Source organism: Pleurodeles waltl, chromosome 11 (genome assembly GCF_031143425.1).
Source record: "Pleurodeles waltl isolate 20211129_DDA chromosome 11, aPleWal1.hap1.20221129, whole genome shotgun sequence".
Classification (NCBI taxonomy): domain Eukaryota; kingdom Metazoa; phylum Chordata; class Amphibia; order Caudata; family Salamandridae; genus Pleurodeles; species Pleurodeles waltl.
Window position 1 is genome coordinate 637778854 of NC_090450.1, and position 576716 is coordinate 638355569.

The 576716-nt window shown below is 45.2% G+C and overlaps 1 protein-coding gene, 1 long non-coding RNA gene and 1 pseudogene across 2 annotated transcripts; 2 read left to right on the forward strand and 1 right to left on the reverse strand.

Annotated features, from left to right (window-relative positions):
- Positions 1 to 6911: 6911 nt before the first annotated feature.
- On the reverse strand, positions 6912 to 10719 carry LOC138265946 (uncharacterized). The gene is made up of 3 exons (XR_011199442.1): positions 10583 to 10719; positions 8269 to 8648; positions 6912 to 7870 (listed from the first exon to the last, which is right to left on the reverse strand). It is a non-coding gene; the product is annotated as an uncharacterized lncRNA (long non-coding RNA).
- A 189-nt stretch (positions 10720 to 10908) lies between these two features.
- Positions 10909 to 433551, forward strand: PPP2R2A (protein phosphatase 2 regulatory subunit Balpha). The gene is made up of 10 exons (XM_069214156.1): positions 10909 to 11257; positions 20459 to 20533; positions 122735 to 122832; positions 179827 to 179992; positions 194801 to 194913; positions 252247 to 252424; positions 332416 to 332580; positions 359217 to 359386; positions 415144 to 415235; positions 432559 to 433551. The coding sequence occupies exons 1-10, from the start codon at positions 11251 to 11253 to the stop codon at positions 432836 to 432838; spliced, it is 1344 nt and encodes a 447-aa protein (XP_069070257.1). The 5' UTR covers positions 10909 to 11250; the 3' UTR covers positions 432839 to 433551.
- LOC138266519 (small ribosomal subunit protein uS2-like) lies at positions 162341 to 170914 on the forward strand (annotated as a pseudogene).
- Positions 433552 to 576716: the final 143165 nt, after the last annotated feature.

Below are 576716 nucleotides of genomic sequence, written 5' to 3' on the forward strand. Positions count from 1 at the left end.
CGAAACCCATATATCATCTGCTCTTTGTACACACTGCATTTTCTGCCAGGAACGTTTTTCTTCTTTACTAGCGCGGCTTTGTAATGTCTTTAATTCATCTAGGGTATCAACCACTTGTAATGCTAGGCTTAAGGTCATGTCATTCTCAGGTTGTGGTAACAGTTCCCACTGCTCCTTAAATGATATACAGTTTAATGCACAAAATCTTACAACTTGGTCTGCATAACCATTCCCCATTGACACAAAGTCTTGTGATCTGGTGTGAGCACTGCATTTCACCACGGCAATTTCAAGAGGTAACTGAATCGCATGTAACAAATCTCTTATTTGTTCTCCATTTTTCACTGGTGAACCAGAGGATGTCATAAAACCCCTCTGTGACCAGAGTTGACCAAAAGCATGTACAATTCCAAATCCGTATCTGCTGTCAGTATAGATTGTGACTTTCAAATTTACAGCAGCGTGGCAGGCTTTTGTGAGAGCTATTAATTCTGCCACCTGTGCAGAAAACACTTTCTCGAGCCAGGAGGCCTCGACTATGCCAAATATGGTACATACTGCATAACCAGCTCTCAATGTCCCTGCTGAATCTCTTAGACAGGACCCATCAACGAACATAATGCAATCGTTTTCCTTTAACTGGGTATCCTGTATATTTGGGCGAGGTTTGGTAGAGAGCTCAGTCACCTCCAGACAATCATGCTCAAATTCTTCCCCATCTTTTATTTCTGTATTCTCATTGGGAAGTAGAGTTGCCGGGTTTAGCACAGTACATCTTTTTAATGTAACATTGGGTGACCCCAGGATAATTGTCTCATATTTGGTAAGTCGTGCATTTGTCATGTGTTGTGTCTTAGTTCGTGTCAACAGAATTTCAACAGAATGTGGAACCAATACTGTCAAAGGGTATCCCATGACTATGCCCTCACATTGTGAAAGGCTTTGACCAACTGCTGCGACTGCTCACAAACAACCCGGTAAGGCTGCTGCGACAGGGTCCAAAGTAGCTGAAAAATATGCTACAGGGCGATTTGCATCTCCGTGGACCTGTGTTAAAACAGACAAAGAACAAGCATCACGTTCATGACAGAACAACAGAAAAGGTTTCTCATAATCAGGCATTCCTAATGCTGGAGCCCTGCACATGCACTCTTTCAGCTCTAAAAATGACTCAAGCTCTTCTTTTGTCAAAGTGATTGTGTATGGTTCATCCTTGACTTCTTTTCCTGTCAGTTTTATTAAGGGCTTTGAAATGATCGAGAAGTTGGGTATCCACTGGCGACAGTAGCCCACCATTCCCAAGAACATCCTGACATCTCTCTTTGTTGTTGGGGGATTCATTTGTAAAACATCTGTTATTCTCTCTTTTGATATTCTTCGGGACCCTTTCTCAATCAGATGCCCCAAATATTTCACTTCTTTTTGACAGTACTGCAGCTTTTTAGGTGACACCTTATGTCCGTTCTTCCCCAAATGATTCAACAATGCAATGGTATCATATTTACAGCTGTCTCTGGTTTTGGGTGCAATCAACAAATCATCAATGTACTGCACAAGAGTCGAATTGAAAGGCAGCACAAGAGGTTCCAAATCTTTCTTCAATATCTGATTGAAGATGGATGGTGACTCAGAAAACCCCTGAGGAATTCTGCACCAACTGTACACCTTATCCAGGAATTTGAAACTGAACAAAAACTGGCTGTCCTCGTGAAGAGGTATCGAGAAAAATGCTTGTGATAGGTCTACTACAGTAAACCATTCAGCATCACAAGGAACCTGGAACATTATTACCACTGGGTTGGGAACCACAGGGCAGCATTTTGTCACAATTTCGTTTATTTTTCTCAAGTCCTGCACAATTCGAACCTTTCCACAGGGCTTCCTCAAACCCATAATAGGAGAGTTACACTGACTGCTCAGGACTTCTTTCAAGACTCCCTGTCTGAGAAAATCTGCAATTATCTGTGTTACTTCAATAAGGACATCCTGAGTCATGTGGTATTGTGGCACTTGTGGGAACACTGCATTTGGCTTTATCTGCACCTTGACTGGACCTACTCCCTTGATTAATCCGACCTCTTTTCCAGTCAAATCCCACACCTTCTCTGTTACGGATCCTTGTAGATCAGCAGGTAGATCGATCAAGGTAAACACTGGGAATAGAGTAATTAGAGGGTAATCTTCATTCATCTCTCCTCCTTCTTCTATGAGTTGACCCTCATCTCCCTCATCATCACTGTTTGTCTGTACCTCTATTCCACCATTGGAACAGGTAATCGAACATTTGGTTTTGCATAATAAGTCTCTTCCTAACAAGGATACTGGGCTTGAGTCGCACACAACAAATCTATGCAGGCCCTGAAAATTTCCGATTTCAACCTGCACTGGGTCAGTGATTGGATTAGTCAGGTACTGGGTAGCCACACCGACCACTCGTATGGTGCGCCCCGAGAGAGGTAATCTCGGTACTTCTGCACTGCGAACCGTAGAGCGTGTAGCTCATATGTCGACAAAAAATGAAACTTTGTAGCCCATTACTTTTCCCTCCACATATGGGCCTCTCTGGTCTACCTCTAGAGATGCTGCAAGCCTGCACTCTTCACTGTCTGAGCTGTCATCTGACCAATCTTCATTCATATCACTTTCACCTCTTAATGGGAATTGTTGTACAGTGTTGTTTTGGTTTGTTACCTGGCCTGTGACCTGCTGAGGAAGTGTCACCTGTTGCTGTCCCATCGGAGCTAGGGGTAACTGCATTTGCTGTCTAGGCACCATAGGGATCTGCTGTTGTATTGGTTGTACTGACACTGTTTGGAAACGCGGCATTTGTATTTGCTGCATGGGTTGCACCCCTGACATTTGCACCAAATTATTTTGATAATTCTGATTCTGGTGTCTCATTCTTGGACCTCGTGAATTTTGTAGTGTACCGGCATTAATACTCTGCTGAACCGTACCATCCTGCATCATATTCGGACAATCCCGTTTCCAATGCCCCACGCCCCCGCACGCATGACATGGTGACATCTTTTTCACTCCTTGACCATCATTTTGAATAACGACATTATTCATGTCCGAACCACGGTTCACAAACCCTCGACCTCTACCTCTCGGCTGTGCCTGAAACACACCATTCAATTGCGGTTGTTGCTGTATCATTTGCTGAACACCATTTCCCTGTATTCCAGCCTGTGCAGCCCTTATCTGCATCACCATCACTTTCTCCTTCAACTTTTTCTGCTTCAACTCAATTTCGTCACTACAGTATTTTGCATACTGTAATACTTCATCAATCGGTTTAGCTTGCCAACAAATCAGATGATTTTTTATCATTTGGCTGACCTCCGGTCTCAGACCTTCGACGAATCTGAACACAGGATGATTCATGTCCTTCGGTTCAATTGTTTCAGTACCACTGTAATGTTTGAATGCTTTCAACAACCTTTCATAATATGCATGTATTGACTCTTTTACCTCTTGAGAGGTCCGGTCGATTTTCTGCCAATCAGTCACCTTCGGCGACACCTTTTGTTTCAAAAACTCAATTACTTTATGATAATATTTCATCACCTCTTCAGAAGGTGCTCCAGTCACTTTATCCCTTGCCGGTTCCTTTGTGGGCCAATCTACCCCTCTCTTGCACTCGAGCCACAAGTCTGGCGGAACAATAATCTCAAACAAGGTATTTAAGTCTTCCCAGAGACATTTCGCAAGCTTCACGAATCTATCTGTCTGTTGATACCACTCAATCGGTTTTTCTCTTAACCTGGGATAATCATTTGTAAAGGACAAAATGTCTCCCCTGGACCAAGGCACATGCACCAAGACACCACCAGCTGTTTCTCTCATAGGTAGGATTTTCACTGTGTCTAAATTAGGTGTGACTGTTGTTTCATTAGATCCTGGGCTATCTCTTTTTCCCTTATCTCTTTTCTTTGCCCACCGGCCTTCCTATTTCTCTAGTGCTCCCCAAATTTGTGCGCTTTGCAGCAACTCTTTCAAGTGTGTCTTCATGCCTGCAGATCTCATGTGTTCAAAATCTTTCGTGTCAAAATCTAATCTGTAACTCCGTTTCAAATGTTTCGTGTTTCCAATGTCTATATTGTATTTGTCTGCCAAATTTGTTAATTTCTGGTGTACTTTGCCTACCTCTTTGGTAATCTTAGGGCATAAGTACCTTAATTCTGCCTCAGTGTAAGATTCCAACCTATTTACTCCCATTGTTCCATCCACCAATTCAGCAGCTTCTGCTCCTAGTCGTACTAGATTCAGGTATTCATATTGTTTTTCTTTTTCAGGTTCGACTGTAGTCACTGTAGTCTTTTGTGAAGTGCAAGTTTTCTCTAACCACTCATTCAACTGTTGTACTGTAAAACCCTGTAGTGAAATGTTCCCTGCATGTATCATTGGAGTGTATGAGGTATTTGTACTCATAGTTTGGGGAGTCAGGACTCCCAACCCTGCTTGTCGCATTGCCTCAAGAGGTGCCCCTATTGGACTGAGGTCCATTAAGGGTCTTGATTGTTCGCAAACCTGTCCTCCCTGGGTCATTATTTGTGGAGTTCTAATAGGCCCTCCTCTTATCGCTTCATGAGTCATAACCCCCTGTTCGCATGTCCCTGTTTTCTCCTGTGCATATAATGGTACTGGGGGACCAACAGTAATAGGTAGAGATATAGCGGCAGGTGTCTGGCCTGGTCCCAAGCTTCTTGGAGCGGCGACACCATAGGTCTGCTCTAATGTCCCTGGTGCAGGTTCTTTCAAAGGACCCGCTACAGGGTTATACCCAGGTATCAATTGTGGCGGTTGTGACACTAACTGTGGAGTTGACTCAATCTGTATTAACCTAGGCTTTGTATATATCGGGTCCGGCGGCACCACCAAGTTCGTAGTAGTCTCGAGTACTGGCACATCGGGGTAAATTCTTTTTATCTGCGGTGGAGGCTGCAACTGTATCGGCGAGTCTGGTGCAGTGGGTACACTGACACCATTCTGTATCAAAGCTGTATCGCTAGTCTGCACCGTATCAGTAACGCCATTCTCCTTCGTCTGGTTCCCAGGATCCAAGCTAGTACTTGGAGCACTGTTGTTCACCGCATACGGTGGCGGACGATCATGTAACAATCTATCCATAAACGCCTCATCATCTGAATCATCCTCTTCTTCCCAGGGCCTTTTGTTCTCTTTGAATTTGCCTGAATCTTTGTCAGTTTTGCAAGAAGCTTTCTTTCCCTGTGTCTCTTCTCCCTGTGTTATTGCCGGAAACAGCTTTAACCCATCCACTATTCCTCGTCTCCACATTTTGTTCTCATTATCCCATCTAGCCTCTGCATAGGACTTTTCTGCCCTTGTCAATCTTCTGTGAAATCTTTCTTGTCTATGTTTAAGAGCCATCAGGTCCCAAATCGCCAAAGCCTCATATTGTGCCGGTCTTGGAGGTGGTTTCTGCGTACTTAACATCCACCTCAAATTTTCTAACACCTTTAGATTAAATGTTCCATGTTCCGGAAACGCTAGACACCCCTCTTTCTCTGTTAATTTGCGCCATTGTTTTATCCAAAAACATGTTGCAACACCCTTTTCCTCCATAACCGTATAAGCTGGTGTACCCTCAGGTGGTGTAGGTTCCCCATCAGTTGCAACAATATACACATCTCCTTTCAAAGCGCTTTTGAATGCCTTAACAAAATTCATTTTATTTTGTATTTAATCAGAAAACGGCTTAGTTCCCAGGACACTCTTCACCTACCCTTTGCTCAACCTATTGCCTCTCACGGACGGCAGCCAATCCGTGCGCGACCCTTCTCGGCATCTGACCTATCTCAGCGCGGCACCACTGACGTCACACTCACACACACTGCAGCTGACAAAGTCTTGCGGCTTGTCCACACCTTACTAACTCCTTACAACTCATACAAACTAATGCGAATTATTGCCAGCACTTAAATGACAACACAAATCTGCCGGTTTACTACAGGAAGGGTAACACATTCGCTTCAGAACTTTACAGAGATTTCACTTGAAGCCTCGGCCGCTACTCTCTCCTTCTCAGTTCCCTCATACTCAAGCAGAATTTGACCTGCAAATCCTACTCTCGACTTGTCAATGACTCCTTCTAGTGCACTTTAGAACTTGTCAAATCTCCATCGAAGGTTTCACACATGCATCATAACTCGAAACTTGACTTGTCAACCACGCCTGATTGACCTACTAAACCGCACAGATTACAACATAAACCATATTTAACATCATACTCCGGAGTCTTAGACCTCAATAGGCCCGTATACAACAACCAACCATGTGGATAATTTTGAGCAATAAGCGCTGCATTCACATGAAGTACGCCGACTTTCCTACTCTCATACTGTGGAGTACGCCTACTCCTTCTAAATAACACTTAATTTGGCCTAATCGCACTCAAATATTCACAACCACCTGCAGAATGCATAAGATTTAATAAGCGCAAAGACCCTAACCACACATACTATGGCGCCGAGAACATTCCCAACTCATTTAGGCAGTCTCCGAGATCCCGGGAAAGCCATGGCGAATCTAGCAACTCATCATCTCTCCAAATTGCATTATCACAGAAAAACAAATTAAACAATGAAACTCCGTCCTAGGGCCCCTCCAAGGGCCAAACCGTACTCTGCTACCAGAACTGTTAACGCGTCCGTCTATGTTAATTTATACACATCAGGACTCGTTTTAGGCCGATGAATCTTTGGACCCAGTGGTGAGACACCGCAGGACGACACAACTGATCAATATATCGATTAATATGTCAATAACTTTATCAATAGTTAGTACCAAAATATATCCCACTTTAGACATTAATAAACCTTTGGCGCAACCATGACCTTTCAGTCATGAATAATCACACCTTAATGAAGTTTTATGAGTTTTATTCCCTATTGATTACAATCTAATAGCAAATGCGTCAATCTCAAAATCAAGAAGCAAATAAGCATAATCACAAGATGACAATCATGATAGACTTTCAATATTGAAAAGATCAGAAACATAAACAATCAGTTGGCTATAAGCAGATCGTAATACATAGAACCTTCTAGAGATACAAGTTCAGCATAGCACCAAGTCAGTCACGTCAGTTTGTCAGTCGAAATGGATGCCTCATATAACCTCTAATTAGCATTAGCATGTTGAATTTCATGCAAAACAATTTAGAACATCAATTTGGAAAAACATCTAATTAAGGTCTCTAATTAAAAACATACAGCAGTTGGTACCTAGAAAGAAAAGCAAGTAAGTAGATTTCATTAGCAACATTTATCATTACCCTCCTCAAGATAGGTCAGCATACAGGATCAGTCTTCGTCTTCAGGACATCAGTTAGATCACCGTCAGTCTATCTAAGTTAAAGGCAAGGGTCACTTTCCTCATAAGGAGAAAAGTGTAATGGGGCAGTCTATGGGCAAGGATGGTTTTATCTAGGTCTCAAATCACCAAATAGAGTGTCAGAGTTTCGGGATGCAATCGATATCATTCCCTACCTAATGTTGTTTGTCTCCTGTGTCATGGGTTTTTATCCCTTTTTCGTAATACATTCCCCCAAAATTCTATTGGTCAGTCTATACACCCCACCATTGGTAACCTATCAAATTATACATTAAGTAATGCATTTTGTCATTTCTTGATAATTCCCTAATTTCTAATTGGTCTTCATAATTGACGTATTTTCGTAGGTGGCTCATCCGGGGTTACTTCATCGACTTTGCACATATCAGGTCAAAAGTTCTCTTCTTCTCGCTTCATCGTCCTTGGAAGTGTCCATTAATGTTTCGAAGTATATATCTGTTATGCTAGAAGCTACTAACATGCGGATGGGAGAATTGGAGGATGTTGCAAACTAGGGAAGAAAAGAACAATCGCTGGGTCATGGTCTTTTGCAAGTCAGTACACTGAAGAGACAGAAAAATACGCTTTAATATGAGAGCTACACAGTTTTCCTTGACTCACGCTAACTTAAGATATATGGTTCTAACGAATGTAGTCTTATGTGTTTTAATGTGCACAGCTTTGCCAATCTATGAACGATTATTTCTTACAGTTGACATTAGTTTACACACATGAAAATCCTTTACGTTAATGAATATGTTTCAATGAATATTTTATTTAATGCAGCATTGTTAATCATAACATTTCACGTCTATAATATGTAATATTAAACTACGCCCTCTCACCATCATGCTACAGCCACACAGAATACACCAATAGTCAGATGAATGGTCAGTTGCACTGTCTCACCTGTGTGTCATTAAAGGTATTGACTGATAACTGATGTTCTGTTGTCCTCATCCTCCGCCTCTTCATCCTCACTGTCCTCAGGGTCTACCGCTGCCACAAGGGCATTTCCAGTCTCTTCCTCCTGCAGAAAGGGTACATGCTGTCTGAGGGCCTGGTAGTGCAACATGCATCATGCCACTACTATCTGGCAGACCTTCTCGGGTGAGTAGCACAGGGATCCACCTGTCAGATGGAGGCACCTGAACCTGGCCTTCAGGAGGCTGAAGGTCCTCTCGATGATCATTCTGGTTTGCCTATGTGCCTCATTATAACGTTCCTCTGCCCCTGTCCATTCCGCACAGGGGTCAGCAGCCACCATAGGTTTGGGTAGCCAGAGTCACCTGCAAGTATTGAGGGACAACATTTAGCGTCACACAATGCTATAGGGATGACATCTGAAGGCATACACTAACATACAGTGGGTGGGGACCATGGCTCACCTATTAGCCACACCCTGTGCCTCTGTAGTTGGGACATCACATTTGAGATGCTGCTATTCCTCAGAACAAAGGCATCAGGCACCGACCCAGGATACTTAGCATTGATGTAGGAGATGTACTGGTCTGCCAGGCACATCATTTGCACATTCAGTGACTGGAAACTCTTACGATTCCTGAACCCCTGTTCATTCTGGCGGGGGTGGGGGACAAACGCAATATGTGTTCTGCCAATTGCCCCAATGTGTCCCATTGCATAGAATCCGTCCTTCACTGTAGCAAAATCTTCCACCTGGGGGAACGAAATGTAGCTGCACATGTGTTTTTTTACCAGGGCAGACAAAACTCTTGCCAGCATGATTGAGAACATTGGCTGTGACATTCCTGCTGCCAAGCCCACTGTCACTTGGAAAGAACCAGTTGCCAGGAAATGGAGCACTGATAGCACTTGCACAAGAGGGGGGGATCCCAGTGGGATGACGGATAGCAGATATCAGGTCTGGCTCTAATTGGGCACACAGCTCAGTTATTGTGGCCCAGTCGAGTCTATAGATGAGTATAATATGCCTGTCCTCCAGTGGGTGTGCTGCTGTGACCTGTGTCTGGAACCTACCATGGCCCTTGTTTCCAGGAAAAGGACCCCTGCCTTCACTTCGGAGGAGTTGGAGCGATTGGTGGATGGGGTCCTACCCCAGTACGGACAGCTTTATGGGCCTCCAGACCAACAGGTGAGTACACTTTGGGCATGATGCATTTGGGAAGGATGCATGGAGATGTGTGTGCAAGCATAGTGTCATCGGGGGGGGGAAGTCTAGTGGTGGTGTACATGGTGTGTGCTGGCCGATGTGTGTGCCAATGATGATGGAAACGGGATTGGTGGGCCATATGTGTGACAGGCTGTATTGTATGTGTACTGGTGTTCTCCTGTCTGTATTACCTCTGCAGGTCAGCGCCCATCAAAAGAAGGCGTACTATCGCCAAGGACGTGCAGACCCTGGGGGTCTATGGCAAGAGGAGCACCCACTGTCAGAGACGATGAGAGGACCTGAGATGCTGGGCATGGAAGACTTCGGAGGCCCAGCTGGGTGTGACCTCCAAACAAGGAAGGGGTGCGCGTCGGAACCTGACCCCCCTGATGGCCCACATACTGGCGGTGGCCTACCCAGAGCTGGACGGGTGCTTGAGGGAATCACAGCAGCCACAAGCCTATGGTAAGGCAGCATGTAGGATCAAAGTCCTTTACTGAAAACAACAGGTCTTGCAGACATCGCATGCATGCTACCTAGACTCGACCTAAAAAGAGTAAAGAAAACTGTTGCCACAGGTTACCGAACTCCGAAGAGTGCAGGTTCCATATATGCCATTACTATACATGCCAATACACCCTCTCCTGCTTGAAATTACCTCGCCCTCAATAGAAGTCTAATGGGGAAAATACATTCACCCTATTTTTTTTTTTTAATATCCCACTTTCCACTCCTAAAATGTTGGTATGCATGCAATACACCCGACTCAGAAGAGAGATTCACACTTTTTTGTGCCGAAAAGGGTTTTATTTTGGTTGCCTGTGGCATGTTGGGTATTGTAGTTTCTACCTGACTGCTGCTAATTCCATAAAGTAAGTTAGGCATAACCTGAGTCGCCAGATTTAACATACAATAAACGTGAAAAAATAGTTACAAAACCCTAGGCTGTCCTCTTTCGACGTCACGAGCAGCTAAGTATAAACTGGAGGAATGCTTTCCGACGGACGTCGCAAATGGGTGGGACCAGCTGTAAGACGCCTTGTTAGAATCAGGCAAAAAGAAGAGCTAGTGCATTAAATTCTCCTACAATACCATATCACTCCTCATGTATTTGTGCTGCCTGATCCCCTCCCAGCAGTCTCAGGTGACGCGCGCACCACCTGTGCCACCAAAGGGGCATGCGCAATATTGAGAGTTCAATTATCATGGGCGAAACAGTACTCCAATCAGAGTTCGTAACTGAGACCGTCCATACCTACACGCCCCTTTCCGGTCTTCCAGTCCGGGTCCAGCTTTTCCCTAGTCCGTGGAGCGTGAGCGCGCGCGGAAGAGAGGCCGGGCGGATGCGAGACCACTTCTTGCGCGTGACCTCCACCCTGTGTCCCCCGCCCTGCGGTGACGTCGTCCGTGGAGCGAGCGGGCGCCATTTTGAAAGTAGTGGTGGAGGAGGTGCTGCTGCTGCTGGGTGGCAGAAGGTAGGACAGCTAGGAGGGGCGTCCTAAGAGAGACGGCGAGGAAAGAGCTTTGGAGGGCAAGAGGAGAGGCTACCTGCTTTTCATTTTGATGCACCTTGAAAGAGATACATTCTGAGAGAGGGACAGCCCGGCAGTAATCACCCCGGAGGAGACACTCCTTAGGAAACGGGGACGGGAGTTCCCGCTGCGCTCCCCGGCCCGAGGATCACCAGCAGAAAGAGGAGGAGGCCGGGTACCGAAACCCTCAGCCCCGCCCCTGGTGCGGGGTCACCGTGCAGCAGCAGCATGGCAGGTATGGTGGCTTTGCGGGCTGCAGTGTGCAGGCGGGCCTTACATATATGTGTAGACAGTCGGTGAGGTGCCATCGATGGGGTCTGTGTCAAGGGTATGAGGAGGACTTTTGCCCAGCAAGAGCATGGGGTGAATTTGTCATTCTTTCAATAGTTTGACGTGTGCACACACTCATGAAATGACCTGTGCCTACATACAGAGCCTCGGTAGTGCATAGAGAGGAAGGAGGCCCCCTCAGGGCTTGGGCATCCAAAGATGGATGTGCTGTGAACAGTCAGTTAAGAATGGACAAGAGATGGCCTGTGCACTTTTAAACTGACTTTCGTGACCAGAGATGAACCTGTGCTCAAAGGCTGATGTATCACGATAGGATGGGCACACGTTTTCTCTAGATACTTCCCTTGTGTCCACATTAGCGTTCTGCCAAAACATTTTATCGTAGTTATGTTATTCTGCGAGTGAAATTGTATGTTTATTGGTTTACAGCATTTACTTCTAGGGTATCATGTAAAATCTATATCTTCGGAAATCTGGTGCTGGTCCGAAAATTACGACTGTTGCTCAGACTAGCTATGCTGCTTCAGGAGCGATCTGCGAACTACTTACTGAAGATATCCGACAAATAGTTGCTCCTGTTCTTATTACTGATAAACTTGCCTTCATCAACCTTACAGATATTCCTTTCTCCCGGCCAAGCGTGAGATTGACGTTGATAACGCCGACCAAATGGATAACAATTTCCTTTTTTTTTTTTTTTTTTTTAGCTTTGCAAAGTATCCGCGAAGCATCTCGTACTGACTCGACTTTCGGGGGTAATTTGTAGTCTTGTGCATGAGACTTCTACAGAGTCAGGTTTTAGGCAGTGGAAGCATTGTTACACCTGGTTTTTGTAAAGATCTAGTAGCATTAGAGCACCCCGTAGTGTTTGCAGTCCACGTCTAAAGATAAAATGTAGTCTACTCTCTTCCATGCTGTTGAACAGCTCCTTTGAGCTTCTTACAATAAGAGTCGATACCCTTACTTGGCTTTCTTACCAATGATGTATCAGAAACGTGTGCCACAAAGTGGGCAATGTGCGTATAAAGCCTTGACATATACTTCAAGTTGACTAGACACTTAGGAGCTACATAATGAATGTATTTCTGAGAAGGGGGCCCACATAGACTTTTATGTATCTTGGCACTAAATATTGCTACCCATTGTATTCAAAATTTGACTACGACTGTTCGGGTAATTCGATCAAGATTGCAGTATCCTTGAGTGCACGTTGGTGTCTTGGTTGCAAGAGCAATTTGCAAACCAATAATTTTAAAAAGATATTTCAGGTTCACTGACCTTGATGGAAATACACTGGGCTGAATAAAGCGGTGTCAAAACAGTGAGTTCCCCGAATAAGTACCTAGTATAGTTAGGCAACAACCAGAAAAGATGAGAATTTAGTAGTCTTTTGATGGAAAGAATGGTAAAATTGTTTTTTTCTTTCAGAGCCTCTGGAGAGAGGTTTAAAAAATTAGTGGTAATTTATTTTCGTAGAGGATGGGAGTGTGCTGGTGGTCTGGAGAACTTCTTCCAGTGTGGCGCGTTGTTGGTCTGCTTTTAAGTTGTTGACAAGATCATACCGAAACATGAGAGGATGAGCTGCACATATCAGATCACTGATGGAGACTGAAGGGCCTTGAGTGGCTTATAATCACCCGTCCTGGATTTACAGTTTATTCTAACGGGGTGGGGGGGGGGGGGGGTGTTGTCCCGATAATTCCAGTGTTGAAGAAGTAACAGGAGTGATTACAGGAACTTTGTGGAATTAACCACATAAAACGTGTTGACTTCTTCATGCTTCTCTGTTCCACGTGGATAATTTGCCTGTTTGAAGCACATGACGCCTCTCGTTTGGAAGGCCATTTGGTATTTCCGCTGAACTCATAATTTTAGTTTGGCCTATGTGAGCGCATCTAACCTTATTTGTTATCTGCTAATTTACTTATAAGGGGGCGCAATAGTGGTTCGGTGGACCTTTTTGACTGCGCTTAGTGATTCCACCTTACACAGTCCTTAATCAAAATCTGATCAGCAACAACATAACATGAACAACAAATCAATTTTCAAAGACTTTGAATCAGTAATCTCTACGCCCCAGGACCTATGTGGCCAAGAATAACCACGCCTGTTAGTATAATTAGAAAGTTTATTTCCCTATATTTACAGTGCTAAATATCACGTAGATTGGTCTCAAAACCAAATGATAAGCATATACAAACAACACAGGCTGACCAAAGCGTGGAAAGAATCTCAATTTAACTAGAGCATTGATAATTAAACATTCAAGAGTTAGTGCAAATTAATAGCATCAATAACTGAACAACAGAGATAGCATACATCTAGATTCGACATGTTAAAAAAAATTGATTCTTAGTTGATGACATTTGTAAGCACGTGACATTTTAGCCCTCCAATTAGAATGGCATGTTTGGACTTCATGCAAAAAGTAATTCAGTCAAAAGTTAATTTAGAAAACACCTAACTAGGGCTTTACTAAATAGTGGTAGGTACCTAGGAGAAGAATAAAACATTTAGCAAAAGCAATAGCATTTCATTATACCTCTCCTCAGTAGATCAGCAAGCTGTGATTTCTCTTTGTCAGTTGGACATCCGTCTGGTCGGCTTCAGGAACGGGACAGGAAAAGGGAATGGGTCAGCCACGGTTGGGCTCTCAGTTTACTGAACCGTTTTAGAAACATTGTACTAAGTACCCAGCATTGACGACATTAACTCAATTTCTCTGAGGATATTTAAGGGGAAAAGACATCTGGAACTGCGGTGCTCCATGAACAGGACTCAGACAAGAATAGAAAAGAATGGTTAACTGCTCTGCAAGGTATAGTCTGAATATACTAAATTCCCTAAAGTATTTTCTCCCACCATCATTGGTCAGGAAATCGTGCGTTCGCAGTAGGACCAATAGTCTCTAAATCTGAAATATAACTAGACAGTCTTTCACATGTCGATGATTGGCTCCTCTTCTCCCATTCCCATCGTCGGCTTCGTGAGGTAACTTTTATTGCGCATTACGGCGGAAAACAGTCAGTACAACCATTGTCAGCTCCTGAGAACCTTAGCTTCTCACGCATCAGAATTACAGTGTGTCAACGTCTAGTACAGAGCATTACAGCAAGCATTTCTCATGAGAGAGTTTTTAAGGTATCTGTGTGAACAATGGGCAACATTAATTCTCTGCTTTCACAAAACATTTATGAGCATTTATTTATGCCATGAAACTTAACACGAGTCTTGGTCGACTAGGCCCAAAACCCCTATACTTGACTATTCTCTGCAAATACGTAGTATTAATACGTTATGACCCACTCATTTATTTTATTCTACGCACATTATTATTTAAACCGGAAGTACGAATTCTTGTCATATGTTATGGTGGGCACATTCTTTTCTACGGTTAGCCTAATTCATGTAAATTCTTAACCATTAATCAATGTGAATTTATTTGTAATTAGTTCAGCTTTCACACCTGTGAGATGGCTGATGAAACGCTTTTCATGTTTAGTTCATCTTTGTACGAGGGGTTAAAATTATGCCTGAGTGAGACAAAATTGAACCCTGGTTTTGTGAACTAGGCATTAACAAGTTATTTGCATTCAGGTACGAAGTTTTGCCAATGGGAACCACAGTGTGAATGTCTCTTGTTAACATGTTTTTTTTTTTTTATGTATTTATTTTTTAAATATCGTTTGCTGTCCACCTGTTATTGAGCAGAGACACTTCTCTAAAATAGAGAAAGTATGCCAATTGGAAGTGCAAATGCGCAAAGCCAGACCAGTCTGAACATATTTAGACCTCACAAGAGATGCAACTTGAGATTAGTGGGAAAGTGAGAAGGGGGCTCCTATCTGGCTGTACGTGTCACACTTTAGATTTCATTTAGGAAAAAAGTGATTATTGGAATGTTTACAATCTGTCTAAGCCACATGCCGTCACTTGGATCACATTCTAGTCAATCGTTTTTTTTTTTTTTTTTTTTTTTTTTTTTGCCCACTGCGCCTCATCAGACAAAGAGCAGCCTTCTGTTACCACTTTTGGCCCTTCTGTGATAGGCACTGTCCTACACAAGCACCTACAGCGTTTTTTTGGCATTTTATGGGTCATCTCACTGAAGTGCAACTATAGTACAATGAAACAGCAATTAAGGGACCCACATCTGGGTATACCCATTGTAGTTGGTGCATCTCACTTAAAAAGAAACTATGGACGGAATACTCTTTTTGGCAATGTACTGAATACGGCAACCTGCGAAGCGTTCTGGTGTGGTTGCTCAAAGGTGGAGCATCTGGTATCCTTCTTTAATTAGGTCTCAGTTACCGCATACCGTTGCAGAAAACCCTTGGAGTCTTTTCCAGTTATATATTTGAGCCATATTAAAACTTTTTGCTGCATACTTATGTGGCACATACATTTTTACTGCACTGCTTAATTGTTTTATTCAGGCTCTGATAAACCAACCAAGGGTTAGTTGTGTCTCTGAGAAGAAAAAAAAATACATTTGTCAAGATGCTTGTTATAATATCACAACTGTGGCACACATCTCTGGCATGACTGAGAGGCATGGAACGAAAATAATTATCAGAGGCAGCCATGGAGTGGCAAATCTTCTATAGACCCCAATTGCAAAAGCTTCCCATCTTGCGTTTTTTATTTCTTGGACGTGGCTTGCAAGTCTACCAAAATCGTAAACGCCCTAAGCTCAGCATTTCAGTAGAGTACACTCTTTATGCACCACTTAGATGTGGTTGGTTTCTCCAGTGGAAAAAAATGATAATTTGCAACATAGTTTTTTGGGTGTTGTGCTTCCTGACTTGGTGGTACTAAAGTGAAAACTGTCGGTATTTTACCACAGACGAATTTGCGTGATTTGCACTTTATTAGGTCACAAGATGCAGTTTTTGGCTTTTGCTACTAAACAGTGTGATTGTACAATTACGAAAATCTAATGATTGAAGAGTAAATGTCAGTGACTCCCACACCATGAGTTTTGCGCTAGATTAATCTATATATTTTACATGTTTCATGCTTGTTTCTTACACAGGCATATTGTATGTTTAGTGTGCAAGCAATAACAAATATTTTCTGTGCAACAGAGTGGTCCTAGTTTTAAGCTTGCAGCAAAACTTGCTTTCCCACTGGCTACTTATGGTGTTAGATACAGGCGTTTTTTTTCCGATGTAAGGGTTTACCATGAGTTTGTAAAATGAACCAGTGGGTTTGAGCGAGCAGATTTCTTTTATGTTATTGAAGGATTAACCCGTGGATCTATAAATGTTACTGCTACTCTAACATATGTTTTCTGGACCTGTTTTAAATGTTTGTCCCTTCTAAAATGCTGTCAGATTCACACCAGTCATTTAGACATTGTGCTGCCTAGACTGTGAGCACTTTGTATGATTGCAGTTTATTATCAATAAGTCAGTCAAAATACTTTGTTCGGCTACCATAGCCATCAAAGACACCAAATCTAAAAACATACGCTTAAATACAAGCAATACAAACAATATATCAATAAAACAAGAGACGCTGTAAAAACAGTTCAGAGCTGATAAATTACTGGACTTGGTTAAAAAAAACAAAAAACTTAAGACTGCAGAGCTGGATGAGCCCTTGTGCCTCTTCTGAGTCTAAGGGGATTACATATGTAGCTAATTACATCATGACAGATTAACTGTGCCCAGACCCTGCAGGAATGTTATGACTTAATCTAGCCGATCTGGAGTTTTTAATGCGTAAGATCGGATATAAGAATTGTGCTCGGGGGTAGTGTAAAAACTATAAAAAAAACTTAAAATGGATAAAAAATTGCTGGCAGATGTTATCACAAGGAGAGCAGGGCAGGGAGGAAAACCAGCTGCCCTGTTGTGGGAAAGCTACCAGGAATTGAACTGTGCACATCCTAAAACGAAGTGGGTGAAATCTGTGCTTCTGGTTGGGAACCCAAATTAAATATAGTTAAACGCGTTCAATAGCTGTAATCGCCATATGGTAACGAACAGTATCCATGGCCTGAGACTTATTTATCCTTATTGAGTTCTTGTTGGTTTGGAAAAGAGATCGTATAGGGGGCTTCGAATTACTATCAATTTCACATGGTGAAATTAATAAATGAGGAACGCCAAGATCTAGGATGGATTTGCTAATATAAGCTAGCCAAGCAATAGTGATCTAATTTAATGTAGTCTGTGAGGACTTGGTGGGGGAATTTAGTAAAGGGAATGCTCCAAATGTCCACCCACAGTAAAAGTGTTGCCATTTTGATCACATCCTCAATATAAGGGAGGCCAACCTCAGCGTGGGCAATAATGTTGGCAGTACTTCTATGGACTGCTAACAGTCTGCTGAGAAATTTGTTTTCAATAGTTTTTAAGCATCCGCAGGCCACATACCCCAAACTCCATCCCTGTAAGTGCCTACAGAAAAGCATTTAGCATTATAAAGGGAGACAAGTTCTTTGGTGGGCTTTTGATGGAGTCTCTTAGCAAATTTAAATATGGCGTCAGCTGCATTTTCCATTTTGAGCCCTCTCGGAGTCAAAAGCATATCCCATTTAAAATTGATATCCAACATGATCCCAGGATAGTTAAAATTTGTGAATTCATCAATGGTAAACCTGCATGTTCTAGTATTTCTAGAACCATAGGTCATAACTTATGATTTCTTATGATTGACCCTTAGCTTCAAGTCCCTCATGAACTCATTAAAGGAGTCCAGCAAAAGCTGATGCTCATTTGAAGTACACGACAATAGCACAGTATCGTCTGCGCAAAGGAATACAGACACTGACCAATCTCCTATCCTTGGCAAGTCTTTCCTTTTGGCCTGCTGTAGTTGGTCCAAATAATTAATATAGAAGAGGAATAGAAAAGGAGCTATAATGCAACTCTGTCTAACCCCATTATGAATCTTGAAAAGGGACGTGCATTCCCCGTCAGGACCATGATGAACTTGAGCTTGAGTGTCCCAATGCAAACCCTTAAGGAGTTTTGTCAATGAATTATCTCCCCCAGCTTTGCTATTAACGTTTTAGTAGTGTTAAGGTACTTCAGGTGTTAAGGTCAACCATTATGTATATGTTATAAATCTTTATTCGGCTATAAAGCCATAAAAACACTTAAAATCATTACAGTATGAAATATGTACTATCAGTTTGTTAAAATTCAGTCAATCGACATGCCAATAACTAAGATGTATTTGTAGTGGTTATTTTGGTGATATACCACCATACGGGGCAATATCCTCACAAGTGCCTAAAAAAAACCAACAAATATTTTATGCACTATAAACTTAATGGGGACATTAAAAATAGTTATCTAACAATCACCAAAAGATGACCCACTGTACTTGCACCGCTTTTTTTGCCTAGCCTGCCACATACGTATCAGAAAGTGGGAAACTGTAAAAACTATGGGATGCCTAGTGTCACTTTTCAGGATTCTTAGCACTGCTCTATAATCCCTAATAGTCAAGTTTTGACATAGTGGAAGAATCCATTTCCCACTGTATCCAGAATAAGCTGGGCAAAAGAATAAAACATGCTCCACCGTTTTGGTATAATAAATATACATCAAGGTTCACGTGATCAGATTTATATAACCTAAACATTTTGATGGTTTAAACCTTTTTAACTTGAACTAAATTAACATAATTTGCTGTCTCAGCTAACTTTGATTGTCTGGCTTTAGCCAAGACAGATACACCCATATGTACAGGGTCTTTCATTCATTTATCATCCATTGGTCTACTGTTGTCATTCACATTTTGCACCTGCCCACCATTGCATGGTACAGGGGGTCAGCCCACTTCAGCAGCTGGATTACCTGATTGACTCATTCTGTTCTTGCACAGTTGCACAGTAGTGTCCTTCAGTGTCAAGGAACACAGGTGCAATGTAGGCTTTTACATAAAAATATAGATTTTAGGCTTTTGGACAATGCATTAAATGCTGTTGGGGAACTCTGACCAATATCTAAACCATACACCCGTTGGGCAGCACAAAGCTTCTTGCATGTAACACACATTGAGGTGGGCCATTCAATCAGGCTAAATCTGTCTTCATGAAGTTTCTGTTGATAAATGGCTCGGATGCACAAGGAAAGAATACCTTTCACTAGTGGACAGCTTGGTAGGTGCGTTTTTAGCATAGATGGGGGTAGGATGACAGGTGGGTCTGGTGATCCATGCATTCTAGGATTTTTTAAAAATGTATTTTTAATTCTGCATGTGGGCCAAACATGGTTGTAGGGAGTGGGGAAATCTGTGCACTGAAGAACGAGTACTCCGCCAGTGTTCTTGGATGCATTGTGTGGCTGTAATCTGTTAAATAGGTTTATTCTTTGGCGTTTTCAATAGTGCTCAACGATCTCTTCTTAGATTTTCATTCTTTTTTACAATGAATGGCACACCTAATATTTTTAATGATAATCTCCCATTTTATGTAAATTGCCTTTCAATACGTACATTATTGCTCACTGCTTTTTAGTACAGTATTTTCTGCGCTATCGTGAACATTTCTCTCTGACAGCCTTTTAGTGGGCTTGTGAGAGCTAGTTGAATCCTCCTTGCAGATTCAGATGGGGGTGCCAATTACCTTGCCATTCAACTTGAAACGTGTCTGATTGTTCCGATGATTCATCATTTTGCTCCTGGTAGTGATGTTTTTTTAAGTTTTCTCTACCATTGGTCTTTTATTGAATGCCATCATTTATTTCAGAACAGTTTTATTTATTTTGTGCCTCTGTCTTCTATCCCACCGCTAACCCATTCATTATTTGTTTTAATGTAAATATGCACTTGGTTGCGAAATAGTTTTTTGTATTTTTTTTTCCTTTTTCCTTGCATAAACACAAAGTACAATCTTTGTTCTGTAGTACTAAATCGTTGGGGTATTTTGATTTTTGTATGAAATATGTTTCGTCCATTGGTATTCAGGTAAATTGGAAAATATTTTCCTGGTAGATAGATGTCAAGTTTGGCGAAAGAGAAGTTGTATTCAGCAGTAAACTTTTTTTTTTTGTCAGTGTTGCATAGCTGTTGGTGTGGTTCGGCAGGTGTTTGGATACTTGCGATTGAGGTGTCAATAACAAACCCACCTTTAACCTATTGATGAGACAAACCAGTTGCTAATTGGTGTCCTTTTTCTCTTTAGGTGCTGGAGGAGGGAACGATATCCAGTGGTGTTTTTCTCAGGTTAAAGGGGCAGTAGATGACGATGTTGCAGAAGGTACGTTCTAATCTGGCATATTTACCAGTCTGAGTTTGAAATTTATTTTTTGCAAGGTGTCTGATGGATCAAGACATAAGTGAACTGTATATTCCTTACTTGAAGTGGTCACTGCAGAACCTATCACCCTGGAGTAAACCATGTCAAGTAACACATTTATCATGTGTAGTGTTTTCAGGTTTCATTTTGTTGGCCGTTTACATGCTATGGATAGATACTCTTTTGTTTGTTAAAATATTGAAGGGGGCCAGGGGGCTGCAGTGTCTCCTCGGTTCTACTTTTGTGTGAGTTGGGAACCCTTGCAATTAACTAGCATTTTGCTTAAGATCCTAAGTTTGTCTTGTTCGTGGAGCATCTACACTACTTACTGTGGTAGTCTGTATATATACTTTGTTTATGTGCATGGTGTGGTGGGATGGAGCAAAGTGCAGCAGTTGGTAGAGGGATCTGAGAGAGGTACCACTTGTATTGCTCAGTCAACTTGTATATTTAAAAAATACTTTCGAATATGCTCTTCATTACAGTGGTGATGAGGGGGAACAGAGTTGACAGGATAAATGATCAGCTACATTCTATAGTTGAATTGAAGTTGGTGAGTTGGCTCTTCCAGCCATTGCAGTCAACCAGTATTAATTGATGCATACCTGGCCAGCAGTCGTCAGCACAAGTTCTCTTTAATTTAATGTTATATCCACGTGGCAAGCAAGCATGAGTGCAGGTTTCTCTAGTTGCTGAATCCTCTTTCAAAGGACGTCAATGATAATTTCTAGAGATATTGGATTGTTCATTCACAGTTAAATTGACCCTATCAGTCAGTAATATTGTTGCCAGTGGCATCTGCTTGATGGCCATATTGATTTGGGCAGGTTAATGATTCAAGAAACTTAAGGACTGGGTACTATTCAGGATAGGTATCTTCAGTGAAAGTAGGCAGTGACTAGTTCCACCATCTGACTGGTTGCACTGCTAAAAGTACATCGTCAAAATATGCAACTTGTTTCTTCCATTCGGGACACACCGCATATATTTTGACACCTCTGCGCTTGTACTGCCTCTTTAGCAACCACATCTGTTGTTAATATTGCCTAGGCCTTCCGTTTTCAAGATCTTTTCATCTCAAGTACTGTATTAATGGCTAAATATCTAATATGTTGGATTTTCAATCATCACCGCCATCTCACTTCTCTTTTATTACTTTTATGAAAAGCAACAATGTAGCAATGCTCAGCTCTGGTGCCTACAACCTGGAGGCTAGCAGTGAGTGCTTGTAACTTATCAAATCAAACCTCAAGGACTACCCCCCCCCACACATATAAGCCCCCCACCACTACAACATATTATGAAGTAAATGGATATGCCACCACCAATTTTTTTTTTTTTTAACAGACTAAAAGGAGAGCGTGGCCTCCGTGAATTATATGGCATACAATATATACAGCTCAGGTACTGGACAATATCCCTCTGTTAAATTGCATGCACAGAGACCATTAATGCCATTTGAGAAATGGATTGCCTCAAAAGAGAACAGATACCTGGTACAGGGGTGTGTAGTTTAATAAAATATCTACTTGTCCAGGGGACAGGTTGCTTCATAACTACTTATCTTGTAACAAAATCCACTTGTCCCTTTGATGCCATGTAGTACGGTGACAAACCATGGAAGCAACCTCATTATATAAGGGCTCTGATAATAGCCTCCCTAATTATGCCAGCATTTCACAGCAACTTAGCAAAATGTTTTTTTTTTTCCCTTATTGCATTTTGGTAATGAATGTTTTGATTTTCAAATCAAAGAATCCTCAATCTTGCTTTCAAGCTTCTGCAAATATTTGCATCTCATCAAAGAGCATTCTGGGAGCATTATACGTAGCCTTATTGTTCAACTTTGCAAACATTTTCAGACTGGAACTACTATCAGTAGTGCTGTCTTGCTTGCTGCAATTCCTTAGTGACGCTCGCCCTATTAAAGGCTTTGCATTAATGAACCATAAGTACAAGTTTGAACAGCATTAACATATGGACACAAATGTTACCTTTACTGTAGACCATGCCCTTCCCTGTTCCACAATGTGGTACAGTAAACTGGCAGACAAAGGGTTTGTGCTGCAGGGGGTTGGGCATGCTTTTACCAAGGACAAAATAAACATGCAAGCTTGTTGTCCTTGACCCCAAACAATATGTCGTGGACGTCGGGCTATAGGAATTCCACACACCTGTGATATCAGAGCAATATGCTGTTTTACCAAAACCTCCCTCACAAGAGAAAAGCACATGACTGCCACGGTGCAAAACAGAAGGAGGGTGAACACTCACACGAGAAGGAATGAGAAGACATCTACCGCCAGGCAAGATATACAGCACAAAACACCTCCAGTACAAAGACAGGCATCAGGACAGTTTCTTACTGGTACGTAATTCCCGCATGAATACAGCAATTGTGACCTGAACATAGTAAAGAATGCTGGAGGGATTGTGGGGGCACCAGCATCCTGAAACATCCACTTTAAAATTGTCCAAATCTGATCCGATAGTGGGAGTGTCTTCTGGATGACAGACACTCCTTCAGTGCTCAGGATCCCACATTTAACCATATATATTCTATTGGCCCTATCCAACTATTTAACATACCTGTCATAATCTATGGGAGGGTGGTCTATAGCTTTAGCTCTAGGAGCGGCACATCAAGCAATCTTCTCCACCTGGGGCTCAAACAGGGTTCCAGATGACACCACCTGGCTTCAGAAATTGTGGTATCTACTGGACATGGAAAAAGTGTCAATTTTCCCAGAACTTAAATTGGAGTAGTTCCGATAGGTCTGGGCTCCCCATGACTTCAATTCTAACCTCCAAATTTAATGATCCAACATGCTCTAAGTATCTTAAATTACTACACTCACTCCTTACTCTGTTCAGGAGTACAGCAGATTCTAATCACTAACTACGGTGTAGCAAGTGGCTCGGGCGTAAAGGCTTGACTGCTACTGATCTCACAGTGGAAGTGGTGGTGGCATCTCCATTCACTACATAATATGCTGTAGAGGTAGAATCCCCAATATTGCTTTGAAGCTTCTGCAGATATTTGCATCTCATCAAAGAACATTCAGGGAGCATTATACGTAGCCTCATTGTTCAACTTTACAAAACAATTCTGACTGGAACTACTATCAGTAGTGCTGTCTGGCTTGCTACGACTCCTTAGTGGCGCTCATCTCAATAAAGGCTTTGCATTAATGAACCATAAGTACAAGTTTGAACAGCATTAACATATGGACACAAATGTTACCTTTTACTGTAGACAATGCCCTTCCCTGATCCATAATGTGGTATGGTAAACTGCAGACAAAGGGTTTGTGCTGCAAGGGGTTAGGCATACTTGTCCCAAGGATAAAATAGTGTTGTCTTTGACCACAAACAAGATGTCCTGGATGTCGGGCTATAAGAATTCCACACTATTCCACACTGTTGACTGGGAGCCATCAGAAGATATTGCGGAGCATGCATGAGGTGTGGAAGCAGGAGGATGAGACTGCATTTACATGTTTCTTCATGGAAAGCTTGCTGCCAAGATGATGCTGAGGTTGTGGTCTTGGTCTTGTGATGGGGCTAGTTCAGCAGGCCACAATGCATCATGCCATGGAGAGGTGTTGTTTCCCAAGATGAGGGCCTTCATCTTGTTGGTGTTGAGCTTGAGACAGAGGCCCTTCATCCAGTCCACAATCTTCATCATACATCGGTAGAAGTTAGCTCTGGTGGTGGAGGGATCTCTTGACAGCAAGATGTGGAGCTGGGTGTCAGTGGTGTAGGAGATTAAGTCTGTGTGATCTGACGATGCTGGCCAGGGTGGTGATGTACGTGTTTAAGAGGTTGGGCTGAAGAATGATCTTGGGGGGGAGGGGGGGCAGCAGATGGTCATCTTGGGTTCTGAGGTCAAAGGTGGGGGGGACTGATTCTCTGGGTTCTTCTGGTGAGGCAGGAGACGGTCCATTTGATGGCGTCTTCCCGGATGGATTCTGATGTGGTAGAGACTGATCAAGATGTGATGGAAGACAATGTTGAAGGCGGCTGACAGGTCCAGGAGGATGAATGCTGCCATTTTGCCGCGGTGCAGGAGGGCCCTGATGTCAGTGGCTGCGATCAGGACTGTCTTGGTCCTGTGGTTTGCTCGGAACCTGAATTGTGAGTGATCTAGGAGGTTGTTAGGTTTCTGGTGTTCAGTGACTTGTTGGTTGGTTGCATTTATGTGAACCTTCGCTGGAAAGTAGAGCCAAGAGAGGGACTGAGAGCTCTTGAGTTCCGCTGGGTCAGTGGATGGTTTGTTCAAGAGTGGTCTTACTTCAGCATGTTTCCAGTCCTCATAGAAGGAGACGGAGGTGATGGAGGTCTTCAGGATTTGCTTGAGCTTGTCGCCAATAATTTTTCTCCCAAGGTGGAAGACGTGGTGGGGCAGGGGTGTTCCTGGGTGCACTTAAGTGCACAGAGTTCATGATGGAGATTGTGGCTTGAGTTGAGAGGTTCCCAGTGGGTGATCAGGTGTTCGAGGTTTGTGTTTGTGGGTGTGAGCAGGCTGATGTTGCAGATGGCGGTGGGTTGGGGTTTGAAGTTTTTGTAGACGATCGAGATCTTGTGTGTAAGATTCCACCAGGGTCTCACACAGTTCTTGGGAGGTGGTGCTATTCCTGGCGGCTGCTGGGTTGGAGAACTCCTTCACGATGGCTAAGAGATTCTTGCTGTGGTTTGTTCTGGCTTCAATGCGGTCTGCTGGGATACTCTTCTTTGTTTCTTTTAGGAGGCGGTGGTACTGGTCGAGTAATGTCTTGAAGATGGCATGGTCTTCGGTCTCTTTGCTGGTGCGCCACTTCCTTTTAAGTTGCCGGCATTTGCGTTTGGTGGATTTCAACTTTGTGGTGAACCAGCTGGCTCTTCTGGCAGGTCCATTGGATTTGGCTGGCTTGGCAGAGGCGATGGTGTTGGTGCATTGTGATTCCCCTGGGAGACATTCTTAGTGGCCTAATATTGGTTAGATACTGTGTCTGGGAGGTAAGAATTTAAAGACTTGTTCCACTGCCCCTCTGATATCTTCTTCCAGTTTTTGCACGTGGAGCTGGAGGAGGAAGAGGAGGAAGGGGGGGGGGCGTGTAAGGTGCCAGGTTTGGTAGATCCTGAGATGCTTAAGTGTAAGGTGAGCTGAGAGATGTGATTGTACTTGACTTTGTCACTGGACATAAAAATGTTGTTGAGCGTGTGTCCTGCAATGTGTGTAGAGTTGGTGAAAAGTTGCGTGAGGCCGATGTTGCTCATACTTTCCAGGAGGTCGGTTGTGTTGGTGTCATTGAGGTTGTTTAGGTGGAAGTTAAGATGTCCTAGGTATATGTAGTGCTCAGAATCGATGGCGATTGGGGCGATAAGGTCAGGGATGGCGCTGCAGAAATTGGGGCATGGGCCTGGTAGACTGTAGAATAGGGTGCCTCCGACGCTTTTGCAGTTTTTGTGGAGTTTGAAGTAGAGATCGGTTTGTCGGTGGAGGTCGTGCAGTGCATTCCACATGGAGGCAGGGGTTCAGCCAGGTCTCCGTGGGGAAGATGATGTCTGGGGTGAGGGATGAGATTGTGTCTCAGATATCTGTGGTGTGTTTGCAGAGCAATCATGCGTTGAGTAGGATGCACTCTGGTTGTACTGTGGTGGTGGTCTCGGTCTGCGAGGTGGATAGAGTCGAACTTGTGGTGTCTCCGGTGTTGTTGGTTGGTTTGGTGTTGCCAGAAAAGAGGCAGCAGTGACAGGTGAAAGGCCCTACTGTCGATTGTGTAGTTGCAATGCAGCTGCTGTTATTTCGGCATGTGGTGTCCAGAGATCGTTCTGCAGCGGATTGTCTGTGGGTGGTAGGAGGGCCGGCGTTCCTGGCGCTGGATGCGGTCCAGGTGCAGATGGGCTTGTCTGTGTGCGCACGCTGCATCCGTTTGCTGCACAGTCAGGCTGAGACCTCCATTAAGTAGGTTCTGCGAGTTGGAATGGTTGCTGGGAGGCAGTGGGCGGTCCCAGCAGGAGGGGGGGGGGAAACAGTGGGAATCGAGGGGGGTTGCTTTGGGGCACACAGCACCACAAACAACAATCAGGCAATGCAGCCACAACCTAGAACACAGCAAAATAAAGCACAGGGTGGGCAAGACAAACGGAAAACACCAGGGAACAAAGCAGCAAACGACAGGGCAGCAAGGGAGCAGGACACAGGGGCGTGTTCTGCTCCCCTTGCTTGTGTGCTTGAAGTGAATTGTGTAATTCCAGAGGAGGGAGTCAATTGGGAAGAATCTGAACAGGAGTATGATGTAGTATAGTGTGTACAGGATGCAAAATTTCATACTAGGGGATGTTGGGGCTTTTGCAGCTCGTGGAGTGGTCTCATCTCAAGCAGAATGGGGGAAAAAGTGATGGCAATAGATCATGAGATGGTGTCTGTAAAGAAATGGCTCCCTGTTGCAGTTACCCCCTACTTTTTGCCTGATACTGATGCTGACTTGACTGAGAAGTGTGCTGGGACCCTGCTAACCAGGCCCCAGCACCAGTGTTCTTTCACCTAAAATGTACCATTGTATCCACAATTGGCAGACCCTGGCATCCAGATAAGTCCCTTGTAACTGGTACTTCTAGTACCAAGGGCCCTGATGCCAAGGAAGGTCTCTAAGGGCTGCAGCATGTCTTATGCCACCCTGGAGACCTCTCACTCAGCACAGACACACTGCTCGCCAGCTTGTGTGTGCTAGTGAGGACAAAACGAGTAAGTCGACATGGCACTCCCCTCAGGGTGCCATGCCAGCCTCTCACTGCCTATGCAGTATAGGTAAGACACCCCTCTAGCAGTCCTTACAGCCCTAAGGCAGGGTGCACTATACCATAGGTGAGGGTACCAGTGCATGAGCATGGTACCCCTACAGTGTCTAAACAAAACCTTAGACATTGTAAGTGCAGGGTAGCCATAAGAGTATATGGTCTGGGAGTCTGTCAAACACGAACTCCACAGCACCATAATGGCTACACTGAAAACTGGGAAGTTTGGTATCAAACTTCTCAGCACAATAAATGCACACTGATGCCAGTGTACATTTTATTGTAAAATACACCACAGAGGGCACCTTAGAGGTGCCCCCTGAAACTTAACCGACTGTCTGTGTAGGCTGACTAGTTCCAGCAGCCTGCCACACCAGAGACATGTTGCTGGCCCCATGGGGAGAGTGCCTTTGTCACTCTGAGGCCAGTAACAAAGCCTGCACTGGGTGGAGATGCTAACACCTCCCCCAGGCAGGAGCTGTGACACCTGGCGGTGAGCCTCAAAGGCTCACCCCTTTGTCACAGCCCAGCAGGGCACTCCAGCTTAGTGGAGTTGCCCGCCCCCTCCGGCCACGGCCCCCACTTTTGGCGGCAAGGCTGGAGGGAACAAAGAAAGCAACAAGGAGGAGTCACTGGCCAGTCAGGACAGCCCCTAAGGTGTCCTGAGCTGAGGTGACTCTGACTTTTAGAAATCCTCCATCTTGCAGATGGAGGATTCCCCCAATAGGGTTAGGATTGTGACCCCCTCCCCTTGGGAGGAGGCACAAAGAGGGTGTACCCACCCTCAGGGCTAGTAGCCATTGGCTACTAACCCCCCAGACCTAAACACGCCCTTAAATTTAGTATTTAAGGGCTACCCTGAACCCTAGAAAATTAGATTCCTGCAACTACAAGAAGAAGGACTGCCCAGCTGAAAACCCCTGCAGCGGAAGACCAGAAGACGACAACTGCCTTGGCTCCAGAAACTCACCGGCCTGTCTCCTGCCTTCCAAAGATCCTGCTCCAGCGACGCCTTCCAAAGGGACCAGCGACCTCGACATCCTCTGAGGACTGCCCCTGCTTCGAAAAGACAAGAAACTCCCGAGGACAGCGGACCTGCTCCAAGAAAAGCTGCAACTTTGTTTCCAGCAACTTTAAAGAACCCTGCAAGCTCCCCGCAAGAAGCGTGAGACTTGCAACACTGCACCCGGCGACCCCGACTCGGCTGGTGGAGACCCGACACCTCAGGAGGGACCCCAGGACTACTCTGATACTGTGAGTACCAAAACCTGTCCCCCCTGAGCCCCCACAGCGCGCGCGCCTGCAGAGGGAATCCCGAGGCTTCCCCTGACCGCGACTCTTTGAATCTAAAGTCCCGACGCCTGGGAGAGACCCTGCACCCGCAGCCCCCAGGACCTGAAGGACCGGACTTTCACTGGAGAAGTGACCCCCAGGAGTCCCTCTCCCTTGCCCACGTGGAGGTTTCCCCGAGGAACCCCCCCCTTGCCTGCCTGCAGCGCTGAAGAGATCCCGAGATCTCTCATAGACTAACATTGCGAACCCGACGCTTGTTTCGACACTGCACCCGGCCGCCCCCGCGCTGCTGAGGGTGAAATTTCTGTGTGGACTTGTGTCCCCCCCGGTGCCCTACAAAACCCCCCTGGTCTGCCCTCCGAAGACGCGGGTACTTACCTGCAAGCAGACCGGAACCGGGGCACCCCCTTCTCTCCATTCTAGCCTATGTGTTTTGGGCACCACTTTGAACTCTGCACCTGACCGGCCCTGAGCTGCTGGTGTGGTGACTTTGGGGTCGCTCTGAACCCCCAACGGTGGGCTACCTTGGACCAAGAACTAAGCCCTGTAAGTGTCTTACTTACCTGGTTAACCTAACAAATACTTACCTCCCCTAGGAACTGTGAAAATTGCACTAAGTGTCCACTTTTAAAACAGCTATTTGTGAATAACTTGAAAAGTATACATGCAATTTTGATGATTTGAAGTTCCTAAAGTACTTACCTGCAATACCTTTCGAATGAGATATTACATGTAGAATTTGAACCTGTGGTTCTTAAAATAAACTAAGAAAAGATATTTTTCTATACAAAAACCTATTGGCTGGATTTGTCTCTGAGTGTGTGTACCTCATTTATTGTCTATGTGTATGTACAACAAATGCTTAACACTACTCCTTGGATAAGCCTACTGCTCGACCACACTACCACAAAATAGAGCATTAGTATTATCTCTTTTTGCCACTATCTTACCTCTAAGGGGAACCCTTGGACTCTGTGCATGCTATTCCTTACTTTGAAATAGCACATACAGAGCCAACTTCCTACAGTGTCTGTCAAACAATTCCGTGTGACAGTTTGGTCAAGTGGAAATTAATTGGTTGACAATTGTATTGATTTTGAAAAGGTGAAACATGAATTGGCATTTGCTGGTAATGTATTGAAAAGTGGAATTATGTAGAAGGGTAATAGATTTGGCTCATGAAGGAGTTAGTGGCATGTCTAGAACTAAGAGTAAAACTTGTGAACAATTCTGGTGGCTTGTAATGGACTCTTATGTGTTGTTGAAATTCCTGATTGGCTTTGGGGAGAAATTAAGTGGTACGAGTGGTGGGAAGTATCAACACCGCCATTATAATGACATTTTTGAAGATATTTGTGTCAGAGAAGGGTATTTCTCTTGAAGTAGTCACAGATGATAGGGTGCAGTTTGTATCTGGAAAAAAGGCTTTCTTGATGTCATTTGGCATTAAGCACACCACAGTTGCTTTCTAGCACCGTGTGGCCCTTGGTGAGGTGGAGAGGTGTAATGGATTAGTAAAGGCCTCAATCCAATTAGCTCTCAAGTCAGGGTGGTGTTGGAGGAGAACTTTGAAAGCTACACCTGTTTTATAGGGGGACTCCTAGTTCTTTGAGTGGCAGAAGACTATTTGACTGCTTGATAAGGTGGAAGCTGATGGCTAAATTGACTCCATAGTGGTTGATAAGACACCAGCAGGTAAAATCTGAGGTGTATGATGGTGTGTAGATAAAAGAATGTGTGAAACGATATCTGGAGATATGGAGAGATCACATGTTGAAGCGCTACAGGAAAGAGAATACTGATTCTGACCTTGTGGTAGGAAGTTGGACTGGGAATAGGAAACTGAAGATAGTTACCAAAGGATACTCATTAATGTGTGTGTCCGAACAGGTTTTTGAATTCATGAGGATTGTCGTGGGAGTTTGATGAATGAGTATGGAACGTGTAGAATATTTTTAGTACATGGGAAGCGCAGGAAGATGGTTGAGCATGTGAAGGCGAGGATAACATGTTCATGAAAGCTGGTGATAAGGCATTAGGCATGTTTTCGGAAAAGGTGACAGACAGGTATTGTGTGACGTGGTAGAGCAAGGGATATGGAAACCGAAATGGAGGGCAGAACTGCAAACAGGGGTATTTGTACAAGGTTAAAAAGTCTGCCGGTCCAATGTCGTGATTATGTGATGAGTTATATGCAATGACGCCCATAACAATGGATATGTTTCATTTTCTTGAGTTTTTAACTGAAACATTGGAGGAGTGTATATTTTGTTGTTGTAATATAGAGGATCTGTGTTTGTATGGATGCTTTATGTATATATGTGTGTGTGTGTGTGTGTGTGTGTGTGTGTGTGTGTATATATATATATATATTTATATATTTGTGTGTGCATGCATGGAATGGTGGTATGTGGAAGATTGGTGGACTGGAACGAAGTGCGACAGTCGGAAGAGAGGTCTGAGGGGGAACTCCACTTGTATCACTCTGTCGTCTTGGATATTTAATAATTGCTTACAAAGAGGACTGCAAACACCCTCTTTGTTATGCTTAAGTTCTTATCATTACTTGTTTAAAGGCATTTGAGTTTTATTTTTAAGCAAAACCATGTGCTGTTCAGAAGAATAACTAGTTAAAATGTTCAGGTTTCCTTTCTGGGTCGTGAAGGGTTGGGATGGTCTGTGTGCTCTCATTTCCATTGGTGCAAGTCCAAAGGTCTATAATGGGGGGCTGAGTTTTGATGATTTGCCAAGGTTTCCTTGCTTGCAATGTGTATTTTTATTTCTTTTTTACAAAATAGCTGTGGTCTGAATATCTTTGAACTAACTGATTGTTTCTAAAAAGCACCATTGCTGTCAATCCAAGGTTCTCTTACCATTCACCACTGTTAAAAATAAAAAATAAAAATGTTTTTTCTTTGTCCCTTTTTTTTTATTTTTTTTTTTTTTTTTTTTGCACAAAGCTTTACATTAAAAAAAAAAATGTGGCACTGAAGGCATGTTAGTGAAAATTGGCTGTCTGGATGGATTCGGGTGTGCCTTTTGGCCTGTTACACTAACGTGTGTAAGTCTTTTGCAATGTGGTAGAACTTTCATGTGACACAATGAATGATTTTATCATAGGTAGAGCAAGAATCTATACTAGGAGAATCCCATCAGCAAGTTGATACAATAGTTGGCTAGTGTACGGAAGAGGGACTTAGTTACTTGGAAGTGGAGACTCTAGCAATGTTTCAATATTCAACCATTAAAACCATGTAGCTTTGATATTTCAGGTAATGGAGCACTCCAGGCACATGCTAGAGTTAAAAGGAATCTTCACTGTTAGGTGTGGGGCGTATCACGGTGTCTGGGTCAAGATTGTGTGGTAAGCTGATATAGCAGGGAAGTGGATGATTTATGACATTGAGGGATTCCGCTTCTAAGAGTGGAGGGACTGCCCATGGGTCCAGTTGTAGTGAGGCATTCCTAATTGGTGCTTTTGAAAAGTGAGAGGTGGTTGAAGGAGATGATACATGTCCTTGCTTAAATGAGGTCAACAACCAAAGGCATACTTTTCACCAAACACACTGGCATAGGGAGAAAACTGGGGTGGCCAACTCTTTCAACCTTGTTGTCATCGAAGGCCAGGCTGCAAATCTGATTTTTCGTGGCTAGATGACAAGAAGTGAAGCTCTGATGGCTCCTTTTTGGTTTTATGGGCTGCATATTTCACTACCTGCCATAAGAGCACCTCAGCCCATTCTTAGTGCCGAGGACTACTGTAGCCAAGCCTTGGCTCGTTTACTTCTTCTTTTAACCCCTAAAGCACTTATGAATTGTAGAAACTGTATATGGGTATCTCAGGCATTTCTATGGTGAGTGAAGCATGGGCTGAGCACCAGCTCAGCTGAACTGTGACACAAATTATTACATGGTGACAAGGGAAGCAGTTCTTCTTTGGCTCACTGGAGATCCCCTCATGAGGTCTACTGTCTTAGCTTTGTGCTAGAGGAAGCATGACCTCCCCTGTTATGTGTAGCCGGAGCCTGCACCGATTAGAATGGCAGTTTCTGAGTAATTTAGTGACTGGACAAAGGGAGATCCAGGAAGGAGGGAGGCTTACAGCTTTCAGGTCACTTATGGAAAATACATCATTTTGAAGCAATTTTAAACACTGCTCCTAAGTATATAAATCACACAAGCCAGTTTACATGTTTTTGTCAGTATGGAAAGCCCTTTTCTACACTGTTTTTAACTGGTGTAACTGTGCCGCTTTAAATAATGATGGAAGCTGTGGAAGCTTGTTTGCATGGTTGCATTGTAACCATGTCCACCAGAAGCACTGTAAATTACTAGTGAATTTCACATATTGGGGCAAAATGTGGATCTTGATATAGCAATATCTATTTTATATACTGGGACAACTTGACCAGTGGTGTTATGACAGCATCCGTGACCTTATAAATATTGCTTCTATCTGATATCGGTTGAATTAGTAAACCAAGGATCATGCATGAACACCACGAGCAGCCCCCTATTGCATAATAAGTTCAGCATTAAAATTGCATGTTAAGCCCGAGATTTTTGCTGGTATAATGACAAATTTTCTACGTGCGTTGCTGTTTACGTTTTTGTCCAATTGTCTTGGTGGAGAAGAGCGTGGGATTGCCAAAACCTTCCTGGTGAGGATGTGGTTGTATTGCTTTCTTTCTAAAATATGGAGCAAGTAGTGTTTGTTTATACATATTTGGAGTGTTGGCTGCTTTTAGTTTTTAGTGAAATCCTGGAACAACGTACTTGAAAGTGAGGTTTCATCTTCTATAATGGATTGCATCAGGATATCGCAGTGGGAGTAGTCTGAGGAACTGGGTTGCGGTAGCAGTGGAGGATAAAGAAGATAAGCATCAAGGAAATGTCATTGTGATGAGCTGAGGTGAGACACTTGAAAAGCACGAGGGTTAATTCTGTAGAACAGAGTTGATTAAAATTAGATTGCTGCATTCTAAGTTTTTTTGTTTTAAAGAGTAGAGTAGTCACTAGCCAGTTGAACACCAATGGTATAAGTGATATTAAGTCTGTATTAGAGAGGCAGTGTTAGCTGTATTTTAGTTAGGCAAAAGTCGAACAAAATCAATTTTAAAGTATTTAGTCTAGGAGACACAGAAAAGTGAGTCATGGTAGAAGCAGGAATTTTAGTTTTAGACCTAATAAAAGTGAATGATTTTACTTGTGAGCAGGGTAGTGGTGAGTCATTAGTTGTCAAGTGGAGCTTGGAATGAATTAGGTAATTACACTTTTACATTATATATAAGTGAGGATGGGCTAGACCAGTTAATTGAAACCAATTAAATGTTGGAGAGAATAGCAGAGGTCCGAACAGGTGGGTTTTTGACGGTGGAATATGACACATTGCTTGGTATGCTTGTGCAGGAAGGTAAGAATGTGTGGTTTAGTTTCCGAGGATGGTGTTTGAGTAATAAAATAATGATAATGAACGTATGTCAATTTGACTGAGTCAAGGGCCGTGGTAAGACTTCTGTACTTGGGTGTAGTCGAAAAGAGGCAAAACATTGTTAGGGGCCAGGAGTGACCCAGTGGTTTGTTGTGATTGAAAAGTTGCCAATTTTCCAGTAGGAACTGATTGAATAGGAGTTTTGTTGGTGTTTCCTCGTGTCGTGGCTGGAGGATCTAGGAATAGGGAGTGGGCCAAAGTCCAGAATTGAGTCTTATGTGATCATAGAAGACATTTCTGGCACTAAGTGGTGATGTAGCCTATTGGAAAGTTGAAACTGGCCCCACAATGTAAAGATGATGATTTAAAAGTAGCCTTGGTCAGGAATTCGGTGTGGGTTATGAATATGAGTAATCTCCTGATGGGGATATCAACAACCTTTGCCACATGTGGAAATGTTTTTTGTCTGTTTGACATTGATGCACGATATTAAACAGGGTGGCATTAATGAGTGTAGGATTTGAACTTTCAGTCAGTTATGTGGACAAATATATTCAGCTGATATATTCTCATTGTTTCAAGGATATGTATTAAAGCTTTCTCATCTGTTAAACTTTCTTGACTCGCCTGTTAGCTTGCTTGCTGATTGTACCTATTCTGTCTCTTGAGCTGATGCTGTTCTGTTTCTCCTTCTCCCTCACTCGGTTATGGGCTGCTCATCTATATGGCACGCTGTCTGGGATCATAACATTTGTTAACCTCTTGCCATTGGTGTCATAGATTCAAATCTATTCATTAGTGCCATTTTTTACCTTATTTATTCACGATATATTTGTCTTTTGGATGTTAATGGATGTCTTCATGATATACACCACCTTAATCAGTAAAACGACCCCCCTCCCCCCGCTGCGCCCCTCATTTCTCCTTAATATTTTGCTTAATGTCCCCTCAGTTTTCTCTATTCCCTGGCTATTAATTTAATACAATTCTTTGTGTTCTTTTCATATCTACTGACTCTCGTTCTTGCAGTTACTAGCTCTGTCACCTGTGTAAGGATTTGCTGTTTCTGACCACCAAGATTATCGTACTCACTCTTTCCTGTTTTGATGATTAGTCTCCGTTAGTCCTTCCCACCTTTTTGCTGTCTCCTCTCAACTGTCTCTTTAACTTTGCTATTCAACTGGTCTTACACGCCTTCACAGGTGTGTTCTTTACCCACTATCTGTTTACTGGCTTCCGTTCCCTCCGCTTTTTTGTACAGTCTTTCAATGTGTCCTTTCTGTTGCCCTTATCTGCCTTTACTGTACGAATCAAATCCGTTTTGACCCTCGCGCCTCAATTAAACTGTATCTCCCCCCTCTCTCTTCCTTGTGCCCCCTGCAAAACAGATCTACCTTTGGCAGTACACATTCCTTTTGTATTTTCCATAGCAGCTTCCGGCTATTTGCAGCAGGCCTCTTTCTTGCGAAGGCTTTTCATTTAGATCAGAGGTTAATATATGTTGTAGGTGCATGGAAAGGTAGCCGCAGAGGTGATAAGAAATGTTGATTGTCTTGTGTGAAATATAAACGCTTGTGTTCTCATGTGCTATGGTGGCCTGGGCTTGGGAGTTTTATTTGGATTGTTACATTATTAATTAAACAGACTGTCTAATAGTTTTCATGAAAACGTAGCTGACCGAATAGTGGATGTTCAGTACATTAACATTTTTAATAATAGAATACACTTAATATAATAGTACCCGTTGTTGTATTTTTGAAAATTATTTAATGATTAACGTAGTAAACTTATGAATTTACAAAAGATTGAGGTAACTGTGGGTTCCTCCTTCCTCCACTCACCCAATAAAATAGACACTTCTAACCTGGGACTATGCACCTGGATGATGCAGCGCTTTGGTACTCACAAATTAAGGCAATTTAATGGAGAGCTAATGATAACCTTTATTGGAATGCTCTTCCACCTAGATGGAAAAGGGTCGATTACAGAGCATCAAAGCGTTCCTCGGTAAAGGAAGACCGTGTGTTATACTTATGTAATGAACATAGTGGTGGGGTAACAGGCTGTGTTCATTGTTGATGCATCAGTGTGCTAGCATTTTGTGAGAGAGATTATTCGAGACCACAGTAAGTGAAAGCTCTTAAACTTTTTTTTGGGGGGGAGACTATTCCTTACCTATCAATATTATTCCTTCTCCTTACTCGTTTATATTTAGTGGAGCAGGTTTTGGTCATGATGTGGTTCAATATTTTTAGTCCTCTGCAGATCTTAATAACCAAGACTGTTTGAAATAGTATACCCAAAATGATTATAGATCAAAATAATTAAAAACGGGAACACAGGAATTATGCAACAGATGAGGACCAATTAACTATGGAACAAGAGAAGGCAAATGATGGGACCTGGGCAGCACATTCTGTTGCAGTATCTCACTATCTTGCCATTTAAGCGCACATTAATTCTGTCTTGCAAATGTTTTACTTCTTTAGTCCCTGCTTAGCACCTGTATGTAGCAGTTGGCAGCTAAACACTGACCAGTTATTTACTGCAAAAGGTTTTCCGTTGCACGGCACATGTAGCACTTTTTAGTAATTCTTATTTGTAGACTTATAAAGCTCATGTTAACAGACGTCCGAGCACGAGCCGAGTGTGGGGAAATGTAAACTTAGGCATGTTCCCCAAATGTTCACAATAACCTTGCAACAAGTGGGGGGGGGGGGGGAATCTGCCTTTATCAGGAAAAGGCCAGGCATGTTTTTCAGTTTTCATGTTATCAGAATTAGTCTGACTACCCTTCGAAATCCCTTTAAATTTTTAATAATCTTGATGACCGTACCAGATGTTCGCATCAACACCATTTATGCAAACGTGTCGCGTAACAACGAGAATCGGATGCAGAATGGCTTTGCATCATGTTCCGTAACACAAAAGGAAACATGCACCCAAGTAGAATATTCTTGGTTGGAAGTTTGACTTTGCTTAATTTTTTGGCCAGTTAATTGCATACACTTAGGTAATTATATTGCTCTCAAGGTCACGTGAGTCACTTCTCTAATGCAAGGTGACTAAAGACATTACCTAACCTGATTCGGATATGCAAATATTGAGATTTAAAACATGGCTTTGCTATGCGTGCTTACGTGAATAAGCCGACCACAGCTGAATCAAAGGTTCAAATAGAAATGGTCTAAACAGACATTTTTTGTAGATATGGCTGCAACGTATGTATTTATTTTCCAATTAGATTCTGAGCCCGAATCATTTTTCAAAATGGGAGCTTTTGCTCTAAGGCTGGCTAATGTTTAGACGATGCGCCTTTACTTTCTTCCGTAGTCTTCTCCCATTTACAGTTTTTTTTCTAGATTATTACTATGAAACCACTAGTTTAAGAATATGGCAGGTGTGGTTGCGGTTGCTGCTTTTTTGACATAATTTGTGGACATGGGGGCTTGATACTCTTGGTATATTTGTACTACTATGTATTAGAGGGTTTTAACTGTTACAATGTTTGTTCTACTTTTACAACCCAGGCTCGGTTCATTTTAAGGGCTGCCAGGTCTGTCCAAATTCAGTACTTCAGAGTTTTGTGGCAACTTAATGGTTTTCTCTTACAGTGCTGGGCTTATCGCCCCTCCTGTTTTGTCGTGTATTTTATGGTAAACTAAATTCTGTGGTGTTCCTATTGAGCACAAGAGTTTCCTGGCTATATTGATTTTACTTTGTGCATATTTAGGCATGAGCTGCAACTTTGCTGTTCTTCAAATCCAGGTGTCTAAGGGCTGTTGCTATTCTATTTGTAAGCTGAGAGATTGTGCTACGTATGTGTGCGTTATTTTAGTAGATCTATGTGGGAGACTGCTTCAATATTGCTGAGAGTTCATGCTGTAGCAGTTTTTTTTTTTTTTTTCGTTTTCTGGTCTGGGTTTCAAGTAGTGCTAGATTATATAGCCTTTTTGATACAACTGTAACTATGCTTTTCTTACTTGAATATCTCATCTCCGAACTGCTTCTACATTCAGATTTCCTCTATCTGTTGCTTGTACCGCCTGTGCATTTCTCACATGGTTGATGAAGGTGAATATAAATATACCACGTGTAACTGCGAATATCGGTGTGTGGCATGATTCTGTTTATTCCCGGGACTCGAACCATGGAGATGCTCCTAAGGTTGCCCTATGATTTAAGTCTCACGCCTTGCGAATGCCGCTATAATAGATTTCCTTCTATGACTTTAGCATCGATGTGCTATAAATTTGATATTAATGTGGTAAGATTCACTGTGAATATTTCTGCCTCAGAGTTTACATTTTTAGACACAAGGTCTCTTTCCATTTATGCTATCTTAAATGATTTCCCCTTATGGGTTAATTTGGGGGAGGGGGTTAAAAAATAATGAACATTAATCTTCCAGGTATCGTACACTATAGATGCCTATTGCGATTTTTCTGACCAAATTATGGCAGCAAGTTTTACTGCATGTTGCTACGGTAAAGCTCGAGGTTGTGGTCCATTCGCTCTGAAACGGCTCGCAATTGTCATGTTACACCTTCTCATCGTTGAGTAAAGAAGCCGAATACAGGGAGTGCAGAATTATTAGGCAAATGAGTATTTTGACCACATCATCCTCTTTATGCAAGTTGTCTTACTCCAAGCTGTATAGGCTCGAAAGCCTACTACCAATTAAGCATATTAGGTGATGTGCATCTCTGTAATGAGAAGGGGTGTGGTCTAATGACATCAACACCCTATATCAGGTGTGCATAATTATTAGGCAACTTCCTTTCCTTTGGCAAAATGGGTCAAAAGAAGGACTTGACAGGCTCAGAAAAGTCAAAAATTGTGAGATATCTTGCAGAGGGATGCAGCACTCTTAAAATTGCAAAGCTTCTGAAGCGTGATCATCGAACAATCAAGCGTTTCATTCAAAATAGTCAACAGGGTCGCAAGAAGCGTGTGGAAAAACCAAGGCGCAAAATAACTGCCCATGAACTGAGAAAAGTCAAGCGTGCAGCTGCCACGATGCCACTTGCCACCAGTTTGGCCATATTTCAGAGCTGCAACATCACTGGAGTGCCCAAAAGCACAAGGTGTGCAATACTCAGAGACATGGCCATGGTAAGAAAGGCTGAAAGACGACCACCACTGAACAAGACACACAAGCTGAAAGGTCAAGACTGGGCCAAGAAATATCTCAAGACTGATTTTTCTAAGGTTTTATGGACTGATGAAATGAGAGTGAGTCTTGATGGGCCAGATGGATGGGCCCGTGGCTGGATTGGTAAAGGGCAGAGAGCTCCAGTCCGACTCAGACGCCAGCAAGGTGGAGGTGGAGTACTGGTTTGGGCTGGTATCATCAAAGATGAGCTTGTGGGGCCTTTTCGGGTTGAGGATGGAGTCAAGCTCAACTCCCAGTCCTACTGCCAGTTCCTGGAAGACACCTTCTTCAAGCAGTGGTACAGGAAGAAGTCTGCATCCTTCAAGAAAAACATGATTTTCATGCAGGGCAATGCTCCATCACACGCGTCCAAGTACTCCACAGCGTGGCTGGCAAGAAAGGGTATAAAAGAAGGAAATCTAATGACATGGCCTCCTTGTTCACCTGATCTGAACCCCATTGAGAACCTGTGGTCCATCATCAAATGTGAGATTTACAAGGAGGGAAAACAGTACACCTCTCTGAACAGTGTCTGGGAGGCTGTGGTTGCTGCTGCACGCAATGTTGATGGTGAACAGATCAAAACACTGACAGAATCCATTGATGGCAGGCTTTTGAGTGTCCTTGCAAAGAAAGGTGGCTATATTGGTCACTGATTTGTTTTTGTTTTGTTTTTGAATGTCAGAAATGTATATTTGTGAATGTTGAGATGTTATATTGGTTTCACTGGTAATAATAAATAATTGAAATGGGTATATATTTTTTTTTGTTAAGTTGCCTAATAATTATGCACAGTAATAGTCACCTGCACACACAGAGATCCCCCTAACATAGCTAAAACTAAAAACAAACTACAAACTACTTCCCAAAATATTCAGCTTTGATATTAATGAGTTTTTTGGGTTCATTGAGAACATGGTTGTAAGGAAATGCCTCCTTGGCATGGTTGCCCCCTGACTTTTTGCCTTTGCTGATGCTATGTTTACAATTGAAAGTGTGCTGAGGCCTGCTAACCAGGCCCCAGCACCAGTGTTCTTTCCCTAACCTGTACTTTTGTATCCACAATTGGCAGACCCTGGCATCCAGATGAGTCCCTTGTAACTGGTACTTCTAGTACCAAGGGCCCTGATGCCAAGGGAGGTCTCTAAGGGCTGCAGCATGTCTTATGCCACCCTGGAGACCTCTCACTCAGCACAGACACACTGCTTGCCAGCTTGTGTGTGCTAGTGAGGACAAAACGAGTAAGTCGACATGGCACTCCCCTCAGGGTGCCATGCCAGCCTCTCACTGCCTATGCAGTATAGGTAAGACACCCCTCTAGCAGGCCTTACAGCCCTAAGGCAGGGTGCACTATACCATAGGTGAGGGTACCAGTGCATGAGCATGGTACCCCTACAGTGTCTAAACAAAACCTTAGACATTGTAAGTGCAGGGTAGCCATAAGAGTATATGGTCTGGGAGTCTGTCAAACACGAACTCCACAGCACCATAATGGCTACACTGAAAACTGGGAAGTTTGGTATCAAACTTCTCAGCACAATAAATGCACACTGATGCCAGTGTACATTTTATTGTAAAATACACCACAGAGGGCACCTTAGAGGTGCCCCCTGAAACTTAACCGACTGTCTGTGTAGGCTGACTAGTTCCAGCAGCCTGCCACACCAAAGACATGTTGCTGGCCCCATGGGGAGAGTGCCTTTGTCACTCTGAGGCCAGTAACAAAGCCTGTACTGGGTGGAGATGCTAACACCTCCCCCGGGCAGGAGCTGTGACACCTGGCGGTGAGCCTCAAAGGCTCACCCCTTTGTCACAGCCCAGCAGGGCACTCCAGCTTAGTGGAGTTGCCCGCCCCCTCCGGCCACGGCCCCCACTTTTGGCGGCAACGCTGGAGGGAACAAAGAAAGCAACAAGGAGGAGTCACTGGCCAGTCAGGACAGCCCCTAAGGTGTCCTGAGCTGAAGTGACTCTAACTTTTAGAAATCCTCCATCTTGCAGATGGAGGATTCCCCCAATAGGGTTAGGATTGTGACCCCCTCCCCTTGGGAGGAGGCACAAAGAGGGTGTACCGACCCTCAGGGCTAGTAGCCATTGGCTACTAACCCCCCAGACCTAAACACGCCCTTAAATTTAGTATTTAAGGGCTACCCTGAACCCTAGAAAATTAGATTCCTGCAACTACAAGAAGAAGGACTGCCTAGCTGAAAACCCCCTGCAGAGGAAGACCAGAAGACGACAACTGCCTTGGCTCCAGAAACTCACCGGCCTGTCTCCTGCCTTCCAAAGATCCTGCTCCAGCGACGCCTTCCAAAGGGACCAGCGACCTCGACATCCTCTGAGGACTGCCCCTGCTTCGAAAAGACAAGAAACTCCAGAGGACAGTGGACCTGCTCCAAGAAAAGCGGCAACTTTGTTTCCAGCAGCTTTAAAGAACCCTGCAAGCTCCCCGCAAAAGGCGTGAGACTTGCAACACTGCACCCGGCGACCCCGACTCGGCTGGTGGCGATCCAACACCTCAGGAGGGACCCCAGGACTACTCTAAGACTGTGAGTACAAAAACCTGTCCCCCCTGAGCCCCCACAGCGCCGCCTGCAGAGGGAATCCCGAGGCTTCCCCTGACCGCGACTCTTTGAATCCTAAGTCCCGACACCTGGGAGAGACCCTGCACCCGCAGCCCCCAGGACCTGAAGGTCCGGACTTTCACTGGAGGAGTGACCCCCAGGAGTCCCTCTCCCTTGACCAAGTGGAGGTTTCCCCGAGGAACCCCCCCCTTGCCTGCCTGCAGCGCTGAAGAGATCCCTAGATCTCCCATGGACTTCCATTACAAACCCGACGCTTGTTTCTACACTGCACCCGGCCGCCCCCGCGCTGCTGAGGGTGAAATTTCTGTGTGGGCTTGTGTCCCCCCCGGTGCCCTACAAAACCCCCCTGGTCTGCCCTCCGAAGACGCGGGTACTTACCTGCAAGCAGACCGGAACCGGGGCACCCCCTCCTCTCCATTCTAGCCTATGTGTTTTGGGCACCACTTTGAACTCTGCACCTGACCGGCCCTGAGCTGCTGGTGTGGTGACTTTGGGGTTGCTCTGAACCCCCAACGGTGGGCTACCTTGGACCAAGAACTAAGCCCTGTAAGTGTCTTACTTACCTGGTTAACCTAACAAATACTTACCTCCCCTAGGAACTGTGAAAATTGCACTAAGTGTCCACTTTTAAAACAGCTATTTGTGAATAACTTGAAAAGTATACATGCAATTTTGATGATTTGAAGTTCCTAAAGTACTTACCTGCAATACCTTTCGAATGAGATATTACATGTAGAATTTGAACCTGTGGTTCTTAAAATAAACTAAGAAAAGATATTTTTCTATACAAAAACCTATTGGCTGGATTTTGTCTCTGAGTGTGTGTACCTCATTTATTGTCTATGTGTATGTACAACAAATGCTTAACACTACTCCTTGGATAAGCCTACTGCTCGACCACACTACCACAAAATAGAGCATTAGTATTATCTATTTTTACCACTATTTTACCTCTAAGGGGAACCCTTGGACTCTGTGCATGCTATTCCTTACTTTGAAATAGCACATACAGAGCCAACTTCCTACAATGGTTGTTGTTCAATAATAAAATTAATCCTCAAAAATACTACTTGCCTAATAATTCTGCACTCCCTGTACAGTGCAGTTGAGGCAGTGTCTGCTCTACTGTTGGCATCATTGCTGCCAAACAGCAGTGTGGTGAGAAATAAGTTTACCCATTGAGTGGCAGCCACGGTGATCAGCTTTCTCTGCATTCTCAGAGCATGGGGCACTACAAATGAAAGGAGCAACAGCATTTATGTGGATAACAGTGGCAACGGTTCACTACAGTTGTCAGACAATAACGCTAACTGAATTTAATGCAGTACAAGCAGAGCCAATAGATTTATGCAATTCTGCCTAATTTTCCATCCGCTTGTGGAAATGTTGCACTGAAACAATCCATATGCTCCATAATTTGCGGATTATTTTATTTTTTAACTCAGATGGGTCAAAAACAAAATAAGCGTTGCTCGTGGTTCCGTGTAATATTAGGCACTGTGCAAAGTTTGATTGGTCACAAATTACTGTTTTTGGGACCTGAATTGGTACTAATAAAGGGAAACATTTTCCCAAACAGTATTATAGTGTTAACACATTGCTAAAGGATGTGGCACATTATGCTGCATGATTATATTTCTAGCTGTATAATTTAATCAACGTTGTCACATGAATTGGTCTTGTAATGCAGCATAAGTTCAGTGGCCCTTCGAGCATGCAGAAATCTGTGTGTACAGACTCTTCTTTGCTGTCTACTCTTGAATTGTCCAGTAGGATCATCTTTAGTACTTGTGTAGACTCCGGGTCCATTTAGGCAGAAAGCTCCTTCATAACTATTTTTTGCTTGAGCTTAGCGCTGCTTTTCTGATGTGTTGTCTGTTTGGGCTCTTAACCATGCCCATCACTATTGCTCGTTCATGGGCTTGCCGTTCAAAAATCCTTTATCATCATTGGTAAATTCTTTACGTTTGTCCCTCCTTTGACATTGACCCTGTTCAGTGGCTAATTGCACTTTTGCCAATACATTTGACTGCAAGCAAACTTCTTTTTCCTTTTGTCTCTCCTCCATGCTCATGGTGGCCGTAGGCTCGCTTATGTGAAACTGTTTTACTTTTCATTTTCATTTTATGTGGCAAAAAAAGTCTAGTTAGGAGTTTACAACGCTAATAGCTCTAACTCGCGTAAATGCGAGACCCATTGCATTGCAAATGCTTGTTTTTTTTCTGCAACTATGAATTTTGGATTGATGCATTGAAAGTTTTTGAACATGCTGTTTTCCTGTACACTGCCCATAAATAGTTTAAAGATGTTTTATTTCAGCCTATCCCAGTTCTTGGACATTTGCAAAGTACAGTAGTTTTAACTTGAACAATGTACTTGGGAAGAAATAATTTGCTGTGGGAAATAGCAGATTGCAGGTGCGTTGCTACGTTGGTCACTTTGTGTGTAGATTAATTACCATATATGCAAAACATCAATGAATAAGTGTAAAAGGGAACACACATTTAGTATGCCTTCCAAAGTAAGTTTATCCTCTGGTCTATTAAGCAGATATATAAAATATGCTATTGCTAGAAATGGAATACACCTTAATACACCTTAAACTCAACCATTATATACAATTCCGTTACAGATAGGTGGACCAATATTGCTAGTTCACCTGGGGAAAAAACTGGGTCCATCATTGCAAATGGAAAAAAATAAACAGTGTTTTTAACTATACAGGATACTAAATCTTTTGCCTCAGCCCTTCATGACAAACATGCTAATAAGACATGAAAGGGTGTCCTCTAGTGGTCGTATCTGTGCTCGAGGTATGTCAGGAAGAGAAACTGCTTGTATTAAAACAAAGACAATATTCACTGGCAAAGCCAATAGTTCTTGAAACTTACAAGTGGCATGCAAACGCACAAGCCTTCTTCGCTCTTGGAATGGGTCTATTAGAAATTTATAGATATGATTGCAGGATAATCAAGAGGAAAATGGTAGAAGGGCAATGATATATGTGCACTCCCATAGAGTGCAGAATAGAAAAAAATTAGTCCTCTAAGTGGGCAGTGGAATCGCAACATGGCAAGACCAAAATACCCCAGGGCGAGACAAATGCAAGAATAGGGACACAAGCCATATAACTGAACTGGCATCTGGGATGGACTCTCTCATTTCAAAGATTCAGGGACAACCTATGGTCATATGAAAGTTTTTTTTCAGAAGTTATAAGTGCTTCCTGAGAATGATTTAATGACTTGTTATATTCTAAAGCTAGGTATTTACAAGCAGGAATCTAATGCAGGATTCAGGTCACTGGTATACTGAGAATGTACTTCTTTGCCACTGTTTAAATAGTGTGCTAGTAGACATGTATAGCGTGCAATTTAATTGGACGGAGTCTGAAGGTGATTTACACTGGTGCAGTAAAAGGTGGGATTAAAAAATGACCGGTTTAAGTTCATTTTAAATTAAAGATCATAAATTTCACATGGACGTAATGTCAGAGTGGGCTTTATGCAGTCCAGCCCCCTAGGCACCACCAGATCTTGCATGCCAAATAATACAGCTTACATGGAGGAGAGAAGGCGGGACGTAGACGTGCATCAGGGAGGTACAATCATTTTCATCCTAAAATGTGGGTTTTGATCCAGGAAAGCAGTTATCTAGAATGCATCAGCATTTTAAGTGCATTGTTGCTTTCACTGGAAGCTAAAGCAGCGAGCACACATTGCAACAGCAATACAGCATCCAGGATATTTAGTGGTCCCACCCAACCCCAGTCAGACTTAATGTACAGTTGGATCGAGGCACGTTGTGCAAAATCTTTAAACGGATGACAACGCGGGCTGCTCCTGGAAAACAGATCTTATCGGGACAGTCATGGTTTAAATGCAGACGTATGACAAGTGTCACCTTGCTAGTTTGCTTCTAGCTTTCTGAACAGTAGTTTGGGGACTGCAGAGCTATAGCTAGGCGCAAAGAAAAGCACTTGCTTGTTTTAAATTAGGTCTTGCTTTCTAGCGGACCAGCTTTCTTGCAGTTCGCAGACTTGCATGATGTTATGGTATAGTTCAGGAGACTTTATTCCGTCTTACCAATTTGTTACCCCCTACTTCCCCTTTTATGTATTATCCTGAGTAACAAGTCAGAGTGACTGCACCAGTTTGCAGTGTCAAAAGTGAGCTTGCCCGTGGTAAGAGGGAACATCAGTATAGAAGATGTACATGGAACAGGACTGCTTTTTATCAGAAACAAAATGACCAAATACATTCAACAAAGAAACCTCTGATCAAGATTGGCACCCCGCCTTAGAACACCACCACACAAGAAAGACTATAGGTGGTACATCCTTCTCCGTTCATGCAGCCAAACTATGGAATTCATTACCCCCCAACTATAAGATCCACAGATAACTATCTTGTCTTCAGAAGACTACTCAAGAGTTGTCTCGTTCCTTCATAACCACCATTCAAACAGCTATGAACTGCATATGCCTGTGTTGATAAATATTTTATCTGATTGTGTAAATTCTAGATATAGCTCTTTAGAAAATATTTATCGCTACTGTTGTAACAAACTACACCCATACTCTTTAAACCTGTTTAACTAATGTACATTTACTCAGTTTAAATATGTATGTTCATATGTGTGTTTGTGTATAGGTGTGTGGTGTGTGTGTGTGTGTGTATATATATATATATATATATATATATATATATATATATATATATATATATATGATTCTATGCTTAACATGTTCATAGGTCATTGCTTAGCTCCTAGATAAGTTGGTATATTAGATACTTATGAATCCCCGCGCTCATTTTATATCACACTGACCAAATGTTTATTATCATAGCTATTTGGCTATTCAAAAATTGAGTAAAGATAAATGTTAGAAAAGTACACTTTTATTATTTAATTTCAAATATTACAAATCTTCAAAGTCTGTGTATATACAAATCTACTTTTCTTCTCATATTATACCCATTATTATATTCCTTGGACATATATTCCCTTACTATGTACTTGCATATCTATTTATTACTCTAGTCCTACTGTACTAGAGAAAAAATTAAATGGGAAAAATCTACAAATACAATTCAAATTATAAATCTAAAAAAATTATATATTAATAATAAAGAATAAAAAAAACTAAATGTGTAAAATATATATATATAATTCTAAGTAAACAATATATTTTTACTCTTGTAAGCTTTACTTTGTCTACCCATCACCATATGTCATGTCTCTATCAATCTATCCTCCATTCCCACTCTGATTCATCTCAAATCCATTCTACTACTTTCATCTCCTAAATAACCCTGCCTAAGCTCTTCCCTCCTCTTCCCCATCTAACTCACCCAAACCTCAGTTTACTACCATGATCTCCCAAACAACCCTACTAAATTCTCCCTCATTTATCTCACCTTTAACTCGTCCAAAACCCCTCCTGCTACTATGATCTCCCTCACCCTCACCACGGACTCTTCCCTCCTCCATCCCACCCTTTACTCATCCCAAGCCTAAATCCTATACCTATAAACTCCCAATTAACACTTCTGGTTTCTTCCCTCCTCCACCCTCCATTACTCCAGTCAATCCATCTAACAAACTCACATATCTGCGGCTCAAATTAACTCCTAATAATACTAAAACTGTACTAATATTTCCCTATACTAATCCACCACTAATTCCTTTTGGGTTCCGGAGTAACGTGCTACTCGTCGAAAAGCACTTAGAAGCCTCGTCAGGGGTAGTAAGTGCTATATAAATACTATTACCTTACAATACAACATGGAGTTAAGGGGGGAAATGTTATAACTAATGAGTAAAGACTGGATTGCGAAGCACACAAATAAGTTGACATATTTGTATTGTAAGAGTTGTAATTTATATATTTCTTCTTATAACTTCCGGTGCAAGAAAAAAGTTAAATGGCTGTCTAAGTTGTGCAACATGGTTTTTGGATGCCCTAACAGTTCAGTTCGCATATAGTGTGTGTATCTGTGTATAACGTGGCGTTTTCTGGGTGTAATTTATCTTCGTGCCAAAAGGTAGTAAGCATAAAACCAGTAATACCTCAGCCCCTTTTACACAGCTTCATATTCAAAGTTATTGGCATTGTAGGTGAACAACGAGCCAAAACGAACATACCAAGCAGAGGGAAGACCAGGTTAAAAAAAAAAAGCAATCTATTCCTTCGGCTTTTTTGTAGTGCGTACCCCAAAAAAAAAAAAAATGATATATGTATGTTCAATGGCATGTGTAGCTGCAGATACACATGCTGTGCATACGTCTGCCATCTAGTGTTGGGCTTGGAATGTTACAAGTTGTTTTTCTTCGAAGAAGTGTTTTCGAGTCATGGGATCGAGTGACTCCTCCTCTTCAGCTCCATGGCACATGGGCATCGACTCCATGTTAGATTGTTTTCTTTCTGCCATCGGGTTCGGACGAGTTTCCTTTCGCTCCGATTTTCGATTCGGAAAATTATGAAAACGCTTCTTTTTTCGACGGTATTGTATCGATCGCGTTGCATCTTCTATCGACACTTCGGTACTGTCGGAACAGACCTCTCTACTCGCCCTTTGGGGCGCACGCACCCAACTCGGGCTTTGTCAGGCTGACCGCGTGGAAGCCTCATGCATCGGACTCATTCCGATTCTGTCCTCGGTGCCACGCTAAATTCCTTTATACGGACCAACACCTCGTCTGTAATCTCTGCCTTTCCCCCGACCATCGGGAAGAGGATTGCGAGGCCTGCAGATCCTTCAAGTCGAAAAAGACGCTCCAAGACAGAAGAGCACGGAGACTCGAGATGGCATTAAAAAGCACTGAGCATCTCGACATCGAAAAGGAAGAAATCATGCAGACCGCAGTCTCCGTTCGAGGATATCCGACTCTGACCAGGATTCTGAGGAGGACAGACCGGTCACAGCAGGACAGCACGTGAGTACGCCTGCCCCTGTGTCATCTAAGCCCAAACATAAGACCTTTGGGGACGCCACTGCCTGAAGGCCATGGCTCGACCCGAAAGAAAACGCTTGGTGACCAACCCACCAGCTCAGCACCAAAGAAGGCCACCAGTCCGACGCCATCGGACTCGCGCTAAAGCTCCGTCTCCGAACCGAGCAAACACCGCTCTTTCGATTCGATCTCAAATCATTTTCGGATCCAAGACCATCCTCAACCCCAACTTTTTCGATACTGAAAAAGCCAGCTTCGGAGACGAAAAAGCCTATTTATACTGAGGAGCATGGACTTTCACAGGCACTTAAAAAAAAAGCCACAAAGCTACTAAGGGGGACTCACAAATGGAGGCAATGGATGAAAGGCGAGCCAGGATTCACATCCATAAAGAGACTGGCAGAGTTTTAACCGCACCTCCTCCAAAACCAAAGAGGAAGTTAGCCTTTCAGGAGGAATTGGACACTGCACAGCATCCAGCTAAAGTGCCAAGAACAAAGGAGAGACCGCCGAGGACGATTTCGTATTTAATACGCTCTCCTCCACGCATGCAACATATCAGTCACTTCCTGTGCTCCCCGGCATGCTAAAACATGCTGACCAGATATTTAAAGAGCCAGTAAAAGCAAGGATAATTACTTCTGGAGTGGAGAAAAAATATAAGCCACCTCCTTCCGATCCGGTCTATATTACCCAACAGCTACCTCCAGACTCACTAGTTGTACGCGCTGCCAGGAAGAGGGCAAGTTTGCAGTCGTCGGGTGATGCGCCTCCACCAGACAAAGAGTAGGAAGTTTGATGCTGCGGGGAAAAGGGTGGCATCTCAGGCAGCCAACTAGTGGAGAATAGCCAACTCTCAGGCATTGTTGGCTAGGTATGACAGGGCCCACTGGGACGAGATGAGACATAATCCAACATCTCCCCAAGGAACAACAAAAAGGGGCACAACAGGTAGTATAGGAAGGGCAAACAATCACTAATAATCAGATCAGGTCAGCCCTAGACTCTGCAGACACAGCAGCCAGAACCATCAACACGGCTGTAACCATAAGGAGACATGCATGGCTTAGGTCTTCATGGTTCAAGCCTGAAATCCAACAGGCAGTGCTCAATATGCCATTCAACCAAAAACAACTTTTCGGCCCAGAGGTTGACACTGCAATTGAAAAGATGAAAAAGGCTTCCGACACTGCAAAAGCCATGGGTGCACTGTATAACACACAATACAGGGGACCCCAGTTTAGAGGTGGATTTAGAGCCCAAACTGCTGAGGCATCAACCTCACAGCCAAAGTCAGCCTACCAACCTCAATACCAACAAGGTGGTTTCAAAAGCACATAGAGGCCAGTACTCCAGAGGCAGGGGAAAATATCAAACATCAAAACAAGCCTCACAAAAAAACTAAGCTGTGACGTGTGCCATTCCTTCCCAATTCACACCTCACCTGGGGGGGAGGGGGGGTTTGGAGGGGGGGGGTGGTGAAGAGTGCAAAAGTTCCACAACAATTGGCTGAACATTACCACAGACAACTGGGTATTATCAATTATCCACAATGGCCATTGCATAGAATAAACACAAACTCCACCAAACATTCCACCAAAACCACACAAGCTGTCCACAGACCATATCACTCTGTTGCAGAAGTCAAATCTCTATGACTCAAACAAGCAGTAGAAGCTGTGCCACAAAATCAAATAGGGACAGGAGTTTACTCACTGAATTTCCTTATTCCCAAAAAGGACGGACCCTTAAGGCCAATATTAGATCTCAGAACCATCAATCTTTACATCCTGTCAGAACACTTTCACATGGTGAGACTACAGGATGTTATCCCACTACTTCAGCAACACGATTTCATGGCAACATTAGACCTCAAAGATGCATATTTTCACATACCCATCCATCCTGCGCACAGAAAATATCTCAGGTTTGCCATTCAAGGAAAGCATTATCAGTTCAAAGTGTTACCCTTCGGAATAACAACAGCTCCCAGGGTATTCACAAAATGCCTGGTGGTAGTCGCACCTACCTAAGAAGACAACACATTCATGTCTTTCCATATCTAGACGATTGGCTAATAAAATCAAACAGTCATACACAGTGTCAAAACCATGCACATTATGTAATACAAACCCTGCACACCCTAGGGTTCTCCATAAACTACCAAAAGTCACAACTACAACCTGTGCAAATTCAACAGTGCAATACTAAATACTCAAACGCTTGCAATCCCAAATCCGCAAAGAATACAAGCATTTCACAATATATTGGCACAAATACAGACAGGGCAACAGTACACTATCAAATTTGTGATGAAAGTATTGGGCATGATGGCATCCTGTATTGCGATTGTTCCACATGCAAGACTAAACATGCGGCCCTTGCAACAGTGCCTTGCACAACAATGGTCACAAGTATAGGGTCAACATCAAGATCTAGTGTTGATAGACCGCCAAACATGCATCTCGCTTCAGTGGTGGAATTCCACAAACTTAAACAAAGGGTGGCCATTTCAAGACCCTGTGCCTCAGACCATACTTACAACAGATGCATCAATGATTGGCTGGGGAGCTCACCTCAACAATCACAACATTCAAGGACAATGGGATGCCCAACTCAAACAGCTACATATAAATCACTTTGAGGTGTTGGCTGTCTTCCTAGCACTCAAAGCTTTTCAGCCTCTCCTTATTCACAAAAATGTCTTGATCAAAACAGACAGCATGACCACCATGTATTATCTAAAGAAACAAGGAGGGACACATTCGTCCCAGCTCTCCCTCCTAACTCAAAAAAATTGGAAATGGGCAATACACAACCAAGTTCACCTGGTAGCACAGTACATTCCAGGGATACACAACCAATTAGCAGATGTTCTCAGCAGAAATCATCAACAAACACACAAGTGGGAGATTCATTCTCAAGTACTTCAAAAATACTTTAATCAATGGGGAACACCAGACATAGATCTGTTCGCCACAAGCGAAAATACAAAATGTCAAAACTTTGCATCCAGATACCCACATCCCCTATCCAAGGGCAATGATCTATGGATCAATTGGTCAGGGATATTTGCTTAGGCTTTTCCCCCTCTCCCACTCATTCCATTTCTAGTCAACAGACTGCGTCAAAACACACTCAATCTGATACTCATAGCGCCAACGTGGTCTCGTCAGCCGTGGTACACAACACTGTTAGACCTGTCAGTAGTACTACACTCAACTCCCAAACAGACCAGATCTGTTGACACAAAACAAATGGCAGATCAGGCATTCAAATCCCATTACACTCAATCTAGCGATTTGGCTCCTGAGGTCATAGAATTTGGGTATCTACAACTACCAACTGAATGTATGGAAGTAATTAAGCAAGCAAGAAAACCCACTACCAGACAATGCTATGCCAACAAATGGAAAAGATTTGTATATTACTGTCAACCTAAAAAAAAATTGCTCCTCTTTCAGCATCAATACAAGATATTGTATGCTATTTGCTTTATTTGCAAAAATCAAATTTAGCTTTTTCTTCCATAAAAATACATCTTGCTGCAATTTCCGCATATTTGCTAAATATACAGCACAGAGTTCCTGTTATCAAATCCTTCATGGAAGGTTTAAAATGCGTCATCCCACCTAGGACACCTCCAGTGCCTCCGTGGAATCTAAACATAGTGCTTAGGCGACTTATGGGCCCACCATTTGAACCTATGCACTCATGTCAAATGCAATTCTTAACCTGGAAAGTTGCCTTTCTAGTCGCAATTACATCATTGCGAAGTTAGTGAAATTCAAGCTTTCACAATTGAAGAACCGTTCATACAAGTACATAGTCGTACTACAAACTAACCCTAAATTTCTTCCTAAAGTAGTATCACCCTTTCATTTCAATCAAACAGTGGAACTACCAGTCTTCTTCCCACAGACAGATTCTGTGGCAGAGAGAGCCCTGCATAAAGAGGTATTAAAAGAGCCCTAATGTACTACATAGCTAGAACAAAACCATTCAGGAAAACTAAACTGCTATTTGTAGCTTTTCAAAAACCTCATACTGGTAATCCCATTTCAAAACAAGGTTTAGCAAGATGGATAATAAAATGCATCCAAACATGTTACCTTAAAGCTAAAAGACAACTCTTAGTTGCACCTAAAGCACATTCCACAAGGAAAAAAGGGACTACAATGGCCTTCTTAGGAAATATACCAATGGCTGAAATATGTGAAGCAGCTACTTGGTCAACACCACATACATTTACTAAACATTATTGTGTAGATGTTTTAGCAGCGCAGCAAGCCACAGTAGGTCAAGCTGTACTAAGAACATTCTTTCAAACAACTTCAACTCCTACAGGCTGCCTTTATGGGAGGAACAACTGCTTTCTAGTCTATGCACAGCATGTGTATCTGCAGCTACACATGCCATCGAACAGAAAATGTCACTTACCTAGTGGACATCTGTTCGTGGCATGTTCCCCTGCAGATTCACATGCACCCTCCCACCTCCCCGGAAGCCTGTAGCCGTTTAAGTTAAACAAACACATGTATGTATGTATATATACGTGTGTGTGTGTGTGTGTGTGTGTGTGTATATATACATCATAGTGAAGGTTGAAGGTTAAAACCAAATTCATGTCCAGCTCCTCAAATTAACCTAAGTGCACATTCATTTCTTCACTTGAATTCAACCCCCCTGGGCTCTGAGTGTTAAGCCGAATGATCATTTTGGATTCTAAGATCCTCATCTTTTTCTCTCTATTTCCACCCCTCATATTGGGCTTGATCTGATCGATAACTGCAAAACTCAACAACTTCTCATCCCCATTATGTTTCTCATGGAAATGCCTTGCCACAGGGTATGTTCTATCATAGTTACTGATAGCTCGAATGTGCTCCAAAATCCTCTTCTTAGCTTTATGTATTGTACTACCCACATACAGTTTTTTACAGGGATACATCAGGCAGTAAATACAAAAATCTGTATTGCAATTATAATGACCTCGGATTTGATGGGTCCAATGACCATTGTCACCAAGCACTTCAAGGCAGTTATTGCTGTACTTGCACGCTTGCACTGTCTACAGCAGAAAAAAAAAAATATATATATATATATATATATTCCATTTGCATGGACATCTCTTTTCTTTATACTCTATCACTCCTACCTTACCCTGTGCGGGAAAACAATCTAACTTGGAGTCGATGCCCATGCACAATGGAGCCGCAGAGGAGGAGTCACTTGATCCCGTGACTCGAAAACACTTCTTCGAAGAAAGACAACTTGTAACACTCTGAGCCCAACACTAGATGGCAGCCGTATGCACAGCATGTGAATCTGCAGTGGAACATGGCACAAACAGATGTCTACTGGGTAAGTGACATTATATATATATATATATATATATATATATAAATATATATATATATATATATATCTAAATATATATATATATATATATATATATATATAAAAAAATATTTTATTTTTATTTTGCTGGCTTTCTTTACAATTCACGTTTGTCTAGAACACGGACCTCTGGGGGTCCGCAAAGCCTACTCTGGGGGGCGGGGAGGGGGGGGGGGTTGAATGCTTGTAATATTAAATAATATTAACAGATTAAAGTTTGTGTATATATGTATATAAAGAAGAAAATGTTTAGCATTTTAAAACATTCTGTAAATGTGAAGGAATTTGAAATTGAATGCTTAACATTGTTGGTATTCTCAGATTGATATGTGGGAGCAGTGCAAAATGCATCAAGAAGAATGTAGTGTGGATTTAGAAAAGCTACAACCTTCTCTTTAAAATAAACATTTACATTTTGTATTAATAATTATTAAGTGGTTGTTCCCATACTCCAGTAATGATTAAGTGTGAGTCCACAGAAGCCAAACGGTTAAGAACCACTGGTCTAGAACGTTGAACTGTTAGCATCTCATTTTGAATGCTAGCGCTCTTGTGAAGGCTTGTGTGTACCCTGTCTACCCAGAGCCCTAGTATTTCTCTTTGTGGGGCTATTTCGGTTGTTCTATGTCATCTGCTTGTCATATTCGGACTATGGCTTTCACAGAGTTGCTGACATATAATGACCTGGTTAGCCTTTGGTTGTTACTCTTTCTGATAACAGATTGCATATGCCGTTGTTGCGTGGGTTGAGATGTGTACTTGTATCAGAAAGGCAATAAATCATACAGCAGAAATCATGCTTTCTTTCCTCTTCATGTGACTGTTACTGCATTTTTTCACAGTTCCGTCAATTATTTTTTTTGTCCCTGTTCTTAGCTGTCAGTTGATGATTCACTGGGAGACGCATGAATTATGTCGTGTGCCAGCTTGTTATTTCCTTGCCAGCATTCCTTCTTGCCAGGTCTTAATGTGAATATGAGAAATGGTTTTTAAAAAAAAAAGTTTCTCTGTGGTAGTCGGTTTATAACCTCGCCCTTTAAGTGAGCTGGTGACACTTTTATATACTAAAACACGTTGGGACTCAGCAGTCTGTTTTTTTTTTAAATTTATTGCATAACCATGTGTCAGACTTGTCCTAAACCTACACCCAAATAAAATAAATATATGCAGATTTTGTGCTGAACAGAACATTAATATAGGTCAGTGGCATATGTGACTTTACATCGGTCATACTGCAGCTTATTGGTCAAATTGTATTTACTAACCGCATTTAGTTATGTCGAGTTTCTTGTTAATGTCTGACACTTTTAGTGTGAATTCAGGTAGAAATGCTGCTAATTAAGCACTTGTTGCTAACATCCATGACCTGCAAGGCTCAATTTGGAATCCTTTTAGGGTCTACTTGTCTCATCATCTTCAGTGTCTAAAATGGGAGTTCCATAAATATGATAATACCTGTAATTCACAGCACTAACACAGCAAACTTTCATATCGCAATCCATGTAAAAGTGATTATGGGTGTAGAGTACTGGTGTAAATGGGTAGGGACCGAGTACCTACACTTAAACTTGAAAGGAATAATACCTGTACTTGTCAGTGGGAGTTCAATATTTCTAATGGGGGGAAAAAACGACCTTTCTTGGAAGCATACAGGAACTCTGGTATTGTGAGTACCATCACAAATATATTTCCCTTTAACCACTTGTGCAGTCTTTTGCATTGTACTTCTGAGCTTAACATTTGGCAGAGGGTCCTCTTTCTTGATTGTAAGTGATTTTGTTTGCAGCGTTTTTTTTGGATGGAGTTTTTGTTTTTTTTTAATTTAATTTTTTTTTTTTTTTTTTTTTTTTTTTAGTGTGACTGGCTACATCTGTCTCTTGCCATTCCCATGTAATACAACACTCATAAATAATTTAAAAACATAGATACATCCTTAGAGGGACTTAGAGTCCGCCCACTTAATCCAGTGGTCTTCAACTGTCATACATGTTACTTCTTTCCAGCACAGCATGGAGCAATGGGTCACCCACTTGCATTGAAATTGATGGTATTTTTTCCTGATTGCATGTGCACACGAGCCAAGAAAAGTACAATTCAGTGCCTGTTTTGGTAGGCCAATACTTCATACTGCTGTGCATTTTCTCCTTTGTTTTCTTTCCTTTTTTATGCCTCTTCTACAAACAGGTTTTCACGGTTTGTCATCAAAGAGGTATTGTATACAGTGACAGTAAGCTCTTTGCTTACCATTAGTTGGCTTTTTGCCACTCATTTGCTTGCTTGCTAATTCTGTGTCTTTCTTTTCTCATCTTGAGTTTGCTCCTCCTGTGTAACATTGCTTATTAACCATCCTTTTTGGATTTTTGTAGCCTTCCATTCAGGGAGTCGTCTTTGGCCTTTAGGAGTGCATGTGTTTTTCTACTCTTTCTCTGTGTGCTGCTTTCTCCCTCATACCCACTCATACCATCCAAATCCCTCTCAGCACCTCACTCTGATGAAGCTTGTCTCTGGAAGCCTCGCGCCCATCATGTTCACTCCTTCGTGGGCTTGCCTTTCAAAAATCACTTGATGTAATTAGTAAATGCTTTACGTTTTTTCATGCTTTGCAGACTGCCCCTGTTACATGGATCATTGCACGATTGCCAATATACTTCAGCATGGGCAAACAGTTTTTTTCTTTTGTTTCTCCACTTGGTGCTGCATGGCAGCCATGGTGCTCACAGCACGAACAGGCCCAACAGCGCAAGCTCGATTGGCAATATTGGAGCGCTGGTCACATTGTTCCCAGTTACATAATCAGTCATTTCTTGTGGCTCTTCCCTTAAAACACTTGAAATTGCTTACATAAAACAGAAATCCTCAAAGTGAAAGTGGCTCTCCTGGCATAGCGGGAGAGCTGATACTACAATATTCACTGCACTCGGAAAAGTTGCACCATAATGCTTTGCAAACATTTTATTTTCAAAACATTTTTGCCCATAAGTCTGCCCCTGGTGGTACTAGGACAAAGGGGGCACTACCAAAATAAGCAGCATGACACGCTCTTTCTGTCTGTCATATCTGGGTCCCAACACTAGGTGAGTGGGGACCCCAAAATAATAACCCCTCCCACCTTTCAGCCCCTTTTTAAGCTCTTATGTTTGCAACTTTTATTTTACAGCTGGGAGTATTTTTCGTTCTACAGGCCTTAGTATTCCAATAGGCCTGCTAGGTCTGAAAATGTGTAAGGCACTACACCCTTTTGGGGCTCAATATATGGTTGTACTACATTACTTTGTACCATTCTATTTTCATGTGGTTATACCCTCTAGGGGCTAATTATATGGTTACATAACCATGTTTCTTACAAATTATATTTTTATTGTGGTGTCCTCTCGGGCTGTTCTGATCATTACAGTCAACATACTGTAATATTAGCTGCACTCAGTCATCCCATAATGCTTTGCCGGGCATTCTTTTGCCAAACATTTTTGCTCATACATGGCTCAAATTCTACTCGTCCACTCGCTATGGCGCGTGTTATTTTACGAGGTCAAGCTATTTTTAGATTCCACTCAACCCTTCTGGTGAGTGGATAAAAGAAGAGGTGTTCTGTTCAGTCAGAAACTGAATTAGCAATTAAGATGCCTTTAAATCTTATTCTTGCCACATTTGCTCTTGGTTCAGAGACAGAGGTCAAAAGTTAGTTTGTCTTCTTGCAGTGCAAATACTGTGGTGATCGGAATGTTGGATAGCTACAATGGGAATAGAATGTGGGGATGGAATGGTCAGGCAAGCATCGGTGGAGCCGGTTTGCTACGGTAGTGATCATAATTGTTCGAGGAATACGTTTTGGAAGTGCAGGTACGATAAGCTTGTGCGTGGAGCTGTGCGGGAGTATTTGACGCGTACAGTGAAGTGCACTTAGCACATGGAGCTGTGCACGAGGCCTTATTGACGTGTACAGTGAAGTGCATTCTGGGTAAAAACAAGCCCCAATGTCTACGGACAAAACTTAATATTACGTCTTGTGGCCATCTTTGTTGTGTGGAGTATTCCTTTTTACAGCTTTGGTTGTACAGCAATTGATAAGGATATTCACTCCGACTTTCCCTTCTATCTTGCATGTTCCGTGACACGCACGCCTTTTAATTACTGAAGGATCAGCAATCGTCAATTGGATTGTACGGCAATTGGTACAACCATTCACTTTGACTCTGCGCATTGTGTGACGCGCACACCCCAAACTCGGAAAATAATTATTTTAAGGGATGAGACGCACTGGCCACACACACATACTTGGGGCAGTGGAAATTGTTGCTACACATGGAGTTATATTGATTTACTTTTTACATTGGGATAGATATGTCTAGCATTCACCCACCGCCTTTCTTTTTAGCTGAGCATGGAGACCCACCTATTCCATGAGAATTGTGGTTGGATTTGTTTGAGGCATATGTGGAAGTATTAGAGAATGAGGAATGTAGACTTGAGAGACATTTGTCCTTACTAAAGCAGACTAGGTGCAAAAGGTCTTAGAGAATTTAAAAATCTGCTGAGGTTGGACAAAGTTGATTTGGAAGATGTGTATAAATGTGCTCTCAGTTACCAGAGAGGTATGGTATGCTTTGCAGCAATGATTGTTCTACCCCTGTCCATATATTTGGCCTGGGCATGAATCTCCTTACCCTTCCTCTACCTGCAGGATAAATGATATACGGTCTCTCTCAGAATATGACCTTGCCACATTCTCTCATTCCAAATCACTACCATTTGAGTTTTTGCTCACTAAATTGCTTGCTGTCCCTCTACCCTCCTACACTGTTCTAGCATTCACCCTTTTTGCTGCTCATCTGTCTTCTCCATTTCCCTCCACGGAACTGGTCCTGAAACCCATTCTACTTTAGCCCCAAGATAGTAAAAAATAAAACCTAGCTATCACCTTTAGCGTTTATCTTTAACTGCCACTGATATGCTCTCTACAACTACTGCCCCATCTATCGGCTCCTTTATTTATAGGCTTGGTTTAAAACCAGCTTTAGCCTTATAGCCTGCTTTATGCTTTCCAAAGAATTCTTTATGTATTAAAATGCAAATCTCATGACCTCACCCTTGATTTGATCTACCAGGTCGGATTTCATGTTGCAGTGCTGTTCTCACTATCAGTGTGACAGATATGAGTATAGAATTATTTATTGGGTTTAGTATGTGTTTTTATTTAATGAGATGCTTTTAGGTGTTACATATTGGTGTAAATATTGTGAGGTCCTAGGCATTGAATTTGATATTAGTTATACTTTGCATTGCGGTTGTTAGCTCTGAAACCCATAACTTGCATAACTGTCGAATTTCAGTTTTTTTAGGTTTTGTGTTGTAACCACAATTTCACTTCAACCGCGTTTTTTTAAATTTTCTTTCTTTTTTTTTCTTGTTTTTTTTTTTTTTTTTTTTTGGGACACCACAGCAAAAGTCTTTTGAATGATTCACTTCCCTGCTGGGCAAGGCCTTCAGAATATCCTCTGTCAATATTATTTTCCTCCTTTTGAGCTAGTAGCAACAGTTTTTTAAATCTGAAAATTGTGTGGCAAAGCAATGACTGTGCAGTAAATCCCCTGCCGCCTCAAATATTTGTTGTTTTGTCCATGTGACCGTAAACATTCTAATTCCGTTTAACCCCTTCGCTGCCAGGCCTTTTCCCCCTCCTGTGCCAGGCCTTTTTTTTGCCTATTTGGGGCAGTTCGCGCTTAGGCCCTCATAACTTTTTGTCCACATAAGCTAACCAAGCCAAATTTGCATCCTTTTTTTCCAACATCCTAGGTATTCTAGAGGTACCCAGACTTTGTGGGTTCCCCTGAAGGAGGCCAAGAAATTGGCCAAAATACAGTGAAAATTTCGTTTAAAAAAACCCCACGCACACCGCCAGCCAAGCGCCACCCCACACACACCGCCAGCCAAGCGCCACCCCACGCACACCGGAATCACTTTTTTTTATTTATAAACAACAAAGAAACTACTAATTATAAAATAAGCACAAAACGACAAACACAAAAGCTCTAACTAAATACACGACAGATGCCAAACGTGAAACATATGAAAATATAAAACAGACAGCTTACGCTCACGGTATTTCCCAAAAGTTTTTCCTTGTGTGGTAACTTCTATAACAGCTGGGCACACACAGCCCAGGCTTTGAAGGGCATTCGGTGCAGTACATCCGGCTCTCCCTCCGGATTGATCTCCGGGCACATACTCTACATTTCTTTGTGGGCATGTCTTTTTTGGGAGTGGGAGGAATGTGGTCTGGAACGTGCCGATCTTTCAATCTAGCCACATCCTCCACCACTTCTACTCTAGGAACTCTTGCTGGTTCCACCACAATAAGGCTTTCTATCACCGACTCCTGAAATTTAACAAATGTCATCCTTGACTCAGGTGAACAATCCTTGTATACAATAAAGGCATTAAAAGTTGCCAAATGAAATAAATGTAGGGCCAACTTTTTATACCACACATAAGACTTACGAAGAGCAGTGTAAGGTTCCAACCTCTGATCTACTCTATCAACACCACCCATGTGCCTATTGTAGTCCAAAATGCACGCAGGTTTGCGCACTTCTGCAACCTGACCCCAAACAGCCACAGGGGAAGTACTCTCATCATGTATGGTCGATAGCATGTACACATCCCTCCTGTCTGAAAATTTCAGAGCTAGCAGCTCATTATTCCGCAAGGCACTGCACTGTCCCCTCAAGTTTTTTACAGACAAGCTCCCTTGGATAGCCTTTCCGGTTAGAACGGATTGTGCCACAAGCAACAGTGTCCACCCTAAACAACTCCTTGAACAACTGCACTCCAGTGTAGAAATTATCTATGTACAAATGGTGACCTTTGTTAAACAGCCGTCTAGCAAGTTCCCACACAATTTGTTCGCTAACTCCAAAAGTGGCCGGACAACCAGGAGGGTCAATACTGGAATCCCTACCAGTGTAGACCCGGAAATTATACACATATCCTGTACTGCTTTCTGACAGCAGATACAATTTAATCCCATACCGTGCCCTCTTACTAGGAATGTACTGCTTAAAAACTAAACGCCCCTTGAAAAGGACCAAAGACTCGTCCACACTTATCTCTTTGCCTGGAACATAGACCTCTGAAAACCGATCCACAAAATGATCAAGGACAGGCCTAATCTTAAAAAGGCGGTCACAATCAGGGTGATCTCGTGGCAAGGCTAAAGCATTGTCTACAAAATGCAGCATACGAAGAAGAAGCAAATACCGATTACGTGTCATAGTCGCAGGAAATATAGCAGTTGCCATCAAGGGACTAGTAGACCAATAAGAAGCCAGTGACGGCTTCCTGATCTACCCCATTAAAAAAAAGACAAACCTAAAAACCTTTTCATCTCTTCCAGATATGTGGGAACCCAATGAGTAGCTCTAGACTGAGGCTTAAGTCTGTCAGCGTTGTCCCGCAAATATTGCTCTGCATACACATTTGTCTGCTCCACAATCTCTTCCAAAAATACATCGTCCATAAACAAGTGAAAGAAATGGACAGGCAGAAAGTTTTCCGTATTAACTCTACACCCTGGGAGACCAGTAAATGCAGGTAACTGTGGCTGCTCCATGTTTGGGGCAATCCAGGTGTCAGGTCTTCCAATGGGAAACACTTCAGCCCCAGGCTGCTGCACTCTTGGCACATCAATGGCCTCCTCTAACACAGGTCCTTCATCTGCACTGAGAGTAGCTTCCTCATCAGAAGAATACTCTCGGACAGAAAACTCACTTCCAGAATCTCCTGCTTCCTCCTCTGCCTCAGATGCAGAGTCAGTGTCGTAATCATGGTCTGAAGACGACTCAAAGAGCATGCGAACAACCTGCTGAGCGGTCACTTTGCGGCTAGCCATGATCCTAACAACAAATGGATTGCCAACAACAACTAGCACTAAAATAAGTAATAAACAAAGTATAGCTTTATCACAAAGAGTTATGTACTACAAAAAACTATACCACTCAGTTGCCTGAAATAGCTACTCACCAAGCAACTACTCTGCACAGACACAGCAATCACCAATGATATCCCACTAAAAAGAAAAAAGAAAATTAGACATATGACAACACAAACATCACTGTGCTCAAATCTAAGGACAATGTCAAACACACAATACTGCATTTAGTACACCACCTACAAACATGTCATTCATGCATGTCAACAATACTCCTTTGGAGTAAATTGCTTTCACTTACCTAAAACATGCAACCTATGCAAACCACAGGACAACTACTGCCAAAACCGCAAAGATCCACAGCAAAGGAAGCAAAAGCGTTGAACTAGAAGAAACAGAAGAAATAAATTGTTATAATCACAAATACAAATACTTTGCCAGTTGACAAACACCCCACCACCAAGAACTTAGAAGTTGTCCCTGGTACCTAAGTGGATCCTGCCCCCCTCGGGGTAGATGGGCGTAAAAAAATTGGCCAATCTGCCCCCAAGGGGGGGGTGGGGGGGGCAGAAATGGGCAACACCTCTGTGCCCCCTTTCAGGGGGCGACCCTTCCCAAAGGGGGCACCCCCAGCACAACACAAAACAAAACAAAAAAATCCCAGCCGTATTGGTGGTTTCTGCCCTCCTTGGGGGCAGATGGACCTACAAAATTAGGGGCAGAGATGGCCAATACGAATTTTCCCCACCTTAGGGGGGCGACCGTTGCCCAAGGGGTGCCCCCAAACACACACCACACACACACACACACACACACACACACAAAACAATCCCTGGCGCCCAGTGTGCTTCCACCCCCCCGGGGCCAGATCGTCCAAAAAATGGCTGGTCTGCCATCGGGGGGGCCGAAACAGAAAAAAAATAGCTCCCCAGGGGAGTGACCCTTGCCCAAGGGGTTGCCCCCAAAATAAACAATAAAAACAAAATCCCTGGTGTCTAGTGGTTTTCGCCCCCCCTGGGGGCAGATCCGCCCAAAAATCGCCAGATCTGCCCCAGGGGGGGGCGAAATACAAAAAAAAAAATTGCCCAAGGGGTCGCCCCCAAAATACACACAAATAAAATCCCTGGTGTCTAGTGGTTCCCCCCCCCCCGCCCCCGGGGCAGATCCGCAGAAAAATCGGCAGATCTGCCCCCGGGGGGGGGGGGGGGAGAGGGGGGGGATGGGGGAAATACAAAAAAAAAAATGCCCAAGGGGTCGCCCCCAAAATAAACAACAAAGAAAATCCCTGGTGGCTAGTGGAGATTCCTGCTCCACGAACGCGGGCCCTGCCCGCGATCATGGAGCAGGAATCTTGTGAAAACAGGCACAGGGGGAAAGGAAAAACCCTTTCCTTTCCCCCCGTGTCTGTTTTCACCACCCCCTGCCCCCCAAAAATGGAGAGGACTCACCTTAGACGTCCTTCCCCGAAGACGCGCTGGAAGCAAATGGCTTCCAGCGCGCCCGGCAACACTAGATGACGTCAGCGCGCTGTGCGCGTGCTGACGTCATCGGATTGCCGTGGGGGGGGGGGGGACAGAAGGGGAAGGGGGTGCACGGGGGGGGGCTAGCGCTCCCCCAAGTTCCCCTGTGCCTAGGATGAGATGATCTCGTCCAAGGCACAGGGGAACTGTAGCCTTGGATGAGATCATCTCGTCCAAGGCATAGAACAGGTTAATCCCATTGTAGCTGTGCAGTGATGACAACACCCTTTTCAGGCTAACAAACACAAAATACCATTTACTATAAAAAAAATAATAATAATAATAATAATAATGTGTAATATATGCTATTGTATTGACTCCATGGAGGGCTCGGGCCATTTAAAACAAGCATTTGTTTTGAGTCTCTTGCGTTTGATTTAGCTAGAGCTATTAGTGTTGTAAGTTTCTAACTGGGCTTTTCTTGCCACTTGAATTGAAAATGAAAAGTAAAACATTAGTTAACCTATGCGAGCTGATTCAAAGTGTCATGGCTGGCATGAGCGATAAGGAGAGACACAAAAGGAAAAGAAGTTCGCTAACAGTGGAATATATCGACAATCCTGCAGTTATCCACGTAATGGGGGTAGTCTGCAAGGAAGTAAGAAAACCGCCCCAAAGTGGGACAAACGTAAAGCATTTACCAATGATAAAGTATTTTTGAAAGCCAAGCCCCCGAACGAGTGAAAATGATGGGCGTGCAGTGGGCGTGGTTGAAGGTTCACAATATTTACAACAGGTCAAAGGGCTTGTGCATGTACGACCTAAAAATTGTGGCATCCTGGTTTGTTGTCGCTAAATCCCCTAGGTGCATTATTGGACTGTCTTTCACAGGTACCACTTTTCACATTCACATTTAACTTCCAAACATGGCCACGTGCAGCATTTTTTATAGGTCAGCTGTGTTAGCAGTGTGCTCCCTTTATTCTGGGTGATAACATTTTGCGTTTGTGCATCTGCCTTAAAAGTAGTCCACTTAAGTGCCAGCGCGTGTAGCCTGATCTTTGCTTTGGTTCTCACTTTCAGGTCATGTGTGTTTTTTTTTTTTTTTTAGTTTATTGAGAGGGGTTATTTTTAACTTTTTTGTAAATATATGCTTGTCCCTTTAGACCTCAGCAAATCTACTTTAATAACTTTAGAACTTTCATTGCCTATTTCGTATGTTAACACAAAAAAAAACATCTCAGCCTTGTCAAACATATTTATTGCCTTTGGCAATTCTTGGGTTTGTTTTGTTTGTTTTTGAAAAGACAAATGTTTGTGGCCAATGAATTCAAGCTCTTTGGATGCATATCCTAGAAGTCTCATATAATTTAGCTGTTAAGGACTCTATTGTGACAATAATGGCCATTCTCCTATACGTAACTTATTTCAGTTGTTTTTTTAATTTTCCTTTCCAGTTTGAACCTTTGCTTGCTTTAGCAGTCTGTGATCTTTTAGCACATCTTATCGCACACCTTGTTTGTATTACAGATGGAACTGTTTACTGTTTTTCCTCTGAACTGTGTCCACTCTTTCTGTCTTCTTATTCTCCTTATGTACTCGTACCATTTGTGCTTCACCAGGGGTCAGTACTAGTTCATGTAGCAGGGCTAGGCAGTGAATTCTCAGTTGGATTTTCTCATTGCCAATGACACAAGGCTACGTTTCTCTCTCCCATCTTTCTTCTTCCTCAGATCCAGTATATCAGACTCCCTAATAGCTGTATGGCACCAGACTGTTCTTGGTCAACTTACAATGCATTTGCCCAGTAGTAAAATTCCATAAATTAACAATCGTATTCTGCTTCTGGATGGTCCAATCTGTCATTAGAAAAGTTACTTTATGGAACTTAAGCTAAGCTAACCTTTTGCAATAAGTGGCAGTGGCTGTGTGTCAGATAATTTAAGGGTCATTCATATTTTTGATGGCTAAATTTAAGATGAGTGAAAATTAAGAGAAACTTGCAAGAAAATCACAATCATTTTGTCAAACAAATCAAAATGTGCCTTCTTGGTTTTGTTGTATTTGCAGCATTCTTTAACTACCTGATGAGTAAACTTGTAATTAACTCATAGGTAACCATTGTTATTAGCAGCTTATTATCATTTCCATCCTCTTGCTGCTAGTCCCCTCCTAATTCGATCTTGTTTTCTCATCCATTCTAGTACCTTCTCTCTCTCGCTCCACTGGCAATTAAAAAAAAAACAAACAAAAAAAAAAACTAACAAATAACAAAAGGTCCTGAGTGTGCTTCGCATCCTATGCCTCTTATTTTCACACAAAGAAAGAATGTCGCTTATGCTAGAAACATTAAGGGATGGACAATAAATTCCAATTCTTCTGAGTACAAACGGTTGGATTTTTCAACAAAGAAAAAAAATCCTAGGAGAGCCACTGCCTCCGCCCCTGGGCTACTGAAGACAAATAGGATTCCTCCTTTTGAGGTATCTGGAAAAGGTAAGAAAAAGCACACATAATCTGTGTAAAGGCACTTGAAATCAAGTTCTTACAAGTAAGAGCCAGGGTCATGCTTGGTACTGATAAAACACTGAGGTCCTTTTTCTAAGAACAGTGCCACCAAGATTGTCATTGGGCTTCTCTAAACACTGCAAAATAACCAGTAGAAAAGATCAACATTTTTTTTAAAAAAAATTAAAGGGAAAAGTTTTGACAGAGGAACACTACAAAGACTCTAAAGAGGAAGACCGCGTGTCCTCCTCCTGACATAATCAACCGAGCATACATGCATTTTGTCAGCCCAGTGAACCTTCAAAAGAAACACTGGTCCTTTTGTACCACATTACTCACAGTACAACCACAAATGCATCCCTAAAAGTGTCTTGGTATCTAGGGATAATTCAACCATTGTTCATCCAGGACTCCAAACAAAGCATGACTGTCTTTCAGGAAGTCCTACAGAGCACCATAACTCAATATTCCATTGGATCCAGATTTATATTTTCTTTGGTTCCATGGTTGTTGAATCCAACAGTGGAACTTTTTTATAGTATCTCTGTCTACTACAAGGTCTGCTTCTCCAAGGTTACAAACATTGTACAAATTCCCACACTAAACTGCTATAGTTGCCTCAAAGAAACATACTCCAGTGTGCTCTTTGTGATTATTCCAGACAGAGTGCGGCAAGTTTGGTGTTATAACCATTCCTTTTGGGAAGGTAAAGAGTATTACTCATATAATTCCTGAAGGTTATCACATTTTTTATTTGGAAGTCATCAGTAAAGAGCATCCATGCATCCATTATTAGTGCGCGGCTGGTTTAGGGGTGGCAACTCATACATAATGCTAGCATATCCATCATCGATTTATATCACCTTTCGTAAGTCACTATCTGATACTTCGCTTTGGTTGACTTTTAGCAAGTTTCTGCAAGAGTGCAAAGCTGTGACTTTAGTCTGCTCAGCACTCCAGATAATAGACAGGGACTATGACTTCCCTTTTGTAAGCCCGCAACGTTCTATTTTCTTCTCTGCCCTGGCTGATCTTCCTGGTTTCCTGTCTGGGAAATTGTAGCCTTACTTGCCAAGTGATCTGTAGGGAAGTCCCCACGATGGAGAAGGAATAGTTGTTTTCTTGTAATCTATTTTCCCTGTTTTAGATATCTACTGAATTTATGGTCAGTCACCCTCTTTCCTGAGAAAGCTAGAGGAGGTTATGTGAGAAGTATAATCCAGATATCTGATACCATCTCTGAAACAAAGTGGTAAGAGCTTCAAAAAAGCTTTCTTTGTGCGTAGGGAACCATGATGATTAGCCCATTCTCATCAACTATATTTGTAATAAAAATGATTCAGGAGTTAAATTGTAATCGGAATAGTCTATTTTGTCAAATAATAATTAAAACCTGTCTTTATAGAGAAGCAAAGACAGTGTTTTAATAGATCTGCATGTTTCTTAAGATGACAATTCTGCCAGTAAGTGTTCTGGCATCCTGGTTTATGGCGGCTCTGTTCACTGTTAATTGATTCAGTAAAGATCCACCTAATGGACAACTGAGATACTTAGTAAGCTAATGTACAAAAAGGTGCTGTTCTTCACTTTATTGAATACATTTGAAACAAATTAAAAAGTGAACAGTTGACTATTTTTTTTTTCCCCTCATCAGTAAGCAGAAAATATTCAGTCTGACATCCATCATGTTAAGTGGGATGCTACTCTGGATTGCGACAGAACTAGTGTCTTGTTGTTTAGCCCCCCCTACCTTTGTTCTTACCCTAGAAGGAAATGTTTTCATTACTTTCACAAGCTAGGATACAGGCACTTCCTTCAGTTGAGGAACTGGTGCCTGCCTGATTTTGGATGTATTTTGTATCTGCAGTGGACAGATTTTCTTTTTGCTTTTGTATTTGTTAGTGGATAGCTTTTTCTGTGGGAATGCTTATTTATTTGGTGAAGTTTTGTTTTTTAAAACTGAATGTTTTAGCCAGGAAGAAGGGTTAAGACAGGTTTGTTTGTTCTCCTACTTTGTTTTTCCCCTCAAAAAATGTATTTGATACAGATCCTGTGTCTTATCTACAGCAATTGCCTGTTTTCTTTCTTGTAATATTCGTAATAATGTTCAAATTGTTGAAACTTGGCTTCTCTGATATATTTCTCACTTGGGCTTTTTGGTGATGGATTTCTGATAATTTGGAAAGCACTTTTTTCATAGTGACTTGATTGGCCTTTGTATTAAAGGGCTTGTGGAAAACTAAAAGTTGAGAAAACTTAATGTTGAAACTTTACCTTTAATTTCCAGGGTCAAAGTTTACAACAGCTGTTTCTTCATAACATGTTTACAATCAGTGGGCTACAGCCTGCCCATAGACTTATCTTTGTTTGCTTCAACATGGCTCTCAAATCCTATGTTCCTGTTTGCCCATCGCATGCATGCGTCATGCCTCTTCTTGTCTTTGACCTTCCTCTAGAGCATGGACCAAGTAAGTGTACAGCCACTGCTCCCGTTTTTCAAGCTGCTTTTTTGATTTATTTAAGCACTCCTATATGTTGCTTCTTTTCCCCTCCCGCCCACCCCGTCCCTGCTGCTTCTTTCCCCCTCCCGCCCACCCCGTCCCTGCTGCTTCTTTTCCCCCTCCCGCCCACCCTGTCCCTGCTGCTTCTTTTCCCCCTCCCGCCCACCCTGTCCCTGCTGCTTCTTTTCCCCCTTTTCCCCCTCACGCCCACCCCGTCCCTGCTGCTTCTTTTCCCCCTCCCGCCCACCCCGTCCCTGCTGCTTCTTTTCCCCCTCCCGCCCACCCCGTCCCTGCTGCTTCTTTTCCCCCTCCCGCCCACCCCGTCCCTGCTGCTTCTTTTCCCCCTCCCGCCCACCCCGTCCCTGCTGCTTCTTTTCCCCCTCCCGCCCACCCCGTCCCTGCTGCTTCTTTTCCCCCTCCCGCCCACCCCGTCCCTGCTGCTTCTTTTCCCCCTCCCGCCCACCCCGTCCCTGCTGCTTCTTTTCCCCCTCCCGCCCACCCCGTCCCTGTTGCTTCTTTTCCCCCTCCCGCCCGCCCCGTCCCTGTTGCTTCTTTTCCCCCTCCCGCCCTCCCCGTCCCTGTTGCTTCTTTTCCCCCTCCCGCCCGCCCCGTCCCTGTTGCTTCTTTCCCCCCTCCCGCTCCGCCCATGTTGCTGTTTTCTGCTCCCAATCCCTGTTACTGCTTTTCCCCTCCTGCCTTAGCCCAAAAGTATTAATGTGGAGGGGATGCTTTGTAACGGCCAGAGCTACTGACTTTGGAGCTGGGGAACCAGGTTTGAGTCTCTTTGTCAGAGGATCATCCTGTGATCCTGGGCAAATAACTTAATCTCACAGTGCCTACCAAAAATGAATGTGTCCTTGTGTAATGCAACTGGTGCTTAGGTAAAGCACTCCAATATCTTTGAGTTGAGTTTGTGCTTTATAAAACGTACATTTTTTTTTTTATGTATGTATGTCTATCTCAATATATATTGGACACCAAAGGAACGCCGCGGCTCCTTCGCTCACTACAGTAGCCCAGGTGTGGGTCCGGTAGCCCAAATAACAGCGCACAGTATCCGGTAAAACAGATCGCTTGGACACTGCAAGGGTTGCTCTCAGGTGCTTTAATGGAGGCGTCTCTGACCTATTCAGTTTTAGGTTTTGGCTATACAGTGCATGCGCGGTCTCTTCGAGTCCAGCCCTCCAGCCCCCCAATCCCCTTCCCACCCCTCAACCTTAAGACTCCCAGTGTTGGGTTCACTGCTGCACCCATCCTGACAGAAAAGCGCTGTTACATGGTCCGAGCTAGCTGTGACATTACTTTTTTCAGTGCCTATCAGCAGTGCTGAACAGCAGATGTGCTGCTGGGCAGGATGTCTAAAAGACATATTGGCAACGCCAATAGCTGGGGCATTGCTGAGACCTATTAGCTTTGCCAGTGCTTTTTAGATGTTTCATAGTACTTCGAAGTGGAAAACTGCTTGGACAAGCCAAGTGTATGTGCAAAACTCCGTGATTCTCAGGCTACTGAATAGGGAATCCATGTTGAATGTATGATTAACCTATTCTAGATTTCCTGCAGTTGCTATCATTATACACCTTTCGATAGGTGAGAAACGTCTGCATGAAACTTGTTAACTTGGTGCAGAAACAGTTTGCTTAAAATGGCTGTGGATTTCTGTTGATAATCCCAGCTTTCATGCAAATCTTTCAAGAAACCCATTATTTTGAGTTTGAAAGCCCTGCTTCAAAAACAAGGCACTTGTGGTATTAGAATTTCTTGTTTGTGCTATTTGTTGTCAGGCCCCACTTTCAGACGAGTTCCGGATGCTTAGATTCGGTAATAAGGGTACCCTACTTAATGGCTGTGAAGTGGGTGGGTGTTTAATAGGAGTCTGTGACAACTGCCCTGTGTTAAATCTCATGACAATGTCTGCACGTTGTTTGATGTTTTATAACTGACTCAGCTTGCCACTGCCCTCATCTAGTTATTCATCAGTTGCTAATTGCAACATACAAACCCTACTCGTTATTCCTGTTTTCGTGCATTTAATAGATCTTTGAAAATGTCTCTGTGCTAGAGTTTAAGGTGACTATCTGATTTAGTATTCCTACTGCTGTGATGCACTGAACACGGACTACTGGCAGTCAAAGAATTTGTATTCCTTTTGTTATGTTTCTTTTAAAGTTCTAGAAATTACCAGTATTATTTAATATTAGTTATCTGACGTTTATTTGGTTGGAGTAGACTACCTCCCAACAATAAAATAATTGCACAAGATTTATCAGCAAGCCTGACTACACATGCGGGGAGCCAGGGTACTATGTCTCTATATGAAGAACATGACACAGCAGTGATTTTTATTTTATTTTATTTTTTTACTTCAAACCCCTGTGAAGATATTCCTTTAAAAAGGGTAGTTAGCATCATCCTCATCCAGTGGCATGTTTGATCTGGTTCCTCCTGTTAATTCCCAAAATATAGGTGTGTAACAGGCCTCCTTTTGAGGCTCCTAAAAGAGGTACAGGTTTTCATAATTTTCTTTTTTTTGTGCGCTAATGGTGCAGTGTTGCATCTGGTTGGTACTGAGATATGTATGTTTGTTTATATGTCTATACGTCTGTTGTATTTTATGGCTTGAGGAAAAAACTAAGATTTATAGTGATTTCTCTATGGTCAAACGAAATATTATCTAAAAATGCATAGAAATAGGTAATTCAATCAGTTTAATGATATTGTTGACCACCTTGTTGCTTTTTAAAAAACATTCAGTGATCCTCAGAAGTCTGTGTGCTGTAAGCTTGGTCAGCCTGCGTACGCGGGGGTGTTGGTCGTCATTACATTTGAGTCAAATCTATAAGACACTAGAGAAGGCATACCTTGAATTGGTTGTGCTCCTCCTGGGGTACTCAATAAGTCTTCCAATTCTCACCTGTGGTAGGGTGGTGAAAGTCATTATTACATTTGTATCTAATCCTAGAGTGTACTTGTGGTCAATTACATTGAGGGCTTTTTAAGCAAAGAGATTGTTTGGCCAAATTCAGCCAGTCTCCCTTTAGGGGTAGGAGACTTTGAGTTATTGAGAGCCCCTTGTACCTTTCACTGCCACATTGCCAACTATTCCCACACAGGGCTGCTTTACAATATGGTTTAAGAAACTTTGACAAAGGCAAATAGTAGAACATTTTTGGCATTTTTTTTTTTTTAACATGTTGTACAGCAGTGCGGCTACTGTGCATTATGTGTGAATGTGTTAAAATGCTATGAAGTGATCGGTATGTACAACATGGCTCAAAACCATTGACCACGCCAGTAGATCTCTCATAGATAATAAAAAAAATTCTAGCTTACGCGACAATAATTTTCAATTCTATTAAGGACACTGAGTCGAGTATTATGTTTCTCTTTCTCTTTACTGTTCCAACAGCAGCCAATGAAACAACAGTAAACAAAAAGCTTCAATACCCAAGAGGCATAGTAGTAGTCACATGGGCCAATCACATCCCGTAACCTATCCCCATAAAAGCCATGACCTCGATAGTCACTTCCTCTTTCTTTGTAACAGTCAGATAAGAATCGAACACTGAAGGAAACGAAACTCCTTACAGAAGAGAAGATCCAGGAAATCTCTGAACAGTCCAACATTGCGGTTTCACCATCAACGAACCAGAAGATTTGCGACTTCAGTCGACCCTCCAAGAACTGGAAAAACAAGGACTCAAATCCTGAAGAACAAGAAAAAGGGCTATCTGCACACATCACTGAGTTTTCTGATCCACTCCTAAAATAGATAAAAGATTGCCAGTAATATCTTTAATGGATATAATATCCAAAACAATTTACACACTTTCATAATACAACCGGGTGGGGAATAAAATAACTGTCAAAATCCTGTGATAACATCAATTAAAATAAATAACCTCTATATGCATTTTAATATAAATGGGTGGGATAATCCTCGCCTCCGTGTCCTTAATAGAATTGAAAATTCTTGACACGTAAGCTAGAATAAAAAAAAATTCTAGCTTATGTCGGGACCGGAGGCTCCGATTATGCTCGTTTAAAGCTGATCATCCACCACAGTCGCCACCTTAACCAATGGTTTATAATAAACTTTTCTAAATGTGGATTCTGAAGACCAATCAGCTGCTCTCATAATGTCTTCCAGACGAGAGCCAAGGGTAAAGGGTAGGGTCTTGGAGGCCATAGCTCCTCTAGCAGAATGAGCTCCATATTTCGAGGTGTCAATACCTGCCTCATTCATCAACCACCTCATCCATCTAGCCAAAGTAGCTGCAGAGACTGGTTTAAAAGGCTTTTGTAAGGATATTAAAAGCTGACCCTTATCATTTTGTCTTATGTCAATAGTAGCCGCTTCATAATCATTCGAACATTGAACTACACACAATTGTTGATTATCCGTAAATCTCAGGTAAGTTACCAACCTGCTATTGGTCTTAGTTCTTTTGGTGATGTTAAATGTAACTCCATCTGGAGAGTAAATTCTACCTGCCAAATCCAAGGCCTTAACATCTGAAACACGTTTACAAGAAATAAGGCAAAGTAACATAGTAAATTTTGCTGTTTCCTAGAGAGATATCGGTTAGAAGGCGAATTCACTAAAAATTTTAACATTACATCAACATCCCAAAGAGTAGAATACTTAGGCTGAGGGGGAACTGACAAACAAATCCCTTTCATTACCTTACAAACTAAAGGGTGTTCACCGATCAGTTTACCCTCTATCTGTGAATGACCCGCAGAAATAGCTAATCTGAAATTATTTACTGTCCGATAAGCCAGACCCGAACTGGCTAATTCGGCCAGAAAATTCAGTCATGTCCACTCTCGTCCCCATGGGATCGATACTCCGTCCATCACACCAACTTGACCATCTCCACCAAGCTGAGGAATATCTCTTATGCGTATTAGATGACCAGGAGTGTTTAATAAATTCCGCAGCCTGTTGCGAAATTCCTGGGGCACTCCATTTCGCCCTGAAACCGCCCAAGCTATCAACCATAGCTGGTTCGACAGGACCAAAGGATGTTGAAGGCCCTCCGGACTCATCAGAAGATTCCGACGAGGAGGAATGAGAAGAGGAGGAGAGCAAGCCAGTTGCAGTGCTACCGGAAACCATGGTTGAGCCCTCCACAGAGGGGATATCAGCACAATGTCTACTTTCTGCCTCCTCACTTGAGCTAAAACTCTGGGAATCATTACAAATGGCGGGAATGCATATCCCCGAAACAGACTCCAATCCTGAAGAAATGCATCCGTCGCCCAAGCCATCGGGTCTGGACGGCAACCGAAAAATTCCAGAATCTGACAATTGAGGCGAGACGCAAAAAGGTCTATGTCGCAAGACCCCAGAATCTGAAGGATCTGCTGAAAAAGATGATGATTCAATTCCCAGTCGCTGGCATCCCTCAAGTACCTGGAGTGCTAATCCGCTATGGTGTTCTGTTCTCCTGGTAGATAGACTGCTGTGACACTTAAACGGTGAAGAAGGCAATAATGCCAAAATTCCTTCGCTATCTCTGCCAACATTCTGGACTGAGTGCCACCCAGTTTGTTGATGTATCTCACTGCCGAGATATTGTCCATCCTCAATAAGATACAACAGTCCCCCTTCTGGGGAGAAAGACTCTTGATGGCAAACGAACCCGCTAGCAGTTCCAGACAGTTGATGTGAAGATTGATCTCTGTCTTAGCCCAACGACCTCCAGTCGTAATCGAGCCACAACGAGCTCCCCAGCCCCACTGGCTGGCGTCCGACTCTATCATCACGTCCGGGAGAGAACCAAAAATGGCTCTGCCATTCCAGGCTTCCATATGAGTTAACCACCAACGAATTTCTGACCTCACTTCCTCGATTAGAGGAATCAGTTCCGAGTAGGAAAGACCCTTGCGCAGATGTTGAATTTTCTACCTTTGGAGGGCTCGGTAATGGAGTGGAGCCGGAAATATTCCCTGAATGGAGGAGGATAGGAGACCTACTATCCTGGCAATGGCTCTCAATGACATGGACTGTTTGCTCAAAGCTAATCTCAGTTCTTTCTTGATATTGCTATCTTTGGGTGAAGGTAGAATGAGTAGGGCTCATACTGAATCTACCTGAAAACCCAGAAAATCTACGATCTGGGAAGGTTTCAACAGTGGCTTCTGCGCATTGATGATGAATCCCAAATCCTGTAAAAGCTGAATAGTCAACGCTAAATGACTCGGGAGAGTCTGAGTGTCCTGAGCCATCAGCAAAATATTGTCCAGGTAAATTATCAGACGGACACCCTTGGCTCGCAGGGACTCTACTACAGGTCTCAGCAATTTTGTGAAGCACCACGGGGCCGAGGACAGGCCGAATGGCAGTGCTTTGAACTCCAGACACTGACCTCTCCACAGAAATTGGAGGCAGCGTCTGTGTGGAGCAAATATCGGAACTGACAGGTAAGCATCCTTCAGATCCAGACGGACCATCCAGTTGCCTTCCAACAGGATGTCTCTTAGCATATGAATACCCTCCATTTTGAAGTGCCTGTACAAGATCCAGCCATTGAACTCTTTATGGTTCAAAACAAGACGGTGACCACCGCCCTTCTTTTCCGCAAGAAAAATAGGACTGATGAAACCTTCTGGATGAGGAGTGGAAAAGACTACAGCTCCTTTGTCTATAAGCGCTTGTACTTCTTGATCTATAATGGAGAGCTCTTGTTGGGAAAAATACATTGGATTGGTATGAAGAGTCTGTCTCGGGGTACTGTAAAACTCTAGTCTGAAACCTGTCACTGTTTGAAGAACCCAAGGGTCCCTTGAAATCAGTTTCCAATTGTGTAAAAAGGAACCGACCCTGCCCCCCAAAGTCACCTGTGAAAAGGGGATAATTCTTACCAGAATATCCTGCGTCTTGAATTGCGGTCTGCTGTCCTCGTCTGGAACCTCTGCGGAATCTTCCCCGACCGCCTCGAATGGGTGGCATAGAAGGTGGCCTCTGCAGGTTCTCCGTACCAGTGACCCCTACCCCTGGGATAATAGGCTTGAGAAGGTTTCTCGGCCGGGCATGCGCCCTCCATAACGACCGGCCCTGAGAAAAAGGCAGCGTTTGAAGACCTTTTTAATGGATAATTGGGCTTTGTCCAGAGAGGAGAAAGTAGAGCAAAATGTTGACAGTTCTTTCACGAATGGTGCGCCAAACAACAAGCCTTCAGTGGCAGGGCCAGCCTCGGAAGAAGACAAATCATTGAGGTTAGGATCAATGCACATCAAAAAGGTTTGTCTGCGCTCAGTAGAGAGCGCACAGTTAGTGTTGCCCAATTGGCAAATGGCCCTCTGTGCCCAGCCAATTAAAATGTCTGTCTACTGCTAAACCAGATTCTTTAGATTGGAACGCTAACTCCAAAATCTTTATAAGGGGCCCAGACATGTCTAGGAGTTTATCTTGCAAAGAGCACCAAGCTCTGTCAAGACCTTTCTTAGGGTCTTTTAAAAAAAATTCATAAAGACTACATAGTAGGATCAACTTCAGGCGTATCTGCTACTTTCCCTTCCAAGTCAGGTCTAGGGCATTTAGCTCGGAGCCGCGCACGTACCTCTTTGTCAAACTCTCTGCGTAAATGAGATTGAACATTATTAGCTACCTCAGGAGGAGGGATCCAGATGGACGCTCTAGGGTGAATCATATCTGTGGGATCAAAATCTAAGACTTTCGGAGGGTGCTTTTGTCCCTTGGGTTTTTTACTTGGACCTGGAACTGCAGAGTCATCTGAGTCAGATGTATTGTCGTCGTTGGAGGATGAATGTGTATCAGCTGGTTTGTTACTGCTATAATTGTGTTCACCCCCTGGTAAGGCGGGGTACTAGGATCGCCCTGCTTTCCTGTCTCCATGGTATCTGGAAGTTCACCAGTAGCCGGAAGACCTGGCATCCACCCCTGATTACGAGCGTAATCAATCAATTGACCCGAGAAGGGCCCCAAAGCTTTGACCAGAACCGTCATTAACTGATTGCTGCACCCTTGAGTCAGGGGGTTCCACCAAATTCATTTCCAGTTGGCCAAAATTCTCCTCTGGATAATATCCGGATTTATCGTCATGCCACTGAGCCATGCTCCTGCTTCTTAATGAAGTAAATGCACTTCAATAAAAAAAGGAGTAAAAGAAATGCAGGAGTGAAGAGGGGGAATGCAAAAACCCCTGTCAGGTCGATTGAAATTAGTGCATAAAAAGTGGAGGGAGCAGACCTGAAACAAAAGCACTCTAGGCAGTGCCTATTCCATTTATACAACCCCCAAGAGACTGACGGCATCAGAGCACAGAAATAGAGGGCACACGCGTTGGGCAAACGATCTGAGTGGTGTCGCAGCAACGTGCCGGCTTTTCTAAATAAAATGAAAAGAGAAAGCCGAAACGCGCGCGGCACGACGCGATTGAAGGAAATAGAACTAGGACTAAGCTAATCAAGCGTAGCCCGCTCCCGCTCCACGAAGCACAATAAACTCGGCCAAGCGGCGCGAGTAAAAAGCAAATAAACGCGCAATGCAAGTAAAACGTCAAATAATCGCTCGCAGCAAGCGTCGATAAAAGCAATTACAATCGCACTTAATAAGGCATAAAGTTTAAGGAAATTCAAATAGCACTTATCTGCTGCGGAGCAGCAAAGAAAGAGGAAGTGACTATCGTGGTCATGGCTTTTATGGGGATAGGTTACGGGATGTGATTGGCCCATGTGACTACTACTATGCCTCTTGAGTATTGAAGTTTTTTGTTTACTGTTTCATTGGCTGCTGTTGGAACAGTAAAGAGAAAGCATAATCGGAGCCTCCGGTCCTGACATAGAATACCTATTGGCATCAGCAGTGCTTGTTCCTAATTTTTGTGATTTTAAACCTACTTGCCATTTGTGATAGAAACAGGTGTGAAACCCATGGGTGATCCCAGAAAGCTGTACATTACTAAAATGTAGAAAAAATTCTGAAATCAGCAAGAGGACATTTCTGATGGATACAACTACCTGTGGATTCCTCACCTAATGAATACTCCCACGGCGCCAGCATTCGACGGAAATCTTCTTCCTAGCTTCTGCACGTCGACGAGGACGTCACATTTGCCCACGCGACGCCGACTGACGTCATACAGGCAATAAGAGGTCCTCGCCGACGTGCCGACATCAGTTCCCTTTTTTCCGTGCGTTCAAAACTGTTATCTTCGAGGGAGCTACTGTTGCTTTCGAAGTTAGTGTGTTTTTCTGCATCGTGTTTTTCTCTGAGGTTACTATGTCTCAGAGGAAATCTGGTTTCCTGCCCTGTCATCCATCGACGCCGTTGCCTTCTCCGGCTTCGCCGACTTCGCCTGGGCAGACATCTTCAGTGATTGAAGTGACGCAGCCTCAGGTGTTCTCTCCGGCGTCGCAGACGTCGAGGCTGGCGTCGGGGTCGCCTTCGATCCAGGCACCCCAGTATCCGGCTTTTCCCGCCCCTTAAGCCGATAATTCCGCATTTCTGAATGCGATGTTTACCATCTTCCAGCAGATGGCTCCAGGCGGTGCTCCGACCGGTCCTTCGGGGCCGTTGGCTTTCACCTTGGGTGCTCCGGCGCCGCTACGGCCAGCACCCTTCATGCCCTTTCTCCCCTTGGGGAATGTGGGCTCGGCGCCGGTGTCGGCTCCAGGGTCCGCTCCGGTGGCTCTAGAGGTTTTGGCCCCAGAGGTTTCCATCCCGTCGACTTCGGTGTTTCGGCCAGTGACCCCGACAGGACCATCTGAGACTCCGAGACGAACCTCTCTTCATCCGGCTCCGAGCTCGGCGTCGAAGCTTCTTGTGGCGTCGGATGGATCCGGCGATCAGCGTCGTTCCTCGAATTCGGCAGATGCCATGTTGACGCCGCGTATTGAAGAGAGGCTACATTCTAGGAGACGTGCTCTCCGTCTCTTGGAGGAACAAGAATACCAACGGGTCTTGGAGGAAGGAGAAATTGAGGATTCTGGCGAGGGTCTTCATGGACTGGATACAGCTAGTGGGCTGGATACTTCCCCTGAGTGGGACTTGTCATCTCCAGGGGAGTATACTGAGGAGGCAGCCACTTTTCACGCTGTAGTAAGAAAGGCAGCTAACTTCCTCTAACTGCCTTTGCCGGTAGCGGAGGCGAAACAGAATTTATTAACTGAGGTCCTACATCCGGCCTCTACTGCAGCAGAGCCTCTTTTACCATTCAACGAGGCTTTGCTTGATCCGGTATTGGAGGTTTGGAAGAAGCCGGTATCTTCCTAGGCGGTTCATAGGGCTGTGGCCAGGAGGTATCGGGCTGCACCATCTGACGGGAGTGTGGGGGCAAGATGTCAGTTACTGACCCACATTCGAACTGCTTATGGTGCTTAAGCTCTGACCACAACGTCGCAACATGTGATTCATGTCAACACATGAATCCGAAAGCCCTAAAAGAGCGAGAAGCCAAGCTCTTCATGGGGAAGTCAAAAAGGAAGGAGAAGAAACATCATAGGAAGTCCTCCTCGCCGAGGTCTCATCTGCGTCATCGAGACTCCCGGCGCCGTAGGGATTCACGGCGCCATTCCAGCAAGGAGAGGTCTCAATCGAGGTCGCCTTCGGCTCGGCGTCGAAAGACTGGAGAGGTCAGTCCCACAGTCACTCTAGGACAGAGACTCCAAGAAGTTGGACTCACAATCCAAGAAAATATTTTCGTCCTGTAGCATGGCGTTGAAGTCCACCAACGCTACATGTATCTTGGGGAGGTACATCTATGCTCTTATGGACGAAATAACATCATCGCATACGGAGCTTCCCCAAGGGCTCTTGAATATCGTGTTGGATGCCCAGGCTGCTGCAACCCAGGTTATCCAATCTGGGTTGGACACAACTGACTCAGTGGCTAGAGCGATGGGCACGGCTGTGGTTGCGAGGAGACAGGCTTGGCTTCGCAACTCAGGGTTCTCTTCGGACGTGCAGTCGACCCTGTTGGACCTCCCGTTTGATGGGGACAAACTTTTTGGGGCCAAAGCGGATTCGGCCTTGGAAAGGTTTAAAGAAAGCAGGGCCACAGCCAAGTCATTAGGACTGCAAGCCGCTTCTTCTGCCTCCTCCAGATTTTTTAGGTGGTTTTGTGGATTTGACGTGGCTCTTCCTCCTCTTCCTTTCGGGGGAGATTCCAACAACCTGCCTCTTCTCTCACCTTTAGATCAATTAGAGGGAGGGGTAGGGTCCGCACCAGGGGAGCCTCTCAGCAGCACTCTGCCTCTTCCTCGTCCTCTGGAGGGGTGCAGCAGGGGAAGCAGCCTTAGGCTTACACTAATTCTCACTCACTCCTCTCCTGTAGGGGGAAGGTTACTGCATTTTCTTCACAAATGGGAAGCTATTACATCAGACACTTGGGTTATCAGCATTGTGGGAAAAGGCTACACCCTTCCCTTTCGGGAGTTTCCGCCCCCCATCCCGCCCATCTTATTGTTCAAAAGACCACCTCCTGTTGTTAGAACAGGAGGTTCAAGTCCTCCTTTTAAAGGGCGCGGTGGAGTTGGTTCCAGAGCAGGAAAGGGGTCAAGGTTGTTACTCGAGGTACTTCCTGATTCTTAAGAAGGATGGTCGGTTGAGACCAATCCTGGACCTGAGGATCTTGAATTGGTTCCTCAAACAGGAAAAGTTCAAGATGCTGACCCTAGCTCAGGTGCTTTTGGCGTTGAACAATGGAGATTGGATGGTGTCTGTCGACCTGCAGGATGCTTATTTTCATATCCCGATACTCAAGTCGCACAGGAAGTATCTCCGGTTTGTGGTGGGGTCGCAGCACTATCAGTTTGCGGTCCTCCCGTTTGGTCTTACTTCAGCACCTCGAGTCTTCACGAAGGTGATGTCAGTGGTTGCAGCAGAGCTCAGGAGGAAGGGGATAGCAGTATTCCCTTGCCTGGACGACTGGTTGATCAAAGCCAAGTCCCCGGAGCTTGTGTTGCATCATCTGCAGTCGACAACCCAGTTGTTGTTCGACCTGGGCTTTTTGGTGAACGTGCCCAAATCTCACCTAGAGCCCTCTCAACGCCTCCTGTTCATAGGGGCAGTACTGGATACAACATTGGATCAAGCCTTTCCTCCGCCTCAGCGGATTCAAGATATTCAGGAGTTGGTTCCAATGTTTCGAAGTGGAGCGGTCATTCCAGTCCTCAAGGTCCTTCGTCTGCTCGGTCTGTTTGCCTCCTGCATACTGTTGGTCACGCATGCTCGCTGGCACATGAGGGCTCTTCAGTGGTGCCTCCGAAGGCAGTGGTCTCAACACAGAGGGGATCTCGAAGGTTCTGTCAGGATCTCCAGAGATGCTGCCACGGATTTGAAGTGGTGGATTGCGGACGACAATCTTTCCCAAGGAAGGCCGTTCACGCAGCCTCCACCAGTGACCACGATCATAACGGATGCTTCCACTCTAGGGTGGGGAGCTCATCTGGGGGACCTGGAGATCAAAGGGCTTTGGTCTCCAGGGGAACAGATGTTTCATATCAATCTGTTAGAGTTACGGGCTGTACGTCAGGCTCTCAAGGCCTTCCTCCCATCCCTTCGCGGTCAGTCGGTTCAGGTCCTGACGGACAATACTACCGCGATGTGGTATATAAACAAACAGGGAGGAGTAGGGTCGTACCTTCTCTGCAGAGAAGCTCTTCGGCTATGGTCCTGGGCAAAGGACCATCGGATTTGATCGGATTTGCTTGGTAGCAAATCATCTGGCCGGAGTTTTGAATGTACGTGCGGACGGTCTCAGTCGCCATTTCTCGGCCGACCACGAGTGGCGTCTCCATCCAGATCAAGTCTGTCTAATCTTCCAGTTGTGGGGGGTTCCTCGGATAGATCTGTTTGCCACCCGGGAGAACTCGCACTGTCCGTTATTCTGCAGCCTCCAGTATCCGGTTCTGGGGGACGCGTTTCAGAGAACCTGGTGCGACCAGTTGCTTTACCCGTTTCCCCCCCATACCCTTGATTCCTCGAGTATTGAGGAAAATTCGCCAAGACCGGGCCCGAGTAATCTTAATAGCTCCGGATTGGCCTAGGAGGGTGTGGTATTCCGACCTTCTCCAACTCTCAATGTGCCCTCCGCTCCGTCTCCCTCTCAGGGCAGACCTCCTCTCGCAGTCGCAGGGGCAGGTTTTACACCCCAACCTCGAGTCTGCACCTACATGCCTGGAGATTGAACGGGGCAACCTGAGTTCTTTCTCTCTCCCGCCTGATGTAGTGGATGTTATCTTAGTGGCCAGGCGACACTCCACTAAAACTATCTACGCTAATAGGTGGTCTAAATTTGTGTTATGGTGTGCAGAGAGACCGATTGATCCCTTACGCGCTCATTTGTCGGATGTTTTATCTTTTGCTTTGTCTTTAGCGCAGAAAGGTTGTGCAGTGGCTACTATTAAAGGTTACTTGTCTGCCCTGTCATCCTTCATTTGTCTACCAGACCAACCATTGTTATTTAAATCTCCTATAGTACTTAGATTCTTGAAGGGCCTTATGAATAAATACCCTCCAAAACCTTTTGTTATGCCTCAATGGGATTTGTCCTTAGTCCTGACTTTCCTTATGGGGTCCCCTTTTGAGCCTATGCATTCTTGTCCATTAAGGTTCTTAGTTATTAAAACAGTTTTCTTGGTGGCCATAACATCTGCAAGGAGAGTGAGTGAGTTGCAGGCTTTATCGGTAAAACCCCCTTATACAGCTTTTAATGGGGATAAGGTGGTGTTGAGGACCAAGGCTGCTTTCCTTCCGAAGGTTGTTTCACCCTTCCATTTGGCTCTAACAATTACTCTGTCCACGTTCTATCCTCCGCCTCATCCTTCAAAGGAAGAAGAGACTTCATCGCTTGGACCCAAAGAGGGCGTTAAGCTTCTTCATAGACAGAACGAAGGATTTCTGGCTGGATGATCAGCTTTTCATCGGATACGTGGGCAAGAGGAGAGGAAAGGCAGTCCACAAGAGAACACTCTCCAGGTGGGTTGTTCTTTGCATTAAAATTTGTTACTCTTTAGCAAAGAAGGATCCTCCTGATGGTATTAGAGCCCATTCCACCAGGGCTAAGTCGGCCACTTCGGCCTTGGCTAGGGGTGTTCCTGTGGTCGACATCTGCAAGGCCGCAACTTGGTCGTCCCTTCACACTTTTGCGAAGCATTACTGCTTGGACTCTGAGGTCAGAAGGGACGGTCATTTTGCACGGTCAGTGCTGCAGGATTTCTTGGTTTGACCATACAGGCACCCACCACCGGGCGTGGTACTGCTTTGGGACTCTATTCATTAGGTGAGGAATCCACAGGTAGTTGTATCCATCAGAAGAACGAGTTACTTACCTTCGGTAACGACTTTTCTGGTGGATACATTAGCTACCTGTGGATTTTTCACGGTCCCACCCGCCTCCCCGTTGCCTTTTTGGTCTTACCAAGTAATCCTTGAGTGCGCTCCTCTTGGTTTTGAGGAGGGGTGTAGATTATGTATATATGGATATTTTTATATGTATATTTATTTGTGTATATACATATTTAGTGTATATATCTATTGTTTAAAAAAAAGAAGAAATTTTTTTTTTATTAAATTTATAGCCATCTTCTTGCAATGATGTGTAGTTTGCGATATTATGAAATGTTGCCTTTATTTTTCATTACATAGAATTATTGTTCTCAGGCACGTAAAAAATGTTGGTACTGACGTCGGCACGTCGGCGAGGACCTCTTATTGCCTGTATGACGTCAGACGGCGTCGCGTGGGCAAATGTGACGTCGACGTGCAGAAGCTAGGAAGAAGATTTCCGTTGAATGCTAGCGCCGTGGGAGTATTCCTTAGGTGAGGAATCCACAGGTAGCTAATGTATCCACCAGAAAAGTCGTTACCGAAGGTAAGTAACTCATTCTTTGTGTCGATTCCCTCAGGTTTTTCAAAGAAACTAAAAGTTGAAATATAAAAATAATGAAAATAAGCAGGAAAAAATAGTCATTGGTGACAACTGTTTCATCTGTAAATTTGTATTACCATTGCGGATTTACAAAAGGAATAAGCTTCTGCGTCCACTAGACCCTTGTGGTTGTGGAGCTGTGTAGGGTCTGTAGGTTCTCCAAAAGCAGGGTAGCCAAGGACTGAGCTGCATGATTTTTGATTCAGTACACAATGCAGCAATTCATACAGTGAAATATTATAAATGAAAAATGGGTATGAAAGGAAGCCTATGTGTTTCTGAAGTATGGACAAGATACAGAGTTTAGGAACAATGGTTATTTGTAATGCTATGAATTTGGGGTTACCCACACAACTTTCAACACCACTGGATAACATTTGGAAGCCGCAAATGCCTAGAAATTCAATTTGTAATGACAAATGTTCTATTCTGTTTTCCCACAAGTCTCCCAATAAAAACGGTACCCCACTATGTGGCTGGGCCTAGTGATGGTGACACAAAACATGAATTGCAGACATCACCTTTCACTGGCCAAAACCAGTGCTTTGTTATAGATGTGAATAGCTGCTTGATTTTTGCCTTAGCTCAGTTGCCACCTGGAAACCTAGAAAAACCCAGACATTTCTGAAAACTAGACACCTGGGGGAGTCTAAGGTGGTGTGACTTGCATAGATTGGATGCCCTTGCAAAACTCAAGCTTGCTCTAAAAAACATGAATTTTCCTCACATTTCAATGACTGAAACTTCCATAATCTGTGAGGGATATACAAATTTCTTATCTTCCAGCGTTATTACCCCCACCCCCTGCGAATTGTCCTGAAGGAAAAAAAAAAACATGGACCATACTTTTAATGGTTGGGCCTAGTGCCTACAACAGTAATGGATCAAAATGAGGGACAGTGGGAGTTCTCATGAATAAAGATCGCTTTGACCCTTCTGCCGCCACCCTTTAAAAAAAAAAAATAATAATAATTTCCCTGGTGTCTAGTGAACTTTTGTGCCCCTCCCCCCCCCAACACCACCTAGGGGTAGGGAGGGGTAGATTGAGGACAAACCTCTGCCAGGCTGCCTACCAGAAGTCAGAAAGACTAGATGACTCCCTTTGGAGTGGAGACATGGCCATATACCAGTGTGGGCTTCAGCCATGCTTTTTGTTTCCCTTTTGTTCCCTTTTGTCTAGTGGGCTTTCTCCCTTCTGGAGGAAGGGGGTGGAGGCGGGTATGGGAGTGGGTTGAAGTAAGGATGGCAGAAATATTGTATTGTCCACTTTTGGGGTGGAATAAAGTCCTATGCCAGGATGGGATACCTTTCTTTTTTTGTAAATAAATTCCTGGAGTCTAGTGGGCTTTCTATTTCACCAGGGGGTGGGAGGGGGGGGGGGGGGAGAGGAAGGGACTGAAAACACTGGAAGGTGGTGGGGAGCACAGGACCTAACCCTAGGGGCTGTTCTCCTTATCTGAAAGTCCCTAGTGTTCAGTGGCGGTACCGAGCAATCTCATCTCACTGTTATCTACTGGAGGCCAGGAGAGGTATTGCTGGAAAGGTAAGTTTCTCAGCTTCCAGCAATACCTCCCTTGTCGCACGGTTGCCTACAAGTGAAGAGAACCCATCTCCTTTCTGCCCCCTCTGCACTAGCAAGGAAGGAGTTTCCTGTGTGCCTGTCCCGCAGCTTATATCGTTGTCAATTTGGTTGTCAGTTGCTGGACCGAAACACCCCCATGGGCCAGAATGTCATCGTCCACAATGTTTATAGATTGAGGAAGCCAAACATACAACAGTTTAACAGTCAGCAGAAAATCACTGCACACAATAGCCAGTGCTCAACGTTAAGAATTAGGTGCAGAAGCCATTTCAACCAGCGCATTTGGAAAAAAAACTGCTTCAACTTTAGTTCCAAGTCACTCGTGACAAGCAATCACTGTGCTATCATAATTTGAGTACCTATTTTGAATTTCTATTGTATTTGTTACATCTGCAAAGAACTATAAGCAATGTAAGGCTAATGAAGTCTCAGTCGTAGTAATGTAACTTCCCAGAGCACTGTAGCGCTCTGCCCAGCTTTCCTTAGAAATATAACTGTAAATATTTTCAGACATAACAACTTAGTCAATAAGGTACAGGAGTGAAGATGAATTCTGCTTATGTTAAACAGATGGCCATAAGCCTTGAACCCTGCAGCACACTAAAATGCACCTTATCCAAATAGTATTTAAAGCTAGAGCTCATAGACCTATTTTCGAAAAAGGATGCTACTATAGCAGGAGAGGATTGAGTGCCCATTGTTGTGACCGTCAACAAGGAAAAAGTAAGTGTAATCCTCAACAGTGTACAATGCTACCAAAAACTCAGGCTACAATTCAGAACCTTTCATTCTCTATAGTGCCACATCCAATATATCTGTTTCATGGCCTGGATGGAAGCTCACCTGATTGGCACAGAAGAACTTAGCTACATCCAGTTAAGTCTAGGGTTGGGTCAGGACATGCTGGACAGGTTCGCCATATAAATATTAAATATTGATTTATAAAATTCAGAGTAAAATTATTACCTTGCCAGGTCCTACAGATTGTGCACTTGAGTTAGAATGGCTACATGCCAGTTTCCAGGACATAACCTTTCTCAAGATACATAGACTATTTAATTTGATGGACATCATTCCATCTCATTTACCCAATACAGCAGTGGCAATAGACGTGGAGTATGCATTGATCTTGTGCCAGATGCTGACCCCTCTGATATGATCAGATTGGGACACTTAATTCGCATTTAATTGAGCGGTACAATTAAGGCCTGCCCCTGTCCCTAATTATATTTCCACTGGCTGTTGAATCCTCTTCTAATGTCTGTAGATTTGAATGTGCACCTAGTAGTATTTCTGTAAATGGAGAAACTCCTATTTCATTATAAGCTGATGATATGTTACTGTTCTTGAATATTGACACTGCAGGACACTTCACTGACCGTGTTAATCGAGTGAAGGCAACACGTGTGCAGGTTAGTTAGCCCAAGATCTATATTATGTGGGGTAATAGCAGAAAAAACTATCTTGCATAGATCTCACATGTAAGCTAAGTATGTTACATAACTTTGGAGACACAATAATACATTGATTCTGAGGTCATGGATGCAATTTTTCTGACAACGATGGCAGCACTCGGACGTTGTGTAGATTTCTGGAAGGGTGAAATCCCTATTGCTAAGTTGATGGTGTTTCACAGAGTGTTATGTTACTTTGCATGTGGTTTCTTCTGTCTTGGCGACTGTTGGGTCTTACACCAATGCGGTCCTTTAATGGGTACTTGGCCTGGTCATCCACTGCCATCCTTTGTTTACTCTGCCCTTTGGCACAAATTTTGAAGGATGCACCCCAGTTGAATACTCCTGAAGTGTGGCCTTGACTCAGTGGACACTGTTCCTTGGTCTATGGGTGCAACTCCCACACTGCATTGGCATGCTTAGGTGCGTTCCATTGGATTTTCATGAGCTAGCCAGCTGCTGTCATGGATATGCCCTTTCATGGCTAGCAGCTATTTGGTGAGAATATTTGGTGGCCTCCCCTGCACAGCAATTCTATCATTATAGTGGGATGTTCTGTGGCTGTTCTCCGCAACTATAACTTTTGTGGCGGAGATGGATTCATGGAGCATTGCCAGCAGCAGATCCAGACTCCACCATCCTGTGCTGACTCCACCACTTGTCTGATTCAGGAGCGTTGTTCTCACATTTTACCACCGACTGAGTAAATTGATGGTTCGCTGAGACATCCAGCTCAACTCCGAAGGCTGTGATCTTGCTTTATTCAACACTCTCCCCCACCCAGAAACTACCCAATGCTTCATGTTCCCTGGCTCAAGCCTGAATTCGTGATCCTGCCCCTGGAAGAGAAAAGCACAGACTTTTGCTCCCTCCTTTGTCCCCAAGAAGGGCAGAAAAGTGAGGCGTATATTCTGATTTCCAAACTTGTTCAACTTGCAAGACAAATTTAACATGGTGCCCCAGAACCACCTTAATTTTCTGTCCTTCCTTTCGCTGGTGCTACATGAGGTTCGTGATGGGATGTCAACACTATCAGTTTGCAGTGCTCCCCTTCGGACACCCCATCTGCCTTTATGAATTGGTTAGTGGTTGTGTCAGATTCACTGTTGTAGACGGGATCTCATGTATTCCAATTCTTGAACCGCTAGCTGGTGAAGGTAGAGTCCTTGGGACTGCTTCAGAACCATCTCTAGCCAAGGGTGATTATTTCTATGATTTGGGCTTTACCCTTCAACATCCAGAAACCTTTCCTCTTGCTGAGGCTGGACCTGTATCGGGGCAGTGCTTAAACATCCGCCCATGAAGGCTGTTCCTCCTCATCGGATTGTTGCTATTTGCTCGATGATCCTGATGTCTGACTAGCTCTGATCCCAGTCCTGCAGATCCTCTGCCTGAAAGAAATTAAGGTCTCATGCTTCCTGTTGGTGCCTCACATCTAAAGGCAGATGAGTCCTCCAGTGGTGTCTCAGGAGGCAGTGGCTGCAACACCAAAGAAGTCACTCCGCTTGGGTGCTTATCTTCCAGTGGGTTCACTTGTTGATGGACCCCCATCAGCCTTCTGAAAGGTCACCTGTTTGGGCCTCGTTACTCTCAAGCTACAATGACAGGGATGCCTTTTTTCTGGGCTGGGGTGCTGATCTGGGTGTTATGGCAGGACTGGGCTATTCTCCTTTCCATCTTAGTGGGAATATCCAGATTGTGTTGGACAACACTACTATTGTCCATTATCCCAAGCATTTTAGTGTGGGTTGCTGGACCCTATGCTGGGAATTGATTTGCCTGTGGACATGGCCACCAGTGATGGGGAGTCCACAGTAGCAGTCCTTTATGTTTGTTCTCTCAAGATGCCCTCAGTTATTTCTTGCTGGCAGATCTTGGGTGGGAGCTACACTACAAAGTGCCAGAGGCAATCTTCTTTACCACTGGCTGGAATTGGAAGTGTCTTCAGTTTGGTGCTGTATACTTCTTGCAGGACGTTTACCTGAGGGGGAGGTGTTCAGGTTCTGTTTGTCTTTGGGTCAAAAAGTTGTTCAGGATAATGCACCGCTGATTCAGCCTGCTCCAGGCCTGGCAAAGAGGATCTGGTAAGCTGATGAGTATTGGGCCTTGAGGACCTACAATCACAGCAGCATGGTCAGGTCGTTCATTTCAATTCCCAGACACTGCTGTTGTAGATGTGGATGTGACAGCTGGACTTTTGTCCTTCTTGATGATGTCTCAGATGTCATTTGGTGGTCAGGAAGCCTTCCACCATATCTTTCTATCCAGGCCACTAGAGCATATTCAAGCAGTGGAGCAAATCAAAAGGCACTGGTTAGGCCGAACTCCAGGCATGCTGTGAGGTGCTTCATCAGCTGCATGCAGCAGGTCAAAGTTGAACAACTTTTGTTGGGCTTTGCAGCAGCTAAAAAAAGATATGTTGACCACATGCACTATTTTGTATTGGCAGTCATTTGCATCAAGATCTGCTTTGTCCTGGCCAAGAAAGATTATCCAGCTGGTGTTTGTGCTCATTCCATGGAGGCTGTGGCCATTACCATAGCTCTTCCCAGGATTTCCCAGTTATTGACTTTGTCAGGCAGCTATGTGGAGATCCTTGCATACTTCTGTCCAGCATTACTGCATCACATCTAAAGCACACAGTGACGAGTACTTTACCTGATCTGTATTGCATAATATTCTTTGTTAGCTAGAACTTTTCAGTTGCACCTTTTGAGGGAGTTACTGGTTTGGACCCGTTTATCAGGTGAAGAATGTAGGGAAAGCTGTAACCACCAGACGAAATTACTTAACTTTGAAATCCCTAGTGGCTACATGGTGATCCTCTGGATACCGCTCTCTTCATCCCTCCTGCCAAGCTAGTATCCTAATTAGGATTTCAGGAATGCAAACGTTTTCTGTTATGTTTGTAGCTGCCATGGATCTCTTGGTACAGAAAAAGTGCCAGAAACTGACATCAGTGGTCAGATTGGCTTCTGATGCTCAAAAACGGACAAGCTGCTTAAGCTGCGTGCTTCTTCCTGAAGCTCTGGAGGGTCACGGTGGGGGGGAAGACTTTCTGGACTAGCTTTAAGCTTTATTCATAAAGTGAGTAATCAACTGTACGATTAGATTCCTCAGTTATATCTTCACTAAAGGGTTTATTCTAATTTATAAAATGAATTGATATGTGTGCTGTTTCTCCTTAACGTTGAGCCTGCCGTACAGCAAAAGCTGTCTGTTTGCAAATGACATTCTGGGTTTACCGAAGATGCTGCAGTCTGTCTCTTGCTTTTTACTGCCACTCATTTCCTTGCTTTCTTTTGGATAGCTTTCCTTGTTTCATCTTGTCCATCTAGTGTTGGTCCCTCCCTTGGAGCATAGTCTTCTTGCTATTACTTTGATTGGTTGGCTTCTATGCTGCTTCTGCTCACTTTCAGGGAAGTGTTTGTTTGCAAACAGCATCTTGCGGACATTTGGAAAGCTTCCCTGGGAATGCATTTTGTCACTTCCTTACCATTGGCTTTGTGGTTTGTAACTCAGATTATCTTACTTTCCATTTGCTGGTTTTGTTTCATGCTGTCCATCTTGAGTTTGGCCTCTTCTGTTTCCCAAGTCTTATTTACTGTATTCTTCCTCCAATACTTGACTTCTGTAAACAGGCCTTTGAATCGTGTTTAACATTTGCTGTGAATTCAAAGACAGGTGAGATGTCCGGCTTTGTCAACCAGGGAGCTTGGTGTTTATTTTTTTTTCTCTTGACTTCAGAGTCAGAGGATTTATGTGACAGTCTGGCTATTGAGGGTGTGCTTGAGGAAAGCTGTATGATGTTATTTTTTTACTAGCACACAAAATGTAAAAATGTCTACAAATGAGCTATGCAGATATTTCAGGATATATCAGAATCGGGACAACACAAATGAAGCACATTTTTGGTAATTCTGAAGTGTGGTGGAAGCAAATATTTTAATTTGATCAAAACAAATCAATACACTGAGTGGTGACATTTCCACACATCGTTTGTGTGCTTTATACTCTTAGCAGTAAAACTGTTTGTAAAAATGTAATGGTCATTTCAATTGAAGATGAGTTGTCTGTAATGGCAGTATGCTACCACATCATGCATACCCCACTTTACCCTATGCCACTCCATGTACTCTACTTTGCATTACTCCACACTACGACACTTTACTCTGCGTTGCTGCTTTGTACTCTGCACCACTCCATGCACTCTATGCCTCTCTACTCTACTACAGTCTATGCCAATGCACTCTTACCACATTCTACTCTACTATGCACCGCTGGACCCTAAATCACTCCACTTTGCACCACTCCACTCTGTCACTCTACTCTGTGAACCTTTATGCCACTGCACTCTCCCCAGTGTACTCTAGTCTGTTCCTCTCTACTCTCCACCAGTGCTTTCTATGCCAATCCACTGTATGACACTCTACTTTCTTCTGTGCCACTGTGCTCCATGCCACAGTACTCTACTGTGCATCACTCCACTCTGAACCAATCTGCTGTTATCCACTGCTCTCTTCTCCTACCACAGCACTCTGCGCCAGTGCACTCTAAACCACTTTACTCAAAACCAGTGCTTTTTACACCACTGAACTCTGCAATGCTCTATGCAACTGCAGTATAAGCGAACTACACTCTGCCATTTTACTCTGCTCTACCTTATGCCACTGCACCCTACGCCTCTACTCTGCACATCTGTACTTTGCCCCACACTTCCAGAGTGCTCTGTGCCACTACACTGTCACTCTAGTCTGCACTGCTCCACTCTGCCACTGCACTGTACCCTGTACCACTCCACTCTGTAATGCACCGCACTTTGCCACCGTATTCCGCAACACTGAGCTCTGCCACTGAACTCTACTCTGCCTCACTCTACTCTGTCACTCTACGCCAATGCACTGTATGCTACTGCACTGCCACTCTACTCTGCATGGCTCCACTCTACCCCAGTCCAGTCGGCCACTCTAAGCCCTTTGCACCACTGCACTCTTAACACTGCAATCTACAACACCCTACTCTATTCCTGTCACTCTACTCCACTCTGCGAGATTAAACTCTTTGCCACTCCAGGCTACCTTGTTCCACTCCACTCTGTCATTCTTTTTTATGCCACTGCACTCAACATCACTTTACTCAAAACCAATGCACTTTATGCCACTACACTCTTCGACAATCTATTATGCGCCACTGCACTCTAGGCCACTGCACTCTATGCTGCTCTTCTCTGCACTTCTTTACTCTGTGCCAGTGTAATCTACCCCACTCTACTATGCACCCATGCAATCTTCGCCACTACACTCTATAATACTCCAGTGGAGGCCTCTTCACTCTAATCTGCATGACTCCACTCTACACCACTCAACTCTGCCACTCTGCTCAGAAAAACTGCACTCTACGCCAGTGCACTCTCACTACCGAGCATAGCTCCACTCTACCCTGAAACAATCTATTTTATGCCACTGCACTCTTCTGCTGCGTCGCTCTGTGCCACATTGCTTTAGGCCACTGTGCTGTACTCCTCGACATGCCACTTTCCTCCACTCTATTTTATGACCCACTACTCCACTGTATTTTACGACAACCTACTCCAGTCTGCCCCACCCCACTATTTCACTCTACTGCACTCTTGACACCCTATTCCAGTGGTTCTTAACCTGGGGTCTGAGATGCATTCTCTGGGGGCTGGGAGGGGGGGGGGGGAATTGGGGGTCCATAACTGCTTAAAAATGTATATAATTAAAGAAGCAAAATGTTAAATTTACATTTTTAAAAAGCTCTATAAATGTGAAGGAAATTGAAATTGGATGCTACAGGTAGGGTGGTTGCCCTCTGGTTTGATTGCTTTGAGCAGTGCAATTGCATCAAGAAATACTATGGACAATTGGTGGCCTCAGTTGAGTTTAGAAAAGCCCCAACGTTCCAGTAAAAAATTTTTTTTTTATATATCTGCTTGATGAATGCTTGTTTTTATATCTGTGCTTTGAGGCTCAAATCAAAATTTTAAGCCGCGGTCCCCAGATCCCATTAATGTTTTTGATGGGGTCCTTGGATTCTAATAATAATTCAGTGGGGATCCCTGGATTTTAGTAATTAAGTGGGGGTCTGCAGAGGTTAAAAGGTTAAGAACCACTGCTCAATGCCAATCCTCTCCACTCTACTGTACAACACTCTTCTCCACTCTATTCCACTTTCCCACACTATTCCCCTGTATTCAACTCTGCTACTCCATGCAACACCCTCTATGCCACTCCTCTGTATTCTACACCACCCCACGACACTCCATGCAACTTCACTCTGACAGTCTACTCAACTCTATGCCTTTCCACTACTCGACATCCTACTCCCTCCACAACACTACACCATGTACTCCACTCAATACCACTCCTTGACTCTCCACACCACTTCGAGAATCCACTTTGACATACTACTGTCCATTACCCCACTTAACTTAGCCATGCACAACAGCTTTCACGCGGGTGTGTAACATGGCTAAAACATATTGGCACGATCTATTAGCTTTGCCAATGCTTGTTTTCTTTTTGTTTAAGCACTCCCTGAGAGTGCAATTTATTTTATGTATTTATTTTTTACAACTGCCTCTCTGGATTTCTTTTCTTTCTCGCTCATCTGCTTCTCCCCGGATCCACATTCATGTTTCGCCCATGTTCTCTCCCATGTGTTGCTTCACTCCTGCTTGCCTTATTGCTTCAAACCCACCTGCCATATTGATTAACTTACTGCCCCCATGTTGCTCCACCTCCACAATCTCCCCTATCTGCTCATCAGTTTACATTTTTATTAAAAAGGGCTTTTGCGCTACTTTTTATTTACGTTCCATCTCAGATCAGTTTATTTAAAAAAAAAAAAAAAGCCTGTCCCCTTTTGTAGTGGGATGGGTGTTGAACAAAATGACAGGACGGCTGCTTCATCGCGTCTTTTATTATTTTATTTTTTTGCCATGGTGTAAAAACGCTGACAGAGCCAGTATGCCTTGTGGGTGAGACATATTGACTTTGGCGATTCTTCTTTTTTCCAGTGGCTTTCTGTGCACGAAAGGAAATACTTGCTTGACGTTGGGCATGTGGTAGACCGTGTCTAGGTTGTCTAACAGTGAACTGGGATTATTAACCTACAGAGATGGTTTCGACTCACAAGAAAATACATCTTTTTTTTTTTTTAAAGCGAGAGGTCTTGGATTATGCCAGACCTAAAAGTCTGTCTTGTCATTCTCCTCCTTGATCTGAACAGCAGCATAGTTAGGTACATGATCACTTCCCATGCAACCTTCAGAAGCAGGGGTACTCGGAGCGTTGCTGCTGCCAACGTGTGCCAAAGCTATGTGCAGAGAATGCACCCTGTGCCAACTTCAGTTCATGGCATTTGTTTTTCTCTAGGCAGTAGTCCTGAACTAACCTCTACTCTGTTCACCCTACGTGGGAGGGTAGGATCGAACGTGATCAACCTCACGGGGCTCAGGTCTTGTCCAGCAAGTTGTCTGCAGCATGAAAAGGAATTATTTGTACAGGGAGTGCAGAATTATTAGGCAAGTTGTATTTTTGAGGATTAATTTTATTATTGAACAACAACCATGTTCTCAATGAACCCAAAAAACTCATTAATATCAAAGCTGAATATTTTTGGAAGTAGTTTTTAGTTTGTTTTTAGTTTTAGCTATGTTAGGGGGATATCTGTGTGTGCAGGTGACTATTACTGTGCATAATTATTAGGCAACTTAACAAAAAAAAATATATACCCATTTCAATTATTTATTATTACCAGTGAAACCAATATAACATCTCAACATTCACAAATATACATTTCTGACATTCAAAAACAAAACAAAAACAAATCAGTGACCAATATAGCCACCTTTCTTTGCAAGGACACTCAAAAGCCTGCCATCCATGGATTCTGTCAGTGTTTTGATCTGTTCACCATCAACATTGCGTGCAGCAGCAACCACAGCCTCCCAGACACTGTTCAGAGAGGTGTACTGTTTTCCCTCCTTGTAAATCTCACATTTGATGATGGACCACAGGTTCTCAATGGGGTTCAGATCAGGTGAACAAGGAGGCCATGTCATTAGATTTCCTTCTTTTATACCCTTTCTTGCCAGCCACGCTGTGGAGTACTTGGACGCGTGTGATGGAGCATTGTCCTGCATGAAAATCATGTTTTTCTTGAAGGATGCAGACTTCTTCCTGTACCACTGCTTGAAGAAGGTGTCTTCCAGGAACTGGCAGTAGGACTGGGAGTTGAGCTTGACTCCATCCTCAACCCGAAAAGGCCCCACAAGCTCATCTTTGATGATACCAGCCCAAACCAGTACTCCACCTCCACCTTGCTGGCGTCTGAGTCGGACTGGAGCTCTCTGCCCTTTACCAATCCAGCCACGGGCCCATCCATCTGGCCCATCAAGACTCACTCTCATTTCATCAGTCCATAAAACCTTATAAAAATCAGTCTTGAGATATTTCTTGGCCCAGTCTTGACGTTTCAGCTTGTGTGTCTTGTTCAGTGGTGGTCGTCTTTCAGCCTTTCTTACCTTGGCCATGTCTCTGAGTATTGCACACCTTGTGCTTTTGGGCACTCCAGTGATGTTGCAGCTCTGAAATATGGCCAAACTGGTGGCAAGTGGCATCGTGGCAGCTGCACGCTTGACTTTTCTCAGTTCAAGGGCAGTTATTTTGCGCCTTGGTTTTTCCACACGCTTCTTGCGACCCTGTTGACTATTTTGAATGAAACACTTGATTGTTCGATGATCACGCTTCAGAAGCTTTGCAATTTTAAGAGTGCTGCATCCCTCTGCAAGATATCTCACTATTTTTGACTTTTCTGAGCCTGTCAAGTCCTTCTTTTGACCCATTTTGCCAAAGGAAAGGAAGTTGCCTAATAATTATGCACACCTGATATAGGGTGTTGATGTCATTAGACCACACCCCTTCTCATTACAGAGATGCACATCACCTAATATGCTTAATTGGTAGTAGGCTTTCGAGCCTATACATCTTGGAGTAAGACAACATGCATAAAGAGGATGATGTGGTCAAAATACTCATTTGCCTAATAATTCTGCACTCCCTGTATTGGTAAAACCGTCTTGGCCCTAATCCTTTTGCACTAGCTCTAGACAAGCATTCTGTTCAGGCACAGTACAGCATGGCAGCAGACAGTTCTTGGTCCTTGCCACAAGCACCCATTTGTACTTAATGCCCTGTTGCTCATATTGGATGCAGCTCTTTTCTGCTGCAAGGATCTCTTCACTGAAGGCCAGTAAACTGCTGCTGACTTTTTGACAAGTGGTATATGCCTGGTAGAACCTGACAGAGAAAAGAGTATGCTCGGAGCACATCATGTAATCAGCGGTGGGCTAGTTTATTCTGTACCTGTTCTATATGTGCAAGAAAATTGTATGCAGATAGTTTTTGTATTGTGCGACTGAGTGACGCTTAAACTGGTGCGTGATGTACTTGTTATGTTTGGAATGGAAGGTTGCACAGATATAGAACGGGTGTACATTATCCTGTGTGTGAACTGAAGCTTACGCCGTTGCTGCCTAGGTTTCCTTGTGGAAGTAATAATGTACTGTTGCTGATATGTATGTCAGAAAATTTGCTAGCTGGCGACTCCTGCAATTATGTTTGTGCATGTGTGCAAGCATGCCCGCTTAGCCCTTACTATACCGCTTCCACGTGTGAGGTTGTGTGGCTTTTGCAACTGCCGCTTTGTTGGACTTCTACTCCATGTTACAAGGTGCACTGCTTCTCTCCCTGGTGATTATTGTGGTGTGAAGTTTTGAGAGCGCTTTGTTTACAATAAATAAGCCAACACTTTTGACGTTGTGAATGGTTATTGTGAGGGAAGTCCTCTTGTCAGCAAAATAGCGAGCTGCGGATTTTTTTAATCCATCTGTTTTTCGTTTACTTGCAGTGTAATCGTGTATCACCCGTATTATAATGGACAATCGTTATTTGCTTTAAACAGTATGCATATTTTATCCGCTTTATTAATATCAGATGCTAACCAACTAAATGCTTGTCTACATGTGGCAGTGGATCTTCAGTTTGAACAGAGTTGCTTCCGTAGTATACGTACGAGGTGTGAAAGGGTAGCGAAATCCACAACCGTGAATATTCCTTGTCAGTGGATTGCTCCTTCGCTCCATTTCGATGGGTAGGGGCTCCACGGCTTCGTTTGTTCCCTTTCTAAGTTGCTGTGCTATATTGAACAGATGTACCTTCTGATTTTAATGGTTCCAGTATATGCTGGATTCGTGAATTGTCTGGTTTCGCCGATAATTTGGTAAATAAATGCCCCACGCTGTGGTTTGCATGTGTCCTTAGTTTGCTCAGTTGCATGGACCACCGCCACTGTGCCTTGGGCTGCGTTCCACCTCCTTGCATCTATCGATCAAGCAGTAACCGTGCGTGCTTTCTACGTCATTTATAGGTGTCCACTGGCTACGAGAAAAGCGAGCTCTGTAAACCACCTTTAGTTTTTTGTTCTTGTTTTTTACCTCCAGTGTAGCCCTAGTAAACCTTGGCTTGAGATTTGCCTTCCCCCTTAATGAAGACGCGGTGACCGTTATCCTCCCGCTATTCTGTGCTGTTTTTATTACTAGATTTTTTTTTTTTAATATTCCAGACACTTTTATACCGTATCGCAGAATAGCGAGACCTAATGTAGAATGGTGTTGCTGCACAAGGGCAGCACCTGTCCTCGTATCTTTTGTGACTCTTTCCTGTAGTAGTAGTAGGAGGAGGAGGCTCAGCTGTACTGCGGGAGACGGCACTGTTATCAAAGGCGTGGGGGTTTCTTTGTGGGCGAGGGGGAAGCTCGGTGCCTCCCGCGTGTCGCCGTAGCACTCTAGTGGTCAGTATTGTGATCGTGAGCTTGGCTTTACGTGGAATGCGGGACAACAATCGCAGCCGGCTTTTGTTGTTTGCTTGCCCCCGCCTACAGCCCGTAGCAGAAATAGCACGCCCAGCACAGGCTAGCACACAGACACCGGACGAGCTAGGCGAGGCACTTATAGGGGATGCCGCAGACGCCTCGTAACACCGAAAAAGAAATAAAAGGTGTCTTCGTTTATTACTGGGATTGCCAGTACTCGATCAACGACGGAGTTATTTTCCTTGTGTCTAGCTGCCCTGGTCTTCACCCAGATGAAAATCCAAAAGCGAATCTGTGCACTGCGGAAGATGAAATGCTTCCCTTGTCAGTTCACACAGACTATTAAATCCGCCCATGCCAGCACCGGTGTATTGATGTCTGCTTCCTTCTTTGATCAAGGTATGGGAAATACTGTCTTAACGGTGAGTTCGAGAGTTTACGATGCTTTTTATGTAATATTTTTCCACATCGTATTTTAATTTTCCATTATGAGGATGTGAAAACCTTAAACGTGTTGATGATCTCGGTCGTTTCTACCTGGGGTTAAACTGAGAATAATCAAATTGATGACTGCAGAGGAGCTGTTCGAATTTTCATTTTGGATTTGCCAGTTATTTTGACAGTTTAGTTCCATTCCAGTGGAATGGTATAGCGTTGTGGACGCTTAGAGGATCTGCCTCGAGGTTTTTTATTTTTAAAATTTTTAAACACACGTTGACAACTGGCACAACATGCGGATTGTTCCAGCCTTTAGAGTGTGACTCTCATTGCCTCCTTTTGGAGATATTGGAGAGGCAGGGCGCTGAGGGAAGACGCGTGTGTTCGGAGGGAAGGTTGAAATGACTTTCACGGACGGCAGTGTATGCGGTAGATTAAAACAAAACGGGAACTGCGTCACCACCTTTTGTCAGTCAACCAGACGAATAGGGAAAAAACAGCTAATTGCAAGTTTTAAAAAGGCTAACGCACCCGTTTAGGTAGAATCAAAAATTTCGCAACAAGAATTTTTAGTTCTATTAAGGAGGCGAGGATTATGCTTTCCTTCTTTACTGTCAACATACAGCAGCCAATAAAAAACAATACTACATTTCCCTAGTCCCCCAGCCTCGCTATGACCCCCCCCATCAGTGCCCACCATCTATATAGATCTTAACCACCATAGTCCGTCCTTTTTCTTTGCTCATCCCAATCCAAGAAAAACATATGAAATAAACCAATCCCACTTACCAATGTAGTTGTTAGAACCAAGCCATTGTTTCTTCTTGACGAAGGAAACGAACCAGCACAACCGGTACAACTTAGAACCAACTCTTTGTCATTTCGTACTTCAGGAAGACTGCCCCATAGATTTCTTAAAGTAGTTTTCTCATCTGCAAAAGAAAATAAGGACGCAACATCCCAAACCGGAATAAAATGCAAATTGTTACATCGGATGGGGAAAAAACATTTATCATAACAAAATATGATATTCATGAACCTCGCCTCAGTGTCCTTAATAGAATTGAAGATTCTTGTCGCAAAAACTAGAAATGTTTTTATTCTATGTCTGGCCCAGAGGCGTCAGATAATGCTAGTTTAACGTTGAGCGATAACCCCAGACGCAACATCTACAGTCAGTTTGTGATAAAATAATTTAAAAGTAAAATCTGATGACCAGTCTGCTGCTGTCATAATATCTTCCAACTTTGACCCTAAATTAAATACCTTTGAAGCCATAGCTCCCCTTAAAGAATGAGCTCCAGAAATGGAAAAAATGTATACCCATGTTCTGCAACAACCATGTGACCCTTCTAGCTAGAGTCGCTGAGGAAACCGGACCAAACGGTTTTTGCAATGAAATCAACAGTTTACCAGAATGATCTCTGCGGAGTTTACAAGTAACATCCTCGTACACCTTTAAGCAATTCACCATGCATAATATGGAATTGTCTCTAAAACTTGGATAACTAATACATTTAGAATTTGATTTAGTGAGTTTAGAAATACGAAAAGAAACCCCCATAGGAGTAAAAGCTCTACCTGCAATGTCCAGTGCTTTGACATCTGACACTGTCTGACATGAAATTAGGCAAAGTTAAATAGTCAATTTTTCTGATGATTGTTTTCGTGATAAACCTTCATTGGCAGACCAAGCAACTACAGGGAGTGCAGAATTATTAGGTAAGTTGTATTTTTGAGGATGAATTTTATTATTGAACAACAACCATGTTCTCAATGAACCCAAAAAACTCATTAATATCAAAGCTGAATATTTTTGGAAGTAGTTTTTAGTTTGTTATTAGTTTTAGCTATGTTAGGGGGATATCTGTGTGTGCAGGTGACTATTACTGTGCATAATTATTAGGCAACTTAACAAAAAAAAATATATACCCATTTCAATTATTTATTATTACCAGTGAAACCAATATAACATCTCAACATTCACAAATATACATTTCTGACATTCAAAAACAAAACAAAAACAAATCAGTGACCAATATAGCCACCTTTCTTTGCAAGGACACTCAAAAGCCTGCCATCCATGGATTCTGTCAGTGTTTTGATCTGTTCACCATCAATATTGCATGCAGCAGCAACCACAGCCTCCCAGACACTGTTCAGAGAGGTGTACTGTTTTCCCTCCTTGTAAATCTCACATTTGATGATGGACCACAGGTTCTCAATGGGGTTCAGATCAGGTGAACAAGGAGGCCATGTCATTAGATTTCCTTCTTTTATACCCTTTTTTGCCAGCCACGCTGTGGAGTACTTGGACGCGTGTGATGGAGCATTGTCCTGCATGAAAATCATGTTTTTCTTGAAGGATGCAGACTTCTTCCTGTACCACTGCTTGAAGAAGGTGTCTTCCAGGAACTGGCAGTAGGACTGGGAGTTGAGCTAGACTCCATCCTCAACCCGAAAAGGCCCCACAAGCTCATCTTTGATGATACCAGCCCAAACCAGTACTCCACCTCCACCTTGCTGGCGTCTGAGTCGGACTGGAGCTCTCTGCCCTTTACCAATCCAGCCACGGGCCCATCCATCTGGCCCATCAAGACTCACTCTCATTTCATCAGTCCATAAAACCTTAGAAAAATCAGTCTTGAGATATTTCTTGGCCCAGTCTTGACGTTTCAGCTTGTGTGTCTTGTTCAGTGGTGGTCGTCTTTCAGCCTTTCTTACCTTGGCCATGTCTCTGAGTATTGCACACCTTGTGCTTTTGGGCACTCCAGTGATGTTGCAGCTCTGAAATATGGCCAAACTGGTGGCAAGTGGCATTGTGGCAGCTGCACGCTTGACTTTTCTCAGTTCATGGGCAGTTATTTTGCGCCTTGGTTTTTCCACACGCTTCTTGCGACCCTGTTGACTATTTTGAATGAAACGCTTGATTGTTCGATGATCACGCTTCAGAAGCTTTGCAATTTTAAGAGTGCTGCATCCCTCTGCAAGATATCTCACTATTCTTGACTTTTCTGAGCCTGTCAAGTCCTTCTTTTGACCCATTTTGCCAAAGGAAAGGAAGTTGCCTAATAATTATGCACACCTGATATAGGGTGTTGATGTCATTAGACCACACCCCTTCTCATTACAGAGATGCACATCACCTAATATGCTTAATTGGTAGTAGGCTTTCGAGCCTATACAGCTTGGAGTAAGACAACATGCATAAAGAGGATGATGTGGTCAAAATACTAATTTGCCTAATAATTCTGCACTCCCTGTATGAATTGTAAACTACATTAACATCCCACAGAGATGAATATTTTGGTTGAGGAGGACGTACCAAACCTACACCACGCAGGAGGTTGCATATTTAAAGGGTGTTCTCCAGCAGCCTTACCATCACCATGAGGATATTTGGCTGAAATGACTGACTTTAAGTTGTTGTTTGTTCTGTAGGCTAAATCTTGTGCTGTTAAATGGGACAAAAAAATAGCAATCATTTGCACTGAGGCCCCCAAGGGATCCACACTCCTCTGACTGCACCAATCCAACTATCGTTTCCAGGCAGAGGCATATCTCTTATGTGTACTAGGCGCCAGGGTTTGAGAGAGAGAATCTAGTGTTATCTGAAATTTCTGAGATTTGTTCTGATCCCCTGAAATTCTCCATGCCATGAGCGACAATTGTTCCTCTAGAATTAGAGGATGTGGATGTCCCATCAGATTCAACAATAGATCCTCAGTTTGCAGGATTTGCACTGGGGCAGCACAGCACAGAGGCAACGCCACCGGAAACCACGATTGAGCTTTCCAACATGGGGGTTACCAGAACCATCTCCGCCTTCTGACGAAGGACCTGGAAGAGGACTCTGTGAATCATGGAGAAAGGGGGTAAACTCATAACCCAATTCCCCTGTCCAGGACTGAAGGAATGATCCAGTCTCTAGCTGTAGACGCGTGGAAGTTGATGATCCTCTGCTGGGAGAGCTTTGAGCGGGTAACAGAGGCAAAATCTTCCAACCACCCACCAGGCTATCGGACCGAACTCCCAAGGACTAAATGACTCAATTACATTTCTTGTGCACATAATTATAAATATGTATGAAATGTAAATCAATGGTTAATGTGTTAGTTGTAATGTCATTATGTGGTTCAAATATGTAAATCCCCCAATAGATTTACACAAGCTTGTAATGTCTCCCAACAACCGCCAATAACGTACACTGCTTAACTGCTACCCTACTTGGTTCAGCAAATACTATTAACAGATATATTTAGTGGTCGGCCGGACATATTAACAAGACATTATGAACAGTCCTTCATCTGAAGACCGAGAATCACAAGGGCATTGCCAGGAGAGCATGAACGCCAGAGTGACTGCATGTTTCGACAGCTGTGCTTTTACTCTTACTGTTGAAGCACCAGTCCAATGTGGGCATGTTGCCTGTCCTTCAATTTTTTTTATTGTTTTTTTTGTAGTTTATAGGAAAGGCGCGATCTGTGCCAGTCGCCTGCCTGTTTGTATCTGTAGCTCACTCTGTCAGGTCAAAGGGTGCGCACACATATACCAGACCGTAACTGGAGGAAGCTGGAGACAACTGCCTGTCTGGATTTGCCGACCTGATGTTTGAGTGTGCAACATCAGAAGAGGCGGATTTTGATGCTGAGCCCCTTTCAGGGCCTCAACCCCTTGCAGCACCCGGAGGCACAAGACATGGGATAGATTGGGTTAGGAGCAGCATACAGGGGTGGAACTGTGTGACGTGCACATGCACAGAAACGCTCGCTCACACCTAGCTCCGTCTGCTGTCGAACCGTCAATTTAAACAATGTTAATAAAAAGCTGTTGCTTTGCACGCGCCTCGGGATGGAAATAAAAAAGTACCTGCACAATGAAGGAGCCAGTAGAAGGACACTGGTCATTAGCCAATAATGAGTGACCTGAAGCTGTATTTGGTCCACAGGGCATCAGCAGCACAAGTAGAGCAGGAACTGAAAAGCAGATGTTGTGAGACGATGTGCTGGCCAATGAGAAGCAAGTAAATGAGATCGACGTTGGAGTGAATGAATGGTAAGTTAAGGTAAGTAAGCAGCGGGGTTCCAAACCCCTTTTAAGATTTTTTTTTTTTTTCTTTCACAAAAGAAGAGCAGGCAAAACCTAGAAAGACACACCGTCAGCATTAACCCTTTTGCTGCAAGGCCACCCCTGCAGTGTGTTTTTTTGGCTATTGGAGTATTTTGTGCTTAGGTCCACACCAAATCTGTGTCACTTTTTTCCAACATTCTGGGTATTCTAAAGGTGTCCAGAGTTTGTGGATTCCCCTTTAGGAAGGCTGGGAAAATAGGCAAAATATAGCAAACTTTTAAGTTTTTGGGGAAAAACAGTGAAAAAGTGCTCCAGATAAGTGTTTTTTTTTTTATCCCCTAAAAATGGCATCCACAAACTGTTTGCTGTACTAATGTCACCACCTTCCCAGCTTTCAGGATCACGTAGAGATAAATCGAAGAAACACATTTTGTACCACAGTTTAATCATTTTTCTAAGAGGTAGCCTATTTGTTGTATTTTTTTATGCTCTCAACTTACTTCCAGTTTGTGGTGGAAACCAGTGGCAAACCCATAAGTGATCCAGAAAAGCTATACAATTTTGAAAAGTAGACAAAATTCTGAATTTAGCAAGGGATGTCATATATGTAGATCCCTCAAGGTTTTCCCAAGGAAAAGAACTGTTGAAATAAAGACATATTGGAAATGACTAAGAAACAAACATGCATTTGTGACACTTTCATCTGTGACTTTTTGTCACAATGGCCGATTGACGGAAACAATGTACCATTACGATTGCTAGACCCTTCTCGTTGGGATATATAGGGTTTATAGGTTCGCCAAGAACCAAAGTACCCAGAGCCAACACCTGAGCTTCCGTGGACAATGGGTTTTCATTGAGTACTAAGTATAGACGTATAGAAATATGTGCTGAGTGAAAAATTGGTATGGAAGAAACATGTATTTTTGAAATGGGCACAAGATGTAGAGTTAAGGAGCAGTGGTTATTTCTAGATCTCTGAATTTGTGGATACCCGTAAAAGAGTATGATTTGGAGGGAATTTTTCAAAATGTCATCTTTCTTACACGCTGGCTTACAATTGAAAACTTAAATGCAGAAAAATCTAATTGTAGAAACACATTTTTTTACAATTCTATGCGCCCACAAGTCTCCCTATAAAAACTGTATCTTTCTTGTGTTGGTAGACCTAGTGCCTGCAAGAGGAAATGGCCCAAAATGCAAAATGTATGCAGTGCGTTTTTCCACAGAATACTTACCTTCTTTTTCCAATGTGGGTAGCTGTAGGTTTTGGACCCTAGCTCAGCTGGCACCTAGGGGTATCTAGCGTGGGCTGACTTGCATGGCTCATAACGTGTTTTTTTTTTTTTTTTAACCCAAATCACTTGCAAACCTCAAACTGTGACAAAAAACACATTTCCTCACATTTCTGTGATGGAAAGTTCAGGAAACTGTGCGGAGCCACAAACTTCCTGGCATTCCCCCAAGTCTCCCGATAAAAATGGGACCTCACTTGTGTTGGGTAGACGTAGTGCCAGCTAAAGGAAACAGCCCATTTGTGGGTTGCCTGGACAGCCCCCACTCCAAAACTAAGTAAATAAATAAAAGATTCCCAGGTGTGCTAGTGAGCTTTCTGCCCCCAGCCCTGTTGTCCCCATCCGCCCCTGGAAGACTGAATGGTGCCATCAAAGTACTGTGGGAACAAAAGCCATTGTCCAAGGAGGATCCCCAAGCAAGGGACCAGCTTGGATAAGGTACCATTGGAAAGGTGAGATTCTCTGCTTTACAGCAATACCTTTCCAATCTGGATCAGTGCTCGATGGGCTGATAGCCCAACAAGCTCAGATGCAGAGAAAGTGAGATGAACTCATTTCACTTTGTTACAGTGAAATGACGTTAGTGTGCCACACGCGCTGATGTTCACTTCACTTAAACAAAAGAAAGGTTCAAACCATATTTGCAGATGTGTGCAGAACAATGTGCTTTATAAATGCTTTATAAATGCATCACAGGTATTTATTTACCTCTCATCATACTGCATGAGATGTGTGCCTGTTCTTTCAAGTCACTGCCCAGTATCGGCATGCTCCAGATCCCAAAGTAGCGTTACGTTTGTCCTGCCTTGAGGCTGTTTTTGTCATGTCTTGCAGACTGTCTCTGTTACACAGATTATTGCACGATTGACAATATACTGGCAGCATTTTAATTTTATGCTGCAGATAGAGGAAGAAGGTAAGTGGAAGTGCCTTTTTTTTTTTCTAAATTCTGTTTTTATTTCGTTTGAGAAACTGCAACCCAACATAACCATACAACACAGTGCAGGTTACAGTAGAGCAAGGTGTTTCCAATGTATAGTGATGCCCGATGGCGCACACACCAGTGTACCATCAGTGAAGGCATAACCACAACACTGATATCATCCTCAATCCCACAGACCCGCCCCACATCCTAATGATACCAGGCATTAAATAAAATAAGCATGTAGGAATATATAGACTCCATATTTGGTTGTCACGTGTTCAGTTGAGGGGGGCGGGTGGGTTTTGTCCCCGTCCCCCACTGCCCCATTGCTACTTACAGAACCTACTTCCGCCTCATCAGTGAACCCAGTGAACCGCTCCATCAGTGCACCCCAAGTTGCCACATCAGCAAGTGCCCTCTCATTGCTGCGTGTTATGCGCATCTGTTGCTCCTCCGCCACCCCCCACTCCAGCAAATCTCGCATCCAACCAGTCGCCACTCTACGCTTGGCCAATACCAACGCTAGCTGCACCATCTTGTACACAACCCCCTCTACCCTGCGGCCTACACACCACTCCCAAAAGACAATACATCAGTGTTGCCTCCAATTCGAGTTACGTTGCCTCCGCAATCGTCGCCATCACTTCTTGCCAGAATGCATGAACCGCACTACAGGGCCAGGTGCAGGAATGAAGCACCAAGCTCACCACATCGAGGACAGCAAGCTCCTCGACCTGGGGCCATCTTATTTAGTTTACTGGGAGTAATATATGTTCTGTGCACAAAGTTGAAATGCAAAAGTTTAAACCTGTGATTGCATGATACCGTTCGGACCGTCGATAATGCTGCATCCCAATCAGCGTCCTCTATGGGAAGCCCCAAGTCAGTTTACCACGCCTTACATCCCGTGCTTATCACCCCCGGTTGATCCTCCCGCAGTGCCTTATAGAACCGAGTGATGAAGTGCGTGTCCTCGTCCCAATTAAGCAGTCCACTCAATACCGAGGAGGCCTTAGGGGCAATCGGGAAACCGTCCCAGATTTCGCGGGTCACACTTTCAATTTTAGCATATTGCAGAAACTGGCCAGAACCCAACTCAAACAGATCCTGAGCATCAGTAAATGAAAGAAATTTCACCACCAGCCACCTCGCAGCCACCCGACCTCCAGGCCTCTAACGACATTGTCCTTGCCATATCCTAAGGTCCCTGTCAAAGGGAGCCCGTCGGCGCACCTGTTTCACTACCCGTTCCCAGATCCCAGCAGTTGTCCTTACCAGGTATGGCATGGAGGGATCAGATCTGGCCCCGACATCCGAATATGCGCCAGGGACCGCCCATCGCACACACCAGCATACAACCTATTTTCCCAACTATCAACTTCTGACATCCATTTGGCTGCACACTGCAGATATGCTGCATAATAATAATATCTGAAGTTGGGGATCACCGGTCCTGCAGGACTGACCGCGCCACCCTGCTTCGCCGGCCCGCCCATTCAAGGGAAATCAACAGGCTAGCCAAGCGACGAAAAAGCCGCGCAGGCTGCGGATACAAGGAGTTCTGTACCAGATAAAGGCACCGGGGCAAAAACACCATCTTTGTTACTGCAGCCTGACCCATAACTGAGAGAGGCAACTTATTCCAGAAAGAAACCGAGCGTTCCAGGCCCGTTACTACTTGCTCAAAATTGTGTTTATTGTACGCATCCACAGAGTTGGCGACCCAGATGCCTAAGTACTGAAAGCACTCAACTTCCCAGCGTAACCCAACCCCGGGAGCTCAACCTGAGGAACCCCAACAAGAGACCCCAAGGGAAACAGGAGAGATTTTTCTCATATTAATCTTGAGACCAGAGACAGCCCCAAATACCTTCAGCCCCTGCAGCAGCACCGACACCAACACGAGGGGATCCCGCACATAGACCAATGCATCATCAGCATACATGGAAATTATTTGTTGGGCCCGACCCACCAGATCTCCCCCACTGTACGATCTCCTCATGAAGCCAGATCGCATGAGGCTTCACCGCCAGAGCAAACCGAAGGGGCGAGAGCGGGCATCCCTGTTGTGTATCCCTACCGATATCCCAGATGTTTGAGGTCTCTCCGCCCACACGTACCCTAGCTGTTGGGGCAGTGTACAGTAGTTGAACCTAAGCGTAAAAGCCGGAGCCAAAACCCATGCCTCGCAATACCTCTTTTCAGTTGTGCCTGCAGATTGAACTCCTACATTACTCGGTTGTTGCATAACTGGTCCTTTCTGAGGGTTAGAAGTCACTCGGATATTTTAGGTGGGATTTGATAGCAAACATTTATTTAGTGTGTTGTCTTGTCCTAGATGTGATTGAGTTTTGTAATTCTTATGTAGTATCTTTAAATAATTGTCCTACAGATTGTATACAATTTTGTAAAAATAATTTGAATATGAATTGTGGTTTTGCTCAGTCTTTTCTGTGTGCAAGACTAGCAGAAGATTAGTTATCAAAGAGTGTTTACTTGACTGTTGTACTTACATGTTGAAACATGTCATAAAAGGTGTACCCATCCTGCACTTAAGGCACCCATGTTAAGGGAAGTGCCCCTGCAGTGTTCAAGGTGTGTGTAAACTGGAGTGCTCAGAAACGTGGCGCAGTCAAGGGATTACACTTGAGTCTCGCAGCTGGCTGAGACACTTTGCCATGTCTTTATAGATTTGGTACACACCTGATTTTTTTTTTTTTTTTTCCCCCCTTCCTTTTGTCTTTGCATCTCGGGACCATAATCTCTTGGGGGACAGTAGAGGAGAGGATCAATCTGTTAAAATGTCATTTAAATAAAAAAAAAAAAATCTCACGTTTCTGTACAACTTGTAATAATATTTTCAGGAGAAATGGATCTGAAGGAGTAACGCACAATAGCTGGTTGGTCAGTTAAGCCAGTTGCTTTCCTTATATAATACACAATTTGAGCAGTTTTATAATTATAACTAGGATATTTAGAGTTCTATTTTTTCAAGATTATTTAGGTCATATCTTTTGTTCAGATGTGATATTTTTTCATATATTTTTCCATGCAGTACAACTTGACCTGTGAGTTTTCAACACAAATTTCTGTAGTCAACACATTCTTGGGGTCGCAGGTGACTTTTTTTGCAACTACCCAAAGCTTATGATAAAAAAGATGAAAACCACTAGGTAACTGCAAGTGCCTTTCTCTGCTGATTACCTGGTTAAGAGAGTGTTAAAAATACATTCAGGCATTTTATAGCTTTCATTAGACATTAATGTTCGTATTGATGTAGAATGGCAAATCCTGCTCTTAACATGGGTGGAAGGAGCACTGTTTTAATAAATCCATACATTATGTTATGGGGATTTTTAAAGTGTCTATCACCCTGATGAGAGGTATTCCGGCTCTTAAGTAGGTGAGTAGGCCGACTGGACTCCTAGTCGAATAGCCATCTCTTAGGTTTCTTGCAGAATTCGAGGAGAGATAGGGTGGTCCTGATGTGGTGTTGAAGATCTTTCTAGGATCTGGCGGTGATGTATAAAAAGGAGTGGTCTTCAGACTTGATCTTTCGGACGTGGTGTATTTGTGTGCGGAGGAGTGAGGATGAGTGCAGTTGCCTGGTGGATTGGTAGAAGTTGAGGTGGTGGTTGAGGTAGGCCGGTCTGATGTTGTGGAGAGCCTTGTATGCATGGATGAGCAGTAAGAATTGGAATCTCTTCTGGACTGGTAGCCAGTGTAGCTCTCTGAGGTGAAGCGTGATGTGTGCATTGCGGGGGATGTTGCGGAGAAGTCTGACTGTGGTGTTCTGTGTGGTCTGGAGTCTTTTAGAGTTGTTTTGAGATACAGGCAAAAAGTGCATTGCCGTAGTCAAAGCCTGCTGCTGATCAGGGCCTGGATGACAGTTTGTCTGGGGTTGGGCCAACGTAATATTTTGCGGAGCATGCGTAAGATGAAGAAGCAGGAGGCAGTGACAAAGTTCACTTGTTTTGGTTTTGTGAGTTTGTCGTCCACAATGATACGGAGACGCAGTCGATTGAGGGGGGTTACGGGTTCCAGGATTGTTGGCCACAAGTTAGGGTCTCATAGAGAGCACTTGTTGCTGAAGATCAGGACTTCAGTTTAATCTGAGCTAAGCTTTGGGCAGTTCTGTTTCATCCAGCTATCTGTGTTGAAGATGCAGGTGTTTCAGATGGACCTGGTGGTGGTTTTCTCATCTCTGAGGGAGAGGATGAGCTGGGTGTCATCTGCGAGGGACAGAATGTTGATTCTGTGGGATCTTTTAATGTGAGCGAGTGGTACCATGTAGATATTAAAGAGGGTGGGGCTCTGTGGTGATTCTTAAGGGGCTCAGCAGATGATGATCTTGGGTTTGGAAATGTAGGGTGTGAGCTTGACTCACTTTGTTCGGTCGGAGGGGAAGGAGGCCAGCCAGCTCAGGACGGGACCATTTATTCCTGAAATGTTTGGAATCTGATTGGAAAACAATGACCGGTTTGACTGAGCGATGTGTAAACATTGTCCTGTTAAGTGATGGTGGCTGGAGTGCCCACCTCTGTTCTTCTTCCAGCAGTGGAATCTTCAATGGATACTCTCTACCTCACTCAGCCTCTACTCAGTGCCTTTATTGAACAATCAAAAGAAAAGTTGCTTACTTACAATCAGCTGCATTTCCCATCCATGGTTATATGAAGTAGTTACATGTTTTCCCGTGCTTCTTGTATTTATATAGTATTATGTTTTATCTCACTTGGTGCAAACTAGTTTGAGCTTACTTGCTGTCAACCATTGCTTTTTAGGCTTCAGATGGGGGATGACTCCAGGTCAACGACTCAGGCATTTCTAGTGGTGTGTAATCTGAGGGTTGACAAATATGTGCTCTCTGTAGCTAGGACATCATTGACAATGCATGGGGCCAGTATGCTTTTTCTGTACCAAATTCAGAACTTTTTGTATGGCTATGAAGTCTCAGAATGATTCTTGACTTAATTCAGCATGTTTGTGCAGAGCTGAGGATGTAAATGACAGTACTGCTGATGGGTAGTTCAAATAATTTGCTTTGAGCTTCATGTAGTTTGACCCTAACAGTTTCAAAAACTTAATTGGTGACAAAACTAATTGTGAAAATGGAGCTCTATTTGAAAAAGATAAGCCGATGGGATGGAGGTGAAAGGTATAATGTTAGAGTAAAGGTTAGGTTTAGAGTGAATTTTAGGGTGAAGGATAGGTATAATGTTTGGATTAAGGGTGGGTTTATGGATGAGAATGAAGGTCATGTTTAGGTTGTGGTGAAGGTATATGGTTCTGCTTAGTGTGCAAAAGGACTGTAGTAAAGGGTTGGCCAAAAATATCTAAAGTAAGTAATTTAGACTAATGCAAGTTTCGTTTGAAAAGGACATTTTTGCAGCATTTAGATGTAGATTACTTGCTGTACCTAGCCTCACATTTAGAGTAGAGTTCAGATTATTTAGAATTTATTTCAAGAATTTAACATTGGTTTTAAGAATGACTCATGACCTCCTAGCCAATATCTACGTTACATCAGCATGCAAACTCCACTTTTGATTATTTAGTTTTTTCCTCTATCTGGCTCTGACCTAAACTTTGGTGCTTGGGCCTTCTGAGTTGTGTAGCAACTGACAAAAGCGGATTTTATGTCCGGATGGTAGTGGGCGCAGCCACCATTGTAACATGTCAGACTCTGCTTCAGGTTCAGAAGAAATCGGATTGATTGTATCGTTGACTGTTAACTCCTGAAAAATGTTGCTCTCCCCCAGGTCTTGTGAGAAAGAGTTATTCAGTCAGAGTTGAGGTGTGGAAAATACACCATTTCAGTTTTGTCCTTGATGTTTGCACAATTCGGTTATCGATGGTAGTAGACAGTCCACTTCTTTACATCATAACAATGAAAGCTCTTCCAGTGTCATTATTCCAATCCGATTATTTGTAATTGTTATAAGAATAGGTAGGTTTAACACACCGCCACGGAGTAGAAAGATGCTTTGGGAACAGATGGATTAAGATACTAATGAGGTCTCTTAAAGTACAGAAAGCAGTAGTGTAGCTTTTCTGAAGATGTCTCTAAAGTAATTCTGTTAACCCTGAAACAGACCTTCAGTGCTACGGAGAGACCAACTCAGGTTCAAACACAAGCATACACACTCAGTCTCCACACTGGTCGCCGAAATGTTCCAGCAAGGGGAATTTCCCTAAAAAGCACTCTCTCTGTAGAATGTAGATTGGCCTTGAAAGACACTGTTTGAGGATACGCCATGTCTGTAGGTGCTACTTTTGAATCAAGTGACTAATCATCAAAATATGCTTGTGTCAGAACACCGTCCCCGGGCTCTTGATGACCCAGGTAGTAATGATTCAAGACTATTTTATATAAACCTCCAAAGGATGTGCATAGAACCGCGAAGGTGGTCAAATCAACCAGAGCTACATCCCTTTTTATTTTTTTAATAATTTCTTTTAATTTATTTTTAAATATCTTTTTATTGGCAATCCTCAAACAGATAGCTGTCACGGTAGGTGACTAATGTACAGGTAGGTTGCATAGTGTACATTAGTAAGCAAATTTTCTACAATTTTACATTACAATTTCCCTAAATTAACCCCACCTCTCTTAAATCAACTTTCCATCCCACCCCAACCTCCTCCTCCTAATTGCAAATGGTTGTTTGGTCAGTTTGTGTGGTAAATATTCAATTACCAACTTTTCTGGAAAATCCAATAACCATGTTTGACTCTAAGCTACTCTGCCCATAAACTAACTGTAGGCATTCTTGGTTCAGTCAATTTCCATTCTAGTAGCCAGAGCTACATCAGTTTATCACCTAATGACAAGAATCCGTACCAAGTGAAAAATTGCATTTGAAGAGGCTACTTCACCAGTGTGAGGTATTATCATATTCCCCAAAATTTAAAGGCCACTGACTGATACAGACGGCCCTTAGTCCAGCACCCACCTGCACCATGGGATCAAGTATTATTTTCATTAGCCTTGCCAAAAGCAGACACAAATGAAGTGTTTGACCAGAACCTTGTCGCACATACTGAGGATGCATGAAACAAATGCTTAGTCTCATCCTGTTTTCCGCTAGGGCAGTAACCTATTAAATTGTCCCCCAAGAGAAAACCTCAGCCTTCCATGCAGTAATTCAAAAGGCTGCGTTTTATCATGGGGCTCACCATGGCTGTATGTCCGAAAGAAAGTGATTATCTCATTACAACAATGTCAAACTGAGAAATCAGGCCATTATTTACTGATGTTAAAGACTGGCAGATATTTTAATTGCACAGTAAAAATCCACTCTAATACATTTAGAGCCGAATGCAAATATAAAGGGGCCTCTTTATATTTGAGGTCTTGTCCATCTGATCTCTGATGAATGGATCACTTTCTGGCTGCCTAAACAACCAAAAAGTGCTAGATTCTAACCATCTTCAGGTAAGAACAGCAAACCCCTTGGGGCAACGGGGAAAAGTTGGCAGTAGGTACAGTGACCTCGTGGTGCATTGCATACACTCATGCCCTTCTCACTCTTTTGACTGTTACCAATTGGAAGAAATGTAAGATCTTCTCCAGCACTTTTCAGGAAAATAGATCTTAAAAATGGTGTCAAAATTGTGCAGAAGGAAACATATTTTCCAGATTGAACTTAAGCTTCTGTCTGAAACGCTTTGCTGCGGCATACCACCTCAACAACAACAGCATCATCATCATTTTGCATTAATCCACTTGGTGTATACGTTGGAAGTCTGCCCTAAAGCCCTGCAAACTTCTTCAATTTGTCCTTCAATACTATTCCTTCATTCGGTCCTCATTTTGAGGCTTTGAAGTGATCAAAAAGGGCACTGATATTCCCATGTCTTTTGGCACTCTTTAACTGCAATGATCCTTTCAAAGCTAGCAACAGTGAAAGCTCTGGCAGAGGCTCTCGGACATGAGTAACAAATGCTGAATTTAAGCAGTAACTGTACTAATTCCGTCAATCAGCAAACACTGCCGGGAGAAGGGTGATAGACTACCTTATGATTAAAGGAAGATCAAACTAATCTAGAACCACAAAAACACAAAACTAGCAGAAACCTATACATAGTTGCTGGTTGAGATTCACATGATGCTAAGCAAAGCAGCATAGAGGAAATATTGTTGCATTCAAGAGGGCAGACCTGTACTGCACTTACTTACGAATATCAAACCTAATGACACTCCAGTCTTGGCTCTGTAGCAGCTGAATTCTTTACTGCAAGCAATTCATTTCAAAATGACAATGCAGCAGGAAGTGATTCTGCTGTGACAAGAACGTGATTTCCTACCAGCACTGTACCTCAAGACATCCCGCTTTCATATTGTGATGCTTCCCAGTAATGTCATGTATCTTCCTTTTATTGAAGGCCCAAATCATTATTAGTTCACCTTTTTACATTTAGGCATAAAATCTGAACCAAGATTGTTTACAAAATGTCTTGCTGGCTCGTCTCTGCTCGGAATTCATTTTTACCCTTATGTAGATGATGGACTAGTAATAGAGGAGCAGCTCAGAAATGTTTGTCTCACACAGAGAAAACATTGTCTTAAATTCAACAGTTAGGGTTTATCTTCAGTGCTAAAAACTTCAGATTTCTATCCTCTACAGATTCAGAGTTATCTGAATGTGACACTGAATATCCACTTAACTCTAGCTTTCAGCACACTGCACCGAGTACATGCACTTCAACATCTGATGTAAAATGTCTAACTCTCACAATGTCTGACAGTGGACTGGTGATAGTACCTTCAAATAGGATGACTGTGCATAGTTAAAAACAATTGCATGTCTGCAGATTAATCTTTTGCAAGAGTGTTTGACATCCTTTTTGATAGAGGCGTATGAGAATTGAGAAGTTTTCTTCTCCTATTCAGGACAGGTTGCAAAGGTGAAACACCAACAACCTCACAAAGGGGTGACACTCCCCAGCCACACTGGAGGTGCTTTTGATTAGTTTGCAGAAATCAAATTTTAAAATGCGCATCTTCCAGCTCTAGCGATTACAAGGTGGCAAGTTTAATGGATGAATTTATTAATGTGCTGTCGAAATTCCATTATCAAACACATTCGCTGATGAGGAGCAAACAGGATGAACTCAACTCGCCTCCCTGTCCTTAGCGAAAGCCACCTTCGTAGTGTTTGTGTTAAAATGCCTAATTCTCTAAACAACCAAAGGTGCAGGAATATATGTATACCTCCATGATAAAAGTAGAAAAAGGAAAGCTGAAAAAATCCTTGCTGCTCAAATTGGGTTGGCAGTCATTCTGAAGGCACTACTGTGGAAGGACAACTGCCACTGATGAATTTTAGTGGCTGCTGAGGCATTACAATTCTTAATCACTTTTAAAGAAATTTCTCAGTTGTCAGCAGAAGCGTCAAATAGCTATAATGCCTTTTAGTATTCAGACATCTAGATTGACTTTAACTTTCTAGGTCTGTTCATTCACACCTCTGGAAAAAGTAAGATCCCAATCATAGTTTACAATTTAGATTTCAAACTGGATCACTAAATCAAATCATTCTTGTTAGAACAGACTGATATGTGACCATCACAGCGATATATAGCAAGTGGCATACTCAGCCACTGACTACCATCAACTGGTTATTTAACTTGCTTCCTTTCTTAATTACAGATTTTTCCTCTGAAGTTTGTAATGCTCAGGCAAATACTTAATCAAGTGTTCTTGGATCAGGAAATGTTCATATCCTAGTATAGGCCTTCATGAACAGCTTTCCGATTCAGCGAACCTTTGCAACCAATCTATTTTCAAATATTTGCCTCTAGTTCTTCTTCTGGCCTGTTACTTCTGGTGACTCCCCTATTTTGAAGTTTTTCATTTAATGGCAGACTATAATATAGTATGCCTGTTTTTAGGATCTCCTCACAGAAATATGGTCCCATCTTGTTTAGTTTGGCAACTAAGTGTGGTTCTTGGAAGCCAATATTAATGGCTCTAAAAATCCCCTCCACCAGAAGGAAAAACTACTTTTTGAAATATGTGGGCATTGTATGGTCTGCCTAGGTTCTGGGAATTTGTCTTCTATAGAATGTGATTTGTTGAAGAGGGCCATTTCTACTGATTCATTCCTATGTTTCCACATTTATCAGTCCTAGACATGCTGGTCCTCTTGGGCTTTTCCATGGTTATCTTCAAGCTGAAGTTCACTGTGGGCCTGGAGTTGAGGCTTGGTGTCTGCCTAAACTGGGTAATAAAGATCTGATTTAGCATGGACATGGTGTCTGCATTGAGTGGTGATGGAATGGGGACTTTTTGTAAAGATGTATCTGTAACTACATGCACAAGGAGTAGGGACTGTTGGAAGCTTGAAGCAAGGACTACACTGCAATCGACTAGTCAGTTTAAAGCTTCCAAAGTTTTATCTGGATGAGAATTAGACTGTCGTTTTTGATCAAAGAAAGACTATTACTCCAGACTCTAGATTTTGGGAGGTGGGAGGAAGCTGATGGCCTGGCTGTTTTTATGGTCTCTTGTGAGGAGCACGTTGGTAATACCTGCACATTTTCTCCATTTGCTTTTGCTGAACTTAAGTGGAGTTCATGGAATACAAAACTCTAACAGAATCCTGGTGCAGGTCAGTACACCAGAATCCACATTCATAGATGTTAGTGTAAACAGTGGGAATTCTTTGTTGAATATCAAGCTTCTATAATGTCAGATTGAAGCTTTAAAATAATTTTATCTTTAGAAGAAATGGAGGACTAAAGGAAATTATGTCAAGTGTTATTGGCCTTTTGTGCAGGCAGTAATTGCTGTTAATTTTCCTTTCTACAGTTATGAACCTGAACAGTAGGTGGTGATGAATAATGGTGGTGGAGTAGATAAGCAGTCTTTTTTTGACACATGGGTAAGGGCAGTATGGCTACTAGCAACCCCCTAACCTAAAATGGGCAGCATAGTGAATCCGGGAGTGAGCTCTCCCCTAAAGAATGGGGAGAAAAAAAAGACTCCTATCTTCTGACATGCTACTTTGTTCTCCACTTAAGCAGCAGTTTCAGACACTGGGCACCTTCCCTTGCTTTGCTGTAATAATAGCTTTGATGTCCACCTCCAGTTGTTGCACCCAGAATGCTATTTAAAGTATAGATTATTTAATTCAACCTTTATAAAACTCATCCGAAGACTTTTTGCTTGTATGTGGGTAGTCTTCTGATTGTTTGGTACTAGAAAAAGTGATTATTCAATCGTTCTGGAAGAATGCGTGTGTACTGATTTTTCAAGAAAAAAGATCTGCACCATCACACCCAACTATCGTCTAATTACAGTTTTCTGTAATTGGTAGGGTCTTGCACAACCATGTGCTGTTGTAACTTGATACTGAAAGTGCTATTGCCCTAGTTTATGCAGTGTTTAGACACTGGATTATTAAACAGTGGTGTTGGTTAATTTTTTTAATTTTGTATTTCTAAGAAAATGTTTATTAAGCAATAGCGACTTGTTTTTCTTCTTGGTAATGTTGCTTTGCGTATTGAATTAGATTCTTTAGCGTGGCGCTAATCGAGGCAGTGTATGCAGCTAAGTGTGGGCTCTGTGGTGAGTAGGTTGACAGTGCAAGGACAAAGGGGGCTAGGGTGTTATGGACATAGAGGGGAGTTTTGTGGACTGTTCTAGAAGTGCACCAGACTGGTGCTTACTTCATTTCACTTACCATTCATTTTATGGCAGGCAAACACTGTTAACCTGATAGGTGCGGGCGTCGGCCACTGGCCGACGCCCACACACGCTCCCTGGTGCGGGTCACGACCAGTGGCCGACACCAGGAAGGGTATCAATAAATCCTCGGGTGCGTCGCACCCGAGGATTTTTCTTTTTTTTAAACCCCCCCCGGGAGACACGGAAGCTTCCGTGTCTCCCCCCGCCCCCCCACCCGCCCCTTTGTGACGTCAGCGCGCCTCGCGGCGCGCTGACGTTGCAAAGGTGTTTTCCCCATCAAAGCAGGAAGCAGCCTTGCGGCCGCTTCCTGCTTTGATGGGGAAAACGGCCTTTCTCACGTTCGGGAAGGCCTCGTAAGAAAGGGGAGACACTCCCCTTTCTTACGAGGCCTTCCTGAAAGTGTTTCCTGGCCCCCCGGTCGCAGCTGTGCTGCGATCGGGGGCCAGGAAACACTTTCAGGTTTCCTGGCCCCCCGATCGCAGCACAGCTGCGATCGGGGGGCCAGGAAACACTTTGAGAAGGCCTCGTAAGAAAGGGGAGAGTCTCCCCTTTCTTACGAGGCCTTCTCAAACTGTTCCTGGCCCCCGATCGCAGCACAGCTGCGATCGGGGGCCAGAAAACACCACTAGACGCCAGGGATTTCACTTTGGGGGGGCGGCCCCCTCGGAAAACGGGCCCCTCCCCCCCCCGGGGGCATAATTAATAAAAATAAAAAAAGGTAGGTGCCCCCTGGGGGGGGGGGGGGGGGCGTGATCGCGCCCCCCTCCCCCCAGGGGATTGTTTTTTTTTTTTTTTTTTAAATAATGAAAAAAAAATAAAAAATAAAAAATGACAGGGGGTCGCCCGTCGGCAGGGTGACCCCCTGTGGGGGCAATTTTTTTTTTAGATGTTGTAGGGTTTCCCTGGGGGCCATTTTGGCCCCCAAGGAAACTATACAACAACTAAAAAAAATAGATCTATATATAGATCTATATTTATATATCTATGTAGATAGATATATCTATGTACATGGATATATCTATAGATATATCTATGTACATAGATATATATATATATATATATAGAGGTAGATCTATATATACCAAAGAGATTTATAAAGTGTGCTACTCACCTGTGAGGGTCTCAAGGCGCTTGGGGGGGGGCGGGGGGAGGGAAAGGGGCTGGGAGGTTCACTGTTCGAAAAGCCAGGTTTTGAGGCCCTTCCTGAAAAGAAGTAGGTTTTGGGTCTTGCGAAGGTGGGTTGTGAGGGCGTTCCAGGTTTTGGGTGCAAGGTAGGAGAAGGATCTGCCCCCGGTGGTGGTGTGTTTGATGCGGGGGACAGAGGCGAGAGAGAGAGGTCAGCTGAGCGGACGTTTTGTGTGGGGGTGTGGAAGGTGACTCTCGTTGAGGTAGGCAGGGCCTGTGTTGTGGAGTGATTTGTGTGCGAGGATGAGGATCTTGAAGGTGATCCTTTTGTCAATGGGGAGCCAGTGGAGGGATTTGAGGTGTGGAGAGATGTGTTCGTGTCGGCGGAGGTCGAGGATGAGTCGTGCTGCTGAGTTCTAGATGCGTGTAGTTTGCGCTTGAGTTTTAGAGTGGTGCCGGCGTAGAGGGCGTTTCCGTAATCAAGCCTGCTGCTGTGTGCGTGAGTGACAGTTTTTCTGGTCTCTGTGGGGATCCATTTGAATGTTTTTCAGTATACGGAGTGTGTTGAAGCATGAGGAGGTGAGATCGTTGATTTGTTGGGTCATCGAGAGGGAGGAGTCTAGGATGATGCTGAGGTTGCGTGCGTGGTTGGCGGGGGTGGGTGCAGGGCCTAGCGTGGTGGGCCACCATGAGGGGTCCCAGGTGTTTTTGTGTGGGCCAAAGAGGATTATTTCGGTTTTGCTTGAGTTGAGTTTCAGGTGATTGGCTGTCATATATATATCACTTTTGTCAATATGTGTGTGGTTTCCCTGGGGGGAAAAGGGTCCGACTTGTCTAGTGGAAGTTTTAGTGCCATAAAGAAGCGCATAAGGTTTATATGCCTACTGCAAAGAGCAAATCTGTATTTTATGTAAATAGCTGAGTACATTAGCAAAGTCTATGGAGAGATGAAGGGCACTTTTGCTGGGTGGTAATGAGGGAATCCGAGGAGGAGGGAGTGGGAGCACCAATAATGATTGTTGGACTGGGCGCAGGAGGTGCTAAAGACTGTGACGAATGGTATGTGACAAGGTGTTTTTTGAGTGTCTTGAAAGTACGTGCTGATTGAGGGAAGAAGCGCAGGTAAGGTGGCCTCTACTGTTGCACGTATCTCACACACCATCGATTTTGTGACTGTCTACGTAGGCTAGTGTTTTAGAGCAACAGTTTAGCCAATAGCAGAGATGGCATCTTGATGGATGACTGCTGCCTACACTCGGGTTATAGAGGACCGCTCTGACATAGGATCAGAGACTGAGACATCAGATACTGAGACCGCATCTGAGGGATAGGACAATGGCGCAGACTCTGGGAGTGATTTTTCAGTCAGAGGAGTCCCATTCGATAACTCCTCTTCCAGTACATTATGAGGGAGGTGATGAGGACAGTCCTGCTGTCCCTTCGCAAGCTGTTTGTGCAACTGGGTAATAGTGGGTTAGGTCAACCCAGAGAGCAGGTGAATGTGGCGGCAAGCAGAGAGAGAGTGCTCTCTTGGGAGCTCCCCAATTTAGTTCAGCCCCAAATTCCACCACCCAAATCATATTGTGGAGACATCAAAATTATCCATGGCAAAACAAACTGGTTTTGTAAGGCAGGCACCTGTGTTTTTGGTCCTGGATTCGGCGGCCATATAGAGAAACACACTAAACCCAAACATTTCTGGAAACTAGACATTCGGGGGAGTCCACAGAGGTGTGACTTGTGTGGCTTCCCCAAAGTTTTCTTACCCAGAATACCCTGCAAAGCTGAAATGTTGAAAAAAAACTAAATGTTTCTCGCATTTCTGTCACACAAACTACAGGAATATGCTGGGATCCACAATATTCCTACCACCCAGTGACTCCTCACCTGTCCTGATAAAAACACTACCCCACTTGAGTGCCTACACCTAGTGTCTGTGTCAGGAATGGATCACCCCAGGGTCAACAGCTGCCTCACGTAAGGACCAACATTGACCGTTGTGTGATCTATTCCTGTCGCAGGCACCAGGCCTAACCACACAAGTGAGGTATCATTTTTATCGGGAGGCTTGGGGGAACGCTGGGTGGAAGGAAATTTGTGGCTCCTCTCAGATTCCAGAACTTTCTGTCACCGAAATGTGAGGAAAACTTGTTTTTTTAGCCACTTTTTGAGGTTTGCAAAGGATTCTGGGTAACAGAACCTGGTCCGAGCCCCGCGAGTCACCCCATCTTGGATTCCCCTAGGTCTCTAGTTTTCAAAAATGTACAGGTTTGGTAGGTTTCCCTAGGTGCCGGCTGAGCTAGAGGCCAAAATCTACAGGTAGGCACTTTGCAAAAAACAGCTCTGTTTTCTGTGATGTGTCCACGTTGTGTTTTGGGGCATTTCCTGTCGCGGGCGCTAGGCCTACCCACACAAGTGAGGTATCATTTTTATCGGGAGACTTGGGGGGACGCTGGGTGGAAGGAAATTTGAGGCTCCTCTCAGATTCCAGAACTTTCTGTCACCGAAATGTGAGGAAAACTTGTTTTTTTAGCCACTTTTTGAGGTTTGCAAAGGATTCTGGGTAACAGAACCTGGTCAGAGCCCCGCGAGTCACCCCATCTTGGATTCCCCTAGGTCTCTAGTTTTCAAAAATGTACAGGTTTGGTAGGTTTCCCTATGTGCCGGCTGAGCTAGAGGCCATAATCCACAGGTAGGCACTTTGCAAAAAAACAGCTCTGTATTTTGTGAAAAAATGGGATGTGTCCACGTTGTGTTTTGGGGCATTTCCTGTCGCGGGCGCTAGGCCTACCCACACAAGTGAGGTATCATTTTTTTCGGGAGACTTGGGGGAACATAGAATAGCAAAACAAGTGTTATTGCCCCTTATCTTTCTCTACATTTTTTCCTTCCAAATATAAGAGAGTGTGTAAAAAAGACGTCTATTTGAGAAATGCCCTGCAATTCACATGCTAGTATGGGCACCTCGGAATTCAAAGATGTGCAAATAACCACTGCTCCTCAAAACCTTATCTTGATCCCATTTTGGAAATGCAAAGGTTTTCTTGATACCTCTTTTTCACTCCTCATATTTCAGCAAATGAATTGCTGTATACCCAGTATAGAATGAAAACCAACTGCAGGGTGCACCTCATTTATTGGCTCTGGGTACCTAGGGTTCTTGATGAACCTATAAGCCCTTTATATCCCCGCAACCAGAAGAGTCCAGCAGACAAAACGGTATATTGCTTTCAGAAATCTGACATCGCAGGAAAAAGTTACAGAGTAAAACATAAAGAAAAATGGCTGTTGTTTTCAGCTCAATTTCAATATTTTTTTATTTCAGCTGTTATTTTCTGTAGGAAAACCTTGTAGGATCTACACAAATGACCCCTTGCTGAATTCAGAATTTTGTCTAGTTTTCAGAAATGTTTAGCTTTCCGGGATCCAGCATTGGTTTCACACCCATTCCTGTCACTAACTGGAAGGAGGTTGAAAGCACCAAAAATAGTAAAAATGGGGTATGTCCCAGTAAAATGCCAAATTTGTGTTGGAAAATGTGTTTTTCTGATTCAAGTCTGCCCGTTCCTGAAAGGTGGGGAGATAGTGATTTCAGCACCAGAAACCTTTTGTTGATGGCATTTTCAGGGAAAAAACCACAAGCCTTCTTCGGCGGCCCTTTTTTCCCATTTTTTGGGAAAAAACTAAATTTTCACTGTATTTTGGCTATTTTCTTGGTCTCCTCCAGGGTAAACCACAAACTCTGGGTACCATTAGAATCCCTAGGATGTTGGAAAAAAAGGACGCAAATTTGGCGTGGTTAGCTTACGTGGACAAAAAGTTATGAAGCCCTAAGCGCGAACTACCCCAAATAGCCAAAAAAGGGCTCAGCACTGGGGGGGAAAAGGCCCAGCAGCTAAGGGGTTAACCATCTAGCCTTAGCAATATAAGCATGATGGAGATCACCCTTGGATTCTTGGAAAGTTCATTGCAAACTCTTTTTCCAACATTTTCTTACTGCTTTCACAGGAAAAGCTTGATGGAGCAGAGCTCAGAAGAGCAAAGTGGTGGTATTAGGGCCAAGTGTTGTACAGAATGATGCTCCTGTGGAGTGAGAGTGGCCTTTTGACAGTGCAGATATCAGGTTTGCTTTGAGTGGTCACCAGCTGCCCGGGTTTAATAGAAATGCAACATCGCTAATTCGGTCAACAAAATGTATTGTCAGATTTTATAGGTAGCTCGACTCATTATAATATGGTCTAACGTTGCAATTTATGACCCCATAATCAGTGATGGCAATATAGGATTGAACGTCACATCTTACCCATATTGTGTTTTTTTTTCCTTGCTTTATTATATATTTTCTGTTCTATTAGGGGCAGTCAGCATGAAAACAATGTTTTTTTTTCTCAAATTGTGAAATGTTGAAAAACTATCTGAAATACTGGATTATACTGTTTAGCTCTGGTAAAAATAGTCAAATAATTTTGTACATAAGAATGTAGACTTAGAAAAAATATCATTTGATTTAACACAATCGGGCTTAAATGACAGAGGTTGTTGAAGCTCTTAAGTTCTAGCTAGTAGTGGGCTCTTTTGAAACTAAAATGTTTAGCTTTTGTTTACTTTTGAATACAGTATTGAGATTAAACAATGGACAGTGGTGAAGCTGTGATGAAACTCAGATTTCACAAAAATATTTTCTGAATTGCATAGGTCCCTGTGAAATGTGGACTTTTCTTTACCTTTATTTTACAGATTCTTGTTCTAATAATTTATAGTAGCACTGTTTTTCTCTTTGTCCTACAGCTGATATTATCTCAACAGTAGAATTTAATCATTCTGGAGAATTACTAGCAACAGGAGACAAGGGAGGTAGAGTTGTCATTTTCCAGCAGGAGCAAGAGGTGAGTAATATTTTTAGATTTAATTTAAATATGAAAGTGTCAATTGGAGGTTCACAATGTGAAATGTTTGTTCGTATTAAGAAACCCTATGTCTTTATTTGGCCAGATTTGCGCTTGGTTGTGTTGGACTTGCTCTTTTTTTCTTGACTAGTGCATGGCTCATTCTGTAACAATCTGCTGCTTGAACTACAAATAAGCTGAGTAGATGATTTTCCTCTACGTGATCAAGTCAACTTTTAAAAGTTTTTTTCAGTGCATTTTCAAGTAAGTGTTGGATAGCAGCAATTGGTGCATGGTAATGCATACACATAATTGTTGGACCTAATTGCAACAAAAAAAATGATTAGTAGAAGCTTAAATGTAATACAATTTTAATGGCCAAATTTCCCTAATGTAAAAATTATTTAATGTAATCAAAGGCAGAGGATTGTTTTTAGATTCGTGATCTAGATGTTTCAACCGAAATGTGCATCAGTCAAAACAGCTAAAAGTCCAGTGGTTGGCATGATCACATGTTTTTTACTCCATTTAAGTAATTGTGATATTGTGCCATAGCTTTACATAAAAAAGTGGGTAAGCATGAGCAAGGGAAAAATACGTTTTTTTTCATATACTAAAACTACATTACGCGGAGTTGATCAACTACATTGTGGATCCCTTCATCTTAAACTTCAGTAATGAAAATCGGTTAAGCTTTTGCAGGGTGAAGGTTTTTTTTTTTTTTTAACGCAACAATTATTTTGTTGTACTTGAATATCCCTGAAGCACCTTCTCTGGCTACCTGTTAATGAAACAGTTGTGTTTATTCTGTTGTTCCGTAGGGTCCATATTCATAATTCGTTAATCTTTGTTCTTGGAGCTGAATTTATGTATGCTCTTGCATTCCCATTCCAGTTGCCTGATAGTCTGATCACCTAACTGGTAGGGAATCATATTTTACACAATGCATATTGCTTATCTCAAAACTGTTATCGTTGCAGGTATTTGTTTTTTCTTAGACTTCTAATTTTCCCCGCCATGATGGCTGTGTTCTGTCCAGGAAGTTTGATAAAGCTGCGTATTCTGTATATGTTGACAAGGCTATAGCCCTCATCTGCTTAAGAGTTACATTAACTATGGCTGTAAGTGCTTGTTTAAAAACAAAATAGACACACATGTAACTGGTAGAAATATTTTTTTTCTGGATTAAGATCTTTTTTCTGATGTGACACATATACCATCTTGAGACAAAATAATGCAATAGAAATGGGATGACTGTAATGTGGCCCATTGCTGTTCAAGCTAAATGGCCACCTTGGTATATTACAGCAGGGAGTTATTTTTTAATAATGCACTATCATACCTCAGATAAGCAGGTAGGTGTGTCTCACACCATTGTTTGTAATCTGTTTAGTGACATCAAATTGGATCTGCAATGTTCTTATTATATTTTCTGAAATAATTAAATTTGCTGGATGTTTCGACCAGCCGGGTTTGGGTTCAGTTAATTTTGTCTCACAGATGCCTCTTATTAAAGTAAGGAAAGCAGGTGTATTATTTCTGTGGCTCCTTTCTCGACCGATGTTCAAAATCAGTTGTTGGACATGCTGTTTGAATGGGGCACTTTTTTGGGGGGGGGGAGGCGACGGTGATATATCTATCGAGATCTCTCTCTCTCTCTCTCTTTCTCTCTCTCTCTCTCTTTTATTTTCCAATCTTTGGGCTTAGCAACTCAGGATAGGCATTTCCTCTGCCACTGTGTGATATTCAGGAACTTGGCCACCGTTCTGGTCTGCCACAAACACAGGCTTAGGTTCAGTAGGAACAATAGTTCTTGTACATGGCCAGTGGTCCTGGTAGAATCAAATGGCTTTCAGCATCCTCTACTTCCAGCAAGTAAGCAGGCTTGACCCATGTGCCCTGAATTGAAAGACCAGTCAGTTGCTGACTTTATTTTCTGCCCATGGGGCAAAAACTGATCTTGAATCACTGAGTTTTGCAGGTGATTCATTAACGGTTCTGCCATTTGTAAAGAGTTCTTCCTCTACCTTTGTCACTCCCATTTTCTCTCCTTCATATACAAAGGGTTGATGAATAGTTCTACATGCAGATTCCTCACCTTTTTGCATAGGCCCAGTGCCAGATTGTATCTGAATTGAAGACAATTGGCTCCCTCCTCCTTATGATGCTCGACTACGCCTAGAATTTAAAAAAATGCTAATGTCCAGATAATTTCTCCTGAAGCATAATTTAAAATTCCTCCTAGACTGCCTACTGAAAAAAGTGTTCATATTTTAGGAGGCACCCTGATGACACCATGGGCAGAGTTCTGTTGGGCTCAACCAATTAATCATCTTGTTGCTAAGGCAAAGGGCAGCTTCTGAGACCGTTTTTTTGTAACTCCGCAACCAACCTCTGAAAATTGGTGGTCCACGCTTCTGTAAGCTGCCTGTTGACGCCTTCGGCAAAGGGTTTCTCTTTCGCCAGCTTGGCCCTGAGCGACCTTGCCCAAATAATTCGGGACTGTATGTCTTGAGGCCCAACCTTGACACAACAGACTGTGAGTCACGTCATTAGCACCAGTGCTGAGAAGGTGTCATGCCTGGATGGTTGCCACAGGGTTTTTTGGGGATGGACAGACATACCATATGGACATGCTATATGATGATGGTTCCAGACTAGTTGGTGAAAATGCCGACTCCACTGTCAAGCGTTTTAAAGGCACTACAGTAAAATACTGTTCCTTTAGCTTAATTTCACTGAACTGTAATGTCTCCCAACAGTGCAGAAAATTCAAGAGTTACTTGCAAGGACTAGCTTATTGCCAAGCACATCCTTCTCAGCCCATACAGCAGCCAGACAAGACTTTTTGTGGCCCCTGAGGACATTATGGTATCCGAGATCAGGGACAACGCAAAGGTCAGCAATCCTCATCTTACTCCACATGTGCAGCCATAGCTACCATGCCACCTTGATTTCCCCATCCCAAGGATGTGCTCGGTCAGTGGTGGCCGGATTTGATTTTTTTTCTTTTTTTTCTTTTACATGGCTGGAGAGCAATAACATCAGATCAGTGGGTCCTAGAAATTGTTCAGATAGCTTGCTCCCCCACCTGCACAACTTCCCTTCTCACATCTCACCCAGTTTTAGTCGCACCTCTGCAGATCACACCATCATCCTTCAGCACAAGGTCCAATCGCTTTTGGTGAAAGGAGCTATGAAGGGGCAATCCAGGAGATGGAATAAAGGCAAAGGGTGTTAATTTCACTCTGTTTAGGAGCCCAAAAGATGGTGAGCTAGGCCCATTTTAGATGTTTGCCCCTTGAGCTCCTTCCTATAGGAGGACAAACTAAAGATGCTCAATCTAATCCAGTTTCTTTCTGCTCGAGATCTGTAGTAGTAGAGTGGTGTCCTTGGATTAGCAGGCTACATACTTTAATGTCATTCTACCCTTCGGCCTCTACTCCGCTGTTTGGTGTTGCTTTCATTTTATTTTTCCCCTTTGCAGTTTTTCATCAAAGTGCCAGATTTCAATCCCACGCCTGTCCTGAGGGTTCCCTTCTTAGGCCATCCTGTACTAAGTGGCATTCATCACTCTCCTCCCCTGCTGCGAGTCCTGGACATTCAGGATATGATCCGGATGTTCCCTTGTATATGGTACTGAGGTACCCAGGGTATTGGGCTTCCAGGAGATCCCTATGTGCTGCAGCATTTATTTTGCCACCCATATGGAGTTCAGACAATTCTTACACCGGCCTGCCACTGCAGCCTGAGTGAAATAACGTTCACGTTATTCTATAGCCATTTTTCACTGCACATAAGTAACTTATAAGTCACCTATATGTCTAACCTTCACTTAGTGGGGTGCCAAGTTACTTAGTGTGTGGGCACCCTGGCACTAGCCAAGGTGCCCCCACACCGTTCAGGGAAAATTCCCCGAACTTTGTGAGTGCGGGGACACCATTGCACGCGTGCACTATACATAGGTTACTACCTATGTATAGCATCACAAAGGTAACTCCGAACCTGGCCATGTAACATGTCTAAGATCATGGAGTTGTCACCCCAATACCATTCTGGTATTGGGGGGAAGATTCCATGATCCCCCGGGTCTCTAGCACAGAACCCGGGTGCTGCCAAACTGCCTTTCCAGGGTTTCCACTGCAGCTGCTGCCAACCCCTCAGACATGATTCTGCCCTCCTGGGGTCCAGGCAGCCCTGGCCCAGGAAGGCAGAACAAAGGATTTCCTCTGAGAGAGGGTGTTACACCCTCTCCCTTTGGAAATAGGTGTGAAGGCAGGGGAGGAGTAGCCTCCCCCAGCCTCTGGAAATGCTTTGATGGGCACAGATGGTGCCCATCTCTGCATAAGCCAGTCTACACTGGTTCAGGGATCCCCCAGCCCTGCTCTGGCGCGAAACTGGACAAAGGAAAGGGGAGTGACCACTCCCCTGACCAGTACCTCCCAGGGGAGGTGCCCAGAGCTCCTCCAGTGTGTCCCAGACCTCTGCCATCTTGGAAACAGAGTTGTTGGGGGCACACTGGACTGCTGAGTGGCCAGTGCCAGCAGTTGACGTCAGAGACTCCCTCTGATAGGCTCTTACCTTTCTTGGTAGCCAATCCTCCTTTCTTGGTAGCCAAAAATCCTTTTCTGGCTATTTAGGGTCTCTCCTCTGGGGAATTCTTCAGATAATGAATGCAAGAGCTCACCAGAGTTCCTCTGCATCTCCCTCTTCGACTTCTGCCAAGGATCGACCGCTGACTGCTCCAGGACGCCTGCAAAACTGCAACAAAGTAGCAAGATGACTACCAGCAATATTGTAGCGCCTCGTCCTGCTGGCTTTCTCGACTGTTGCCTGGTGGTGCATGCTCTGGGGGCTGTCTGCCTTCACCCTGCACTAGAAGCCAAGAAGAAATCTCCAGTGGGTTGAAGGAATCTTCCCCCTGCTAACGCAGGCACCAAAAGACTGAATCACCGGTCCTCTGGGTCCCCTCTCATCCTGACGAGCGTGGTCCCTGGAACACAGGAACTATATCCAAGTGACTCCCACAGTCAAGTGATCCTTCAGTCCAAGTTTGGTGGAGGTAAGTCCTTGCCTCCCCACGCTAGACTGCAAACCTGTGTACTGTGTGATTTGCAGCTGCTCCGGCTCCTGTGCACTCTTCCAGGATTTCTTTCGTGCACAGCCTAGCTTGGGTCCCCAGCACTCTGTCCTGCAGTGCTCAACCCGCTGAGTTGGCCTCCGACATCATGGGACCCTCCTTTGTGACTTTGAGCCAGCTCCGGTTCACAAATCTTCTAAGTGCCTGCTCCGGTACTTCTGCGGGTGCTGCCTGCTTCTGTGGGGGGCTCTCAGAGTTGCTGAGTGTCCCCTCTGTCTCCTCCTCCAAGGGGCGACATCCTGGTCCCCAGCAGCACCCAAAAACCTCTATTGCGACCCTTGCAGCTAGCAAGGCTCGTTTGCGGTATTTCTGCGTGGGAACACTTCTGCAACCTTCAGCACGCCGTCGGACACCTTCCATCTAAAGGAGAAGTTCCTAGCTCTCGTCGGTGCAGAATCCTAAGCTGCTTCCATCCGGAGGCAGCCTTCTTGCACCTTCATCTGGGGTTTCCTGGGCTCCTGCCACCCCGGACACTATTGCGACTCTTGGACTTGGTCCCCTTGCCTTGCAGGTCCTCAGGTCCAGGAATCCGCCTTCAGTGCTTTGCTGGTGTTTGTGGTTCTTGCAGAATCCCCCTATCACGACTATTGTGTTCTATTGGGGTAGTAGGGTAACTTTACTCCTACATTTCAGGGTCTTGGGGTGGGGTATCTTGAACACCCTGACTGTTTTCTTACAGTCCCAGTGACCCGCTACATGCTCCCATAGGTCTGGGGTCCATTCGCATTCCACTTTTGGACTATATGGTTTGTGTTGCCCCTAGACCTATGTTCACCTATTTCATCCTATTGTAATTCTACATTGTTTGCATTACTTTTCTTACTATTACTTACCTGTTTTGGGTTTGTGTACATATGACTTGTGTATATTACTTACCTTCTAACTGAGGGTACTCACTGAGATACTTTTGGCATATTGTCATAAAAATAAAGTACCTTTATTTTTAGTAACTCTGTGTATTGTGTTTTCTTATGATATTGTGCTATGATATAAGTGGTATAGTAGGAGCTTTGCATGTCTCCTAGTTCAGCCTAAGCTTTGCCATAGCTACCTTCTATCAGCCTAAGCTGCTAGAAACACCTCTATTCTACTAATAAGGGATAACTGGACCTGGCACAGGGTGTAAGTACCACAAGTTACCCACTATAAGCCAGGCCAGCCTCCTACACAAAGGCTTTAAAAAAGGGCTCTGGGACGGTAAGGTGGCAAAAGGAATAGATCTATTCCCATTTTAGCTCCCATAGGTAATCTTGCTAGTGATGCGGTCAAAACCTCTCAAGATATTCACCAAACCTGGCATGAAAGTACAACTTTACTCTGAAACCTATTTTGATTGGTGTAAATCCTTTTAGTTTTGCAGTATAAGCTTAAAAATCTTGATTTGTATGCTTGAAAGGGTTAACACTTTTGTATCTATATGCAGGTGAAAATCACAATTCTAGTCGGTCACATTTGAATTTTTTGACAAATATGATTGACTAGAGAAGCTCTGGAGAACTTTTTATTTTTTATTTTTTTTATTTTAAACAGCATCTTGGAAATTGCTAATCACTTTAGAGTAACGACTTTAGCGCAGTCGAAAAAACAAATCCACATCAGTTTTGGGGTGGGAAGGATTCATGAAGGCTGTCTCACCACAATGTGTGCTAGTGTAGGACCCAGTCGCACGTAGAACTGTAGTACTATACCAGGAAAAACACAGAAAATAGTGTGTGATTTAAAAGTCAAAATGTGGTGATGTGAGATAGATACCGTATATAGTGGATTTTTGTAACGGTTCTATTGAATATGAAGCCCAGTAGGTCAGGGTGCATGATAATGTCCATGATTCCACACAATTGCATAGCAATGAAATAACAAGTGTCTTGGTTTTGGCGTTTAGGAGGGAGAAGGGTCTATATGAGGAACATTCTTTGTGGAGTTTCCCTAGTTTGTTTTGCCACAGTCATGACCTTGTGCAGCTTGTGTAGTAGAATGTCCTCTTTCTAATGCCAATGACTGTCTGTGGGGAGGGGGGTGAGGGGGCTCTGGCCAAGTGGAGCATTTATTATGCATCATACTTTAAACAGTGCTATGTTTTTAGTAAAAGAAAAGTGGCACTGAACCACTAGTCCATCAGTAATGTCTGTTTTAATGCATGCACTGTGCATGTGGTCCTCCTGTAAATATTAACAAAACTTTGAAAGGGCTTAGATCTTTGGTTGGCTTTGATGTCACTGATTTCCTTGCTTCTCATTGATCAGCAGCTCTTGCTTCCCCATTTTCTTCGTGTATATCTGGTTCTGTGGAGCCTGAACCATGTACAACTACAGCTTCCGGTCTGCAGCCAGAGTCCTTCCACTGGCCACATGCTTGCAGAAGTATTTTTATTTTTGCTGTTGCAGTTCATGAGAGTGCATGTTTAGAGGCTCCCTTTAACCCCTCCCTGCCTCTCCCACTTGCTTGTTTTATTCCTCCTGCCTCCTCTCACATCCTTGTTGCTTGCCCTGTCACTCTGATCCCTCCTGTATCCCTGTTGCTTTCCCCGTTCCTCCCACATCCTTGTTCCTTTCCCCGTTCCTCCTACATCCTTGCTGCTTGCCCTGTGCCTCCCACCAGTCCTGCTTTGTCGTTGTTTGCCCCCATCCTTCCTACCCCTCTCCCACTTAGTCGTTGCTTGCCTATGCCCCTCCCACGCTCTTGCAATCTTCTGGCTTGCCCCAGTCCCTCCTACCATCTCCCACATCATTGCTTGCCCCTACCTCTCCTGCGTTGTTGATGTTTACCTCCGGACTCTTATTCCCTTCTCGCTCCCAGTCTCCTCAGAAAAATAAAAGTGCTGGCCAGGTCATAGTGCTTTTTCCCCCCTAATATTCAGCCATGCTGCCATACTGAGCAACTTTTTTCTACTTTCACTGTGTTGTATTTCTGCCAAGCTGCTATGATAGGGATACTGGATGGACTGTCATGTTGAAAGTGTTGGCTATCCAATCCTCTATAAAAAAAAATGTCCACTCTTAGCCCCTCTACTTTCTGCTACCCCCGCTATTTGTGTGGTTCCCTCTGCACCTTCTGTTTGCATCTTGAAGTTTTGCATATATTGTTAAGGTCTTTCTGCTGTCTTTGCATAATATTGTGTAAAATCTTGATTTCTGTCTACATAGTAACATTTGTTTTCATTAAATTAGCTTTCAGCAGGTTGACTTTGTTACTGTCACTTTTAAATTCCAGAGTACTCTTCGTGCCCTTTACAGCCGTTAGTATGTTGTTCAGTATTGCTTACGGGTTGCTGCTTGTTCTGTTGGTTGCTTGTGCCCCTTTCCTGATAGGGTCAAATCTGCAATTTCTGTTGCATTTATTCCATCTTGCTTTGTCACTCCGTTTTATCTCGACCCTTCGTCAGAGCTGTGGGTGTTTTCCTTTTCATGATGTTTTCATTTCTATGGTGTTTCAGGCTCTGCTTAATATCTGTCTTTGAAGGCTATTCAGGGCAACCACTGGGTTATTGTTAGCTGTTGCATCTCAAACCAAAAAGATACTTTCCCAGTGGCCTTTCGGTTTTCTTCTCATCTCCTTCTCCCCGTTTTTAGATTTTTTTGTCTGTGGGGCTGCGGAAGGGGATGCATTATCTTTACCCTGCTTTACACGGTCTACACAGGTGGGCACCTTTCCCAGCAACCTGATCTACTGATTCAGGGGATGGAGGCCATGTAGTTCACTGGATTCACCATATCTGGTCCACCTGACGCCCTTTTCCCAGTGTAACTGGATAGTGAATGGCCTGGAAGGCCAACCCCTGTTAAGGACAGTCTAGTGTGGAAATCACACAGCAGTGTCTGAGCCCCAGCGTGGACGTTTTGGGGTAGAGATAAGGAACCAAGCCTAGGGTGTCTAGGCCCACTTGCACTCCTCACCAGTCACTGCGTCCCTGGGCCATCTGTTATACGGGCAGTCCTGCATCGGACGTGGACAGAAAGGGTGGCAATATAATCTCGCTGGGGTTGTTATCTTGGGGCACTTTGCCCTCCTCAGCTCATCCCTGGCTGCACCAGCTGCCTGCTAGCTCTTCCCCTAGTGGGCCTGGACGGGGCCTCCACCAGTCCCTTGTTTTAGGTGGCCTTAGGTTGGCCTGGACCTAGTGCTAGTCTTTTTTGCTTGCAGACTCCTCTAGCTACAATCCAGCACAATCAGGTTCTCAGACTTCCTCTCTGTGATGTGGCCTGTTCAATGGTGGTTAGAGCGGATGGCAGAGGCTGAGTAAACTTGAGGTATTATTCTTGCCAAGCACGGGTGCTTTCCTCGGATACAACCATTTTGTTCGTGAGAAGGCTACTCCCCTGTAGTTGTGGTTTAACTCTTGAGTTTGACGGTAGTGTGCATACAGTAGTATTTTCCTATAGGGCAGTCATGCAGTGTCTGAAGGCTGGGTTTCACAGGTCAGTGTGTGGGTCTTTTTTTGGCTTTTTGTGAGCCTGTTTTATGGTCTGGTTGGCCCGATATTATCACTAACATTACCTGCATCAAGCACAAATGCATGCAGTCCCAGACCTTGTAAAACACACAGCGTATCTTTCGAACTTTAAAAACTGCCCGATTTAGAGGCATGAGTCCATTTTTAGCTATCCAATTCACTAATGGTACCACTTTTTTTTTTTTTTTTAGGTATGCAGGCCTATTTTCTGGCCCAGCCTGATGCTGCAGTGCACGATTGAAGGTGTGAAGAGTATGACATTTATGTAAAAACGTAACAGGCTCTGCACTTGTAGTGTTAATCTGTTGATGTGTGATATTATTAAAGTAATGTTTGATGGATTTCAAAACTGCTTTGGATTGGTCAGAGTTGTCTTTTCCTGTGCCAGGGGTTTCTTGTGAGATAATCTTTAGGTTTGGTTTTGCACCATTTCTTGCCTTGTTTATAGGAAGCACGTTTGCTGTTGCATTTTCAAAGGGTGTGACTGTCGAAACTTGTCTTCAAGATGAGGTCAAGCTGTTCTACTGGTGGAATTTATGTTGGTTGTGGGGGTTCACTTGTGTTGCAACCGGGTGCATGATTTGCTTGTGTTGATGCTGCAAGCATTGAAGGAGCAGTGTAGTTCTGGTCAGTGTAGGATTGTGTGTAGGGTTGTTAGCATATGATGGACAGGGATAGAATTGGCAGTATTGGCTACCTCTTGTGTTGGGTTTGTGGTTTGCATTTGACTCTAAATGGTGTTTGCCTAAAGCTTATTCTTACTCTTTTTGTGACCTGGTAAGATGCTGTTCTTGATGTTCACCGTCAAAAATTAAATATACATTGTCCAGGACTGCTGAAGTCCAGTGAAGGAAGCATGGAATGTGACATGTCTGGAATGTGGTGATTTGACTTCTCAACAAATACAATATTTTCTGGGTTCAACCCTCAAATCAGTGATGTCAAAAGCTTTCCCAACAGTACAGCTTTGGTGTTTCAGAAATGAATTTATCTTTATCTGTCTGTCAAATTTTAACTGCAGAAATGATGACAAAATCGTTTTGAATGCCGCCCTCCTACATTGTACTGATGCTTAATGCAGAATTATATGTGTCTTCTCCAGTAGTGTTTAGCAACATAATACTGTAAAGCCCTTTGAAAGTGGTATTGTTGAATCCAGTCCCTTACAGCAGTGTTCCCCAACCCCCGGGCCGCGGACCGGTGCCGGTCCGTGGATCAATCAGCACCGGGCCGCCCCACTGTGGCGTGCGGTAAATGTTTGATAATTTTTCCGTGGCCCGCTTGTCACACAATGGGACAAGCGGGCCACGGAAAAATTATCAAACATTTACCGGTCCGCGGCGATAAAGGTTGGACAACACTGCCTTACAGAATACATTGAATATGACAAATTTATTATTGGGCATACCATTGGTGGAGAGACAGCCTTGACTGTCTGCAAGGGTGCCTCTGTGATCACATGAAAAGTACATGTGATACCTCTGACAACTCAGGCAAATAAGCCTTTGGATTTTTCTCCCCCAAACAGTGCGCAGTTGACTGCAAATACTCAAATCTAGATGAGATTTGGCACACAAGTCCAATTTTTTGCACTACAAAGATGCCCTTAAGGAAGGTAGACACCAAACTACAAGGGCTGTAATGCACCATAATACTTTGCTAACAGATATGATTCCATCAATGTCAGTCTACGGCAAGCTTTCATTCAAGAGATCAAGTAATTTTTCACATTGCAAAAATTAGGCTTTGCTTTCATACTGTAAGTTGATGAGACTACATCTGGCAGCTATTGGCATAAACCAGCAAAATATACTTCTGTTCTTAACATTACTTTAAGGCTTTTTCACTCACATTTTAGGATTCTTCCACCAAATGCCATTCCTGCTTTGATGGTAACATTTGTAAAATTACTTTAGAGTACTATCCAAGCATTAACATATGGAAGGTAGTCTTTCTGAGCACTGTTCCACTCTAGCATTCCCAATAAATGTGCAGTAATTAACAATTGAAAAACAACTTCATGGACTTCTGAAATCGTGGTCAAACAATTTTAAAGACTTTATTTGCTACACTTGGTGCTAGTTTCTGTGGTCCCAGCATATGATCTACAGCAGCACATGCTGCTAATGGAAAACATTACAGTTATTCAACTATAGGATTTCAGTTTGAAGCTTTCTAGTTTCAAATCAGACTTGCCCTTCCTCCCTCAGAGCAAAGAAATGTAAGGAAATTACATTTGTGATGAATAAATATACCTGCAAATTTCTCACTTTTAAATCTCCTACAGGTAACAGACTGGATACTGAAGAGTTGAAGTAGCTCTCCAGTGCTGCCAGGGATGTGATGTCACAGATCTGTACATGGGGCCACCCACCCCTGTCGACTGACGTCTGTTCTGTTTTTACTCCTATGCTCTTCAACACGGATTAGTTGCTTTCTCCTGAAAAATTATTCTGTATCATTTTGGGTGATGCATTGCTTTAGGGATAATTCCATCAGAAGAGGTCTGGTTGCCCCAGCTGCCATTCCTAGGACTCTTCTTCAGGTGCTAAGAATGTCGTTCCTTGTATTCTGTACTCTGCACGTTCCTCAGGGCTGCTCCTGACCATGCCTGCATGTCTACAGTGTCCATAGAGGACCCGGCATTGCTTTCTTATGTGTATGGAGACTGCAGACAGCATGTAAGCCATCACCTCAGTAGGTACTGATCATAGTCCTTACCATGACACTGAGGCAGGGATGTGATCACTTTACAGAAACACTACTCCAGCTCCAAGTGTAGAACTTTATAAGTGGCGGAGTCGTCTTCATCTGGATGATGATGCTGTTCTTTGACTCAAGCTCGGAGTATGCTCCGCCCTTCTTTGTCTTTCTTTGTAGTGCCTTCAGCCCCAAAGTGCCTGGGGTTACATTGACCGTGGGTCTGCTGGTTTCCTCTCACCCAAACATTGGTCGTCTCAGCTCGTAAACATTAGCCCATTTCAACATTAGCACTGTTAGTTTTCTGCCAAAAGCCTCCTCTCGTGTATCGATTTTGAGACCAGAACTTTCTGTGGTGCTATCTTTTTTTTTTTCTTTGTATTTTTCTTTTATTTATTTTTTTGAGACTCCTGTGGTTGTCTCAGTGGAGAGTTTTACTCCCCAAAGGTAAAGGTTGGTGTGGATTTGCTCACTACTGACTTGGACTCTGAGAAGGTTTCTAGGTTAGCCGCAAAACCTACGTGATCTCAACATTTCTGGTCCAATTACATCTGATTGCCTTCCAAAAATCTCTTTTGAAAACTTTATACCCTTCACAGAGGTGTCCAGCAAGGCAGCTAAAGCCCTGGTAATTGTCTTTTCCAGTGGAAGAGATTAAAGCAAACATTTTAGGTGGAATTGTACAAACTTGTGGTTCGGTGCCTCAATTTTTTTTTTTGGCTTTTTAATGAGACATTGGTGAACTGTCATGGCTATGTAAAAAATATCTGTTTCTGCGCAAGCCATCCATTTCGAGGTGAATTGTCATTACTGACTAGCACTGGGCAACTCAACATTTTTGTCCGCTCACTAGATAACGGGGTTCTTAGTTACAGGTTCCTGATTTGTGGGTGACTGAGCTGATCCTCACTTCCCATCTCCAGTTGACATGGAGATTTTGTAGACTGAATTAATGGGGAAGAAAATGTTTTACTTGGCAGTCTAGAACCTCGCTTTGTTAAAACCAGCTCTCTAACATCACATGCCTGCTGGTGTTACTCGCATGGTCTTCAGAAAAAAATAAGAATTGTGGTTTCTCTTTTGCTCAAACATGCTAGCTCATTTGGTTGAAACAGTTCCTGCTAACTTTGGGGGTCACTATACAACTCCTTGTACCTAGTCTTATCATAGACTTTGTCCCGCTCCTGTGGCTGTTCCTGCATGCATTCAGTTTCACACGTTGGGCTCTCTGGTAAGTCAGCATTCAAGTCCAAGCACAAACCTAAGTGAAGTGATACTTGACCCGATATGCCACTCTGAACTGAAAGAGAGAGTGCAATGACATCATGGCCGTAGTCGTTTGCCTTTAAGATCTGTGGTTATGGAGCCGACTTCTCAGCTTATACTGGTGCACCAGCATTTCCTAGATCATTGGTGATGCCGCAGCAGTTTGATGCCTTCAAGCAAGATATACTGTAGCTTTTTTGGTGTGCTTCTGGTTCTCTCTGGGAGTGCCTTTTTGGGCCCTATGGAATTGCAGTGGCCACCAGTCAGGTAACAGCCGCTGGACCTGGCCTCCTGACCCCATATTACACTAGTCCAGGTTTTCACTCCCGCTCCAAGACTTTAATTGGTCCCTCTCACGTTGACAATGATACCAACAGTACCAGTGTTGGAAGAGGGTCCAATTCTGATAATGAAGTCGAACAGAACCGCTTTGGTTTGGTTTAGCCTTATATCGTGCCCCGAGATTACAAAAGAGCAGCCAGTCATGCACCCTGACTTTAACCCAGTGCCTCTACCATGGCATATACACTAGCAGAGAGAGGCTTCTTTATCTTTCTGGTTCTGATTCGGAGGAAGGAACACCCAGGATGTGTATAATAATGAAGATGGTAGTGATGGCTGCCTCCCCTGTTATTACACAGATGATGCCTTTGATATAGATTAGCAATGGGCCTGTGGACTTCACATCTGTCCTGAGGCATGGTTTGAATCTCCACTTGGGCCACCAATGGAACAAAGTGCATCTTTTGCAGTGGTGATCTGGAGGGCAACTGAGGTTCTGGATTTACAGTGGCCATTCAAATTATGACCATCCTGACAGAAATTTGGCAGTTTGGGTCATCCACATCTGAGGCCTCGCTCCCTTTCAATGAGGCCTTCATGGATACTTTGATGGCTACTTGATCAAAGCCTTGTTCTTGCCCGTGGTGCATAGGCTGATGGCACAGACATGTTTCTGGCAAACTTGATTTTCTTACCAAACACTGTACTTCAGAGAGCTTAGTGACTCGCACCTCAACCAGTAAAGTGAATTCCAATTCATTCTTGACTAATCCTCTGAATAGGATTCCTAAGAGGACTGAGGCATTTAGCAAGTGTTTGTTTTCCTCTGTCAGTTTGGTATTCCAGTCAGTTAATGCAGTTTGCTTACTAGATCACTAGACACGCCCTGTGGGACATGTCTACTGAGATCTTGCAGGCTCTCCAGAACACCTTACGGCATTTTGGGCTCAAACAATTCATGATGGAGAAGACCCAGTAAAATGTGTAATCCATGCTGGTCTGGATACTACTGGGTGCTTGGGAAAAGCAGGAGGTACTCTGTTGTACTTAATTACCACATGTGGATGTGCTCCTCCGCAATTGTCCAGTGATGTGCAGGCCTCCTCATGGACTCCTTTTCGTTGAGAAGGCAGGCTCTGCGTTGGAGCGCTTTAAGGAACGTAGACCCATGGTGTGTTAGTCTTCTGGCACTTGCCAAGCAATTTCTACCAACTGGAAAAATTCAGAGGCTACTCCACATGGCTGGTATGTAGAGACAATTCAAGAAACCAGTACACACATTCGGCCCAGTCCTTTTGAGGTTATGGACAGTTTGCAAATGATCTCCCCAGCTTCAGAGTGAATTTCAGAAGACTTATCGGTACCTTCTGCTGCAAGAACTGAGGGGGTTAAACTCCATTGGTGCTATTGAGAGGTTCCAGGACTCCAAAAGAAGAGAACGTTGCTAGCTTGCTATATTCTCTTGTGCTGAAGAAAAATGCAGGTGGGTTCTTATGCTTCTTTTGGACCATTGACCTCCAAATGCCTTCCTCTGGAAAGACAAATTAAAAATGTTCACGCTGGGCCATATCCTGCCTGCCCTGGATCTGGTTGACTTTTCAGATACCCATCCGGCAGTGCCATGGACATTGCCTGCGATTAAGAGTAGGCCTGGAATATTTTCAGTTTGAGGTGCTCCTCTACAGCTTCTCCAGCGCTTTTGGGGTGTTCTCAAACGTGATGTCTGTTGTTGGTGACCATCTTTTGCGGTCAGGTATGCCTGTATTCCCATATGTTGACGATTGGTGGTTGATGGCAGACTCATTACGGTCAATTGTAGACATTCTTCAGACAATAGCAAACCTGCTTTTTGTGGGTTTTCTATTACAGCGGTCTCTTCTGCAGAAGCTCCCATTCATTGAAACTATCCTGGACTTACAAGTGAGTGAGTCCAGCACTTTCAGTGTGTGATTCTTATGTTTCAGCCTGGGTCCTGGATCTTGTCAAGAGCAGCTCTGAGTCTACTTGCCCTCTTAGCCGTCTGTATCCTCCTTGTCAACTACACCAGGTGGCACATACTGGCTCCACAATTGAATTTGAAGTTACATTGGGCCCACCATCAAAGAAGTCGGGTGTCATTTAAATCTCAAAGAAGGCATCTCATGGTCTGCAGTGGTGGGTGCTTAAGTGTAATTGGTCCAGCAGCATGCCTTTCTTCCTTCCCCACTTGGAGGTAATGGATGTGTCCCTTCTGGGTTGACAAGGTCGAACAGGAAATGTGAAGATCTCCAACGGAAGCCCAGCTCCACATCAGTTTGTTGCAGTTGCCCTTGCTGTAGCTGGGGTTAGAGTTCATCCCCCAGCAGCCTGCAGTAAGGAGTAGGGACACACACCTGATCGAGCGCTCAAAGGAGCTCTGCCACTACCACAGCGTGGGAACGTGCTTCTCAGCTGCACTGCCCTGTCCGTAGCTGGAATGGGACTTTATCTCCCACCAGCCTGCAGTATGGAGGGGGCGGGGGCACACACCTGGCATCCCGTTTAAAGGCGCTATTGGAGTCTACAGTGCGTGGAGGGAGAAGACAGGACAAAGACCGGGCCCATCATTGCCAGAAAGAGGGCAGGAAAGTGCCACCTTTCTTGGTATGGCTTGCAAGAAGGTAGGATCTTTATTGCAGAATTTTATCTCTTACTATTGCACATCTAAAAGCATCCCCACTGGTTATCAAAGGCATAAGGAAGGCTTTAATGCCAAGAGGAGCAAAGAACCCTGGAACTATGCTTTCCCCTCCATTGCCAATTATTTGCCCACTGTAATGAAAGCAATTGATTCGCAAACTGACTTTGTTGAGGACAGAATCAAAGCAACTCTGCGCATTTCCTTTCCTTCGCACTCCACTGCTGGTACCCCTGGTTATCGTTGTCTCCTTTTGAATTCTGGACGGGCTTAACTTGCCACCTTTAGAGGGCAGTGTTTGGTGCGCTTCACCTAGCATTCATTGACTTGTGTGCATTCGTTCAGAACTTTGGGGAAGTCTAGAAAATATTGGGGAGGAAGAGGCGTTAATTACTGTATTGTACAGTCTTCACTGGGACACCTAGGCTAAGATCTGTTATGGCTTGAGGGGGAATGCACACAATCCATCTTTAGTAACCGGTTATCCCGGTTCGTCCAACTTCTTCTCCCACTCTGAAGTGGGCCTAAATTAGCTGAAAGATTCCATCGGGCTTGCCCCACTTACATTATTGCGGAGAATATGTCAATACTTGTATTTAAGTCTCTTTAAATTCTTGTGGATTGCCTAGCCTGGGATAAGATGGATAATATTCCCTGGTTTCCTATGTTAAAATTACTGTTAGCAGATTGGCAGTCACTGAGTATTTTACCATTTTCGAAACAACTCCATTCTCAGCTAGAGCTCGGATAAAGACACTTTTCTTTTACGAGGAAGCATTTTTAATAATGGACTTCAGTTATTGGGTATTTACCTCCTCCTTTCACCTTGTGTAGAGTTGGAATTTTATTTTACCTATGTAGATGGTGCCCAGTATAGATTTTACTTGACTTGGCTACGACTGGGGTCTTTACATGTTCTCCTAGCCTTTGCACTGCAAGGCCAGTGGTTTGATAATCTTCCAATCTGACCCCGTGATAACCGCTCATGCCAAAGCACTTTACACTTTATGCTTTTTTGCTCGCTTATAAATCAGTGAGAATGCATTTTTTTTTTATTCTGCTTTTAAGACCACTGTGTTTAAGTTCACATAAAAAGGGTTTTGTGTATATACAGCAGTTAGGTTCACCCAAAGTCTGCGGAGCTGTGATCAGTTATATTAGAGGGTCACTTACTATTAGGAAGAGATATTCCTAACTAGCTTTTAGTTAGGGCTGTTCTTGTTTTGGACCATTTTAATATAAGAATTTGTCTAGTGTTTTTAAGAACATTAGCCTGTTTTAGTGAATTTGTTTCTGCATTTATTTTATGTTTGATTTATGAACTGGAACTGTGTATTGATTACCTGGATTTGTTATCTACTTGTTGAGCTTATGTGGCTGTATAAAGTATATTTGATTGACTGACTGTTGCAGTTTCATGTCATTCATCTATCTTTAAAGGCATTCCTGCTGCCCAATAAGGGGGAGGTTGGTGCAGGTTCTAAGGGACAACCTTACCACAATGTGGTAGTGGGTCCTGTGTCTGTGCCTCTTGAGTGGTTAGATAGCATGGGCATTTCCCAGATGGCAGGGTCCAACAAGAGCAGACTAACTGAGCAGGCAGCATCTACCAGATCACAAGTGGCAAGGGTGCACAGGTCAAATTCCAACAGTGTGCTAAACCCTGGCTAGATCTTTTCACAACCATCTAATGCAGTGTCAAAAGTTGTATATGTTGGAGTTTCCACAAGAACACTTGCTAGCTAGGAGATGCTTTACGGCTAGAATGGAACATGGGACTCCTGTATGCCTTCCCACCCCTGCCCTGAGTTTTATTAAAACATCAGGAACAACTGGGCTGAGGTCATCCTAGTGACTACGGATATTAAGATAGCCAGAACTTAAGGGTATGAACATCTCTCCACCGATTAGGCTGGCACTTTTGGAGTATCTTCTGTGAGTTATAGGGTAGGGTCCTCTGTACACTCTGCACCTACATGCGTGAAGATTGAGTGGCAGTCTGGAACTGCTTTGAATCTGCTGCCAGAGATGGTAGATGCCATATTCCTTTCCACTAAATCCATTTATGCCAGGTGCTAGGACCGATTTGTGATCTGTTCTGCTGCTTTTTAAACTGATTCTTTATGAACAAGGCATTGTAATGGGCACTATTAATTTATTCTTAGGCCATTTTGGCTTTTCTATGTTTATCAGACCAACTGTCCTTGTTTAAATCAATTGTTGGTTATGGTATTTATTGAAGGTTTGAAACATGTTCCTTCCAAGCTGTTAGTGACGCCACTGTCAGACCTTCACTCGAACTTGACTTTACTCATGTGTATGGCTTTTGAGCAGATGCTTAGTTGCTCACTGTGTCTCCTGATAATGATTGTCAGCTCATTGTGTGAATAAACGCCAGGTATTTTCTGTACAACTGCCATAATCCACCGTTTTTCCTTACAAGTTGATGCTGAGGCCTCTGGCAGCATTCTTGTCATAAATCATGACACCCTTTCACTTTAGGTAATCCAGCACTCCTGTGACGTTTTTTGTTCCCCCTCGCCCCTCAAGAGGAGAGGCTCCATCAACTGAACACCAAAAGGGCGTTAAGCTTTTACATTGATGACTTTCAAGGGCTATCGGATATGATATACATTTTTTGTGGCGAAGAAAGGGAAGATTGTGCAGAAGAAGACCCTGTAGTGGTGGATAGTCCTCCGCTTGAACATCTGCGGTGCAGTGGCCATGAAGCATCCTTCCAAAGGTCTCAGAGCCTATTCCACTCTGGCTAAGACTGCTACCATGGCATTGGCATGTTGAGTGCCTGTCCTTGACATCATCCAGGCGGTGAGATGCACGGTCATGAAGCACAACTAACTTGAAGGCGTCCATTGCATTTCGCCTAGTTGGTCCTTGAATTGTTTTTTTTAGTCTGAGCCCCTCTCCACAGACCCTTTATCTTGGGGAAGTAGTGCTTTGGTATTTATTCTACAGGCAAGGAAACTTAAGCTAGAAGTATCCTTCAGAAGATCAAGTTAATTTTGTTAACTCTTTCTGTTGGATACTCTTACCGCAGATTGCTCACCACCTTCCTACCTCCCCGTTCTATGGAGTAGCCTCTTGACATTTAAAAAGGTCACAAGTTAGTATTCAGTACACTGGAAACAAGAATTGTTCTGCATCCTCAGTCACAAGCAACTGACGTCAGAGCACAGGGATTGCGCACATATGCAGCTCCAATCCATCACTTCTGTGATAGTGCAGGCCTAGTGTGGCGCCACCTAGTGGCTCAGAGGAGCACTGCTGAAAGAACATTTTCAGATACAGTCTGGTGGATAAGGTGAGGAGTCTGTGGTTAGATAATCCTTACTCAGTGTAAGTAACTTGTTCTTATTTTTCCCGTAATCCCTGGTTTCCCATGTCAGACAATGTTGAATTACCCCTTGAAAGCAAACCAAATTCTTGAGAGGTGCTGTTCGTGCTAGGTTTGCCCAAGGGTTTATGCAGCTTCGACATCCAGTTGATGAATACTCTCCCTATTAAGGCCTTGGTGCACTGTATCCAAGGAAAGGGAATTAAAATGTTCTTTTTTTGCTGCAGAGTCAGTCTCCAGTAGCTCCCTGGTTGGATGTATTTGGCCCTGTAGTCCGTTGTCCTAAGGTTTACTTCCTTGGTGGCAAGGGTGTTCCGGTTACATGGTGCTTGCTAATTTCCCTCATAAGTCATTCTTACTTTGGAGTAAGAGGGCATCTTACCTACTCTTCTTGTTATTAGTTGATGAATGCTTGTGTCCTTGATTTTGATCTCGAGTGCACGGATGGATTTACGGTGCCCATCGTGCTTAAGTTACTTGAGCTGGCTGAAAAGTTCTTCTTGTCTCAAGCCTTCTACCCGTTGTGTTAGGAGATGACTGCATTCTGTTGGTGTTGATATGAGCCTTGTTTTTATGGTATTAGTGATGGATCACCTGCAGTCTTGGGGGACAAGTAGGTAAGGAAATTTATTTTCTGCGACCTACATTAAAGCGTCATCCTTCTGGCTGTTCCTTGAGATAGAGAGCAGACCTGATTGATGATTTACATACGCGTTGGAGTTCAGTTTAGTTGTCAAATGCTTTTCTATTATTCACTTCAGCTAATCTAGATCTGATTATTTATGATTGTTAATATCTTGAGTTTTGCACATTCTATCCTCTTTATACATAGCTTTGATCTTGTTCTCGTCTGAATTGAAAGGTAAGGGCATGACATACTGTGGCACCAAAAAACATCATCTGTGGTTTTTCTCCTGTTTCATTCTGCTTGTATTATTCTGCTGCGTATTTGTAACCTGGGGTGGGTGGGGATCTTTTTGTTACTGTCATCTGTTTCTGTTGCCTGGTTCTGTATCCTTGTAAGTGTGTTGGTGTCTTTGGATGTTTAGTCTCCTTAGGTTACCACATTCCGTGGTTCAGGAATAAACATTGTTCATCACAGGCAGCCCAAGATGGCAGATGTATGTATGTTTGGTTGGGTGAGTCACCTGTTGGTCTCCCATGAGGAGTGTCCACACTTGGAATAAATATGTTTTTGCCTTTAGACGTTCCTTCCATCTTGTTCATGGGACCTTCTCTTCTAATTTCTCTTCCTGCTACTGTGGACTTCCGTGAGGCTTATGTGATAGTGTTCTAGGCTTGATTCGTTTTGGATCTCCTAAATTGCATTACATTCTTGTTGTAGGTTCTTCTAGCAGCAGATTACTCACTTTGTGAATATTCCCCTGGTGTCTATCTGAATGCGGAAACTTGCACTGGTTGGTGGAGATGTGTGCCTCATCTCCAGCGTCATTCCACACCAAAATTGACAAGCTGAACCGCATACAAGTGCCACTCATGCGCACGGTCTATCCCTTTTATTCGTCCTCTTCACACGGGGATCTAGAGGTACTCATTTGTCTTTTGATGAGTGGTTTCAAAATCTCACCCTTGAGAAGAACTGTCTCAAACAGATCACTGTGACCGGTCCCAGTGAGTGCCTGGGATCAATATACAACTCCAAGACCTGCGACTACTCCCAGATGAACCTGAAGTCTATACAAGACCCCAAGCTCACCCCTAGATCAGCAAACACAGGAAAATCCACGTAGTCATCGGTCGAAAGGAAGATACAGCTCCAATTCATGGTTGAGGTTATGTGTAGTTCTAAGAAGCAAAGTCCATGTGGGACTCTGCCCCTACCCGCCACTCTTTAACTTGAGAGAAGTTGAGATGCCGTCAGTGTGCCTTCTGGTCTTGCTCACAACGTCACAGATTCTGAATTTGGTCCTGATGCACCATGTCCGTCTGCAACATCACAGCAACTTGAGGCCTTTTGTGAAGCCGTACTTTAGATCAACAGCACTTAACTGGGTCCCTCTGGTGGTCCTTTGGGCCCCAAAGACCTGAGAAGGCTTCCAGTCTTGGACTTGCACCAGCAGTTCCACCCTAGACACTGTCTTTGTCCTTAGGGCCCACGTTGGATTCTGCATCAGTGCCGACTTCTGTCTCGGCTTCATCCCTCACATCAGTTTCTTTCACATCAACATGGGTGCTGATGCCATGGGCGCCAGAGGAGGACGCTCAACTCATCCTCATCTCTATATTTGAACTGGATTTGTCCCGACCTTGACAGAGGCGGCCTCCCAATTCTTCTAGGGTGAAGCCTTCTGGTATCCCCCTCTGATTCAGATACTTTGCCCTTACTTCACTGCAACTAAGATATTGCAATGGGCACTAATGTAACATTTTTGCCATGGACTCAGACAGTGATCATTTTGATGAAGGGGGGAATTTAGATTATTCTCCAGTATGAGGACAGTAGGTATGAGGAGACAAAGGATGTCAATGGTCTAGCTCATACCCACCCCCACCCCTTCCCAAAAAGACACTGCCCTGCATTACCACCCACACCCACCTGCCAATGTTGCCGACCATGCCACAGAAGAAAGCGCCTCCTAATGTCTTCACATTCGTTCTGGCAAGGCACTTACAGGATCTCTTACCCTTCTGTGAAGCCCTTGGAGATTTTTTTGAGTGATTGGGCGGAGCTATGCTCTGGACAGCCATCAAACAGACAAATTGCTCACGGCCATCGACCAGCACCACGCTACTCCACCTTTCTTATATAGCATCTTACGCCTGAGAGCTTGGTGGTACGTGCATCCACAAATAAGGTGAATCCTTGCACTTTCCCTACCACTTCACCTGATTGAGTCTTAATGTTTGCAAAACCTGTGTTCTATCTGTCAGCCTGTCTCTCAGAACAGTGAATACCAGCTGTCTTTTAGGTCACTACTCCGATGCCTTGTGGGACATGGTGGCCCTAGTTTTACCTGCTGTCCTGGATGACCTAGGGGGTGGCCCTCACTCAGGCATGACAAAAGCTTGTCATTCACTGTGGCTTGGACACAACTGGCTGTTTAGGTTGGGCAGTGGGAACAAATGTGGCACTTCAGCAACGTGACTAGATGAGGACTACAGGCTTCTGCAGAGATGTCCAATGATCTGTAATGTACATTCCATTCTCTGGCTTTTTGTTGTTGTTGTTGAATAAGCAGATTCCCACCTGTAACATTTTAAGAAAAGCACAGATACTCTGATGAGTGAGTATGTATGTATAGTGTAGTTAGTAAGGTTCTAAGTGTTTGCACTGTATTCCTTAGTTTTTAGTTAATGTTTACCTGTTAGGATGTGAAGAAATGGAAAGGAAGGGGCGTCAGTGTTGAGGTGGCACCATTCAGGGCTCTGTGGTCTTGCACCTGAGAAGGCACTGAGTCATTTGAAACCACTGCACTATCTGATGGCGCAGGAGAACAATTTCAACGTTTCTGGATGCAGTGTAGCGCTTTTAGGAGAATCAAGACATGAGCACTGTACAGGCTGATGGGATATCCACCAGGAACATAGTTACAAAAGAAGAGTAACTTAATCTGTTTTTTGCATGTGTGGCTGTAGATATACACATGCACTGCATTCTCATGCAGCGTGTTGTGGCTCTTCCCGTAGCAGACAATGCACAAGGTCTCTGGCTTGACCTTAGATGGTTTTCTTCTCCCATCAAATTCTGACATTTTGGGTATGAGGTCTCAGACCATTGCGTTCTCTCTGACTTTTCAGTGCCAGTAGTTTGAGATTTCGGGACCAACGACTTGAAAACCATCTGCAGTATCGTCTCCCACCACATAACAGCTTCCTCTTCGACTCTTGGTCAATGACCCTCACAGCCCTTTGACCTGATTTCCTTTACTGGCCAGCAATCAAACTCCCTTTGGGTGACTACAGATAGTATTATTGGAGAGTGTGTAGGTGAGGGTGCAATGGAACATGCACCCTTCCAGTTGTGCCCTAGGTGTAACACCAAATATCTGTGTTTGAACTAGCACAATATATGCAGCCTTTATCCCTCGTCTGATCATTACAACAATTTCTGAGAGTTATGATTCACCTTTCTGCGCAGAAAAACACTTGTGTACAATAAAGTAAGAAATGCTGGGTGCTTCATAAGATGCAGAGGTTGCCCTCACCTGAAATTCCAACCTGTTCAGGGAACAAGACTCTCAATGTAGAAGAATTCAGTCTATTTGAACGCCTGTAATTCAGAGCTCCAAGAAGCTAAGGCTTGGACTCTTAAACCTTCCATTCCTAGACCAAGACCACATTTATGTCGGCACTTCTGTTGCCCAAAACAAAATGTAAAGGCAAGTGAGCTAATCCTCTCCTCCAACCCTATAAGTGCACAGAGGCAGAGCACTGCCCCAGAAGGAGTCTAGCGTCGAGTCCCCTGACAAGCAATAGAAATAAATTTGAGAGCTGCTCAGACTGCCAGTGTGGGCAACTCTTGATGCCCACCAAGTCTCTGCTGAAGAATGAAGAGCCATGCTTGCAGGCTACTCTGCTTCCACCCTGAGGCATTGAGCGTTCTCCCGCATAAATGTTGGAGATACACCGAAAGAGGCTGCCAGTGACTAAAGTTGTACACTACAGATGCCCACCCATTCTGATGCAGCCGTTGGACGACCCAGATTCTATTGCCAGTAAGATCTTTACTAATGTGACTCCTGGTGAGCCTACACATATGCTTTCTTGTTTCCACAAAAAGCAAAGGCTTATGTTTTAGAAGGAACAGGATTTGGAGGACCCCTGGCCGTCCACTTCTTAAACTGCGCACAAGCCCAACACCCCGGCCTCCTCCAGAAAAGCACTCTCCTACCCCACCTCCAAAAGTCCCACATCACATCATCCAGCATCTCTTGACACCCCTGAGATTTCAGTCAATGAGTTCTTAGACTTAAGCAAACCTTATGAGATTCTAGACTCTTATGATGAGCCCTTAGGTTGAGGAAGCACCCCTCTCAGGGTCACGTGGGCAACCCTGCAGATGAGCAAGACTTAGAGTTCTACCCTGCCAATTCATCTCTTCCTAATGGTACTACTGCCTGCTACGTGGTTATTCAGGGATCTGCTCACCACCAAAAAGTGGGCATGCACCTCCTACAAGACAAGGACAACTGCCTTGTAGAAACCCTTCCTAAAACCTAAAGGACGGAGGCATTTCTCCCCATGCTAAAGGCTATGTTGAAGACTATCCCATACAAAACTAAAGAGCCCGTAAGTTGTCAAAGGTGTTATGAAAAGGGTAGACAGAACATAAGGCCCCACCTTCTGACGTACTCTACATTTGGGGTTTGTTCCCCTATGACTTCATAGTGTGACACCGCCACACACAGCACATGTGGATTGGTGTATCTGGCAAGCATGCAGTAGTGGGGTCTTGCACTCATTGGCACATCCCCAACTCTGAGGCTTTTAACTTTAGATCTTCTAACTGAAGATATCAATGGGAGGAGATGGGGGGACATGATAAATGACCTCCCAGAGCCTGTCTCTGTCGAAGTGTTTGCGTTCTTGTTCTTTGTCACTAAATAAACAGAACGAGCCACATAACCTCTTTAAATGTCACAGTTGTTTTTTGTATGTGGAGGTCTGAGTAGTGAACACTATCACTTGAGCATGCAAGGAACCCTTACATTGGTGATATAGAATGTGTGTATATACATATCAATATATATCAATTACCCACTTGCAGAAGCCACAGGGTAGTTATAGTTAGGTCTGCGTTTCCATAAGGAGAGCATGTTTTGGTTTGCTAATAACCTTTGCACTGTTTGAGGAATGCATACAAAACATTCAAAAAAATAGTTCATCCACCACCACTCCTTCCTGGAAAATGAAGCGAGGGGAAAAAAGAAGGGTGGGGTCACAAAACAAAATGGTCCAAAGAGTGTATTTTCGTGATATGGTGTTAATCCGTTCAGTCGTTTTTGAGAATATAAGGTTAAAAAATATTTGTATATCTGGGCAGTTGGCTTTGCGAGAGTCTTGCGAGATTCCCACAGCCGCTCAAATTATAAAAAAAAAATTGAGCCATCTGATTGGTTGCGAGGGTTACTACCTTTTAATCTCATTGTGAACTGTTATCTGCCTCTATCCAGTTTCCTCTACCCTGTTCCTAATAACAATCACTGGACAAAGTAGTGTCCGTCCAACGATTGATCTCTAGGCAAATATTGCCACCTAAGCATCGCCGATTACCAGGATGAGGGCTTAAGTAACTTTCTTGTATTAGATGGAAGTAGTCTGGGTAAAGCAGTTTAGGGGATTAGGAGAGGGGGGTGATTAGAATGGAATGGAAGGGAAGCAAGGTCCTTGAGGCTCCCTTCAATTTCTTTCAATTTCCAGGAAGGCACAGGGGATCGAAGCATGTGACCAGAATATATGCTGCCCCCAGCTATCACTTGGTCTTTGTCAGCAACTGGTTAGGTGAATACTTTTTTTCTGACTCTTCACATGGACAACGAAGGAGAGGTCAGAGAGTTTTGCATAAGGGAAGGGTCTCCGTTTGAGGTAAGAGGAAGTAAGTGTTGATGCTTTCATTATGTTCCTCTGAGAAAGCTCCTCAAAATTTCCAATAACCACCTACCATGCCTATATTTTTATTTTATGTAATTTCTTTGGACATGCATAACAGTATAGTTTAGATCAAAAACACATAATGGCTTCTCGTAAAAAAATAAAATAAAAAAAAATTGTTTTTGTTTTGCTGTGTTTTGTTCTTTAAAATTCACTGTTTTCTTTGTGGTCTACATTACATTTTTAATAATATGGCTATAGCTCAGACTTGATCTCCTCTTTTACAGTTGTGCCAGTCTTTGGCTTACTGACAGAGGTTCTGAAGTACCAGTGCACACCAGTATTTTCCCTGCATTTAGATAAAAATTGTGCTGTCCTAGACACGAGAGAAGAATGAGGAGCAAACCACAGCATTGACCTGACTTCCAAAGTTCAGTTTTTGTCAATGAGGACTCATAAGTTCTATGCCTTAGTCACAGGGATGGGAAGATAACCTTTGGCCACCAGGATGGGGCCCGAATAGGAGTAAGGTTTCCGAATAGAACAACCTCAGTCTTTCCTGAGTTTACCTTTAGGCAATGTTGGTTCATCCAAAGACTAATTGCACGCATACAGTTGTGGTCCGCAGTCGTCCGCATAAGAGGCTAGGGAAAAGCCGAAGGTTTTCAGCAGAGTAGCGAGCCCTGTTACATTTACATTGAATAACGTCAGACTGAGCGAGGATCCTTTTGGAACCCCGCAAGGAAGGGAGAAGGGAGTGGAGACATACTGATTAAGTGCCATAATTTGTACTCTGCCAGGTAGAAAAGAAGACAGCAAGGCAAGAGCCTTATCTTTAATTCCTAGCTCTCCTAGGTAGTTGATCAGCAGCTTGTAGTGGACTGTATCCGAGTCAGTCGACAAGTCGAGGGTAGCATGCCCTTAAATGACTGACTTTTTTTATTTTCCGGAGTTCCAATCTGAAAGCAAGTGCTTCTGATGGATAAAAACTACATGTGGATTCCTCACCTTATGAATTCGTCCTTGTGCCAGCTTCTGATGGAAAGTCTTCTTCCCAGCTCTCCACGTCGACGAGGACGTCACAATTGCACGGCTCCACGCGACTCCGTCTGATGTCATCGTGCCAATAAGCGGTCCTCGCCGGCGTGCTGACATCAGTTTCCTTTTTCCCGTGCCTTCGACGCTAATGTTTTGTACCTGGCTCGTTGGATAGAGTTGCAGCTTTTGTAGTTACAATGTCTCCCCCCGAGGAAAATCGGGTTTCAAGCCTTGTAATGAATGTGGAGGTCGGATGTCTGTCACTGATCCGCATGGGGACTGCCTTTGGTGTCTTAGCTCTGAGCACGATGTCGAGGGGTGTGAATCGTGCCAGAGCATGAACCCCAAAGCACTAAAAGAAAGAGGCCAAGCTTTTCTCAGTGAAGGCTAAGAAGAAGGGCCATAAGAGGGTTTCATCGCTCGCTTCTTCCAAGAGGCACAAGAAGCGTTGTAGTCATGACTCACGGCGCCGTCATGACTCACGGCGCCGTTCGACACGTTCGAAGGCTCCATCTGCTAGACGTCAAAGCAATTGGGAGGTGAGCCCTACTTTGACTCCGCAGCCCCAGAGTCCAGAAATATCTCCGATGCCGTCAGTCTATGAGTTGGCTCCTCATAGCCCTCAGTTTTCACAGGCGCCGCAAGAGCCTGATGTGCAGCAGCAGAATCAAGATCAAAGATATCCTGCCTTCCCGGCTCCGGGAGCGGATCCAGCGGCATTTCTAAATGCTGTGTATGCTGTTTTCCAGTCTATGGCCCCTGCTGATGCACCAGCGGGTCCCACGGGGCCTTTAGCATTTTCACTGGGCTCCCCGGCTCCATATAAGATGAGGCCGTTTATGCCGTTTTGCCCGGTTGAGGGTGCCGGGTCGACGCCAATGATGTCTCCATGAGGTATGGCGTCACCATCTAGATCTGTGGCGCCGTTGCCATCACCGCGTCATCTGACGCCAATGCTATCCCCTGGCCAGCTGGCTCCATTACCTGCGTGCCAGCCGACTCCAAAGAAGGCGCTGTTGGAGTCCGTGTCAGCACCGAGTCCGAGTGATTCTCGGATCCATCCATCCTCTTCTGTGCCCAGGCGGGATTCGGAAGCGGCGTTTTTGGCATCGGTGGAATCGATGTCGATGCAAGGCTAGAATCCTGCTTGAGATCTTGACGGAAGGCCTTGCGTCTCCTTGAAGAGGAGGAATACCGGCAGTTGGAAGAGGGTGAGCTTGTAGAGCCATCGGATGAATACCAAGGATTGGGGTCAGCCAGTGGGCTTGGATACTTCCCCGGAATGGGACATTTCATCTCCAGGGGAGTTTACGGAGGAGGCAGCGACATTTCATTTGGTCGTTAGAAAGGCAGCGGACTATTTAGACCTGCCTTTATCTGCAGCGGAGGTGAAGATAAATCTGCTAACTGAGGTGCTGCATCCCTCTACGTCCTTGGCTGATCCTTTGCTGCACTTCAACGAGGCATTGTTGGAGCCTATTATGGACTTGTGGAGGAAACCAGTTTTGTCTCCGGCTGTGAATAGAGCTGTAGCAAGGAGGCATAGGGGAGCACCCGGGGATCCTGGGTTCCTTTCACGTCATCCAACCCCGGAGAGTTTAGTGGTTCAAGCGTCTTGCTCCACAAAGTCTGCTCCTGGTTCATTCCCTGTAGTCCCATCTGATAGAGAGTCCAAACGGATGGAACAGTCTTCGAAAAAGATCTTTTCGTCTTGTAGCATGGTGCTCAAAGCTGCTAACGCTACTTGTGTGCTGGGCAAGTATGTCCACGCCCTTATGTACTCAGCCAAGGCTATGGTCGGGGATCTGCCACAGGATGCACAGAGGCCTTTTGGAACACTCTTTTCGCACGCACAGGCTGCGGCGCAGCAGATTATACAATCTGGCCTTGATACAATGGACTCAGTTGCCAGGGCAATGGGGACATCAGTTGCTACAAGGAAGCATGCTTGGCTGAGGTCCTCTGGATTCTCCTCAGATGTACAGACCACCTTACTAGACTTGCCCTTTGATGGTGAAAGGCTGTTTGGGGAGAAAGCAGACTCTGCCCTTGAACGTTTTAAGGAGAGCCAGGCTACAGCAAAGTCCTTAGGCTTACAGGCTACCCCTGCTGCTCCTTATAGGCCTTTCCGCAGGTTCAGAGGGTTTGGTCGTGGGGCAGTTTTTCAGAGGCCCCAGTAGTCGGCCCAGCAACCTGCCAGTCCATCCTATCCATCCTTTTGAGGGCGAGGGAGGGATAGAGCTAGAGAGGCAGCCTAGCAGCACCCTTCATCTTCATCCTCTTCCCCTGGTGGACAACAGCAGGGGAAGCAGCCCTAGTTTTCCCCACTTTATCGAACATGCCTCTCCTGTAGGGGGAAGGCTTCGTCTTTTTCTCCGCGAGTGAGAGTTGATAACAGACTCCTGGGTGTTGAATATTGTGGAAAAAGGATATGCTCTCCAGAGCTGGTGCTGCATCACTTGCAGGTGACAACCCAATTGTTGTTCGATCTGGGGTTTTCGGTAAACGTGCCCAAGTCTCACCTGGAGCCCTCAACGCCTCCTGTTCATAGGGACAGTACTGGACACAACATTGTATTGGGTCTAACCCCTGCCTCAGCGGATTCGGCACATTCAGGCGCTGATTCCAATGTTTTGAAATGGAGCGGTTATTCCAGTCCTCAAGGTCTTACGCCTGCTTGGTCTGTTTGCTTCTTGCATTCTGTTGGTCACTCATGCGTGCTGGCATATGAGGGCTCTTCAATGGTGCCTCCGCAGGTAGTGGTTTCAGCACAAAGGAGATCTTGAGGATTCGATAAGGAGCTCCAGGGACACTGCAGCGGATCTCCAATGGTGGGCAGTGGACGGCAACCTTTCCCAAGGAAGGCCGTTCTCACTACCACCTCCAGTGGCCACAGTTGTAACGGATGCCTCTACTCTAGAGTGGGGTGCTCATCTGGGGGATCTGGAGATCAAGGGTCATTGGTCTCCGGTGGAACAGATGTTTCATATAAATCTGTTGGAAATGCGGGCGATACGTCTGGCTCTCAAGGCCTTCCTCCCTTCCCTTCGTGGTCAGTCGGTTCAAGTCCTCACAGACAACACTACCGCGATGTGGTACGTAAACTAGTAGGGTCGTACCTTCTCTGCAGAGAAGCTCTGCGGCTCTGGTCCTGGGCTCAGGACCATCAGATTTGCTTGATAGCAAATCATTTGGCCGGGGTTCTGAACGTACGTGCGGACAGTCTCAGTCGGCACTTCTCGGCCGATCACGAGTTGCGTCTCCATCCAGACCTGGTCCGGTACATCTTAGGGATTTGGGGATCTCCGCAGGTAGATCTATTCGCCACTCGGGAGAATGCGCACTGCCCGTCGTTCTGCAGTCTCCAGTATCCATTGCAAGGAGCGTTGGAGGACGCGTTTCAAATTCCCTGGGACGGCCAGTTGCTTTACGCGTGGCCCCCCCCCCCCCCCCCCCTCCCCCCCCCCCCCACAGGGCCCAAGTTATCTTGGTGGCACCAGATTGGCCGAGAAGGGTGTGGTACACAGACCTTCTGCAACTCTCAAAGTGCCCTCCGCTCCGTCTCCCGCTCAGGGCAGACCTCCTCTCAGTCACAGGGGCAGGTTCTACACCCCCACCTCCAGAGCCTGCACCTTCATGCCTGGAGATTGAACGGGGCAACCTGAGTTCCTTTTCTCTCCCACCAGATGTAGTGGATGTTATTCTATCATCCAGGTACACTCCACTAAATCCATTTATGCCGTTAGGTGGGATAAATTTGTGATTTGGTGTGGAGAGAAACAGAAAGATCCCTTGAAGGCCCACCTTTCAGATGTTTTATTATTTGCTCTTGATTTAGCAAAGAAAGGCTGTGCAGTGGCTAGAGTTAAAGGTTATTTGGCTGCTCTATCAGGTTTTGTTTGCCTCCCGGACCAGCCCTCTTTTATTTAAATTTCCGATTGTAAATAGATTTATTAAGGGCTTGCTTAATAAGTTTCCTCCCACACCCTTTCATATGCCTCAGTGGGATTTAAATCTTGTTTTAACATTTCTGATGGGTTCACCGTTCGAGCCCATGCATTCATGTCCTTTAAGGTATTTGGTTCTTACGAATGTTTTCTTAATCGCTATAACCTCTGCTAGGAGGATTGGGGAGCTTCAAGCCCTTTCCGAAAAGCCCCCCCTTTACCTTGTTTTTCCCTGATAAAGTGGTACTGAAAACCAGGGTGGCTTTCCTGCCAAAAGTTGTCACTCCTTTTCATATGGGGCAAACTATTACCCTCCCCACCCCTCTAAAGAGGAAGAGAGACTCCATCAATTGGACCCTAGAAGGGCTCCCAGTTTTTATATTGAGTGGACGAAAGACTTTCGCCTGGAGGATCAGCTGTTTGTGGGGTATGTTGGTCAGCGTAAGGGCAGAGCAGTCCATAAAAGAACAATCTCCAGGTGGGTCATTCTTTGTATAGAAGTTTGCTACTCACTGGCAAAGAAAGTTCCTCCTGAGGGTATCAGAGCCCGTTCCACCAGGGCTAAATCACCCACTTCGGCCCTGGCAAAGGGGGGGGGGGGGGGGTCCCGGTGGTGGACATTTGCAAGGCGGCAACTTGGGCGTCCCTACATACCTTTGCAAAGCATTCCTGCTTGGATTCTGAGGTTCGGAGGGATGGCCATTTTGCTCAATCTGTCTTACAGGATTTCTTGGTGTAATCAGACGGACACCCACCTCCGAGTGCGGTACTGCTTTGGGACTCTATTCATAAGGTGAGGAATCAACAGGTAGTTTGTATCCATCAGAAGAACAAGTTACTTACCTTCGGTAATGCTTTTTCTGGTGGATACAATAGCTACCTGTGGATTCCCCACAGTCTCACCCGCCTCCCCGTTGCCTGTCTGATTGCACTAGGATATGTGGTTGTATAGATATATGTATATATTTATATTTTTTCCTGTATATATAAATTACGTTTTTTGATTGTTGCATCATGAAGGTTTTATGTATATATGTATTTATTGGAGTTATTATGGAAGTCGGTTCTCACCTGTTCGCCTCAATGGCACGTAAAAAATGGGTGAAACTGAGTCAGCATGCCGGCGAGGACCTCTTATTGGCACGGTGACGTCAGACGGAGTCGCGTGGAGCCATGCAATTGTGACGTCCTCGTCTACGTGGAGAGCTGGGAAGAAGACTTTCCGTCGGAAGCTGGCGCAAGGACGAATTCATAAGGTGAGGAATCCACAGGTAGCTATTGTATCCACCAGAAAAAGTGTTACCGACGGTAAGTAACTTGTTCTTCACGATCAAGGGACAGGACTATACCAAATGTAGCCATAAAGCATTCATGATAAATTTCAGCTAGGCCGCAACCTCTTTTCAGAAGTGTATCCAAACTATGAATTGAAAATCTTGTGACTAAAACTGCCATGTCTCGGCTTGACGATGCACCCACCCATTTTTCGGCAATAAAAACCAAATCTGATTGTTGACTGTGTTTAGGTAAGGAACACATGTTTGAGCAAACACCGCAGCTTAGGGGTCATGTCATTAGAGCAGGGTGGGATGACAGATGGTTGATCAGTAAGCGTGAGTTAGTCGGGGTCTGTTATTTGAATGCCACAGCTGTAGTAAACTTTTTTTTTTTTTTTTTTTTTTTTAGTGGTGTGGTGTTTGGGGGGGTGGGGGGGATGAGTGCCACTAAGTTGTAACATACAATACCTGTTGTGTGAATTAAAGGATTGAGTGCTTGAATTTCCTTACCTCAATAGCATGTTCTAATGTCAGAATGGGAGGCAAATACTGCAGGGGGCATGGAGCTCGGCTCGGTCATTGACCAGCTCAGAAGGGCTTGTCTTTGGTGTACCAGTGGCACACCTGCCGCACAGACGTTCCCTTGCAGGATTTAAATATCCCTCCATGTGAGGGGGGTGAATCAAAACGCAGCTGCTGTGTAGCACGATCGTAAAACCATGGGGAAAACTAAAAACATGCAAAATCCGGGTCCAGCAAACCCCACAGACTCAGTCTCCCCCGTGGGTGAATGAATGGTAAACCAAAGTTAATTTTTTTTAAAAAGTGAGAAACCATAAAATGATTAGAAAAAGGGAATTACTCCCTTCCAAGATGGCACCCAGTCGGATGGGAGTCAGACTCCTCAGAACCGACACCGAGTGCCTACAAAGAAAATAATAACAATGAGTATCCTCAGAGCGAGCTACAGCGATATGCTGTTGCAGGATTTAAATATCCCTCCATGTGAGGGGGGGAGGGGTGTGTCAAATTGCCAGCGCAGTTGTAAAACTAAGGGAGGGGGCTGAGGGGGTCGAGGAGTAAGGGCTAAACGAAGGTCCCACAACCTTTGATTTAAGCACTTGATTAAAAAGACTGTCTGTGGAAATCACTCTCCATTTTAATCCAATTGGATGTATGTTCCATAATTTAAGTGTGTGTGTTAAAGTAGAAAGCAGTACTAATATATAAATACCCTTAATGATGCACACTCAAATTGCCCGACTTCTCCATTATCAAACAGAATGTCTCCAGACAGTTGTGTTGAGTATAAATACCCACACGTACATGACTGTCATCCGAATGCTGCCCCATCAGATTTTCGTTCTCCCATTCAGCTGAGTGCCTCAGTGTGCCTATTTCTTTATTTTTTGTGATGCAGCCAGTCATTCAGCCATCTTAGCAAACCTTTACTACACAGTGTTCATTGTGAGACCTTTACCAGTTTCCCATTGTTTTGTCTTTCATGTCAATGTGTGTTTCTAAATTTAAACTGATTTTTTTGACATACGTTTATGCTTTTGAAATATTTTGTTATCCCTTGGGGATATGTAGGGCCAATACTCGCTTTCTTCACAAATGCTGCCCTCTGAAGTACTCTATTGGTTGTGTATCATGTTTGAGAGGTTTCTTTTGTCACTAAGTGTGTTTGGGAAATGCCACATTTCGGCATTTTGCGAAATGCCTGTGAGATTAATGATTGTTGGCCCACAGTTATAAAAGGTGACAGTAGCCACTGAAAAGTCACTGTAGAAACTAAGCGATCCAGGACCTCAAGTTAGTGGTTCCCAGGTGTTCTAGTGGAATTTGAGCCCTGCACAGAGATGTAAATTGAAATTTACTACCAGATGGGTGCTAGTGTACTTATTTTCTGGTTGACATAAAATTGTTTTGTCCATCTGTCTTACTGTCGCATTTGTAATATATACCATGTAATCAATCAAGTATTTTGGCATTTGGCTTCCTTAAACATGCTTACCGTAGACTAGCCTAATATCCCTGGCAAATTGCATGCACTGGAATTGGAAAAGTGGTTATACAAAATTAACATCCAACACAGATCTAAACCCAAAAAATTCCGTTCATAAGCATTGAGTGGCTACAGGAAGTCGTTGATATTCTAATACCACTAAGACCAATAAAACAAGCACCTTGGAGTAATGCAGAACTAAACGAGATAAAACAAATGATAAAGCTGCAATGTAACTAGCTAAAACAAACTGCAATCAAGACAAACTTTGCTTACAGAAACTTAACATGATATACAAGTCAGCTATCAAAAAAGCTATTTAAAAAGTACTATTCAGACAGAATTCAAAATGCTAAATGTGCAAATAAAGAATTTTATAAAACTTCTCATCGAATTTTGTAAACCTAGAAGGCACTCATCACAATAACTTGAATTCACTGACAAACTGTCAGATCATTACTCAACCAAAGCAGACACGTTGGACTCTTATTTAAAACTGAGAAAAACAATCAGCACCAACCCATTTCCAGAACTTCCCTCCTAGAGTAGGCTAACCCAGCCCCAGCATTCTTTCGAACAAATATCACAAAGTGAATTTATGGTATCTGGTGAAGGCAGGCCAGCCGGCTGCCCTTCTGACTGTTGTCCACCATAGACCTTTAAGAACATTCTTTTAAGTACCTCTGCTGTCATACCAGTAAGAAGAATCATCAACAGAAGAAATGTCATCTACACTCTCCCTTTCTCTTCCAAACCTTACTTCACGAAAGCAAGGGGTCCTGTAAGGCTCTGTATCTCACCCATGCTCTTCAACATCTACATGAAGTCATAACCGACCCTGATCAATAAATTTCAGCTCACATGCTATAACTATGCGGTTGACACACAAATACTTATTAAACTGGAAAGCCCCAAAGACATTTTAAATTCAAAAATCTTTAATTGCCTCTTAGCTGTTGATCAGTTCATGACATGAAGCCATCTCAAATTTAATGCTTTCAAAACTGAAATACTAACGTGATGATTGGAAAAAATATGACCCACTGTGCGCCTGGTCTGATAATCTTGGACCACCTCCTACAGTAGCTAAAGAAGTAAGAAACCTTGGAATTAACATGGACTCCAAATTATCAAAGTCCCAAGTGGACAAATTAGCAAGATCAAACCTCATTACTATGAAAACTCTGACGCATCTTCCCCCACCTGGGATTAGCACACAAGGTCCTGGCTACTATCTCTTGTACTGTCTAAACTTGATTAGGTCAGTGACCTCAACAATTGATCTTTATCTTTATCAACTATGAAAAGACTACAACAGATTCAGAAATCTGCTGCCAGACTACTCCTCACTGTAAAGCCACAAGCCCACATCTTCCCCTGCCTTGAGGGCCCTACATTGGTTACCAATTGCCAGAAGATGCACCTTCAAGCTGCTTTGTGTCACCTACAAAACAATACCTGGAATAGGACCGCTTTTCATCAGTAATAAAATCACAAAATTCATTCAACAAAGGAACCTCCGCTCAAGATTGGCACCTCGCCTCAAAATCCCACTATAGAAGAAACCCGCATCAGCAAAGCCAACAGGTCTCTCCTATATGGGATTTATTGGCTTTGTCAGTGATATATTTAGCAGTGTTGTACTGGAGCACAGCTGATTTTCAGCATGGTTAAAAATACATAAAGTTTTCTTTGCCATGTTGGTCAGCTGTGTGGCTGCAGTGCAGCATGGTTGAAAATTAAAACATGTTTAAAAACGCTATAGAGGGGCCAGCATGGACCCCACGTCATAGCGCTTATTTTATACTTTTAGCCATGCTGTTCAACATGATGGAAACTTTTTTTTTTTTTTTTTGACAAAGCAATAGATCTCGTGTAGGGAAGACCTTTTGAATTTGCTTTTTCTTCTTTTTTTTTTTTTTTTTTTTTGCTGTGTTTATATAACGCAAACTCGGCGCCAGGGCATTTGAGCGTTTTACATCAGCACTTTACATGTCACTTACTGTACATGACCACCAGCTACATTACACATTCATGTTTACAGGCATGGGAAGATTAAATGAGCTTAAACTCACAGGATGTTAAGCGAGTGCTGAATTAGAATTACCGACAGCTAGAATTGATTATCATGGTGCCAACAAATGGTAATACTTAGTGGGCTAAAAGCCCATTTTTAGATATATTATGTCGCCAAGCTACAGTTCATGCGCACTGTTTGCAGGCTTAACCAAAAAAAAACACAGCCTATACCCATGCCATGAACCGAAGATTTTTTTTTTTTTATAAACGTCGTACCTAGGGACTTGAACATCAAATTTGCTGTCATAGTGCTAAAGCATTACTTCTTTCACATATCTCACCCATGCAAATATAAAACCTAATGGTACCAGAGAACAATGGTGGGGTGCAGGAAAAGAAGGGTTACAAACATTCAGAATTTAAACATTAAACAGAGTGCCAGACACTATCTAAGTCACTAACTAGGGGACAAGGATGCAGAAGCCAGTCCTAATCACCTGAAATGTTAAAATATGAATTCAATGATAGGGAGAGTAGGTTTAATTGGTCAGTGAGGAACAGTGTGCATTATCATTTGTATTTGAATAACGTCACAGTTCTACATATGGCTTCCTGTAGCACAGTGAGCGTTGAAACGTCCTATTGTTAGACACAGCCTTGCTCACTCACCCTGATATTAAACTCTTTATTTTCTGCAGCAGTTTTATATAGTTCCAACTCAGTCCCAGTTGTAGCGCTTTACACAACCACACGTTACATTACATGAGTACACCTTTATTTTCATATTGCTGTTTTTTTTTTTTTTTTAAGGCACAGGCATCCTAAGTGAAATGGTGCCAATCACAGGATGTTGATGACTTGTCGGGACTGGAACCTGGTTCCCCAGTCCCACAACTGGCAGCTCTAATTGTTAAGCCACATCCTCTCCCCTGGCTACAGAATGATAATTTCGCAGAGTGACTGCTGTTGCATGGATAACCCTGGCTGTCACAAGCACAGTCTGTTGTTAATTGTAAACAAGCTTTGATGAGAAGCATGGTTGGAGGAGTTTAACATTGGATTTGTGCATCCTTAATGCTGCTTTCCTAGAAACTGTTTTTGAGGGACAGCAGCGTGCTACGGTGAAGATGTGATCCTGCCAAAGGAGGGTGCACTAGTTTGTGCCCCTCCTTTCTGTTTAGAGGCTTTAAAGTCTGGGTGAAGAGCCATCGAAAGTTTGACATTAAACAAGAAAGACAGAAAATTCACTTTAAGGTCTTTGTCAGAGTAGTACATGAGATTTTACTAAATGAGCTTCTATTGTTTGGCCTAGGCAAAAGCACCGGGGAGCCTACCCATAATCGAATTCTTCGTCTTGTTCCTTTGTACTGCTACTTCCTCATTGACATTCTAACTGCCATTGGCTGGTGGGGTAGAAAGCAGCCTGTTCTTAAAACACTAACAATAGTGGGCAGTTGTTGAGTGGCGCACTCAAATTTTATTCCCTGTCATACACATGCGCTTGAAAGGATTTCCAGAGAACTACTGTTGAGTATCATGCAAGGGTGGGAGATTTCTAAATTAAAGGAAAGCGTGTATGGGGTGGAAGCACCAAGGAGCATTTCCTGGGAAGGCATAACTGGTTCCCCCACACCTGAGGCGCTGGTTGAAAATTGTTAATATAAAGGCTGTGCTCTCCTTGTCCCAGAGAAGCCCACTACAGGGTACATCAATGTCATGCCCCTTTCCAATGAGCGTTCCCTGAGAAGGATCTAACCTGCCTGATGTTTTATGAACCACCATCTACTAGTTTTCCAATGTGTGCCTCTGGCATAGCAGATTCTTATTCCTGATCTGTTGAGACTAAAAACTTTTCTCATAAGTATGTGCAGATTGCATGTATGAAGCATGTGCGCTGCCATGACACTGCTCTCTTTGTTATTAGAAAGAATTCCAGTTTGGAATCATTAAAGGTTTGTGCTTGAGTGAGACACACGCATAGGAACTCGGACAGGATACCTTCAAGCTGCCTACAGGGAAACTCTCAGCCCCCGTTACCCTCCACTGAAACGCTGGACCTGTACAGATGGCTGCAGTTCATGGACAAAAGAAGAATAGTACCTAAATAACTGTGCTGCCTTGTGGACTAACACTAATTAAGATACATTAATCTGTACTTGGTCAATGTGAGAGAGAGAGAGAGAAAGATATATATATATATATATATATATATATATACATATATATATATATATATATATATATGTGTTCGATGGCATGTGTAGCTGCAGATACACATGCTGTGCACATCCCGCCATCTGGTGTTGGGCTCGGAGTGTTACAAGTTGTTTTTCTTCGAAGAACTCTTTTCGAGTCACAAGACCGAGGAACTCCTCCCATTTCAGCTCCATTGCGCATGGGCGTAGACTCCATCTTAGATTGTTTTTTTTCTGCCATCGGGTTCGGACGTGTTCCTTTTTGCTCCGTGTTTCGGGTCGGAAAGTTACTGAGAATCTCGGAAAAATCGTCTGTATTGTTTGCGTTCGGTATCGGGTTAGTTACAACAGATCGACACAGACTTTTGAAGAGCTCCAGTGGCCCTTCGGGGTTTTTTCGATCCCCCATCGGGGCCTGGTCGGCCCGGCCACGTGTCTCTTCAAGGCTGATGGAACAGACCCCATTCCGCTTCTGCCCAAAATGCCATAACAAGTATCCATATACAGATCAGCATCTGGTCTGTAACTTGTGTTTGTCGCCGGAACACAAGGAAGATACTTGTGAAGCCTGTCGAGCGTTTCGGTCCAGGAAGACACTAAGAGACCGAAGAGCAAGAAGACTGCAAATGGCGTCGGCGCCGACAGGACAAGAGCGTTTCGAGGAGGAGGAAGAAACATTCTCCATCCAGGAATCTCACTCGGATGAGATCAAGCCCGAAGAAACGCCGAAAACCGTGAGTAAGACGTCGAAACACAAAACTCACGAAAAAACCACTAAAGCCCAGGGGACGCCACCGCCGACAGGCCATGGCTTAACCCGAAAAATAGGTGACTGATCATCGGCACCGAAAAAGGGCACGCTGGTGGCGAAGTCATCCGACTCCGGTCGAGATACCACCACACAGCAATCTCGGGCTCGAGATAGTGGCTCCGAGCAGGTTTGGCACCGAGATAGCAGCACCGAAATGGGTCGGCACCGAGAGACCACGACGCCGAAAGTAAAGAAGGTTTCGTCGGGACCGAAAAAAACAGCCAAAAAGGTTTCGATACCGAAACATCCGGCCTCGGAACCGAAAACAAGTTCCTACACTGAGGAACAAGGACTGTCCACACAAATGAAGACACATAGATTTGGACAGGAATTGGAAACAATGGAGCCAGACTATACACAAAGAAGGCTCCATATCCCAAAAGAAACAGGGAAGATCAGTACTCTCCCTCCGATTAAAATGAAACGCAAACTTGCCTTTCAAGAAAAAGACAAGCAGCCACAGGCAAAGGTGGCTAAACAAGTAACCCCGCCACCATCTCCACAATGCTCTCCGCAACCATCACCGGTAGCCACTCCACCAATGATGCATTCCCCAACTCATACAGGAATGAGTCAAGATGACCCGGACGCATGGGACCTTTATGACGCACCAGTGTCAGATAATAGTCCTGAATGTTATCCAGCTAGACCGTCGCCACCAGAGGATAGTACAGCCTACGCACAGGTGGTGTCGAGAGCAACGGCATTTCATAATGTCAGCCTGCATGCTGAGCCCATTGAAGACGACTTTCTTTTTAACACACTGTTGTCCACACACAGCCAGTATCAAAGTCTTCCTATGCTACCCGGAATGCTAAAACACTACAAACAAGTGTTTGAAGAGCCTGTAAAAGGAAGGGCCATTAGTCCAAGACTGGAGAAAAAATATAAACCGCCACCAACAGACCCCGTGTACATCACACAACAGCTAACACCGGACTCAGTTGTAGTAGGGGCAGCGCGCAAAAGAGCAAACTCACATACTTCAGGAGATGCACCACCTCCAGATAAAGAAAATAGAAAATTCGACGCAGCAGGCAAGAGGGTGGCGGCACAGGCAGCAAACCAGTGGCGTATTGCCAATTCACAGGCTTTGTTGGCCAGATACGATAGGGCCCATTGGGACGAAATGCAACACTTTATAGAAGATTTGCCCAAGGAGTTCCAAAAGAGAGCGCAGCAGGTAGTAGAAGAAGGACAGAGTATCTCCAACAATCAGATACGGTCAGCAATGGATGCTGCAGACACAGCTGCTAGAACTGTCAACACAGCAGTAACAATAAGGAGACCTGCATGGCTGCGTACATCAGGATTTAAACCAGAAATACAGCAAGCTGTGCTGAATATGCCATTCAACGGACAGCAGTTGTTTGGGCCGGAGGTGGACACTGCGATCGAAAAACTTAAAGACACTGACACGGCCAAAGCCATGGGCGCACTCTACTCCCCACAGAGCAGAGGCACATTTCGAAAAACACAGTTTAGAGGGGGGTTTCGAGGACAAAGCACAGAACCCACAACCTCACAAACAAGACCCACTTACCAGAGCCAGTATCAGCGGGGAAGTTTTCGGGGACAATATAAAGGGGGACAATTCCAAAAGAATAGAGGAAAGTTTCAAAGTCCCAAAACTCCTCAAAACAAGCAGTGACTTCCAAGTCACACATCCCCAACACATAACATCTGTGGGGGGGAGACTAACCAAGTTTTACAAACATTGGGAGGAAATAACAGACACTTGGGTCCTAGCAATTATCCAGCATGGTTATTGCATAGAATTTCTCAAATTCCCTCCAAACGTCCCACCGAAAACACACTATGTCAAAACAACATATACAGCTTCTAGGACTAGAAGTTCAGGCATTGCTACAAAAAGAAGCAATAGAATTAGTACCAAACCAACAGAAAGGGACAGGAGTTTACTCTCTGTACTTTCTCATACCCAAAAAAGACAAGAGTCTGAGACCTATACTAGATCTCAGAACATTAAATACATACATCAAATCAGATCACTTTCACATGGTGACATTACAGGACGTAATACCACTGCTCAAAAAACAAGACTACATGACAACACTCGACCTAAAGGATGCATATTTCCATATACCGATACATCCTTCACACAGAAAGTACCTAAGGTTTGTATTCCAAGGGGTACATTACCAGTTCAAGGTGTTGCCATTCGGAATAACAACTGCGCCAAGAGTTTTTACAAAATGCCTAGCAGTAGTAGCTGCACATATCAGAAGGCAGCAAATACATGTGTTCCCATACTGAGACGATTGGTTAATCAAAGTCATAGAAATCCTCCACAATCTAGGTTTCTCAATCAACTACACAAAGTCACACCTTCTGCCGTGTCAAACACAGCAATACTTAGGGGCGACAATCAACACAGCAAAAGGGATTGCCACTCCAAGCCCACAAAGGGTTCAAGCATTTCACAATGTAATAAAGACCATGTATCCAAAACAAAAGATACAAGTCAAAATGGTGATGAAACTACTAGGCATGATGTCCTCATGCATAGCCATTGTCCCGAACGCAAGGTTGCACATGCGGCCCTTACAACAGTGCCTAGCATCACAATGGTCACAAGCACAGGGTCAACAGCTAGATCTGGTGTTGATAGACCACCAAACATACACCTCGCTTCAATGGTGGAACAGTATAAATTTAAACCAAGGGCGGCCTTTCCAAGACCCAGTGCCACAATATGTAATAACAGATGCCTCCATGATAGGGTGGGGAGCACACCTCAATCAACACAGCATCCAAGGACAATGGGACACTCAGCAAAAACAGTTTCACATAAATCACTTAGAACTATTGCCAGTATTTCTAGCACTAAAAGCATTTCAACCCATAATAACCCACAAACACATTCTTGTCAAAACAGACAACATGACAACAATTTATTACCTAAACAAACAGGGAGGGACACACTCAACACAGTTGTGTCTCCTGGCACAAAAAATATGGCATTGGGCGATTCACATCCACATTCGCCTAATAGCACAATTTATTCCAGGAATTCAGAACCAGTTAGCAGACAATCTCTCTCGGGATCACCAACAGATCCACAAATGGGAGATTCACCCCCAAATACTAAACAAATACTTCCAGAATTGGGGAACACCACAAATAGATCTATTTGCAACAAAAAAAAACGCAAAATGCCAAAACTTCGCATCCAGGTACCCACAAGATCAGTCTCGGGGCAATGCGTTATGGATGAGCTGGTCAGGGATATTTGCTTACGCTTTTCCCCCTCTCCCACTCCTTCCATATCTGGTAAACAAATTGAGTCAAAACAAACTCAAACTCATACTGATAGCGCCAACATGGGCAAGACAACCTTGGTACACAACACTACTAGACCTCTCTGTAGTGCCTCATGTCAAACTACCAAACAGACCAGATCTGTTAACACAACACAATCAACAGATCAGACATCCAAATCCAGCATCACTGAATCTAGCAATTTGGCTCCTGAAGTCCTAGAATTCGGACACTTAGACCTTACACAGGAATGTATGGAGGTCATAAAACAAGCTAGAAAACCTACCACTAGACATTGCTATGCAAATAAGTGGAAAAGATTTGTTTATTACTGCCATAATAATCAAATTCAACCCTTACACGCATCTGCCAAAGACATCGTAAGTTACTTACTACATTTGCAAAAGTCAAAGATAGCTTTCTCTTCCATAAAGGTACATCTTACCGCAATTTCAGCTTACCTGCAAATTACGCACTCAACCTCCCTATTTAGGATACCAGTCATAAAAGCGTTTATGGAAGGACTAAAGAGAATTATACCACCAAGAACACCATCAGTTCCTTCATGGAACCTCAACATTGTCTTAACACGACTCATGGGTCCACCTTTTGAGCCCATGCACTCTTGTGAAATGCAATACTTAACATGGAAAGTGGCATTTTTAATTGCCATCACATCTCTAAGAAGTGAGTGAAATTCAAGCATTCACCATACAAGAACCATTTATTCAAATACACAAGCATAAAGTAGTTCTACGGACAAATCCCAAAAGTTATTTCACCATTCCACTTGAATCAAACAGTAGAATTACCAGTGTTCTTCCCACAGCCAGACTATGTAGCTCAAAGAGCACTACATACATTAGACATCAAAAGAGCGTTAATGTTCTACATTGACAGAACAAAACTAATTCGAAAAACAAAACAATTATTTGTTGCTTTCCAAAAACCTCATACAGGTATTCCAATTTCTAAACAAGGCATTGCTAGATGGATAGGTAAGTGTATTCAAACCTGCTATCTTAAAGCAAAGAGAGAACTGCCTATTACACCAAAGGCACACTCAACCAGAAAGAAAGGTGCAACCATGGCCTTTCTAGGAAACATTCCAATGACCGAAATATGTAAGGCAGCTACATGGTCTACGCCTCATACATTTACCAAACACTACTGTGTAGATGTGTTAACGGCACAACAAGCCACAGTAGGTCAAGCAGTACTACGAACATTGTTTCAAACAACTTCAACTCCTACAGGCTGAACCACCGCTTTTGGGGAGATAACTGCTTACTAGTCTATGCACAGCATGTGTATCTGCAGCTACACATGCCATCGAACGGAAAATGTCACTTACCCAGTGTACATCTGTTCGTGGCATTAGTTGCTGCAGTTTCACATGCATGCACCCACCCGCCTCCCCGGAAGCCTGTAGCCGTTAAGAAGTTGATCTTGAACATTTGTAAATTTGAAAATATATTACTTTAAACTACATTATGTACATTACTCCATTGCATGGGCACTATTACTAGCATACACAACTCCTACCTCACCCTCTGCGGAGGAAAACAATCTAAGATGGAGTCGACGCCCATGCGCAATGGAGCCGAAATGGGAGGAGTCCCTCGGTCTCGTGACTCGAAAAGACTTCTTCGAAGAAAAACAACTTGTAACACTCCGAGCCCAACACCAGATGGCGGGATGTGCACAGCATGTGAATCTGCAGCAACTAATGCCACGAACAGATGTACACTGGGTAAGTGACATTTTCCATATATATATCTATATCTATAATGTGTGTGTGATGTCTTGCATGTCCTTTTGAATTAGAACATGGCAAAGAAGAATGATTTATGCCAATGAGTGTTAAATACTGGGTGGGCTTAAAGCCCCTTTTTGGATACAATACGTCTTGAAGCAACAGCCCATGTGTGCTGCTTGCAGGCTTGACCTAAAAACCCATATGTGGCACATCCTTCTCCGTCCAAGCAGCCAAACTTTGGAACTCATTACCCCAAAACATAAGATCCATGGATAACTCCTCTTCAGAAGACTGTTCCAGAGTTGGCTCTTTGCTACATAACCACTGTACTCAAACACTAATGTACAGCATATCACTGTGTATAAACATTTAGAATTTGACAATATGTATTGTATCTAGATATGTGTATTTCCTTATACAAATATGTATGTTTTTTAAAATTTTTAGATACTTTTAAGGATTTCTTAAATGTATATATTAATACATATTCTATGGTTAACTTGTATGTAGATGGCTGCATAGTTTTCATATCGGTAATTTGAATAGATACTTATGGGTCTCTGTTTATCTATCACAATATGTAAATAGTGACATAACTATTTTTTTCTACAAGTGCTACACTATTTTAATATTGACGAACATATCAAATAAAAATGTATCAGTTATAGAAAATCACAAATTCATTAGCTTAAAGTACAGCAGCACATGAAAGTCTGAGTTTATAAAATACTACTTTAAATCTTGATGCCTTCTCTTGCATGTAGGATTTATACCCTTATATGTATCTATATATTTATTACTTTACCCCTATTATAGAAGAATACACTACTTCGTCTCACCCTATAGCCCTTCTCAATATATCCTCTGATTCCATTCGGACTCATACCGAACCTAATTTGCTACTGTGATTTCCAGAATAACCCTTTCAAGTCCCTTCCTTCCTCTAGTCCCTTTTGGATCACCCCAAAACTAATTTTACTACTACGATCTCCCAAACAACCCTTTCTAAATTCTTTCCTCATGTATCGCAAACTCATGCCAAACCTCATTTTACTAATGTCTTCCTAATCAATTTTGAGAGATCCTTCCTTCCTCCATCTCTCCTTTTACTCATCCCAAGCCTCATCTAATATGATTTCCCAATTAACACTTTCTAGACACTTCCGTCTTCTCTCCCTTCATTATCCTTCTCAATCCAACTAATAGGCAGCTCAGATTAACTCACAGTCCCCTATACTAATATACCACTAATTCTTTTTGGGTTCTGGAGTAGTGTTTCACTTGCTGAAAATCTCTTTGATCCCTTGTCAGGGGCAGTAAGTGCTATTTAAATACAATTACTTCACTCATTACGTGTTCTATAACATCATTGATAACATCACTGCTAATTATATAGCGGGGTGCTTTTTAGTTACTTTAGGGAATGGGTTCTGGCTACTAGAGATAACTTTACTGGTGAATTTTAGTGGCCACTTTAACCCTTATTGTTTTCAGAGAAATATTTATTCGGCGACGGTCTCCGTGCATTGCTTATGACCTCATTGATAGAATTCCTGCAGCATCTGAAATGACATATTAGCTGACAATGTTGTGGGCGCAAGTTATGGTTGCTTTAGGGAACAGCCTGGTTACTTGAAATAACTGGTGAATTTCAGTGGTTATGTTCATTTAGAATAATATGTTTTAATTTACATTTTCATCTAACTGTAATGTTAAACTTTTTTTTTTTTTTTTTTTGTGAGGACAGTGGTGGTCGTGACTGGAGTTAGTTAGGCCCACGTTACCATAGGAGATTGATTTTATTTTGCTAATAACTTTGGCTCAGTTTGGCGAATCTTCACAGAACAGTGCAAAAACGTTTTTCTCCTCAGCTCCTTCCTGGAAAGTTTCTGGTTGCTCATTCACGCAGGGATGTGAAAAAGGGGGTGTCCTATAACAGAGTTTTTTTTATTTTTATTTTGAACAGCAGTATAGCCAAAACGACTGACTGTAATGACACCAAATGTAGTAGAAAGCTATGGCTTTACCTCTTATTGTGATTTGATGTAGTTTTAAAGAAACTAAGCTTCAGAATACTTAAATATCTGAAATGTTGGTGTTGAGTTATGCTTTGTTTGACCAGTTTTAATGGGGTGAATCAATCCTGACCGGTTGGTCAAAACTGAACAGTATCTTGTGGAAGCCATTACAGGACTCTGTGACAAGGTCCCTTTGTCCTGAAAATTAATTAAATACATATGTATGTAAGAGTGCAGGCTTTCTGTGATTAGCTATTGGTAGCTTCACATGACCTTGATTTGAAGTTCCCTTGCTTTGCTACGTAAAGGGAATTCATGATGTCTGGGAGGCATCAATGTCGTGGAGGAGAACGTCATTAACTTCCTTGCTGCCTGGACCCACCTGGAAGACAACAACCTAGACTTCCAGAGGGAGCAGTACATTTACAGGAGGAAAAGTGATGGAATTTACATCATAAACTAAAAACTCACTTGGGAGAAGATGCTGTTTGGCTGCCCATGCCATTGTCTCAATTAAAAACCCAGCGGATCTGTGCATGATCTCGTCCAAACACAGGGCATCGTACTGTACTGATGTTTTCATCATCTTGCATTGCTACCCCATTGCTGGCCGCTTCAACCCTGGAACCTTCACCAACCAGATTCAGGCAGCTTTCAAAGAACCCCGCCTCCTGGTTGTGACAGGGTCCCGGGCTGACCACCTGCCACTCAATGAGACTTCCTATGTCAACATTCCCACCATTGCTCTTTACGGCACTAGTTCACAACTGTGCTATGTAGAGATTGCCATCCCCAGCAACAACATAGAAGCCCAAACTGGGTCTGATGTGCTTGATGCTCGTCCCTTGAAGTGCTGTGTGTGCTGGCACAAACTCCCGTGAGCACCCCTGGGAAGTGATGCCTGATCTGTATTTCTGCTGTGATCTGGAGGAGTTTGAAAAGGAAGAACAGGCAGCAGCAGAAACGGCAGTCACAAGGGAAGAGTTTCAGGGAGAATGGACCACGTCTGTACCTGATTTTCCCCAGCTTGAAGTGGTTGAATGGTACGAACGGGCGCATGTGCCCTCTGTACACATCTAGCCGTTCCCTGCTAAGCATGCAGACATCGCCATTACCCCACAAGCACCTTAGGATGGCTGGAGTGCTCAGTCTGCCAACACTGCATACTGGTCTGCTGCTCCTGCTGCTCAGGTCACAGAGTGGATTGGGGCGCCCGTTGAATGGTCCTAAATGTCTATTCCTGGCAATATTCTCACAGTTCTGACATATTTTGAACTTAAAAAAAAAAAAAAAAAAGAATGTAAGGGGGCAAGGTGAAGTTCATTGTAGGGGACGGTAGGTTTTGAGGATCAATCAAAAGATCTGTAGAGTGCTACTTGTCACCCGTGATTGTTTTCAGGCACTAACGGGGTCCAGTTGTTTAGACAAATAGCCAGGTCTTAAGGGACTTTCATAACTCTAGAACAAATGCGGAGGTCTCTGAAAGTGTAGCTCATACCATGTCTTTGCCGCTAGATAGGAGAAGGACGAACTCTGCATTTGCTATGTCTGATGCAGGGGGTGAGGTTTAGAGAAAGGGACATGGAGTGGAGGTGTCTGGTGGGCTGATGGAAGTTCAGACAGCAGTTAAACTAGGAAGTTCCGCAGTTGTGTAGAGGTTTGTATGCATGGGTCATGAGCTTGAGCTGGCATCTTTACTTACAGGGACCCATTGAAGTTCCCTGAAGTAGAAGATGATTTAAGTTTGTCTAGGGTGATCTAGGATGAGTAGCGTTCCATATGGTTTATAGTTGGAGGTGAGCTGCGATTCCTGCTTTGCCATAGCCCTGTCGGCTGGAGATAAGGACCTGGGTGATAGCGCACCTGGAGCTTTTGGGATAGCCATTTGAATATCTTAAGAAGCATTCAGTGGATGAATAAGCAGGAGGTGGAGACAGAGTTGACCAGTCATCATGATTAGCTTGTTGTCCAGAATGATACCTAGGTTTCCAGCATGGCCAGTGAGGGTAGGAGTAAGTCTGAGTTCTGACGGCCACCAGGATGTGTTCCATGGGCAGCTTTTGCTTCCAAAAATCAGTACTCTGTCTTGTCTATGTTGAACTTCAGGCAGTTGTCCTTCGTCCAGTTGACTACGTCTGTCGTGCAGTTGTGGAAGTTAGCCTTGTTGTTGATGGTGTCTTCAGAGAGGGAGAGGCTAAGTTGTGTGTCATCAGCATAGGATATGATGTTGATGTTAAGTCTTTGGGTTTTGGTGATGCTCACCAGAGGTGTCATATGTGTTGGGTAGGGTACTCCACAGATGATTTCCTTTGGTTCGGAGGTGAAGAGTGGACTTGCGTTCTTCCAGGGATGAAAGACGCGATCCATATGAGGGCAGCTCCTTGGATGCCTATGCTATGCAGCTTTGTGATGAGTTTGCGGTGGGAGACCATATCAAAGGTTGCCGAGAGGTCTTGCAGGGTCAGAGCTGCAGTCTCTCCTTGGTCAATTAGGGCTCCGATGTAGTCGGTAGCTGGGAAAAGGGCTGTCTCGATGCTGTTTGCTGAACAATCTGGATTGGGAGGAGGCAAGTAGGAGGTTCCATTCCAGATGCGAGGAGAGTTGTTGGTTGATGGCTTTTTCTAATTCTTTAGTTGGGAGCAGGGAGATTGGTTGGTAGGGACTGAGTTTGCTGGGGTCTGCAGATGGTTTCTTTTAATAGGATGTTGACTGGTGCATGTTTTAGTTCCTCGGAGAAGGTGGCCGTGGCAATTGAGATGTTAACAAGGTGATGAGTAAGTGGCTTATTCTGGCTCTATCTAGGTTGAAGCTGTGGTGAGGGTGAGGGCATGTCAGTTAGGGCTCCTGAGTGGACCTTGTTCATGATGGAAGCCGTGTCCTGTGGGGCTAGCTGGCTCCATTCAATTAGTTTGATGTCTGTGGTAGTAGCCGGGTCATTGTGTTGCTTGAAGAAGTTGATGGCCTTGGGCTGGGCTTTGAAGTTCCTGTAGATGTTGGCGATCTAGTTGTGGAAGAAGTTTGCAAAGGTTTCAGAGAGTTCCTGTGAGGAGGAAATGTTTATTGCAGCTGAGGGGTTGAAGAATTCTTTAAAATAGTTGAAGAGTTGTTTCCTGTTATTGGAGCTAGTTTTGATGTGTGAGACTATCCCCTTTTTCATCAAGCCTCTCAACTGTGGTGTAGAGGTTGAGGGCTGGCTTGAAGGTGGACGTGCTGGTTTTTCGTTGCTCGTGCGCCATCTACTTTCCAGTTGTTTATAGTGTCATTTGGCGGCTCTGAGGTCTTTAGAGTACCAGCTAGTGTGCTTGGTGGACCTTCTGTGGGTGTTGTTGCTGATTAGAGTGACATCATTGACACAGTTGGTGATCCAATTCTTGAAGTTTCTGAAGTTCTGCGGAAGGAACCAGTGGTCAGACTGGCAGGCAGAGGTCCGTGAGCTGGTGATCTTGAAGTGGACGTTGGCGTGGTCAGTCCAGGTGATTTCCGTGGAGTGGCTGTACCTGATGCGGTCGTTGGAGGTGAAGATGGGGTCTGACAAGTTTAGGTTAGCAAAAATGTTTTATTGTTGGAGTCTGGTGAAGGCGGGTGGAGGGGGGATGAAATCAGTGATTTACTTGCAGAAGGCTAAACGTGGTCCTGGAGGGTGGTAGGCAAGGGTGGATTTGCTTGCTGTTTGGAAATGGATGTTGAGGTGTTGCGTGGCTAGGTTGATATGTTATTTGTGGGTGGTGCATTGGATAAATTCCTTGTGTATGATGGTGGTTCCTCAGCCAAGCATGTTGATGCCGTCACTGTGGGTTATCTTGTATCGTTCAAGTATTGCAGTGGCTGTCGGGCACGGAAGTGGGGTTGAGCCAAGCCTCAGGAAGAGGACGTCTGGTGTGTGGGTGGAGATAAGGTCCTAAATGTCGGTGATGTTTCCAGCGTGAACGTGTGTTGTGAAGGGCTAATGCTGTTTGTTGTTTTTTGTTCAGGTGGTGTAGGTGGTGTTGTCAGGGTGGGCCTGGTCAGTGGACTTGTGTGTGTGTGCTGTAGCAGGTGAAGTGGCATTGGGTGCATGCCCTACCTTGGAGTGTGGGTGGGTGCAGTGGTTGTTTGTTGCGGCATCCGGGGCCGTAGAGCTCGGTGATGGTGTATCTTGCGGGAGGTCCAGGGTTCGTGGTGCTGGGCGTGGATGGGCACAAAGGGTCTTGGCACTGGCACACCTTCAGCACATGCACTGCTTCGTCATGTTGCCATGTTGCTCTGCGGCCTGCATTAAGTTGGTCCTGGGATGAGCGGGGCACCAACAGGAGCACATATAATGGATGACAAATTTTAGTCACATTTTAATTCATTTACTGGTGCTGTCATACTAATTATAATAATTGTGCTATATTCTAGGGTGAGTTCACCCTGCATAAAATGCAGATCCTCTGCTGGGATTTGATGAATCATGTTTGAGACAAAACTGTTTTGTCACATGATTTTCTCAGAGGTTATGAAAGGTGCTACAGAATCTAAAATAAGAGCATATTTTCTGATAATTCACACTATCTTCCTCAGCCATGTGAGATTAAATTCTGACATACTGACTTAAACGTGTTTCCAACAGAAGCAGCGACTTATTCCTGTGCTCTATTGCAGCCTCCCTCACTTTTCTAATGGAAGACTAGAACGTGAACATTCTTACTTTTGACAAGTGTAGCAAACCTGAAGCCGCCTTGTTTGAGTTGAAGCTGTAAAGCCTAAAACATTTCCTTTAGAAATAACCAAAATGAGCAGGTTTGTTTTGTCAGAGAAATTATGCTATAGGCTGTAGAAGGCAAAATTAGGACACATTTTCTGAGTTCTCAAATATTTTCACCATACATTTCAGTAAAATGATCTGACTTGCAGACTGAAAGATGTACTTTCAACACCAGGACCAGCTGGCAGTTAACTCCATGGTGATCAACTGCAGCTTTACCACGGAGTTCTAATTAGCTTGTGGCAGACCTGAATGCCATCTTGATGGAATCAAAGCTGTAAACCTGAAAGCATTTCCTACAGAGGATTCTGCAGTAAGTTAAGAAATGAGGAAGCTTAATGCAAAAAATAAAGTTCCCAAGATGTCGGTCATAGAAAAAATAGTGCAAATTTAGCCCATATTTTGGCTGAATGTACCTCAATAAGTGTGCAGAACTCTTAATTGCCATGTGCAGCAAATAAGCAAGTGATCAATTTGATAAAACACATAAGTATAGCAACTAGTTGAAAAGCCCTTTTTCACTATTTGAATATGCCCTCATTTTAGCTTATCTGATAGACTTCTAGTTGCAGATTCCTTACCTTAGAATTTCCCATGGCATCAGTCTGAATCCGGAGATTTTCTTCTTGAGCAGTACCCCTGCGTGCCGTCAGGTGGCATCGGTCCACTCCGTGTCCATCATTGGCATTGTGTTTGCCGGATATGACATCACAGGTCATACAAAGGTGCCACCCCGGCGTATTGACTTCAGCTTTTAATTATGTGGCAGCCTTCACGCAGATCTGAAGAAGAGCTCCCCCCATGGTAACTTTTTTTTTTTTTTTTTTTTATACTTTTATACTTTTGTCAAGGCATTTTTTACCTCCTGGTGCGTCGAGTATATTGTATGAAAGACCGGCATAAAGCTCTTCGACTACTGTCATCGAATGATGTCTGTGATGGATCCAAACTTCGTGTCTCTTAGTTGTTTTGAGTGTGACCCGAAGTCTTGCTCAGAGTGCTGGGCATGAATCCGAAGGCTTGGAGGGAGCGGTCACAAAAATTTCTTGCAGCCCGCTGCTTTGCACTGCGTCGCTACCGGTCTCGTCGAGAGGAAGGTCCAGAGACCACTCAGGGAGCCCACACTCTTCTTCTTGTGCTTATCCGAGTGTCCTCACGATTTCTAATGGGTTGAAGAAATCGAAGAAGAGCAAACTTTCTTAGACTTCATCCCGTTGGTCGGATGATGTGAAGTAGAAAAAGGAGCATAGTCACTCTAGACCTCCATCCTTGGAGCCTCCTATGTCTGCTTTGCGTCTTTGGAGTTTCTGGGAGCTGGAGCCACCCCTGCAAACTGAGAGGGTTCTGTAAGGCTATGTGCCTCATATTTTCGCAGTCCATCACTGTTGGAGCACCTTTGAGCCACGCTAGGTGAACAGGGGCCCCCTTGGGTCTGCACAGGCAGCTTCATCCTCAGCTCCAGAGGGCACCCAGGGCTCCGTTTCCGGATCTGCACTGGCATGGATCATGCCACTGTGACCTTCCCCGACGACGGTGCAGATGTTGACACTCCAGACACCCTGGCCCGCAGTCGATCCCATACTTATTGTTGGCTCCATTACAGAGCTAGAGCAGCGTCACTCAGCGCAGATTCGAACTTTGACAAGGACTTTGCTCCCCAGGTTGGAACCTGACCCTTTATGAGTGTGGTGAGAGTATGGAGGGATCACTCTCCCCCTTTAGAATATCAGCTTGATAACCCCATAGACTGGGCTCCGGACGTGGGTGAAGCCAGTTGTCTAGATACCTTCCCTGATGCTGGCATGCTTTCTCTCTCCACTGTGGCTACCGAGAAGGGAGCATTAAATTCAGTGGTAGTGAGGAGAGTGGCTGAGGTCCTGGGCCTCGAGCTTCCTTCTGTGGCCATCAAGACCAACCTCTTGATTAAGGTACTTTAGCCTGGGGCTTCTTCAGAAACCCTCTTGCTTTTCAAAGAGGCCCTCAGTGACGTCCTGCTGGGGACTTGGTCCAAACCAGCACAGGGGCTCCTGTAAACAGGACAATCGCCCGCCGCCATAGGCCTGCGCCTTATGACCCAAAGTGCCTGATCCAACACCTCTGAGAGGTTGGTTGTCCAGGCCTCTACATCCTCAGGCACATTCCCTTCCACACCCACGGATAGTGAGTCTAAAATACCGGATCAGCTTGGAAAGAAAATGTTTTCTTTTACCAGTCTGGCATTGCGGTTCGTGAACACCACGATGATGTTACTCCCATACTTTATGGGACACGGATGTGCAGGTGCTGCCACAGCTAGCAGGCTGTTGCTGACGTCAGAGATGCAGCTAAGTTAACAATCAGATGTGGGCTGGATACAAGTGATTCACTGGCCAGATCATTGGCATCAACAGTGGCCTTGAAGCACTGCAGTTGATGAGGAAGTCTGGCTTTTCAGGAGATGTCCAAGCAGTGCTTATGGGACATGCCCTTTGATGGCACTCGTCCCTTCAAGGACCAAGCAGACTCAGTGTTAAAGCACTTTAAGGACTCCTGGACTGCAGCTTCGCCTTGGGCCTCGCAGCTGCTTCGCCTTGGGCCTCGCAGCTGCTTCTCGCCCCCTCAGTCTGCTTTTTGCCCCAGTATTGACTATGGAAGGGGGGCCCATCGATGTCCTTTTCCATCCAACCACATGCCGCGCATGCTGTCCACCGTCTGGGTGGCTGGGGATGTGGGATCCAATGTCGACCCAGTCCACCACCACTCTCGCTGCAGCCTCCAAACATTCCTAGTCTGACGCTTCCCCATCAGGGACCATTTGGAGGCAGAATTCACCATCACCTGCCCTGCTCCCAGTCCATCACTTCAGACAGGTGGGTTTTGCAAATAGTCAGAAGGGGCACTCCCTCCCCTTTGAGACTACCCCTCCATCCATGCCACCGTCTTACAATTGGATGACTGAGGATTACCTGGCACTTCTCTGCGAGGATGTTACAGCTCTCTTGGCCAAGGGAGCCATAGAGGTTCCCTGTGCCAGAAGTACGTCGTTACCCCTGCTACTCTCAGGTGCCTAAAAAGGACAAGGGCCTCTGCCGTATCCTAGACCTCAGGTCCTTCAATCGCTTCCTCAAAAAAAAGTTCAAAATGCTCAGTCTGGCTCAGGTCCTACCAGCCCTGGACCCAGGAGAGTGGATGGTAGCGTTGGGTTTACAGGACGCATATTTCCATATTCCCGTTCTCTCTGCCCAGAGACGTTACTTGTGGGTCATAGTAGGTCACAAGCAATTTCAATTTACCATGCTCCATTTTGGCCTTACCAGCGCCCCTCGGGTCCACTGCCATCACTTTAGAGAACTAACCATTATTGCTTTGAGAAAAAGACCCCCTTTATTTTGTTAATTTCTGATAGAAGTGCTTCAGGTTTGACTGTTTTGATTCAATCAAGGTGACTTCAGGTGTGCCACATTTTTGTAATCAATGCAGAATGTTAGTGGTCTAGTTGTTCATTATACCACTGTAGGGAAGGAGTGGCAGAGAAACAGGCTCAGACAGTTAAAGGCAGGGCAGAGGGGAGAGACAGCAAGTTGACCATCGTGCCAGTCAGGATGGAGTGGCACTGGCAGACCAGACAATAGAGGGCCTGGGGCAGGGTGCCTGGGAAGCAAGACAACCTTGCAGGACAGGTGAGATATGCTGTGACAGCACAACAGACCATTGAGGACAGAAAGGAGGGGCAGTGGCTGCACAACGTACCATGGAAAGCAGGAGGAATGGGGTAGGGACACGGACTAAGACAATGGAGGACAAGATGGCAGCACTAGCTGACCATGCAGGGCAGGTGAGAGGTCAGTGGCAGCACAACAGACCATGGAGAGCAATAGGAGGGAGATAGAGGCATTCACACGGACAATAGAGGACAGGAGATAGGTAAAGACAGCAAGCTACCTCTACTACCTCCAGCACTACCCCCACCATCACTGATGACCATTCCACCTCCCACTCCTCCAAATATTGTGGGACCCTCTAACTCCTGCCACCACTGGTACGACTAGCCCCACACTAAACGTAACCACTTGCACTTTATAATTTTATTTTTCTTACCCACAACTCTTTTCATCCACCCACGTTTTACTGTGTTTATTGCTAGTCTGGCCACAAGCGTCTAGGTACAAAACAATTTTACTACACAAAAGCCAACACTTTTGGCATTGTTGCACCTTGTTTTGTTTAACTGTGAAACTGCCTCCATTGCACAGGAACCACTTTTTGGGGCATTTGTTACCCCTCTACATGGGCGGATTGCTCTCAAATCGTAACTTCCACATTTCAAATAGAATATAAAAGCAAGAAATCCTTGAAGTACTGAGGAATTGTTTACACTTAATTATTTGGAAAGTAGACAACACCTTCGATTGCTCCGTTATACCAAACGAACACGATTACAGTGCGAAAATAAACAATGTTTGTCGTAGACATTCTTATTTGAATTTAGATCATTTTTCAGGCAATCGTTTTATTTTCAGTCATTAAATGTGAATACTTATATTCTTGCCACGTAGTGAATCAGCATTTTCCTGTTCATCCTTTTCTTCCATCTGAATTTCTATCAGAGTAACTCAAAGATAGACTACTGTACGAGTTGCGAAACTAGTCAGCACGGATCTTGATCACAATTACATTGACATGGCTATTGTTTGAAGCAACCTAAGCTAAACTTTTGCAGCTGTATGAAAGACTACTAAAACATTTTCAAAATTCTTAAAAAAAATAAAAAATATATCTGTAGAAATAAAAATTAAAAAAATGTATTAATTACTAGACAGCTGCCTAAAATATTATGGTCGGCATATTGCATACATTGTGAGCGTTCTTGCATGATTAAAGAACGATGAAATTGAAAAATGTATGGCTGTCATCCGCCAGATCTGTTAAACTACATTTTGAGTACTCATGTAGAAGTCTTTGTCTCACATCCCCCTGCAGACATCGAGCATCTTTCACTAGGCTTTTGTTGGACTGATACCAGGACATCTTCACCCACACACCTTTCCTCGATTTTTAGATGTGATGCATCTAGTAGATGGGGAGGCGCTTTCTGCATTAACAGTGCAGGTGCTTACTCCTTTGACGGTGCAGGTGCTTACCGTTCAGCACAGCCTGCAGCTCAACTAGGCTGCTGTTAAACTGAGCACCTTCCTCCGTTGTCTGCATTGTTGCTAATCTGTATTAATACCCGTCATTGCTGTTCCACACCTCCTTTTCTGACGTCTCTACCTACTTCTTTAGGGCCTGATAATTGAAGCAGGTATAGAAAACTTTAAAAGAACAAACTGTGTACAGAACTCTCTTTTGTAGAAAAAACGTTGGCACATATTTGGACCCTCTTATTGGTCTATGGCATTTTTGTTTGCATGTTGTATACGTGGTGTTACAAGTACATGCTAGTTTAATGGCTATATTAAAAGTACGGCAAGATTTTCAAACGCTCTTTGCAGACATGGTTGATAAGAACGTAACAATTTGTATTTCTTGTTTTACAGAACAAAACTCAGTCTCACAGCAGAGGGGAATACAATGTTTACAGCACTTTTCAAAGTCACGAACCAGAATTCGACTATTTGAAAAGCTTAGAAATTGAAGAAAAAATAAACAAAATTAGGTGGTTGCCACAGAAAAACGCTGCTCAGTTTTTATTGTCAACAAACGGTAAGCTGTTTTGTCATTCTTTCACAAAACCTTTTGTCAGAAACAAAAATGAACACGGCGATTTACTGGTAAATAACACACTTTAGCTTGCTACCTTGGCTTTTAAATTTGCCAAGTTACCTTTCACCTACAACTCCTAGTTAGGCTGATCACACATGCAGCATGGAACTGGATAGAGTAATGAATGCATGGAAGAAGACAGTTTCATCTTGCGAAAGGACAGCAGCTTTAATGTGCTAGAGAATCTAAAGGTATCTTGAAAAGCTCCCAAAATAACATTATCTAAAATAAAAACACATAAAAACAAAGCATGATCTTTAGCCTGTAATAACAGTTAAATGGAACCAATGGAGTCTGCATCAGTCATAGGCATATATGTAACCCTTGTTCAAAAGGTCCACCAAAGTGCAGTTTGCAAAGGACCAGTGTTCCCTACAAAATTAATTTATATTTTAGTTGTGTATACAAGACAGCAAAATCACTGTGAGAAATATAATTTAGTACCACAGCATTATACAGGTTCCATTTAAGTGAAGATGGTTCATTAACCCCATAAACCACAACTCTATGTACCATGTAAAAAATGGGTGCGACGTGACCAAAGTGCAAAACCCGCAACCAACAATTTAGTGAAAATAGAGCTTAAAGGTACAACAGTATCTTGGTATACAAACTGCACAATTAGTAGCCCATAAACAGGCCCACAGTTGCCTGTGTAAGTGGTGAACCAGGGGATGACGATCAGTGTATTTGTACTACATGCTTACAAGCTTCGACCACTCCCCATTCTGCACCTCCTCCCAGCCCCCCCAAAACCTGCTACCAATACTGGATTTCAGAAGTCAAAATTTCATTAATAGACAGAATTAACTTAAAACATAAAAGTTCCAACATTGTTAAGAACGTGCAATTGTGCTTAAAGTGCCAAAGCTGTTGAGAATGGTGAAAGTGTGAACCTGCCTGTTCGGCTAAAAGATCAGTATGTTGCCAACTACTGAGGTGGAGGCAGAATTCATTTAGCTGCAATGTCTAGCAATTTAATCAACAGGAGTTGGGCCTGATATTTGTCCCGCTGTGTCAGTTTGCCTACTACCTCTGACATGCAGGAACTTGAAATGCGGGTGCAACTAGAGTTTGCCTTCTGATAACGTGAAGTATTGATTCTTCTTTTTGATGGCACCATCTGCATATTAATTCCTTGCCATCTGCTAGCTACCAGGGCCTATAATCTAGAGTTAGAAAATCACCCAGACGGTAGATCATAAATTGAGTTTTGATCATTTTTGAGTAACAACTCTCTTGTGGTGTTGCCTGCCGATCTGCCTGTAGCTATTTATCATGATCCAAGTATGATTCCTCTTGGTGAATGTGTGTTTTTCTTAGACAGATAAGTGGTGTGAGCAGTTAATTTGTGCAAAAGACAGGCGGTCCCTAGAGCGGTTGAGCTTGGAGTGCTTTCAAACTACTTGTTGAGGAAGTCTCTGAAAATTGATTTCCATTATGGATTAATTATTTCATGCCAGATCAGGTAGTCCAGCCAGGAAGGGCTGGCTTTTTTTTTAATTAACATTTTTTCTAGAAATGTGCTGAAACAACATAAATCAATCTATGGTGAAAGCACAGGCAAAAACTAATTCTGCATCGTATTGATGTAAGCACTTGCCAAGATACACAGGACTAAGGGCCATAGTATCGAAGCGTTTTCCCATTGACACTCAATGGGTAAAACCCTTTGATACATCTGGCCCTTAATCACCACAGACTAATTGCATTGACGTGTATATCTGAAAGACTAGTTAACGCCTGAAACAAGGCACAATTTCTTTCTAGTCTTCTTCATAGTCCATGTCAACCATTTTCTAACGTCCTAGCACTGGCGTTTTAGCCAACAACTAAAGAAAGAAAGGCACACCACTCTTCCATAGTATTGAGTCCTCCAACAGAATTGCATTTGTCTATCCATTTACACTCCAGTCTTTGCAAAGTATACAACAGATGTCTGCCTCTTGGAGAAGGCAGCGCCACTTAAGTCACCTGCCATTTGATATCGTCTGCAAAGTGGTTGTCTTTGAATATATGCACAACCAATGGAATATTGTGTACTTTATAGGTTTATGATACAAGGCTGTAATCTGCTTGTTATCATCATGCTTGATTAGGAGGCTTAAAAAAGATATACAGTCCTGCTTATTATTGTGGGTGAACTTGAGATTACCCTGGGTACAGTTCAAATAATGGACAAACAACCCAATTCTGCTATCCAAGACAATTCAGTTTATGAAAATATTGTCTCTTCCAGCATTTGATTGAACATGTACATGGATTATTCTCTCCAAGTATGAAGTTCTATTCAAATTAGTCTACATAAAGCTTGCTAGGTTTGGAGAAAAAAAGATTGCTCCCATAGTCGTCCCACAACAATGCTGATAATACTCATTGTTTTAAAACAAAAAAAGTAGTTGGAGAGTGCAATGGGTAACAATGAAATGATGAACTCAGTAAGTAATGGGGTTATGTGTTGAATCTGTTGGATGATCTCTATATTTCCCTTTTTGGGGTATGTTGATGTCGAGACTCTGGTCTAGTGTTACCAACAGTTCAGTGTTCAGGCTGAACTCTATGCCCCAATAAAAATTAATCAGAAATTTACTGTCCATCACATATGCCTTGATTTGAGGGACAAAACCCTTAATAAAAGTATACATCTGTTCACCCAGTCGTTTAATGATTGAGCCTCATCCTGAACGGTTTGGTCTCCCAGAGGATGTATTCTGTCCTTGTAAATTTTGGGCAAGATGTTGAGTATCGGGGTTATGGGATGTTTATTTTTCCAAAATTTGAATTTGTTCTTATTTAGGAACCCTTCTCCCTTGCCTCTGGTAGTGGCCCTCATGATTTTACTCTTTAATCTAATTTAAGGGATTTTGAGTACGTTTCATATAGTGATCAGTGTTGCCTTGTAGTCTTCAAGTTTCTCGGTCAAAAATTTCCCGATTTTGTCCAACAATACTATTCCCCCATGTCTGCTGGCTAGATGACAGCTTCATTATTCCTTAAGCCATTGAGTGCTTTACATTCAGGTAAAGTAATGTTACAGGGAGTGAAAGCTGTTCTGTTTTTTTAATTGGCCCATGTCTTTCAGTACTAGTTTCCGGAAGATCAATAGTTCTGATGACTTTATGGATAGGAAAAGATCATGGTAGCCTTAACTGAGAAGCAGAATTGAGTAATTTGGCTCATTGTGTGGGGAAAATCATTTGTCATGTATATATAATTAAACTGTAAATAAAGTTTGTGAGGACCACTGTTCCTCTGCATATGTTCATTCCCCAGGTCTACACAGGTAATTTGGTACAGAATTCTAGCTGCAGATATAAAAATATTCCCCAGGCTGGATCCAAAAGTGGTTGAGCAGTACCCCCTGCATGCCAGTAGGTGGCGTCCTTTCCTCTCCATGTCATTGACATAGTCTGCGCTGGAAATGATGTGTGCAGTGCCTATATAGGCACCACCCTGGCACACTAACACCAGTTCTTTCCTCTCTACTCTAGATAGGACTTATTCATGGAGTTACCCTCAGTCACTTTCAGACCCTCACTTGATTTGTCTGTGGTACTTGCAGAGGGACCACGACTCAAAGACCTGCAAAGATTGCTGGGCCATGTACCTGACAGTGCGGAGGGAGTGTTCCCTTAAACGCATTGCTGCCCAGTGTTGGACACCCATCTGACATTTCCGAACCAGTCACACAGAAGTTCCTGGAACTGCAACCAGGTGTTCATCGTCTCGTTTGAAGTAGTCAAGTAAGCAGTCCCGATGAGTCCTTTGGGTATCCAGGCAGGTCCAGGTCCAGAAGTGTCTGAGTTGGTGGGGTCAGAGACCCAGTTTATGTACCCCAAAATGCCTTTGAAGTGGGGGAGACTTCAAATAGTGGTTTTGAAGTGCACCCCAGTGGAGGGGTTGGGAGGGGGTGGGGGGTTGGGATGTTTTATCAGTCCTTTGTGTGTTAGCAGGCCACTGGCCTTTGAAATGGATCAGGCACTCCACCCTTCCAGCCCAACAAGAAGAGCCATTCAGTATGCAGATGTGACTGAGTGTCCTGTGTTTGCGCTTGTCTGGGTGAAATGCACAAGGGAGCTGCCAACCAGCACAGCCCATACGTTGATTGGAGACAGGCTGTAAGTCACAGATGGTTTTAAGTGCTGCTCACTTTCCGAAAGTGTCATTTCTAAAATAGTAATATAAAATCCCACCTCACCAATAAGCAGGATTTTCTATTACCATGCTGGCCATACTAAATATGACATGGTTACCCCTCTCAGATAAAAATCTACCACTCAAAAAGCATATGAGGGTAGTCCTAATGCTAGTCTATGAAATGACCAGGCCTCACACTAGTGGAAAACGAATTTAGGAGTTTTTCACCACCAGGACATATAAAACAAATATGTACATGCCCTCCTGTTTACCTACATAGCTCCCTGCCCTATTGGTTACTTAGAGCCTACCTTAGGGGTGGCTTATATGTAGGAAAAGGAAAGTCTAAGGCTTGGCAAGTACTTTTAAATGCCAAGTCGAAGTGGCAGTGAAACTGCACACACATGCCTTGCAATGGCAGGCCTGCAACATGGTTGAGGGGCTACTTATGTGGGTGGCACAATAAGCGCTGCAGGCCTGCTAGTAGAATTTAATTTACAGGCCCTGGGCACATGTAGTGCACTTTACTATGGACTTATAAGTAAAAAAAAAATGGCATTTGGGGATGAATCAACGTTACTATGTTTAAGGGAGAGAGCATATGCACTGTAGTGCTGGTTAGCAGTGATAAGGTGCACAGAGTCCTAAAACCAGCAAATACAGTGTCAGAAAAGTGGAGAGAGGTAGGCAGAAAGTTGGGGGATGACCACCCTAAGACTGTCCGGTCTAACACTGCCTATGGTCACTAGTGGTCAGTAACCAACTGTTGGATTTTACATATTGTTCAAAAAGGCTGCAGATCCCCCCCCCCCCCCCCCAAAAGAAAAGAACCCCGAGTACCTACTTAGGACCGCTTGACGGAGGGACACTGCTCCTTCAGTAAGGATTGGTTCTCTTGGGCAAAGGAGCCATCAAGGGGGTGCTTATGTAAGAAGTAGGTTATGGTTGATATTCCCACCACTTGCTGGTGCCCAAAAAGAACTAAGTTATTCATCCTATCTAGACCTGCACATTCTCATTCTTTTCCTGAAAAAAGGAGAAAGTCGGAATGCTCACACGCTCAAGTCTTATATGCCCTGGACCTGGGAGAGTTAATCGTGGCATGGACTTGCAAGACGCATATTTCGATATTTCCACTCTGTCTGCCATCCAACGTTACCTGCAGTTTACACTGGGCCAAGAGCACTTTGTTTGCTGTGCCTCCCTTCGGCCTTACTATGGCCCCTAGGGTTTTCACTAAGGTGATGGCAGTGGTTGCAGCACATCTGTGTGGGTCAGGGGTTCCAGTCTTCTCCAACTTTGACAATTGGCTGTGAAAGGCAGGCTAGCTCCAGGCAGTCGTTCAACGCCTTCAGACTACAGTAAACCTCCTGCACTCCCCGGGGTACACTACCAACATGCCAAAGTCACACCTGACTTCCCCTCATTTGTTCCCTTTCATCAGAGCTGTTCTTGGCTGAGTGCTGTTTTGGGCTTATCCTCCTGAGCGATGAGTCCAGGATATTCAGGCTATGATACTGTTTTAGCCCCTATCCTGTATTTTTTTGAGCCTTACTCTAAGACTGTTGGCCCTCATGGCCTCCTACGTCCTGCTTGTAACTCATACCTGTTGGCATATGCAGGCTCTGCAGTGGGACCTGAAGTTCCAGTGGGCATATCATAAGGAGATTCTCCACGACATTGTCTAGATCTCGGCAGGAACTGTGAAAGATTTGTGATGGTGGCTAACAAACCTCGATTGGATCAGTGTCAGACCCCTTTCCTTTCCCCCAACCAGAGCTTTATATAGTGACAGATGCCTCACTCCTGGGCTGGAGCAGCCATCTGGGATTGGAGGAGATAGAGGACACAGGCCACCAGCGCAGTTTGGCTCCACATTAACCTATTGGAGCTTCGGGTGATCCGCTTGGCATTGAAAGCCTTTCTTTCAATCAGAGTAAGGTTGGGGCAGGTGTTCAGACAACGCAACCATATGGTACTGCAACAAACAGGGTAGGGTGGGAGTCTTGGACACTTTTCCTAGAGGCTCTGCACCACTGGACATGGCTGGAATTCCAGAGCATTAAACCTGGTGGTTAAACACCTGGTGGGTTCTCAATACGGCAGGGCAGGCAAACTCGGCTGTTGATGCCTAGCGCATCATGAAGAGCATCGCCATCCAGCAGAGGCGCAAAGCCCCTTTCAAGATTGGGGAGAGCCTTGGTTCGACCTGTTTGCCACTGCCGAGAATGATCAATGTCCACAAATCTGCTCGCTGGAGTTTCCAAGGTGGCTTTCGCTCGGAGATGCTTTTTGTCCAAAGTGGAGCTCCGGCTCCCATACGCCATTTTGCCCACACCACTTCTTCCCAGAGTTCTCAAGAAGATCAGAAACAACCAGGCCCATAGCTTTTTTTTGTGGCCCGGGTTTGGTGCAGAGTGTCTGGTATCATGAGTTGTTTAGTACGAGCATCAGTCCCCCAATCAGGCTGCCTTTTTGAGAGAATCCTATGTTGCAACGACAGGGGAGGGTTTGAAGGTTGGCCAGCTTTTAATTTTCCTTCTGATGTCTGCAGTGTTATTCTGGCAGCTCCAACAAGTCGGTATACGCCTGCTGCTGGGATAAAATTGTTGCATGGTGTGCACCTAGGAACAGAAGTCCCCTCTGCAGACTTCTTACTTTTTTCTGTTTGTTCTATCCTTGGCCCAGCAGGGCTCTGCTCTGGGCACTGTTAAAGGCTGTTTATTGGCCATTTCAGCATTTATTTATTTTTTGGTTGCTGGACAGCCTTCCTTGTTCAAGTCATCCTCAAAGATTTACAGCACGTTTCCTCCCAGCCCATTCATTATGCCCCTGTGGAACTTAAATCTGGTCCTGACATTTTTGATGTGTCTGCCCTTTGAGCCACTGCTCAACTGCCCTTTCAGGTTATTAACTATGAAGGCTTTTCTAGTGGCCATTACATCGACCACGAGGGTCGAAGATTTGCAGGCCCTCTGTGCACCCTCCTTTTACCACCTTTTATCCAGACAACCTGGTACTTCGGACACGTGCATCCTTCCTCCCAAAGGTTGCAATTTCTTTCTATGTAGGCCAAAACATCCCCTTCCTCACTTTCTCTGCCTCATTCTTCTTAAGGGGAGGAGAAGACTCCATTCTCTGGACCCAAAAAGAGCGTTGTCGTTCTACCTTGACTTCACAAGAGAGTTCTGGGTAGATGATCAAGGGTCTTTCGGGGCCAAGAAAGGGAAAGCTGTGCAGTAACGGACCATTTCAAGATGGATAGTACTCTGCACACGTTTACCAAGCACTGCTGTTTGAACAGTCAGGTCTGCCTTGACGGGCACTTTGCCCATTTGGTCCTGCAGGACTTTCTGGTTTGATTCTGTTTTGCAGATCCACTGCCGGAGAAGCCTTGCTTGGGTATCTATTCTAAGGTAAGCGATCTGCGGCTAAAAGCCTCTGATCAGAGGAACAAATTACTTACCTTTGGTAACACTTGATCTGGAATGGACTCTATCCAGCTGCAGATTACGTATAGAAACTCCCATCCTCCCTGCCCTGAATACAGGTTGAGGGCCATCCTCTGATGGCCTTAGAAGTTCAGACCGGTTATCAGTCTTCATCATGGCTCTGCCCTTCTGGCGTGGAAAATTTCAAACTGACGTCAGCGTGCAGGCCTGGCACCTATGTAAGCATCACACATCATTTCCTAGGCAGATGACAGAGCGGAACGGCACCACCTACCGGAGCACAGAAGTACTGCTTGGAAACTTCTGGTTCCACTCAGACGCCTGGGGAATATTGTAAGGTAAGGAATCTGTAGCTAGATAAAGTCTTAAACTGATAAGGCATTACTGGTGGTAAGTATACTTTTTCTTTAGGATGCTCTTATCTGTAAAATGATCCCCAAGGTGAATGAGGCACAACAAATTAAAGCATCCAAGCCCACAAATAAGTATGTTGTATGACATGCCAGGCAAATTAGGCTCCCTCCTAAAACGAAAATGCTTGTCAGAAGTATCTTAAAGTTAAAATTGGTGACTTCATATTCGAGGCATGTGTGGCTGTAGATACACATGCTCTGCATACTCCTGCCATCTAGTGTTGGGTCGGATGTGTACAGATTGTTTTTCTTCCAAGAAAATTGTTCAAGTCTCAGGGTAGTGACTCCTTCTCAGTGATACTCTGCATGGGCATCGACTCCATTGTTAGATTGTGCTCGCTCTGCCGTCTGGTTTGAACATGTGCAAATTTGTCATGCTTCTGCCAACCGTTGAGTCAACGTGACTAGGTTGCGGCCCCCAAAGGGCCTTGGGCTTCAGTGCCTTCCAACTCAGTCTCCTAGTGATGGAACGAATGCTGTTTCGTTTATGCCTGTGTTGTTACTTAAAGTACCTACGGACTGACTCCCATCAGGTCTCTGTCCTGTGTCTCTCTTTCTGCATCACGGGGAGGTGGATTGTGAGGCCCGACGAGCCTCCCGCTCAAAGAAAATGGTACAGGACTGTTGAGCACATCTGCTCAAAATGCAGTGATGGGTCACCAACAACACTCCTGACCTCTTCAGATATCAGGAGATAGGCGAGGAGCAGCATCCAGAGGCTTTGGTGGCTGAAGAGGAGACTTTCTCAGTCACGGCCAGCCCGGAGTCCAAAATCAAAACGGAGCACTGGTGTCTCATGCAGTGAATACACTACCCCCTGCCCTTCAGCCTAGAATCTTCAAAAAGACTAACGGCTCCATATCAAGAGGCCTTCAGACTACCACTGCTGTAGGCCATGGTTGGCACTGAGACTTCAGTTCGGACACCCTACCCTCTGGCTCGGTGGCAAAGATCTCTCCAGTCTCCATAACTTGCGTACAGAGGCGACCACCCGCACTTACAGCATGGTTCGCCGAGTGGATCTTCGGTCCTAAAACCTAGTCAGCTCGGATACAAAAACATCAAAGTGCATGCTGAACAAGACTATTGAGCTGACGGTGTAGCCTATTCTCCACAAGTTAGAAGAAAAGCTGAACTCAGCAGTAACTCATCCAGATCCAACCAAAAACTTGATGGATTATAGCCATGCCACTGCCTCCTCACCAGCCACTTTCTTAAAGACAATTGTCTTTCAAAGTGGCTTTAGATGTCCCTATTCCACCCAAACACAAAAATATGGAAAAGGCCATCAGTTCTTTGCCTTGACCACCACCCTCACCATTTCACGTACCCCCACCACCAGACCTGCCATCTTCACAACAGTCTGACATAGATCCCTTAGATGCCACTCCTCATGGGGTCCCCTGGTGATGCTGCCTGTCCCCTTATACTGGAGATTATACTTTTCCTGTCCCACAGGACACTGATCCCTGGAACTCTTATGATGTTGACCCACCTGGGGACCTGGACTTGTACTTTGCATGCCCATCACCTCTTGATTGACTCCACCACATACCAGAAGGTTATAGCTAGGGTGGTGACATTTCGTGGGGCTCAACTTCATAAGGAACCTTTGGAATTCTTATTTTAAACGCTATCCTCCACAGACAGTGGCACACAGCATCTGCCTATGCTCAAAGGAATGCTTCACCATACTGAGGACATTCAAGGACCCAGTAAGGGCCTGTATTATTACTCCCAGATTGACAAAGTAAGTGTATGGTGAAAAGGTTTGCAGCTCAGTCCGCAAACCAATGAGGGCATTGCCAGTTCTATGGGTCTCTTGGCTAGTTACGACCATGCTGACTGGGATGGGATGGAGGAGCTTCTCTAACATCTTCCAGATGAGCACAGGAAGAGGGGACAGGAACTAGTTGCAGAGGGCAAACTGATATCAAGTACATCGATTCAATGTGCCCTTGACTCTGCTGACACTGCATTCAGGACTATTAACACTAGCGTACTCCTTAGACATATTTGTCTGCGTATTTAAGACTTCAAGCCTGATGTACAGTAGAATATTCTCAATGTCCCATTTAACAAAGAGCATCTGTTCGCCCCTCCAGGTTTATGAGGCTCTAGAATTATTATTTTTTAAAAGGACACAAACGGCGAAGTCCATGGGAGCCTTACCAACTCCTACATCTAGGGGCTCCTTTCGCCATTCCAGCTACCTCAGAGGCTCAAAAACGACTCCAGAAGCCTCCACCTCAAACCAGTGTGGGCAGAGACAGTATTCCCCCACCAAATCCTATTTTAGGTGCTCCTATAGAGGAAACAGCACCAAAGGTAGAGGCAAAAGTGTTACCCCACATGGTGCCACCACTACCAGTAAACAATGACTTGCTTAAAACAAAAAAAATCATACTACACCTTTCAAGGGGGCCCATACACGATTTCCTACCCACCTTGCAACAGATAACAGACTAGTGGTTATTGTCTGCAACTCATTACCAAACCGCCCAGCATTCCACCTTGCACTCATTGGTTCTCAGTAAAACATCAAACCTTAGTCAAACAGGAGGTCCAGGCTCTCCTTCTCAAAGAAACAATGGAACCCATGTCTTCAACATCAGGGACAAGGAATATACAGTATATACTTCATCCTTCCCAAAAACAACGATTCTATGCAGCCAATCCATAGATCCAAGGTCACTGAACAAATATATTATTTTAGAGTATTTTCCCATAGTCACTCTGCAAGGTACGATTCCACTACTTCGACAGGGCTACTGTATGACTACTTTAGATCTCAAAGACACATATTTTCACATCACAAATAGCTCAGAGGTTCATGGTGGACGGAAAGCACTACCAGTTGAAAATCCTTATATTTGGGGTCACAACTGCACTACAGGTTTTCACCAAATGTCTGGTTGTAGTAGTGGCCCATTTCTGCAGGCAGAAAATAAACCTGTTTCCCTACCTGGACGTTTGGCTTATCAAAGTCAAAACTCACCAACAGTGTCACAAGTATACTTCGGTATCAGTAGGCCAGCTTCACAGCCTGGGATTCACAATCCGTGGATCCCATTTTCAGTCTTTATATATACTGCCATATCTATGAGCAATTCTGAACATACATCAAGCTAGCCTATCCTATTTATGCAAGGGTTAACAGTTTTCAGGCCCGTTACCTCAGTTTCCACCAAATCACCAGATAACTGTGAAGACAGTCATGCGTCTTCTGGGGATGTGACCTTGTGTATCCCATGACCGGTTACATGTGCCTCTGTTGCAGGAATGTCTAGCTCGAGAGTGGTCTCAGTTGCAGGGTTACTTACAGGATCTAGCGTTGGTAGACTGCCAAACGTATCACACTCTGCAATGGTAGAATCCCAACATGCTGAAAGGGTGGCCCCTTCTGGACCTTGTTCCCCACAACTCGCACAAAGTCTCCTCACTCACAGGATGGGGGTGCATATCTGAAAGATCTGACGATATTGAGAATATGGTACACCAAGCACCACGGTCACCATATCAACATAGAAACATATTACCTACAAAAATAAGGGGAGGCAGTCTCTACAACTTTCACAGACCATCTGAAGTGCTCTCTGCATCACAGCATTCACCTAATAGCAGACAGATAGCGATTTTGCAGACGTGCTACGCAGGATGCAGGAACAAGTCCACGAATAAGAACCCCATCCACAAGTCCTTCTTTCATACTTCCACAGTTGATGGTTCCCTCAAATAGACCTTTTTGCAACTGCAAAAAATGCAATATGCCCAAACTTCTCCTCCAGGTTCCCACACCAGCAACTCCCTATGGATGAGTTGGACAGGGATATTTGTCTAAGATTTTCCACCTCACCCTCTCCTTCCATTTCTGTTTTTCGGAAGCTCAGACAGATGTCACTTGCAATGATCCTAGTAGCTCTCACCTGGGTTTGTCAACCTTGGTTCACAACACTACTAGACCTCTCTGTAGTTCCCCACGAGAAGCTCCCCAACAGGCAGGACCTTCTCACTCAGAACCATGCATAAATCAGGCACCCAGTTCCCAAGACTCAACCTAGCAATTTGGCTCCTGATGTCCTAGTTTGGTTACTTTAATTTGACATCAGAATGTATGGACATTCTTTCAAAAAGCCATACACCTGCCACATGAGCTTGCTATGCAGCAAAGTGGACACATTTTGTCTGCTACTGTCACTCAAACAACTCCACCTTTTCAAAGTCACTGTACAAGACAGTGACTGCTACCTGCTTCACATACAAAACACTGGGTTAGCATTCACAACCATAAGATGACATATTGCTGCAATTGTAGCCTATCCCCAAAGTAGGCAACACCTTTTTTTGTTCAAGGTACCAGTGATTCAAGCCTTCGTGTAGGGGCGTAAGAGTTATTTCGCCACATGTTCCACCTGCACCTTCATGGGACCTCAGTATCGTTCTCACAAGACTCATGGGCCCCCATTTGAACCACTACACTTATGCCTCCTTAAATCCTTTTTTTGGAAGGCGTTTTTAGTCACCATCACTGCACTTAGATGTGTTAGTGCACTCCAGGCTTTAACCTTGGAAGAACCTTTCTTACACCTACATAGAGAGAGTGGTTTTACGCAGCAACCCTAAATTTCTCGCTGAAGTGGGGTCTCATTTTTACTGCAATCATTTGATAGAGTTGCAAGTTTTTTCCCCACAGCCAGATTCTGTTGCCGAAAGAGATAGAACATTAGATATTAAGAGCCCTAATGATCTATATTGATAGAACTAAAACGTCTTGAAAAACCAAACAAGGTTTTATCTCTTTCACCTCTACATAAAGGCAACCTTAGATCCAAATCAGACATAGCCAGATGGATAGTAAAATGCGTTCAGACATGCTATGCTAAAGCCAAACGACCTTTACCTACTCCTCCCAGACCATACTCTACTTGAAAAAAGCGAGCCTCCAAGGCTTTTCTAGGAAACATCGCAAAAGTTGAGATATGTAAAGCAGCTACATGGTCTACATCATATACTGTCACTAAACCTTATTGTGTGGATGTTTTAGCACGCCAACAAGCCAGTGTAGGTCAGGCAGTGCTACGTACTCTTTTCCTAACAACTCCAACATCCACAGGTTAGCCACCGCTTCTGAAGGGGACTGCTTTGCAGTCTACAGCCACACATGCCATTGAACATCTGTTCGTGGCATATAGTGCTGTAAATTCACATGCACTCACCCTCCTCCCTGGACACCTGTGGCAGTTGCAGTTAATTCTGCTCTTTCTCACATGGACATCTCATAACGTACACTTACTCTACACTCCATTTTCACCCTCCTGCGGGAAAACAAACTAATAATGGAGTCAATGCCCATGCGGAGTATCACTGAGAGGGAAGTGTCACTCTACTTTATGACTCAAAAGACTTTCTTGGAAAAAAAAAAAACCTGCACACATCCGGACCCAACATTAGATGGCAGGAGTATGCAGAGCATGTGAATCTACAGCACTACATGCCACAAACCGATGCTTACAGGGAAGCATATTCCTTCCTTTTACCCCCTATCTATTGGGCAATCTAAAAATGTTTTGTCATGAAGTGAATGCTGAACTGCCCATTCAGATAAAAAGTGATTCCTCCTATCCCTGCAATATTTTTAATTTCTCTAGTTGAACTATTTCTAATGGTCTACAGTTTTACAGCATACACTTATAACACTAGCCATTACAAGTGATCAGTATTGTTCACAGGTATTGAAATGGCCATTACACGCACTTAGACAGAAAAATACATGTTTGCCAAAATTTCATACTGTTGTTTAAAGTCTTCAAACCTTCCTTCATGGAGATAGAATTGTATAATAAAACAGGTAGACATTTTGGACATGTGCTATCCAAAAAGGACAATTAAGAAGTAGATGAAAGTAAAGGACCAAGAAAGTATGTGAAGCTGTTGTAGGTGTGCGTTTTACTGCTTTATCTTATTTGGATTTGCTTGACTACGTGACATCATTCTTTGGTCGTGATAACTTCATTCATTTCTCATAATCCTCTACATCGGAGTGCCTGTGCTTGAATTTTATTGTGACTTTAAATCTTTCTGTATTTAGCAGTACAACTTCATAGGATGTCAGCACGCTTAACAGTTGAGTACAAATCGTGCTACTAGTTTCTAGATCTAGGATGCTATCAAGTGTAGTTGAGGGTTTTGTATTTTTTTTCAGGCAAGAAGGCAAGAGTATTTTTTTTTCTTTTTTTTTTTTCTTCTTTTTAATAGTTGAGGCAGGAGTGCAGAACGAGTGACAAACACGTGTTGGTAGTTTTCAAAACGGAGGATCTATTAGATGCGAGATAGGTTGCACATGTGCCGGGCCAGCCTTGGGAAGAAGAGCCTATGTCTGAGTTGTTAGTATTCCTTCTTGGCACTCTCCTTTTCCTAAGCATTGGAATGCTTGACACTTTGTGGTAGGAGAGCCTTCTGTTACAACTACCAGAGTCACATGATGGTAATGTTATTAGCGCAATCTGTAGATTGAGAGAGAAAAAGGTGTGTGAAAAAATGTGGCACTTATTATTTTTCTTGCTTTATAAACTTTTGGTACATTTCTTTTACTATCTTTATAATACTAAATTTCCTTTCTCCCTTTCCGCCCGCTTACTCCAGTGCAGACTGTTGCACTGTAAACCATAATTAAAATTCTTGCAATCTGTGTAAAGAAGGCAAAGTTGTATGATTCAGTGAGATACTGGAAACTGTCCTTTTTTCAGATAAAACAATAAAGTTATGGAAAATCAGTGAAAGGGACAAGAGACCAGAAGGATACAATTTGAAGGAGGAAGATGGAAGATACAGGGATCCTTCAACAGTTACAACACTTCGTGTAAGTGTATTTTATGTCAATCCAAATACAACCTGTTGAAATATGAGAGCTCCTTCTCTTCTTAGCGTTAGATACTGAAACCAAGCAGTACTGTGTTGGCTTTTACTTTTCAGTTGAATTTCAACATGGAATGTTAATTTACATTTGTATTGCACCAACTACTGTTAATGTATTGCAGTGCATTCTGTGACTAGATACCTTTTTGTGCGCAACATGGAAGGCCATGCGTCAAATTTGAGAAACCATTGTATGTAGCATTTTGTTTTGGGGGTGTGTGTTTAATAGTGACTTTGTTCTCTTTAACTCTCGATACGGTTTCAGTCAGTCAAGTTAGATTATCATGATCTTTTTGACTTTGTCTGTCACTTCCTTTTTCTTTCTCCTAATTTTGCGGGTATTAGTGGACTGGTATTAGTTAATTGGCTTGTGTGGTGTGTTATATGTACACTTTGAAATCCAGGTTAGTGTCTAATGCTGTGATGATTTTCACTTGACTGAGTTAAATGTATGCTAATTCTATCTGTTTTCTAGAATTTGTGTTTATTGAGAGGACTCTGTAGCGAGTGCAGTGCAAGTTTTAGTGATGAGATTGCAACAACGGTTTGCTTACAGATTGTGTGCTGCTGGATGTCTATTGAACCCTAAATATGGTAGGTGTGGCATGTGTGGAAAATCTACAGATTGAGACGGTGTGGCGATTCGTGGGTTGGGTGTGCATCTGGAAATAGTTGTACCCTAAAACGTGTGCTTGTATGATATTGAGCACAATGTCATGTAGTTGCTTCCCACTCAACTTCTCTAAAGCGCTGTTTTTCTGCCATTGTTTCTAACCACTTGATTATAAATGAGTTGCAATTACCACTGGGTTTACAGTGCTATCTAGAACCCCTATTGCTGTCAGACCAGGATCTTATGAGAATAATCACAGGTAGGCAAACCTTGTGAAAAGTATGCCTGCTGTCCTTGGAGATACAGGGACCAGGTACTTCTGTGATATCACTGAATTGACACGTATTTCCTTTTTAAACCTTCGCTTTCTTGGAATAGTGTAATTGAAATGGTAGGGTTTACTCTTGGAGACTGGTGTGGTAAAGGACTTGTTCGCACGGGTCACTTGCAGCGAAATACAATGTCCAAATTGATTGTTTTTTAACGTGACTTGCTATTATCATGTAAAAGTGTTCAGTGAGGTTTATGGCAAGAATGCTAAAGAAGCTAGTATGTGCACTTGCAGAAATGAATCAATAACTCTATTGCAGGTAAATAGCCTAGTAACCTCTCCAGGCCTCTGTTACTCAAAGAACTCCTATTTACAAAACAAATGCATTCTAACTATTTAGTCATGGAGGGTATATTGAAAGTTATAGGTTACCTTTATTGTATTGGCCATGCAGGGTTGCCACTGTCCTACATTTAGTGCACAGTGTTTATAGAATGGAGTAAAGTTACGTTCCTTACTTCACCATCTTGATGGCGAGGCTTAGACTGCTGCACACAGGAGTACAGGCATTTAGCAGCAGTGGAGGACCAAATTGCGCATGAGGTTCTGTAAGCTATACGTCTAAAGGTAAATGTTGTGGCTTAAAGCAGCACATTGTGTAGCAATATTTTGCTTTTTTGTCATTTCAACACAATGCGGTCTGAGCAAAATTTGCACCTCATTAGTTGCAGGGTAACATTTGATTACAACAAATCACAATTAAAAGTAACCAATTAACCTTTTCAAAAAGGTCCTATACTGCATGGCACCATGTGGCACTTTTTTTGAGTTTATTTTTTTAAATTTATTGGAATGTGCAAATTATGCAGCAGATGGTTTATTATGGGGCAAGTTCAGTAAGTCCATAATTAAAAGGGGGAAATGCTTTTGCTGCAGATTCCGATACTTGTAGTCCATGTATCCATGTGGGTTTGTACACAGTTGACAGCTTCTGTCACTAATTTCTGTGCTGTATCCACATCTGTAATTCTCAGCAAATCTATAGTAGAAACTCCTTCCTTCTGTTTTATGTTTCATGCGGTTTGTTGTTCATCCCAACCCTCTCCCCCTCCTCCACGGTCTGAGCAGCGTGTGCCTTATACTCTAGGTTCAGTCATGTACAAAGTGCTGCAAGATGGAAGCAGTTAACATTCCATCTGCATGTCTTGCCAGACAGCAACCAACCAGTGCTCTGTTTAACATCATGTGGACAAGAACTGAGTTTTCTACTTATTGAACAGTGGCATAACTTGTACCCTGGGAGACCTTTTTAACCTTCAAAGTCTGAAATGGTATCCAGCGCCTTTGGGTCTGCAAGGAAGGACTTGTTCCTGCAAAATCCCCTCTTCCCACCACTGTGGAAGTCATGAGCACTAACAACACCTAGCTAATGTTGTTAAACCCTGACGGTGTGCTGTCAGATGGCTATTTGTTCTGTTTCGAAAACAGTTCTTATTGAAGATTTTTTCAACAGAAAAATTAACATCCAGATGGTGGCGGACAAAGGAGAGCTTGTCAAAATTAGATATAACTTGAACCCAACAATGAAAGCCAATGTAGGGTCCAGCAGGGAGCACTGACCATGTGACCGGCTCTTGTAATACAAATATTGCAACTAAGAGGCACAATCAGGCCAGGAGTAGCAGCAGGTGTCATTGAGCAGGTCTTAGCACTCTCTTTAGATTATCTGGCATGGTACACAGCTCTCTCCAGTCATGCAATTTATCCATCAGTCAGTCGGCTGTCCTAACCCTGATGTTGCAGATCTCTTCCATGATCTACCATTTCATCAGGTCTCATTTCCAGAGATTGAAATACAGGCCAGAGGCCTGTATCACTGCATCACTAAGAACCTTTTTACGAGAAGCCACAGGGCTCAAATAGATAGGAGTTGTTCTCCATTCCTGGTTTCAAATGCAAAGCAAGATGGCACTGTGTCAGACAGGAAGATCTCAAATTGCTCGTGGTAATCTGTAGTTGCACTAATGTCTTTAGCAATCTTCATTTATTGGGCATGGCCAAGCAGTTGGGTAAGAAATTACAACTCCTCCCTGCCCATCTTTTCCTAAGTTAATATCTCAGATGTTAGTCAGTATGAGCCAGGTATATTGTACGCATAAAAAAGTAGAATTGTATGAATTTCAATCTGGCAATATTGGTTGGGTAGATGCACAGATCGTATTCCTCTTGGTGACCGGGATTTGCCTCCAAAATCTGTCCTATGTAGCATGAACTAGTAAGGGCTTTTGGCAGATGATCCCTACGAGAATGAATTATCAGTTGCCTCAAGCAAATTAATTTCAAGTGTAGTAGTAGTCCATGGCCTCTCTGGGAATCATTCATGCACAATGTGTATAATCCCTTCCTGTTTAGCATACACTGAGAACTGACCCACCAGAACTTCAGATTGATTTATGTTTTTGGAACTCATTTCCTTTACATAAGTCCCTGATTGTTTTACAGTCACCCGCAAGCCACAGTGAGGCACTTTTCTTGCTGCAGCCTGTAGAAATGCAGCAGGCCCCACAGTTCACTCCCTGAGAAATCTGACCATCTTTATTGTGGCCTTCACACTGCCCACTCACAAACCAGCAACATCAGAGATCCAGTAGGTAACTCCAGACTAGATTATTTCAGAGATATAAACCAAGGCTTTGGAGCTACTTTGCTGTAGCATCTAGCCAACAATAGATGCTCTCAGTTGAAAATGTCATGCTGGCATAAAACCAAATGTTGTAGTTGGGGCATCCCATAGTCCCACTCAAAATGTAAGAGGTCGAGTCCTTCCTGCTCATCGGGAAGCTTGAGAGTTCAGTTTTTTCCTCGAGTGAGAACCATCCCAGACCAGGGAGTTCAAAATCAGTGAATGTTGATCTGGCCATCTACCACATCACACTTTAGAAAACAAAAAAGATGCCTAGAAAGTTCCATGATTTTAATCAGTGCCACTTCTTGCATCAGTGACAAAAGGCAGTGTTGAGTGACGTGCACCTTTCAAAACCTGACAGACCTTGTCTACATTAACTCCATGTACACGAACAGACTTGAGCTAGAGGTATTTCAGTGCTTTAGCTGTCTACAGCAGACCCAGTTGTAGTTATGGGCTCCTCTACATGGTGACTGCTACAGAAGACAGTTGAAATTTAGACCAGTTGATAGGTATTGTCAATAGGTTTTGTAGTGGGTTAATATCTCAATCATGAGCAGGATTACCTTCTCCCTATCTTTCAAATATGCAAGCAGGTCATCTACCTAAAGTGATAGTCATATCCCCTATCCTAAGACCCAGGCGGCCCTCTCACTTCTCATTAGTTGGTCAACAGTTCCCTGGTGAGCACAACTAGGAGTGGTGGGAAAAAACAGCCATACTCGCAGCACATCTGGCACCTCTCAGGATTCTTCCATTCTCAAACCTGTGTTTGCGCTGTTGTAAAATAATCTACTCCAGCTCTTGAAATAAGGGCTGAAGTTAAAGGTCTCAATCATCTAAAATAAAAACTTCCAGAGTATCAAAAGGCTCTTCATCTCTAGGCAGACCACCATGCACTCACCCTCATTCATCTTAAGTGTGAAACATGAACCAGACTACATCGATTTTATATGATGCTTCTGTGAGTCAAAGCCAGGGTTGTCATGCAGAACTACTAGAATCACTCAATTCTCCCTGCCACATCTGTATTCATAGTAGGTGCATGTCTTTCAGTACATCAGCCTATACCATAAGTAGTATGTCCAAGAGAGAGTCTAGTGCACTCTTATAATTTAGGAGGCAACTAATCTGTGCATCTGCGTTTCCTTCTTTGCATACTCCTAAGTGCAACCCTCAACTCCTTCTAGTAGAGGCATCTCCAATTTCTACTTAAATTCTGACTACGGTTTGCTCAGATCAGCCATGCGTAAGTGATCCCTGTTTAATTGTAAGTTACTATTAAAGTTTGCAAGTTAATAGTCACCTGAGTGGTTAGCATCTTCCCACAGGCATCCACCACCTTGTAGGATATTATCCTATCTTATCGATATATTTAAAAGGCATGTCACCATTCTCGTCTTGTTGCTCTTTCTATGGAATCTCTGGCAATATAAAGTGTAAGTATTTGTCAGACTTAGTTTTTATTGCCCTTACTTGCATTACTAGTTAGTGGTCGATCTACTGCTATCTATATAACGTTCCTCTCCAGATGAGCAACCACCTCATCAATATCTCCATTATAATTTGCCAACTGTTTAGTTACTTCACACACCATTCCAATACATACCCCTCTCACCACAGCTTCCATTGCCTCCAGAGACCCAACCGCAGTTTGTGTCAAAATAATTTAACAATGTGTCCTTAATAATGGCCCAAACCTTCTTGTTTCCGAACAGTTAAGCTCTGAGCCCTCAAGACTGAGGTATGTTCCTAAACCTAATATAAATGAGGCTTAATTGGGTGTTCTGTGACAAGATTCCTCAGAAATAACTCCAATAAGTGACCTGTTGCACAATTCACAAACCTGAAAAACCACTCCAGCTTACTTTATGACCCATAAGGTGGTGAATAAATTTGTTGGTCACACCAAATGTCAACCATATCGAGTTGCAGGATAAGGTCTGAAAGCTGTGCTCATTTAAAATCTTCTCTCAAGATCATTGTGTCCAGTCGAGTCACTACTACCGCCAATTTTTAGGTCTGGTTTGCTAAAGACATCTTGAGGGCATTCAGAAAGTTGACATAGGAACGCATTCTGCCCATCGCTTGCCATTGGCTTTGTGGTTTGTAACTCACATTTTCTTGCTTTCCATTTGCTGGCTTTGTTTTAGACTGTTTAGCTTGAGTTAGGTCCTTCCTTTGCCAAAACCTTGTTCACAGGGTCCTTCTGAGTGTCCCCTTTTTGTAAACAGGCCTTTAAATCTTTTTCTTATCTTGTCACATTTGCTGTGCATTCAAACACCGAGATGAAATATCAGGCGCTGTCTTCCAGGGACGCTTGTTTACTTTCTTTCTCTGACTTCAAAGTGAGAGGATTTATGCAACACTCTTGCTGGATAGTGGGTATTAACGAGTTTGTGTTCTAGCACATAACATTTGAGTGAACTGTATAAGTATTTCAGAATAAATCAAAATTATGAACGCACAAATGGAGCACATTTTTTGTTATTTCTGAAGTGTGTAGAATACAAATACTTTAATATGATCAAAACAAATCATTAAACTAGATGCAATTTCAACACATTTTCATCTGTGCATTGTATAGTTTTATTAGTAAAACTGTATGTCTGTGAAAATATAATGGTCATTTCAGTTGAAAATGTGTGTTCGATGGCATCTGTCGCTGTAGATACGCATGTTCTGCAATAGCTCGCCATCTGGTGTTGGGCCGGAGTGTTACAAGTTGTTTTTCTTCGAAGAAGTCTTTCGAGTCACGGGACCTAGTGACTCCTCCTTTTGTCTCCATTGCGCATGGGCGTCGACTCCATCTTCGATTGTTTTTTTTCCGCCATCGGGTTCGGACGTGTTCCTGTCGCTCCGAGTTTCGGAACGGAAAATTAGCTAATTTCGGAAGATTTTCGTCGGTATTGTTGCGTTCGGGATCGGCGTACTTAGATTCCACACCGCATCGAAGATCGAAGAGCTCCGGTGCCCTTCGGGGTAGTTTTTCGATCCTCCGTCGGGGCCTGGTCGGCCCGACCGCGTGCTGAAGAACGCCGATGGAACGGACCCCGTTTCGTTTCTGCCCCAAATGCCACAATAAATACCCCTACACAGACCAACACTTGGTCTGCAACCTGTGCCTGTCACCTGAGCACAGCTAAGACACCTGCGAGGCCTGTCGTGCGTTCCGGTCCCGAAAAACACTCCGAGACCGTCGAGCCAGAAGACTTCAAATGGCGTCCGCACCGACAGCCCAACGGGAGTTCGAGGAACAGGAAGAAGAAGGTACCTTCTCGATCCAAGACTCAGACTCCGAAGGATTCGACGACACACAAACCGTGAGTAAGACGTCGAAAACCACACAAAGAAACATTTACAAGGCCCAGGGGACGCCACTGCCACCAGGCCATGGCTCCACCCATAAATTCGGTGACCGACCGTCGGCACCGAAAAAGGCCAAAACAGTGCCGAGATCGTCCGACTCCGGTCGAGACACCGGCACGCAGCCTTCTCGGGACCGAGAAAGTGCTGGAGACAAGCCTCGACACCGAGATGCCGGTGTGGACACGGCTCGACGCCGAGACAGCGGCACCGAAACAGATCGACGCCGAGAGGTTTCGGCCCCGAAAAGGAAAAAAGTCACCTCGGAGCCGAAAAAACACGCAGACAAAGTTTCAACGCCGAAACAAACTGCAAGCGACCCAGCTTCAGGCTCTTATACAGAAGAGCACTCGCTAACCTCCCAAATGCAAAAGCATAGGTTTGAGGAAGAGCTACAAGCAACTGATGTGGACCATACGCAAAAGCGTATCTTCATTCAGCAGGGGACAGGAAAAATAAGCACCCTTCCCCCCATTAGGAGAAAGAGAAGGTTGGAGTTCCAGACGGAACAAGCACCACAACCAAAAGTGGTTAAAAGAATTACACCACCACCCTCTCCTCCGCCCGTGATTAACGTTTCACCAGCACAAACTCCATCTCACTCCCCAGCTCACACCACCATGAGCCAGGGTGACCAAGATCAGGACGCATGGGACCTATACGACGCCCCAGTGTCAGATAACAGCCCGGAGGCCTACCCTACAAAGCCATCTCCACCAGAAGACAGCACCGCGTACTCTCAGGTGGTGGCTAGAGCAGCACAATTTCATAACGTAAGCCTCCACTCAGAACAGGTCGAGGATGATTTCTTGTTCAACACACTCTCCTCCACCCACAGCTCCTACCAAAGCCTGCCTATGCTCCCTGGTATGCTCCGGCACGCAAAAGACATATTTAAGGAGCCGGTCAAAAGTAGGGCAATCACACCAAGGGTGGAAAAGAAGTATAAGCCGCCTCCTACGGACCCGGTTTTCATCACTACACAGCTGCCACCAGACTCTGTTGTTGTAGGAGCAGCTAGGAAAAGGGCCAACTCTCACACATCTGGAGATGCACCACCCCCAGATAAAGAAAGCCGCAAGTTCGATGCAGCTGGTAAAAGAGTCGCAGCACAAGCTGCAAACCAGTGGCGCATCGCGAACTCCCAGGCACTACTTGCGCGCTATGACAGAGCCCACTGGGACGAGATGCAACATCTCATTGAACATCTGCCCAAGGACTTCCAAAATAGGGCGAAACAAGTGGTTGAGGAGGGACAGACCATCTCCAACAACCAGATACGTTCCTCCATGGACGCTGCAGATACAGCTGCACGGACAATTAATACATCTGTAACTATCAGACGGCATGCATGGCTCCGAACGTCTGGATTTAAACCAGAGATTCAACAAGCAGTTCTCAATATGCCTTTTAATGAAAAAGAACTGTTCGGTCCAGAAGTGGACACAGCGATTGAGAAACTCAAAAAAGATACGGACACTGCCAAAGCCATGGGCGCACTCTACTCCCCGCAGAGCAGAGGGAATTACAACACATTCCGTAAAACGCCCTTTCGAGGGGGGTTTCGGGGTCAAAGCACACAAGCCAGCACCTCACAAGCAACACCGTCCACTTACCAGGGACAGTATAGAGGAGGTTTTCGGGGACAATATAGAGGAGGGCAATTCCCTAGAAATAGAGGGAGATTTCAAAGCCCCAAAACCCCTACTACTGAACAATGACTCACATGTCACTCACCCCCTCCACACAACACCAGTGGGGGGAAGAATAGGTCATTATTACAAAGCATGGGAGGAAATCACTACAGACACTTGGGTTCTAGCAATTATCCAACATGGTTATTGCATAGAATTTCTACAATTCCCTCCAAACATACCACCAAAAGCACAAAATTTAACAACACACCATTCCAATCTCCTGGAGATAGAAGTGCAGGCACTATTGCAAAAGAATGCAATCGAATTAGTGCCAAACACACAAATAAACACAGGAGTTTACTCACTGTACTTTCTGATACCAAAGAAGGACAAAACGCTGAGACCAATCCTAGACCTCAGAGTAGTGAACACTTTCGTCAAATCAGACCACTTCCACATGGTCACACTACAAGAAGTATTGCCATTGCTAAAACTACACGACTACATGGCAACTTTAGACCTCAAGGATGCTTATTTCCATATACCAATACACCCATCTCACAGGAAATACCTAAGGTTTGTATTCAAAGGAATACATTACCAATTCAAGGTACTGCCTTTCGGATTAACAACCGCACCAAGAGTCTTTACCAAATGTCTAGCGGTAGTCGCTGCACACATAAGAAGGCAGCAAATACATGTGTTCCCATATTTGGACGACTGGCTAATCAAGGCCCATTCGTTCATACAGTGCTCAAATCACACAAATCAGATCATACAAACCCTCTTCAAACTCGGGTTCACCGTCAATTTCACAAAATCCAAAATTCTGCCACGCAAGGTACAACAATACCTGGGAGCCATAATAGACACATCAAAGGGAGTAGCCACTCCAAGTCCACAAAGAATTCAAAATTTCAACACCATCATACAACGCATGTATCCAACACAAAAGATACAGGCAAAGATGGTATTACAACTCCTAGGCATGATGTCATCATGCATAGCCATTGTCCCAAACGCAAGACTGCACATGAGGCCCTTACAACAGTGCCTAGCATCACAGTGGTCACAAGCACAGGGTCACCTTATAGATCTGGTGTTAATAGACCGCCAAACTTACCTCTCGCTTCTATGGTGGAACAATATAAATTTAAACAAAGGGCGGCCTTTCCAAGACCCAGTGCCACAATTCGTAATAACAACAGATGCTTCCATGACAGGGTGGGGAGCACACCTCGATCAACACAGCATACAAGGACAATGGAACGTACATCAAACAAAACTGCATATCAATCACCTAGAACTTCTAGCAGTTTTTCAAGCACTAAAAGCTTTCCAACCAATAATAGTTCACAAATACATTCTCGTCAGAACAGACAACATGACAACAATGTATTATCTAAACAAGCAGGGAGGGACGCACTCCATGCAGTTAAGCCTGCTAGCACAAAAAATTTGGCATTGGGCAATTCACAACCAAATTCGCCTAATTGCACAGTTTATACCAGGGATACAAAATCAACTCGCAGACAATCTCTCTCGAGATCACCAACAGGTCCACGAATGGGAAATTCACCCCCAAATTCTGAACACTTATTTCAAACTCTGGGGAACACCTCAGATAGACTTGTTTGCGACAAGGGAGAACGCAAAATGCCAAAACTTCGCATTCAGGTACCCACACAAACAATCCCAAGGCAATGCCCTATGGATGAACTGGTCAGGGATATTTGCTTACGCTTTTCCTCCTCTCCCTCTCCTTCCTTACCTGGTAAACAAACTCAGTCAAAGCAAACTCAAACTCATATTGATAGCACCAACTTGGGCAAGGCAACCCTGGTACACAACGCTGCTAGACCTATCAGTGGTACCCTGCATCAAATTGCCCAACAGGCCAGATCTGTTGACACAGCACAACCAAAAGATCAGACACCCAGATCCAGCATCGCTGAATCTAGCAATCTGGCTCCTGAAATCCTAGAATTCGGGCCCTTACAACTTACCCAAGAATGTATGGAAGTCATAAAACAAGCAAGAAGGCCATCCACCAGGCACTGCTATGCAAGTAAATGGAAGAGGTTTGTTTGCTACTGCCATATTAATCAAATACAACCATTACACACAACTCCAGAACATGTAGTGGGTTACTTGCTTCACTTACAAAAATCTAACCTAGCTTTCTCTTCCATTGAGATTCACCTTGCAGCAATATCTGCATACCTGCAGACTACCTATTCAACTTCCCTATATAAAATACCAGTCATTAAAGCATTCATGGAGGGCCTTAGGAGAATTATACCACCAAGAACACCACCTGTTCCTTCATGGAACCTAAATGTTGTCCTAACTAGACTTATGGGTCCACCTTTTGAACCCATGCACTCCTGCGACATACAGTTCCTAACCTGGAAGGTGGCATTTCTCATCGCCATTACTTCCCTGAGAAGAGTAAGCGAGATTCAGGCGTTTACTATACAAGAACCTTTTATACAACTACACAAAAATAAAGTCGTCCTAAGGACCAATCCTAAATTTTTGCCAAAGGTTATTTCACCGTTCCATCTAAATCAAACAGTGGAACTTCCAGTGTTCTTTCCACAGCCAGATACCGTAGCTGAAAGGGCACTACATACATTAGATGTCAAAAGAGCATTAATGTATTACATTGACAGAACAAAAAACATCAGAAAGACTAAACAACTCTTTATTGCATTTCAAAAACCTCACGCAGGAAACCCAATTTCAAAACAAGGTATAGCCAGATGGATAGTTAAATGCATCCAAATCTGCTACCTTAAAGCTAAACGACAGCTGCCCATTACACCAAGGGCACACTCAACCAGAAAGAAAGGTGCTACCATGGCCTTTCTAGGAAACATCCCAATGCAAGAAATATGTAAGGCAGCCACATGGTCTACGCCTCACACATTCACCAAGCACTACTGTGTAGACGTGTTATCCGCACAACAAGCCACAGTAGGTCAAGCCGTATTAAGGACATTATTTCAGACTACTTCCACTCCTACAGGCTGATCCACCGCTTTTGGGGAAATAACTGCTTACTAGTCTATGCAGAACATGCGTATCTACAGCGACAGATGCCATCGAACTGAAAATGTCACTTACCCAGTGTACATCTGTTCGTGGCATCAGTCGCAGTAGATTCGCATGTGCCCACCCGCCTCCCCGGGAGCCTGTAGCAGTTTGGAAGTTACCTTCAATTATTTCTATATGTATCATCTCAACCTTAAATAGGTGCATACTTAGTCACTCCATTGCATGGGCACTATTACTACAATTCAACTCCTACCTCACCCTCTGCGGGGAAAAACAATCGAAGATGGAGTCGACGCCCATGCGCAATGGAGACAAAAGGAGGAGTCACTCGGTCCCGTGACTCGAAAGACTTCTTCGAAGAAAAACAACTTGTAACACTCCGGCCCAACACCAGATGGCGAGCTATTGCAGAACATGCGAATCTACTGCGACTGATGCCACGAACAGATGTACACTGGGTAAGTGACATTTTCATTATAATGGCAGTGTGCTATCACACCATGAAAACTCCACTCTACTCTGCTCCACTCCACTGTGCTCTGCACCACTCCAAGCCTCTCTGCACTCTGCCACTTCACAGTACTTCTATTTCCACAACCCTGTGCCGCTCTTCTCCATGCCAATGCATTTCTTGCCACTCTACACCACTGCACTTTTTGCAATTGCACTCTACAGCACTCCAGTCCATGCCACACCAATCTACTCTGCATAACTCCTCTCTATGCCACTGTACTCTACAACACTCTGCAAGACTGTACTCTATGCCAATGCACTTCATTCTGTAACACATCTCCATGCCCCTACACTCTACGTCGATCCACCATACACCACTCTGCCACTGCACTCCACCCTGAACCACTCGACTCCACACCACTGCACACTTGGTCACTCTACTCCACACCACTCTGCGCCACTGCATCGATGTACTCTACGCCACTCTACTCCAGTCTTTTCTTCTGCACCCTGGCTCTCTACACTGCACTTTCCATCACTGAAGTCTGTGGCACTCTACTCTGCACTACCCCACTCTATGCCACTGCCCTCTATGGCACTATAGTCCACACTGCACCGCTACGTGCCACTCTACTCTGCACCACTGAACGCCACTCTACTCTGCCACTCTGTTCAACTCTGCACTCTGCCACTCGACTCTACGCCACTGCCCTCTGCATCACTCGACTCTATGCCACTCCAATCTGCACTTTTTGCCAGCACACTCCAAGCTACTCCACTCTGTGCCACTCCGCCACAGCACTTGGGCCACTGCACTCTGCAGCTCGCTGGGTCACTCCAGTGTATGTCACTCCAGGTAACTGCACAATATGCCCTGTAATACACAATACTGTGGCAACACACTCTTTGCCATTCCACTCTGACATTTCACATCACTATTTTCCACATCACTAACTTTTAGTCATGCTGAACAGCAGCCACACCGGTGTCCAACATGGCTAACACACATTGGCAAAGTCAGTAGCTCTTGCATAGGCAAGACCTATTGGCTTTGCCAGTGCTTGTTTAAAAAGCACATGTTCAAGATGTTATGGAGCACACACATTTAGCAGGTACCATTCCTACCCGCCAAGGCTATGCACACCATTTTAAGCTGCTACCCTAGTTCCTGTAGAGCAGATGTGGCCTTTACCTTTACCCTGCTACTGAACTATGCCACCTCTCTAGAAACAAGCATTTTCAATGCAACGGGTCTTGCATTTGCTCGAGTTAGAGCTATTAGCGGTGTAAAGAAAAAAAACCGCAGCGCGATCGCACTATGTAAAATGCAGCGTGATGGCGCTGCGTGGAAAATAAACAGATTAAGTAGTCCGGACCCCAGGCTCAAAACATCGAGCCTCGTATGTCTCTAGTAGTTTACCGGTGCTGTGTAGGAGGGCTAAACACCGGAAAAGGCATGAGGTATGCATGCCTTTCACAAATAAAAGCAAGCGGTTTTTAAAAGGCAAGCCCACGAACCAGTGTAAGTGACTGACGTGACATGGGTGTGGTTTGAAGCCCAAAGAGAGATTACTGAATGGACTGAGCGCTTTGTGCTCGCCCATAAAAAAAGGTACAGGAGAAAGAGAATAGAGTTCCCATTCATCTCTTTGCCAACCAGACACATTTCAGAGCATTGAGATGTTTATTATGAGATGGCAGTCCTCATAACCTTACACCTAAGTAATGATAGGACCCTATGTCTTTTAGTAGAAATAAGTTCCCAAACCTTTCAGGTTATCAATTTTGTAGTCCCAGATATGTATTTCCAAACTTTCTAGGTGATTGGGGCTTCCGGGGAACCCTAGTCCATGTCTTAGTAGATCCCAACACTCAGCACCCCACTTCTAAAATTCACTCTGTCACACACCCCTGTACGCCTGTCAAACATCAAAAGAAAACCCTCTAAAAGCAATTCCCTCCCTGGAACGTGGACAGTTAAAAAGAGTCATCTTATAAAACACAACCTCTTTATTCCACAATAACAATTGTTCAGGCTTAGTAAGGGTAGAACAATAACTTCCTGCCCCACATCTGCAAACTGGAACACTATCTAACTCCCCACATAAATAGAACCAAAACAGCATAACACCCAAAGCAATTGCATGCTTCAGCACTCATGCACTTTTGACAGTTCGCTCATCTTGAGGGAGCTCCCAGAGCACCAATTCTCCAGCAAGGACCTATGAGGACCACATGACATAGTGGTATACAGTAATGCAGGCATACCCTCCACACAAGTTTCACATCTTCACCATCTTAAAACCTTTAACAGTGCCCCCCACTGGAGTCTTAGATCACACTAGTGCTCTTCAGCACTTATTTGTTTCAGCAAAGAACCATTGCTGTTTATCCCTCCTGCCAATTGCACGGTGGTAGTGTTGCTGCCTGCCCATTGCAGAGTCCACCTTGTCTAGAAGTGGTCCTTCCCTTCTACTGCCAATGCCGTGAGTTCTCTCTAATAACATTTTTTAGACTTTGTCTCCGTGTCTCAAGGCTCTGCTTTTCAGTGAAAAGCTTATCCAGTAGACTACTGACCTTGAAAGCACCAGAATGCAAACATTATACTGCACTTTGCCTTTCCACAATCTCATTTGTCGAAAGCGACTCCTTTAGGCCTTCGCTTCACTCGACCCACAGCTTATACAGAGAGAACTGCTTCTTCCCACACACCCATGGTGCAGTAGTCCCATTCATACAGCCCACATATCTCCCAGGGCCCGTTCTTGGTCACTCACCAGTCAAGCTGGCTTGCCCCAGTGTTATTGTACAACTGTGGAGTCGATCTATTGTGAGTAATCCCTGGCAAACCTGATAGCCACAAGTTTTTGTAATTTTCCCACTTATGAAATCTCTGTGGTTGATATACTTTGTATCTGTATCGTACAGTTACTCACATATTGATGTTTTCACGTGTTGCTTGAGGCTGACTTCATTTGGTTCAGTATAAAGGTACAAGTCCCTTTGTTGTAATTTCCTTTGCACTAAATAGGGATTGAGTCTGTAGATTTTGGAGTTGCAGCCAATTTGATCAGACATCAGTGTGACTTCATGGTTTGTTCCAGGCAATCTAAGATTTTTCATGCCTCAATTGGATACCTTTCACATCCGATCCGTCTGTTTTCCATTAGATGCCCACTTTTGGCACAGCAGTTTTTTTCGGTTTCCCCACATAATTGGCAGCTAAATGTTCAGCCCCTTGTCTTTGTGAAATAGGTTCTCATAAGAATGTGTCCTTTTACAGCGTGAATCTGATCTGGAATCACATGCTGTGCATTATTCTGCTACCTAGTGGTTGAGACCGTAATTTTCCCGTAGTAGTAGTCCCTTTTCTTTTTCTACTTTTTCTTTTGTGGGTACACTACCTCAACCGTTGCCTACTGTTATGTCATATGCCTTACTTTAAGCCTTTATGTTGGTCGTAATCTTCATATTCTTTTTCCCCCCCACCGTTGGGACTGGAAGCATCACCGAAGGCTCTCCGAAATACTAATTAAAGGAGGTGAAAAATTCGATTTTCGCAAAAGAACAAGGATAATCGGCAATAAGAAGTACACAGGGAAGAGCATTGACTAGGTACGTTGAAGTCAAGTAGAGAATGCCCGGACAGAAGGCTTCCTGTTCTATAGGATATGGAGAAAACACCATTTTACCTGAAATGTCATCCGTCATAAGTTTGCACAAAAAGATAAATATTGAGGGTGCGACTTGTGGTTACTGCTCGACCACAACTGTTGATTGCATAGCCTGTACAGAAATCAATCCGAAGAGAGCAAGGGACAAGCCGAGACAGATGCACTACGCCATGCAGGAACAAAAGTCATCACCATGCCTTGAAGATTTTGGACTATGCAGAGACGCAGAAGAACCTTTTTGAAATGAGCCAAAGGTGAGGGATTGGACGTTGAACTATCCATCGTCAACATAGAAAAAAAAAAAAGCAAAACATAAGAAGTAACCCCGAAAAAACAGAGTTTGGGGGGGGGGGGAAGTCAAAAACATCTGACTCAAAATGTCATAAGGGGGCCTCAGCGTCGATCAAAATTGTCGACTAAGAGCAAGATCAAATCAAAAGAACCCTCTGGGTCCATCACAAGGGATACTACAGGTGGTTGAACTCCTGAGAATAAGTCGAAAGACTATCTGAGCCGAGGAGAAAAAAGGTTGAAGCAGAGAAGCTTCGATATCAAAGGAAGAAAAGAGGGAAGAAATGTCGAACAAATTATAAAGAACATCCGTTGAAGGACGTTTCGAGGTTGAAAAAAAAACATCAGTAGTAGACGTTGAAGAAAGGGCTGCCAAAATAGAAAGAAATCTGAAAAGGCTGGAAGCCAAAATGGCAGCAGTTTTGCAGAAAAAAAAGATTTTGAGGAATCTCTCAAGGAATTTAGAATTCCAAATAAGCCAACAAGACAGAAAGATAGTGGCATGGGGAGGAAATGAAAATCTAGAATCCCCAGAAACACCAGAGCCACAAGAAGTTAGAGCATGAGTTCTTCTGCGAAGAAAATCCAGAACAGGTAACAATGGAATTGCTACATGAAGGGTTAGACTACACTGATAAGGACGTGGAGACAGATTCACCAGAAGAGGGTATTGACACCCACCTATCAAGTGCTTTACTCACTGACATTGCCATATACAACCATCTCATAACAAATGCAGCTGAAAAGTATGGTGTTCAACTAGAGGAAGAGAAGACCCAATCCTGCTTCTTGCTGGAAACACTAATGCCTCTGCAAACCAAAAAACGATTTCTGCCAGTGCAACCAGGCATTCGACAAGAAGGCTTTTAAGGGGCCCACAAATTGCAAAACTGTGACTCCTGGAGCTGAAAAAAGTAGAAACACTCTTCAAAGGACCCTCTATATGTTAAAGGAGAAGTGTAACCTGATTCCATCATTGCCACAACTTCAAGAAAGAAGGCCAGTATTCCAACAACTTCTGACCTACCCCCAGATAAAGAAAGCACGAAAGTGGATCTGGTAGGATAAAAATTTGAGAGGTGCAGCAATTCAATGGAGGACTGCATAATCCAATGTCTTACTAAACCACTATGCACATCTACAGTGGGATGAAATGGTGGAGCTCATCAAACACAGTTCAGAGCAATACAGAAATGCAGCATTGGCTGAAGAAGATAAAACATTGCTAATACTGGTCTAAAGTCTGTCTCGAATGCGGCAGACACAACCAGCTGCCAGAGGATGCCGGGGACATCCCTATGGAGACATACATGGTTAAGGTGTTGGGATTTTAGCCTCAAGTGAAGGCAGATATCTTCAGTGCTCCATTTGATGTGGAACATCTCTTTGGTGCTCCAGTAGACCACACCCTTCAGCAGATAAAGCACAATGAGACAGCAAATAACATGAGTGCACTCCAGTTTAGAGCAAACTTAAGACGGACAACCCCTCTAAGGAAACGATCAGGAAGGGGGAGATGTCTAGCAGCCTCCTCGCTTCAGGGTTTTCAGGGAACAAGTTGGGCTCCGACAACCCATACAACCTGGCAATTTCATTCACAAAGGTGGCAGTACTTTCGGAGACATGCAGGGGGAAGAGTATAACCACTAAGATGAGGAACAACTTCTGGAGGAAAATAACTTCAGACAGTTGGATCATAAAATCTCGATATTGCATAGAATTAATAAAATCACCTCCATAAAGGACACCAAAGGAAATGTTTCTCTCACAAAAGGAAACATCATGTCTAACAAAGAAAATATTTGATTTACTGGAGACAAATGGTGGCCAAAGAAGAGGAAAATAAGGGCAGTTACTCAGCATACTTCCTAATGCCAAACCTAGATGGATCACTTGTGTTCAGTTCTGGATTTAAAGTTCAAAAACAAGTTCAGGAAAACCCCAAAATTCAAGATGACCACTTTACAAGAAGTCATTCCTCAGATACAAAAAGGAGATGATTATATGGCAACTACAGACCTCAAAGATGCATATCTGCACATCCCAATAAATCAAGAGCAGAAAATATATTTAACATTTGTGGTCAACCAGAAACATTACTAACTCAAAGTGCTGGCGTTCAGGGTAAAATCAGCTCCAGGTGTGTATACAAATGCTTAGCAGCTGTAGAAGCACATTTAAGGAGACCAGCAATTCACATATTTACCCCTACTTAGATGATTGGTTAAGAAGAGCAAGATCTTTAAACAAATGCAAAAAAGATATTCATACATTAATGTCAGCGCTATCCAATCTAGGATTCTCAATAAATATAGAAAATATAGACAAAGCCAGCAAGAGAAAAATATTTTCAGGTCATGACTCCAATTCTAATTACACCACAGTGGGAAAGACCAACTTTTTCGGAACTGATAGAAATAGCCAAAGGGAATTTTCTGAAACTTTTAAAACAAAACTATTTGCTGAGAATAAACAAGGGACAAGTATGCATCCTGAACAGAGAAGTTAATTCCAGCTGCCTGGCTTCCTAAGACTTTAAATATTCTCACCTGCATGTGCTGGAAAAGACGACAGAGGTGCTCAGAGAAGCCAGAAGGCCAACAACAAGAACAATTTACACAACAAAAATGGGAACAATACAATCTGTGTATATAACAGGATCTGCTTATCCAGAACACAAGAGACTACAATACTATCTTACTCACCTTTTAGATTGCAAGTTATCATACGATTGCTTAAACTTAAATCTGGCAGCTGTCGTAGCATACACAAGGGTACACTTAGAGAAGAGTCTCTTTACCTTACGTGTAATTAAAATATTATTAGAAGGAGCAAAAAGAATAGTACCACTCAGAAGTGTACCTGCTCCAGCTTTGAACTTAAATATAATTTTAACAAAACTGATGAAGAAATCATTTGAGCCTCTACACGAAGCATCTCTAAAATGACTCATGCTTAAAACAGTGTTTCTGGTAGCGATGACAAATTGCGAAGAGTAAGTGAATTTCAAGTTCACAATTCAAGAACCTTACTTGTAAGTTCATAAAGACAAGAGTTGTCATGAGAACAGGCCAGCAATTTCTGCCTAAAATTATAATCAATTTTTCATAATTTAAATTTCAAGTCTTTTTCAAGCACCAACGAACAATGCAGAGAGCATTACATACATTGGATGCTAGAAGGTCGACTGTGTAGTACATAGAAAGAACTAAGACAATCGGAAAAACAAAACAATTGTTTATTTCATTTGCAGAAAATAATAAAGGAAATCCTGTCACAAAAGGAACTATAGCCAAATGGATTTCTCAGTGAAGCAAATTCTGCCGTTCAAACACAAGCACCTTTAACTCATAACCCGAGAGCACACCCAACACGTAAAAAAGGAGCAACAGTTGTATGACAGCAACTTGGTCATCTGTTCATTCTTTCACAAAATGTTACTGCATAGACATGCAAATTAATAAATTTGCTGAAGTTGGACAAAAGGTTTTGAAACATATATTCACCAATTAAAGCTCCTCTTCATCCCATCCTCCTCAACAGTAGAATACGGCTACAGAATCAATGCACAGCATGTGAATTCAGAAAAGATTCATGCTGCAAATCGAATAGTTTCTTTCCTGTTGGTGTATCTTTGCAACTTGAAGAATTGTCTGGATTTACAAGCAACCCACCCAACTCCCCAGAAGATAAAGCCCCAATTTTTTTAAAAAAAATCTGAACATAATGACCAACAGAAACGCTCGGGGAAGGCATATGACGTCTCAGGAGGAGGATCTAGGCACCAAATGATAGAGGTCGTCGACATGTAATAAAAAATTAGAAGGAAAAGGACTACAACTACTTTAGGAAAATTCCTGTCCCAACCACTAGATGGTGGAAATGCACAGCATGTGAATCCAGAAAAGTATTCAAGCTGCACAACTACACCTGTAGGTAACAAACTGTTTTGTTCTTAGTCTGTTTGATACGTAGCTAGCTACCAGGTGCATGTATACATTTCTCATTGAAAGTGTTACATAGGCCAAAACACCCTTGCATGCCAACTCACTGTTTAAAAAAAACAAAACTGATGTATTAAGACGTATTGTCATGGTGGTGATGGCTTCTAGGTAAGTTATCCCAACTTCCATAGCTATAAATGTGGGCCTCCCTACAGAAAGTCTGCTGTGACACTGAGCATCGACTTCCCAAAGGTTCACTTCAAGGACTTTTGATACTTTGATTAGCTATATACCCATGGTTTTCGTCCACCTTTTTGTAAAATGAACTGATAAATGCACAATCTGTATTCATCTTAATTGTGTCTACGATGTAATGTTTGCTTAGTGAATGAATGATTTTAATTTGGGCGATTTATCCTGATGTGTTACCAATAGCAAGCAATTGACTGCCAGCAAACTGATCCTAGGTTGCTTGTATTCCGTTTCAAGGAGTACCTGCCTCGGCAGTTCAGGCTGAACTGTTCCCATTGCACCAGGGACAAGACAGATTTGCATACAGCTGAGTCCAAACTAAAGTGGTATGGTGGGTGATAATCGATTTAGGTGCTGCCTGATTGCCAATAGATCAGATGAATTCACACATTACATCCATCAGCCAATAGATCAGATGAATTCACATATTACATCCATTGGCTTGTTATTGCCTTTCTTAAAGTGCAGCCCCTATGTTTCCCTGGCTTCAGTTAATATGCAACTTGAGACCATAATTATCATGTGTGCACTTTCTCATGTGTGCACACTTTGAAACTATGCACTGTTGTGAGGCATTTGACGCTTGAGAGACTTTATTATTGCCATCACTTCTGTGCATCCTGTTAGCGAGTTGCATGTGTTGGATGTTCCGCCTCTCTATGCTAGCCTTTTTCCGACAAGTTGGTATTTCGAACTCTGGCTTCTTGTCTTCTGAAAGAGCACTTTCATGTAGGGCAGTCATGCTGTCTGCATTCTTCTCTCGGCAACTTCTCTAAGGAGGAGGAGAGGCTTCACCGGTTGAATTCTTAGCGTGCTACTTGTTTCTATATTGATAGGGCAAAGGATCACTGAGTAAACTGTGAACCTTTTGTTGGTTTTTGTGGTGTGTAGAAAGAAGGCGTCCAGAAACAGACCTTGTGGGTTGCCTTTTTTTTTTTTTTTTTTTTTTTTTTTTTTTAAAACCCCTTCGCAGCAGGCCTTTTCCCTCTCAAGTGCTAGGCCTATTTTTGGCTATTTGGGGCAGTTCACACTTAGGCCCTCATATCTTTTTGTCCACATAAGCTACCCACGCCAATTTGCGTCCTTTTTTCCCCAACATCCTAGGGATTCTAGAAGTACCTAGAGTTTGTGGGTTCCCCTGGAGGAGACCAAAACACAGCTAAAATTTCGTTTTTACTTAAAAAAAAAATAATAATAATAATAATGGGAAAAATGGGCTGCAGAAGAAAGCTTGTCCCCCCCCCCTCCCCTTGAAAATGGCATCAATAAAGGGTTTGCAGTGCTAAAATCACAATCTTCCCAGCTTCCAGGAACAGGAAGACTTGAATAGAGAAAACCAAATATTTCAACACAATTTTGGCATTTTATTGGGACATACCACATTTTTTATTATTTTTGTATGTTTTCAACCTCCTTCCAGTTAGTGACAGAAATGGGTGTGAAACCAATGCTGGATCCTGAACACCTAAATATTTCTGAAAAGTGGACAACCTTCTGAATTCGGCAAGGGGTTATTTGTGTAGATCCTTCAAGGTTTTACTACAAAAAGTAACAACTAAAATAAAAAATATGTATATTGAAATTGAGGTGAAAAAAGAGCCATTTCTGTCCGTTTTCTTCTATAACTTTTTCCAGCTATGGCAGATATACCGTTACGTCTGCTGTAGTCTTCTGGTTGCGGGGATATATAGGGCTTGTAGGTTCATCAAGAACCCTAGGCACCCAGAGCCAATAAAGGAGCTGCACCTTGCAGTGGGTTTTCATTGTATACCGGGTATTCAGCAATTCATTTGGTGAAATAGAGTGAAAAATAGGTATCAAGGAAACCTTTGTATTTCCAAAATGAGCAACAGATTAGGTGTTGAGAAGCAGTGGTTATTTGCACATCTCTGAATTCCAAGGTACCCATACTAGCATGTGAATTGCAGGGCATTTCTCATAGTCGTCTTTTTTTACACACCGTCTTAATTTTGGAGGCAAAAAATGTGGAGAAAGACAAGGGACAATAACACTTGTTCTTCTATTCTGTGTTCCCCCAAGTCTCCCTATAAAAATGGTACCTCACTTGCGTGGGTAGGCCTAATGCCCGTGACAGGAAACGCAACATGGACACATCACATTTTTACATTGAAATCTGAAGTGTTTTTTGGAAAGTGCCAAGCTGTGGATTTTGGCCTCTAGCTCAGTCGGCACGTAGGGAAACCTAGCAAACCTAATTTTTGAAAACTAAACACTTAGGGGAATTCAGAATGGGGTGACTTGTGGGGCTCTCACCAGGTTCTATTACCCAGAATCCTTTGCAGACTTCAAAATTTGGCACCAAAAAAAGAAAACACGTTTTCCTCACATTTCGGTGATAGAAAGTTCTGGAATCTTAGAGAAGCCACAAATTTCCTTCCTCACAGCATTCCCTCATGATAAAAATGGTACCTCACTTGTGTGGGTAGGCCTAGTGCCGGCAACAGGAAATGCCCCAAAACACAACATGGACACATCACATTTTCTCAAAGAAAACTGATGTGTTTTATGGAAAGTACCTTAGCTGTGGATTTTGGCGTCTAGCTCAGCTGGTACCTAGGGAACCTAGCAAACCTAATCATTTTTTAAAACGAGACACCTAGGGGAATCCATGATTGGGTGACTTGTGGGGCTCTCACCAGGTTCTGTTACCCAGAATCCTTTGCAAACCTCAAAATGTGGCTAAAAACACTTTTTCCTCCCATTTTGGTGATAGAAAGTTCTGGAATCTAAAAGGAGCCACAGATTTCCTTCTACCCAAGTCTCCCAATATAAATGGTACCTCACTTGTGTGGGTAGGCCTAGTGTTCGTGACAGGAAATGCCCCAAAACACTACATGGATACGTCACAATTATCAAGATTATCAAATACAAAACTACCTGTTTATGCAGGGTTGGGGACCTGCGTTTTGGTCCTGGGCTCAGTAGCCATTTAGGGAAACGTACCAAACCCAGACATTTCTGAAAACTAGACTCCCGAGGGAGTCTAGGGAGGTGTGACTTGTCTGGATCCTCCAGTGTTTTCTTACCAGAATCCTCTGCAAACCTCAAATTTAGCTAAAAAAAAAAATCACATTTCCCACATTTCTGTGTTGGAAGACCGCACCGGCACAAATTTCCTACCACCCAACGTTCCCATCAGTCTCCCGAAAAAATAAATACCTCCCTTGGGTAGTTGTAGTTGTGACAGGGACGAGCCAAAAACATGTCGAAATTGAGGGGGAACCAAAGCGGGTCCGAATGGGCAGTTTTTTCAAACTTTTTAGGCTGACAAGTTGGGCAGAATTTGGTAAAGATGCCACACTGCTGGGTGGTAGGAATTGTGTGGATTCCTGCAGATTCCTGCAGATTCCATTACAAAATTGTTGGAAAATGTGTGATTTCAAGCAAAGTCTGAGGTTTGCAGGGCATCGTGTGGAAGAAAATGGTGTGGGCTGCATGTGAAGCGCACCACCCTGGACTCACCCAGATGTTTAGCTTCCAGATGTGTCTAGGTCTTGTGGATTTTTCTACATGGCAGCGTCCCAAAGTCCAAAAAGTGCAGCCCTCATCATGCCAAGTGGGACGATTTTGAGAGTTAGACAAGCTCTCACGGGCCAAATGTAAAACCAAAACCCCAAATAATCAAATGTCCTCTTGGTTGCCATTGGGATAAGATCTTTTAGTGTGCAGGTGGAGAGTCGAAAGACTGTTAACCCCTTCAGTTGGGGTGGGAGCATAACCATGCCCATACTGGTTGGTAGCCACCACCCTGACATCTAGTAGGCTTTCTATGTCTCTCTTTCTCCCCCCCTCCCCCCCAACCCCAGCCCAGGGAGTGGATCAGGGATGATTGCCCCATCTGCCTACCGGTGGGCAGAACAACATTGTCCCCATTTATTGGGGTTGGGGTGTATGGCCTGGTGCCTAGTGGTTTCTGCCCCCCTTGGGGGCAGATTGGCCTAATTAAAATAGGCCGATCTGCCCCAAGGGGGAGAAATTGCCCTAAATAAATTTGCCCCCAGGGTCACTCCCCCTTTTTTGAAATTGCTAAAAAAAAAAAAAACCCTGGTGTCCGGTGGTTTCTGTTCCCCCTTGGGGGCAGATAGGCCTAATATCTCCCCCCCCCCCCCCCCCCCCCCCCCCCAAAAAGGAAAAAAATATTGCGACCTGGGGAGAGACCTTGCTAAGGGGGTCCCTCCCTTTATTGTAATAAACAAAAACAAAAAAAACTCCCTTGTGTCTAGTGGGCATTCCTGCACCTATGCGGTCGGCCTGCAGGAGTTCTCAGAGAGAAATGGAAAGGAAAAGCCTTTCCTTTTCATGTCTCCTTGACCTCCCCTGCCCCCGTCTCGAGGAGAAACTACTTTCTCCCTGGTTGCGCTGGAAGCTGTATTTCTAGCGCGATGGGAGGTGACATCTGATGAGGTCTGCACGTGATCGTGCGCTGACATCATCCAACTTCACTAGGGCGGTTGGGGGGCGAGGGTGGAAGGGGAAGCGATTCAGGTGTGGCCCTTGGGGGGAGGGGGAGCCCTAGTAGTTCTCTTGAGGGCAGGGTATAGGACGATGTGGTTACGTCCCTGGCGCCCGAGCGCCAAACCCAAGGACATACCCACCTCATCCCGGGCACCTGAGGGGTTAATGTCTGACTGTTATGCTTTGGCCAAAAAAGGAGCTTACAGAGGGCCTTTGGGACCATTCCACCAGTGCAAAGACTAGTGCAGCTTTTGCTAGTGGCTTTCCAATGCTGTACATGTGCCAAGCTGCTACATGACAGTCTGTTCATACTTTCACCAAGCATTACTGCATTGAATCTCAGGTCCACAGTGAGGGCCATTTTGCTTGCTCCTCCTTGTAGGACTTCCTGGTGTAAAGTCAATTTTTCAGATTCACCTCCTTAGGGATGGTGCTGCTTAGGTAGCTATTCAAAAGGTGAATAATCTGTGGTTAAAAGTTGCCATCAGCAGGACAGGTTATTTACTTTTAGTAATGCTCTTCCTGGTGAATATTTGAACTGCAAATTACTCACCGCCTCCCTCCTCCTAGTTCCAATAATAAGGTCCCAAGCTATATTTTACACAGTCAAGTCCTCATTTGTCTGTTCAATCTTCACAGCCCACATTTTTGGCCCACTTAAAGCAGTCTATCAACCAACTTTTGGAGCATACATTTGTCAGAGGAGTCAGCAGACATTAGGCCCATTCTTGAGGTCATGGACCATAAACAGAATAAAATACAAATCCAGAAGGATACAGGAAAGATTATTGACGTTCCGAAGGTTTGGAATCTGGGCCTTCACCGGCGAAAATATTTAGGCACAAAGAGAATCCAAAGACAGTGTATCAGCCTTCTCCACCGTATTCGCCTTTTCTTTCCTACTTCTCCACCACCTGGCAGTCCACCACTACCACCACCCTCACCCACTCAGTTTTCTGCACAATCTCCTGTCTCCTCACACGGGGATTATATGGGTGACTACCCTTATGAAATGGGCCCATGGGATATGTAAGATTCTGACCCAATTCCATCTAATGACCCTGATTTGTATCCCACAAGGACATCTCCACCTGAAGACACCATGGCCTATAATCAGGTCATTGCTAGAGCAGCCACATACCACAATGTGCAGCTGCACTCTGAGCCCGTAATCAATCAATCAATCACAACATTTGTAAAGCGCACTACGTACCCGTTAGGGTTTCAAGGCGCTGAAAAGGGGGTGGGAGGGGGGGGTGCTGCTACTGGTCGAAGAGCCAGGTCTTAAGAAGTCTCCTGAAGGTGAGGAGGTCCTGGGTCTGTCGCAGGGAGGTCAGGAGGGTGTTCCAGGTCTTGGCGGCAAGGTAGGAGAAGGATCTGCCACCGGAGGTCTTGCGCTGGATGCGGGGGACGATGGCGAGGGCGAGGTTGGCAGAGCGGAGTTGGCGGGTGGGGGCGTAGAAGTTGAGTCTGTAGTTCAGGTAGGCTGGTCCGGCGTTGTGGAGTGCCTTGTGAGCGTGGGTGAGGAGCTTGAAGGTGATCCTCTTGTCCACGGGGAGCCAGTGGAGGTCTCTCAGGTGGTGGGAGATGTGGCAGCGGCGGGGTACGTCGAGGACCAGTCAGGCGGAGGCGTTTTGGATGCGTTGGAGGCGTCTGTTTTTTTCTGGGATGCCTGTGTAGAGTGCGTTGCCGTAGTCTAGTCTGCTGCTGACGAGGGCTTGGGTCACCGTTCTTCTGGTTTCCGTCGGGATCCATTTGTAGGTTCTACGGAGCATAAGGAGGGTGTTGTAGCAGGAGGAGGAAACTGCGTTGACCTGTTTGGACATGGTGAGTGCGGAGTCGAGGACGAAACCCAGGTTGCGTGCGTGGTTGGCTGGCGTTGGCGGGGCTCCCAGCGAAGTGGGCCACCAGCAGTAGTCCCAGGCGGAGGGGGTGCGTCCGAGGATGAGGACCTCCGTCTTGTCGGAGTTCAATTTCAGGCGGCTGTGTCTCATCCACTCGGCGATGGACTTCATTCCCTCGTGGAGGTTGGCTTTGGCGGTGTGTGGGTCTTTGGTGAGGGAGAGGATGAGCTGGGTGTCATCGGCGTAAGAGAGAATGTTGAGGTTGTGCTGATGGGCCAGTTGTGCGAGGGGGGCCATGTAGATGTTGAACAGCGTCGGGCTCAGTGAGGAGCCTTGGGGTACGCCGCAGATGATGTTGGTGGCTTCGGAGTGGAAGGTTGGGAGGCGGACTCTCTGGGTTCTGCCGGAGAGGAATGAGGAGATCCAGTTGAGGGCTTTTTCTTGTATTCCGGCTTCGTGGAGGCGTGTTGATAGGGTGCGATGGCAGACCGTGTCGAAGGCTGCGGATAGGTCCAGGAGGATGAGGGCTGATGTTTCGCCATTGTCCATTTGCTGTATGATGTCATCTGTGGCGGCGAGGAGTGCTGTCTCGGTGCTGTGGTTGCGTCTGAAACCGGACTGGGAGGAGTCCAGGATGGAGTTGTCCTCGAGGTGGTGGGTAAGCTGAGCGTTGACTATCTTCTCGGTGACCTTCGCCGGGAAAGGGAGCAGGGAGATCGGTCGGAAGTTTTTGAGGTAGTTGGGGTCTGCCTTGGGCTTCTTGAGAAGGGCGTGGATTTCAGCGTGCTTCCAGCTTTCCGGGAAAGTTGCGGTTTCGAAGGATAAGTTGATGACCTTTCGAAGTTGGGGGGCGTTGGTAGAGTCGGCTTTGTTGTAAACGTGGTGGGGGCAAGGGTCCGAAAGGGATCCTGAGTGGATGGAGTTCATGATCCTGCGTGTTAGTGTCGTCTACATAGGTCCAGGTGGTCAGGTGGTTGGTGCAGGTGGAGTTTCCGGGGGTGGGGTCTGACGGAGGCGTGGTGTTGAAGCTGTCGTGGATGTCAGTGATCTTTTGATAGAAAAAGGTGGACAGGGCGTCGCAGAGTTCTTGGGATGGTGGGATGTCGTTGGAGCTGGGGTTGGAGAGCTCTTTCACGATGCAGAAGAGTTCTTTGCTGTCGTGTGCGTTGTTGGTCAGGCGTTCTGTGACGTGGGATCGTTTGGCGAGTCTGATTAGCTGGTGGTGCTTGCGGGTGGCCTCCTTGTGGGCTGACAGGCTGTCGGGTGTGTTTTCGAGGAGCCATTTCTTCTTTAGTTTCTGGCCGACGCATTTGGAGGTTAGGAGTTCGTCAGTGAACCAGGCGACTTTTTTTTCTTTCTTGGTTGTCTGTGGACCTCTTGAGTGTTGCGAGGGTGTTGGCGCAATCGTAGAGGATGATTTCCTATCCAACAACCTATCCTGTACACATAAGCAATACCAATATTTGCCGATGCTACCAGGCTTGTTAAAAACATGCTGATAACATTTTAAAAAGCCGGCTAAGGCTAGAGTACTAACACCTAGGGTGGCTAAGAAATATAAAGCTGCACCATCAGATCCAATTTTTATATCACAACAATTGACCCCAAATTACATTGTGGTCAGTGCAGCAAGGAAAAGGGCAAATAGTCCTCAAGGGACGCTCCTCCCCTTGATAAAGAAAGCCTCAAATTCAATTCAAGCTGCAAATCGGTGGAGGATTGCCAACTCCCAAGCTCTTCTGGCCTGGTAGGACAGGGCTCATTGGGATGGAATGCAGGAGTTCCGTCAATATCTCCCTACAGAACACCAAAAAAGGGCACAGCAGGTAGTGGCTGAAGGACAAGCTATTGCCAGCAATCAAATGAGATCTGCACTAAACCCAGCTGACCCCACAGCTAGGGGAATTAATATTAGTGTTATGACCAGAAGGCATGCTTGGTTGCGGTCCTCAGAGTTCAAACCTTAACATGCCATTCAATAAACAATAACTATTTGGACATGAGGTGGCTATAACCATTGAAAAATTAAAAAAGGACTCATATACAGTACAGGCCATGGGTTCCCTTTACACAACACCTTTTCAGGGCACTTTAAGTAAGCCTTAATTCAGAGAAGGTTTTAAACCCCAAACACCAGAGGCCTCTACGTCCCAACAAAAACAGGGACAACAATATTATGCCAGGGGATCTTTCAGGGGTTCCTATAGAGGACACAATTTCAGAGATAGGAGCAAATCCACTGCCATAAGAGGTGCCTCTACCTCATCAAAGCAGTGACTTTCTCTTCATCCCCACACAGCACACATCTCCTGTGGGAGGAAAACTGCAACATTTCCACCATCATTGGCAGCAAATTACATCAAATCAATGGGTACTCTCAATTATCCACAATGGTTATTACCTAGAACTTATCTCCACTCTACCAAACATTCCCCCTCGTTGACACAGGCTTTCTCCAGAACACATTGTTCTGTTAAAACAAGAGGTAATCTCTTCTACTCAAAGGTGCAATCGAGGTAATAACCATCAATCAACAAGGAACAGGAGTATATTTTCTATACTTCCTCATACCAAAAAAGGATGGCACTCTCATACCAATCCTCGATCTCAGACCTCTCAATCAGTTTAATCTCTGACCATTTCCACATGGTCACTCTTCAGGATATCATCCCTTTGTTACAAAAACAAGACTATATAACCGCATTAGATTTAAAAGATGCTTATTTCCATATTCCCATACATCCAGCACACTGCAAATACTTGGTTTGTGATAGCAGGCAAGTACTACCAATTCAAACTGTTACCCTTTGGAGTAACAACAGCACCAAGGGTATTTACCAAATGCCTATCAGTGGTTGCACCATACTTCAGAAGACAGTATATACAGGTCTTTCCCTATTGGGACGACTGGCTCATAAAAGCCATCACCATTCAAAACTGTCAACAACACACGCAATCAATACCCTACACAGTCTAGGGTTCACAATCAACTACCAGACGTCTCACTTTGTCAGCCCAAATACAACCATATTTTGGAGCAATTCTGAACACTCATTCAGCACTAGCCTACCCAAACCCACAAAGGATTCAAGTGTTACTCATTCTCATATCTCAACTACAACACAAGCAAACTTGCATAGTAAGGTTCATCATGAAACTGTTGGGAATGATGGCATCCTGCATATCAATAGTGACCAGTGCATGTCTAAACATGAGACCCCTGCAACAGTGTCTTTCACAGCAATGGTCTCAGGCACAGGGCCAACTTCACGATCTAGTGTCTTAGCTGCTACTCTCTGCAGTGGTGGAATCACACCAACTTATCAAAAGGGCAGCCATTTCAGGACCTTGTGCCACAGACCATAATCACCACAGATGCATCAATGACAGGTTGGGGAGCCCATCTCAACAATCTTACCATACATGGAGAATGGGACTCAATTCAGCAGATTTACCACATAAACCACTTGGAATTGCTAGCAGTGTTCTGAGCACTAAAAGCATTCCAGCCTCAGATCACACACAAAACAGTATTAATAAGGACAGACAACATGGCAACAATGTATTATCTGCAGAAACTGAGGTGGGGGGCACTCATCCCAATTGTCCCTTCTAGCACAGACAATTTAGAAGTGGGGAATTCACAATTGCATTCAATATTAGAGTATATAACAGGGATACACAACCAACTAGTGGACCTTTTAAGCAAGATTCAGCATCAAATACACAAATGGGAGATTCACCCACAAGTAATTCAACAGTACTTTCACATGTGGGGCACACCAAACATAGACTTCTTCGCAACAAGCGAAAACGCAAAATGCCCAAACTTCTAATCCAGGTACCCACACCCTCGATCCAAGGGCAATGCTCTATGGATCAATTGGTAAGGGATGTTTGCTTATGCTTTTCCCCCCCTCTCCCACTAATTCTGTTTTTGGTCAACAAGATCTGTCACACTTCCCTCACTATGATACTAATAGCTCCCACATGGGCACGTCAACACTGGTACACAACCCTGTTGGATCTATCTATAGTACCACTTCACAAGCTCCCAAACAGACCAGATCTATTTACTCAAAACAAAGGTCAAATCAGGCATCCCAATCCCAGTATGTTCACCCTGGTGATTTGGTTCCTGAGGTCATAGAGTGTGGATATCTACAACTTCCATCAGAATGTATTGACATTCTAAAGGAAGCACGTAAACCTACAACCAGGCACTGCTATGCAGCTAAATGGAAACGTTTTGCACATTAATGTCAACCCAAAAACATTGATCCACTTAAAGCATCCATACAGGACATTGTATATTTGCTTTACTTACAAAAAGTAAATCTTGCATACACATCTATTAAAAATTAATTTAACAGCAATATCAGTCTACCTCCAAAACAGACCGCATACCTCTCTCTTGTTTAGGATTCCTGTCATAAAAGCTTTTATGGAAGGCCTTAAATGAGTTATTCCACTTAGAGCTCCACTAGCTCCTACCTGGAATCTTAACATTGTGTTCACAAGGCTTATGGGTCCACCATTTGAACACATGCATTTTTGCGCTCTTCAGTTTCTTATGTGAATTTGCTTTCCTGGTAGCAATTACTTCCTTAAGAAGAGTAAGTGAAATTCAAGCATTCACTTAAGAAGAAACCTTCTTCCAAATTCACAAACACAAAAGAGTACTTGGGACAAATCCAAAATGTCTACCCAAAGTGTTTTCACCATTTCACATCAATAAGTCAGTAGAATTGCCAGTCTTCTTTCTGCAGCCAGATTCAGTTGCTGAAAGAGCTCTCCACTCATTGATCTCAAAAGAGCTCTCTTGTATTCTATAGACCGAACAAAAGATTTAGAAAATCTAAACAACTTTTTGTGACGTTTCAACAGCCTCATAAAGGTAATCGTATTTCGAAACAAGGATTGTCCAGATGGGTAGTAAAGGTTATTCAAAGTTGCTATCTTACAGCTTAAATGCAACTATTAATAACTCCTAAAGTACATTCTACTAGAAATAAAGGAGCCTCAATGGCATTCATAGGAAATATACCAATGGCAGACATATGCAAAGCAGCCACATGGTCCACACCACACACATTTACTAAACACTACTGTGTGAATGTGCTATCTCGCCAAAAAGCAAATGTTGGTCAAGCAGTGCTTAAACATTATTCCAAACTACTCCAAAGCCTACAGGCTAGCCACCGCTTATTTTACGAGGGGACTGCTTTTCAGTCTATGCCAAGCATGTGTATCTGCAGCTACACATGCCATTGAACGGAAAATGTCACTCGTACATCTGTTTGTGGCATGTAGTGCTGCAGATTCACATTCGCCCTCCCTCTTCCCCAGAAGCCTGTAGCCGTTGTGGTACTTTATGTAAATATGTATATACATTACATGGACGTCTTCTTTAGTTGATATATATATGTACATATACAATACTTCACTCCTTACCTTTCCTTCCTGCGGGAAAACAGTGTAACAAAGGACTCGATGCCCATGCGCACTATCACCGAGAGGAGTCACTTGATCTTGTGACTCGAAAAAAAGCTTGTTTGAAGAAAAACAACTTGTAACTCTCCAAGCCCATCACTAGATGGCGAACTTATGCAAAGCATGTGAATCTGCAGCACTACATGCCACGAACAGATGTACACTGGGTAAGTGACATTTTCCACACACAACCACACAAACCCACCCACACACACAATTAAAATATTGAAACCCTTTATTGCTCAGATGGAATGAGTGTTCAAGCCTGTTAAAATATTTTTTCGCATTGTTAAAGGATATCAACTTACCAGGGATTAAAGTGTATTGTGAACAAGTTCTTTTCTGCCCACATTATTTTGTAGAGCTTGGGCTATTGAACTTTATTCAAGAACTAAGAGTTAAAATGCGTTCTTAAGGAACAGTTACCTTGTGGAACTGTATGCTGATAGTATTCCTTGGAGGCAAACCAGATGACAAGACACTCATATCTTTAAGATTATCTGAAGGCAGTTTTGTGTATTTTTGGGTACATGTTAAGGAATCAGGAGCCAGATATACTAACACATTTGCATGTCACAAACCATGCGATTCAGTTAATTGCAGGGTTTGCAACAAGAAAATATATTTTGAATTTACCCATTTAGCGAGTTGGTAAAGTTACTGAATCACTAAATGGGTTTAGGAGATCATAAAAGAATCCCCATTTGGAAGGGGGCATGTTTAGGGGATCACTTTAAAATAGTGGTAAGTATAAATGTGTTGCGGTTTAAATAAAGTTGCAAAACCTTAATATTTTGCAGATACTTGTGGTAACCTGTTTGCAAACCGGAAGATGTCCCCTGGGCACCCCTTCCTCCTCTGTGAATGGTCAAAAAAATATATATTTAGTATGAGGCAGTGATTAGTGAGACTGCTGGCTACTATTAAAAAATAGTTTTACAAGCTTTTCTCTCGTTTTCCTTTAGGGAAAATGGGCTGCATTTTTTTTTTTCTTTTTTTTTTGTTTTTTAAAGTGGCTTCATTTAGAAGCAATCGGACATGATTGTCTGCTGACCACAACTGGCCACCATCCCTGTGATGGCAATGAATCGTAGTGGGCCCCAATTTGCGACCTACCTCGTTAATAATTGGATGTTAGGTCGGTTTTCAAATTACTGTTGGATTCACTAAAAAGCAGCACACAGATTGTGACCACTTTTAGAGAATTCACACTGTAAGTACATCTGACCCTAGGTTTGGTAACAATAATTGCCTTAGTTGAAACAGGTATACCAGTATAAACAACAAATATAGTTCTTAAATTCATTTATGTGAATAATTTCGCAATACCAATATAGGTGCAAACCATCATGTTTTGTCGAGTAGGAAGAGTATTATATTCAGTCCATCCATGAGACCCAAATATTGAGCCCAACTTTCCAGATTTTTGGGTGCCTGTGCGGGGACTACCTTGCTTCATAAATAGGCTTTTCGAACAGCCTATGTTCCTCAGGATCGTGTTTTCATCTCATGATGCTTTGTGCTACTGGAGTATGCCAGTTTTGGACTATATCTCTTTGGCCACTGTCAAACCAAAGCCACTAAATGGTTGTTGGTATCTCATAAGGCCAAAGTTATCCAGAGTACTTTATAGGGCTATTCTTTGGTTAAAAGAAACCAAAGTACCCATTATATTGTTGCATTCTATTTTATATGCCTCCCCTCCCCCAAAAGTCCCTATAGAACACTATACTGTGCAGAAAGCCTCATTTCTCTGGCATCTAAGAAATATATGTGAGGAATCATGGCGTGTGCCATCTCTCTGGTGGTGCTGCCAACCCTTCCTGCCATTCACTGTTCACCACCATCATCTTCTCGGGATGCCTTTGTTTTGTTAAAGGTTTTATTTCTCTCTTTATTACTAAAGGTTTGTAAAAGCAGGAGACTTGTTCCTGCGTGGTGAACTTTGCCTCCAGAGTATTGAAGTCAAGTATAGAGTCCATTTGCCCTGTGTATCTCTGTAATGCATACTATATTAAAAAAAAAAAAAAGAAAAAAAAAAATTGCATTTTCATTAATCCACACATTTCCCTGAGTTCTACAAAGGATTTAAATGTGTTGTGTAAGAACTTCTCAGGAGTGAAACACTAAATGGTCCCATTGAGTTAACTCTGGTAATGAGGCAGTCTAAGGAAGGTATCTACCGCTCATAATGGGATTTGCTTGGTTAGTCCTCTCTGCCATTGTATTTATTTCAGTGTACCTACCAATATTGGAAGGACCAGTCTGGCCGCTGGTGGATTGTCCTGTGGAAGACTCTACCATATATATAGGGAACTGAAATTTATCACCTAATGCCCACGCTCTGTTCTGTAGGCAGAGCCCCCCCCCCCACCTGTGTTCAAGAGCCATTCAATAATTACTAGGAGATCAGACATTGCTAAACCCTTGTCTTTAGTTCTCTTATAGCACTGCATCATGGGAACATGGGTGGCAATCTTATTTTGCCAGAGACAGGAGCTAAAAGTGTATTCAAGCCGTGAAAAGAATGCAAGCTAGGGAAAATGTAAGTCCTTAGCGCACATACTACCCAAGAGGGTGGTACTATTTTAATTAATGCAACCTTGCCAACTAGGGGGCGATGGAAGTGAATTCCATTGCTCAGTCTAATTGTATGTTTTGCAGCATGAATCCTTTTCTGGGTTCACATTCTGTGCATCATTCCGCCATCTAGTGGTTGGGTTCAGAATTGCCTTTTTTTCCTCTTTATTATAATTTTTTTTTCCTTCTTCTCTTTTTGGGCATCATCGACTATCATTTGGTGCTTGGTCTGTCCCCTGTATAACGTTAGACTGCTCCCTGGAAGTTCCTGTACGTGGTAGCTATCTTCAGATTTTGTTTTTGTTTTCTGCCATCGGGTCTGGAAGCAAAGAAGGAGCTCCAACGTTTTTTGAGACAATGCCAAAGAGCGCAGGAGAAATTCTAAAGTTTTTCAAGAAGATAACTGGGAAATCAACACAGCAACCAGGACAAGGAGAGAACTGGGCACATCCACTGGCAGGGGACGCCAAAGGTATTTGCAGGGGCCAGGAGAATAAAGCAAGGTAGGGGTCATGGATACCACCCCCCCCCCCCCCCCCCCCCCATTTAAATTCTGCCCGAACTGCCAACATAAATTTGACAAGCGCAACCTGCACCAAGTCTGCAACCTCTGCCTTCTAAAGGACCACAGACGAGGGCTGTGAAGCCTGCGCCGCCTTTGTACCAAAAAACCCTCAGGGCATGCTGAAAGCAGAGGGGAAAACACCACACAACAAAGCAGAGCCAAAGACACCAGGAGTTGCTGAAAGAACTAGGCCTATCCAGCGATGAAGTAGGTTAGACGGGAGGCGCAGAGTCGACCCACCGAGGATCAGACGTCTATATCCTTGAAAGGGGGATACCAGGGAAAAATGTCTGCCAAAGAAGATGCCAAAAGACGTTGAAAAAGGGCCCGAGAAGGTAAAGAAACAGCTGAAAATCTCAGAGGAAAAAGCCGAAACAGGTGAAACTCATCACGGGGAAAAAAAACCTGAAACCACCTGAGGAACAAACGCCGAAAAAAAAACGACCAGCGACAGCAGATGATGCCAAAAAGTCATCAGAGGTGGAGAAAGCGGCGTCATCTAGAGGCTGACTGGCAGCGCTCCGGCAAAGAAATAGTTTGATGATGCACTAAAGCATTTCCGAATCTCGCCAAAACCCTTGACAACCACGGACGTCGAAGAGGATGAGACCACGCTCGAGGCACCAGCAACTTCTGAGCCTCACGAAGAAGAGGTGGAGGAGGAATCCTATGACCCCACAGAGGAGGATGCAATGGGGAGTTACGAGTATGTTTGGAATGCCCTTGAAACGGAGAGTCCTGAAGAGGAGGTTGACAGCTACCGCTCAAAGCCTTTGCCCTAGACACCATCACATGCTATAACAGCTTAGTGAAGAGGGCAGCAGACACATATGGAGTGCCTCCGGAAGATGAGAAGGGGAGACTCATGTTTCCTACTGGAAACCCTCATGCCATCAAGCAAGGGAAACCTCTATCTCCCCATGCTATGCAGCATTCTGGACCAGGGTAAGGAGGCCTTCAGAGAACCTGCGGCAGCAGCAAAAGGGGTGAAACCGAAAGTGGAGAAGAAATACAAGCCCTCTCCAAAGGACCCCAAATATATTGAGGGGTCACAGTGGCGGACTCAGTCATTGTCACAACAGCAAGGAGGAGCAGCAGTTCACACACGTCCACAGGCTCACCCCGCCCCCTCACCAGAAAGGGAAAGCAATAGGCTGGAAATGGTGGGGAGAAAGATGGAGAAAAGCTGCACCAAAGTGCCGTTTAGCAAACTCAAATGCCCTTCTTAACTGATATGGGCAGACAGAAGGAGATACGAAAAGAGCGAAGGCAATCATACAGGAGGGAAAAACCATTGTCAATGCCTGCCTAAAATCGGCACTGGACGCCGAGAGACACAGACACCAGGAAAATGTGCACAGGCACAACACTAAGGCATTATGCGTGTCTCAGGATATCCAGCTTCAAACCAGAGGTACAGGCCTCCATAATAAACAAGCCCCTTAGTAGAGACGCCTTATTTGGCCAAGAGGTGGATGAGTCCTTGCAGCAGATCAAAAAGGACAACAAAACAGCTAAGGCAATGGTGGCACTCAAATATAGAGGCAATTTTAGAATTTAAAATTTATTTTAGGCCATTTCTGCCCCCCCCGGGAGACAGATCGGCCTATTATTAGGCCGAACTGCCCCCAGGGGGGGGCAGAACCCTCTAGGCACCAGGGCAATTTTTTTTTTTTTTTTTTTTTTTTTTTTGTGTTGTTTCTTTTTTTAGAGATGGAGAGCGACCCATCAGGCAAGGGTCGCTCCCCTGGGGGGGGGGCAAATTGTATTTAGACCATTTCTGCCCCCCTGGGGGCAGATTGGCCAATTTTAGGTCAATCTGCCCCCAAGGGGGCAGAAACCACTAGGCACTGGGGATTTGTTTTTTGGCGCCAATGTCACGCAGGGGGAGCGACCCCGTAGGCAAGGGTCGCTCCCGGGGGGGTGGAGGTTGGGGGGAGAGAAATTTATTTTAGGCCATTTCTGCCCCCCCTGGGGGCAGATCGGCCTATTATTAGGGCGATCTGCCCCCGGGGGGGGCAGAAACCTCTAGGCACCAGGGCAAATTATGTTTTGTGTTTTTTTTTTTTTTTTTGTTTGTTTGTTTTTTTAGAGATGGGAGTGAGCCATCAGGCAAGGGTCGCTCCCCAGGAGGGCAAATTGTATTTAGACCATTTCTGCCCCCCTGGGGACAGATTGGCAGAGTTTAGGTCAATCTGCCCCCAAGGGGGCAGAAACCACTAGGCACTGGGGATTTGTTTTTTGGTGCCAATGTCACGCAGGGGGAGCGACCCCGTAGGCAAGGGTCGCTCCCGGGGAGGGTGGGGGTTGGGGTGGCAAATTTATTTTAGGGCATTTCTGCCCCCCCCCCCCCCCCCCCCCGGGGCCGGCTGAGCTACAGGCCAAACACCACAGGTAGGCACCTTGCAAAAAACACCTCTGTTTTCTGTGAAAAAATATGTTGTGTCCACGTTGTGTTTTGGGCCATTTCCTTTTGTGGGCGCTAGGCCTACCCACAGAAGTGAGGTACCATTTTTATCGAGAAACTTAGGGGAACGCTGGGTGGAAGGAAATTTGTGGCTCCTCTCAGATTCCATAACTTTCTGTCACCGAAATGAGAGGAAAAAGTGTTTTTTGGGCCAAATTTTGATGTTTGCAAAGGATTCTGGGTAACATAACCTGGTCAGAGCCCCGCAAGTCACCCCATCTTGGATTCCCCTGGGTTTCTAGTTTTCAAAAATGCACTGGTTTGCTAAGTTTCTTCAGGTGTCGGCTGAGCTACAGGCTAAAATCCACAGGTAGGCACTGCTTTTTATAAAAAAATGTGATGTGTCCACGTTGTGTTTTGGGCCCTTTCCTTTCGTGGGCGCTAGTCCTACCCACACAAGTGAGGTATCATTTTTATCGGGAGACTTGGGGGAACGCTGGGTGGAAGGAAATTTGTAGCTCCTCTCAGATTCCAGAACTTTCTGCCACAGAAATGTGAGGGACATGTGTTTTTTTAGCCAAATTTTGAGGTGTGCAAAGGATTCTGGGTAACAGAACCTGGTCCGAGCCCCGCAAGTCACCCCTCCTTGGATTCCCCTAGGTCTCTAGTTTTCAGAAATGCACAGGTTTGGTAGGTTTCCCTAGGTGCCGGCTGAGCTAGAGGCCAAAATCTACAGGTAGGCACTTCGCAAAAAACACCTCTGTTTTCTCCCAAAATTTTGGATGTGTCCACGTTGCGCTTTGGGGCGTTTCCTGTCGCGGGCGCTAGGCCTACCCACGCAAGTGAGGTATCATTTTTATCGGGAGACTTGGGGGAACATAGATTAGCAAAACAAGTGCTATTGCCCCTTGTCTTTCTCTACATTTTTTCCTTCCAAATATAGGAGAGTGTGTAAAAAAGACATCTATTTGAGCAATTCCCTATAATTCACATGCTTGTATGGTCACCCCGGAATTCAGAGATGTGCAAATAACCACTGCTCCTCAGCACCTTATCTTGTGCCCTTTTTGGAAATGCAAAGGTTTTCTTGATAGCAATTTTTTACTCTTTATATTTCAGCAAATGAATTGCTGTATACCCGGTATAGAATGAAAACGCACTGCAGAGTGCAGCTCATTTATTGGCTCTGGGTTCCTCGGGTTCTTGATGAACCTACAAGCCCTATATATCCCCGCAACCAGAGGAGTCCAGCAGACGTAACGGTATATTGCTTTCCATAATCTGACATTGCAGGGAAAAGTTACAGAGTAAAACGTAGAGAAAAATTTATGTTTTTTTCACCTCAATTTCAATATTTTTCTTTTTCAGCTGTTATTTTCTGTAGGAAACCCTTGTAGGATCTACACAAATGACCCCTTGCTGAATTCAGATTTTTGTCTACTTTTCAGAAATGGTTAGGTGTCTGGGATCCAGCATTGGTTTCATGCCCATTTCTGTCACTGACTGGAAGGAGGCTGAAAGCACAAAAAATTTGCAAAAATGGGGTATGTCCCAGTAAAATGCCAAAATTGTGTTGAAAAATTGGGTTTTCTGATTCAAGTCTGCCTGTTCCTGAAAGCTAGGAAGCTGCTGAGTTTAGCACTACAAACCCTTTGTTGATGCCATTTTCAGGGGGAAATCCACAAGCCTTCTTCTGCAGCCACTTTTTCCATTTTTTAAAAAAAAAACGAAATTTTCACTGTATTTTGGCCAATTTCTTGGCCTCCTTCAAGGGAACCCACAAAGTCTGGGTACCTCTAGAATCCCTAGGATGTTGGAAAAAAAGGACGCAAATTTGGCTTGGTTACCTTATGTGGACAAAAAGTTATGAGGGCCTAAGCGCGAACTGCCCCAAATAGGCAAAAAAAGGCCTGGCACAGGAGGGGGAAAAGGCCTGGCAGCGAAGGGGTTAAGAATCGGGGGCCAAATGAACAAGAAGGATGATCTAAAAACACATCAACTTCCTAGAGCTGAAAGCAATGTTACTGGCCCTGAAAGAATTTCAAACACAACTATCAGGAAAGACACTACTGAACCAAACAGACAATACAACAACAATGTTCTATTTGGACAAACAAGGGTGGGTACACCTTAGCAAGAAAGCTAGCCCACGAAATATGGAATTGGGTGATACCACAGGGGATCAACCTATTGACAGTCCACCTACCAGGGAAGGACAACATAGAGGCAGACAGACTGAGCAGGCAGGAAAAGAGCACACAAGAATCAGAGATAAAACGAAGAAGTCTTTAAAAAAAAAAAAAAAAAAATTGGGGGGGCACAAACAATGGAGTTGTTCGCATCAGCAGAAACCAGAAAATGCCAATACTTCCCCTCCAGGTTTCCAAACCACCAGTCAGAAGGGAATGCCCTGTCACTAAACTGGTCTGGGAGATTTGGCTATGCCTTTCCGCCGATTTCCCTAGTAACAAAGGTACTGTAGAAGGCCATGAAACCAGGGACAAACCTCATAGCCTCTCAGTGGGCCAGACAAACATGGTACTCCAACGTACTCAAGCTGTCCAAGGGACAGATGATAAAGATAAAAGCAGAACTGGACGTACTCAGTGCTAAAGGGGCAAGTACTCCATCCGGGACCAGCAACACACAACCTAGCAACACGGCACCTAAATACTTAAAATTCAGGCATTTAAATCTACCACCTAGACCCAACAGAATCCTAGAGATACTAATGGAAGCTAGAAAACCAACAAGAAGATGCTATGCATCAAAATGGAAGAGATACCGCCTATGGTGTACAGGAAATAGTACCCGTGAAGCAGTGTCCAGGCAGGGAACTGTAATAACTGATCTCAAACAATTGCTAGACAGCGAAATCAACTACTCTTCTCTCAAGATTCACTTGGCAGCAGTCGTGGCCTACACCATAGGAGCGTTATATAAAAGTTTCTTCACAACACCTGTTATGAAAAGGTTTCTAAACAAACCACCCCTCCAAGGAGGACACTAGCCCCTATTTGGAGCTTAAACACAATGTTAACACTACCTATGACAAAACCATTTGAACCCATGAACAAAGCTGAACTCCGGTTTACCACAGTAAAGACCGCCTTCCTCATAGCTATCACATTGCTACGAAGGGTAAGCAAAATTCTAGCACTAAGAAAACAGGAACAATACATGCAAATCCGCAAGGGCAAGGTAGTTCTCAGGACGAACACCCAGTGCCTACCTAAAGTTGTGAGCAAATTCCATGTCAATCAAACAATACAGTTGCCAGTCTTATTTAAGAACCCACAAACACAACTGGAAAGAAGACTACTTACACTGGACGTAAGAAGGCCACTAATACTACTTGGAGGAGACCAAGCGGCTCCACAAAGGAAACCTTTGCTATCATACAGCCCAGGTTAACAGTTTATGATAACGCGAGTGGTCTGCTGGGTCCCATACGCCCATTCTTGCCAATCATGGTTTCAGATCCAAGGGCAGTCCTGTTGCTTCTTCTGATGATTTCCTCACCACTTCCCTGAATTTGTGTTTATGGGGCAGCTCCACAATGCATGCATAAAGGTGCCCTCCAGGCCACAGGCTCTTAGGCAGTTCACATCTCCCATCCCGTCAATTCTACATAGAAGGGGTGCATATAAAACACCCTATGTATGATTTTCGGCTGGATCAACCTAAAGCTTGGTTTTTTTTTGTTGCCACCTTCATGGGAGCTCCAGTGCTTCCCACCAGTCCTCCTCATCTTATTCCCCCAGATCCTGCTCTTATTTACCCTGTAGCTTTAGCAGGGGGGCTTATGTGTTTATCACTGAGCCTTAAGTCATTGAGGAGTCTAACTGGGAATCTTTATGTGTTTCTTCTTCTAAGGACACACTTTCTCTGAGTGTGTGGCTCGACTGACTATATTGGAGCAACTGTGTTTCTGACATCGGATAGTCTTGCCTTAAATAGGAGAAGGGGACTACCCCTCTGGTGTCCAACACATCTGCCAGTGTAGAAGGGCCAATGGCATCCCAGTCCTTAAACCCCTGTAATGCTGTTACAGGCTGTAATTTGGAGCCCTCCCTTAGTGGTGTTTTAGGAGTTAGTCTGTGGCCCCTTCCCATTTCCATGGTCAGTTTCTTCCAAGTGTCCACTACTGTCTTTGTCCCCAGGCATCTTTGGGTGACAATTTACCTCCGTATAATGCATTTAGGTAGCTTTTTGCTTCCATTCTTATCCTATCGCTTCTAAACGCTGGGTTGTCCCTATCCACGTATGCCCAGTCATTCACCACGCTTACTTGTGCCACCTCATAGTATTTCCGTACATTAGGTAGATCGATACCCTCTTCATATTTTGACCCTTTAAGGACTTTCATGGATATTTGAGATTGCCTTCCTGCCAGAACAGTGTCCATACTGGGTTATTCACCTTTGTGGAAAACACTCTGTGGTGTTTTGTAGGGGCTGTTCTGAACTATATAGTGGTATCTATGGAGTGCCACCATTTTAAACATTGGCGTTTCCTGAAAAGAGAGAGTGGCAATGATTGCCAGTGTTTCATATCCTGCTCCAAATGTTGAAGTAGGGGGTAGCAAATTTGCCTCGCAATACGTCCGGGTTTTTTGTTCTCTAGCTCCCCAGATACTTATACTTTGATTGTTCTATCCTAAGCGGCACAATTAGGTTTCCCCCTGGTGTATATCCTCAAATCAGGATCAGCAGCGATTTGCCCCACTTTATGGCAAAACCAGAATATTCAGCCAGTATAGAAAAATTATCGTGTAGTCTGTCTAGCAATTGGGTCACATTTTTCAAGTAATGCATATCATTTGCGTATAGTGAGATACATTCATCTTCACCATCCCTCCCAGGCCAGAACCAACTCTGTGCATCCACAAGCACCCATGTCGCCAATACTTCTATGGCGAGGGCAATCAACATTGGTGAGAGCGGACATCCTTGCAGTTTGCCCTTTGGACTCTGAAATCCTGTGATGGGTGGCCGTTAATCCACACTCTTGCCTTGGGTTGGTTGTATAGTAATCTGAGCCACTTAATATAGTTGGGACCAAATTCCATCGTAGTCACGACCTCAAATACGTAGGCCTGCTCCACTGAGCTGAAGGCCTTGTTTGCTTCCAGGAAAGCAATTGCCTTCCCAGCTGGCAAATCTCAGCCTGATGTTCAATTGTTATGTAACTGTTTTAAGTTCAACTTAGTCGAACAGCCCGGCATGAACCCTTTCTGGTCTTGATGTACTAGTTCTGTCACAACTGCCCTCATTCTGTTTGCTAAAGGTTTAGCCAGTTTGATGTCTGCGTTTAAAAGTGATATGGGCCTGCATGAATCGCATCTATCTTGGGGGTTGCCTGCCTTTGGCATCAGTACCACCATTGTAGCACGCCTGTCGTCTTGTAGTTCCCCCTGTTATACCCCGTGTGGAGTGGAGCCACAGTCTTCCTCCGGAACCTCCTGAACAGTTCAATCAAGGATCTGTTCGGTGCTGGGGCCTTCCTGGATTTCATGTGACCCATTGCTGAGGGTACCTCTTCCACTGTGTTATCTCCTTCTAGGTCTTTCATTTGGTCTCCTCAAAGCCTTCTTATGGGACAATCATTAACAAAAGCCAATACTTTCAGTTCAAGGGTATGCAAGTGGGATTCATTAGAGTTCCAAATTCTTGTGCTATCTCACCGTTCTCCCTCACTGTGCCCCCAGTGTCTGTCCTTAACTCCCTGTCATTTTATCTCTTTACCACCCAACTACGCAAGCAGTTTGCCTGTTCCCCCCCCCCCCCAACTCCCTCCCCGGTCATAGAGTAGTTTCTGCTTTGCCAGATAGGACATCATTGCCTCTTGTTTAGCTACTGCTTGATATTCTGCCCTCTTTAGGTCCAAGGCCATTTTACCTGGATGGGTCAATATTTCTACATATTCCCTCTAGTTGTGTCAAGTCTCCCTCCGGGGTGACTAATCTAGTGCGCTTTTCCTAGTGATCCCCTATCTCCTTGGAAATTACACCTCTCATCATAGCTTTATATGCTTCCTATAGTGCCACTGGGCTCTGTTTTCTTCCCAAAAAATTATTTGCCGGCTTTATCGAGGTGTTTAACTTTTTGCTTATTGGTCAGATGCCACGTTTTCCATTCTCCACGACCTTCTGGGTTTCGGTCTCCCCGATATGAGTACCAGGATGGAGGGCCCTCTGTGTCACATAATCCCTGCACCTGTGCGAAGCCTCCCAGTTTCCCTTTAGTGGCCTTTCCCTCGTTATGTCAGGTACCAGGTTGAAGTCTCCTGGCATTACCAATGCCGGCGGGGCCTGCAACAATATGTTACCTACTTTCCTTAGCAATTCTGCCTGGTGTCCCGGGGGGGAATATACGTTAACCAGCAGTACCTCCTCCCCCTCCTGTTCTCCCAAGATCGCAGTGTAAAAGGGAGTGTTTTCCTAATCAGAATCATCATCACTCTCGAGTCTGTAGTATATTGTGTTTATTCTGCCAATCTATAACTTCCTCGCCCCATACTACAGTGTTGCGTATCAATTAAATGTATGTCCCTAGTCTGTGGTCAAAGTTCTGGCATCTACCCGAGCCCCTGTTCCCTGAGGCCAGTCCCATTCTGGCCTGGCCACATCGTCAATCTGGGCCTTCCTTACCCCAGGTGTTCTGATGTCATGGGTGTTACCAGAGGTATTGGGTCATCCTCGGTTTCGTGCACTATTGTATACTCTGTACCACTACCTTCTTTCTCTGAGGCAAGGGATCTCCACCTGTTGCTGAGATTTTCAGTGCGTTAGTGTAACTCTTTGATGGTCTGCTCCTGCACTGCATTCACCTTTTCTAGGCGTGGAAAGAAGCACTGTTCTTCCCCCTCTTATTTCTTTGCCATGACTGCCCCGATTTCCACGCTTCATCTCCTCTGTCAGCAGATGGGCCTGACCATATACTCGATTTTCAAGCCACAACCAGGCATCTGTATGGTTAGAGAGAAGTGAGCTTTCCCATCCTGTTCCACTCTCTTCTTTGCCAGTATAGAAGGGAGTATCTAAGCTCCAATTGTCTTAGTAACTTTTTGACAGGTACAATTGCCCCTCTCAGACGCTGGACTTAGTTTGTGTAGTCTTGGTACAAATGCACTTCGTGTTCATCTGTAGACCACAGGCCATATTTCCTTGCTGCCTTTGGGAAGACAACACTGTCCCTGAATTTCATCCGTCTTGCTATGATTGGCTGTGGAGTCGTCCCCGGCTGTGGTGCATAGATTGGAATTCTGTGTCTCTGTTCCACGGAGAAGAATCTGATGACTTACCCTGTAGGATGGTCTTGTCCAGCCATTCCCCCACAAAATGTTTAATGTTCAGTCCCTTAGATTTTTCCGGTACCCAAACAGTTTTAACACTGTGGTGGCGGGACCATCCCTTTGCACCCTCCAATCTACCTGCTAGATGTTTAATTCCCTTCTCCAGGTCAGCACACTTCTTTGTTGGTTCTTTCACTTTTGGCAGGGTACCTCCCAATAAGTCTTCTGACTCTTACCCGGTCGGTCAATTTCATGTGGTCATCTCTTGGCAGTCCCACTTCGCTCAACACTGCTGCTATTTGAGTCTCTGAAGACATCTTGGTGTCCTTAATTGCTTGTAGAATGGCCGCTGTATGCGTTGCCAAGGATGTGTTGTCTGTACTTTTTTCAGTCCACTCTCCCTCTGAGCCTCCTACCTGTCCGTACAGGGGAGTCCCTCTTGAGCTGCGAGGGGGTACCATTGTTCAGGATGATTAGCGCAGCAATCCCTCCCTCATCTGATTTTAGAATGTATTTAAGTCTCTAATCAAGGTACTTAAAACCGATAGCAACTATCCTTGCAAGCCACGTTTAGACCCCTGTTCCACGCTCGTCCGATCTCGACCCTTGCATTAGCGATCTGATAGAGACTTCTAGCTGCATATTCCTTACCTTAGAATTTCCTTGCGTCCGCTTGGAATCCTGAACTTTTGGTGAGCAATGCCTTTGCCACCCGTTGGGTGGCATTGTTCGAATCTGCATGGTTTTGTCGGAACAGTCTGTGACGTCACGGTTGCCTAGAAAGGCACCACACAGGTGCGTGTATGTCAGTTATTTTCCTTCTGCACCGGTTAAAGCACAGTTCCTGAATTGAACAACCCTCTCTTTATTTTGACAGGCCTTTTTTTACTTTTTGCCTAAGATTTTGTTGTCTGTGCGAAGGATGATATCTTGGAAGACTGGGTTCAAGCTGTGCAGCACCTGCCACCGTGCCATGTCACTGACGGACCCCCATAAGAAATGTCTGTGGTGTTTAGACTGAGACTACCACTCGAAGTCGTGTTCGGACTCCTGGCCCATGGGTCCGATGAGGTTGCAGTACTGCTCCATGAGCCCGAAGTCCTCTCCGTCCCACTCTAGGTCCTCTGGGCACTCTGGGAAGAGGCACAAAAAGAAGTTGTCCAAGTGAACTTCGACTTCACCTCGCATGTCAGCCAACAAGGCAGTCTGGAACGTCGACGTTCCAGGCCGGGTTCCACAGAGCCTTTGCCAGGGCTAACTTCGAGTCCCCCCACCCCCTTCTTCCTTCCAGGGAGCTGGAGCGACCCCTGCTCAGCTCAGTTTTACGAGGCCATGTGTCTCGTATTTGAGCGGGCTGGCCCCGCCAGCGTGCCTTCGAGCCCTGCAGGTTTGACAGGGGCCCCATCAGGTTCCATTCCGGCGGCTTCAGCCTAGACACAGATGGGGTCTCTTGGATCCGATATTGGATCCGGAATGATGCAGAGTCCACACAGTCGGCCTCCTTCGGCGTCGCTCCCAAGGACGGACCTCCCAGTGCCCACTGGTGGTGAGAGCCCCATTTTTGTTCCCGATGAGCCTTAATGGCATCACACGATGCCAATTCTGGTGCCAACAGGGGCCAGATCACTGCCTGAGCCTTACTATGATCAGCCAGACACTGGTGAGGAAGGGGAGGGGTCTAGGAACTCTCTGGAGTCTCAATTGGAACAAATTGACTGGTATGAGGAGTTAGGAGAGGTCAGTTGACTGGATACCTCTCCAGATACTGGCATGCTCTCACCTCTCACGGTGGCTACAGAGGAGGGAGCATGCATCGGATGCTACGGTGGTACGTAGGGCAGCAGAGGTCTTGGACCTAGATCTGCCTGTGGTGCTGGTCAGGACTAACCTGACCGGTGCATCAGCCAGGGGTTTCCACATTGGAACCGAGGTTACCCTTTGATGAAGCCCTCACGGATGTCAGGTTCGGGACGTGGTCTAAGCCCAGTACAGGGGCACCTGTAAATGGGACAGTTGGCCGCCGCCATTGTCTAGCTTCAGGTGATCCTTCCTTTCTCACTCAACACCCTATCCCGGAGAGCTTGGTGGTCTAAGCCTCCATTTACCATCAGGTGTGGATTGGACACAACTGACTTGCTGGGTAGTGCGATTTCATCGACGGTGGCCCTTCAACGCCACGCCTGGCTCCGCACATCTGGCTTTTTGGGGGATGTCTAGGCAAACCTTGTGGACAATACCTTTCGATGGGTCCTGCCTATTTGGTGAAAAGGCAAGCACGGTGCTGGAGCACTTCAAGGGCTCCCGAACTATGGCCATGTCCTTGGGCTTCGGCGGCCTCTCGCCAACAGTCTTTTTCACCCCTTTTGGGGCTTTGGAAGGGGTGGGGTACCACAACATCCACAGAGCAGCCACCATCCTCCACCAAGCCAACATCTTGCGCTGTGACGGAGTTTTGTGGTGCCTTCAGACCCAGAGGATCTGGCCAGAAGTTATCCACCACCCAGTCCCCGTCCTCCACAACACCCAAGTCCTCATAGTATGATTCTGCAAGACCGTACGCATTTGGTTGAAGGGAGGATTGAATTTCATCTCCCTCACTGGTGGTCCATAACCTAGGACAAATGGGTCTTGCAGATCATACAGAAGAGCTGTTTCCACCACTTCGTCTTTCCCTCCGACTATACCTCAAAAGTACGGCTGATGGAGGATCACTTAGCTTTGCTCCGTGAAGAAGTTATGGTTCTCTTGGCCATAGAAAGGGTTTGGATATCAGAAGTAGGCAGTGGTGGTTGTTCCCACTATTTTCTGATACCCAAAAAGAACAAAGGCCTTCGCCCTATTCTGGATTTGCGGACATCAACCTCCTTCCCAAAATGCTCACTCTGGCTCAGGTCTTGTCTGCCCTAGGTCAAGGAGACTGGATGGTAGTGTTAGGCATTCAGGATGAGTATTTCCATATCCCCATCCTGCCTGCCTACAGGCGTAACTTGCGGTTCAAGGTGGGCCACAAGCACTTTGTGTACTGTGCTCTCATTCGGCCTTACCAGCGCCCCTCGGGTGTTCACCAAAGTGATGGCGGTGGTCGCAGCTCATCTGTGCAGGTTAGGGGTTTGTCTCCATTCACCCCCCCCCCCCCCCCCCCCCCCCCCCCCACACTTCGATGACTGGCTGTTGAAGATTTCTTTGGTCCAGGCTGTTGACACCGACCTTCAGACTACAGCGAACCTCCTGTTTTTGCTGGGGTTCACTATAAATGTGCCAAATTCACACCTCCCTCTCAGACGCTCTTTCATCGGAGCTGTTCTGGACAAAGTGCAGTTTCAGACCTAACCTCCAGAGTATCTAGTCCTGGATATTCAGGTTATGATTCCGATGTTTCGGCCTCTATCCTGGATTTCGGTGAGACAGACACTGTGGCTGTTGGGCCTCATGGCCTCCTGCTTCCTGTAAGTAAAACATGCCAGATGGCATATGAGGCCTCTGCAGTTGGATCAGACGTTCCAATGGGCACAGTATCAGGGAAATCTCACCAACACAGTTAAGATCTTGGAGGGAACTGCAAAAGATGTGCAGTGGTGGTTAATGAACTGCAGTTGGGTCAGAGACAGACTCCTTTCCCGTCCCCCAACCAGAGTTTGCAGTAGTGACAGATGTGTCACCTCTGGGTTGGGGCGGCCATCTTGGAGAGGTGAAGATCAGACGCGTCTCCGGTGGAATCCAGGCTCTGTTTCAATCTACTGGAGCTCCAGGCGATCTGACTGGCATTGAAGGTATTTCTTACAGTTGTAAAAGGGAAGGTGGTGCAGGTGTTCACGGGCAACACCACTGCAATGTGGTACTGCAACAAGCAGGGTGGTGTGTGGTCGTGGACCCTTTGTCAAGGGACCCTGCGTCTCTGGACATGGCTGGAACAGTAGGGCATAACCCTGCTGGTTCAACACTTGGCAGGTTCTCTGAATGCCAGGACAGACAAACTCAGCCGTCAACGCCTACTGATCACAAGTGGTGTCTCCAACCGTAGGTGGTACAAGGGCTCTTTCAACAGTGGGCTAGAGCCTTGTTTAGATCTGTTCTCCTCCACAGAGGCAGTATTGCGCGTTGGAGTTTCCAAGGAGGCACCCGTTTGGCAACACTTTTCGTCGCAAGTGGAGCTCAGGCCTCCTGTACACCTTTCCGCCCATACCATTTCTGCCCAGAGTTCTCTAGAAGATCAAGAGCAACCGGGCCCAAGTTATCCTAGTAGCTCCGTACTGCGGAAGGAGAGTCTGGTATCCCGAGCTTCTGAAAGTGAGCATTGATCCTCCGAGCAGGCTGCCCCTTCTGGAAGATCTTCTGTCGCAGCAGCAGGGGAAGGTTCTTCACTCACACTTGTCAACTCTGCACCTTCATGCGTGGAGCTTGAGCAGTGAGAGCTGATGGCTTTCGACCTTCCTCCTGAAGTCTGTAAAGTTATTCTGGCTGCCAGGCGTCCCTCCACCAAGACGGTATATGCCTGCCATTGGAATTGTTTTTTGTAAATTTTTGTACAGAAAGATCTATTGATCTTCTTTCTGCTTCTCTCTCTGACAATCTTCTCTTTATCTTGTCCCTTGCCCAGCAGGGTTCTGCCTTGGGCACTCTCAAAGGCTATCTTTCCGCCTTAAATGCGTTCCTTCGGCTGCTTGTTAAACCTTCATTATTTAAATCTCCTATTATAGATAGATTTCTCAAAGGGCTTGTATATATCTTTCCACATCTATATGGGGTCAGGGATTCTCCATTTCAGGGCTCTAGTTTTTTGCTCAGACAAGCTGTTCTTTCCATGATTCTGCGTGTCTGGTGTGGAAGTTAGTGGAAAAGGAACTTACGTACACGTGCCTGGGTGGTGCCTATATAGGCAACAGTGACATCACAGGCTGCCTCAACGACGCCAACGGCATGCACAAGGGTATTGCTCAGCAAAAGTTCTGGATTCCAAGCTCACACCAGGAAATTCTAAGGTAAAGAATCTGCAGCTAGATATTCTCTCCCATATAATCCATTACCGAAGTTAAGTAACTTGTTCTTTAATGTTAATTGATCCAAGTTTAGGTGAACTTCTCTTGCATCTCCTCTGGTTGCATTCACTCCCCTGTCCTCCCATACAGGCATTAGTTAGCCAACCTCTCACCCTTCACGAGCTGAAGAAATGCGCGAGAGAAGAGTAACAAAGGGGCATCCCTCTGCCCTCTGGGCAGACAGGCCTCATCGTCCCCGCTCCCTGGGGCTGTTGTTGTCTTTCTAATAGCCTGGCCCGTCTCAGGCCCTTCCCTCAATTTTCCTTTCGTCTGAGTATTGTCCTCTGCTTTATGGGCCTGCAAAGCAGGTGCTGTGAGCTTGCACCTAAGTTTTACCCGGGGCCGGCTCTCGACTTATATTTAACCTGTAGTGCTTCATCACTCTTGCTGTCTTATGCTCATTCGCATTAATTTGGTGCTTTAGAGTTGCATAGTGACTGCCTTCGTTACTGCCCATTCCATCTCAGGGTGTGCCAGTCTCGGTGCATTTCACGCTTCCCCGGCCCCCTCAGATTCGACAGCATGCCCCCTCACTCCTTACAACCTTCCCCAGTCGCTGGTAGTTTCACCTAGGTACCTGGCTTCACGGTGTCGCTTCTGTTTGTAGTGCGTTGTTCACCCCCGGTTTGCCCTATTGATCATATTCCTCCTCATGATTTAACAATCTTTATGGTGGTGAAAAACGTTCATTTGCTGCTCCGTAATTCTGCAGCTTCACATCTCCTTGACAGATGCTCAGTCAGGCAGGAGCTGCGCCTCTTGGGGATGGCCGGTTCCAGTCCCCCTCCTCTCACTACAGGCTTGTTCTCGGGGATTACGGCTCTGTCAGCTCCCCGGGTACTGGTGGATCGGGCCACCCGTAGATCTCTGCCAGCGCGGATAACGATCTTGTCCCAGGCACATAGGATGTCAGTATCTTCGCCTTTATAGGTTACTGATGCTTTTAGGCTGATATGCCCTCAGTGATTGTGGTCGCTGATCTGAGCGCCATTGTGCCTTTAACCGCAGTGCTGAAAGTGGTTCTCCCCACCACCTCCAGCCGCCCACGGGGCCTCGGTCATGACTCCGCCAGTTGCGATATTGTCCATACTCCTGTGGCCGGGTCTTTAGGTGTTGTAAAAACAAGATAACATGACCCCGTTGGACTCGGGAGCTCAGAGTTCTGTCCTACTGCATGGACGATCAGGCCACACCTCAGTTATTGAAGATTTCTGATTTTGTATCTCGTCTTCACGGCGAACTGCATTTATTATTCTGTTATTCCTACTTTGATTTGCAATAAAATCCTTATAACTTTTGTGAATCTAGAACTCCGTTTTTGAATGGCCACAGTAAATTTAGATTTACTCTAGTTTATTTGGGCCTGATGTTGAAATTGGTGGTGCCAGTGCTATATCAAGGGTTGGTGGAGCTGAATAGCCAAAGGTAAATTCTAGGGTGATTTAAATATTGGGATTAATTTATTTGTTGGGGTTAGAGCTTTAGAGGAGCATGGTCTGATAATCTGCATGGATGTATGTGACAGTCAGTGGCACAGCCCATATCTGTTGTCACCATAAAAAGAAGTTGACACATGAGAAAAATATATGTGCCATGCAAAATACGGTATATTGGCTTTGGAAGATTGCGCCAGGCATCACACAGGACATACTATGCTGCAAATGCCACGAAAGTGCTGCAAGTTAATTTCCATTGTAAGAGAGAGCCCTGACTCTCCAGCAACATATCCATCAGTCTCTTGAAATCCCTTCCCATGATGAACAAGGCTAGTACCTCTCAAAAAACACAAAACAGTAATTGCATAGTATGAACAGGCTCATCCTTAGCATGTCTTATTTAACTTGATGGTCTAGTAAGATCATCTATTTAACTTGGGTGAATGTACTGCATATGTTGCCAGTCCAAGTGTTACTACTCTGTTTCCTGCCTGGGTCCCAGCCTTTTCCTGTCAAAATGAAAAACACTCATCCGAAGGTTTGGAAATGGATGGATGACTTGGCTAATTCTGTGTCTATCTGGTGCATGATTTTCGTCACAGTCTTGTCCTATGCGAGGCTTGTCCTCTTGCAGATGCTCCTGGAGTTGGTATTTTCCTTTCTGGGTGAATCTCTCTGTATGGTTTGTGCATCACTTTTGAGATTTCTGTGCTATTCCACCTACCCTTATGCTGCCATAAGAGTAAAATGTCTAAGTTTGACAGGTTATAGGAACATGTATTTAATGATGATCACCCAGTGCTCGCCTTTAACTCATTCAGAATTTTAGGCTTCTTTTTATATCTACTTGTTGAGTGTAGTTGGGAAACAGCATCATGGTCTGGGATTCTTAGCAAGTATTTGTCTTGTGTTCGCACTGTTTTGAAAACTCTGCTTTGGTATTATAATTCAAACTCTTGTCTTTCATGGCTGTAGGTGAGACACCCAGTGGTGGTACCGGTGCCAAGGCCAAATGGGCTAGTTCAGAGATAAAACACTGGGACAGTTTGATGGGTGGTACAATCCCTTCTGAACAGGTTTCGAGAAATAACTCTGGCTGAGGGCCTTGAGGATCCCAGGAAACGAGCATTGTTTTGTCTCATGCCTTCAGCATCGTATATTCTTCCTCCCAGGGTTACAGCTAACGTGGTGAGGTTGGAGACTGTTATGTGCAGTGATTGTATTGAGTCTTCCAATTTTTCCCTCATCTTTGTTCACTTTGTCGACTGCGAGTTTAAAGTTTTTGCATAGTAAGGCCACGTCAAGCCCAACCTCACTAGTTTTATTTTCTAGTACGCGATTCCTGCATTACTGGGAGTATATCTGTGACATTGGCTGTAGCCATGTTTGGGAAGACAGGCACAAATGACCCTGTCAGGATCACCTGTTGAGTGACATGCGCAAATGTGCTGTTTTTTCCCGGATTGTGAATATGGTTCAGTTTCTTTTGCCTGGTGCCTCTAAGGCAAGGTGTCAGTTTTCTTGATTTGTTTAGAGTTGGCAGCACGTTTTTATCTATTTTCCTCTCTTGGCATCCTCTGAGGACACAGTTTGAGATTACGATGGGGGCTGAGGGTGTGGGGATCTTTCTGTGAGAATTCAGATAATGACCATATGTTCCCGTTGTCTATTCACTCCCCTGTATTGCAATCCAGTCCTGCGCACATTTACTGACCATTTGTGTGGTCGAAAATTGCCATATTTAAGTATGTGGTTCACTTCTGCTCACTTACTAAGATTTTTCCCCTATGACCCAAAGAGGCCATCAGGCAAATTAGGCTGTCTGGGCAGTGCTCTATCCCAAAGTGGGTTATGACCATGGGGTGAGCAGTTGTGTAGACCTGGTACTTCAGAGCACCATGTGGTGGTATTAATTTCGCCTATTTCAGAGTTGCCCCATCCATGAGGGATGGGAAATTCCCACCACCATTCCATTGCCAGCTGTGCTGTCTGAGGCACAATCCGGCGTCTTCACTTTGGCTCCAGTGGCTGACAGATTGCAGTGGTCCTCTGGAGACTGAGCAAGTGTTCTGCGATTCAGCTTATTAGTTTATTGAGCATGTGATTACTCAGCGGTGATCTGGCGATAAAAATGTAAGATAGGAGTCCAAGTTATGTGTGGGGAAGAGAAAATGGACCCACAGCCACCACCCTGACAGTAGGGATCTCCCTCATGCCTGTGTGTGCCCGACACCCTGCCTTGTTGGCCATGTGGCTTCACTGCCGCAAGCTGTATAGCATTGTCTTGCCTTTTGTCAGGCTTCGATGTACGAGTACTGGCCGGTTCTCCATGAAGCGCTGTCAGGCACCATAATGTTGGGTCAGGATTAAGGCAACATCATTTACAATGTATCTGTCATCTTTGATGGCCAACCTATGCCCCTTCGACTTGCTGTGTTCTTGAAATATTTGAGCTAATTAAACTGTGGTTGGGACCAGCCTCCTTTTGTGTCTGGAGCCTACATAGATTGACGTGACAGTAGATGACATCGCCAAGTGGACTTAGCTTATCTGTAGAAACAGTGAAGCATGTTTTCTTGATTGCAGAATCAACCTAGGTCATCTTCAGTTTTCTTTTGAATTGAATTAATTGCGTGCAATTTATAATGATATGTGTCATCTTATTTTGAAGTGTTCTCTGTGGCCTGTGAGAAATACAGAGAGGTGCCCTTTTTGCTTCCGATGGACTTAATGTTTTGATTACTTCTACGTGTTGTATGCCTTGCAGCAGAAAGTGGCAAAAATTCATTATATTGCCTTAATGGCTACCCCTGGCTGGGAAAGATTAGGTCATACTGTGAAAGCCTTTCTCCATCTTCACGTCTGTAGGATGGAGAGTCTTCAAAATAACTGCTTCTTTCTCAGTTTATTTGAATGTTATATATTTTGATGCTACACTTTTAATTTCCTTTCATCTAGACTTTAATTCCCTACAAAGTTCTCCCTTTTTCCTATGAAACTTTATTACATCATACTCTAGAACTGTTCTCTCAATTGATGGTATTCATGAAGTCTATTGCTGTCGCACATGTGCCTTTTAAAAAAAAAAAAAAGCCACCCTAAAGTCTGCTATCCAGGAACTTGATACCAAGCTTACTCGCCTGAAACTAAAATCGCCTCAACAGCTGAGCAGTAATTTTTTTTTTTTTTTTTTTTGGTAACAAAAGTATCGTATTATTACAAAATACATCTGCAACTGGACCACACAATATTATTCTTCAACTTTAGACTTAATCGGCACCATTGCTCTGACATCTATGCCTTAAATTTGGATATTGTGATTAGGAATTTCTGAAATCTACCAATTAATTTATATTTCCACGAATAATCCACTAATTCCCCTCACTACCCATACAAGTGCGTTGGACTTTTTTACGTAATTTGTCCATCAACCTACATGTGTAAATGATTCCGTTCCTGGAAGGAAGACAGATTAAGAGGCCGTATACCCCGTTTTTCATCCATAAGCAAGCTGTCAGATTCTTCACATGATTCCATCACAGAGAACTACACGCAGACCAATAAAGCGTGCTCCATATTTGGAAAACTTCTCGAAAAATTGGCAGCCAGTACATTACATACCACATAATCTCACAATTGCCTGTGCTCCATCAGGGTGGATTTTGACAAATGTGGATTTCTGACACAGTGACTGATGTGGTTTGTGATGAGAACTTTTTTCCGATTGGTTTTCTAGGCTCTCTGGCATTCACTAGAGTGAAGCAGGGGATTTGTCTTACTATCCTGATTTCTTGCACAGATTGTAGAAGAATGGCCCTAGATTATATAACTATGCGATTCAGCCGCTAGAAGATGTAGTTTAGGAATATGCAAATGGTGGTCAAGTGCACAAGATTATTTTGATTGTTGGAAGATTCAATCATGCAACACTATTGGACTTACTCCCACACTTATTTCCCCATGACAGTTCAGCTGGTTTCATACATTGCACTTAACTCTCCATCGACACATCAAGAAGGCCATAAATTGACTACCCAACCACACCTAATTGGATTGGGAGGGGGTGCAAGGGAACCCACCTTAGTTAACCAGCAGTTGGCTTCCTGACTGTTGTGTAAATGAACGAATGGGTCTGTTTGTTCTCCAGCTTGTATTTATCTTTATCTCACTTTGATTAGCTCTCCTAGAGCCAGATTTATTGAGAGGACTTGCAAAAACGGCTGCAATATGCGCGCCGACTTTCTGCAAACCGGCCTATGTGCTAACAGCTCAGTTGACAAATACTGAATCGTAGTGGGTCCCTGTTCGACCTATTGCATGCATATTAATCAGGTAGGTCACTAATTGCAACCCACTACAATTTGCTTCTATCACAAGGATGGTGACTTGCTGTGGTCAGTAGAACGCCATCTATGATTGCTTCTAAATAAACAAATCATTTTTTTAAATACAGCCCTTTTTCTTTAAGGAAAACGAGATGCATTATTTAAAAAAATGAAATGTAAGTTTCACATTTTTTTTCCTTAGGAGTTTGAAAGCAGCGTTTCCATGAACCAATACCTTCTCCTAAATAAAATGTTTTGTCAACGTTCACAAAGGAGGAGAGGTCATTTATGCACCCTTCCTGTTTGCGAGTGGGGTACCACTACCCGTGTGCAGTCTTTGAAATATTAATGTTTTGTGACCGGATTTCAGGCGCTAAACATTGATACATCCCATTACAAATTGCTGTATGGAAGGGACACCCTAAAAATGCCCCTCCCAAATAGTGAATCAGTATGTACTTGCAAACCCAAATTGCTAAAATTGCTATTCGATAACATACTATCAGATTGCTACTGGGGTTTGGTACAGGCCTCTAAAACCTATTTAACATTCGCAAAGGCTCCGATTTAGCCAATTGATGCCATAGCAACTGCAAAATAGCTTAGTTTATCTGGCCCTAGGTTTCTAATTTTCACAGATTTCTTTTGAGCACATATATCTAAGAGAACACCAGCATGCATTCCTATTTGTATTCATTTTTAAAACTGGAAAATACAGAAAGTTGGTCGACTTTTGAGAGTTTTTATGTGCTTTTAAACATGCCAGATCCAGATCAGTATAGATTGACAGCTTGCTATTTTAAATATGTAGTAGTTTATGAAATAACTTAAGGTGTACATTTGTATTAGGCACTCCTCTTTTCCTAATAGTGAATTTTATAAGTGTGTGCTTATAGTGTTATAACGTGACAGCCCTCTTGTATCAGATAAGAAAATATGCATCAGTTGCAAATTCATTTTTTCACAAAATATCAATACAGAGGTCTTTGATCACTTTAATCGTTTCAGGTTTTAAGGCACTCTATTGCTTTTATAAGTCCAGGTTTAGATGCATGAAGATCTCACAATATTTAGCTTTATAGCAAATTATTAAACCCTGGATGTCGAGGTGACTACAGATTGGCCATTGAGACAGTCAGAGGGTTTTAAATGGTTGCATAGTCCTGGTATAGTTTTTTTTAAATATATTTCTTTTAAATCTTTCATTTCCTTTCAACCAATCTTTAATTTAGTACAAATTCTTCACTTTTACCATGCGAAAATATTCCAAGGCTTGCTAAAAAGGTGCTCACTCAACTGGTAACATTCACAAACTCTGATAATTGAACCTCACTGAAGTAATTCAGATATGAACTAAGTATTTGAGCAAGCTACAACCCTATGAAAGTATGACGAACATTATATCCATAATGTTGCCCCATGATACTGCTAAGAGTACTAAAAAAAAAACACAGTAGAAACCTTTGGAATGTTTTGGTCTATAAACCTACAATGGCTCTGCATTTGGCTGTAACTAATCTGTGTACTTTGTATGGCTGTATCTTAAACAATTTATGCACCATTATCTTACAGGTACCCGTGTTGAGGCCCATGGATCTAATGGTTGAAGCAAGCCCACGAAGAATATTTGCTAATGCTCACACGTATCACATCAACTCTATATCAGTCAATAGCGACTATGAAACATATCTGTCTGCAGATGATTTGCGGATTAATTTGTGGCATTTAGAGATTACCGATAGAAGTTTTAGTATCCTTTTAAGTGAAATAACTCAGATAATTGTCTAATTAGAATTTAAATCTCCAGAATTTATATATCGCTCTGTGAAATGATTTGTTTCTATTTAATTTCAGTATTTATATGCTTTTCCATACTTACCATTCTTACCTAGGCCTGTTAATTTATCACAAAAAAAGACGTGGATTTTCAAATTAGTGTTTGAATAGTAAAACTGATGAGTTTAAGTGCCCAGATCCAGGTGATGCATAATAACCGATGTAAATTTCGTAGGCTACAGATCAAGGAAATTCAATTTATGCACATTTACTAAAATATACACCAGTTTTGTGTATTGGCACGTTTGTGTCATTAAGGCAAAATGTGTGTAACTGAAAGGGACAAAGGGATTTTTTGATACAGGGTGGATCACATTTTGCTCCTACATTCAGGGTACTCTGACAAGAATAAATGTGATCTTAAACGTAACATCACAGAAGTAGGCCACGTCATTTTTAGACATCACTATCCTGCTACCGCAGTCTTACTAGCCATTCAGCTTACATTAGACTGCCAGGGTAGCGTAAGTAAATTGAGTAGCTGATCTTAGTAGTTTTGTTTTGCCTTGCCGATCTCTGTGTGCTGCAAGTTATTTTCTCTCCTGAAGCATTCCATGTGGCTTCTTGCCATTACTTGAAGGTTATCAGGATCGCCTCTATTTAGACTGGTAAATTCCTGTTCTTTTTAACTGCTCCTTATTGGATTTATTTTTCTACATAACAGGCAAACAATTAAATTGTGAATGTTGTCAAAAGAAAGAGAATGTTGACTGGTAGAACAGCGGATGGACAAGTCTGTAATAATCTGTGCCAAGCCTGTATCAGGTCTTGGACTAAACATGGTCAGGAGCATACATGTAAGTGTAAGTAGATGCTCATGATGATATACGCTGCCCTTAAGTCCTTGGGCCGGTAATATTAAGGGTTATGTGACATTGTACAACATGCCAGAGTATATATTTGTCCTGGTAGTTCCAGTGATGACGTATCATAGTACTTTAGGGCTAGTGCCAGGAGACTGGAGTCACACCCAGCAGTTCCTCTGGGTTTCCCAACCTGTGTCTTATTCAACTAATGGCGTCCTCCACCTGCTTTTTAGACCTTGATTAACAGCAGCGTGGGGGCGGGGAAGGGGGAGAGGGGATTAGAACGCAAACAAATCGCACTACCTCTTTTTGAGGAGGCAATCACGAGGTTTGGGAATGTGCTGTTAGCTTTGTCAGGTTTGGGCATTGCCGTCAACCCTATAAGGCATATTTTCAGAGTTTGGATATGTCTTTATCAGTCAGTTTAATCACAAGTTCACGTGCACAGCTCCAAAAAGGCTTGAACCGTATTACATTCCCAGGTCATAAGATAAAAATCTGTCTCATCTGTACCACATCTAGAACAGTTATGAGGATGTTAGGACATTTTCAGAGCAATCTGACAGACAAGAGGTACACACAATGCACATAGGTGAATTGCAGACATTTAAGGCATGCATTTCTGGAGACCTTAGATATATGGCAGAGAACTGCCAGCTAGTCACCGTCGGATTCAGTTCAACATCACTGCCCCACCTGGTTCTAAGGTCAGATACGTCCACTCCTTGCTCCCCTCTGAGAGCCCGGTATATATTTGTAATTCTGTGGTGATGGGTTACCCATGTTATTAGCATGTGTGAATTATCACCTGTTTCTAGCTTGTTGTCTCGTTTACCCCATATAGGGATTGCAGCTTTAAGAAGAGCCATGTTAGCCAAGAACACCCCTGCAGGCAGTCCACAGCCTGCTCTCATTGCGGTGAATGCCATGAGGGTTCCTGAATCTGATAATTTTCCTATATCGGCCGTCCTCCCTTCCTTCCTAAATCTAGGCAGGCACCAGAGCAGGAGGTACAGTGAATAAACTATCTGCTGTGCTGTTTAATGGAGGTACCTAAACCAGAAGAATGATGTCTCCAAGAAAAGAAGAGGAGCTGACGTGGTGCCAGGGCATCCCTCTAGTAGTTGTCATAAGATGGTTGTCACTCATAAAGTGGCTCAAGTATCTTAATTCCAGAGATGCATCTTTAGCAATCAAAGTCCTGTCCAATTGGAGCTGCCCTGCCATGTAGTAAGGCTAAAATCTGGCTTCTGCTACCATTAGGGAGGAATAATTTGTCGAAGCCCACTCTGCAGCAACTTAAACTCCGCACCAGCTCCATTAACAAGTTGTTGAGGTCCCAGAAGTGTTACCAGCGAAAGTGTGATATGCCCCAATGGTGACAAAGGGAGCTTTATCCAGAATGTTAACGAGGCCCTATTTTGAAGATTGTGCTCTGCTCAGGTTCCCAGCTCTGATGTCCGAGTAAACGTGTACTGACATTTGAGGTGTTTGAGTGTGTGAGTGAGGGTATTCTCTGTGAAATGCAGCCGTACCCTGCTTACTGACTGTCTCAGTACAGGAATCCGATAAAGAGAATAGGCAAGATTAGGTTTGATTTACAGTCAAGTCAGGCATCTCACTAAAGGCTTCCAGAGTCTGTAGTGCCAGCCCGGGACCAGTGCTTACATAACTTAAATATATCAAGACCTCCTCTGCAGATAATGAGATTGCGTGCCCGTCCCACATTGTCCAGTCAGTATCTATCACCTGTTGTGTGTACAATGCAACAGTTATATTGGAAGAGCAAATAGAAGGGAGGAGACTGGGCAACACTGCCTAGTACTTTTTGGACCAACCTGGGTTTGTAGATCTCCCTCCTTCTCCTAATCTGAAGTGTCAGACTGTGTATAGCAACTAAACCCACGCTAGAATGCCCTCACCAAATCCTGTGTGCCACAGGTCTTCACCTAACTGTCCAATAAAAAGTATTGAAGGATTTTTCCATATTGATAGACTGCACTGCTTCATGAACCTGATCTTTGTATCCCATCTAGATGATGGAATTGCCTGCCTCTATTGGGGGAGGCACTTCTACCTGGGGTAGATATGCTGTGATCCGGATGAACCACGTGTGTACCCTCAATTCTGTTTGTTGTGTTTTACCTTTTTGCCTTAAGATATTACAAAAAAAGTTTGCTATAAATAACGGACATTATAAGTCTCTTTCAAGAGAGTCTTGACCAGTTGTGGGCAACATAGTGATGACTGCCTCACAAGGTGTCGTTGGGAGCATGCTTTTGTCTCTGGATGCGTATTAAATGTCCAGGAGATGCTTTGTCAAAGTAGCCTGGTAAGTTTTAAAAATTTTAAGGAGAAACCATTGTTTCCGGGAGTCTTGACTTCCGTGAGTTGCTCAATTGATGCAGCAATCTTTTTCTGTGAACGGTGCATCTATCTCAAGCACTTGACCCCGTAATAACCTGCAATGCATAGTAGCAGTCAAGAAGTAGTCTATGCAGTTAGTGTCGTTTGTGCCTGGTTACTTGTGCAGCTGTTTATAGTATGCAGTGAAGACTTCGTTCATGTCTACTCAAATGGTTTCCATCTGGATGATGGCTGGCTGTTTTGGCCATTCAGTGTGCTTCATTTTGAATCAGTTTAGATAGTAAGTGGCCCCTTCCATGTGTCTTTGAACAAAATATTGCCTGTAGTCATGCTTCGCCAATCTGTTGCGAAGATCAACGTGTTTTCTCTTGTGCACAAATTCTTGTATTAAGGACTCTGGTCCAGTGGCTTCCTGTTAAAGCCAGCGCCACTCCTCCTTGAGCCGAGCCAACTGGTGTCTGATTACTGAGTGCACTCTTGTGGAAGTTTTAATGCAGATTTAATTTTGTCTGGGGATCCTGACTAGGTATGACCCAATTGCAAAAATAGTAGTAGGTTGCTGTCAGATGTCATTGATAGATATTCCATCAACTTTGTGTTCTTTAAGGTGTAGTGATATAAAGATCATATCGATACATGTATACAGCACATTTAGGGGAACATAATGCAAGTATTCCCTGTCTGTGACCCGCCATCCATACATCTGCCAAGCCACAATCACGCACCCATCAGGCTCATTTTACTGCCACTTATTGTGCCGGTGCACCAGATATGGTGGTTGAAGATCCAGCTTTTTTATCTTTTGCTGTGTTAAGCACAAAATTATAGCCTTCATCAGAAATGGCTTGTGGGTGGAGCCTTAGAAATAAAAGTGGAGATCGTGTGCAAGTGCATGACTTGGCCCACATTGAATGACTAAAGAGCCAGGCAATACACTCCCCTGACGTCTAACAAAGCTGGCATGTTCACCTACCTTCCTTCCATATCAGTTTGTTGTGATTTAATGTGATTTCAGATGACAGGCTGTACCCATATCAAAACACCCCTGACATAAGTGGAGTAAGTGTTTAGAACAGCTGTCCCTGATAGTGCAGCCAATGACCATTAGTCCTTGTGAGATGCATCTCTTGCAGTATTGCAATATGAATGGTGCACCTTTTCAAGTTAGTATGCGCTTGACGCCTTTTAGCTATTTGCCCTGGCCCTTTGATATTCACATGTAAAAAGTATGCATGCTGTGTGGGCCCTTGAATGGTTGAGGTTACAAAAGGATTGACCAGTTACCTGACGTGCTCCTACCTCATAACACTTTAGCTATTCATCTGTCCCTGTGGCCACAGTACTTCTGCCAAAATGAGAATGTGCTATGAGCGCTCTAGTGACATTAAACTATGTGGAGCTATGATTACCCATGATTAGAAAAACGCAAGCTAGTTGACCAACTGTAAAACCCTCCCCGGGGTTGGACCTTGAGCTGTTGCTTGCCCGTATAAGCGGGAATCAAATAACACTGGCTATGAATTGTATTATTAAAAAGAAATGGGGGATGGTGTCACCAAGTGTAGTGAATGTCTTCATGCCACTGATGGGTGCCTACATGTGGTGGCTCGTGTCAAGGGTCAACAGCGCATGAGCAAATGGAAGGGAGCCAGCCCCCTCAGTTGCTGTACCAGCATTTTGGACACCCCATGCATTAACTCAGATGCAACTTCATCCCATTGATGTGCTTCCACAAGGCCATTGTTTCCACAATCAATGTTCCCCAGTAAATGCCATTGGTTTGAAGCTCCTGGCAAATATATATCTGAAGGTAGAGAGCCAGGTGCCCACCAACAAGCGTGACTGATGAGTAAACCGGCATCCGATCATCTGTTTGTGGTATTACAATGGGTTACTTGCTGTCACTGTCAAAAAATTAGCAAGACCTTACCTTCATTATTGTTAGTGGAATCAGATGTGAAGTGTTGCATCTTTTTGTGGGGATGCAGGTGTCATCTGTAACTAATGCACACTGCTGTCCTGCCCTTCCAGTCCACTCACCTGTTTGTGGCACAGCTCACACCACCCATTGCCATTCCCAAGGGGAATTCACCTGAGCCAAGGTGCTACAATGTTCCGACCAATCCTATGCTGCCTCCAAGTCAGTGAAGAAGGTCTTGTACTTGGTCATGATTTTGAATTTGTCTGGTAAAAGTAGAGCATATTTTAGACGTCTGTCTTTGGGCTTGTTTCACTCCCCTAGGGGGAGGGGGAGAGGTTTGTGATGCTGTATTGCAAGGATGTAGTCAGTACAAATCTAATAGATACGCATGCTTTGCATACTCCTGCCATCTGGTGTTGGCTCCGGAGTTGTGAAATTTGTTTTTCTTCGAAGAATTCTTTTGAGTCAGTAGACCAAGTGACTCCTCCTGTTGATGATAGTGTGCATGGGCATAGACTCAATTGTTAGATTGTTTTCTCCTGCTGTTGAGTTCGGACATGAGTGCCTTCGCTCTGTTTTCGATTTGTCACGGTTTGATCTTTGGTTCCACATCTTATCTCTTCCATCGGTTTTGTTTCCATTTGTGTTCTTGCCATGTGTGCATTGACCTAAATCCTTGCTGGTTCGATCCCCTTCGACCCCTTTAAGGCCTATCTTCAACCTCCATCTCAGTTCCCGACAATGCACAATTGGTGATAGAACACATGCCTTTTAGATACTGCCTGTATTGCCACATAAAGTACCCTTGCACTGACAACACTTGATTTGCAACTTGTGCTTGTCCTCTGAACACAGTGAAGTAGACTGTGACACATGCAAATTGTTCTAATCCAAAAATACCCTTCAGGATCATAAAGCACATTACCTCGATGTTCTTCAGTCACCAACAACACTCCCAGCCTATTCGGTGAGGAGCATGCCCATGAACCAGCCATTGGCCAAGGAAGCAGAGGCCTTCTCCATTGACAAAAGTTCTGGCTCTGAGCTTGACTTTGAAATGGAGGACCTTACACCAGCTCAACCTGTGAGCAAAGCACCCCCTGCCCACCAGACCAACTCGGCCCAAAAAAATGTTGGTACTTCTGGTCTCAGAATCTGAGGTCCATTGTCACCACTGCTGCATAGCCAGTCAGCACCAAAAAAACGCCACAGACTCCCTTCGGGCTCGGTGCCAAAAGCACATTCGAAGCTAAAAGCCTCCTTCAACTTCATCCGACCGAAACCAGTGATCTGCACCATCTCGACTTCTGGTGCGGAGCCAGCAGTCAACATCAACCACCTCTATGCCAAGCGCACCTTCCATCTCAAAGACGAAAGCTTCAAAGCCGAAAACATTGAAGCTGAGCTCTGTCCATTTGTGAATCACTGGTGGAACCAATCCTGCATAAGTTACAGGAAAAATTGGACACACACCAGAAGACAGTACGCATCCCTGATGACACTGGAGGGATCTTGGCTAAAGCTTCTTCTCCACCACCTAAACAGTAGCTTACCTTTTGAAGAGGGTTTGAACATGCCTGTCCTTCCTAAAAGGAAGATTATGGACAAGGCTACCAGCCCTCCACCATTTCCACATCCCTTACCAACATCACCCTTCACCTCAGCCTCCACCACTACAACACTTTCCTGCACCACCATGTCCTTCAGGATAGCCTTTGGATGTTTCATCACAAGGGGTCCCACAGTCGCACTGATGGGTATGGGGCCACAAGGAGATGACCCCTGAGACGCTTATGACACCGATTCCCATGCTGACAGAGATCCTGGCCTTTATCCTACACATCCTTCCACTCTGAAGATGCTATCTCTTACCAAGAGGTTCTAGCGAGGGCTGCTGTATTCATAATGTTAAACTATATAAAGAGCACTTAGAAGTTGACTTCCTGTTCGACACTCTCCACCATACACAGGGCTACCCAATTCCTGCCCATGTTAAAAAGCATGCGTAGGGTAAGGGTTGTAATACCTAGGGTATATAAAAACATATATAAAACTGCACCATCTACCCCTCATTACATTAAAGGCCAGCTGCCGCCAGACTCCCTAGTTACCACCACAACCCGCAAGCATGCCAACTCTTAGGCCACAGGCGACACCTCGCCTCCTGACAAGGAGAGTAAAACAATAGACTGCAGGGAAAAGGGTTGCAGCTCAACCATTGGTGTATTGCCAACTTGCAGGTTCCTTTAGCACGCTATGACCACGCCCACTGGGACGAAATAGAAGAAGAATTACTCTAGTATCTCCCAGAGGAACATAAACAACTTGATTAACAGTTTCTGAGGAAAACATTACTAACACTTCCAACCGGTGCACAGTAGATGCTACTGACACCACAGCAAGGAGAGTAAATATAAGCATTTCACTTAAGCGGCCCACTTGGCTCAGAATCTCAGGGTTCATACCTGAGATTCGACAAATAATGTTAAACATGCCATTTCATAAGGAACTTCTTTCTTTTTGGTCCTCACGTGGTGTTTTGCAGCTTGCCTACAATCCACTTCTGGGGCAGAGTGACAGCTAGGCTTTGTGCATACTTTTCAGAGCCTGTACACAGGGAGGGTAGAGGTTCACAAGAGTGCACCTGCATACTGAATGGTCTTTCTGGGCTTGGAGAAGGAGAGGTGGGGCACACCTGCATTTGTAAAGGCTGTGCCCTGGCCTCACACAAAGGGCTCATTTACCCTCTGCTGTTGTCTGGAGCTAGTGCTGGAGGAGAGAGGGGACAGTCCTGGAACCGGTTAGTGCTGGTTGGAATCCTCTCCCCCTTTTTGGAAGCTGGGCAAAATTAGTATTAGTACAGGGGGCTGTCCCCTACAGTTTAGACACTAATGAAAAAAGGAACTGGACACTGGATCCTGTGGGAAGGACTTATCAGGAACCACCTTGAGACTGCTCTGCTGTGGTGCCGACCTGTGACCTGCTAGGTCACAGAGGAACTGCCACTGCCTTCTTAACTCTTGTGCTGGCCTTCGTGCTGGGACCCTGCAGTCCTGTGCCCCATTGCTGTCTCCAGGGTCTAGGTGATGTCCCTGTTTCCCCTTGCTCGTGTGGAGTGTGTAGAAAGCACTTTAGATGCAACAGTGTGTGAGGAAGCAGCTGATTCGCCGTATTCCTTGCTTACAGTGCATTATGTCTGGTCGAGAGTGCTTTATTGAAATGTTAGCTCCAGTGGTTGAGAAGCACTCTATGGGTGTCCGGGTGCAGGGAAAACGACCCCCGGAAAGCCTGGGAGCTAACGCAGTTTAGCAAGTGCTCTGTGTCGTGCCCCAGGGGTACCAGAAGGAACTTCCTTGACAGAAAACACTGCTGTGACCCAGGCGGGTCTGGAGGAGCTGCTGGCAGGAAGTGGTGGGCCCTGAAGGAAATTGCAGATACCTGCTAACAGGGCTGGAAAAAGGAGCTCCCTGCCAGTCGGGTGGGGAGGCTGAACCGTGCACCCCTGAGCTGGGAGACTCCATTTTCCCCCCCATTCCACACCCCCCTCCCCCCTTGCTTTCTCCTGAGAGGGTGAAAGGGAGCTCTGACATCGAGAAGATCGTCCGTGAGGTGGGGTTGTTTTTGGCAGTATATTACGGCTGGCAGGAACTGGAGGAGAACTTTGATGGAGGTCCTGTGCCTACCCAGCCGCTTTTAAATACCACCTTGCAGTGGATAGGAGCGCAGGAGCTCCCAAGCTGGCTAGGGGTGTTACCGTATATCTGGCAAGCAGAGTGCTGAGACGCTGAGACCTTCAGATAGGTGGTTGTCGGCGATGGTTGTAAACATTTCCCCCCAGCATTTTTGCCCTCATGATGTAGGAAAGTACCATCTTGCCTGGCATGTTACTCCCATATTTCACTGTATATATGTTGTTTTAGTTGTATGTGTCACTGGGACCCTGCCAGCCAGGGCCCCAATGCTCATAAGTGTGCCCTGTATGTGTTACCTGTGTTATGACTAACTGTCTCTCTGAGGCTCTGCTAATCAGAACCTCAGTGGTTATGCTCTCTCATTTCTTTCAAATTGTCACTAACAGGCTAGTGACCAATTTTACCAATTTACATTGGCATACTGGAACACCCTTATAATTCCCTAGTATATGGTACTGAGGTACCCAGGGTATTGGGGTTCCAGGAGATCCCTATGGGCTGCAGCATTTCTTTTGCCACCCATAGGGAGCTCTGACAATTCTTACACAGGCCTGCCACTGCAGCCTGAGTGAAATAACGTCCACGTTATTTCACAGCCATTTTACACTGCACTTAAGTAACTTATAAGTCACCTATATGTCTAACCTTTACCTGGTAAAGTTGGGTGCTAAGTTACGTAGTGTGTGGGCACCCTGGCACTAGCCAAGGTGCCCCCACATTGTTCAGGGCCAATTCCCAGGACTTTGTGAGTGCGGGGACACCATTACACAAGTGCACTACATATAGGTCACTACCTATGTGTAGCTTCACAATGGTAACTCCGAATATGGCCATGTAACATGTCTATGATCATGGAATTGCCCCCTCTATGCCATCCTGGCATTGTTGGCACAATCCCATGATCCCACGGGTCTGTAGCACAGACCTGGGTACTGCCAAACTGCCTTTCCCGGGGTTTCACTGCAGCTGCTGCTGCTGCCAACCCCTCAGACAGGTTTCTGCCCTCCTGGGGTCCAGCCAGGCTTGGCCCAGGAAGGCAGAACAAAGGACTTCCTCAGAGAGAGGGTGTTACACCCTCTCCCTTTGGAAAATGGTGTGAAGGCAGGGGAGGAGTAGCCTCCCCCAGCCTCTGGAAATGCTTTCATGGGCACACATGGTGCCCATTTCTGCATAAGCCAGTCTACACCGGTTCAGGGACCCCTCAGCCCTGCTCTGGCGCGAAACTGGACAAAGGAAAGGGGAGTGACCACTCCCCTGACCTGCACCTCCCCTGGGAGGTGCCCAGAGCTCCTCCAGTGTGCTCCAGACCTCTGCCATCTTGGAAACAGAGGTGCTGCTGGCACACTGGACTGCTGAGTGGCCAGGGCCAGCAGGTGACGTCAGAGACTCCTCCTGATAGGCTAGCAACACCTGAAGGAGCCTATCTTCTCTCCTAAGTAGCCAAACCCTCTTTTCTGGCTATTTAGGGTCTCTGCTTTGGGGATTTCCTTAGATAACGAATGCAAGAGCTCATCAGAGTTCCTCTGCATCTCTCTCTTCACCTTCTGCCAAGGAATCAACTGCTGACCGTGCTGGAAGCCTGCAAAACTGCAACAAAGTAGCGAAAACGACTACTGCAACTCTGTAACGCTGATCCTGCCGCCTTCTCGACTGCTTTCCTGGTGGTGCATGCTGTGGGGGTAGTCTGCCTCCTCTCTGCGCTAGAAGCTCCGAAGAAATCTCCCGTGGGTCGACGGAATCGTCCCCCTCCAACCGCAGGCACCAAAGAACTGCATCACCGGTCCCCTGGGTCTCCTCTCAGCACGACGAGCGAGGTCCCTTGAATCCAGCAACTCTGTCCAAGTGACTCCCACAGTCCAGTGACTCTTCAGTCCAAGCTTGGTGGAGGTAAGTCCTTGCCTCCCCACGCCAGACTGCATTGCTGGGTACTGCGACTTTTGCAGCTACTCCGGCCTCTGTGCACTTCCGGCGGAAATCCTTTGTGCACAGCCAAGCCTGGGTCCACGGCACTCTAACCTGCATTGCACGACCTCCTGAGTTGTCCTCCGGCGACGTGGGACTCCTTTGTGTAACTAAGGGTGAGCACCGTTTCACTCCTCTTCGTAGTGCCTGTTCCGCCACTTCTGCGGGTGCTGCCTGCTTCTGAGAGGGCTCCTTCTGAGAGGGGTCCCCTGACGCAATTGGCGACATCCTGGTCCCTCCTGGTGCCACAGCAGCATCCAAAAACCCTAACCGCACGACTTGCAGCTAGCAAGGCTTGTTTGCGGTCTTTCTTCAGGAAAACACTTCTGCACGACTCTCCACGTCGTGGGGCATCCATCCTCCAAAGGGGAAGTTTCTAGCCCTTGTCGTTCCTGCAGAATCCTCAGCTTCTACTGTCCAGTAGCAGCTTCTTTGCACCCACAGCTGGCATTTCCTGGGCATCTGCCCATCTCCGACTTGCTTGTGACTTTTGGACTTGGTCCCCTTGTTCCACAGGTACCCTCGTTTGGAAATCCATCATTGTTGCATTGCTGGTTTGTGTCTTTCCTGCAGAATTCCCCTATCACCACTTCTGTGCTCTTTGGGGAACTTTAGTGCACATTGCACTCACTTTTCAGGGTCTTGGGGTGGGCTATTTTTCTAACCCTCACTGTTTTCTTACAGTCCCAGCGACCCTCTACAAGGTCACATAGGTTTGGGGTCCATTCGTGGTTCGCATTCCACTTTTGGAGTATATGGTTTGTGTTGCCCCTATCCCTATGTGTCCCCATTGCATCCTATTGTAACTAATACATCGTTTGCACTGTTTTCTAATACTATACTGCATATTTTTTGTATTGTGTACATATATCTTGTGTATATTTGCTATCCTCATACTGAGGGTACTCGCTGAGATACTTTTGGCATATTGTCATAAAAATAAAGTACCTTTATGTTCGATGGCATCTGTCGCTGTAGATACGCATGTTCTGCAATAGCTCGCCATCTGGTGTTGGGCCGGAGTGTTACAAGTTGTTTTTCTTCGAAGAAGTCTTTCGAGTCACGGGACCGAGTGACTCCTCCTTTTGTCTCCATTGCGCATGGGCGTCGACTCCATCTTCGATTGTTTTTTTTCCGCCATCGGGTTCGGACGTGTTCCTGTCGCTCCGAGTTTCGGAACAGAAAAAATAGTTAATTTCGGAAGATTTTCGTCGGTATTGTTGCGTTCGGGATCGGCGTACTTAGATTCAACACCGCATCGAAGATCGAAGAGCTCCGGTGCCCTTCGGGGTAGTTTTTCGATCCTCCGTCGGGGCCTGGTCGGCCCGACCGCGTGCTGAGGAACGCCGATGGAACGGACCCCGTTCCGTTTCTGCCCCAAATGCCACAATAAATACCCCTACACAGACCAACACTTGGTCTGCAACCTGTGCCTGTCACCTGAGCACAGCGAAGACACCTGCGAGGCCTGTCGTGCGTTCCGGTCCCGAAAAACACTCCGAGACCGTCGAGCCAGAAGACTTCAAATGGCGTCCGCACCGACAGCCCGACGGGAGTTCGAGGAACAGGAAGAGGAAGGTACCTTCTCGATCCAAGACTCAGACTCCGAAGGATTCGACGATACACAAACCGTGAGTAAGACGTCGAAAACCACACAAAGAAACATTTACAAGGCCCAGGGGACGCCACTGCCACCAGGCCATGGCTCAACCCATAAAATCGGTGACCGACCGTCGGCACCGAACAAGGCCCAAACAGTGCCGAGATCGTCCGACTCCGGTCGAGACACCGGCACGCAGCCTTCTCGGGACCGAGAAAGTGCTGGAGACAAGCCTCGACACCGAGATGCCGGTGTGGACACGGCTCGACGCCGAGACAGCGGCACCGAAACAGATCGACGCCGAGAGGTTTCGGCCCCGAAAAGGAAAAAAGTCACCTCGGAGCCGAAAAAACACGCAGACAAAGTTTCGATGCCGAAACAAACTGCAAGCGACCCAGCTTCAGGCTCTTATACAGAAGAGCACTCGCTAACCTCCCAAATGCAGAAGCATAGGTTTGAGGAAGAGCTACAAGCAACTGATGCGGACCATACGCAAAAGCGTATCTTCATTCAGCAGGGGACAGGAAAAATAAGCACCCTTCCCCCCATTAGGAGAAAGAGAAGGTTGGAGTTCCAGACGGAACAAGCACCACAACCAAAAGTGGTGAAAAGAGTTACACCACCACCCTCTCCTCCGCCCGTGATTAACGTTTCACCAGCACAAACGCCATCACACTCCCCAGCTCACACCACCATGAGCCAGGGTGACCAAGACCAGGACGCATGGGACCTATACGACGCCCCAGTGTCAGATAACAGCCCAGAGGCATACCCTACAAAACCATCTCCACCAGAAGACAGCACCGCGTACTCTCAGGTGGTGGCTAGAGCAGCACAATTTCACAACGTAAGCCTCCACTCAGAACAGGTCGAGGATGATTTCTTGTTCAACACACTCTCCTCCACCCACAGCTCCTACCAAAGCCTGCCTATGCTCCCTGGTATGCTCCGGCACGCAAAAGACATATTTAAGGACCCGGTCAAAAGTAGGGCAATCACACCAAGGGTGGAAAAAAAGTATAAGCCGCCTCCTACGGACCCGGCTTTCATCACAACACAGCTGCCACCAGACTCTGTTGTTGTAGGAGCAGCTAGGAAAAGGGCCAACTCTCACACATCTGGAGATGCACCACCCCCAGATAAAGAAAGCCGCAAGTTTGATGCAGCTGGTAAGAGAGTCGCAGCACAAGCTGCAAACCAGTGGCGCATCGCGAACTCCCAGGCACTACTTGCGCGCTATGACAGAGCCCACTGGGATGAGATGCAACATCTCATTGAACATCTGCCCAAAGACTTCCAAAATAGGGCAAAACAAGTGGTTGAGGAGGGACAGGCCATCTCCAACAACCAGATCCGCTCCTCCATGGACTCTGCAGATACAGCTGCACGGACAATTAATACATCTGTAACTATCAGAAGGCATGCATGGCTCCGAACGTCTGGATTTAAACCAGAGATTCAACAAGCAGTTCTCAATATGCCTTTTAATGAAAAAGAACTGTTCGGTCCAGAAGTGGACACAGCGATTGAGAAACTCAAAAAAGATACGGACACTGCCAAAGCCATGGGCGCACTCTACTCCCCGCAGAGCAGAGGGAATTACAGCTCATTCCGTAAAACGCCCTTTCGAGGGGGGTTTCGGGGTCAAAGCACACAAGCCAGCACCTCACAAGCCACACCGTCCAGTTACCAAGGACAGTATAGAGGAGGTTTTCGGGGACAATATAGAGGAGGGCAATTCCCTAGAAATAGAGGAAGATTCCAAAGCCCCAAAACCCCTACTACTAAACAGTGACTCACATGTCACTCACCCCCTCCACACAACACCAGTGGGGGGACGAATAGGTCATTATTACAGAGCATGGGAGAAAATCACTACAGACACTTGGGTTCTAGCAATTATCCAACATGGTTACTGCATAGAATTTCTACAGTTCCCTCCAAACATACCACCAAAAGCACAAAATTTAACAACACACCATTCCAATCTCCTAGAGATAGAAGTGCAGGCACTATTGCAAAAGAATGCAATCGAATTAGTGCCAAACACACAAATAAACACAGGAGTTTACTCACTGTACTTTCTGATACCAAAGAAGGACAAAACACTGAGACCAATCCTAGACCTCAGAGTAGTCAACACTTTCATCAAATCAGACCACTTCCACATGGTCACACTACAAGAAGTATTGCCATTGCTAAAGCTGCACGACTACATGGCAACTTTAGACCTCAAGGATGCTTATTTCCATATACCAATACACCCATCGCACAGGAAATACCTAAGGTTTGTATTCAAAGGAATACATTACCAATTCAAAGTACTGCCTTTCGGATTAACAACCGCACCAAGAGTCTTTACCAAATGTCTAGCGGTAGTCGCTGCACACATCAGAAGGCAGCAAATACATGTGTTCCCATATCTAGACGACTGGCTAATCAAGGCCCATTCGTTAATAGAGTGCTCAAATCACACAAATCATATCATACAAACCCTCTTCAAACTAGGGTTCACCGTCAATTTCACAAAATCCAAAATTCTGCCACGCAAGGTACAACAATACCTGGGAGCCATAATAGACACATCAAAAGGAGTAGCCACTCCAAGTCCACAAAATATTCAACATTTCAACACCATCATACAACGCATGTATCCAACACAAAAGATACAAGCAAAGATGGTATTACAACTCCTAGGCATGATGTCATCATGCATAGCCATTGTCCCAAACGCAAGACTGCACATGAGGCCCTTACAACAATGCCTAGCATCACAGTGGTCTCAAGCACAGGGTCACCTTCTAGATCTGGTGTTAATAGACCGCCAAACTTACCTCTCGCTTCTGTGGTGGAACAACATAAATTTAAACAAGGGGCGGCCTTTCCAAGACCCAGTGCCACAATACGTAATAACAACAGATGCTTCCATGACAGGGTGGGGAGCACACCTCGATCAACACAGCATACAAGGACAATGGAACGTACATCAAACAAAACTGCATATCAATCACCTAGAACTTCTTGCAGTTTTTCAAGCACTAAAAGCTTTCCAACCAATAATAGTTCACAAATACATTCTCGTCAAAACAGACAACATGACAACAATGTATTATCTAAACAAGCAGGGAGGGACGCACTCCACGCAGTTAAGCCTGTTAGCACAAAAAATTTGGCATTGGGCAATTCACAACCAAATTCGCCTAATTGCACAGTTTATACCAGGGATACAAAATCAACTCGCAGACAATCTCTCTCGAGATCACCAACAGGTCCACGAATGGGAAATTCACCCCCAAATACTGAACACTTATTTCAAACTCTGGGGAACACCTCAGATAGACTTGTTTGCGACAAGGGAGAACGCAAAATGCCAAAACTTCGCATCCAGATACCCACACAAACAATCCCAAGGCAATGCCCTATGGATGAACTGGTCAGGGATATTTGCTTACGCTTTTCCTCCTCTCCCTCTCCTTCCTTACCTGGTAAACAAACTCAGTCAAAGCAAACTCAAACTCATATTGATAGCACCAACTTGGGCAAGGCAACCCTGGTACACAACGCTGCTAGACCTATCAGTGGTACCCTGCATCAAATTGCCCAACAGGCCAGATCTGTTGACACAGCACAACCAAAAGATCAGACACCCAGATCCAGCATCGCTGAATCTAGCAATCTGGCTCCTGAAATCCTAGAATTCGGGCACTTACAACTTACCCAAGAATGTATGGAAGTCATAAAACAAGCAAGAAGGCCATCCACCAGGCACTGCTATGCAAGTAAATGGAAGAGGTTTGTTTGCTACTGCCATATTAATCAAATACAACCATTACACACAACTCCAGAACATGTAGTGGGTTACTTGCTTCACTTACAAAAATCTAACCTAGCTTTCTCTTCCATTAAGATTCACCTTGCAGCAATATCTGCATACCTGCAGACTACCTATTCAACTTCCCTATATAAAATACCAGTCATTAAAGCATTCATGGAGGGCCTTAGGAGAATTATACCACCAAGAACACTACCTGTTCCTTCATGGAACCTAAATGTTGTCCTAACTAGACTTATGGGTCCACCTTTTGAACCCATGCACTCCTGCGACATACAGTTCCTAACCTGGAAGGTGGCATTTCTCATCGCCATTACTTCCCTGAGAAGAGTAAGCGAGATTCAGGCGTTTACTATACAGGAACCTTTTATACAACTACACAAAAATAAAGTCGTCCTAAGGACCAATCCTAAATTTTTGCCAAAAGTTATTTCACCGTTCCATCTAAATCAAACAGTGGAACTTCCGGTGTTCTTTCCACAGCCAGATACCGTAGCTGAAAGGGCACTACATACATTAGATGTCAAAAGAGCATTAATGTATTACATTGACAGAACAAAGAACATCAGAAAGACTAAACAACTCTTTATTGCATTTCAAAAACCTCATGCAGGAAACCCAATTTCAAAACAAGGTATAGCCAGATGGATAGTTAAATGCATCCAAATCTGCTACCTTAAAGCTAAACGACAGCTGCCCATTACACCAAGGGCACACTCAACCAGAAAGAAAGGTGCTACCATGGCCTTTCTAGGAAACATCCCAATGCAAGAAATATGTAAGGCAGCCACATGGTCTACGCCTCACACATTCACCAAGCACTACTGTGTAGACGTGTTATCCGCACAACAAGCCACAGTAGGTCAAGCTGTATTAAGGACATTATTTCAGACTACTTCCACTCCTACAGGCTGATCCACCGCTTTTGGGGAAATAACTGCTTACTAGTCTATTGCAGAACATGCGTATCTACAGCGACAGATGCCATCGAACTGAAAATGTCACTTACCCAGTGTACATCTGTTCGTGGCATCAGTCGCAGTAGATTCGCATGTGCCCACCCGCCTCCCCGGGAGCCTGTAGCAGTTTGGAAGTTACCTTCAATTATTTATATATGTATCATCTCAACCTTAAATAAGTGCATACTTAGTCACTCCATTGCATGGGCACTATTACTACAATTCAACTCCTACCTCACCCTCTGCGGGGAAAAACAATCGAAGATGGAGTCGACGCCCATGCGCAATGGAGACAAAAGGAGGAGTCACTCGGTCCCGTGACTCGAAAGACTTCTTCGAAGAAAAACAACTTGTAACACTCCGGCCCAACACCAGATGGCGAGCTATTGCAGAACATGCGAATCTACTGCGACTGATGCCACGAACAGATGTACACTGGGTAAGTGACATTTTCATTTTAGTATATCTGTGTATTGTGTTTTCTTATGATATTGTGCATATGACACTAGTGGTACTGTAGGAGCTTCACTCGTCTCCTAGTTCAGCCTAAGCTGCTCTGCTAAGCTACCATTATCTATCAGCCTAAGCTGCTAGACACCCTATACACTAATAAGGGATACCTGGGCCTGGTGCAAGGTGTAAGTACCCCTTGGTACTCACTACAAGCCAGTCCAGCCTCCTACACATGATTTCTACATTTTTACCTCTGCCCTGTCGTGCTGCTTTGAATAGTAGCACCGTTACCGTTTCCAGGGGTGGTGACCTTTGCGCAGTAATGCTGTGTTTATGACATGCTTTCATGAGATGTGCATTTCTTTGGGGATGATAAGCCATTTGGGGAATATTTCGTGCTATGTGCATTCTTGTTGGTCATACTGAAGACTTACCATATGGGGAATGTTTTATTCATCATGTCCTATGTTCATTCTGACATGTGCATGTTTGGTGTTGTGCCCCAAACAACCTGACTACTGCTTGTTTTGCAGAATACCAGTAACCTCTGTTTATCCAACTTCTGCTTACTTTCACAGAGTACTAGTAACTTGTGTAATCTTCTGACAACTGCTTGTGTAGCAGGGTATTACTGATACATGTTGTTTGGTCTAATGGTGTTTTGTACAATACAGTTTATTTTTATATAACTTGTAGATGTGTTTCCTTTGTGGTGTATTTATTGTGTCACGTACGTTGTGTGTATTGGGCAAACACTTTACACATTGCCTCTGGGATAAGCCTGACTGCTCGTGGCAATCTACCAAGGGGGTGAGCAGGGATTATCTTGGGTGTGTAACTCCCTCACTTTGACTAGAGTGGAGGGTTCTGCCTGGCTTAAGTGCATAGCCTAGCCATCCAGAAATCCCATTTCAAACATTACCTAAAGAAACAGGGGGGACAGGGTCTCCACAACTGTCTCACCGCTCTCAGACCATATAGAAGTGGGCCCTACATGACAATTCACTTTTTAGCAGATTATCTTCCAGGAACAGACAACTTTGCATACCTGCTAGTCAGGATGCAGCAACAAGACAACTGATGGGAACTCCACCCACAAGTCCTCCCCCTGTACTTCCAGAGCTGGGGGTTCTCTGAAATAGCCCTTTTCCCACCTGCAGAAAACAAAACCCTCAGACTTCATTCCGGGTTCGTACATCCACTATCCAAGGGCAAGCACTATAGATGAGTTGGTCAGGGATGTTTTCCTACGGTTTTCCACCTCTCCCTCTCCTTTTATTTGTGGTTCGGAAACTCAGGCAGACACCTCCTACAATTATCCTAGTATTTTCCACCTGGGCTTTTCAACCCTGGTTCACAACACTACTAGACTGCTCTCTAGTTCCCCACGAGAAGCTTCTTAATAGGCTGGACATTGTCACTCAAAACCATGGGCAAATAAGGCACCCAGATCCCAAAACTCTCAACTTAGCAATATGACTCTTGAGGTCATAGAGTTTGGTTATCTTAACTTGCTGTCAGAATGTATGAACCTTCCTATGCAGCAAAGTGGAAAGGTTTTGTCTGCTACTGTCACTCTAAATAAATTGACCCCTTCAAAGCCATTGTCTGCTACCTACTTAACTTTCAAAAGGCTGGGTTAACGTTCACATCTATACAATTACATCTTGCTGCAATGGCTTCCTATCTCCAAAATAGCACTTTTCTTTGTTCAAGTTCTCAGTGATTAAAGCTTTCATGGAGGGGTTCAAATGAGTTTTGTTCCACCACGAGTTCCACCCGCTGTAAGGAAATGCCTCCTTGGCATGGTTGCCCCCTGACTTTTTGCCTTTGCTGATGCTATGTTTACAATTGAAAGGGTGCTGAGGCCTGCTAACCAGGCCCCAGCACCAGTGTTCTTTCCCTAACCTGTACTTTTGTATCCACAATTGGCAGACCCTGGCATCCAGATAAGTCCCTTGTAACTGGTACTTCTAGTACCAAGGGCCCTGATGCCAAGGAAGGTCTCTAAGGGCTGCAGCATGTCTTATGCCACCCTGGAGACCTCTCACTCAGCACAGACACTCTGCTTGCCAGCTTGTGTGTGCTAGTGAGGACAAAACGAGTAAGTCGACATGGCACTCCCCTCAGGGTGCCATGCCAGCCTCTCACTGCCTATGCAGTATAGGTAAGACACCCCTCTAGCAGGCCTTACAGCCCTAAGGCAGGGTGCACTATACCATAGGTGAGGGTACCAGTGCATGAGCATGGTACCCCTACAGTGTCTAAACAAAACCTTAGACATTGTAAGTGCAGGGTAGCCATAAGAGTATATGGTCTGGGAGTCTGTCAAACACGAACTCCACAGCACCATAATGGCTACACTGAAAACTGGGAAGTTTGGTATCAAACTTCTCAGCACAATAAATGCACACTGATGCCAGTGTACATTTTATTGTAAAATACACCCCAGAGGGCACCTTAGAGGTGCCCCCTGAAACTTAACCGACTATCTGTGTAGGCTGACTAGTTTTAGCAGCCTGCCACAAACCGAGACATGTTGCTGGCCCCATGGGGAGAGTGCCTTTGTCACTCTGAGGCCAGTAACAAAGCCTGCACTGGGTGGAGATGCTAACACCTCCCCCAGGCAGGAATTGTCACACCTGGCGGTGAGCCTCAAAGGCTCACCTCCTTTGTGCCAACCCAGCAGGACACTCCAGCTAGTGGAATTGCCCGCCCCCTCCGGCCAGGCCCCACTTTTGGCGGCAAGGCCGGAGAAAATAATGAGAAAAACAAGGAGTCACTGGCCAGTCAGGACAGCCCCTAAGGTGTCCTGAGCTGAAGTGACTCTAACTTTTAGAAATCCTCCATCTTGCAGATGGAGGATTCCCCCAATAGGGTTAGGATTGTGACCCCCTCCCCTTGGGAGGAGGCACAAAGAGGGTGTACCCACCCTCAGGGCTAGTAGCCATTGGCTACTAACCCCCCAGACCTAAACACGCCCTTAAATTTAGTATGTAAGGGCTACCCTGAACCCTAGAAAATTAGATTCCTGCAACTACAAGAAGAAGGACTGCCCAGCTGAAAACCCCTGCAGCGGAAGACCAGAAGACGACAACTGCCTTGGCTCCAGAAACTCACCGGCCTGTCTCCTGCCTTCCAAAGATCCTGCTCCAGCGACGCCTTCCAAAGGGACCAGCGACCTCGACATCCTCTGAGGACTGCCCCTGCTTCGAAAAGACAAGAAACTCCCGAGGACAGCGGACCTGCTCCAAGAAAAGCTGCAACTTTGTTTCCAGCAGCTTTAAAGAACCCTGCAAGCTCCCCGCAAGAAGCGTGAGACTTGCAACACTGCACCCGGCGACCCCGACTCGGCTGGTGGCGATCCAACACCTCAGGAGGGACCCCAGGACTACTCTAAGACTGTGAGTACAAAAACCTGTCCCCCCTGAGCCCCCACAGCGCCGCCTGCAGAGGGAATCCCGAGGCTTCCCCTGGCCGCGACTCTTTGAATCCTAAGTCCCGACGCCTGGGAGAGACCCTGCACCCGCAGCCCCCAGGACCTGAAGGACCGGACTTTCACTGGAGAAGTGACCCCCAGGAGTCCCTCTCCCTTGCCCAAGTGGAGGTTTCCCCGAGGAACCCCCCCCTTGCCTGCCTGCAGCGCTGAAGAGATCCCGAGATCTCTCATAGACTAACATTGCGAACCCGACGCTTGGTTCTACACTGCACCCGGCCGCCCCCGCGCCGCTGAGGGTGAAATTTCTGTGTGGGCTTGTGTCCCCCCCGGTGCCCTAAAAAACCCCCCTGGTCTGCCCTCCGAAGACGCGGGTACTTACCTGCAAGCAGACCGGAACCGGGGCACCCCCTTCTCTCCATTCTAGCCTATGCGTTTTGGGCACCACTTTGAACTCTGCACCTGACCGGCCCTGAGCTGCTGGTGTGGTGACTTTGGGGTTGCTCTGAACCCCCAACAGTGGGCTACCTTGGACCAAGAACTAAGCCCTGTAAGTGTCTTACTTACCTGGTTAACCTAACAAATACTTACCTCCCCTAGGAACTGTGAAAATTGCACTAAGTGTCCACTTTTAAAACAGCTATTTGTGAATAACTTGAAAAGTATACATGCAATTTTGATGATTTGAAGTTCCTAAAGTACTTACCTGCAATACCTTTCGAATGAGATATTACATGTAGAATTTGAACCTGTGGTTCTTAAAATAAACTAAGAAAAGATATTTTTCTATACAAACACCTATTGGCTGGATTTGTCTCTGAGTGTGTGTACCTCATTTATTGTCTATGTGTATGTACAACAAATGCTTAACACTACTCCTTGGATAAGCCTACTGCTCGACCACACTACCACAAAATAGAGCATTAGTATTATCTATTTTTACCACTATTTTACCTCTAAGGGGAACCCTTGGATTCTGTGCATGCTATTCCTTACTTTGAAATAGCACATACAGAGCCAACTTCCTACATTGGTGGATCAGCGGTGGGGTACAAGACTTTGCATTTGCTGGACTACTCAGCCAATACCTGATCACACGACAAATTCCAAAATTGTCATTAGAAATTCATTTTTGCAAGTTGAAATTTTTCTAAATTCTTAAAAGTCCTGCTAGGGCCTTGTGTGTTAAGTCCCTGTTTAGCATTGTCTTTTAGAGTTTAAAAGTTTGTTAAAAGTTTGAAATTAGATTCTAGAAACAGTTTTAGATTCTCTAAAAAGTCTTCCAACTTTTAGCAAAATAATGTCTGATACAGAGATGAATGTGGTGGAACTCGACACCACACCTTACCTCCATCTTAAGATGAGGGAGCTAAGGTCTCTCTGTAATATCAAAAAAAATAACCATTGGCTCCAGACCTACCAAAATTCAGCTCCAGGAGCTGTTGGCAGAGTTTGAAAAAGCCAACCCCTCTGATGATGACCTCACAGAGGAAGAAATTAGTGACTTGGAGGCCAATGTCCCTCCTCCAGTCCTAAATAGAGAGAACAGGACCCCTCAAGTCCTGTCTCCAACTGTGTTAGTCAGAAATAGTGAGTCCCTCACAGGAGGGTCCCACATTTCTGAAATCACTGAGGATGCTCTCAGTGAAGATGACCTCCTGTTAGCCAGGATGGCCAAAAGATTGGCTTTAGAGAGACAGCTCCTAGCCATAGAAAGGGAAAGACAAGAGATGGGCCTAGGACCCATCAATGGTGGCAGCAATATAAATAGGGTCAGAGATTCTCCTGACATGTTAAAAATCCCCAAAGGGATTGTGACAAAATTTGAAGATGGTGATGACATCACCAAGTGGTTCACAGCTTTTGAGAGGGCTTGTGTAACCAGAAAAGTGAACAGATCTCACTGGGGTGCTCTCCTTTGGGAAATGTTCACTGGAAAGTGTAGGGATAGACTCCTCACACTCTCTGGAAAAGATGCAGAATCTTATGACCTCATGAAGGGTACCCTGATTGAGGGCTTTGGATTCTCCACTGAGGAGTACAGGATTAGGTTCAGGGGGGCTCAAAAATCCTCGAGCCAGACCTGGGTTGACTTTGTTGACTACTCAGTGAAAACACTAGATGGTTGGATTCAAGGCAGTGGTGTAAGTAATTATGATGGGCTGTACAATTTATTTGTGAAAGAACACCTGTTAAGTAATTGTTTCAATGATAAACTGCATCAGCATCTGGTAGACCTAGGACCAATTTCTCCCCAAGAATTGGGAAAGAAGGCGGACCATTGGGTCAAGACAAGGGTGTCCAAGACTTCAACAGGGGGTGACCAAAAGAAAGGGGTCACAAAGACTCCCCAGGGGAAGGGTGATGAGACAACCAAAACTAAAAATAGTAAAGAGTCTTCTACAGGCCCCCAAAAACCTGCACAGGAGGGTGGGCCCAGAGCCTCTTCACAAAACAATGGGTACAAGGGTAAAAACTTTGATCCCAAAAAGGCCTGGTGTCATAGCTGTAAACAGCATGGACACCAAACTGGAGACAAGGCCTGTCCCAAGAAAGGTTCCACTCCAAACTCCCATCCAGGTAACACTGGTATGGCTAGTCTCCAAGTGGGATCAACAGTGTGCCCAGAGCAAATCAGGGTCCACACTGAAGCTACTCTAGTTTCTGAGGGTGGGGTGGATTTAGCCACACTAGCTGTCTGGCCGCCTAACATGCAAAAATACAGACAGCAACTCTTAATTAATGGGACTAGAATAGAGGGCCTGAGGGATACAGGTGCCAGTGTCACCATGGTGACAGAGAAACTGGTTTCCCCTGGCCAATACCTGACTGGAAAAACTTACACAGTCACCAACGCTGACAATCAGAGAAAAGTACATCCCATGGCAATGGTTACTTTAGAATGGGGAGGGGTCAATGGCCTGAAACAGGTGGTGGTCTCCTCAAATATCCCAGTGGACTGTCTGCTTGGAAATGACCTGGAGTCCTCAGCATGGGCTGAGGTAGAACTAAAAACCCATGCAGCAATGCTGGGTATCCCTGAACTGGTGTGTGTGAAAACAAGAGCACAGTGCAAGGCACAGGGTGAACAAGTAGAGCTGGAGTCTGGAAGAATGGCCCAGCCTACCAAGAGAACAGGAAAGTCAGTTGGGAAACCAACTGCAACACAGCAAAAGAAAGGGAACCTCTCTTCTCAGGAAGAAGTTCTGCCCTCTGAGGGAACTGAGCCTTTGGAGCTTGAACCTTATCAGGTTGAGCTCTTAGGCCCAGGGGGACCCTCAAGGGAGGAGCTGTGTAAGGGACAAGAAACCTGTCCCTCTCTTGAAGGCCTTAGGCAGCAAGCTGCTGAAGAGTCCAAAGGCAAGAAAAATGGAACGCAATGGGTCTATTGGGAAGATGGACTCCTGTACACTGAGGCCAGAGACCCCAAACCTGGTGCCACTAGGAGAGTGGTAGTGCCTCAGCTGTTCAGGAAGTTCATCCTAACATTGGCCCATGACATTCCCCTTGCTGGACATTTGGGACAAACCAAGACGTGGGAGAGGTTAGTCAACCACTTCTACTGGCCCAATATGTCCAACATGGTTAAGGAGTTTTGCCTCTCCTGCCCCACCTGTCAAGCCAGTGGTAAGACAGGTGGGCATCCAAAGGCCCCCCTCATTCCACTTCCAGTGGTGGGGGTTCCCTTTGAAAGAGTGGGTGTGGACATAGTTGGTCCACTGGAACCTCCCACAGCCTCAGGAAATATGTATATCCTGGTAGTAGTGGATCATGCTACCAGGTATCCTGAAGCTATTCCCCTTAGGTCGACTACTGCCCCTGCAGTAGCCAAGGCCCTCATTGGTATCTTTACCAGAGTGGGTTTCCCTAAGGAGGTGGTGTCTGACAGAGGTACCAACTTCATGTCAGCATACCTAAAGCACATGTGGAATGAGTGTGGGGTGACTTATAAATTCACTACACCATACCATCCACAAACTAATGGCTTAGTTGAGAGATTCAACAAGACATTAAAGGGCATGATCATGGGGCTCCCAGAAAAACTCAAAAGGAGATGGGATGTCCTCTTGCCATGTCTGCTTTTCGCTTACAGAGAGGTGCCACAGAAGGGAGTAGGATTCTCGCCCTTTGAACTTCTGTTTGGTCATCCTGTAAGAGGACCACTTGCTCTTGTGAAAGAGGGCTGGGAGAGACCTCCCCATGAGCCTAAACAGGACATAGTGGACTATGTACTTGGCCTTCGCTCTAGAATGGCAGAGTACATGGAAAAGGCAACCAAAAACCTTGAGGCCAGCCAACAGCTCCAGAAGTTTTGGTATGACCAAAAGGCTGCACTGGTTGAGTTCCAACCAGGGCAGAAAGTCTGGGTTCTGGAGCCTGTGGCTCCCAGGGCACTCCAGGACAAATGGAGTGGCCCTTACCCAGTACTAGAAAGGAAGAGTCAGGTCACCTACTTGGTGGACCTGGGCACAAGCAGGAGCCCCAAGAGGGTGATCCATGTGAACCGCCTTAAGCTCTTCCATGACAGGGCTGATGTCAATCTGTTGATGGTAACAGATGAGGATCAGGAGGCAGAGAGTGAACCTCTCCCTGATCTTCTGTCATCAGACCCAAAAGATGGCACAGTAGATGGAGTGATCTACTCAGACACCCTCTCTGGCCAACAGCAAGCTGATTGTTGGAGAGTCCTACAACAGTTTCCTGAACTCTTCTCCTTAAACCCTGGTCAGACACACCTGTGTACCCATGATGTGGACACAGGAGACAGCATGCCTGTCAAAAACAAAATCTTTAGACAGTCTGACCATGTTAAGGAAAGCATCAAGGTGGAAGTCCACAAGATGCTGGAATTGGGAGTAATTGAGCGCTCTGACAGCCCCTGGGCTAGCCCAGTGGTCTTAGTCCCCAAACCTCACACCAAAGATGGAAAGAAAGAGATGAGGTTTTGTGTGGACTACAGAGGGCTCAATTCTGTCACCAAGACAGATGCTCATCCAATTCCCAGAGCTGATGAGCTCATAGATAAATTAGGTGCTGCCAAATTCTTAAGTACCTTTGACTTGACAGCAGGGTACTGGCAAATAAAAATGCCACCTGGAGCAAAAGAGAAAACAGCATTCTCCACACCTGATGGGCATTATCAGTTTACTGTTATGCCCTTTGGTTTAAAGAATGCCCCTGCCACCTTCCAAAGGTTGGTGAATCAAGTCCTTGCTGGCTTGGAGTCCTTTAGCACAGCTTATCTTGATGATATTGCTGTCTTTAGCTCCACCTGGCAGGATCACCTGGTCCACCTGAAGAAGGTTTTGAAGGCTCTGCAATCTGCAGGCCTCTCTATCAAGGCATCCAAATGCCAGATAGGGCAGGGAACTGTGGTTTACTTGGGCCACCTTGTAGGTGGAGGCCAAGTTCAGCCACTCCAACCCAAGATCCAGACTATTCTGGACTGGGTAGCTCCAAAAACCCAGACTCAAGTCAGGGCATTCCTTGGCTTGACTGGGTATTACAGGAGGTTTGTGAAGGGATATGGATCCATTGTGACAGCCCTCACTGAACTCACCTCCAAGAAAATGCCCAAGAAAGTGAACTGGACTGTGGAATGCCAACAGGCCTTTGACACCCTGAAACAAGCAATGTGCTCAGCACCAGTTCTAAAAGCTCCAGATTATTCTAAGCAGTTCATTGTGCAGACTGATGCCTCTGAACATGGGATAGGGGCAGTTTTGTCCCAAACAAATGATGATGGCCTTGACCAGCCTGTTGCTTTCATTAGCAGGAGGTTACTCCCCAGGGAGCAGCGTTGGAGTGCCATTGAGAGGGAGGCCTTTGCTGTGGTTTGGTCCCTGAAGAAGCTGAGACCATACCTCTTTGGGACTCACTTCCTAGTTCAAACTGACCACAGACCTCTCAAATGGCTGATGCAAATGAAAGGTGAAAATCCTAAACTGTTGAGGTGGTCCATCTCCCTACAGGGAATGGACTTTATAGTGGAACACAGACCTGGGACTGCCCATGCCAATGCAGATGGCCTTTCCAGGTTCTTCCACTTAGAAAATGAAGACTCTCTTGGGAAAGGTTAGTCTCATCCTCTTTCGTTTGGGGGGGGGGGTTGTGTAAGGAAATGCCTCCTTGGCATGGTTGCCCCCTGACTTTTTGCCTTTGCTGATGCTATGTTTACAATTGAAAGGGTGCTGAGGCCTGCTAACCAGGCCCCAGCACCAGTGTTCTTTCCCTAACCTGTACTTTTGTATCCACAATTGGCAGACCCTGGCATCCAGATAAGTCCCTTGTAACTGGTACTTCTAGTACCAAGGGCCCTGATGCCAAGGAAGGTCTCTAAGGGCTGCAGCATGTCTTATGCCACCCTGGAGACCTCTCACTCAGCACAGACACTCTGCTTGCCAGCTTGTGTGTGCTAGTGAGGACAAAACGAGTAAGTCGACATGGCACTCCCCTCAGGGTGCCATGCCAGCCTCTCACTGCCTATGCAGTATAGGTAAGACACCCCTCTAGCAGGCCTTACAGCCCTAAGGCAGGGTGCACTATACCATAGGTGAGGGTACCAGTGCATGAGCATGGTACCCCTACAGTGTCTAAACAAAACCTTAGACATTGTAAGTGCAGGGTAGCCATAAGAGTATATGGTCTGGGAGTCTGTCAAACACGAACTCCACAGCACCATAATGGCTACACTGAAAACTGGGAAGTTTGGTATCAAACTTCTCAGCACAATAAATGCACACTGATGCCAGTGTACATTTTATTGTAAAATACACCCCAGAGGGCACCTTAGAGGTGCCCCCTGAAACTTAACCGACTATCTGTGTAGGCTGACTAGTTTTAGCAGCCTGCCACAAACCGAGACATGTTGCTGGCCCCATGGGGAGAGTGCCTTTGTCACTCTGAGGCCAGTAACAAAGCCTGCACTGGGTGGAGATGCTAACACCTCCCCCAGGCAGGAATTGTCACACCTGGCGGTGAGCCTCAAAGGCTCACCTCCTTTGTGCCAACCCAGCAGGACACTCCAGCTAGTGGAATTGCCCGCCCCCTCCGGCCAGGCCCCACTTTTGGCGGCAAGGCCGGAGAAAATAATGAGAAAAACAAGGAGGAGTCACTGGCCAGTCAGGACAGCCCCTAAGGTGTCCTGAGCTGAAGTGACTCTAACTTTTAGAAATCCTCCATCTTGCAGATGGAGGATTCCCCCAATAGGGTTAGGATTGTGACCCCCTCCCCTTGGGAGGAGGCACAAAGAGGGTGTACCCACCCTCAGGGCTAGTAGCCATTGGCTACTAACCCCCCAGACCTAAACACGCCCTTAAATTTAGTATGTAAGGGCTACCCTGAACCCTAGAAAATTAGATTCCTGCAACTACAAGAAGGACTGCCCAGCTGAAAACCCCTGCAGCGGAAGACCAGAAGACGACAACTGCCTTGGCTCCAGAAACTCACCGGCCTGTCTCCTGCCTTCCAAAGATCCTGCTCCAGCGACGCCTTCCAAAGGGACCAGCGACCTCGACATCCTCTGAGGACTGCCCCTGCTTCGAAAAGACAAGAAACTCCCGAGGACAGCGGACCTGCTCCAAGAAAAGCTGCAACTTTGTTTCCAGCAGCTTTAAAGAACCCTGCAAGCTCCCCGCAAGAAGCGTGAGACTTGCAACACTGCACCCGGCGACCCCGACTCGGCTGGTGGCGATCCAACACCTCAGGAGGGACCCCAGGACTACTCTAAGACTGTGAGTACAAAAACCTGTCCCCCCTGAGCCCCCACAGCGCCGCCTGCAGAGGGAATCCCGAGGCTTCCCCTGACCGCGACTCTTTGAATCCTAAGTCCCGACGCCTGGGAGAGACCCTGCACCCGCAGCCCCCAGGACCTGAAGGACCGGACTTTCACTGGAGAAGTGACCCCCAGGAGTCCCTCTCCCTTGCCCAAGTGGAGGTTTCCCCGAGGAACCCCCCCCTTGCCTGCCTGCAGCGCTGAAGAGATCCCGAGATCTCTCATAGACTAACATTGCGAACCCGACGCTTGGTTCTACACTGCACCCGGCCGCCCCCGCGCCGCTGAGGGTGAAATTTCTGTGTGGGCTTGTGTCCCCCCCCGGTGCCCTAAAAAAAAACCCTGGTCTGCCCTCCGAAGACGCGGGTACTTACCTGCAAGCAGACCGGAACCGGGGCACCCCCTTCTCTCCATTCTAGCCTATGCGTTTTGGGCACCACTTTGAACTCTGCACCTGACCGGCCCTGAGCTGCTGGTGTGGTGACTTTGGGGTTGCTCTGAACCCCCAACAGTGGGCTACCTTGGACCAAGAACTAAGCCCTGTAAGTGTCTTACTTACCTGGTTAACCTAACAAATACTTACCTCCCCTAGGAACTGTGAAAATTGCACTAAGTGTCCACTTTTAAAACAGCTATTTGTGAATAACTTGAAAAGTATACATGCAATTTTGATGATTTGAAGTTCCTAAAGTACTTACCTGCAATACCTTTCGAATGAGATATTACATGTAGAATTTGAACCTGTGGTTCTTAAAATAAACTAAGAAAAGATATTTTTCTATACAAACACCTATTGGCTGGATTTGTCTCTGAGTGTGTGTACCTCATTTATTGTCTATGTGTATGTACAACAAATGCTTAACACTACTCCTTGGATAAGCCTACTGCTCGACCACACTACCACAAAATAGAGCATTAGTATTATCTATTTTTACCACTATTTTACCTCTAAGGGGAACCCTTGGATTCTGTGCATGCTATTCCTTACTTTGAAATAGCACATACAGAGCCAACTTCCTACACCCGCGCTTTCCTGGAATTTCAATATCGTCCTCACAAGACTCGTGGGCTCCCCCATTTGTACCCCTTTATTCATGCCCCCTTCAATTTCCTTCTTGGAAGGTGGTATTTTTAGTTGCCATCACTTCACTTAGACTTGTTAGTGAGCTTGTGGCTTTTACCTTGGAAGAACCTTTCTTCCAACTGCATAGACATTGGTTTTTTGCACCAACCCTAAATTTCTCCCTAAAGTGACTTCTCAATTTCAGCTCAATAGATTGAATTGCCAGTTTTTCCCCACAACCAGATGCTGTTGCAGAAATGGCTCTTCATACATTAGATATTAAAAGAGCACTTTTGTTCGATTAGTATAACCCTAAAACTTTAAAAAAATCTTAACCTTTTATTGCTTTTTTCACTTCCACACAAAGGCAACCCTATATCCAAATCCGGCATAGCCAGGTGGATAGTATAATGCAAATAGACTTGTTATGCCAAGGCTAAAAGACCTTTACCCCTTCCTCACAGAGCTTGCACACTTGAAAAAAGGGAGCATGAGTGGCCTATTTAGGAAACATTCCCATAGCTGACATATGTAAAGCAGCTGCATGGTCCACACAACACACCTTCAACAGGCATTACTGTGTGGATGTTTTAGCATGCCAACAAGCCAGTGTAATTCAGGCAGTGCTACATACCCTTTCCCAAACAATTGCAACACCCACTTGTAGCTACCGCTTTTGAGGGGGACCGCTTTACAGTCTATGCAGAGCCACACATGCCTCAAATGGAATGTTACTTTCCCTATAATCATCTGTTTGTGGCATGAAGTGCTGTAGATTCACATGTGCCCACCCTCCTCCCCAGAAATCTGTCAGTTTCACTTTCTAGTTCACTATATATTTAGCATGGTCATCTCATTACTTACAGCCACTCTGCAGTCCTTTCTCACCTGCCTGCAAGAGAGGAATTTAACAATGAAGTTGATGCCCATGTGCATTATCGCCAAGAGGAGGACTCCGCCTGCCTTGTGACTCAAAAGACGTCTTTGAATAAAAACTTGCACAACTCCCGACCCAGCACTAGATGGCAGGAGTATACAGAGCATATGAATGTACAGCCCTACATGACAAGAACAGATGCTTACAGGGTAAGTAACATATTCCTTATGAAATGCTTGGCCTTCCAGGCTGCCTGCATGATGACATCATGGTTTCTGAAATGCAGCAGCTTAGCCCCTGTGGGTTTAGGTGGTGCGTGGGCCAGAATATGATGTGCTGTTTCTGTGGAATAGGAGGAAAGACAGGCCAGGTGTTGTGGCAATACATTCTTTCATAAAGTTCACCATGTGGCGTGTTTCCACCTCCCCTGGAGCTCTCACCACGTTGATATTGCTAGCACACCTCTCTGCCTCCTCTATCCTTCCATCAAGGAAATTAATGCATTCTTGAGGCCCTGTTTGCACAGCTGGAGGACAGTCACCTGTAGCTGTAGCAACCTGCAGTGAGCTATCTGTTTGGGTAATCCTCTCATTGACTTTACTCTGATTCTCATGCAGTAGGCCCAGATTGATGGCAAATGCTTTGACTTTGGTATCTTCTAGATGCAGATTCCTTATCTTTGAATTCTTCCCAGACAACAGAATGGATCTGGGCCCTGGCTATCCATTACTCCAGACTGGTTGGTTTTGCAGATAGTCCGAAAGGGCTACTCCCCTTCAAGACTACCCCTCCATCCATGCCACCATCCTACGATCACATGACTGAGGATCATCTGGCCCTATGCTGCGAGGAAGGAAAACTCTCTTGGCCAAGGGAGCCATAGAGAAGGTTCCAGTGGCTGAAATAGGCTGTGGGTGCTTTTCCTGGTCCCCAAAAAGAAGGGTCCTGGGCCTTTGATCCCTCAGTCTCTTCTTCAAGTAGGAGAACTTCAAGATGCTCACGCTGGCTCATGTCCTGTCTGCCCTGGACCTCAGAAACTGGATGTTGGCATTGCCCTTGCAGGACACTTCCACAACCCCGTCCTGCCTGCCCAGACATTACTTGCGGTTCACATTAGGCCACAAACACTTTCAGTTCACTGTGCTTCCCTTTGGTATTACCAGCATCCCTTGGGTGTTCAACAAGGGGATGGTGATGGTTGCAGCTCATCTGCAGAGATCAGGGGGTTTCAGTCTTCCCCTGTCTTGGCAACTGGCTGTCGAAGCCTAGCTCGCCCAGGCTGTCGTTTTCCATCACCAGACTATGGTAGACCTCCTGCATTCACTGGAGTTCACTATAAACATGCCAAAGTCACACCTGACTCAATTCTGAGGCTCCCGTTCATGGGAGCTGTTCCTGGATTAACTTCCCGAGCAGAGAGCCCAGGATATTCAGGCTATAATACTGATGTTTCAGCCTCTATCCTGGATTTTTGTGAGAATGTGTGAGGCTGCTTGGCGTCACGGCCTCCTGCATCCTGCTGCTGACACATGCCAGATGGCATACGCGGGGTCTGCAGTTTGGCCTGAAGTTCCAGTGGGTGCAGCATCAGGGGAATCTCTCTGACATGGTCCAACTCTCAGAGGGAGCTGCACAAGATCTGCTGTGGTGGTTAACAAACCGCAATTGGGCCCGTGGCAGATCCCTCTCCCTTCCCCAACCAGATCTGACAGTAGTGCGATATGGCGGCCATCTGGAAGAGGTGGAGATCAGAGGCATCTGGTGCCAGGCAGAAACTGGGACTCCACATCAACATGCTGCAGCTTCATGTGATTCGGCTGGCATTGAAGTAATTTCTTCCGTCTGTCAAGTGAAAGATGGTTCACTTCATGGACAACACCACTGCCATGTGGTACTGCAACAAGCAGGGTGGAGTCGTTGACCCTTTGTCAGGAGGGTCAACATTTCTAGACATGGCTGGAACAGAAGGGCTTATCCCTGGTGATCAACATCTGGCGGTCTATCTAAATGCCAGAGGGGACAAACTCAGCTGAAAATGTGTAGCGGATCAGAATGCCATGTCCATCTGGAGATGGCGCAACGTCTCTTTCAGCAGTGGGGAGAACCTTTGTTAGCTCTTTTTGCCTCTGGAGAGAATGCACAAACTCAGCAGTTTTGCGTGTGAGAGTTTCCAAGGTGGCAGTCGCTCGGAGACAGTCTTGAGTGGAGCTCAGGCCTCCTGTAAGCCTTTCCACCCATATCACTCCTGTCCAGAGTTCTCAAGGAGATCAGGAACGACCAGGCCCATTCAAGCCTTGTGGCTCTAGGCTTGGTGCGGAGAGTCTGGTATCCTGAGCTGCTGAGCGTGTCCATCGATCCTCTGATCAGACTGCCCCTTCAGAAGGATCTTCTGTGGCAGCAGCAGGGGAGGGTTCTTTACCTGAACGTGTCTACTCTCTGCCATCTTCCATGAAGATAGAGCAGCAGCAGTCCACAGCCCTTGATCTCACTCCTAAAGTCTGCCATGTAATCTTGGCAGCCAGGTGTCCCTCTACCTCAATGGTGGAAATTTGTGGCTTGGTGCACAGACAAGTATGTTGTTCCCCTTGCTGCCCCTCTCTGAGGTCTTGTTCATCCTTTCTCTAGCCCAGCGGGGCTCTGCTGTGGGTACTTTAAGAGATATTTGTCTCTTTCAGTTTTTGTTAGGTCGCCTGATCAACCTTCGTTGTTTAATTCTCCTATTGTACATAGGTTCCATTCATTCTGCCTCAATGGGATCTATATTTGGTTCTGACTATTCTGACTGTTAGAGCCTTTCCACAGTTGTCCTCTTAGGCTTCTCACATTGAAAACAGCCTTTCTTGTGGCAATTATAGCTGTGCACAGAGTAAATGAGCTGCACTACCTTTCTTTCTATCCTGGGAAATTTATATTTTGCACTAGGGCCTCTTTTCTGCCAAACGTGGTTATGCCCTTTCATGTAGGCCAATCCATCAGCTTGCATACTCTCCTTGCATAGTTTTTGCACATCCTAAGGAAGAGGAGAGACTCCACCACCTGCATCCAAAGAGCATTAGTGTTTTACCTTGATCGTACAAAAGAGTTCTGTGTGGATAAACAACTCTTTATGGGGTATATGGGTGTGAAGAAATGTCAGTAAGTGCAGAAGTGGACCATCTCCAGATGGGTCGTACTCTCCATTAAGATCTGCTACACAATGGCCAAAAACCAACCCCCTGAGGGTTTTGCATGCACATTCTACCCAAGCTAAAGCTGGCACCTCCACATTAGCACGAGGAGTTCCAGTCCTTGGCATTTGTCAGCCGGCAACATGGCCATCTCTGCACACGTTTACCAAACACTATTGCCTGTTCAGTCAGCTCCGTAGGGATAGGCACTTAGCCCGTTTGGTCCTGCAGGACTTTCTTGTTTTGAACTTGGTTCACAGACCCACCTCCGAGGATGGTATTGCTTTGAGTATCTATTCAATGGAAAGGAATCTGCAACTAGAAGTCTGTCAGATAGACAAGTTACTTATCTTTTGTAACGCCTTTTCTGGTAGAGACTATATCTAGCTGCAGATTTCATACCGAACCCGCTCTGTGAAATGATTTCTCGGTGCAGGGACTCCCCTTTCAGGACCTTAGTTTTGACACAACAGTAGTCACTGTTCTTGATTACTCTGCGCTTCTGGTGTGGAAAGTTGTGAAAAGTAACTGATGTTGGTGCGCCTGGATGGTCCCTATATAGGACCTGCGATGTTCTATCCAGTGCAGACAACTGATGTGGAGCTGATCGAAGTCACTTACCGGCGAGCAGGGGTACTGCGCAAAAAAATCTTCAGATCCTGTTCGACACCTGGGGAGAATTATAAAGTAAGGAATCTGGAGCTAGATATAGTCTTTACCATATAAGGCATTACCGAAGGTAAGTAACGTCCTTCATGAGGCACTCTGTTAAAAATGACTACTTCCAACATCATGTCTAGCTTATCTCCACAATTGCAGTCTTTTATGGGTGAATCCTAGGTGCCCTGGCATTGTAGCCCAGCTCTGTTTTGCTGCAGGGTTGTAGAGGGAGTTACAGTTGGTAGTTCGGCTGTTATTGGTTTTCCCATTTGGAGCTTATATAGCAGTCTACTGATTACACTGGAGTACTTGAGACAGGGCGCCAGGCTTTTGGTGGAAGTCCTTTAGGGTGGTGTGTTTGTATGGCCGAATCTGTAGTTGTGCCCTGTGTCCTTTTGTGAGTTGGCCCACTTACCCCTTGCTCAAGTTGATGACTGGCCATTGGTGGCATGAGCACCCAAACGAGGGTTTTGCAGCATCCCTACTTCTGTGTCCCTGGGAGTTATTACAAAGTTATAGATGTCTCACTGCCGTGGTGTACAGCCCTCTGCTGCTGTGTGGTCATGTAGTCATTGACTCTTGAATCTGCATATATAGTCAGGTGATAAAGAAGGCTGCTGATAAATATGGGGTCCAACTAGAGGAGGAAAAAACTCAATCCTCTTTTCCCTGAGACACTATTACCTTCTCAAGCCAGGAACCATTTCCTGCTAATGCTTCCTAGTATGTTACATCAGGGGACAGAAGCATTCAAAGAGCCAGCCACTTGTAGAGCTGTGACTCCGAGGGGGGAGAAAAAATCAAAGTTCTCATCCAAGGACCCAGCTTATGTCAAGGGTTTAGTTCCAGCGGATACCATCATTACATCACCTAAAAGAGCTAACATTCTTTCAACATCAGGGGTGCCTCCGTATAAGAAGAGTAAGAGGGTGGATCTCATGGGATGCAAATTTGAACACAGTGCAGCAAATCAGTGGTGTTTCGAACTCTAATGCCTTACTAAATAGACATGCCTACAAGAATTGCAAGCAAACAGCTGAGTTAATGAAACATACCCCAGAACAGTACATCTTGCAGAGGAGGGGAAGAACATTACAAATACCTGCCTCAAATCATCCGTTGATGGGGCGGACACCTCAATCTGTCAAATGATGATGCAGTAACATTATTCAGGACTCATGGCTACGAGGCCAAGGTTTAAACCTGAAGTACAGGCCAATATTCTAAACACCCCATTTAGTGGAGAACAGTTTGGGAGCAGAGTTGATGGTACATTAAATCAACCAATAAGACAGCAAAGTTGATTGAGGCATTGCAGTTCAGAGGAGGCAATGGAAGAGGGGCCATAGCATCATGAAGGCCTACAGGAAGAGGCAGTTTCCATTCGGGCGACTTCCCACCAAATGTTTCAAGGGACTATTGTAACAATACCCCACAACAGTGGCCTTTCTAACAACAAGGATACCTGTTCTTTTGGGGGAGGACAGGGGGAAGAGGACAGCCCCAAAGAGGGGGTACAACCTCCACCAGCAAGTGACTCAAAGGATAATATATATCTTGAAAACACCACCAGCAAGAAGCGACATAAAACATCACGCCCTTTCTCTCACACACCACCAGTGGGAGGCAGAATAGAAAAAAACTTTTTCCAGGAGTGGAGGAGGATAACATCTGACAGATGGTTATTAAACATCATAAAATTCGGATATTGCACACAATGGTTAAGGCTGCCTTCAGCAAGGGGACCAAAAAAGATATGTTCAAAGGAGGAAACCTCACATCTATTCAAAGTGAAGGAATTGATGGAAAAGAAAGAAATAAAGTCCTCAAAACAGAGATCAGCAAAATAAATTACTCCACGTTACCTAATAGCAAAGGTAGACTGATCTTTGACCAATTCTAGATCTCTGACTCATAAACAAGTTTATAAATACACAAAGATTAAAGATGGCAAACTTGCAAGTGGTTATCCTACAGTTGTGAAACAGAGATTTTATGGCAACTGTAGATCTAAAGGATGCCAACTTGCACGTCCCAATGAATGCCAAGCAAAAAAGATACCTAGGAATTGCTGTAAATAAAACCCACTACAAGTTCACAGTGCTAGTGTTTGGGATAAAATCAGCCGAAAGGGTCTTCACATAGTACTTGGCAGCAGTGGCAGCTTTCCTCATTAGACAAGGGATATGTGTCTACCCTTACTTAGATGGCTGGTTAATAAGGGCAATCACACAAAGTTCCAAGAACATATAATACAGATATTAAGGACACTATTCACATTGGGTTTCTCAGTAAACCGAGAAAAATCATTACCAGAACAGAAAAAAATATTCCTGTGAGCAAAGATCAAATCGATACGGGGGAAAGTATATATCAGCAAGAAGAGAATTCAGTCACTGTTGCAAGAAACTGACCTTTACCAGAAGGGGGCAAGCTCTGACAAAGAGGACTATGGGGAAATTAAGGAAAATGGCATCATGCATCCCTTTAATCCCATATGCGAGATTGCACACAAAACCAATTCGGGAATGGCTACAGAATAAATGGTCTCAAGCCACAAAGTTGGGAGAGCCTAGTGGTTGTCACACAGAAAGTACAGCAGGAAATGTCGCGAGGGAGCAAATCGCACTTAACGCAAGGAAGAACATTAACACAACTAACCCCAACAGCAACAATTACCACAGATGCCGCTCATATGGGATGCAGAGCTCAACATACTCTCGCCAAGGGTAAAATGATTGTCAAGGTCTTCAGAAATTGGGGAACACTAAGGATAGACCTATTGCAACTCCAGAGAACTCAAAACGCCAAAACTTTGTGTGTAGACAACCATTTCACCAATCATTAAGGAATGCACTGTCGATAAATTGGTCAGGGACATTTGCATACCCTTTTACTCCTGTTATCACTGTTACACAAATTGATAAATGCAGGAGAAGCAAGATGACAGTAATTCTAGTGGACCCACAATGGGGGAGACAGACATGGTTTTCAAACTCATAGAAATATCACAGGAAACAGTCTAAAACTACCATCACAACCTGACTTGTCAGTCGAACGAGGAAGAGTATTACACCCAGAACCAGTCTCTTTAAGCCTGGCTCCTGAACACTTGGAGCTTGTTCATTTAAAACAACTGGAAAACCCAATGGCAGTCCTCAGAGAGGCACGAAGGCCAACTACAAGGAAATGTTACATTGCAAAATGGAAACAATACTCCTTATGGTGTCTAAAGAATGGTCTATCAAAGAAAAACAACAAGGGCAACAACTGTTAAAATAGCCAACACCTGCTAGGACTAGTTAACTTATTCATCTTCAAAGGTACACTTAGCAGCAATAGTGGCCTACACAAGAGGACACATAGGGAGAAGTATTTTCACAGCATCAGTAGTCAAAAGATTTTTAGAATGGCCTAAAACATTAGTACCACTAAGGAGAGTGCCCACATGAAACCTGAGTGTGGTACCAATTCAATTGATGGAAACACCCTTTTAACCTCTACATAGCCACACTAAAGATGCTCACATTGAAAACCACATTTTTGTAGCCACAACATCCCTTGGCAGAGTGATTGGAATAAAAGCACTCACAATCCAAGAACCATCCCTACAAATTCACAAAGACAGAGTAGTCATGAGGACAGATCCACAGTTTCTACCCAAGGTAGTGTCACAGTTCCACATAAGCCAAACTATTCAAATACCAAGCTTCAAGAACCCAAAGAATCAAGCAGTGTGTGTGCTACATGCACTGGACACAAGTGAGTGATAATGTGCTACATTGAAAAGACAAACTGGAACACAAACTAGCTATTTGTGTTGTTTGTTTTATAGAGAAGGCTGTGACAAAAGGGGCTGTTGCCAGATGCATCAGACCAACGATCCAACTATGTCACACAAGAGCAGGGGTAAAACTGAATTTAGCCCCAAATGCTCACTCAACTAGGAGGAAAGGAGCAACCATTGCCTTTCTAGCAAACACACCATTACAAGATACCTGTATGGCACAAACATTCTCTACGCATGTTTATGAAACACTACTGTATCGACATTGAGTTGAACAAGGAAGCACTAAACATCTGTTTCTAAATTTAAATCTATTTTCACCCCAACCACCGCAAGAATAAGAAACCACTACAAAATCGATGCATAGCATGTTAATCCAGAAAAGATTCATGCTGCAAAACAAATTGTTTCTTACCTGTAGGTGCAGTTTTGCAGCTTGAAAAATGTTGTGGATTCAAATGCAGCCCACCCACCTCCACCAAGAAAATGGAGTGGGAGAGAGTGGTGGGGGGAGGGGCAGAGGGAGGAGAGGAGACATAAAAAAATATATGAAGATGGCGACCAAAGGTGGGAGCTTCTGAAGGAGGAGACACAACGTCGCAGGAAGCACCAAATGGGCCGATCCATCGATTCCCAACAATAATAAACAATAAAAAATGTTTTTAAAAAGTTGCAGGATTCTGTACCCATCCACTAGATGGCTGAATAATGCACAGCATGCAAATCCAGAAAATTCTTCACACTGCAAAACTACACCTACAGGTGAGAAACTTTTCCTTACAAGGTGGAGATGGGGGGTGCCTTCTCCAGTATGGTATGGGGGGGAAAGGGAGAAGCTCTTAAGTATGTTTGCCTTGAGAGTGATGAGTAGGGTTATAACGCTCTGTTTATATGTCATCAAACATGAGAACAATATGGTTGGATAGAATTTTGTTCTGTATTCATTGTTATGGTGAGAAACTCACATAGCATACCCTGTTATATTATGGAACTTACCTTCGCTACTTAGAATATAAATGTTTCCATAACCCAAAACTATGAATGGTGGTTCACTATTGGAAATTAGTTCACACATTTTATTTGCGTAATTGAGATCCATAAAATTTGTAAAGAGGTAGATCCTCCAGCTGTTTAGGTCAAGCGATTTTTGGTTTGCAAAACATTTTATATTAAAGGCATAGTGGTTTTACTGTTTAATTTGCTGATGTCTCTCAATTGATGTCAAGGTACTTTGCATCCTGCTACAATGCTAAATCGGCACATTTACTCTTAGAACAGTTTAAGGCACAAATATTGATAAACCGTCTTTATAGATGCATTGTTCGGTCAAAACAGTGAGCTTCTTGAGTGATTTGAGATTGCAACTTGTATCTAACATTTGACTTCTCATAGTTAATCCAACATTACCCAGAGTTATCCAGCTACGCCTGCTCGCTGGATGATGTAGGACTAGGGACAGTGTTTTGGAGTTTTGGCTGCTTTTGATATCCTTGACATTAGGCAGATATGGTATCCCTCCAAGGAGTCATTTAACTTTATTCAAACCTGCATTCATCATACTGGTGTACCATTTTTTGGGGGCTTCTGGTTTGGTATCGCAGCATTGCCATTTTTCTCATCACTCTGCAGTCACATTAAACATTGCCATCTTCCCGTTTAGGTGTCTGTTTCAGTGCAAGAAAGGTGTCTCTGATCTAGGAATTGTCAGTGGTCCAGTGAACCTAACTTTGTTGACTTAGTCCCCAATTAAAATGAGGAAGAAAAGTTCCATGTGGAATCCCACTTCACCAGATAACTGCCTCATTGTTTCAATGCCTATTTTTAAGAGGTGCAGTAACGCCAGATACGATTTGACTATATCTGGTAAAAATTCCATTGATAATTTGTATTTATATTTGTAAATCGTAAGCATAAAGGCCGTGGCATCGAAGCGCTATGCGGAGAGTTGCGCAAGTGAATGCGAAGAAAGACAGGGGAGAAGCCGAGACTTGCTGGGAGGACAGTTATAATTTTATGGAGAAGAGCAAGTTTTTTGCAGCTTCCGGAAAGGCATAAAAGTATTCCCTTACCTGATATGAAGCGGGAGTGTTCCAGAGTTTAGCTGCTGCCACCGAAAAGGCTCTGTCCCCCCATTTAGACTTTCGGCTGCAGGGGACTGAGACCAGACGGCGACCAGATGATCTAAGCAGGCGGCTAGGCACATGCCATTGCAGAGGGGTGCGCAAAGGTATTTGGACCCTTTGAAATGGAGCGCCTTATGTGTTAGGCCTCTTTGAAGACAATGCGCTTCTCTACCGGTAACCAGTGCAGCTGCGGCTATTGGAAGCCGAACGCGGAAGATACAATACCAGTCAGGCTGCGGTGTTCTAAATCCGTTGCAGTTTGTGAGAGACCCTTTGTTGTTGATCAGCATCAAAGCATTGCAATAGTCCAATTTGGAAATGACTAGAGCCAGGATAACCGAGATTCTGAGATCCTTCTGTAGGTAGGGGAAAATTGTCTGGAGGGTTTTGATTGTCCATTAACATGTTTTAGTGGTATGATTCACCTGTTGATAAAAAGATAAAGCGTTGTCAAATATGATCCCTAGGTTTCTTGCCATTGGAATGGGTGCTGGCAGGTCGCTGCGAGATTGCAGCCACCAGCGGGAATTCCATGAAGAGCTGTTGGAGCCACACAAAAAAAAAAAAAAAAATTCTCTGTTCGTTTTAATCCAATTAAGGCGCATCCATTTATTAATTTTGTTCATGCAGTTCCTATTGACTCGGATAAAGAGCTGGATGTGGTCAGCGTAGGAGGCAACCTGAAAGCCAAAGAAACTGACCAACCTGGCCAGAGGGACCATGTAAGGGTTGAACAAGGTGGGGCTAAGAGAGGACCTCTGGGGAACCCTGCACGGAAGTTGAAACGGGGCGGCTCTGAAGTCCCCACAGCTCACAATAGTTGATCTTTCCAACAGAAAGGACTTCAGGATTTCCAGGGCGCTGTCTCTTACCCCAGCTTGATGAAGGCGCTGCGCCATCAATTGCAGGGCCACGGTGTCAAATGCGGCTGAGAGATCGAACAATACTGGAATGGCACCCTCCCCCTGATCAGCCAGTCTATGGATCGAATCCGAGGTGGCAATGAGCGTGGATTCTGTGCTATGTGCCTTTACGAAACCCGTGCTGAGAGGGATCTAAGCAGCCACTGTCCTTTAAGAAGCAGACAAGTTGAATATTGAGGTGTTTTTCTAGAATTTTGGCTGGGGTAGGTAATAAGGTGATGGGGTGAAGATTCTTAATATCATTAGGGGCACCTCCTGGTTTCTTTTTGAGTGAGCTAACAATTGCCTCTTTCCAGGAGGGCGGAAAGACCCCAGGGTTCAATATCTCATGGTAGAGCAATTCTAGTGCTGCGGACACCAAGTCTGGAGCGAGCTTCAGTATATTAGGGGGTCAAGGATCGTTAGGAGACCCGGACTTAACCCCAGACAGCAATTCTTTAATCCTATTTGCCAACATTTGTCGGAATTTGGTAAGTACCGGACCGTTGTTAGTTGCCAAGTCCCCCCTAGGAACATTGGGGTCCAGATCCACGGGGTGCTGAACAAAATTAGAATGGATCTGAAGGACTTTGTTTTTAAAGAAGTCAGCCACCTTACTGGAAGAAGCTTGGGAATTCTCCAGTTCAGGGTGGAGGTTGGGGAAGTAAGGGAGCAGACCACTTTAAAGTGTTTCCTAGGAGCATTGTCTGCTTCCCTAATTTTAAGAGTGCAGTAGTCTGCTTTGGCCTTTTTAATTGTCGGTTTATAGTCGCCATGCAGAGAACTGAGCTTTTCTCTTTCCACTGAGTTCTGCTTGTAACAACTTTGCTGATCCTTGAGTTCCTTGGTATACCAAGGAGAAGATCCTTTCTTACAGGCCAAGGGTCTAGTTTTCTTAAGGGGGCAAGTAAATCGATAGCTGCCCTTATTCCCTGATTGTATCTTTTTATCCCAGAGCTAAACTGTTCCTTGGCCTGCTCCCAGCCTGCCTTTATGGCCAGTGCAAACTTTTGCTCCTCAATTCTGCCCATTGTCTAAATAACTTGGAGGGCAGAGGGATGTGGGTGGGGGCCTTCCTGCCTGCCACACTAGAGGTTAGCAGATGATGATCAGACTAGTAAAGGACCACGTTCTCTAGAAAGGTGCAACTGTCATGTCTCGAGAAAATACCATGCAGGGTGTGTCCGGCGCCATGGGTGGCTGACGTAACCTTAAGGTCCCAATCAAAACTCGTCATTAGGTCAAGGAACGTGCATGTCGTGCCGTCCTGTTGATCCTCAAAGTGAAAGTTAGTCTCCTAACACAATGCACTTAAAGGTAGTACTAAGTGGTTCAATGATGGGTGGCCAGTGAAGTAGAAAAGAGTTCTCAGACTGGGGGAGGGGGGTATAAATTACAAGGCCCTCGAAGAACACCATATTTTTCAGGTGAACCTTAAAGAAGACTCCTTCGCAAATGTCTGGGGTAACATTGATGGATTCTAATACACAATGACATTTGGTCCTGAAGATCACTGCCAGCCCCACTCCCCTCTTACAGGGTCCATTGAGTCTGGAGAACACATAGATAGGTGGAGAGGCTGTCGTAAAATCAGGGCTGCAGTCTTCCCTGGCCCATGTTTCCATGATGAACAGGCAGTCTAGGTCCAAGGATTTGATCATGTCTTCAATTTCATCGCTATGTCTAATCAGTGAGCTTGCGTTAATCAAACCGCATTTTAAGTGGTTCGAATCGTCGTCGTCCCATCCCTTAGGTAAAGGAGGTAGGTCCTGCTGGGTGGTACAGCCTGACCTGTAGGGAACCAACTTGCCCAAACTCCCAGGTGCAGACACCACACCTCTAACCCTCAATCAGATCAGGGCAGGCACGCTTTCAGTCCCTACAGGCTTGCCTAGTGGCTAAGTTCATGAGACACTGATGGGGGTATTGGAGGCGTGGGGGAATTTGAGTGGTAGGGGCAGAGCCCCTGGATCTGGTCGAGCATGGACAGACGCAGACAGGCTTGCCTTAGGCAGGCTTTTGGCACAGCCGCGACCCGTTCTGTTTAAATACCGATGGTCGCTTCATTCAGAGGCTAAGACGTCCAGCAGCTAGTCTGCTGCCCTGCTCCTCTACCCCCAAGATGGCCACCGAGGACAGGGGAGAGCTGTAACAGGCCCTTGACCCTGAGGTGGAGAGAAGGCACAGCGTGTGCCTAGAAATCAAACAGAAAAGAAAATGTTTCAAAGGACACAAATGATTGTTTTTATGTTTTTCGAGCAAATTTACTGAGACGAAAGAGGGGGCACAATGAGGCATAAAGTAAGAGCAAGGTAAAAGTTTTAACTGGTTCAGTGCCAGGGACGTAATGGTTGTCTTGCAGCACAGTACGCTGAGGACGTAACCATTATGTCCTGGCACCGGAACGCTCCGTGGGCTTCCCATTCCACCCCCAATTTCTCCCCCAAGCTCCCCCCAGTGACGTCGGATGACATCAACACGCAATCGCGTGCTGATCTCATCAGAGGTCACCTCCCATTGCGCTGGAAGCATGCTTCCAGCACAATGCGGAAGAGAAATGCTCAGTATTTCTCTTCCACTCGGGAGGAGGGGGCAGGTAGAGGCATCAAAGGAAAGGCCTTTCCTTTCATGTCTCTGCAAGCGTTTCTGCTTGCGATCGGGAAGCAGAAATGCCCACTAGACACCAGGGAATTATTATTTTTTTTTTTTTTTGACTTACTCATAAGGTGGAGTGGCCCCTTGGGCAAGGGCCGCTCCCCAAGGGGCCAAATTATTTTTAGGTCGTTTCTGCCCCCCAGACACCAGGGATATATATATATTTTTGTTTACTTTGTTTTTATGTATGGGGAGCGACCCCTTACGCAAGGGTGGCTCCCCTGGGGGGCAAATTGTATTTAGGCCATTTCTGCTCCCATTTGGGGCAGATCAGCCTATTTCTATTATTTTTGTGATGGAACCTTCCGGAATCTACAGGAATCAACAAAATTCCTACCATCCAGCATTCTCATATCTATACCGATAAAAATGCTGCTGCACATGTCAGCCTAAAAATGTTTTTTTTTTTTTTCTTTTTTTCAAACTGCCCTTTTGGACCCACTTTAGTTCCCCCTCAATTTCGACATGCTTTTGGCTCTTCCCTATCACAGGTACTTGACCCACCTACACAAGTGAGGTATCATTTCTACCAGGAGACTGAGGGGAACGCTGGGTGGTAGGAAATCGGTCCCGGTGCAGTGACCCCACAGGTGTCTAGTTTTCAGAAATGTCTGGGTTTGGTAGGTTTCCCTAGATGGCTGCTGAGCCCAGAACCAAAAACGCAGGTGCTGCATTTGATAATTTTGATGTGTCCAGATAGTGTTTTGGGGCATTTCCTTTTACTAGGCACTAGACCTAGTTTTAAAAAATGCCCAGGTATGGTAGGTTTTCCTAGGTGCCGGCTGAGCTAGAGGCCAAAATCCACAGCTAGGCACTTTGCAAAAAACAGGTCTGTTTTCTTTGGGAAAATGTGATGTGTCCACGTTGTGTTTTGGGGCATTTCCTGTCGCGGGCGCTAGGCCTACCCACACAAGTGAGGTACCAATTTTTATCGGGAGACTTGAGGGGAACGCTGGGTGGAAGGAAATTAGTGGCTCCTCTCAGATTCCAGAACTCGTGTCACCAAAATGTGAGGGAAAAGTGGTTTTTCTAGCCAAATTGAGGTTTGCAAAGGATTCTGGGTAACAGAACCTGGGGAGAGCCCCACAAGTCACCCCATCTTGGATTCCCTAGGTGTCTAGTGTTAAAAAACGTGCAGGTTCGGTAGGTTTCCCTAGGTACCGGCTGAGCTAGAGGTTAAAATCTACACCTAGGCACTTTGCAAAAAAGTGTCAAGATTTCAATGTAAAAATGTATGTGTCCATGTTGTGTTTCCTGTCGCACGCATTAGGCCTACCCACGCAAGTGGGGTACCGTTTTTATCGGGAGACTTGGGGGGTGAGGGGGGGGGGCACAGAATAGCAAAACAAGTGTTATTGCCCCTTGTCTTTCTCTTAATTTTTTCCTTCCAAATGTAAGACAGTGTGTAAACAAAAACGTCTATTTGAGAAATGCCCTGTAATTCACATGCTAGTATGGGCACCCTGGAATTCAGAGATGTGCAAATAACCACTGCTTCTCAACACCTTATCTTGTGCCCATTTTGGAAATAGAGGTTTTCTTGATACCTATTTTTCACTCTCTATATTTCAGCAAATGAATTGCTGTGTGTCCTTTATTGGCTGTGGGTACCTAGGGTTCTTGATGAACCTACAAGCCATATATATATATCCCCGCAACCAAAGGAGTCCAGCAGACATAACAGTATCTTACTTTTAAAAATCTGACATTGCAGGAAAAACAATATTTTTTTATTTTAACTGTTATTTTCCGTAGGAAAACCTTGTAGGATCTACACAAATGAGCCCTTGCTGAATTCAGAATTTTGTTTATTTTTCAAACATGTTTAGCTTTCCGGGATCCAGCATTGGTTTCACACCTATTTCTGTCACTAACTGGAAGGAGGCTAAAAGCACACAAAAAGAGTAAAAATTAGGTATGTCCCAGTAAAATGCCAAAATTGTGCTGAAAAAAGTGGTTTTCTGGTTCAAGTCTGCCTGTTCCTGAAAGCTGGGAAGATGGGGATTTTAGCACCGCAAACCCTTGATGCCATTTTCAGGGGGGGAAAAACGACAAGCCTTCTGCAGAGCTTTTTTCCCATTTAAAAAAGAAAAAAAACATTTCTTTGCTGTATTTTGGCTAATTTCTTGGTCTCCTTCAGGGGAACCCAAAAACTCTGGGTACCCCTAGAATCCCTAGGGTGTTTGGGGGGGGGGGGGGATGCAAATTTGGCGTGGAGAGCTTATGTGGACAAAAAGCTACCCCAAATAGCCCAAAAAAGGCTCAGCACAGGAGGGGAAAGCCTGGCAGCGAAGGGGTTAAAAAGCAGACTGTTCTTAAAAATCGCTAAAAGACCCCAATTTCCGGTCGCCCACACTCACTGCACTGCAGCCCACACTCGTTCAGCACCCCCCTTCAGATCCTGAGCCCCGTCAGTATTGTGCAACTAGTATCGGGGTTTTAATGGGGTCAGATATTGCATTCTCTGAGATGTACCATAAAAACGCTCTCAAGAAATCTGCACAGCTTTCTCATTGAATCTGAAAGTGCAATTAAACAAAGGAATGAAAGCAACAGTTAGAATTGCTCAGCGTGATACACGTTCCTCAGCCATGAATGCCAGAATTAGAACTGAGACTTTCACACAACACACTCTAGTAGATGTGGCATATGTATCCACCTTGTAGAATAGAACACTGCCACTTACACAGTACTGTGGTAGAAATCTCGCCCTTTTATTCAGAGAAGAAATTGAGGTACAGTCACTATTATGTCTCTGAGCCTAACAACTATTTTGGTACTTTGTGAGAGTCCCTGAGCAACATTAAAAGTGGTGACCCGTCTTGTGGTCAGTAGAGCAGCTACCCAATCAGGTTCCTGCATTTACTTGTTATTACTGCTTACACACACATGCTGCGATTAGCCGCTTCAGGGGCTGGGACCAGGCGGTATTTCTCAGAACCTTTCTGAGTAAAGAGGGTGCACAGCCTATTCTGGACCCGCATTAGTAATCTGTGCCTCGCAACAGTTACGCCTACTGGCTCCTCTTACATATAACCGCCTAAGGGCTTCTGATCTAGGGGCCTACCCCATTTCTGTTGGCAGACTTTCCTGCGCCAAACTCCCTGCCTGTGCTTCTTAGAAGACACTTAACGTCCCCCCTCCCCTGTTATTTAGAATGCTGGTTTTATTAAGTGTTTCATTACTGAGGTTTTGCCTGTTCTCTCTTGCGTTGCAGGGTGATGTGACAGTTGTAGCTACCTTTCTTAATTTAAATTAGTCGTTCATATGTATCTTCTTTTTCAGTTGCCGATTTCAACAAAGGCAAATGATCCAGAATAATTTATCAGAGAAAGTGGAAATGCACTGGGAGCTGTTCTCTTTTATGGACTATAGATATTGTTGCTGATTGGTTGGTTGGTTGTTCTGTTTCCTTTCCATTGGCATCATGGGAAAGGTAGTTTGGAAATAATGAAATGACAAAAGAATAGCCTAATCGTTGCCTCTGTGTCCTTAACAGAATTGAAATTTCCATTCCAAAGCTAGGAAATGTTACATTCCTCACCATTTGAATAATTCCCCAGGTGTCAGACTGGGTGAGGAATCTTTTCAGCAGTACCTCTGCACACTCTTAGGTGGCGCTGTGCGTTTCCGCACTGACGCCATTCTTTTCCAGAAACAACATACAGAAATATTTATGGGCACCACTCTGTATGCTGATGTCAGTTGCTTTTGTAATTGTCCGCGCCCTCCAACACATGTAAAATAAATTTACAAGTCTCTTCTTGTAAGAGGCTGATTTTCTACAAGATAGAAAACAAGGATTCGGATTATGCTTCAAGATAGCATTTTATTCACTGCGGTGGGTCACTTCCAAAGAGTGTGAAAAAGGACACAGTCTGGCTAAAGCAACTGACCTTTTCCTCCACCTTTGTCTTTTATTGCAAAAAAAACCCACTTTACCACACTATACATGCATCATAATTTCCAAACATGTTAAAGCAAACATTTCCTGTAACGCCTTTGAACCACAAGAATAGGATGTTCAAACACAGAGAACATTTCTAGAACTTAGGGCGGTTTAACCCATTTGCAAAGTTTCGAAAGCAACTCTAAGAAACCAGCACATCTGCAAGAAATGAAATTAAACAGGTGACGAAGTCATACAATTTTGTTCGTAGCACAGAACAAATGAAATTGAAATGTTAGACAGAATGGAGCCCTCACGCCAAATTAAGAAATCCATTTTCCACACACAAAAAATACAACAGTGCGCACGTTCATAAGCTTTAATTTTTAATAAAAGGGAGGGAGGGGGGGTGTCAATGAGGAATCTGAGGTGAATCTCCACCAGAAAGAGAGATTGTCGGGCTTAGTACATTAGAAGGCATTTTTCCTCACAGAAAGAACTTGTTTAAAGGCGACAAGCAGTTTGAAAAGGCATTGAATAGACTATAAAAAACACCATCCACACCAACATCCCTATAGTCGAGCTTTCAGGAATAAATTATGAAAATTACTCATTTAGGTGAAGCGGGAATACTCTAGTTCTGACCCTCATTCAGCAGCAAGTTTCTGTGATCAGACTATCTGATATAGACTTTTAGTTGCAGATTCCTTACCTTTTGAATTTCCCCAGACGTCACTGGATCCGTAGAATTTTCTTTGAGCAGTACCTCTGCACGCCAATAGATGGCTTCGGTCGACTCAGCGGGCGTCGGTGGTGTCGTGCTTGCTGTGATGACGTAGCACTCGTATATCGGTGCCACCCTTGCACGCTGACGTCAATTCTTTTCTTTCCGCGACAGCCTATGCGCAGATCCGGAGAGAGCTACCTCAGTCATTTTTTTACTACATCAATGTTTTTGTCTACCTTTTTGACCAATTCGTGGATGTATCGAGGGATATCCCACAAGACCGGATTCAAGCCCTGCGACTCCTGTCACCGAACTATGTCGGTGACGGATCCGCACCTCGTGTGTCTTTGGTGCCTGGAGTGCGATCACGACCCGAAGTCGTGCTCCAAGTGTCTAGCTATGAACCCGAAAGCTTTGAGGGAGTGGGCCCTAAAGCTTATGGCCGCCCAACACTTGACTCCGCGGCGCTCATGGTTTTGTTAGAGAGGAAGGTCTCGAGACCAGCTGCGGAGTCGCTATCACTCCTCATCCTCCAAGTCATCAGGACATTTGGGTCACAAAAAAGTCGAAGAAAGACAAGCGTTCTTCGTCTTAACCCCGTTGATCGGATGATACGACTCGGGAAGAGCGTCGATGCTCTAGGCCTCCGTCAACGGAGCCTTTCTTTGGGGCTGCTCCACGCTTCCCAAACTTCCCGTACAACGTAAAGAATTTTACGAGGACATGCGCCTCATTTTTGGGCAGTCCGACCCACCTTCGGCGTCTTCGGGCTCAGGTGAGTCAGTTGGGGCACCCTCAGGTTCAAAGTCATCTGCTTCGGCCACGACTCCGGAGGGCCCCTCTGGATCCAATTGCAGATTCGTCCCAACGCTGGTCGTGCCACATCGACCTTCCCCGGCGCCTGGTCAGACGTCGAATACCAGCTTGACCTCCAAATGGACTTGGGCCAGGATTTGGGTGATGCCAGTGATCTAGACGCCTCCCCTGACACTGGTATGCGCTCTCCTCCTAGCGTGGTATGGAGGAGGGTGCTTCTTATTCCATGATGGTGAGAAGGGCAGCTGAGGTCCTGGACCTAGAGCTACCTTCTGTGGAGGTAAGGCCTAATATCCTAGCCGACGTGCTTCAGCAGGGGTTTTCCTCTACCGAGCCCCTTCTTCCCTTTAATGAAGCACTGACAGATGTCCTTTTGGGTACTTGGTCCAGACCCAGCACAGGGGCTCCCGTGAATAGGACGATTGCCTGCCGCTATCAGCTTGTGCCGTCAGACCCGAAATTCCTCACCCAACACCCCACGCCTGAGAGCCTTGTCATCCAGGCTTCTTCATCTGGCGCATTCCATGCCGCACCCCCAGATAGGGAATCAAAAAGACTGGATAATCTGGGGAAGAAGTTGTTTTCTTCCAACAGTCTAGCACTGCGTTCCGTGAACACCGCATGCCTTTTCCCATGGGATCCCTCTCTGGGATATGGTCGCGCAAGTGCTGCCTGCAGTTCTGGAGGAGGCCCGGGCTATCCTTTTCCAAGCCTTAACAGATGTGAGGGATGCAGCAGGTTAGTTGCATCGACCGTGGCATTGAGACGCCACGCCTGGCTGAGAACATCTGGCTTTTCAGGAGATGTCCAGCAATCCTTGATGGACATGCCCTTTGGCACACGTCTCTTCGGAGACAAGGTGGACTCTGCGCTTGAGCGCTTTAAGGATTCCCGAGCAACGGCCCAGTCCCTGGGCCTCGCAGCCGCTCCTAGACCCCAGCAGTCTGCCTTTCGCCCCTTTAGTGGCTACGGAATGGGCACCCAACCGCGTCTCTTTCCCCCTGGCCATTGACCCGCGCATGCTGTACAGCACCTACGCGGACGCAAGATCCTATGCCCTCGGGGATCAGGTAGCCAGCGGGTCCCCCAGACCACCCCCGCCCCCTCTTCAGCCTCCAAGCCTTCCTAATATGCAGGTACGCCAGGAGCCAGTGGGTGGCAGGATTCGCCATTGCCTGGCCCAATGGCAATCCATTACCTCGGACAGGTGGGTCCTCCAAATTGTCAGAAGGGGCTACTCCCTCCCCTTGGAGACATCTCCTCCAGCCATGCCACCTTCATACAATCGGATATCGGAGGATCATATGGCGCTTCTCCACAAGGAAGTCCTAGCCCTTTTGGCCAAAGGAGCTATAGAGAGGGTTCCGTTGTCAGAAGTAGGTCGTGGTTGCTATTCCCGCTACTTTCTGGTTCCAAAAAAGGACAAAGGTCTTCAGCCTATATTAGATCTTCGGTCCCTCAATCTCTTCCTGAAAAAGGAGAAGTTCAAAATGTTAACATTGGCTCAGGTCCTATCTGCCCTGGATCCCGGAGACTGGTTGGTAGCGTTGGACTTGCAAGCAGCATACTTCCACATTCCCATCTTGCCAGCCCACAGACGATTTGTGGTAGGTCACGAGCACTTTCGGTGTACCGTGCTTCCCTTTGTCCGTACCAGTGCCCCTCGGGTGTTCACAAAAGTGATGGTAGTCGTGGCTACTCATCTGCACAGATTAGGGGTCCCAGTCTTCCCTTACCTCGATTGGCGGCTGAAGGCGAACCCACCCCACAGAGTCTCCCACCTCCAGACTACAGCGAACCTCTTGCATTCTCTGGGGTTCACTATCAACGTGCCAAAGTCACACCTGACTCCTCCTCAGATGCTCCCTTTCATAGAGCTGTTCTGGATACAGTGCAATTTCGGGCATATCCTCCCGAAAAGCAAGTCCAGGATATTTGGGCTATGATACCGATGTTTCAGCCTCTGTCCTGGATTTCGATGAGAATGACTGATCCTGCTGGGCCTCATGGCCTCCTGCTGGTTCAAAATGCCAGATGGCATATGTAGGCTCTGCAGTGGGACCTGAAGTTCCAGTGGGCGCAGCATCAGGGGAATCTCTCTGACAAGGTCCAGATCTCAGAAGGAACTGCGAGAGACCTGCAGTGGTGGTTAACGAATCAGGATTGGGTCAAGGGCAGATCCTTCTTTCCCCAACCAGATCTTAGTTGTGACAGATACGTCACTCCTGGGATGGGGTGGCCACATTGGAGAGGAGCAGATCAGAGGTGTCTGGTCTCCGGCGGAAACCGGGCTCCATATCAATCATCTGTAGCTCCGAGCGATTTGACAAGCATTCCTTCCCTCTCTCAAAGAGAAAGCAGTGCAGGTGTTCACAGAAAACACCACCGCCATGTGGTATTGCAACAAACCAGGCAGAGTGGGGTCGTGGACCCTTTGTCAAGAGGCCCTTCGCCTCAGGACCTGGCTGGAACATCAGGGCATTTCCCTGGTGGTTCAGCATCTGGCAGGCTCCTTGAATGCTAGAGCAGACAAACTCAGCAGACTATGCGAGGTCGATCACGAATGGTGTCTCCAACCAGAGTTGCCGCAAGGTCTCTTCCTGCAGTGGGGAGAACCTTGGTTAGACTTGTTCGTCTCCATAGAGAACGCTCAATCTCCACCGTTTTGCGCGTTGGAGTTTCCAAGGCGGCACTCGCTTGCTGACTTTTCGTTGCGAGTGGAATTCAGGCCTCCGGTACGCCTTTCTACCTATACCACTTCTGCCCAGAGTTCTGAGGAAGGTCAGGCAAGACCCGGACCCAAGTAATACTGGTGGCTCTGGACTGGGCACGAAGAGTCTGGTATCCTGAGCTCTTGAACAAGGCCATTGTTCTTACAATCAGACTGCCCCTTTGGGAGGATCTTCTGCCGCAGCAGCAGGAGAGGGTCCTCCACCCGAACCTGTCAACTCTGCTGCTTCATGCGTGGAGATTGAGCAGTGGCAGTTGACGTCTTTTGACCTGCCACCCGAAGTCTGTGACGTTATCTTGGCAGCCAGGCACCCCTCAACCAAAACTGTATACGCATGTCATTGGAAGAAATTTGTGGCATGGTGCATTGACAAATCTGTCGATCCTCTATCTGCTCCTCCTTCTCAAGTCTTTCTCTTTATTCTTTCCCTTGCCCAGCAGGGTTCCACCTTAGCCTCGCTTAAGGGATATCTCTCTGCTATCTCCGCTTTCTTGAGGTTACCAGATCAGCCTTCCTTATTTAAATCTCCTATAGTTGGGAGGTTTCATAAAGGCCTCACACATCTCTTTCCTCCTATCCCTTTCATCATGCCCCAATAGGATCTCAATGTGGTCTTAACATACATTGTGTATCCCATTTGAACCACTTCACAACTGTCCTCTACGGCTCTTAACTATCAAGACTCTCTTTTTAGTTGCCATTACTTCTGCCTACAGAGTAAGTGAACTCCAGGCTCTGTCATCTAAGCCACCTTTTCTGGCCATACATCCTGACAAAGTGGTGCTTCGCATGAGGGTTTCTTTTCTACCTAAGGTAGTGACACCTTTCCATGTCGAACAGTCTATCACCTTGCCTACCTTTTATGCACCCCCCACATCCCTCATGAAGAGGAGAGGCTCCACCGTCTGGACCCAAAAAGAGCATTGGTGTTAACTTGATCATACCAATGACTTCCGGGTGGACGATAAACTCTGTGTGATATGTGGGTGCAAAGTAAGGGAAGGCGGTGCAGAAGAGGACCATTTCACGATGGGTACTCTTATGCATCAAAATGTGCAACGCTCTGACTAAAAAGCAAGCTCCGAAGGTTTGCAAGCTCACTCCACCGGAGCTACTGCTGCTACCACAGCGCTAGCACGGGGCATTCCAGTCCTGGACATCTGTCAGACAGCTATGTGGGCATCTCTGCACATTTTTACCAAACACTACTGCCTAGACAATCAGGTCCTGCAGAATGGCTTCTTTGGCAGTTCCGTCCTGTAGGACTTCTTGGTGTGTTCTTGCTTCGCAGCCCACCACCGGGGATGGTATTGCTTGGGTATCTATTCAAAGGTAAGGAATCTGCAACAAGAAGTCTCTATCAGATGTACAAGTTACTTACCTTCGGCAATGATATATCTGGTAGAGACGTATTCTAGTTGCAGATTCCTTACCGACCCGCCCATCCTCCCCGCACTGGGAACTGATTTCTAGGGACAGGAACTTTCCCTTAAGGGCCCTAGTTTTGGTGCACCACTCTGCACCTGATGGCACAAAGAGGTTCTGCTCGAAGAAAAATCTCCGGATCCAGTCTGAAGCCTGGGGAAATTCAAAGGTAAGGAATCTGCAACTAGAATATGTCTCTACCAGATATATTGTTACCGAAGGTAAGTAACTTGTACTTTTAGCTCAGATTTATTGGGGGTCACACCTGCAAGTTCTGTACGCCACAAAAGGTAACTGACCTTTTTTAGGGGTAAGGAGCACCGGCTGGAGTCTCTCACTCCTCTCATACTGACCTATGCACTAGTAGGTGTCTAATCCACAGGTTGTATATAGAGCCCTGATGCAGTAGCCCAAAATCAGCATGCACACACTGGTTAGTGTTTTACACCATATGATCTATTGTTTACTATTTGTCTGCAAATCATACTCATTAGAATGACTATAAATAGTCTAATGTCAGCAATTATTCAATTTAGGGCAAAGTTTATATAAGCCTCAATTGTATCATCATGTATTTCTACCAGGGTTAGCCTAGCACTTACAATTATAACCAGCCACAACTAATAGCATGGTGCTATTGGTTGTTACGGTATGCTTAGTAATGCAGAGGTTCTCTGCATATATTGTGCCATCAGGTCCTGAGTTTGAACTTCAGCATTCCCTCCTATAACTGGTTTATGTCTACCTCTTCTGTTATACTTGTATGTTATCTTGTATACGTTTCTTACACATGCGTTTTATCAACAGAGTGATCACCTATTGTTATGCTCTAGTATTTCTCCTTCAGAACATAAATGAACACTTCGTTCTGCTGCCTTTCATATGAGAGGGAGCACATAAGGCTTCTTCCTGTTGGTCTGATTTTCTCTAGCGTTCATTTTGCACAGTGATCATCTTAGCATAGAACCCAGCCTCTGTTTTAGGCAATATAAAAATACTTATTAAAGCCTTGCTGCACTGTCAAGAGAGAAACTTGCATTGTGACCTATTTTTTTTAGAAACCACAGTGACACTCCTGTTTTCCTTCAAAGTAGTCTATTGAGTTGTGAGGTCTTACTGACTCCTCTAGATATAGATGGGCATGGTCGCAGACTCCATTGTTGGATTGTTTGCCAGTGAGCTCCCAGTCTCAAGTTTGTCGGTTGCCATTGCAGTCTTGAGTCTGCTTTCACCTTATCCTGAGTACAGTTGTTGGCACTTCACTCTTCTTGCACGTCTGTTCTATCTGCAGCTTCCTTCGACTACCAGCATCTGGGCCCTTCAGACCACATGCTTTAGTCTCCCTTCGGATAATGACAACACTCTTGAGATGATGGAATAGTCTCCTTTCAATAGATGCCCCCTGTGACATGCTAAATAACTCTGAGCCAGCCTCTACACCATGTGCAGCTTGTGCCTTTTGCTGGACCATAACAAGAGCCACTGTGACTGCTGTTCAGTGTTCTGTAGCAAAAAATACTTTCCACCAGCACAGAGATCAAGGGTGGACACACGAGGATGGCCCAGCCTATGCCAGAGATGCCCTATATCGTCAGCGAAGCCAACCCCCTGGCCGCTGAATAAGAAGAAATGGATGAGTCACCCAAACTACTGGCTCGCCAGCCCAACCCTGAGTCCATCCACTCTGATGCCTCTGATTCCAGCAAAGAGTTCCTTAGGACGAGTAGGAAGATTCCCCTGATGCACCCCATCCGCCTTTGTGGGATCAGGTCCATTCTTCAAGACACCACCACAAGTAGGTATTGTAGACGTCCCCGTGCCAGTCCAGGTTCCCTTTGGAGTCATCACGGCTCCATGGTTCTCTAGCATTGGTAGCTGCTCATCTAAGGAGCAGAGGAATCCACTGGCTTTTTTTCTTTTTTTTTGTTCACCCAGGCTACAGTCACTCTCCTTCACTCACTAGGATTCACAGTAAATGCCACCGTCCTATTTGGAGCCTTTTCAGATCATACCCTTCCTAGGGTCAGCTCTCAACTCCATAGAAGGGGAAAGCCTTCCCCAATACTCAGTGTGCACACCTCCTAACACACACTCGTCACATTCCAGTTTGCACTGCCATGAACCTGCTAGGTATGATGGCATCTTGCATCATGATAGTGCCCCATGCCTGGCTTCATTTGCGTCCACTTCAATAGTGCCTCTCTATGGTCAAGCAGAGAGATCTAGTGTTGAGGGCCAACCTCCACTCTTTGGAGTAATGGAACAGAAACAGTTTGTTGCAGGGCAGGCCCTTCCTAGAACCTGTGCCTCAGGTGACCATTACCATGGATGCATCCCTAGCCAACTGGTGGGGAGCACACCTACACAACATGACAGTCCACAGTCTGTTGCTACCTCATCTGCGGGCCTTCACATCAACCACTTGAATCTTTTAGCCATTGAACAAGCTCTGAAAGCATTCCTCCCTCAGCTTCAAGGCAAAACAGTCATGGTATTCGCCAACATAAGTCCCCTGTTTTATCTAAAGAAGCAGGGAAACACAAAAGCCTACCCCTCCCCCCCCCCCCCCCCCCACACACACACACACACACACACACACACACACCCCCACCAGCCTTAACTCAACAGATTTGGCACTGAGCCATTCAATACAGAGTTAATCTCCTGGCACAATAACAACTTTGCATACCTACTCAGTAGGATGTTTAGGAGGGCGAAACGCCACCATTAAGTCCTGTTCCTCTTCTTCCGCCAGTGAGGCATCCCAGACATTGATCTGTTTGCCACTGCAGAAAACGCCAAATGCCAAAACTTCGCTTACATATTTCCACATCCTCGCTCCGTGAGCAAAGCTCTGTGGATTAATAGGCTAGGGGCTTTTGCTTGCACTTTTTCTCCTCTCCCCCTAATTTCATACAAGGTCAAGCTCAGGCAAACAACCCTCACCCTTCTCCCACACGAGAAGCTCCCCAACAGGCTGGACCCTCTCACCAAAGTCCGCAGCAAAGTTAGGCACCTGTACCCCAAGCAGCTTAGCCTAGTGATTTGGCTGTAGTGGTCATAGAATCTGGGTATGTTTGTTTGCCACTTGAGTGTATGGACATATTCAGACCCATGCAGATCTACCACATGCACCTGCTGTGCTGGGAAGTGGAAATGATTTCTGCATTACAGTAATCAAAACAGCATTATTCCTCTTATCCCCAGTGTCCTTCAACTTAAAAGTTTAGGCTTGGTCTATACCTCAATCAGGTTACACCTCTCCCCGCTATTGCCGTATGCATGCAATTTGGAGAACATTCTTCCGTCTTCAGAATCCTTGTTATCAAAGCCTTCATGGAAGGCCTCAAGTGGTCATCCCACCAAGGGCACTCCCTGCCCCTTTCTGAAACCTTAATATTGTTACAGTAGACTGATTGGTCCACCCTTAAAGCTCACAGGTTCATGCCCTCTTCACATTCTTCCATGAACTTTGCTTTCCTTCTCAATTACCTCACTTAAGTGCATCAGTGAGTTGCAAGCCCTCACCCTTCTAGAACCCTTTTTTCGAAGTCCACAAGGATGAAGTGGTTCTTAGAACCTATCCTTTTTTTTTTGCCTGAGGGGTGGTCTCTGTCTGCCACCTCAACCAATCTATTGAGCTCCCAGTCTCTTCCCACAACCTGAATCGGCAGCTGAAAAACCACGACACCATCTAGATGCTAAATATGCACTTATGTAGTGCATTGACAGAACCAAACTTTTTCATAAGAGACAACAGTTTTGTTGCAATCTGCAAACCCCATAAAGGACATGTGACTTCAAAGGCAGGAATAGCCAGCTTGGATCATCAAGTTCATCTAAACATGTTATAATAAAGCTAAAAGACCCCTACCCTGTCACCCCTGTTTCCACTTGTGAACAGGGTGCTATTATGCCTTTCCTTCAAAATATTCCCAAAGCAGACATCCTTAAAGCTGCTAATTGATCCACTTCACACACTTTTACAAAACATTGTGTGGACATTCTATCAAGGGAACAAGCCAGAGTTGGTCAGGCTGTCTCAGAATTTTGTTTAAAATCTCTGCACCATCCACTGGCTAGCCAACGCTTGGAGTCTATGCACAGCTTGTGTATCTACAGCCATACATGCTGCAAATATAATATGCTACTTACCCAGTAAGCATCTTTTTGTTGCATGTAGTGCAGTAGATTCACATGCGTGCACCCTCCTTCCTGGGAGCCAGTAGCTGACGCAGACCTTATTTTTCCTTTTAATAGGTTTCCTTCTACTTGCATGGTCACAGCACTGTTCTATACACACACCACTCCTTATTAACACTCACCATTTGGGCAATAAACAATCTAACAATGGAGTCTGTGACCATGCTCATCTACACTAGAGGAGGCGTCACTGAGACCTTGTGACTTGAAAGACCACTTTGGAATAAAACAACATGCAATGTTTGAGCCCAACAGTAGATGGCAGGAGTATGCACAGCATGTAAATCTACATCACTACGTGCAACTTACAGGGTAAGTAACATATGCCTTCTGCCCCATTGGATGTGGATCTGGAGCTTGCTCAATCTAGTTTTGTGAAAATTTCTCTACAGTACGTGTCCCTTCTGAAGATCACAGGGTTTAAACCTTGTAAGGGCTCTCACAAACTGAGGTCTGTGACAGACCACCACCAGGTATGTCTCTGGAGTTTCGGGTCTTTGCACAACTCCAAGGCTTGTGAAAACTGCACCACTATAAATCCCAAGGCGAACTGGAACTACAAAGCCAAACACTACATTGCCGAACATCTTTGGAAGGTGCATAAGGGCCAGTTCCAATCAAGGCTATTCCTGTGAAAGGTCCTGTAATGATATGTGTTTTGACCATTCAATCCACGTTGCACTTAGCCTAGCAGCACATCGTCACTTTGGTGACCACCAGCCTCATTTTGCCTATTGACTTCATCTCACTTTTAACTTAACTTTAGCCACTGCCATGTTACAAGTGCAGAAGCGGCAAGTATTTTTCTGTGCACGTTATGCAACATTTTTTGGTCATGTTTTTACTCTACGTGTCTGTGTGTTCTTTCGCATCAAGGGCTAAGGCATAACATGGGGAGGCAGAGAGATAAGGATGTACTAGGATGATTATGGTACAGCAGGGAACAGTTTGGTTTTGGAAGAGCAGCTTGGGATCCTGGCCAGTTCCAACGTGTTCCTTTTAAAAACTGACCTGAAGTAGCCAGCATTTTTTAACAACTTGCAGCGCAGGAGGGGTTTTCTAGAATTCTCCTCTCTGGATTATTTAAGGATATATAAGAGACTGAAACCGGATTGACCACGAAGTGATTCAGACCTCTGGCAGGATCGGGACGCTGATGCCTGTCATCTTTCCCGTGAGGGTAGATCTTTCTCTTCACAATCGATCTTAGGGTCAACTACCTGTTGCAGGCTGGAGAAAGATGAGACAAATTCAACTGTGCCCCATGGTGAGTGATGAATATTTAATTCTCATTAGTTGCTTTGCATAGTGTATGAATATATATCTATCTGTATCTTTGCATACATATTTGCTGTTTTAGAATATTATTTGTGCATGTTCTTATTCCATTACTGTGACCATTTTCAAACGTGCACTCAGTTGTACCAAACTTTCTTTATGAGCCTTGCAAAGTGATTTAATAAATGTATTTTCTAGACTTAGAGTTGCAAACCAAAGATTCTTTTCAGTGTGTGTATTTCATCTCGGTCCGTAGTGAAGCAAAACAGGTCCTCTCCCCATTCCAAATCATCAAGTAAGTCTAAGTAACAAAAAAAAAAAAAAAAATGAGTCCGATGCCAAACCAGACTTCAAATTCAGTGCACGACCTCCCCCGGTCCTCAAACGTCTACACTGGTACCAACACTGCCAGAGGGAAGAACCCATTGTTTTATCAGACTCTAAGCACATCTGACACTACCTGAACTACAGTCGTGTCCTGCTTAATATTGGGCACTACTGGTTCAACCTCACTCTGGCTCAGATGGAGCTCCTCCTTTGCCCAGAACACTCCACATGCCTTTTGCTTTTGATTCAGAGCACAGTCACCTTGATAGTGGGGATGAAACAACCCACTATTATGAGTAAAACCTGTTCATGGACCTTCAAGACGCAGGTTGATTTGACACCTTCCCAATCACTGGGTTGAACTCTCCCTCTGCTCCTTCAACAGAGGATCAGCTTTGTTTGCTCTGAGAAGGAGGGTTGATGAAGTTTTAGACCTACAACTTCTGTGTCTCAAACTCACAATTAATGCCCTGTCAGAAGAACTGTAACCTGGATAGACTTCCACAGAGCTACTTCAAAAAGAGCATGCCTTACTCACCTAACCTCATCCTCACCTCAGCGAATGCTAGTTGCCACTTGAGGTGCTGTTCGCACTTGTTGTGGTATATTGTGAATAAGATTTTTCCAACAGTCCCCCAAAGAATTCCAAACCAATCTTATTCAGAATTGTAGGAAGTTGGCTCTGTATGTGCTATTTCAAAGTAAGGAATAGCATGCACAGAGTCCAAGGGTTCCCCTTAGAGGTAAAATAGTGGTAAAAATAGATAATACTAATGCTCTATTTTGTGGTAGTGTGGTCGAGCAGTAGGCTTATCCAAGGAGTAGTGTTAAGCATTTGTTGTACATACACATAGACAATAAATGAGGTACACACACTCAGAGACCAATCCAGCCAATAGGTTTTTTTATATAGAAAAATATCTTTTCTTAGTTTATTTTAAGAACCACAGGTTCAAATTCTACATGTAATATCTCATTCGAAAGGTATTGCAGGTAAGTACTTTAGGAACTTCAAATCATCAAAATTGCATGTATACTTTTCAAGTTATTCACAAATAGCTGTTTTAAAAGTGGACACTTAGTGCAATTTTCACAGTTCCTGGGGGAGGTAAGTTTTTGTTAGTTTTACCAGGTAAGTAAGACACTTACAGGGTTCAGTTCTTGGTCCAAGGTAGCCCACCGTTGGGGGTTCAGAGCAACCCCAAAGTCACCACACCAGCAGCTCAGGGCCGGTCAGGTGCAGAGTTCAAAGTGGTGCCCAAAACACATAGGCTAGAATGGAGAGAAGGGGGTGCCCCGGTTCCGGTCTGCTTGCAGGTAAGTACCCGCGTCTTTGGAGGGCAGACCAGGGGGGTTTTGTAGGGCACCGGGGGGGACACAAGTCCACACAGAAATTTCACCCTCAGCAGCGCGGGGGCGGCCGGGTGCAGTGTCGAAACAAGCGTCGGGTTCGCAATGTTAGTCTATGAGAGATCTCGGGATCTCTTCAGCGCTGCAGGCAGGCAAGGGGGGGGGGGTTCCTCAGGGAAACCTCCACTTGGGCAAGGGAGAGGGACTCCTGGGGGTCACTTCTCCAGTGAAAGTCCGGTCCTTCAGGTCCTGGGGGCTGCGGGTGCAGGGTCTCTCCCAGGCGTCGGGACTTTGGATTCAAAGAGTCGCGGTCAGGGGAAGCCTCGGGATTCCCTCTGCAGGCGGCGCTGTGGGGGCTCAGGGGGGACAGGTTTTGGTACTCACAGTATCAGAGTAGTCCTGGGGTCCCTCCTGAGGTGTCGGGTCTCCACCAGCCGAGTCGGGGTCGCCGGGTGCAGTGTTGCAAGTCTCACGCTTCTTGCGGGGAGCTTGCAGGGTTCTTTAAAGCTGCTGGAAACAAAGTTGCAGCCTTTCTTGGAGCAGGTCCGCTGTCCTCGGGAGTTTCTTGTCTTTTCGAAGCAGGGGCAGTCCTCAGAGGATGTCGAGGTCGCTGGTCCCTTCGGAAGGCGTCGCTGGAGCAGGATCTTTGGAAGGCAGGAGACAGGCCGGTGAGTTTCTGGAGCCAAGGCAGTTGTCGTCTTCTGGTCTTCCGCTGCAGGGGTTTTCAGCTGGGCAGTCCTTCTTCTTGTAGTTGCAGGAATCTAATTTTCTAGGGTTCAGGGTAGCCCTTAAATACTAAATTTAAGGGCGTGTTTAGGTCTGGGGGGTTAGTAGCCAATGGCTACTAGCCCTGAGGGTGGGTACACCCTCTTTGTGCCTCCTCCCAAGGGGAGGGGGTCACAATCCTAACCCTATTGGGGGAATCCTCCATCTGCAAGATGGAGGATTTCTAAAAGTTAGTCACCTCAGCTCAGGACACCTTAGGGGCTGTCCTGACTGGCCAGTGACTCCTCCTTGTTGCTTTCTTTGTTCCCTCCAGCCTTGCCGCCAAAAGTGGGGGCCGTGGCCGGAGGGGGCGGGCAACTCCACTAAGCTGGAGTGCCCTGCTGGGCTGTGACAAAGGGGTGAGCCTTTGAGGCTCACCGCCAGGTGTTACAGCTCCTGCCTGGGGGAGGTGTTAGCATCTCCACCCAGTGCAGGCTTTGTTACTGGCCTCAGAGTGACAAAGGCACTCTCCCCATGGGGCCAGCAACATGTCTCTAGTGTGGCAGGCTGCTGGAACCACAGCCTACACAGATAGTTGGTTAAGTTTCAGGGGGCACCTCTAAGGTGCCCTCTGTGGTGTATTTTACAATAAAATGTACACTGGCATCAGTGTGCATTTATTGTGCTGAGAAGTTTGATACCAAACTTCCCAGTTTTCAGTGTAGCCATTATGGTGCTGTGGAGTTCGTGTAAAACAGACTCCCAGACCATATACTCTTATGGCTACCCTGCACTTACAATGTCTAAGGTTTTGTTTAGACACTGTAGGGGCACAGTGCTCATGCACTGGTACCCTCACCTATGGTATAGTGCACCCTGCCTTAGGGCTGTAAGGCCTGCTAGAGGGGTGTCTTACCTATACTGCATAGGCAGTGAGAGGCTGGCATGGCACCCTGAGGGGAGTGCCATGTCGACTTACTCATTTTGTTCTCACTAGCACACACAGGCTTGTAAGCAGTGTGTCTGTGCTGAGTGAGGGGTCTCTAGGGTGGCATAAGACATGCTGCAGCCCTTAGAGACCTTCCTTGGCATCAGGGCCCTTGGTACTAGAAGTACCAGTTACAAGGGACTTATCTGAATGCCAGGGTGTGCCAATTGTGGATACAATGGTACATTTTAGGTGAAGGAACACTGGTGCTGGGGCCTGGTTAGCAGGGTCCCAGCACACTTCTCAGTCAAGTCAGCATCAGTATCAGGCAAAAAGTGGGGGGTAACTGCAACAGGGAGCCATTTCTTTACACAAGCCCCCCCCCCAGCCCACAGGCCAGGAGACTCAGCCCAAGCTGGGAGAGTCTTCCTAGTCTGTCAGGCGAGGAAGAGTAGGAGAAATAGGCTGGTTAGTTGCAGGGCCTACTCTGCCTTACATCCTTCTGTTCAGGTCATTCCCTTTGGGGAACTGACCCACTTCCACAGTGATAGGACCTAGTCTGAATTGCCTCTTGTCTGCCTCTTCAATGTCTCCACCCATTCTTTTTATTTTGGGTTTAGAGGTATCCACCTCTGCTAATCTTATCTTGGCCAGGGTTACCCCTAGCTTACCCAGAGAGGTTACCCAGAGCTGGAGTAACCCCACCATGACCAATAGGGTCAGGGGGCCTAACTTGCTATTTGGCATGGGGTCAGACCACCATGCTAAGGATAGTGCAGCCATAAAGGCTAACTCCCAGCAGAGGCCACTGACAGCTGTCAGTGCCCAGAACCACACCTTTAGCTCTTCACCTAAAAGGGAAGGGGCTAAGTTACAGGCTTCTTTGGGTTCAGGTTGCCTGTCTGCTGTATTGGAGTGGGGGGTTACTACATCTTGTAGTAAACACCCTTCTTCCACTCTTTCTTCTGTTAGCTGAGGAGCCACCCACTCAGGTTTAACAGTTGCCTGACTAGCCAGGACTTCTTGTGGGTCAGGTTGGACTTTATCAGGGCCATTTTTGGAGTTCTCCCCTACTGGAGCAGAATCTCCTTGGCTTGCTGTAACCTTGGCTAAAGGTTGTCCACCCCTCCTACTCTGTTTTCTTTTCTTCTTCTTCTGGGGCCTGCTTGCATTTACTGCAGAGGCAGGACTTCCAGAATCCTTGGGAGAGGACTGGCACTGGACCAGTTCCTCTCTTGAGCTCTGACTAACCTCTGGGTAGTCATTTCCAAGGAGACAATCAAGGGGGAGGTCTGTACTGACTACTACCCTTCTCCAGCTAAGAGTGCCACCCACTTCTATGGGCACTAGAGCCACAGGCCTCTTAGTGACCCTGTCTAGGCTAACTCTTACCCTGGCAGTCTCACCTGGGATGTACTGGTTTGAGAGCACCAGCCTGTCATGCACAATAGTGTGACTGGCACAAGTGTCTCTCAGGGCAGTGGTTGGGATTCCATTCACCAGTAGGTGGTGGAAGTGTCTACTTCCCTCTGGAATCTCCAACTCACCTGTTGGGCCCTGTTTCCAGTTGAAGGCTAGGAAGACCTCCTCATCTGAGGGGTCATCTCCCATGGCTACACTGGTTACCCCTGGAATTTTGTTCTGGGGTTTGTTTTTGGGACAAGAAGTGTCCTTGTTGTGGTGCCCAGACTGTTTACAGTTGTGGCACCATGCCTTAGTGGCATCCCAGTTCTTACCCTGGTACCCACCTTTGTTTTGGGTTGTGTCTTGGGGCCCACCCACCTGTTCTGGTTTTTGGGGGCCTACAGAGGACACTTTTTCTCTGTTTCTAGTGTCACCCACTTTCTCCTGGGGAGTTTTTGTAACCCCTTTCTTTTGGTCACCCCCAGTGGAAGTTTTGGTTACTCTAGTCTTGACCCAGTGGTCTGCCTTCTTTCCCAATTCTTGGGGAGAAATTGGACCTAGGTCTACCAGATACTGATGCAACTTTTCATTGAAGCAGTTACTTAAAATGTGTTCTTTCATAAACAAATTATAAAGCCCAACATAGTCACACACTTCATTTCCAGTTAACCAACCATCCAGTGTTTTTACTGAGTAGTCTACAAAATCAACCCAGGTCTGGCTCGAGGATTTTTGAGCCCCCCTGAATCTAATTCTATACTCTTCAGTGGAGAATCCAAAGCCCTCAATCAGGGTACCCTTCATGAGGTCATAAGATTCTGCATCTTTTCCAGAGAGTGTGAGGAGTCTATCCCTACACTTTCCAGTGAACATTTCCCAAAGGAGAGCACCCCAGTGAGATCTGTTCACTTTTCTGGTTACACAAGCCCTCTCAAAAGCTGTGAACCATTTGGTGATGTCATCACCAGCTTCATATTTTGTTACAATCCCTTTGGGGATTTTTAGGATGTCAGGAGAATCTCTGACCCTATTTAAGTTGCTGCCACCATCGATGGGACCTAGGCCCATCTCTTTTCTTTCCCTTTCTATGGCTAGGAGCTGCTTTTCCAAAGCCAATCTTTTGACCATCCTGGCTAACAGGGGGTCATCTTCACTGAGAGCATCCTCAGTGATTTCAGAAATGCTGGACCCTCCTGTGAGGGAAGCAACATTTCTGACTATCATTTTTGGAGACAGGGCTTGAGAGGCCCTGGTCTCCCTATTTAGGACTGGAAGGGGGGAATTGCCCTCCAAGTCACTAATTTCTTCCTCTGTGAAGTCATCCTCAGAGGGGTTGGCTTTTTCAAACTCTGCCAACAGCTCCTGGAGCTGAATTTTGGTAGGTCTGGAGCCAATGGTTATTTTCTTTATATTACAGAGAGACCTTAGCTCCCTCATCTTAAGATGGAGGTAAGGTGTGGTGTCGAGTTCCACCACATTCATCTCTGTATCAGACATTATTTTGCTAAAAGTTGGAAGACTTTTTAAAGAATCTAAAACTGTTTCTAGAATCTAATTTCAAACTTTTAACAAACTTTTAAACTCTAAAAGACAATGCTAAACAGGGACTTAACACACAAGGCCCTAGCAGGACTTTTAAGAATTTAGAAAAATTTCAAATTGCAAAAATGAATTTCTAATGACAATTTTGGAATTTGTCGTGTGATCAGGTATTGGCTGAGTAGTCCAGCAAATGCAAAGTCTTGTACCCCACCGCTGATCCACCAATGTAGGAAGTTGGCTCTGTATGTGCTATTTCAAAGTAAGGAATAGCATGCACAGAGTCCAAGGGTTCCCCTTAGAGGTAAAATAGTGGTAAAAATAGATAATACTAATGCTCTATTTTGTGGTAGTGTGGTCGAGCAGTAGGCTTATCCAAGGAGTAGTGTTAAGCATTTGTTGTACATACACATAGACAATAAATGAGGTACACACACTCAGAGACAAATCCAGCCAATAGGTTTTTTTATATAGAAAAATATCTTTTCTTAGTTTATTTTAAGAACCACAGGTTCAAATTCTACATGTAATATCTCATTCGAAAGGTATTGCAGGTAAGTACTTTAGGAACTTCAAATCATCAAAATTGCATGTATACTTTTCAAGTTATTCACAAATAGCTGTTTTAAAAGTGGACACTTAGTGCAATTTTCACAGTTCCTGGGGGAGGTAAGTTTTTGTTAGTTTTACCAGGTAAGTAAGACACTTACAGGGTTCAGTTCTTGGTCCAAGGTAACCCACCGTTGGGGGTTCAGAGCAACCCCAAAGTCACCACACCAGCAGCTCAGGGCCGGTCAGGTGCAGAGTTCAAAGTGGTGCCCAAAACACATAGGCTAGAATGGAGAGAAGGGGGTGCCCCGGTTCCGGTCTGCTTGCAGGTAAGTACCCGCGTCTTTGGAGGGCAGACCAGGGGGGTTTTGTAGGGCACCGGGGGGGACACAAGTCCACACAGAAATTTCACTCTCAGCAGCGCGGGGGCGGCCGGGTGCAGTGTCGAAACAAGCGTCGGGTTCGCAATGTTAGTCTATGAGAGATCTCGGGATCTCTTCAGCGCTGCAGGCAGGCAAGGGGGGGGTTCCTCGGGGAAACCTCCACTTGGGCAAGGGAGAGGGACTCCTGGGGGTCACTTCTCCAGTGAAAGTCCGGTCCTTCAGGTCCTGGGGGCTGCGGGTGCAGGGTCTCTCCCAGGCGTCGGGACTTTGGATTCAAAGAGTCGCGGTCAGGGGAAGCCTCGGGATTCCCTCTGCAGGCGGCGCTGTGGGGGCTCAGGGGGGACAGGTTTTGGTACTCACAGTATCAGAGTAGTCCTGGGGTCCCTCCTGAGGTGTCGGGTCTCCACCAGCCGAGTCGGGGTCGCCGGGTGCAGTGTTGCAAGTCTCACGCTTCTTGCGGGGAGCTTGCAGGGTTCTTTAAAGCTGCTGGAAACAAAGTTGCAGCCTTTCTTGGAGCAGGTCCGCTGTCCTCGGGAGTTTCTTGTCTTTTCGAAGCAGGGGCAGTTCTCAGAGGATGTCGAGGTCGCTGGTCCCTTCGGAAGGCGTCGCTGGAGCAGGATCTTTGGAAGGCAGGAGACAGGCCGGTGAGTTTCTGGAGCCAAGGCAGTTGTCGTCTTCTGGTCTTCCGCTGCAGGGGTTTTCAGCTGGGCAGTCCTTCTTCTTGTAGTTGCAGGAATCTAATTTTCTAGGGTTCAGGGTAGCCCTTAAATACTAAATTTAAGGGCGTGTTTAGGTATGGGGGGTTAGTAGCCAATGGCTACTAGCCCTGAGGGTGGGTACACCCTCTTTGTGCCTCCTCCCAAGGGGAGGGGGGTCACAATCCTAACCCTATTGGGGGAATCCTCCATCTGCAAGATGGAGGATTTCTAAAAGTTAGTCACCTCAGCTCAGGACACCTTAGGGGCTGTCCTGACTGGCCAGTGACTCCTCCTTGTTGCTTTCTTTGTTCCCTCCAGCCTTGCCGCCAAAAGTGGGGGCCGTGGCCGGAGGGGGCGGGCAACTCCACTAAGCTGGAGTGCCCTGCTGGGCTGTTACAAAGGGGTGAGCCTTTGAGGCTCACCGCCAGGTGTTACAGCTCCTGCCTGGGGGAGGTGTTAGCATCTCCACCCAGTGCAGGCTTTGTTACTGGCCTCAGAGTGACAAAGGCACTCTCCCCATGGGGCCAGCAACATGTCTCTAGTGTGGCAGGCTGCTGGAACCACAGCCTACACAGATAGTTGGTTAAGTTTCAGGGGGCACCTCTAAGGTGCCCTCTGTGGTGTATTTTACAATAAAATGTACACTGGCATCAGTGTGCATTTATTGTGCTGAGAAGTTTGATACCAAACTTCCCAGTTTTCAGTGTAGCCATTATGGTGCTGTGGAGTTCGTGTAAAACAGACTCCCAGACCATATACTCTTATGGCTACCCTGCACTTACAATGTCTAAGGTTTTGTTTAGACACTGTAGGGGCACAGTGCTCATGCACTGGTACCCTCACCTATGGTATAGTGCACCCTGCCTTAGGGCTGTAAGGCCTGCTAGAGGGGTGTCTTACCTATACTGCATAGGCAGTGAGAGGCTGGCATGGCACCCTGAGGGGAGTGCCATGTCGACTTACTCATTTTGTTCTCACTAGCACACACAGGCTTGTAAGCAGTGTGTCTGTGCTGAGTGAGGGGTCTCTAGGGTGGCATAAGACATGCTGCAGCCCTTAGAGACCTTCCTTGGCATCAGGGCCCTTGGTACTAGAAGTACCAGTTACAAGGGACTTATCTGAATGCCAGGGTGTGCCAATTGTGGATACAATGGTACATTTTAGGTGAAGGAACACTGGTGCTGGTGCCTGGTTAGCAGGGTCCCAGCACACTTCTCAGTCAAGTCAGCATCAGTATCAGGCAAAAAGTGGGGGGTAACTGCAACAGGGAGCCATTTCTTTACAAGAATGTACAAGATGGGTAAGGTGTAGCAAAATAGGTAATCTACTACAGGCTAGGTACTGTTGACTGCTTGAGAAGGGTAGTTGGTACTTGCATGGTGGTTCAGCGACATGCATTGATGAGATCCAGGGGCTTTTCAAGTGACATTCAGGCATCACTAATGGACATTCTACTAAACAAAAGAGGGCCTCTGAAAAAAGATAGAGTGCAGAACAAGTGCAGAAGTGCACAATTCTGACAACCCAACTAATTAACATTGGTGTAACTCCTCATATATCAACATACATCATTAGTCTTGAGCCCAGACATAAACAGCGACACAATTTATTAAATGTTTTTTTTCTAACAATGTGTGAATAATTTTCAAATGTAGACATTTTTCTAAAACCTCATGTAAGAAATCATAAATCACTTCAATTTAACAAAAGCTTATCATATATAACAAAATTGTCTTTTGGCAATTCAACCCGCTCATACTAAAACACTACATACACACACTCTCGTGTCAATCACTCTTCATTCATTCAAACACACTCAAACAAATTGCCATTTAAAAAATAGTTAAACACAGATAACCAGACTAAAACATACTGTAAAATGTGTTTCCACTGTTTTGCTTATAGGTATGTCTCTAAGTATAGCTAAATACCTGTTAATAATACAGATTAATAACCGTAGCCTTAGTTCAATACTATCCTCTTAGATGTACATATATTAAATAACTAAAAAAGATTATTTTGGTTGTAAGGCAGAAGCCCCTTGCTTAATATATACATAAAATGGTCTTCCGGTTCAACTTCGGTTTCCAGTGGTGCAGATGTGCCTTTCAGTGAAAACCCAGGTGTGGAACTGTATTCAGAGCGCTACGTAACCGAGAGAACGGGAATAGTCAAGGACTTGAGGCTGGGGGCCAGCAAAAGAAGACTAGAGTATTTTCAGTGTGACCATAGAGGAGATATATAGATCGTATAGTAGCACCACCAGGTATTTGGAGGAATAGGTGACCAAAAGATCACTTCCGATGGACCAGTCACTCAAAGTAAAGAGAAGAGTATTTGATGACACCCAGCTCTTCAAAAACACAGCACTCTGCCCTATAGCACTTCAAAGAAAGCAGGGCCACAATACACTTGTGTTGCAGTATCCCCGAAAGTGTTTCCCTTCTGCCCTTTCTAGGCTTTGGAAGAGGCTTGGCACAAAGCACTGCTCCAAAGCCCACCTTCACAACAACAGACACCCCCAGACCCTCTGAGGCAGAGTTTGGGTTCTGGCCTACAGTGTCCAGGCCCTCGGATGCAACATACTCCTTAGCCCCTCACCCCTTCCGCCACCAAACTGCTTCAGCATATGGCCATCTCGCTGGAGGTTTAATAAGGTGGCTGATTTCCTTTGTCAAAGATAGAGCTTTCCAAAATATGGAACGTACATGCTTTTCAGATATTCTGCCATCCAAATGTGGGGTCCCACAGGGCTCGGCTCAGAGTTCTACCATGTTTAATATCTACATGCGCCCATTAAATGACATTGAACAAGAATATGGGCTATCTTTGAGTATTGTCCGAGTAGGATACTAATTAGTTGTCTCCCTTGCAAACGGTTCTAACTCTGGAAACCATCTCTTAGTGCCCTGCCTAGAAAAAGTGGCTAATTGGATGGCAGGCTGCTGTCTAAAATTGAGTGGTGAGAAGACTGAGTTAATGATTTTGGGGCACAATCTTCCCCTCCGGCCTGCCTTCAATAGGCCTAGGTGTATGGGTCCTCCTCCCCCTCCCAGTCCTTCTATAAAAAGCTTGGGAATGTGGTTTGATCGAACCTTAATGATGGATGTCCATGTGAAAGAACTTGCGGCAACATCCTTTGGGTTGCTTAGGATGATTCTGAAGATACATGACCTTATTCCAGAAAATTTAAGACGAACGGTGATACAGTCCTTGGTGACTTCCCGATTGTATTACGGGGATTCAGTGTTCCTTGGCTCCCCAAAATGTTTTTAAAAAACTGCAGATAGTCCAGAATACAGCAGCTCACCTACTTCTTAAAATACCTAGCTGTGAACCAGTGAGAGAGGCTTTAAGGAATCTTCACTGGTTGCTAGTGAAGGCAAAAATTATGTTCAAAGGTGTGTCTTGCACATAAAGCTAATTACAACAAGGACCCAGTCAAGATCAGAAATCTCCTCTCCTCTTATTTCCCGACTAGACCTTTAACATGAGAATTCCGAGAATCAGAAGGGCAAGATGGGGAGGCAGATCCTTTACCTATCTGAATCCTGAACTTTCGAATAAAATGTCCCACTAGTTAAGGCTTTTGAAGGAGGAAACCAGCTTCAGGAAAAAACTTAGCTTGGCTTTTCCCCCTAATACTTTTTGCACTATTTCTTTTTTCCTCTACAGACAGCCGCAGTCATCTAGCTCTGGGAAGTCCTAGGGCAGCCACACTCTCTACAAATGCTATAACGTAAGATATGAACTCTGTGAGAGAGCATACATCAACTAGATGGGTGCTTCATCTAGTCCAGGAAGGATGTGTACTACCAGACCTTTCTACCCACCACATATTCTACCTACACCAGAGCTGTGGTCAGATGACCATTTGTTCATCTTAAAGCAGAAGTCCTGGCTCTTTTGGCAAAAGGAGCCATTGAGAGGGTTGTGGCATGGGAAATGGGAACTTGATGTTGCTTCTGTTATTTCCTGGTACTGAAGAAGGATGGAGGACTGCATTTTATTTTTTTTATTCGACTTCTCGATTTCTTTGTGAAAGACAACAAATTCAAGATGCTCATGTTGTCCAAAGCTTTGTCTGCCCTTGATCCAGGAGACTGAATGGTAGCGTTAGACCTGCAGGAGACCTTTTCCCATATTCCCTTTCTGGAGTCTCATAGAGTGTTAACAAACATGATGGTGATTGCATCGTATCTAACTCGAAGGCTGTCTTTTAAAGGCAGGCTTGCCACAGTCAGTCATAGACCACCACCAGTGCGTGGCGAACCTCCTAACTTCCCAGGATTTTTCAATCAACGTGCTGAACTCACACTTAAATCCTTTACAGAGGCTTCCATTCATCTAAGCCACTCTTTATATTGTGTAATTTAAAGCTTTCTCTCTTGTACAAGAAGTTCAGGAAATCAGGCTGTGATCCTGGTGTTTCAGCCTTGATGCTTTGTCACAGTGAAGGGACTCTGAGAGATCATGCCATCCTGCATTCTGCAGGCTTTGCAGTGGACCTGAAGTCTCAGTAGGCTCAGGACCTCGGGAAACCAATGACTCCAGCCATGTTTTGGAGTAAATGGGAAAAGACCTGCAGTGGTGGCTGCTTGTCTGCAATTGGATTGGAGCTGAACTCTTTCTCTGCCCCACCCGTAAAGGATAGTGGTGACAGCCACACCACTGTTTGTTTGAAGGAGTCATCTGGGAGCAATGGCTATTAGAGGACTCTTGTCTCTGCAGAGGGCCATCTCCACATCAATCTACTGGAGTTGCAGGCTATTCATTTGGCACTGACTGCCTTCCGACCATCCATCAAAGAGTGGCTGACCAAGGTGCTCATGGACAACACCATTGCTATGTCGTACTGCGACAAGGAGGGCAGAGTAGGGTCATGTGTCTGTGAAACGTTTTGATTCAGCAAAGCATCTATCCGGTTTTAAACCACCTGGCTGGATTTTAAAATGACAGGGAGGATGAACTCAATCAGTCCTGCCCCATGGATTGCTAATTGCTGCTACACCCAGAGGTTGCTCAGGGCGTCTTTATTCCTAGCTAGATCACTCTGCCATCACCAAGAACTTGCAATGTTAACACTTTTATGGATTGGAGTTCCCATGAAGACTCAAGACGCCTTCAGCTGACGGCGGAGCATAGGACTCCTGTATGCCTTCCCGCTGCTGCCTCTTTTCCTGAGTTCAGAAGAAAATAAACGCCAACCCAAGTCACCCTAGTGCCTCCAGATTGGACCAAGATAGTGTGGTACCCAGAACATTTAGACATGACATTCTGTCCTCTGATCAGGCTACCGCTTCTGGAGGACCTTCTGTCGCAGCAGCAGGGCAGAGTCCTGCACTCAAGCCTATGCAGACTACACCTCCAGTTGACTGCCTTTGTTTTCCCTCCCGAAGTAGTGGATGCCATCCTTGTGGCAAGATGTCCTTCTATCAAATGGGTTTACACTGGATGCTGAGATGAGTTTGTGGCCTGGTGCATATCCCAACCCACAGACCCATTGCATGCATCATTGTTAGATGTTTTACTTTTTGTACTGTCTCTAGTTCTGCAGGTACTTAAAGTGGACCACTCGTCCTTGTTTAAATCACCTGTTGTAATGAGTTTCCTTAAAGATCTGGTCCATAAGATTACACCAAAACCTTTTGTAATGCTGCAGTGGGTCTTCTATTTGATCCTCCCCTTTCTGATGTGTAGTCCTTTTCAGCTGATGCACACCTGTCCTTTGCATCTCTTCCTCATAGTAATAACCTCAGCTTGTCATGTGAGTAAGCTACAAGCTCTGTTCATCCACTGTATAGCATGTTTTTTTAAGGTTGAACGCGCAAGACCTCTGACGTGTTGTAATCTAGCTGTGGGCGTTTAACCACGCCCACAGCATGCGCATCACTATCACTCATTCATGGGCTTGCATTTCAAAAATCCTTTATCATCATTGGTGTAGATGCTTTGTTTGTCCCTCCTTGGGGCAGTTTTCTTACCGCCTTGGCCATCGACCCTGTTACATAGATAATTGCACGTTTGCCGATCTGTTTAACTGCGAGCAAACATTTTTACTTTTGTGTCTCTCCTTCTTCCTCATGGCAGCCGTGGCGCTTTGAATCGGTTCGCTTATGTCAACTGTTTTACTTTTCATTTTCAATTTATGTGGCAAGAAAAGTCCAGGCAGGAATTTCCAATGCCAATAGATCTAACTCGAGCAGCGCAAGACCCATTGCATTGTAAAGGCTTGTTTTCTTTACTAACTGGTGTTGGTGACTAGAGTGGTGTTTGTGGAATGTTGTTCTGCTTTCAGGTCCAACAAACGTCACTTTTCCAGCACTTGTTGCTCCACCTCACCTCGTTAAAGAGGAGAGTCTACCACTGGGGATTCCTAAAGAGTCTGAACCTTTACGTCAATTGTACCAAAGGCCATTGGATGGACTATCAACTTTTTGTGAGGTTCACAGGAGCTAAAAGCTAAGGCACTGAAGGGAAAGGACCATGTGAAGGTGGATAGTCCTCTCTATAAAGGTCAGTTACACACAAGCCAGGAAGCAGCCCCCAAACACTGATAGTTCATTCAACCAGAACCAAAGCTATCATCACTCCAGGGGCCCCCGGAGTGCCTGTTCTTGAAATCCATCAGGGTAGGATATGGGCATTACTCTAAGTTCATTGCCTTGGTAGCCAAGTCTGGCGGGAAGGATTCTTTGCCTGCTTGGCTCTGCTAGGTTTTATGGCTTGCGCCATTCCACAGACCCTCCACCAGAAAAGATACTGCTTTAGCATCTATTCAAAAGGTGAGGAATCTGTGATCAAAAGTATCCATCAGAAGAACAAGTTACTTAGTCTGTAACGCTTTTCTGGTGGGTTTCCATCTAAGCCAAGATGCCTCACTGCTGTTGCTACTCCCCGTTCTGTGGAATGTAGCTTTTTCACCATCCATGAAAAGATTCTAGACTACTGTAGGAAGTTGGCTCTGTATGCACTATTTCAAAGTAAGGAATTGTATGCACATAGTCCAAGGGTTCCCCTTAGAGGTAAGATAGTGGCAAAAAGAGAATACTAATGCTCTATTTTGTGGTAGTGTGGTCGAGCAGTAGGCTTATCAAAGGAGTAGTGGTAAGCATTTGTTGTACATACACACCGGCAATAAATGAGGAACACACACTCAGAGACAATTCCAGGCCAATAGGTTTATGTATAGAAAAATATATTTTCTTTATTTTAAGAACCACAGGTTCAAATTCTACATGTAGTATCTCATTTGAAAGGTATTGCAGGTAAGTACTTTAGGAACTTTGAATAATCACAATAGCGCATATACTTTTTACATAAAACACATGTAGCTATTTTAAAACTAGACAGTGCAATTTTCACAGTTCCTAGGGGAGGTAAGTTATTGTTAGTTCTTGCAGGTAAGTAAACCGCCTACGGGGTTCAAATTTGGGTCCAAGGTAGCCCACCGTTGGGGGTTCCGAGCAACCCCAAAGTCACCACACCAGCAGCTCAGGGCCGGTCAGGTGCAGAGTTCAAAGTGGTGCCCAAAACACATAGGCTTCAATGGAGAAGGGGGTGCCCCGGTTCCTGTCTGCCAGCAGGTAAGTACCCGCGTCTTCGGGGGGCAGACCAGGGGGGTTTTGTAGGGCACCGGGGGGGACACGAATCCACACAGAAAGTACACCCTCAGCAGCGCGGGGGCGGCCGGGTGCAGTGTGCAAACAAGCGTCGGGTTTGTAATAGGAATCAATGGGAGACCAAGGGGTCTCTTCAGCGGTGAAGGCAGGCAAGGGGGGGGGGGCTCCTCGGGGTAGCCACCACCTGGGCAAGGTAGAGGGCCTCCTGGAGGTCACTCCTGCACTGGAGTTCCGATCCTTCAGGTCCTGGGGGCTGCGGGTGCAGGGTCTTTTCCAGGCGTCGGGATCTTAGAGTCAGGCAGTCGCGGTCAGGGGGAGCCTCGGGATTCCCTCTGCAGGCGTCGCTGTGGGGGCTCAGGGGGGACAACTTTGGTTACTCACAGTCTTGGAGTCGCCTGGGGGTCCTCTCTGTAGCGTTTTCTTCACCAGTCGAGTCTGGGTCGCCGGGTGCAGTGTTGCAAGTCTCACGCTTATGGCGGGAATTGCAGGGGTCTTTAAAGTTGCTCCTCTGGAAACCAAGTTGCAGTCTTTGTTGAACAGGGCCGCTGTTCTCTTGAGTTTCTTGGTCCTTTTAGAGCAGGGCAGTCCTCTGAGGATTCAGAGGTCGCTGGTCCTGGGGAAAGCGTTGCTGGAACAGTTTTCTTCCAAAGGGGGGAGACAAGGCCGGTAGAGCTGGGGCCAAGGCAGTTGGTGTCTCCGTCTTCTCTGCAGGGTTTTTCAGCTCAGCAGTCTTCTTCTTCTTAGGTTGCAGGAATCTGAGTTCCTAGGTTCTGGGGAGCCCTTAAATACTAAATTTAAGGGCATGTTTAGGTCTGGGGGGTTAGTAGCCAATGGCTACTAGCCCTTAGGGTGGGTACACCCACTTTGTGCCCCCTCCCTGAGGGGAGGGGGGTACATCCCTAATCCTATTGGGGGAATCCTCCATTTGCAAGATGGAGGATTTCTAAAAGTCAGTCACCCCAGCTCAGGACACCTTAGGGGCTGTCATGACTGGCCAGTGACTCCTCCTTGTTTTTCTCATTATCTCTCATGGACTTGACGCCAAAAGTGGGGGCTGTGTCCAGGGGGCGGGCATCTCCACTAGCTGGAGTGCCCTGGGGCATTGTAACACGAAGCTTGAGCCTTTGAAGCTCACTGCTAGGTGTTACAGTTCCTGCAGGGGGGAGGTGTGAAGCACCTCCACCCAGAGCAGGCTTTTTCTGTCCTCCGAGAGCACAAAGGCTCTCACTGCATAGGGTCAGAAACTCGTCTCTCAGCAGCAGGCTGGCAGAGACCAGTCAGTCCTGCACTGGACAATTGGGTAAAATACAGGGGGCATCTCTATGATGCCCTCTGTGTGCATTTTTTAATAAATCCAACACTGGCATCAGTGTGGGTTTATTATTCTGAGAAGTTTGGTACCAAACGTCCCAGTATTCAGTGTAGCCATTATGGAGCTGTGGAGTTCGTTTTTGACAGACTCCCAGACCATATATTCTTATGGCTACCCTGCACTTACAATGTCTAAGGTTTTGCTTAGACACTGTAGGGGCATAGTGCTCATGCACATATGCCCTCACCTGTGGTATAGTGCACCCTGCCTTAGGGCTGTAAGGCCTGCTAAAGGGGTGACTTACCTATGCCACAAGCAGTGTGAGGTTGGCATGGCACCCTGAGGTGAGTGCCATGTCGACTTAGTCATTTTCTCCCCACCAGCACACACAAGCTGGCAAGCAGTGTGTCTGTGCTGAGTCAGGGGTCCCTAGGGTGGCATAAGACATACTGCAGCCTTTAGAGACCTTCCCTGGCATCAGGGCCCTTGGTACCAGGGGTACCAGTTACAAGGGACTTACCTAGGTGCCAGGGTTGTGCCAATTGTGGAAACAATGGTACATTTTAGGTGAAAGAACCCCGGTTGCTGGGGCCTGGTTAGCAGGGTCCCAGCACACTTCTCAGTCAAGTCAGTATCAGGCAAAAAGTGGGGGGTAACTGCAACAGGGAGCCATTTCTTTACAACTACACACTGTCATATCTTATCACTTAATAGCTCTGTGTCATGACGGTGCAGAGAGTTAAGAAAGAAGTGCACGTCAGTGCTGAGTGGCACCTGTATGTGGCTCAGACATCACTGCTGGTGTGGGATGAAGCCGAATCGGAGCAGTACGATGTCACATATTGGCACGCAGGGTCAATGCTGAGAATAATCTCTGGATATAGTCAGGCACCTGGGGCTATTCACAGTGTGATAAAACTCAGGTTAGCATATCCACTAGAAGGAGCAATACTGTAGTTAAGTAATATTGTTATTTAATGTATCCCTTTTACATTGTTTTTATGCTTTTTGTTCCAAATAACGATTTATTATGGAGCCTGCTCTCTTGGAAACCAGTACCGTCATTGAACCTTGATTGCATCCTGGAAGCTCACTTCCCAATATCAAGCACCTGGCTAATCTCAGTCGAAATCTATAATGTTTATCTGATGCAGCCAATTCATGGTGGTCATCCATAAGTCCCTCCAAATAAATGCCTGTATTGAGAGCCTTGATTTAAAACCTGAAGGTGGCCAGCCTATTTTTGATCTGCTATGTTAGGACTTGGTTGAGCAAGGTCTGTGAGTATCCACAGCCATTTTTCATGGGCATGGCCTGCATAGACATCTCCAGGTCTGCTCAGTGGAGATAAATACCAAAATAATAGAAACCAAGCACTTTTTCATCAAATTTCAAAATGTGCTTCTTCAGAGGCTGAGCTCATATGACCGTACTGTTCCAAGATCGAATGAAATATACACCACCCGGAGAACAGGCGATCACTGTTCAGCAGCTAGGCTTTCACCATTGTACTCTTCCTTGTTAGTCTGAATGGGAGTTCCTTCTTTATGGCCCCAAATTAAAACTCCAGGTAAAGCATCTATTATGTACTCTGCTCCCAGAAATATATATATACTGCTGCTAAGTTGCAAATGTTTTTCTATGCAAAAACCGGGACTTTATGAAGCTTTTTCTGCTTTGGAACCTTTAGGAATTATTAAAAAATTAAATTGATTGAAAATATTCTCCAAAACCTCATTGTTGGGGTGGAAAAAATGTTTTGTGAGAAGTCTTCTCCAATCTGTTTTGTGGCGTTTTTAAGACTTTTGCAAAGGCAATAGATTCTAGAGGAGGGACATATTGGCTTGGCTACTGCTTGTGTGTTTTTGTTTTATTTTTTTTATGCAAGTGCATGTCATATGGGATTCCCGCCCTACCGCGAGGAGACTGTTTACAACAGAAAATGTTTCTAATTATATGTTTTCTGCATAAACTAATTTCCTGTAGGCCAAATTCAAATTGTGTAATGTGAAAACTTGCATCATTAAAAATTCAGGAATTTTGCAACTTTCGCCATTCTAATTTAAATTTAGCCCACACTGACTCAAAACAATGAGCTCAGGAAAAACGTCCAACCCTACCAACCACTTGTGTATTAACCATACTTACTGCTAATAGCAGGTCAGCTATTGCTCTCCATAGCCTCAACACTGATACGTACCTGAATTAGGAATTGGATCTTGGCCATACCTTTCAATCAGTATTAGAGTTGAATGATCAGCAACGGGCATCCATTTATCTGTCTCCCCATGCGTTCTCCTTTATTGAAATGGGGATCACACGCTTAGTATGTGGTACCCTTCCTTGGAAATACTTGAAGTTTTGTGGCAAACAAAGCCAGTGTAAATAAAATATCGCCACATCGATTTCTGTCCTCTGTGATTGAAAGAAGACTGCTGTGCAAGTCATTTGTCTACCTCCAAACAAGTAGTCTAAGCAGCAAACGTCTTCATCTGTGTTTTTAACTGAAACTTGGGAAATACTAAAGAATTAATTTCTCTCTAGAAGATACTAAACTCAACCCTAGCTCAGCCATCGAATTGCCTCACAGCAAATTTAACAGTTCTTAGCTTGGTAATATTAGAACCAAAGTAAGTATGAAAATTCTTTGGACGTGGACAGGTTGCACAACTGATTATCCCAACGTCCCTCTCTCTGGGCACCAAGGAAAATGTAATCACCCCCACAGAAAACTCTTGGAAAACCCTTCTGTCTTGTCTGTCGCTTACACAGTAAGCAGAAACCAGAGAAAGCTTCCATTAACTTAATAAGAGCTACAACAAACCCATGGAAATTCTGCAGTCAGGTTAGCTTTTCAGTTTGGAAAAAAGATCAGAAAATACACGATTCCCTTAAGAACTAGTTGTCAAAAACAATTCCAACAACAGGGTAAACAGAAATGCAAAGGAATATCAAGACTTGGATCTGAAAAAAAATCTCGTTAATACGAGTACAATTGACGTTTTCCAATCGCTGGCATCAGAAAATACACTGGTCCACTTTAACCTGCCTCATGAAGTTCACTTAATGTTTAGCTAACCTCTTTGTGTAACATGATCATAGTTGTCAGAAGACCTCTGCCAGAAGGGCCAAAAGTGGTCCAGTCGTGTCAGTCCTAAATGTTTTTTAAAAAGAGGCACTCCAGTCCATATCATCCAACCATCTACCAATCAGTCACTGAAGTCCGATGTTTCGGGAAAGTCATTGATTTCCATATGATTTTGTCCCTCTTCTTATGTCTGTCGCATGCCCTTTGAGAGGTCCATTTTTAGATTACTCTTAGTTTTCTTCTAATTGTTTTTGTGCTTTTTCGTGTGAACTCGATTGACTGTCACAGTAGTGAGTGAGTACTCGAAGATGGATAAGCACATACCTTTCAAATTGAAGCTTTGCTTGTGAGGTCTTGACAGTTTACAATCTGCTCGTGTTTGGACGAAACTGTTCACATCAGTGTTCAACTTTAAGTAAAGTTGTAAATCCTTACACTACTGTCATTTGTGTCTCTGAGATGGAGCTTTCTTGCAGCGTGTGCATTTTTGGCCTATAATGTGAGCATATCTTTTTTGGGTGTAAATTGGCAACGCGCAGACTCCAGTCGTAACATTTCATCAACACATTGTGAAAGACTTACCCTTACCTGTTGTAGTCGTAACAATATGCAACAATATAACTTATTCCAACGTTGCTAACAAGTACTTAGTTTTATGTGATATGTTAATGCAATAGTTTCTGTATTTTGAGATGTCCCGATTTATCAATATAAATAATGTTGTGAATATTTTTTCTATAAATACGTTCAACATGTGAGGCGTAATTGTAATGAATTCCCCGACTTCGGATGATCTGAGAACTTGAATGGAAAAAAAAAAAAGACATGATGGTTCAGTGTGTAGCATGTTTGGCATTCCATTTTGTGTTAAATTCCTTTACTCTGGTGCCTTTAGACATTGTAGATATCAAGCCTGCCAACATGGAAGAACTGACGGAAGTAATTACTGCTGCTGAGTTTCATCCACACCATTGTAACACCTTTGTTTACAGCAGTAGCAAGGGGACTATTCGATTGTGTGACATGAGGGCAGCAGCACTCTGCGACAGGCACTCTAAATGTGAGTCATGAAACAGTTTTTTCCTTTAATCGTTTTTTTTTTTAAACCTTAATTTACTCCCTACATACAGGTGTGATCTTAAAACCCCTGCGGGGTTCTCTCCAATTAATGTGCATCGTGGCTTTGTTTTTACTAAAGCAAACGTGACTGTGCATTAGAATTGCTTTCCATAGACATGCAATACTATTTTGTGCAACACCCATGCCTTTGCTACTTTCTCTTTTTGCCAGTTTCTTTGTACCAACGACTTATTTGTATTGTATTGCAGCATTTATGTGAGCACTGAAGTGCTTAGCTATATTAGCAGCAAGCTATGCCATGTAGCGTGTGTGGTTTGAAGGGTGTGGTTTTTATAATCTTACGTGGGAAGTGTTTCCTTGTCCTATGTGGGAACAACCAAGATGAATTTATTGTGTTATGGGGTGCAGTAGATGTTAGAGACAGACATGCACTCTTGTGGTTTATAGAATGTTGGAAGCTTTGGCAGCTTTGAACAGCTCTGCAGGTCCCTTTATGGTATTTCTTACAATTGTATTCTGCTTAGCAGGTTAATGCAGTAGGTTGTCAAGTCTGATATTTTGTATTTACTTGTGGTCCAGAGTTAGCAGGGTTGGAGGGAGAGAAGTGGAGAGATCTGCTGGAATGGGCATTGTTGCTATCATCGGATATCTGGGTGTCATTGTGAGATGTAAGGAAGCAGTCATAGTGTATAGATATTTGAAACTTGAATATAGACTTCAGAGTGTCCAGCAGGGCTTGCCAGATCACTTCAGTTATAACGTGCCTGTTTATTTGGCGATGGATGGTTTATTTGCTGTAAAGTACTGGTGATGGACAACCCATGTAGCAGATGTGTCTAATGTGAATGTAAGAGGTAAGTTACAATTGGCTGTTGACTTCTATGGATTATGGTCTTCATATTATTTTGGTCCAGAAATGTTATATCTGAGGTTACATAACTATATAATACCCTGGCGGACCATGGGTTAGGCTTTCTTAGCTTTATATGCATCTCAAAAGTAGTTTGCTGGTGTTATTTCCAATCTGTGAGTTGTAAGCTGCAGATTGAGTTTAAGGGTTTGGTTGTCTTTCCATGTTCTGCTACCAAGGTGTGGGGTGGTGTAGTGCTCTTGGAGATAGCCATGTAGTCAACAGACTTCTACAGCATATCTGCTCCTGAATGTGTTGAATGTCACCTTTAGTGAGTTCAAGAGCATGGCTGCTTGTTCTGAGATGGAAGTGCTTCCTATGAGTTTCTTATGATATAAGTAGTGCATACCTAGAATGCAGTGTCCTGTTTAGTTTGTATTCCCTGAACTGAACTTGTTGGTACAATGTCATTTTCCTTGGGAGGCTTTGTGGACTATTCAGAATGCCTTGAGCATTGCCCTTCTACCTGTCCTTAACCAGTAGAGCAATTGCAGGATTGAAATCATGAGTTCTCTTTGGTGGAGAAGAAGCCTTGCAGCAGCATTTTGGATGAGTTGTATTTTGCATATAATGAATGTGTTCCGATGTATATGTTGTTGGCATAGTCAGTATGATCGTGAAGGTGGCTTTCAATTTGTTTATGTGCAAGGTAGGACACAGTCCGAGGTAGTGTTTTCTTTGTGTGGGAGGCGGTCTTTCTGATGTTCTTAGCATGCCCTTGTCAAGGATAGGCCAGACTCCATGGTTACCTAGGTTTATAACTTCTCTTGGTGTTGCCAGAGAGGCTTCAAATTCCTTCAGCCACATGGTGGTAGGCTGTTAGGATTGCCATTGTCCGCATGTCACAATCGGTCTTTGTGGTATTGAGCTTTAGATGGTTAGTCATCGCCCATGTGTTTATGGCACAAAGGCAGTCATCAAGTTTTAAATTGTAGATGTCTTCTGGGCTTTCCATTTCTAAAATGATTTTGGTGTCATCTTCATAGTTGTAATAAGTGATGAATGAATCATATTCTTTAAGCGGGATAAGGTAGATGTTGAATAATAGAGGGTGTATGATAGACTCCTCCAGAACACCACAGTGTTGTGTGTGAGGAGGTGATGTGAAAGGAGGTAGATAGGCAACACTTTATGATAAGCAGTCCATTTTAAAGCATTCTCACAGATTCCAATATTGTGAAATCTTTGCAGCATCATGTGGTGGTCAGTGTCAGATGCAGCTGATAAATCCAGAGGTTATTAGTTGTTTTTTTTTTTCCCACTGAGTTTTAGATCACCCCAGATGGATATGCTGGCTGGCTCTGTGCCTCTGCCTGGTCTAAAACCAGACTGTCGGTCTTGACAGTAAGCCATAATGTTTGGTAAACTTAGAGAACTGAGTAAACACTGCTTTCTCAATATTTTTCTTAAGAATGGTCCATTTCAGATGGGTCTGTAGTTTGCTGAATCAGATGGTTTGAGGTTTTTCTTTTTGAGGAGAGGTCTGATGTCGGAGGTTTCGAGCTCAGGTGGAAATTAACCTAGTTCCAGGGACTTGCTGTACAGGCATTGACCTACCTCTGCACAGGTTGAGCGTCGGTTACCTTTAAATATTCTTGGCAGTGCTAGGTCTGATGGGTGATACTGATGGTCTGGTTGCAGTAATAATGCTGACAGAATCTTTTTGTGACAGAGTATTCAATTTATGCATTGATGGATGGTTATGGGTTCTCTTTCTGTGATGATTAGGCCATGTATTGTGATGTTTTTTGTGTTCTGTGAGGACATTTTCAGTCTTTTATTTTGGTGCCAGGACCCAGTTTCTGCCCCAGTTTGTCCTTGCCCATGGTTTTGTAGCCTACAAGATAAACCTCGGGTATCGCTATATCAAAACCAAGAGACGTCCTGTCTGGGTTGTGTAGGGGGTAACTATGGGATCCGAGCCACAAAAGACATACTCTCACAAAGAGGAGTGGTGGCCATGCGGTGAAGATGCATGGGCCCATGCATCCACCTGTGCAAAGGAGGGACTGATGCAATGCATTATAACCATGCTTTATACTCACGTAGTGCTACAGATTCAAGATCTAGCGAAGGGCCTTCGCTCTGGATTATATACAAACGGCACACATGTCCATATGGATACAGAAACTGGGCTGTACCCCCAACTACTAAATCTACACTGCCCCAGGCAGTTATCTTAGCTCCTTACGTAAGATTGCAGGCACATTGTGTACCTGAACAAGGCCATCGGAAAAGTTGGTAGGATGGCACTGCTGTGACGCACAGTGGGGCTCGTTTATCTTTACAGTTTCAAATTGAAAATCGTCACAATTTTGGTTGTGCAATGAGGGATTAGCAGGGCTTTACTTAGGGCAAATTCTGCTAGGTCTCGTACCTAAAAACTGACTTTGAAACGGATCTCTACTATGATTGAGAGAGTGCATCGCAATGGAAATAATGAATTGGCCAAAAGTAGAGTGAAAAAAGAGCGAAGAAAAGACATGAGCTATGTAGATGGTGAATTTTAGAAAATTTAGGGAGAGAAAGGGTGTGTCTGACAAGAATGAGAGACTGCAGAGGGAAGTGGTGTTAAAGGGAGCGCGGGAGTGACTGACAGTTTGATGGCCCCTATCCTTTGCCTAGGCCTCAGTTACCTTTATGGCACCCTCTCCTATTTTCAGAATTGAAACGTTTTCATTTCTAATCCAGCACAACAAAACGGTTACTTATCTGGTAGAGTTAACAAGCATTGGCAAGGCCAATCGGCCCGGTTTATTTTATATTTAAGTTAGTTTGTGTGTGATATATCTGGGTTCAATAACAAAACTCGGAGGCAATCAAATACTTGCCACGTAGTATGCTGTATAACACACAGGGTTTTAGTTCACATGTTTAAGCCCCACCCAGAATTACATAGGCCATGCTTAGTTACAATTCAGACCCCCCCCCCCCCCCACCCCCCTTACAAACATTTTTCATCTTACTTTAAAAGGTTAGTACTAAGTAATTTCCACCCAGAGCCTCTTTTTGAAGCATTTTAGATGTTGAGAGTAGAAAGGAAAAAAGGGGACAGTGGAATAGGGTGTGAAATGATGGCTTACTTTTTCCTTTACACTTCTAAGCTTCACACCTTCCCCTTGTGTTCTTTTAACTCTCTAGCTGTCACTGGGTGTAATTACATTCTATCAGCATTCAAATTCTGCTTATGTTCCTGTAGTTTACGTCCACTGTTTATGGAACTATGTACTGTACCAGTTGCACGACATTACTTAATACACTTTCGTTCTGATATACAAAGAATGCTCTTTCACAGCGGTGTCCATTTCTCAGAAACCGACCTAGCAAAACGGTTCTCAGCTGCCCTCCTCCCCACACATATGCACACAGCTCAAAAACATGCAGCAGGTGCGCCTAATCACTCCCCCCCCCCCAAAAAAAAAACATACTTCTCTAGATTACTGCATTGTTTCACAATTCATGCCGGAGCCCAAAAGCCAGTTTATTTCCCTGCACTACAGTCAGTGAAACACTGGTTACACCACTGTACTCTTTTAGGTTGACCCTACCAGACCACAACACTATGGCTTGGGGGCTACGTAGAGGAGCTTGGAGCCCATACATTGCTTACCATAGAATGGCTTTCGTGCCACTTTCATTTGCCTGCGTCTTATTTGTGTCACAGCTTTGTCAATCTTGTGTATGTCCCACCCTTGGAGCATTGCTCTATTTGATTGTCTGGCATCTCTGCTACTTATGCTTGCTTTTTAAGTACTACCTTTTTCTTGTATTAAGCACTACATGAGCATGTGTTTGTTTTTGCACTGTCCCCATTGTGAACGCTTCTACATGCACTGTTGCCTTGTCACCAGTGTACTTCTCCCTGTTGCTTCCTGTGCCCTGCTTCTCTCCACTTGCACTTTTCTTCTCTCTTGTTGCTCCACCCCATCGCACTCACCGTGTTGCATTCCACCAACCCCATTGTTGCTTCGTCATCCCCCTGCAAACCCGAAGTTTCTTTCAACTCCTGGTTGTTTTTGCACCTCCCTGCCCACTTTTGGAAAAACAAATGCGCTTGCACATTGTATTCTCTTTTTAGTTAGCGATCCAACTGTGGAAAAGGGGCACACGTTCTTTTTTTGGCACATGTATGTGTTGTGTGATGATGTGCACACCATCGTGGGTGGCCATGTCAATTTCTTTTGTCCTGTGGCTTTGCATAGAACCCACACTTTTCCAGATGTGACAGAGTGGAGCTGCATATAAGTGCCACCACTGTGCACTGACATCAGTTCTTTCCTTACTATGCCTTCCAAAGTGGAACCTCAGCTCTGCTCCCACTTGTCTGTTTTCCAACACCTTCTAAACAATTTCACAAATGTGCTAGAGGACTATGTTCCCACCCAAAACAACAGGTTTCAACCCATGCCGTGACTGTGAGAAGCAGATGTCTGTCACATTCCTGCAGAAGGTGTCTGGGCTCAGGCTACTACTCAGTCGTATGATAAGTGTGCCTTCATGCACTGGAAGGTGATCGGAGACCAATAAATGACGGTATATTTCTCTGAACATAAGTAGTTGTGGCAGTCGCCTAGGTCCCACTCATGATCCGAGGCATGGTCTCGAGGCCATTCCTGTGACTGTTCAGCTTCACAGTGAAAGTCCTCTAGTAAGTCCAAGTGCAGGTATGAAAAAGAGAAACAGGACTGTACCACATCGCACCACTTTGATTACTAAGAGAAGATGCAAGGGTGACACAATGTCAGTCTCTTCCCTTCAACGTCTTCAGCCATGGACCAGATTTCAGCAGTGTCTAGTGTTTACTGGACCATTATTGACCTCGCGGCTTAAGCCTTTAGTGAGGTCATGCTTCATATGTTTAGTGCACCTATGGCGCCCTCTGGTGCTCCTTTCGGTCCCAATAAACAGCAGATGCCCACAGTGTTATATTGCTGGCAGGTCCAACCGGCTTGCAGTCTTTCCTTGTGGCACCTCTTAAAGGGTCAGTGGCGACTCTGGTATAGACTGGAACCAAGATCCATGTTGGTCCATGCTACACCAATGCCTGTGTCAATGGCGTTTGGATAGGACCCTGTGCTGGCGTCAGTGTTGGATGCTGAACCAATTTTGGAGCAAGCTCAGCCAATGGTGTGATAAGAAATTAGAGTGTGAGACCAATAGTCAGGCAAACTGACTCTAACCCAGTGAGTCTGCCACCTCACTATCTGTAGAGGCCCTTTTTATCATTTTGATTCTGATCCTGTGCTTGAGCAGGAGCACGCCTAAGATGTTGATGGTGGTAAAGGAAATTTTATTTGCACCTCACCTCACTATAATATTGATGCCTTGAACATTGATTTACAGGTTGCCAGTAAACTTGACACCTTGTCTGAGCAAAACCTGACCCACCATTAAAGCTACCAATAGAAGTCTCTTATTTGTTGTAGAGGTCCACAGAGTACCTGAGGCACAAGAAGTGCAGGTACCTTATGTTTAGACCAAAACACGTCATTACAGAGATCTGATATCCCCTGCCAGCTACTTCAGAGCCTTCACCTGTCTTTAACAATGCTCTCACTGATACTTCGAAAGCTACCTGGTCAAAACATTTGTTAGAACTTTAAGAATAGCAGAGGTTTGGCATGTAGTTTGGAGCTGTCGAGCCCCCTACGAAGTCTTCACATCGTTTTTTCAGAAAGAAAAGTTTAGAGGCTATTCCAGAGGGCTGTCTTATACAGAGATGGCTTTCCCAGGCAGTGCTTTGGTGATCACAGTAAAAGAAGCCGTGAGCATGGGTCTGGCAGGCAGCATGTTCTCCAACAGGGGAATGTGTTCTCTAAGTCCTCCTCCCCTGCTGCAACAGCCACTAAACCACTTTCCTTTGCCCTTTGTGGCACATGGACAACTGGTGGTGAGCAGAATCCAACATTTCCTTCCAGATTGGTGAACCAGCACATCAGACATGTCTGACAAATTGTTCAAAATGGCTGTGCCCTACCTTTTCATTCTGCCACATTCACTATTTTTCCCACACCAGAGAAGGTTTCTGATGAGTACCTGCCCATCCTGTTACAGGAGGTGCAGCTATTTGTCTCCAAAGGTGCCATCAAGAGGGTCTGGTCTTATAAAGAGGAGAGAGTTCTTAATCTCGCAATTTTCAAGTTCTGAAGGATTACAGCTTCAGTCCGTCCTTACACTTCCAGCTTCTAAATTATTTTCTGTTGAAGGACAATATCTGATAGCCTTTTATCTGACAGACCTGGTACAGGTGATAAACGGGTGGGGTACGCAACCCTGATGAATATTGCCACCCACTGGATTCCTTTACCTGTTCCTGGAATAAAAGCTAAAACTCTGCTAACCCATGCCCTATGGTTTTTCATGCTGTGGAGAATGAAGAGCACCATGTATGCTAAGTAGCGTGCCCGGTGGATTGCCTCCCTCTGCCGTATTCTTTGGCTTAAAAATCATCACAACGCTTTAAGAATATGCAAGACTGACAATAGGAGCTGCATTATTCAATGTCTCTAATAATCATAATCTACAGGCAATTAGATATGTTAGATCTATGATTGCTGCTAGATAAACACCTTAGGATGTGTTTTGACATGTTTAAAACGCACTTTGCACTTTATTTACCTTGAAATTAGGTTAATGCTATACCTGTCAGTTTGTCCTCTGAGCCCCAGTAGCATTTTACGGGATACATTGCGGACCCTTTTTGAGGTCCTTTCTGGACCCTTCTTGAGGTTTTTGTTGATATGGCAGTTTGCTTAGCACTGATGTATTGTACTCCTTATTTTAACTACTTTTCATTTTTAGAGCTATATGCTGTACTAATTGAGCGTTTCTTGTACTGGATTTCTTTCTGAGTTGTATCTTTTAAATGTATTTGTTTTATTGTGCACTTCTATGGTTCTTGAACTGAACTTAATTGGTTTGAAGTTGTGAAAAGCATCCAATCCGCTTAGTGCATCCCGAACCTGCATTTACAAAACCAAACACCCATCCATCAACCAGAGATTCGTTTATCACCTAGTACCTTTTGTTATGTGCATTTGCTTCCCTCAGTGATGATAAAAGGCCATCCTCTTCTCAGGATGTTATTACTTAATTATTCTTCTATTCTTTCACTCCCAGTGTTCAAGAATAACTGAAAATTGTGACAAGAAATGTAAACATTTAATTCAGAATCTCAAAGCTCTGGTAATCAAATGTAGTTTTTCATCTGATAGTACAGTTGTTAGTTTGACCACAGTGAGATGCCCCATTCCCTTGATCATATTGTTTGACAGCCATCAAGTGACAAATGTTTGTGGCCTTATATTTTGTTAATTACCTTTAAACTGGACAAGACCAAACAATAATTGTAGTGAAATATAGCTGGTGTCAGTCTTGGTTCTTAGTCGCAGGATTTTCTTAGACATTCTTAAACAACTGTGTGTGCAAAATTCCTGTTTAAAAGTTACTCTTCTATTTGGGAAGCATCAGCAGTCTGTATAGATATACAGCCTTTTTATAAACTGGAAATTTTGATTGCTAAGCTTATTGGAGACAAACACTCCGCTGAGACTGACATAAAATTGATCAAGCTGTCATATTGGACACTGCCTTTGCAATTGTCTGCATTTAATTTTTAAGTTCTGCTTTGTCCACGTCTGTGAGCATTAAGCTGTTCGCTTCTTTAGATCTTGCCTACTAGTCAGAGCATGCACTGCTTATTAAGAGACTTGTAAGGTTACAGTGGGTTTAGAGCCTGCCCAGTGGTTATCATTTGTAGGCTTTATTGTCACTCCCATTTGCTTGCGTTCGAGGCATGTGTGGCTGTAGATAACACATGTTTTGCATACTTCTACCATCTATTGTTGGGTCTGGATGTGTGCTGCTTGTTTTTCTTTGAATAAGTCTTTCGAGTCATGAGGTAAAGTGACTCCTAGATGATTTTGCTCATGGGCATCAACTCCTTTGTTAGATTGTTTTTTTTTGTTTAACGCATTCTGTTTTGGACGTGTTTGCTAACGCTCCAGTTCCAGACTATTACAGCACCCTTTCGACTCGTGCTTTACTCTTATCTGTGTTGTTTTCGTTCAAGCTTTATTTTGTGCATCAAGGAATACAGATACACTGATTGTCGGGCCGATGCGCATCAACCGTAGCCCAGTAGTACGACCTTGTCCTTTGGGGCCATCTTCATCCATCTTTCCCCAATTCGGAATGTGAGGCGTGTCGATGTGTCCCAAGAAAACTGAGATCATCGGGCACATCATCTCAAAACGCATACGAGAAGCATCAAAGAAACTACTGATATCTTCGCTTATGAAGACTTCGAGCAAGAACACCCAGAGGCATCTGCTGCAGAGGAAGAGGTATTCTCTCCAGAGGGCAGTTCTGGCGCATCTCCTGTTCCGATGCATTTCTCGGGTGCCTTCAAGATTGACAAGGTTACATTGGCTCAACAGTTCGAGTACGGTTCCCCCCCTGACACCTCCCCTCCCTTTCACAGTCCAGTGTCGAACAAACAAATAAACACACATCCTTCTCGGATCAAGATGCCCTTGGTCCACCACTGCCATCAGGCCATGGTCCGCACTGAGTAATTGTTTAGTAAGTCCACCCCTGAGCCTGGCACCAAAACCCAACCAAAGCCTTCGACATCGAGCATCTCAATGCCAAGCGGACTTTTGGTGCTGACCGTCAACATCCACCCCATTGACTCTGAGTGGAAATTTGGCACCAACACGCAAACATGGCTCAGACCTGAAAGCTTCAAAGCTGACTCTGAAATCTGATTCTGGCAAGACAGTCAAACCTATCCTTCACAAACAACAGGAGAAGTTGGATGCTTGGCAGAAGCAAATGCATATTCAGCCTCATACTTGCAAAGCATTTGACCACCATTTCTCTATTACCCAAAAGACATTTGTCCTTCCAGGAGGCTGTGGACTTTCCACCACCACCAAAACAAAGGAAGAAATCGGACAAAGCAAGTAGTCCTTTGCCTCTTCCACCCCCTGGTCACCTCCCATTTATCTCTCGGAGATCCCCTACACATCTCACTCAGGGATCCCCACAGTATTCTGTAGGTGTCCACGATGCAGGGCAGAAAACCTTAGGAACACCCCTACACACTGACCCTTGGGGATGCCTGTGATATTTACGCTCCAAGTGACACAGACCCGAACTTTTATCCAGCAAGTTATTCCCCTCTTACTGATTCTGGAGCTTATCAGGAGCTAATTGGTAAGGACTACAGCCTTTCATGATGTGCAACTCCACAAGGAACCTCAAGAGGAGAATTGTATCTTTGAGACTGTCAGCTACACAAAGGTCCACCCAATACCTACCCATTTTAAAGAGCATGTTATGCCATACTGAAGATATTTTTAAAGATGCAGTTAGGGCTAGAGTGATCACACGTAGGGTCAATTAAATGTATGTATCTATGCACAGGTCCTGCCATCTAGTGTTGGGCTTGGAGTGTTACAAGTTGTTTTTTCTTCGAAGAAGTCTTTTCGAGTCATGGGATCGAGTGACTCCTCTTCGGCTCCATTGCGCATGGGCATCGACTCCTTCTTAGATTGTTTTCTTTCCGCCATCGGGTTCGGATGTATTTCTTTTCGCTTCGGTAGTTTGAGTCGGAAAAGTACTACAAACTCTCTAAATTAGTCGGTATTGTTTTCGATCGTGTACCATCTATCATCGCCACTTTGGTACCGGCGGATACAGCTCTCTACTTGCCCTTCGGGCACCGCGCCCAGCTCGGGCCTGGTCGGCCTGACCAAAGCCTCTTCGAAGCCTCATGGACCGGACCCTGTTTCGATTCTGCCCTTGGTGCCACGCCAAGTTCCCGTATACGGGCCAACATCTAGTCTGTAACCTGTATCTATCTCCAGACCACCGAGCGGATACTTGCGAGGCCTGCAGATCCTTCCGCTCGAAGAAGACTCTACGAGACCAAAGAGCGCGAAGGTTGGACATGGCGTTGAGAAGCACTGAACGTCTTGACGCAGAAGAGAAGGAGATGATGCACACCGCAGTCTCCGTTTGGGGGTCTGACTCCGAGCACGAGTCCAACAACGACAGACCAATCATGGCAGGACAGCACGTGAGTAGACCTGCCCCTGTCCAAGCCCAAGTACAAGGACTCTGGGACGCCACTGCCGGAAGGCCATGGCTCCACCCGTAAAAAGACTGCCAGTGACCAAGCAACAACTTCGGCACCGAGAAAGGCCACGCCACCGAAGACTTTGGACTCGAGCCCATTTCATAAAGACACTGGCAAGATCCTCACTGCACCACCTCTAAAAACAAAGGAAGCTGGCCTTTCAAGGACATTTGGACACTGACCAGCCACCGGCTAAAGTGCTAAAACCCAGACAAAAATCTCCACCTCCTCAGTTCTCACCTCACTAGTCTCCTCCTCATTCTCCACAACTAACTGTCTCTCCACCTATTACCCCCACTGCACAGTCTCAGGTACACTCTGCAGAGTCACACCAAGATGATGTCGACCCATGGGACATTTATGATGATCCCATTTCTGACAATAGTCCAGAGTGCTATCCGTCAAAGCCATCACCCCCAGAGGATAGCACCTCATACACTCAGGTTCTAGCTAGGGCAGCGTCATACCAAAACGTAGCCATGCACACAGAAACTCTTGAGGATGATTTTCTATTTAATACGTTGTCCTCAACTCACACCAGGTACCAGTCTCTTCCCATGCTTCCTGGCATGCTAAAACATGCACATCAAATCTTTCAGGAATCAGTTAAGGCAAGAGCAATCACTCCTAGGGTAGAAAAGAAATATAAGCCGCCTCCTTCTGACCCAGCTTTTATTACACAACAGCTACCCCCAGATTCCGTTGTGGTCAGTGCAGCAAGGGAAAGGGCTAACTCCCAGTCGTCTGGTGACTCTCCGTCGCCAGATAAAGCAAAAAATGTGATGCTGCTGGTAAGAGTAGTAGCATCACAAGCGTCTTAATCAGTGGAGAACAGCCAATTCCCAAGCGCTAATGGCTAGATACGATAGGGCCCACTGGGACGAGATGAAAGACAGCATCTCCCCAAGGAACAACAGAAAAGAGCCCAGAAAATAGTCGAGGAAGGGCAGGCCATTACGAATAATCAAATCAGGTCAGCGTTAGACTCCGCAGACACAGCCGCAAGAACTATCAATACAGCAGACACCATTAGACGACATGCATGGCTTCGGTCGTCAGGCTTTAAACCTGAAAGCCAGCAAGCTGTCCTTAACATGCCATTTAATGAAAAACAACTGTTTGGCACACAGGTTGATACAGCCATTGAAAAAATGAAAAAGGACACCGACACTGCTAAAGCTATGGGAGTGCTTTACTCAACACAGTCCAGAGGCTCATTTCGAAAGCCTCAATATAGGGGAGGTTTTAGAGCCCAAACATCTGAGGCATCTACCTCACAATCCAAACCGTCTTACCAGCCACAGTACCAAAGATGGGGGGTTTCGAGGAACCTACAGGGGACAATTTCCCAGAACTAGGAAAATACCAGCCCTCAAAGTAAACCCCATACACAAAGCAGTGACTTGCGCCACATCTTCCCTCATCACACTTCCCCTGTGGGAGGAAGACTGCAAAAGTTCCACACACACTGGTTACCCATCACAACAGACAATTGGGTCTTATTCATTATCCAACATGGTTACTGCATAGAATTTGCACAAATTCCTCCAGATATACCTCCAAAACCACACAAACTCTCCTCCCAACACTTTTCAATGTTGCAAGCAGAGGTACAATGATTATTACTCAAAAAAGCCATAGAGCTTGTACCACATCATCAACTAGTAACAGGGGTTTTACTCCCTGTATTTCCTCATTGCCAAAAAAGAGGGAACATTGAGACCAATACTAGATTTCAGAACTCTCAATCTTTACATCCTATCAGAACACTTTCACGTGGTAACACTACAGGATGTAGTCCCACTGTTAAAACAAGATTTTATGGCAACCCTGGATCTCAAAGATGCGTATTTTCACATACCCATCCATCCAGCGCACAGAAAATATCTCAGGTTTGTAATACAAGGAAAACATTACCAGTTCAAGGTGTTACCTTTCGGGATAACCAGAGCTCCCAGAGTATTTAAAAAATGCCTTGCCGTAGTCGCAGCCTACATAAGAAGGCAACATATCCATGTCTTTCCATAGCTCGACGACTGGCTAATAAAATCCAACTGTCAAACACGGTGTCAACATCATACACGTTATGTAATACAGACCCTACACACACTAGGGTTATCAATAAACTACCAAAAATCTCACTTACAACCAGCGCAGGTTCAACAGTGTTTAGGAGCCACATTAAATACCCAAACAGCACTTGCAAGCCCAAGTCCACAAAGGGTACAATCATTCCACAATATATTACCACGAATCCTGCCAAACCAACAGTACACAGTCCAATTTGTCATGAAACTGTTGGGCATGATGGCATCATGCATCGCCATTGTCCCCATTGCAAGACTAAACATGCGGCCTTTACAACAGTGCCTTGCAAAACAATGGTCACAAGCACATGGTAAACTTCAAGAACAAGTTTTGATAGACCGCCAAACACACATCTCTCTGCAGTGATGGAATTCCACAAATTTAAACAAAGGGCGGCCATTTCGAGACCCTGTGCCTCAAGCCACACTTTCAACAGATTCATCAATGATTGGATGGGGAGCACACCTCAACAATCACAACATTCAGGGACAATGGGACAACAAACACAAACAACTTCACATAAACCACTTAGAATTGCTAGCTGTATTCCTAGCACTCAAAGCCTTTCAACCTCTTCTCGTTCACAAACACATTCTCATCAAAACAGACAATATGACTACAATGTACAACCTAAACAAACAGGGAGGAACCCACTCATCACAACTTTGTCTCCTAGCACAAACAATCTGGCATTGGGCAATTCACGACAACATTCAACCTGTAGCACAGTACATTCCAGGGATTCACAATCCATTAGCAGATGTTCTCAGCCGGATCATCAGCAAACACACGAGTGGGAAATTCACCCCCAGGTACTTCACAAGTACTTTCGCCAGTGGGGAACACCAGACATAGATCTATTCGCCACCAGCCAGAACGCAAAATGCCAAAACTTTGCATCCAGGTTCCCACACCCTCTAGCCAAGGGCAATGCTCTGTGGATCAACTGGTCAGGGATATTTGCTTACGCTTTTCCCCCTCTCATTCCATTTCTGGCCAACAAACTGCGTCAAAACAAACTCAAACTTATAGCGCCAACGTGGGCACGTCAACCATGGTACACGACATTGTTAGGCCTATCACTAGTACCACACACCAAGCTACCAAACAGGCCGGATCTGTTGACACAAAACAAATGACTGATCAGGCACCCAAATCCAGCAATACTCAATCTAGCATTCTAGCTCCTGAAGTCTTAGAGTTTGTGTAGGAAGTTGGCTCTGTATGTGCTATTTCAAAGTAAGGAATAGCATGCACAGAGTCCAAGGGTTCCCCTTAGAGGTAAAATAGTGGTAGAAATAGATAATACTAATGCTCTATTTTGTGGTAGTGTGGTCGAGCAGTAGGCTTATCCAAGGAGTAGTGTTAAGCATTTGTTGTACATACACATAGACAATAAATGAGGTACACACACTCAGAGACAAATCCAGCCAATAGGTTTTTGTTATAGAAAAATATATTTTCTTAGTTTATTTTAAGAACCACAGGTTCAAATTTAACATGTAATATCTTGTTCGAAAGGTATTGCAGGTAAGTACTTTAGGAACTTCAAATCATAAAAATTGCATGTATACTTTTCAAGTTATTGACAAATAGCTGTTTTAAAAGTGGACACTTAGTGCAATTTTCACAGTTCCTGGGGGAGGTAAGTTTTTGTTAGTTTTACCAGGTAAGTAGGACACTTACAGGGTTCAGTTCTTGGTCCAAGGTAGCCCACCGTTGGGGGTTCAGAGCAACCCCAAAGTCACCACACCAGCAGCTCAGGGCCGGTCAGGTGCAGAGTTCAAAGTGGTGCCCAAAACACATAGGCTAGAATGGAGAGAAGGGGGTGCCCCGGTTCCGGTCTGCTTGCAGGTAAGTACCCGCGTCTTCGGAGGGCAGACCAGAGGGGTTTTGTAGGGCACCGGGGGGGACACAAGCCCACACAGAAATTTCACCCTCAGCAGCGCGGGGGCGGCCGGGTGCAGTGTAGAAACCAGCGTCGGGTTCGCAATGTTAGTCTATGAGAGATCTCGGGATCTCTTCAGCGCTGCAGGCAGGCAAGGGGGGGGTTCCTCGGGGAAACCTCCACTTGGGCAAGGGAGAGGGACTCCTGGGGGTCACTTCTCCAGTGAAAGTCCGGTCCTTCAGGTCCTGGGGGCTGCGGGTGCAGGGTCTCTCCCAGGCGTCGGGACTTTGGATTCAAAGAGTCGCGGTCAGGGGAAGCCTCGGGATTCCCTCTGCAGGCGGCGCTGTGGGGGCTCAGGGGGGACAGGTTTTGGTACTCACAGTATCAGAGTAGTCCTGGGGTCCCTCCTGAGGTGTCGGGTCTCCACCAGCCGAGTCAGGGTCGCCGGGTGCAGTGTTGCAAGTCTCACGCTTCTTGCGGGGAGCTTGCAGGGTTCTTTAAAGCTGCTGGAAACAAAGTTGCAGCCTTTCTTGGAGCAGGTCCGCTGTCCTCGGGAGTTTCTTGTCTTTTCGAAGCAGGGGCAGTCCTCAGAGGATGTCGAGGTCGCTGGTCCCTTTGGAAGGCGTCGCTGGAGCAGGATCTTTGGAAGGCAGGAGACAGGCCGGTGAGTTTCTGGAGCCAAGGCAGTTGTCGTCTTCTGGTCTTCCGCTGCAGGGGTTTTCCGCTGGGCAGTCCTTCTTCTTGTAGTTGCAGGAATCTAATTTTCTAGGGTTCAGGGTAGCCCTTAAATACTAAATTTAAGGGCGTGTTTAGGTCTGGGGGGTTAGTAGCCAATGGCTACTAGCCCTGAGAGTGGGTACACCCTCTTTGTGCCCCCTCCCAAGGGGAGGGGGTCACAATCCTAACCCTATTGGGGGAATCCTCCATCTGCAAGATGGAGGATTTCTAAAAGTTAGAGTCACTTCAGCTCAGGACACCTTAGGGGCTGTCCTGACTGGCCAGTGACTCCTCCTTGTTGCTTTCTTTGTTCCCTCCAGCCTTGCCGCCAAAATTGGGGGCCGTGGCCGGAGGGGGCGGGCAACTCCACTAAGCTGGAGTGCCCTGCTGGGCTGTGACAAAGGGGTGAGCCTTTGAGGCTCACCGCCAGGTGTCACAGCTCCTGCCTGGGGGAGGTGTTAGCATCTCCACCCAGTGCAGGCCTTGTTACTGGCCTCAGAGTGACAAAGGCACTCTCCCCATGGGGCCAGCAACATGTCTCTAGTGTGGCAGGCTGCTGGAACCAGTCAGCCTACACAGATAGTTGGTTAAGTTTCAGGGGGCACCTCTAAGGTGCCCTCTGTGGTGTATTTTACAATAAAATGTACACTGGCATCAGTGTGCATTTATTGTGCTGAGAAGTTTGATACCAAACTTCCCAGTTTTCAGTGTAGCCATTATGGTGCTGTGGAGTTCGTGTAAAACAGACTCCCAGACCATATACTCTTATGGCTACCCTGCACTTACAATGTCTAAGGTTTTGTTTAGACACTGTAGGGGCACAGTGCTCATGCACTGGTACCCTCACCTATGGTATAGTGCACCCTGCCTTAGGGCTGTAAGGCCTGCTAGAGGGGTGTCTTACCTATACTGCATAGGCAGTGAGAGGCTGGCATGGCACCCTGAGGGGAGTGCCATGTCGACTTACTCATTTTGTTCTCACTAGCACACACAGGCTGGCAAGCAGTGTGTCTGTGCTGAGTGAGAGGTCTCCAGGGTGGCATAAGACATGCTGCAGCCCTTAGAGACCTTCCTTGGCATCAGGGCCCTTGGTACTAGAAGTACCAGTTACAAGGGACTTATCTGGATGCCAGGGTGTGCCAATTGTGGATACAATGGTACATTTTAGGTGAAGGAACACTGGTGCTGGGGCCTGGTTAGCAGGGTCCCAGCACTCTTCTCAGTCAAGTCAGCATCAGTATCAGGCAAAAAGTGGGGGGTAACTGCAACAGGGAGCCATTTCTTTACAGTTTGGATATCTACATCTTCCACCAGAATATATGGAAGTAATTAAACAAGCAGGAAAACCCACTACCAGGCAGTGCTATGCAAACAAATGGAAAAGGTTTGTCTTTTACTGCCAATCCAAACACAACACCTCTTTCCGCATCAATACAAGTTTGGAGTTGATGCCCATGCACAATGGAGCCGAAGAGGAGTCACTCGATCCCATGACTCGAAAAGACTTCTTAGAAGAAAAACAACTTGTAACACTCCGAGCCCAACACTAGATGGCAGGACCTGTGCATAGCATGTGAATCTGCAGTGGAACATGCCGCGAACAGATGTACACTGTGTAAGTGACTATATATATATATATATATATATATATATATATATATATATATATATATATATATATATTTGTGTTCTATGGCATGTGTAGCTGCAGATACACATGCTGTGCATATCCCGCCATCTAGTGTTGGGCTCGGAGTGTTACAAGTTGTTTTTCTTCGAAGAAGTCTTTTCGAGTCACGAGATCGAGGGACTCCTCCCCTTTCGGCTGCATTGCGCATGGGCGTCGACTCCATCTTAGATTGTTTTCTTTCCTCCATCGGGTTCGGATGTGTTCCTCTTCGCTCCGTGTTTCGGTTCGGAAAGTTAGTTAAATCTCGGAAAAATTTGACGGTATTGTTTGCGTTCGGTATCGGGTTAGTTAACGCAGATAGACACCGAATCAAGAAGAACTCCAGTAGCCCTTCGGGGCTTCTATCCCCCGGCGGGGCCTGGTCGGCCCGACCGCGTGAGTCTTCAAGGCTAATGGAACGGACCCCATTCCGCTTCTGCCCCGAATGCCACAACAAGTATCTTTACACAGATCAACACCTGGTCTGTAATTTGTGTTTGTCCCCCGAACACAAAGAGGATACCTGCGAGGCCTGTCTGGCGTTTCGGTCGAAGAAAATGCTACGGGACCGGAGAGCACGAAGGCTTCAAATGGCATCGGCGCCGTGAGGACACCACGACGTCGAGGAAGAGGAGACTTTCTCCATCGCTGACTCTGACGAGCCCGAAACGGAGCAGACGCCGAAAACCGTGAGTAAACCAGCCCCGGCCAAAACTCACGCAAAAATCATGAAGGCCCAGGGGACGCCACCGCCGGCAGGCCATGGCTTAACCCGTAAAATCGGTGACCATCCATCGGCACCGAAAAAGGGCACACACGTGTCGAAGTCATCCGACTCCGGTCGAGATCCCGGCACAGAGCATACTCGACACCGACAACCTGGCTCTGACCAGGCTCGACACAGAGATACCAGCTCCGAGATAAGTCGGCACCGAGAGATCGGCACACCGAGACCGAAAAAAGTGACTTCGGAGCCAAAAATGGACTGTAGAAAAAGTTTCGGTACCGAAACACCCAGCTTCGGAGCCGAAAACAAGCTCCTACTCCGAAGAACAAGGCCTTTCAGAACAACTACAAGGCCATAAATTTGGATAAGAGCTAGAAGCAGGGGAGCCAGATTATACACAAAGAAGGCTCCATATTCAAAAGGAAACAGGGAAAATAATTCTCCCTCCTATAAAGATGAAAAGGAAACTTGCTTTCCAAGACAAAGAAAAACAACCACAAGCAAAAGTGGCTAAAGCAGTAACTCCACCTCACTCTTCGCCACAACCATCACCACACCACTCACCGCAACTGTCACCAATTGCAACCCCCACGATGATGCAATCACCAACGCACACAGGGATCAGCCAGGACGACCCAGATGCATGGGATCTATATGATGCGCCAGTATCAGATAATAGTCCAGACTGCTACCCAGCAAGACCATCACCACCTGAAGACAGTACTGCCTACACACAAGTGGTGTCCAGAGCAGCGGCGTTTCACAATGTGGCACTGCACGCAGAACCCATTGAGGATGACTTTTTATTTAATACTTTGTCGTCGACACAGTCAGTACCAAAGTCTCCCAATGTTACCAGAGATGTTGAAACACGCGAAAAAAGTATTTCAAGAACCCGTCAAAGGCAGAGCCATCACACCTAGGGTGGAGAAAAAGTACAAGCCTCCCCCTACAGACCCTGTGTACATCACACAACAACTGACACCTGACTCAGTAGTAGTAGACGCAGCACGTAAAAGGGCAAATTCACACACCTCTGGAGATGCACCACCACCCGACAAAGAAAGTCGGAAGTTTGATGCAGCGGGGAAAAGAGTTGCAGCACAAGCGGCCAATCAATGGCGCATTGCCAATTCCCAGGCTTTATTGTCAAGATATGACAGAGCTCATTGGGATGAAATGCAGCACTTTATAGAACATCTGCCCAAAGAGTTCCAAAAGCGTGCACAACAAGTGGTGGAAGAGGGCCGAAGTATCTCGAACAACCAGATACGATCGGCAATGGATGCAGCGGACACAGCCGCAAGAACTGTGAATACAGCGGACACTATTCGGAGACACGCATGGCTTCGCACCTCCGGGTTTAAGACCGAGATCCAAAAGGCTGTGCTTAATATGCCTTTTAATGGACAGCAGTTGTTTGGGCTGGAGGTAGACACAGCTATAGAGAAGCTGAAGAAGGACACTGATACGGCCAAGGCCATGGGCGCCCTCTACTCCCCACAGAGCAGAGGCACATTTAGGAAGACATAATTTAGAGGGGGGTTTCGGGCCCAAAGCACAGAACCCTCAACCTCACAAACCAGACCCACATACCAGGGCCAGTATCAAAGAGGAGGCTTTCGGGGACAATACAGAGGTGGACAGTTCCCTAAAAATAGAGGAAAGTTCCAAAGCCCAAAGACCCCTCAAACTAAACAGTGACTTCAGTGTCACAAATCCCCAACACATAACACCAGTGGGGGGAAGACTCACAGATTTTTACCAAAACTGGGAAGAAATAACAACAGACTTGTGGGTCCTAGCCACATATCCAACATGGTTATTGCATAGAATTCCTACAATTACCCCCAAATGTGCCTCCAAGAACACACATGTCCAAACAGCACTTGGATCTATTACAACTAGAAGTCCAATAGAAGTCCAATAGAACTGGTACCCAACCATCAGAAAGGAACAGGTGTTTATTCCAGGGTCAACTTCAGGATCTAGTGTTGATAGACCACCAAACACACACCTCGCTTCAATGGTGGAATCCTATAAATTTAAACCAAGGGCGGCCCTTCCAAGACCCAGTGCCTCAATACGTGATCACAACAGATGCTTCCATGCTAGGGTGGGGAGCACACCTCAACCAACACAGCATCCAGGGACAACGGGACACTCAGCAAAAACAACTTCATATAAATCAAAAAACAGACAACATGACAACAATGTATCACCTAAACAAACAGGGAGGCACACACTCAACACAGTTGTGTCTCTTAGCACAGAAGATTTGGCATTGGGCGATTCACAATCACATTCGCCTAATAGCGCAATACATACCAGGAATTCAAAACCAGTTAGCCGACAATCTCAGTCGAGATCACCAACATATCCACGAATGGGAAATTCATCCCCAGATACTACAAACCTACTTCCAAAACTGGGGGACACCGCAAATAGACCTATTTGCAACAAAAGAAAACGCAAAATGCCAAAACTTCGCATCCGGGTACCCACAGCCTCACTCCAAGGGCAATGCGTTATGGGTGAGTTGGTCAGGGATATTTGCTTACGCTTTTCCCCCTCTCCCACTCCTTCCGTATCTGGTAAACAAATTGAGTCAAAACAAACTCAAACTAATACTAATAGCACCAACTTGGGCACGACAACCTTGGTACACAACACTACTAGACCTGTCAGTAGTGCCTCATATCAAACTACCAAACAGACCAGATCTGTTAACTCAACACAAACAGGTCAGACACCCGAATCCAGCATCGCTCAATCTAGCAATCTGGCTCCTGAAGTCTTAGAATTCGGACATCTAGACCTTACACAAGAATGTATGGAGGTCATCAAACAGGCTAGAAAACCTACTACAAGACATTGCTACGCAATAAATGGAAACAATTTGTTTATTACTGTCATAATAATCAAATTCAACCATTACACGCGTCCGCGAAAAACATTGTAAGCTACTTACTACACTTACAAAAGTCTAAGTTAGATTTTTCATCCATTAAAATATATCTCACAGCAATTTCTGCCTATCTGCAAATTACACATTCAACTTCACTATTTAGAATCCCAGTCATAAAAGCATTTATGGAGGGTCTAAAAAGGCTCATTCCACCAAGAACACCACAAGTTCCTTTGTGGAACCTCAATATTGTATTCACACGACTCATGGGTCCACCATTTGAACCCATGCACTCTTGTGAGATACAATACTTAACCTGGAAAGTAGCCTTCCTAATAGCTATCACATCTCTCAGAAGAGTTAGTGAAATACAAGCCTTTACCATACAAGAACCCTTCATACAAATACACAAACATAAAGTGGTTCTACGCACAAATCTCAAATTTTTGCCAAAAGTTATATCACTGTTCCACTTAAATCAAACGGTAGAACTCCCAGTGTTCTTTCCAGAACCAGACTCTGTAGCTGAAAGAGCATTACATACATTAGACATTAAGAGCACTAATGTATTACATTGATAGAACAAAACAAATTCGCAAAACAAAACAATTGTTTGTAGCTTTCCAAAAACCTCATGCAGGGAATCCAATATCCAAACAAAGCATTGCCAGATGGATAGTTAAATGTATTCAAACCTGTTTGTTAAAGCAAACAGAGAACTGCCTATTCCACCAAAGGCACACTCAACTAGGAAGAAAGGTGCCACCATGGCCTTTCTAGGAAATATACCAATGACCGAAATCTGTAAGGCAGCCACATGGTCTACGCCTCATACATTCACTAAACATTACTGTGTGGATGTGTTAACAACACAACAAGCCACAGTGGGACAGGCTGTATTACAAACATTATTTCAGAGAACTTCAACTCCTACAGGCTAAGCCACCGCTTCTGGGGAGATAACTGCTTACTAGTCTATGCACAGCATGTGTATCTGCAGCTACACATGCTATCGAACGGAAAATGTCACTTACCCAGTGTACATCTGTTCGTGGCATGAGACGCTGCAGATTCACATACGCCCTCCCGCCTCCCCGGGAGCCTGTAGCCGTTTAGAAGTAGATCTTAAACATTTGTACATTTGTAAATAGATTACTTGAAACTTTATTATGTACATAAGCATTCACTCCATTGCATGGGCACTATTACTAGCATACACAACTCCTACCTCACCCTCTGCGGGGAAAACAATCTAAGATGGAGTCGACGCCCATGCGCAATGGAGTCGAAATGGGAGGAGTCCCTCGGTCTCGTGACTCGAAGACTTCTTCGAAGAAAAACAACTTGTAACACTCCGAGCCCAACACCAGATGGCGGGATGTGCACAGCATGTGAATTTGCAGCGACTAATGCCACGAACAGATGTACACTGGATAAGTGACATTTTCTATATATATATATATATAATAATCTCCGACTGACCAGACTCGCTGGTGATTACAACTTCTTGCAAGTGAGCCAATTGATAAGCTAACAGAGAAGGCCAGCTGTCCAATAAAGACCGTAACTATATTGAAGCAACAGGGAAGAGGGTTGGGGCACAATCCGCCAGTCACTGGCGCATTGCAAACTCAGTGGGTCTGCTTGCTTGATACAACTGCACACACTGGGATGAGATGAAGGACCTTCTCCAATATCTCCCAGATGAGTATAGAAAATGGGGATAAGCTCTTGTCTCATAAAGAAGGCAAGCTAATGTCAAACACCTCCATACGCTGTGTGTTGGACGCTGCTGATACAGCAGCCCAGATGCATCAACACTAGCATGCTACTTAGATGCCATGCATAGCTTCGTATTTCTGGTTTCAGGATTTCAGGGGTGCAACACAGCCTTCTTAATGTCCCGGTTGACAGTGAGCATCTCATTGGTGCCCAAGACACAGACTGCAAAATCAATGGGGGCCCTCCAAACATCTGCTCCCTGTGGCTCTTTTTGCCACTTTAGTTTTCATGTAGGGTCCAAAGCCACCTCTTCTGAGGCCCCCACTTTGTGCCAGTGCTGGCAAAGTAAACACTCTTCTCTAAAAGGGTACTTTAGAGGTTCATAAAGAGGCACTAATGCCAAGGGTGTAGGCAAGGGTGCTTCCCCACTCGGTAGAACATCCACCTCTAAACAATAACTACCCTCCCCGACAATACAACACTTGTCGGTGGTCGATGACCGGGTTTTCTACACACATGGCAAACAATAACATCAGACCAGTGGATGTTGAACATTATCCAACATAGTTATTGTCTGGAGCTCACTACCACGCCTCCCAGCATTCCACCTCTCACTGGCTATCACTGGAACATCAAACATTGCTTATACAGGAAGTCCAAGCTCTTCTCCGTGGAGCTATAGAACCCATCCCTCTTCAACACCAAGTTTGAGGGGTATACTCCCTATACTTCTAATACCTACAAAGGATGATCCCTTATGGCCGATCCTAGATTTAAGGCCACTAAATGAATACATCCGGTCAGAGCACTTCCAGATGGTCAGCTTGCAAGATTTGATTTTACTCATTCCCCAGGGCAACTTTGACTACACTAGATCTAAGACTCCTATTTCCATATACCAATACACCCGGCTCATCGCAAATACCTCAGGTTTGTGGTGAGCATGAAACATAAGCAGTTCATAGTCCTCTTTTGGGGTGATTTCATCACCTTATTCATAGTTGTCCTGGTCCGGACAGATATCATGACAGCCATGTAGTATCTACGGAAACAGGAGGACACGGTTGCTGCAACTTCAGACAATTTGAGATGGACATTGGATCACAACATTAATCTACTGGCAGAATATTTCCCAGGCACGGACAACGATTTTACAAACCTGCTCAGCAGGATACAGCAACAAGTCCACGAGTCGGAATTCTACCCACAAGTCCTCACCCCCCAAACTTCCAGAGATGAGGGGTTTCCTTCTGAAAGGCCTTTTCACAACTGCAGAAAATGCAAAATGTCCAGACTTCACCTCCATGTTCCCAAACCCACTATCCAAGGGCAGCACACTAAGGATGAATTGGTCAGGAAGGCTTGTCTACACTTTTCCTCCTCTCCCACTCCTATTTCTGGTTGGGAAGCTCAGGCAAACATCTTGACAACCCTGGTTCACAACACTACTAGACTTCTCTGTAGTTCCCCCACAAGAAGCTTCCCAACATGCTGGACCTTCTCACTCAGAACCATGGACAAATCAGGCACCAAGATCCCACAACTCTCAACTTGGAGATTTCGCTTCTGAGGTCATAGTTTTTGTTACCTTAATTGGCCACCCGAATGTATGAACATTCATGAAGAAGCCTGTTGACCTATCACTAGAGCTTGCTATGCAGAAAAATTGTAATTATTTGTCTATTGTCGTCATTCAGAACACAACATTGTCTGCAACTTCATTTACAAATAGCTGGGCTAGCATTCACATTCAAAAGATTGCATCTTGCTGCAAAGGCAGCCTAGCTACAGAATAAGCAGCATGTCTCTTTATTCAAAATGGAAGTCATCAAAGCCTTAATGGAAGGGTTCAAAAGAAAAATTCCACCATGGGTTTCATCTGCACTATCATGGAATCTTAATATCGGTCTTAAACGACTTATGGGACCTCCATTTGAACCCCCATGCACATTCCCCCTTCAATTCCTTTCTTGGAAAGTGGCATTTGTTTAGTCAATTATCACCTCACTTAGATGTGTTAGTGAGCTCCAGGCTTCAACTTTGGAAGAACCTTTCTTCCAACTGCTCAGAGGCAGGGTAGTTCTTCGCACCAACTCTAAACTTCTCCCTAAAGTTGTTTATCATTTTTACCTCAGTCAATTGAGTTACCAGTTCTTTCCCACATGATTCTGTTGCGGAGGAGGCTCTACACATTAGATTTTAAAAGGGCCCTTATTTTCTACATTGATAAACGTAAACTCTGAGGGAAAATAATCAACTATTTGTTGCTTTTTCCCCTCCACATAAAGGAAATCCTACATCCAAATCAGGCAAATCTAGCTGGTGAGTTAAATGCATTCAAACATGTTATACTAAAGCTAAGAGAATGTTACCTATGCCTCTTAGATCACATTACATTAGGAAGGAAGGAGTTGCTGTGGCATTTCCAGGAAACATCCCAATAGCTAACATATGTAAAGCAGCTACATAGGCTACACCCCACACCTTCACAAAACATTATTGTGTGGATGTTTTAGCACACCAACAAGCCAATGTAGGTCAGACAGTACAACATACCCTTTTTCAAACAACTGCAACCCCTACAGGTTGGTCACTGCTTCTGAAGGAGGCTTCTTTACAGTCTGTGCAAAGCATGTGTATCTAGAGGCACACATGCCTCGAATGAAATGTTACTTACCCTGTAAGCATCTGTTTGTGGCATGTAGTGCTGTAGATTCACATGCTCCTCTGCTCCTCTCCAGATTCCTGTGGCTGTTGCAGTTTTTCACTCTTGCTCACATGGACATCTCATTACTTAAACTTAATCTAAGCTCATTCTCACCCACCTGCGGGAAAACAATCTAACAGTGGAGTTGTTGCGCATGCACAGAAATACTGAGAAGTCACTCTACCTTGTGACTCGAAAGACTTCTTTGAAGATAAACAACCTGCACACATCAGGATCCGACCCTAGATGGCAGGAGTATGCAAAGCATGTGAATGTACAGCACTACATGCCTCAGACAGATGCTCACAGGGGTACATATGTATGGGCATTGATTTCCCTTTTGTTTGTCCCTCTCCTGGAGCATGGTTGGATTACTTGACCTTCCACTGCTCGCTTTCTAGTGACTATTTGTTTTTTGTTTTTATTTAAGCACTCCACAAGAGTGCTTGTGTTCCAGTGTCTTCCACATGTACTTCATTCCCCTGTCTCTTGTGCTCGGTTTTTCTGCCTCCTGTTTGTTTTTCTCCCATGCATGCCCACCCTGTGTTGCTTCCCTGCCTGTCATTTATACTGCACTCCCATCCGTGTGGCTTTCCCACACATGCCCCTGTTTCTTCTGCCCCATGTTGCCCCCCCACCCACCTTATCAAAAAAACACATTTTCTTTTTAGTTACTGATCTAACCTGGGTCAGTAACTGAAAAGAAAGAAAATGGCTGTGCTTATTCTGTAGGTATGTGCATGTGGCTACAAAATGATGCAACTGGCCTCATCATTATTCTTCAGCCATGTGGCATGGCTAAAAAACATTGGCAAAAAAATAGGTCCCAAAGTGGAGACTGGCCTAGATATTGCTTGTTTATTGTAACATAATGTAATGTCTTTAGACAGTTTTTTTTTTAAAGTGTTGCGTCACCAATATTTTCTGTGAAGTGTTTGCTTTTTGGGGCTTTTTATCTCTAACATCCCTCATTTTTAAAAGATCCTTATGTACTGCCTTACTCGCATCCCTACATTGTAGGCTGTGGTCTGACCTTTCTGAAAATGACTAGAAATACATAAATATCTACAGGGAAATTATTTGCGTGGTAAAACGGCAATGCTGCAAATGTTAATTTCTACAGTTTTCTATTGTAGTGTTTGAAGAACCTGAAGATCCTAGCAACAGATCCTTTTTCTCTGAAATAATCTCCTCCATATCAGATGTTAAATTTAGTCACAGCGGTCGATATATGATGACTAGAGATTACCTTTCAGTGAAAATATGGGATTTAAATATGGAGAGCAGGCCTGTGGAAACCTATCAGGTAAGGCAAAATTATTTTCAGCTCTGTTGAAAGGGTGTGCTTCTGCTGATGTTATCTGCATATGTTACATAGTGTTTTTTAATAGCTTTTTAACATGCAATAATAGATAAGAGCATACTCACCAACAATAAATGTCTTAAAAGGTTTTGGCTGGTTGCCTGCTTATTTTTCTTGTGTTTTCATAGCCTAGCATTAGTTGGACTCATTTTCTAGTTAGATGTTGAAAAAAGTTTCCATGGTGTAAAAAATTTATAGCTACCGTCACACTTGATGAAAGTTTTAGAAACATCTTTGCTGTAGATTATCCACTGGTAATTTCTTCCATTGTTCTGGTCTTCAATCATGCATTTGAGTTACTCTTTTCTTACACATTTTTTCTCAGTGATGGTAGTGCCTCCTATTATATATTGCTACTAATGTTATAATGTGGCTAAGACCGGCGTCTTCAAGGAAGTGTCGCATTCTGAGGAACAAGCCAAAAAGCAAAACGCTCCACAGGTGACAAAGTTGAGTGTAGATGTAATGTTATGGTTCGAATTGACTTTTAATTGAAGCTTGAAAAAAAAGTAAGTGACGGACAGCTGAACATAAGCTGAGCTGGGTGTTGAACCTTAAACCTGATGATCAGAAATAACCAGATAAAATACCAAATTCATGGATGAAGAGGACAAAAATATTTTCCAGACAAACCATCCAAAGATATTTCCTGACTGCATTATGAAACAGGACTCCTAGATTCTCTTATAGGAAAAGGATGAAACGAAGTAGTAACTTGGGTGGTTTGATTAGGAAGCGTGAGCCATAAAATATCTTTTTGGCCTTCTTGCCAGCTTGTAGAGCTTATGGGAAAGGTATTCTGTAAATGGCAGCTAAGCATGATTCCCTAAGGAAAGTAGAAGGCGTAGCAGCCACAGAATCTGGCATGCCAAGGACTAAGTATTGTTGTGCAGCCATGGGGCAAGGCCTGAGCGAGAGGCACAAATTCCAAGCCCCTCCAAGATGCTCACATGAGCTGTTGCAAAGCACAGCCAGGAGACAAGCCCAACTCCAGCTAGTAATTGAGCTCTCCAATCTCTGACACTGACCACATAGTGAGCTGAGTAGTGGGAATGCTGAGGCCCACTAGCTTTCAGCACCACTAAGTCAAATGTTTCTGCAAAGCACCTCCTGTTTAACCCTTGCAGACAGTGCCTCAAGATTATGTTCCTCTTGACTGTGTGTGGTGTCAGGAGTTCTGATCTGTCAATGTGGTCTGCGATTCCTGCACCTCCATGCACTCAAAAGCCACCCAGAAGTAGTAAGCCATGTATTTTTTGTTGTTGCTGAAACTAGCAAGGAGTCTGCATGTTGCACTCCCTCTCCCAAAGATCAGCCACCTCACAGTGAATGTGTTCTTAAAGGTCTCTTTACAGACCGTGACAATAAAAAAAAGCTCCATCTTCTGGGAATATGTTCCTCACACAGTTCTCATGTTGCCTAAATCAGTTACCGTACGTCAGCCACCGTCAATCACGTAGAGGCAGCTGCAACAAATTCTCTGAGGAGTGCAATCAATCAAAAACATGTGCGACCCCTTTGGGGTATTTAAGGGAAGTACAAAGGGGATAGTACGATCTTCGGGAGAAAGCCAATATGAGTAGGTGGACGGCGAGGAATACACCTTGGTGTAGTAAGTGGGTAATGGTGGGAAGAATGACTGTTAACAGCGAGTTTTAACCGTTTGGGGTGATAATCCATTCCTATTTGGAGTGTGACTGCAGGACCTCCTGGGGTAAGTATATGTGAGCTGGCTCTCACAGAATGGCACTACAGAATATTGTATAGGTGGGGTACACAAGTAAAGTGCCACATCTACACTGCATGCTGTGTACTAAATGAGACTTTGGAACTTCAGGTCCAGTTTCATCAGTCAGTAGAAGTATTTGTAACACACGTTATTATTAGTTTTGTAGCCTATGATCTGTAGGTGGATTTTTTTAATACAAAGGTTACATATTTTGAGTAGATGCTACATGTCCTGATAAATGCCATGGACTCTATGGAGCCTCCAGGCAGTAACAATCAGTTGACATAGTGGGGTTGGGGTACCTATTCCCTGCTATTCTGCACCTAATTTTTAATACCAAGTGGTACCCTACAAAGTAAAAACCCTACTGGGCTTTCACATTAGAATTTATTCTCACGGATCCTAAGTCAGAATGATGTTCCTCCACGATCCGAGAGTGTAGGCCCCCTCTCCTTCAATTCAAAGTTTTTCGAGAGCGTGCGGATATCCTATGATGAATGACACCTAGTAGGTGTGTGAGTATATCCGATCAAACTTTTTGTTTGTCTTTAGGAATAGGCTGGTAATCTTGCAGTAACAGAATATTGTTAAATAATAACATCACACTTAGTTGATTTTTGTGTGAAATAGGAAAATCTAACATCCTGAAGGAAATCCTACAGCCCTGCAGTGCAAATGTTGAACCCTTGGTTCCTTGGAGGCCCTACTAATCCCTGGCGTGGCCACTTGGGAGAAACTTTTCTTGGGCCCAGTGGTGCAGAGACAGATTGGTAGAAACCATGTACTCAGTTCGTGTGACACGCATGTTCGCTTCTCAGACCTCTGACCAGATATCTGGTTGTTCATAGTTTGTCATCAAGGCAGAATCCCCATGCCTTTTTTACAGCTCTACCAGACAGGGAATTTGAGAAACTTGACTCCTTGGGTTGCTACGCTTTTTTCCCCCCTCTGGCAGTTTGGCCTTTCGTACATCTAATGCCACTTGCATGTTGGGTTGTTACCTTCATGTTATAGGAGAACTGGCAAAAGTTGCAGTTATTAATTAACTGGACCATATCCATTCTCTGATGTGATGAGTGGTTGCCTGGATACACCAAAACAGATCCTTAAGTTAATCTCGATTTTCTGGACACACTTACTCAATATATGGAGTATGGCTGTCAAACTCAGTCTTCATGCTTGATTGTTTGCAGCTGGAGTTTTTGTGATTTTGAACCTATATTTGTGGACATATCGTTAGATATTGAGCAACTTTTGATAAGACCCATTTCTTCTTGTAATGACTTAGAAATGATAGCGTTCCCAACATGAGCCTGTCCGCCACTGTATGGCAGATGTACCAACAGTATTGGAAGTTCCATGGTTATTCTAGAGCTGGGCAGTGCTGTCTAATGCCTCAGCAACTATCTCTCTCCTTTCCAGGCTCAGGTGAACCTAGGAAACATCAGCTATAGCAGCAGAACCAGTCTCCAGCATTCGCTACAAGCTTTTCCACTTTCATGCAACATTGACATCACCTTCATGTGTGACAAAGGAACTTCTGTTTTGCCTTCCACTTGAAACAAATCACAACAAACCACTGGGCCATCCAACTAATCTGCCCCACATAAGGCCTTCCTTTTCTCTCCTCCCTTTCAGACAACACCCATTCCTTCAAAGCCTGCTCACTAACCCAGGCCTTAGTCCTATATTTGGAAAGACTATCCTGTCTGGACAAAAAGGCAAAGAAGGTGGTACCTCTGCAAGAGAGGCAAGGGGTTTTAGTTCTGAAGAAGGAATTAGCACTATGGCCTATGCTGTATTTCCTGCATACATATTGAGATAGTTTCCTCTTATGTCCCGGGGTCTGCCCTACTATTGTTGTCCAACCTGGCCAGGTAAACTACTTTAGCCCATGTCTGTCAGTAGTAGTGACGGCAAGCAGCCACAGGGTTCTTGGGAAGGTAGTTTAGAGCACCCAAGCGCAACACTCAAAAATACATTTGTGTATTAAATGATAGTTCACTCCAGTGCTTTAATATCGGGAAGAAAAATACTTTAATGCACACTAGAACTAAATATTACTCACCTGCAAGAAAGATTCAACCTAGTGTCCTGGGCACTAGAAATTGTCTGTTCTTTCCTGCTATTGGCTTTGGTAACTCTCTTATAAACCTACCTATGCCTTTCCATTGTCAGTGTCTAGCATGTGCTGATGGATTCTTCTACCTGCAGATTCTTAATCTATTAAGTATACTTCCATGTGCTAAACTGGTCCTGAAAAAGATATTTTATGATGGTAGGGGATGCTGGTTTTGTATTTGGAAAAAAAAAAAAAAAACACACACCCCACCTTCTCCTAAGCCCCCACCACCACCTCCTCCTCAGCCACTACCTCCTCCTTCGCCAAGTATGCACCTAATGGCCATTAAAGTGAGGAAGGCTAAACTCATTATGGCTCGAGCCAGGGATGGCAGAAAAGTCAAATGCAAGTCAAGGCTGTGATCTAGATTGCGTTCTCGGGGGGGCCATCAACTTTGAGGTCTTCCTGTCATAGGCACCCAGAAAAGAGGGGGCACAGTAGGGAGTTCTCCTCCCCCTCAGGCTCCTGTTCAGAGCCGGAGCCCGTCCAAATCCAGCCTCCTTCGGACCTGAAGCTAGTGAAGTTCCCGGCGCTGCTGCCACTGCCAGACCACAGACATTCCCTGACTTCCCTGTGCCCAATACAGACCCAGCACATGCCTGAAAGGGCAATCTGGGGTGTTCAGACGGCTGTGGTCCCCTCGGAAGCTTCTTCAGGTGCCATGGTTTCGTTTGGGTTGTCATGCATTCTAGTGCCGGTAGATCTTCCCACAGCATTGTTTGCATTTTTCATTCCCCTATTGAGAGCGCCATTGGTCTCAAAGAATCTGCACCTCATTCAGCAGAGCTCTGGCTTCCTTTTAATGAAACCCTACTGGATCCTGTCCTTACCCCATGGCCAAACCCTCACCCACTTCAATGATAACTGGACCATTGCCATGAAATGCAGGCCAGCACCATGTGATCTCCATTGTCTTTTGGGACACCCTTCCCTTCTGGTTGTACAGGCATTCTCATCCTCACAATTCTCTGTGGGTAACATCCTGGCCGCACTGGCTGATGGAGAATCTAAAAGAATGGAAGCCTAGTCCAAAAGATTTTCAGTTCTTGGAGCTTTGTTCAAAAGTCACTCAATGCCACATGCCTTTTAGACAGATATGTACTTGCTTTATGGGACATGAGTAGTTTCAGTGCACCCGAACTGCCCATTGACTTTCAGTCAAATTTCATGGACCTTGTATGTGATGGTCAGGCAGCCTCAGAGCAGGTCGTTGTCAGGCCTCAACAGTGCAGACTGTTGCCAGAGCAATGGAGAATCAGTGGCGATACATAGACACAGGGAATTGTTCAGGACAACAGGTTTTCTAATGATGTCCAATCAACCCAGATGTTTATAGCTTCAAGCTTTTCGGAGACAAGGCAGACACAGCCTTAGAGCACTTCAAAACCAGCTTGACCGTAGCTCAGTCCCTTGGTTTGCCCAGCTGAGCCACTGCTCAGTCCCTTGGTATGCAGCCTCAAAAGTGAGAGAATTGGGAATTTAACAAGTTTTGTGGCCTTAGAAGAAGCGTCCAATTCTGCTAGCATCAGGCAGCCATTTCACATCAGCCATCCTAAATTTTTGTTGTGTGACAGTATAGGGGCTGTGGAAAGGGGAAAGAGATCACGGCACTACCCTGCCTATTATTTCATCATCCTCACTGGCCTCCGAAGGGAAGCAGCTGTAGTTTTTTTTTTTTTTTTTTTTTTTGGGGTGCCCAAGCCAAATGGGAGGCAGAGTGTCCTCTTTTCCATAGGCTTGGGTGGCCTGCACGCAATCCCTGTGGGTCCCACAGATTATGGAAATTCTACTCTTCCACCAGTCTCCTCTGTTAATTCCTCTCCCCGCCACAAGTTCCTCTCCCTTCCATGTTCAGATCTTTAGGAACACCTTCTACTGCAGCAAGAAATGGCAGCTTAGCTCCAGAATACTGCTGTGGAGTTTGTGCCTGAACAGGAGATTGGACAAAGATGCTACTCCTGGTACTTCCTTATTCCAATAGAGGACCACAGTCTCCATCTGATTTGGGACCTTTCTTTGGAAGAAGTTAAAGATGTGGTCCCTAGCTCATGTTCTTCTGGTTCGGGAATTAGGAGTCTGGATTGTATCATTCGACTTGCTGGACATGTATTTCTGCATATCGATCCTGAAGTTGCACAGGAAGTGCTTTCTATTTGTGGTGGACATATTCAGTAACAGTTTGCAGTAGTTCCATTGGTCTGTCATTGGCTCCACGGGTATTTATAAAGACTATGCCAGTGGAGGCAGACCATTTCAGGAGGATGGGGAAATTCCGTTTATTTTCATATCGGGACCAGTCAGCTGGCTTATTGCATTCTCCTGGTTGCACATGGCTGTCACCTATAGTTCCTCCAGTGATGCATCCGCAAAGGCACTGGTTTTAACATGGATGAGATCTGTCAGACTCCATAACGACCTCCAGGAATTCTGCAGCAGAGCTTGCCTGATGAGGTGTGTAGGAGAACTTATCCAGAGGATGTCCTTCCAACACCCTCCTGCCGTGACAAACAGTAAGGATGGAATCCTCAACTCTAGGGTGGAACTTGAGATCAGAGGAACTTGAGAATACAGGCCTTTGGTCTCCCACTGAGCAGAGCTTGCACTGTGCAAGCCAGGCAGCCATACAGTAACTTTTTCAGAACAAATTTGCGAGGTATCTGTATGATTACTACTACTTAGTAGCATCTCTATTCTATCCATGAATTTAATGTGCTTGAACCGTAGAAGATTTGCCAGGGTCTCCCCAAGATCTGTATGACCCACCGTATGATGAACATCCCTATGAGAACCCTTGGAGTGACTACGCTGTGGAGACACCTGATGACACTGACCCAAACCTGTATTGTCCTAAGGCTACACCCCTGGATGAGACAACCTCATACCATGAGGTTCTGCAGCGTGCAGCCACCTTCCTTCCACAAGGTGTACAAACAACCTGAAGAGGAAAACTTTCTTATTCAAATTCTCTCCTCCACACATAGCTCAATGTGCAATATCTGACTACTCTCAAGGGTAGGCTTAGCCATGCACATGAGACATGAGATTTTTAAGGAGCCAGTGTAGGCACGTTGTAATCCCTAGGACGGATAAAAGGCATAACACATCCCCTCTAACACCCACCCCCTTTACATCAGGGCATAACACACCCCCTCTAACACCCACGCCCTTTACATCAGGGGCTAATTATCACCTGACACACTGGCCACCCATACTGCATGCTGCTAATTCCCTGGGCACACAAGGTGCTCTGTCGTCTGACTAGTAGAACAAAAAGATTGATGAGATGGGAAAGCATGTCGCCGCCCAGGCTGCTATGTATTGGCGGATCACCAATTCATTGTGCTTTCTCTGTGTGTTAATGTGCCCACTGGTATGAAATGGAGGATCTGATCCAGCACCATTCCAGATCAGCGTAAATAATATGGCCACGAGTTGGCGGCCTAAGGGAAGATAATTTCGAACACCAACATCAGGTGCACCCTTGTCGCAGCAGACGCTGCTTCTTAAAATGTCAATACTAGTGTCCTCTTCCTCAGGCACGCCTGGTTGCACTTGTCCGATTTCAAACCAGAACTTCAACAACATCTTCTCAACTTAACATTCCATGGTGAGAACCTCATTGAATAGCAAGTTATTTAGATGTTGAAGAAAACTGAAAAGAAAAGTCATAAACAGCCAAGATCATGCCGGTCAACCTTCCTGACGTGTCCTCACTGCCAGATGCTCACATTCAAGGACAGGGAGAAGATCAGGTTTCATGGACTCTGAGAGAGGATCAGCTGGATCAACATGAGGCCTTGGGGAACACCAGTCTTCCTCCAAAGAGCCAAAAGAACCCCACTGAGGAAGATCTTGTGGAAAACACCAAAAAATGAGGTTCTGACCAATGTTAAGAGGTAAGTTGTCGATGGAAATATTATTATGTTGGCCGTCTAAGACTGGGTCGGCTCATCGCCCGACATTGAGTCACATCACCGGCAAGAAGGCACCATCAGTCGACCTTGATACAGTCCTCGGCACCAACACATCCTTCATCATCGGCATTGGCATCGACACCCAGGTGACATGGATCAACTTCAAAGACTCATGGCACAACGTCAAGGCACAAAACGCCATCAAGACAACCTGTGGGGCTTACTAAACGTTCATTGACGTTGAAGCCACAATCGATGTAAACGTTGAGGCCTGAAGGAAAAACATGTGTTCATGTCAACAGACAAAAATGTCACCTAAAGGCCTCAGTGGATATTCACTGAGGTACAATGTGACTCAGTGGACTTAGTGGGATTAAGATCTCGATCACCTTCTAGTTCCAGGTCGCAATCACCTGTCAAACCTTCCAACCACCTTGTAGATATTAAGAAAATGGCCGGTGCCGCAACATCGGACTCTGAGTATTCTCACACATACTCTCCCTCCAGGCCTCATCCATCATCTCTCAATAGAACACTTTCTCCAAGGTTTTCTGCTTGCACACCATCAGTGCCTCCTACTATTCCAAGAGCCACACCACGTAGGAGTCCGCAACCATCTTCTCTGAGGTCGAGAAGTTCTCAGTCATTGTTGTAGATCTCGAACAATGTTTAGACCAGGTCAAGTCCTAGAAGGTCCAGAAGGTCTTATACTGCATCCTCCAGGCACAGAAGGTGATCAGTTTTGGTCCACAGCATCCCGATCCTAGGTGAGAGACTATTTTCCAATGCTTTTTGATACACCTCCAGCAAGAGTGACACCAGCGGATGAAGTCTTGACTTTCAACAATGTCTTGATCAGATGTGCAACAAAACTGAATCTGGACATTCCAACTATGATGACAGCTTCTTCTGTAATTGTATTGAAACCCACCATCACAGAACGCCGCTCTTGCCTTTAGTGCTTGGACTCCTAATACCTGCAATGCAGCTTTTTAATGTCAGCATTTTTTTTTAGATCAATGCCATCACGGATCCTGAAAAATACAAGGCTCCTGATCAGGATCCACTGTTCCTCAGAGCTCACCCTCCTCCTTATTCGGCTATAGGGGCGGCCATACAGAAGTCACATTGTTAGAAATGGGGTCTCCAGTTGGCAGTTGTTTTCACCCTGTCCACGTAGGGAGCCTTACTGTAGTCAGGGTAAGGGAGCCGCACAACTAAGATGGCCCCTGCTCACCCTGTTGGTAGCTTGGCACGAGGAGTCACGCTTATCTCAGACAATGTGTAAAGTATTTGTACACACACACATAGTAACACAATGAAAACATCACAAAAGTACTCCACACAAATTATGAAAAATAGCCAATATTTATTTGAGTAAAACAAGACCAAAATAACAAAAATCCAACATGCAGAACTAAAGATACACATTTTCAGAGATTAAATATTAATATAGTGCTCAAAAACACGATAGCTCCAACTGCGGCTATCAAGTGTCTTTACTGAATCGCTTCCAACAGTCTAATGCCGATCGCGAGGGAGTGTGAGGTGGTCAGAGTCCCAAGAACTCCAGGTACAGTACCTTGGGGAAACTATGAGGAAACCGACATTGCACGGAGTCGGGGAGGTGTGGCATCTGTTCCATACTGCTACCTGGTAAGCGAGATGTTGGTAGCTTCTTTCTGAGCAAGTGAGTTGAGGCGGGATCAGTGGCAAGGCTTCAGTTTCTTACAGCAAAGTGGGGTTGATGAATTCAGCTGGTCCAGACGTGAGGCATTCACAGGTGCTGCGCAAAGTCAGAGCCTGGTATCACAGACGTTGGTGACACGTTGCTCTGGACTTGCGCTGTGGTGGGACTTCAGAGGCGGTGTGGCGGCATCTGTTGGTTTCGGTCGTTGCCCTCTGTGGGGACCACGGATCCATTGCAGGCATCAGCGTGGACTCGGACAGCGGCGCTGATACCGAAGTCGCTCTATAGTCGATGTGCTTGTTTTTTTCTTGGTAGCTCCGGAACACTCTCTCAAGGGCTCAGAAACTGGATTTGGCACCACTTGGCAAGCCAGGACTCCCAGCAAGATCTCAGGTTCTGGCAGAAGTTTTTGATGTCCCTGTGACTTCCTAACAGGAGGCAAGCTCAGTCCAAGCCCTTGGAGAACATTTGGAAGCAGGATGTAGAAAGCAAAGTCCAGTCCTTTCACTCCCAGGGCAAAAACAGCAGACCAGCACAACAAAGCAACAGGCAGAGTGCCAGTCCAAGCCAGAATATCCTTGGTCCAGAAGTGTTCTTACTGTGTGGTGTCAGAGATACAGTACTTATGATCATTTCTGTCTTTGAAGTAGACACACTTCCAAGAGAAGTCTTTGTAGTACACAAGATCCTGCCTTTCCCTGCCCTGGCCCCAGACACACTCCAGAGGGTTAGAGACTGCTTTGTGTAAGGACAGGCACAGCCATATTCAGGTACAAGTGTTGGCTCCTCCCACAACTCTAGCTCAGGAAGACCCATCAACCTATGATGGGCCATCGGGATATGCAGGCCACACCTCAGCTTGCTTTGTGTGACTGTCTAGAGTGAATACCCAAACACCCCAACTATCATCATGACCCAGATGTGTATTCAGCAGACAGGCAGAGGCACAGAATGGTTAAACAAGAAAATGGCATTTTCAAACTTAAAATTTTAAAACAACTTCACCAAAAGATGTATTTTTAAATTGAGTTCGGAGACCCCAAACTCCAAATCTCTATCTGCTCCCACTGGGAAATTATAGTTAACTGATATTCTAAGGCAATCCCCATGTTAACCCATTGGAGAGATGGGCCTTGCAATAGTGAAAAACAAATTGAGCAGTATTTCACTATCGGGACCTGTACTGGTGTGTTTTACATGTCCTGCCTTTTAAATACACTGCCCATGGGGCTGTCTTGGGCCTACTTTAGACGTGACTTAAAAGTAGTACAAGCATTTGCCATGCAATCAGTCTCACATTTGCTCCAGTTACAGCTATTGGTGTTGTAAATTCCTAACTGGACATTTCTTGCCACATTAATTGAGAATGAGAAGTAAAACAGTTGACGTAAGCAAGCCGATTCAAAGCGACATTGCCGCCATGAGCACGAAGGTGAGAGACAAAAGGAAAAAGAAGTTTGCTTGCAGTCAAACAAATTGGCAATTATCCATGTAACAGGATCAGTGTCCAAGGCGGTAACCAAACTGCCCCAAGGAGGGACAAACGTGAAGCATTAACCAATGATAACAAAGGATCTTTGAAAGGCAAGCCCACGAACAAGTGAAAGTGATGGGTGTGGTTAAAAGCCCACAATACTTACCAAAGGTCAATGCGCTTGCGTGCTCGACCTAAAAAGGGAAGGATTGGGCCTGGCAAGGGGGTACACTTGGAAGGTCGACATGACAGTGTAAAACTGCATACACAGACACTGCGATTGCAAGTCTGAGACATGTTTGCAGGGCTACTCATGTGGGTGGCACAATCAGTGCTGCAGTCCCACTATCTGCGTTTGATTTACAGGCCCTGTGCCCATCTTGTGCACTATACCAGGGACTTACTAGTAAATTGAATGTGTCAATCATGGATACAATCCAATCACCAATAATTTTTAAACTGAGCATATATGTAGGAAAGTACCCCCTTTCTTGGCATGGTTACCCCCATTTTCTGTCTGATTGTCAGTCTGTTGACTGGGTCTACTGCGTTCCTGCTAACCAGGACCTCAGTAGTTTTGCGCTCTCCTCTAAATTGTATCTTTTTCTTCCCACAATTGGCATACTGGTCCCACCCCCACCCCCCCAATGTAAGTCCCCAGTATATGGTACCTAGATACCCAGGGCATTGGGTTTCCAGGGGATCCCTATGCACTGCAGCAGTTATTCTGCCACCTATAGGGAGGCCATGCAAAGGGTTCTGCAGGCCTGCTACTGCAGCCTGCATGAAACGGGTGCATGCACCCATTTTCACTACAGGTCACTATAAGTCACCCCTATGGTAAGTCCCCTCTGCCCAGAGGGCAGGGTGCAGGTACCTGTGTGTGTGAGGGCACCCATGCACTAGCAGAGGTGCCCCCACAAACTCCAGATCCGTTTTCCTGGACTTTGTGAGTGAGGGGATGCCATTTTACTTGTGTACTGGACATAGGTCACTACCTAGGTCCAGCGACATGATGGTAACTCCGAACCTGGGCTTGTTTGGTATCAAGCATGTTAGAATTATACCCCAATAGTGTTTCAAGTATTGAAAGTATTTCATGCACTCCGGGTGCTCCTTAGAGGACCCCCAGCATTGCTACCACCAGTCCTACAGGGTTTTCCGGGAAGCCCAGCTGCTGCCACCCCTCAGACAGGTTTCTGCCCTCCTGCTTGATCTGAGCAAGCCCAGGAAGGCATAACAAAGGATTTCCTTTGGAAGAGGGAGGTAACACCCTCTCCTATTGCAAATAGGTATGACTGGCATGGGAGGGGTAGCCTCCGAAAGCCACTGGTTTGCTTTGAAGGGCACATTTGGTGCCCTCCATGCATAAACCAGTCCACACCGGTTCAGATACCCCCAATCCCTGCTCTGGCATGAAACAGGACAATGCAAAGGGGAGTGTCCACTCCCCTGTACATCACCACCCCAAGGGTGATGCCCAAAGCTCCTCAAGAGGGTCCCTGGGTTCTGCCTTCTTGTTTCCAAGGTTGGCAGAGAACTCTGGGAACATCTGAGTGGCCAGGCAGGTGACGTCATAGCCCCCTCTTGATAGGTGCTTACCTGGTTAGGTAATCAATCCCCCTTTCAGGGCTATTTAGGGTCTCTTACTCTTGGGTGGGTCCTCAGATCCGGCTTGCAAGATTCTAGCAGGACTCTTCTGCAACCTCTGCTTCAACTTCTGGCCACTGGAACCACAACTGAACCTCCAGGAACTGACAAACGCTGCTACAATGAAGAAGACTCTTCTGCAACTTTGTTTCCATGTCTCCTGCATGCTTTGCAACATTTCCCCAGCTGTGCTTCCTCAGACTGTAGCTCTTCAGCCTGTACAAGAAAAAGAAGGAATCTCCCTTGGTGTGAAGGAGTCACTCCCCTGCAACCGCAGGCATCTACAACAAGTGACGACTGGCTGCATGGATCCCCTCTCCTGCGGAGCTGCGTGGGATGCTGCATCACAGGTGGTGGTCCGGAGTAGTCCTCTTGGTCCTCTCTGACAGCTTTCCAAATTTGGTGGAGGTAAGCCTTTGCCTTCCCACGCAGGACAGTACCCCTGTGCGCCCGCATCTCTTGCAGCTGCCAAGCCTTGTTTGCATCACCTCCAGGGGATCTTCAGGCGACGTGTGACTCCAGCCCCCAGCACTCCATCCTGCCATGCACAGTCTCCTGTGTGGTTCTCCTGCGTTTTGGGATCCTAGATTTTAGTGTTGCTTGGACTTCTTATTGACTCCTGTGTATCCCGTCCTATGCGACTCTGTGGGTGCCGCCTCTGCTCATGTGGGACTCTCTGCAATGCTGAGGGTCCCCTGTGCCTCCCCCTCCTGGGCTTAGTCCTCCTGGGCCTTGCTGGTCCCCAGCAGCACCTCTCTTACACTAACTGCATGTTTTCCTTTGCCAAGGCTTGTTGGTGGAATTCCTGCACAGACACCCATCTGCAATTTTCCTTCCAGCGTGGGGCTTCATCTGCATCCATCGGGAACTCTTCTCCGGCTTTAGGGCTGCAGTGCAGACCTCTGTTGTTGTTCATCACCGTCAACAAACTCCTGCATCCACAGCTGAGTGTGTAGTACCTCCTCCTCCTCCTCCTGGACTCCACTGTGACTCTTGGGCTTGGTCTCCTCTCTCCACAGGACTTCTTTCTTCAGGAATCCACTCCTGGCTTTCTTGCAGGCTTGTCTGGGTGTCTGTTTTCTTCTTTTCCTCCTTTTGGGTGGTTTGGGGAAAATCCAGTGTTTTACTCCTGCATTCCTGGTCGCTGGGGGTTACTGTGTTAATTACCTCAGTTGTTTTCTAGTACTCCCAGCTCCCCTCTAGATATTTAGCTTACCTAGGTGGGAGGTACCTTGTTTGCATTACTTTGTTTAGTATATGGTTTGTGCTCCCCCTAGGGTCACTATTGGTTATTGCTATTTGCACTGTTGTCTAATCTTTTCTATGCCTGTTTCTGATTACTAGTGTATTACTTAACTACTATTGGTGGGTTACCTGTCTAGTATTTTGTGGTGATTTGTTCCAAAAATAAAATACCTTTGATTTTTGTACAACTGAGGGTTTTATTTCATGTGTGTGCTGTCTGACTACAGTGGTATTGCATGAGCTCTGCATGTCTCCTAGATAAGCCGTGGCTGCTCATCCACAGCTACCTCTAGAGAGCCTGGCTTCTAGACACTGCCTACACTTCACTAAGAGAGGATACCCAGAAAAACTGCCAAAGGAGGGTAGGCAGAATTTCCAAGAGAAACTTAATGATGACAGCCTGGTCTTCAGTCAGATTATCAGCACAGCTGCAGATGCGTGGAATCAAGTTCCCTTCTGACTACTCCACCAGCAAAAACATCATGGTACCAGCTAGCTCTGTTGCATTCGGAAGTCAACACCTTAACGCAAAAAGAGGCTATAGAAGAGGTTCTTGGCCATCAAAGGGAATTGGGAATCTCTTCCTATTACTTTCTAGTTAAAAAAAAAAAAAAGGAGAAAGGACTGAAACAAGAGTTCAGACCCATACTATACCTCAGAATACTCAACAAGTACATACGCCAAGATAAGTTCATAATGCTATCTCAGAACCAAATCTCTGCAGTGACAAAAAGGGGACTGGATGTGTGCGATAGACCTTCAAGATGCATATTTCCATGTCCCAATTGTTGCTAAGCATCAGAAATGTCTCTGTTTCAAGACAGGAGTACTTTGTACTGATAGTGCTGAGATCCAGTTTGGCCTCAAATCAGCCCCACTAACATTTTCAAAATGTATGGCTGTGGTCACAGCATTCTTAAGGAAGCAGAAAATCTTTGTGTATCCTTACCTGGACGACTTGCTGATAAAAAGCTTCTCTCCATCACAGACAAGGGAGCATTTTCGCATCTGCGCAGAGACACTCACAATTCTGGGTCTTTCGATCAGGTTCCAAAAATCTACAGCTTTGAGTACAAAAACCCCTACCAACTAGGGCCCACACTGAATACACAATGGCAAGAGTTTATCCTTTGGAAGAGAGCCTATCATCCATCACTCTAAAATGTTGCAGGCTTCTGCAAGTTCACCATCCATCTGCGTGGCAGATATCGCCTGTACTGGGGTCAATGGCTTCCTGCATCTTCATAGTGCCGAATGGGAGGTTGCACCTGAAGCCCCTGCAGCAGTGTTTGGAAGACCAGTGGAATTGGGTTCCCAACTGCTGGGAGAACAAGCTGACATCGCAGGCTGCACACCAGCATCTCACATGGTGGTCTCAACTGAACAATCTAATGGTGAGGGTTCTATTTAATCAGGACCTACCCAGTCAAACCCTGATCTTACACCCCTCTCCAGGGATGGGGAGCTCACTTTGTTTTGTATTTAAGTTCAGCGTGTGTGGTCAGACAAAGAAATCATGTTAACATGCTTGAATTGAGTGCAGTCCACCTTGCTCTGTAGTCATTCTTTCAAGTGATGAAAAACAATTGCATCCTTGTCCAGACCAACATGGCAACTATGCATTAACTGGACAAACAGGGAGAAACTCACACTGGTCTTCTGTCCCTCGAGGTTCAGATTATTTAGAAAGGGCTACTGGCCAGAAACATAATAATAATGGCCACTCACCTGCCAGACATTCAAAACATGCAAGCAGACTCTTTCGAAACTTCCAAGACAATCGCATCTGGATTCTCAACAATGAGATGTTGTAGCCTCGAGTAGACCTGTTTGCGAATGCAAACAGAAAATGCCAAGACTTTGTGTCCAGATTCTCCCAACCAGGGTCGAAGGGGAATGCCCTTTTGATAAGTTGGTCAGGGAATTTTCTCTACACATTTTCACTAACTCCTCATTCCAACAGTGATTCTCAAGTTAAACTGATACCAAACAAGAATGATACTGATAGCTCCGGAGTGGCCTCGCCAGTGGTTGTTCAGACTTTCTACATCTGTCAGAAGCCTCACAAAAAACTGCTGTGCCTACAGGATCACCTGTTAAAGTTTGGGGGACAGATAATGCATTCTAGTCTCATCTCTGAACCTGACAACATGGCTCCTGAATTCCTCCAAAATCGGCACATAGGGCTTTCCATGGAGTGTGTGGACATTCTGAGGGAGGATAAGAGACCTTCCACTATAATGTCACATGCTTTTAAATAGAAAAGGTTTTATTTATGGTGTACGCTGAATAATTACAATCCAATCTCATGCCAAGAAAGTGCAGTCATCCCATATCTGCTACATTCATGTAAATCAGGGATACAGTTTTCCTCAGTTTAGAGCACATCTTGCAGCCATTACAGCATATAGGAAATCTCCCTAACCGACATCTTTTTTCAGGATTCCACTAGTGAAGGATTTTCTCTAAGGGCTTAAATAGGTCCTCTATCAAGTTACGAATCCCTCTTTCCCCCATGGGAACTTAATATTGTTCTTTCCAAATTGATGGGCCCTCCATTTGAACCTATAAATAATGCCTATTTTATTTGCAACATCTCATGTAAGGCGGCTTTTCGGGTTGCCATAGCTTCAGCCAGTAGGGTAAGGGAAATTCAAGCCTTATGTTGTGTGCAATACCATTTACTGTTTTTCACTCCAATGGAGTGCTGATTAGAACTCATCCCAGCTTTCTCTCAGAGGTTGTCTCAGAGTTTCACATAAATGACTGTCTCTCTACCTACTTTCTTAACTCCTCAAGTCTAGCTGAAAGGTCACTACATTCACTGGTTATTAAAAGTGTTAAAATTCTACTTGGACAAGACTGAGTATCAGGAAGTCAGATCACCTGTTTGTTAATTATGGTCCGGTGAGAGCAGATTTAGCATCATCAAAGCAATCTATTTCAAAATGGATTGTTTCCTCTATTGTACTCTCATATTAGCTAAAATGTCCATCCCAGTTAGACCTAGAGCACACTCTACTGGGGGAAAGATGCTACTGCAGCTCTGTTAAATGTACAGATTTTTGAAATTAGTAAACCTGCTACATGAAAATCTGCTCATACCTTTTCTAGGCATTACAGTCTGGAGTCAGATGCTAAATCAGACACTCAAGTAGGACAGGCTTCTTTGAGAAATCTTTTTGGTTTAATGTTGGAGCTCTTCTTTGCTTCTTAGTCTGTGCTTTGTGGGATGGGATTGCTACCTATTTAATGCTTATGACTTTTGATAAGGATCCCCTGGAAGAGAAGGAATGGTTTCTTACCTGTAACTGCAGTTCTCTTGTAGGGGAATTGCCATGATATGTCATAAGCACTGAATAGTCCCGCCCACATACGGGAACCTCAGAGCACTTCTTCAAAATATCTTAATTGGATGTTTTCACCTTTCTTCTGGAAGGCCTGCAAAGTCACTCCAGAAAAGGGCAGATAATGCAGCCTATCTACCTTGGCTATGCTGGCTGAGCTGTTCATCTTAAACCAAAGTAAATAGGGTCATCACATAACTTGAGAGTAATTTGTTAACAGAATGAATCTCCCTCACAAACCCCTTTTTTTCATGATAGAGATGAAGGAAAGTAGGGCAAAGTAGCCCCATTTTTTAGCCATTATGTACCTAAAAAAGAGACGGTCTTTAAGAACTCTGAGACCATCAGTATCCCATCATACACACCTGGTGACAGTTGCTTCAGTTTTTAAGTGACGTTAAATTTGTACTGTGTGTATTGATAACTGTCTATTCACCCGGAGAGGAGGGAGGGTTGCTTATGACTTATCATTGAAATTCCCCTACGAGAGATCTGGAGTTACATGTAAAAAAACGTTCCTTCTTTCGTTGGGGATTTACATGTGTAGGCATAAGCACTGAATAGAACAGCAAGTCCATCCCTACATAGAGCAGGGGGCGAAACAGAGGTTAAACTGGAAGAACAATTAAGCAAATAGGTTTTTTGAGGGAAGCCTGCCCCACTTGAGCGTCTGCTCTATCGTCCGAGTCTAGGCAGTAGTGATTAGTGAATGTGTGAAAGGATTTCCAGGGTTGCTGCCTTGCAAATCCCTGGAACATGAATCTTGAGCAGCAAAGCAGCACTAGTGTGCTTTCGGTCTAGCAGGGAGTTTTTTGTTAGCTTTTTGATAGCAGAATTAGATACATTAAATTATCGATTGTGAAATGGATTGCTTAGAGGTGAGTAAGCCTTTTCTGAGAGGACCATAATTGATAAATAGTTGGTGTGATTTGCGGATGCTTTGTGTTTTTTCGAGGCAGAATTTGAGAACTCGTTTTACATCCAGGGAATTGAGAGATCTTTCCGCTGAGTATAGGGATTCTGAAAAAATGTAGGCAAGAAAATTGATTGGTTGACATGAAAATCCCAAACTACCATCGAGAGAAATTTTGGTTGAGTCATCGTGACTACTTTGTTTGAATGGAATACTGTGTATGGTTCATTTGAGCAAAGAACCTGGATCTCACTAACTCTGGGGGCAGATGTTATGGCTTCCAGTAAAGTGGTTTTCCAGGATGAGAGTTAGAGAGAGGCCTTATGTATGGGCTCGAAAGGGTCTTGTATAAGGCATGAAAACTATATGTTCGATGGCATCTGTCGCTGTAGATACGCATGTTCTGCAATAGCTCGCCATCTGGTGTTGGGCCGGAGTGTTACAAGTTGTTTTTCTTCGAAGAAGTCTTTCGAGTCACGGGACCGAGTGACTCCTCCTTTTGTCTCCATTGCGCATGGGCGTCGACTCCATCTTCGATTGTTTTTTTTCCGCCATCGGGTTCGGACGTGTTCCTGTCGCTCCGAGTTTCGGAACGGAAAATTAGCTGATTTCGGAAGATTTTCGTCAGTATTGTTGCGTTCGGGATCGGCGTACTTAGATTCCACACCGCATCGAAGATCGAAGAGCTCCGGTGCCCTTCGGGGTAGTTTTTTCGATCCTCCGTCGGGGCCTGGTCGGCCCGACCGCGTGCTGAAGAACGCCGATGGAACGGACCCCGTTCCGTTTCTGCCCCAAATGCCACAATAAATACCCCTACACAGACCAACACTTGGTCTGCAACCTGTGCCTGTCACCTGAGCACAGCGAAGACACCTGCGAGGCCTGTCGTGCGTTCCGGTCCCGAAAAACTCTCCGAGACCGTCGAGCCAGAAGACTTCAGATGGCGTCCGCGCCGACAGCCCAACGGGAGTTCGAGGAACAGGAAGAGGAAGGTACCTTCTCGATCCAAGACTCAGACTCCGAAGGATTCGACGATACACAAACCGTGAGTAAGACGTCGAAATCCACTCAGAGGAACATTTACAAGGCCCAGGGGACGCCACTGCCACCAGGCCATGGCTCGACCCATAAATTCGGTGACCGACCGTCGGCACCGAAAAAGGCCCAAACAGTGCCGAGATCGTCCGACTCCGGTCGAGACACCGGCACGCAGCCTTCTCGGGACCGAGAAAGTGCTGGAGACAAGCCTCGACACCGAGATGCCGGTGTGGACACGGCTCGACGCCGAGACAGCGGCACCGAAACAGATCGACGCCGAGAGGTTTCGGCCCCGAAAAGAAAAAAAGTCACCTCGGAGCCGAAAAAACACGCAGACAAAGTTTCGATGCCGAAACAAACTGCAACAGACCCAGCTTCAGGCTCTTATACAGAAGAGCACTCGCTAACCTCCCAAATGCAGAAGCATAGGTTTGAGGAAGAGCTACAAGCAACTGATGTGGACCATACGCAAAAGCGTATCTTCATTCAGCAGGGGACAGGAAAAATAAGCACCCTTCCCCCCATTAGGAGAAAGAGAAGGTTGGAGTTCCAGACGGAACAAACACCACAACCAAAAGTGGTGAAAAGAGTTACACCACCACCCTCTCCTCCGCCCGTGATTAACGTTTCACCAGCACAAACTCCATCACACTCCCCAGCTCACACCATGAGCCAGGGTGACCAAGATCAGGACGCATGGGACCTATACGACGCCCCAGTGTCAGATAACAGTCCGGAGGCATACCCTACGAAGCCATCTCCACCAGAAGACAGCACCGCGTACTCTCAAGTGGTGGCTAGAGCAGCACAATTTCACCACGTAAGCCTCCACTCAGAACAGGTGGAGGATGATTTCTTATTCAACACACTCTCCTCCACCCACAGCTCATACCAAAGCCTGCCTATGCTCCCTGGTATGCTCCGGCACGCAAAAGACATCTTTAAGGAGCCGGTCAAAAGTAGGGCAATCACACCAAGGGTGGAAAAAAAGTATAAGCCGCCTCCTACGGACCCGGTTTTCATCACTACACAGCTGCCACCAGACTCTGTCGTTGTAGGAGCAGCTAGGAAAAGGGCCAACTCTCACACATCTGGAGATGCACCACCCCCAGATAAAGAAAGCCGCAAGTTCGATGCAGCTGGTAAAAGAGTCGCAGCACAAGCTGCAAACCAGTGGCGCATCGCGAACTCCCAGGCACTACTTGCGCGCTATGACAGAGCCCACTGGGACGAGATGCAACATCTCATTGAACATCTGCCCAAGGACTTACAAAATAGGGCAAAACAAGTGGTTGAGGAGGGACAGACCATCTCCAACAACCAGATCCGCTCCTCCATGGACGCTGCAGATACAGCTGCACGGACAATTAATACATCTGTAACTATCAGAAGGCATGCATGGCTCCGAACGTCTGGATTTAAACCAGAGATTCAACAAGCAGTTCTCAATATGCCTTTTAATGAAAAAGAACTGTTCGGTCCAGAAGTGGACACAGCGATTGAGAAACTCAAAAAAGATACGGACACTGCCAAAGCCATGGGCGCACTCTACTCCCCGCAGAGCAGAGGGAATTACAGCACATTCCGTAAAACGCCCTTTCGAGGGGGGTTTCGGGGTCAAAGCACACAAGCCAGCACCTCACAAGCCACACCGTCCAGTTACCAGGGACAGTATAGAGGAGGTTTTCGGGGACAATATAGAGGAGGGCAATTCCCTAGAAATAGAGGAAGATTCCAAAGCCCCAAAACCCCTACTACTAAACAGTGACTCACATGTCACTCACCCCCTCCACACAACACCAGTGGGGGGACGAATAGGTCATTATTACAAAGCATGGGAGAAAATCACTACAGACACTTGGGTTCTAGCAATTATCCAACATGGTTATTGCATAGAATTTCTACAATTCCCTCCAAACATACCACCAAAAGCACAAAATTTAACAACACACCATTCCAATCTCCTGGAGATAGAAGTGCAGGCACTATTGCAAAAGAATGCAATCGAATTAGTGCCAAACACACAAATAAACACAGGAGTTTACTCACTGTACTTTCTGATACCAAAGAAGGACAAAACACTGAGACCAATCCTAGACCTCAGAGTAGTGAACACTTTCATCAAATCAGACCACTTCCACATGGTCACACTACAAGAAGTATTGCCATTGCTAAAACTACACGACTACATGGCAACTTTAGACCTCAAGGATGCTTATTTCCATATACCAATACACCCATCGCACAGGAAATACCTAAGGTTTGTATTCAAAGGAATACATTACCAATTCAAGGTACTGCCTTTCGGATTAACAACCGCACCAAGAGTCTTTACCAAATGTCTAGCGGTAGTCGCTGCACACATAAGAAGGCAGCAAATACATGTGTTCCCATATTTGGACGACTGGCTAATCAAGGCCCATTCGTTCATACAGTGCTCAAATCACACAAATCAGATCATACAAACCCTCTTCAAACTCGGGTTCACCGTCAACTTTACAAAATCCAACATTCTGCCGCGCAAGGTACAACAATACCTAGGAGCCATAATAGACACATCAAAGGGAGTAGCCACTCCAAGTCCACAAAGAATTCAAAATTTCAACACCATCATACAACGCATGTATCCAACACAAAAGATACAGGCAAAAATGGTATTACAACTCCTAGGCATGATGTCTTCATGCATAGCCATTGTCCCAAACGCAAGACTGCACATGAGGCCCTTACAACAATGCCTAGCAGCACAGTGGTCTCAAGCACAGGGTCACCTTCTAGATCTGGTGTTAATAGACCGCCAAACTTACCTCTCGCTTCTGTGGTGGAACAACATAAATTTAAACAAGGGGCGGCCTTTCCAAGACCCAGTGCCACAATTCGTAATAACAACAGATGCTTCCATGACAGGGTGGGGAGCACACCTCGATCAACACAGCATACAAGGACAATGGAACGTACATCAAACAAAACTGCATATCAATCACCTAGAACTTCTAGCAGTTTTTCAAGCACTAAAAGCCTTCCAACCAATAATAGTTCACAAATACATTCTCGTCAAAACAGACAACATGACAACAATGTATTATCTAAACAAGCAGGGGGGGACGCACTCCACGCAGTTAAGCCTGCTAGCACAAAAAATTTGGCATTGGGCAATTCACAACCAAATTCGCCTAATAGCACAGTTTATACCAGGGATCCAAAATCAACTCGCAGACAATCTCTCTCGAGATCATCAACAGGTCCACGAATGGGAAATTCACCCCCAAATTCTGAACACTTATTTCAAACTCTGGGGAACACCTCAGATAGACTTGTTTGCGACAAGGGAGAACGCAAAATGCCAAAACTTCGCATCCAGATACCCACACAAACAATCCCAAGGCAATGCCCTATGGATGAACTGGTCAGGGATATTTGCTTACGCTTTTCCTCCTCTCCCTCTCCTTCCTTACCTGGTAAACAAACTCAGTCAAAGCAAACTCAAACTCATATTGATAGCACCAACTTGGGCAAGGCAACCCTGGTACACAACGCTGCTAGACCTATCAGTGGTACCCTGCATCAAATTGCCCAACAGGCCAGATCTGTTGACACAGCACAACCAAAAGATCAGACACCCAGATCCAGCATCGCTGAATCTAGCAATCTGGCTCCTGAAATCCTAGAATTCGGGCACTTACAACTTACCCAAGAATGTATGGAAGTCATAAAACAAGCCAGAAGGCCATCCACCAGGCACTGTTATGCAAGTAAATGGAAGAGGTTTGTTTGCTACTGCCATATTAATCAAATACAACCATTACACACAACTCCAGAACATGTAGTGGGTTACTTGCTTCACTTACAAAAATCTAACCTAGCTTTCTCTTCCATTAAAATACACCTTGCAGCAATATCTGCATACCTGCAGACTACCTATTCAACTTCCCTATATAAGATACCAGTCATTAAAGCATTCATGGAGGGCCTTAGGAGAATTATACCACCAAGAACACTACCTGTTCCTTCATGGAACCTAAATGTTGTCCTAACTAGACTTATGGGTCCACCTTTTGAACCCATGCACTCCTGTGACATACAGTTCCTAACCTGGAAGGTGGCATTTCTCATCGCCATTACTTCCCTAAGAAGAGTAAGCGAGATTCAGGCGTTTACAATACAGGAACCTTTTATACAACTACACAAAAATAGTCGTCCTAAGGACCAATCCTAAATTTTTGCCAAAGGTTATTTCACCGTTCCATCTAAATCAAACAGTGGAACTTCCAGTGTTCTTTCCACAGCCAGATACCGTAGCTGAAAGGGCACTACATACATTAGATGTCAAAAGAGCATTGATGTATTACATTGACAGAACGAAAAACATCAGAAAGACTAAACAACTCTTTATTGCATTTCAAAAACCTCATGCAGGAAACCCAATTTCAAAACAAGGTATAGCCAGATGGATAGTTAAAGGCATCCAAATCTGCTACCTTAAAGCTAAACGACAGCTGCCCATTACACCAAGGGCACACTCAACCAGAAAGAAAGGTGCTACCATGGCCTTTCTAGGAAACATCCCAATGCAAGAAATATGTAAGGCAGCCACATGGTCTACGCCTCACACATTCACCAAGCACTACTGTGTAGACGTGTTATCCGCACAACAAGCCACAGTAGGTCAAGCTGTATTAAGAACATTATTTCAGACTACTTCCACTCCTACAGGCTGATCCACCGCTTTTGGGGAAATAACTGCTTACTAGTCTATGCAGAACATGCGTATCTACAGCGACAGATGCCATCGAACTGAAAATGTCACTTACCCAGTGTACATCTGTTCAGGCATCAGTCGCAGTAGATTCGCATGTGCCCACCCGCCTCCCCGGGAGCCTGTAGCAGTTTGGAAGTTACCTTCAATTATTTATATATGTATCATCTCAACCTTAAATAGGTGCATACTTAGTCACTCCATTGCATGGGCACTATTACTACAATTCAACTCCTACCTCACCCTCTGCGGGGAAAAACAATCGAAGATGGAGTCGACGCCCATGCGCAATGGAGACAAAAGGAGGAGTCACTCGGTCCCGTGACTCGAAAGACTTCTTCGAAGAAAAACAACTTGTAACACTCCGGCCCAACACCAGATGGCGAGCTATTGCAGAACATGCGAATCTACTGCGACTGATGCCACGAACAGATGTACACTGGGTAAGTGACATTTTCATTAGCTTCCATGGAGAAGGGCTCCTAATGGGAGGAAAGACCCTCTTCAAAACATCTAAGAAATCCTTGATGACCGGGATTTTGAAAAAAAATGTTTGTGAAGGACATTTTCTGTATACAGTAAGAACTGCCAGGTGGACTTCTGTAGAAGAGAACTGCAAGCCAGATTGTGCCAAATGGAGTAAGTATGGAAGAATGACATCTTCTTGGCAGGTGGTAGGGTCTTTGTTTTTAGATGAGCACTATATACAATCTTGCTTCCATTTGAAGGCATATGCAGCTCGTGTGGAAGGCTGCTTTGCTTCTTTAAGAATGTCCATGCAGTCTTGTGGAAGATTCAGGTGTCCATACTGCACTAGCTCAGGAGCCGTTCAGCCAAACTCAGAGGAGAGACTGGGATGCACCACCTGGCCTCCGAATTTTGTCAATAGATCCAGTCTGCATGGCAGCTTGAGATATTGATGGATGGACCAGTGAAAGGAGGTCTGTGAACCACCATTGGCGTGGCCACTCCGGACTATCATCTTGGCTCTCGATTGAGAAAGCTTGATGAGGACTGCCAGAATTTAGGGGAATTGGTGGAAAAGCATAGAGAAATCTGTCAGACCAGTTGATCAATAGGGCTTTCCCCCAGAGTCACTGGTTGGAAGTACCTCGATGCGAACCTTAAGCATTTGGCATTTTCTGCGGTTGCAAACAAGTCGATGTCTGGAGTTCCTCACAGTTGGAATACATCTTGAGCGACTTCGTCATTTAGAACCCACTTGTGATTTTCCTGAAGGAGCCTGCTGAGAGAATCAGCTTGGGTATTTTGCACTCCTGGAAGGTGAGTAACAGTTAATGATAAGTTCCTAGCCAGAAGCCATCTCCAGATTGTCAGGGCTTCGCGTAACAAGGGCCTGGACCTCGTTTCTCCCTGCTTGTTGGTAGCATATGGTTGTTGTGTTGTCCGTCAGAACAAGCAGGGAGTTGGAACTGAACAATGGGCAGACGCTTTCAGTGCCAGGTGACCTGCACGCAGTTCTAGGAGGTTGATGTGATGCATAGATTTTCTCTCGGACCACTTGCCCTGAATTTGAAGGTGGTCCATGTGGGCTCCGCATCCCAGAAGAGTCACCCATGACTATAGTTTGAGGAGGAATTTCCTGATGGAATGGTGTTCCTTGTAGAATGTTGGTTGAGGAGTACTACCATTTCAGAGACTGTTTTGCAAGATGGGACATTTGAATCCTGTCGTCCCAATTGCCTGTCAATTGGTCCTCGAGACATTCTTGTAAGGGTCTCATATGGAGACGAACATTCTATTGCACCTAGGAGGGAGGACACTCTACTCATAGTTAAATGAGAAATTCTCATGAGAAATTGAGACTTCCGAAGGGGTTGATAAGCAAATCTCCTCTGAGGGATACATGTTTGCTTGGATGGTATTGACAACGGTTCCCAGGTAGTGAATCGTTTGCACTGGCGCAGAGATTGATTTAGCATGTTGATCTAAAATCCCAACTGATGCAGAAGATTGTAAGTCCAATTGTAGTGAAGTTGTCCTTTTTGAAATGTGGACACTTTGATTAGCCAATCGTCTAGGTAAGGATAGACTAATACTTTGTGATTTCGAAGATGGGCAGCCACTACTGCCATGCATTTCAAAAAGGTTCTGGGTGCTGACATAGACCACACAGAAGGACATGGTACTGATAGTGACTGTGCCCCACTACGAACCTCAAGAATATTCAATGTTTTCTGACCACTGGAATATGGAAAATATGTATTTTGAAGGTCGATGAAGCAGTCAGTCTCCTTGATGTAGTTGAAGGTAGATCTGGTGTAAAGCCAGCATCTGGAATTTTTCTCGTCTAATCCATTTGTTGGCCAGCTTGGGGTTAACAATGGGTCTGAATTTGTTCTCGTCTTTATTCTTGGCTAGAAAATAGCTGGAGTAAGTCCTGGTCCCTAGTTGATGAGAAGGAACTGGCTCCAACGCCTGCTTCTGTAATAAGATGTCCACATCTGCTTGTAATTATGGAATGTGGAAATTGGAATGTTTCAGTGGAATAGATGGTGGAGGAGTGAAAAATCTGAGATCCATTGCGAACAATATTCAGAACCCATGTGTCTTGCGTGGTGATTTGCCACTCTTCCAGGTAATGTTGAATGATTCCCCCTACCGAAGTGGGTAACGGCAGTGGGGGAAGAGATGATTCACGGTTTTGTTCCTGTTGGCTGCTTGCCTCCCTGAGCAGGTCCCCAACTCAATCTTCCACTACCCTGCTTTTGTTCATGAGGCTGGTAGGACCTTTGATATTGTTGGGACTGGGCACCAGTCTGGTGGCGACCGTGATACCAACGAGGGGCTTGAACTCTGTGAGGAGAAGCGGTATTGGAAAGGCCTGAAAGATTTCCTTGCATCCTTAGGTTTTTCTGAACCAACAGATTTTAATGTCTCGAATTCTTCCTTCATCTTCACCGTTTCGTCAACTGTATGAGAGTCAGAGGGCAGCGCCAGAGAATGGTAAGTTGAGAATCCTTTGAGTCTCTGATTTTAAAGAGGTGAGGTGAAGCAGTGAATGTCGTTAGAGGGAGATTCCGTGGCAGTACTTCTGCTCCTAGTAGAGAGGAGTCTGCTGCTGTGCTAATGATTTGATACCATTAGGCCTTCATTTTAGAATCACGTTAAAGTCCTCTCTTTTATCTCTAGGGAAATGTTCAATAAATTGCTGTAGTAACTCCTATAGTGCTCTGTCGTAACGGTCTAACAAGGCTGTGGTGCTTGCTGCTTTCATTGTTGGTGCTGCAGTATTGCAGACTTTACACCCTACTGAGTCCAGTTTATGGCTCTCTTTATCTGGTGGCACTGTAGAAGTGGGAGCTGTGGCATGTTGCTTTCTCGCGGCTACTACTACCACCGAGTCTGGAGTTGGTTCCCAATGTAGGGAGGACCGATCTTGGTCGGGAGGTAGATATTTTTTCTGAAGCCTTTAAAGCGCATCATTGATGGATGACTGAGTCAAGAATAGGTCCATTGCCGGGTTCAAGAGCCCTGGAACCAGAGGTAATAGACGTGAAGCTGACCTCTGCTGTAAGGTCTCAGAGACTACAGATGACGTAGACAGAGGTTTATTTAACTTGTTTACATCTCTGACTAGTACTTCATGAAGTCTGAGAGAGTTGGGGAATATCTCCCTGTGCTTGAGGGAGGAAATCTCTGGTATGCCTAGGAGACCTGGTAAAATGGGGTCGATGATGTAAGGGTCTTGGAACTGTAGGCATGCATCACGCATGTTGACAGTGTCTGGAGCGATGCTTAGAATGGTGTCTTGAAGGAGAACGGGACCTGGTTCTCGCAGGAAAGGTTGCCTATGGTAGTGGTGTAGGTAGTGGAGACGGCGCCGGCTGTGGAGAAGGTGTAGCAGATATTGGCGCAGGACCCCCTGGTGCCTCTCAATGGTAAATGGGTATGAGAATAATTAGAATCTGGAGAACTGTAGATTCCTCTGGCTTTCTGCACACTTCTTGAAGTGAGGAATCTGATAAAGAGATGGGCTTTGATCTTCCTCTCTGTCGATCTACTTTTTGACGTTGTTCACTGTCTCGCCGTCGGGGTATGCCTTGCTGATGACAACCTCCTACTTAAGAGACTGACCATGATGAGTCGATGTCTATAAGGACCTTGACGGGTGAGAGTTCCTCGGAGTCAAGACTCCTCGACATTCTTTGGTGTGACTACGGTGTTGCCGTCAGTCTTCTTTGATCCGACTTCGATATGCGTTCTCTCTTCGATGTTGACCCCTGGAGAGACTGTGAACAGGCCGGCTCTGTACCTCTTCTCGTCGACGACTGGGCCAACAACATTTTTCAGGGCTTTTTTGACTTGAGAGCCCTCCAGAGGTTGATGACAGAGCTCTGGTAGAGGACTGTGCCTCTCCTAACCCTGAGATTCCACCTGTGGAGTGGGTTTTCTGCTGATGTGAAATTTCCTTGGGGGAGCGGGGGTGGGAGGGGCGTGGACTGAATATTGGTTGAGCTCCAAGGTTATGTCAGCAGGAGCCAGAAAAAAGAAATGAAGCAACTGTCACTAGCTGTGCATGATGGGATGCTAGTGGTCTTGGAGTTCTTAAACTCAGTCCCTTTTTTTAGCCATATAATTGAATCTTGTGTGGCTAGTCTGTCCTCCTTCCCTTCATCTCTGTCATGCAAAAAGGGGTTTGTAAGGGAGATTCATTCTGTTAAACTATTCTCAAATTATAATATGATGACCTTTTCCCTTTGGTTTAAGAAGAAGAGCTCAGCCAGCATAGCCTAGGTACATAAGCTGCATTATCTGTCGAAAACCTCACCTTATTATATTTTTAAGAATGCTCCGGGGTCCCCACACATGGGCAGGACTATTCAGTGCTTATGACTTATCATGGAAATTCCCCTATGATAGAACTGGATTTACAGATAAACCGTTCCTTCTCTTCCAGGGGATCCTTCTCAACAGTCATAAGCATTAAATAGAATTGCAAGCCCATCCCTCAAAGCGCGGACTTAGAAGCAAAGAACAGCTCCAGCTTTTAACCAAAATGATTTTTCAAAGAAACCTGTCCTACTTGAGTGTCTGTTATAGCATCTGAATCCAGACTGTAATGCCTAGAAAAGGTACAAGCAGATTTCCATGTAGCAGCTTTACTAATTTCAGAAATCTGTACATTTCTTAACAGAGTTACAGTATAAGCTTTCCCCTTAGTAGTGTGCTCTTGGACTACCTGGTATGGACGCTTTAGCTAATATGAGCGTACAATAGAGGAAACAATCCATTTTGAAATAGACTCCTTAGCAGATGCTAAACGTGTTCTCACCAGACCATAATTCAAAAACAGGTGATCCGACTTCCTGATACTCTGTCTTGTCCAAATAGAATTTTAACACTTAATAGCCAGTAAATGCAGTGACCTTTCAGCTGGACTTGAGGAGTTAGGAAATAAAGTAGGTAGAGAGACCGTCTTATTGATGTGAAACTCTGAGACAACCTTTGGGAGAAAGCTGGGATAAGTTCTCATCAGAACTCTATTGAAGTGAAAAACAGTAAACGGTATTGCACACAACAAAGGGCTTGAATTTCACTTACCCCACCAGCTGAAGGGATGGCAACCAGAAAAGCTACTTCTCTTGTGAGATGTTGCAAATACTCTGTGTGGGTTCAGGTAGAGGGCCCATCAATTTTGAAAGGACACTATTAAGTTCCCATGGTGGAGAGGGATTCCTAACTGGAGAGAAGACCTTTTTAAGCCCTTTAGAGATAATCCTTCATCACTGGAATCCTGAAAAAATGGTCTGTGGTAGGTTTCCAATACGCTGTAATGGCTGCAAATTGTACTCTAAATTGAGAAAACTGTAGCCCTGATTTACATAAATGTACCAGAAATGGGATGGCTACACTTTCTCGGTATGAGACTGGATTGTGATTATTCAGCATACACCATAAATAAAACCTTTTTCCATTTAAAAGCACACATCCTTATAGTGGATGGTCTCTTAGCCTCCCTGAAAATGTCCACACACTCTTTGGAAAGTACTAAGTGTCCTTTTTGGAGAAATTCAGGAGCCATGTCAGGTTCAGGGATTAGAGACTGGGATGCAGTATCTGTCCCCTGAACTTTAACAGGCGACCCTGTAAGCACGGCAGCTCCTTTTGAGGCCTTTGACAGATGTAGAAGGTCTGTGAACAACCACTGGCGAAGCCACTCTGGTGCTATCATTATCATTCTTGTTTGGTCTCATTTTAACTTGAGAATCACTGTAGCAATGCACCCATCTTGAGAGCTTGTTGCAGCTTTCAACAAGTTCTGTATGCGGTATTCCTTAGTTTTCTGTAAAAATGGCCTGACCTAACTGTCCTGTGTGGGGCATGATGGGATACAGTGGGTTCTGTGAGGTTCTTAAAGGCATAGTGTCAGTTTTATGTTTACTCTTTTAATGGCAACCTATTGATTAAGAATGTCTCATATTGCATTTTTAATTTGAAATAAAGGTTCGTGAAAGTCTTCCTGTGGTCAGTTTTTTATTGATATGTAAAAAAAAAAAAAGAATGTAAATTAGCACTTGTATAGCGCACTACTCACCCGTTAGGGTCTCAAGGCGCTGTACTCATACCGCTATGGAACCCCTCCTGGCTTTTTCCTGTGAGGCGCCCACTCCTGAGCACCCCCAGGGTGAAGCCAGGCATCCAAGCGCTGTTGGGGCCGTTGTGGAGATTAAGCAAGCTATTGCCCAGAGTTGCAGAGTGGGACCCATGAATTAGATTAGGCACCGAGGCGAGAATTATCTGGTCAAGGGGAATTGAGCCCAAGACCTGCTGAAGCGGGACTTGACCCTGGTCTTGAGCCAGATCTCTGCTTCAGGGTCTGCCGCTCTAACCATTGAGCCACACTTCTCCACTGATATGAATTGTATTGATTTATATATGTGAAAAAGTAAATGTTATCTGGACATTTTTTACCTTTCTATAGGCTGCAGAGGTGTGTGTGTGTGTGTGTGTGTGTATATACACATGTTTGTGTGTGCCTGTATGTTAAGTACTAGTACGGGGTTGATATGTGATGTGATCCTAGAGATACCGCAGCACTCCTAAACAGTCTGCATTTATTCATTAATCCAGATGAGTACGGATGGAGTGAGGTCCTTTTATTGTTGTTAGAAGCATTGATTTAAAAAGTTAGAGATGAAGCTAATTCCACAGCCAACACCTGTTTCTTCACAGTAGTGACTTTCTGAAGGCTGTACAAATATATGGGTGCAGTATCTCTACGATCACATGTATAGTGCCACCTCTGTGGAGCACTATTATATGCTTTTGGGTGGTAAAGCTTAAATTACCATCCAGCACCACGTTACCGTATTACTTGTTTGTTTCTGATACTTGTTACATCTACTACTTGATACCTCAAAGATCTGCACCCATTGATAACACTACTATCTGGTGAATGTGTGTATATTGATATATATGGTGCTCTGGGATCTCCGCACGTGGGTGGAGCTATTCAGTGCTTATTGCTTTGAGGATTCCCCTGGAAGAAAACTAGGATTGCAGGTAAGCAATTTATCCTTCTTCCATTCATGGTCAGGAGGCTTTGGCAAACATCCCTCACTCTCCCATTAGTAGCCCCAACCTCAACCAAGCAGCCCTGGTTCACCACCCTTCTCAACCAAATCTTCTCACCCAGCACCAAGGCACACTCTGACATCCCATCCTCAGACAGCTCAGTCTTGCAGTTTTGCTCCTGAAGTCCCAGAGCTCAGCTACCTTAAATCTGCCTGCAGAAAGTATGACCATTTTTAGAGGCAAGCAGACCTACAACTAGGGCCCGCTGTGCAACCAAGTGTAAACAGCCCACTACTGTCTCCCTCGACACATTGAATATAATTAGCCCCCTTGACTTACAAAACTCAGGCCTAGCTTATAGATTTATCAGACTTAACTTGGCTGATGCTTATCTCCAAAACAGAGAACACACTTCCCTAATGGAAGGGTTCAAAAGGATTATCCCCACGCATGCCACCTGCTCCTGTATGAAACCTCAACATTGTCCAAACTAGACTAATGGGTCCTCCCTTTGAACTGCTTCATTCTTGTCCTTTACAATTTCTCTCATGGAATGTGGTCTTCCTAATAGCCGTTACCTCTCTCAGGTGCATTAATGAGGTACAAGCCCTTACCCAAGAACAGCCTTTTTTGCAAAGTACATTGTGATAAGGTAGTCCTCAGGACAAACCCCACATTCCTGCCTAAGAAAGTCTTTAGTTTCCACCTCAATCAATGAACTTGCTGTGTTCTTCCGACATCCAGGATCGGTAGCAGAAGACGCTCTTCACTCATTAGATGTTTAAATAGCTCTTTTATATTATATTGATAGGACAAAGCTCTTCTGTAAAACACAGCAGCTCTTTCTCAAAGCTGCCTAAAGGGCGGGCTCTCTCTAAGGCAGGGATAGTACAATAGCTGGTCAAATGCTTACCAGCATGTTATGCTAAAGCCAAAAGACCTTTGCCTGTCCCTCCCAGGCCCCGCTCAACCTGTTAAAAAAAGAGCACTTGTGTGGCTTTCTTGGGTAACCTTTAGCTCACATCTGCAAGGCAGCTACATGGTCTACTCCACACGTTTGCGAAAGATTGTGGATGTGTTAGCTTGCCAACAATGTAACGTTAGTCAGGCTGTTAGCACACTGTTCCAGTCCTCTGCAACATCCTCATGCTAGCCACAGTTTCTGGGAGAACTGCTTTACATTCTGTGCACAGCATGTGTATCTACAGCAACACATGCCACAAACTTGAAAATGTTACATGCCCTTTGCGCCTCAGTTTGTGGCATGTAATGCTCTAGATTCACATGAGCCCCACTTCATCCCAGGGCGTCTCTATATGCTGTAGACACTTCTTTACTTTCATTCCTACTTTCTTTGCATGGCCCATGTGTATTGCCTGTTATAGATGGAGTCTCTAGACCCTGTGAAGAAAGAACTTACAACACTAAATGGAAGGAGTATGCACAGCATATGAATCTACATGCCGCAAAGAGATGTTTACAGGGTAAGTAGCAATTCCCTTCTCGGATACTCTTACCTACCTGCAGATTTCTCAGCTATCACACCTTTAGCCCCTTTTCTAATGCTCTTGCACTACATTTCATAATCTGATGTCACTACAATCCTTCATATTCAGCAGCATCGAAATAATGGCTGGGAAACTGACTTCTCTACTGTGGTGGCATTTTATGGGTCTTGCCACGTCACATTGAAATCACTTTAGACGTCAATATGAAGTCGGCACTCTACTGTCATAGGAGAGCTTTTGAAGAATTTTTTCTGAACCAATCTAGCGTCTGATAAGATAGTAAAAAGGTGAGGAATCTGCAGATAAAATATCCACGAGAAATATCTTTACCAAAGATAATTAACTTTTAATTACGTTCAGGTTCAGCTACCCCCATACTCTTGCAATATGCTCGGTCTCTCTCAATTCACTTTATCCCACCAGGCGAGGTTTCTCAGTCAGTGATCAACTCTGCCACTCAGACAACTGTCAAGCTCCTCCTCTGCTTCCCTACTCTCCTCCTTCATATAGTGCAAGTCAACAGTTTGTCAGTCTTCTTAGGACATTGCATCTCAGATGAGCAGCTGCTCTGTGCCCTCTGATGACTGGGATGGCTCATGGCAGGCGGGGCTATTGTTCCGCGAGTCTATGGGTCATACATGAGCTGGGTCAGAGGGTGCTTAAGGTAGTTGTGTCTGGGAAGGTGTGAGCTTCATGGGCAGGATACTGATTGGTGTGGTCACACAAACAGGATGGTCTTGTTCAGAGGTCAAGGCCAACCACAGGCCTCACTCTATCGCAAATGCAACTCGGGTCACACAGAGGTTTGTCTGTGGATGCTGCAGCTCAGGTCACACCATGACATCTTTGTTGGCAGAGTGGCTTTGTTCAGGTTGCCAAGGATCCCACCCCAGCTGGAGTCTAACAATCTTGATGCACAGTTCCTGCCAGCAAGTGCAATGGGAGAAAGCTGTCTACCAGCAATGGGTGCCTACATCGATCCCTGCAGACTTCCTCTTCTGGAAGACCCCAGAACTCTGGGGTCACGCTGCAGTTCATCACACTGTCCCTGACAGTCACTCTTCTAGATTCTGCAAGTTCCTTTCCTTTTTCAATGGGTAGGTTGGCTTCTAGGTACTTCAGGACAGCTGAACATCTCTTGAAAATAAGTGGTACACTAGTAGTATAGGCTTACCTCTTGGAAGCTAATTTTCCGGCTTACATCAACTCAGGTTGCGATGCAGTCTTCTGATTATTCTCAGAAGCTTTCCCTCCTTGATTCTAGAGAATTTGGAACTCAAACAACAAATGGGTGAGTTCGAAATTCATACAGTAGCAGCAGACAAATGTGGATCCACTGTCTGCTCGTTTAGAACTGGTGGAGGTGGTTCTCTTTTGAGTTGTGCTTTCCAGGCTGCTCTTCAGTTAGTCTTTGTGTAGAGTGATGCTCCACACAACAGGTTATCGCTACCCTGAAACACAACCGAGGCAAAGAGTTCTGAGTAATCTACACCTAGCTGTCACAAGCAGAATTGAAACGTGTGGTCATGGAAAGAGAAAAGGATGGGCCTTAGCTAAGGAATTCCCTTACACATTTCACAACAGTCTGCACTGCCACCCATCAACATATACCAAACGGTAGTGCTTGAAGAATACTAGCCAGCTACTCCTATATCGGCTCAAGGCCCAAATGAATTTCTAAAAGTGTCTTATCTACTCTTCCCTCACTTCAGTAGCTACATCTTCTCCCACAAGCATCAAGAATATCACCAGTAGACTCCCACTGTCTGCGAAGGCAACTCCACCTTCTTGTCCAGCTAGTCATGCTTGGAACATCAAAAATGGGACAGGCAGGCCTCCATTACTTTGCCCGAGTTACACATACAATGCATTTATCAAGCAAGGTACATACACTAAACACGTACACATACATTTGGGATGTTAATGCTAAGATCTGGGAAAACTCATAGAAGTGGAAATTTACATGAGGACAAGAAATCCTTCACTACAGAGACACACAAAAAGGTTTGGCAACAACTTTGTTGCACCCCCTCCTTGTTAAACGACACATCCATGATCTCTTGTGGCAAGGCATATAGGACTAGATCTCTATGCACGCGCGCACACTAGATTACTGTGGGGGAGCAAAAAAAGGATACCAGCTACACACAGCAGAGCACTCAGGATAGCAGACCACATCTGTACACCATGCAGTAGACATTCACGTCCAAACCTCTGTCTTCTGGAGTTGTTTAATTGGCAGGAGGAATTCAAGATGCTATCTCTAAGCCAGGTCCTGTTGATTTTTCTTCTCGGGTGATTGGTGGCCTTCTTTGCCCTTCTGGATACCTGCTTTCCTCTTCTGATTCCCCCTGTTCATGGGTGCTACTCGAGTTTCAGTTGGTGTTCTAGCACTTTCAGCTTGCATTTGTCCCAGTCGGACTGACAACAATTGCAAACATCTTTACGAAGGAGTTGCATGTTGTTGCTTCACTGTGGTGATCAGCAATCCATCTATTCCCACACATAAATGAAGAAATCCTGAAATGACACTGGGGCTCCATAGGTCACACCCTCCTCAAGTTTGCATCAAACACAACCAGGCAAGCCTTGACCTGGAACCCTCAAGGGAAAAGGAAAAGTGGAAGTCCAAGAAACACCATGGCACTGACGCCTTGAGGCTGACTGCAAGGAAATTGGCTACACCTGGAGTCAGATTGAAAGAAAAGCCAAGGACCAAGATGGCTGGAGCGTCCTGGTTGATGGCCTATACCTCAGGAGGGGTAGTAGGCATAAATATGTAAATGACTGCTTGCCGGGAGTCACCAGCACTGGTCAAGAACAGTCTTCAGAGGACAGCAACTGTCTTCCACCACCTGGGCTTACTGTTAACATCAAAAAGCATCAAGTCACTCATTCACAGAGGTAGACGTTTATAAGGTGATGCTCGGCAGTCGTTATGAATGCCTTCCCTCTTCCCCTCTCAAAGAAGTGCAGATATTCTGATGATGATTCAAGTCTGTCTGACTTAAACTCCGATCCCAGTCCTGCAGGTATTACACCAGCAAGGCCTTATTGCTTTGTACTTTTGGACGATGCCTCAAACTGTGTTGGAGAACCTAGTGTTTCCAAGGAGTAGATCAGCGCTTGGTGGTCCACTATGATTAAAAATATAGGCAGTATCAAGCTCCCACATGAGGATGCAGTAAGACATATCAGAACTTTTAAAGGAGATTAAATTCAGTCAGTCAAAAACATATGGTTCGATGGCATATGTTGCTGCAGATACACATGTTTAGCACAGTCCGCTGCCTGGTGTTGGGCTCGGAGTATTACAAGTTGTTTTTCTTCGAAGAAGTCTTTTTTGGTCACGGGACCGAAGGACTCCTCCCTCTTCGGCTCCATTGCGCATGGGCGTCGACTCCATCTTAGATTGTTTTTTTCCGCTGTCGGGTTCGGACGTATTCCTTTTCGCTCCGTGTTTCGGTTCGGAAAGTTAGTCAGAATCTCGGAAGAAAGCGTCGGTATTGTTCCGTTCGGTATCGGGATAGTTAGGTACATCGACACCGATCATCGGAAGACTTTGGGGTAGCTTCGATCCCCCATCGGGGCCTGGTCAGCCCGACCGCGTGCGACATCGAAGCCGATGGAACGGACCCCGTTCCGTTTCTGCCCAAAATGTCACAGTAAGTATCCTTATACAGATCAGCACTTGGTCTGTAACTTGTGCTTGTCCCCCGAGCACAAGGAGGATACCTGTGAGGCCTGTCGAGCCTTCCGGTCCAGAAAAACACTCCGGGACCGAAGAGCCAGGCGTCTACAAATGGCGTCCACGCAGACAAAACGTTTCGACGACGAAGAGGAAACATTCTCTGTTCCGGACTCAGAATCCGGAGACTCCGACGTCGAACAACAGTGAGTAAGACGTCGAAAATAAAAACCATCGAAAAAAACAAAAGCCCAGGGGACGCCACTGCCAACAGGCCATGGCTCGACCCATAAAACCGGCGAGCCGTCGAAGGCGCCGAAAAAGGGCACGCCCATAGCGAAGACACCCGACTCCGGTCGAGGGACCGCCATGGAGCAACCTCGGAGCCGAGATAGCGGCTCCGAGAAGCAAAAACAAGATGCCGGCACCGAAAAACATCGGCACCGAGACACACTGCCGAAAGCCACAAAAATTCAGTCGGTACCGAAGCCGAAAAAAGATTCACTCTCGGCGCCGAAAAGCTCCACACCACCTTCCTACACAGAGGAACAAGGAATAAGTGGCCAGATGCACAGATTTGGATAAGAGCTCCAAAGTGTAGAATCAGACTACACACAAAAGAGACTGTACATCCAACAAGACACAGGGAAGATATCAACCCTTCCCCCAATAATGAGAAAAAGAAGGATCGGATTTCTCAAGGATGACGCACAACCACAAGCCAAAGTGGTTAAAAAAGTCACGCCTCCGCCCTCTCCACCACAACAGGCATCGCCGGCACAAACACCGCCACAAATGCACTCACCAGCGCAAACTACTATAAGTCAAGATAATCAGGATCAAGACGCTTGGGACCTATACGACACCCCAGTGCCGGACAATGATCCCGATTCATACCCCACAAAGCAGTCACCGCCAGAGGACAGTACCTCATACTCGCAACTGGTGGCTAGGGCAGCAGAATTCCACAATGTCCAACTGCATTCCGATCCTATAGAGGATGATTTTTTATTTAACACCCTCTCGGCTACACATAGCCAATATCAATGTCTCCCAATGCTACCAGGGATGTTACGGCACGCAAAACAAATTTTTGAAGAGCCCGTAAAATCAAGAGCCATCACCCCAAGGGTGGATAAGAAATACAAACCACCACCCACAGACCCAGTGTTTATTACTTCGCAGTTACCACCTGACTCCGTAGTAGTAGGGGCAGCTCGCAAAAGAGCAAATTCCCATACATCTGGCGACGCCCCACCTCCGGACAAAGAAAGCCGAACATTTGATGCGGCAGGAAAAAGAGTCGCATCACAGGCAGCCAACCAATGGCGCATCGCAAATTCTCAAGCGCTGCTAGCCCGATATGACCGCGCACACTGGGATGAGATGCAACTTCTCATAGACCATCTTCCCCAGGAATACCAAAAAAGGGCGCAGCAAATAGTTGAAGAGGGACAAACGATCTCAAACAATCAAATCCGCTCTTCAATGGACGCAGCCGATATTGCAGCAAGAACAGTCAACACTGCTGTCACCATAAGGAGACACGCTTGGCTCCGCACTTCAGGGTTCAAACCTGAAATCCAGCAGGCTGTCCTTAATATGCCCTTCAACGAAAAACAACTTTTTGGCCCTGAAGTGGACACAGCCATTGAAAAACTTAAAAAGGACACAGACACGGCCAAAGCCATGGGCGCACTCTACTCCCCGCAGAGCAGAGGCTCTTTTAGAAAAACGCCATTTAGAGGGGGGTTTCGTGGCCAACCCACAGACACCACCAGCCAACAAACAAGAACCACACCATATCAGGGTTCATTCCAAAGGGGAAATTTCAGGGGATATAGAGGGGGTCAATTCCCAAGGAGTAGGGGAAGATTCCAGACTCCAAAAACACCTCCACCTAAACAGTGACTTTCAAGTCACACAACCCCTTCACTCAACACCAGTGGGGGGAAGACTAAGCCAATTCTACCAATCTTGGCAGCAGATTACAACAGACAATTGGGTACTAGCAATAATCCAACATGGCTATTGCATAGAATTCCACAAATTCCCACCAAACATCCCTCCAAAAACACGCAAAATGTCACCACAACATTTAGAACTTTTAGGACTAGAAGTTCAAGCACTACTGCAAAAGGATGCAATAGAGTTAGTACCAGTACAACAAAAAAAACACAGGAGTTTACTCCCTGTACTTTCTAATTCCAAAAAAAGACAAAACATTAAGACCAATATTAGATCTCAGGACACTAAATACCTACATCATATCGGACCACTTTCACATGGTCACACTACAAGACATCATTCCACTGCTCAAACAGCAAGATTACATGACCACATTAGACCTAAAAGATGCATACTTTCATATACCGATACATCCTTCTCACAGAAAGTACCTAAGGTTCGTATTCAAAGGAATACGTTACCAATTCAAGGTGTTGCCATTCGGAATAACAACTGCACCAAGAGTATTCACAAAATGTCTAGCAGTAGTAGCAGCACATATCAGGAGACAACAAATACATGTGTTTCCTTACCTAGACGATTGGCTAATCAAAACCAACACAGTAAGAAAGTGCACAAACAACACCACATATGTCATACAAACCCTTCACAAACTGGGTTTCTCCATCAACTATACAAAGTCACACCTCGAACCGTGTCGGACACAACAATATCTAGGGGCAACCATCAACACATCAAAAGGAATTGCCACTCCAAGTCCACAAAGAGTTCAAGCATTCCACAAGGTAATAAGTGCTATGTTTCCAAACCAAAAGATACAAGCAAAATTTGTGCTAAAACTTCTAGGCATGATGTCATCATGCATAGCCATTGTCCCAAACGCAAGACTAGACATGCGACCCTTACAACAGTGCCTAGCATCACAATGGTCACAAGCACAGGGTCCACTTCTAGATCTGGTGTTGGTAGACCGCCAAACATACCTCTCGCTTCTATGGTGGAACAGCAACAATTTAAACAAAGGGCGGACATTTCAGGACCCAGTGCCTCAATATGTTATAACAACAGATGCTTCCATGACAGGGTGGGGAGCACACCTCAATCACCACAGCATTCAAGGACAATGGGACGTACACCAAACAAAATTTCATATAAATTACCTAGAACTCTTAGCAGTATTTCTAGCGTTAAAAGCCTTTCAACCCATAATAACACACAAATACATTCTTGTCAAAACAGACAACATGACAACAATGTATTATTTAAACAAACAAGGAGGAACACACTCAACACAATTGTGTCTCCTAACACAAAAAATATGGCAGTGGGCGATTCACAACCACATTCGCCTAATAGCACAATTTATTCCAGGGATCCAAAACCAACTAGCAGACAACCTTTCGCGAGATCACCAACAAGTCCACGAATGGGAAATTCACCCCCAAGTTCTGAACAATTACTTTCAAATTTGGGGAACACCCCAGATAGATTTGTTCGCAACAAAAGAAAACGCAAAATGCCAAAACTTCGCATCCAGGTACCCACACCGCGAATCACAAGGCAATGCTCTATGGATGAGTTGGTCAGGGATATTTGCATACGCTTTTCCCCCTCTCCCTCTCCTTCCATATCTAGTAAACAAATTGAGTCAAAACCAACTCAAACTCCTACTGATAGCACCCACATGGGCAAGACAACCTTGGTATACAACTCTACTAGACCTTTCACTAGTACCGCATGTCAAACTACCCAACAGACCAGATCTGTTAACACAACACGAACAGCAGATCAGGCATCCAAACCCAGCATCATTGAATCTAGCAATTTGGCTCCTGAAATCCTAGAATTCGGACACTTAGACCTCACACTAGAATGTATGGAGGTCATAAAACAAGCTAGAAAAGCTTCCACTAGACACTGCTATGCATCTAAGTGGAAAAGATTTGTTTGCTACTGCCATACCAATCAAATCCAACCATTGCATGCCTCTACAAAGGACATAGTGGGATACTTACTACATTTGCAAAAAGCAAACCTCGCTTTTTCATCTATAAAAATACACCTCGCAGCAATATCGGCTTACCTACAAACTACTCATTCATCGTCTCTATTTAGAATACCAGTTATTAAAGCATTCATGGAAGGGCTAAAAAGAATTATACCACCAAGAACACCACCAGTTCCTTCATGGAACCTTAACATCGTCTTAACAAGACTCATGGGTCCACCTTTTGAACCCATGCATTCCTGTGAAATGCAATATTTAACGTGGAAAGTCGCATTTCTCATTGCAATCACATCCCTCAGAAGAGTAAGTGAAATACAGGCATTTACCATACAAGAACCATTTATCCAAATACACAAAAATAAAATAGTTCTAAGAACAAATCCAAAATTTCTACCAAAAGTAATCTCACCATTCCATTTAAATCAAACAGTAGAATTACCAGTGTTCTTCCCACAGCCAGATTCCGTGGCTGAAAGGGCACTACATACATTAGACATCAAAAGAGCACTAATGTACTACATTGACAGAACAAAGTTAATCAGGAAAACAAAACAACTGTTCATAGCTTTTCAAAAACCACACATAGGAAATCCAATCTCTAAACAAGGCATTGCTAGATGGATAGTCAGATGTATTCAAACATGCTATCTTAAAGCCAAGAGAGAATTGCCTATTACACCAAAGGCACACTCAACCAGAAAGAAAGGTGCTACAATGGCCTTTCTAGGAAACATTCCTATAAGGGAAATATGTAAGGCTGCAACCTGGTCTACGCCGCATACATTTACTAAACACTACTGTGTAGATGTACTAAATGCACAACAAGCTACAGTGGGCCAAGCTGTACTAAGAACATTATTCCAAACTACTTCAACTCCTACAGGCTAAACCACCGCTTTTAGGGGAGGTAACTGCTTTATAGTCTATGCTAAACATGTGTATCTGCAGCAACATATGCCATCGAACTGAAAATGTCACTTACCCAGTGTACATCTGTTCGTGGCATTAGTCGCTGCAGATTCACATGTGCCCTCCCGCCTCCCCGGGAAGCCTGTAGCCGTTTAGAAGTAAATCTTGAATCTTAAACATTTGTACATTTGTAAATAATTATTATAAACTTTTTATGTACATACGTATTCACTCCATTGCATGGGCACTATTTATAGCAAACAACTCCAGCCTCACCCTCTGCGGGGAAAACAATCTAAGATGGAGTCGACGCCCATGCGCAATGGAGCCGAAGAGGGAGGAGTCCTTCGGTCCCGTGACCAAAAAAGACTTCTTCGAAGAAAAACAACTTGTAATACTCCGAGCCCAACACCAGGCAGCGGACTGTGCTAAACATGTGAATCTGCAGCGACTAATGCCACGAACAGATGTACACTGGGTAAGTGACATTTTCATTTCTTTAGGCCATAGCCATTAAAACACTTCTCAAACACTTTATCACACAATAATTGCAGTATGCACAATTAAATACTGTAGGAGATGAAATTGCCATAGTAAGTTTCAAAGCATCCACTTTATCAACCAGATGAGCCATGCATTTCAGATACTCCTGAATAGCAGATTCAGCTGCTTGAAAATCGTCTGTCAGCTGTGTGATAGACCAGTTACCAGTCTACCTCCTGATCCACTTTACCTTACAGGAGACTTAACTGTAGTGTCGTTATCCAGATTCAGTTACTCAATTGTGGTCTTTCTATGGTTGCCACAATGAAAGCACTTTGGTAGATTGAAAATCTTCCATGATTGTCAGAATGTAATTAATGGAATGTATCAGGCTTGAAAAGACATTGAGGAGCCTTAATTCCACAATCATACTTTAAATTAAACAGTAATGATGAAATTACATAGTTTGTACATTGTAAGAAATCTACAGTATTGTAGCTGAATCACTAGATACTAAATCACTGTCAATATTCTATTTGAAATTATCCCTAGTGATTACCGTCAATTGTTCATGAGGGTTCTCTGCAGTATTATAAAAGAGAGAGATGGGTATCTGGAGTTAACCCTATATCAAGCCAGTTGGTCATAAATGAAAATATATTTTTCCAACATTCCTGTCATAAAAGACAGGAACAAAATCCTATGTATCTAGACATCATCATCATTTGCATCTGGCACACTAGTCTGTTATTTCCTGCCTTTTTTGTGCAGGTAAGCAGGTGTAAAATTAAAACGACTATTGTGTGAATTTGAATCCTCATAAAATCTACACCAGGCACACTACACCAGGCACAACATCTAGATTATCATCACACACGTCACTCCACTTTGTAGAATTGATTACTAACCAAGTGCTGATGTGCCATCTCTGTAAAACATATTCGAGAAAGGGATTTGAGCCACTTCTTTCCTTAGCGCTTATCAGACCCTCTGTCCAACATGGCTGGAATGTTTCTTAAAAATATTAGCTACCACTGTTAGAGCTTTCTTCCTCCCAGGCAGTGCTTGGTTTGTAATGCTGGTTTCCGGTGCTTAGCACCAGCACTTATTTAACAGGGCTGGGGCTATTGAATTTGTCTCCCCTATGCAGTGGGCCCAGTAATTATTAAAAACATATGTACCTACCTGTTCTGTCCTCCTCCTTCAGTTCATATACCTGTTCCGCAACCCACAGGCATTGTCCTGCATTTCATGGTGTGTTAAAAAAGCTTTGTCTGCTGTGTCCCGTTTGTCTGGCTGTGGATTAAAGTGTCCTGAGGTGGATTTAGGACCAGACAACGTGGTACTCGTTTCGCTGGTGCCGCTGCAGGTTTCTGAGCAATGCTTTGCACACCCGGCACTTACTATTCTACAAATTAAGCATTGCTCCCAGGGTGCTCACTTAACTAATTTATGTTGATTTTGACAGTAAGAAAATGGATACCATCCCATTTGTGCACATATTTTATCTCTGCTATTATTCCATGTAATCTGTCTGTTAATAAGCCAATCTCCAATTTTGCCTGAACCAAATTTCTCAGTGGGGGACCTTGTTTGAGGCTGATTCTGTACATATTACCCACTGTGGTATTTCAGCATGTACATATGTAAATTGTAGAAATCTGAATAGTTGATGTTGCTTTTGGTAAGTGATTTAATCATGCAACAAAGTACTAGTGTTGGGTTTTGATGTCTGTCTGTTTTTGGGAAGACACGCACACACACACTCCACAAAGGCTGATTAATGAAACCTGAATGTGTTAGTAAACTTGCAGGTGAGTAATACAGCAACCAATCTAGTAGGGCCATTCCTCCTTCATGTGACTATGATAGCTTCTTCAGGGTAATTCGGGGTTGAAATCTGTTCGTTTAAAAAAAAAAAAAAAAACGTTTCAACTTTTTATTTAATGTGACTGTACATGAATGTGCTGGCCATCGCAAATACATATTTATGTGGAATAGTAAGCTGCTTCCTCAGTTCTGGGTGTTTCAGCTTGGCCATTTGACTCCTCAGATTTGATCAATTCAGTTTGTTCAAATCCTACACAAATTTAGAAGACCTTATAGAAAGGAGGAAGGTTGTAGTTTAAAGTAGAAACTGCCGTCTTTGTTTAGCCATCAAAGCAGTTTCATGTTTGCTGTGTTTCTGATGTTTTTATTTAATGGTATTTTGACTATTCATGTGAGATTTGTACATTTTTTTAAAATTAGTTTAGTGTAGTTAACTGACTCACGTGGTGGTGGGAGGAACTCACTTAAATCTGTGTTCCATGGTGATAGTTCGAAAAGATTCCCTATTCCTTATTAGGAGTTAAGGTTTAATCATCTGAAGTTTTGATTAATATTTTCTCAGTAAATAGTTTATTTTTGGAGCACATTTCACTGTTGCTATCCATTTAGCTTGCAGAGTTTGTTAATTGTAAGCTTTTTCTGTATTCTTTTTATTTGCTTAGCAGAGAAAGTAATTCATAGATTGTTTATTTTGTACATATGGCCCTCTGAAATCCAAATAAATCAGTCTTTTTCTGCTTGTCTAACCTTCACATCCAGTTACTTGCTAAACATTCTCAATATGGACTTGGTAAGCAGAAAATAATAGAGTTTTCATTGAGTAGTTCAGAAAGTGTTAGATTTAAAGTTTGTAAACTTTGAGTTCAATGCTGAAGTTATGTCTGGATTGTAACATGTCAAGTATTGGTACTCATTCAAAAGTTGAAAAACCCAGCGCACGTTCTACAGGTTGGAAGGCAGCAACAAGGATAGAATTTGCTTCTCAGTGGAAAGCATGTACATTTGAAACCAGGGTTAAATTAATTTTTATTGCTCAATTAAATTCCTGCTGTATACTTCTACCTGCAGATTCCTTGCGTTTTGTATGTCCCCAAGTGGCATACTGGATTTGGAAACCATGTAACAGCTGTCCTGCGCTGGTAGGAGATGCTTGTTTTTATCTCTGTACTGGAAGTAGCGTTGGTGTGACATCACTGAAGTCCTTTAGCATCACCTCAGTGCCTTGACACCAGTTCTTTTCCATGTCATTCAAAGTGGATTTGCACAAAATTTTCAACTTTGTGCAGTTAAGGGAAATTCCCTTGTACTGCCCTGGTTTTTATATGTGGCCAAGATTTGGACCACATCCAAATGCTTGGGGTGATATCACATGACAGCCACGAGACGGCCAACTTACTGCCTCCTGCATCTTCAGTTACAGCTGCCAGCGTGGCATTAGAGAACGCCAGTAGGCTTGACACATCCCTGTAAACAGGCAGTGTGTCCCTTAGGGCCATCTCTCTTGAAGAAACCTCTTTCCATGCCATACTGAGTTTTAGACCCAACAGTCTTAGGAGGGTCTTCCCCAAATGTTTTGCTTGCCTGCCTCATTTTGCCGATTTATGCTTGTTGACTTTGCTGACCAGTGCTTAAGTGCATGTGCTCTCTCCCCTAAACATTGTTTGTTTGGCACATCCACAATTGGCGTACTTAATTTACTTACATCCCTAGTAAAGTGCACTATGTTCCCCAGGGCCTGTAAATTAAGTGCTGCTAGGGGGACTGCAGCACTGCTTGTGCCACCTACTCAAGTAGCCCTTAAACATGTCTCAGGCCTGCCATTGCATAGCCTGTTTGTGCATTTTACACTGTCTTGTCGACTTGGCATTTAGAACCTCTTGCGAAGCCCTAAACTCCTCTTTTGTTACATATGTCACCCCTAAGGTAGGCCCTACATAGCCTATAGGGCAGGGTGCTATGTAATTAACAGGCGGGACCATGTACTTTTAATGTGTACATGTCCTGGTAATAAAAAAACTATCAGATTTGTTTTTTACTACTGTGAGACCTACCCCTCTCAAAGGTTTTAATTGGGAATGTCTTATTGCATTTATTTAGCTGCAATTCCTGATTGGGAAGGGGTAGGTCTGTTATGTTTGCTACCTATGGAATTGTAATAATAAATCCTCCTTAATGGAAAAGTCAGATTTATTGTTACAATTTTGAAAATGCCACTTTTAGAATGTTGACATTTTTCTGCTCTTAGCCCTGCGTGCCTGCAACCTATTTCCAATACACGTCTGGAATGGGTGGCAGCTGCACTTTGTGCATTCCTTTTAGATAGCCACACTCAAATGGAGCTTAGGTGTGACTGATGGGCAGTCAACAATCTGATGGGCCTTCCATGCCTGCCTATCCCCCTGTGTGAGTCTGGAGTCAGGACAGGAAGAAAGGACCTCTGAGAGCTTTCAAACAACTTTCTTTGAAGTCACCCCCACAGCACCTGGACATTTCTTGCTGCAAGTCTTACTCTGCCAAGTGGTGCCAATCCAGTCCTTGAAAGTGGGTATATTGTGCTGCGACTACCATAACCTGTACATCAATGCCGTTGTGCCAATTGGAACCGGTGCATCTCCCTCGACGCATCGCCTCTGCGCAAGGATCACAGAAACGACATCACTGACTGCGCAGCTCGTCTCCCGCTTCCAAAGCATCTCTGACTTTGCGTGGCTCTGAGCAGACGCATCGCCTACATCTGAAGAATCGGCGATGACACAATGCCTTGTATGGTCCCCGCATCTCGTATTTGACGTTGACACATCCAAGAACCAAAGTATTTTTCTAGCGGGCTGAGGTGGTCCTTGTATCAGTCCTGCGTTCTTTTGGTCAGCCTAAGCCTTTGAATTTACCATAGTCTAGCGTGACCAGAATGCCCCATTTGGTGCTGTAGGCCTTTATACTCTACATTCTCATTTAATCTTTGAAAAATCATATTTCCAGTTATACCTATTGGATGTTTGTTGTTTTGGTCTTGTTTAGTTCAGAAAAATATAAGCTATTTTTCTCAACTGGTGTGGAGACTTACTATGTCGTCTTTCACTGTGTTACTATAATTAAGTGTTGCACAAATATTTTACACATTACCTCTTAAGTTAAGTCTGTCTGCTCTGCAGCCAGAGGGCGAGCACAGGTTAATTTAGGGTATGTATCTGACTTACCCTGACAAGGATTGTTGTTACTGCTAGGGCAGGGTGCATAACCCTGCCAACTAGAAACCCAATTTCTAACACTGAGGAAGGCAGAGAAGGTGTTGCAGCTTCCTCTATCTGCAGAAGAGGCTAGGTCCAAAATATGGCGGTCCCACTACCATTTACAGTGCTGCTGCATTTGTTCAACAAAGGCCTTGCTTGATCCACCTTAAGGCGTGGGGTGGGAGAAACCCACTTCAGTCACAGCCGTGAACAGACTGGTGGAGACTGACTTCAAGGTATTCTTCCTACCTATCCCTCTCTAGAATAACTGGTGGTGTGTGCTTTATTTTGCACCAAGCAGAATCCAGAGTTGTTTTCCTGCTGCTGACAGAGAATCTAAAGTATTGGAGGTGGTAGGATATAGCTTTTTTCTGTTGGTTGATTATTCCTATTGTCCATGAGCACCCTATGCTTGCTTGCTAGGTAAGCCCACACATCATGGGAATGGTAAACATGGTGAAGCCTAGCCTACTAAACCACTTAAGAGCACTATGCAGAGGTGGTGATGGATGGCCTATATGCCTCCAGGCAGATCACCAGCGCAGCCTTCGACACAGTTGATCCAGTGACTATGGCCTCGGGCTCTCCTGTATCACTGAGGAGGCACACACATCTGAGGTCCACAAGCTTCTCTAGTGATGTGCATTCAACATAAAAGGGTATGCCATTTGGTGGTGCTAACTTGTCTCCAGAGAGAGATTCAAGCCATAAAGGGCTACCACTTAGTCACTGAGTTGCAGTCCCCAATCTGAGGCTACAGGCAGTTTGTGAAGTATTTGGTCTTATCAAAGGGTTTTGCCTTTTTCCTGTGTCAGTCCTTCCAGCAGCCAAACCAGTTTCTGCAGTTTTGCAGGGACGGAGGTAAAGGAGAAGGAAAACGGCCCACAAACCTCTTCGTCCATCTTTCACACCACTTGAAAAGCAGCTGTAGTTTACCCTTAAGGTAAACAGACAGGGCTAGTTGGAGGGAAACTGTCTTCCTTACTGCAGGCTAGAAGGCCACTACTTGAAATCAGTGGATTTTACAGATCATAGAAAAGGGGTCATGTGCCTCTCTTCCAATAGACACCTTGCCAGATCTCTCCCTCAATCCTTTCAGCAGGAGGATCAATGTTGAATCCTCTGGCAGGTGGTAGGAAAAAAGGAGCTGTAGAATTGATCTCAGCAGAAATTTGGGCAGGTGTCCTACTTTCAGTACTTCGTGGTTCCCAAGACTGATAGTGATCCTGGACCTCAAGGTCTTTAACTTTTACCATTGCAAGGAAAAGTTCAAGATGTTGTTCCTTGCTTGGGGTCCTTTTGGCAGAGGAAGTGGAAAACTGGATGGTGTCCCTCAAAATGCAGAATGTGTTTTCACATACCACTTCTGCAGTATCACAGCAGGTACCTGTGATTACCTGTTTGCATGAAGGTGACAGCAGTGGCTGCGACACATCTGCATTGGTTGGGAATCCCCTGTTATACCTTGACTGTTTGTGGCTCACGGCTGGCCTACTGCAGCAGTTGTCAGGCCAGTCGAAGGCCTCAGCAACTATGCTGTTCAGTCTGGCCTTTTCCATCAACATGCCCAGGTCTCAGTTAAACAAGATAAGGGGGAAAGCCCTAGTAACCCTATTATGAAACAGGGCTGTGCATATAACAAAAATAAAGTGCTTCTGTAGAGGGATTAATTATGAAAGCTTTTAATAGACACATGAATGGTGACGTGGCTCACCTTTGGTTGAATTGAAAATCTGACCACATATTGAATACATATAATCGGTCCTAAAGGTAATACAGCATACTACATCACAATAATCAAAATGAGTGGTAAAAAAAAAACAAATTTGGCAGTTATTACTGGTTTTTTTGTGTTTTTTTTCCAGTTTATTCACTGTGCTCGTAAAATTTTATATTTGGTGTGTCTCAACTCAATTTGTGTCCGAGGTCCACACTGAAATACTTCCAGTATTTCTAAAGTTGGCCAAAATCAAGGACTAACATTGATTTTCAGTTTAGAAGTTCATTTTGAATGAATTCAAATATTTTGTAAGATAGAGGGACTGAGCAGCTCTTCAGGAACACTAGTCTACATGTTTTGGCCCAATACGGTGGAGAGACGGTCCGGCTTACCAGTGCAGTGCTCTACACAGTCTGCATGATGGGGAAGACCAAGATTGCCAAACCCCAGGAGCGCGCTGGGCCTACGGATCTTCCTGTGGTACCATTGGATGTGCCGAGTCTGCACTCCTTGGAGAGCACCCTGCAGGCAATTTGAAAAGATACTAAAGGCCATTATGGCTACCAAGGTGTCCCTCGAGCACAAGATAGACAGTCTCTCAAGATCTTAACCTCCTCAGGTTTGAACATCATAAGCTGGCAGAGAGGGTGGAGGCGTTGGAAATTATTCTGGACACTATGAAGCACACCGTGTCGGAAACCCAAAATCATGTAGAGAGGCTAGACTTAGAAATGAAAGCTCTACGACAACGTGCGGAAGATGCGGAAGGAAGATCTTGCCGCTATAATTTGCAATTCCTAGGGTTCCCGGAGTGAGTAGAGGGACCTAGCACGGAACTATTTTTGGAGCAATGGCTTGTCAATGAGGTGCTGAAAGGGGCAACATCGAGATTGGTATTCTGTGTGCCCGTTCCACAGAAAACAGGTAGGCAGCCAGCCCCGGGGTTGCCTCCTCATCCGATTTTAGCACGCTTTCTTAACTATAGGGACCGCGACATGATACTGCAGCACTTTCCGAATAGTGGCCCAGTGAGACATGAAGGGGCTTCCATAACTGCTTACCCAGACTTTACTGCAGAAGGGCAGCATCAACGCTATTCCTTCTTGAAAGTTAATCAGAGGCTTTGTGAGCACAATTTCAAATATGCCTTGATGTTCCCTGCCAAGCTTTGGGTGATTACAGAGGATCGCACCCACATCTTTGCCACTCTGGCAGATGCCTGGACATGGATGCACGCCAAAGGAAATGCCCAACCCTCGGAGGAAGATGGGAATAGTGGAGAGTGGCTGACTTCACCTGCGCGCAGGAGATCCAGGAGGAAGTTGAGAGCGCAGCCCACCAGGACACAGGCGGCTGCAGAAATAGCGAGAGAGTCAAGGATGCATCGATCCACACTCAGAATTAGTTTGCGCCGCTCTGGGCTGCCTCGCAGGCACCAACATACTCAGACTCTGGAGGCTCTGACTCAACTATTCTGAATGTGTCGAAAGGACCGGTGGTCACGCCGAGTACCACAGATGAGTTGTACTGACTGAATAATCACTTTCATGTCCTGTGATGTTCCAGCACAAGACTTTGGCCGCATCTGTTCCATCAGACTGAGTGCTCATGTTGGTGAGATAACGTAGTGTGCATATAGCTGGAATGACGTTCCGAGCCCTGGATGTCAGGAGCCGGGAGGATAGTGGAGTTGCCTGGTGTCTTTCCAGTGGTGAGGCTCTTAGACCACACGTATGGGTGAACCGTGTAATAGTGTGTCTGTGGCTGGTGTGGGCATTGCTCGGACTGCACTGGGGGTTCCGTAGCAGGCTCCACCTGATTATCACCATGTCCCCACCGATGGTATCCACAGGGAAACAGTTTTTTTGCAATCATTATGTTTTTTCTTTTGGTATTGACAGAGGTAATCATAGGCATGCCTGAACGCCAACATATTTTGGGTTTGAGATTGCTGTTGGGAGATGGGATGGTTACATTTCGTATTTCTTGTTGGGTCACAACACGTTAGAAAACTTGTCAAATGAGTATACTTGTCAGGATAGCGGATGGACATTCCCTTCTGGGTACCGAGTATATGTTACACCAAATATGTCTGTACTGTTTATTGCGTTGTGGGTGCACACAGTCCACACACGATGCAGGAGTATAATATTATAACATGGAATGTGCGCTGCATGGCCATGCCGGGTAGGCGACACCGCATATGTGCTTGTCTCAAATGCTGGGGGGGTGCACTTTGCTATACTGCAGGAAACGCACTTGCTGGGTGGTAATTTACAGGCACTGAGGAAGTGCTGGCGTGGGCAGGTATATGGTACGTCCTCTTAAGGCCTATGCGAGAGGAGTGTTGGTGTGGATAGCGCCTGGGATCCCCTATGTGCAACATAAAGTAAAGGTAGATGTGAATGGCAGATATATAGTGCTGGAGGGGCTACTAGATGGTAAGCCGCTAATCATAGTGGGGACTTATGCCCCAACAGGGCGTTAGGTGAATTCTTCCAGACGCTGACTCCTGCTTTGACTGACCCGGCTGTGCCTGCCATATGGGGCGGGGACTTTAATTGTGTCCCGGATGTATTGGTAGATCGTTCATCTCCACCATTGAAGGGAGCAGTGAGCACTTGAAACTCTGCTTTGCTGATAGCTTGGGCTAGAGATTCCAGAGTGTATGACATGTGGCTCATGGGTCCCAGTGCATAGGGAGTACTCCTTTTATTCCTCATTACATGACATACACACCAGAATAGACTTGATGTGGGGGACTCCTGTGTGCTCTTTGATCAAGACCTCTGGTTATTTGGCTAAGACGGTGTCTGACCATTCCCCATTGCTGTTAACTGTGAAATGGGGGAGAATGCGCTCCGCTGTACCCACATGGTGTTTGAGAAACGAGGCACAACTAGACGCTCCATTCCGAGAGGACTTAAATGCTTGCATTAAAAATTACTGGGCAGTAAACACTGGGTCCACTGGTTTGAGAGCCACAGTATGGGATGCACATAAGGTCGTGGTAAGAGGACACTGCCTTTCCGCCTCATGGGTGGTGCGCCGCTCGCTACACAATGAAGTTGTCACCTTAGAAAAGGAACTACGTACACTGGAAATAGCAGTTGCACAGCGCAGGGTGCCATTTGAGCCCCAAGGGGCAAAACGTAGGGCGTATGAGATGGCGGATCAGCGACTCCGCAGACATGATTTTAACTACCATCTTACACGCCTACATACGGAGGGTGATAGCTCAGGGAGGCTTTTGGCATGGCTGTTATGATAGGAGCGGCATCACACTCCAATCGGGGCTATATGCTTGACTAGCATATGGTGTCTTCGCAAGAAGCAGTTAATGATGCCTTTATTACATGGGGCTATACAGACAGCGTCCAGCATGTGATGCTCAACATCTGGAGTCCTTCCACGGCAAAGCTCCACTCGTGAGACCATTGGCGCTGCAAGTGGTGACGCTTGATGAACCCCTCAAACTGGAAGAAATTGCTGTGGCCATAACACAGATAGCTCGTAATAAAACCCAAGGGGTAGATGGTCTACCGATAGAGTACTATGCCACTTAAGCTCAGCATTTGTCGCGTCCTTTGTGGTCTACGTTTGAGGAGGCTTGGGCCCGAGGTTTACTCCCAGCATCCCAGAGAGAGGTGCTGATTGTGGTGCTCCCTAGCCTGGTCAGGATCCCATGGATGTGAAATCTTACAGACCGCTGTCTAGCCTTAATTTAGATTACAAAATCTTAGGTAAAGTGTTGGCGAATAGACTAGCTCTAGTTATACACACATTGATTCATGAAGATCAGAGCAGATTCATACCCAGGGGAAACAAATTCCTAAACATCTGCAGATTATTAAGCATTATTGGCGATACTCCTAACGAAGCATATGAAAATGTGGCCGTGTCCCTGGACATAGAAAAAGCATTCAACACCCTGGGCAGGGCTTACCTGTTAGCCACGCTGCGCTGCATGGGGTTCGGACCGGGCTTAGTGCGTTGGGTGCAGACTCTGTAGGCTGACCCCTCCGCTAGGGTAAAGACGAGCAGAGTAATATCAGAGAGCTTCACCATAGGCAGAGGAACGAGACAGGGATGTCCATTGTCACCATTGTTGTTTGCTCTCGCGATGGAACGATTGGCCGCAAGGTTTAGAGCTAAGGCCGCACAATGGGGGATATACCTCATGGGAACATATCACATTATATCGCTATATGCTGACAGCGCACTGATTTACTTAGAGAGGGGTAGGTCCACCCTCCCTGACGTGATGTCCTTGTTGGATCTGTATGGCACAATTTTGGGCCTGCAGGTTAACTGGTCCAAATCCTGTTTGTTTCCTATGGTGGAGTTGCCTGCGGAGTTGAGGGAGGCGCTTCCCCCAAGCCGGCTGAAGTGGTGCTTGAACACTTAAATGTCTGGGAGTGCAAATATAACACAAGACTGACAACATGAGGGACGGCAACCTGGGACGCGCGCTTTGCTCCATGAAGGGATCACTTCAGTTCTGGTGCTCACTTCCTCTCTATCTCTCTCACGTGGAGAGGGTGGCAGTGGCAAACTTGTTGATATTGCCAAGGCTCCTTTACTATTTTGCTGCGCTACCTCTAGTTGTCCATAAGAGTTTCTTTTGTGACCTTAACAGACTGCTGCTGGGGCTAATCTGTGGCCGCGATAGGCCCCGAGCCGCTCTCAGCACCCTACATCGCCCATTAGGTAAGGGTGGGCTGGGAGCACCGAACTTTGAACAGTATTATGCGGCAGCGCAGCTGCAGTGGCCATTATATTGGCTGAACAGACCTGAATCGCCCGAGACGACATGGGTGCGTGCGCAACTGCGGGGTGTTCCTATCTTCACGTGGCTTACTGATCATACAGTGCAACATGTATATGACAGTTATTTACTGTCAGCACGTGTTTGCTGGCAGAGATATATACAGAGGGGCAAATCCTGCTCTCCTTAATCTCTCCTCTCATACCATTGGGCCAAATACCTGGAAGCACACAGCTACTCAAACACCACTACATAACACCATGGGTGGAGGCAGGAATTATGACCGTGGGGGATTGCTTTGACGAGGGCACACTGATGTCATTTAAAACCATTAAGGATCTGGCCGCGGTGAGTTGAGGACAATTCATGACGTATTATGCTATATGCCACCTGATCAAAAAAACATGGAACCAGGGGAATCAGGAACCCAAGACTTCTCCTGCTCTACACTTATTGCTCTCATAGGGTGCCCAGAAGAAAGTAATCACTAATTTAATCAAAGCTCTGACCATAGTAACCGCGAATGGTGTGGGGGTGGTGGGATGCTGATGGAACTCTGTGCTCCCCAATCCCTTGTCCACTGAGGAGTGGTCTGTAGCCCTTCAGCGAGTAGAGTGTGTCAAGGAACCCCAGGTTCCGCTATACTCAATTTAATTTTATACACCAGACGTATTTGTCTCCATCTTGGATTCAGCGCATATACCCCGCGTCTAAGCCAGTGTGCCCCCGCTGTGCTCATCATGCCGCGCACTTCTATCATATGATCTGGGACTGTAGTCCTTACAGAGGACCTGGTTTGATGTAGTAGCAGAAGTGTCCGACATTACAGGTCACGTGTTCTTGTCGGCGCCAGAGCCCTGTCTGTTGGGGGTACGTGTTAGAATCAGGAAACCCAAATACATTCATAAGTTTTCTGACCTGGCGTTCATCATGTACAAACGGTTGATTGCCATGAACTGGAAGGCACCTAGAGCACCGGAGATACCTAGCTGGCGCGCTCTGACATTGCCATGGGCGCGTGTTGAGACGTGTGCTGCGGGCTTTGCGGAACAGGGGCAGGCACACACGGGTTATGATGTATGGGAGACACTGGTGACTAAACTGGAAGCGAAAAGCGATGAGCGCCCACCGTGATTCGTCATAACACGAGGGTAATACTCGAGGGGTTTGCATTGGTTAAGCGTACCAGAGATAAGAGAGGACCATCACAATAAGAGGGGAGGAGACTATATTATTGCGCACACCATGAGGGGGCTAAAGCAGGCTAGCTGACATCACCAGCTGAATGCGAGCACGACAGAGGATAGATTAGTTACAGCGGAATACATGTTTGTGATGTGATGCGGTGGTTAGTGTGTTTTGGGGTAGATGGAATAGACTTGGTGCGCCCATGGCACTTAGCTGTGCTGCGTGTTATGACAATACTCCATGTCGTCAAATACTGACTATACTGTCTGATGTAGACATATATTGATTAGTAAACCTGTGAACTGCTGTCCTGCTAATTTCTGAAGTGTGTTTTGAATGGACCCAATTTTTGTATTTGTAAACTTATGTTTTGCGCTGAAAATAATAAAACAGATTAAAAAAAAAAAAAAAAAACGGGGTTCTGGGATAGCGCTCTATGACTCAGACAGTACACCTGCACTTCCATTGCTGAGATGGATCCAGCGTTATCTACTGGTTTGGCAGAGCTCTTACATAGTTTTTGGATCCAGTCTGTTCCCGGGGGATATTCAGAAGGTGAGGAACCCGCAGGTAAAGTATCCATCAGAAAGATTGTTACTGAAATTAAAAAATGTCATGTGCCCATATTTAACAAACTCCATTCTTTCACAGTCAGTTACAGTCTGTTTATTCACTTGTCTTAAAGTTATGTCCTCTGAGTTGGGAGAACCTATGGTGGTACCATTGAACATGTCTTAGATAATTGGCTTATTGAGTGTGCAAGAACACAGCTTTTATCTAATGGGAATGATCTATCTGGTTTCTCAATAACCAAATTCAGATTGGTCTGTAGATAATATAGCATTGGGAGAGAAAAAGTCGGTGAGTATTGTTAGTAGAGGTGTATTGAAAGTAATTATTAAATTAATCTGTGTAGTTTTAGAATTTATCAAATTGTATATGAAATTGCAAATTTGTCTAAAATTAAACACCTTTTATTTCAGGTGCATGAATACCTCAGAAGTAAACTTTGCTCACTTTATGAGAATGACTGCATCTTTGACAAGTTTGAGTGCTGTTGGAACGGATTAGATAGGTAATTTTACATTTAATTTTAAGTGACTTATCAAAATCCATTGTTAAATATTGAATGTGTACATTTTGGAATTGTGGCTTGTTAGCACCAATAAACATAACTTGTTGCATTGGTATACAATTGTGAGACTTGAAGGAAATTACAGCATTCTTTACATTTTCAGCCTTTGGGCTAAAATCAAATCCCAACACACTGGGTGCTGCCACTTACTCCTTGGCACCAATTACCACCATTCCTGTTCATCAGGGCCCGCCAGTTCCGGAGACTTGAAGGAACGCAGTTTCCGGGTTCATTTCTTTCTGGTGAAGAGTAAGTGTGGTGAGATGGAGACCTCTCCTATCTCTTTGTGGGTTCAGTGACTTCTTGCAATAGCAGTTCCTCCTGATGCACTTCAGCTCTATATGGAAGGTGCAATCATCTTTTCATATTCAAGTACCCGTTTCTATTCCCCGTTCTTCTGAAGTCTAGCTAATTCTTGTGAGATAGCTGGTCACCATTACTAGTTTAGAGTTCTTCTCTTTTGCCTTATGTCAGTGCTGAGAATCTTCACTGAATTTATGGCACCAGTGGCTGCAGTCCTACAACATCTAGGCCATCTGGAATTCCAATACACCATCAACTCACTAATAGAACAGTTGAAGGGCCATTCAACTCAACTAAAGCTTTCCTTTGACTATTGATGCCGGGTGTAGCCCACAACAAGGAATGCTACTGCCTCTGTGCACTGTTGAATTTCAGGGTGCAATCCTGACTACCTTAGACTGGAAGAATATCCTTTGCAGGGGATGATAGCCAGTCTGTCTCCATTAACAGTACAAATTCAGAGACTGACACCATTTACTCTACACGTGTTGAAAAAGAATTCTGAAAATGTAATTGTGCAGTCCCCTCATTCCCTTTTGTCGTCTGAAAATGCAGCCAGTAAAAGAGAAATTGGCCAAACAGTGGGCACAAGTCTTGGGCTCATTCTCTGAGTCTGATTCACACCAATACGGAAAGGGGCACGGTCTTTGTGGGCATCAGAACAACACAAGAAGGCCTCTCATTCAGTCAACCTAAAGCCATCTTTGTAACATGGATTCTTCCATGGTCGGTGAGTGTACACCCCCCAGAGCTAATTACAAAAGGGCTGTGGTCCAGACGAGACGTAGCCCTACATATCAACATACTGGAGTTGAGGGCATGAAGCGAGGTCTGGAATTTTTTCTGTCCCGTATATGTGGTCTTCTAGGAACACAGTCAAGCGGACATCCAGTTGCAGAATGCTGGGTTGCCATGAAGGGGAGTTTTACAATGATGTAATGCATAAATTGTGGAGGAAAGCTGAGATTATTTGAAACTGTTGCAAACAGGTCTAAATTCCTTTAGTGCTCAAGTAGGCATTCTCGAGCCCGCTTGTTGGGGAATACATCACAAGGCTAGGGAAAAATGCATAATCTTTTCTTCTATTCCCCTAATCCCAAAAAGAATTGTGAAACTGGAACCCATGTTGGCTGATTGTGATTGCACCAAAGGTGACCCAGACACAACTGGTTCATGGAGCTGCTTCAGGTGCTAGACACTTCATTCTTTCTCCCTATAGATATGTATTCGTAGTATGTGTTGGTCGTAGATACATATGCTTAGCATACTCCTGCCATCTAGTGTTGGGCTTGGACATTTGTTTTTATTTGTAGAATTCTTTCCAGTCACAAAGTATTGCGACTTTCTTTAGTCTATTGCCCATGGTCATCCATGCACTGAGACCGAAGTGTCAATCCCTGCCGTGAGGCTTTACCCAGTGCCTTGGTTCATCACCCTTTGACCGAAAACTTGACCACAAGGAATACCTACCAGGTTTCTTCAAGGATTCTGATCCACTCGCCTGGGCCCAGTTCAACTTAGGTTTCCTTTTTTTTTCTGTCCCCGCTTTCTTCCACTCCACAAGCTCAGAGGGTTGGAGAAGACACCTTTCGGTTTCTGTCCCAAGTGCCATGCTAAGTATTCCAGGCAGGGTCAGCACTCCATCTGCAATCTCTGCGTATCCCCTAAACATGACGAGTTGTCGTGTGCCTAGCCTTTTGATCCAAAAAGAAGATGCTTCTGCAGTAGACGGAACGGCCATGGGCCCACTCCACCATGAAGACGCACCAATTCGACAATATGCCTGATCTCTTCGGGCGCAGTCAATAGAGCCTGAGGAAGAACTCAATGACGCCGACATTCCCATAATGCTTGCCAGCAGCAGTAATGGCTCTAACTAAGACCCATATCTGTCGACATCACAAGGATGAGAAAGTATGCCTGCGAAAGTCTACACACCACAACTAAACCACCTGATGTGGCTTATAGAACCCCACTGTCTTCGGTCTATGGTGATATCCGGAAGCAGGCAAAGGAGCAGACTAAAAAACCTTTGACAGGCATCAGTCAAAGGCATCTAAAGTTGTCTCGGTAATGGTGTTAAAAAAGCCAGCTTTGGCGCTGGGAAAGCACCACAGGGTTTTGGAACTGAAAATATCATCTTCCGAACCAAAAACACCCTCGGCGCTGAAACGTGTTTAGCAGCAGAAATCAGCATTGCAGATTTTGTCTGCTAAAAATGCATTTGAAGCCCAAACAGTGGCCTGTGGAGCCTATTTTTGAGTAACTCCAAGAGAGACTTGATGATAAGTAAAAGACTTAGACACTGGCAGGGTAGTGGCAAAACTACTCTCGCCAACAGACACACTTCCTAAAAGAAGGAAAATGTTCGGGGAAGAAATCATAGGGCTAGATCTACCCAAGGCTCCAAAGAGAGAGCATAAATACAGGCACTAGCTCTATCCTTTTTCCTACAACTCCACCTCCTCTACCTGCTTCAACACCTATACCTTCTACTCCTTCACCTATCCTTCTTGTATTGCCAACTACTATACCGCCAGTAAGTACGCAATTACCTGAATACTTCCCTTCAGAACAACCATTCACACCACCCACACCATCATCAATGGGTGACACTGAGACCGGGGAGGATGCTCAACCCCACGACCCTCCATACTTCAAAGACCCAAAGGGAGACCAAGCTACTGTCCATGACCATGGGATCAATATGACATAGACCCTGTGACGACACTGATCCTGATCTATACCCCTCTGAACCCTCACCGCAAGTTGATACAACAACCTACCAGGAGGACCTCAGTAGGGCTGCACAATACCATAAGGTAGATCTCTACACTTTACACAATGAGGATGATTTCTTGGTGGGAATACTAAGTAGGTCTCATAGGACAGTACAATTTTGCTATGCTAAAAGGGATGCTTAAGCACACAGGGGGAATATTTTTAAACAGCCAAACAAGTCCAGAGTAATAAACCCAAGGATGGACAAAAAAAAACAAGCCCCGTCCCTCTGGTCCTTCCTACATCAATGTTCAGGTTCCCTGTGATTCCTAGGTGGTCCACAGTGCTATTTCAATGGGTCTGGAACTTAATTACCCCACCCACAATAACACCACGAACACTAAATTCCACCAGAGCTTCTTACACTCCTCCAAGAAGAAGTTCAAGCTATGCTGCAAAAAGGGGCAATAAAACTCGACTCAGAACACCACCAGGGACACGGGGTGTACTTCCTGTACTTCCTCATTTCAAAGAAGGATGGACTTTAAGGCCCATTCTAGAGCTCAGGCTACTTAACAAATTAATCCTATCAGAACATTTTCATATAGTGACCCTCCAGAAAATAATACCATTCATTCAGCAAGGAGATTTCATGACTGCCATAGACTTCAGACACCTACTTTCACATCCCAATACACCCAGGACATCACTGCTATCTCCGTTTTCAAGTAAATGAACAGCACTTCAGTTCAAAGTGTTGCCATTCGGAGTAACTACTGTAACAAGAGTATTCACAAAATATCTCACAGTGGTAGCGGCTCATTTCAGAAGTTGGGGTACACATGAGTTCTTATATCTAGATGATTCCTTAATCAAAAGTACCTCCAGTCAGCAGTGCTTACAAGACTTTCAAGGTAATATACCTTTTACACAAATTAGGCTTCACACAAAATCTCACCTGCAACCCTTGCAAGTGCAACCGTTCTTGGGTGAAACATTAAACTCACAGCCAAGACCTATCGCAGTCCAAAAAGAGTGCAAAAGTTTGTCAGCATTACCTCTTTTTCAACCACATCGTCCGTAAAATCCGACAAGCGTTTTCTCAGGATGATGGCATCCGTAATCTCCATAGTGCCTCCATACGCACCGAGTTCAACAAGCCTTTCAGTCACAATGGTCTCCAGTTGAGGGGCATCTACAGGATCTAGTGTTGGTAGAGCCAGCAACACATTGCTCGTTGCAGTGGTGGAAAAGCAACAATGTGTTGTAGGGTCAGCCCTTCAAAGCCCCAATTCCGCAAATTACTATTACAACAGATGCATCCCTACAGGGTTGAGGGGCATATATGCAGGGCCTCACAGTAAGTGGCCTCTGGTTGCCAACTCAAACACTTTCACATCAACCATCTATAGTTCCTGCCATTCAACTTTTCAGCAACATCTTCACAACAAGGTTGTAATCTGTACCGACAATATGACCACAATGCATTATAAAGAAAAACGGGGAGGGGGGGGAGGGGGGCGGCATCGGGCGACACACACTCCATACAGGAATCACGCGTAGCAGAGCAAATGGCTTTGGGCGATACATCAAAAAATCCACCTCCTAGCAGAATACCTTCCGGGAGTGAACTATGTCTTCACAGATATGCTTAGCAGAATGTATCAAAAAGTACATCAATGGGAAATCAACACAACACTCACTCACCCTCTCAAATTCCCCCCCCCCCCCCCCCCCCCCCCCCACCCTAAAATTCCCCAGTACCAGTTAGGAATCTCAATATTCTCACTAGACTTATGGGGGTCCCCCTATGAACCACTAAATTCCTGTGCTTTACACTTACTTACATGGAAAGTAGCTTTCTAGGTAGCTATCACATTTCTCAGGCGAATAAGTGAACTTCAGGCGTTCACTTTGGAAGACTTTTTCTTTCAAATCTATCCAAATAAATTGGTACTTCGTACTATACAAAGTTCCTTCCTAAAGTAGTTTCTGCTTTCCACACCAGTCAAACAAGAGGGCAACCATTTTTCTTTCCTAAACCAGTTTCAGTAGCAGAAGGTGCTCTGCACACACCTGATGTTAATGTATTACATCGAAGGAACTAAACCCTTGTGCAAAACACAACTACTTGTTGCATTTTGAAACCCTCAAAAAAGGTTCCCCTGTATCCAAAACTGGAATAGCACGATGGAAAGTAAGATGTATTCAAACATGTTACAGCAAAGCGAGCTCTGCCTGCCAACTCCAAGAGCTCATTCCACTCGTATAAAAAAAAAAAAAAAGGAGCCTCAAAGGCTTTTTTTTTTTTTTTTTTTAGGAGACATCCTGCTAGTGGATATTTGTAGAGCAGTTACATTGAATAACCTACATACATTCACAATACACTTGTGTTGATGTTTTAGGTAATCAAGCTGTATTACAAACACTTTTTCAAACATCTGTCAACCACTATCTAACCTCTGCTTTTTGGGAGCACTGCTTTACCTTCTATGCTAAGCATATGTATCTTCGGCCAACACATGCTACAAAGGGAATATGTTACTTACCCTGTAAGCATCTATTTGTGGTGTGTAGTGCCACAGATTCATATGCACCCACCCTCCTCCCCGAAGCTACTGGTTGACCTATTTACCTCTTTACTAGCACAGTTTACCTTATTGTTTCTTTACCCTCATGCTGATCTTTTCTGTCACTATATTGCTCCTACCTACAATCACCCATAAGCCAAAAACAATCTAACAAAGAAACTGATGTCCATGTGCAATACAGACTACATGGGGAAACAAGCTGCAACGTCCGAGGCCAACACTTGATGGCAGGATTAGCAGAGCATATGAATCTACAACACTACGAATAGATGCTTACAGTATAAGTTACATATTCCTTTCTCTCCATTTGCCAGGACCAATACTAACATTGCAGCCCGGAATCTCTCTAGCTACTGGCTTAGCCCATGAATGTGAGTTTTCTCAATTAGATATTCCTTTATACTGCAGAGACTTTCTGGCATAGGCAGGAGCATAATCTATTAACACATAGAAGGTAAAATGGGAGTGGTGCTCATGTAACGGCCTTCTTCCTTTCTACGTCCATGCTAAACTGATATTATCCAGATTGTGAGAATTTGCACAATCAGGACTCAAGCAATCATCTGTTAGTGTATCTTGCTGTTCTAGTAATATTCCATTGATCATCTCGATGGCGCCTACACTTAAGGGCAAGATAGTCATTAAATAATTTGTAATAGTCTCTTTAGGAACTTCCTTCTGGCAAAATAGGAGTATAGCCCAATGGTGCAGCAATTAATGAGGATCCCATTCATACATAGAGCAAGTCTCGAATACCTCTCATGCAAGGCGACTTTGCAATCCACCATACTATCTGCCAGGCAGGTGAGTGATGAAATTCAGGCATTTTGTTTTGTGAAAGGAAAGTGGTTTCTACAGTTCAGCAGAGACAGTTGCAATGAGCAAAACTCCACATTTCATTACATACGAGCCCACTGACGTTTATCTTAATGAAGCAATCAGTCATGCCAAAGGTTTTTTTTTTCCCAGCACCCATCAGATACAGCAGAGAGACTTGCATTCTCTTGATGTGCACAGATGTTTGAAAATGTACTTAGAAAAAAAGACTTACCGAAATTCTGATGAACTATAAGCTACATTCCTACAAACTTCGAAAGGGCTACCCTTTATCCAAATGAAGAAACTCCAGTGGGTTGTAATGACTCAACTTCTACCATACGAAATCAGGGTGATCAATTATAAAAACCCACTACAATGCATTCTGCAAGTAACATGGTTGCTTCAGCATCACTGTATGCACGGTACTCTTGGCAGACGTTTTTCGTGGTGTCATGGAAGACCCATCTCACAATTTAGCCAGTGCTACTTTTTGGGGCCGTATATATTGCAGCTGAACAGGCATGTTTTCCTTTTTTCTGGTACGTTGAGCCCTTTCTCTTTCCCATGAACACTGATTTAAGGCCTGTCAGGAAAATTATACACTCACTGCTATTTAAAAGTTACTGTAGGGCCCACAGTTCGACTGGGAATGATTCAGGTAAGCTAATCTATGAAAGATATCAGTGCTTGAGAACTGTACTTAGAGGCAAGAAACATTTTTATCTGATAGACTTCTAGCTGCAGATTCTTTACCTTAGAATTGTCCCCAGAGATCAGACTGGATATGGAATTTTTTTGTGAGCAGTATCCTTGCTTGCCACTAGGTGACGTTGTCTGCACCGGAAGTGACGTGCGCAGTGCCTATATAGGGCCACCCCAGTGTACAGACATCAATTATTTTCATTCCGTGCCAGTCAGCGCAGATCTAGAGAGAGCAATTTTTGACTGAGCTTATTTCAACTTTTATTGAAGTTCTTTTTGAGAAATCCTCTCCTGGTGTAGCAGGGATGTGTCCACTAGGAAGGCCAGCTTCAAGCAATGTGCGGGGCCTGTCACCGTCAGAAGTCTGTGACTGATCTGCATTTTGTTTGCTTCTGGTGCCTGGAGCGTGACCACTACACGTAGATATGCGCTGATTTCCGTAACGTACACCCCAAGGCCTTGAGGGAGGTGTCCCTCAAGCTCCTTGCCACTCGACGTGTGGTGCTTCAGCAGTCTCGATCCCAGTCAAGGAGAAGGTCTTGGGATGTCGCGGAGCCCGAGATCTTTCTCGTATTTGAAGTTGTCTGGGTGTTCCACAAGAAGAAACAGATCAAGAAGTCGAAACGGTCTTCGCCTTTTCCCATCCGTCGTGGTCTTCAGACAAGACGAGGAAGCATCATCATTTGAGGCCTGGCTCTGTAGTTGAGCCTGCACCAAGACTGGCTCCACGCCTCCCAGAGTTTCCGGCAGCCGGTGCAATACCTGCCCAACTTCAGGAGCTTTGAGTCTATGCACCTCATATTTAGGTGGCCTGTCCCCGCCGGTGTGCCTTCACTGCCTGATCAGCCTTGTTTGTTTAAATCTCCTACTGAAAATAGATTCCTTAAAGGCCTTACTCAAAGGTTTTCTTCGTCCCATACATTATACCCCATTGGGACTTGAATTTGGTTTTGAAGTTTTCTGATGTGCGCTCCTTTTGAACCTCTCCACATTTGTCAATTCAGGATCCTCACTTTGAAAACAGCCTTCCATCACATCTGCCCGCAGGTTGAGTGAGCTTCAGGCATTGTCATCTAAGCCGCCCTACTTTTCCATCTATCCTGACTGAGTGGTGCTTCGCACATGAGCCTCCTTTCTTTAAAGTGGTTATGCCCTTCATGTGGGCCAATCCATCACCTTCCCTCCTTTTTACGCAACCCTAGATCATTCAAAGGAAGAGGAGAATACCGCCTGGACCCAAAAGGAGCGTTTGCGTTCTACCTTGATTGTACCAAAGATTTCCTGGTGGATGATCAACTCTTTGTTGGTTATGTGGGTGCAAATAAAGGTCAAGCAGTACAGTAGAGAATCATCTCCAGGTGGGTCATATTCTGCATTAAAATGTGCTACGCATTGGCTAAGAAGTAACCTCCCCCCCAATCCCACCCATTCCCCCCCCCCCCCCGCATCCCACCCATTTCCCCCCCCCATCCCACCCATTCCCCCCCCATCCCACCCATTTCCCCCCCATCCCACCCATTTCCCCCCCCCATCCCCACCCATTTCCCCCCCCCAATCCCACCCCACCCATTTCCCCCCCCCAATCCCACCCCACCCATTTCCCCCCCCCAATCCCACCCCACCCATTTCCCCCCCAATCCCACCCCACCCATTTCCCCCCCAATCCCACCCATTTCCACCCCAATCCCACCCATTTCCACCCCGAGGGCTTGGGTGCTCATTCTACCAGAGCTAAATCACGGTCCTGGATATCTGACGTGGCAATTTGGGCATCTCTGTGCATGTTTACTAAGCACTAATGCCTTGACAGTCAGGTCCGCAGGGAAGGGCACTTTGCCTGTGTGGTCCTGCAGGACTTTCTGGTGTGATCTTTGTTTGCAGACTCTCCTGGTACTGCTTGGGTATTTATTCTACGGTAAGGAATCTTCAACTCGATTTCTCTATCAGATTGACAAGTTACTTACCTTCGGTAATGCCTTATCTGATAGAAACAATATCTAATTGCAGATTCCTTACCAACCCACTCCTCCTCCCTGCTCTGAAAGCTGATTTCTAGGGACAGGGACTCCCCTTTCACGGTCCTAGTTTTGACGCACCAGAGGTCAGTGTTCTTCATGGCTGTGTGCTTTTGGCGTGGAAAGTCCTGAAAAGAAACTGACATCAGCGGGGGACGCCTATATAGGACCTGCCACCTCATATCCAGCGCGGACGACAGATGTGGAGCCGATGGACGCCACTTAACAGCACCCAAGGGTACTGCCCGAGAAAAAATTTCAGATCCAGACTGATGCCTGGGGGGAAATTCTAAGCTAAGGAATCTGCTTTTAGATATTGTCTCTACTAAATAGGACGTTACCGAAGGTAAGTAACTTGTCCTTTTTAACATCCGCCATAGAGCCCTGGAACATTGACTTTGATCACCTTTAAGATTGTTTTAAATTTCTACATAAAAGTTAGGGATGTAATGGGAACTGTCTGGTCAGAGATCACAGCCCGACACTGGATCTCTGGTAGACACTTGTCATAGTAATGATCAACTTTCATTTCTGGCTTATTTTTCATTTATTTTTTTAACACAAAATAGCTTATCTATTTAGTGCAAAGCATCAAGTTAGGGTCTCATTAATTTAAACACCAAGTGCCATCTTGGTCTTCCACTGGCCTCTGATAACTGTGTCCAAATATTGCACTAGAGACCTTAAAAACAAAACAAAAAAAGTAAGGGGAGAAATTTGAGCTGGATAATTCCATAGAGCCAAGGTAGATGTTGAAATTCAGCTAGCCTTCTGGAACTGCAAGGCATTATCCTACTGATGACCACAAAGCAAAATGCTTTATTGGGTCTTTAATATTTTAGCATGTGCTTGGATTTTTACCCATTGACATTTAAGTAGCAGTAGACCTAAATAATATAAAATAAAGATCATACAATTATTTCTTTAGTAGCATACTCTTTTCATTGTAATCTGCATAAACCTTAGCCTCTGAGGGGCAAGCATAAACCTTAGCCTCTGAGGGGCAAGTGCTCGGAGCTCCACTATCCCTTTGGCCACCATAGTTAACATTTTTACCGCTTGTTGTGAGCAAGGAAGTCCTATAGGGTGCGGCTCGATTCTCTTCAAAATAAGTGCCTAGTTGGTATTTTTATTTTTTTTTAATATTTGCCTAGATGTTTGCTCTGCACTACTCTCTGGCATCCTCTCTTACTCAAGTATACCCTTTGCTTTTAAGAGTGTTCGCCCAGGAGAAATATTATGTTTGTAGTATATGTTACTTTAGATAAACGTGCTCTGCATACTCCTGCCAATCTAGTAATACTCAGATGTCTGCAGCTTGTTTTACTTCAAAGGACTCTCTTGACTCATGAGGTGTATGGTGACTCCTTGTGCCTGCATTGTAAATTGGCACCAATCCATTGTAGATTTTGTTTTCCCCACAATCTGGTTCAGATGTGACGAGCACCAGGATCGAGGCGCTCTTTGAACCTTTCTTCCACCGTCCCTGGTATTATTTTGACACCAATCAGAGCAAAAAACCAACATACTACTGTGAGGCGCTACAGAGCCCTCCACAACACTGAAGATTGACAGACTTTTCATTGCTGGACTGTGGGCCCAGAGGCCTCCACTCAACATTTTCTCCTTCAAGAATGCACGACTGGTGATGGAACAAACCCAGTTTCAACACTGACCCTGCTGTTAATGCAAAATACCTCTAGTCTGGCCACCACCAGGTGTGTAATTTGTGTTTATTGACTCAACACGACACCAAGTGTGAGGCCTAGCTTGCGTTTGTCCAAAAAGATTGTCACATAAGGGACATGTGCTGGGCATATCATAAGACGTTCACACTCCACAGAGTTCATTTCAGACATCTTTGGGGAAAGAAACCCCTGACACAGCTGACCCTCCAAACAGACCGGCCCACCAACCGTTGCTGGAGGCAGTTTTCTCTTCCCAGTTCAGATAAAGAGAAGGAACAGTACCACCTCAATGTTGAAGCAACAGGACCACACTCGCAGACAATGCCATGATAGTGAGTAGGGCCAACCCTCGTAACAAGCTCACTAAATTCTCTTACGCTAATGCACCACCCTGGCGGATTTGAGCCTCAAGCCCCTCAAAGTTGAGCTAGCCTTTCAGGGTACCACACTGTTCAGATTTAACTCATGAGAATCCCACAGATCCAGCCCCCCTGCATCCACAGGCTCTCAACATTCCCGGCCAGTTGTCAAGTGTAAGATCATAGCCTCCTTGGTGCCGAAGCCCATACTGATGTCAAACAGCAACAGGCCCCAAGGTGCCGCCAGCACCGGCAGCCCTCTCAGAGCTGACACCACCTTCAGGTGCCAAAAGACTGAGATCCAGTACCTACCTTGTCGCCAAGATCTTTCACCTTTCGAATTTGGAGACCACCAGCTTTGAAAGCCCTGAGGACTCGATCAGCCAATCCTCTGTACATCCATCCTTAGATAGGAAAGATTACCCCCAGGCCACCACCCAAGGTGTGGTCGACACTGTACCACCTAAGTGTAAATTGGCCTTTAATGAGGACTTGGTTTCAGCACCAGATCTGCTTCTCCAGCATAAAAAGAGGTGCAAGGGCACCTCTCTCACCTTCTCCACCTCCTTTTCCTCCTCCTTCACCGCTTCCTGTGCTTTACCTGCAGGCACACTACCAATGGCATTTGTCCCTCAGGGGTTCACAATCCTTGGCAGCATCACATAGTCCCTACTGTGAGGATAAGCCATATGACACAACTGCGGGAACATGAATGGGGAGACCTCTTGATGATCATTTTGCAGGCCATCCTGGGTACCCCTAGCCTGATCTATATCCCTGCAAATTCTCCCCTCAGACCATACAACCATATACCATGAGTTAATACAACAGACAGCCAAATATTATAAAGGGGGCCTCCATGTAGTTCAGAAAGTGGAGAACATATATGAAACCCTCGATAAGAAGTGTATTGTCTAGTTTTTCCCATGTTAAAACATGTTCAAACCAGCTACAGAGCCCTTTAAGATCCCTGTCAAAGCCAGGTTAGTAACACCTAGGATAGAGTGGAAGTACAATGTCTCAGCTTCTGACCCACCATACATCAGGGGACAGGTTGAACCGGACTCCTTAGTTGTCTGCTCTGCACATGAGTGCGAACTGTGAGGGGATGCCTTGCCACCGACAAGGAAAGTAAAAAGTTGGTTGAAGTGGGTAAAAGGGTGGCCACGGACACAGCATTCCACTTGTGCATCGCCAAATTTGTTGGTCTACTGGAAAGATATGATGGGGCCCACTGGAACAAAACGCAAGAGTCATTTCAACACTTGCCACATGAGTCCAGCAAAAGAGGAGACAACTTGGTAACAGAGGGCGGGATTATCTCGAATGCAACTATATTATTGTGCCTTAGAGATGCAGCAGACACCACAGCACACAAAGGAGTAAACCCAAGTATCCTCATTGATCGACATGCATGACTTTGTATCTCAACATTTAAACTTGAGGTTCAGCAACACCTACTTACTCACCCATAAACAAACCGTTGTATATCTATTTCCCAGCTTAGGCTTTACCATCAACATCACCAAATGGCATCTTGTCGCGCTGTAGATTCAACCTTTTCTAGGGTCAACTCTCAGTTCGGTAAGAGGCAAAATCTTCCCCAGCTAACAGAGGAATGGCTTTTCAACACCTTGGCCCTCTTTTTCCAGACAGTCATCTACAAGTCAGACAATTGAGACTCTTTGGCATGATGGCCTCATGTATCCACATAGTGCCCCATGCCAGGTTGCACATGTGTCCGCTTCAACAATGCCTTGCAGCACCATGGCCCCAAGCAGAGAATCTAGTGTTGGTAAAGGGCACAGTGTTCATTGCTCTGTGCAGTGGCAGAACAGCAGTTACCTGTTGCAGGGACGATCTTTCAAAGACCCTTTACCGCAGGTCTCCATCTCCACAGACATATCACAACCAGGAAGGGGGAATATCTCAATCTCACAGCAGTACACTGCACCCCACAACAGCAGGGCTACCACATCACGTATCTTAAACTCCTAGCAATCCAAATAGTCTTAAAATCCTTCCTTCCTCAGATACAGGATAAGGTAGTACTAGTTTGAACCAACAACATGACAGCAATGTACTACCTACAGCAGTAAGGTGGCATCCTTTCTCTACGCCTTTCCCTTTTAGCTCAGTCTGGATTTGGGCCATTTGTTACCCCATCCTCTTGATAGCAGAGTATCTTCTGGGAGTGAACAACAACCTGGCAGACATACTCAGCAGGTCACAAGGAGTCCACTGATTTGGTCACTCAATTCCCAAGTACTGACCAGCTATTTCAAATGCAGGGGAACTCCTCATATAGACCTGTTTGGCATCCTAGAGAACACAAAATGCCTAAACTTGGTCTGTAGGTTCCCACAGTCCTTGACAGGTGTCTCCAGCCTCTTCCGTAGTAAGAACTATTTAAATTCAAAGAAAACCATCCTGAGCTTCTAATATTAGTGTTGTAATAATGACCACAACAGACAAGATTACGTTGGTGGCCAATATATACAAGATTAGCAACGATCATCTCGGTTCAGTGATCACAGTTACCAGCAGTAATTTAAAAAGGCTTTGTCAATGTGACATTCTCTACGCTGTCAATACAACTATAGCTACAATTCCTCTGGCACCAAGGTAATAGTATTAAGTTTGCTGAATGCCACATAATTTATCACATGTTGCCTGGTCCATGGGCCATGCACTGTGGGTGTATTGGTCAGGGTTGTTTGCATATGCTTTACTGACTTCTGCTGTTGGTGAGGAAGATGAGGCAAAGGTCCCTGACACTGATCTTTGTGGCTCCCATTTGGGCCAGACAGCCTTGGTACTCCACTCCACAAGTGTCCATCAGGCCCCACTCCACAAATGTCCATCCAGCTCCAAGAGAAACTCCTGAACAGAATGGCCTTCTCACCAAAAAACAGGGACTGATAAGGCATCAAGACACAAACAGCTCATCCTAGAGATCTGGCACCTGAAGTCCTAGAGTTGGGCTATCTACAGCTCCCACGGGTGAGCCTGGACATCCTCAAAGAAGCACACAGATCAACTACTCAAACTTGATATGCCACAAAATGGTGAAGGTTTGTTTGAAACAATATACCAAAGCATATAGATTCACTGAGCCCTGTGGTGCAGGACATCATATGCTTCCTCCTTCACCGATAACTTTTAAGATTAGCGTACTCCACTAGCTGCCATCAAAGCCATAGTCCAGACTTTCAATGAAAGCCTTAGCAGTCATTCCCCCAGTGGTGCCACTTGCCCCTTAGTGGTGCCTGAACATAGTCCAAACCAGACACATTGGTCCCCCTTTTGAGCCAATATATTCCTGCCCCCTGCATTCTTAATGGATATAACCTCAATCAGGCACATTAGTAAGCTGCTAGCACCCATATTGCAGCAACCCTACATTGTCACCAGCAATAGATTATTATTATGGACTAATCCAAAGTTTCTGCCCAAGGTTACCTCTCCCTTTCATTTCAACCACAACATAGAACTATCAATTCTCTTCACAACTACAGTCAGCGGCTGAGAGAGCCCATCCACACTTTAGATGTAAAGAGGGCCCTTGTGTACTGCATTTATAGGACAAAGTCCCTTTGTAAGGTGGATCAGCTGGTTGTGGCTTTTTATAACCCCCAAAGGTAAGCATATTTCAAAAGCAGGAATTGCTAGCTGGATAGTCGGGTGAATTCAAACTGCTGCCTTAAAACTAAGAATTCTGTGTGTACTTCCCAGTACACACATCACACAAAAAAGGGCTGCTTCCATGGCTTTCCTAGGAAATTTCTCCTTAGCTGATATTTGTAAAGCAGCCAATTAGTCGGCCCCACAGACATTGTTACCATACACTGCTGAACCGAATATTCTTTTTAGACAGTAAGCTGTAGTTGGACAGACTGTCCTAAGGAACCTATTTCAGACATCTGCTCCATCCATACAATAGCCACTGCTTAAATGAAGGAATTGCATTAGGTCTGTGCAGAGCATGTGTATCTTCAGCAGCACACATGCTACAAACGGAAAATGTTACTTGCCCTGTAAGCATCTGTTCGTATTGTGTAGTGCTGTCAATTCACATGCACCAACCTTCCTCCCCGGATGCATGTGGCTGCTGACCTTACTTTTTTCTGCTTCTATTACTTATTTAGCAGTGCGCATGTGCACCACATTCCTCTACAAATTGTTTTGTCTGACTAAAAACAATTAGAAATTGATTCACTGCTCATGTGCAATGCAGGCATAAGGAGGGAGTCGCCTTATACCTTGTGGCTCGGGAGAATTCTTCAAAGAAAAAAAGTTGCAAACGTCAGAGTCCAACAGTAGATGGTAGTAGTATGCAGAGCATGGGAACAGACAGACCTAAATGCTATAGACAGATGCTTAAACAGGAGGTAACATTTTCTTTCCGGAAGGTGGAAGACCCATCCAAGGTAGAGCAGTCTTGTATCAGGACCTATGCCACCTGTGCGCTAAAGATAGTTTTTGACAGCCGACCTTAAGACTTCCTTGTGGTAAAAAGCCCCAAGAGTGCAAGATTTACGCCACTTTCTCAGCTAAGATTCTGAGACAGTAATGCACCTGTTATTTTCCTAGAGAAAGTATTTATACCCCGTGGTCACGCACTATGTTGAGTATACTTGGATTACTTTGAACTGTGATGAACTGAGCGCATTGAGCATGCTATAGAGGGTTAATGTGCATCCGAGCCTTTATTCATCCTTCCAGAGAAATTCGTACCAGTAGGGGGGGAACCGCCTAGCTAGAGGAAGGGGAGGGAAACCGAGAGAGAAGTGGAGGATAGCGGATCGAGACTGTTACCCTTATACACAGTTCACTAAATTGTGCCTGCTTATTTTTTACTTGTGTAGTATTTTGCTTTTGGTGTGTAATAGAGTACATTTTTTATTTTATTTAAAGTAAAGCACTGGTTTGGACAGTCTGTTGTTATTCTGCTGCTTGGTAGTTGTGTAGTTCTGAGCTCGAGCAGTCCCCACAATGCCTTCCTGTCAAGCTTAGCTAATTGTCATCCATGTGACAGTCAAGGGCTGTACTTTGCCCTGTTTGCAAAGCCAGAGAAGGCTGGACTCATGACATCAGAGACAAATAGCCTCAACACCAATTATTGAGGCCCAGTCGCTCAAATGGGATCGGGCGGATAAGCTTCATTTCCTATTATGACTATCTATACTGTCTGTCTGGTGGGAATTAAAAAGGTGAAGAGTCTGCGTTAGAATAACCACCAGAAAGTGTTACGAAAAGTAAGTATATTGGACTGCTATACCTAAGCACATGGTTTAAGGCCATAAACCTTGAGCTTATGTTCTGCTGTTAACAAAAGCTCAGTGAGAGTGTTATTAACCTCATTGTATGAGTCCACCATAAAGGTGACCACCACATAAAGAAAATACCCTTATTTACATAAAACTTCGCTAGCCAACACATTGTGGAATCCTCTGCCTAAAGAAGTGAATAAAGAATAACATTTGTTTGCACTGTAGAGAATGACTCATGTCCTTTCATAATTTCCTAGCTAAGACAACATGGCATTTGACCACCAACAGACATAATTGTATCGCCCTATCAATGTAGTGAATCAAACCCGCACAGCCACTATTACCAGTAAGGTTGTACGGAAAAGGAAGCAACCTTTTTTTGGTAATCATTGTAACTTAACAACATAATTATAACATTTGAAGAAAGTTACAAACTGTTTTGTGGCTGTGTTGCTTTCCACAAAATTATATAGCTGCACATAATCAAGAGTGTTAAAGTTAAGCTGGGGAAAATGTAGCCATGCAAAACCGAGTTATGCTCTCTAATCCTGTAGCTGCCCAGATATTCATGCATGCATATACTGTTTATTGCATTCTCACTTCATTAGTTTAAGGGAAAACCAAGGAGCAAACATACATCCATTGCAACATCTGTTAATCTAAAAATTGTAAAACCGTTACAAATCATTTTGACAATGTTTGAGTTTGCAAAGAATGTGCAAGTTCTCATATTTAGCAGCTGCCTTCCTTATACATCATACAATTAACAAAAAAAATTTTTTTTTTTTTTAGTGTTGTCATGACTGGATCCTACAATAACTTCTTTAGAATGTTTGATCGAAATACAAAACGAGACATTACTCTGGAAGCATCTCGAGAAAACAACAAACCACGTACAGTTTTGAAACCACGTAAAGTTTGTGCAAGTGGCAAAAGGAAGAAGGACGAAATTAGCGTTGACAGTTTAGACTTCAACAAGAAGATTCTGCACACGGCTTGGCATCCCAAGGAAAACATCATTGCTGTTGCTACTACAAACAACTTGTATATATTTCAAGACAAAGTCAATTAGGGGCGGCATTCCTTGCAGGATGGTCCATTTCCTGCATAGTTGAGATAGTTGAATCTAGAATTTGTACCTGTAAAGGAAAGCGAGAGAGGTCCATAGTGGCACCCCTTTCCAGTGTTTAAAAATGTGCCATGTGACAACACATTTTTATAGCTACATGGAGAAAGCTCCTATGATCCATCAGCTGTGCTGTTCTCCATGTCTGCTAGCCATTTAGGTAAGGGTAGGGCACTTTTTAATTTAATGACTACTTGCACCATCTTGCCTAATGGACTAGATTGGACTGTATCAACGTTGGTTTACTCCACTTTTTTAATGCCTTCCATTGTGATGACGTCAAATCCAGTGAAAGCCTTCAGTCATGCTATGGGATTTAATTGTGTAACCTCATTACTGTATCTATTGTGGCCGCCCTTTTTTCTTTTTTTTTTTTTTTATTAAAAAGAGCTCATCCTTGCTGTGGCTTGTAGCATTCCTCTCCTGGACTCCTTCCTTTTCTTAAGCTCCCAAATCCACCTAGTCCTGGTGGTGGTGAATAGAATAACCAGCTGAAAGCACACAAAATGGGTCAGTTCGGAGTCGGTGGGGGTCTGTATTGCGAACAAATGTTTTAATGACAACTGACTGTAATCACTCCTTGCCATGTCTGGCACAAAACAATAAAAATAGAAACAAAAAGAAAAAACTACTGAAATAAAATTAAAAGAATGGAGAAATCTTGTTTTTTTTTTTTTTTTGGTTGAATTTTTTTATTTTTATTTATTGCCTGAAATTTTACTTCTAATGTTGTTGATATCTAGAAATGAAGCACATTTTTTAAAAGAAAACGTTTCAAGCAAGCACATGCTTGTTCTTTCTGGACATTTGTATGTATACTGCATATTTTTACTTTTTTCTACATTTAGTTGGTTGGATCTGGGCTGGCTTTACCTGATTTTCTAATGTGCGTATCATGTGAGAAACTGTCCTTCACATGGCTGAATGTTTGGGAAAACTAGAAGCAGCCTGCTTTGTTCAGTGGAAATCAACATGGCTCTTTGTAATCATCTGCAACATATGTAAGGTCCAAAGGGATTTCCTTTGGAGAGACTGTTAATTGCTATGAATGCCAGAGATAGTCTAAAGGTAAGATTGATGTGGTAGCGTAAGGGTAGTGCTAATGAGGGGAGTGACACAGCAAATAACACCCACTGAGTGCTGCCTCACTATTTTCAAACTGCCGAATCATCCTTAGGTGCGAGGGGTGGTGGGTGGCTATTTTCGTGTGGCAAACAGGAACATATGGTACCTAATGACCCACTTGAGCAAGACAGTTTCACAAGACTTCCAGTGGCGGGACATGGGTTGGGTGTTAGTGCCTCTACACTAAGCATTGTGAATATTATCAGACCTGGTCTAGATTGCTGATAATTTGTCACAGTTTGATTGTAAGTTGATCTATAGTCTTAAACACTGCTGCATTACTTCCAGCTTTGCATTGCTTCCAGCTTTGATGTGGCCCAATCGGAATATCTAAAAACAAAAATGTTCGGGGAAGATTTTAAAGCAAATATACAAGTTCTTCAAACAGCGATCCTCTTCTAACTCTCACAAGCACTACAAAGATCAACAAGTAGAATGGTTACCATCCATGAACACCGCATTTCTGGATAATGAAATCCAAGGTGTGCTCAGTTCTGTATCAGTCTCAAGAGTCTCATTAAGATTCTGGCAACAGACTTCACCTTCTAGGGTGATATGGCCTTAATGTTTAAATTCTTTCTTAGTTATAGGACTGTTTGAATATCTTCAAGAGGCTTTGGACTTCGAGAGACAAGAAAAATGTCATTCATTTCTCCATCATTGGGTGTATATAATAGATTTGCATTCTTGAATAGCTCCCCATCGTCCTGCTTTGAGTCCCCAATAATATTTGAATTAGTAGTACCCAGCTTTGAAATGCAGGTGTTGTAAAACACCACTGTCTTTAGTAGCACAGTCACCGGTTAAATGGCCTAACCAGAAGCTGTAAAGTGAATTTGCTTTGATCTCCACCATAGGCCACCATAGCTTTCTACAGCCAATTGTTATTACCATGTACTGAATATCAACTTAAGACTTGTTTATGTATTGCCCTCATAATTCAGAGATTGCACTATCTTCACCTTCAAAGCCCAGTGTGTACTACTATTGTTCCCCTTTGCCCACTATAAACACTTTTGATGTTCAATCGCTAAGTGGATGCTACGCCTCATGCTACTATAAGAATACACCAACAATTTTTCTGTTGAAAATCCCCAAAAAATCAAAGGCTCCAATAGCTATATCTTGGAGTATATTCATCCTCCTTCCTCAGAATTCAACTTTCCGACTCAGGTTACACACTGTTTTGCCACTAAAAAACAGGTAAACATCATCTACAATGACTAGTACATTTAGTTTGCATCATTGATGACCATGTTCCAGAGTCATGTCTATGCTCCTTTCACCATTGATGATTAAGTGTCAGAAAATGGCCATACCCTGCCTTGTTGTTCACAAAGTAGCCTACATGAACATCATTCATAGCTTTTTCCTTGTCCACAAAACACCAACCAACAGGCAAGGAGTTTATGGAATGGTTTCTTCTGAATGCTTCCTCTGGTGTGGCAGCCTTCTTAGCTATGGTGGCTCCTGAATGGAGTAGAGTCCAAACCACATTCACAATTTTGGCTAATGAATATACTGATGCATTGCAATTAATGTTGTTTAGTTTTGACAATTTCTACCTGTACTTAGCCATATTTACTGCGTTAGGAAAAAATGAAATTGAAACTAATTTTACTTGTCCATATGCAGATGCCACCCATGTGCGCTGATGTCTGCTCCTTTCTTTCTGCACCTTCAGCCATGAATCCGGAGCTCTGCCATGAAGAGATTTTTCTCTCAAAATTCTACTAGTGTGGAAGGGGACATGTCACATCCTGAGGTAACAGAATTTAATCCTTGTAGAGCCTGTCGCCAAAATGTCAGTGGCACAGCCCCACAAGGTGTGCCTCTGGTGTTTGGGCTCAGTGAAAGACTCCATGGCCTGTGACAACTACACCCATATGAGTCTGCAAGCAATTTGAGTATGTGAGGCAAAGATCTACTTGGCAAAACACCACAAGACTTAAGGCAGGTCCTGCTATTGGCTGAAGTCAAGAGTGCATTCCCTTTCCTACGGCATATCTTCATTGCGGTCGAAGTCTTCAGGCAAATCAAAAAAAGAAACACCAGAAGTCCAAGTAGGGACTCTGTCCTGTCCCACCACTCTTGATCTCTTGAGAATGAGCAGGGTCGTCATCGCTCTCTTCACATTCTGCTGAGGAGCCTGTTCCAACCACGATTGCTGTGCACTCTGAATATCGGGTCTGGCAGTGACACCATAGAAGATCAAAGCCTTTACAAAGTTCATGCTACACATCTTCCACATACCTCTGGCTCGCTCTTCCACACTTTTGGGCTATAAGGATACGCAGGAGCCTCCACTCAGTCTATCACCAGTGTCTGTCTTCAGCATCGTCTGTGCCCCTCAAGCCAATTTTGGATTCTGCACTGGCGTTCATTGCCGACTTCAATTCAGACACCAGAATCTGTGTTGGTCCCTTGGATATACACACCAATGCCTCTGGTTCTGGAGGAGCTTCTACTACCTTTTGTGCTGCCTGGCTCAGAGCTGAATTAATCTCATTCAAGGCTGCACCAGGCCCCAATGTGATTCAGCTAATACTCAGCCCTCTAACTTGGACACAATATCGTTACAGCGCAGTTGTGCACAGACACTACACCACATAGACTCTGTCCAAAGCCAGCCCTATAGAGACAACAGTGGGGGTGATCGGGACCAGTTTGCCCTACTCTTTGATAAGGAAATCTGGTATGTGGATGTGGTAGGTGCCAGTGGACTGGCTACCTCACCCGATACTGGGCTAGTTTCACGTTCTGGAGCAGCGACTGAAAGCACGTCATTTGCCATAGTCACTAGGACACTCCCTTGTGCGCTTTACTAATTACTTCATTGATTCATTTATTCATTTGGGCAGCTGTTAAAGTACTTGACCACCACCTCTTCCTATGGAGGTCACAATGAACATACTTACTGAGGTCCTTAAGCCTTGCTAGGCACCAACCACATGTTTTCTTCCCTTCAATGAGTACTTGGGCAAAACCATGTTTACTGCGTTAGGAAAAAATGAAATTGAAACTAATTTTACTTGTCCATATGCAGATGCCACCCATGTGCGCTGATGTCTGCTCCTTTCTTTCTGCACCTTCAGCCATGAATCCGGAGCTCTGCCATGAAGAGATTTTTCTCTCAAAATTCTACTAGTGTGGAAGGGGACATGTCACATCCTGAGGTAACAGAATTTAATCCTTGTAGAGCCTGTCGCCAAAATGTCAGTGGCACAGCCCCACAAGGTGTGCCTCTGGTGTTTGGGCTCAGTGAAAGACTCCAAGGCCTGTGACAACTACACCCATATGAGTCTGCAAGCAATTTGAGTATGTGAGGCAAAGATCTACTTGGCAAAACACCACAAGACTTAAGGTAGGTCCTGCTATTGGCTGAAGTCAAGAGTGCATTCCCTTTCCTACGGCATATCTTCATTGCGGTCGAAGTCTTCAGGCAAATCAAAAAAAGAAACACCAGAAGTCCAAGTAGGGACTCTGTCCTGTCCCACCACTCTTGATCTCTTGAGAATGAGCAGGGTCGTCATCGCTCTCTTCACATTCTGCTGAGGAGCCTGTTCCAACCACGATTGCTGTGCACTCTGAATATCGGGTCTGGCAGTGACACCATAGAAGATCAAAGCCTTTACAAAGTTCATGCTACACATCTTCCACATACCTCTGGCTCGCTCTTCCACACTTTTGGGCTATAAGGATACGCAGGAGCCTCCACTCAGTCTATCACCAGTGTCTGTCTTCAGCATCGTCTGTGCCCCTCAAGCCAATTTTGGATTCTGCACTGGCGTTCATTGCCGACTTCAATTCAGACACCAGAATCTGTGTTGGTCCCTTGGAAAAAAACACCAATGCCTCTGGTTCTGGAGGAGCTTCTACAACCTTTTGTGCTGCCTGGCTCAGAGCTGAATTAATCTCATTCAAGGCTGCACCAGGCCCCAATGTGATTCAGCTAATACTCAGCCCTCTAACTTGGACACAATATCGTTACAGCGCAGTTGTGCACAGACACTACACCACATAGACTCTGTCCAAAGCCAGCCCTATAGAGACAACAGTGGGGGTGATCGGGACCAGTTTGCCCTACTCTTTGATAAGGAAATCTGGTATGTGGATGTGGTAGGTGCCAGTGGACTGGCTACCTCACCCGATACTGGGCTAGTTTCACGTTCTGGAGCAGCGACTGAAAGCACGTCATTTGCCATAGTCACTAGGACACTCCCTTGTGCGCTTTACTAATTACTTCATTGATTCATTTATTCATTTGGGCAGCTGTTAAAGTACTCGACCACCACCTCTTCCTATGGAGGTCACAATGAACATACTTACTGAGGTCCTTAAGCCTTGCTAGGCACCAACCACATGTTTTCTTCCCTTCAATGAGTACTTGGGCAAAACCATGTTCTGGCCCTCTATCGATTACCATGTCTCACGTTGCCATAGACCAGATCCAGCCGACCCTTATGTTTTTTTTTATTTTTTATAACCAGCTTCCAACTCCTGAGAGTTCGACAGTACACATGTCCACCATTTGTGTTAACCCAGACACCTTTCCTCTTGACACAGCCCAAACATGGAAACATTTGACTAGAGAATGTTTTCATCAACCAGCCTTGTGTTGAGGTTCGTTCCTTTTTGCATTTGTCGCCCTAAGTGTGAAAGGTATGTCCAGACATGGGTCCAGTGCTCACTATGCCACCAGCTTCAAGCTAGCCTGGCTGATGAGGTGATATCCCAAAACCGGTCCCCTAATGCTTATTTCCAGTCCTGTGAGGTTCGGGCTGGACTGTTCCCATGGTGAGCAAGGTCAAAACTGATTTGCATTTGGCTGGATCCAAAGTGGAATGACATGGTGAGCAAAGAATGATAGATTAAACCCAGACCTGTGACGGGGCTGAACTATTGATTTGTTCAGCATTCCGTCCATCATCTGTTTTTTTGCATTTTAGAATGTCAGAGCCAGCTGCTTCCTGAGATGCTAAACCCATGCTTCCTGGAACATGGTTGGTGAGATATAACTGGTAGTTCAAGAAGACTCGTGGGCTTCTATGACACAAACCATTCAGGTTTGCCAGAATGTGTCTACATTTGTCATCAGATAAGACCTAGACACCACTGATTGTTTAGGACCAGTCATTTGTACAAGCGTGGTGCTTCACGGCCACACAAGTATGCGGAAAACAGGCTTCTTGGGGGATGTCCAAGAGTCGCTAATGGAAAGGCTATTTGACAGATCCCGTCTGTTTGGAGTAAAAGCGGGCTTGGCCTTGTAGCATTTTAAAGGGAGCCAAAGCATAGTGCACGCTATGGTTTTTTTTGGCATCAGTTTGGCAATCCCATACCATTCCTTTTTGACCCACCCTACCTGCCGTAGAAAGGGTACTGGCCGCGTTTGAGGGAACTGGATGTTATTGCCACTATTTTCTTTTGCTGAAGGAGGTCTTTGTTCTGTTTTGGATCTTTGCGCGCTCAATACATTCCAGAGAAAAGACAAATTCAAGATGCTCACCTTGGTGACCAGATCGTGATGTTGGACTTGCAGGATGCCTATTTTCACATCCCTTACCTGCAAGCTCACATACCCTATCTGCGGCTCAAGGTGGGCCAAAAGCATTTTCAGTCTGCTGTGCTCACTTTTGGTCTCCCCAGTACACCTTGTTGTGCACAAAGTGATGGTCACTGCCCCTCTTTGGAGGTCAGGGGTACTAGTTTTCCCCTCCCTCAAGGGCTGGCTGTGCTTGCCACAGTCAGTCATGGACCAGCATCATATGACTGTGAGCCTCCTGACATTGCTGGGGTTCTCAATCGACCTGCCAAAGTCACATCTGACTCCTTTGCAGTGTCTTTCTTTCTTCGGAGCCATACTGGATACAGTGCACTTTTGGGGCTTCCCTCCAGAATGAACCCAGGACATTGTCTATGATCCTGTTGTTTTCGCCTTTACCCTCACTGACCAGGCCAGATGGCACATGAGAGCCCTGTGGTAGGACCTGACTTTTTAGTGGACCCAACATTAGGGGAACTGGTCTGATTCCTTCAGGGTTTTGGAGGAGACATTTGGTGGCTTCTTGACCACAACTGAACCACTGGCACACCCATCTCCCAAGTCCACCCAGAGCCGACGGTGGTGACAGATGCATTATTGCTAGGTTGGAGTGATCATCTGGGAGAAGGAGGAGAATAAGTCCAGTGACTCACCTACATCGGGCCTCATGAGGCGGTAATGGCTGCCCTCTTCCAGCAGCGGTATTAACGCAACAGTGATGGAAGAATAAATGAGACTGAAGCGGGCGTAGTGCTCCGTCTCCCAATGCATCAGTCCCATTAGCACAGCCTGTGTGGAAGGCAAGAGGCAGCCCCTGAGACCGGCCAGGCCTTGGAGGCTAAAACAAATAAAATCAGCTGATAAGTTGGCAGGGACGCGCACCATCGAATCCTGCTCACTGAAGGGGGCTAGCGCATCACTACACATTGAAGATTCTCAGGGCAAGGGGATGTTTGACGAGGGCCTCAGGGTGGCTACAAAATTACTCTGTAAAAAGTTTTTTTTAAATAACACTAAAAGACAGAAGGAGTCTGATGGGAGTAGGCCCCCCCCCATCTCCCTACCCACCCCCTCTACCCCTGTGACCACTTGAGGAGGGAGTCAACAAAAACATAATTGAAGTACAGTGAAATGATGACCAGTCAAACAAAGGTGCTTGGGCTGGGGGCACGTTAAACAACAGGAGGGGAGTCACATTCTCAGTGAAGTGCACACCAGCCTGGTCGCCAGAGAGGAAGTACTGCTTGTAGTACTGTACCCCTCCTCACTGTCCCAGTCCTCAGAAACTTACACACCAGAGGTGGGGGAGACCCCTGAGCGACGCATATAACATATCAGTACTGGCCAGAGATTTGGAGATATTGAGCTACAGTGCACTGTATTTGTAAAGTCTGGGGAGCACTTGGCAGCAGAACAAGAGACCTGCTCTTTATTGTAACATGATGGACAGCTGATTGACTGACCGTATTGGAACAGGAAGCACAAGTACTGCAACTGCTTCCCCCAGGAAGAATAAGGACCCTGTAAAGATCCACAACTAATGGGAAATTGTAGCCTGCAAAATACGAATCTGAAAGGATGACACTCTACTCTGGTCAACAAACTCCCTCATAATGGTAAGAATAAGACTCAAATACACAGCAGACAAAGATGGATCAATGCACGTCAAATGGTGCTGCCAGCACACCCATGACGTTGACTGATGGGATACAGAGCGCAGGATCAGAACCCGCAGGTTCCCAGATACTAGCGGCAATCAAAGCATCTAATACACCAGTCAAATCCAAACTAGAAGCAGTGGCCATTGATCTCAACCTCCTATGAACAGACCTGTGTGAGGAAGTGGAATGATCATCTAAAAGGGAACAGCAAGTAAAAACACTCCAGGATTTCCTGAGGGTACGGATCGAGGCCTGAAAACTTTTTGGAAGATTGGATCAGAAAAGCTCTCCTGGAGTCTGTATTGTCACCCCTGTTTGCGGTGGAAGGAGCCCCCAAGGCATTGGTTCCACAGCAACCACATGGAAACCCCCCAAGAACATATTAGCAAAAATCCTTAGTTAGAGACCACAACACTATCTTGCAGGGGGCAAGGCGAGCAGGGAACCCCACATTCCAGAATCACTCAATCTGCATTTTTCCAGACTACACCCGCACAGTAGAGCAGCTGTGAATATCCTTCAGTGGAGTGAAGCAAAAATTGTGAATGTTGGGTCTAACTTGCATGTTGCTATACCCAGCAAAACAAAGTGCTACATGATGGTCGTACTCACTTCTTTATAAATCTGGAAGATGCCTGGGATTGATTGGAGATCCAGGAAAGCAAACGTATACCAGCACAGGCAATGGACAATGCAAGCACAGAGTCACAAAGGAGCAAACAGAACGTGACCGCTTGTAAGATAAGGAATCGCCAAGAGAAGTGGAACAGATCCACCGTGCACGTAGTAGTCCACTCCGACAGCACCCTGGACCTAGAACGTCGGAGAATTGGGAGGGACAAGGCTAGAGGTCTAATGGAATCCGTCATTTCAGCTACATCCTCCCGGACCGGCTCACTGGCGGCAGATGACACACAGAACCCAGAGAGAGATGGTGAACTAACATGAATTCCCACTGAGGGTTAACAAATGGGAGATAGAGACCACTTTTGGATGACCTTCCAGAGCAGTTTGGGAGAGACTAATCCCGCAACAACTGGTATACAAACTTACATTGTATCAATAAATGAAGTGGCCACCAGATGAACATATAAGAACGGGCCACAGAAATATCTGGCAGTTTCGATGTCCCCTTCATTTCTGTCCCCCACTCAGCTCACATTCCTCCGCTCTTTATTTACTCATTACCTCCTACCTTTACTCCCTACTGCTTTTCTTTCTGTCTTCTGCTTCCAGACATCTTTACCCCCTACTTTCTTACCCATCACCAAGACTGTATTGATCTGTACAGCAGACTTGGCTGAGTGAGGACATAGGATCCTTGCCAGGATACAGGCAATCAGCTAGACATAAACTACACTAACATGCATCCCACCACTTATAGTGCTCTCGAGTGGTGGAGGCTGTTCAAGTTTAGCAAGTTGCATTTTTAGACTTTGTTTTTTTTTTTTAGGGGGTGGGACTAGAAATGGGCTGGGAGACACAAGTAAAGTTTAGAGGTGATTATCCAGGGTGACGAGTTGTTAGTAGGAGTCTAAGGTATAAGGGCTCACCTGGAACGTGAGAGGCCTGAATAATTTTGTGAAGCAATAGAGTACCCACTCCTACCTTATGCGGTTCGGTATCCATATTGCAGTGCTGCAGGAAACACACCTTTTAGAATATGAAACCCAGAAACTGCAGAAAAATGGAGGGGGCAACTTTATTCAGCTACCTACTCCTCTTATGCAAGGGTAGTGTCAATCTGGATAGCTCTTGGGGTCCTTTTCAGAAAGTGGTATCACAGCAGATGTAGGAGGTTGATAAGTGCTCATACATGTACTAGATGGGAAGGAAACCTGCCTTTTTGACTACATATGCCCCCAACATTGATGATGGCAAGTTTTTCCCCAAACATGGAGATAGAACTTATCCCATATATAGGGCCACCAATGGTGTGGGTATGAGACTTTAACTGTGTCCTCGATGGACAACTGCCCCCCCCCCCCCCCCCTTCCCTCCAAAAACAAGGTACAAAACCTCTATATAGTTACAACCCTCTGAGAAACTATGGCCAGATTCCATCTTGAGGATATCTGGCGAGAAATAAATCCAACAACCAAGACGTATTCATGCTATTCTGCCACCTATAGGACATATAGCCGTCTGGATAGATTTCTGCTATCGGCTGTAGGAGGAATAAATGTTAGATCAGTCATATATCCGGTGCACTTTCTGCCTGGTCATGCTCTCCTGATTTTAGTCCTGAGACCAGAGATACCGCTCTGGCGTTTGCAACAGGACTCTTTACGAGACCTGAATATAAGACAGATACTCAACTGGTATTACAAGGATATATGAATACTAAATGAAACCCCGCGGGATCACAAGGTGTGGCATAGGAGGCATTGAAAGTAATACGGGGGTGGGGAGAAGAGTATTATCAAGACATACGGTACTAAGAAAAAGTTAGGAGACCTAAGGGAAGGCGAGAGTGCTTCCTTCAATTACAAAATAACCATCCTGAGCAGTCCATAGTTGGAGAGGAATTGGTGGAGTCACAAAAACTGGTCGAGAGACTCTGGGATAGACTGGACTGCCACACTAGGTTGGACTACAGACAGACTGTATAGAGAAGGAGAAAAGTCTGATCGAATGCTGGCCTGGTTGTGGAGATGAAAAAGGCAGACACCCTTAATCCTTTCTCTCCAACAACCTGATGGTAAACAAGTTATAGGATAAATAGCTGTAAACAAACAACTTTACACATACCTTGCTGCGGTGTATGAACCTCCCACAGGAAGAGATCCCCAACCCTTGGAAAATTTCTTAAATAAGCTGGATCTTCCAAGACTGACTCAGGAACAGATGGAAGGGTTGGAAGGAGAACTACAACTGGAAGAGCTAAAGGGGGCACTACAGAGTATTGCCACAGGAAAATATCTGGAACTGGACGGGTTCCCTGTCGAATTTTGTCAAGCATTTGTTCCTATGCTACTTCCTGCATTGTTGGAAACACTCAGGCTCTGTGTGAGGCACTAGTTGTCATGCTTCATAAGCCAGAGAAGGGACCCAGGGTCCTACAGCCCACTGTCTACGTTGAACGTAGACGTCAACCCTCTGGCCAAGGTTCTGGTATTACACCTGAGCAGAGTGATGGGTAGCCTTGGCCATTAAGATAAATGTGTATTCATACCGGGGGGGAGGGGGGGGCACACACATGAATTTGCGAAGACTGACACGTCTTAGATGAAACTTCAGTTAGTGAGATATGGTATAAAAGTGGGGACCACAATGCCTGTGGTGTCAATGTACGGTGATAACGCCTTAGTATACTTGCCGGACATGGGCAGCTCGGTACCAATTCTCATGCAACTCATGGCTGAATTTGGACAACTTTCTGGGCTGAAAGTCAACCCACACAAGACAGTGCTCTTCCTGCTGAATTTGTTGGTAGAGAACTGAGAACTCCTGGTGCTAGGATTGCAGTGGCAACTGCACCATTTCTGTTATTTAGGAATGCAGATTACACATGTCAAGAGGCTACAGTACGATTTAAACATGGGAAGAGTTCTGCGCGGACTGGAGGCCTCAGTGAGGTTCTTCACAACATTACCTCTTACGGTGATTGGAAGAGTAGCACTGATCAAAATATCTTATTACCTAGATGCCTATACAACATACAGAATTTACTGTGTGAACTACCACAGTCCTTCGTGGGCAGGTTACTGATAAACTTGGTATGGGCAGGGAAATGCAGTAAGGTCAGATTGGAGGTTCTTAAACTAGACATGACTGAGGGAGGTCTCGGACTACCAGACCTTGTACTATTTGGCAGGGTATTGCAATATGCCTCGCTCTGGTGTGATGCTGAACCCAACTGAGAAAAGGCATTGATATCAGGCCTAGTGGAGATAGGGGAGTTACCAGATCTACTCATGAGAGGACAAAAGCTCCTGGAAACCACCCCCTCATAGTTACACAGTTTGCTAGGCATAGGAGTCAGCATTCAAGAGAATATTGAAGTGCACCCCTTATGCCAAATTCTTACTGATCTGGTGGCTACTTCTATTCGTGTTACTATGAAATCCATGGATCGGACACATTGGGTTGAAGGAGGATGCCATATGGCTGGAGATGTATTGCTGATTAGCATCTTTCTGATGGCCCAAGAGGCTAGAACCCAGTTTGGAGTTGTCCCAGGACAGTTTTTACAATACGCACCTGTTACCCAAATAATTAGTGAAATTTGGCCAGCATTCCCAGCTGATCAAGGATGCTACATGTAATCCTAGCCCAGGGCTCTGATAAAGGCATTATTTCCAGACTGCAGGCACACATTACAGAGGACAGATTCACCGACATGGAAACTCTGAGGGTAAGGTGGGATGGTGAACTTAATTTCCCACTCGCCAGGGGAGAATGGAAAAACTAAAGCATTAGTACAGAAGGTTGTGAATAACACCAGATTCAAACAAATATAATTTTATTAGTTACACAGGGCGTACTTAACCCCGCAGAGACTGCATTGGATTTACCCGACAAGAAGGACAGACTGTAGCAGATGCTGTGGGACACCGGCTGATTTTATACACATTACTTGGAAAGGCAGGGTGTGCTACGCCTCTTCTGGGAGGCGGTACAGAGAGAGATATGAAGGGTGACAAAAATAGTGATGATATTCACAGTACAACATTGCTTGCTTGGATTGTTGCCTGTCCCGAAGTGAGGATCAAAAATGGCATATCGCTTTGCCCAGTTGGATTTAGTCCTGGCCAGCGTAGACGCCCCCTGCTCCTAGAGATGTTGCAAGAGGACTTACTAGAGTGGGCAATAGCGGAGGAATGTAGACTGAAATAGGTCAGTAGACGAACATGCTGGAAGAGATCCGGAGAGGTGGAGTGCCCTGGTAAGCAGGCTGGGGAGGGGGAGGTGGAGGTGGGAGAGATTAGGGAGAAGGTTAGGATGGAGCTGAACTCTCCAACTAGCTCAGAAGAATCCGATAGAATGGGAAGAGCAAATTAAGGCAGAGGTCTTCAAACCTTTTTGATGCTGAGACCTACTCCTCCCCCGTAATGTTTTTTTCTTTTAGCCATAAGGAGCCCCTCCTCACAAAAATTTCTAGAACCTGGTACTCCTAATCTTCGCCATCCATAAACGCTCTGAATTCCACTGCAAATCATTTTTATGGTGGGGAAATAATATTAAATAGTGTTTAGCAAACCAAAGGTTAGTGGGTGGCAGTGGTTCGGTGTCGGAGGCTTACCACATACTTCAAACAAAAAGTCTCCAAAAAGAATTACCCAAAAATGCACAACGTTAATATATTTTTCTCAAACAAAACATAATTTGACAAAACTTATTTGTTTGATAACAGCTTCCTGAACTAATGTGATGGGCTTGCCTGTTTTTTGCCAAAGCGACGGTCAATCTGTGGTTGCACCTAATTTAGTACCAGTTTAACACCCATATATAAAAATAAGCAACAAAAAGGTGACCAGTCCAGCTTTGCAACGGGCCTTCTACTGCACAGCAACACGTGTTGCTGCTTTTTAGTAACTTTTGAACCGTCTTAAAATTAGCTGATTATGTGGCAAATACAGCAAATCTATAGTTATGTGAAAATCACTGCGGCCGCACAATCGCATAATTCAAGTGGTCCTGGGTATAATGGCTCTAATGCATGGGCTGCCACTTTAGTGATCGGCACCCGAGGAGAACCATGGAATTGGAGGTTGCTAAATGTCATTCATTATAATTAAAACATAACATTTACAATGATGGACTGTAAGGTCCATGTGGGATGCTTTCTTTAATTTCAGGGGAGGAAGAGGTCCCTTATTCTTCTTTCACACTATTTTTATGTTTAACATTATGAAAACATGCTTTTATTTGAGCAAAAACTGACTTCTGGTTATATTAGTTTTAATGCTGTTGTTAACTTCATTTTTTAGGTCTTTAACCGTCTGGTAGCTACAGGTAGCTTACACAAAAAAGATATAAATAGAAAATGTTGTTAGTGGAAAATGCACTACAGTATTTATGAAACATCTATTATTTAATGCAATGCCGAGGTCTGTGAGTAGAGTCACTGAATTAAATCTTGGTTGGGGCAGTGGAGAATAGTGACGTGTGCATTTTTAGTGGTACAAGGTCACACAGCCTGTGACAAAAAGCACTGAATATGTAAGTCATTATTTTATATTTGAATTACACTCAGTATGATAGACTGCTACAAAATGTGCAAACATTTTCACGACAAAATGGTGCTTCCAAAATATAGATTTTAGTAATACCTATACTATAGTTAACTGTCCCTTTAACACCTTAGTAGTAGTAAACACTATGTAAATAATTAAAATCATGCACTTCACAGCCCAGTTGTCAACTCTTTGCACTACCACTTAAAAAGAATAAATCGTCATCACAAAGCATCCAGTGATTCGATCAATTAAAGCCAGTGCATGCTCCCAAGCATCCTTTACATTTGCAGATTAACTGTAGCGCACATATGCATTTCTTTAAAGCAAGCAGGGGTCCTCGCTGGCCTTCGGGTTCACAGCACAGGACACTCCCTGAATGGCACTCCAGGAGAAGCATTTTAACTATCGGATTTAATCGCTCTGGATGGTTGTCTTTTCCCAAAACGAAGAGCAAACGTTATGGATTTCAGGCAGAAGTGAGGCTGGGGAATGTGCACCTCCCTAACCATGACTCTACGGCCCACTGGGGGGTCGTGCCCCACAGATTGAAGACCTCTGAATTCGGGTGATGGAGCCCCACCCAGGTACATGGGTGGAAAAATGGATTGTCATGTATGCTCTTTGTTCACCCCACTACGTCTCATGGTCTCATCTGCCTGGAATTAGGAACTTCACAATCAAGCTGCATATTTTTGATTGATATATTTATATAGCTATCTGGGTTGTGGGGTGGCAAGGTTGTGTTAATACATTAGATTGGTTTTTTTTAAAGATACTTGTTGAATACTGTTTTGAAGTATTGAAAAATGCAAATAAAGATATTTCCACAAAAAAAACTTTTGGAGTTGGTGCTGAAAGCCTTCCTGCTATCCACAAGTGGGAGGGTGGTTCAGGTCTTCACACACAACACCACAGTGATGTTATATTGCAAAAGCAGGCAAAGGTGGGTCCTGTGCATTGTGCTCCCGGGACTGAACTAAATGTACAGGACCTTTCCATGATTGTGGCACATGGCATTTCCAACAGTGGGTCAAACCCTGGCTGAATCTCTTCACCACTGCTGAGAACGTGTAATGTCAGCACTTTTACATGCCAGAGAGATAGTGCCCTCTAGGAAACTGAGACACACAACTAGTGTGAAGCATGGGACTCATGTATGCGTTCCCTCTCCTGCATCTTCTGCCCCGAGTTATGAAGATCGGGAACAACTGGGCCCAAGTCATCCTGGTGGCTCCGGACTAAGCCAGGGAGTGGGATACCTGGATCTTATGTGCATGAGCATCTGTCCTCCATCAGGCGGCTGCTTCGAAAGGATGATATCTCTGTAGCAGCAGGGTAGGGTACTACGTCTGGGCCTGTGCAGTCTGCACATTCATGCAGGGAAATTGAACAGCGACAGTTGACTACTTTGGATCTCTATTCCGAAGTAGTGGACATCATCCTTTTGGCCAGATGTATTTCTCACAAGTCAGTATGCTGGAACAGTTCTGTGGCCTCGTGTGGCACCCGCAATACAGACTTATTGCAGGTCAAACTGTTAGATTCCTTCTTAGTTTTGTCTTTGACCTGGAAGGACTTGCAATGGACATGGTTAAAGGTTATCTGTCTTTTTGTTTATACCGGACCACTTGCCTTTGTTCAAATCACCTGTTGTGATGTGTTTTTCTCAAAGGTTTATTCTACATGTTTCCACCTAAACCCTAGATGATACCACAGAGGGATCTTAATTTGGTCCTCAGTTTCCTTACATGTACACCTTTTAAGCCTTTGCCCAGCTGTCCACCAAGTCTGCTAACACTGAAGACTGTTTTTCTCATTTCAGTAACTTCAGCTTGTCCCGTGAGTTGGCTTCAAGCTTTCAATTCAGCCACCCTACACCACTTTCTTTCCAGTCAAACTGGTGCTGAGAACTACAGCGGCCTTTCTACCAAATGTTGTGACTCCCTTTCATGTCGGACAGTCTATCTCTCTTCTGATATTCTGTGCCCCACCTCACCCCTTGAAAGAGGAAGCGAGACTCTATATTTTGGACCCCAAAACTGTGGAGGTTTTACATGCATTGTACCACTGACCATAGAGTGGACAATCAGCTCTTTGTGCAGTACTACAGGTCAGGGTCATTCCTTAGGCCCACCACCAGTGTAGATGCTGCTTTAGCATCATTTCTACAGGTGAAAGATCTACAGTTTGAAGTATCCATCAGCACAATTACTTATGTAACATTCTTTCTGAATGGTAACTGCAGATTCATCATCACTTTCCTACCTTGCTGTTCTGTGAGATGGAGTCCTTTACATCTAAAAAGATATTGACTTAGAGATCTGCACACTTGCATGAACAATTGGTTTTTGGACTTTGCATCTGAGGGTGTGGGCAATGTCCAGAAAGAAACTGATGTATATGTGCTTGGATGGTGCCTATATGCAGCTCCAAACAACACTTCTGGTCCAACACATAGCCCCACGATGCCACATACCAGAGCATCTAGACTATGGTTCAAAACCTTTTGGATACAGTCTGGAACCTGGGGCTAGTTTACAGGTGAGGCATCTGCTGGTAAATAAAATATCCACCAGAAAGGGTGGGTAACTTGTTCACTCAGCAGGTAAAACAGTTTGGGTGCAAAAATACTTTTTATCTATGACACCAAAGTTTCCAACAAAGAAGGCAGGTGTGCACACAGTATGGAAATTGAGTACCCTTAAAATAACCAGGAACCTCAGGTGGGTCCGGGTTGAAAGGACCTTTGAAGTGAAGACTTTTAGGGCTCAAAAAGAGGACCACACTCAGATGGAAAATAAACGTTGACAGGATGATCAATTTCTAGAGGCGGTTCAGGCATGATATAACACAAAACAGCTAAATTTTTTAGGATGCAAAAAAGGATACCCAACACTTTCTGAGAGCGGTAATGTAGATATATTCGAGGCAGCAGCTGCATCACCAGAAAGGGGTGAATGGCACTGCATAAGTAAACTGGTACTGCAACTTCATCCATAGATGAAAAGTGATGAAGTAGAGGTTAATGTAATCTGAGCATATACATCAGCCTAAATCTAGTAAAGTTGTAGCCCAGTTGAGTAAAAACACAAATGCCTACTATTTTAAAATTGCAAAAGAAGCTGTATTGCCAGCATGTAGGACTTTCAAACAACATGCTGTCATTGACATACAAATCAAATCAAATCAAATCATTAACATTTATAAAGCGCGCTACTCACCCGTGCGGGTCTCAAGGCGCTAGGGGGAAGGGGTTACTGCTGCTCGAAGAGCCAGGTCTTGAGAAGTCTCCGGAATGCGGAGTGGTCCTGAGGATGGTGGGGAAGGGTGTTCCAAGTCTTGGCCGCCAGGTAGCAGAAGGACCTCCCACCCGCCGTGGAGCGGCGGATGCGAGGGACGGCGGCGAGAGCGAGGCTGGTGGAGCGGAGAAGACTGGTGGGAGCGTAGAAGCTGAGGCGATGGTTGAGGTATTCTGGTCCCTTGTTGTGGAGGGCTTTGTGTGCGTGGGTGAGGAGACGGAAGGTGATCCTTTTGCTGACGGGAAGCCAGTGCAGGTGCCTCAGGTGTGCGGAGATGTGGTTGTTGCGGGGTATGTTGAGGATGAGGCGGGCGGAGGTGTTTTGAATTTGTTGCAGACGTTTCTGGAGTTTAGCGGTGGTTCCAGCGTAAAGGGTGTTGCCGTAGTCCAGGCGGCTCGTGGCGAGGGCGTGGGTCACAGTCTTTCTGGTGTCGGCAGGGATCCAGCGGAAGATCTTTCGGAGCATGTGGAGGGTGAGGAAGCAGGAGGATGATACGGCGTTGACTTGTTTGGTCATGGTGAGAAGAGGGTCCAAGATGAAGCCGAGGTTGCGTGCATTGTCTGAGGGGTTTGGTGCGGTGCCCAGGGCCGTGGGCCACCAGGAGTCGTCCCAGGTGGTCGGGGTGTTACCGAGGATGAGGACTTCCGTTTTGTCTGAGTTCAGTTACAGACGGCTGAGTTTCATCCAATCTGCAACGTCCTTCATTCCATCTTGCAGGTTGGTCTTGGCGCTGGTGGGGTCCTTGGTGAGGGAAAGTATCAGTTGAGTGTCGTCGGCGTAGGAGGTGATGATGATGCTGTGTTTGCGTACGATGTCGGCGAGGGGGCTCATGTAGACATTGAAGAGTGTCGGGCTGAGCGAGGAGCCTTGTGGGACGCCGCAAATGATCTCGGTGGGGTCTGAGTGAAAAGGTGGAAGGTAGACTCTTTGGGAGCGGTTGGAGAGGAAGGAGGCGATCCAGTCCAGGGCCTGGCCTTGGATCCCGGTGGAGCGGAGGTGGGTTATTAGGGTGCGGTGGCAGACGGTGTCGAAGGCAGCCAAGAGGTCGAGGAGGATGAGGGCGACTGTTTCTCCGTTGTCCCTCAGGGTTCTGATGTCTGTGACTGAGATGAGGGCGGTTTCTGTGCTGTGGTTGGCTCGGAATCCGGACTGAGAGGGGTCGAGAAGGTTGTTGTCTTCAAGGAAGTTGGTAAGACGGTCTTCTCTATGGCTTTGGCAGGGAAGGGGAGGAGCGAGATGGGGCGGAAGTTCTTCAGGTCACTTGGGTCAGCCGTAGGTTTCTTCAGTAGGGCGTTGACTTCAGCGTGTTTCCAGCTCTCGGGGAAGGTAGCAGACGAAAATGAGGTGTTGATGATGGTCTGGAGGTGAAGAAGATGAAGTGTGGGCAGGGGTCCGAGGGGGCACCGGAGTGGATGGAGTTCATGGTGGCTTTGGTCTCTTCTGTGTTGATGTGGGTCCAGGCGTTGAGGGTGATGGCTGGGGGTGTGGGTTCTGTGGTGGTCGGCTGGGTCTGGTGTCCGAAGCTGTCCTGTAGGTCGGTAATCTTACGATGGAAGAAGGTGGCGAGGGAGTTGCAAAGGTCTTGTGAGGGCGTGTTGGCATTGGGGTTGGAGAGCTCTTTTACAATGTTGAAAAGTTCTCTGCTGTTGTGGCTGTTTTTGTCCAGTCTGTCTGTGAAGAAATTCCTTTTGGCTGCGCGGATCAGGTGATGGTGTTCGCGGGTAGCGTTCTTGAGGGTAGTCATGTTGTCTGCGGTGTGGTCCTTACGCCAGGCTTTCTCGAGGGTGAGACAAGTTTTCTTTGATTCCTTAAGGGTGTCAGAGAACCAGAGAGGTTTTTTGGTGTTGGATTGTCTTGGAGGGCGTCTGAGGGGAGCGAGGTTGTCTGCGGAGTTGGTGATCCAGTTCGTGAGGCTAAGGGCTGCGTCATTGGGGTCGGTGGAGAAGGTGGGTTGGTTGTCGATGAGATTGGAGAGAAGCTGTTCTTCTGGGATTTTGTTCCACTGTCGATGTGGGATGGGTTGTGTGCGGAGGTGGCTAGTCTCGCGTCGGAAGGTGAAGTGGACACATCTGTGGTCGGTCCAGTGTAGAGCGGAGGCATGGCCGAAGGATACGTGTTTGCTGGCGGAGAAGATGGGGTCGAGCGTGTGTCCGGCGATGTGGGTGGGGGTGTTCACCAGTTGCTTGAGGCCGAGGTTGGTGAGGTTGTCGAGCAGGGCGGTGGTGTTGGGGTCGTTGTTCTGTTCCAGATGGAAGTTGAGGTCGCCGAGGAGGATGTAGTCCGGCGAGGCGAGGGCGTGCGGGGAGATGAAGTCAGTGATGGAGTCGCTGAAGAGGGCGCGCGGTCCGGGGGAACGGTAGATGAGGGAACCTCTGAGGGTGGTCCTGGGGTCTGTGCGGATCTGGAAGTGCAGGTGTTCGGCGGCGAGGGGGGTGTCTTCGGTGGAGGTGGTGACGTTGATGGAGTCTTTGAAGACAATGGCGATTCCTCCTCCTACTTGGTTGGTGCGGTCTTTCCTGGAAATCTTGTAGCCTTCGGGGATGGCTATGGCGATGTCGGGGGCCGAGGAGGCGTTCATCCAGGTCTCAGTGATGGTGACGTCTGGTGCGGTGGAGTCCAGGAGGTCCCAGAGTTCAATGGCGTGCTTGTGGGCGGATCGTGCGTTGATCAGGATGCATTTGAGGTGTTTGATGGCGCGTGGGCTGGTGGTCGTGATGGTTTCGCGGTGGAAGGTAAGTTTGCAAGTGTGACATGCGAAGGGTCCGTGGGTACGTTTCGGGTTGGCTTGGAAGCAGGTGCTGGAACACCCTAGGTTGAGGGCGTGGAGGGTGATGGGGTCGTAGCGGTGCAGCGGGGTTTGGGAGTGCTGAGGGCCAGGGGTCGTGGCGCTGGGTGCGGGCCGGGCGCAGACAGGCTTGCCTTTCGCGCGCCCGCTGTGCAGTCACGCAGCGGCCGCCATAAGAGGGAGGAGCGGGGGAGGGGTTAGCGGGGGACGGGAGTGGGGCGACGAATGGGAGCTGGGGGGGGCGGGGCGTGCAGGAGGTGGCGGCGGGAAAGCGGAGGGAGGGGGGACAGGTAGAGGGGAGAAAAGATGGGGGAGTGGGGTTAAGGGTGGCGGGAGTTTAGGAGGAAAGTTAGGAAGATAAGGGAGGGGGGGTTACAGAGGTGGAGGTGAGTGAGGGTGAGAGATAGAAGATAGGGGGTTACAGAGGTGGAGGTGAGTGAGGGTGAGAGATAGAAGGGTAAAAGGATAGGAAGATAGGGGGGGTTACAGAGGAGGTGGCGAGTGAGGGAGAGCGATAGAAAGATAGGTAGATAGGGGCGTTACAGAGGGGGTGGTGAGTGAGGGAGGTCAGAGAGACGAGTCAGGAGCAGGAGGGCAGACGCGGGAAGATCCAAGGAGAAGGTGAAAGAAGAAGAGGAGCAGAAGAAAGAAGAGCAGAAGAGAGAAGATCACAGAAGAAGGTAAAGAAGAGGAGGAGCGGAAGATCAGAAGAGAGAAGATCACAGAAGAAGGTAAAGAAGAGGAGCGGAAGATCAGAAGAGAGAAGATCATATAAGAAGGTGAAGAAGAGGAGCAGAAGAGGGAAGATCACAGAAGAAGGTAAAGAAGAAGAGGAGCGACGAGCAGCAGAGAGAAGAGCCAAGAAGAGGGACACGGAAGAAGAAAGCACACGCAGGTCGCGGTGCAGAGGAGAGAGAAAGAAGCACCCAGGAGAAGAACACATGAAGACAGAAGACGGGGAGCAGGGAAGAAAGAAGAGTACAGATGAAGAATACAGAAGAGCACAGAGGAAGATCAGAGATGAAGGAGAGGAGGTGAGTTGCGCGGGGCAGGGCGAGGGGCTGGGCGGTGGGGGGGGGGGGTACTTACTGTGAATTCGCTGGGCTTGCTAGGAGGTCTCAGGAGCCTGGGCTGGCGGAGCTGCAGCGTCAGGGGGAGCGACCTACCCTTGGGTCAAGGGTCGCTAACTGTCGCGCAGCGGCCGCCATAAGAGGGAGGTGGGGGGAGGGGTCAGCTGGGGGCGGCGGAGGGGAGTGGGGCGACGAATGGGAGCTGGGGGGGCGGGGGCGTGCAGGAGGTGGCGGCGGGAAAGCGGAGGGAGGGGGGACAGGTAGAGGGGAGAAATGATGGGGTAGGGGGGGTTAAGGGTGGCGGGAGTTTAGGAAGAAAGTTTAGGAGGAAAGTTAGGAAGATAGGGGAGAGGGGGTTACAGAGGTGGAGGTGAGTGAGGGTGAGAGATAGAAGATAGGGGGTTACGGAGGTGGAGGTGAGTGAGGGTGAGAGATAGAAGGGTAAAAGGATAGGAAGATAGGGGGGTTACAGAGGAGGTGGCGAGTGAGGGAGAAAGATAGGTAGATAGGGGCGTTACAGAGGGGGTGGCGAGTGAGGGAGGTCAGAGAGACGAGTCAGGAGCAGGAGGGCAGATGCGGGAAGATCCAAGGAGAAGGTGAAAGAAGAAGAGGAGCAGAAGAAAGAAGAGAGAAGATCACAGAAGAAGGTAAAGAAGAAGAGCGGAAGATCAGAAGAGAGAAGATCACAGAAGAAGGTAAAGAAGAAGAGGAGCAGAAGAGGGAAGATCACAGAAGAAGGTAAAGAAGAAGAGGAGCGAAGAGCAGCAGAGAGAAGAGCCAAGAAGAGGGACACGGAAGAAGAAAGCACACGCAGGTCGCGGTGCAGAGGAGAGAGAAAGAAGCACACAGGAGAAGAACACAGATGAAGACAGAAGACGGGGAGCAGGGAAAAAGAAGAGTACAGATGAAGAATACAGAAGAGCACAGAGGAAGATCAGAGATGAAGAAGAGAAGCAGGAGAGGAGGTGAGTAGCGCGGGGCAGGGCGAGGGGCTGGGCGGTGGGGGGGGGTACTTACTGTGAATTCGCTGGGCTTGCTAGGAGGTCTCAGGAGCCTGGGCTGGTGGAGCTGCAGCGGCAGGGGGAGCGACCTACCCTTGGGTCAAGGGTCGCTAACTGTCGCGCAGCGGACGCCATAAGAGGAAGGAGGGGTCAGCTGGGGGCGGGGGACGGGAGTGGGGCGACGAATGGGAGCTCGGGGGGGCGTGCAGGAGGTGGCGGCGGGAAAGCGGAGGGAGGGGGGACAGGTAGAGGGGAGAAAAGATGGGGGACGGGGGGTTAAGGGTGACGGGGAGTTTAGGAAGAAAGTTTAGGAGGAAAGTTAGGAAGATAGGGGAGGGGGGGTTACAGAGGTGGAGGTGAGTGAGGGTGAGAGATAGAAGATAGGGGGTTACAAAGGTGGAGGTGGGTGAGAGATAGAAGGGTAAAAGGATAGGAAGATAGGGGGGGTTACAGAGGAGGTGGCGAGTGAGGGAGAAAGAAAGATAGGTAGATAGGGGCGTTACAAAGGGAGGTCAGAGAGACGAGTCAGGAGCAGGAGGGAAGACGCGGGAAGATCCAAGGAGAAGGTGAAAGAAGAAGAGGAGCAGAAGAGAGAAGATCACAGAAGAAGGTAAAGAACAAGAGGAGCAGAAGATCAGAAGAGAGAAGATCACAGAAGAAGGTAAAGAAGAGGAGCAGAAGAGGGAAGATCACAGAAGAAGGTAAAGAAGAAGAGGAGCGACGAGCAGCAGAGAGAAGAGCCAAGAAGAGGGACACGGAAGAAGAAAGCACACGCAGGTCGCGGTGCAGAGGAGAGAGAAAGAAGCACACAGGAGAAGAACACAGATGAAGACAGAAGACGGGGAGCAGGGAAGAAAGAAGAGTACAGATGAAGAATACAGAAGAGCACAGAGGAAGATCAGAGATGAAGAAGAGAAGCAGGAGAGGAGGTGAGTAGCGCGGGGCAGGGTGAGGGGCTGGGCAGTGGGGGGTGTACTTACTGTGAATTCGCTGGGCTTGCTAGGAGGTCTCAGGAGCCTGGGCTGGTGGAGCTGCAGCGGCATGGGGAGCGACCTACCCTTGGGTCAAGGATGCACGAAGCGGATCATGCCGAAATCTGAGCCCTCTATGCATGTGTCGCTCTTTTAGATGCCTGACCAGCGGGTCCATGGCGATAACAAAGAGCAAGCGGGATAGTGGTCAGCCCTGTTGTGTGCCTCTGGATACCGACAATTGTGCTTTAGGGCCTGCATAAAGGAGCATGACAAGATCGCAGAAGCTGTTAAGTATCCCCAGCTTGGTCAACGTTGCCCCAAGGAACAGCCATTCTAGCAAGTCAAACGCCTTCTTGGCATCAAGAAGAGGGTGACTGCTGCTGGGGTGGTAAGAGAGATCTAATTCAACAAGATCGTGCGGAGGTTAATAGCAGTGGAGCGGGGCGGAGCCAGACTCTATGGGGCAGGTTATCTGGTCCATCAGAAGGGAGAGGCATGTGGCAATAACTTTCGCTAGAATTTTATTATTGTGGTTCAAAAGAGACAACAGTCTGTAGGAGGTACAGAGATGTGGCGGTTTACCGGGTTTTAACAATAAGGTGATGACAGCTTCCCGAAGGGTGGGGGTAGGATTCCTACTTGGAGAGACTTGGCTTAGACCTCTAGGAGGTGTGGAGGCAGGATATGTTTATAAGCTTTGTAATACTGGCTGGTAAGCCCATCTAGGCCAAGGGACTTGTAGCCACTCAGGGCCTCTACAGGCTGAACTATTTTCTTGCATGTATTAGGGGCCGCTAAAAACTGCTGCTGGCTGCAGATAGCCACACCAAGGCCTACCTCAGCTAGGTATTCGGCCATCGCCGACTTGCTGCCGGTGGCATGAGTTGTGTATAGTTTCTGGTACTATGTCAGGAATGTTTGGGTGATAGAAGCATTATCAAAGATGGTTGTACCATCATCCGTAAGAAGGCTCGTCCTGCAAGTATTTGACTTTAATGTTGGCTCATGCAGTGCGTTTTCTAGGAATCGTCATTGGTGGGTCGAGTTGCCCTGGTATGGGATGACAAGCATGGTCTCAACTGAAGCATGACTGGAAGGAGTACGGGGCATGGGTGAGAAATATGTTAGCCAAAGAGAACCAACTGAAACACAAACCAGTAATCAATACGGGTCCAGACATCATGTAGGGCTGAATAGTAAGTGTAGTCTTTGGTGTGCCAAGCATCTGCAAGCTGGAAGGTGCCAAGGAGATTGTTGAGTGAATGTAGGGAACGGGGCTTGGTAACAGCAGATGAGACGGTGGAGTCTAGGGTAAGTTGGCACGTAATATTAAAGTCGCCTCCCATCGGGCTACAATTGGCCTGTGAACGTCCCTTCAGGACCCAGATCTCATGGTAAAATTCTGGTGAATCAATGTTGGGTGTGTAAATGTTGACAATTAAAACTGCTCTGCTGACTACAATGTGTTGCTGAAATTTTAATCATTCGCTTCACTGCCTTGTGCATCTTGTTAACAGCGAACTCCTAGTTTTTGTCAGGTACCATTGATGGTCTGTAATAATCATCTCTGCACTTGTTAGTCTCTTCTTGCTGATATTTTGCACTTTTCATTACTGGCCTTAGGAGTGACATGAAGTATACGTCAGCCTGACACAATTTTTACTCCTTCTTATGGAGTCATTTTCTAGATACCAGTTTTGGTTGGTTTTGTAGCTTTTCGATGTGTGGCCTTAATCTTGCCTATTTAAGATGGACTGCTACACTGCCGGCATACCAAAGGCAAAATCATATGGGTCTGTCCGCTCACAGGCCACGCTCCTCGCTAGCCATTCTGCTGATTATTCCACCCAACTGCTGGCCATGACTAGTGGGAACTCACCCTCACACTAGAAGTAGATATAATTATAACATTGGGTGAGCATTATTTAAGTGATGTGCTCCAGTATCAGTCTTGATTTAGCAGTTATGGGAAATACACATGGCCGAGCCAACCATAGAGCAGTGAGTTAATGCATAGGAAAAGGTTACGCCCTTAGGGCCAGATTTATACTTTTTGACGCAAAACTGCGCAAACACAGTTTTGCGTCAAATTTTAGCGCTGGCTAGCGTCATTTCCTAACACCACCTGTGTGTCATATTTATAGTTTGAAGCACAGTGGCGCTAAGAACAGGTTAGTCATTTTTCCAGACGTGAACCATTGCGCCTTGTCGTAAGGCAAAATGACGTTAACACAGGAAAAATTACTCTAATCCGCTTTGCGACATGGAAAAACATTGCAAAATGGATATGTGCCATTTTTCACTGCAATAGTGTCAAAAAGAGACACAAACAGTGCTAAGGAGCCCCAAAATGAATCCCAGAAGCCAGGAGAGACCACAGGAAGACCCCAATCAACCAGGAACCAGCCAGGAGGACACAGACAAGACCCAGGTGAGAGACAAGAAGAAGAGGAAGTGTTGCTTCAGCGCAGAGGAGCATGAAATCCTGGTCAGATACATGACGGAGCACCAGCATCAATTATTCATCACCTCTAAATTGCCAATTGGAAGGAGAGAGGCAATTTGGCAACAAATTGTGGACAAGATTAACAGTGTGGCAGAGGTCAGGAGAACTGTCACCGAGTATAAGAAACAGTGGCATGACTGCATGCGCAGGGCAAAGGAGAAAATGGCAAGGAACAGGAAGACAGCACTGCAGACCAGAGGTGGGAGTCCAGCACCGCAAGAGGACCTGGATGAGATGGTTGCAGCCGTCATCCCGGAGGAGATTCTCACAGGAATAGCAGGACAGGACAGCGCAGGCTACCAGGAAACAACATATACGCAGGGTAAGTTGCATGGGGGACAAAAAAATGCCTAAATGTCAGGTGCAAGAAGGGGGAGGTACATACCTACTACACAATGCATGTCAGCCTTGAAAATCAGGCAGTGGAAAGGGCAAAGGGGCATGGCACGGGTGCATGGGCTGTGCAGGGGCACAGCACAACACAACACCAACAACCTTTGCATTGGGATACACCGCCATGCCAAGGCTGCTGGAAATGCTGAAGCAGACCAGGAGGGTAGGGTAGAACGTAAAGCTGGGCTGCTGTCACAGAACAGCTGGTATTGTCAGAATGTAAGCTAGAGGACAATGCCCAGTCTCTAGCCATTGGCTCAAGCAGCATTTACCATTGACAACACTTGCCACTACTACCTGTGCTATGTGTGCTGGTCAATTAGGAAATGGCAGTTAGGTGCCCATAGCACAAACACACTCAAAATAAGGGATCAGTAGGACTGCGTGATCAGTCCCTATCAAGGTGCAACTCCTGTCAACTGCTCATGTCCATAAACATCAGGCACTGTCACATACATTACGAAGTACATAGCATAACCATGCTGCCCATTCCAGGGTCTACGCCTGTGCCTGTGTCACAATAGCTGCAATGCCACCATGCAACATTTCAGGTGTCATAGTGCCAAGACAACAGCATTGAGGGGGAGGACATATGTGTGTAGCTAGGCAAACACGCCCGCACAGTCATAAGAGGAAATTGAACTCTGCCAGGCCCATCGGTACAATGCAATGTAGCACACATACACATACACAAACATCAACATGAGAAACTAACAATCGTGACACCTGTATCGTTTCATGGAAATTCAATACATGGTATGGTGCTAGTTCTCAGTACCGTATAGGTTTATGTGAAAAATGATATACTGGTACAGGGCCATATTGTTGTGTGGTGCATGTGGCATCAGCACACCAACAAGCATTGCAAGGCCTCACCATGCTAATGGAAGCAGAGGGAGGGTTGATGAGGACAAGAAGGTGGCAAGCCACAATTTGGACAGAACCCACACCTAGAAGATGTGACGCAGAAAATTCCCCAAACTGCCCGCACTACATGTGACATGCAGGTGGGGCAGAAGCCTGACAGACTGAAAACATTAATGATAGGAACAATGCACGGGAACCAAGATTACAATGTACCACCAATAGGAAGTCAGTGATGTCACAGTGCAACTGCCACAACACAGACACACTAATTGTACAATATCTCATTGCTGAGGATGAAGGCTCTCCTGTGGATCTGTCTGTCCTGGACTACCCTGATGACATGGATGACCAGCTGACAACCATCAGCCAGGAAATCCTCCAAGATGTCCTAGGAACCCTCCAGACACCACCTCCCATCGCAAGGAGGAGCACACATGTAGCAGCCATCCCAGAGGACCCACCCCAATCGTACGACCTGCCAGCTCAAACACAGGTGAGGACTCTGATGACACTGGAGCCACCTTTGAGAGGACAGTTGTGGGAGTACAGCGGGAGCTGGCCAAGGAGGTGCAGGTGGAGATGCAAACTACGGCAGCCAGCCTTGAGGGGATGCGCATGTGCATGATGACATCCGCAGAACAGTCAGCAGCCATACAAGTCACACAATCACTACTGCAAGGAGTCCAACAGTGTGTGAGGGAGTTGCCACAACACCTGCCCTCCCAATCTTGCAGCTGCATGCATGACAACAAGTTGGACTTCCTCAGGGCAGACATGGCTGCCTACCACAGGGATGTTGCTGCCATACTCAATCAGCAGCTCCTCCTTGCTGCAGTTATGCCATATCTAGTTCCACAGATGGCAGCTGCCGGGAATTCGGAGTCCACTTCTCCAACCGCTGAAGTGTGTGTTGCCCCCTCAAACCCACCACCATCAAGGGCAGAGGAAACGACACGTCAGAGGATGAAGATGTGGAACAGATCATCTTCACCCGTCGAAGTACCCAGTAGCACCAGCCCATGCCACATGGGCACTGATTTTCTTTTGTCCTGTGCTTGACAACATGCCAGTGTTGCTACAGTTGGTGACATGTAGTCTTCTCTGACACACTGTTAACCTTACCACTATGGACTGCAATTGTCTCTCACTACCCAATTGGCGATTCATGTTCCTCTGCACTGAATGACACTTTATGTCATCATGTTCAATGACATGTCCCTTAACCTTGCACTTGTGTTGCGTCACAATAGAATGCTTTACACTAATGGGCTCACAAACCTGGACTATGTAAATATTGCACCACAGCACTTTAAAATAAACAGCACCTACACAACCACGTTGTGTAATATGACACATCTACTTTGCTGGAGATTTGTGATGCATATAACATGTCAGTGGTCACAGTGTGTCAATACCAGATTGCAAAAATAATGTGGGCAGATATTTACGCACAAGGACCAGGACTTCTACATCTTCTATGCTTCTTTTGCCTCATTTCTGAAGTAAAAGCAACACAAACCTACAAAATATCATTGTAATTTGTAAGTTTGCGCTGCTGTTGCATTAAAAAATGAGGCAAATGCAGTGTAATAATAGTATATTTCAGGCCCAAGGTATCTACAAGATGAAATGCAATGCTGTCCACATCCCCTACAAGAAAGTCATTGTGTATGTGACATTTGCTTCAAAACGTACATGCCACACCCACATCATACAGTGGGGATGGCTGTGTAAGAGTGTTTAGCCAAAAACATCAGCTGGGAGTACAAATAAAACACATAGGTGTGAATTTTGTATACTTTACCTCATCAGAAATTGACACTACTCAGTTTAGCGGTGTTCACATGAACATCAGGCTGCAGGCAGACATCCCACAGTGCCCAACATTCCAACACAGGACCCTAACAGTGACAGCTTTAAAATCACACCTACCTGTCCAATACATGGGAACCATAGTCACGTTGAGTGGTGGGTACAAAGGATGGCAGATGCATAGGGATTTAGCTTTGTTGTAGCTGCCAATGTGACAGCTCAGTTGTAAGTGGGATTTAACATGTCAAGAGTGGGATGTGGATGCAGGATGGAATACACAGGCCAACAGAAAATTGGCACTGTACACTCATGCAAGGCCCCAGATCCCCAAGCATATGACACATGTCGTAAAGGAGTACCTAAAACTTTAATAACTGTGTACAAACGAGAACTTAAAACTATGTCACACACCTATACTAACCTAATCTATCCTATCTATACATTACCTACAACTGGCCCTAACTACCCTATGCAAAGCTTACTTACCACATTTAACAAAACACGGGACACATGTAGGACAACATATACTAACCTAAACAGATACTAACTAATACTAAACAAATATATATATTTTTTATATATTTTTTACATTTGTTTTTAGTGTTATTGTTTTTTTAATAGATTACACAAAAGCCCCAACATTAACCCCCACCCACCCACAAACTAACATGTAATAATATGAACCCCTCCACCCCACTTATCCTATCTAAACTACTAGCCTACTCAAACCTATCACTAAACCCCCTAAAAAACTGGATAAGGAAAGAGGATGGAGGGGATGGAATTAGGGTGAGGTAAGGCAGGAGTTCAGAGGTTTGCCCTCTTCAGAGTTTTCTTGATGGAATTCAGCCTACGGCTATTTCTGTCAACGTCCCGCTGGAGAGTGACAAGCTTCTTGATGACTTTCCTCATATCCCTCTGTAGCTATGAAATGACGACCATGTCCAAAGCAGCTGATGTGGTGGTCTGTGTACCAGACGTAGTTGCACCTGCAGGTGTTGTGGTAGGTGGTGCTGGAATGGAAGGTGCAGCAGGTGTTGTGGGTGTTGGTCCCGAGGTTGAGGGTGCAGCAGGTGGGGCTGATGAACTGGTGGCCGCTGTGCTACTTGCTGCAGTCGTGGTGGTGGCTCCACCTGTTGTGGCCAATGCCGGTCCCCCTTGGCTGAAAGCCCCCCATTCGCCTGTGGTTCTCTCTCTCTCTCTGATAGCGTCTTGCCATCATCCTGAACCCAGGCTCAACATCCAAGATGTGCCTGTGCCTTACTGCCCACCGCTGGAAATCCCTTATCTCCGCAGCATTTGTGTTGGCAGCTGTAAAAATCAGATGGGCAACCATTAGTGTCATAATTGTGTGATGCATGTACAGGTGATAATCTAACACTCTCCCTCAAATTGCACATTCAGTCCAAATCACAGTACAGATGATATATTGTCCCTGAGGAATGATGGCAATGCTGCCTAACCATCAAGTATTTAACAGCACAGCAAAGTACAAGAGGTGTACCAAATAAAGTGATCTGTGCATTGATGTAGTGCAATGTGTCACAATGCAAATGCAGAAAGTACTTAACGTGAGCCAGGCCGACTAATCCCTATCATCTGGATCAACTTCAAGGCACCCAAGACCAGTGATTTGTAGATCTAATTGTCAGAATGGTATGCTGTTGATAATCATAAGGGGTCAGTGTTGTTTGGGACACATGGATGCTTGAATTAGATGACTGTCATCTACACTGTGACCATCACGCCTACCTACATATATGTTATTCCCCTACCTCTGTGCCTCAGGAGGGATGAGCATGCAATACATCATCACAACTGTCAAGGACAACCACAAAGCCATGTCCACCTGTACATGGATTTAGTGAGTGGAACACATGTGAGGAGGGCTGCCAACTAGGACAACCATCAGCACTTGATCTGCCAACACATTTCTAAAATCACCCACATTGATGCCAGCACACGTCTGTCCTTGACCTGCATGCACGCCTATTACATACCACATAAGTGTCACGTAAATGGAGTACAACATATGGTACTAGATGCTAGGGGACAGTTACCCATACAGTCCTACATGTACATTACAATACAGGGATGTGCAATTTTGTGTGGAAACTGATGGATCACTCTCTAGTGAAAATGAGGTTATGACTTGCTGACAACATTCTGACACTGGAGCACTTCCAAATCAAATGTGGGCCTACATGAGGCTACTGATCACCTTGTTCACATGCTGCTGCCTATTGCGCAGCACAAGACTACCAAGTTATGACTCTCTACCTGTGAATGTCTAACCCTTGCATGGAACACTGTCAACCTCCAGTCAAGTAATATCAGATCAAGTGCCAACTCATATCTTGCAATGAGTGCAACACACAAGAGCTACACACTACAGCTGCAGTCACTATACAGGACAGACATTTTCACACTTACTGGATATGTCTGGGTCCTCAAATCGAGCCACTTCCCCGATGGTAAAGGGGGCCGGTACACCTGTAAGACATTGAAAGGAAATATTTGCTCAATGTCTGATCACTCTACAAACGTGTGGACAACATATCACAGTGTGTAACATTTTATATGAGTGAGCTGCTGATCCTGTTTGTAGACACTCCAACAAATATAGCACTGCAAACTCGCATTGACACTGACACTCCAGTGAGTGATAGACACACATATGCACACATGCACTGGGCCTAACAATCATGTGGTGCTAAACCTGACTACAAAAATTTGTGGCTAATCCATTTCTGATGGTACTCATGTCATGATTTGTAATTGGGTGACAATTTCAATGGCACTTCCCTGGTGCACTGCAATACAAGTGACTCAGGTATTGTGGCTTGTGCATCAAGGGACAATGATTAACTGTGTGATGGACATGTGGGTCAATTTTCAGTCAGCAATTATCGTGCATTCAGTGGTCCATTACAGATGTGGCACAGTTGTATGTAGGTAACAAATGCCCCATTGGCAGTGCCCCCTAAGCCGTATATGCCCCCTTTGCCAACATGATGGCAGGGATCATGTGTGTGTAATGATGACAATGTAGCACTAAACATGGATAGCCCACTTTGCTGTTCCAAAACAGTGAAATATGGTATGCTGACAGTGTCTTAGCTGATCATCATTGACAGAATGCATGGGCACAGGTGTTGCCATTGCACCTGAAATGGGTTACTCGGCTATATGTATCAAGATCAGATTTTGTGAGTCACAGATTGCGAGACTTAGCAATTAGCAAGTAGGATGATCTGAGGTAGAACACTGTCAATGACACTGTTTGCAATTCATAAATGGGGTAGCAAATGACCTACTTCATGAATAATGATGAGGTAGGTCTAATTTTGCAAACCCCTTGGGAATGGCGGCACTCACAAGGATGCTGGCCTGCTGGCTCAGCAGACCACCATGTCTGTGACCCCTTTCAAATAGGGATGTAAATATTTGTTTAATTGCAGCCTTATTTCAGCTGGGGTAAACAGAAAGTATTTCAAAAACCTATATTGTGACAGAAATAATTTAATGGAAGCAATCAGTGGTCCGTGGCACAACTTCCTGCTCAGAAACAATTTTTGGTCATGCATTCACAAAGGGGAAGGGATCCATTGGGGACCCTTCTCCTTTTGAAAATGGGTTAGCACCAACTTGAAACGGATGGTAACTGCAATTGTTTAGTCCAAGCATTTGTGCTCAAGAAAGAATCAATCAGCGGCCTGCGACTCGATAATAAGATAGAAACGCCCATTCCTAAATGCCACTAGCAAACACTGTTTTGTGATTGGGCAATGTGATAGCAGAATGGCAAAATTAGGGTTGTGCATTTGAATGAATATTTTTCCTGACGTAAACACAAAAATTCTGAAAACTAGGCCGTTGGTGACAATTATAAATAGCTTGGTACATGTGGCCCTAAGTAATAGTCGGACATTACTCAATGAAGTTCTGGACTGCATTGTTAACATGTATAAACATGTGTACTACATCTCAGGAATGGTACTCTAGCAGTTTGTTCTACTTGCATTCCACATGGCCACAAACATTGCATGCAGCACGTCAAGACATCTGCTACTGTCACTCAGGAGCATTCTACTGTACACATTTGTCAATGTCTGTAAACGGGATTTCCTATTACATCACTTCCTGTCCCCTTTGCGGCCAGTTTTCCGTCTTGCGTGTATTTCTTTTGACACATACGTAGTTTGCGTGAATATATTCAACGCTTAACCTACATGTGTGGCAAAATACCACACATTTCTTTCATTTTCTGATGCAAAAGCGGCGCAAAGTTACAAAATACAATTGTAATCTGTACGTTTGCGCTGATTTTGCATCAATAAATGACAGCAATGCAGCGCTACAAAAGTATAAATCATTGTCTGTGTTTTGTGTGTGAATTAACTGTTACAACAATATGTGTGCTTCTGATGGAACATAAAGCAATACATTTGACGTAATGCTCATGTATGAATGTGTTACAAATGGGTATGTACATCAGATGGCAATCAGTGATGTACCACAGTCATGATATGTGTTTGTAATATGTGTTGGCTCATTTGATGTGTGTAGTTGTTTGATTTTGGGGACATTACATTTCCCACAACAAACAATACACAGGGATGAATGAGGGTGGCTGATGAGGGCTATGTCGGATATGTTACCCCTCACAAGTCATTAATTGTTGACTACGACTTCATGGTGACTTGTGTGTAAACTACCCATATGCCGGCCATTTGTACATGTTTGGTAGGTACAGTGTTTGCGACACTGTGCCTCAATTCCAATCATAAAACTGTTATGTACACGTCAGTTTGACTAATGAAAATTACCTATGTTACTCATGTTGCTGTGGTGGACCTGCAGCCCTGGCTGCATGTGTTCACATATTTTCAGAGGTGCATTGCACAAAAGTGTCCTGTTCAAGTGTGTGGGCATGTGTACCCTGTGTCAGTATTGGGCTCCATGGTGTTACGGTTTCGTGCAGGTCTAGTCAGGAGTCTGTTGGGGCAACCCTTGAGTTCACAGAGTATCTTGCAAGGCACAATTGTCCCAAAGCAGAAGAGCAGTTAAAGGCATACAATGGGATAGGGCAGCTATGGTAAGGCAGATAATTCAGAAGAGTGAATACAGAGCAACCTTAGTGTGGACAAATATATAACGGGTCAGTAATGGACAAACACGCAGGGCTCATCACTAAGATTGTATACATGGTAAGGCTCAGAACTTCCCACAGTAACAGGGAACGTCAGTGCCTCTGTGCAGATGAATCTCACAGCTAGTCACCACGCAAGCCCCATAGAAAGGTGGCAGTAGAAGTGAATCTGTGTCTGGACCCTCAGGGCACAAACATGGATTGTCCTTACATACACAAGACTAGCCCTTGTTTGTCGGGCTGGAGACACAGTAACAAATCCTGGAATACAGCCATAGCACACTATCACTGTTGGGCACTAATGACTACATGCAACACTAGACAAAGGATGGGGGCTGAATTAGCCTCCTGGAAACCAGGTGCCAGAACAAATACAAAGTTAAACACTTCTATACAGGTGAGGACTGATAGTACACTTACCAGACATGATTCCCCAATGAGGAAACAGACGGCAAGGGAAACAATTAGGAGACAAAGGCAGGCAAAGGGAACAGGCTCTGGTTGATGCAAAGACTGGAACAGGTCTGGGTAACAGAAACCAGGCTCTGGCAGAAACAAACATGAACAAGGCTGAGAAACAGGGAGCAGAGTCTGACTGGAACAAGCAGGAACAGGATTGTGTAAACAGAGAGTAGGTTCATGAGTAATCAGGACTGTGACTCAATCCAACAAGGGCTCTGGTACACAAATGAATTTTACTCCAATACACGACGAGGAGGTTCAGGGAATGGCAGCTTCTAAGCTGTTTCAGGCAGCAGCAAGGCCAGGGCAGAGTCACATGGCTGGGCTGCACAAGAGAGCTCACAGGTGTGTGCAACTTCAGTCTCTCACAAGTCCTGGAGGAGAGAATCCAGTAAAAGGGGGCAGCTGGACTTTTCCCATAGGAAGCTATGGACAGAAGATTACAGGTCTTACCAACTACCAGGCAGTGCATTATTGGACCTGACGTCCATGCAGGCTAATGTAGTTCTTCTATAGCATGCTATATGGAAAAGGGAAGCAAACAGAAGTCAGAATGGGAGTCTGGGTGAGTGTTAATGATGATTCCCAGGGTACAGATAGTTATTTTACAGTGCCCCCTAGCGATGGGAGGGAAGAGACTTAACACATGGCAGTGGCAGCACTTGTTACCAGGGATGGACTGCGCAGGGCATGTGTTGTGACCATTGCTTGTCATACCTGGGACACTCATGATATCCATTTTCATAAATGATGCACCCAAACTCTTTGCAGAGATAGCAAATGTCACACTTACTAATGTCAGGGGGTCTGTTCATACATTCCTGTTTCAACTGATATTTCACATCCACTGCCTCATGTATGAGGTGCTTATTTACCTTATGATTGGAGATGTCATAGTTGTGTGTCATGTGCTACAGGAGACCATGTTGGCAATGTGGATGTGTGTCATATGCTGTGGTCCTATGATTTCGTCCTTCATATGTGAATTTTTTTAAAAAAATGTTTTTTAAATATGTGTTTGCTGTACAATCATACAAAACAAAACAAAACAAAACATGTGATGTTGCATCAGAAGTAGTCAGATTTGTTTTTGTGACATGCTCCCTGAGGTAATACTCACATTCCTAAAGAACATGTGATGGAGAAATAAGTAACCAGAGCAGGATTGTGTGATAAAGTGAGGTGTTTAATTGCATATCCTAACAATTGGTTTAGAGTGACTATTGGTGAAAAATGTTTTTAACAATCTGCGGTCTGCGGCGCATTCCTGCAGCTGTGTTTGGATGTTCCCCCTCATTTTCCCTGGAACCATCCGCCTCCTCCTCCTCCTCTTCAGGCAATTCTTGCTCTGGTTCATATAGGGGGATGTTCCTCCTAACACAAATGTTGTGCAGGATGGCACAAGTCAATATGATCTTGCAGACCATTTCTGGGTCATATAGGAGGCTGATTCCTGTGATGTCCAGGCACCTGAATCTGTACTTCAGGATACCGAAGGTCCGTTCCACAATGGTGCGTGTCCTCCCATGTGCCTCATTATAGGCACGCTCTGCTGCTGTGATTGGGTTAGGAAATGGGGTCATGATCCATGGCTGGATCCTGTAACCCTGATCCACTGCAAAAGAAAATAGGAGTAAGTATTTTGTTAGTGCTTGCACCAGAAATGTCATGTAGCATGGCAGTTGATATCTTGTGTCGTCTGCGACTCATATGTGTTTGTGGTATTGTGTGGTATCCTAGGCTTCTGTGATGTTCTTTCTGCATTGGGTTGTTTGAATTGACAACTCGTGTTTGGCTCACTGACCTGATATCTATGATTTTGTTTCCAAACTGCAGTTTAGTATGTATGTACCATGTGTTGAGTAGTGAGCAACATGTTTTAGCGTGCTTTCACTGGAGGGGACACGATACTGCCACACACACAATAGATTCCGATGTGGTGGTAACATGGTTGCACTACATGGCCTGGACATCCCATCCACTTAGACATATATCATTGCAGATGAAATCCAAAAGTGAGGCCCTTTGATTAGACTTGGTGAAAATGCCCAACACATCTCCCTAAGTTGGCAGCACTGAGGTATTCAGTATTGACAATGCACAATTGTCCCATGTGTGACTTGGTTCTATGTAGACCTTTGCAGTTCCATCCACCAATGGCTCATGTGCAACTGTGCACCTACACTACCCAACTTGCTCCAGGTAACCTGGCTAACTACCTTGTGGAGGTGGATGTATCTGTGCAGGAAGGGCCATCTACCTAAACATCTGTTATTTTGATGGACAATTGGCTCTTTCAGTGTGTGCAGCAGTGTGCAGTTTGCAATAGTGGCACATCAATATGTGTTCATACCACAGTCCACTTCCTTATTGCTACCTGGCAACGTCACCCCAGGAGTAATGTGTGATGTTGTGACTGCCTCAGTATTTCTAAGTCACCTACATGTGAGTCAACATTATCATGCTATGTGTCTCATGGTGTTTGACCTGCAGCAACACACATTGCACACCCCTTCCACAGTACTTATTGCTTGGGAGGGTGTGGGATTGACTATGTGGCCTAATGTAATAGTAAACGGTTGATCTTCCAAACAGTACTTCCAGTGCAGGCTATGTCATTGTCACTGTGTGTTTTGACATTGGTCCCTTGTAGCGTTAGAGTGGCATCTATTGTTATTGGCAGCCGTCATTTGTCCATAGGTGTGTATCCCATTGTGTCAGGGTGTACAACATAACTACTTCAGTATCTTCCTGCCCACATGTCAGTGTAGTGGTGTATGTATTGTGTGCCCTAAAGGGTTGCTGTGCCTTGTGTGTATTGCTAGGTTTATGGACTTACCGACAAGAAGGCCATTGCCATATCATCTGTCCTGGAAGTGCTGATTGATGGTGCTTTAGCGAAAGATGAAGAAATCATGTACACTCCCAAGATACTTGGCCAAGATGTTGGTAAACAATCCCTGGTGGTCAACTATGGCCTGCTCATTTATGGGAGTGGGTGTGCTTTCTGTTCTGGTATAGATGCTCTGTTGCAGCAGGTGGTACAATCTGGACATGGGTGCAGTCAATTGCACCAAGCACAAGCGGGAAGCCATGTATTTGGTAAAACCCCTGTTTGATCTCCTTCTGCTGTGTGCTGGGGAAGCTGATGTGGCAAGCTGTGAGGGAGATGATGGCATCTAGGACCTTGGGCAGGAAGGTGGAGAATGAGGGCTGTGAATCCCCAGCGACCAGGGCACCTGTTGTTTGGAAGGAGCCACTTGCCAACATGTGCAGGACAGCTAGCAGCTTGGTCACCGGTGGTATATTGTGTGGGGTCTGCAGGCTGGCTGTTATATGTGGCTCAATTTGATGCAGCAGCTGCTGTATGGCTTGCCAGTTGTCTGTACCTCCGGATGATATCCTGTTCCCTGAGGCCCTGGAGGGTTGTCCTGGTCCTGAAGACCCTCTCCTGCCTTCTGCTTTGCCTTTGGGGGCCACGTTGGGGTGGTGGCTGCTTCTGTTGGGCCTGTGCTCTGCGCCGTCTGGCATGCTGCATCAGTAGCACCTCCATGTTGTCCCTATTGAGCAATGATGTTGCCTGTGTGTGTTTTCCTTAAGTAATGGTATGTTTGCCCCATTTTAATGCCTGCCCTGACCCAGGTGTTAAAATCTGACGCTTTGCGTCATTTTTGGAGTCCGCCTCCCACCCGTGTATCATTTTGGCCCTGTTGGATAAATATGGCGCTAGGGTGTTTGAGTCATTTTTTAGACGGGAACGCCTACCTTGCATCTCATTGACACAAGGCGGATTCATGCTTAGCCATGTCTAGCATCAAAATATAACTGTGGAGTTAAGCTTGCACCAGATTTGTGTAAAAAAAAAAATGACGCACATCCGACACAAACAGAGTATAAATATGGGCCTAAGATTCTAGAGTGTCTCTTTGTGGGTCTCTGTTGGATACCCCTCCCCATGCACACTCCATGCATTCACACAGGAATACCGCTAAACGACAGTGTGAGTTAACTAATAGACACTACATGGTTAGGCACCTGGAAGAAATCTGCAACTTATTGATGATAGAGGAATTTGATGTTCGAGGCATGTGTGGCTCTATACACACATGCTCAACATAATCCTGCCATTTACTGTTGGGCTTGGATGTGTGCAAGTTGTTTTTCTTTGAAGAAAGTCTTTTGAGTCACGATCTAGTGTGACTCCTCTTGATGATGCGCATGGTCATGTACTCGATTGTCTGATTGTTTTCTTCCGCCATCTGGTTTGGACAAGTGCTCTTCTGCTTCGGTTCTACACAGTTGTGCTGCACTTTCTCGGTTCATACCTGCTTTCCCTCAATATTGTTCTTGACCACAATCCTTCCTCTCTCCGGTTCGTCGACATTAACTTCATTGGGTCAACTTATTGACTGAGGCCCCATGTGGGCCCTCGGGGACCTACTTTATATATATATATATATATATATATATATATATATATATATATATACATACACATACACACACACACACACACACACACACACACCTTTCGAGTCTGTCCTTGGTTCCCTCTAAGTATCCTCACATTGATCTCCAGCAGGTCTATAATCTTGCCTCGCACCTGAACACGACAAGGCTAGCTGCAAGGCTTGCCACTCCTTCAGATCAAAGATGACTCTACGGGACAGTAGAGCTCAACGTCTCAAAGAAGCGCAGGCGATAAACCAGACCTGTTTGGACACAATGACATCCAAAAAGAACAACAGGCATCAGCTGAAGAGGCCTTTTCCCTTCATGATGGCTCTGGTTCCAAAAACGAAATGCACGATCTGCCTCCTGCTCAACCAGCCGTGAGTACTGTGCCCCTACCACCCTGACACTGACCCGAGCAACCCACTGCAAAGGGCTCGACTGCCCATCCAAGACTGACCTAAAGTCATTGCTGGTCTGCCACTGCCTTTGGGCCATGGTCGGTACTGACCGTCCTCTTCGGATATGCCCAGCCTGCCACTGAAGAAGCCATTGAAAACGCATGCTTTGGAGCCAAGCACTTCCACCTCTGACTCAAGTCTAGCTTCAGAGCCGAAACTTTCAGCATCAAAACACCAGCCACTATCTGCACCGAAATCTGCCTCATTGGAGCAGAGAACTTCAAAACCGAAAACCTCGGTATCGGAAGCGAGAATGTTGGCCCCAAGCAAAACAGCTCATGGGTTGGGCTCAGAAAAACCCCTGCTTTAAAGACTGCATGAAGAAATAGACACATGGCAGAAGCATATTATGATCCATCCAGACATAGGCTGGATCACCACTAGGCCATCTCCACCCCCCACCCTCACCAACACCCATCCCAACACACACTGATGCACAACCCTTCAAAAGGCAGATATCTTTTGAAGGAGCTTTGAAAGTTCCTATTCTGTCTAAACAAAGGAAAAAGACAGGCAAGGCTACAAGTCCTTAGCATTTTAACCCACCACCTATGCCAGCTGACCTCTTGCATCATATTCACCTGAAGGGTCAATACATTTTTACCAAGGGGGAGGAGATGAAGGGGACACTTATGATATCCCACCAAAGGATGATCCACTTATGACACTGACCCACCAGCTGATACATGCCCTGATTCGTACCCTGCAAAACCACCCCCAGATGACACCACTACATATCATGACTTGATTGGTAGGGTTCCCCCCATTCATAAAGTGTAACTACATACTGAGCCCCAGAGGAAGACATCTTACTCTAAACACTTTCCTCTACAGAACACTTACCTTTGCTAAAGCATATGCTCTGTCACACTCTTGACATATTTAATGACCCAGTGACATCTTGGGTGATATCACATATAAGGCATCCCTTAATGACCCATTATACATTAAAGGTCAACTTCCACCAGGCTCTTTAGTAGTGGCAACTGCATGTAAAAGAGCCAATTCCCAAACATCTGGTGAAGCACCTCCACCAAATAAGGAAAGCAAGAAAATAGACGCAGCTGGAAAGGGGGTGACCACACAATCCACAGTCACTGGTGTATTGCAAATTCTGTCAACTTGCTCTAGGTATGATGGAGCCCACTGCGATGAGATAGAGGAACTCTTCCAATTCCTGCCAGAAGAACACAAAAATGAGCCTATCAAATAGCCTCTATGGGTAAATTAATCTCTAACACAGCTATATGTTGTGCCCTCGACCCTGCTGATACTGCAGCTAGGGAAATAAACTCTAGCATATTAATACGCAGACATGCTTGGGTTCGGGTCTCAGGGTTTAAACCCAAGGTACAATTAAATCTACTGGTCCTCCCAATGGATGGGGGAACACCTATTTGGTCCTCAAGTAGATACACTACTAAAAAAGACAATGAGACAACAAAAATCTTGGGAGCACCTCAGACACATTCTCATCATGGCTCCTGTCATAGCTCATCCTACCCTGGAGGGTCCAAACTCACCTCCCCTGAGCCCTCTACCCCATACTAGCGACCACACACTCAAACCACCTCGCCTAGAGGATGCGACTGAGGTTCATATAGGGGTAAGAACTCCAAAGACAGAGGCAAGGCAAATTTACCAAACCATCTGCCACAACCACCAAACCATGACTTACCACTCATTCTTCCCAATCCCCCACACCTGTGGGGGTCAACTACCATGGTTCTTTCCCACCTCGCAAAATATCACCTTCGACCAGTGGGTATTGGATACTATCCAACATGGTTATTGTCTGGGGCTCACTTCCACACCTCCCAACATTCCACCTTGTAAACATACACTCCCCACAACATCAACAGTTGCTCCAGGAAGAAGTACAATCACTCCTCAGAAAAGGAGCTATGGAATCTGTTCCACTCCTCCAACAAGGTGCAGGAGTTTATTCACTGTACTTCCTTATTCCCAAAAAGGTTGAGTTTTGGAGACCAATTTTAGCTCTCCGACTCCTAAACAGGTATAATCTCTCAGAGCACTTTCAGATGGTCACGCTTCAGGATGTCATTCTGTTATTACACTAAAGCAACTTCATGGTTGCACTCAATCGCAAGGATGAGTGTTCCTTTTCAGGGTCACTACCTGTTAGAAATGGGGTCTCTAGTTGGCAGTCAGTTTGCACCCTGTCCAAGTAGGGACCCTCACTCTAGTCAGGATAAGGGAGATTCCCACTCAGATAACCCCTGCTCACTCCTTTGGTAGCTTGGCACGAGCAGCCAGGCTTATCACAGAAGCAATGTGTAAAGCATTTGCACATAACACACAGTAACAAGTGAAAACACAACAAACGGACACCACACCAGTTTTAGAAAAATAGCTAATATTTATCTATATAAAACAAGACCGAATACGATAAAAATCCAACACACAGTAATAAAAATCTGAATTCTGCAAGATTTACTCACAATTACAGTTCCTTGAAGTCGATAGCTCCACCTGGGGCTATCACGGCATCGTGATCAACAAAATAGTTCAGGCTGGCTGCGGCATTGCGGGCCAGCTACGGTGTCTGGAAGACCCGCAAACAGTACCTTGGATTTGCAGAGCATCGTGATCCTCGCGGTGAGCTCCGGAGAGTGCCGTCGCTGACGTCGCGGTGTTGGTTCCGGAGTTGTCGGGCCCTAGAGGTCACACATGTTGCAGATCGAACTCCAGGCTGATGAAGTCAGGTGTGCTGGCGTGGATGGGGTCGGGCTGCGGTGCGAAGTGGGATGATGCGTTGTGCGGTGCCCACAGGTCACGGTGCAGGCAGCTGCTTGGTGACGGCATCCAGAGGCCTCAGTGAGACCAGGGCTGCGGTGTGAAGCGGGGCGGTGTGACGTGCGGTGCCACAGGTCACGGTGCAGGCAGTGTCGTTATTGTCGCTGAAGCGCTAGCGGTGCTGGACGGGACTGTGCTTCGTGACCCTCACGAGCGGTGTCCACAGGCCACGGTACAAGCAGGATGCCTGGTGACGACACAGGAGTCGCTGTTGCCGGTGTCAGCAGGAGCGTCGTCGTCGGGGATGCCCAGGCTGCGGGGTGTGAGGGCAGAGTGCCAGAGTGCAGGGCCCACAGGTCACGGTGCGAGCAGCGGCTCGGTGAAGTCATCCGATGGTGCCGGGGAGACCGAGGTCACGGTGCGAAGCGGGGCACCATGACTCCGTGTGGCGTCGGCAGGTGATGGTGCAGGCCTGCGGCATTGTTGCCCGTGGGCAGTGGTTTCTCCTCTTGAACAGCAGAAAACACACAGTTCCCAGTGCTGCAGGTCAATGAAACTGAAGTCTTTGGTGTCCCTGAGACTTCCAACAGGAGGCAAGCTCTACTCCAAGCCCTTGGAGAATTTTCTCAAACAGGACACACAGCAAAGTTCACCCTTTGCACTCTTTTCAGGCAGAAGCAGCAACTGCAGGCCAATCCAGCAAAGCAGCACAGCAAAGGGACAGTACTCCTACTTCAGCTCTTCTCCTTGCAGAGGTTCCTCTTGATTCCAGAAAGATTCTAAAAGTCTGGGGTTTTGGGTCTTTTTCTTATACCCAGTTCTGCCTTTGAAGTTGACAAACTTCAAAGCAAAGTCTCAAGTGTTTGCAATCTCCTTCCTTGTCTAGGCCAGGCCCCAGTCACTCACCAGGGGGTCGGAGATGGCATTGTGTGAGGGCAGGCACAGTCCTTTCAGGTGTGAGTGACCACTCCTCCCCTCTAGCACAGATGGCTAATCCAGATATGCATGCTACACCCCAGCCCCCTTTGTGTCACTGTCTAGAGGAGAGGTGTGAACAGCTCAACTGTCAAACTGACCCAGACGGGGAATCCACAAACAGGCAGAGTCACAAAATGGATTAAGCAAGAAAATGCCTACTTTCTAAAAGTGGCATTTTCAAACTAACAATCTAAAAACCAACTTCACTAAAAGATGTATTTTTAAATTGTGAGCTTAGACACCCTAAACATCACATTTTCATCTGCTCTCAAAGAGAATCTGCGCTTAAAGGATATTTAAAGGCAGCCCCCATGTTAACCTATGAGAGAGATAGGCCTTGCACAGTGAAAACCAGATTTGCCTGTATTTCACTGTTAGGATATATTAAACACACTAGTATATGTCCTACCTTAAACATACACTGCACCCTGCCCATGGGGCTACCTAGGGCCTAACCTAGTGAATCCTTACATGTAGTAAAAGGGAAGGTTGAGGCCTGACAAGTGGGTACACTTGCCAAGTCGAATTGGCAGTTTAAAACTGCCCACACAGACACTGCAATGGCAGTTCTGAGTCATGTTTACAGGGCTACTAATGTGGGTGGCACAACCAGTGCTGCAGGCCCACTAGTAGCATTTGATTCACAGGCCTTGGGCACCTCTAGGGCATGTTACTAGGGACTTATTAGTAAATCAAATATGCCAATTATGGATAAACCAATCCACAGTACAATTTATATGGGGAGCACATGCACTTTAGCACTGATTAGCAGTGGTAAAGTGTGCAGAGACAATAAACCAGCAAAAACTGAGTCTAAATCCAGGAGGTCAGAAGGCAAAAAGAGAGGGGAGACACGCTAAAAAGCTGCCAGGTCTAACACTAGCGTGCTTGGGGTCTTAGCAAATGCCTTGCCATAGTAGCTGCTCACCTGGACAGACAAAGCATACATGTCTTTCCAGACCTGGACAACTGGCTCATCAAAAGCGCAACATCAGAAATGTTACCAACACGCTCAGGTTACCATAAACCTACTTCACAAACTAGGCTTTACCATCAACGCCTTATAATCCCACCTCTGACCCCTTCAGATCCAACTTTACCTAGGAGCAATTCTCAACTCAGAACTAGTAATATCTTACTTGAATACTGCCAGGATGCAAAAATTCCAGTAACTCATTCTACAATTTCAACCAGGTCAACAGATAATGGTGAGGACAGTCATGCGTCTCCTTGGTATGATGGCCTCATGCAAAACCATAGTGCCTCATGCCAGGCTAAACATGCATCGGTTGGAGCAGTGCTTAGCACACCAATGGACTCAAGTGGAGGGTCAGTTGGAAGAGTGTTGATTGGTTGCCAAGCTTGCTACTCTTTACAGTGGTGGAACACCAACAACTTGTTAAAAAGACAGCCTTTCCTAGACCCAGTTCTGCAGAGGACCATAACAACGGACACCTCCCTTACAGTATGGGAAAGGTACTCACACGATCTAACTGTCCAGGGCCATTGGACATCCAGCCAGTGACATCTCCACATAAATCACCTGGAGTTACTAGTTCACCTAGTGCTGAAAGTCTCTTTCCTCACCTCATTGGCTAGGTGGTCCTCACAAGACAGACAACACAACAGCAATGTTTTATCTCCAAAACAACTGGTACACCAAGTCCCCACAGCTTTCCCATTTAGCCCAGACCACTGGGAGATGGGTTTTCTGATACAACATTCACCTGTTAGCAGAGTACCTACCTCGAGTGAACAACAAGTTCAAAGATGACCTCAGCAGGAGGTGCCAACAAGTCCACAAGTCGACACTCCACCCGCAAGTCCTCCTCCAATAGTTGCAGGGTTGGGGACAACCACAAACAGACCTCTTCACACCAGAAAACGCCAAATGCCCAAACTTCACCTCCAGGTTTCCACAGTACAAGGGCAACACATTATGGATGAGTTGGTCAGGGATATTTGCTTACACTTTTCCACCTCTCCCACTGCTTCTGTTTGTGGTTCTCAAACTTCGGCTGACATCTCTCACCCTCATCCTGGTGGCTCCCATATAGGCATGATAGCCATGGTTCACCACACTCTTTAAACTGTTAGCAGTTCCCCTTGAAACACTGCAGAACAGGCAGAACCTTCTCACGCAGAACCATGGAGGAATCAGATACTTGGACCCAGATCTCTCATCCTTGTCTTCTGGGTCCTGACATCCTACAATTTGGTTACCTTAATCTCCCACAGCAATGAACGGACATTCTTGAAGACGCACGCTGGCCTAATTCTTGGGCCTGTTACGCTGGTAAATGGAAATTATATTTTTTTACTTTTGTCAGTCAAAACATATTGATCCCTTAGAAGCCAAATTACCAGGTATTGTCAGCTACTTATTTTCTTTGCATTCCTCTGGTTTAGCTTTTACATCTATAAGGCTACATCTAGCGGTAAAACACTTCCCTATTTAGAATTCCAGTCATCACATCCTTCTTGGAAGGTCTTAACAGTCATTCTTCCTTGGGGGCCACTGGCTCCCCCACGGAATCTTAATACTGTGTTAATGGGCCCTCCATTTGAGCCCCTCCACTTCTGCCCGTCCAGTTTTTATCCTGGAAGGTATCATTCCTGGTTGCTATCAGTTTACGTTGACATATTATTGCAGTTCAGGCACCAACTTTAGAAGAACCCTTCTTCCAAATACATAGGGATGTACTTCGCAGCAACCCCAAATTTCTTCCAAATATGGTTTCACAATTCAACCTTAATCTATTGAACTGCCTGTCTTTTTCCCCCATCCTGACTGAGCTGCAGGAAGGGCTTTCCACACATTAGATGTAAAAAATAGCTTTTATGTATTACCTTGACAAGATTAGGTCATTTATGAAAATAACAACTATTTGTTGCTTTCTCTAAACCCCACAAAGGAAGGGCCATTTTTAAATCAGGCATTGCACTATGGATTGTTAAATGCATCCAAATTATGCTATGCTAAAGCTAAAATAACTTTACCCATTCCTCCTAGAGCTCACTCCTCTCGTACAAAATGAGCTTCAATGGCCTTCCTAGGAAATATACCTATAGTTGACATATGTAAAGCAGCTTCATGGTCTACACCGCATACATTACTGAATAGATCAGTGGTTCCCAACCTTTTGATTTCTGTGGACCCCCATTTTATCCTTACTGGAACCCAGGGACACCCACTGAATCATTGTTGGAATCTGGGGACCCCCCCACACTGAGGGGGTTATTCTAACTTTGGAGGAGTGTTAATCTGTCCCAAAAGTGACGGTAAAGTGACGGATATACCACCAGCCGTATTACGAGTTCCATAGGATATAATGGACTCGTAATACGGCTGGTGGTAAATCCGTCACTTTTCCGTCACTTTTGGGACGGATTAACACCTCCTCCAAAGTTAGAATAACCCCCTGAGTCATTACTGAAAACTGGGGACCTAATCTGTTAATATTATTTAATTTTCGGAGCAGTCGCGGATCCCCTGATAGGCTTTGGGCCCCCCAGGGGTCCCTGGACCACAGGTTGGGAGCCACTGGTGTAGATGTTCTGGCCCGTCAACAAGATAATCTGAGACAAGCAGTTCTATGTACACTATTTCAAACAACTAACTCCCACCGCCTGGCCACCGCTTATGGAGGAGCACTGCTTTATAGTCTACAGCCACATATGCCTCAAACAGAAAATGTTACTTACTCGGTAATCGTCTGTTCATGGCATGTAGTGCTGCAGATTCACATGCGCCCATCCTCCTCCCCAGACGCCTGTGCTTGTTACAATTATTTTCATTATTTCTTACAAAGGCCTTTCAGGTGGACATCTCTTTTTACTACGGTTTGTTCCACTTTCATCCTCTCCCCCTATGTGGAAAAACAATCTAACAGTGGAGTTGTTGACCATGTACATTACCAGCAAGAGGAGTCATACAACCTCATGACTCAAAAGACTTTCTCCAAAGAAAAACAACTTGCACACATCTGAGCCCAATGCTAGATAGCAGGATTATGCTAAGCATGTGAATCTACAGCACTACCTCTACCTCCCAGCAAAAAGCTGGACTACCTCGCTGCAAACAGCTGGAACACCCTGCACCTCAGGAAGTCACCATTGTTGCCACAATTCAGGAAGGACCATAAAACCTGGCTCTTCAACTGAAGCACAGGCGACAAACCCCCTTAGCGCCTGGAGACCCTTATGGGTGAGTAGTTGCACTCTATAAATCCTGATTTGATTTAGATTTTTTGATTTGACTATATTTCACAAACCAATGCTTACTGGGTAAGTAACATTTTCCATTTTCTTTACTACTTGGGAGTGTACAACTAACTCAGAATGACAAAGTTAGTCACTTTCTGCATCTCGTCTGTATTCGAGGTGGGCTAGCTTGTTTTAAAAGCACACTGGCACTGGAATTTAAAAATTCTCGACTTGCAGGAATTTCTTGTTGTAGATTTTAAGGTTTCCCCTACATATAAAAGGTTCTTACTCATTAGCTGGCATCGTTTATTATTGTCCCCCAGGTCCTGACCCCAAGTTCACTGAGCGTGTCTGATTTAATTACTCTGCTGCTACTATCTCATTTGACATTTGTAGTTCTGGGCGATTAACACCTAGACACCTAACCACTATTAGGCAGTGGACATAATTAACTCATTGGCTTCCGTTGGGTTTTAATAATTTGTTTATGGCCCAACTCATAAAGATGGCCACACACTTGATTTAATTTTTGCCTCTAACAATTTAGTAACTTTGGAGTCTAATTCCACCCAAATTTGGTCCGACCATACTTTAATACACGTTTTTATACCTTTGCCATGTACTTATTCACTGGCTGCTAACACTAACAAACCCTATGTATTTGGATGTCCATGGCCTAAACTAAATCAACAGACACTACCTGATTGTTGAACTGGTGCCACTAATATCTTAGTAGTTGACACAAGGCGCTTCAGCCCCCCTGCCAAGTTGAGGGCCATTGGTCAAGTAGTACCACTGGGCTCCTCATTGAGGCCCACCCTATTTGACATTTACCTTGGACTGCTTGCCAGCTGTTCAGAAATCACAGTGTCAGCTTTATGAATTGTGCAGGTGAGACCCATCTTATCATTGTGGATTAATCTTATACTGCCCCTTTTGAAACGTTTCATACCTATAATAGGATTATATCCCCTTGGCTTGCACCGAATACCCTTAAATTCAATGGAGATAAGACCAATGCAACACAAAAGAACGATGGACGGAGTGCTGATACTTTTCAAACACTCACCCCCAGTCAATGTCCTCTGTCACCCCTGAGGAGAGATACTGTCGCGTAGGCTCTCATTATTCTAATGAGACTACTGGATTTTGAGCAGCAAGATCGTCCACGGTGTGGGAGACTGAGTCTGACCCACTGTGGGTGACACCTGTCACTCTAAATCCGGCTTTTGCTCCGGCTAACTAGCAGTGCCTCATCTCTACCAAAAGATAGGGATGAATGGGCAGCCGAGCGCATGACATATTAGGCTTCTCAGGGAAGTCGTGGTCACTCAGGTCTCATCTGGTACAATTCGGTCTCATATATAAATGACAGACAGAAGCAGTATATGTTCTAATGATTGGTTTAATAAAACGACTGCATCTTAGATAGCAAAGCGTCCTAACCAGGACGACACAACATGACAATATTAAAATGGTGACTAGGAGAGTGAAACACAAGAATAACGCTATCATATTGTCACTAGAATTTATGGAGTATTTCCTTTCTAAGTCATAATCTGAGCACAGCAAATTAAGCTCTAATTCTGCCTTTCAGGTTCCCCCGAGAGGACATCGACCCTCATACCTGAGCAAAGGCCTGTAGTCTGCGTTAGCATCTGCAGCGAAGCATTCAGCAATCAGCATACCGTTGTGGTTCCCTGGCTGGAATCTCCCTCTTAACGTGTAATGGGACTATGAAGTGTTTTTATAATCACACAGCTGATGTTCTAAGAAAATGTTCCTACGTAAGGATGTGTATTTTCTACGAATGTTGGAGACTAAACTTCTACCACATTCACCAGCAATGTACCAAACTGTAGCCTTGACTGAAGTACAAAGTGATCAAGAATGTCTTGTTTGAGAACACAGTGCTGGGCTAAGCAAAAACAGTTAGATAGATGAAAATAAAACAAGACCGTAAAACTGGTTATTGTACAAATAATAATGCGAAGCCGAATAAAATATATCTAGGTCAAAGTGCACAGCGGCCTAGTGTGTTAAACTAACGTGCATGGAGCTATAACTAAAATGGCTACACAATGGCTCCCCTTGTCGGTTGAAAGGTGTTCATAGCCAAAACTAAAATTTCATTACTAAAAAGCTCAACCTAAGATATATATAAAAACCAGGTCAATTTAAACAAGTTAAAAGGACACACAAGCATACCACGTGAAAATTTTAAACATGAGCATGTGACGTATAACCGAATTCAAAAGACATGTCAATTTAGAAAAGTTCCAAACTAAGTACGAGCCATGGAGAACAGGAGGTCTTCCACTTCGGCAGGTGTCAGAACCGGAAAGTCTGCGCCAAAATTGATCAAGGAGCAAGTGTGTTCCATAGCCCCAGTGTTAACCAAGGCGGCATCCCCTGGAGTGCCCATTGAGGAGTTGTCGGCAACTTCCTCGATGAAGGGTAATTCATAATCAGCTTCACGTAGCAAACGCAACCTCAGTGCGCATGTCTGGTAATGAACCCTCAGCGAGAACATCAACAGATCAGCATCTATTTCTGGGGGGCGCTGCTGTGAAAGACAAACTTCCAGTGCATACTCAAAAGAGCACCAGAGGCACCAAAACACGGGCTGCACACAATACAGAACCGGTCTGAATGACAAAGACCACTCACACTCCAATTGCTCCAGGAGTGTTGCTCCAAAATGCTACATCATACGCTCACGACACAGCTGCGCTGATGGGAGCGCCGTAATTTCTCCTCGTTGCGGCGGGACAGCCATTGCGCATAAACAACAGCAACAGCAGGATGCCAGCTAATAAAGCCAAAGTTATTGGAAATCCTCCAAAAATACTACCGAAAATTGAGTGGATAGCTGAAGGTATCAAACCGAATATGGAGGAGAAGGTGTGAACGAAACCAGAACCAACAGCTTTGAAAAAATGTGCTATTCCAGTCGCGCTGGACGCATTAAATATTCGTCCCACAAGTTCACCGAAGTGTCTCGCAAAGTTCGTATTTAACAGGGACTGTATTTCTGCTGATGACCTTGCCACTTGAAGTGCGTAGGTCCGCGTGCAGATGTAAGGCCACATGCTTTTGAAACAGTAAATCCTTGAGTCTACTCAACTTGTCCAAATTCATGTTTGAAGTAGCAATGTAAGGCCAAATATCAGCTACCTCCTTAAATTTAGTGGGGGTAAACAGTACGTTCCCGCAGCATGTAACGACCTTAGAGACCGAAACAACGTAAACTATTCCGGCCTGCATGCCACAACAGCCTTCACTATTGAGAAGGATGTAGCTGCCGTTTGAAAGCACCTGGAACGTGGGTCTAATCAAAGGGACTGGGACTCCCTTAAGATAACAAGCCAAGTTTGCAGCCGAGGCGTTACACGCCCCTTTCAAGGACAGCTGTTTACAAATCATCGAGTGGCTGACTGAAGTCTTGCATTCACTACCACTAAGAAAGACTTATTTCATGCCATTGAAGCATTTGTACAAGAAGGGAAGCTCCCACACCTCATGGATGTAACTATCTCCCAACTTTTCATATCTGCCTACCGGAATGTGTTTTAAACAGGAGGTGAATTGTAGGGTGGAAATAGGCAGATTAATAACCCCATGTAATAACCACTCAGCCAATGGTATTTCGGCCATGGTAAAAGGCAATTTTTCTAATTTCTCGATGTTAAACATAACATAAGTTGCTTCCTTTTTAGCCATTAGTAGTTGTTGTTGTGTTAGATTGAAAGAAGAAAATATCTCCCTTGCACTGACGTGCTGCCATGGAACGCGAGCCACCTTCAATGTTTGAAGCGTCCAACCCAACTGCATAATGGACCTGATCTGACTCTGTCCATGGTGTAAGGAAGACTTTTCCTGCTATAATGTCTATAGCAGAAGAGACAATATTATTAATGGTATATATCCGGTCGGACAAGGTGTTAATCCCATTATTCACAACAGCTAATGCCTTTTTTAAATTTTCCTGGTCTATTTGCCTTAACCGGGCTGCAGCATCTTGTTGGGAAAGTTTCCAAATCTCATTATATACTGCATATAAAAAACGTTTCTTTCGTGGTGTTCTAGGGCCTGACAAGAAATCTTGTAAGTCAGTGGAGTTAGACAGGAGATTGAGGTGTTCTCTGATCGCGTTCAGTGAGGATGATTTTAGCCACTGTTGGCATAATTTTCCCACACTATATATTGTAATTATTTCTGCATGCTCTGGTGATATATAGCGAGGGTCTGTCCTCCTCGTCCTAAAACCCCCTGAAGAGTTAATAAAATGTTGATGACACCCATTGGTATCTATTGGCACAATAACCACCCGCCTTGAGGTGTCAGTGAAGTATTAAACGTGCCATTCTGGACCCATTCATCGAGCTCATCTTCAGTTGCATTCGTATATTTTTGCCATTTGTAAAATTTTGTGGGGGCAGGTATAGTAGGCGTGTTTAATTCCCTAATTGTTGCTAAGCCTAAACAACTTGTTTGCTGCACTGTTTCATTTAAAAAGATCATTTGTACAAGGATGAGGCATGCTCTAAACAATGTTTCCTTTCCCTTAATTTGCCAATTTTTTGTTCCCCAGACGCTTGTCAGATCAATTATTTTGGACCAATATTCATAGCCTTCTATTGATAACGGGGAAACAAAGGATTCTGAATATATAAATTTCGTATTGGTCAATAACATGTGTATATCCTTAGTTGGTGGTACCTTAAAATAATATGACTCAGCATTCTTTTGATTGTGCCCAGAAAAATATGCAAACTTTTCAGAGTATGTTTTGGAACTCCCTTGCTGTGGAGTTGGGCAATGTTCCCATTGCGTATAATTAAATACAGTTTTGGGATTGCTCGCTCTATGTATGAAATGGTACCCATAGTAATTATAGCAAAACATATCACCATAATTTTCTTTAAATTGGTAAACATCTTCGTTTTCAAAGACAGTGTAATATTGTAATTCAGTCATCATAGAATCAACTGTTTTAACATCCCAATCATCAGAAACAATGCCTGGTATCACTATATCATTCATTGATAATTTGAACACATACAGTATTTGAATAACTTCCATGGGACCATATATATCAAACATTACTTTGTCCCAAACAATCCCATCAGGAATTGGCACTGCGGAAATGTTCACAAAAGATAAGTCTCTTCGCACTTTGTGTGAAGAAAAATGTGGTTTCAAAACCTCTTCCACCAGTTCAACTGTCGATCTTTCAGGTAAAAAAATGACCATGTATTAACAAGAAAAAGGTAATGACAAAACCAATCCAAAGTAGAAAGGCTAGGACAGTCAAAGAGAGCAATATATAATTCCATGGAAAAATAAAATATGTTTCTTTAAGCCAGTTTATTATCTTACGTGTACTTGACAAATCAGCTTTCAAAGAGGCGAATGAGTCTGAGAAATCATCGTTGAAGTCGGCAAAATAACCAGAGGCAGTTCGTGCAAATGGCGGAGCTGTTGTTTGTGGTGGAGTTGGTGTTTCCTGGGGTGGCACACTATAGACGGCACCATCCGTTTGGCTTGAAGTCGAGTTGACTTGGTCAAATGTTTCTAAATTAGTTGACGTTAGTGGAACTAATGCAAGATCATCTTCCACCCTCCCCAAGCTCGGAGAGGTGTCGCTGTTGGTGTAAACAACTTGTAGAGGAACTTCTCCGCCAGTAGTGAGAGGGATTCGGGAACTACTGGATGTTCCTCTTCGTCGACTGTGCAGGATCGGCCACATGGTGTAGTTTGACATTGCCAACAGACACAAAACGATTTTCTTTGGCACGTGCTAACGGTGGTAGAATAACAGTTCTGGTACTGTGTATCCCTAGTACAGGGACTGGTGCTCGATAAGAAGGGCCAAATTCCTTTTCCACTGCGACTTTTTCACATACAAGATCCCCAACTCTGGGAATCCAGACGGTAGATGTTACAGGCACATCCTTAATTCCTGTGGAGGCGGCACTTTTGGAAGAATTATCATCACAGAACTGCAATTCCTGTAAGACAGTGACACGTTCATTTATGTCAAAAGGTGTTTCTGCTGCCTCCACGCCAGGACCATCAAGATCCGGAACATACATTTGAGTTCTGAACAGGCACTCATATGAAGTACGACCCCCCAGGAACCTTCTAGGCAGATTATTTAGTGCTCTCTGGACTCCATACAGGTGATTAAGCCAACTACGACCCGTACCTAAGACCCTGGCTGTTAAGGATTGCTTTAAATCACGGTTTAATCGTTCCACAACACTATTTCCCTCGGGATGAAATGGAGACGAGTACTGAGTTGGACCCCCAACGAAGCCTTGGCATCCCTGAATGCCCTTGAGGTGAAACCAGGGCCCTGGTCCGAATGGAAAGTCACAACTGCATATGTACCCATAAAGACTCGCAAATCTTTAATAACAGTCCGAGTGTGAGCTGAGCGTTGTGGCCACACCCATACAAATCTGGAGCATGGATCAACAGCGAATACAATTTATTTGTATGCACTATCAGGTGTTAAGGGACCACAGTGGTCCAAGTACACACATTGTAATGGTTTATTTGAAATTAAGAGGGGTGTCTGTGGCGGGCGCTTGGCAGTGGAAACTTTGATTTGTTGACAGATGTCACAACCAAGGACATACTGCTTAGTCTCTTTGTAGAGGCCTGGCCACCAGTAACGGGCCTGCGAGATCTAAATTGTAGCCGCCACACTAGGATGGGCAGATGCCACCCCTTCATGCACTGCTTTAATCAATTGTGGTCTTATGTCTTTGTTGGGGATGTCTCGTACACCTACGCCTGGTATCTTAACTTCAGAGTTCAGCATACTTCCCATACGGTAATGATATTTGTTAGGAAATCCTTTAGGATGGGGCATATCATCAGCCGTAGCTTTCATGGCAGCCCAAATGTCTGCGTCCGGTTTGGAACTCGAGCGAGTCACTGCAGCTACAGTGGCTACTTCCACTGCTGACTTTGCGGCTTCATCAGCCAATGTGTTTTCAACAACATGTATTCCAACGCGCTGGTGTCCAAGTGTATGTACAACATGGACATTCAGTAGCGTCTCTTTCAGGTCAGCTATTTTCCCCCACAGTAGTCTGTGTTTAATGGTGTTGCCTTTGGAATCTCTGAACCCATTCTGGCACCAATAATGCAGGTATTCATGAAAGGACTGGACACAGTAATATGAATCACAAACAATCAGCGTAGGCTGTGCCGGATCCGTGTGTTCCAGTGCCATCAGCAGAGCTTTTAGCTCAGCCAGTTGTGCTGTACAATCCCCTAGGGTCTGTGTAAAGGTATGTAGAGGACAAAATTTATCTCCCTCCATGTAGCCACTTACGACTGCGCAAGCAGCAGAATATTGATGTTTAGTTTCAATTGCAGGTTGTGCAGAGCCATCGGTGTACATGACTCTATGATACTGATCAATAGGCAAAGTATTTGCTGGAACTGGATATTCTACTTCATATTGTAGGAATTCCTGAGTTTGTAGCTTTGGATCAAAAATGTAGTCTACATCAGTGGCTGTCAAAGACGTAGTGCATTGTATCCAATGTGGATATAATGCTTTTGCGTTTGTAACGCTAGCTTTTGTAACAGCCTCTAGGGCTGGGATTGGAGAAACGACAATAATGCATTTTCCTTGGGCAAGAGGTCTTTCTTTAATTACAGCCATCTGTACAGCAGTGAGAATTTTCTCTGTGGGAACAAAGCGTTGTTCAGCTGCCGAGTACAAATGTGATTTGTATGCAATCGGGACTGTCTCACCTTCATTAAATGTCACATAGGTGAAACCAAGGGCCCCAGCTATTACTCTGATGACAAAATGCGTTTTGTTGTCTCTTGTGTGTAAATGTTGTGCTGCAAGCATGTCTGTCTGCAACTCTCGAAGAATGCGTGTATGTTCAATTGTCCAGAATATACTTGAAAAATCTGGACGTATTAAGTCATATAAAGGTTTTATGCGTGTAGCATAATCTGGAATGTAAATTCTGCCAATATTTAAGAAATCCAATAATGATTGGAGTTTTTTAATCGTATTCGGTGGTTGTAACTGTGCGCACTTCTCTAAGAATTGTGGTGCAAGGCTCTTTCCTTCACTTGACAGCTCATATCCTAGGAACAGGATGCTGAGGAAGGCTAGTTTTGTTTTTTTTAAGTTAAATTTGTAGCCAAATTTGGCAGACCCAACAACAATGCGGGCTACCCGTCTTAAATGTTGTAGTAGTTCATCATCCGTGAGATATATATCATCCACATAGGACAATGCTTCAGGGTCAATCTCGTGCAAAATAGCAGTGAGACGAGCTGCAAACAGACCTGGGCTGTTCTTATACCCCTGAGGTAAACAACAGATTTTTTTCTGGGAGCCCAGCTGTTAAGTCTCTCAAGACGCTATATTCTGGCAAAAAAAAACATTGGAAATGTCTAGTGTTGTTTTGTATTTTTTATGCACTATGTTGCTCATTAGTGCTGTGCTATGTGAATTTTGGATAGCATAGGTACATGTATGACTGTTTAAATGTCTGTAGTCTAAGACTATTCTGTATGAATGGTCTGGTTTAGCTACAGGGAATAATGGGTTATTCATTGGTTAGACACAGGGTTCAATCACACCCTGGTACTCTAATTGTGTTAGTGTTTCTCTCACTGGTGCTTTTGCTTCATATTTTATAGGATACTGCGGTTGTGGCAGAGGTTCACCTTTAATTGGAATTACATGGTAGGGGGGATTCTTTATCCCATCCTACGTGATTTCTGTATAATGCAGGTGTTTGTGCTACAGCCCATTCAATGGAATAGGATTCAGCGAGTTCCTCTGGAACAAAGGGCGAGAAGGAAGGCTTAATGACATCTTCTCCATATGGGCAGGTATGGACAAAGTCAGGCGGCCAATCTTGTTCGGCCAACAAGACATCATATACTTTTACTATGCGATCCCAAAAGATTGCTTCTATTGTGCGTTCAATGTCTCCTTCTAACTGTAGCGTTACTTTGTACACCCTACCAGGCGTGGAGACACGCATGTCCGCAGTTTCTACTTGTATAAAGTCATCAGTTGCTTTCACCTCCAGATGATCTAGGAGATTCCGGCGAACTATTGTGACCTCTGCTGTGCTGTCTAGCAAGGCTAGAGCCCAATTCTTGTTCTTCAAGAGGACCCTCTTCCTGTGTGGCATGTTGGACTGCAACTGCTGCCACTTTTTTCTTTTTAAATTGTTGTTTTTGTTGGGTGGGTTTCTCTACCTTTTTAACAGAAACCTCCGAAGAGCATTGTGATTCCTGTCTCGGTTTCACGTACTCTGTTCTTCGCTCTAATCGCCAACCTCTCTCATTTCTTTTTTCCGATGTGTCCTGGAAGGAACGAGATTGGCGTGTATCAGTATATTGATATCTATCAGGCGTTTTTATATTATCTCTGTTTCTGAGATTATACCTATTTTGTGGGGTCTCCATACGTGGAGATTCTCCCCTCTCTTTCTTAGGAGTTTGTTGCTTTTTATCCCAGCGTTTCTTATTACCCTCAGGTGCTTGCTTGGTGGTATCCTTGTTTGATTTACCCTGAAATTGAGGTTTTTGTGGTCTGGCCCCTAAGCTATCTCAACTGATACTTGAATAGGTCTCTGCTATTATCTTAGGCAGCTCTCGTTCTTGATCCTGTTGTGGAACGTCACGAAGCCGCATGCGCACTGCAAGTGGACTGCTTCCCCTTTAAGATTACTTAAAATTACTGAGGATACTGTGGCAAAATTACCCATCAATTGCATCCCCAAATCTAGGGCCGGGGCCACCCCACATTCATCTTGAATTTGTTTCAACACTTCCGGTAAATTGGCAAGTGTCGGTGTACCGTGTGCGGTTGTGTAGAGCGCAGCAAATACCGTGCCCCAAGTATTACAGTTTTCTACTGTAGGGACCATCCCAAAAGGCAAGCACATCGTTAGTATTTTTATGTTTATCCTGAGGTCCCGTATGGGGAAACACTGCCTCCAGCGTATTAATTTTCTGTGCTAACCAAAACGGAGTTTCTTCTCGTTTGGCGGGTACTTTATCCATAATCTAATGTACAGTCGCAGGATTTATACCTGGCGTTACTGCATGTGCATGTGCTGGAGCAGCACGCTCTGGGTTTGTATTTAGTGTTTGCATCACAAATTGTACTAATCGTCTATACATTGCTATAAATTCAATATATAAGCAACGAACCTCAGCTACTGCTAAATTTGCAACCGCCGGATGTGGTGTATAGGTGGCCAATAAAGGCCAGGTAGGACCGTCATTACTTAGTGGGCCTAACCTTACTGGTAATATTGCATGGGATAGAGTGCCATCAAGCCAATTATTATGTTCTTGATAAGACAGAGGTATCTCTAATTATGCGTATGCTCTGTATTGTCCAGGCGCATTCACAGGTGTATATTGGTGAAATGTATTTGTGTTCAAATCAACTGCCGGAAATGTGACCCAAGAGTAAAAAAGTTCTGTTCTATAAGCTGCATGGGCGTCCACCACAAATGTGACTGGACCTCCCTGGGCCGTTAGGCCATTTGCTAGTAAGTGTGCTGTGAGAGGTTGTCTCATATTAACAGCTATTTGTACCTGTTGGGGATTCACCATGATAGTAACACTATGAATTCAGAGCATGTTAAGCTCTAATTCTGCCTTTTAGGTTCCCCCGGGAGGACATTGACCCTCATACCTGAGCAAAGGTCTGTAGTCTGCGTTAGCATCTGCAGTGAAGCATTCAGCATATAGTCGTGGTTCCCTGGATGGAATCTCCCTCTTAACGTGTAATGGGACTAGGAAGTGTTTTTATAATCACACAGCTGATGTTCTAAGAAAATGTCCATACGTAAGGATGTGTATTTTCTACGAATGTTGGAGACTAAACTTCTACCACGTTCACCGGCAATGTACCAAACTGTAGCCTTGACTGAAGCACAAAGTGATCAAGAATGTCTTGTTTGAGAAAACAGTGTTGGGCTAAGCAAAAACAGTTAGATAGATGAAAATAAAACAAGACCGTAAAACTGTTTATTGTAAAAATAACAATGCGAAGCCGAATAAAATATATCTAGGTCAAAGTGCACAGCGGCCTAGTGTGTTAAACTAAAGTGCATGGAGCTATAACTAAAATGGCTACACAACAATACCAAGGCCACTGCTCTCAGATTTCCGTCTTTGGGCAGAGGAAGCTTCTCCTACCACCTCCCTGACCACAAGAAACGTGAGGTTTGAATTTGACATGGGCCTCTCGTTAACATCACAGGTCAAGAAACGTTCCTTTGCATGTTTTGCCCTCTTGAAAACACTTAAGAAGATTCTACCTCCACTTCCGACAACTTTAGGGCCATTGGTGGTCCAGGCTTAAATTCTGTGTAGTTTGAACTATGGAAAGTCCTTATTCCTAGGTTTCTTTAACTATTTCCATTGATATATATGATTCATACCGCTGCAGCACAAATGGAATTAGCCCTTCCTCTCATTCCTAGGATACTGAAGCCTTGGGTATACTGGTTTCCTGTGCCCAAAAGTATCATCTTCTGATACCAGTGTTTGCTGCACAGGCCTGTCCATCCGGTAGGAATTTATCTGCAAAATAAATTGCTCCGAACCATCCTTCACGCAGGCTGCAGTCTTCTGATGCTAAGGTTGTTTTTCTGACAAAATTCATCTTTCTCGGCTCAAGCGCCCTGCCTCTAGGACAATCTTCCATCCTTTCTTTGCTCAGTCAATGAACTTTTACCTTTTAGGAAATTACCCAACACCTGGCTTTATGCCCATTTATGCAAGCAGAGCACAGGATCAGTACGACACTCAGCCATCACTCACCTGTCTAGGTAGCAGCTGCGGTTCATAAATGGAAAAATAAATAACATATCACACTAAGGCCCATATTTATACTTTTTTTGCGCCTCTTTTGCGTCCTTTTTTGACGCAAACGTGACGCAAACTTACAAAATACAATTATATTTTGTCATTTTGCGCTGCTTTTGTGTCATAAAATTATGCAAATGCGGCGCTAAAAAAGTATAAATACAGGCCTAAATGCAATGCTCATGACCTCACTCTTTTTGAGGCAGATACAATAACAAATGTCTTAACTTTACAGGTGAGATTACATATCATACTACCTTTAATTCTCTGGACGAGATGACTATGAATGCAGTATTATTCATTGATTTGTAGCATGCCTAAATCCAGGCATTCCAAGTACTACTACTGTTTTCTCACAGTTAAAAAAACGACATTGGCTTCTGATAAGCAAGCGTTCCATCTTCAAGGCCGTATACATACTTCTGAAAGTGGTCAGGAACCAAATTGAGGTCCTACGTTCCAGCCCGCTCTTTGTGCACTGCTTGTACCAAACTAGTAGAAAGAAATCCATAGAAACAAAAAAGCAGGTGTTGGTGGTCGTTTGTTTTCTTACTGTGCTCCAAACATTGAAACATGTTTTCCGTCAGCCTTATGTCAAATAATGTGCCCAAGTACCTTCAGGAAAAAAAACTGAAAACTCACCTATTTTAATTTGTCTTGCTACTCTGCCCTATACCTACAACCACCGTTTCAGTTTCCCTCAACCGCACCTTCGCACCAGCATGCCCTTTTTGTGTATTTGTCACGCTCTAAAACCTTAACATATGTATTATTTAACTATGTTTTCCTTTGATGTAACTTTGTAAATATTTTAAAGTTATCATTATTACATTCGGTGTGCAAGTCATGGTTTGTATGGTTGTTTTGGCAAAGGATTATTCTCTTCCCTCCATTATGGACCGTGGAAGGGAGATAAATTCATTCTCCACCGTCATACCTTGTGCAACGAATGGCAAGAGGGCAAGTTTATTTTCTTTAAGTGCAATGAAGCAGCTATCTGATGCTCTGTGCTAATATGCCCCTTTGGCCTTGCCTTAGATCGGATGGGTCTGATGCCTCTTCAAACCCCCATCTATCAATTTGATAAGGGCTGGGGAATAAACCCCAGTATCACATTGAGCAAGGCAGGGGTGTGAGAAGTATAATCATCTGCCTCTGAACAAGGCATTGCAGAGAAATATACTATCATATGCCCTTGGGCAAAGCAGGGGGGGGGGACAAAATCTTACTCAGGCAAGGTGAAAAAATGTATCCCTGCCCTTCTGTAACGTGGAATTATTAAATATACCACCCCCACGAAAGTGATTAGTAGAAACATCTCCCTTGGACAGAGTGAGGAGAATACAAAACAGCTTTGCCCATTGGGAAAGCAGACCTGTATAAAGATTTACCCCAGGCGCCTTTGGTGAAGGTGTACACATCATCCTACCCCTTGTGTAAGGCAAGGGTAGGAAATGAAGAACAGCACAAACCAGCAGACTCCCACGCACATGTACCATTGGGATCCTACATTTATACACTCAGAAACCCAAACACCCTTCATCTCACACCCGTTATTACACATTTCTGTTAGAGACCACAGCATCAAATAGACCTCCAAGTTCAGCATTGCACAAACCATCAGACTCGCCACCATCAGATGGCCACAAATGTACCATGGGGTGCCTCCACACCAGGGGCAACTCCTCTATTACAGCGACAAGCGTCGTCCCCCACTGAAATGCCCCCAGAAATGAAAAAAATGGCAATGAATTCATTACCATTCTATTTTTCCTCAGCCTGTTCCGAACCAAGTGTCAGGATGGGGCAGGGCCAGCTGAGTGGCAGTAGCAGCAGGGAGGAGTGGTGGGATGCCTGTGCACTGGTTTAAAGTGTGCATGTCTCTTATGCCCGGGGTCTTGTGGCGGCCAGCCAGACATGCACATTTTAAACTTCTCTGACCTAGCTTGCTTAAGACAGCTGGGTTGAAGAAAGGATAGGCCTCCAGTGCTCTTAAGAGCGCTGTGAGAGGCCACTCCCTCCAGTACTGGTGCTGCTTTCATGCTGGTTACTAGCATTAAAGCAGCACCAGAATTGATTTGGGGGTATTTGCAGGAGCCTGGATGAGGCAGAGCGCAACACAGACAGGGGCGAGGACGCCGTGCAGCAAGCAAGGTAAGCAGCAATGTCTTTTTTATTTAGTGTTGCAACTCACCTTCCATGCATGCACCAACCCACCACCCATTTCCTGCCCCTCCACTCCAAGTACTTGGCAGCCACCGTTGCTCCACACACGAGCCATCAAACCCAACTCACAAACCATGAGTTTTCCCACAACCATCACTGAATGTCCACACAACTGACCATTTCACTGAAATCCCCACATACAGAAACTGACACAATGTAGGAGGCAAAGGTATCAGCGGAGTTGCACAGCTAGCATCTGAGCACAGGGCAAGGCACTGTGTGTCGAGGCACAGGCTCAGAGTTTGCATCCGAGCATTGGATGGTAAAGGGCGCACAACAGGAGACAATGTGTGTCAGAGTAGCAGGATAATGATGTGACTGGATCTAAAGGGAAATGGTGGCAACAGTAGAGTGCATGGTGGGAGTCTCGCGTGGGCACAGCCAGACAGAAGAAGAATTTAGTGCCTGAAATAAGTGGTATACTTTAACTCAGTAAACATCACACAAGCATATGCTATACATATATAAAATAAGACATCTACCTTTAACGTCTCCTTAGCTTAAAGTAAAAATTCCCTAAGTTTAAAAATATGTTAAGGTTTACTGATAAGTTGGCAGTGACCTGACAGGGAATTCAAATGTTTAACATAAACCCTACTATGATTTTGTGTCATTTCTTCGGACTGCAGGATATCCCTTAACCTGTTCTTATTAACTGATTCAAGTGTATACTTACATTAGGTCTTCACCAGCTTTTAAGATGGTACATTTTTAACATGATAGAAGCAGCCTACAACATTGATTTGCTGTGCCTACACCTTTGCAAATGCCTGCCTGGATGTTGGTGAAGACGTGATTCACTGATAACGTGCCACAACTCTTCCCAGTTGTGTCTAATAATGGGTGGCTCTCTTGACAGATAATTTCCATGTACCCTTCTTAAACAAGGGTAGAAGATCACTTTACCATGACTCTGGGATTCTACACTACGCAAGTACAACATTCATATCCTGATATAAAGCTAGACTCCAGACTATTCCTTCAAACAAAAAATAAGTCTATTGGCATTTAATCTTGCTACGTTGCCTTATTTGTCTTTTGCACAACTAAGTCCACGTGTCAGGATCTGTCGGGGGAGGGTGTAAGCAAGGGCTAGTGGCAGGGAAGAAAAAGTAGACAGAATACTGGGTGCAGAGCTGCCCATTATCACATAGAGAGTCAGAGGAGAGAGGGGATCCAAAAGGGAAGCTCTATTTAAGGGAATAAGAGAGACAAAGCTCAGAAAGAAAAGGCATTCAAGAGGCAATGTGGCATTCAAACTAACACCCCAGGACAAACGTGAAAGACAAGTACATATATATATATATATATATATATATATATATATATATATATATATATATATATATATGGGAATGTGGAGTAAAGCAACCAGAAGCTCCACACAGGAGGACTGAACTGAAGCTCAGTAAGTTCCTGAAACACAATTGCTGTTACAGATTCTGACACCTAATATCCATACATGGATATACATGCCAAGGCAGGGTTCCTGGAGCTGACACTTATGGTGATATTATAAAAGTAACTCAAAGACAATACTCAGTGGACAAGAAACATCACCTAGTCTGTCAACAGAGCCCACAGATTCTAGCGCTCAAACAGGAACATGCAAGGCGGTAACAGCTAGGTTGCAGAACTATATACACAACCACTATAGACAAGCAGCAATCAAGGAAGAGTGCTTAACAGGAAAGAAGGAAAAACAAAAGGCACGCTTGGCAGAGAGCAAGTAACCAACATACAAGGAAACTATAAGCAAGACTGCAACTAGAAAATGGAAAAAGGAAATAAAAAGAAAGGCCAAGACTAGGAAAAGGATAAATACAGAAGAAGAGTCTTCAAGGAAGCACAAGTAGTGCTGGTTCAGGAAACAAGGTAACACTGCTGGCAGAAATAGTTCAAGGAACAAGGACTAACTGAGACTCAGGAGTCAAAGTAGCACTGCATGGAGTGCTAGTTCGGGAACAAGGATTTGCTAAGGTTCAGGAGTCAAGGTAGCACTGCAGGGAGTGCTAGTTCAGGAAGAAGGAATAGCTACAGCTCAGGAACACAGAATAACTGTGGCTCAGGAAATAAGGTTAGCAAAAGCTCAGGAAATAAGAGAGGAATAACTAAGGCTTTGGAACGGGAACAAGTAATAACTATGGCTCAGAAACTTCAGAAAACAAGGGTCAGTCACACCGGAACACAGTTACAATTACCAACCCTGGACTGAAGGGAGCTGAAGCTTAAAGAGCTCAATTTAATCACGGGCATTAGGTGTCAGCAGGCCAGCAACTGCCAGCCACAGGTGTGCTGAATTCCTCCACCCATCCTTGACCTGCAGGGGTGGAGATGAAGCAGTGAGCAGGAGATTGTAGGTATTGGAGTTCCAAGCATGAGAAGACTAGCTTCCACAAACCCAGCATGGATAGGGAATTGATGATAATTTCCAAATAGTGTCTAAATGGCTGGAAGTCAGGCTATGCAAACAGAGGAAGATCTGGAAGCCTACTAGAACACTGGAAACTCCCAAAATTCATCTCCCTGGTAGCAGACACAAGAGTGAAGGGAGTAAATGGTGACATCACACAACAATTTTCCAAACCCTTTTGGGTTCTTTGGTTAACTTAGCTTTGAATTTGCCCGCCCGCAACCTTTGCTAGTGTGTGTGCATGCTTCTTTCTACCAGATATTTATACTTATTCTTAATCTTACATTTTTATTAATGTACATATTATCTATTTTTCTTTCCAGTGGTATGGTTTGTCCCTCTGTATCCTCAGAAGTCTAAGATTACTACAGCTTTTTATGATAACTAATCCAATAACATTGTTAACATTATCTGTGAAAATAAGAGCTTCTAGCTCAGGATAAATGCTGACTAAAGTACAGCGTTTCTATCATCCTCTGTTCAGTTTATGGTATGCCTTTTATTACTGACAGCAATTGTTTTGCAAATAACACACTACACTTTTGTTGCTATTATTTTGCCATGGCAGGTCCTTGCAATTTTTTTACAAAAGAATGTGCTATAGAAGTGATGGCGATGTATCTGGAACCTGAAAATGGGTATTGGCCAACTGACTTTTAACATGTAGTTATGCTTTTTTGTCATAATTTTAATGAACGTGATTATACTGTATATAATGTGTTGTACTGTGTGCTTTTATAGTTTTACACCAAATAATGTTTCTTTCTATATCTACTGACAGCATGTTTCAACTTTGAAATAATATTGACAATACCATTTCCTCAGGGACCATAGCAGAAGACACCATCAATAGCCAATGTAGCAATAATTTGAGTTATGCTCATTTTCTGCTACCGTTACAAGATCACTGACCAGATATCAGGGCCAGATGTATCAATCTTTCATGCAGTGCAGCAAGATAACTTGTTGTGTTGCTCCCTAGCTCGAATGCACGCACCATTGCGTCATGGTGCAAGGTTGCCTGCGGTACAGGCAAGATTATGTACAGGTAGGGACACCTTCTTGCACAAAAACTATCCTCTGAGGTTTTTGCCTCTTTCTAAGTGTGCTGCAGAATCCAGCACACTTAGAGAGAGGAAACAACATGAAGAATTAAAGATATTTCTCCTCATTGCACCTGCCCTGGGAAGGTGTAGCATGTTGACATTTTCCCAGGTTTACCAGTAATGGTAAATCTGGGAATGCACCATAATCCATCTGTGAATGCGCAAAAACTCACACGTTCCACCCATGGGATGCCTTTCCAGGGCAGAATAACACAAGGCAGGAACTTATGCTGCCTTGCATTATTCCAGATTTACCAAGCAATACAGTCAGTGCAAGGTGGCCTTGCGTTGCTTGGTAAATCTGACATTAGTTTTGCGTTGCCCTTGTAACACCATGTGTGATGTAATGGCAAAATAATACTATAATTAGTCTGACCCCAGGCATCCATGTTTAGAATGCAATACACAGACTTTTCCTGCCCATTTATTATGGGTAGTCTTTGTAGGTAGATCCGAAGGTGTTCTCAAATAAATAACCTTAAGTGAATACTCTTTGGCTAGTTCAATCAATCTACTTGCTACTCTACCTCTCTTCTGGTTCTAAGTCACACTTGGTATTACCCAGGACTCATGCTGCGCATTCATCACTTCATTGTGTAGACCCAATGATCAAAAGAGGAGCATAAATCACAAATGACGATGGATTCTATTGACTGAGCATGTTCCAAATTTCAGTAATGCTTCAGAGCTCTTACAGCGAGTGAGTTTTTCTGTGGTCATGTACAATTTATAAAATATATTTTGGTGTGACCCCTACCTCCTATCTGAATGTGTTTCTGATTTGTGGTTGGTTGTTGCACTACTCACCACGGCTTTCTATTTGTTTTCCATATTACAAGTACATTCTTTGAATGCACACAGGTAACAAAGAACGCACTTCTAGATTGATAAGTTCTTCAGCTATAACCGCAACAAAAAAGAATAGAGCTCTGGGTGTCTATGTATCATGCCACCCATAGTATTGACAAGTTCCTTAGCTATGACGCAACTAAATAGAATAGAACTCTGGGTGTCTATGTATCATGCCATCTATAGCCAAGCAACAGAGGTCTCCCTAATCACATATTTACACTCTGTTGTTTCATACAACAAATCAATGGCTTTATTAGCAGCTCTCATTATTTGTGACACCCATCAAGTGCAGTTAACCCAGTCATCTTTTAACATTAGTACCACCTCATTGAGGAACTCATTGTCTACACATCCTGTTCATCATGCCTATTTATGACCTTACTTATCTTTCTTTCCTATTCAGTTGTATTGTTACAGTTCAAAGGCTTGCTATTTTATCTAGCATCTATATCAGTAGACTCCCTTGTGCAGGCACCCATCCTTTTTGTCTCTAGCAATTCAGCCACAGAAACATCATGTTCTTGGCATGTGTAGCTGTAGATACACATGCTATGCTATGCATACTCCTGCCATGTTTTCTCTCAAAAAAAGTCTTTTGAGTCACGAGATGTAGTACCTCCTTCATTTGACTGGAGCAATATCAGAAAAAGGCACAAGAGTTAGCATCAGAGGGGCAAACAATTTCTAAAACATCTATTTGATGTGCCCTTGACGGAGCAGACACTGTGGCAAGATAAATTAATTCTAGCATCCTCATTAGAAGACATGCTTGGCTTAGAATCTCCGGATTTAAACCAGAGGTGCAGCAGCATCTCATCAACCTGTTGTTCGATGAAGAACAGTTTTTCGGCCCATAGGTTGATCAGATGCTGGAAAAAATCTAAAAGGACATAGGCACAGCCAAGTCAATGGGGAGATTACAATCCCCATCCTCATTAACCAATTTTTCCACCAGCAGTTTCAAAGGAGCTCCACCACCAGCTCCCCAGAGACACACACCTCTTACCAAAGGCAGCAACAACACACCCAGCCAACAAGAGCTCAAGTAAATAACAACAGGGGCAGAGTTAAGGGAGAAGTGGCTAAGTCAGTGACCCCTACCAAGCAGTGACACCCTTTTCATTCAGTACCTGTCGAGAAAAGACTGCAGGGAATCTCACCACAACTGCACAACATCACATCAGACCAATGTCTCTTAGACATCCTGGAACACGGGTATTGCCTAAAGTACACTGCAACACCACCAACCATACTACCAGAACTACTTCCACGCCCCCAGCCGAATTAAAGGATCTACCACAAAAGGGAGACATAGAGCCAGAGCCATATCACCACAAGAACACAGGGGTATACTTACTGTACATCCTCATCCCCAAAAAGAATGTCTCTCTCAGGCCCATCCTGGACCTGCAGCCTCTCAAATAATACATTAAATCAGACCATTTCCATATTGGTTACCCTCCAAGATGTTATACCTCTCCTGAGACAAGGCGACTTCATGACCACCCTGGATTTGAAGGATTGTCACTTCCACATACCAATACACCCAGCATATCAGTGTTACCTCAGTTGTGTGGTAAGTGTCTAACATAATCAAATTCAAAGTACCACCGTTTGGGATCACTAACACACCCAGGGTGTGCACAAAATGTTTGGCAGTGGTTGTGGCTCACCTCAAAAGGAGCAGCACTCATGTTTTCTTTACATAGACGATTGGCTGATAAAGAGCTCAAGCAAACAACCTGTCTTGCCCACACACAAAAAACTTTGGTGTTACCCCACAATTTGGGGTTCACCATAAACTTGGGCAAATCCAACCTACAGCTGTTGTAAATGCAACCCTTTCTAGGGGCAATCCTAAGTTTGATAACCACTGCCTATTCTTTAAAAATAAAAATTATAGCTTTCATTTCTATTTTTAAAAGCATCACAATTTCCTTTAAGCAAAACGGGTGCATTTGTTTAAAAAAATGTGTGATACTGGGCAATTGTTCTACTTTACTTCCCACTTTTTTCGTCATAATCACAAATAAGAGGACCTTGAACTACATGACTTCAGGATGTGTGCTGTACAAAACCCTTTCCTGTGTTTGAGGTAATGAACTATAATGTTGGTCATTTATTACGGGAACCCAGGCCACCCAAAGAGTGGACACAACAACTGAAGTGCCTCTTTAGTTCACTATGGGCATTGTTATCAGTGTGGGGGAAATTCATGTTTTCAAATTCATGTGTGAAAACTATCACCCGTAAAATAATACTTCTCAATGCACTGATATAATCTGAGGTACTAAGGTGAAAAGTTTCTGCAAATGCATTACATATACTTTTTGAATTTGAAGACACTCTATAATATTGTTACACTTTTGCTGCAAGATAACTTTAAAAAAACATGTGTTCCTAAAGTTAAACAGTGCAGCATTCTCTAGTTACTTCTGTTTTAACACCAATCAACCTATAAATAAATGCCTGCCTGTATATTTAACACCTTTTTGTTAGAATTGAGTGGAGTGAACAGCAGTGCATTGCTGCTGATGACCAGAATTAGGGGTGTTATCAACCATAAAAAAGAGGTGCATGTCATTAGCATAATTAAAAACATTGACTTTCATGTTTTTGAGAGAGTGAACCAGAGGACCGATGTAGAGATTAAAAAGATGAGGGGGGAAAGAAGAACCTTGTGGCATCCCACAATTCAGATGGACTTCAGGAACTAATTGAGATATGTTCTTTAAAAAAGACACAGCCCAATTGAGAGCTGCATCCTGCAACCTACAGTCAGCTAAAAGAGTGTGGTTGACCGTGGCAAACGTCGCTGACAGATCAAGGAGTACTAGGGCTTGAGTTTTACCTCTGTTCACCTCTCTTGCTAAGGGGGTGGGGCATCTCAGTTTTTCAAATGGATAAGGTAAATTATCCCCCTATATTTATCTAACCTAAGGCCATGAACAACTCACTTTTTTGTTGAAACCTGCCTATCCCAACAACTACTGACAAAAGCTAACAGCCTACCTAACACCATGATTTTGTGTAATGAAGAATGATGACAATACATATAAATATGCTCTTGGAATATTGCAGCAATTTCTCTCCACCTGACAGACTCACGGTATGACTAGATTTCCTTTTTAAAATGTTTTCCATGTGGTATGTCTGCAGGACTCATTTCAACCTACCTAATTTCACAGTATTCAAGAAAAAGGCAATGAAGGTGAGAGTCAACCTCCTATCTGGCAGCCTAATCACTTTATTAAATTGTAAGAAATGGGCTCTCTAGTTGGCAGTGGTTTGCACCCTGTCCAAGTAGGGACCCTCCCTCTAGTCAGGATAAGGGAGTCACACAGCTAAGGTAACCCCTGCTTACCCCTTAGTAGCTTGGCTCAAGCAGTTAGGCTTATCTCAGAGGCAATATGTAAAGGATTTGTACACACACAGTAACACAGTGAAAACACCACAAATGTACTTTACATCAGTTTAGAAAAAATAGCCAATATTCATCTGAGTAAAACAAGACCAAAATGACAATAATCCAACATACACTAATGAAGATACAAATTTTCAAAGATTCAATGTAGTTTAGTGCTTAGAAGCATAATAGATCCAAATTGGCTTGACTGAGTAGCTTCTAACAGTCTGGTGCCACCCGCACGGTGCGTGGCCAGCCAGGGAGTCATGTAGATCCCGGTTACAGTACCTTGGAAAATGATGAAGAAATACAAATTTTGAATGGAGCCAGGCAGTTGAGGCGTCGCTGGAGCCGGTGTGGTGACGGTTCCTTACTGCCACCGTGGAGGTGAGGTGTTAGTTCCTTACTGCTAGGCAGGGGAGGTGACGTGTCAGTTCCTTATGGTTGCAGAGGAGGTGATGCTACGTTGGTGATGAGGGGTTGGTTCCTCATGCCAAGTAGGAGGTCAATGAATTCAGCAGGTCAAGATGCAAGGCATCGACTTCGCTGTGTCACGATCACACCACAGGGCCACAGGTGCTGCGACGGAGTCAGGTGCCACCGACATCGGTGACACGGCACTCTGGACTCACACTGTGGTAGGACTTCAGAGGTGCTAAGGTGGCCTGCAATCTAGGTCGCAGATTTTGCACTCAGTGGGGACCATGGCTCTGGTGCAGGCAGAGGCGAGGGATCAGAAATCAGCGCCGGTTCCGAAGTCGCTCTAAAAGTCGATGCACTAGTTTATTCTTTGTTGCACCAGAACTCACTCCCAAGGGCCCAGGAACTGGATTTGGCACCACTTGGCAATTCAGGACCGGCAGAAGTTCCTCAGTCCAGAAGGATTATAACTATGTGGTGTCAGATTTCCAGTACTTATAACCATTTCTGTCTTTCAAGTAGGCAAACTTCAAAGAGAAGTCCTTGTAGTGCAGAAGACCCTGCCTTTCCCTGTTCTGGCCCCAAACACACTGCATGGTGTTGGAGATTGCTTTGAGTGAGGACAGGCAGAGCCCTATTAAGGAGCAAGTATCAACTCCCCTGACCACTCTAGCCTGGTGATGGGCCATCAGAATATGCAGGGCACACCTCAGCTCTCTTTGTGTGACTGTCTAGAGAGAATAAACAAACAGCCCTACTGTCATCCTGATCCAGACGTTTATTCAGCAGATAGAATGGTTAAGCAAGAAAATGTCCACTTTCTAAAAGTGGCATTTTCAAACTCACAGTTAAAAAACCATCACCAAAATATGTTTTTTCAAATTGTGAGTTCTGAGATCCCCAAACTCCATTTCTTTATCTGTTTCTACTGGGATATTACACCTAAAATACATGTCAAGGCAATCCCCATGATATCCTATGGGAGAGATAGGCCTTGCAATAGTGAAAACTGAGTTTAGCAGTATTTTACTATCAGGACATGTAAAGCACACAGTACGTGTCCTACCTTTTAAATATCCTGTACCCTACCCATGAGGCAACCTTGGGCCTACCTTAGGGATAATATACAGGTAATAAAAGGGGAGTTTTCGGCCTGGAAAGTGGGTGCACTTGTCAGGTCTAAATGGCACTTTAAAACTGCACTCACAGTCATTGCAATGGCAGGCCTGAGGCATATTTATAGGGCTCATATGGGAGGCACAATCAGTGCTGCAGGCCCACTAATAGCATTTGATTTAGAGGCCCTGGGCACACACCATACACTGTACTAGGGACTTTCTAGTAGATCAAATGTACCAATCATGGAGAAATCAATCACCAGTACACTTTAGATAGAGAGCATATGCACTTTAGCAGTGGTTAAGTGCCCAGAGTTCTAAAGCCAACAAAACCAGGCCAGAAAGAAATAGGAGGAAGAAGGCAAAAGTTTGGGGAAAACCCTGAAAAAAAGGGCCACATCTAACATAAATAATTACTTACACTTTATTTGCAATGAAATTCCAAACTCCTCCAATCAAGTACTGGTTGTAAAACTGTCCAAAGAACAAGTATTTACCATCCTCATTGACTGTTTTGGCAAACTTTGTCAGATCGTTGAGTGTGCTGGAACTCCTCACTGACTATTGTAATAATTTCCCTTACATCTTTACTGGGGACTTTAATGAGGCCCTTCTTTAGACTTCTGAAAAAATTCTAAATGGAATTGGTTCTTCATTGACTAAAAGGCAGTTTTCCAAATGGCGAAAAAGATGTTTCTTGCTACATTTGCAAGCTCTACTATAAACTTCACTCTGATTCACTTCTCAAACTTTCATGTGTGTGAAAATTGAGGTTGTGCCTAGAGGAGAAAGTGACCACATCCCCAGGTGATCACAGTAAAATACTCCATTTCTCATTTGAAGACACTCCCATCCGTGGCAAACAACTCAACGGCCACAAATAATAGAAAAACAGTTCTAAACTTGAAACGTCCTGGAAATTTAATGTATAATCTAAAGCTCAGGCATGCGTTGATTGAACTAAGACAAATGGATTAAAAGGATGCCATGTGGACCAAAATCTGGGAAAAATAGAAATGACGAATCTGATCAATTGCCGACAGTAACCAGCAGAATCAACCTTCCATCTCAAAAGTACCTGCCTTTCAATAAATCACCTTGAGGGATTTTGATTGTGAAAAGTAAATATAGGAGATCTCTGTGACAATTTCTTCCTACCATCAAGCAACTCAAATCAACCTATAAAAACTCCTTCAAAAATCAATGAATCTGAGAAATAACGGGTATACTCCACAAGACTACTGCAACAAAGGATGTTAAAACAATTGTAGCACTTAGTAGAGATTTGATCAGCTGCTTACAGGCCAGCCACGGCTCATGACATCCCATTTTAAACATGGAAAATCTATCTGAAGTCTCATTATTTCAGTCATATTTTTCCAACATGCATTCTCACCCCTTCATCTACAAGTGCATGGAAATATCGGAGGAGTTAGCATCAGTAATAATTAGCAAATAAAATATCTCAGGTCCAAGCATGCTCCATCACTGTGGAGCAGAATATTGAAGCCTATCTTTGATGATGCTTTGTTTTCTGGTCAGATTCCAGCCTTTAAACAAGGGTCCATAATTCATCCAGTCTATAAAAAAGGGCTTTAAAGAGATCCAGTTAGCTTTCATGTTATAGCCCTTTCAGACGTGGAAGAGAAACTACTTGCCAAACACTTAGACCCTTATTCCGACGGTCCTGTGACGGTGGCGGTTGGACGGCCACCTAAGCAGCGGTCCAGCCTCCACAATATCACTGTGGCGGAACCACTACAGTCTGACTGCTGGCACTGCCAGGTTGCCGCCAGTCGACAGCCTGACAATGCTGGTGGTCTTAATCTGCCAGGGCAGCGCTGTCCTGGGGATTACAAGTCCCCTCTCCGCCGGCTTTTGCATGGTAGTTCTACCGTCATGCACTTGGCATGGGCAGTGCAGGGTCCCCCATGGATAGCCCGTCGCACTTTTCACTGCCTGAAAACAGGCAGTGAAAAGCGCGATGGGTGTTAACGCACCCGACGCACCGCAACATTGCCGCCAGCTCAATTAAGAGCCGGTGTCAATGTTGTGGCCTGTTTTCCGCTGGGCCAGCCACAACATTGACACCGGCCCAGTAGGAAACTCATAATAGGGCCAGTGGGTGGAAAACCGCAGTGGCGGTTTTCCGTCCCAAAGAGTTTGGCGGGCGGCCTCTGTCATCCACCAAACTCATAATGAGGGACTTACTTTCTCATTTCACTGACGGGGTTACAACTATCAACTAGCTGCAGGTATTCCAATAAGATTCAGGATGTGCCACCATAGCTAATATAACCCCATTTGTACTCCTCAAAGATCAGGCACTATGACCCTCATTACAACCCTGGCGGTCAGTGATAAAGCGTGGTAACACCGGCAACAGGCCGGCGGTAAAAAAAAATTGAATCATGACCACAGCGAAAACCGCCAACACAGACATCCGTCAACAGCCAGGCGGAAGACAATGTACCGCCCACAGCATTACAACACGCCTATCTGCCTGGTTTTCCGGGGCGGTACCAACGCCGGAAACACAACACTGAAGGGAAAAGACTCACCTCTCGACACTCAAGGAAGAACCACGACACCATGGAGCCCGAGCTGCACTTTTTCCCAATGCTGGTGTACCTTCTCATACACCAGGAACACGAACGCCAGAGAAGACGACCAAGTGAGTACTGCACCTAGCACACAAGGGGGGGGGGAGGAAAAAGAGAGTAACACACACATGCAACACCCCCACCCCCAACACCATACATACAAACCAATGCAACAACATTACATATACACCCCGTAACCCTCAGGAATAACACAAGGACAAAAGGAATGGATTAAAATGAGTGTAATAGTACAATTTTCGATAAATACATCTTTAAACAATAAACAGTTTGTACAATATATACAAAATATACAAAAGGAGGGACAATGCCCACTCCAAAACGTCCGTGGCCGACTGGGCCATAACACTAGGCCACAGCCACACTTGACTCCTGCTTCAATACGGAGAGAACACTGCAGGGGCATCAGGTCAAAAACACACAGGCACCTCAGGGGGGCCGGGGAATGGGGGGGCACCTCAGACGGAAGATGGTACAACGCCACTGGCCTGGAGGGGGCTCGATGCCCACTGCTTGTTCCTGGGGAGTACAAAGCCACAGTCTCTCTAGTGGGTGGTTTGTCCACTGTCTGGTCCTGGGGAGTTCAAAGCCACAGTCTTTCAAGTGGGTGGTTTGCCCACTGCTTGGTCCTGGGGAGTGCAAAGCCACAGTCTCTCTAGTGGTTGCCTTCTTCCACTGGTTCTGGAGGGGGCCTTGTGCCCAGTCTGCTTCATCCTGGCAAGGAGGGGCTGAGTGGATGCCTTCTTCCACTGGTTCTGGAAGGGGCCTTGTGCCCAGTGTGCTTCATCCTGGCATGGAGGGGATGAGTGGATGCCTTCTTCCACTGGTTCTGGAGCGGGCCCTGTGCCCAGTGTGCTTCATCCTGGCAAGGTGGGGCTGAGTGGATGCCTTCTTCCATTGGTTCTGGAGGGGTCCTTGTGCCCAGTGTGCTTCATCCTGGATGGGGCAAGGTCACAATCTCTCACCTCTGTGTCACACCGACAGGTGTTGCAGGGGCCAGGACGCACTGCAGCCCATGTAGTGACCACTACACACTGCTCACCGGCGGTGACGGCTGCTTAGTGGATGCCAGTTGCGCTGCAGGTGGCGGTGCTGGCAGTGGTGGTGGTATCCTCCAGGCCTTCACCTGCAGCCTCAGACGGCTGCCCACTGGGGCTGCTGCTGGCAGTGCTGCTGCTGGTCGCGGTGCATGTGGCAGTGCTAGCCGTGGTGCAGGTGGCGGTGCTGGCTGTGATGCAGGTGATGGTGCTGGTAGTGGTGGTGGTAGCCTCCAGGCCTTCACCTGCAGCCTCGGACAGCTGCCCACTGGGGCTGTTGCTGCTGGCAGTGAAGCTGCTGGCGGCGGTGCATATGGCGGTTCTGGCCGCGGTGCAGGTAGCGGTGCTGGCAGTGGTGGTGGTAGCCTCCAGGCCTTCACCTGCAGCCTTGGATGGCTGAAGTGCCATGGCTGGTGTTGTGTCCCCTTTCCTGCCGTTGGCAGATGGTGGTGCCTCCTTGCTTCTGCCAGCTGGTGTCTTTTTCTTGCCCTTGCTGGCTGGTGGCGCCTCCTTCCCCTTGATGGCTGGTGTCCCCTTCTTGCCCTTGCGTGGTGGCAGAACCTTCTTGGCCTTGGCAGATGGTGCTGGCACACTGGCTGGGCTGACGGGTGCCTCCTTGGAGCCTCTCACACCTGTAGTTACTGCAGAGACCACAGTGGCCGTGGAGTGGGTGGCAGAGGTGCTGGACTGGGTTCTAGGTCAATGGTGTAGGAAAGTACCATCTTGCCTGGCATATTACCCCCATATTTCACTGTATATATGTTGTTTTAGTTGTATGTGTCACTGGGACACTGCCAGCCAGGGGCCCAGTGCTCATAAGTGTGCCCTGTATGTGTTCCCTGTGTGATGACTAACTGTCTCACTGAGGCTCTGCTAACCAGAACCTCAGTGGTTCTGCTCTCTCTTTGCTTTCCTAATTGTCACTAACAGGCTAGTGACCAATTTCACCAATTCAAATTGGCATACTGGAACACCCTTATAATTCCCTAGTATATGGTACTGAGGTACCCAGGGTATTGGGGTTCCAGGAGATCCCTATGGGCTGCAGCATTTCTTATGCCACCCATAGGGAGCTCTGATAATTCTTACACAGGCCTGCCACTGCAGCCTGAGTGAAATAACGTCTACGTTATTTCACAGCCATTTACCACTGCACTTAAGTAACTTATAAGTCACCTATATGTCTAACCTTTACCTGGTAAAGGTTGGGTGCTAAGTTACTTAGTGTGTGGGCACCCTGGCACTAGCCAAGGTGCCCCCACATCGTTCAGGGCAAATTCCCCGGACTTTGTGAGTGCGGGGACACCATTACACGCGTGCACTATACATAGGTCACTACCTATGTATAGCGTCACAATGGTAACTCCGAACATGGCCATGTAACATGTCTAAGATCATGGAATTGTCACCCCAATGCCATTCTGGCATTGGGGAGACAATTCCATGATCCCCCGAGTCTCTAGCACAGACCCGGGTACTGCCAAACTACCTTTCCTGGGGTTTCACTGCAGCTGTTGCTGCTGCCAACCCCTCAGACAGGTTTCTGCCCTCCTGGGGTCCAACCAGGCTTGGCCCAGGAAGGCAGAACAAAGGACTTCCTCAGAGAGAGGGTGTTACACCCTCTCCCTTTGGAAAAAGGTGTCAGGGCTGGGGAGGAGTAGCCTCCCCCGGCCTCTGGAAATGCTTTGATGGGCACAGATGGTGCCCATCTCTGCATAAGCCAGTCTACACCAGTTCAGGGATCCCCCAGCCCTGCTCTGGCGCGAAACTGGAAGAAGCTCCTCCAGTGTGCTCCAGACCTCTGCTATCTTGGAAACAGAGGTGCTGCTGGCACACTGGACTGCTCTGAGTGGCCAGTGCCAGCAGGTGACGTCAGAGACTCCTTCTGATAGGCTCTTACCTGTGCTGCTAGCCTATCCTCCTTCCTAGGTAGCCAAACCTCCTTTTCTGGTTATTTAGGGTCTCTGCTTTGGGGAATTCTTTAGATAACGAATGCAAGAGCTCATCAGAGTTCCTCTGCATCTCTCTCTTCACCTTCTGCCAAGGAATCGACCGCTGACTGCTCTGGACGCCTGCAAAACCGCAACAAAGTAGCAAAGACGACTACTGCAACCTTGTATTGCTGATCCGGCCGCCTTCTCAACTGTTTTCCTGGTGGTGCATGCTGTGGGGGTAGTCTGCCTCCTCTCTGCACTAGAAGCTCCGAAGAAATCTCCCGTGGGTCGACGGAATCTTCCCCCTGCAACCGCAGGCAACAAAAGACTGCATCACCGGTCCTCTGGGTCCCCTCTCAGCACGACGAGCATGGTCCCTGGAACTCAGCAACTCTGTCCAAGTGACTCCCACAGTCCAGTGACTCTTCAGTCCAAGTTTGGTGGAGGTAAGTCCTTGCCTCACCACGCTAGACTGCATTGCTGGGTACCGCGTGATTTGCAGCTGCTCCGGCTCCTGTGCACTCTTCCAGGATTTCCTTTGTGCACAGCCAAGCCTGGGTCCCCGACACTCTAACCTGCAGTGCACAACCTCCTGAGTTGTCCTCCGTCGTCGTGGGTTCTTCTTTTGTGACTTCGGGTGAGCTCCGGTTCACTCCTCTTTGTAGTGCCTGTTCCGGCACTTCTGTGGGTGCTGCCTGCTTCTGTGAGGGCTCCCTATCTTGCTGGGCGCCTCCTCTGTCTCCTCACGCAATTGGCGACATCCTGGTCCCTCCTGGGCCACAGCAGCATCCAAAAACCCTAACCGCGACCCTTGCAGCTAGCAAGGCTTGTTTGCGGTCTTCCTGCGTGGGAACACCTCTGCAAGCTTCTTCACGACGTGGGACATCCATCCTCCAAAGAGGAAGTTCCTAGTCCTCTTCGTTCTTGCAGAATCCATAGCTTCTACCATCCAGTGGCAGCTTCTTTGCATCCTCAGCTGGCATTTCCTGGGCATCTGCCCATCTTGACTTTGTCGCGACACTTGGACTTGGTCCCCTTGTTCCACAGGTACTCTTGTCCGGAAATCCACCTTTGTTGCATTGCTGGTGTTGGTCTTCCTTGCAGAATTCCCCTATCACGACTTCTGTGCTCTTTGGGGAACTTAGGTGCACTTTACACCTACTTTTCAGGGTCTTGGGGTGGGCTATTTTTCTAACCCTCACTGTTTTCTTACAGTCCCAGCGACCCTCTACAAGCTCACATAGGTTTGGGGTCCATTCGTGGTTCGCATTCCACTTTTGGAGTATATGGTTTGTGTTGCCCCTATACCTGTGTGCTCTCATTGCAAATCTATTGTGACTGTACATTGCTTGCATTGCTTTCTATTGCTATTACTGCATATTTTTGGTATTGTGTACATATATCTTGTGTATATTTGCTATCCTCATACTGAGGGTACTCACTGAGATACTTTTGGCAAAGTGTCATAAAAATAAAGTACCTTTATTTTTAGTATATCTGTGTATTGTGTTTTCTTATGATATTGTGCATATGGCACCAGTGGTATAGTGGGAGCTTTGCATGTCTCCTGGTTCAGCCTAAGCTGCTCTGCTAAGCTACCTTTTCTATCAGCCTAAGCTGCTAGACACCTCTTCTACACTAATAAGGGATAACTGGATCTGGTACAGAGTGTAAGTACCCCTTGGTACCCACTACAAGCCAGGCCAGCCTCCTACATTGGTTGTGCAGCGGTGGGATAAGTACTTGCAACTACTTACCACTTTGTCATTTTGTACTTTTCATAAGAGAAAAATATACAAAACAAGTTCAGTGTATGTACACCTAACCAAAATGTTTTGCTTTTCTTCTCTTACTCTATTGCTAAGTGCTGAAAAGTACCTCTAAACTTTCAAAAAGTTTCTTAAAAAGTTGAAAAAGTTTTTTCTGTTTCCTTAAAAAGTTCTGAAACTTTTTCTTTCTTTTTCTGTCCCTTAAACTCTTTTCTATCATGTCTGGTACAGGTCTTCTCTTGATCTGGCCAGCACAGCTTATGACCACCTTAACTGGAAAGGTGTAAGGAGTCTGCATTGATAGAGGTTTAGGGGTAGGGAAGAATCCCTCTAGAGAATTGTTAGTTAACATGCTCATTGAAAATGATAAGGCCTTAGCTGGCACATCTGTTGAGAAGTTAGCAGATGGTTCACATTCTGACTCTGGGGCAGCCCCAGCAAGAATGTTAGATGGTATTCTTTCCAACCTGCCCCTTAGCAGGCCACCTAGCATGGCTGGTACTAATGTGAGCTCTCATCACAGTAGGGATGTCATTCCTTTAGGCCAGGTTGTTAGAGTGCCAACTGTTAGGGACAGGTCTCCCTCTGTTCATTCACACCATTCTTCTATGTCAAAGCATAACCAACCCACCCACCCTGATGACAGAATGTTAGAAAGGGAACTCAATAGATTGAGAGTGGAAGAGTCCAGACTGAAGCTTAAACAGCAACAGCGGGCTCTAGACAGGGAAACTTTAGACTTAGAAAAAGAAAGGCAGAGGTTGGGGTTTGGACCCCATGGTGGCAGCAGCAGTATTACAGATAGTAATCCTGTGAAAGAGCATGATTCTAGGAATCTGCACAAGATAGTTCCCCCTTATAAGGAGGGGGATGACATTAACAAGTGGTTTGCTGCACTTGAGAGGGCCTGTGTTGTACAGGGAGTCCCTCAAAGGCAGTGGGCTGCTATCCTATGGCTATCTTTCAGTGGAAAGGGTAGGGATAGGCTCCTTACTGTTAAGGAAAGTGATGCCAATAATTTTATAGTTTTAAAGAATGCACTCCTGGATGGTTATGGCTTAACCACTGAACAATACAGGATTACGTTCAGAGAAACCAAAAAGGAGTCTTCACAAGACTGGGTAGACTTTGTTGACCATTCAGGGAAGGCCTTGGAGGGGTGGTTACATGGCAGTAAAGTTTCTGACTATGAAAGCCTGTATAACTTGATCCTGAGAGAGCATATTCTTAATAACTGTGTGTCTGATTTGTTACATCAATATCTAGTGGACTCAGATCTGACCTCTCCCCAAGAATTGGGAAAGAAGGCAGACAAATGGGTCAGAACAAGAGTGAACAGAAAAGTTCATACAGGGGGTGACAAGGGTGACAAGGATGGCAAGAAGAAGGATGGTAAGTCTTCAGACAAGGGTGGGGACAAATCTAAAAATGAGTCTTCATTAGGCCCACAAAAACACTCTGGTGGGGGTGGTGGGTCCAAATCCTCTTCTAATCAAGTAAAGAAACCATGGTGCTATTTATGTAAAGTAAAAGGCCATTGGACCACTGATGCCAGTTGTCCAAAGAAAAGCACCAAGCCTCCCACTACCACAACCCCTACTGCTACACCTAGTGCCCCTAGTAATAGCAGTGGTGGTGGGAGCAAACCTACTAATAGCCAATCCAAGGGAGCAGCTGGGCTCACTTTTGGTAATTTAGTTGGGGTTGGTCTTGTTAGGGAGACCACAGATGCTGTGTTAGTCTCTGAAGGTGCCATTGATTTGGCCACCTTGGTTGCTTGTCCCCTTAATATGGATAAGTACAAGCAACTACCCCTAATAAATGGTGCTGAGGTTCAGGCCTACAGGGTCACAGGTGCAGTGTTACCATGGTAATAGAGAAACTGGTCCACCCTGAACAACACCTACTTGGTCACCAGTACCAAGTGACTGATGCTCATAACAACACTCTTAGCCACCCCATGGCTGTTGTGAATCTCAACTGGGGGGGGGGTTACTGGTCCAAAGAAAGTTGTGGTTGCCTCAGATTTACCTGTAGACTGTCTACTAGGGAACGATTTAGAGACATCAGCTTGGGCAGAAGTGGAGTTGGAGGCTCATGCAGCAATGCTGGGCATTCCTGGGCATATTTTTGCTTTGATAAAGGCTGAGGCCAAAAAGCAAAAAGGACAGGGTGACTTGGATCCTGGAACAATGGACCAAGTGCTCCCTAAAGCTAGGGTTAGTAAAGGTAAATCCCTACCTACTATCCCTCCCTCTACAGTAGATTCAACTTCTGAGGAAGAAGAATTTCCCCCCTGTGCAGAACCTTCACCAGAGGAGCTGGAAGCAGACACTGCTGAGCTTTTGGGTGGAGGGGGGCCTGCCAGGGAGGAGCTGAGTGTGGCACAGCAGACCTGTCCCACACTAGAGGGTCTAAGACAGCAAGCTGTCAAACAGCAAAATGGGGATGTCAGTGACTCTCACAGAGTTTACTGGGAGGACAACCTCTTGTATACAGAGGCAAGGGACCCAAAACCTGGAGCTGCCAGGAGATTGGTTATTCCCCTGCAATACAGAGAGTTCCTCCTAACTCTAGCCCATGACATTCCCTTGGCTGGACATTTAGGGCAGCTGAAAACATGGGATAGGCTTGTCCCTCTGTTTCATTGGCCTAGAATGTCAGAGGGCACAAAAGAATGTTGTAAGTCCTGTGTCACCTGTCAAGCCAGTGGCAAAACAGGTGGCACCCCAAAGGCTCCCCTTATTCCACTGCCTGTGGTTGGGGTTCCCTTTGAAAGGGTAGGGGTTGACATAGTTGGCCCCCTTGACCCTCCTACTGCTTCAGGCAATAGGTTTATCTTGGTGGTAGTGGACCATGCCACAAGATATCCTGAAGCAATTCCTCTAAGGACCACTACAGCTCCTGCAGTGGCAAAGGCCCTCCTGGGAATCTTTTCCAGGGTGGGTTTCCCAAAAGAGGTGGTATCAGACAGGGGTAGCAACTTTATGTCTGCATACTTGAAGGCCATGTGGAAGGAATGTGGTGTAGCATACAAATTCACCACACCTTATCATCCACAAACAAATGGATTGGTTGAGAGGTTTAACAAAACTCTCAAAGGAATGATAATGGGACTCCCTGAAAAACTCAGGAGGAGATGGGATGTCCTGTTACCTTGCCTCCTTTTTGCTTACAGGGAGGTACTCCAGAAAGGAGTGGGCTTCAGCCCCTTTGAACTCCTATTTGGACACCCTGTAAGAGGTCCTCTAACACTTGTAAAGGAAGGTTGGGAACAATTTAAAAGCTCCTAAGCAAGACATAGTGGACTATGTACTTGGCTGAAGATCCAGAATGGCTGAGTATATGAAAAAGGCCAGTAAAAACCTTCAGGCCAGCCAAGAGCTCCAAAAGCAATGGCATGACCAGAAGGCTGTTCTGATTCAGTACCAACCAGGGCAGAAAGTGTGGGTCTTGGAACCTGTGGCCCCAAGAGCACTCCAAGATAAATGGAGTGGACCCCACATTATTGTTGAAAAGAAGGGAGAAGTCACCTACTTGGTTGACTTAGGCACTGCCAGGAGTCCCCTTAGGGTGCTCCATGTCAATCGCCTGAAACCCTACTATGACAGAGCTGATCTCACCCTGCTCATGGCAACAGATGAAGGACAGGAAGAAGAGAGTGACCCTCTCCCTGATCTCTTCTCTTCCACAGAACAAGATGCTCTAGTGGAAGGTGTAGTGTTAGCAGATTGTCTTACTGCTGAGCAGAAAGACCACTGCATAAATCTCCTGGGTCAGTTTTCTGAACTCTTTTCTACTGTGCCAGGCACCACCACTTGGTGTGAGCACACTATAGATACTGGAGACAGCTTGCCTGTCAAAAGTAAGATCTATAGGCAGCCTGACCATGTCAGGGACTGCATAAAACAAGAAGTTCAGAAAATGCTTGAACTGGGAGTGGTTGAGCACTCTGAAAGTCCATGGGCCTCTCCTGTGGTACTTGTACCAAAACCTCATTCCAAAGATGGGAAAAAGGAAATTAGATTTTGTGTGGATTACAGAGGTCTCAACCAGATGCTCACCCTATACCCAGGGCAGATGAGCTAATAGATACACTGGCATCTGCCAAGTATCTAAGCACCTTTGATTTGACTGCAGGGTATTGGCAGATCAAGTTATCAGAGGATGCTAAAGCAAAAACTGCATTTTCGACTATTGGAGGGCACTACCAATTCACAGTAATGCCCTTTGGTTTGAAAAATGCACCTGCCACTTTTCAGAGGTTGGTGAATACAGTCCTGCAAGGGTTGGAGGCTTTTAGTTCAGCATATCTAGATGATATAGCTGTCTTTAGCTCCACCTGGGATGATCACCTGGTCCACCTATGGAAAGTTTTGGAGGCCCTGCAAAAGGCAGGCCTCACTATCAAGTCTTCAAAGTGCCAGATAGGGCAGGGGAAAGTGGTTTATCTGGGACACCTTGTAGGTGGAGAACAGATTGCACCACTTCAGGGGAAAATCCAAACTATTATAGATTGGGTTCCCCCTACAACTCAGACCCAGGTGAGAGCCTTCTTAGGCCTCACTGGTATTACAGGAGGTTCAAAAAGAACTATGGCTCCATTGCAGCCCCTCTTAATGACCTCACTTCAAAGAAAATGCCTAAAAAGGTATTGTGGACAGCTAGCTGTCGGAAAGCTTTTGAGGAGCTGAAACAGGCCATGTGCTCTGCACCTGTCCTAAAAAGCCCATGTTACTCCAAGAAATTAATTGTTCAAACTGATGCATCTGAATTAGGGGTAGGGGCAGACTTATCACAACTCAATTCTGAGGGCCAGGATCAACCTGTTGCTTTTATCAGCAGGAGGTTGACCCCTAGAGAAAAGCGTTGGTCTGCCATAGAGAGGGAGGCCTTTGCTGTGGTCTGGGCACTGAAGAAGTTGAGGCCATACCTGTTTGGCACTCACTTCATTGTTCAGACAGACCACAAACCTCTACTTTGACTAAAACAAATGAAAGGTGAAAACACTAAATTGTCGAGGTGGTCCATATCTCTACAGGGAATGGACTATACAGTGGAACATAGACCTGGGAGTACCCACTCCAATGCAGATGGACTCTCCAGATATTTCCACTTAGACAATGAAGACTCATCAGGTCATGGCTAGTCTTATTGTCCTTCGTTTGGGGGGGGGGGGGTGTAGAAAAGTTCCATCTTGCCTGGCATGTTACCCCCATATTTCACTGTATATATGTTGTTTTAGTTGTATGTGTCACTGGGACCCTGCAGGCCAGGGCCCCAGTGCTCATAAGTGTGCCCTGTATGTGTTCCCTGTGTGATGACTAACTGTCTCACTGAGGCTCTGCTAACCAGAACCTCAGTGGTTATGCTCTCTCTTTGCTTTCCAAATTGTCACTAACAGGCTAGTGACCAATTTCACCAATTCACATTGGCATACTGGAACACCCTTATAATTCCCTAGTATATGGTACTGAGGTACCCAGGGTATTGGGGTTCCAGGAGATCCCTATGGATTTCTTATGCCACCCATAGGGAGCTCTGACAATTCTTACACAGGCCTGCCACTGCAACGTCCACGTTATTTCACAGCCATTTACCACTGCACTTAAGTAACTTATAAGTCACCTATATGTCTAACCTTTACCTGGTAAAGGTTGGGTGCTAAGTTACTTAGTGTGTGGGCACCCTGGCACTAGCCAAGGTGCCCCCACATCGTTCAGGGCAAATTCCCCGGACTTTGTGAGTGCGGGGACACCATTACACGCGTGCACTATACATAGGTCACTACCTATGTATAGCGTCACAATGGTAACTCCGAACATGGCCATGTAACATGTCTAAGATCATGGAATTGTCGCCCCAATGCCATTCTGGAATTGGGGAGACAATTCCATGATCCCCCGAGTCTCTAGCACAGACCTTGGTATTGCCAAACTACCTTTCCCGGGGTTTCACTGCAGCTGCTGCTGCTGCCAACCCCTCAGACAGGTTTCTGCCCTCCTGGGGTTCAGCCAGGCTTGGCCCAGGAAGGCAGAACAAAGGACTTCCTCAGAGAGAGGGTGTTACACCCTCTCCCTTTGGAAAAAGGTGTCAGGGCTGGGGAGGAGTAGCCTCCCCCAGCCTCTGGAAATGCTTTGATGGGCACAGATGGTGCCCATCTCTGCATAAGCCAGTCTACACCGGTTCAGGGATCCCCCAGCCCTGCTCTGGCACGAAACTGGACAAAGGAAAGGGGAGTGACCACTCCCCTGACCTGCACCTCCTCTGGGAGGTGCCCAGAGCTCCTCCAGTGTGCTCCAGACCTCTGCCATCTTGGAAACAGAGGTGCTGCTGGCACACTGGACTGCTCTGAGTGGCCAGTGCCAGCAGGTGACGTCAGAGACTCCTTCTGATAGGCTCTTACCTGTGTTGCTAGCCTATCCTCCTTCCTAGGTAGCCAAACCTCCTTTTCTGGCTATTTAGGGTCTCTGCTTTGGGGAATTCTTTAGATAACGAATGCAAGAGCTCAACAGAGTTCCTCTGCATCTCTCTCTTCGCCTTCTGCCAAGGAATCGACCGCTGACTGCTCTGGATGCCTGCAAAACCACAACAAAGTAGCAAAGACGACTACTGCAACCTTGTATCGCTGATCCGGCCGCCTTCTTGACTGTTTTCCTGGTGGTGCATGCTGTGGGGGTAGTCTGCCTCCTCTCTGCACTAGAAGCTCTGAGGAAATCTCCCGTGGGTCGATGGAATCTTCCCCCTGCAACCGCAGGCAACAAAAGACTGCATCACCGGTCCTCTGGGTCCCCTCTCAGCACGACGAGCATGGTCCCTGGAACTCAGCAACTCTGTCCAAGTGACTCCCACAGTCGAGTGACTCTTCAGTCCACGTTTGGTGGAGGTAAGTCCTTGCCTCACCACGCTAGACTGCATTGCTGGGTACCGCGGGATTTGCAGCTGCTCCGGCTCCTGTGAACTCTTCCAGGATTTCCTTTGTGCACAGCCAAGCCTGGGTCCCCGACACACTAACCTGCAGTGCACAACCTCCTGAGTTGTCCTCCGGCGTCGTGGAATCTTCTTTTGTGACCTCGGGTGAGCTCCGGTTCACTCCTCTTCGTAGTGCCTGTTTTGGCACTTCTGCGGGTGCTGCCTGCTTCTGTGAGGGCTCCCTATCTTGCTGGGCGCCCCCTCTGTCTCCTTGCGCAATTGGCGACATCCTGGTCCCTCCTGAGCCACAGCAGCATTCAAAAACCCTAACCGCGACCCTTGCAGCTAGCAAGGCTTGTTTGCAGTCTTTCTGTGTGAGAACACCTCTGCAAACTTCTTCCCGACGTGGGACATCCATCCTCCAAAGGGGAAGTTCCTAGTCCTCTTCGTTCTTGCAGAATCCACAGCTTCTACCATCCAGTGGCAGCTTCTTTGCATCCTCAGCTGGCATTTCCTGGGCATCTGCCCAATCTCGACTTTGTCGCGACACTTGGACTTGGTCCCCTTGTTCCACAGGTACTCTCGTCTGGAAATCCACCTTTGTTGCATTGCTGGTGTTGGTCTTCCTTGCAGAATTCCCCTATCACGACTTTTGTGCTCTTTGTGAAACTTAGGTGCACTTTACACCTACTTTTCAGGGTCTTGGGGTGGGCTATTTTTCTAACCCTCACTGCTTTCTTACAGTCCCAGCGACCCTCTACAAGCTCACATAGGTTTGGGGTCCATTTGTGGTTCGCATTCCACTTTTGGAGTATATGGTTTGTGTTGCCCCTATACCTATGTGCTCTCATTGCAATCTATTGTGACTGTACATTGCTTGCATTGCTTTCTATTGCTATTACTGCATATTTTTGGTATTGTGTACATATATCTTGTGTATATTTGCTATCCTCATACTGAGGGTACTCACTGAGATACTTTTGGCAAATTGTCATACAAATAAAGTACCTTTATTTTTAGTATATCTGTGTATTGTGTTTTCTTATGATATTGTGCATATGACACCAGTGGTATAGTGGGAACTTTGCATGTCTCCTAGTTCAGCCTAAGCTGCTCTGCTAAGCTACCTTTTCTATCAGCCTCAGCTGCTAGACACCTCTTCTACACTAATAAGGGATAACTGGACCTGGTACAGAGTGTAAGTACCCCTTGGTACCCACTACAAGCCAGGCCAGCCTCCTACAAATGGTGGTGAGGAAAAGCTTCTTAGGGACACTGGGGCAGAAAGAGGGTAAAGGTTTGGGTGTGGAGGAAGAGGGAGTGGTTGTAAGAGGTGTCAGTCTGCTGTGTTTGGGTGCAGGTGCAGGTGCATGGGCTGGATGCTGTTGTGAGGTGGATGGCTGTTGGGTGTCTGAGTGCTTGCGTTTGTGTACTTTGGGAGGAGGGGTCACAGACACAGTGGGAGAGGAGACAGGGGACTTGTGCATGGATGTGGGGGTGGTGACTGCCAGTGAGGGGCGTGTTGTGATAGGCGTGCTGGTGATGGAGGTAGTGGATGAGGATGTAGTGCATGCAGGTGTAAGTGGAGACACTACAGGGAGGGAGGTGGAAGAGGAGGAGGAGGGGGACACAGTGGAGGCAGTGGATGTTGGTGTGTCTGCACGTGGATGGTGCTTGTGTGAGTGCCTGTGAGATGAAGTGTGGTGCTTGTGTTTGCCTGAGCCATTTCTGTGTGTTGATTTGGATGATTGCTGGTCTGAAGGTGTGCTTGGGATACGATTGGGTTGAGGGGATTGGGACTGGGTAGAGGAAGTTGGAGGGGGGAGGCTGGAGACAGGGACAATGGCTGCCATCAGTGACTTGGCCATAGCCTGGAATGCTCTCTGTTGGGCTGCCACGCCAGAGTGAATGCCCTCCAGGTATGCATTTGTTTGTTGCAAATGCCCTGCTACACCCTGGATGCCATTCAGTATGTTTGACTGCCCAACAGAGAGGGATCTCAGGAGGTAAATAGCCTCCTCACTGAGGGCAGCAGGGATGACTGGGGCAGGGACTGAGGTGCCTGGGGCGAAGGAGATGCCCACCCTCCTGGGTGAGTGGGCACGGGAAACACGCTGAGGGGCTGAGGGAGGGCAGTGCTGGTACAGGGATGGCGGCTGTACCTGTAGTTGGGGTGTGCACAGAGGTGTCCACCACCGCCACAGAGCTGCCATCGGAGGAAGTGTCGCTGTTGGTAATGTCCCCTCCTGTCTCCGTCGTGGTGCTCCCCTCTCTCTCCGTCCCACTGGTGCCCTCACCGTCGGTAGACTCCACCTCCAGGCCCATGTGGGATGCAGCTCCCTCTGTTGCCGGTGCCTCTGCTCCTCCACCAGATGATGCTAATGCACAAAAGAACAGGGTGACAAAACAAAAAGGGGGGTGGAGACAGAGGGTACACTTGGTCAATGACAGCAACAACACTACTGTTGGCGTACACAACTCACAGAGAACAGCCCTATGTACTAGACCATGCACTACCAGTTACAATGCTAGTCACCAGCCCATGGGGTACAATGCCTAACGCCATTAGCTGCACACCTGAAACCCACAGGACCCTGCCCAGTAGTAGATGCCCACTAACATTATTGGGGTTGGAGTGCTTCTGAGCTTGCCCATCATTGAACACACCCTGTCATGTTCGCCCTGGCCTAGGGGCACCCACAGCCCACATCCCCCACCCAGGTAATACCTTAATGGGCGCAAAGTCATGATACTCACCCCCTTGTGGCTGCTGTGATGCCTTCAAGCACCCATCCAACTCCAGAGAGGCCACCGCTAGGATGCGGAACATCAGGGGGGGTCAGGGTATGACAGGCACCCCTTCCTCGTTGGGAGGCCAGCCCCATCTGGGCCTCCGCCGTCTTCCTTGCCCAGCGGTGCAGGTCCTCCCACCGTTTGCGGCAGTGGGTGCTCCGCCTGTCAAGGACCCTCAGGGTCCGCACCTCCTTGGCGATGGCACACCAAATACCCTTTTTCTGATGGGCGCTGACCTGCAGAAAAAATACAGCGGAAAAGGTATTAGTCATACCGTCCGGACTGATATACTCATGGCCCAACCAATCTGCCGTAACGCCTTATGCACATACATTGACCACCATACATGCAGCACTCTGCCCAGGAATCCTCAGAACCCCCTACACGAGGCTTACACACACAGCAATCCATACATTCATGGCCCACGCATCATGCTCACAGTGTGCTCACCTGTTTGTCTGGAGGACCACTAAGTAAAGGTTACTGGGATAGGACCCCATCCACCAGTCTCTCCAACTCTGAAGTGAAGGCAGGGGCCCTTTCCCCAGACACTCGAGCCATTGTCGCTTCCAGACACAGGTCACAGCAGCACTTGCAGTGTAGGTCCTCTCCTGTTGAAGGTCAGGTAGCAAGTGAGTGCACAGATAGAAAATGGCAGTCACGTTTGCAGCGGTGTGTACCATCACCGCCGGTGTACATTGCCATTGGCTCCTGGAACCCATAGGGCCCAATGATAACCAGTGCAGTGTTGCGCAGTGGTTGTTGACTGCTGCCCGCAACGGCGCACAACGCCAGTGGAATTACCTCATTTACACTTGTCCCTCCTCACAAGTCAGGCAGCCGCCATTTCAGAGGGTCACAGGCCATGGCACCTAACTGCATCACAGCAGACATTGGCATATCAACTGACTTACGAGTTCACATACTGCTTCTGTAAAGCAAAAATTGAATATTAATGTTGAAATATGTGTGAATATGAACTTCTGCTCACCGCTTTTCACCCTAGAGTTCAACCACTGAGGATGAATAGGAGATGGAGACATCCCTGTGTACAGACCCCTGGTGGACCTGGCGACAATGGAGGACAGATACATTATCTTGACCTACAGACTTGATAGGGCCACAATCCAAGAACTGTGTGCCCAATTGGAGCCAGACCTGATCTCAGCTATCCGCCACCCCACAGGCATCACCCCTCTAGTGCAGGTCCTGTCAGTGCTCCATTTCCTGGCAAGTGGTTCCTTCCAAGCGACAGTGGCCATGGCATCAGGGATGTCACAGCCTATGTTCTCAAACGTGCTGACTCAGCAAGGCAGAGTGTTGTCTGCCTTGCTGAAACACATGCGCAGCTACATCGTATTCCCCCAGGTGGAGGATTTGGCCACAGTGAAGGCTGATTTCCATGCACTGTGACAAATATCCCCAACATCATTGGTACCATTGATGGTACACATATTGCATTTGCCCCCCCTCAGAGAAATGAACAAGTGTTCAGAAATAGAAAAAGCTTTCACTCTCTGAATGTGCAGATGGTATGTTTGGCGGACCAGTACACCTCCCATGTGAATGCCAAGTATCCTGGCTCTGTGCATGATGCCTTTATCTTGAGGAATAGCAGCATCCCATATGTGATGTCTCAACTCCAGAGGTACCCGGTGTGGCTAATAGGTGAGCCCATGGTCCCCACCCAGTTGATGTAGGTATATGGGTTTGGCCCTAAGGGTGAGTGTGTGGCTATCAGGTATCCCTCGATATTTGCAGGTGACTCTGGTTACTCCAACCTCTCACGGCTAATGACCCCAGTGAGGAATGCCAGGACAAGGGCAGAGGAACATTACAATGAGACACATGGGCGAACCAGGAGGATCATTGAGAGAACATTTGGCCTCCTGAAGGCCAGATTCCGGTGCCTCCATCTGACAGGTGGATCCCTGTACTACTCACCCAAGAAGGTGTGCCAGATGATTTTTGCATGTTGCATGTTGCACAACCTGGCCTTGAGACGCCAGGTGCCTTTTCTGCAGGAGGATGAGCCTGGGGATGGTCGTGTGGCAGCAGTGGAGCCTGTGGACAGTGATGAAGAGGAGGCAGAGGAAGAAGATGTGGACAACAGAACTACACTGATTCAGCAGTACTTCCAGTGACACACAGGTAAGACACTAACATCACCTTCCATTGCAGTTTTGTGTTTGACATTGAACATGGCAGCCTGATTTCCCAATTTCTATGGCCACTTGCTGTACCCTTTGGCATCTCTATTTTCAGATCTCTCTGCCCCACTCTGGCTCCTGGTGTGTTTACTGCTGCCCACTACCGGTCATACCTATGTAAATATTACAGTACATTTGAATTGCAATCTTTACAGTTTGTGAAACTAATACATTTGTCAAACAATTGCCAGACTCCATATTTGATTTTGTTCCAAGGGTGCTTATTTAGGTGCTAATAAGTGGAGGGGGTATTGCAGTGGGCTGGGTTGCTGATAGACAAAAGTCCAGGGTAGAGTCCAGTCTATTTGTATCACAGGTGCATTGTCCAAGGGGGCATAGGAAGGGGAGCAATGGCATTTCAAGGTGGACAAGGTGACAGAGTGGGACACAAGGGTGACAATCAGGAGAGTCTTATTTGCTGGCGGGGTCTTGGCAATGTTCTCTGGCTTCTGCCTGGATCGCAGGGACCGTTTGCGTGGTGGTTCTCCTTCTGCAGGGGGTGGGGTGCTAGTGGCCTGTTGTTCCTGTGGCGGGCCGCCTGTCCACTAGCGTCTGCGGAGGTGGAGGGCTGTTCTTCGGTGTGGCTAGTGTCAGGGGCCCGTTGGTGTGCCACTGCCTCCCTCATGGTGTTGGCCATGTCTGCCAGCACCCCTGCAATGGTGACCAGGGTGGGGTGGATGTCCCTCAGGTCCTCCCTGATCCCCAGGTACTGTCCCTCCTACAGCTGCTGGGTCTCCTGCAAATTGGCCAGCATCTGGCCCAATCTCTCCTGGGAATGGTGGTATGCTCCCAGGATGTTGGTGAGTGCCTCGTGGAGAGTCGGTTCCCTGGCCCTGTCCTCCCCCTGTCGCACAGCAGTCCTCCCAGCTTCCCTTTTGTCCTGTGCCTCTGTCCCCTGAACCATGTGCCCACTGCCACTGACTCCTGGTCCCTGATTGTCCTGTGTTTGTGGGGTTGCCTGGGTTCCCTGTAGTGGTGGACACACTTCCGATTGATCCTGGGGACAGAAGGATGGGCCCGCTGGGTGGATGCTGTGGTGGTGTTTCCTGAGGGGCAAGGCTCTATGGTGTGTTGGGACTGTGTCTGGGTAACCGACTGTCCAGAGGTTCCTGATGGGCCAGGTTGGTCATCGTGATCCAAGCATGAAGAGCTGCTGTCATCACTGTGGGCCTTTTCTGTGGGGGGGACTGGATGTGGCTGGCACCTCCTCTCCTCTCCGGTGACATTGAGTGGAGGTCCTGTGGGGATGTAAATGCAGTGTTATTGTTTCTGCATGTGCCATCTTGTGCATGGGTATGTTTCCCGCTATGGTTGTTATTAGCAAGGCAGCTTTGGCTTGTGTGAGTTGTGATTGGTTTGGCTAAGTGATTGTCACTAGTGTGCATGCTGTGGTGATGGGTGTTCATGCAGGTCTGTGAGTGGTGTCCATGCATTGTTGTTGCATGCAGGGCTTGGTATTGGGACGGGTGGGTTGTGATGGTGGGGTGTGTGTGAGGTGGTGGGTGATGAGGGTGTGGGTAGGGGTTGTTGTTTGTGATGGCATGCATGTAGGGTAGGGGAAAAAGTAGTAAAGATTTGACTTACCAGAGTCCAGTCCTCCTGCTACTCCTGCCAGGCCCTCAAGATGCATGATCACCAAGACTTGCTCCTCTCATGTTGTTAGTTGTGGGGGAGGACGTGGGGGACCACCGCCAGTCCTGTGTACAGCTATCTGGTGTCTTGCAACCACGGAACACACCTTCCCCCGTAGGTCGTTCTACCTCTTCCTGCTGTCATTCCTTGTTCTTGGGTGCTGTTCCGCGGCGCTGACCCTGTCCACGACTCTCCGCCCTAGCTCCATCTTCCTTGCAATAGATGTCTGCTGCACCTGTGATCCGAATAGCTGTGGCTCTACCCGGATGATTTCCTCCACCATGACCCTTAGCTCCTCCTCTGAAAACCTGGGGTGTCTTTGTGGTGCCATGGGTGTAGTGTGAGTGGTATGTGTGAGGGTGTGTGGGGTGATGTGTTGGGGTGTGTGTTGTGAGGTGTGTGGATGGTGTATGGGTGATGGTGTTTTGTGGCTCAGATTCGGTGGGTGCTCCTGGCTTGTCTCTCTCTCTCACTTGCTAAAATCTTTGGGTCGTAAAGGGTTGTGGGTAGTGTGTGTTTTATACTGGTGTGGGTGTGGTGTGTGTATGTGTGTTAGGTGTGTGTAGTTTGAATTGTCCAATGTGGTGCAGTTTTGTATGTGTGTGTGTATTTTGAGCGTGGTGGTGTGTACCACCAAAAGTTTACCGCAGTTGAATGACCGCTGCTGTGATTCGTGGGTCATGATGCTGTGGGCGAATTTCTGTTGGCATGACGGTGTGGGTTTTGGTACCGCCAGTTTATCACTGACCTTTGGTCTGACAGACTTGTGTGTGTGTCTGTATAGTGGCGGATTTCTATGTGTGGGTCATAATACGGGTAGCGGTATATCGCCATGATCGCAGTATGTTAGCAGCAGTCAGCATGGCAGTAAGCAGCACTTACTGCCAATGTTGTAATGAGGGCCTATACCTGTTTTGTGGACTCTACAGCTGTGTTTGACAATGTAAATCATAATCTCCTATGGTCCAAACTCATCACACTTGACATTGATGACACCATCAACACCTGATCATTGCACTTTATTCTAGCCCCTGGTTGCAAATCAAATTGTTGGGCAACCTGTCTGCGTTTTAACCCACTGCTTTCCTCATTGTATATTTTGGGATTAGGTTTGTATGTACATAAATCAGAATTTGAGTCCACCCTAATTAGGAAATCGCCCTGTTATTTATGCAGCTCAACTTGTAATTTGTTCACAGACTCAGATTGGCTTCAGGGCCATCTCATAGCACTAAATTAATTCAGTCACATGGGTGGACTACCTGCTAATATTGCCAAGGCAAAATCCAATCTCTTGGGAAGAGATCCCAGAATTTTAAATGGAAACTAGGTCAACAAACAGTGAAGACTGTAAATGCATTGATTATTTGGATTTTATTTGGACACAAAATTGCAGGGCAACACATGGATAAACTAAAATCGAAGGCTTCAACCATAACAAAATCCCTAAAAAAGTTGGCACAAATGTATGGCCGACGTGCTATCAGACCTGCCACACTGTCCTAAGGGCCAAATTGGTTAACTTTTGTCTTATGACTCAATAGTGCTCTAGGGGAAGAAGCCGGACAAACTAGAAACTATTTTTCTACAAAGTGTTTAGCTCTCATATAGTCTTTGGAGCGCAACTCCTCGTGCAGTGCTTCGACTGGTATTAAATCTTCCATCAATTCAGTTGGTTTATTTGACTTACAGATTCAGTACTTTTTTTTAGTGAATGCGGTTCAGCTGTTGAAAAGTCATTGATGGGCATGATCTAGCAAGAGTTTGCACAGAGCTCAAAGAATAGCTTTCCCTTCTGCTGCCTGCATTAATGTAGGACTCAAAGACCATAATTTATCATCAGCAAAGGATCTTTTGAAATTGCCAAAAATCAGTCGTAAACATATCATCAGGAAAAGTTTACAGAAGTCATTTCGAATGAGATATCTACTGAAAGCATCAAGTTATAAATACATGGGGTATCTTATGGAATTCTACGTTCAGTCCAAAAAATAATCTATTGACTCTAATCTAGAAGCTAAAATAAAAACATAAACTTTTGAGTTTCCAATTATTTTACATCTCTCTGAAAAAACTGAAGACGTCTGGCATTTTGTCCCTTAATTTTGAATGAAGCCTTTGCAATTATTCTAAAGAAACCTTAAAGCATATTTTATTGTTTGCCCTGATTTGAATGAAATTTGTAGATTACCATAGTTTAGGAATCACCCATTGCAAACTATACAATAAATTACCTTGGCATGCTCTTTAGCACAATCCAATGATTTAATCAGGAAGCGGATTAGATTTTTGGTTATAACCAGTGCTTTAAATGGACAGGTAATGTCCGGTACTGAGTACCTGCTCTTCTGTAATTGGAAGGGGAGAGTACCTGCACTTCTCCGCACTGTTGCAATACATCACAATGGATGAGTCCCAGCACTTCTCAAGAGCAAACAGGTACTCTAAATAAAGAGTACCTGCACTTCTATATTTCCATTTAAAGCACCGGATAAAACCTATGAAAGACTCGAATCTAAAGACTGCTGTAATCAGAGAGCCTGATTGATTAGTTTTTCCCCTCATATGCATTGTAAAAATAATTTTGTTGGCTAAATTATTTTAGCAACCCATGACTGGTAGTATTTTCGTACATTCATGGATGTTTAAGGATTTTAATTTAGTATGTGGAAGCATTTTAATTTCTCCTGACTTTTTAACCTACCAAGGTTTCACGATCTTGTCCACGATGCATGGTTCATTTATTGGATATTGTTATGAACTTTAAAAATTTACATAATCCTTTTCCAGTGATTGTGATTGTCAAATTTCTCTCAGATTTAACCATGTATTGGTGCAGCTAGTGCATTGTATCCCTAGACACGTGTTTCTGGTTTCTTGTCCTTCATCTGTGGCGGACAGTTAATGTGCCACACCCCAATGCAAAGGAGGAAATATCAAATCGAGATAGTGCTGGTGTGATCCATATTACTACAGAAGTGCTGGTGGCCCATTCTGTAATACTATGATTCCCTGGTGGAGTCCAAAGGAGGTGCGTGTACCTATCCATTGCACCCTTGGGGCATTTTGTTTAATATGGCCAAGGCAAAGAGGTGACGGTCTATCACTATTCAAAGCTTTAAGAGCTTCTTGTGAGGCCTATGAGGGAGATCATTTCTGTGTCCTTTATTTTAGGAGATTTTTAGGTAATTGCTTTAAATGATGTAGGTGTCTTTACTACTTTCTCCTTCCGGAGGCTCAATATAGCACTGAGGGGTTCTAGACCAGAATTTCACTAAAGAGACTCTAATCTTAGGGGTATACCTCCATCCTCTTACTTAAAAGACAACTACCTATATAGTAGTGTCACCAAACAATTGCTCTACACTGCATTTCAAAAGAAACCAGAACAGCTGAACATTGTATGATCCCAGAGTACACGGATTGCCAAGAGCTATTCTGAGCAATCAATTTGCATTATCACCTGTCCTCAATGTCAGTATATGAAATACCACTCTACTACCAATGAGACACTTATCTTGCATCATTATCACCTCTCAAGTGCCTAACAACATGAATGTCAAAGTGAAACATGTGGTCTAACCATTCATGATTCATCCTTGCACCAGTTAACAATGCTTAAATACTACTCTTCGTATGACACCCATCACAGCTTCTTCAGTCTGTCCTTATGCAGTACCCCCCGCATCTCAGTGTTCTGCTGCCATATTAGAAGGACACTGTAAAAGTGAAGGAAATTACCTTAGGATCTTCTACTTTTGAAAACTCTGATGATTTGAAGCGGGTTATATGTCTGATGTTTGGGTTTTATGTATTTTTTATATATGGCGCTGTGTGCAAATGTCTGTGTGCTAGCATTGGCAAATTTAATTAATTTAAATAAAACTTTACCTGCATTTGAAAACTATATTTTTAGGTATGGGTTATATCTGGTGCCTAACTGGAGGCCTATAAAAATTATATAAGGTCACGGAGCAACCTTTAAGTGCAGCATGCATGGCTCAGACTGTATGAGTGCCTGCTGAAAGTTGGGAACACATCCTTTAAGGGCTCACATCGGGAGCATCACAGGTGAATTTGTGATCCTACTTAAACGAGGCTGATTTAAGAGCAAGGCTGTGATATAACATCACTCTGAAAGCAAAATATGTACAACAGGTACATTTTCTCAGTTTTCGCTCTAAGGCGAAGTTATGGGGCATTGTCTTTTAACATCACCTGTGATTGATGATGCTGGGAGAAGCATCCTCTCTTCTGAAAGTCAATATGTCTATCCTGAGGGTCAGTCACCCCTCCCTCATTGGAGTGTTTGTTAGTTATTTGTGTGGGCCTGCATGCTAAAGTACACACACTTGACCCAAAGAGAGAGTCCCTGGTGGGCTACCTGTTGATCTGTACAGAGTATTCTTGTACTGGTCTTAATCTGAAAATGGTGAATGCAATGCTTCCTGCAAACTGCCGTCATTACAAATCGAAGATTAATTTCAAATATTCAAACAATCTTTGACACTGCTCTGGCAGTTTGATTCAATACTAAGATTGGATGAACCCAGAAAACCTCTGAGGAGGTAGAACGTAACCCTCCCCCTTACATTTTCTGATCAGCTCCTGTAAGCAAAATCAGCAACAGGAGCATGGCAAAGGGTTCAGGACTAGGAAGAGGTTCTAGAATACTATACACATTTAATTCTTAGTAAACTGTTTTCATTAATACCTAATTTAAATACTTTGTCCTATCTGCTGCTGGATTTTTGAATTGTTGGTGTGGCTGAACTCTCTTTAGGCTATGAGTTGTCCGGAAGTGGCATTAGGGAAATTGGCTGTGTTATTCTGTAAATGGAAACACGTGTTAAGAGTCCCAAACATTCAAATGACAATCTCAACCCTCCTAATAATATACTTACAATTGCCTTGATTAGAAGGCAGAAAAAAGGAAGTCCGTATTCATTTCATACTAGCAAGGGCCTTTTACTCTTTGTGAATTCCCCCTTTGGGGGAAAAAGGGATGCAATAAAAAAATAGATTGCTTTATTAAAAGGCAGTCACAGACATCGTGGTCTGCTGACCCCAGCAGGCCACCATCTCTGTAATTCCTAATGAGTTGCAAACTGCAACCTACCTCATTAATGTTCACATCGATTTGCGACCCAGTAGGAATCGTTGTATCAAACTCAACAAGTTTCATAAAATAGGAATAGCAATGTCCTAATTGTTAATGCAAAATGAAAATTAAAAATGATTAATGAGTATTTATGTGTTCTAATAATGAGTTTGATAGAAAATGATTAATGTAGAAAAATTAATGTGCACGTTTGAAATTGTGACCTCGGAGATTGTCCACTAGATTTCACAAATGTACTAATAAATGACTAGCATACCTGAAATACAGAAAAACGTATAAAATTAATGTAGTAATTCATTGAGAGATATAACGTATGTTTTGCAATGATGGTAGGCCTTAACTTAGCTAATGTCTTGGCCTAGTTTTGCCAGGCCTCATGCAGAAGCTGTATTTCTTTGTGTTTAATGGAAAATGCTGACAAGCTGAACTAACCGTAAACTGCTCATTGTTTAATAAAATTTGCTTAGCTGAAACCTCTATGTGAACCGACAGACAGAAGATGATGGAACTAGAATAGTAACGATTAGTGTGTAAAGTGCACTGAGAGTACTTTCCCAGGACTTGAACAATGAAGGCACTGACTGGAAAAGAAGATGCAACATTTTTGATACCTGACGAGCCGGATGATGAGGACATCGTAAAGCGGACCAATCAACGACCTGAGAACTGTGAAATATTAGAATACATAAGATTTGGAATAAAGCAACTATTGGGTAGAATCATAACGTGATTAATTGACCAATTGGAAATTGGGGCATAGACTGGGTAACTTTGATATAACAACATGACAGAGGGGAGAAGACTTCAGATTAAACGGATAGAGAGAGATGTCAGATGCCAGACGCAGATGCTAGATGTTACTGAGGCGATTTGAGATTCTGTCATTGGGCTCATACTCTTGTGAGCCTGATGTGATGCTGACCGACTGATGACCTGTAGATGAAGACTGACTCTGTTGCTGATCCAGACCGAGGATAGGTAGATATGATAATGTGACTAAATATAATATAACGACTGACAGATTTAGAGACAAATGATTGACGGACTGTTTTGCTGAACTCTATGAATAGAGAAGAGTTACTACCTTTGACCTTTCTGTTAACTTTTGCTAATGCATTAGAATATGTTTTGATGCAAGTTTTGGTTAGATTATGTTTTTGGCACCTTATAATAAACTAATATGGAATTTTTGATTTGATTTGAATTGCGTTGCATTAATCATATGACTTAGGTGGTCATTACAACCCTGGCGGTCGGTGTTAAAGCGGCGGTAAGACCGGCAACAGGCCGGCGGTAAAAAATTTGCAATTACGACTGTGGCGGAAACCGCCAACAAAGACAGCCACTTTAACACTCCGACCGCCACGGCGGTACAAACAAACAGCGCAGCGGTCACCGCCAACAGACAGGCGGAGGACAAAGTACCGCCCACAGTATCACAACCTACCAATCCGCCACTTTTTCCGGGGCGGATTCACCGCGGATAAAAACACGGCGGAAACAGGATTCCGAAGGGAAGACGTTCACCTCTACACACCCCACGAGGAACTCGGACACCATTGAGCCGGAACTCCAAATTCTCCCTGCCATAGTCTCCCTGCTCCTCTACCAGGAGCACGAACGCCGGCGGCGAAGACCACAGTGAGTACTGCACTTACGACACAGGGGGGGGGGAGGGAAAAAACAGGGACACACACACGCAATACCCCCACCCCCACCCTCACCCACTACAACACACACACTAATACATATTTATACATGATAGTTACACCCGCCGACCCCCCCGGAAGAATGCAAAGACAAAAGGAAATGAGTGTAACCATAGAAATATATTAAAAGCAAGTATGCAAAAAAATATATATACACCATTAACAAAATATACACCAAGCATAGTAGTCCAGGTAGTGCTCCAATTAAGTCCATGGAACACTGGGCCCACACGGTATGAGCGAGGCCCACACAAGATCCCCAACCATGATGGAGAGAACACTGCAGGGGCATCAGAGAGCAAGAAAACAGGCACCGCAGGGGTAGGGAAAGGGGGGGCACCTTAGCTGGTTGAGTGCACGCCGCCAAATCCACGAGAGGGCCACATGCCCACTGTTTAATCCTGGGGAGTGCAAAGCCACAATCTCTCAAGTCTCTACAGTGGGTGGGTTGCCCACTGCCATATCCTGGGGAGTGCAAAGCCACAGTCTCTCAAGTGGATAACAGTCTCCACTGGTTCTGGAGGAGGCATTGTGTCCAGAGTGCTTCATCCTGCTAAGGACAGAGGTAGTGGATGGATCTCTCCACTGGTTCTGGAGGGGGCTTTGTGCCCAGAGTGCTTCATCCTGCTAAGAACAGAGGTAGTGGATGGATCTCTCCACTGGTTCTGGAGGAGGCTTTGTGCCCAGAGTGCTTCATCCTGCTAAGGACAGAGGTAGTGGATGGAGGTAGTGGATGGATCTCTCCACTGGTTCTGGAAGGGGCTTTGTGCAGAGAGTGCTTCATCCTGCTAAGGACAGAGGTAGTTGATGGATCTCTCCACTGGTTCTGGAGGGGCTTTGTGCCCACAGTGCTTCATTCTGCCCATGACGGACTCAGTAGCGTCAGTGCCCTTGGCGCTCATGGACCAGCGGTGCTTGGAGCGGCGGTGCTTGGAGCGGCGGTGCCCTGTTCAGCGGTGCTTGGAGTGGCGGGGCCCTGTTCAGCGGTGCTTGAGACGGCGGTGCCCTGTTCAGCAGTGCTTTGAGTGGCGGTGCCCTGTTCAGCGGTGCTTGGAGCGGCGGTGCCCTGTTCAGCGGTGCTTGAGACGGCGGTGCCCTGTTCAGCGGTGCTTGAGATGGTGGTGCCCTGTTCAGCGATGCTTGGAGCGGCGGGGCCCTGTTCAGCAGTGCTTGGAGCGGCGGTGCCCTGTTCAGCGGTGCTTGGAGCGGCGGTGCCCTGTTCAGCGGTGCTTGGAGCAGCGGTGCCCTGTTCAGCGGTGCTTGAGACGGCGGTGCCCTGTTCAGCGGTGCTTGAGACGGCGGTGCCCTGTTCAGCAGTGCCTGGAGTGGCGGTGCCCTGTTCAGCGGTGCTTGGAGCGGCGGTGCCCTGTTCAGTGGTGCTTGGAGCAGCGGTGCCCTGTTCAGCGGTGCTTGGAGCAGCAGTGCTCTGAGCGGCGGTGCCCTGTTCAGCGGTGCCCTGTTCAGCGGTGCTTGAGATGGCGGTGCCCTGTTCAGCGGTGCTTGGAGCGGCGGTGCCCTGGTCAGCGGTGCCTGAGGCGGCGGGCTCCTTTGCAGTGACTCAGCTGCTGGCGGTCCTCTCTGTCCCAGCAGGGCTTGTTCTGGCGATCCTCTCCGTCGCAGCGGGGCTTGTGCTGGCGGTCCTCTCTGTCCCTCTCTGTCCCAGCGGGGCTTGTGCTGGCGGTCCTCTCTGGCCCAGCGGGGCTTATGCTGGCGGTCCTCTCTGTCCCAGCAGGGCTTGTGCTGGCGGTCCTCTCTGTCCCAGCGGGGCTTGTGCTGGGCTAGAGCTTGTGCTGGTGGTCCTCTCTAGCCCAGCGGGGTTTGTGCTGGCGGACCTCTCTAGCCCAGCGGGGCGTGTTCTGGCGGTTGACGGGTAGCCAGTGGAGGTCTCTGAGGTGGGCTGAGATGTGTTCGTGGTGAGGGAGGTTGAGGATGAGACGTGCTGAGTCGTTCTGGATGTGCTGGAGTTTTTTCTGGAGCTTGGCTGTTGTTCCCGCATAGAGGGCTTTGCCGTAGTCCAGTCTGCTGCTGACGAGGGCGTGGGTGACCGTTCTTCTGGTTTCCAAGGGAATCCACCTGAAGGCCTTGCAGAGCATTCAAAGGGTGTTGAAGCACGAGGACGAGATGGCGTTGACTTGCTGGGTCATGGAAAGCGAAGAGTCAAGTATGAAGCTGAGGTTGTGTACGTGGGTGGTGGACGTTGGGGGCGACCCCAGAGTGGCAGGCCACCAGGAGTCGTCCCATGCTGACTTGTTGGGGCCAAAGATGATGATCTCAGTCCTTTCTGAATTCAGCGTTAGGCGGCTTGCTTTCATCCAGTTGGCTATGGCGTGGAGGCCGGTGTGAAGGTTGTCCTTGGCGGTTGCGGGGTCCTTCGTGAGAGAGAGCCATGTAGACATTGAAGATGGCGGGGGCTGAGTGAGGATCCCTTGGGGACTCTGCAGATGGTCTTGGTGGCCTTTGACCGGAACGGGGGAGGCGAACTCTTTGTGTTCTTCCAGAGAGAAAGGAGGTGAGCCAGTCCAGGGCTCTGTGGCGAATTCCGGCGTCGAAGGGGCGTGTGCGAAGGGTGTGGTGACAGACGGTGTCAAAGGCTGCGGAAAGGTTGAGGAGGATGAGGGCAAAATGATTTCACCTTTGTCAAGCCTGGTCCTGATGTCGTCGGTGCAGGCGATAAGGGCGGTCTTGGTGCTGTGGTTTTTGCGGAATTCGGACTGGGAGACGTCGAGTAGGCTGTTGTCCTCCAGCAAGTGGGAAAGTTGGTTGTTGACTATCTTCTCGATGACCTTCACAGGAAAGGGGAGTAGGGAGATAGGTCGGCGTGTTTCCAGCTCTCCGGAAAGATAGCGGTCTCGAAGGAGCTGTTGATGATGGTCCGGAGCTGGGGAGCGATGATTTGGCTGGCCTTATTGAAGACTTGGTGAAGGCAGGGGTCAGCGGGAGAGCCGGAGTGGATGGTGCTCATGGTTTTGGTGGTTTCCTCATTGTTGGTGGGGGTCCAGGCGCTCAGTATGTTGGTGCAGCAGGATGCGATAGGGTCGACCTTGGCAGTGGTGGTGGTGGGGGACGGTGTTGCGAAGCTTCCATGTATGTCTGTGATTTTGCGGTGAAAGAAGGTGGCATGGGAGTCGCAGAGGTCTTGTGAGTGGGGTGGTTCGGCGGAGCAGGACTTAGGGTTGGTGAGTTCCTTGATGACGTTGAATAGCTCCTTGCTGTTGTGTGCATTTTTGTCAATTCGTTCTTTGTAGCAAGATCTTTTGGTGGTCAGTATGAGCTGGTGGTGTTGCGCATGGCTGATTTGAGGGCGGTGAAGTTGCTCTCTGATTGTTCTTGACGCCAGATTTTCTCGGCTTTCCGGCATTCTCGTTTGGAGGCCTGAAGGTCTGTGGTGAACCAGGGACCTTTCTTGTTGACGCGGGTGTTGGTGGTTTTCTTGAGTGGAGCAACGGTGTTGGCGCAGTCGTCGAGCCATGGTTTGAGGTTGAGGGCGGCGGTGTTGGGGTCGTTGGTGTTGGGTGGTAGGGTTTGGGTGAGGTTGGAGATCAATTGGTCCTTGGAGATCTTGTTCCACTGGCGGTGAGGGATCCGATGCTGTTGGTGGTGGGTGGTGGTCTTCAGGAAGGAAAAATGAACGCAACGGTGGTTGGTCCAATGGAGTTCGGTGGTGTGAGTGAAGGTGATGTGGCTGCTGGAGGAGAAGATGGCATTGAGTGTGTGCCCGGCTCAGTGGGTGGGCGAGGTGACCAGTTGCTTGAGGCCAAGGTTGGCAAGGTTGTCCAGTAGGGCAGAGGAGTTGCAGTCGCTGGTGTTCTCCAGGTGGAAATTCAGGTCGCTGAGGAGCATGTAGTCCGTGGAGGCGAGGTTGTGGGAGCTGATCCTGTCGGCGATGGTGTCGCAGACTTGAGGGTGGGGGCCTGGCAGTCTGTAGACGAGGGTTCCTCTCAGGGTGGTGTTGGCGTTGATTTGTATCTGAAAGTGCAGGTGTTCCGCAGCATCTAGGGGGTCGTGGGTGTCGGCTGAGATCCTGATGGAGCTTCTATGGACTATAGCGATTCCTCCTCCTGGTTTGTTGGTACGGTCTCTTCGGGTGATCTTGTAGCCCTCAGGAATGGCTATGGCGATGTCTGGTTCTGATGAGGGGATCATCCATGTTTCGGTGAAGAAGGCAATGTCAGGGGAGGCTGATGTGAGCAGGTCCCAGAGTTCAATGGCGTGCTTGTGGACGAAGCGGGTGTTGAGGAAGATGCAGCTGAGATGGTTGGCGTTGTGGTGGTGCTTGGTAGCTTGATCACAGGTGAAGCAGCATGAGCGGCAGGCAAAAGGTCCGCGGGTGTGCTGGGGAGGTCTGGACGCAGGCGGTGGGGCGGCCGGGGTTGAGCGCCAGGAGTTCTGAGGTGGCGTAGTGGTTGTTTGGGCATGGTCAACAAGTCGGTGTGAGAGTTAAAGTGAACTGGAGAAATTTTTGACTGAGATTTGGCGAGTCCTTTGTGCACCAGGACAGGCCCACTGATCAGTTGAGAGTAACATTTGCGGGCCAAATTTTGCTTGCGGATGTGGGAGACTGAGAAAGAGGCATAGCTGTATGAACGAAAGGGCCATCAGTGAAAATCCATAAGGTCTCTGAAGCGATTGTGTTACCTTCCTGTAGTAAACCAGCAGATTTGTTTTGGTTATTGGTTTGGTTAGTGCTCGCAATAATTTGCATTAGTTTTGTGTGAACTGAAGTTTAGGAGGACAACCCGCAAGACTTTGTCAGCTGCAGTGTGTGTGAGTGTGATGTCATTGGAGCCGCGCTGGGATAGGTTGGTTAGTGAGAAGGTTCGTGCACCGATTAGCAGCCATCCGTGAGAGCCAATTGGTTGAGAATGTGGGTGAAGGGAATCTTGGGAGTAAAAGTCATTTCCTGATTTGATTCAAATATCCAAAAAGTAGAGAGGATGAAGTTTTTCAAAGCGTTCAAGAGTGCCCTGAAGGGAGGTACATACATTAAGACAACTGTGGGGGAGCCTACCCCACCGGAAAATCCTCCAGCCTATATTGTGATGGAGGAGCGAGGTCTCATGCGATGTCTTTAGTCAAAGCAATGGTGCAAATTGACAGAGAAACAAGGAGCTTTAGCGTTTCCTGAGCATGGAACGTTTAATTTGAGAATATTAGATCAGTTACGGATGGCGTTGTAAGAAACAAGGCAGAGATACATCTGCCACTAATACAGAGAATTTATCCTGAAGTACCAATTCTTGAGACAACTTCAAACTTGGTGGTACTTACGGAAAGGTGGTTCCAAGACCATTGTTCATTCAGACTGAGCCAACTCCGATAATGATGCCCCAGGCACAGCCACAGGTTATGCCATGGTTTACACCATTAACAGGAACACAGTCAGATTTGGGAGTATGGGAGTAACTCTTCCACAGAATGAAGGAGCTAGGTCAGCTCCAGATGCAATATCATTGCCAATTACTGTTGCTCCAGTGGTACCATTGTTTGCGCAGAAGAAATCAATCGCAGGAGAACAAGGTGAAATGTCACAGAGCCTCGTGAGGAGGGGGTGAGAGAACATGTGCAGGTGGTTTCTTCCATGGGTCAGACTTTTGATGGATCCAGGCCACTGATGGATCTTAGTCCACTAGTCACACTTCCTGATGCTGTAAATGGTCCGAGTGTAAGTCAGAGCTTGACGTTCCTGACACCGCAACCTCCAGGTGCAGTGGTGCAGCAGGTGCCATCACCAAATGCGAGCAACATTACGTTACAAGGATTGACAGCACAGCAGTTGAATGAGTGGTTAGACAGTCTGAACACCCCCCAGAATATGTCCAAGAGTGAAGAACATATTGATCGTGTTAGGTTGAGTACAGAAATAACCGAACTAGTCAAAGGGACAATGGGAGTGAATAGGTTGGAATCCTACACAGAAGAGCTGAGATACCTATTTCCAAGTATAACGAGGGAGGTGGGCAAGATACTTCAGAGACTGGCAGACTTAGCAGAAAAACACAATTTTGAAATTGGAAAAACAAAACATTTGAAAAGGAGTTACAGGTTATATTTTGAAGCAAAGGATTTCGAACACATGAGGTCAACCGAAATGAAAGCACACCTTAAGGAATTATTGCAAAGGGCTCAGATATGGGGAGTATTAGAAAAGTGGGAAGGCAGATGGGTGAAGAAGAAGGATAAACAGAAACGAGATTCACAAGAAGGGTCCGAAAGTGTACAGAAAGATAATGATCCACTGAAAATTTTACCAATGAGGGAGATTCCAGGAGGGCAGTTTGTTCATGTTCCTTGGCACAGGAGTGATATTCCTTCATTCACAAATGATTATCCAAAATCGAGGGAGAAACCGGTTGAATGGTACCAGCAAACAGATAGATTTGTGAAGCTATCAAAATGTTTGTGGGAAGACCTGAATACTTTATTGGAAACAGTGGTTCCAGCTGATTTGTGGGTTGAATGTAAAAGAGCTTTAGATTGGCCAACAAGTGAACCAGAAAGGGATAGGACTATAAGTGCACCATCTCCTGGATTAATGAAGCATTATTATAAGGCGATTGAATTCCTGAAGATGGGAATTTCACCTAAATGTATTGATTGGCAAAGGATTGACATGACAGTGCAGGAGGAAAAGGAGTTGATACATGCATGCTATGAGAGATTGTTAAAGGCATTCAAGGAGTACAGTGGCAACGAAGCAATCGAGCCAAAAGACATGTTGCATTTTGTCTTCAGGTTTGTGGAGGGATTGAGACCTGAAATAGGTCAAATGATTAAGAGTCATTTGATTTGTTGGCAAGCAAAGCCAATTGATGAGGTGTTGCAATATGCAAAATACTGTAGTGATGAGACTGAGTTGAAGCAGAAAAAGCTGAAGGAGAAGGCTATGGTAATGCAGATTAAGGCAGCTCAAACAGGAGTGCAAGGGACTTTTGTTCAGCAGATACCACAGCAGCAGGGAACTGTTGTGTTCCAGCCTCAAATGAGAGGTAGGGGTCGTGGAGTCAATATAAATCGTGGTCTGGATCTGAGTACTGTAGTGGTTCAAAATGATGTGCAAGGGATCAAGAAGATGTTACCAAGTCACATTTGCGGAGCTGTGGGACACGGGAAGCGGGAGTGTCCGACGATGGTGCAGGAAGGTGTTGTTCAGCAAAGTGGTGACGTTAATACATTTCAAAATGTACGAATACCAAGAATGAGGGGTCATAATCCAAATTTCCAGAATAATGTGAATCAGAAGCAGAATTTTCAACCCATGCAGCAGGTGCAAATGCCTTGTGCACAGTTGGCACAGTTACAACCAGTGCAGCAGCAGGTTTCTATGGTACCTAGACAGCAAATGCAAATACCTCAAGCCCCGATGGAGCAGCATCAGGTGATGCTTACTTAACAGGTCACGGGTCAGAGACTAGACAGAAGTAATAACACTGTGAACCAATTTCCATTACACAGTGAGAATGAAATAAACGGTGAATGGATGAGTGATAGTTCGGATGAGGAGCCATGCATTCTTGCAGCGTCCCTAGAGATAGATCAGAGGGGACCTTTTGTGAAGGGAAGAGTGATGGGTCACAGGGTATCATTTCTGGTGGACACGGAAGCGCCGCGCTCCACAGTAAGGAGTGTAGAAGTTCCGAATTTACCTCTTTCAGGAATCACAGCTTAGGTTGTGGAGGTAGCAAATAAACATTTGACAAATCTGATCACAGCTCCAGTACAAGTTTAGATTGGCAACTTTCAAGGACTCCATAGGTTTGTAGTCTGCGATTCCAGTCCAGTATCCCTACTGGGAAGGGACTTATTTTGCAAGACTAAATATTCGATCTCTTGCTCAACTGCTGGATTAAAGATTTAGACAATTAGTGATGATGAAGAAGAACTAACTCCAGAAAATGAAAACGACAATACCACGGAAGAGTAACCATTGATTGATCTTTTCCCAATGTTTATAGTAAAATTCAGATTTGCAGGGAACAATACAGGAAAATGTGTGGGATCTAACAGGCAAAGAAGTGGGTTTAATCAAGGGAGTGGAGCCAATTAAGGTTACTTTGAACCCGAATGTAGTATTTACGCAGCTTCCACAGTACAATATGCCACAAGATGTCTTGATGAAAGTAGCACAGATAATTGGAGACTTTGTGAAGGAGGGAGTCTTGAAAGAAGTGGTAAGCAGCCCATGTAATTCACAAATAAAGGGTTTGAAAAAGCTTTGTGGAAAGGTGCGAATTGTGCAGGATTTGAGGAAGATAAATGACATAGTGGTCAAATGTTGTCCCGTGGTGCCAAATCCAGCAGTAATAATGTTCCAGATTCCACGCGATGCAGAATGGTTCACAGCGGTTGACTTGTCGCAGGCCTTCTTTTCTATGCCTCTTCATGAAGATAGTCAATTTCTCTTTAGTTTCAAATTCTCAGACAGAATCTATAGTTGGTACAGGCTTCCTCAAGGGTACAAAGAGTCACCATCCTTGTTTAACCAGATCCTGAAAAAGAACCTGCAGTCATTGGAATTGCCATTTCAATCGACTCTGGTACAATACATTGATGACTTGCTCATTGCCTCCAAAACAAGGGACGAGGGTAAGTACGACTCGATTGCCCTATTGAATCATTTGGGAAAATTTGGTCATAAAGTGTCACCATTGAAATTACAGTACTGTCAGAAGACGGTGAAATATCTGGATCACCAAATTGAGAAAGGGTCAAGGAGAATTTCCAGAGAAAGGATTACAATGATATTGCAGAGAAGTGCCCCCACTTCACAGAGAGATGTCAGGATGTTTATGGGAATGGTGGGTTATTGTCATCAATGGATCCCAAATTTTGCTGAGATTTCAAAGCCATTGCAGAAACTGACACATAAGGATGTCATTGATCCCATAACATTAGATCAGGAACAGATGAAAGCGTTCACTGAGTTGAGAGAGAGTTTGTGCAGAGCTCTAGCGTTGGGTATGCCTGACTACACAAAGCCATTCACATTGTTTTGTCATGAACGTGATGCTTGTTCTTTGTCTGTCTTGACACAGGTCCATGGAGGTGCTTATCGCGCATTTGTCAGCTACCTTGGGCCCAGTTGCAGCAGCCTTACCGGATTGTTTGCGTGCAGTTGCCACAGTTGGTCAAAGCCTTTCACAGTGTGAGGGAGTAGTGATGGGATATCCCCTGAAGGTAATGGTCCCTCACTCAGTTGAGATTTTACTGAGAAGGACGAAAACCCAGTATTTGACTGGTGCCAGACTGACAAGGTATGAGACGAGCATTTTAGGTGCTCCAAATGTAACATTGAAAAGATGTACAGTGCTGAATCCGGCAACTTTACTTCCAAGTGATACTGTTGAAATTGAAAAAGAGGAAGACATCGAGCACAATTGTCTCGAGGTAACTGAGTTATGCACAAAACCAAGACCTGACATCAGAGATACTCGATTGGAAGAAAATTATCCAGTTGTCTTTGTTGATGGTTCATGTCTCAGAGATGGTACAGTAACATTGAGAGCAGGCTATGCTGTGTGCACAATTACAGGTACTTTAGAAGCTTCTTGGCTTCAAGGGGTATATTCTGCACAAGTAGCAGAACTGGTTGCTCTTACTAGAGCATGCCATGTGTCTGGAAGACTAAGAGTCACTATCTATACAGATAGCCAATACGGATTTGGAATTGTTCATGATTTTGGTCAATTGTGGTCGCAAAGAGGTTTCCTGACCTCTACTGGTTCACCAGTGAGAAATGGTGAAAGAATAAAAGAATTGCTGAATGCAATACATTTGCCTGAAGAAATTGCTGTGGTAAAATGCAGTGCACATCTGAAATCAGGGCTGGCTTTTGGGCGGTGAGAGCGGTGTGACTGCACCAGGCGCTGACCTCAGGGGGGCACTCTGTTTAGCAATTACTTAGGAAATTTGCGATCTAAAAGCACCTCCTGAAAAGTTCCTTGTGCTTTTAGCCTTCAAGAAACAATTAAAATGTCAAGATACCTCTTGTGATTAATGTTCCTGCTAAAGAGAGGGATCAGAGTTTTTCCTAGTGGCAGCTTTGACTCAACAGAAAGTAGCATAGAGGGTTAATATGCCTGCTGCAAAAAACTGGAACTATGGGGCATACTTAAGAAAAGTGGCGCTGCATACAGTGCAGCGCCACTTTTCTTACACCCCTTACCGCCCCCTAACGCCACCATGTGTGCGTCATATTTAAAAAATGCCGCACCATGGTGGTAGTTAGGGGACTAGCGTCAGACTTTTTTACGCTAGTCCGGCACTTTGCATGATTAGCGTCAACATTTTTTATGCTAGTCTTGCAAAGCACCCAGAGGCCCATTGTAACAAATGGAGGCCTCCTTTTAATGCCTGCTGTGAGCAGGTGATAAAAGTGCTGGAAAAAAATGACGCAAAGAAATCTGCCAGATTTCTTTGTGTCATTTTTTGGCCCCCCTAACAGGGGGATGCCACCTTCACATATATCGTGCCTGGCGCAGGCATAATATAGCGTAAAGGGCTACAAAGTGGCACAGTGCAACCATGGCGCCTCTTTGTAAATATGGCACTGCGTTTTTGGCCTTCTAGTGTAACAAAATGACAATAATGTGGTGTTAGAATGGCACTGGGGGCTCTTAAATATGCCCCTATGGCACTGCTTAATTTGAGCTTGTGTTTCCGATGAGGAGCACCAGCACTTATTTTTGAGGGCCTGAGCTTATTTTTCTGCCTCAAGCATTTACTGCGAGAAAAAGACACATATAAGAAAGACGGAGTAAGAGAAAAACGAAAAAGAGTCACAATGGGGAAAAATAAGAAATCCGCAAGAGTGAGCTGAAGGGGCTGGGAGTGCCTGTAAATGGATTGAAGATGCCCGAGATGGCTTCAGGATTACGTTACCTCTGTATTACGTGTCCACCCATTTAATTGCAGCAGCCACATGTTTAAGAGAAGGACTTTGGGCACTGTCACCTTTTTATTTATAAATTAAGCACTGCGCTCTGGGGCATATTTGAAAAAAGTGGTGCTGCACATAGTGCTCTGCCACTTTTCTTGCGCCCCGTATTGCCCCCCTTAACACCACCATATGTGCATCATATTTGAAATACGGCGCACCATGGTGGTAGTTAGAGGACTAGCTTCAGAATTTTATATGCTAGTCCGGCGTTTGCAAGATTAGCATAACATTTTTTGACGCTAATCCTGCAAAGCACCCAGAGGCCCATTGGAACCAATGGAAGCTTCCTTTTAATGCTTGCCTCTGAGCAGGCGTTAAAAGTGCCGGAAAATAATGATGCAAAGAAATCTGTCAGATTTCTTTGCGCCATTTTTTAGGCACCCCTAACGGGAGATGCTCCCTTTGCGCCACATTATGCCTGCCTGATCCCTATCATTAGGTATTTGAGTAGAGTAGCTAAGGACGATGAAATAGTATTGGTTAGAGGATTCTTTGAACCTACACTAACGTTTGGGACAGCTTATGCTCATAAAAACAATCTAACATGCTTGCTTACACCTTTGAAGAAGAGCTTCTTAGGGCATAATGACGATAGGAGAAAAGCATTAAAAGAGAAATTAGAAAAAGGCTTAGAGAAAAGAACTTACAAGAATGATTATGCTTACACTGCAATTAAGACACAAGGAAAACTAGCTTTAGATGCATTACATGTAGGGACGCTTTGTATATATAAGCCAAAATCACGCACTGACACTTTATTTGTGGGAATGAGTGAATGTAGGCATGTGTTTTTGTTTCAGAGTAAATGGACTTTTATGCTGAATGATCAGGACCCTGCAATTCCAGGTATCTACTATATTTGTGGACCTAATGCTTACTACCGTCTTCCAAGAGGATGGTATGGGACATGTTATTTGGGAATAGTGTTCCCAAAGATTTACCAGATAGAGAACTTGAAAACGTTTCTGAAATTGACTGAATTACATGATCAGAGACAGAGGAGAGAATCCTCTTCTGTGATGGGGGAGATATATTTGGTGCAGTGATTCCTTCACTGGGAGTCATCCTGAAATTCGGTCAAGATTCTAAAGTTGTCTACTATTGTGGATAACATGCTGACAAATTTTACACGGGGAATATTCCTGATAGATACTGAATTGGCTGTGGATAGAGCTATGACACTTCAAAATCGTCTTGCTTTAGACATCCTTCTAGCGAAGGATGGCAGAGTCTGTAAAATGATTACCTCTAGGGATTGCTGCTCATACATTCCTAACAATAGTAAGGAGATAAAAGACTTAGGGCCAGATGTAGTAAAATTCTGAATTGCAACCTGCAAATTGCGAGTCAGTCCCTGACACCATCTGCGACTCGAAAGGGGGTCGCAAAGGCCCACCTCATTAATATTAATGAGGTGGGTCGCAATTTGCGACCCCCTTGAGACTTGTGGCACTCACAGGGATGGTGGCCTGCTGGAGACAGCAGACCACCATGTCTGTGACTGCTTTTAAATAAAGCAGTATTTTTTTTTGTAATGCAGCCTGTTTTCCTTAAAGGAAAACGAGATGCATTACAAAACTAAAAAATGAAACGTTTTCGTTTCATTTTTTTAGAGCAGGCAGTGGTCCATAGGACCACTGCCTGCTCTGAAAAAATGTTTTAATGCCATTCCCAAAGTCACTATGGGACCCCTTCCCTTTTGTGAATGGGTTAGCACCCATTTGAAATGGGTGCTAACTGCGATTGTTTTGCGACCGCGTTCGCGGTCACAAAACAATACAACATCGCACTGCGACTCGCAATTAGGAAGGGGAACACCCCTTTCTAATTGCGACTTGCAGTCCTGTTTTGCGAATCGGTAACCAGGTTACTGAATCGCAAAACAAGGATTGGGCATTGCAATGTGCTTTTTGCACATCGCAAACAACAAAATTCACTGTTTGCGACGTGCAAAAAGTTTTGTATATCTGGCCCCTGCTTACTAACCTGACTAACTCAAATAGTGACTTGAAGGAATTGAAAGAACCAGGTGTGTCGGAAAAAGTAGGAACAGGATTTGCTTCAGTGGGGAATTGGCTTAGTAATATTTGAAATGGGGTACTACTAAAAATTATACAGGGAATATTGATTGTAATTGCTTGCATAGTAGGAATATGGGGATTATGTAAATAGTGCCAAAAGATTCAATTGAAAAGGTCTGAAAATAATCAGAGGAGGGAAAAACGAAACAGGGAAAGAATCTATAGGGAAGATTTAAGGAGAAGACAAAATGCTGAAGAGATAGAATTATGAATGGTAAAAGAAAAAAGCAGTGTGATGACATATTTAGTCATCAGAGGAGGGATTGTTAACGCAAAATGACATAATTAAAAATTATTAATGAGTGTTTATGTTTTAACATAGAAAAATTAAGGTGCATGTTTGAAATTGTGACCTCGGAGATTGTCCACCAGATTTCACGAATGTACTAATAAATGACTAGCATACATAAAATATAGAAAAACGTACAAAATTAATGTAGTAATGTGTCATATTGAGAGATATAACCTATGTTTTGCAATGATGGTAGCCTTACTTTAGCTAATGTCTTGGCCTAGTTTTTGCCAGGCCTCATGCTAATAGAAAATGCTGACAAGCTGAACTAACCGTGAACTGCTCATTGTTTAATAAAATTTGCTTAGCTGAAAGCTCTATGTGAACCGACGGACAGGAGGTGATGGAACTAGAATTGTAACGATTAGTGTGTAAAGCGCACTGAGGCCCTCATTCTGACCCTGGCGGTCTTTGACCGCCAGGGCGGAGGACCGCGGGAGCACCGCCGACAAGCCGGCGGTGCTCCAATGGGGATTCCGACCGCGGCGGTAAAGCCGCGGTCGGACCGGCACCACTGGCGGGGTCCCGCCAGTGTACCGCGGCCCCATTGAATCCTCCGCGGCGGCGCAGCTTGCTGCACCGCCGCGGGGATTCTGACCCCCCCTACCGCCATCCAGATCCCGGCGGTCGGACCGCCGAGATCCGGATGGCGGTAGGGGGGGTCGCGGGGCCCCTGGGGGCCCCTGCAGTGCCCATGCCACTGGCATGGGCATTGCAGGGGCCCCCGTAAGAGGGCCCCTAAATGTATTTCACTGTCTGCTGCGCAGACAGTGAAATACGCGACGGGTGCAACTGCACCCGTCGCACAGCTTCCACTCCGCCGGCTCGATTCCGAGCCGGCTTCATCTTGGAAGCCTCTTTCCCGCTGGGCTGGCTGGCGGTCTGAAGGAGACCGCCCGCCAGCCCAGCGGGAAAGTCAGAATTACCGCCGCGGTCTTTCGACCGCGGAACGGTAACCTGACGGCGGGACTTTGGCGGGCGGCCTCCGCCGCCCGCCAAGGTCAGAATGAGGGCCTGAGTGTACTTTCCCAGGACTTGAACAATGAAGGCACTGACTGGAGAAGAAGATGCAACATTTTCATTACCTGACAAGCCGGATGATGAGTACATCATAAAGTAGACCAATCAACGACATGAGAACTATGAAATATTAGAATATAGAGATTTAGAATAAAACAACTATTGGGTAGAAACATAACTTGTGATTAATTGACCAATTGGAAATTGGTTGATAGTCTGGGTAACTTCGATATAACAACGTGACATAGGGGAGAAGACTTCAGATTAAACGGATAGAGAGAGATTTCAGATGCCAGACGCAGATGCTAGATGTTTATGAGGTGATTCGAGATTCTGTCATTGGGCTCATACTCTTGTGAGCCTGATGTGATGCTGACCGACTGATGACCTAGAGACGAAGACTGACTTTGTTGCTGATCCATGCAGAGGATAGGTAGATATGATAATGTGACATAATATAACTTTGTGCCTTTTCTTTCTAGGTACCAATTGCACTGTCTAATAGTTTTCTTAGCTAGATGATTTTTCCAAAAATTCTTGTTCTAAATTGTTTTAGCATGGAGTCCCACATACTGATGCTAATCTGGACTAGATGAGGTTTTCCTTATATGAGGACTGACAGATTTAGAGACAAATGATTGACGGGCTGTTTTGCTGAACTCTATGAATAGAGAAGATTTATTACCTTTGATCTTTCTGTTAACTTTTGCTGATGCATTGGAATAGGTTTTGATGCAAGTTTTGGTTAGATTATGTTTTTGGTGCCTTTATAATAAACTAATATGGAATTTTTGATTTGATTTGAATTGCGTTGAATTAAACTCATGACTTAGTATTGTAACAAATAGGGAAATAAAATCACTAAAACGTATAACAAGTTGTGGTTATTCATGACTGGAAGGTCATGGGGTGTTGTGTTCTTTGATTCATTGCTGATGATGACTAATGTTTATTAAGTTGTGTATTGATCATTATAGTACCAATCATACCTTAGCTAGGATACTCCATGCGAATCAAAAGGTTCATCGACCTATGCGCGTCCCCTTGTAAGTTTACTTTTAAGGACCATGCGCGCTACCATTGTGATTCACAAAAAAATCGCAATTAGGTAATCGCCATTTCTGAATTTGTACATATAAGTCCTCAGTTCCTTAAACCAAAATGACTCTCTGCCTCTCCGCATGATGAACATTATAGGTTTGGGTAGGGCCCTTTCTTTGTATGTCCCAGTAGTGCAGATAAACACTGCTCCATCCTTAGAAACTGATCATTGGCTCAAAAATATTGCTTTGCATTTCCAACTAAACCACTGGTAAATCCTGTGCCAGAACTGACATATGAACCACAGGTCTTCAGTTCTCAAAACTTGTCAAAAGTTGATTAGCTAACTATTCTACAGATACAGATGGTTCTGCCCACGTCTGTGTCAATGCTCTAATTGCTGCTAATTGACTTCTTAATGTTGAAGAAGCCAGCCTAACAAAAACCTATCTCTAAAACAAAATCAAACATTTTGAAACAATCACAAGAAATAGACTGTACGTTGCATATCATTTCGAAAACTGTTGCTAGTGTCTTTGCTATACTTTTAGAGTGGTAGGATGTCTAGAATTGTGAATGTCTACTGCCACTTCCGCAGAACAACCTTTTGTTTGTAACCACAGCTGCTCAATTTACATGCCGTCAGGCACCGCTTCCTCTGTGTCTTCTAAGACAGAGGTGGTCATTACAGCCCTGGTGGACGGTGTTAAAGCGGCGGTAAGACCGCCAACAGGCCGGCGGTAAAAATTTAGCAATTACGACTGTGGCGGAATCCGCCAACAAAGACAGACACTTTAACACTCAGACCGCCACGGCGGTACAAACAAACAGCGCAGTGGTCACCGCCAACAGACAGACGGGAGACAATGTACCACCCACACTATTATGACAGGCCAATCCGCCACCTTTTCCGGGGCGGATTCACCGCGTTTAAAAACACGGCGGAACAGGCATTTCGAAGGGAAAACGCTCACCTCTACACACTCCACGAGGAACGACGACACCATGGAGCCGGAACTCCATATTCTTCCTGCACTAGTCTTCCTGCTCCTATACCAGGAGCACCAACGCCGGCGGCGAAGACCACGGTGAGTACTGCACCCACGACATAGGGGAGGGGGGAGGCAAAAAACAGGGGGACACACACGCAACACCCCCACCCTCACCCACTACAACACACACACCAATGCATATCCAAACATTACAGTAACACCCCCCCAAACCCCCGGAAGAATGCAAAGACAAAAGGAAATGAGTGTAACCATTGTAATATATCAAAATAGAGTGAGCAAATATATACATATATGCACTATTAACAAAATATACACCACAAATAGTAGTCCAGGTATTGCACCATTCATAGTCTGTGGACCACTGGGCCCAAAATGCATGGGCGAGGCCCACACAAGATACCCGAACATGACGGAGAGAACACTGCAGGGGCATCAGATAGAAATACAATAGGCACCTCAGGGGGAAGGGAAGGGGGGGCACCTCAGCCGGATGAGTGCACGACGCCAGATTCACGACGGGGCTCCATGCCCATTGATGTATCCTGGGGAGTGCAAAGCCACAGTCTCTCAAGTCTCTCCTGTGGGTGGTTTGCCCACTATACCATCCTGGGGAGTGCAAAGCCACAGTCTCTCAAGTCTCTACAGTGGGTGGTTTGCCCACTGTACCACCCTGGGGAGTGCAAAGCCACAGTCTCTCAAGTCTCTACAGTGGGTGGTTTGCCCACTGTACCATCCTGGGGAGTTCAAAGCCACAGTCTCTCAAGTCTCTACAGTGGGTGGTTTGCCCACTGTACCATCCTGGGGAGTGCAAAGCCACAGTCTCTCAAGTGGATAACAGTCTCCACTGGTTGTGGAGGGGGACTGGTGCCCAGAGTGCTTCATCTTGTGCAGGACAGACGGAGTGGATGCAGGTCTCCACTGGTTCTGGAGGGGGACTGGTGCCCAGAGTGCTTCATCCTGCCAAGGACAGACAGAGTGGATGCAGGTCTCCACTGGTTCTGGAGGGGGACTGGTGCCCACAGTGCTTCATCCTGCCAAGGACAGACGGAGTGGATGCAGGTCTCCACTGGTTCTGGAGGGGGACTGGTGCCCAGAGTGCTTCATCCTGTGCAGTACAGACGGAGTGGATGCAGGTCTCCACTGGTTCTGGAGGGGGACTGGTGCCCAGAGTGCATCACTCACCCCGTGACGGTCCCTGTTGCGTCACTGCCCTTCCGCTCATTGGCTAGCGGTGCTTGAGTTGGCGGTGCTTGGCCTGTTCAGCAGTGCTTGAGTTGGCGGTCCTTGCCCTGTTCAGCGGTGCTTGCCTTGGCGGTCCTTGCCCTGTTCAGCGGTGCTTGCTTTGGCGGTCCTTGCCCTGTTCAGCAGTGCTTGCCTTGGCGGTCCTTGCCCTGTTCACCGGTCCTTGCCCTGTTCACCGGTGCTTGCCTTGGCGGTCCTTGCCCTGTTCAGCGGTGCTTGCCCTGTTCAGCGGTGCTTGCCTTGGCGGTCTTTGCCCTGTTCAGCGGTCCTTGCCCTGTTCAGCGGTGCTTGCCCTGTTCAGCGGTGCTTGCCTTGGCGGTCCTTGCCCTGTTCAGCGGTGCTTGAGTTGGAGGTCCTTCATTGCCCAGCTGGGCTGGGGCTGCGGTCCTTCACTGCCCAGCTGGTCTGTGGCTGGCGGGGCCCTCCTGGGCAGCTGGGCTGTGGCTGGCGGGGCCCTCCTGGGCAGCGACGATGGGCCTGGCGGGGCCCTCCTGGGCAGCGACGATGGGGCTGGCGGGGCCCTCCTGGGCAGCGGCGATGGGGCTGGCGGGGCCCTCCTGCCCTCCTGCCCAGCGGGGATGATGGCGGTCTTCTCCCCCGTGCTGCTCCTCCCAGACTTTGCGGGTTTCTTTTGCCCCTTCCCCACCTTGGGAGGAGTCACAGCTGAGTCCACACTCCCCCCGGGGCCCCTGTGAGCGGCTTGAGTGGCTAGAGTCTTCCCCCTCTCCCGCCGGGCACTGGCCAACTTCTGGTGCTTCACAGGGGGGGGACTGGCTGTGCTCTGGCTCTGTGATACACTGGCTGGCCTGGTGGCCGGTGCACTCCTCATACCTGTGACAACAGGCATCACTGGTTCCGGTGAATTTTTGAGGCTGAGGTGCTAGTACGGGACCTATGAGTTGGACGTGGGTGGTGGGAAACAGGTTAAGGGTGGACAGGAAAAGTTGTTTGGAAACACTGGGACGGGTAGCTGGAGGGGGTTTGGGAGTGGAGAAGGAGGAGGTGGTTGTAGGAGGTGTAACTTTTGTGGCTTTGGGTGCAGGTGCATGCGCTGGAGGCTGTCGTGAGGTGGATGTATGTTGGGTGGGTGTGGGCCTGCGTTTGTGTATCTTGGGACGGGACGTCACAGACACACTGAGAGAGGACACAGGGGATGTGTGGATGGTAGTGGGGATGGTGACTGCACATGAGCGGGGTGTGCTGGTGGGTGTGGTGGTGCGGGACGTAGTGGCTGTAGAGGTAGTGCATGCAGGTGTGAGTGTAGACGAGACTGGGAGGGAAGAGGGAGACGAGGAGGAGGGGGACACAGTGGAGGCAGTGGATGTTGGTGTGTCTGTATGTGTGTGATGCTTGCGTGAGTGCCTGTGGGATGTGTGGTGCTTATGTTTGCCAGAGCTTCCCTTGTGTGTTGAGGTGTGTGCAGGCTGGTCTGATGGTGTGCTTGGGATAGGCAGAGGTACAGGGGATTGGGTCTGGGTGGAGGAAGTTGGAGGGGGGAGGCTAGACACAGGGACAATGGCTGCCATCAGTGCTGAGGCCAGAGTTTGAACGGTTCGATGAAGGGCAGCCTGACCAGAATGAATGCCCTCCAGGAATGCATTTGTGTGTTGCAACTCCCTTTCTACACCCTGGATGGCATTCAAAATGGTAGACTGCCCAACAGTGAGGGACTTGAGGAGGTCAATGGCCTCCTCACTGAGGGCAGCAGAGGTGGCAGGGGCTGAGGTGCCTGGGGCGAAGGTGATGCCCACCCTCCTGGGTGAGCGGGCACGGGGCGAAGTCTGAGGGGCTGTTGGGAGGGCGGTGCTGGTAGGGGGGGTGGCGGCTGTACGTGTTGAAGTGGGGGGCACAGATGTTGCCGCCACCACAAGGGAGCTCCCATCGGAGGACGAGTCCGTGTCACTGGTTGCAGATCCTGTGACCGCCGTGGTGCTCCCCTCGCCCTCCATCCCACTGGTGTATTCAGAGACCGTAGTGTGGGCCTCCATGCCCATGTGGGATGCAGCTCCCTCGTGCTCAGGTGCCACTGCACCTCCGCCTGATGATGCTAATGCACACAAGAACAGGGAGACCGCAAAAAAAGGGGGGGGGAACAGAAGAAAGACATGTTGAGTGCATGCATTACCGCTACCGTTGGCGGATAAGACAGACACAGCAGCCCCCTGCACAACGTCGCGCTGTTGGGCTCTACAGTGCAATTCCTGGGAAATGGCCTACAAGGCTATAGACGACATCTGCACACATAGATGACACAGGTGCATGAATAGCTGTACTTGGCACTCTACAGAGGTGGGGTGGGGGGCCACAGTGCCATGCCTTACAAAGGGGCCTAGCCTACGGAATCGCCCTGGCCTAGGGAAACCCACAGCCCTCCTCCCCCACCCAGAGCCATCCACTGTGCGCAAAGTCAGCAGAATGAGAGTGTACTCACCACCTTGTGTCTGCTGTGATGCCCTCAAGCGCCCATCCAACTCAGGGTAGGCCACCGCCAGGATCCGGAACATCAGGGGGGTCATGGTTCGACGGGCACCCCTCCCACGTTGGGAGGCCAATCCCAGCTGAGCCTCCGCCGTCTTCTTGCTCCAGCGTCGAATGTCCTCCCATCTCTTCCGGCAGTGAGTGCTCCATCTGTGGTGGACCCCCAGGGTCCGGACGTCCTTCGCGATGGCACGCCAAATATCCTTCTTCTGGTGGGCGCTGACCTACATGAAATGTACAGGGGAAGAAGAGAAGTCATTATCAACTGCACTGTCAAAGTGAGTGGCCCCCATCCCTACCCTTGCCATGTGGCACATGCACCCACCATCTTTCATGCACGCAGAACTCTGCCCCCTTCCTTCTTACAACCAGCCCTCTCCACACAGGCATAGCCCATACAGCATGCTCCCTGTGTACTTACCTGTTGGTCTGGAGGACCGTAGATTAGCTTGTACTGGGGGAGGACCCCGTCGACGAGCTTCTCCAACTCCTCCGATGTGAAGGCAGGGGCCCTTTCACCAGACACACAAGCCATTGTCTCTTCCAGACCGAGGTCACAGCTGCACTTGCAGTGTAGGTCCTCTCCTGTCGAAGATCAGGTATCAAGTGATTCAACAGCTAGAAAATGGCGGTCACGTCCGCGGCGGTGCATACCATCACCGCCGGCGTACATCATCATTGGCTCCTGGGACCCATAGGGTCCAATGTTAACCAATGCAGCATTGCGCCGCGGTCTTCGACCGCCTACAGCGACGGTGTACAATGCCAGCGCTGTTACCTCACATCCCATTGTCCTGCTTTAGAGGTCAGGCAGCCGCCATTTCAGGGGCCCACATGGCCTAATTACCAACTGCGTCACACATACCTAGGCCTACTCTCAACACACATACAGGCCAGATTTTGTGTATGAATCGTGTTCTGTCTAGACTCTGGGTACAATCCAGGAACTGTGTACCCAGTTGGAGCCAGACCTGATGTCAGCAATCCGCCATACCACAGGAATCCCCCCTCAAGTGCAGGTGCTATCAGTGCTCCATTTCCTTGCAAGTGGGTCTTTTCAAACAACTGTGGCCATGGCATCAGGGATGTCCCAGCCTATGTTTTCCAACGTGTTGTCCAGAGTGTTGTCTGCCCTGCTGAAACACATGCGGAGCTACATCGTTTTCCCTCAGGTGGAGGACTTGCCTACAGTGAAAGGTGACTTTTATGCCCTTGGACATATCACCAACATCATAGGTGCCATTGATGGGACCCATGTGGCCTTGGCCCCCCCCCCACAGGAGTGAACAGGTGTACAGGAACCGGAAGAGTTATCATTCGATGAATGTACAGATGGTATGTTTGGCAGACCAGTACATCTCTCATGTGAATGCCATGTTCCCTGGCTCAGTGCAGGACACCTATATCATGCGGAATAGCAGCATCCCTTATGTGATGGGTCAACTACAGAGGCACCGGGTGTGGCTATTAGGTGACTCTGGTTACCCCAACCTGTCATGGCTACTGACCCCAGTGAGGAATCCCAGGACCAGGGCAGAGGAACGCTACAATGAGGCCCATGGGCGGACTAGGAGGGTGATCGAACGCACCTTCGGCCTCCTGAAGGCCAGGTTTAGGTGCCTCCATATGACAGGTGGATCCCTATTCTACTCACCAAAGAAGGTGTGCCAGATCATCGTGGCCTGCTGTATGCTTCATAACTTGGCTTTGCGACGACAGGTGCCTTTTCTGCAGGAGGATGGTCCAGATGGCGGTGTTGTGGCAGCTGTGGAGCCTGTGGACAGTGATGAGGAGGAAGCAGAGGAAGAAGACATTGACAACAGGGACTCAGTCATCCAGCAATATTTCCAGTGAAACACAGGTGAGAATACATTCCTGCCTACTACAAGTATTTTTACACTTCTACCTCTCTCCTGTCTGTCGATTTCACTCAGTGTATGGTCACTGAGTTGTCACTTTCCCTTCCGGTTTCACAGGTGTGGGTTCCAATGTGTGTCATCTGCTTAGATTCCTCATGGACTAGAGCTGTGTGACATCGGTATGTTGACATTGCTATTTCCTGGAAATGTTGTCACTGTAATTGCAAATACACTATTTCGAAATCACAGACAGACTCCAGATCTTTTGGTGTTTTAGGTGTGTTTATTTACATAAAAAATATTGGAGGGGGAAGTTAAATGGTGAGGGGTGATGGCGGAGGAGTGCCTATGGCAGAGTCCAGTCTATTTGTCTCATAGGTGCATTGCCCATATGGGTATAGGAAGTGGAGCTGGGGCAGTTCCAATATGGACAGGGTGACAAAGTGGGACAGTGGGTTGACAATCAGGGTGGTCTCATTTCTTGGCGGGGGTCTTGGCATCGTGCTCTGTCTTGTTCCTGGATCTCAGGGACCGCTTGAGGGGTGGTTCTCCATCTGCAGGGGGTGGGGTGCTGGTGTGGTGGTCCTGTGGCGGTGCCTCCTGTCCACTAGCGCCGGCGGAGGTGGTGGGCAGTTCATCGTCCATGCTAGTGTCAGGGGCCCCTTGGAGTGCCACAGTGTCCCTCCTGGTGTTGAGTATTTCCTTCAGCACCCCTACGATGGTGCCCAGGGCGGAGCTGATGGTTCTGAGTTCCTCCCTGAACCCCAAATACTGTTCCTCCTGCATGCGCTGGGTCTCCTGAAACTTGGCCAGGACCGTTGCCATCGTCTGCTGGGAGTGGTGGCATGCTCCCATGATGGAGGAGAGGGCCTCGTGGAGAGTGGGTTCCCTTGGCCTGTCCGTCCCCTGTCGCACAGCAGCCCTCCCAGTTCCCCTGTGTTCCTGGGCCCCCGTCCCCTGGACCGTGTGCCCACTACCACTGCCCCCAGGTCCCTGCTGCTGTTGGGGTGGTGGGTTATCCTGGGTTCCCTGTAGTGGTGGACACACAGCTGATTGACGTGTCCTGGGGATGGAGGTATGGGCCCGCTGGGTGGGTGCGGTGCTGGTGTTACCAGAGGGTGGAAGGTCTGTGGTGGCCTGTGCCTGTGTGAGGGGAACCGACTGTCCCGAGGCCCACGATGGTCCGGGCTGGTCATCTAGATCCAGGTGGACAGAGCTGCTGTCATCACTGTGGGCCTCTTCTGTGGGTGGGGTGGAGATGTCTGGACCCTCCTGCCTGGTGACGTTGGGTAGTGGTCCTGCAGGGGTGGAAAAGCATGATTATTGCATCTGTGTGTGTCATGGTGTGCAATGGGTGGGTGACCGTGTACCCCAGTGCTGGCATTCCTGTATGGGGGCATGTGTGATGATGGTTCAGGGGGGTGTTATGGGTATATGCAGTGGGCATGCTTTAGTGATGGGTGTCCATGCTTTGGTGTTGCATGCAGGGCTTGGTGTTGGGATGGGTGGTTTGTGATATTGGGACATTTGTGAGTAGTTGGAGTGATGGGGGTGATGGTGAGGGTGTGGAGGTATGTGATGGCATGCAGGTAGGGTGGGGGATGTAATAGTTAAGATTTGTCTTACCAGAGTCCATTCCTCCACCGACTTCTGCGAGGCCCGAGGATGCAGAATCTCCAAGACCTGCTCCTCCCATGTTGTTAGTTGTGGGGGAGGAGGTGGGGGTCCGCCGCCAGTCCACTGAACCGCCTGGTGGTGTCTTGAGACCACGGAACGCACATTCCCCCGTAGGGCGTTCCACCTCTTCCTGATGTCGTCCCGATTTCTTGGGTGTTGTCCCACTGCGTTGACCCTGTCGACTATTCCTCGCCATAGCTCCATCTTCCTTGCAATGGAGGTGTGCTGCACCTGTGCTCCAAATAGCTGTGGCTCTACCCGGACGATTTCCTCCACCATGACCCTGAGCTCCTCCTCCGAGGACCTGGGGTGTCTTTGCCGTGCCATGGGATGGTGTAGGTGATGTGTGGGGTGGTGTGTGTGGTGATAAGTGTGGTGATATGTAGTTGTGTGTGGTGTTTTGTGCGTGGAAGTTGTGTGGGTGATGGTGTTGAGTGCCTGTGGATGCTAGTTTGTGGATGGTGGTGTCTCTCTCTGGCCTTCTCTCTGTAATAGTGGTCATAGGGGTTTGTGGGTGATGTGGGTGTGTGTTTTATATTGTTTTGGGTGTGTGGGAGTGGTGTGTGTATGTGTATCAGGTGTGTGTATTTCGAATTGTCCAATGTGGCGGTGTTTTGTAGAAGTGTGTGTATTTTGAGCGCGGCGGTGTGTACCGCCAATGGAATACCGCGGTTAAAAGACCGCCACGTGGATTCGTGTGTCATGATAGTGTGGGCGTATTTCTGTTGGCGTGACGGTGGAGGTTTTGTTTTCTCCAGTTTACCACTGAACTTTGGTGTGGTGGACTTGTGTGGGTGTTTGAATTTTGTCGGATTTCGAGATGTGGGTCATAATAGCTGTGGCGGAATTCCGCGGCGGTGTGTTGGCGGTCTTCTGCACGGCGGTAAGCGGCTTTTACCGCCAATGTTGTAATGACCCCCAGAATCTTTCTGGATACTGGAGATGGATTGACTGGTGATTGGTAACACACAAGGATGTTCCTCCAGCAACTGTTGTAACATCAGGAATCAAGTTTGACATGGCCACAACGAAGTTATCAAGACAACTAATACCTTTCATCCCTGATATTTCCTAATAACTTTGGAAGAAGAGGAATTGGGGAAAACTATATTAGAGCATTTAAAGCCACTGAAGCGCCATCCGATACTATCCTACTGCCATATTACATATAGGGTCCACTGTCTTGGTTTGCCTCATGGTGCACCTTTAAGTAGATGTGCCAGGTGCAAAAAGGGACAGTGAGACCTATGACAATGAATGTGACGCCCCCAAGGCAATCGCAAACTTGTGATGTCATGGGAGCAGTGCATTCAGTGAAATACGGAGTAGCTGCTTAAAGCTACATTCAGTGATTGCACGTGCCTGCAGGTGGATGTCTGGGGTGTCCATGGGACCCTATCTCACCCCTCGAAAGGTCTTCCCTCAAGGGGCACACTGACAGTGCACCACCTTTTTTTGATCACCGTCAGAGTGCCTCCTAAGGCCATGTTTGCCTCTGACCTACATCGGTAATACGGCACGAGCGCAGAGGCAAAATGATTCTTATTTGGATTGGGCCACGCCCCCAGGTAAATGAAGAAACAACCTCTTAGGACAGCATTGTGTGCTAGCACTATAAGTATTACAGAAGGGGATGCAGAAGTGTTTGTGGTCACCTCTGTAATACCATAGTGACCTGGGGATTCAAAAAGCGGGTGCACAAGCCCATTGCACCCCAGGGCACTATGTTTAATACGGCCCATGGTTGGACCAGAGTCAGCAGAGATTGTAGCATCAGCATTATGAAAAATCTAGACATTATTCATTTATTCATAGATTTTAAGTTGCAAATTAGCATAACTGCTCCAGATGGTTTCTGGATGAGAATGTTTAAATAATACCCTTTGATTTCTCTATTTCTGGAACTAATTTTACTACTGTTTTCTGCAGCAGTACTTTGGGTTTCTTGGAAAAGTGCAGTATTGTATAATGTTTGTTGAGGCAGTCGAGTTGGAACCTACACACTCTCTTGAGGAAGTGAAATAAATTAAATTAGGTATTCCTTTGGAATGGTGTGCCTAATAGTCTGATACACTGATTCTCCATTGCCTGAGGTATCTTTGAGGTCAAACCCACACTGGAATTTGTTCTTGAATCTCTTGCCTGGAATAGTAATGCTCATGATGATGGTGGTTAGGAAACATTTGTTTTTGGTGCAGATACTTGTTGTGTTAGATATTTGTCTTAGAGGAAAGACCCCTCCCACAACCATTGGGCCTTCCATCAAAAGAGCTGCCTCATCGGTCCTGCACCTTTAAATACACCTGTGTATGAACTAAAGGACCATCCTCGTTAATTTCTAGGACGGAAGCCCTGGCAGCAGACACTGTGGAACAGATGTTATTAAAGGTCATATCTGACAGAAATTGGACCTGCTATCCCATTTTCTCCTAACAAATGAGCAACATTTTGACCTTGTTCAAAAACAAAACATCGAATGCCTGAAAGTATTTTATCAGGGATTTTCTTTCATCGACTTCATATATAGATGTGCATACATTACAGTTCATAGCCAAGTAAACCTTTACAGAAGTTTCTACTGTAGGGACTGGAGGAAACTATATATAAATTGTGGGTATCGTTTGGACAAAATGCCAATATATAATGTAATACATACTTAATACATAAAGATAATGTAATGCAAAATTGTAATGTTATGCCAGTGTGCGAAATATCAGAGCCACTTACAACCAGAATCACAACAATTTTTATTTTTCTTTAGATTTGTAGTCTGCAGCTGTTACCCACAGAGTGGCCATCCTGGCACTAGGAAATCCTACTACAAAAGGAGGTTGGATCAGTTCAAAAGAGAGTGGAACTTGACAGTTAACGTACGAAGTGCAGTAGGTTTGCAGCAAGATGAGAGAAGAAATAACCTCCGCTCTTTCCACGAGGGATTTGGGGCAGCATGGCCGGATAAGAAATCTGGCAGACTGTAGGGCACATGTGGGGTGGTAGTATTGATGGGACCAGGGTTACAGAGGGCTTTGTTTGCAAAGCATGTGGTTGGAAGAAGGTGTGATTGTAGTGAATCCTAGTTCGTTTTAATGGGATTACAGGAGTTAGCTTAGCCTTTGGCTTGCAGGCTCGTGCCCCCGTCACCTAGTGACTTTTAACCTACTTAGCTTGCTCTGTCTTAGCCCATTTAATTATTTAATTCATCTAAGATGGCTGCCTTGTTGATAGTTAGGCTGCTTGTTATGCTTTGCATTATCAGTGCCACCGCACTAAGGTGTCAAGATCAAGCAACAAAGACAAACAAACAGTAGGTGTTCACACCTAGGGATTTTCCCTCTCTATACTTTCGAGGGATTTGTTTACAATAATTGCCGTCCCAAGCATATCTGTTATCTATTGTTTGGGAACACACCTACGTCAGGGGTCCTGGTAGATCTGTATAAATACATCGCACTTTAGACAGATAATCAGAGGGATTCCGACCAGAGGGCATCACCACCATCACTGATATCGATGCTGCACGTCATCTTGACGCTGACCCAGTCTTTGTGTCCGTGCGGAGTCTGAGATAGAGACCTCATTCCAAGGTATCGAGGGTTGGGGGCTCCTCTCATGGACATGGCATTGGCAGATTAGGTTTAACAAACTCAGCTCTCCTTTAGGTAGGAGGTTAGGCCTATCATATTAGGTTATTAGATCATATTACACCTCGTATGTCCTTTACATGCATTGCAAGATGGTGGGGGTCTTTGTAATAATGACTCTCGTGCTCACAATTCTGTTTCTTGCACTATTCATTATCCTAATCATTGTAGCCCATGCAACATATTGCAAATTGCAGTTGTGTTAAATAAAAACTATTGAAACTTTACTGCATCTTTGTCATTGCCTGTGTTTGTATGAGACATGATATATCTGTGAGAAAGGGGTAATCTCTGTTTAACCACGACACTCCCTGAGATGTCTAATTCTCGCGTCCATGCGTAAAGTCTGCCACAAATCACCTTTTATTATAGTGTTTCTAGGTGAGGTGCTGCTAGTGAGCCGGTAAGGTTGGGACAACACTTGCGACTTGTTGTAGGATAGGCATAGTCGCCTACAAAGAAAAGTACTGTCATCCTTATACCAGCAGTCTTGCCTACAGCAAGAGTCCAAACTACGACATGGCACCACCAACAATGGTGTTTAGGCACTAATTTATGGATGCCCGACTATTACTGTACACAGACAACAGGTACCCTAAGTACCATTATACGGAGACATCCGTGGTCTTTGGGAAATTCCTCCTCAGCTGAAAAGGTGACACCTGATTAAGCTGTAGGTTGTTCGAGCTCGAACTCATAAAAGGACTTTACTCCCCATTTTGGTGTTTCGTTTTTCTAAACAAATATGGCTACTGCCATTAACATTCCTGAGAATGAATGCTAGACAAGCTCTAACACAACACCTACTAGCGCATGGCCTTGCAGAGGATGGCGGGGATGTTACTCTCATAATAGAAGCTAATGAAGCATACCAAACAGAAACATTTTATTGTTGGGTCATCTTTCCCGAGTTGGACCAAAGAACACGTACATTTCACACATATGAAATTGCGAACGTACCTCAACGGTACTGAGCATACCAGTATCATGAAATATCGCTCACATACCAAGAGCACCAGAACTGGTTTGAAGGCACCCTACCACACATATTACAAAGAGTGAGGCTAGGTCCTTTAAGTAATGAAGGACCAACGTGGCCTATGTTTGCCACATACACGCCTCACCCAGACATACAAAATATGACAATAGCAGATCTGAGAGATTTTTATAATGAATTAGTGACATTATATAGACTACTAGTTCAGTTCATAATGCAAACTTTGAACAGCACACCAGCGCGTCCAGAACCACCAGTACCTGGTGGTTACCAATTGCTTACTGGGATTAATCCACAAACAGTGCATACTATCATGGCTAAAGTACCCACAGACCGGGAAAAAATACCATTCTAGATTGCCCATAAAACTAATCGGCTGGAAGCTGTGTTTCCCCATACGGGACCACAGGAAAAACATACACTGCTCACTATGTGCTTGCCCTTTGGGATGGTTCCCTCAGTGGATGATTGCACCAAATGGGGTACGGTCTTCGCTGCTATTTACACTACCACACATGGTACCCCGACACTTGTCAATTTACCGGAGGTGTTAAAACAAATACAGAATGAGTACGGGGCTGCACCAGCCTTGGATTTGGGGATGAAATTAATACGTAACTTTGACGCAGTGTCCTCAATAATACTCAGTAATATTAAAGGGGAAGCGGTAGCACTGGCAATACGCCAGCGTCTCCGGGAAACTCCACACCAGGAACAAGAGAGACAGCTACCGGAAATAATTTCCGACACCTATACTAGTATAGGGCGGGATAGTTTGGGAGCCAAGCCAAAGAAATTGGAGTTAAAAGGTACCACCCATAAAGAGGGTACAAAGCAGGCACAAGAGGTCCCTAAGAAGCGCTGGGAAAAACAAAAAGATTTCAAAGATAGAAGAAATAAGAGAGCTGATTTTCCACACCCGGAAAACTCCGAAAGGAGATACAATCTCAGAAATAGGGAGAACATTAAAACTCCTGACAGATATACTGATTCACGTCCCTCTCGTTCCTTTCAGGATGCACGGATAGACGTAGTGAGAGAGGGGGTCGTCCAGATTGACGTCCTGAATACGTGAAACAAAAGAAAGACTCACCGCAGTCTATCATTAAAAAAGAAGAAAAGACTCCTCAGCAAAACTCACAGTTTAAAAAGTAAAAGGTGGCAGCACTGACAGCTAAAAATGCCAGTATACTTGAGAACACTGTTGAGGAACAAGACGTGGGCAGTGAGTCTGTTAGACAGCGCAGCAGAGTTCACAATATGTGGCCAGAGTCTGAAAGATCATCTGGATGCAACAGCAACTAGCAATTTTATCGCAGTTGAAACTGCGGACGGCTGCGTTCCCCCACCCGACAGGGTTTATGATTTTAAAATTCAGATAGAGGGAGACGCGGAGAGCACCATTAGTGTAATATTTTGGGATGAACTCACTAGTGATATCCTATTGCCCGAAAGAGACTGGCCACCTGAACACGTCCGTAAGCTCCTACATGGGGAAGATGTCATTTTGCCTTCTTTCTCCGATCTTGTTCCGGAAGCAGAAAAATAAGCCTATGCTGCTGAATGGGCTTTAGCCCAGGCACCTGCGTTATATCGCAATCATGTAGGTTGAGACAAGGAGTCTCCTTGTCATGTTATTCCCGTTAGGTCTACACCCCAACCGTCGCCACAATATCCTGTCAAACATGAAGCAAAAGCTCTGGTGAGGGAGATCCTCACCCAGCTCGTATACCAGGGAGTAATTGAGCCCTGTACATCTGCAATGAATAACCCGTTATTCCCCGTTGCAAAGCCAGACCATTCATACAGAATAGTAATTGATTACAGACATTTAAATAGTCATACACGCACATGTGCTATACAAAACTCACATAACACAGCACTAATAAAAAATATAGTGCGTCAAAAATATAAAACAACATTAGACATATCTAATGGCTTTTTCTGCCAGAATTTAGCACACGAAAGTCGGGACCTGAGTGCATTCTCATTTTGTGCTCAAAAACGCTTTTGTCATTTACCTCAAGGCTATAAAAACAGCCCGAGGCTATTTTCAACCCGTGTAACATCAATATTACATGATATTGATTCTGAGGCGTTATCCTACGTGGATGACATATATCTCACAGACGACGACCTTAACATTCATCTTGCAAGGGTCGATCGGATCATTTTGGGATTTGCAGACCTCGGTTACAAATTCAACTTTAAAAAAAGTAAGATCGCCTTTCTCAGTGTATTGTTCCTGGGATATCAGATATCAAACGAGGGAAGGAGCATGGCCCCGCGCTTTCTAGAGAAATGTGCTCAACTGCACCCTCCTCACACCCTTAAGAAACTGCAGTCATTACTAGGTTTCTTTAACTTTGGCAGAACACACATTCCAGATTATGCACAACGTATCAGGCCACTTTATGACTTGGTTCAGCCCAATTTTTTTAGCAGACACTGGACAGTTGAACACACACGCATCCTTAGGGAAATGCAACAGGACATGTTAGAAGCTAAACACTTACACACACGTGACAATAAAACAAATTTGGCCATCAGAATAATTCCTGGTGCCACTGGATTTACTTATGTCACCTTCAACGAGGGTGACACGGTACCCATAGCATATAAAGTGCATTTATACTCTAATGCAGAACAGCGTTTTGCACCTACAGAAAAGATTCTGACGGCAATTCAGATGGCTGTCATAAAAGAGAGGCCACTTGCCCAGGGGAAACGTATTATTGTTGTCTCCCCAGTGACGGCCTTAGAGGCTGTCACCAAAGCAAGTGTTCCTAACGCTAAAGCATTACATCCACGTTGGATTCAATGGGCAATGTCTCTGACCGCCACTGATGTCGATTACATTTTTGATCCAAAACTTCAGACACAAGAATTTCTCCAGTACGAACAAGAGTATCCCACTCCTCTAAATATCTTGCCACTAGACAGATACCATACTGTCATATACACTGATGGTTCAGCACAACTGGCTGTAGGTACTAAACATCAATACTCAGCAGCTTGCGCATCCGTGAGCGGAGTGATGGAAGATGGAGTCTTCCACCCTCACAATACCTACAGGCAGACCTTAGGGGACTGCACAGCTCAGTTGGCTAAACTTAAAGCTCTTATACTAGCGCTCGAACATACTGAGCCAGGAAGCCTGACTTTAATAGTCTGTGACTCATACTACTGTATTCAGTCATACAATGATTATCTTAATCATTGGAAGTTGAACGGGTTTAGAGATTCAAAAGGGAACACCATTAAACACAAAATATTGTGGGGGTTGGTGGCTGATCTTAAGGATAAACTACTGTGTGCCCATGTAGTACATACATTGGGCCACCAACGTGTAGGAGTACACGTTATTGGCAACACAATGGCTGATGAAGCAGCCAAAGCAGCAGTGGCTACGGCTTCTGTGGCTGCAGTGACTCGTTCACAAACGAGATTGGATAATGAAATACTGACTGCCGTGAAAGCTTTGGCTGAAGGCAAGCCCCCTCTTAAGGGATACCCTACAAACTATTCTTACCATATCAGTGCACAGAATGTTGCCTATGCGCCAATTCCTGGGGCTGGAAATCGAGTGATCCCCAACGAAGACCAGAGTTTAGATCTAGTAAAAGCAGCGCATGAGGATGTCGCTTCTGTACATGCTAGTATATCGGCCACGATAACACTCTTACAGAAACGCCTCTGGTGGCCTGGTCTATGCAGACGGACAAATGAATATGACCTTTGCTGTGACATTTGCCAGCAGATAAAGTGCTCCAATATCAAACGCCCACTGCAGACATCCCTCTTAGTGTCCAACAGGCCACTACAGTGTGTGTACCTGGAACACTGTGGTCCCTTACAGCCTGATGGTGCATACAAATATATTTTAGTCGCTGTAGATTCTTGTTCTAGGTTCCTGTGGGTATGGCCACAGCGGTCGGCTGATGCTCGGACTGTTATAAAAGACTTGCTGATCTTTATCGGTAAATATGTGGTTGCAGCATTCCACTCGGACCAGGGCCCTGCGTTTGCCTCTAAGGCATTCAGGGACACCATGGGAACGATGGGTGTTGAACTCCATTACTCCTCACCATACCATACCGAGGGAAATTCGATTGTGGAGAGGCGGAATCGTGATCTAAAGCAGTCCTTAACAGCTCGAGTATTAGGTTCAGGCCGCAGTTGATAACATCACCTATACGGGGTCCAGAAAGCACTGAATAATCTGCGAAGACGGTCCTTGGGGGGATGCACTGCTTATGAAGTTCTCTTTGGCATACCTATGTATGTCCCAGATCTTGATGCCTCTGGTATGGTGGCAGCAGAAACACCATTTGACATAAATGAACGTCTCACTGTCTTACAGGAGCTTCAGCAATTTCGTGATGATAAATCATCTACCAGTGCTGCCACCTTAGGAATAAGGGATTTCGCGAAAACTTTGACTGGCTGGATTCCTAAAGTTGGGGATCTGGTTCATGAGAAGATCGCTGTGAAGAAGGAATTCGGTCCATCATACAGAGCACCTGTACCGGTCTTGGGAATTCAAGGTACCAAGACTGTCATCTTACCACCACTGTCTGGCTCTTGAACGAACAGAGTCCAAGATTTGGCTGTTTTTTACACAAACACCTCACAGACTGTTGACACTGTCTACCAAGAGCCTACACGTGAAGTGGACCAAAGTACAAATAATGCACCGGCTCCCATGTTTGCAGAGACAACCTCTGGCTATTTCATTGACATTGATGACTTTTCTTCAGACTCATCAACTACTGTGATTGACAATGTTTCAACAAGAAGTAAGCTGTATCAATGGCTTAGAAAGATCTATTTAATATACCTTTGGAACTACTTATGGTTCTGTCTGACATTTTTAGCATTATTTTTATGGGTTGTTTTGTGACTTTTTGCTCATAAATGGTCACTATATTCCTGATTGCTCTTCTGTTGAGCCTGTTGATGAAGTTTTAACTCCATATCATTCCTCGCATAAGGTCCAAAGAGACTTGTCCCTTATAAATATTACAGCAATACCGATTTCTGATGGGATTGTGTGGGACAAAGTTCCCTTTGATAAATACGGGCCTACAGAGATTATTCAAATACCATATGTGTTCAAAATATCTATGACAGATGTAATTACACCTGATGTTGTATCTGATGATTGGGATGTCCAAACAGTTGATTCCATGCTAACTGAAATGAAGGACTATTCCGCTTTTGAAAGTGATGATGTATATGAACATACAATGAATTATGGGGAAATGTTCTGCTATAACAATTGGGGACATTACTACCTACACCGTGCCACTAGATATAGACCAGTATTAAACTACACACAGTGGGAACACTGTTCTACACCACCAGTGGGGAGCCCAAAATACTATAGTGATAAATTTACATATTTCTCTGGGCATGATACAAAAAAAGCAGAGTCGTATTTTTTTAAAATACCTCCAGCACAAACTAGGAAAGTTTTGCTAACTGAAACAAAACTGATTTATTCAGATCCCTTTGTTTCCCGGCTCACAGTTGAAGGTAAGAATACTGGAAGAGCACAATTGACTTGAAAAGTGTATGGGGAACATCAGATTGGCAGATACAGGGTAGGGAAGCTTTATTTCGAGCATGCCTGATTCCTGTGCAAATGATTTTCTTAAATGACACTATTCAGCAGAAGTCATGTATGGAGTTAGAAAAAATGAAAGATATGAACACGCCCAGTATCCCGACTCCGGCAAGGTTTAAAGATTGGCAATATTTCCTTAATATCACCGGGGAAAGGCTAGATGCAATGGTTAAGGCTGGTACCTATAATTCTTCACTTTCCAGTCCTGGCGGGTGGTTAATATGGCCCACTGACACTAATGAGTGTCAAGCTCATTTCTTGAACTCTTCAGGGTTTTTTTCAATTAGCAGGCCAGACCCTCGCTTTGTATCGGGTCAACATACAGGTATAGTTACGACATACAGTGTGGGTAAACTGGGCCAGCAATGGGTACAGACTAACACGTTAGCCGCAGTTAAGAAACATCTGAACACTCTTTCTGAGAATGTAGACTTGCAGGATTTTCTGCTGGGTCCTAGAAAACAGCGCTCGAATTGGTTGCTGCGCGTTTAAGGCAATTGGATAAGGAAATTTTGAGAAGGCTTTAGTGGTTGTCGACAATGGCATGAATACTCTGTCCAACAGGATTTATTCACTATCAAATATAGGGGGTCATTCCGACCCCGGCGGGCGCCGCCGGCCGGGCGGAAACCGCCCAAACACCGCACCGCGGTCAAATGACCGCCGCGGTGATTCTAACTTTCCCGCTGGGCCGGCGGGAGATCTCAAGAAGATCGCCCGCAGGCCCAGCGGGAAAGCCCCTGCAAAGAGGAAGCCGGCTCCGAATGGAGCAGGCGGATTTGCAGGGGTGCGACGGGTGCAGTTGCACCCGTCGCGATTTTCAGTGTCTGCAAAGCAGACACTGAAAATCATTATGGGGCCCTGTGCCAGTGGCATGGGCATTGCAGGGTACCCCCAGGGGCCCCACGACACCCGTTTCCGCCAGCCTCTTCCTGGCGGTGTAAACCACCCGGAACAGGCTGGCGGGAAGGGGGTCGGAATCCCCATGGCGGCGCTGCAAGCAGCCCCGCCATGGAGGATTCCCTGGGCCAGGGGTAAACCGGCGGGAAACCGCCGGTTGCCCTTTTCTGACCGCGGCTTTACCGCCGCGGTCAGAATTGCCCATGAAGCACCGCCAGCCGGTTGGCGGTGCTTCCGCGGCCCTCTGCCCTGGCGCTTTCAAACCGCCAGGGTCAGAATGAGGGCCATAGTGTTGTCTGCTATTGATATCACTCAGACAGACTTGTCCCGGTTATGTCATGGACAGACACAGCTACGTTCCATCATGCAGCTGGGTTGGACTTTACAGACACTGAAAAATGGCCGTATTCCATGGAAGTATATTAACAGGAGTGAATTCGTCACTGCTTTTAATTTTTCCAGAAAACAACAGACAATGGCTAAAAGGGAGGCTTATTATTACCATGCTTCACGTAGAAAAACTAGATAAGTTGCCCTTCATGGTAGCAGAGAGTACTTCAACTATCTGGCTCTTACATGGCATAATTAATTTACCCATTTTGACCTTTCGTTTCTCAAGCTGCCTGAAACATCTTGCAGTGGGAAGGTACGAGCAACTAGGAGATAACTATATTAAGGAAGAGTGGGAGTTGCCCTTTGATTATAAATGTCTGAACGGCGAAACAGAGGTTTTTCTTAGCGGAAGCGAATGTGAGACTGCTGTTAGTCATTCAATGATATGTAAGAAGGTGTACCTTCACGGTCTTTGCAATGTGGGGGTCGCATACTTGGTCTGTTTACGAAAGGGTACTCCCGTCCCTTTGATTCGCCCGGTATTTCATGTACTTTCCAATGGAAGTTATGTGGTACTGAACAATCAAAGTTATTGCGGCATGCGCCCAGGAATTGCCTACACAATCTCGGTCTCGAAGGTCGTTACGTGTTGTGGACATGTTTTATTCCCCCCCACATGAAAGATAAAAGTACCTGACATGGGGCCCCACATAGATACTACTAAAATGAACTATGACAAGCTGAGCAGGCTAAAGGCGCTATTGTTTCAAAAACAGGTTGCCTTGACATCCGCAAAAGAGACGTATGCTCTCCAGATTGCGAGATCATCAGCCGAGATACAACCCCTATTAAATACCAACTTCCCCAAGCACTTTGGAGAACTGGTATCCAGAATATTCAATGCTTCGAGCACTACTGGGATTGTCCATTTCTTTAAGGCTGTCGGGTCTGGTTTCGTGTCCATCTTCCAGACTGTCTTCGGAATAGAACTTCTATTTTATAGTTGTTGAGTTTTAAGCAGTTTGACTTAATCCATGAGGCCATGGTCATCTTACAAGGGAAGACTTTTCCTTGTGTCTCAATGTAGTTACTTGAGATGGAAAAGATGAGTGAAGTGTGGTATTCATACTAGACTTTACTCCCTACCATCTATTGAAATGTGCTCAATTCCCATACTTACAGCCAGAGGCTGTGTATCTTTTGTTTAAGGTTCTGAACGTGACTAGCTGCCTGTACTAAGCACCAATGTTCGTAGGGTAGAATAAAGTATCTAACCTAAGCAACAGCAGGGCATCTTAAGAAGTTATTTGATCAATTGAAAGAGCTGGAAGCTCAGATGCTTCTTTAGGAAACTTTGAAATATAAATTGATCTTGCAGAATCACACTTAATTTTGCCATTGCGGGAAATATCCAACTTTCTGGCTATGCTTTTGCTTAACCAAAGCAGTCACTGCAGAGCTCAAAACAGGGAGAATTGCTTACATTTAAAACTGAGCATCAGAGCGGGCCTGAATCCTACAGCCCTTTGCTACAATAATATGATTTGCTAGGGCTTTTCTCAGTTTTTTTTCTCTCTTTCGTTTTCATGCGTTCTTTCTGGGAGAGGTGAAATGAGAAACTAGACTGGGCAAAGCCCTCTCTCAAACTGCTTACATTTACGAACCCTTTGTTAGTAGTGGATTTTAACTTGCCCGTGATTGGGCTCTTCTTGATAGGAATAATAGATTGAGTTGTTCATGGGCTTAATAGATTTTAGCGGCATACAAAGCAAACTTCGACCTCATTTACATCCAGTGTCTCTTGCAATCTACACATTATTTGAATACATTTAAAGCATACATACTCTCCAGAGATAGAATTTGGACAGGAGACTTCTCCAGTATCTGGTCTTTTTAACACCATCAAAATCAGGTTCGGTAGTATTTTAAACCCAATATTGGAAGCACACATAGACCTCTGTTGTCTGGTACACATTCGAGGTTGCTACCTGGGCTCCATGGACTAAAGTTAACCAACAACAAAAGAATACCAATTCATGAGCACATCCTGCCACTCCAGGAAGGTAGAGAAGGAGTCTGATTTCATTATCAATGAACTGAAGGTGGCAAAAGTCCAACCTTTCAACAAAGAAAGGGAATATGGTCAGAAGAATTGCAAGACTATGTCAGAGCAAAAACATCTGACTTGGCAACTGGAGCAATGTAGGCCCTGAAGAGCGTTGGGATTGGTGAGTAGTCCTGCGACACAAGAACTCAAGGACACTGCAGAATGGAAAGGATAGAGTGATACTGGTTGAGATCTGGCCGAAAGGAAATAATGTAGCTCGCTGAGGGCCTCCAGATAAACACATGGTCTGTGGAGGTGACTTTACAGAATGGAATGCACCACAACATCAAGTGCACCTGAGAGGTCAGAAGAGGATCATGGCAGCAGAATACCCCTAATACCGCATAAAACAGAGATTGTCAGAGGTGACTAAGAGTACTGCCTCAGTACTGTGTGGGGTGCAGAGAATTCCAGACTGCTGAGAGCAACTTAAAAAGAAAAATACAGATACATGTATACAAAAAGAAGCTGAAAAAGATTTTTTTTAAAGTGTCTTATTTCAAGTAATTCTTACTACAATCAAAAATCAATAAAATACAAATAACCTTGAAACATCTCTCTAAAAAGATAGTCTATTTGTGTACTTCAGATAATTTTCAAATACAGCAGACAAGATAAGGATCTGACACTCAGAACACCAAACAGACACCCAACCGACAAAAACTAGTCATCGAGTTTGCCCAGTAGTGGAGAAAAGGAAAATTCCAGATAAGAGGAAAATATCAAGGATTCATTCAACCAGAAATATTTTCCCACACCCCAACAATAATCCTATGTATGGATGGGCTACCACAATATTTTCACCACTACACCCCTTCTGACCAAAATATAACCCTCTTGGGCTAAGGCAGAGGAAAAGGAAGAGGCAAACAAGAGGACCAGAAAGTCCAGCGGGAGGATCTAAATCAAAGGGTAATGTGGATCATAACCAAAGAATTCTTAACCAGCACAAGCAAGACCACAACCTAGTGGTAAATCTTACTATCTATTGACACTGTCACAACACAGTATCTTGAACAAAGGATACATTCCAACTTCGGCTCAAAATAGCTGAATTCTCCAGAAAGATACATTTAAAATGATCTTTTACAGACAAACCATCTTACCCACAGCATGGAGCTAACACAGACTGCACAGGAAATATTTTTTTCTACCACCAACTGTACAGATACCACCAGAAATAATAGTATTTGAACAAGCAGGTATACATGATATCGACACCATGGAACTGACGTAAAGAAGCCACCACAACCTCACTCAGGATGAGAAAGCAGCCTTGAAAGAAATCAGTGATACGAAGGACATAGTAATATGGAGGACATAGTAATAATGCCAGCAGATAAAGCTGGGAAGCGATTGTCCTACAAGATATCCCGGATTACTACAGAGTATGTCAGTGGCAACTCAGTGACAACAGGAACTAAAAAAACTATATCTAGGGTCCCAACCAACTCAAATTCCAAAAAACTGTTAAAAGAATCATTTTGCAAGCTCTTAAAGAAGGTTGGATAACGAAAAAAGAGGGCAAATTTTAGATTAACAACAATCCCAAAACTCTGTACCAAAAATTCAAAAAAATGCAAAGTGTCCATCAGGAAAACTAACTGCATTGGTGATAGGGTCAGTGCTTGAACTTTTGTCACGATTTTGTGACCACTACAAATGTACAAAGAATGCTATAATACATAAAAGGTACAAGGGAGGCTATACACCTAACAGACCAAACACCTTTTACCCCAGAAGAAGAAATTATCATCAGCCCTCAATATGAAGTCTTTTTATAGAAGTATACCACAAGAGGAAACCATCAGATTGATAGAAGGGATTCTGTACAACCAAGATCGGCAATATAGTGTACTAGAGGATTTATATTCACCCTAGCAATAATTGCCATGCTAAAGACATTTTTTGAATTCAACAATCAATTGTACATCCAGTCACATGGAACTTCAATGGGGAGATCACTTGCTCCCAGCTTGGCATGTCTATCAATTTGAGACAGGGTTTATATAGTCTGAAAAGAACCCCATTAGAAATAACGTCATATTATTGAGAAGATATATTTAAAATGAGTTGGTTATTTGGAAAAGGGAAGAAACAAGGGCAAAAGAATGTATTGACTTGACTAATGCCTGCAATGAATACCTGTGGTTCACTTACACCATAAAAAGTGTATCATTACCAATCATAGAATTGGAGATCATCCCACAAACAATGCACAAATAACTAGGATCGATCACAAACTCACTGATAAAAACAATTTATTACACAATAGTTTCCATACAAAGGCCCTCAGAGACAACCTCTTGGTAGGACAATTCCTACATCTACTTTACAACTACATAAACATCAAAGACTTTGACACAAAGAAATAAGTAGACAAACTTATTAACGGAAGTTACCCTACCCACATAGTAATCGGATAGTTCAAGAGACCCAGAAACAATGATAGGAAAGTACTGTTTAGAGGACCACCAAAGAATCGAAGAAGATGGGATAAGCTGTGTTACAACACACTGCACACTATCCAAAACAATTAAAAGGGTGGTAAATAAACAGTGGGGCACATTGTTCTCTAATACCTGCAGATATCAAAACCCAGAGTCTCATTCAAAAAAAGAGCACCCGTCTGAGGGATCACATGGAACACAGAAGACCCAAAACCACTAAGGAAAGAAACAACCAGATGTTATAGAACACAAATCCAGAAAAGGGATACTATTTGAGAAGTAACTGCAATGACTGCAAATTCACCACCTTTACCAATGTGGCAGACCTTGGATTGACAACACTGTTGGTTTTAAACCAACATACCCATACTGAGGGAGTAATATATCTGGTCACCTGCCCCTGCTGGCTAAGATAAATAGGAATGACCAGCACAAAAATCAAAATTTGTATCAACGAACATCATAGCACCATCAGATGTGCCTAGATGACAACAAAATTGGCCACCCACTATTTAGAAGCACACCATTTGGAAAGTGACTTGACCTGGATTATCATCAGACAAACCATGGATACCACCATAACCCATTCTACATACGGATGCATTTTACAAAGATTATGTTGAAATTGTGCTGCAGGCTATAAATAGTCACACAGCATTTAAAGACTGAAACAAACTACTAAGATGAATGTTGTAAAGACATACACAGTTCTATTTCATATATTGTTTTCTCTGACAAGCTAAATTCGTCTAGCAAATCACACTCCCAGTCTTTTAAGCACCCAATGGTTGCATTTAATTCCCTGCCTCTTTTTGCAGTCGGTATGTTGCAGGGTAATTCTGCTCTGTATGTAGGGATGCGAAGAGATACAATACTGAGAGCTGTTGTATTTCTCTTGAACGTTTAAAAAAACGGATCTGTGCTAACAAGAAGCGAATTCTATGTCAGGACCGGAGGCTTCGGATTATGCTTTCTCTCTCTTTACTGCAAAAACTCAGCAGCCAATAAAACTTTAACAAAACAAAAAACTACATTTCCCATGAAACTTAGTAGTTTGAGTCCACCAATCACATTACACCTATCTGTATATCAGTCCCTTTCTCCACAGTCCTTCCTCTTTCTTTGCTGCTGCTGCAGCCAAGAGATAAGTAGTTTCTTCATTCACTATTATCGTACATATACTTATATATACTTGTTGTTATTTCTAGACACACAGCGTGGAGAGGGAGCGGGCTCGACACGCGTCGCGGTGTCCATTTTTGCCTTTCAGCACGCCCGTTCATTGTTTTTTATGCCCCTTCTTTCCGCTTGATGAGCCCGGCGTCAGGCTGGTAGGCGTGGCTGGAGGCAGGCTTCGGAGTCGTTCCGACTCCCAGACCGCGACACGGAACAGAAGACAAGTCCTCTTTCTATTTCTGTGCATGCACCCATCTCGCGTTCTCTTTTTTATAAGAGAACGAGGTGTTTGCAGCGTGCGGAGTTCGGAGAAAAGCTATTTTTAGCTCTTTCCGTCTCCAATTGCAGATTCTGAGCCCAGGAACGCCTGACGGGGCGATTTTACGTGTAAAGACTGTGCCGAGGGGATTTAAGCAGGGGCTCCTTCCACCTTTAATTGCTGTGTCATAAAAAATAATATTTCAAGATACATTGAATTGAATTTTCCCTGCTGGGGAGTATTGTTTCCCCCCATGATTTCCTCCATAATCCTTGACTATGGCGTACTACGCTGGCGAGGATGACTTTTACCAGGACCACCCTGACACTATGGATGACCATTTGGAGGAAAGACTAGTGGAAGCTCTGGGCTACCATGTCCAGGATTTCGTGAATCAGGCTCTTATTAACGCACTTAAACCCCTTGCTCAGCCCTTGAGACGTTTTGGGCAGCGGGAATTGAGGGGTTGCCCCTTCCTTGATGCTGGTTCGCAACCCGACCAGATTTCTGATCTGGCTTTGACCCAGGGAGCCTTAAAAAGACCCTTATCGTCTGCAGATATATTAGCAAATATGGCAGCCTCGGTGATGCAAGATCATGGCTATGATGTGTACTCCTCTCTGGACACGTCTGATACAGGCAGAGAGGCCTCTTCTAGGCCTGAGGGTCTTTCTTCATCTGGCTCGGACCAGGATCATAAGGACCCCAAACCAATGGGGAAGCGTAAGCACAAATCCCATAATACTAAGGAGCGCAGCTCTTCTCTCCACAACCTTTCCTTTGACCCTGAAAGTATCATTCACCCCAGATCTTCAGAGTGGCTTCCTTGTGAGGAGGTTGCCCAATACGTACAAGATCACATCAGAAAAGGGTTTGACCGCGAAGTGCGGAACACTCTGCGCTCAGAATGTCCTTGGCCCTCTCTTCTGGGTAAAGTAGCGGAGACCCCAGATCTGGACCTAAATATGGCCACTTTCATGCAAAAGTTTTCCAAGGATCCTAAAAAAGGACTAGATTGCGCCTGGAAGAATTGCCAGGACAGGCTCCTGGATATTTCGGGTCCCATCACAGAGATTCTTGAGTTAGCCGTCCAGGCTAAGGAGTCTGAATCTTCTCTGGACCCTCAGACTGTTTTGGAGTGGGCTCAACGAGCTATATGTCTGATGGGCAACGAGAACTGTGCCCTGCCTACTGAACATAGACACTCCTGCTTTATGAGAATTGACCCCAAGCTAGCGGAACAGCCCCCCAATGACACGGGTCCTGCAGCCAATGGCTTACTATTTGGTGCCAAGTTTGTAAAAGATTGAGGAAAGTACGTTGCCACCTTTTCTGCCTTGGAGAAGGCGCAATCCTCTATGAGAAAAATGTTTAACGGGACCTTTTTGCCAGGGCCAGATGCTTCAGAGGTCGAGCGCCGGGCCGGGGTTTCAATCAGGCCTCTGGAAACTACAATCAGCAAGGTTATTACTCCAGATCGGGATTCTATCCCTCTCGAGCCCGCAGAGGTAGAGGACGAGGCTACCTTAACAGAGGCGGCGCCAACTCCGCCGAAGGGCCTTCCACAGGTGAGAATTATTCAGTTTTCAGAAATTTTTCTAGGAGGCAGACTGAGAGACCATGTTGTAGCGTGGGAACGTGAGTCACAAGACCCGTGGGTCCTTCAAACAGTACGAGGGTACAAGATAGAGTTTTATGCCCCTCCTCGTCAAATGAAGTTTCCTTGTCCACATCTTTTTTCCCAGACAGAAGGTTCTTTCGTAGACGACGAAATAGCGCGTCTGCTTCAGAAACGCGCCATTTGCCGCTCTGACCCTCACCCGAACGGGCTTGTAAATTAGATTTTTCTGGTTCAGAAAAAAGGAGGCGGTCGAGATTAGTCCTCAACCTCAAGGAATTCAATTCTTGGGTGGTCTATCGCCATTTCAAGATGGAAGGCATCCATTTATTAAGAGACCTGCTCCTAGAGGGAGATTTTTTAGTGAGATTAGACCTAAAAGATGCTTACCTTACTGTTCCCATATTCGAGCCTCATCGCCGGTTCCTCCAATTCTGTTGGCGAGGGATTTGGTACGAATTTTCCGTTCTTCCTTTCGGTCTGTCATCCGCTCAGTGGTGTTTTACCAAGCTGTTAAGACCAGTAGTACAGCTTCTCAGAGAGAGAGGGGTTTGTCTCATTATCTATTTGGAGGACATTTTGATCATGGCTCAATCGGAGGAGTCAGTCCTCCTTCACCTGTCCTGGACGATCCATCTTCTACAGGAGCTAGGATTCCTGATCAACCTAGACAAATCAGTGCTAACTCTGTCCAGAGTTTTAGAATTCTTAGGATTTCAGGTAGATTCCGTCAAAGCTCAGTTATTGTTACCTCTGACAGTGAGGAGATCTATCAAGAAAGAATTGAGGAGAGCCCTTGCTTGTCAGACTATATCATTGAAGACCCTGGCTCACCTTGTGGGACTGTTGGCTTCTTCAATCCAAGCAATATTTCCAGGGCCTCTTCATTATCGTGCTTTACAATGCTTGAAGATTCTTCATCTTCGCAAGGGTTTGTCATATGCGGAACAGATTGTACTGTCAGATGAGGCCAGGTCAGAGATCAATTGGATGCCTGGAATGGCAGAGCCATTTTCTCCTCGAGCCCGGAAGTAATTATAGAATCGGATGCCAGCCAGTGGGGCTGGGAGGCTCGCTGTGTCTCAGTTCACACTGGGGGCCGTTGGTCCCAGGAGGAACTGTCCCTTCTCATCAACTGCCTAGAGTTATTAGCAGGAGCTTTTGCTATTCGTTCCCTGTCTCCTTGGCAAGCAAAATGTTGTATTCTTCTTCGGATGGACAACATTTCAGCAGTATATCAAGCGTCTAGGGGGGACCAGGTCCCATGTTTTAGCGGAGATTGTGAAGGAGTTTTGGCAGTTCTGCCTTCGCCATCACATATCAGTGACAGCGGAATATATTCCGGGCCGAGTAAATCTGATTGCAGACTGGAACTCGCATTTCCTAAGGGATGGCAGCGACTGGAAGCTGAAACCTTTAATATTCAGCAAGTTGAATGCTCTATGGGGTCCTTGCAGGATAGATATGTTTGCCTCGAGACCCAACACTCAGCTGACTTGCTTCTTCAGCTGGAGACCGGACCCTTTGGCGGCCGGGACCGATGCGTTTCTCCAGTCTTGGAAATTGGGAATGCTTTATGCGTTCCCCCGGGCATCATGATTCAGAGCGTACTCTCTCACATGAGGAGACAGAGATCGGAATTAGTTTTAGTGACACCCATTTGGAAAGCGCAACCTTGGTTCCCATTGGCAATGTTGATGCCTGTGACAATTCCGCAGGACCCTCTTCGGTTGTTAGATCCTGTCAGAGCACCTCATCCTCTGATATGGAGGGGACAGTTGCCCCTCATGGCGTGGAGAATTTCCGGAGACGCTGGCAAGTGCCTGGAATTTTGGACAACGCAATGTTTTTCTTGTCTCAATCCTGGGCTCCTTCCACTCACAAATGATATCAATATGCCTGGAAAAGGTGGGTGTGTTGGTGCAATGAACAAGGTATTGATCCCTTGGGGTCCTCCATTGTTATGATTGTCAATTTTCTTTTTGAGTTAGCTTCTCAGGGTTTAGCCTATAGAACCATTAATAACTTTAGATCAGCAATTTCAGCAGGTCACCCCCATTTAGAAGGGAAACCGACAGGGGAACACCCGCTGGTTTGTAAGCTTCTTCCGGGAAGCCGCATGACCTCTCCCCCTCAACCTAAATATTCTTCATTTTGGGATGTTGATATTGGTTGAAAGTTTTTTAAATCATGGCCATGCAACGAGGATCTCTCTCGT

Coding starts and splice junctions, on each gene's coding strand:
- PPP2R2A (XM_069214156.1), top strand. Junction 252,425..332,415: donor GATTACCGATAGAAGTTTTA/GTATCCTTTTAA, acceptor TGGTGCCTTTAG/ACATTGTAGATATCAAGCCT. Junction 359,387..415,143: donor GGCCTGTGGAAACCTATCAG/GTAAGGCAAAAT, acceptor CTTTTATTTCAG/GTGCATGAATACCTCAGAAG.